The following is a 576,716-nucleotide window of genomic DNA, read 5'->3' on the forward strand; positions in this document are numbered from 1 at the left end:
AGAAGCTTATCTAAAGTTTAGTCAAGCTGAGAGGAAGGTTGAGGCCCTCCTGGTCAAAGGGGAGTGTAGAAGCAGGGGAACTGTTATTTTTAAAGATGGAATTTCCTTTTTCATTCAATATTGGTCTTGCTGTGTCTGATTATTGATTCATTATAATTAGTAGGTTCATTCAGAGGTTTCATCTCCTGGGATAAGAGATTGGGTGCACACATTGTTCTCCGACTGAAACATTTTTCTTTTCTACCTGCTTGCAATATATAGGACTGGGGACTCTTTCATGCTAGATTTTATGTGTGACACCCACTTTAGAACAATTGTTTCTTTTTAATGATGTCTTTGCATTTTTCTGGAATATCTGGATTGTTAAGAGGTCTCTGTGTCCACGTTTTCTTTAGAAATAAATATACATTTGTAAAAACATATATTATATATACATATATGTACAAAAATACACATGACAAATATATATTCATAATTATGAAGCATACATACTTTCATAATTATGTTAAATTAGCATTTATCTCGTAAATAAAAGAGAGCATAATTTCATATAGCTCAATAAAAGGCATGTTGGATGTTCTAATAAATGACAGAGGAATGAAAAAAAAAGAATTTTATCAGTTAATAAAACTTAAGATGTATAATTTTAGGTGTAACCAGCACTATTTAACATTTTTTTTTCTAACTCAAAGGGGGAAATGCATTATGCCATTGGTATCAGCAAAGTACAAATCACATACCTTTTTTTTTTTTTACATACTGTAAATATTCTTATTAAGATCAACAGTTACAATACAATGCTATTTAGTCGCACTTCAGATGCTCAATAGATGTGTTTGTTTCATGAATACTGCATTGGATAGTGTAGATTTAGAACATTTCCATCATCAAAACAGGTTCTATTAAAACTTATATAGCCACATTAGCAGATACAAGACAAACTTAGAAGAAAAAACAATATAAAATTGAGGTTTAATTAGATTAATATTGTGACAGTAATCATTGTCTAAATGTTGAAATAAGAAATCATGGAGGAGAGATGTACTAATTGGGTTACATAAAACTGAAAACCATCACAGAGTGAAGAATAACTGAAAAAATAAAGATAGACTTGGAAAAACTGCTGATATAATTATACTAAAAAGTTTACATATGTACATATGTATGGATAAATAAGTATACATCAATATTTATACATGTGTGAGAAAATTATAAACGATCTCGTGTTTATAAGAATAGTAACATAAATGTTATGTGGGGATTACAAAGAATAAACAAATTCATGTAAAATGAACACAGCCAATAATTAGAGACAAATGTAAATTAAAACACACAGTTGAGAGAGGAATTTAACAATATGTTTCATCGAATCAATGGGAAAGTACTCAAGCATTATATATTTTAAAGACATAAATTCTACTCCTATCAATTTACCTTTAAGATATAATTTCAAAAATTATAAAATTGTATATGTTCAAGAATGTTTATGACAGAATTCTTCACTACAAATAATTGGAATTATCCTGCCTATGCAATAAGTGGAAACTTGGAGGTAAATAGTTTCATCAACAGTTTATGGAGTATATAAAGCAACATAATAAATAAAATCCAAAAGTCTATTTCTGCTGTGTTTACAACTGTGTAAATTTATGGAACTATATAAACAATAATAGAGAGAGAACAGTAGCAAAAAAGGAGATTTCATAGGTTGGTGGGATTTTATAAAATCGATGATAATGGTGAAGATTTTTACTATTTATTCTTCTGACTATTTATTGAATGTTTAGGTTACCGCATGGTAAGCATAGTGCTAATCACTTTATATTCATTAGCTTAATTAATCCTTCTAACAACCCAGAGAAGAAGCTATTATCATTCTTCATTTTACAAATGAGAAAACTGTGTCTTAGAAAGGTTCAGCTTCTTGTCCAATGTTACTCAGTGGAAAATAGCAGAGCTCAAGGTCTAACCCAGAGCTCTGTTGCTAAAATGTTAATTGTACAATATAAGACATAGAGACAACAGTTAGACACAATGAAAAGTTTTCCATTTACAAGAACTTTTTTCCCAGCACATGTGCAAGCCTTATTTATACATGAAATACATTGATAAAATGACCTTTATTCCTATGTATTATACTTGGTCTAACAGACTTTTCTTTGTGTTCTTTAAAAAATTCTTGGTAAATGCAACCACCAGTTGATGAAAAGCTTCATAATTTCTTAAGTCTAAAAATTTGTGTCATTAGTCCTCTCATCTCTTCTCCAAACAGTAAAAATTTAGGGAACATTTTGAGTGTTTAGGGAACATAGTGAATGTTGCCCAGAAAGAATGATGTAAAAATTCATGGCATATGAGAACACCCCTTGTGGGTTTTCAAGAGAACATTACATAATCTTGCAGGAAATGAACTTCCTGACACAGGAATGGATCTCACAGAGGTCAAATTACAGTTTATGCATCTGTCCTAAGAGAGGATTGACTCTTTCTTATAACATTAGCTTCTCTTTATCATCCACAAGGATATGTCATTCCCTAATTGTTAATGTTGAAACATTTCTCAACTAGGTCATATACTTCTTGGGAGTGAGAATAAAATAGTAATTGCATTAGTTTTCTATTGCTGCCATAACAAATCACTAGCAATTTAGCAGTTTAGGGAATAAGTTTATCTTACAGTGTCTGTAGGTCAGAAGTCCAGATGGACTGTGCAAATATCACAAGGCTGAAATCAAGCAGGCAGCAAGGCTCTGCTTCTTACTGGAGTCAAAGGCAGTGAGTCACTCAGGTTGTTGGCAGAATTCAGTTGTTTGCAACTCGAGGACCCAGGTTGCCATTTGCTTTTCTGATTGTTACCCAAAGGTCATTTTCAGCTTCTAGAGGTCACCTGCATTTTCTAAAACCTTGCCCCCTTCTATGACATCAATGTTGAAGTGAATCCTTTTCAAGCTTCAAATCTATCTCCTCTCTCTGTCACCCTCTCCTGTACCTCTGTTTTCCTCTGAATTTCTCTAACTCTACTACACTCCTCATCTTTAAGGGCTCATATGATTGCTTTAAGCCTAGTAGATTCTCCTGGATAACCTTCTATCTTAAAATCAGCTAATTAGGAAACTTGATTCCATCTGCACAGTGCCTACACCGTGCCTCGATTTGTGTTTGATTTAATAACCAGGGGATGGAAATTTTGGAGTAGCATCTTTAGATGCTGTTATCTACTCCTGTGACCTAAAAAACTCATCCTGGTTATTTTTGTGTCAATAAATCAGAGTCATGTTTTTGGAATGAGTTAAAACAATTAATCTTTGAATTACTCTATCAGAAATTTTAACACATGCATATCTAAAAATAACCCTAAAACATTTGAATTACTAAGTGGTTACTGAATATTCTGTAATTGAAAAAGTTTGCTTACTTTCATTTGGAGTTGTAATTGCATTTGTATCTCCTTTTATTCTTCAGTTACATGACTTTGTTTTTTTTCCATTGATCTCTAAATCTACAACAAAGACATCTCAGTTAAATATATTGTTAGAAGGACCTTGACTATCTTAATTAAAAGGAAATTACAAAATTACTTGAGCACTTCATTTAACAATGCTATTCCCTTTCTCTCATCATAGGTAGGTAATTGACTTTACGTGTATTTAACATAATCAAATAGCTACTTAAATCTTCAGTGCCTGAGTGCACTCTTAACTGCTAGTGCTGATTTGGATGCACTGGAACAACTTCCCCTTGGAGAACACACGTTGTCATCTCACAGGAACATACAAAAGTGTTATGAAAACATACCTGGTAGGACTAAGAGTATTTTGGCTTAAAATATCCACCTGTCCTATTTACTACCCATCTACATGGATTGCAATGCTGGCACTTGGTGTGAATTTGTAATTTATTTTTCAATGTAAGGCAGAAATTCCAAGTAAACTGAAGTTTCTACCTTATTCTCTGTGGGGAGATCAGCCATAATGTTAATTTTCTGTGTTCCATTACAGCACCTCCCCCTTTCCCACCCACTGCCGCCCCACACCATGGAAAAGGCCAAGCAAGAATGATAGTCTTTAATCACCATAATTTAACTCTAGCCTGTTTTTTTTAAAAGAATGATTAGAAGGCAAAATATAATTCCTCCCCTCCAAGACAATTATTACTTGCATTAGTATACTCTAATGTGGTGTCATTTTAAAAATTGCATTCTCCCATGTTCCATCAGTAATGAATTCTAGCAAAATGGAGCTAAATCCATCAGTCCTGTTAATCTACTAAAATCCCCTAAGATAGGCAGGGACACAATTCTGAACACTTTACTTACTTTTTGATGGAAATACATTCTCAAGCCATAGATCTAATTTGTAAAGTTTAAAACAAATGCCTCCTTTTAAATCAAGACAACTGGGAAGTATGTGACTCTTTGACATAATCATTTCAGAAGCTGCAAACTTTGCCCTTGCCTCAAATGACTTTCAGCTTCATCCCTTGCTTCTATCATCTATTTGACAAATATACCTTGGATACAAAGCTCTGTGTTACGCAGTAGAGATAGAAGAAAAGCACAGCTCCTTTTTGCATAGTGCACAGTCTGGTGGAGGCAGAGAGAGGATGCTGGTGCAGTGCTGGGAGGGCTGTGACAGACATGTATACCTGGCCTCGGGGGAGCACAGAAAAGAGGCAGAAGTGTCTCAGAGCCACCAGTCAACTTTTCTTTCTCCAAACAGACCATGCATGTTCCTGCCTCTGTGCTTTTCATCACATAGCATCCTAATTCTATAATGTGTTTTTCATTGTTGTATAACTGCAGGAAACTTTTCACATTTTGAAGGCAATTTAAAAGACTAAATTGTCCATGATTTTACCTGCTACTCCAACGCATGCTCAAGTGCACCTCTTCAAATTGCAATAAAGGGCCAGGTCCTCGTCATCTACAGTGTATGATTTGTGACTCCAAGAAACATAGTTCAGAGGTAAAAATCAGAGTATACTACCTCCCTCATTAGGTATTTATGATAATGAAATATGACTATATAGGCAAAAGAAAACACTATGTAAACTATAATGGACTATTTAAATATATTATATTATAGCCAGCCTTTTTCTTTAGATATTTTAGTTCACTCTTTACAAGTCTCTCTTCCCCACTTAACTGAATAGAGGACTGCAACTGTGGTAAGCATTTCTCATCTATCACCTACCATTTGTAGGACTTTGCTTTTACATTTCCTTTCTACCTCTTCATTACCTGTAGTACATCATCTCTACAGACACCCAGAAATTGCTTACACTCATTCCTATTTTCTTGTCTTCAAAAAAAAAAAAAAAAAAAACCACTGTGCTTTTCCTATTTTAGCAACAACCGTTTTTTCTCTCTTTACCATGACATCTCCTGGAAAATTGATCTAAATTTAATTGATTTCATTGTTACTGATTCTGCTGATGGTCCTCTAAATATATTTTCGTGCCCGCAAACCCACATACCTAATTTTTCATTGGTTACCAATGAAACCATAGGTAGAACAGCTAATTTCATACCTTCATTACTTTTAAAACATTAACATTTGGTCCAGCTAAACACTTCTTAAAAATTTGTACTCCCTGGCTCTCATAAAATTGTAACATCTTAGTTCTCCTCAAATATGATTAACTCAACAAATAACTTGAGCATTTGCTATGTCAGGACTTTCTCTGTTACTTCTACAAGGTTTTGCTGTTCTTAGACCTACCATATAAGTTAGAGCATTTCTTTGACATTTTTTCATGTTTCATGTTACTTTCTTTGAAAAACCAACTTGTTCTCATGTTCAGAATGCATGTGTAACATAAATTATTTCAAATGTATTCAGCATATGATAAAATGGTAGGGAGAGCTCTTCCTTAGAGTTCAATGTTAACTAGTAAATGTGAAAAGAATGATATAACTTGAAAAATGGATGGATGTTAAAACCACAGGATAAAAGCTTAAAGAGGACCAAGGATACTTATACCACCTCAAGATATCTTGCCACATATTACTTATAAACTGTGAACAAGAAAATGTCAGCTTCACAGTGGAGAAACCTGGCAGACATCATCTTAACTAAGTGATCAAAGTGAAAATCACCAATAATAGGACACACTGGCATCAAGTGTCTCCTAACACAATTCAGTAAGAATACATCACCCATTATGTGATATTCCTGATGAAAATGCAAAATCCAAATCTAATCAGGTGGAAAATTAATAAACCCAAACAAGAGAATTCTATAAAACAACTGTCCTTTTCAGAACATCAATTCATAACAGTTCTAGAGTAAATGAAACTAAAAACACACAGGACAACACAATGTAATACATAATTTTTCTGGATCAGGAATATTAAAATTGTTGAAAAGTTCTTTTTTGTGAAAACAACAGTATATCAGTGCTAAATGTTCTGGATTCTTCCTTGTACTGTGGTTATGGGAGAAAATGTCCTTCTGAAGATATACACACTGAAGGGGTAAAGAATGATGTCTATAATTTGCTCACAGATATATCTAATAATGTAAGTGTGTGTAGGTGGGTATTCATAGAAAGAAAAAAAGCACATGTTGCAAAATATTAACACGTGGTGAATCTAGGTGAAGGCTATATAGAATTGCTATACAATTCTTCCAACTTTTCTTTAAGATTGAATTTTAAAATATGTGGCAAATATGAGGGAAAGAGTAATGATAATGGTGGATAATGATTCTGCCCTAATGGAGCTTACGTATTGAGACAAAAATTAGCTGTAAAATATGTAAGAGTGTAAGTATAGATTATGATACATTCTATGAAGTAAATAAAGTATGCAGTGTGTGAGGAGCCCTCTTCAGAAAGTGTGATCAGGAATTCTCTCTTCAGGAATTACATGTGAATTGAGATGGAGTGAGTATAACCCAGACATGTGAAGAGTTTACAGAAGAGTATCCTAAAAAATCACAGGTGCTTTACCTATTCACCTCCTTCCCCTCCCTTCATTTTACTTCCTCTCTAGTTTTACCTTTTCTAGATTGTCATGTAATTGGAATCATAGCATTTGTAGCTTTTTTGGACTGGTTTCATTCACTTAGAAATATGGATTTATGATTCACCCACATTTTTTTCATGGCTGAATAGCTCAGTTTAGTCTTCAATAATATTCCATTATATAGATTTACCATAGATTGTTTATCCATCTATCTATTGAAGGAAATTGTGGTTGCTTTCAGTTTGGGGGAAATTATGAATAAAACTGCTATAAAAATTTACAGGGAGATGGACATAAGTTTTCAAATCAATTAGGTAAATATCTAAGAGAATAATCACTATATGTTTAGCTCTTTAAGAATCTGCCAAACTATTTTCCTAACTGGTTCTGCCATTAGTAACAAATGAGTTTCTGCTGCTTTTCAAAAGTAACATTTGATGTTGTTTTTTAATTTCATTTATACCATTCTAATAGATGTGTAGTAGTATCCCATTACTTTAGTCCCTTTTTAAAATAAGGTTTTGTTAGAATCTAGCTGCATCATTTATTTGTGTATTGTCTATGGCTATTTTCACGCTATAATAGCAAAGTTTCATAATAGCAAAAGAATTTCATGTGATCCACAAAGGCTAACTGGCTCCCTACAGAAAAAGTTTGCAGACTTTTGTCTTAAACTAATTACTTAAAAAATAATGCATTGAAAAATTAATCATATACATTTCTAAAATTATTCTTTGGATTTTAATTATACATTCTAATAGTTTCAGATAAAATTAATTAAAATTATACAATTTTTTTGGATAAAATTCTGAACAGTATAATGGATTACTGGGAACTTTCATAGAGAATATCCTACAGATAAAATTAACTCTTCTTTTTGTCCTGATATGACTTAGTATATTTGGAAAATAGAAAATGAAGTGAATATAAAACTTAGGAAAGGATGTAGCATGAAGTACTTAAAAGAAAAATAGAAAATGGAGGAGCTAATGTTTTAACTTCATTGATGACATATGCCAGAATTTTTATGTAGAAACTCCATTTATTTTAATAAACCCGATACAGTTAGTATTATAATACTATCCAAAAAGTGACAATCATAAAGTTTTTCTGAAAGCATAGAATTACTCATAAATGGATAATGCAAGATTTGAACATACTCCTAAATGATAACAAAATGCTGTGTGTTTTCAGTGCTGCTCAGTACAAAATATAACATAAGAAAATATATCATCTAAATCCTTCTTACTCAATAATTAATTGGGTCTGCCACTAACAGGTGGGGATAATGATAGTCTATCAAGGGCACTATTTCTCTTATCAAAAATATGGGTGAGTTCAGGGAATGTTACTTACCCCTATAGATTGTATTTACCAAAAACTGCAATATGGAGGTGTTGATATCATGATCTTATAGGAATTTTATATATATATGAATAATATATATATAAATATATATATAATGTGAATGTATATATTCTGTATGGCAGATATTTTTGGAAAAGCAGATTGCTCAAGTAGCTGACATATAGTGAGTCAAAGTGCCACAACCATGAACTCAGGATAGAATGACAATTTTAAAAGGCAAAGATGTAGCCCTATAAAAATATAAGTAATGTGTCTTGGCCATGGACTCTAGGGCATACAGAAGTTTCCATTTTCAGCACCTGAGAACTCTGGGGTTTATCTGAAGGAAAAATTTTAGATACACTGGATTTAAAAATCAACATTGAAAGCAGATCTATTTTTTACATAGTAACTATATTCATAAATGGTCATCAAGATTTAGAGTACCACAGATATTTAATTGCTCCATTGTCACACTTGCCATTTCAGATTCACATTAAAATTGGGTAGAATAAATCAGAAATATGGGCAGCAGCAATCTCTCTTAACAGAAGATTGGCTTAACTAAGCTTACCACCAACATACCATCTGTTCTGCATCTCTTCTTAGATCAAGACACAATAGACTTAAGCATATGGACTGTAGGTTGTGAACAAGAAAGGTTTTTGAACATGTTAGCTTTTCTTTTTGGATTTCTGTTTTGTTTTGCTTTTGATTGTTGTGATTTGTTTTGTTTTTCGACAATGTATGTTTTTGTTCCTCTGGGGGTAATTTAAATATCATCCTGATTGAAGGCTAAATGGAAGCACATGCCTTTTAAATGATATTTTGTTTCCTAATTTGAGATTGGGCAACAAATGATAGAGGTAGCTAAAATTTTCAGAAACTTTTTTCTGCCCCCAGCTCTTCAGAGTTAAGTTCAATATGTTGACAACCATTGCTATGGGAACAAATGTTGTCCGCATTGTTTTGTATCTTTTCCCTATTCCCCTTGCCTCCCAAGAGTTCATAGATCCAAGTGCAGGGGTGATCTGTCGTGTGACCATACTGTATTGTCCTGCATGCAATAAAATAGCAATAATAATGAAAATAGTATCTAATATTCATCTTGTGTTTACTGTGTGTCACATGTTGCTTGAACTCCTAATTAACTCCTAATTAATTAATGGTTGCTTATAACCATTAATTAATTCTCTTAAGAACATATATGTTAAGCATTATTATTATAAGGACCCCATTTTATAAATGATAAATGGGAAGAACAATAGACACTAGCTCTTTGAGCATGATGATTGAAAGATACCCTAAAGTACTGAGACAAAACATATCAACTCATGTCAAGATAGTCTAGGATCAAAATGGAACTTTAGGCCATTTTGAATAATAAAATCTTGAACCTCAATGTAATAACTTAAAAGTTATTAAGTTTTTAAAAATTTTATTAAAGTATCAATTTGATTTGTAATGTTGGGTTAATTTCTGCTGTACAGCAAAGTGATTCAGTTATAGATATATATATCCTTTTTCATATTCCTTTCCATTATGGTTTATCACAGGCTATTGAATATATTTCCCTGTGCTATAGAGTAGGACCTGTACAGCACAGGGAACTATATATAATAGTTTATCCATTCTCTATATAAAAGTTTGCATCTGCTAACCCCAAACTCCCAATCCTTCTCCCACCCCCTCCCCTTTGGCAACCATAAGTCTGTCCTCTATATCTGTGAGTCTGTTTCTGTTTCGTAGATATGTTCATTTGTTGTATTTTAGATTCCACTTGTAAGTGATATATGGTATTTGTCTTTCTCTTTCTGACGTACTTTGCTTAATATGATAATCTCTAGGAACCCCTCCCCCCATATTGCTTCAAATGACATATTTCATTCCTGTTATGGCTGAATAATATTCCATTGTGTGTGTGTGTACACGCGCATGTGTGTATATACACACATACATGTATACATATGTAATATATATACCGCATCTTTATCCATTCATCTGTCAATGGACATTTAGGTTGTTTCCATGTCCTAGCTATTGTAAATAGTGCTGCTGTGAACACTGGGGAGCATGTATCTTTCCGAATTATAGTTTTTTCTGGATATATGCCCAACAGTGGGATTACTGGATCATATGGCAAAAGTTATTAAGTTTTATTATCATATTTAAAATTAAATTACGATTTCAAATTAGGAACCACTATTGCTTATCTTGATACTTAAATATTACACCTTTCTGTCTTACTGAGCTGGACATTTGTATCCAAATGAAGCTACTTTTTTATAGATCTGTGTGAAAAGGAAGACTAAGATGAGATTCATCCCTGCACTTCTTAGTCTGTCCAGTCAGAAAAAAATCAGTATTTTTATTACTGAATTGTTTCTTTCTCATCATTTTTTACTACCGTCAGACACAAATGACTGCTTCTAAAGTATTCTTGTTAGTGATTCCTATCATTTCTGATGTAAATCTAGTCATGACACTCTCTTGTTACTAGTTTGTATGCCTGCTTACCTGAACAGCTTTCACATAGTTGGTTCTGCCTATCAGTCAAATAGGACAAGAGAAAGACAAATTTCTGGAGACCCAAGACAGAAGAAGAGAGAGGATGAAAAAGTGAAAAAGACATGCAACATCAAATTCACAAGACTTGGAAAGCTTTCTTGCTCAGAACATCGATTCCTGTCTGTCAGATTTAAACTAGTGCCTCTGTCTAAAACACCTAACATGTAGAATAACCAATAGGATGGAAAAAGCAAAAGCATTAAAGCATGAGAATTTATGTCACTATAAAGAACTTGAACACGCAAAAAAGCCTCGAACCTCAGACTGGACTTAGGGGTCAGCTTTCTCAATTTTTAGTTTTGCTACTAAGAAATATTTGTTTTGTATCTGGGTTGTGGTTTCTGCCTCTGAAAACTGAGAATGATAATTATACGTGCCACATAAAATTTGCCATATAGATATTTTTTCCCTTCCAGTTTGAGATATAATTGACACACAGCACTGAATAAGTCAATACGTACAGCATAATGATTTGACTTACACATATCATGAAATGATTACCTAAATAAGTTTAGTGAGCAGCCATTGTCTCATACAGATACAAAATAAAAGAAAAAAAAATGTGTTGAGAGCTCTTAGGATTTATTCTCTCAACAACTTTCACGTATAACATACAGCACTGTTAATTCTAGTAATCATGTTGTACATTTTGTGCTTAATACTCACTTATACCTGGAAGCTTTTTTACCTTTTGACTACCTTCATCTAATTTCCCTTACTCCCACCCCCACCTCTGGTAGCCACAAATCTGATCTTGTCTATGAGTTTATTTTTGAAGTATAATTAACCTACAACACTATGTTTGTTCCTGGTGCACAACATAATGATTCTATGTTTCTATCCATGACAAAATAATCACCAAGGTGAGTCTAGTTACCATCTGTCTTCACACAAAGATGTTGCAATATTATTGACTACATTTCCTAGGCTGTACATTTCATCCCTGTGACTCATTTATTTTGTAACTGGAAGTTTGTACCTCCTAATCTCCCTCACCTATTTCTCTCTCTGGGGGCCTAATTTAATCACAAGCCTTTTTTAAAGTGGAAGAGGGAGGCAGAAGAAGAGAATCAGAGGGAGTTGTGATCACAGAAGAATGTTCAGGCAGATGCAGTGTGGGTCTGAAGATGGAGGAAGGAGACTCCCCTCCAAGGAATGTAGCTGTCTGCCAGAAGCTGGGAAAGGCAGGGGAATGGAATCTCTCCTGGAGTCTCCAGAAAGGAAAGCAGAACTATTGACACTTCGAGTTTAGGCTGTTGACATCCTAGATGAATTTCTGACTTTCAGAAGAGTGTTCTTAGATATTCTCTCAGATTTAAAGAAGTTAGAAGCCTGTGAAAAGCCCCAGGGGAGAACCCTGATGAATGAGGCAAGAAGCCGTCCGATTTCACTACACATTCCCTTTGAGACAGATACTGCCATATACGTTAAATTAGTTCATGCAGACAGAATACTTAAAATATTTTCTTACATTTCATAAGTACTCAATAAATATCACTTATTAGCAACATTATTATTTTAGGGGGTTCAAAAATATTTTTGAAAGAAATAATGAGTCATGTGGAGTGACAGTAATGAAGCTGGATATTTGAGTAAAATAAATCTGATATTTAATTCAGAATTTTTAGTCTTATGGAATTTAGAAAAGTTACTATAATTTCATTTAGATTTAGAATTAGTGTAAATTAAGGATTTCACTTAGGGTGGAATTTACATAAGGTACAACTGAAACTTTTAATTGAATTCATGAAACGTTATGGTACTATCACCAATTTAGTGTACTGAAAGATTTAATGTAGAAAAGAAGGTTTTTAAACAATTATTTATGCTTTAATAATTGCAAAAGTTTGACTCTTAAAATACTTGAAATGGGATGCTTCTCTATTGGTAAGATTTAAAATAATTACAAGACATATCAGTTATCCACAGTACCTCCTCTTTAGGCTTCCATCATTTGTTATATTCTTGCATATCCAATTCCTTTTGGTTTATACAATGAATGTCTGCATGAACATAATTTCAGAGAGATCATAAGTAAGTGGTAACAGCTATGAATATGCTAGTAAATGTTATTGAAAGGAGCGTGACTTTGCAAAGTCCTATAATAGAACTTAGAGTTTTTTAAAGGTTTTTTTCTGATTATAAAAATGCATGAAATGTTAATATAATTTAAAAATCTAAATTAAAAGACAATGAAGAAAAACCTGGATCATTATATGAGGTATCAGAGAAGAAGTTAATATCCTTAATATGCAACTTAATGTTAAACTTGACTAATATTCAGCTTCAAAGAAATAGTATATTCAACGTTGAAAAGATGGCGGCGAAGTAGAGGGACGTGGAGTGCATCCCTCTCCACAGAGGCATTGGGAATGCACGGAAGGACGCAGTCATTCCCACAGAGAACCAGCTGAACACCAGCAGATGGCCTCGGACACCAGAAAGGACCGTGGGGAGCCCGACATAGCCGGTAGGGAGGCATCTATGAGGGCTCAAAGAGGGTGAAGCGGCGGAGCTTTGGCAGATGGGAGGGAGTGAGAAACGTACGGAGGGTCCGCACCGCAGCTCAGCGTTCCCGGACCGAGACGTCGATCCACGGCTGAACGGAGGGTCCGGGAGCGGGAGCGTGGGAACCAGAGAGCTGGTTCAGGGTGAGAAACATTGTTGCCGGTAGGGTGACGGACCTAGAGGACAGGAGGGAGGAGGTCCGCGGAGAGGAGTGCCCGTCCCTGAGAGCTGCCCGGCCATGATGGCGGCTGGAGGCTGCAGGCTCACGGGCGGTGGGGAGGAGCCGTGCACATAGCCTCTCTCTCTCTTTCGGCACCTCAGCAACAGGCAGTGGAGAGACATCCTGTGGGCCACCTAAGGCGCTCAGGGATAACAAGCACCCTCAGGCACTCGGGTGGAGCTAGATTAAAACGCCTTGCAATGCCAACAGCAGGGAGGCTGCGGAGAGAGAAAAAACAAAAACAGCATCAAAAAAAAAAAAAAAACGCCTAGAGAGGCCCAACTCTAAGACTTTCTGTTTACGCCTGAGCCACCAGCGACCCTCTGCAACAGGCACCTCCAAGCCTGACTGAAACAACAGTGCGCCACTGCTCACTCACTCCCAGGAGAAGGAGCCACTATTGTACCCTCTCCCTCCCCACACACTGACGCTTACAGAGGAACAATAAAGGAACCTCTGCTGGTCACAGAAAAATGCAAAAAAACCCAAGGCAAGGAGAAGGACACTTACAGCTGAGACGCTAAGGAAACAGAAATAGTAGTATCAATACTTATTGTACTGCTCCATTCTGGGATCAGTTCTGGATTTTTTTTTTCCTTTTCTCTCTCTTTTTTTTATTTTATTTTTTTTATTAAATACAATCTTAACCCTAAGGGATCTAGCTAAGTTTTTGGTAGTACAGACAATATATCTTTCATACTTTCCTTTCATCCCTATCATTTATACATTTCTATTCCTTTTTATTTGCATATTTCCAACCACATTACGCTCTTCTGTTCCCCTTTCTTGCAGCCTTTTTAAGTTTATTTTATCTTATATACTTATAAGCAACACTATTGGTCTGCTCAAATTCCTTGCTCTAGTCTCCAGATGACGCACTGCCTTGGTATTTAATATTAGGCTTTTGTCTTTATCTTAGTTCTTAGTACAGTTGTCTAATTACATTCTGAGAATCTCCATTCTCTCTGGTGGTACTCTGGCTCTTTTCTATATTTGATCCTAGCTTACAAAATCTCCCTGGATTAATGTTTGTATGTGTAAGGTGTTATTTGTTTGTTTGTTTGCTTTTGCTTTTGTCTCTGATTTGTTCTGTTTCAGTTGTCAATTTCTGTTGGGTTTCTCTTTGACTATCTGATAGCACACTGGGGTTCTGTCAGGTCTTTCTAGAGCCTTATGTCCTAATGGATTCAGTAATTGTGTGTCTTATACATGTATGTGTTTCCTAGACTTAATATTTGTTTAATCCAATACATGGACATTAGTCTGAGGCTTGGACAGTCTTCTATAAACACCTCTATCACCAGGACAAGCAACCCCAAAAGTTTGGACAACCATGAGGAAACAAAGAAACACCATGCAGGCAAAGGAGCAGGAAAAAAACCCCACAAGACCAAATAAATGAGGAGGAAATAGGAAAAATGCCTGAAAAAGAATTTAGAGTCATGATAGTAAAAATGATACAAAATCTCGATAACAAAATAGAGAAAGTACAAGAAACAGTTCATAAGAACTCAGAAAAACAAACAGCAATGGATAACAAAATAACTGAAATTAAAAATACTCTAGATGCTATAACCAGCAGAATGACTGAGGCAGAAGAACGAATAAGTGAGTTGGAAGATAGAATGGGGGAAATAAATGCCACAGAGCAGGAAAAAGAAAAAAGAATAAAAAAAATAGAAGACAGTCTCAGAGACCTCAGTGATAACATTAAGCGTACCAACATTCGAATTATAGGCATCCCAGAAGAAGAAGAAAACAAGAAAGGGTCTGAGAAAATATTTGAAGAGGTTCTAGTGGAAAACTTCCCCAACATGGGAAAGGAAATAATTCACCAAGTCCAAGAAGCACAGAAAGTCCCATATAGAATAAACCCAAGGAGAAATACACCAAGGCACATATTAATCAAACTAACAACAATTGAACACAAAGAAAAAATATTAAAAGCAGCAAGAGAAAAGCAACAAATAACATATAAGGGAAAACCCATAAGGATAACAGCTGACCTTTCTCCAGAAACTCTGCAGGCCAGAAGGGAATGGCAGGATATACTGATAGTCCTGAAAGAGAGAAACCTACAGCCAAGAATACTCTACCCAGCAAGAATCTCATTCAGATTTGAGGGAGAAATCAAAAGCTTTCCAGACAAGCAAAAGTGAAGAGAATTCAGCACCACCAAACCAGCCTTACAACAAGTGCTAAAGGAACTTCTCTAAGTAGGACACACAAGAAAAGGAAAATACCTACAAATACAAACCCAAAACAATTCAGAAAATGGTAACTGGAACAAACATGTCAATAATCACTTTAAATGTAAATGGATTAAATGCTCCAACCAAAAGACACAGAGTGGCTGAGTGGAAACAAAAACAAGACCCTTCTATATGCTGCCTACAAGAAACCCACTTCAGACCAAGGGATACATATAGACTGAAAGGAAAGGGATGGAAAAAGATATTCCATGCAAATGGAAGTCAAAAGAAAGCTGGAGTAGCAATACTCATATCAGACACATTAGACTTGAAAGTAAAGACTATTACAAGAGACAAGGAAGGACACTACCTAATGATCAAGGGATCCATTCAAGAAGAACATATCACAATGGTAAATATCTATGCCCCCAATATAGGAGCACCTCAATACATAAGGCAAGTGCTAACAGCCATAAAAGGGGACATCGACAGGAACACAATAATAGTGGGAGACTTGAACACCCCACTTACATCAATGGACAGATCATCCAAACAGAAAATCAATAAAGACACACAAGCTTTAAATGACACATTAGACCATCTCAACTTCATTGATATTTATAGGACATTCCATCCAAAAACGACAGGATACACTTTCTTCTCAAGTGCACACGGAACATTTTCTAGGATAGATCACATCTTGGGTCACAAATCAAACCTCAGCAAATTCAAGAAAATTGAAATCATATCAAGCATCTTCTCAGACCACAACACCATGAGACTAGATATCAATTACAGGAAAAAAACTGCAAAAAATACAAACACATGGAGGCTAAACAATTCACTCTTAAACAACCAAGAAATCACTAAAGAAATCAAAGAGGAAATCAAAAAATATCTAGAAACAAATGACAACGAAAACACAACAACCCAAAACCTATGGGATGCAGCAAAAGCAGTTCTAAGAGGGAAGTTTATAGCAATACAGTCCTACCTGAAGAAACAAGAAAATGATCGAATAAACAACCTAACCTTACACCTCAAACAACTAGAGAAAGAAGAACAAAGAAACCCCAAAGTGAGCAGAAGGAAAGAAATCATAAAGATCAGAGCAGAAATAAATGAAAAAGAGAGGAAGAAACCATAAGAAAAATAAATAAAACTAAAAGCTGGTTCTTTGAGAAGATTAACAAAATGGATAAACCATTAGCCAGACTCATCAAGAAAAGAAGGGAGAAGATGCAAATCAACAGAATTAGAAATGAAAAAGGACAAGTAACAATGGACACTTCAGAAATACAAAACATCATGAGAGACTACTACAAGCAACTATATGCCAATCAATTGGATAACCTGGAAGAAATGGATACATTCTTAGAAAAATACAATCTTCCAAAACTGAACCAGGAAGAAATAGAAACCATGAACAGACCAATCACAAGTACGGAAATTGAGGCAGTGATTAAAAATCTCCCAACACACAAAAGCCCAGGACCAGATGGGTTCACAGGTGAATTCTATCAAACATTTCGAGAAGAGCTAACACCTATCCTTCTCAAACTCTTCCAAAATATTGCAGAAGGCAGAACACTCCCAAACTCATTCTATGAGGCTACCATCACCCTGATACCAAAACCAGGCAAAGATGTCACAAAAAAATAAAACTACAGACCAATATCACTGATGAATATAGATGCAAAAATCCTCAACAAAATACTAGCTAACAGACTCCAAGAGCACATTAAAACAATCATACACCATGATCAATGGGTTTATCCCTGGGATGCAAGGATTCTTCAATATATGCAAATCAATCAACGTGATACATCATATCAACAAATTGAAGGATAAAAACCATATGATCATTTCAATAGATGCAGAAAAAGCTTTTGACAAAGTTCAACATGCATTTATGATAAAAGCTCTCCAGAAAATGGGCATAGAAGGAAATTACCTCAACATAATAAAAGCCATGTATGAAAAACCAAAAGCCAACATCATTCTCAATGGGGAAAAACTGGAAGCATTCCCTCTCAGAACAGGAACAAGACAAGGGTGTCCACTCTCAACACTATTATTCAACATAGTTTTGGAAGTTTTAGCCACAGCAATCAGAGAAGAAAAAGAAATAAAAGGAATCCAAATTGGAAAAGAAGTAAAATTGTCACTCTTTGCAGATGACATGATATTATATATAGAAAACCCTAAAGACTCTACCAGAAAGCTGCTAACACTGATGAATTTATTAAAGTAGCAGGATACAAAAATAATGCACAGAAATCTCTTGCATTCCTATACACTAACAACGGAAGAGCAGAAAGAGAAATTAAGGATGCTCTCCCATTCACCATGGCAACAAACAGAATAAAATAGCTAGGAATAAATCTGCCTAAGGTGGCAAAAGATCTGTATGCAGAAAACGTTAAGACACTGATGAAAGAAATCAAAGACAACACAAACAGATGGAGGGACATACCATGTTCTTGGATTGGAAGAATCAACATAGTGAAAATGACTGTACTACCCAAAGCAATTTACAGATTCAATGCAATCCCGATCAAATTAGCAATGGCATTTTTCACAGAACTAGAGCAAGAAATCTTATGATTTGTATGGAAACGCAAAAGACCCTGAATAGCCAAAGCAATCTTGAGAAGGAAAAATGGAGTTGGTGGAATCAGGCTTCCTGACTTCAAACTATACTACAAGGCCACAGTGATCAAGACAGTATGGTACTGGCACAAAAATAGAAAGAAAGATCAATGAAATAGAATAGAGAACTCAGAAGTAAGCCCAAACACATATGGGCACCTTATCTTTGACAAAGGAGGCACGAATATAAAATGGAAAAAAGACAGCCTCTTCAATAAGTGGTGCTGTGAAAATTGGACAGCAACATGTAAAAGAATGAAATTAGAACACTTCCTAACACCATACACAAAAATAAACTCCAAATGGATGAAAGACCTACATGGAAGGCCAGACACTATCAAACTCCTAGAGGAAAACATAGGCAGAACACTCTATGACATCCATCAAAGCAAGATCCTTTTGGACCCACCTCCTAGAATCATGGAAATAAAATCAAGAATAAACAAATGGGACCTCATGAAACTTAAAAGCTTTTGCACAGCGAAAGAAACCATAAACAAGACTAAAAGGCAGCCCTCAGAATGGGAAAAAATAATTGCCTATGAAACAACGGACAAAGGATTAACCTCCAAAATATACATGCAGCTCATGCAGCTTAATACCAAAAAAGCAGATAACCCAATCCACAAATGGGCGGAAGACCTAAATAGACATTTCTCCAAAGAAGACATACAGATGGCCAACAAACACATGAAAAGATGCTCAACATCACTAATCATCAGAGAAATGCAAGTCAAAGCCACAATGAGGTATCACCTCACACCAGTCAGAATGGCCATCATCACAAAGTCTGGAAACAACAAATGTTGGAGAGGGTGTGGAGAAAAGGGAACTCTCCTGCATTGTTGGTGGGACTGTAAGTTGGTACAGCCACTATGGAAAACAATTTGGAGGTTCCTTAAAAAACTACAAATAGAACTACCATATGATCCAGTCATCCCACTCCTGGGCATATACCCAAAGAAAACCATAATCCCAAAAGAAACTTGTACCATCATGTTTATTGCAGCACTCTTTACAATAGCCAGGACATGGAAGCAACCAAAATGCCCATCAACAAATGAATGGATACAGAAGATGTGGCATATATATACAATGGAATATTACTCAGCTATAAAAAGGGATGAGATGGAGCTATATGTAATGAGGTGGATTGAACTACAATCTGTCATACATAGTGAAGTAAGTCAGAAAGAGAAAGACAAATATTGTATGCTAACTCACATATACGGAATCTAAAAATGGTACTGATGAACTCAGTGACAAGAATAAGGATGCAGATACAGAGAATGGACTGGAGAACTCGAGGTATGGGAGGGGGCGGGGGGTGAAGGGGAAACTGAGACGAAGCGAGAGAGTAGCACAGACATATATATACTACCAACTGTAAAATAGTCAGTGGGAAGTTGTTGTATAACAAAGGGAGTCCAACTCGAGGATGGAAGATGCCTTAGAGGACTGGGGCGGGGAGGTTGGGGGGGACTCGAGGGGGGGGCGTCAAGGAAGGGAGGGAATACGGGGATATGTGTATAAAAACAGTTGATTGAACCTGGTGTAACCCCAAAAAAATAAAAAATTAAAAAAAAAAAAAAAACTACAAATAGAACTACCATATGATCCAGTAATCCCACTCCTGGGCATATATCCAAAGAAAACCATAATCCCAAAAGAAACTTGTACCATCATGTTTATTGCAGCACTATTTACAATAGCCAGGACATGGAAGCAACTTTAATGCCCATCAACAAATGAGTGGATAAAGAAGATGTGGCATATATATACAATGGAATATTACTCAGCTATAAAAAGGGATGAGATGGAGCTATATGTAATGAGGTGGATAGAACTACAAACTGTCATACAGAGTGAAGTAAGTCAGAAAGAGAAGAACAAATATTGTATGCTAACTCACATATACGGAATCTAAAAATGGTACTGATGAACTCAGTGACAAGAACAAGGACGCAGATACAGAGAATGGACTGGAGAACTCGAGGTATGGGAGGGGGCGGGGGGTGAAGGGGAAACTGAGACGAAGCGAGAGAGTAGCACAGACATATATATACTACCAACTGTAAAATAGATAGTCAGTGGGAAGTTGTTGTATAACAAAGGGAGTCCAACTCGAGGATGGAAGATGCCTTAGAGGACTGGGGCGGGGAGGGTGGGGGGTCTCGAGGTGGGGGGAGTCAAGGAAGGGAGGGAATACGGGGATATGTGTATAAAAACAGATGATTGAACTTGGTGTACCCTTCAAAAAATAAAAAAAATAAAAAAATAAAGAAATAGTATATTCATTTTAATAATAATATCCAATTCCAATAATTATCTTAGCTGAAGTATAAGAGAATTCCAAATTCTGTGGGACTGAGGTGAAGCAAACAAGCTCATGCTCTGCTGAGGAAGAGATATTTAAATAGACTTCCTCCAACTGATTTGGCTAAATTTATTAAAAACCTTAGTGATAATCAAAATTTTGAATCAGATATTTTTTACTTATTGATAAATCTTTAAAATAATTATAAATATGAAAAAATGACTTATGCCAAACTGTATATACTGAAATTTAATATATAGTAACAAAATTGAATTTTTTAAAGATTGAGAAAAGTCTTTTCAATATATGTGATTTTTTTCTTGGTAAATATTAGGGAACTCAGAAAAGAATAAAGGAGAAAAATATAAACTTCTAAATCTTTTGTTCTTCAGAAATAAATATTTGGGTCCCTTTCATTTTCATTTGCACATATATTCTTCTAAAGTCTTTTTAAATTTTTTTTTTACAATTTTATTGAGGTACAGTTGATATACAAAAACATCATGCACATTTAATGTACATAATTTGATGTTTCGACTGAATACACATTTTTCCAAAGAAGACATACAAATAACCAACAGGTATAAGAAAAGATGCCCTACATCACTAATCATCACGAAAATGCAAATCAAAGCCACAATGAGATATTACCCTACACCTGTTATAATGGCTATTATCAAAAAAAAAAAAAAGGATAAGTGATGGTGAAGATGTGGAGAAATTGAGATTCTTATACAGTGTTGATGGGGATGTGAAATGGTGCAACTATATGTAACCATTATGGAGGTTACTAAAAATATTAAAAATAGAACTACCCTATGATCCAACGTTACCACTCCTAAATATACATCCAGAGTAACTGAGATCAGAATCTTGAAGAGCTGTCTCACTCTCTTACCTATTGCAGCCTTATTCATAAGAGCAAATATATGCAAGCAATCTAAATGTCCATTCACAGATGAATAGATAATGTGGCATGTACATAAAATAGAATATTATTGTCTTACTAAACAAGGAAAACTTAACATTTGCTACAACATGGATGGACCTGGAGGACATTGTATTAAGTGAAGTAAGTCAATCACAGTGGGACAAATATTTATGATTTATACTTAATAACCATCAGTCACATTGGGGAATTTATTTAATCATTGAAAGGCTAATGAAGATTCTAACAGCATCCAGATGAATGTATGATTCCACTGTTACAAGACATCTAAAATAGTCAGAATTACAGAAGCAGAAAAGAGAATGATGGCCACCAGGGAGTGAGGGTGAGGAGAAATGAGGAGTTGTTGTTCAAGGGGTATAAAGTTATGGTCATACAAGATGAGTAACTTCTATATAGCCACTTTATAACCTACACAGTGCCTGTAGTTAACAATATCACATTGTGTACTTAAAAATTTGTTATGAGTATATTCTAGTATATTTTGTATTTTATGTTTTATTTGGGGAAGAAGTATGTCTGTCATGACTTCACACTTGAGGGCCAGATAGAGCTAAGTTTTGTCACTTAACAGCTCTGTCATTCATGTTGGGGAATTTATTTAATCCCTGAAAGGCTAATAAAAATGAAGTTTCTAATAGGACCCAGATCAATGGACTCTTTGAGGATTAAATTATGTAATTCAAAGAAGGTGCCTAGATCACATCTGATTTATGATCATTTGTCATTGGTGTAACAGCTTAAACATTAAAAAAAAGTTTTTCCTTTTTCAAAGAGAAGGAACATTATCTAATCAAAATATGACTTCCTCCTGCCTGAAGGAGAATTAGAATTGATTTATTAAAACTGTAAAAGAAAAAGAGACTTAATGTTAGGGTTTCTACATCTAAATAGGACATTGTATCAAGTTAATAAAGGCAATGCTTTGGCAAGAAAAAGTATTTTTTAATACCTTTATTTCTTCTTCTTCTTCTTTTTTTTTTTTTTTTTTGGCCACAGAGTGTGAGGGATCTTAGTTCCCCTATCAGGGATATACCAGGGATCGAACCCACATTCCCTGCAGTGGAAGTGTGGAATCTTAACCCTTAACCACTGGACCACCAGGGAAATCCTTATTTCTTCTTTTATGACATCAAATAACAGGCCTTAAGAGTTGTTCATTGAATTTGACATAAAGGATGATACAATCAGACAGGAAGATAAAGGGAGTAAATCCTTCCCTTTGAAGAAAAGAATATTAAAGGCAAATGTCTTTAGCTGTGCTTCCAATGTGAAACTGGAAGGAGAGTTCACTTTCATGTGTATGTGGCTAGCCAGATTCATGCTGAGCACACAGGGATAAAACCACAATATGCCTAGTGGTCCTCGCTCAGCTCCAGGAGGAACAGAGATGAATGACTGCCTAGCAGTAGAAGTCGTAGCACGATCCAAACACCCTGTCCCCCTTCCTTCCTACATTTCATGAGAGAGGTACAACCTTTTCGTCTACTCCTACATCCAGACATCATCTTAAAGAGGACCAGTGTAAAAGAATGAAATTAGAAAATTTCCTAACACCATACACAAAAATAAACTCAAAATCGATTAAAGTCCCAAATGTAAGGCCAGACACTATAAAACTCTTAGAGGAAAACGTAGGCAGAACACTCCATGACATAAATCAAAGCAAGATGCTTTTTTTTTCTTTTAAGAACTTTTATTGAGATACAGTTAACAAACAATAAACTGCATATATTTAGAGTGTACAATTTGGTACCCAATCTCCCAAGCAAGATGCTTTTTGACCCACCTCCTAGAATAATGGAAATAAAATCAAGAATAAACAAATGGGACCTAATGAAACTTAAAGCTTGTGCACAGCAAAAGAAACCAAAAACAAGACAAGAAAACAGCGCTCAGAATGGGAGAAAATATTTGCCAGTGAAGCAACAGACAAAGGATTAATCTCCAAAATATATAAGCAGCTTATGCAGCTTAATACCAAAAAAGCAAATAACCCAATCCACAAATGGGTGGAAGACCTAAATAGATATTTCTCCAAAGAGGACATGCAGATGGCTAACAAACACATGAAAAGATGTTCAACATCACTAATCATGAGAGAAATGCAAGTCAAAGCAACAATAAGGTATCACCTCACACCAGTCAGAATGGCCATCATCAAAAAATCTAGAAAGAAGAAATGTTGGAAAGGGCGTGGAGAAAAGGGAACTTCCCTGCACTGTTGGTGGGAATGTAAAATGGGACAGCCACTATGGAAAACAGTATGGAGGTTCCTTAAAAAACTAAAAATGGAACTACCATATGACCCAGCAATCCCACTACTGGGTATATACCCAGAGAAAACCATAATCCCAAAAGAAACATGTACTACAATGTTCATTGCAGCATTATTTACAATAGCCAGGACATGGAAGCAACCTAAATGCCCATCAACAGATGAATGGATAAAGAAGATATGGCACATATATACAATGGAATATTATGCAGCCATAAAAAGGAATGAAATGGAGTTATTTGTAATGAGGTGGATGGACCTAGAGACTGTCATACAGAGTGAAGTAAGCCAGAAAGAGAGAAACAAACACCATATGCTAACTCATATATATGGAATCTAAAGTAATGGTTCTGATGAACCCAGTGACAGGGCAAGAATAAAGATGCAGAAGTAGAGAACAGCCTTGAGGGCACAGGGTGGGTGGGGGGTGTGAAGGGGAGGCTAGAATGAAGTGAGAGAGTAGCATTGACTTATATACACTACCAAATGCAAAATAGATAGCTAGTGGGAAGTTGCCGCATAACATCAACTCGATGACGGGTGATGACTTAGAGGACTGGGATAGGGAGGGTGGGAGGGAGTAGCAGGAGAGAGGGCATATGGGAATATATATATAAATACAGCTGATTTACTTTGGTGTACAGCAAAGCTGGCACAACAGTGTAAAGCAATTATATTCCAATAAAGAGCTAAAAAAAAAAAAAAAAGGACCACAGTGAAAACTCAAAGACTGAGCATTTTGTTTACCAACTGACAAATTGGGAAAGTGTAAAAAATACAGTCTCCTGTTCAACTATCCAGATAATAGGAGAATAAGGATAAATTTAGGATAATGAGAATACATCCAGAGTAACGATGATTAACTTGCAATCCTGCCACGGAAAATATTGCTGTTTTCATTGTTAGGGATGTGTGAGTGTGTGTGTATTTTTTAATCTTTTTTTTGATCAATACTTTGTTGATGTATAATTTACATGTGGTTGAATACACAAATTTAAAATAGATTGCTTGATGACAAAGAAACCCAGCTTTATTGAGCTATAAATAACATACTATGAAATTCAACAGTTTAAAGTGTGTGTGTGTTTAAGTAGCACTTTTTCCTTTTTATTTGATTCTGTCTTACCTTTTTTCCCCATTGCCTTTAGACTTCCTACTAAGTATTCCAATGGTATGGATAAAACATAATTGGTATTTCCAATATTCTGTTATTGAACTTTTAGATCCTTTTCATTATGTTTTCTTCATGTTTTCATTATCAGAAATAATACTTTAGTGGATATCTTTGTAATTTACTTATGGATAAGATTACTTTCCCAGTTAGACTAAAAATAATTTATCATTAAGAGAATACAAATTTTATTAAACCTTCGATATACATTTGCAAAGAGTTGTTTCAATTTACATCTTACCTATACTGTTGCCAGCAACAATAAATTTGATATAAGGAATGTCATTAGAAATATGCAAACACTACAACAAATAAATAAAAGTTGTGAACAATTTTCCATAATAAGGTCTCCTGAGAAATTAAAACAGCATTATATTATAGATGTTAAGAAGGAGAGACATGAAAAGGGGGTAGAGAAGCACCAAAAAATGTCCCATTTAATTTCACAAGCTTTTCTGAAGCTAGGACACAAATAAATGACTAAATCTGTCTGCCACTGTGTGTTTCAAGCATCCCTCTTCATTCTTTTGTACGTAGATCTCCTTTTGAAGAAATCTCAGTTTAAATTATAGAATTTAGAATTTGAAATCTAGGATTTAAATTCTAGACTTAGAATTTAAATTCTAAATCATCATATGTTCTAAAATAATTCTGAATTCAAAGAAAAACATCCAAAGTACAAATGAATATAAATTTTTTATTACTTAGGAAGTACAGCTCTACCTGGATTTCACATCCTCCCAAATCTGGTGCCACTACATTTCCCCATCTCATTTCTCAGAACTACTTAACTCACACTTTACTTCAGCCCACGATGCTCTTGGGTGCTCAGTCATCCTCATTCCCTTGTTCTCAGGCTGATTCCCCTGGTCCAGCCTATACTTAAAGGATCATGCAAGTCTCACATTTTACATAAAATATTCAATTAATACTCTTCAAATCTAATTTCTTGTAAAAACATTCTTACCAAACAAACAAGATTTTTAAATCTTAAGAAGAACATAAAATTATCAAATCCTGGGGTCCATACTTGCCTCTATCTATCTACCTATCCATCCATCTATCCATCCATCCATTCATACATCTATCCATCAATACATTATAATTTTGATATTTTTCAGAACGATTATAGAACAGTATCAATTTACTGTTAAGTTGAGAAAAATGTTTTATTTGTGATATGTGGCACTTCCATTGCTATTTAAGGAGTGGAAATTAGTACATGCTGAAGACTAACTTTGTGGGAGTATGATTGAATTTATTTTCTAATTGGCTTATATATTTATATTCTCTCTGTGATTAATATAGCTTATAAAAGCTCAATAGCATTTTAAAGTAGTTATTAAGGCCTTGGTATTATTTCACTCAGGGTACTTGTTTTTGTTTTAGGGGTCAATAACTATTGGCTTGACATAGTACCAAGAGAACTCTTTTGCCTAGGGCATTGTGTTTTCTAACAGAAATAATAGATCAAAAAATATAGATACTTTATTTCTGAATCTGTGATGAGAAGCAGATTGTGAGATAGCAAAGAATGATTTTGACTTTACTGAACTTAAAGGTGGACTGACATGACATGTTCAAAATAGCGCTTACTTTCCATAATTGCAGTAACTCTGGAGCAAGTCATAATTGTTGGCATCCTTTGGTTGAAGTAAAATTAGGCATAAAGAAAGCAAGGAACAAAGACTACAAATCAAAGCAAAGGTAGCTCTAAAATATTTCTGTGAGTGGGCATAATCTAATATGCCTCTGGTGAAGCCAATTTCTTTCCTAATTTAATATAATGAATTCTTTCTATTGGAGTTTTGGTGCTATTTTCCTTTCTGTTATAGCAAAGGCTTTCTGGTGCCAAGGAACAGAACTCCTCACAAACATATTCTGTGGATCAAATGAGGTGAAGGGAGGTTATGACAAAGATAAAAGATGATCTCAGAGTACTCAATAAGTTTTGAATCCTCAAGTGGCTCACAAGGAGGGAAAATGGTGAGTAAAAATGGACTCTTTAAGATGGTACGTTCAGGGTATGGTACCTACGAGTTAATCAAACTTTTATGATATCAAATCCTCAATCCTTCATGGCATCTTCCATACAATATTCTGCCAAAGAGTGTCTCTTTTTATATTTCATGACTATTTTGCCAAATCTCAGGAAGAAGAGGGAGGAAGATAGGGGAAAAAATATTCTGCCATATGTGATCATTCAAATCCACGTCAATAAACATTTCTTAAACATAGTTATGAGCAAGGCATTGTTCCAGTAGTTATCAGTATTCAAATGATGTGTGAGACATGGTTCCTGTCTCTAAATAATTCACAAGGTTATAAATGATATTGATATATAATTTCAGGTCGGCTGGAATGTCTAAAGGAGAACAAAGGGAATTAACACCTATGGGGACAGGAAGTGTTGTATATAAAATGACACCTGAGATAATCTTTAAAGGAAGGGAACGGGGCTGAAAGATAGGTGATCAGGAGATGGATGGATTGGTGTAAAAATTAAAAGGATACAAAGTGAGAAATGGTATATGGAAATAAAACTGCAGATTAGACACAAGAAATTCTCTGTGGCTGAATAGGATGTTTGTGTAACTATAGGTTTGTGTAATGAAACATAACTCTAAGATGTGGTATATAGTGAGAGGTTGGATGTTTTTACTAATTGAATCATTGTTTATCCTCTGTTTGTGGAATTCTAATATTTGAGAGTTCAGATCTATCATCAGGTTGATCTCCTATCCTCTAAGTTTGGTATTGAATTCTCTTGGCACTTCAAAGCAAGGTGTGCTTTTTAGTTTTCACAAACTGTGGAGCCAGAGTATTTAAAATCTGAGCTTAGACTATACACTTATTTATGCTTGAATATTAATTTCAGTCATGAATACATGCATACATCTTCAAATGTATCTGACAACTCAGACTTTGGTTTTTATCTTTTCTATTGGATTACAAAACACTGAGATTCAGAATTCACTGAGATTTCTAATTCACTAAGGAAATTGAGAAGGAGGCAGAGAGATCAATGTAGAGAGAAAAAAGGGAAGAGAGAAATCAGAAATCTTCATTGTTCAATATTGTTAAGGGCCTGCAGAAGTGGAATATGGTAATAGGATTTTAACTTTACATAACAAATGTTGACTCCTTAGAGTTGTAATAGGAGCACAAAGTTATTGGAATCAAATTGATATATTACATAATAAGTGTTCTTACCAAATGCCACTGTAAGCTCATCTCCCAACATTAAACATTTGGAAGCCTTAATTATATTTCACTGAGTTCTGAGGAAAAAATAAAACATTTTTATTCAGAAAGCTCTGAAATCCAGACTCGCTGAGCCTCACATTTCTTATTTGTTTATGGAGGTAAGGGTGTTCATCGTATGTCCCCTGGTTCAACAGTATAGCTCTTTCCTGGCACATAAGTACTCAGTAGACACTTGCAATTATTAGAGTATAAACTTTTACAGTAGGTCTTGGTTATTTGATGTCTAACTGATTTGTCTAACAAGGAATAGAGGGAATTAAGCATTCTTTATGCACTAATCTGAATGAACTCTGATTCATACACCAGAATCAACCTGTCCCCAGAAGATTCACTGACCTATTTTGTGTAACTTTCATTTCTTGGTCCTACAGAACACATTCAGATAAATAAGGAGAGTTTGCCTTACTCTGTCTTACTCTGAAGCTGAATAATTTATCTCCCTGTGCAGGCCCCAGACTTCCTAAGCATTGATCATACATATTTACTTGGAACCCACCAAACAAGGTAGGAACTTTTCACAGATCCAAGCCTTTGCTTGCCCTGTTCCTTCAGGCTAATCCGCCCCACCCCCCACCCCCACCCCCCACCATACACCCAACTCCTCCTCCATCTGTTCTCCATCTCACAAAATCCTGCCAGCGGCAAAACAAATACCACTGTTTTTCAAAAAACGGTTTCCTGTACATCCAAATCTGAAATATTCGCTTTTCAAATGACCCCAAACCTTATAATGATATTAGTGTTTCAAAATGCCAGGCAAAGGAGAAATAAAAGAGTTTTCTTTGGTAGCTAGGGAAAAGCCAACTTTAAAGTTTATAGGCACATGTGCCTAGAATAGTGGTTCTTGTCCAGGGGCAATTCTGTGCCCCATGGGAGAGTTGTCAATATCTGAAGACATTCTGCTTGTCATTCTTGAAGGGGGAGAGAATGTTACTGGTATCTAGTGGGCAGGAACCAGAGATGCTGCTAAATATCCTGCAGTTTATAGCACAGGCCTCCATTAGAAAGACTTATCCTATCAAATTGCCAGTCGTGTGAGGTTGAGAAACCCTGGTCTGGTGCAGGATGTCAACACCTCATTTCCCTTCCTCACTGCTAAAAGACTGAGTATCAGAGTGCTGCTAGAACAGCAGTGATTTTTTTGTCATCACAGCTGATCCTGGGAAGGCAAAAAGGTGTAAAAGCAGCCCTGTTTTGCAGGGAGAGTGTAGCCACTGAAGCAGAGAAAAGGCTCTGCTAGTGAAGATTTTCTGTTCTTTTCTCAGGCTATTGAAATGTAGGGATGCTTCCAGGGACTTGGACACATTATGGGGAAGGGATGATCAAGACCATAGTGATTTTTTGGTTGTAATTCTAAAATTTAAAGTTTTTAAAAGTGTAATGTTTTTGGTGAAATGGTAAAAATGGGCACATTGGTTATAACAATGGCTGCTTCTGAGTAGCCCCCATTTGTCAGGAATTTTGCATATGCTATTTAATCTTCACAAGATCTGTGAGTTAGACACTCTTATCTGCATTTCACAATATTCTGTTTATCCTTATATTTACATTTTTTCTTTCGGTGTTCCTGAATAAACTGGTAGTTAGCTGTTCCTAAGAAAAATGTTATTTGTATTTAAATCCTTGAACTTTGCACAGTGGTTTGCTTATAATAATAATATAATGATGGTGAAGTTGATGATATTAACTAAACTTACCTTGTGCTTTTGCATGCTTGAAGTATATTGAATTCTTTTTACAGTATTACTTCTTCTAACTCTATTAACTGAGTTTAGTTTTGTTTTTTTTTTAATAACACCATGAGAGAGATATTTAAAGTTTGGAATAATATTTTTTTAAAAAATATGAAATATGTCATATGGAATATGTCCCAAATTCTCCAGTTTCTAATAGTTGAGAGCTTCTGATCAGAGTCACTCTGTGATATAGAAGAAGCTCTATAACTGTTTACCAGTATTAATTAAATGAATCATACAATCTTCTGCTTGGAGAACTTTCAAGAAAAGATGCATGCAGCATGCAGTGTTGCAGTCACACCTGAGGATGACTGGCTAGCTGCCTAGAAAGTTCTCTCTAAGCTTTAACTTAATTCTTTAAGTTCAGTCCAGAGTTCATAACAGGCTAACTTGTAAATATCAAGAGGCTCCATTTCTCTGAGATAATCTCATAATAACCAAGCTTGATGTAATTGAACAGAATAACATACAATTACTTAGCAGTGGGGAAAAAAAATAGAAAAAGTAATCCAATGCACAATCTTGTAGGTACTGAGTAGAAAATGCCAAACTTCATATTTGAAGGTTTCTTGGTAAGTGTAAAATTAAATTAGGAGTGTTAGTAATAGGAATTCAATATTTAATGTTATCATATTAAATTGGATAATGATAAATTAGATCATCGCAATAGGTTACAATGGAATCACATGGCAGGGTAAGTACTTTGTGTGTAAGGTAATTCTATTCTGATACATTAGTATTAAAGTTAAATTTTATCTCTGAAACCTCTCTAATTCTATGTATTTTTAAATTGTTACTGTGGGAAAAGGTTTGGTGGGAGAAGGCCTTACTGCAGCTCTTATTAGTGATAGATGCTTATGTTTGATTTTTTAATTTTTGAATTCTCCAGTTATTATAATTGTTACTTAATTTTATAAACAGTAATGTAATTTTTTTCATTTTGTATTGAATAACATTTTTAAAGCAACATTTTTTATTCAAAGACAGAAGAAAGAATGGAGTCACAATTCTTCCTGAACAATAGGAGAAAATTTATATTCATATGTCTAAAACATTGTTTCAAGAGAAAGACTTTTTGAGAATTAAAGAATTCCTGAGGGCTCTCAGTGACTCAGATGATGTTTTTTAATAGATCTTAAGTCATATCTTCCACATGGAGGCACAATAGAAAGTTATAATACCTTAGGTCTCCACGTCAAATATTAAACGAATTATCAATCTCAGGGATAGTCACCTGTCTACTCTGAGAGTTAATGAGTATAAACAATAATGTAATTAAATGCCATGGTTATTTACAATTTAAGTATTTAAGCCATAGAGCTAGGCACAGCATTTCTATATGACAGTACAAGCAGGTTACCAGGATTTACTTATGATGTTATTAACCAATATAAATGATTGATAGGTGATTTTAATTAATTAATTTTCACAAAGCTTTCCCATTTGTAGATAGCACTCCCATTTCAACTTTCAAGGTTATAGTTGCATACATTTCTAGAAATTTTCATTTACTGTTTGTCCATATCAGAAATTACACTTTGTTTAAAAGTGTAATGACCAATACAATGATGATAAAGACTAAATTTCAGATGTTATTTTATGATGATTTCACAATCTTTATACTAATGGCTTCCTTATGACATTATGACTTATTTAAGTTATTGGCCCCATTTCCCAGATGAAGAACCTTTGCTAATCTAACTTTGATGTTCCCCAGATCAGTGAACTAAAGAGAGGATCAGAACTTGGATTTAGGTGTTCTGACTCTACAGCCTGCCAACTTTCCAGTTTTCTTTCTTACAAATAATAGCAAACATTGCTGTGTAGTATATTATATTTTCCTCTAAAATATTTAATCAGACTCTTTGCATAGTTCCTTGTTTATGTAGCAAGAACTGAGTCTATTTTCTGTTTTTATAGTTTACGTCTAAATAGATTAAATACTTCAATGATATTGAAGTCTATCACCATGTTGAATAAACTGAAATCGCATTATGGACCACAGGAAAAGGAAAAATTGAAATACCTTATCTTGTAAAACTATACGTGTATACATTGCTGTAGACAATGTTTGCGTCACTCCAAAATTCATGTGTTGAAGCCTAATCCTGTTTGGAGATGGGACTTTGGGAGATGATTAGGTCACGGAGGTGGAATCCTCATGAATGGGATTAGTTCCATTTTAAAAGAGACCCCAGAGAGCTCCATCTTGGCCTTCAGTCATGTAAGGACACAGAGAGAAGGACTGCGAGCTGTGAACCATGAAGCAGGCCCTCACGAGACACTGAATCTGCCAGCCTCCAGAACTGCAAAAAATAAATTTCTGTTGTTTATAAACCCGCCTATGATATTCAGTTATAGCAGCCCAAACAGACTAAGACATATATGGACATATACATGTGTGTTTTTAAATACCAGATTTTCTTACAAAATGTTCTATTGGAGAAATGAGTCAAAGTGGTGACATTTGCTTTATATAAAAATGTTTTCCAAATTATTTTATGTTCATTAAATATCACTCTCTGACTCGCTATCTGCTAAATACTGAATAGGATTCAGTATTCCAACTACATGGTCAACTGAGCAGGTAAAAATCACTTCTTTTGTCAATAATATATAAGCTATCTGGATATATTATCAGGAAACAAAAACTTTTTTTTATAGAGAACAGGTTCATAAAGGGAAAGGGAAATCCACAGTTCCCAGAAATAACCTTGGAATTAAAAGCACAGCCATAGCCAGAATTTTGAGAAGTTGCCAAAATAATCCAGAGGTCTGGGAACTGGTTCCAGGTCCTAGAGGCTTGAAAAAGAAGTTTGGAAGCTTACTTGGGATCAAAGATATGACCTCAGACCCAGGTGAGTTTGAGAAGAGGAAAGCTGAAAGTTTTGAAAATCTTCCCATTCAAAACAAGGTGTGGGTGGTTAGGAAAATCCTATACAGTGACTTGGAGAAGCAGTAAGGAAGTTTGACCTAGAGCTTTCATTGAGGGGAAAGCGCCTGAGTGATAATAGATAAATTTAAACTCAAAACCACTCAACATGCATTTTAAATTTTTTTACACGTTCTGCATGGGATAGTAAACAAATGTAAAACTTTTACCCTATCTTAAAATCAGATTTCCAAGAAGCAAACTCTGAAATCAAGTTATGTGCAAAGAAAGTATACTGGGCCATGGTTTCATGAGGACTTTTGTTGGAGTGAGAAGAGACAGGGAGAGACTTAGGATTGTGATGCTATAACAGTAAAGGCCGCTACCGATCAGGAGACCTGAGTCCAGGATGGCCCTTCACAGTTGCCCTAAATAGCGGGCTGGGCCTTTGTGTCCCTGTATTGACCTGAGGAGGGCAGAGCCTTGGGTCAGGCAGTTACTTAGAGCAGAGGGAAATTTGTATGGAGGAACTAGGCTGTGAGCCATCAGCAGGTAATTCTCTTGGCTGCTGGAAGAATATGTGTCTCCATCCTGAAAGAAATGCGGGGGCATTTGTACAGTACCCCACGGCATTCACCACCATCCATCCTTATGCTTCTCTGATCTACCTGCTTTATATAAAAGGTTAATCCCATCTGAAAACTTGCATAATGTTGTTTGCTCTTTTCCTGGAGAAACTTTCAACGGGAAGGTTAATGGAACAAACGATAGCCCCTACGTCCTCTTCTACTGAAGCTTGTGTTTGCGCCACAGCTGATATTTGTCACCTCCCTCCCGTCTTACCCTTCTAGACTCCTCTCACTTTAAAGCGCTCCTCTGAATATCTTGGTGGCTAATGTGTTAGGGTGACCCAAACACTCCTCGCTAAATCCCTTTGTCCTATGTAATTCTCAATCTGTGGCTGCTGTACTTGTCACTTAGCATCAAAAATCACAGGGAAAGCTCACGGTACAATGCATTCTTCCCTGCTGCTTCTCCAGCTTTATCTCCTGCTCATGATCACAATCAATGAGTCATACCAGAGTGTGACTTCCTTCCTTACACGATTGTCTCCTGGCACAAGGAACAAAAGTAACCAGGCAAAAGGCAAGGCTTAACGTTGAGTGGTTCTTTTGCTATTTCCTGGTAGAAGAGTTTTCCTTCTTGGAACCAGGTCTCTAGATGTCCGTGTCTTAGATTTTGGGGATAGGAAGCATGAATTCCCAAATGGATCACTAAAAATGAAGGTAAGAAAAGTGACTCCACGTTGAACCTTAGGTGCTCAAACGTACATATTTTACCTCTTGAGGACACAACACTATAAAATAGTTACTGATTTAGACTATATACTACATCCTGGAGAATGGTGCTCCATTCTCCCAGCCATCATCTCCAAGCAGATATTTCAGTTATTGTTTTAAATGGCCATTTTATTTCTCAATTGAATTCTGAGGAGTGTGGTAAATTTGAGGGCCAGCGGTTCGTATGATAAGGTACCGACATGTTGACATAGATTGACACTGAGGGGGAAGCAGTGCTGCAACAGTGGTGATAACAGAGGGGTCTGGGCCACCTGCTCCTGCAGCCTAATCTTGTCCTCTTGTACTAGTTGTACCTTAACTGGGCATGTTACTTTTTATGATTATTACCGCTGGGCCTGTCCAATCTAATGACTTGAATTGTCTGAGAGATCTCAGCACATGATATGTGGTTCTAGACATGTCATCACGTGATACATGATGGCCAACTGGGCTGCCTTTACCAGAACCTCGTAGCATTCTGGCAGATATTTTTTAAGGACTTTTATTGAGATATAATTGACATACAATAAATTGCATATATTTAAAGTGTACAATTTGATTTTTTTTTCTTATTAGTAATGTATATATGGCAATCCCAATCTCCCAATTCATCCCACCCCAATCCCCTCCCCCCACTTTCCCCCCTTGGTGTCCATATGTTTGTTCTCTACGTCAGGGTCTCTATTTCTGCCTTGCAAACCAGTTGATCTGTGCCACTTTTCTGGATTCTGTATATATGTGTTAATATACTATATTTGTTTTTCTCTGACTTCACTCTGTATTACAGTCTCTAGGTCCATTCGTGTCTCTACAAATGTCCAATTTTGTTCCTTTTTATGACTGAGTAATATTCCATTGTATATATGTGCCACATCTTCTTTATCCATTCATCTGGTTCAAAATAGTGGAGTAGAAGGATGCTAGCAAATATTTTTAATATAGTGTGTAATTCTTTGTTGTAGATGATAGGAATTTCTTCCAGTATCATAGGGGTCTATGTTGTTATTCTTCTATTGGGGATTTCCCTAAACTCTACCAAAGGGTGACACCACAGATGCACTGAATAGTATAGTTTCCTGGGTCACGTGGCATAAGCAATAGGACTGATTACATCATGGCGTAGACATGTTGCAAAGACCTTTCCTGCTCTGAGCTCAAATCAGAAGGTAAACTTTCCATGTCACTTGGTAAAAGGGACAAATGAGCATTCCAAGTGTGGTGTATCCTGACTCCAGAACCTAAAGATGCCTGCTAGGAATTGTGTTCCCTTTTTAGTGGGGGGAGGCATAACAGACTTAAAACATAAGCTGTCCTTTATTTTGGAGGGGAGATCTGGGTAGGCCCCAGACCACCTGACTCTTCAAAACCTCACCAATGTGGCAGGCCCTTGAATTCTCAGAGTGTTTATCTCACATCTTCTACAGTACTTGTACATCACAAATTCACTAATGTACCCAACCTTTCTTATTCCCCTCTTCTGAACAACATAATATTATTGAAGTTGTAAACCAATGGGAATTTCTGTAGAATGTTTAGGAGATCCAGGTCCCTTGAAATTATGACTGACAGAGGAAGAGGGATTTAATGTAGCTCAGGGAATAATCTGTGAATATAAATTGTTTTGATCCTCCTTCATGATAGAGATGGAAAAGAGCACCTTCACCTGATAATAGCTACGTATGCATTCCTGAGACCTTGTTAATTGCTCTAATAAAGATATATCTAGCACAGCAGCTATAGTTGGGGCTACTCTATGCTTTCACAGAGTTTGCAATAATACAGTATAATCCTCCAGAATCCATCTGATTTTTATAAGTGCCAGATAAATCCTTTTGTAAATGATGAACTAAATGGGTATGTAATGAGGTTCACTACCTCTGCATTTTTTAGATATTTAAAAGTGTCATTGATTTTTGCCTTCAGATAAGGTTTTTTGGAAAATTGTATTTATTCTTTTAGCAGGACAGATTCAGATGTTTCTGCTTGACCTTTCCTGTATTATAGCTATTACCCACAGACTAAGGAACACATGTGGGAGTTCTGGCAATGGCTGTGTATATCCATTCCAACTATACGTGCTAGTGAAATAACCATCAAATGGGTCCATGGACTCAGTACAAGCATAGATTTATTATCTGTTCTAATATGCCTCCACTCGAAGAGGAGTGCCATGGTGACACTTTGAGTCCACAGGTTATCAACATCAACTTGGTCTCTGTTTCTCAGCCTTTCCTGAAATATCTCTGTATTTCCATTTCTCTAGTATATTTTTATTCAAGTGAATGGACATAGGTCTCCTTGTGGGAGGATTAGATGAGTCATAACTGTATGCACTGGTTGTATTACAGTTTCCTTCTTCTTGCAAACTTGGCCTTTCCACCAGCCAGTGCTATACCGGGTTTGAAAATTGGCTCAAGTCCTGAATCTGAGAGAGGATAATTATTTTTTATTGCACCAGCTGCCCTCCACCTCCAGATCATCTATAATTTATTATTTTGATTACACAGATTGAGAAATAGCATTGTTGGCTGTCTCTATGACATTTTGATTTTAGTAACCATCTTTATATCTCTTCACACATCTGGCTCCACTGGCTGCCACTCTGACCTTGCTGTTCTTATTGATTATGCTTCACCACTGGACCCTAATATGTTAAGATTTTATCACCCTCTCTTACTATCAGGGAGTCAGTGTCTGTAGCAGTATCATTCCTAAGCCACAGAACACAGAAGACATTTCACTGTTTAGCTTCTCAAAACTGTTGGTGCCCTTCTCAACAGGATATTCTTTTAATTTTTCTTGCATGTTTGTATTTACCTTTATTCTGTAGGAGCAAACTATTATTTTTTTTTAAATTTTTATTGAAGTATAGTTGATTCACAATATTGTGTTACTTTCAGGTGTACAACAAAGTGAAGCAATAGGATATTCTTTATTGCTTTTATACACAGTATTTTCTAGTCCTTCCTAGAGAATATAATTAGCTAGTAGCTTTTCTGAGCTTCATAGTCTATCTACCCTAGCTTGTCACTTCTCTAAACCAATTTACCCTGACTTCCACCATTTTCCATGTTAGCTCTTGAATTTTTGCTGCATTTTGGGAAAGTCATTGCTTTTTCCAAGCTTCTAAGAGTCAAATTAGCCACAATTAGCACTATCACCTTGGGGGATGTAGGGTATTAAATCCTGTATTAAAAGGGAGCAATTCCGTATCAATGAACTTTCTTTTATCCAAATTTGTATTCCATCCCCCATGTTCCAGCTCTCAAGATCCTGTCCATTTATACTCTTCCTAATACACATTGCCTGTGTCCTACAGCTTCTTCAGTTTAGAGTGGCTTTTCTTACTTAATAGGCTGAGCAGTTCCCTGGCTCTGTTACATTGTGATTTGACCTTAGTTACGGGGCTGGTGGCCAGCACTGAAGGTGGCTATAAATCCAGAAGGGAATGCCTCCTGACTTGCAAGACAGAAAGAAGCTTCTGAATTGTCTTTAAGCAAGAGGGCAGTGCTAATCTCATTAGGGATAAATGGCTATTTCTACTGCCCAGAGAATTAAGAGAATCTGACTTTTCAAGTTCTTGAGTACATCAACCCTTATGTAGGTTAGAAAATCTGAGTCATCTAGAATCCATGCACATGGTCTGCATTTCATATAACTCTATTTTAATGATTTCAAATAAATAATTTAATTTCTATTCAAAATCAAATTTTATATAATGAATGAAGCTTATTGATTACATGTATATCCCATTCATAATTGTTTAAAATTTGTTGCATGGTAAATAAATGCACTTATTTCAAGTAAGCATGTTTTAAACATGCAAGTGAATCTAACTTCACTTATAATATTTGTTTAATCATGCATACAAAGTTTTATTTTGCTACTTTTGTCATAAGTACAAATTATATGATTTCAACAGTAAATAAGTAGGTTTAGCAATATATCTAACTATAGTAGCCAGCCTTCAAGATGGCCCCATGATCCCTACCTCCTGGCATCCATAGTCTCCTGTAGTATTCTCCCACATTGTACATATAGTATCTACTTTCATAATACTATATTACTTTTTTAAAAAATAAGTATTTTTTGGCTGCATTGGGTCTTTGTTGCTGTGTGTGGGCTTCTCATTGTGGTGGCTTCTCTTGTTGCAGAGCATGGGCTCTGGGTGCGCAGGCTTCAGTAGCAGCAGCACGCAGGCTCAGTGGTCGGGGCTCACTGGCTCTGGAAAGCAGGTTCAGTAGTTGTAGCACACAGGGCTTAGTTGCTCCAAGGCATGTGGGATCTTCCCAGACCAGGGCTCAAGCCCATGTCCCCTGCATTGGCAGGTGAATTCTTAACAACTGTGACACCAGTGAAGTCCCAATACTATATTACTTTTGAGCTTAGAAAACTGTTTTCCATCTTGGGATCTTTCCCTCCTTCCCCTCCCTCTTGAGGAAGCAAACTGCCATGTTTTAAGAGGCCTTATAGAAAGGCTGACAGAAGGAAGAGCCGAACGCTCTGGTGAATAGCCATGTGGGAGTGTGTTGCCTTGCCAACAGGCATGTGAGTGGGCTTACAAGCAGGCTCTCCCATCCCAGGACAGTTTTAGGAGGACTGCAGCACTGGTGCTTAGTTATACTGAAATCTCATGTGAGATCATGAGGCGGATTTGAACTAAGCCGTTTCCACATTCCTGATCCTCAGAAACTGTGAGAGAAAAATATTTATTATTTTAAGCTGCTAAATTGTGGGGTAATTTGTTATGCAGCAACAGATAACGAATATATCCATCAAACATTTTAATTAATGGGAATTTATGCAAATTCATACCTTTAAAAAATCAAACCACTATATCACTCAGATATCAACACAATATAAAATAAACATTTTAATGCATCTAACTAATGTGTTCCATAATTGCTCTCTATTTATATGCAAATATATTGAATGAAAAGCAATTCATTTTCACCTCTAAAAAATCTATGGATTTATTAGAAAAACAGCTAGAATCCAGTCATCAATAGGAGAGATAGATGTGTTTATAAGAAGAAGCATATACATTTAAAAACTATATGCAGCCTCAAATTAAAAAGAAAAAAAAGCTAGCTAAAGTAAACTCATAGAATCAGAGCCACTGTTCATCCTAAAAGTAGTTCAAAATTTAAGATCACGAGATCACCCCTTCCCCTCCAGCAGGTACAAACCGTTATCCTCTGCCTCACTTGTCTGAAATGTTTGTAAAGAAAATAGAATACACTTGTAACAATATTAATTTTCCATGTAAGAAAAATGGGAATGGAAGAAGAATTCAGCTTCTGCTCTAGCAACTCTCAGCCAGAGTCACATTTAAAATCGTGGATGAACGGCTTCGTTCCTCCCCATCAGGCAGAAAGGTTCCAGTCCAGAGAGGAGGTCTTTCCTCCTCATGAAACCTTAAAGGGCTTTGCTACCAGTTAACTCTGTGTCATCATAAGAGAGAACTCATTAGTTACCTGCTTTTCTAACTGTATGAAAGGATAAATGCTGTTTTATAAATAACTATAGTTAAATAAGGTGAAAAACTAAGATATTGGTTCCTTTTTTCTTTGTGTTATTGAGGTGGGGGAAGCAGTGAGTCAAAACAATAATGGGACCATTTCTTACCTCAGAAGAAGAGAAATGAACACATGTTGTATATGGATGTATATGTGTCCGTGGTGATAGTTCTAATTTTATTGACTTCCCCTCTTTTGTTCAAAGTATAGATGATTCTTCTCTAATAAAGCCAAAAAACTAAGGAAGAGGATATTTGGCCTCTAGTTTTAGCATGTCATCCAAATTCTAGGTGTCGCTGCTGTGATAATTGTTAGGAAATTATCACTACCCTGTTTGTACCCATGAGTCTTCTCCTACACCTACACACACAGAATAGAGATTCATATCATAATTTTAGGTAATTTTCTGAGGAAAGGAGAACAGTTAAATCAGAAACGTGGAATAAGCCATGGTGTTGTTGTCAGAATAAAGTTTTCTAATGGAGATACAAGAAGTCATTTGAAAGGTTCAAATTTAATTCATTAATAAAACTAAAGAGGAGAGGAGGATCAAGAGCTCTGTTAGAAATGGTGCAAAAGGAAAGCACAGAGAAACATTTTGGGGCAAAAGCCATGAAGAGAGTGGTGTTATTTTGTAGATAGACAAATATAGAACTATACTGCTTTCAGCTATGCAAAATTAAGAAATGAGAGAGAGCAGAATATTTTAAAATATAGTTATTGATTTGAGCTAAGGAATTTATTATGAATTACTCTTGAGGGTTTGCTATGTATTTTAGAGTGCAGAATGATCAAGCCAGGTAATTGGGGAACTCGCCAGGAATAGAAATTGGCTGCATATATTAAACATCACGCCTCTGTATTTTTAGGAAGCTCTCCAAAAACGCTCGTCAATCTTGCAGTACATGGAATCTTGAGCAGTGATTGTGTTAGACTCTTTGCATGGAATTCTTGGCAATAAATAGCTGTGGGTTATTGGGCAGCTTGTCAACCACATATCATATATTTGTTCCTCTAGAAAGCGAAGCTTATTTCCCAATGGAGAAGTGAAATCTACAGCAGGGCCTCATTTTTGAATAAAATGGAACTCTATGGAACAAGATGTGAGTTTGTTATTTGCCCTCTGAGGTGTCAATTTTTTTTATTGAATTGGCTACATTTTTCTTCTTTTTAATTGTATAGTTTTTCTTATTTTTAATCTTATAGACTTTAAATTAAACTGGAGAACTTACTTTCTTCGTGTAAAGTGCAATTGAATTACTATGAACTGCAATGAGGGAGTAGGTGGCTGGAAATAAGCCAGGATTTGAGGAAAAGGAGTGTGAATGTGAACTCTGTGTTTTCCATCTTAGCCTTGCTCTGTTGCTGACCGCATCAGAAAGGTGAGGCAAGCAAAAGACAACTGTGGAAGCAAGAAACCAAGCACTGAGAAGTGAAATGGATCAACCACATCCGTTTTTAACTATACAGCTTAGAAAAGCAGAGTCATTCGTAACAAGCTATTAAACGATGTGGAAACCATTTGAACTCTATAAAAGGCTTAAGTTTCAGGAAAGCAGGGTTGAGACTAATATTGAAGGTTTTGGAAGAAATGTAGCAAGAATGAGGTAACACATTTTTAAAAATATAAGATAAGCCTCTCTGCATGAAGCTGTTACTGATACTTCATTTTGTAATTCAACATTCTTATAGGAGTGCTATGTGAAACAGTAAATCTTGTTTTTAAGCAAACTCAGTGATTAAAAATTTAATGACTCAAGGTAGGATAAAAGGCTCCTTGTGCCTTATTCTGGGTTTCAGGTTATTCTCACATATCCCTCCCTAAAACTCTTAGTGACTTCAATGTACCAAGATAATTCTTCTAGAGCTATACTTCATTGAACTCTTCCCTACCTTCACATTTACCCTACTTTTGCCACTCACTTCTCCTGTCATACCCTTGTCGTTCTCAAAATTTCATCCCTTCACGATCTCTTTTCTATAAAGCCCTCTCTCTGATCATCACCTCCTTTGATTCCTGTGAGTTTCCTCTGCCAGGATGCCATTGATGCGCTCCTGTCAGCTTTCTGCTGTCACTTAACCCACTGACGTCCTTTCTTCTGACTTTAACAAGTTTTAAGCCCATGATCAGTCACTGTAAAACTCTCTTACTTACACCCTAACTTGCCTGCCTCTCTCATTCCTCATCACAGTCACTTGACAAAACCACAACCCTGTTGGAATACAACTCTCTGCCCGCCACATCCTTGCATCTATGAACTTACTGTGGCTGTGGGAAAACATACAAGCACAATAACTCTTTACACTTGAAATTCTTGGTCATAAACCATACATTGACTTTAATGCTGTCCTGCAATCATTCTATATTCCCCTCATTCACTCACGGCCCACTGTCCTAGACGAGTCTCTCATACCTGCTCCTCTCTTTAGTACCTCCTCCACCATCCTCAACCTTAACATGATTATTAATTCACAAAATTAAGTAATCAAAAGATCACTTCTGCAGACTCCTCCAACATCTACCCACAGAGGACACCATGCTGTTTTCCTCTTGCTATCGATTAGCTGTTTACATTCCTATCAAAAGCTAGTATTTACACTTGTAACCTTGATCACACCTACTCAAGAACACTGCTCTAGCAGTTTTTCTCCCTCTCACTTATATCCTCATTTTTTACTTCTTTATGAAATAATTTCTTTAGTCATAAAAAATTATGTTATTTCTTCCATTAAAAACAAACTTATCTTGAGCCCACTTCCCTAGATACCTACTACCCCATTTTCTTGATTCTCTTTACAGTAAAATAAGGTGATGTTTTACTGCAGACTCTGTTCTTCCCCCAGTTTTCTCTTAACCCTACACAATTTAGTCTTCCACTCTCATCTCGTGACTGAAACTGCTTTTTCACTGTCACCAATGAACTCTTGTGCTACAAAATACAACATTTAGTGCTTAACGGTCATATTTGACATTGTAGATAACTCTTTTCCCTTGACAAACTATTTTCCTTAGGCTTCCAGGGCAACCACAGTTGTTGTCATCATTGTTGTTTGATTTCCATCTTAGTCACTTGTTGCTGTGACTCAGTCTCCATGGCGATTCCTCTGTTCTAATTTCATAATGAACCAGTTTCGGAGCCCCATTTCTTAACTATCTATACTCCCTTCTTAATCCCATATAATCTTATGTCTGAAAACTCTATTATAAATGATATAAATAAATCTACTTGCTAATTTCCAAATATACCCAGACCTCTCTTTCCAAATTTGTAGATACATCAGCCTACCTGATAATTCCACTTCTAAAACTTATACATATTTAGAATTGAACAGTTGATCATCACTCCCCATTCCAAAAGGGGGAAAAAAAAGCTGTTCTACCCATCTATCTTAGTTGATAGTAACTTAATACTTCTAGTTCCTGGGGACCAAAACTTGGAGTTACCCTTAATTTCTCTTTTCTTATCTCAAAACCAGTCTGTCAAAATCTCCTGTTGACTCTACTTTCAAATAAATCCTTAATTTGACAATGTTTCCCCATCCACCCTATTATTACCCTGATCCAACTCACTATGGTCTTCTGCCTGGATTCTGCAGTAGCCTCCTGCCTTGTCTCTGTGATTCCATTCCTGCCACACACACACCCTTAACGTTTATTCTCCAGTATTTGTCAGATTTATCAGGTAGATCATGTCATTCTTGCCTTCAAATGTGTCAACATTTCCTTGTTGCTCTTTGAGAAAACTATTAAAACCATACCATGGTCTGCAAGCTTTTACATTATTGACTCCCTTTAATCATCTATCTTGCTTCTCCCACTATGATCTCGCTCGTTCATTCTACTGGGTCCACATTGATTTTTTGCAAATCCTCAAATACTCCAGCCAATCCCTCACTTTGTGCTGACTATTCTCTTTGGCTGAAACTTCTCCCTCCAGATATCTATATGGCTTTATTCCTTATATCCTTCTAGTCTTTGCTTAAAAGTCCCCATCTCAATGAAGCTATTTAAAACTGTAATTTTCCCCCCATCCAAATTCCACACATCCTGCTATATTTTTTTTCATTGAACTTATAATCTAATGTAGTATACCAGTCATTTATTTATTTTTGTTTCTTGCTTAATATCATAATCTCTATAAAAGATAAGCTCCAGATAGGCATTAGTTTTTGTCTGTTTCTATTCACAGATGTATCTCAAGTTCCTTGAACTGTGTCTACAAATAGTGGATATTTAATACATACTTGTCAGAAAAAAAAAAGATTCAGTCAATGATAACAGGATTAATTTAGAGTCAGATAACGTGGGTTCAATGCCAGACCTTTACTTCCCTTATTCACTACTGGCAATGTGACCAGGAGAAAGTTAATTTAACCACCCTAAAAGTGTATAATGGGATAATAAGATACCATACAACATGTTTGCAAAGATTAAATTTTTGAAACACTGTGTAAATACACTGTGGTAATAATAACTATAATAATATGATAGTTTATTAAACACATGATAGTCATTTTTGTTATTGCAATTATGTTAATAAAAATCAGACTACCTAGACCTCATTAAATAATTTGTTTGTAAAAGTGAATTTTCTCCAAACTTGTATGACTGTTCCATTGCCCCAAATCTGGAAACTATATTATATTCAGCAGATGAAATAGGACCTTCAAAGTCCAGGATTGTATATTATTTATCATTGTACTTTGGGGATTAACACAGTGGGTATTCAAATGGTCCATTAGGATTGAATCAAATTGGCTAAAAAATAGGGCCAATGAATAGATCACTTTCTTAATTTTAATAGTCTTATATAAAAAGAAAATTATCTTGGGTGGTCCTTTGCATCCAGTATAAGCAAGGAAAGCAAATCTTTCACCTCTACATCCATTGAGTATCTAGGGGATTTAAATGATTTTATCTCTTCTATCTAATTCCTGGGCTATTCCTAGATGGTTACTGAAATTCTTGGTTGATGCAAACAACGAAGTCAGCTGAGGTCAATTAAGCTTGAGTCTAAACACTAAAAACAATCCTTTATCCAGTAGAGATATATCAAAAGATAAAAGAGTCTTCATGGAAGAATCACACTTGCAGAAAACAAGATTTTCATGTTACTGTTAATTCTATTTTACTTTCTCTTAGAAGCCATTTGAGGAAAATTTGAGATCAGAGAGTGAAAACATTATGCGGGCAGTAATCAGGATAAAGCGGAAAAGCTACCTGCTTGTCTGAATGAATTTGTACCATTTTTCATAGATGGAAATCCTTACTTTTCTGCTGCCTCTACATACTCTTCAAGTTAGATAGGTTTCTAAGCACTTAGTCATTGTTATTGTGTCTGAGGTTGACCTGGCCATTCTGCTTTGACTCAGTATTTACATGATCTTTCTTCCTCTTCAACAGTGCCTGTTCTTATAGATTTCAGTCATTTGTTCCCTGTCCTAGGCTATGTTTTCAGACTGAGGTCCAGCTACATATCAAGGCAAGGCTGCCAACACACCATTCCCCTGATTAAGACCTCTAACAGATTTAGTCCCTCTCTAGTTTCTCTTTTACCAGTCCCAAACTCTAAGCAGTAAAACCAGTGAGTCTTTTACATATATTAGCTGACTCTTTTCTCATCCCCATACAAGTACAGTATTGCTGTTCAACATTCAAGCATAGGCTCTCTGGAAAATCTACTTTAGTAATTTCTAGTAATTATAGATGATGAGCCCCTAACTATATGATCACAAATTCACCCCCATATTGGACAAACTACTTATGTAAAATAATAAATAATTGCTTTTCTTCATTTCTTTTTACCACATAAGAGGGTTCCTTCATAATGTGCCAATTGAATGTTATAAAATCTGTAATTTAATTTAAAATACAGCAATCAGGACAGCACAATATAAAAGGGATGGGTTGATGTAAGCTATACTCTAAGGCCAGTTATACTCAGAGCTGGTCAGCTGGTAAAATTTGTCCATTTTTGATCAACCCAATAAATGTTAGAAATTGACTCTCTCTCTGATGAAGTTTATGGTAGTTGATAGATGGAAAATGGCTAAAATATTTTCTAGATGAATAACAATCTTCATTAACAAGCATGCATCTAGGGAGACCAGTAGGAAAAAAGCTAAAAGTTGATCCATGAGAGATCCTACATCTAGAAATTGAAATGGAGAATTTTGGTTTGCCAATTGCCAATAATGGAGATCACAGAATCCCACTTCTGGAATCTTGTCAGCTGTGCCTCTACTATCAATTTCATGAAAGTTGTGTTCAGGTAGCCAAACCACCAAAGACGTAATTTCCTCATTCAGAACACAGGTTTCATGAAATATTCTGTGAGAAATTTACTTAATAAATGTCTGTATATATGAGGGTGAGTCAAAAATTACCCATATTCTGGCTGTAGAATTTAGATTAATTAACTTTTAGAGAAGACAAATATATAATTTTTCAACATAATCTCCTTGCTTTTCAATACACTTTGTCCATCTGTCAACAAGCTTTTGTATTCCCTCATTAAAAAATGTTTTAGGCTGAGCTGTGAGATGTGAATGCACCGCTGTCTTCACTTCTTCATCAGAAGTGAATCTTCATCTTAGTAGGACTGCTTTTAGAGGCCAAAAGGTGAAAGTCCAAAGGAGTAGCATTAGGACTATAGGGAGGAGCTTTAACACCTCAAAATGAAGTTTTTGCAGAGTGTTGACAGTGTGGGCAGAAGTGTGCAAACGTGCATTGTCACGCAAGATCACAACACCCTTGGATAGCAGTCCTTTGTGTTTAATCCGAAGTTTAGGCTTCAGCTCTTCGGTAAGCATCTCACTGTAATGAGCACTGTTGATTGTTGAAAATTTTTTCCTGATAATGTTACAATACTGGCCCTTGAGAATTCCAGAAAACTGTGAGCATCAATTTTCCAGCTGATGGTTGACTTTTGAATTTTTTCTGGTCGGCAATTGAGGATGTTTCCATTCCATACCCTGCCATTTACTCTCAGGTTTGTAGTGATGAAACCATGTCTCATCATTGGTAATGATTCTCTTTAAGAAACTTTCACCTTCCTTAGAGTATCAATCCAAATTTTGTTTGCAGATATCCAAACGCTTCTGTTTATGCTCTTCCATGAGTTGTTTCTGTACCCATCTTGCACAAACTTTTTGAAACCTAAATCTGTCATAGATTACTTAGTTTTGAGGTGTTAAAGCATCTGCCCTATAATCGGACGTTCCCCTGTTTGGTCCCCTGAAAGCAGCCCTACAAAGATGAAGATTCACTTCTGGTAAAGAAGTGAAGATACCGGTGCGTGCCTTCATGGCTCACAGCTCAGCCTTAAACTTTTTTAATGAGGGAATACAAAAGCTTGTTGACAGATGGACAAAGTGTATTGAAAAGCAAGGAGATTATGTTGAAAAATGATGTATTTGTCTTTTCTAAAAGCTAATTAAACTAAATTCTACAGCCAGAGTACACATAATTTTTGGCTCACCCCCATATGATGAAATTTGGGCTGAGAACTTTCATTATAACTTTCTATCAAGGTTGTAGGAATGTATTAAATTTCATCCATTTCAAATAATTTTTAATTATCTACCAATAAAAGATAGTAAGAGTTCTTCATGTCAAATTGTCTTAGTTTAGTTTACTTTTAATCAAAGAGGTTGAAGTTGAGTAGAAATCATTCATAAGAAGGAGGTAAGAATTCCAGGCCTGAAGAAGAGTCCATATATAAAGAAATTTATAAGTAATCAGGGTCCACATGGAAAAATTTGCTTCATACAGTGCTAATTGCATGAATGGAATCTTTTATTCAGTGCTGAATTATACTGGTTGGTTTTAAATTAATCTAATTTAGAATTAGGTTACAAATATATTTATTAATAGCCAAGACTGGGAAAGCTAGATTCTTTCACTAAAGGACAAGAGTCTTGAATAAAAGTTATGTATATAGTTAGAAATGTTAAGCTTAGCATGCCATAATGACAAGTGGAGTATTTGAATGCCTGGTGCATAATGCTTATTTATTTTCCCTAATCACAGGGGTGCTTTGAAGGGTAAGTCCTCTGCTCTTCAGGCAAAAAGATCAGAAAATTGTCCCCCTGTTAAGATTTTTTTGCTCTATTTTTAGAAGTAGAGCCATACAGAAATCTGTCTTCTAGTAGGGAAAAAAAGTGCTAGAAAAGAATAAGTTGTGCAAAATATCTTCAGTAATGTTTGAAAGAAAGGAGTCTTGAAAAGTGGCAAATGTAATAAGAGTAACTCCCTTTGTGCTTCCTTAAATGATTGTCACACTCGCAGGTAGTTCTGATCTCTTTTCTTCCAACTTCTTGAACTGACAGAGCAAAGTCTAAGGATTTCATGATTTGGTATCAGAGCATAACATATTTCTTTCATCTGATGAGTCAATCTCAGTACTTCCTTGAAAAGAGGAAAAATGACCTGAGGTTGAAAAGTACAAATACAATCAAAGCCTGAGCAAAAAAAAAAAAAAAAATTGAAAAAAGGCTGAGCAAAATGAGAGGAAGAATTGTAAACAACTTTATGGCCCTTATACCTGCTATGAGAAATATCTGAGTTGTATGAAATAGTCATTGAGAGTGAATAAGGAAAGAAAAGAAAACAAATGCAGTGACAAATATATACATTTTATATTATATTCTACAGATTCAGTCATAATACATATATGTGTGTGTGTGTGTATATGTACATATATTCACCACCCTCCCCAAGAGTCTTGAAATAGGTTATGTCAAAAGTTTTTAATATTAAGAAAATTTCCATCATATGCTATAGTCATCCTATTTAATGCAGTTTCTACTTTCCTTACTTTGATTTTTTTTCATGTTTCAACTACATGTCTAATCATCCAGTTTCTAAATTTTTCTATTCTAGAAGATCTTGCACAAATTAAATCTGAGAAAAATTTATATACAATTCTAAGTAGCCTTATTTATGCTTTTAAATACATATAGATTTTCTAACCTGTATACAATTGGTGGTTTCAATCTTGAATACATATTACACCAGCCCTAGGCAAAACAGTAAATCTATTCTTTAACTCCACGTTATTTATTTTTTCTACTACCAAATTAGAAACTTGGTCTATTTTGACCCAAAGATATAATCCAGTTTTACATTATGCAGATCTTTTTCCTATATAATTATCTTATTTCAGGATGATTTTATATCTGTACTGAACCTCATCATTGTTTATATATGTTAAAAATTGACACTGTGATCATGGAAGCAAAATTCATGTAATCTCTTAAAATTCATGTAACCTCAGTTTTCTCACCTGAAATGTAGTGAAGCTCACGAGTAGCCATAGACGTACTTTAATCATAGTTTTACACCTATGAAAAGAGTCCTAGCCCTGCTTAAATTCTTATTAGGCCAAGGACACACTGTTTTAATTAGATTTTCCATCTACATTGTTAATATATATAACATGCTCTAGCAGTGAGACTGCTTTGGAAAAAGGAAAAGACAAACAAATTGAAAGCTAAAGATCTATCCATTGTGATACCTGCATTTTTTCACATTTGTTTTGTGGTCATTATATATACAGTGAGTTGCATTGTATTTCCATGCATAAAGCAAAAACTGTCTGCATCAGAAATATTTTGTGAGCATTGAGAAATACTTTAGCTACAGTTGAATATGGTTAAAACAACATCAACGATAATAATGATACTTATATAGCATTTACTAAGTGCCAGACACTGTACTAAATTTTTGTTTCCCATATGAGGAGGGTATAATTATTTTACCCACATTTATATTAGAGAAAATTGAAGCACCAAGAGGTTATATGAATTTCCCATACTCACCCAGTCTGGAAATAACAGGGTTGGGATTCGCTTCCAGACTCTGTAGCTGCATTCTCAAACTTTTAAATGATGAATAAATTGTGAGTTCTGACGAAGGAAAAAACAGCCTGAAACTAAAAGAGTAAAAAATCTGCTCGATACAAAGGCAGTAAAAAATCAGCCCTGCAGTTAATCAGACTGTGATAACAGACATTGATAAAGCCAGCTGTGAAGTTCGTAGGAAATACTTCTCCCATTGCAGCTACGTAGTGTCAAAATGACTTCCCTTCTTCTTGAGACCACTATAGCCCTGCTTTGCTAGTCTCACCTTGTGCATCAAGGTCAGTGTGATATTCAATTGTTAGCATCTATCTCTTCTTGACAGCCCAATCCTGAGCTCAAATCTACTTCCCTCTTAAAAATTTCAATCAATTCAGAGCTAATCTTTCCTGTCCTAGTGCCTCCTTAGAATCAATCACGGTGAGTCCCAAGAAACCCTTCCTAGCCCTGCACCTTACATGGAAACCGCAAGGACCTGTGGCGTGCAGTTTACCTTGGTGCCACAAATCAATGTAGTATTTTGCTAGACTGCAGGTGTGCCCCTACTAGTGTTCATCACATAGGCTCTAGTAGTCCAGAGTTACAGAACCCAACTACAAATGCAAAACCATCTCATAAATATAATGGGTTATTTTGTTTTCTAACATTTTCCTCATCTCCCTGAAGTTTCACACATCCTAAAAGCACTTTGGTTTTCTGATCCTTGCCTTAAAATTTACTTAGTATTAGTGTTTACTAAAAATCCAGCGTGGCTCTTCTAGAACCTATATTCCTCTACTGGTAAACATGAGCAAGTTATTTCATCTTATTAAGGTGCTGTTGCTTGTCTGTAAAAGAAGAATAATAGAATCCATTTCTCAAAGGATTTTGTAAGTGGAATAGTGCATCTAAATGGACAAAACCTAATTTATGATACGCAGTGAAAAGATAGTAATCATTATTATTATGTTTACATATAACATTATTATTTTTAACTGACATTGTTCCAAAACTAATTTGAAGTGGGACACTTATATAGATACAAAGATAGCTATATTTTTGTGGATATATAGGTGAATACTAGACAGATATAGATAGATAATACAGTTTTTCCTCGGTATCCACAGGGGATTGACTCCATAATCTTCCTCAGATACCAAATTCCAAGGATGCTCAGGTCCTTTATATACACTGGCATAGTATTTGTGTATAACCTGCACATATCTTCCCATATACAGAAAATTCAAGTTTTCCTTTTTGGAAATTTCTGGTTAATTTTGATCCACAGTTTGTTGATTCCACAGATGTGGAACCTGTGGATCTGGAGGGCCAACTGTATTGTAAAAAAGAAGATATCAGGACAAATGTCTTACTGTCTTAAGTTTAGGCAGTGAGATAAATACAGAAAAAAGCTTCATTCAGAAATGAATTTTATAAGATTACATTCAGTTGATTACAAGGAGGGTTATATATTCACCTGTGCTTTCAGCTTATTTTTACCTTTTTTGTGTGTTTTATGCAATTTGTTCAGAGTATTTCCAAGTTCCAACATTTAGGAAAAAGTAATGTATACTTTGAAATATTTTATAATATGAACTCATTCATTTATTTGCTCATTAAATCCTTATTAGGTTGGATTATAAGGTGAGGCTAGCAGTGAAAGAGTTATTTTGGATTTTTTCCCCATGCTTATTAATATTGCATTTTTTATGAAAGTTGTTTTCAGAGTAAGTCATTTGATAAACCTGTATTTTTTTATTCCTATGAAATATATATTCCTGTAACTTCCCATGGGCTACAAAAGAGAACAGCACAGATGGGGCTTTATTTTCATTTGTATCACCTATTGAGGGTTAAACAGAATTTATTAAAAATAAACTTGCTGATTGAAAAGTTTTAAAAACATTGAGTTAAGGTATAAAAGCCTATAATATTCATAATATTTTCCAACAAAAATATAAATTTGGGGATAATTTTTGGAAATAAAAACCATTTAAATTTCCATTAATAAAAGTTAAATAACAAGTCTGCCTTAGTATTTTTAATAACGTCTTGAAAGTTAATAATTATCTGGAAATGTGTGATATATACTGGAGGACTAGACATGTAAACTATCAATATTTTCCAGAATTACTTAACACATTCCTATTTGTTTCATCATCAATGTGCAAAACAACATTATTTTTGGTACTAAAATTTCCCATAGAATTAAATGTTCATAATGGAGAAATTGTATTTTGGGGAGAGCATGGAGTAGATTTGAATGAACATTTAATGCTGGCTGTGTTTTCTCTTAGGTAAATTTCTAACCAGTCTCCCTCTCTCTTTCTCTGTCTCTTTCTCCCTCCCAATACATACACACACACACACACACCCCCACTGGTTCCTGTAAGACCCTTCTTGTGTTTATGTTTTATTCCCTTTGTCTGTATCTGTCACTTTAATTAAAGCTCATCTTATAGAAAGCCAGTTTTCAATGCTGAATGAGTACCTTTCTGTTTGTTACAAAATGGATATTATTTTGTGTATTTAATTTTTTACTTATCTAAATGCATAAATGCAATTGGCTTATGTACCTTATGCTGTTTCTTTTTCATTTTTATTTTTTAAGTTTTGGCATTTTTAAAAGATCCATTCCTTTTGGTATGCACATATCTAGCCATTGCTTCTAATTCGTGCATAGATCTTGGGGTATTTTCACCACAGTTTTGTCTCAATTTCCTTACATTAAATTTAAAAGAGAAATGCTGATCTTACAATTGTGATGATTTGAGGTAATATATTTAAACCTTTATCATACTTCATGGTCAACTGAAGATGGTAAGTGATAGCTAATGTGAGCTTAAGATGGAGTGGGAGATAGACAACAAATTAGGATTATCCTTCAACTCTACCACTCATTACCTTGGTTACCTTAAATTAATTTATATTATTAGAGCTTCAATATCCCCTTCTGTTAAAATTGCGTGAGATCTACTTTCAGGGTTATTTGAAGATTAGAGGCAATGACTATAACTGATGATGACATCATACATGCTTAATGTCAATTTTAAGAGTGTTAAGGTGTCATTCTAACTTCCCAGTGGCTAGCATAATGCATGGAACAGAGAATGAAATGAATACATTGAATAAATCAACTAGTGGAAATAGACACTAGTATCTGAAATATGGAGTTGGTAAAATACTATATGATAGAAAAAGGCAATCTGTACAATAGGTTACATTTTCTCAGTTGAAAGCATGTGTCAGGGACTTTCCCAACTGCTTTACATTGCGATATCTCCTTTCATCCTCATTCTTTCTTAACCCAGTGTGGTGGAATCTATTATCACCTCTTTTTACAACTGAGAAAACTAAAATCTAGAAGCTAAAGTAAATTTCCTGAAATTTGAGTCCTGTGCGATTCAAACTATATTGCTGGAAATAGAGAACACATATTCCACTCCATATGAACTGCTACTTGTCTTTTTTTTTTTTTGACTTTTTAAAAAAAAATTTAATTTTTACAATATACTGCATATATTTAGAGTGTACAATTTGGTATCCCAATCTCCCAATTCATTTCCCCCCAACCCTCCCCACTTTCCCCACTTGGTGTCCATATGTTTGTTCTCTACATCTGTGTCTCTATTTCTGCCTTGCAAACTGGTTGATTTGTACCATTTTTCTATAGTCCACATATATGTGTTAATATATGATATTTGTTTTTCTCTTTCTGACTCACTTCACTCTGTATGACCAACTCTAGGTCCATCCATGTCTCTACAAATGTCCCAGTTTCATTGCTTTTTACAGCTGAGTAATATTCCATTGTATATATGTACCACATCTTCTTTATCCATTCATCTGTTGATGGACATTTAGGTTGCTTCCATGTCCTGGCTATTGTAAATAGTGCTGCAGTGAACACTGGGGTGCGTGTGTCTTCCTGAATTATGGTGTTCTCTGGGTATATGCCCAGCAGTGGGATTGCTGGATCATGTGGTAACTCTATTTTCACTTTTGCAAGGAACCTCCATACTGTGCTCCATAGGGGCTGTATCAATTTACATTCCCACCAGCAGTGCAAGAGTGTTCCCTTTTCTCCACACCCTCTCCAGCATTTACTGTTAGTAGATTTTCTGATGATGCCCATTCTCACTGGTGTGAGGGGATACCTCATTGTCATTTTGATTTGCATTTCTCTAATAATTAGTGATGTTGAGCAGCTTTTCATGTGCCTCTTGCCCATCTGTATATCTTCTTTGGAGAAATGCCTATTTAGGTCTTCTGCCCATTTTTGGATTGGGTTGTTTGTTTTTTTGATATTGAACTGGATAAACTGTTTACATATTTTGGAGATTAATCCTTTGTTGATTTGTTTGCAAATGTTTTCTCCTATTCTGAGGGTTGTCTTTTCGTCTTGCTTATAGTTTCCTTTGCTGTGCAGAAGCTTTGAAGTTTCATTAGGTCCCACTTATTTATTTTTGTTTTTATTTCCATTAATCTAGGGGGTAGATCAAAAAAGATCTTGCTGTTACTTACATCAAAGAGTGTTCTTCCTATGTTTTCCTCTAGGAGTTTTATAGTGACTGGCCTTACATTTATGTCTTTAATCCATTTTGAGTTTATTTTTGTGTATGGTGTTAGGAAGTGTTCTAATTTCATTCTTTTACATGTAGCTGTCCAATTTTCTGAGCACCACTTATTGAAGAGGCTGCGTTTTCTCCATTGTATATCCTTGCCTCCTTTGTCATAGGTTAGTTGACCGTAGTTTATCTCTGGGCTTTCTATCCTGTTCCATTGATGTGTATTTCTGTTTTTGTGCCGGTACCATACTCTCTTGATGCTACTTGTCTTTTAAAAAATTGCTTTTCTGTGGGTGATAAAATCTGATTGAAGGGAGATTATCTTCATTGTAGTATGCAACTACGTAAGTTCGTAATACTTGCATGCATTTACAGGATGAGCTGAAAATTTAATCCCAAACATACATTTAGCACCAGTACATCTCCTGTACAGGTGGGAGACAAGAAAGGGAAAGAAAGAAGGTGTCCTTTGGTGAAAAACGTTCATGGGTCACCAGGTTAAGAAGTTTGGATTGCATCTTGTTAGTGGGAAGTCATTAAAGGTCTTAAGAAAGGAGTGCAATGATAAAATTTATCCCATTATGAAAATAATTCTGAGGTTTGTATACAGAATGGATTGAAAAAATAAAGGACAGAATTTTAGGTGTTCAAATTAGAAAGTTATTTCAGAAATTCAGGTAAGAAATGAAGTAAGTCACTGGTGTCAAGAAAAATATGGATACATTTTAGAGATAAATTTTACAATAATTGGTAAATAGTGTTGCTATCAAATGAAATGGACAACAAAGGCAGAGAAACTTTGAGAAAAATTGAATAAATACTATCATGAACACATTAACTTTAGGGTGTCCTTGTGATATCCTTTGAGGAGAAGGTATCAAGTGGGGAGTTAGTGATACTGAAATTCAGCTCAAAGGAAAACCTGTCAAGGTGGTTAAGGCCATTCCAACAAAACATATAGATATCGGATTTTAATCAGTGGTCTGAAATCTACATGTGTCAGCATGAGGACCTGTGCATAGACTTGAAATGTATAATTTGTTCTGATAGATTTCCTCTTATTATTTGAAAATTCTTAGACAATTTTTTTCTATTTTCAGGCTTATTTTCAGCAAACAACTTTTAAATCTTCATAGGTTATTTTTATTATAAAAATAATGCATGCTCCCTGTACAATTTTTTTGAGACAATACGGAAGTTTATAAAGTGAACATATGATGTCTCCTCTCTCTGCTCTGTTCTCTTCCTCTGGATCCAGTTCTCTGGGGATAAGAACTGCTAACAATCTGGTGTATAGCCTTGTACATCTATCTTTAATATAGTGTTTCTCTCTAAACAAATTAAATTATCATGAAATGCTGTGGTACATGATCAAGAATAAACCATCTCATGACAACCAGAATTCTTTCCTACTGGATTAAATAAAAATATAGGCTGCCATTTGGGTTATGATGACATTTTGATAATGAACTTCTCTATATTTTTACATTGGACATAATTAAAAAAGAGAAAGGAAGGAAAGAAGGAAGTAAGGAGAGAGCTCATCTTTTGGATTTAATCACTATGCAAAATATAATGCTGCAAAAAAAGCTGCAGTAATTCTTTTCGGCCAGGGATTTAGCAATGTAAGCATGGAGCCAGCAGAACTAAAGGAGTACTTTGTAACTGTCCATCCTGAAGATACATGAAAAATAAGCTCAGTTTGAACAAAGCTGGACACTAATTAAATCTTGGATTTGTCCCAATTCTTGCCTTAAAATGTCTTATAATTTGCTTATCAGGCAGTTGAGCTAAAAATTCTACATGTGATTTGGCACAATTTGGTGAAGCTGTTTGTTCTGAAGTGGCTAAGTCAAGTTGTGGCTTGGCAGAAATAAATACAACAGATGAGATGCCATTTGACACATGACACCCTACCACCAACACCCCCAAGATGACATTTATTGTATTTTGAAACTAGTCATGGAGAAAGACACTAAATTTCTTTCAACTTGCAGCTGGGTAAGAATTTCCATATTGCTCTTTGTGGCTGGCTTCTGGGCTTACACAATTTCATGTTTTCTCATACCACTTTATTAATTTAAAAAGTGTCAAAGGTTTGAATGAGTCAAAATTTTCTTTGAAAAGTACATCTTTAAATGAAAGGAAATCCAAGTATTTTGTGTTTAGGTGGGCATCTGTAATATTTGTTAACATATCCGATTCTGTGGCTCTGGAGATGAAAGTGGCACCACATATCATTGCAATCATAGCTTGGAACATTTGTATATAATGTCGTAAAGTCTCAGTTTACACTACTGGACTATGTCTTGTTTACTACTCTAAATTTCATTGGCTTCATTAGAAGCAAGACTGAATTAATTTCTGTATCAAAGATGTTGTTTTACAAAATGGGAGCAGAATATGTCATTTTTATCTATGTGTAGAAATTTCCTAAATTTCCAGAGTAAAAATCTTAAAGAACTTGATTGAACTTCAAGTAGAAGTTTTATTTTTTACTTTCAGAAAAAAAGAAATTCCTGTCTTAGAACAATTTGATTAGAAGAAGTTCTTTTATGGCAAGGTTTATTTAGAAGATTGTTTACTTAGACCAATGGGTTTTAAATTTTAGTGTACAACAGAATCACCTGGAGGGCTTGTTAAAACACAATCTCTGGGTTTTACCCCCAGAGTTTCTGCTTCAGTAAGTTGGGGTGAGACCCAAGCATTAGCACTTTGATACCCACTGACTTAGACTATGTTTTGATTACATGAATAATGTATTCTTTATTTAAAACTCTGCATTCAGGTTTATGGATGGTACTGATAAACATAAGAGCTCTTTGACTGAAATACTAGAGGAGATTAAATATTCTAGTGTTAGGGATACATGAGGTTCGATGGTGATACAGTCCTATCAATGACTTTGGCAGGCAGAGAATTGCAGATGCCCGAAAACGTCTTGCATGTTTGTTAAGGATACATTAAAATCAAATATGGAGTTATCATAGAACAGAGGCAAGTCTTGCCATAGGTGACCTCACCATTGACCTGAGGACAAAGAGTTATATGGCAAGTTAAAGCAACATGGCTTCAACTTGAAGTCTTGCTGAATTTCAGAAATAATATTAAGCTTACATAGCAGAGTGAACTGAGAGAGACTTCTCTGATCACATTTGCTCCCCAACATGTTTGCAACCAGTATTTTTAAAATTGAGAACGTTTTTCTGATTATACTGAAAAGATGATATGCATACTGCCATTCAACTCTTTATTTAGGTCAAACAAATACAATTTCATTGAAATCATTTTGAGCAAAATTAAATTATAATTTTTATTTGTCAATTTTGACTTTCTGGGATTTTTTCATCACTTGTTTATTAATTTTTCATTTAAACATAAGATCTGGAGAAGAATGTCTTTGTTTAGTTTTCTTTGTATATATAGTTTAATGATCTATTTATAGCTAGTAGAGACGTAAAAACTTGAAATAGGAATAGTCATATCCATTTTATTTTTCTAATACTCCTGTTGATCTCCTCAATTCCCTCAATGGCAATTAATCCAAAATCTATCCTTGTATCTTGCTCCTTTCTTCCCACCTCAATTTTTTTTTACAAAATCCTTATATCTTTATGGTGTTTAGCTCCTGTATTCCAGAAAGGTACAGAGCTGCATGCCATCCCCTTTCTGCCAGTATTCCTCATAATCCATGGACTCAAGACTGTTCCTACACAGCCAGGGTTTTGTTTTGTTTTGTTTTAAATCACTGCTGAGGTGACTCGTTAGTGTCTAAATCTCAGCATGGCTTGCCGCGTTTCTTCGTAGGATGATCATTCTACTTCCTCAGTGTTGCCCCGTGCATGGTATTTATGGCTGTACTCCTTAGCCCTCACTGATTTTGGTTCACATATTTTTCTCAAGGTAGAAGATACCTGCAAAAGGGCTAGATAACATTGGTTCTACCAGTTTTTATCTCAGGAATGAGAACTCCTTTCTGATCCCCCCAGGGATATAGTAGCATCTCTACTACTGCCTAAAAATTACAGTATCTTACTTTTTTTCCCTTGGGAAATCAACCACCTCTACCTTCCCATCTAGTGTGGGCAGAACTGTTATCCTCAGAGACTTCCATGGAATGTCTGATCCTCGGAAGGGCAATATTACCTTCACTGATCCAAAGGTGATTTTCATCTTGGCTTATTATTATATGGTTTTTTATTCATTAAAAATAAAAGAGAAAATAAATTATATATATATGTACATGTATATAGTAGACTAGCTATGGTAAAGTGAATTTTTAAGTGCATGGGTTCATGAGCATTTTTAAAGGGGAGGGTGCTCATGTACCATTTTTCTCAGATTTTCAATGAGATACATGACCAATAAAAACTTATAAGTTGGTTAGATGGGTGTAACTTTAGAGACAGAACATGTAATGGTAAGTTTTAGAAGGAGGAATCAAAACAAAGAATAGCAAGGGTTATCAGAGATACAGGAAAAGAACAAGAGAAAATGATATCATGGAAGTCAGAGAAGAAGAGAGTTGAACGCAGAGGAATCCAGGTTGATAAAGAAAACTGTGATCACTGCTATTGGGAGTATTTCCTGAGTGTTGCTGTTAAGGTTGTCACTTTCAGTGTGAATTACCTCCAGCGATGCTGTCAATGAACACAGCCTCCAGGGAGAACCTGCAGCAACAGCAGTGGAGGAGGATGAAAACTGAAAGGAAGCAGTAGGAGGTACAGAAACTCTCACTGGCTCCTCCTGGCTAATAAATAATCGACAACCCAGATCGACCATTCAGGCACATTTATCTGGTCTTATGCTGCCTTGTCACTTCCACACATCCTCATTTATCACTTTTCACATGTGACCTTTCACCACAGCAGTTCTTTTCAAGTTATTTATGGTTAAAAGGGGAATGTTGCTTTTCTCCCAAATCTATTGAGGACCCATCTTTTTGTAAAATGCAATTAAAATAAATTACAAAAAAACCCACAAAAATATAAAATACAAACACCATTTTTTATTATTAGAATTCCAAAAGTTGATGTAGTTTAGGATTCCATTTATAAAACATGTTTAAAGGGACAAAACTACAGAAATGGAGAGCAAATTAGTAGTTTCCAAAGGTTAAGGAGAAGGCAGGGACAAGAAGGAAGTGAGTGTGAATATAAAAAGGCACCCTGTGGGAATCTTGTGCAATGAACATGTCCTGTATTTTGACTACCAATTTCATTATTCTGGTTTTGACGTGTTGTAGTTTTGTAAATTATTATTGGGGGTGGGGTAGGTAATGTACACATGAGATCATGAGATTTCACTCTATTATTTCTTACAACTGTATGCAAAAAGTTTATTTAGTAAAAAAGAATAGATATAACAATACTCTGTCAAAGTACTACAAAGATTTTAAAATACTTATTCTCATTTTCCACTTTTTATCTCACTGAATGATAAAATCCACTCTATCCACACTGGTCCACAGACCACACTTGGACTAACAAGCAGGTTTATTGTTTTGTTTTGTTTTTTTATATTTCAGTTCAAATTCCTTCTGCACAGGCTCACTTTAACAATTCTTCTGAAAACAGACTGCTCTTTTACATCACTCAAACTTTTCAGCCTCAGTACACAACTCCTTACTTCGAACCATCCTCAGTATATCATGGACTTTTGTATTTTTCTCCTTAGCTGAACTGTTCCTTACGCTTACACTCTCCTCCACTAAATCACATCTGCTTTCCCAAATCCATCTATCTTTTACATGCTAGGATGACTCTCTCTTCATTCATAAAATTTTTCTAGATTCCACAACTCAGAGTTTGTATCTCCTGTTGCAGTTTTCTGTTTCATCTATAACTATTTTAAAATAACTGTTCATGCATTTTCCTTTCTCCTCACTTTAATGAGAAGGTAATGAGAATATTATACCCAGAAGTCACATAATCATTGTTGAAATAGGTTAAACCAAATAGGAAGAATTGCCAACATCTAGTTGGTGCCTGAGGAGGTCTCTGGCTAATGGAACATGTTCCCTAAAGTCAGTATGAGAAGCAGTGGTGGGTGACTTTAACTCAGAGCATCTTTTGAATGTGTTGTATTTCAGGTTGGTTCTTTCTTGATGTTCAGAGGAGCATTATCTGAAAGGAAAATAACAAATCCCTAGTAAGGATCATGGTGGGGTCATAATTCTAGAAATTTAGGAGTTTGGGAACTAGAGACTACTGTAGTGACTTTAAAGTAATTGAATATCATAGCCATCAAAATTCTGCTGGAGAATATCACTCAGGAAAAATATGTCACATTAATCTAGCGAAGCTACAGAAAATAGCAAGTTGGTAAAGAAAGCGATTACAATGAAAAATCCAAATGCTGATTAGGCAGCTTGAGTTCTTATTTTCATTATGTATGCATGCATATAATCAATGTGATAACTGTAGTGATATAATTGGAAATAGTATCACAATCATTACTTTAGCAAATGCTTTTTATTGATTTTAGTGTTTTGTTACATACAGTCCAAATAGCTTTCCTATTCCCATAAAACCCATGGAATCTTTTCACTTGTTTAAATTTATTGAATATTTACAAACTATTAAAAGTAGTCACCTAAGGTTAGAGCTTCAGGGGTGAAAACATGCCCCAGCTTGGCTCCATTTTCTGTATTTCGTTTACCTGAGTTCAGATTTCCATTTTTGTAATTAGTGCACAGTGCCAGACTAAAGGCTGTGCAAGTTGCCCTTCATCTTCCATAATAAATTTAGCTCCCCACGAAGATATATAATTACACTGGGCAGTACAACCTGATTATCTGTCAAATATAAATGAGTCACCCTGCTACCTTCAAATACTAGTTCTCTGTGTCTACAATGAATTAAAACACTTCAGTCCTGGATGCAAAAGTGATAATAAAATCTCCATTCAGTCAGTACACATTTATTCAATGCCTGCTGTGTGCCAAGCAATCATATTTAAAGAGCAGTTTTCAGATACATTTTATATAACTTTTTTACTGATCCTCAGAACATTACTCTGTAGAAACAAATACTGGTCTCAGTTTACAGATGAGGAAACAGTGCTTCAGAGAAGGAAAGTGATTTCTTGGAGCTCACCTGGTTTTAAATGGTATAGTTAAGAATAAAAGTTTTGACTTCAGAGTCATCACCATTTAGTCCTTTTCACATAGCATGCTTTGTTTCCAAGTATAAGATGCTCTGTGCATGATAATGGAGGTCTGGTATCCTTTGTGTGAATGTCTTTATCATCAAATTGCTTATAATTATGAAAAATCTATTTTCCATTCCAAAAGTATTAGCCCGGTGGGAGTCCAGTGAGAGTCATGTATCACAGATCTTTAAAATGAAATAAATAGATGTTGCAAACATTTCTTCAGAGAATAGCCCACCTGAACTCATGACAAAGGGAATTTTAATGATAGAAATAATCATGTTTTCACTGAATCCATAATGTTCTTTAGTATTAGCTTAAAAAATGTCTACCAAGATAAGCAAGTTCTTGCACACCTAGTAAATGTGCATGCATTTCTTTACTGTTAACCCTTCAAATGTCCCTCATATAATGTAACATTCTTCATCTTATAGCTAAGAATATCAAATCTAAGAAAAGCTGCCAGGATGAACAAGTGATTGCTTCAGAGCTCGTGTGTTTGCTGTCCTAGTACTGACCTTTAATAAATATAATTAAGACAAAGTCCACTGGGATATAAACTACAAGAGGCAGAATTTTTGTCTGTTCAGTTCATTGCTATATCTCCAACCCTACAATAGTACCTGGTACACAGCATGCAGTCAATAAATATTTGTCAAATGTATGCAACACTTTGAAAAGAAGTCTGTTTTTATCTTGAGCCCTACCTGGTGCATATATGTCTGTGAGATTAGAGTTGCCTCAGAACGGTTTAATATGTGGCTAAGTGAAGTCAAAGCCACGTAATGATGATCCCATGACACTCAGCTGATTCACCTTGTACCTCAGCCACAGTTAGCACCTGCTGTTCCAAGAGCTATCTTTAAGTAGGACAATAAACACCCTCCAGTGGCACCAACAGAACTGAAAGCTTACATTCCATTAACCATGGGCCAGGACTTTGCAGATAAGCAGAATAAAAGACAGCATATATTAAAGTTTCTAGCCTAGTGCTGGTCACAGGGGACATGCCGTAAACATTAGGTGAACCTCCATTTGATTTGGTATCTCAATAAATGAGAACTTGTGTGTGTATAATATGGTCTTATCTAATTCACATGATGGTAAGACTAAAAATTTATGATTTCATATATGTATTTAATAATGTTTGAGGGACCTCTTTAATATAGTAGTTCAGCTAAAAGAATTTTGAATTAGGGAGATCTTGGTTCATAGTTTGACTTTGTCAGTTGCCAGATTTCTAAAATTTGGCAAGTTATTCACTTTTTCCAAGTTTAAATTTCCTTATCTTCAAAGTAAGGTTAATAACAGGCACCACTTAATAAGGTAGTAGTATGTAGTAATTGAGGTACCTGCATTCTGAGGCCACAGGGAGTGTTGGGTCAATGAAAAGAGGGCAGATACAAACCTGCAGTAATGGCTCAGATTATTCTATTTATGTAAATCAGATACCAGTGAGGCCCACTTTGCTGCTGTACATTTATATATGATATTGGCTTGAATCCAAGTACTTTGCTGCTATACATTTATATATGATATTGGCTTGAATCAATGTTCTACAATCCGTAGAAATCCAAATTCCTCTTCAAGGTTTTCAAAAATTCCAAAGGATTACATTTTCATGGTGACCTTGTTATCCAGAGTGGTACTCCCATGCCTCTTTTTTTTTTTCTTTTGACTAAATGTTTTTGTTGATGGAGATGAGAATATGAGGCTCTTCCTAAAATTCTACCCACTTCCAAAAATACACATACATGTAAGGTATTAATGAAAAGACTTTAGTGAAGATTTTGGAATCAGAGGAAAGGGATCACATTAAAATAGCAAACAGAATCAAATTGTATATTACATATTGTTGTTTGTATTTTTATTTATTTTTATTTTTTAGCCATGAAACATTTTGGAGTTCTCCTGGCCTTTCACACTACATGGTCACCTAATTTCCCAAGATTTCATTTGCCCATCCTCCTCCCTTCTGTACTTTCCTCTTCCCCCACCCACTTCTAAAAAAATTTCTCATTACTCAAGCAGGACAGATTTACTATTTACCTATTCATTTTGGTGAAGATTTCTGTAGTAGTTGTGATTTCAGGGTCTCACGTTTTATTCCACGGATCTTAAGAAGACTCCTCCCACCAATAAAAGGCAGTTCCTTTCCAAAGAGGAATACTGTACAAATGTTACAATAATGTCTCTCTCACATCATTATGCTCAAGACTAACTGCCAAAGCCTCTTGTCAGGAGAACGGCCAGATGTCTCTTGTTTGCTTGCTTTCTGCCACAACTGCACTGTATTTACTCCAGTTACCACCACTAATTGGCTGCGTAAAATATTGACTTTACATCTTATGCTGGACCAGTCTTCCAGACCAAAGTTGATACCTACAAGTCATGACTTTCTCCTCCAATGACAGTCAGAATTAAATTAAAAATATGTTTACACTTGTGTGTTTGTCTTTTGGGGGCTCCTGAGTCCTTGTCATAATGCTGAGCATATTTCCAATGATCCAATTCTTCTAAAGATGCTGTCTATGTCCTATAAATGTTTGTTTTCCTTTAAGCATTGTTGGTCTTACCACCAAGTACCATACACTTTTCCTTTAGTATCATATCCCATCTTCCTGGTAAATCTATTCATTCTTTGAGGGCTTTAATACTGTCCCACTGTTGCTCTCTACCTCCTAACTCCTCATTTCCTAGGAGCAGCTTTCATGTGAACATCACCTTTAGCAATCTGACACATCCTCTTGGTTAGTCTAAGGATCATTTTTTTCATCAAGTCATACAGAAGCTTCTTTAAAATCACTACTGAAAACATATTTTTTTTTTTTGACCATGTCCTACTATCCTATCCATACTCCAGTTCCTCTAATCTAATTGTTCGTAACTCATTAAGATTGTCAACTGATTAAATATCCATTATCAATCCTCTGTCTTTAGTTCCCCTTTTCCCAGCATAGTTTTCATGATTTTATTTTCAATTACTCTGTTAAAAATACCTTAAACTTTCTATTTTCCCATGGAATCCATATGGTTAAATAATAACATTAGACTATGTTATAGTGGGCTACAGCTGTTGTCTTAATTAAGGTAGAACAATTCCTGTTTAAGAAAAAACCACCAGATCTCAATGGCTTATCACAATTAAATTGTACTATGTTCTCATCTGTGTCCCTTGCAGTCTGCTGGAGGATGGAGAATTTAGACTTTCCTTCGTGTAGTCATTTCAGAGACTCATCAAACTCCTTCCATGCTGGTTGCTAACAGCATGTGTGAAGAAAGCACATCTTTTCTTAACTGCTTTGTACCACAAATAATATATTACTTCTTCTCACGTTTAATGTGTGAGACCAGGTTGCATGGCCCCAACTTAATGCAGAGAATCTGAAAAACGTGGCAGTCCAGAAACAAGAAAAATGTTCAGCAATGGCAGACCAGGCTACACTTGTAATACCTTCATCGGAGAAACTGAGTTTTAATAATGAAAAGCAAAAAGGCAAAACAGCAACTGGTATACGTATAGTCCTATAAATCTTCTACCCTGCTCAGCAATTTTTCTGCATTTCTCTAGTTAGTTTACTAATCTATTTATCTTTCATATGCTCTCTTCCAGTTTCTGATCTTCTTTTTTCTTCTCCTATTTTAATTATCATAAAAAAAATTCCAGGTAGAACTTTTCTTTAGCTCTTGCTACCATATCTAAAAGCATTTCTGTATCTGAATCTTTCTCACTTCTGGCTCTGTTTCACTGAAAGAATTGCCCGTCTTCCATTTTAAAGACAATCTTCCAATGTACCATATGCCACATCATTATACTCCTTGGCAAATAGACATTTCCCACTAACAGTTAATCATGCCAGTGGCATCCATCTTTAAGTCTCTCTGCACTGACTACAACTCTATCCAGCTGTCCTTTCATCTCTCTTCTCCCGTCCATACTGTAATAAAGCATCTGGAGAGGGTTTTCTGTAGTGTGGCCTCTGCTTCTTGATAGCTCAGGTACTCTTCAACTGACTTCACTCCGCCTTCTGCCCACAACATTTGATGAAAGTTGCTCTTTCCAAGATCCCACTGATATCTTTCACTAAATTCAATAGTGACTTTTCATTTCACTTGTTCTTTTACACTCTATCAAGCTTCAATACACTTGAAAATCCGGTCCTGTTTTAAGCAATCTTTCCTTGACTCGTCTTGCAATTCACCTCCTTATCTTCCTCTTTCCTTCCAGCTCCATGTTCAGGTCATCTTTCTCTGCTGGAACTTTAAATAGTGCAGCTCTTAAGATTCACCTTTATTTCCTATTCAACCTTCTCCTTAAAGGCAAGTCAGACTGAATATATCCAAAAGCAAATTTAATGATTTCTTCCTTTTTCTCCAAATCTACACTTCCTTCATATTCTCCCATTTTGGTATCTCACTCAGTAGGTCAAATCAGATCTCTGGGAATCATGAGGATTTCTTCTCCATCACCCACCACATCAGATTAGTTATGAGGTCCTATTCACTGTAAAGTGATCTTTCTGTTGTTTTCATCCTAATAAAAGCCACCATAACTTTCTCAAAAACACTGCAAAAGCATAAAATTCTTCTAATTTTATTGACTATATTATCAACTACCATCTTTCTTTCTCTACACACCATCCAGAATGGTCTCCTTAAGTCACTAATCAGGTATTATTCTTCTTTTTAAAAATGCTTTCCTTTTTTGAAATTTAATTTTATTTTTAAACTAATTTTTATTGGAGTATTGTTGCTTTACAATGTTGTGTCAGTTTCTACTGTACAGCAAAGTGAATCGGCCATCCGTATACATATATCCCCTCCCTTTTAGACTTCCTTCCCATTAGGTCACCACAGAGCATTAAGTAGAGTTCCCTGTGCTATACAATATGTTCTCCTTAGTTAAATAAGCATGCTTCTTAGTTTAAAAGGAAACAGTTGTATCAATACTATGTATAAAACTCTTTCCTTTTAAACTAAGGAGCATATTATTTATCCTGGTCTGCAAGCCCTTTAATTGTCTGGCTCTCCTTCCAATTTCTGTCTGGCCATGCTCCCTTCTCACCCCACTGCGTTAGTCAGAATTGTCCTTGCCTCAAACACAAAAGCCACAGGAATTTTGAAACATTTAGTTCCACTCATTCCAACTTTCACCTGGAAAATTTATCATAATTTTCTAGTTCTCAGTTCAATTTTAACTTTTCTAATGAAAAGTATGGCACATTTTCTATTTTATTGATTTAAAAATCTCGGGATCAGCATCAAATACTTGTATTTAGTCATAGTTTTAAAAAAGTATATATTATGTGAGTCAGAGCTGCTAATGGGTGCAGTTATCTACTATGAGCTTATGCTATTGTGTGCTTTCTGTTGACGGGAACTGTCCTTGAGCAGTAAACTTTTATTCTTACTGAAAAATTTCTACATGTGTCCTCTCTGTTCTGTCCAATGCCATTATATTTTTCTTATGCCTCTAGATTAAACAAAGTAGTTTTTATAAAATATTTACATTTTTAATTAGCAGTTTACATTAACTTTGGAAATGCATTTACATCCTAACACTTTAAACTACAATTATTTTATAAAATTTTATTTTTCCCTCTTAAGGTAGTTTCCATGAGATGGGGTTTGAAGGAAATGAAATCACACTGCATTTACTAGTCTGATTTTTTATATAAAAGGACTACTCTTGAGAAAACAATTGGAGAATTCAGTAGCATTTTCTACAGATTAGGTGTCAGCAGTTATTGCTTTACTTCAAGCCCTTTTAGTGCATTTTGCCATCAATAGAAGATAAAATCTATTGAGTGCTCAGGCCTCTCCACATGTGACTTTATTTCAACCTGAAAGAACCTTAGGGTAGGTACTTTTATTACCATCTAATAAAGAAAATAAAGGTTAAAGAGACTATCTGCCCTGCTTCCAAGTATTTACAGCTCGTAAATAGGGCTGAGATAGGAAGCTAGACTCTGTGGCAGCATGGCTCTTACTTCTAATCAATAAACTATGATATTTTGTTTTGCTATATGGCATACTCAGGTAATATAATCTAGATGTTATATGGAGGGGAAATTTTACCTGACTTTCTCTATGCATGTCACTTAATCTTGATTGTAAAGTTCAAAGGCAGTCCAGCCCCTAGGGATCAAAAGATAACAATATCTAAAAATGTTTTTATTACTTAGAATTTTATAAAAAATAGCTATAGGATTTATTGAAATTCCACAAACAACTTCTCAATAAGAAAAGTGTGCAAAATACATCATATATTGTAGGGGAGTGTTCTGACGTTTATGAAGTGGCTTGCGATATCAAAATCCAGGGTCCCCTCATTGAGAGCCCCTCCAGATCTTGCTTATGACTCACATTATTTATCCTCCCTATTCAAACATGTTTTGTTTGTTTGTTTTCTGACCTATATTATTCAGATAGTTACTAGTAATTGTTTATCTTTCAAATCTGAAAATTCTAGAGAATCAGGATATTATACACTCTCCAGGAGTTTGGGGTTCCCATGGGAAAGGGAGAATGTTTAGTATCCCCCTAGTGGAAATAAATCTTCATGTTTAGGCTTAAAAACTAAAAGTCTACCAATTATATCATGTCATTTTTCATTACCTATGTGGTAGATTGTTGCAGTAATAGCCTCCAAGTTTAACTCACTTCCCTGCATTCCTCCTTGGATCAGTCCTCCCTTACTCATTCTAGTCTCTCTCTCTCTCTCTCTTTTTTTTTTTTTTTTCTTAAACAACAGACATTTATTTTTCACAGTTCTGGAGGCTGGGAAGTGCAAGATCAAGGCACTTGTAGACTTGATGCCTGGTGAGGGTTTGCTTCCAGATTAATGGCATATTCTTGCTGTGTCCTAATGTGGTGGAAGGGGAAAGGGGGCTCTCTGAGGTCTTTTTTATATAAGGTCACTAATCCCATTAGTGAGGGTTCCACCCTCATGATCTAATCAACTCTTAAAGGCCCCACTTCCAAATAACATCATATTGGGGATTAGGTGTCAATATATGAATTTGGAGGGAGACAAACATTCAATCTTTAACCTTGTTTATAGTCTTTGGATGGGTCTTCCCTCATTTATCCTAGTGTTGATAACGCAACTTGCCTTGGTTAATGGAAAAAAACCTAGCATATGTGACACAGAAGCTTGAAAAATGCTGATGTTTTAGGACTTGATTTGTCCTATTGTAACTTCGAGTTTCCCATGAGCTAGCCCAGGCTAGCCTGCAGGGTGGTTCATGGCCCAGTTTCTCCAGTCTCCACAGCTAATCATCACTCAAACAGAGAAGCAGAGCCACTTTATCTGATGACCGATAGAGGTGAGCCTAGGAGAGCCTGAAGAAGCACTGTGCGTCTAAGCCTAGCCCACCTGCTGATCCACAGAATTTTGAGCTTAATAAATGGTGTTTTAAGCCACTAAGCTTTGGTGTTTTGTTATACAGCAAAAGCTAACTGACGCTAGCATTCTCCCATTCATACTCACTACGGAGTTTACTGTTTAATTACTATTGGCCCTAGGGCATGTGAATTATACCACTACATTTTCAAGTTAGTAATATTCATTTTTTATAGACATCATAGCTGGAAGAGGAATAGTACTTAGACAAGAAAGAATTAAAGCACATAAAAATTGAGTGCTTAATCACTGCCAAGCATTATATTACAGCCTATATCCATATCATAAAACATATATGTTTGTTTAGGATAGCTCAAATGCCAGCAGGAATCCAAGTATTAATTATCATTGTATGTGAAAAGAATGCACCTTTCTCCTTGGTTCCTCAATTAAGAGACTTACCACCAGGTGCTTGTAATAATTGGCCTATACAATAGATATATGTCTAGATGCATAAGCAGAGAAGGAAAAGCTAGAAAGAAGTAAAGGTAATCAGAGACTTAAAATCATAATTATCAGGAAAATTGTGGAGTTACTTTTCCTTAGTGCTGAAATATCCCTGGATTTATACCAAAGGGTATGTAACGTTTAAGTATTTCTTTAGATTTTAAACACAAAGATTGTGGTAATTGAATACAACCTAATGATAATTTCAAGGTAATAATTCTCTTTTGAAGAGTTCTATGACTTGTGGTAAATTAACACCTCATTATCTGATGGATTATGTACAGCATGATGGATAGAAATACTTCTCTCCCACCTCGTACACACTAGGAAATAAAGTCTTACAATGGACTAAAATTTCACAAATCCACTTATATTCACAATGTTCCCTTAAAGTCATTCATACCGTAGGAAGTTTTGCTTTCATTCATCACCCTGTTGTGGGAGGTTTTTCAACTATTTGTCAGGCAGACAGCACTCTAAGCAGAAGGAATAGCAGCTAAAATAGAAAAGTTGCTAGTTGTGTTCTTAAATAAACAGAATAATGAAACTTTGTAGGTCATAATAACCTTAGGAAACTGAAAGCATGTCATGTCATACTTTCTGATATTTTATTAGCATTTCCTCTTTTTTTCTCCCTTATGTATGGTAAGTGGAAGTTTCCTAATATAAAGCAACTGATAAGGATTTCCTCAGATGCTCATATTGTATAACTTTAAAAGAGTAAATCCTGAAATATTAAATTATTTAATTTGGTGAATTAGAATCTGAGGTTATATATTAGTTATAAATGGAGAGGATGGGATTAGTTGGTAATTAATGTAAAAAATCGGGCTGTCCATACTTTTTAATAGAGAACGAGAATAACTGCAAAATTGATGAAATTAGATTTGTTAATGTACCAGAAAGCATGAGTTTTCAGTCTATTAGCATAAATCAAAGATTGTCCTTTTAAACTGTATCCAAAATATAACAATGTTAAGTATTTCATTTTAGCAAGTAGATGAGACACTTTAAATTGTCTAGCATCTACACATGTGAATACAAAATATTACTGCATATTTAATTTTAGAGACAGGTATACTTTCACACCACTTGTATAGCCCTGATTAGTTTCTTACTTCTCAAGATGTTTCAAAATTTTCCTTCAGAATTATTTTTTCCCCAGAAGGCATATTGTATAAAAATAAAATTATCTTGGTTTCTTTATATCACCTATTCTCCAGAAAGTTGCAGATTTTTCTGGGACAAAATTTCAAGTGAATTCTTGCTTGCCAATATTTCTGTAGTAAAACATTTTTCAGGTGTTGAGATTAAGAGATGGTACTACATTCCAAAATATCTTCTTCCTCTGATGCAAGATGAATAAAAGCTGAAATATGAAGGGAAAAGTGTCAGTATTATTACTTATTTAGCAGTTATCAAAAGTGTTTAGCCTTATATATAACTTTGTAAAAGTTTTTACATAAAAAACCCTATATAACTATTTTAAAATGCATAAATACCAAGATTTAAATAGTGATCTTACAGGAATTTAGCCAGAATAATATGTATTAAAGTTATAAAAGAAGAATTTTTCCATCATATAGGAACTAAAAAAGACATAGAATTATAAATCATGAGAGTGGCATGATTTTAGGCTTAAAAAACAAAAGTTTTGCATCTGGTTTTTGATTTTCAAGAGTAAAGATGACATACCACTGGTTTGAGTAACAGAGCAATGGAGATGATTGAAAGGAATGACAAATCTTCTCTTATCCAAAGTGGTAATACTTAATCTGTAGCTAAAGATGAAATGGTAAATAAATATGTAATAGAGTCCTCAGTCCTCAAAGAAGATCAGTTTTGATATCATAGATAATGAGGACATGGTTATTGAGTACTGTTATGATATTGCTACTTAATATAGGTTATTCTTGCATCATCATAAAGAATCAACTGAAAAAGGGGAGAAAGCTAACAGAGTAATGTATGCATGAGAAGAGGAGGGCCTGGAATAAGGTGATAGCTATGGAAACACAAATGAGGAGATGTAGGGATAGGTAAAATGTGATTTAGTAGCTGAATGGAAGAAGGTCAGTACCCTGAAAGCATGGAGAAACAGAAAAGAGAGAAATCTAAAGCACTCACTAAGTGGTGGGTATGGGAGATGCTAACTGAGATAAAGAAATTCAGAAGGATCATTAAATTGGATGAAAAAGAACATACATATATTTCCAAGCAGAGAAGATAGGTAAAAAACAAAGTAAAAAAACAAGGATGCTGTGCTGGAGATGCAAATGTGGGAGTTACCTACTAGTATCAGCAGAGGTTCCTGGAAAAGCAAAACAGAGAGATGCCAGACACTGATAAAGAGAAGAAAGAGAGAGAGATGGAGAAAAATGCAAACAGTATTACAGAAACCAAGAAAGGTGATTCAAGAAGGATAATAGTCAGGAACAGCAAGTTTCAGAGATGAAATAAAACAAGGCAGTATCTTATGGGAGAAAATTACATGCAAAGTTATAGCATAGTTTGAACGTGGTTATTAGGAAGGAAATCAAATTCTAGAGGACTATGGAGGGAATATTCAATGAGATACTGGAGCTGACAGTAAAGAAAACTTAAGAAGCTTAGATATAAAAGATAACAGAAATAACACAATATTTTGATGATCAAATGAAAGCTACCCTCTTCCTATTCCTCTCTCATTTTCCAATATAAGAAAAAAAATATTGGTAAACTGTTTCTTCTATTATGGAGTGAAAAATACTTTAAAAAGTGTGGAGAAAATTTAAGAGGAAAATATTTGAGAATATGGCAGAGAAGGAAAAGAGTGCAGGGAAGAGGAGGAGGAGAAAGAAGGATATCAGGGGGATAAGTATGAAAAGAAATAATGACCGATAGACCTTTTCACCTTTTCTCAAGATGTGTAGTCAAATCAAAGCAAGGACTGAAAGCTGCTTGGGCTTAACAGAAAAACATTTCAAAAATCAAAGACATAAGTTAGAGAATAGACTAGCTATTACCTGAAGGGACAGTGGTTGCCTCAGCCTGGCCTTGGCTCGAGAAGAATTATCACTATTCATTCTGAAACAGCAGTGAGTGAGAGCTAATGGATTGGCAGACTTCCTGTAGCATTATTTTCTCACATCGGTATAATACACATGATGAAAACTTTGAATCTGTCTAGAATTGAGGTTTATGTGATAGCAGAGACAGAAGTCTATTGTCCTAAAACAGAGGGTAAGACATCAAGGAGTAAATGGAAAAGAACGCATGTATCCTGGCTAGGAGGAGTGTCAGAAGTAAGAATTTCATGGGTAGACTTATAATGACAAAGTGAGAAGTATTAAAATGGAGAATGGGGAAGAAATAATGTTCATGACAAAAACGATACAAAATTCTAGGCCATGAAGGAAAATCTTAAGGCCGGCGGGGGTGGGGGGGGGGGTGTGATCCAATGGAGAAGAACAAAAGTTACATAGCAGGAATGCATGTGAGGTGTGGAGACAGTCAAAAGAAGCAAAAATGAAAGAGATATTGCATGAACATAAACACATATTCCCTAGTAAATACCTATAAAAATTACATTAATATGGCTTTATAGGTATTAACATACAAGTATGTATGAGAAGGATTCTGGGATTAAAGGTATTAAATCCTACAGACTTTTAAACACTGTATGCTAGTCTACATCTATAAAGATTTCGTCCAGTGATAAAATTTGCTTCAGTTGGAAGTTTGGATAACAAATACCACTAAATATGCAAAATTTTACCTCACTAATGGTAGTGTCAATTTAGCACATGTATCTGTAAAACTATAGACAATGTCATTTGAAATTACAACTAAATCAATAATAAATATTCTCCTCACCGCTTTCCATCAATATATTTTTTCTACATTAATAGTTATTTTCTCAAATCAAAAATTATCACAAACTAATTTTATTAGATTATTTATTGCAAGCATAAATTGAGCCATACTTAATGCCAATAGATTTATAGCATTTCATATACAGTTTTAATAACGTGACATATTGCCACTTGTACAACTAATACTGAGTCTTATTTTCCTTATTCAAAAAAAGTTAATTTCTCAGCCCTTTTAGGCTTTTAGATAGAGAGGATATGAGATGTAATCTGGTGAACAAAATATAATCATATTTTTTTGGGGGGGAGGAGAACTTCGTAAAAAGCTATTGTTTTTGATTTATAATATTTCTGTAAAAAGCTATAATGAATATATATTATTACATTAATACATTATATAAGGCATATAATATCCATGTATTACTGTGATGATATCAAAGTGGTAGCTCCCTCATGTTTCAGCTAGTAGATCTATCTGCCCATTGCATTTCTTCTTCTTGTCTGGAACACATACTTGATAGTGGGAGTAAATAACATCCTGTGACAATGGAGAAGTAAGCCATAAACTAAGAAAAAATACAGAACCAGAGTAGGGAGGACCTGGCTTGTGAGTAGCTGTGCCAGCCATAAATGCTCATCCCCAAACTATAAATGACCTAAGAAATTAGTCATCTGTCATACATAGCCAAAGACAATCACAATTGATATTTAATTTTTGTTTCAAATCAATTATATTTAGGAAGACTTATACATACAAATATTGAGATATGATATTATTAAAGTAATATTAATTATTAAAGTATGATATTAAAGTAATATTGATTATTAATTATTAGCCTATTAATCAAATATGTTAACAGCTTTAAAAGAAGCTACTAAAACCGAAGCACAGCCTGGCCAGTATTCTCAAAAGAAAAATAATACCTTTTCTGACAGATTTCAAAAGTTTCTCTACCTACACTACTTGAAAGCACTCTGTATTTTGTTGCAGGGTCATTGGGCAAGATAAATAGAAAGTTGAATTTAAAAAAAAGGCAGCAGTCTTAGGTATTGACTGTTAAAACTGTATGAGATGGAAAAGACACTGAATTTCTCTTTTCAAACGCCTCAGCAGAGAATAAGCTCTAAAAATCATTAGCTCTCAGAGCCTTCTTGCTGGTTGCAAGACCTTCTTCGACTCCCTAAAGCCATAGATACTTAATTCATATTAGAGTCAGAATCTCAGGAGACCAGTTCATCTACTGAGGGGTTTCCTGGTGCTTCTACTACATCATAAATTAAATGACCATTTTTTTCACCCTTTTCATGGGGGGGGGGTCTTTTGAATATGGAATTGAGTATGTACAAGGATGCATAATATACTTGGAGAAAAAAATTTTCGGGTTGTTTCTGGAACTCTCTCAATTTGCTTAGAGTTTAAGGTGAAATCCATGACTTTGACAATTATATAAATTCCACCATGCTCAGCTGATGCAGAACATGGTTTTAAAGCCATTTTCCAAAGGCTTTAGGTACTTTAAAGTGAACAGTCTTTACTTCACAGCATGACTTCCTTATTCAAGAATAAAATAGAACTTGCAGAGCAGCAATAAAAATGATACCAAATAAAAGCTTGTGCTTTGTTGAGTGAGGGAAGAGCCCAGAGCCATATTTTAATTCAAGCAGAAAAGCAAAAGTTTCACATTATTGGTCTGACACACCACTCCATGCTCAAAGAGACACCTCTCCCCTGTGATGAATATATGCATAGCAAAGAAGTCTCTCTCTCATGTCGTAGCCTCTGAGCAGGATTTTTAAAGATAGTGAGACTTTGAACGTATAGGTTCCCTACTAAAAGAGAGAAAAGGAGGCACAGGTTTGGATAAGAAAAATTTGACAAATACCAAAATGATATTCCTTTAGTCAGCAGTAAATAAATTCGCGGGCGGGGGCTTAGATATTGGTGTGTCTTCGTAGGTTGAACCTCACAGGCTTATACTGTTTCTGCCATATTACCTCTGTGGGGGCGTGGGGAGTGGGGTGGGTATTTTTCTTACTTACAAAATATTTATTTCTTGGGCAATGACAAGGAATTTCCAGCAGATGGGTATAATTGCATACTGAGGCATTAGAACAGTTCTACTCATAGCCAGACTCCAGCTATAAATAATCACCTAACATGTAAGAAAAAAATCTGAGGGAAAAGGAAAAATTTTGGAATTAATCATTTGATATATGGAGCATTGCAATTCAATTATTAGAATCATTTCATAGTGTGACTAGCTTCCAGAAAGTCTAAAAAATATGGAAAAGTCTAAAAGTAGTATATCTCGAGAAGTAAAAGTTTTTGTTGCCTGGGCCTTTGGTACCACACCTATGAGATTATAGCCAAGACCAATGTCATAAAAAATTTCCCTGTGTTTTACTCAAGAAATTTTAGTTTCAACTGTTAAATTTAATTCTTTAATCTACCCTGTTAGGATGACTCTTATAAAACAAAACAACACAAAACAAAAAAGTGTTGGCAAGGATGGGGAGAAATTGGAATTCTTGTTTCATTTTTGAGTTATTGTTCCAACCTAAATCAGTCTCCGAACAATGAATGTGCAGTTAATATACCTAAAATGTGCAGCTAGCTGTGTCTACAACATAAATCTAGGATTTATTTGGCTGGGGGCTGGATTTTGTATTTATTTTTAGTTCCTGAAATTATATTCTATTCCAAATTATGAAAGCTGAACAGTTTAGATAGCTTGAAGAGACCATGGATGATCACAGCTAAAGTTAGGCAAACTAGAGGATTTCTTTTTTCCTGTCTTTGGTTGTCCACATATCCCACTTAACTTTCTGTCTTAAAAATCCCAGAGTCAAATGGTGGTCTTCAAACCTTCTGGTCATGTACTATATAAATAAATTCTGGGATTTAACCCTGCTACATCTATACAAATGATAGTCAAATCTATAATTCTAGCCCTATTCTCTAGAATTTTTTCTATCAACTTTAGAGTGGTCTACTTGATAACCAATAAAATTCAAAAACATTAAGTATAAATGTTGATACATTTGAAAAAAATGTATAGAATCATGCAGTCATGTAATCATTATCAAAATTAGAAGAGAACATTTCCATCACCAAAATGTTCACTTCCATCTCTTTGCAGTCAACCTTCCTTCTATATCTTTCCCTGGATGCCTGATTTCCATTGTCACCATAGTTTTCCTTTACTAAAATAAAAATGGATTTGTATAGTATGTGGTTGTTTGTGCTTGTCCCTTTTCACTTAGCATCCTGCTTTTTAGTTACGTTCATGTGCTGGTGAATCTGTAATCTATCCTTTTTTATTGTAGAGTTGTGTTCCATCAAAAGGATAAATACATTTTTTAAAATTCATACACAAATTGATGGTCATTTGGGTTGTTTCCAGTTCTTATTACAAATGAAGCTGTTGTGAATATTTGAGTAAAAGTCTTTGTGTGGGCATAGGTTTTTATCTTTCTTTGATATATACTTAGAAGTGGAAGTAGTAGGTAATATGGTAGGTATATGCTTAATTTTATAAAAATAAAACTAAAATCTCTTTTCCAAAGTAGCTGTAGCATTTTGGTTTTCAACTGGTAATGTATGAGTTCCAATTTCTCTACATTTTCTCCAACACTAGTTATTTTCTGTGGTTTTCATTGTAGCCATTCTGATAGGATTGTAGTGGTGTCTCATTATACTTTTAGTTTGTACTGATGCATATACTTTTGACTCAAAAAAAATGCTTTAAAAAGGCATACAGCCACTATACTCTCAAGGATATGGATTGATGAATGTGACAAGGTTACTCTTTGCAACAATATTTACAATAGCAAAATATTGGAAATAATGATCTTAATAGTGGAGTAGTTAAATAACTTATGGCACATGTATTTGATGGAATACTTTGAGCACAGTTAGCAAAAAAGCATGTGGAAACTCCTCAAGGACTGGTCAAAAAAAATTCCTGATATAACTCATTAAGGGGGGAAAAAGGAGGTGTGACTGGCAGAAAAATAGCACCTCTATAGTGGAGGGAGGGGGTAAAAGAGACCCATTTACGTCTTCTCCACAAAATCCATGTGAGAAAATGTTAATATAATTTTGTAAAACCATTTGAGGAAATTTTGATCCTCCCTAAAATGATACCCATTGAGAATAATCAATAGTTATGCTTGCTAAATAATTATACAAATATTGGACAAAAAATTCTCTCCCGTTCATGTCAAATAGTAGCAATGAACTTATTAACTCCCTTGGGTTTGAGTGGAACCATGTGAGTAGTTCTGGCCAATCACTTGAGAAGGAAAGTACCTGCACCACTCCCACAGGAGTGCTCAAGTCAGACCCTCCAGTAGAACATTATCCAATGCAACTCTCCATGATGAGGGACACGTGATTCCCACCACGGTAGTCATTAGCCACATGTGGCTATTGAACACAAGGTGTGGCTAGTGTGGCTCAGGAAGTAAATTTTAATTTTACATAGCTTAAAATTAATAGCTGCATGTGGCTAGGGGATGCCTTTTTAGACATTGCAGTTCTAGAACCTTCTTTTCCCTGTGCTATACTAGTCAGCCTCAGTTTTTCAGCCTTGGACTTAGAATTGAGTACAATGAAAAGAATCCATAGCTGAACTGTTATGGACCATTATGGTGAGCTGATTTAAGGTTTGTTGTTTTAAGTAGCTGAGATTATTTTTTTCTGATTTCATTACAAAATAAACTGTCCTGATTTAGATGTCCAGGTAAGATCATTTTAATTTAATAAAAGTTCATATAAATGGATGAAGTCATTTTATATTAATAATATATTCTTCCTGAAGGAAAAAAAAAGTCTGCCTGAAGGCTAAATCTAGAAAAGCATAAGTTAGATCAGAGTAAAGAATGTATAAGATTGATAAAAGGTCGTGCTGCTAAGCACTAATCAGCTAATATATATATATAAAATATATTGTATTAATATGTATGATGTGTCTATATATGTGTGTATATATATATTTCAATATATACCCTCAAGTCATAGAATGTTAATATTTATTAATATAGAAATCTAGAGAAATAGAATAAAAGTTGGTAAAAAGATTGTAAACACAAGATATAAATGATATAAGCAACAAAAATGCGGATATGAGAAGAGAGAACTATATAAATATAAAATTGGTATTAATTTAAAAATTCTAAGCACAGGAGTTGGGTTTCTACCATATGTAATTGAAGCATGTAATTACAATGAATATAATGACAATATTTTTAAAAATATTTCCACCTTCCACATTTTTCATCTGGTTCACCTCATGGTTTCCAATTTTTATATTATTGTTGTTAACACCTCAAATCTCTCATTCTCCAGATTTAAACATTTACCACCATCTCCCATCTGTTTCTATTGCTAACATTCATTTGCAATGTCAGTGGTCCTGCCATTGTTTTCTCAGAAACTTTCTAATATTTTTGTCTTTAATTTCCATCTCATACTATTAGGGCTTCATTCACTTATTCTTTTCATAATTGCCTGACATTGAGAGTGGATCCATAATTATTTGTCTTGGAGATTAATGTGAAATGACAAACACAAATAGCCTCCTCCTGCTTTCAGTAGTTTTTTATCACAGTTTTATTTTTAATAACCAGACAATAGGTTTCAAATAATCTCCTTAATGTTAGAGCCATTCTTCGGCTCTAACATAGATCACATTTCTCTGCAAGAACTTGCACTTCACCTATTCTAATCTCATCCTTCTCTGTCATCCTTGAATGAACCTCCATTCTACCGGTTTTATGAGATAATCATTTTTATCCTCATTTAACCTATGAGAAGACAGGAGATTAGAAACTCTTAATGCTTGTCACAGAGCTAATACGTGGTAAAACCAGCCTTTAAATCCAGGTGAGCCAGCCACACAGCCTCCAATAAGCAAATTACTGATTAAGACTATGAATGAATAAGTGATAAATTCACTTTATAGGACTCTCCCTTGGGGCAGGGAGTCAGGAAACATATGCCTAAAAAGACAAATAAAAATGTGAAATAGGATGCTTCTAAATCAGACAACAAAGAGGCCCACCTTTCACTACAAACCCCTGAATGTGCTGTACAGAATATAAGGAAAAAGTGCACCCAGCCAAATGCACAAGAAATAGAGGAAATGTGTTACTAGGAGCAAAAAAGAAAATGGAAAGCTGAAGGAGAAAATTCCCAAGCAAATAGCACATTAACAGTACATGTTGAAGGGAAAAAGATGAAAACAGTAGACATTAATAAATTGCTAGGTGATTGGAGTTATTTTTTATTTTAGTTTTTATACGTTTTACTTTTGAAATCATTTAAATTTATAGAAAGTTTGCCAACACAAATATTTACCAATTATCAACATTTTTGGCTATTTGATTTATTATTTTCTATTTATACACACATGAAATCTATGAAAATATATACATATATGTATTTTTGGACCATTTGAGAATAACACAGTCTTTATACCCCTTTATTCATAAATATTTTAGTGGGCATCTCTTAAAAACAGGATGTTCTTTTTCTTTTTTTCTTTTTTTTAATTTTTTTATTATTATTTTTTTGAGGTACACCAAGTTCAATCATCTGTATTTATACACATATTCTCGTATTCCCTCCCTCCCTCAACTCCCCTCCACCCTCCCTGTCCCAGTCCTCTAAGGGGATGTTCTTTTTCATGACTGAAGTACAATTATCAAAATCAGGAAATTTAATATTCGTGATACAGATAACAATAATTTACAACCCAAATTCAAACTTTGCCAATTGTCCTAAGAATGTTCTTAATAGGATTTTCCGTCCTGCAATAGCAGCCGATTAAGAATCATGAACTCTATTTAATGGTCATGTCTTCCTGGACTTCTTTAATCTAGGATGGTTCTTTAACTGTTTTTGTTCTTTCAAGGTCTTGACATTTTCGAAAGTGCTAGCAGGTTATTTTATAGTCAATCCCTCAATTTCAGTTTGTCTGATGTTTTCTTATTTGGATTATACATTTTAAAAATTATTTTTGGCAAGAATATCACAGATGGGAAGTGATCTCAGTGCACCGTAAATGGGAAACATGTGAAGTCAACTTGCCTAATTATTGGTGATATTCAATTTGATCATTTAATTAAGTTTGTGAAAGCCACATTCCTCCACTGTAAAGTTACAATTTTCCCTTTACAATTCATAATTTACAGGAGATACTTTTGAGACTCTGTGGTATCATGTTCATAACATTTTCCCTATTTTCAGCATCCATCCACTGATGGTTTTTGTCTTAATTATGACTATATTGGTAAAGAATAGGATTTTCAAATTCCACCATTTCTTCTGTATTTATTATGTAGATTTTACTATAAGTAAAATGTCTCCCTCCTACCTCATTTATGTGTATGTATAAGTGCATTTATTTATTATCGATTGATTGAACTTTATTATGTTTTCTGGGGTAGGGCATGAGGCCTTAGAAATGCACAAGGTTTTGTCATTGGAACTGAAAATCCCTATATTCTGAGATTCTTCAAGCACTGAATCTTTAACTTAAGGTAAACTAGAAAACCTGAACATCAGCTAGGAAAGATGGTCAAAGGATCTTCTCTGCCCAGGGCTCTCCATAAATAAATGAGCTGCCTGTAATAAGTAATAAGAATTTTTTAAAATGCATGTTTGTGTTAGCTACAGATTTTGGATTTGACTTTGGGTATTTCTGCACCATGCAGATTTATACAAACTTCGAAAGTAAGATATAATTTTCATTAGTCGAATGAAATCCCTGAGTACGTAGAAGAAGCCAGTGGATGCCACCCTTTCATAACTTTGGAAGTTCAGTATTCCTAAAGAAAAATGATAATAATTTCAAAACATCACAGTAAAAATTAAACATAATGAAGTCAGAAAATACCACCAAACAGGAGTAGTATTAATAACCCACAAGAATCCCTTATAGTCAATAGATGTGTTTAAAATAACTAAAGAAATAAAAGAAAAAATTGGAGATGATAAGCAAAGCATTTTATACTATGAAAAATGCAGTCAATATGGAAAAAAAATTCCAAAAAAATGAAAACCAGAGCCATTTGAAATAAATAGGCAGAGGACTGATTGGAAACTACATCATGCACCTAGCAGCAACCGGGAGATAGATCAGAGGACATTAACCTTAATGAGCAGAAATTGAATAATGACAATAAAGGGTGAAAGAGTTCAAGAGGAAAAAAAAAAGAATAGTGAAAGAGATTAGACAAATATTCAGAAGGGCGTGTGTTAAACATTCAGTTTAATCTAGAAATAGGTGTATAACTTTGTCAAATAAAACAGGTGTGGACTTGGGTAAGGAGAGACTTTAATGGAAAGAATGTTTACAATGGAGCAAAAGGACTAATACAATAGGGAAAAGGAGACTATTGCAATAGAGAGAACGCTCCAACCATAAGGTCTGCAAACATCTCTTTTTTTGACAAGGTGGAGTCAAGAAGACTGGAAAGAACCAGATGTGAGGAGGAGGTGGGTGGCATGAGCAGAAAGCTGTTCAGGGAAGGCTTATGATCAGTCATCTTGAGACCCCTCAAGAAGGAGTATTGAGGAAGGGCTGTGTGCTAGATCAGACTGAGCACAGGTCCAAATTCAGGGGCCAAGAAGCTTCTTCAAAGTTTGGTCTAGTGAGTTATTTTGTGCAGATTGGTCAGTGGACGCAACTACTTCACCTCATCGCTGCTTATGCTGAGAATAGAATTTGGAGGATACGTATTTAGCTGTCAGAGGTACACAAAGGAAGTATCTCTGAGTCTTATCTAAATCATACTGGGAACATAAAGGGTGAGGGCATTTCTTTAATCATCACTGTTGTCCAGTATCACAGGACTCCAATGAAGTTCAACACTGTCAACTTTTAAACTAAGATAAGCAAAAAACCCAAAAAGGAAATGGAGAAATAAACAGCTACAGTAGTTTATGCTTAAGGGCAGAGTGAGCAACATAGGGAAACATAATGCAGAATTTCCCACACAATAAACTTCTGTCAAGTGGAGGTTATGTACAGTGTAACACTGAAAGTCCGTAAGTGAAATGGATAATGCCCATGACTTCAAAGTGAGCCCATCTAATTTTTTGAGGCCAAGAGCATAACTTCTATAACTTAGATATAAACTAAAAGCTTTTCTAGCCCAGAGGGGAAAATAGATTCTTCTTAGATGTGGGACTCAGAAATACTTCCGAAATGAGTTGTGTTTGAGTCGGCTCAATCTAATAAAGCCTTGCTCTTTACAAATTGCTTTCATGTATGTAATCTCACTTGAAAATCACAAAACATCATGAGTTAATTACAACAGATGTTTGTTTTCCTCATTTTACAATTGGAAAAATACAGCCAATAAATGACGGAATTAATTCTGTAGGCTCTGGTTTGGTTTACTGTCAGTACAGTGATTGTTTTTTTTTCCCTCTTCTGTATTATACTTTAAGGGCAGTCGAGGTTAGGGAATGCATAAAAGAAGTAAATCTTACTTAGGACGGAAAGGAAAGTTGAAAAGAGGAAAAAGAAAATAAAGAAAGAAAACCAGTAAAGGTGGCAATATATACCATTGAACACAGGATTTGGGAAGAAAACTAATGAAATCTGGGAGGCTGGATGGCAATACCACTGATTATGGCCTTACATGGCATAACAGAATTTACCATTATGCAATACAGTATCTGAAAATTTCTGGAAACACTTACATAATGTCTTTCTTTTTTTAATCAAATCTAGCCCCAAAACATTTTCTCTTTAGAAACCTTGATTTTTCACCCTGGTTGGTTTCCTGTATTTCTCTTTCAATAGCTCATTAAATTTTCTTCTGTAAAACAAATTTTCAATTTTTCCTGTTTTTCATGCCCTTGCATTTTATTTTTCTTTCCAGTTTTATTGAGGTATAACTGACAGAAACTATACATAATTAAGGTATGCAATGTAATGATTTGATATACCTATACATTATGAAATGATTACTATCAAGTTAACACATCCATCACTTCACAGAGTTACTTTATTTATTTATTTATTTATTTTTTGGCATGTGTGATGATCACATTTAAAAATCTACTTTTAGCAGATTTCAAGTACACAACACTATATTATTAACTGTAGTCACCATGCTGTTTTTTAGATCCTAGAAATTATTCATCTTATAACTGAAATTTATATCCTTTGACCAACATCTTCCCATTTCCCCCAACCCCCAAAAGAACTCTAGTGTGTTTATGCATGTATACAAATATATACATACACATGTATACCTACAAAATAATTATACTCAGAAATAATGCAAAACAAACATGAAGGGCTTACAGCTGATACTGAAACCACTGTACTGATGATAATCTTGCAGTTTCAGCGGTCTGTCAAAATAATCAGCTAATAAAGACAAGTAAATATAAATGTAACATTACTGATATAAAACAAAACATTGCAGATTTAACAGGGAATGAATCTTTTGTCTTCTTTAAAGACTTCTTAAGTTTCATCTAATAATGGAATGATTTTCAGTGAATTATAAAATAAATTATTCAAGCTTGTGGCGAGAACATCTCATCATTTACATGATTGCACCTTAAGGAAACACATTTGATTAATAATATTCAAGGCTGGGCAGTGTCATTAGATAAAAAAGAATCACCTTTTGAAGACTTAATCTAGATTATTTGTTTGTGTTTATCGGAATATTCTTTATTCAAGAAGGTAAGTTAGACATAAATTAATCATGGATCGATAAAGATAGACTTGCAATAAAAAATGAAACATTTGCTCACAAATGTTGTTTTTTTTCCTAGCTAAATATCAAATTCACTACATCCTCACTATAGCTACAGTAACTATGGTAAAAACCAGAAGAAAAAAAATTATTTTGCTATAAAAATCTATAGTGTCACATACAAAAAATTCAAACAAGATGCATAAGTTTAGTCTTCACCATGTGAAGAACTTGAAGGAGCTATAATTAAAATACCTTGAAAAAGAATTGACATTTTCATTTGCCAGTGGCTTGTGGCAGACACACTGGCTGGCAGAGAGGGAATATCAGTATTAAGGAACACACATAAAGGGGAGAGCCTAAGTGATCCAAGAAAAGAAGCTGTTGAAGAGAGCCAAGTACTTTATATAGCAAGTTGAAAATCTGGCAATTATATTCCTATAGAAGTCCCAGGCTTCTGATGTATACAAGTGGGTAAATGAAATCCAAATGGGCAAATGATAATGTTTTCTCATTTTGCACAACATTATAATAATTTTAAAAACCTATAACCTAACCTATAACCTATGTATGATATCATAAAAATGATAAGTGCTAATCAATTTGAAATACTGATATGCATGAACAAATATGGATTAAGCAATGACTGTGTTCAATGCTTGCTACCAAACAGGTACCATAAGACACAGAATGTGAGCCAACCCTGCTGTTCAAAAGCCTTATCGATTTTAACAGAGAAGGAATAAGTGCATTAAATGGTTAACAGCTTTGCAATTGTTAAAATGGCATATAGAGTGGAGACCTTGGTTGCTTTGTCTAGATCCAAAGTGATCGCTTAAAGTCTGTGTGTTTCTCCTTCACCTTTTGAGAGCCTATTTCTACTTTCTGGCCTCTACCACCTTGGAAGATTACCATGGTGTATTGAAGCTACATGACTCAGAGATGCCTGCACCCAATCCCACCCCAGCCTAGCCCACTTCAGTCCCCAGAGTCTCCAGGTGTTACTAAACCCTGAATGACTGCTATTCGTCTTAAGGACATCCATCTCACTCACCTAGAGATGAGACAAGCTCTGCTGTATATTTTATGCACTAGACCTCCCCAGGAACTCTAAGTGAAGCTGGATTTTCATCTCAAATAATGCCTTTGCTTGACTTCTTCCATTTACACACAAATCCTTGTCTCAGAATCTGGGCTAAGAGAATCAATCCAAGAGGTATTATATGATAGTAAAGTGTTAATTGAAAATAACAAGTAAAAAATACATATATATTTTGAGACATCAGAAGAGAGAGACACCATTGTGGGCTGGAATAGGCTAGTTTTTTTCATGGAGAGTTTTTGGAACTTGAAAAGGAGATGCTCTGGACAGGTGGAGGAAATCAGCAATTCTGGCACAGGAAACTGTAAGACGGTCTTCCAGACAGAGTGCTCACATGAGGAGAGCAATTCTGCTAGAGTAAAAGCCTTGATGATATGTGGTGGTTGGCCTATAAATAGATTATAAACGTCCTTAAACCAAAAAATAATTTTATTTACAGAAAAAAAATACTATATAACCTAAAATGTGTTCTCTAGAATTGGAGGAATCCTTTAACATTTAGGAATAGAGGCGTGATATAATTACAGTGCGATATCAAGATTCATCTAGTGGTTCTGTGCTATATAATTCAAAAAATGAAGTAAGACCAAACAATTTGGAGCCTAGGACAAGATGTACAAACATGATGTAACCAATGGACCTAAACCTAGAGTCTGGAGGGAGGGCATTACCAAGGAATGAAAATGGAAGGTAGTTAGAATGACCAATGCTCTAAAAATCTATATAGAATCATTTATTATGTTGTGTGACTAACGAGATGGGAGAGGTGTGAACAAGGATTTTTTTTAACAAGTTTTAAAAATACCAGGAGAGTATACATGAACACAGTGAGACACTTTGATTCTTAGAGACTAAGCAATAAATAGCAACATCATGAGAAATAAGCATACATAAAGTCAGGGTCCTAGTGGAAACAGCACAGAACGAGAATTCAGGAATTGTGCATTTTAATGCTAATTCTATATCCAAACCCTCCACATAAACTTAGGTAAATCATAAACTTTTCTGGGCTTTGAAAATCCCTCCTCAGATAATTCTGATGGCTATATTTGTTGTCAAATTATCTTCTGATTTTTATGATACCAGGGAGAAGGTTAATAATATAAATTTAGATTTTTTTTTCTTTAGAGAGGATGTTAGGGCATGCATGTAGAATTATCTAGAGAGTATTTGCAAGAAATGTGGACATGATCCTGAGAAGAAGGTTGGATTCAAGTAGCAGTTTTTGATAATGCCTGGGGACATTTTTGGTTGCCATGACTGCTACTGGCATCCAGTGGGTAGAGGCCAGGGATGCTGTTGAAATCCTAGAAAAACCCGCAACAAAGAATTTTCTAGTCCATATGTCAGTAGTGCTTAGATTGAGAAATACTAGGCTAGGTGGCATCATCCTTCAGTTAGATGCATTGAAGTGGTACATAAACAGACCAGACCAATCTGAAGAGGAATGATTTCAAATCTGCCTCATATTCTTTCTCACGTTACAGATCTCCTACTTATCTACTTGATCTTACTTTTAAAGTTGTGAATCACTATTCACAACACACCAAACTGTAATCTTCATGCATTCAACACTGTCAGTGTTTGGCACCTTGTCTAACCAGTGTTAGACAAGCACAATGCAGTTGTGAAATAAATAAGAAAAATAATTTTTATTATGCTCAGTATTATATTTCTTTTAAAACTCTCTTCCAGCATGGTGGACACGTTTTTAGGAATGAATATGAATTATCTATATGTTCCTAAATTAGATCCTGATATGCTAATTAAAATTGAGTGGTACATGGCACAAATTGGATGCTCGATATATATTTGTTTAATGAATACTTGTGTGGAACAGGTAGACTAGGAAGCTTAAGGAATTATATTTTCAGATCAAGATAAAGGTATTTAAAGACATTAAAAACAGGAAGTAATAGATATAATATTTTCAATACCTATCTTAATTCCAGTTTCCTTGATATGATACCAAATTATCTTTATTTGTATACTATGAACTTTTGTAGGTAATATTCATGGTAAGAATAAAAATTAACTCACATAACCAGGTGTCTGTTTGCTGTTACGAACAAGATCATTTAATAAACTCTCAACTTTACCATGCCTAAAACTGATCCCTGTTCTCTTCCAACATATTCCTTTCTGATTCTCACCCATTTTGGAATATGGCATTATCCCATGCTCTCGGGAGATTAAGCTCAAAACCTAAATGTTATTTTGCTCTTTCTCTCATCCTAAAATCCAAACACTCAGTACATTTGTTGGTAAAAAATCTCCAAGTATAGAAGAAATCAGTTTACCTCTTTCCATCACTTTTTACTAATCTCTAAATCAAGATGCCATTGCCTCCTCTGTGCCTCACTGCATTTATCTCTTAACTGATCTCCCTGATAGTACATTTGTTCTCCACTTTCCATCTCCATACAGCAGTCTAAACAATTTACAAACATAGCAAGTTAATTTATGGCATTTCCGCTTAAAAATCTATAACTCTTACTGCATTTAGTACAAATTCCATTTAGTACAACACAACGGATCACTTGGCTGCTTTTCTAGCATTATTCCCTATCTTTTTCAGGGAGGATTCCTATAGTGTTGGGGAAAGTGACTCTACTTTTGGCTCCAGGGTAGGAACATGAAACTATAAAAGAAAAACAAAACCTCCTGCGAGCATGTTACATGAATGACCACAAGGATTAATGAGTAGAGGGTATGTGATCTAACCTATCTAATCAAAGTGAATTTCAGAGAAATTACTGGAAACTGTGAAAAACAAACTTCACTACAGCTGTAAGAGCTTGAATCCCTTCAGCTATTTTGTTAGTTATCTATTTCATATATAGTAGTGTTTATATGTCAATCCCTTGAAGCCAGGAGGAAAGTGAGAATCTGAGGGCACAGCCGGTGCTTGGAGGCAGAGAGTGGAGGGAATTGCAAACAGAGAACAGAATCCTGCAAAAAAGTGTGTGAAACGTGTGCTGCCTCTGATTTCCTGGTTACAGGAGCCAAGAAATTTCTTCCTTGTTTAAACTGGTTATGATTGGGTTTTGTGAGCCAAAAGCATGCTAAAGCAGGAGACATTAAACATTGTGGTCTCAGGACACTACCACCCTCTTAAAAATCATCAAGACCACCACAGAACTTTTGCTTATGTAATATCTACTATATTAGATTTACTATAATTATGTTTAATTAATCAATATATTTAATATAATAAGCAATATCATTAATATATTATTAATTATTTTAAAATATTAACTCATAACTTATTAACATAAGTAACATGTATTTATAAAAGTAACTGTATTTTCCAAAACAATATACTAAGTGAATAAATGGCTTTATTTTAGTTTATTTTTTTTAATTTTTAAAAATTTTTTCATCTTTATTGGAATATAATTGCTTTACAGTATTGTGTTAGTTTCTGCTGTACAACAAGGTGAATCAAGTATTTGTATACATAATCCCCATATCCCTTCCCTCTTTGGCCTCCCTCTTACCCTCCCTATCCCACCCCTTTCAGTCTTCATAAAGCATTGAGCTGATCTCCCTGTGTTCTGTAGCAGCTTCCCACTAGCTATCTGTTTTAGATTTGGTAGTGTGTATATGTCAATGCTACTTTCTCACTACGTCCCAGCTTCCCCTTCCCCACCCTGTGTCCTCAAGTCTCTTCTCTCCATCTGCATCTCTATTCCTGCCCTGCCACTAGGTTCATCAGTACCATTTTTCTAGATTCCATATATATGTGTTAGCACACAGTATTTGTTTTTGTCTAATTTGCTTCACTCTGTATGACAGACTCTGGGTCCATCCACCTCACTACAAATAACTCAGTTTCATTCCTTTCTATGGCTGAGTAATATTCCATTGTATCTATGTGCCACATCTTCTTTATCCATTCATCTGTTGATTTTGCAAATATCTATAACACTTGACTTAATAACAAAGACCAGTAGATTCTCATATCCACTTCTGCATTCAATCTTTTGCAATATTTTTTTATTTACTTTATGGAGAAAATCTGAGTTCACCAGGATGCGTGACTAAAGAAAGAATGAATATGTTAATAGCCTTTCATGTTACTGTAGATGGTCTTTGTTGATGCTACACCAAAACTCAACAAGTGGTAGTTTCTTAAAGGTTAATTGCAGTGTGGGATCTGAAAGCATAAATTAATTTTTCATTATTGTTATTTAAAAAACAACAGTGTATATATCACCTGTCATAGAGGTGTTATCCATAAAAGATTTTGTAATATCATGCATTGATCATTAAGAAATACTAGTGGTTCACTGATTTTTACAGATCTTCTAAATTTTAACGTATTTCACAACAATGTCAGAATTGCATATATTAATATTATCGCAGATATTATCAATGTTTTTATGTCTGGAGAAGCTTTCACTGTCATCGTGGTAAATACAAATTTTTCAAAATCTAATTTCATCTAATTTTCACTTAGAAGTGTGGATTTTGTCATTGGCCACAAATGTCAGTTACCTTAAATTAACAGTTTTCCTAACTTTATATTCTAAACAATCATAGTTTTCCTGCCAATTATTCTTTCAGTTAGAAATTATGTTTTATGATAAAAGAGGAAGTTCAACTCAAAAATAAAAATGATCTCTCAAGTAATTTTTTTTGAGACGATCAACATTGGTTTGCAGCAGAAGGAAGGGTTTCCATTTAAACTCTAAGAACATTAGGAAAAATTGTGTACACATCGTTTGAGATTTAAGAAAATGAGTAATTTCTTACTACTTCATGAAGGCCAGTCTTAACTGCAGCTGACATTTATCTTACCACAAGTGCATGACACTTAAGAATACAAAGACCATCAGTACAGTACTGCCCTGATTTGTACGAAGTCATCAGCCAGTGCACTTGCTATTACTTTTGCACCATCAGGGCAAATGTCAAAATGGTAAAAAGGGAAAATAATGTCTGAGAATTGCTTTGAAAATCTCTTTGACCTGGCACATTCCCTTAAGTGTTTTGGGGACTCCCAGGGTCTGGGAAAAACTGCTCTAATCATTCCCATAGTCTATAACCCTCTATATTATCACACCATTGCTATTAACCAACCTACTTCTTACCTTTTTCTCCATTATTCACTACAAACATTGACTATGTTCTGTGAATACATTAAGGACTTTTGTCCATGTTGTTGCAACTTTCTAATACCTTGTCTACTGACTTTTATATTGTTTGCTACTCATAATTTAATTCTCAGACAAATGCTACACCTTCAGAGCAGTCGCCCCTGATGGCCACACCATATATTATTCCACTTCATGTATTTTTCCTATATAAGGCAACATAAAGTAAGTCAACATCGGTGGTCTTACGTCCATCATGTGTGGCTTGCTAGTTAGAGAAGAAATAATGCTGCTAGTAATCTACAATTCACATTTCTGCTACAAAAGGGCACAATGATTTTTTGCTCTACAAAAGTATCCATAATTGGCCTTGTCATACAAAACCATTTAATACAGCTGGTTTGGTGTTATGTCACTAAAATTTCAAATAAAATAACTGTATTCTCATGCCAACATCAGACTACATTGTGAATATTTTTTCTGGCTTTTATTGTTTTGTACTCATGAAAGGAGGGTGGGAAGAAGGAATCGACATAACAATGAATAGTGATCTACTCAGAGTGCACAATACAAGTGAATTGCAATGATCTGTTGTCAAAGCCATGTCCTCATAGCCAAATATCTGATCTCATTACAAAGTGTTATGTCTTTTCAAACCCAGTATTTCCCATATATAATGTCTTTGACTTTTAGAGAAACTATGTAAATATTGTTTTACTCAATAGCTGCAGGAGTGATAAGGTAAAGGTAGAATCCACTCAAAATAGAGCACTCCACATCACATACATTGTGAAATATCAGGTGGTACTAACAACGTCACAGATCTTCCTGAGCTGACAGTTACTATGGTCTGTAGTAAAGTTACAACACTTTTTTCTTAGTACGTACATACACATACATACTATATTATATACAGTGTATCATATAGTATTTTAATACAGAATACATGCTATAGATAGAAAATGCTGCATATCTGGAATCTTGATTCTGGATTTCAGATAAAACTTCCTAAGAAGACTACTCCAGAATGTTTGTTTGCTTTGTTTCAATCTGTGGAGATTGTAAATTATGTAAATGATTATGTAGCCTTCCAGGTTAAGATACTGTGTAAGGTTTTCTACTGACAACAGTATTTTCTCTGTAGCAACTGCTGCTTTACCTGTTACAACTTTGCATCTCTTTTCTCTGTACCCTAATTAATGACAAAACAAAACAAATTATACTCTGACCTTATTCTAAAATCCTTTTGAAATGAGGCAGATAAAAGTACATTAACATGAATTTTATCATGTTTTTTCAAATGTATTCATGTTTATAGAACAATTCTTGGTAATCTGAATACTGCACACTGAGTGGTCACATTGAATGCAGAATTAATGATCCCAAATAGTTTTATGATGCCAGGCCAATCAGACCTTAACTTTGATTATATCTGTACCCAAATTTACCAGTTTGAGTTTAATTCTGGCCCTGACCTCAAATTAACTGCAAACAACAAGAATGGGCCCCCAGAGCTATGTGGTATATAGGAATATCTGAGGATGAAGAAAAGGACAAACTTTATACAAGTCATTTATTTGCTTGTGATCCACTCTGTTTAAAGACAGTATCATTTATCACTGCTCTAATAAATAGATAATACAGAAACTTCTGCTGCAGTGCTGAAAAACCCATATTTTTTAATGTAGAAACTGTGACTTATACAGAAAGATATATTGAATTATGAGAATCTGAACCTTAACAGGATTGGTACCAAAAAAAAAAAAGGAATAAATACATTTATATGAGGTATAAATAAAATTAAAATTGTCAAATTTTACCTAAATAATCAAACAACTGTGAAAAAATTTGAAAAGCTGTAAAAACTATGAAATGTTGCTTTATAGTGATCTTTCAGAACTGCTCTAAATAAAATTAAGAAACTGATATAACTGGAAACTAAATTGGTTTTCAAAAAAATGGGAACAAAGTTTTTCTCACGGTGTATATTAACTATATTTCATTTCACAATAAAACTTTGGCATTTTTCAATATATTGTAAAAGAAAAGTTTTCATATTTTCTGAGAATATAAACTTTAAGTTATATTTCAACTATGATACTGTTTAATATTAAAATCTAAAGTATCTAGAAATGTCAAGTGTACTTAACATAAATGAATAATATCTGAACATAATAGTATATAATAAGCAGAAAATATATACTGTTGAGTATTAGATTATAAGCACACAGTACTGCTCTCAGGCGTTCTGTGAGTTAGGCCTTGGAGGGCATCTCTGCTAAGGTTAAAAGGTGGAATTACATCTTAGAGAATTCTACCAAGGAGGGTAAGGAGAGGAATATTTAACTGACTAGCTCCCTCCCACCTCCTATTTTTTATTGATTAAAGTTTACAGTGCCTTAACCCCACCCCTGGCAGCTCAGTCACACTGCTGTGTTCATCTGGCCCGGATTGCACACTTAGGAAGTAATATCCCATGTGCCCTAGCGTGATGTTTCATCTAAATCTGAAGTAGAGGGACATACAGGACTGGGTGCTCACCTCGATAGAGAAAGCAGGAGGGGATCTGAGAGGGTGTAGTGGCTTTATGTCTAATACAAAACTTTGTAATATTGTAAATAATATCTTTAAATTGACACCATTTCTTTAATCACTGTTTTTCCAGTGATAATCTCTTGAAATTTTGCAGAAACATTGTCAATTGCAAAAATCAAAGTAAAACAGTTGTTCCTCTAGTGAAATATTCTTTCCATGTTTATGAATGTAATGACTAGTTTAATCATATTAAATATAAATCAAGAGCATTTTATGTTTGCACTCAATTGCATGAATTCTGATTAAGAAGCAATTAATAATATGAAAGTGAACAAATACATTTTAAACTTTAAGAAACTGATTTCAGATAAAATTTTATAAACATTTTGATCTCACTGTTCTCCTGTCTCCATCATGCTCTCTCTCTGTCTCTTATGCATGTGAGTGTGCACATGTATACTGTTGTATGTCCTGCTGTTCCTGTAAGCATACACGTGTGTGTATGTGTTGACTTTGAAATTAACATATTTTAAAAATTTATCATGGTTCCACCTATAATCTCTTTCAAATGTATAAAATACTACAGTACTCATACTATGAAATTTTAAATAAATAAATGTCTATGTCTCTCTGGTGATTGTTGTATGCATTAGTTTACTAGATAGAACATTGGCCTGGGAATTGGGTTATATCAGCACTTGTCCCCATCTCTTCCTTTACTCAATTTTCTCATTTTGTCTTAACTTAGGTGTCTTAACTTCTTCTAAAAAAAATGGCTCAAAATAAAATAAGTAATTTCTAGTTTTTGTTGGAGCTCCAAGATTGTATTCAACTGTATTTTGTTTTTGTTGTAAATCAAAGGACCTATTTCCAGTTTAGGTCTAAGATCCTAAATGAAATTCAGAAGAGACTAGATATAAACTCCCCAGATGCCAAGTTTATTTTAATAAACTTATTTTCATGAGAATCAATTTCACTTTAGATAGTGATAAAAATTATAAAAACAAGAAAAATATAATTCATTGGATAATTGCTGTTGGTACATAATTTGGCTAAGGAAGTTAATGTCTTTATCTTGTTTTCCTCTTGTAGAATATGTTTTACTCAAAAAAGCACTAGTGGTATATAGAGTCTAGTGTATATTTTCCTTTACAGCTACAGGATATATGGTGGCAGAATTACCAAGTGTGAGTGGACTTATCTGACATGCTCTACTTCTGAGATACTCTGGCTCAGGGTCTCTAAAGTTTTGTTCACAGATCCCTACCTATAAGAAATATACAGAATTCCACATTTATATATGTAGTTATACATTTATTTATACTCTGCTTATCAATGCCATATAAATTATAAAGCATAGAGTATATATATTTATATAAAGCAGAATAATTAGAATTAGAAATTATATTAATTTCCCACACTTCATTAAATCTACATTTCAACACAGGAAAAGATGGAAGTTATGTAATTTCCCTCAAATCACATTGAAGTGAGTGGAAGTCATGGGAGATGTACCCAAACAGCTGTATTCCAGAATATTTGTTCTTAACCATTATACTATCCAGCCTCCGGAGGGTGACTTGGCATCAGCCTGTGATTCTCACTACATGTGACTAATGTGGTATTTTATTCCCAGAACTCAGTTCCTAATTTGAGTTCTGCATTTGAATTAATATCCCTGTATGGCAGACCTACCAACAAATAAATGGACAAAAACAAAAAACAAAAATACAGTCTCCCGTCCCCCAAACTAAACTGCCTTACATGTTCAAAAAGCTAGACAATACCTAATATATAGGTCTTCCTGGATATGCAGTCATGGACTTTTCATTGTCTAACCTATTTGACAACCAATTGAACTCCTATCCTGGCCCAGGGGCTGTTGGCAATCTAATTTTCACTCTGAAAGAAAAACAGATTCTACCAAACAAAGACAATAGGAAATGAACCATGATGATACTGTCTGTAAGAGCATTTCCCTATGATTAGTGTGGACATATTTTACAAAAATATCACTAGATGGAATAGGTTTTCTGAGCAATAGGAACATATTATTTCTAGAAGCAAATTGTATCCATGAGGATTACATTTCTATAATAAGAATGGAGTACATACAGACCAGAGCATCAGTTTATCTGAGTGTTATTGGTACCAAGCTTCCAGAATGTTTGGAGGCCCAGTTTTGGTATGTACTGAACTTGAGTAAGATAATCTAATGCACTTTGGGTAAAAAGCTTTGCTAAAAGGGCAGATGGTCAGAATTCTCAGAAGGCATAGACCCAGGCATGCAGGGCACACTCTTGCAAGCAATAAAGACTCATTGCCAATGAAACCAGCTGTCCCAGCATCTGTGTGTGCTCCCAGTGAAGGAAAAGGATGAGGAAATGAGTGGTGAACTCTCAGGTTCTATGATCCTGCAGCAAACAATGCTAGAATTATGATTTTATGCATATTATTTTTGGATCCTGCTTTTTAATGCCTGTGACCAGAAGTCTCAGGAAAGACCAGGCATATTCAAGAAATTCTTTAAAACCTCCTCAGATCCCAATCTATTAAGACTTTTCCAGAGTACAGGAGGTGGTATAAAGCCTAGGATGAATAACTAGACACTTTTTGTACCTAACCATCATGGCATACTCAACCCAATGCAATATAGTTCTAATCTCCATTTCACCAGGTCTGGGACAACCCAGCAGCTTCTGCAACAGACACTTTGATGAGACTTTGGTGTTCAGAATCATAGCAGAATTCTAGGGAAAATCTGAAACTGATCTGTCTTTAATTTGTCTAACATTGTGCTTGTCAAATGGCCAGGCCATCTCAAAACAACCACTGCAGGTCAGTGATCAGTGATGAGCAATCCTTGACAATCAGGAATCCACACAATCCATATCTGGAAAGTCTTTCATGGAACAAAATATGGCCTTTGGAATCAAAGTTCAGAGGAAAGGACCTGGGGCTTAGAATTTCAAGTTGGAAGCAAAATAGTGACCAGAACTCAAGAAAATAGCAAACATTCACTTGAAGGAATAGGATATTAATTTAGGATCAAACTAGCAAGAAGATAATTTTTAATGCTGAAACCTGGAGCAAATTAACAGAATTTTTAAATTATCTGCCACTAAGGCCAGAATGGAGTCAGTCCTATTATGCTAAGATAGTACTCAACTCGCTTTTGATCATCATTGATGCCACTGGTAGAAGAAATAGAATGTAGAGGTTAGAGAATAAAACAAGACTGCCGGGATCTGGCAAATTCCTAACTTATCTTGAATTTTATCCTCAGTACTCATTCAAGAAGTCCCCTTTTGTTTATTGCTTTTATGTTCTGCTATCCCATGTACCCTGGCCAGTCCTACAGATTTTAAATCAAGTCCTTGAGGTGAGTTGCAAAAAAATATATATATATGTATTTTCATCAGTCATATATATATGACTGATGAAAATACACAGGGTCAGGGGGCTTCCCTGGTGGTGCAGTGGTTAGGAATCTACCTGCCGATGCAGGGAACATGGTTCAAGCCCAGGTCCAGGAAGATCCCACATGCCCCAGAGCAACTAAGCCCATGTGCCACAACTGCTTGAGCCTGTACTCTGGAGCTCACGAGCCACAACTACTGAGCCCACACTCCACAACTACTGAAGCCCATGCCTAGAACCCGTGCTCTGCAACAAGAGAAGCCACCACAATGAGAAGCCTGTGCACCACAATGAAGAGTAGCCCCTGCTCTCCACAACTAGAGAAAGCCCGCATGCAGCAATGAAGACCCAACACAGCCAAAAACTAAATTAAAATAAGCTCTAAAAAAAAAAAAATTCACAGGGTCAGACAGTAGCTTTTGGCTCTCATTATTCTGGATAGTGACTTTGGTCCTAGGCTGTAAGGCAGATGAGGATGATAGAGCAGGGTAGAGAAGAGCCATAGGGATGGAAAAAGACTAAAAGTCGCAGATCCGTGAGAAAATGATTATAGTTCTGCTTCACTCAGACAATGGCATAATTGATCACTGAGATAATTACTGTGTTAACTTCCACTTGTGTTGTGTTGGAAAGGCATGTTTTGACATTGATACAACAGTTCACCTAAGTTGTATGAGTTATAATTAGTGCCCATGTCATATACTTTCTCTGCATTTTTTTCAAGTTTGCTTTATCTTCTCTACATTAGGTTGAAATGTCATTGAATTAATCTGACATACTTTTGCATCCTTCAAAATGCTAGGACACTGCTTTTGTCTATGGTCTATATACTTGTATAGCTAAATACATGGATGCATAGATATATAGATGATTAGAAAGAAGATAAAAATAAATACCACCAGTAAAAATAAAAACTTGTCACCAGAAAAAAACTTCATTAAAACAGGATGATTAATGAAGATACAGCTTACGAACCGTATGTTAAAGAACTTGGCTAAGACAACAGCTGTATTCAGTATTCTCAAGAGTTTTTCTCAGTTACAAGGATTACACTAATATTCTATTAAGACCAATGCTCCATTTCTCTTAAACTACCTGGAATGAGTATAAAAATTAGGTATATGGATCAAGAACCTTGGATACTATGTTGTCATGTAATTATTCTATTCATATCACAAAAATGTGTGGGATTATAACAGTCTAGATTTTCCTTTTATTTATTTATATATGTTTTGTTAAAATTCAGTGTATTTATGGTAATTTTTAAAGTATCCCCAGCTCCACACATGCTTATATAGTAAATTGTCAGTTAATGTTATGATACTACATTTTTCAAAACCATCCATGCAGAGTAGCTTCCTGATTCTTGTTGGTACTTCAGAATAATTTAGCTATTAAAGTAAATTATGGATGATTTATTTTCTACACAGAAGTAGAGCTATCCATTTGAAAGAAGAGGAAAATCGTTACCTTTTTCAGTGAAAGAATTTTAAAACTAGGACATATTTGTGTTATTCAGTAAATCTTGAGTTATCAAGGTAAACAACTGGCTAAGAACCTTTAATGCCTTGATACTATATTTGCTTTCACACATCAATTAGTCATTATTTCAATATATTTTTAAATTAAAATATTTTCAGTTTAGAAATGAAAGTAAGTCTCTCTGCTAGGGATCTCTCTGCTGATATAATGGTGTTATTTCTCAAGTCAAAACACACCAAGAGAAAACCACCATGGTAATTAATGCAAGGCCATACCTGGAGACTGTCTACCTGGGTGGAAGTCCTTGCTGGATGACTTCTAGTCTTGTGACAGTGTACAGAGTCCTTGCCATCTTCATACCTAAGTTTCCATATTTGTAAAGTCTAGATAATAATGGATTATTTTGAGAATTAAATGAATTAATATGTATAATGCAAAGAATTATTTTGACTGCTATAGAGCAAAAAGAACCTAAGCTATTGCTTAGACAGGCGTTGTTATAATGAGTAACACAAAATCTTGTGCTCGTATCATTAAACTTAATAAATGCATAGTGAGTGCTCATAAATGTAAGATCCTAGCACAGTGGTGAGAGCATTCTACTAGCAATATATGCAGATTTTATTGCTTTTCCTGAAATGTCGGTTAACAAAAAACACTGTTCTTTAAAAATAAAAAGCCAGCTTCAGTATTAGTACAAGCTACATTACTTTGCTTTTCTGAACCATTCTAAGTCTCAATTTCCTCACCTGCAAATAGGGATAGTATTACAATCTACCTTGTAAGATTACTGTGAGAACTAAGTGACACAATAAATTTAAAGTCCTGAGCAGAGAGCCTGATATATGTAAATTTTCATAACAAAACTTGCTTTTATAACTAGCACAGTTATGTAATATGCTACTTTCCTAACACATTCCTAAACACGGAATAAAACTGCTGTAGGACATGACTTAGGTGTTTTTATAGAGCTCAGAATAATCTCTCTTTCTATTAAAATACTAATATCCTGGTTCTTGCTCTTGAACTCTAAATGGGATATGATTTTTCTCTGTGACTATTGCAGACGTTCAGCCAAAGAACTTGAATTGTCCACGAGGCCAGCACATTACAATACCTAGAGTCTCTGAGGAAAGGGAATGAGTTGTAGTTGATAATGTAAAGAACATTTCCATGGCAAAAATCAGTTTATTACAAGGATATGAACATGTATATACATATATTCTTACACTTACTATGTGTGTGTCTATTTTTATACTGACTAATTAAACAGTGAGGAGCAGTATAGGTTGTGTATAATTCTAGTGTCATATACCTTTCCTTATGATGTAAATAGTCAGTATAAGAATAACAGCTGTGTTTACCCCCACCTTCCCTTTTCAAAATAAAACTGTGAAAACAGAACATTTCAATTTAATGTATTTAATATTGTGCATTTGCAGATTGGGCAACATCTAGATGTCTATTTATTTTCAGATATGTCATGTTGAACTCAGTAATGGAAAGATAATAGCATATAGAAATGTAGTTTTGTTATTAAATGATTTCTATGATAACATGATTCTGCTTGTTTAAGAGCTTTTTCTGTAATTGGCAATCAAAACCATAATTATACTTCTGCTTTGCACGTGACCAAAACACAAGGAGTTACTCATCCTTCCTTTTTAAACACAGATCTTTATCAATGATGAAATAAACTTTAGTATTTCAAGCTATACTGTGATGTTTGATACTTTGGAAAGATGACATAGCTCATCTACATCTGCTAGCCTTTTCACACTTGATTAGTTTAAGGCATTAGTCAAGTAATATTTATGTAGATCATACTCAAAAAACATTCTGCTATGGGACACCAAAAATACCACTTATTCTTGAGAAAATGTTAATAATACTCCAGTTTCTCTGTACGTTCTTGCAGCATTTTATGACTTCTCATAGCTTTTCCATAAACTTAACAAATAGAGAAACTGAATCAGAAAGATGAAATAACCTGTCCAAGGTCACACAGGAGCCAAGGGATAGTCAAAAGATATGAACTTGTTATTTGTGTCCATAATCCCAGGACTCTGTCCATTATCACAAACATTCTCATTTTATTGGTAGTATGCTGACCCTGACAGGATTGGGAATGACTGCACAATAGCCAAAGTTAATGTGCAACTACCTACAGTGTAATACATTTACTAAATCTTGCATTCATTTAAAGAAAAGTCATTTCATTAAGAATATGACAGGTTTGTTAATAGTGAGAAATCCTCCCATTTCAGCCAAATTTCTTAGGTAAACAAATCAAAAAGTAATTTTAAATTGGTTAATAGATTTAGATTAGGTAGGTGAAATAACATTTTAAACATGAAGAAGATTCTAAAATGTTTTTACCAAAGAAGGCTAGGAAAAAAAGAGCTTCAGTTCAGTCTTTTGCAGAAGGGACAAGCTCTTCTGAGAAACTTCATTCTGTTGTTAGAAATCTCCTTTCATGTTGCCCTTGGGTATACAAAGAAATGTGTTTAAAAATAATTTGTTTCTACTACACAGAATAAATGAAATGGTGAAAAAAATCACCCTTTCCTATGCATATATGTTCAGGAGTGATAGTTCTTTCCATGTAGAAGGGAGGGGTACAATTGCTTGCCCAAAAGTCTGATCTTTGGACCTAATCAATGAAATCATACCTAAAAGGACACAAAAATATAGTAAGAGCAAATTCAGTGCTCCCTTCCTCAAAACACAGAGAAAACTCAGGAAGTAAGCATGGAAGACCTAGAAGCTCAAACTTGGAAAAAGTATTATAGGGAAGCCAGGGGAATCTATGCTCAACAGGTACATAAACCATATTTGCAAGCAGCTGTTGCAAATATCCAACTACAATCACAAGTCCAAATCTCCAGAGAAAGGCCAGCCACAGACTCATCAAGTACCTGAATAGTCACTGAAGCCAAAACAAAAAGTGGGTTAGGAAAGCTTCTCTCCATTACAATGGCTTAATCAGAAAGCCTGAGTGACTTTATTCTGCCCACATTTCTCTCTCCTACTCTGCAGGCTGCTGGACTGTTACATATTGTTTCTAACATTTAACAAACAACATGCAAGAAAGAAAAAATCTCCATGCTCTTCCATATTAAATAGAAAGGATTGAAGCAAAACTAATTTATAAGAACAAAACACGTATAAGCCTAGATCATCACTTATTTTATATCAATAGATATGTCTATGAAAATTTTGTGTAATGAGAAAGAAAACAGCACAAAGAGATGTCTTACTTTTGAACGTAAAGGAAAGCAGGGCAAGAAGTTCCCTGGAGGTCCTATGGTTAGGAGGACTCCAAGCTTCCGCTGTAGAGGACATAGGTTTGAATCCTGGTCTGGGAACTAAGATCAGTGGTGTGGCCAAAAAAAAAAAAAGGGAAAACAGAGCAACCTTTAGGGAGAAATTTTGAATTTTGAAGAACACATAAATATAAACAGAAAAATTTAGTGAGTTTGAATATGCCAGTGCCCTTCAAGGAAAGACCCTCTAGAACACCATGCGGTTATACAAATTCGGGGTATTTATTTGCGGAAGCAAGGGAGGCAACACAATGTGAAGAACTGTGGAGTAAGAAAGTGTTAAAAGGGTCTGTAATTGGATTTGGCTTGTGATGGTAATTTGGGGGTGGATCCCAGGAAGCAGGGATTTGGTCTTGATAGGGTGCTCTCAGAAAGTAGGAACCAACCAGTAATTAGATGTATAAAAGTTTTTTGTTTAGAAGGCAGGAAAAATGGAGCATGGTAACCTGTAACTGGTAAAGAAGCAGCAGTCACTCACATTTCCTGACACACGTGGGAATTCGGTCCTTTTTGTAGTGTGCAGTGTTCTTGTTTTTGTATGTGTACAGCTAAGATTATGGAGTGTTCTTCTTATGTAATTAGTCCTGGGCATGGAATGAACTTGCAGAGAAATAACACAGCCTAGTTGTGAATGCCATGCCCGCTCCCAGGGGAAAGTAGCCTGGGCTGCTTTTTTCTTTCTTAAGAAGTCATCCAAAATGGGAAACTGCTGAGGAAAAATTATAAAGAGATTTAAAAAAAATGAGAAGAAATTATGGCTTTTGAATGCTCAGAACAGAGGTTTATCTTCTAGTAAGGACAAATTAAATAAAAACAATTATCAAAGTAAAATAAGACAACAATTGTGGGCCTGGAAGAATAAAAAAATCAGCATCAAAAAGAAGGTTATACTTACAAACAAAAATCATTTGAAAGATACAACATAAAGTTTCATTTTAACAGGTTTTATAATTTTAAAAGTATGACTTCTTAGCTACAAAAGAAGAAAAATACAAAAACTTTCATATCTTTTTTGCAAAATAACAATCAGACAAAAGAAACTAGCCACTGAAAATTAAAAACATATTCAATATACAGTTCAAAAGTAAAAAATATTGATAGAATATTTGAAATGCCATAATTCTTAAACCAGTACATATTTTTTGCCAGCATAGCCAGATTAATGGAATAAAATAGACCGACTGCAAAATTGGGAATATTCACGTATTTATTGTAGAATATAGGTAGCATCTTAATCAATGGTAACAGGAGAAGGATATAATAATGATAATGAGAAAATGTGATCAAAACTTGGAGGAAATTATGATACAGATGATTCCTATTCATCATTTACAACAGAGTAAAATTCAGGTGAATTAAAATGTTAAATGTAAAGGAAAAAAATTAAAAAGGAAGTAAACATTGGTAAATGTATCTCTGATGATGCCACAGGTCTTTTTAAGTATTAAAAGAGTGACAGAAACTAGAAAAAGAGAACTGTGAATTGTCTCTTAGGAGTAAAAATGATATAAACAATATATTTATGTGTATAATACCATTTCAGTAACAAATACCACAAACAAGTGTTTAAATCATCCCTGTGTTACCCGTTTTCCATTTGAGAAGAAATGCGTATATTCTTTATCAATTATTTTGTGGATATTTGCAAATTAATTACCACCAAACAAAAAACTAAAGAGGCTTTTGTGTTAGGTTTATGATAACAAATCCCTTCCTAAATTATTTTCAAATACTGGTTAGAATCAAAGTTTTGAACCCTGGGTAGTCTTTGAAGGCTGTCATCAGAGAGAATACCCCTGCATTATTTAATAACACATAAACCTGAATGTGCAGTTTATTGAGTGCTTTTTGTGAGTGGTTGGTTGGTTGTTGGTGGTTTGCTTTTGTTTCTGTTGTGTCATTTACATGCTGTTTCTTTACTTTTTACACTGGTTTCTTTTTCATCTCCATCTCCCTGGGAGAAAGAAAGCATCTTATGTATAAGTTGTGGAATCAGGCTATTCCCCACTTCCTATGCTCCCTCTGGTGCTCCTTCAAGGGAGGGGGCTGATGGCTTTTGTTGAGCTTGGCTGGACAGTTATTCTTCATCTTATTGCTCTACTACACATTTCTAAAGAGACCACTTGGTATCTACAATACAATTAAGTCTATCTTTCTCTGATGTAATCTTTCCCTCCCTGCCTATTTTGTGTCTGAGCTTCTGCAGAGTGCTTTATTAACTTCCTGCTGTAAATCTTCTGAAGGCAGAATGGAGATAATCTAAAATCCTCTTATATGACCGTACAATGGGAAAGGAGGGAGTACAAAATTGTCTATCTACAGATGCTCTATAGATTTTTTACCCACTCTTTTTCTCCACAGCAGTCTCCTAACTTCTAATTTTCTGTCTTTCTCAGAGGCACTTTTGAACTTTAAAAACAAAAACAACAACAACAATAAAAAACCCTTAAAATCAGTATAAAATTCTTTGCAGAACTGAAAAATACAGCTAAAATAAATATCAATCCTAAAGTTTTCCAAGCCAGATTCCACAAACTTCTATTTGATGTATTTTCTATCTTAATCACTCATTATCAAACAATATGATATGTGCACATTCCTAATAGAATATATGTTAAGAACACCAGATTAATAATAAAGATATTTAATTTCTTATCCTGGCTCTGTAATGAATTGTTTTGAAGATTTTGGACTAATGCTGTTTGTTTTCTTTGCTCATATATGAAATGGGGTTAATGATATCCACCTGTAGGAAAGAATAAACTATGACCTTTGATTCATCATGCTTTCTACTTCTACTGTTGCTTTGTTTCAGCTGTGTTCTAGTTCCTCCATTGGTTGTTGGCAAAAAGAAGGCCACTTCTAGGAGATGACAATTTTGAAAAGCAGGAATTAGATGATAAATTAAAATACAAGGTGGTAAATATGATTGAGATCTTAATAAAGTAACTTTTAAACTGTATCTTAAAAGATAATTAGGAATTTTTCAGTTGAATTAGGATATTTCAGACAAATGAGAAATATAAAGATAGAAGGAATAAAGAACATACTGTGTTAAGGGAATAATTAGAAGTTCAGTGTGGTAAAAGTTCAGGGATAGGTTAAAAAAGAATCTGGGACTTCCTAGGTGGCACAGTGATTAGGAGTCCACCTGCCAATGCAGGGGACATGGGTTCAATCCCTGCACCAGGAAGATCCACAGGCTGCGGAGCAAATAAGCCCGTACACCACAACTATTGAGCCTGTACTCTAGAGCCTGTGGGCCACAACTACTGAGCCCATGTGCCACAACTACTGACACCCACGTGCCTACAGCCCATACTCCACAAGAGATGCCACGGCAATGAGGAACCTACATACCAAAACGAAGAGTAGCCCAGACTTGCTGCAACTAGAGAAAGACTGTGTGCAGCAACGAAGACCCAAAAAGCCAATAAATTAAATTAAAAAAAAAAAAAGAATCTGAAGATAAAAACACAAAGGTAGATGTGGATCACTTTATGATACAGCTGTTATACTAAGCTAAAGAATGTTAATCTGTACTATCGGCAATCTGTATCACAGGAATGAGATTATCAGAATTTTCTTGGAATGTGATTCTGGAGGCAATATGCAAAACACAAAATTTATGGCATGGAATCCAACAGAAAGTTATTATAATATCTCAAGCAAAAGATAATGGGGTCTTAAAATGAAGCACTAAAGCAACTATCAAGAGGCTAAACTAGATTATATAATTACTTTTAATAGGTATGATTAGATTTTTTGACCAACTCTATGTGAGGAGGGAATGACAAGATGAAGAAGGATACCTTGCAATTTATTGTTTTAAGGGACAAGGTGACAATGCTAATGAAAATCAAGAACAGGTAGATCATCTAGCATAATAGGATACTTTATGATTTGGGTGGACCATGTTGAGTTATAGGAGTCTAGTGAGATTTTCATTTGGATATGTCTGAAGCTAAGAGAGAAGTAAGATAAGGATTGAAGTATTAGTAGCATAGTGTCAACTGAGGTTGAACACTGGAATTTAAGTTTTGAGTGCATAATTAATGTGAAATAAGTGAAAGCCAAAGACAGACTCTCAAGGCACAACAGCAATTAAAGGGTAGATAGAAAAAATGGAACAAAATATGGGAAATTAATATTCAGAGAGGAAGGAAAATAATCATGAAATATTTTTGCCATTGGAACCAAGAGAGAATTATAAAATTGAAAGTGATCCACAGTGTCTCAAAGCTATTCTTACAGTATATGAATAAACAATGATAGCAGGTATTTGGTTTTCCTTAAATTCAACAAAGAATATTAGATTGATGTACTAAGCACAAGCCTAGTGATCAGGTATATCAGTGGAAAAAAAAAAACAATATTCCTTATCTCATGGAAACGAAATTCTTAAAAGAATTGGAAAAAAACATAGATAAATAAATATGTAGTGTATCTTGTAAAATGCTAAGAAAAATAAATAATTCAGGTTACAGAAACAGAGGATGCTGTTAAGAGTGTGTGCTAGTAGGTGGGCAAGAAAGGTTTCTGCAATAAAATCACACTTGAGCAGAGACAGTAGAAAGAGATGACGTGACGTGTTTGTGATGGTTGTGAGCAGAAGGGTGATTTGATCTGAAGAATATTTTAAAAGAATTCTTCTGGCTACTCTGTGGTTACTTAACTGTGGGCAGATAGGGAGAAAACTTAAAGACTATTTAAGAAGATATTAGGAAGATAACAGGGAGAGATAATGGGAACTTGGTGCAGGTCAGGCTTTCTCAACCTAGGTACTGTTGACATTTTGGATGGGATAATTTGTTGTGGGAAACTGTCCTGTGTTTCAGAGGATTTTTAGCAGCATCCCTGACCTCTACCTTGGATGACAAGTGCTACTCTGGATGACAGTAGCACCTTTATGGTTTTGACAACCAAAAATATTTCCAGACATTGCCCACTATCCTTGGGGAGAAAAATCACCCCCAGTTGTCTTCATAGATGCAAGGGCAGGGATTGAATGTGTAAAAAGATATATTTCAAAGATAAAGCTGAATGGATTTTTTTTTTCTTAATTGGATTTGGACTGAGAGATTGCCAAGTTTTCTGACTTGAACAGCTGGAGAATCAAATTGACATTCCTGAGATCTGGAAGACTAAAGGTGCAGTGGGAATCAATATATCAGTTTTGGCCTTATTAAAGTTGAAAGCAGTTGGATATAAAACTGAAGTTCAAGGGAGAGCTCAGGTTGGGTATATAAATTTGGTTGCCATATGTGTATAGATAGTATTTTAAGCCAAAAGAATGGATGAGCTCACCCAGGGAATGAATAGAGATAGAAAAGAGATCCAGTGACTGAGCCCTGGGCCTGTTCAAAGTTAAGAGTTAGGGAAGACGATGATGCCTTACAGTGGAGGACTGAGAAATCTGGACTGTGTGAATGTGAGTGTATGCACAAATGCATATTTTCTCTCATTCCCATCCTCCTTTTGTGAGTACAAGAGAATAAAGGTGGAAAAAAAAGTCACGATGTAGTTGCTGGCATGATACTACTGCTATTTTCTAAAAATTTTTAGTGATACAGTACTAAATCAATTATGTCTACAGAACATTTTTCTTCTTATAATAGCAGCTGCTTCCTGTGTAATTTGGTGCTGGCAGTCAACCCCAGTTCCCTACTCTTTGGCTATACAATGAAGAGGATCTGACCCAAAGTTTTCTGGGCTCAGTAGTTGGTGGCAGCCATAATAACAGAGTTGCAGCAAAATTGGTGCATTAAGAAATGAAAACAAAACCAATATACATAGAAAAGAAAAGAGAAGGGACAGGCAATAAAAACCTGATAGTGTCTGATGCTCCGGTCCAGGATCCCTGTTGGCCTTCCCACATTTTGTTCCGTGACTAAATATGTATCCCCTCCTACCAAACCTAATTCAATTTGAAATTCATTTGCGTGCAACCAAAATGAGGTTTAGGTTCTCCCTAAAATAATGTAAAAATGAGTAAAGGATGCCAAATACCAATCAGATATATTTTTAACATTATATAGACAAATTGAAAAACAAAACTTTTGTTGAATTATTCTGTCATGATGTTTACTTATAAATAATAATCTGCCTGTTTTATTTCTGACTCCAGGTTGAGGACATCCTAGAGAACTCCTAAATTATCAAAGGCAAATTTCCTTAAAACCCATAAAATTGTCCCCAAATGGCAAAGCTACAAATGCTTGAATGGGGAGGTACCTGGAGTAATTGTATTGGTTTCATAAATTCATATGCAAACACATTTCATATTACATATGGATGTTTACAATGTCTTTTCATTAGAAAGGCATCCTAATGTTTGAAAACATCGGGAACCGTTGCATTAAGACATCATTCATGGTGATTTGATTTCATTTAAAGATGAATGTTAAGCCGCACTGCTTTCAGTTTTACAGCACAGAGTTGATAATACATTAAATTCAGGGATAGGAGTGGATTTTCCCAAAAAAAAAAAAAATGCCAGGATTTTTACACTTCATGGAGAGGAATCCTTAATTCAAACGCAACTGATTTTGTGTTTATATTACTTTTATGCTTTTCAGCCTGACCTCTTTCCGTTATTGGTACCAGCATGCAGTTTCATCAAAACCATCCACAGCCCTCTGATTACTATTTTCATATTGAGCTCTTTGCTGATATTTATTAAACAATAATTCATAATTATCATGGTTTATAGTCTTAAAATATTCGTCTTCTTTATTAATGCTAGCATTCCCTTTGCCACTCGTCATTTTTCATTCTTCTGTTGAAACTGCAGCATAATGTAGCAGATTGATTAATCCCTACCTCTACCACTTAAACTTCCAATGCCATGGTCTCTTAGTTATAAAATTGAGGTAAACAATAATATCAACCTTATACCTAAGAGTCTATAAAGATTAAATGCGTCCTGTGTGTAAAATGCTAAACTCAGCCTAGCTGTGAAAATGTTAGGCCTTTAAAAATGTCATTGGATAGGGTAGGTATTCAATAAACACTTGCTAATATATGAAAGAGTAATTTACTCCAGAAATATAGTTCCTTCTTGCATAGTTAATAATTATGAGCTAATATATACTATTTTCAAAGACTGTGTCTTAGCCATTTTATCTAGTGTTGTTTGACAAATATCTTAGACATAATGCAGGTTGCAAGTCACTTCACCCACCTGGTTCAGTTTCTTAACTCTGAAATGCTCCTACAGAGATGTTACAGTGAGAGAGTCGTGAAATTTATTGACAAAATTTAAATGTGATCTAAATAAGGTTTAAACTTTTTATTTTTATATAGTTGTAAATTCACATGTACTCTTACCCAGTTTACCACAATGGCAACAGGTTGCAAATTTATAGTACAATATCACCACCAGGATATTGACATTGATATAATCTATCAATCTTGTTTAGATTTCCCCTGGGTTACAAATATTTACCTGTGTGTGTTCTATGCCATTTCATCACATGTGCAGGTTTAATAAATATAAAGGTTTACAAACTTCAGTGGTCACTGGTATGCCTTCTCCTTGTGCCACTCTTCCTTTCATTTGCTCTTTCTTCAGCAGTTGTGTTTATCAGTCCAGGAAACATTTTGACCTAAGTGATTTGCAACTTAATTTAAGAGTAATTCTGAATGACTTGAGGTGAGAACTTGACTGTAGAATGGAGAGTGCTCTTTGTATACAGATAAGAAATTGGGACAAGAGACTGAAAATAAAATAATCCACAGCCTCACAGCTGCCAAAGAAGAAATTATTAGAAATTAGATAGTAAACTTTATCATTATATAAGAAAGCATGAAATCATAGATAATTCAAAACAGAGAGTAAAGCAACACTATTAGAAAAATGTGCTAAACTGATATATTTTGAACAGATACTTGTCTATTAATGTATAATAAAGTCATTCAATTAATTTCAATATCTTCTTAGTATCTATTATGTAAATTTATCATAGGTAATGCAGACGTGTAAAACCCAATATTATTTTCAAAGTGCTTACCATGTAAAAGGAAAATAAGAAATGCATGAACGTCTATAAGAGGCAGAATGAGTGATCTAGACAGTAGATAGACAAGAAATCTAGAGGCAACAGACAGCAATAAAGTTAAATGATACTCTACAAAAGAGATAGGGAATTAATTATACGTTGGTGGTAGTGGATTGCTAAAGAAAATGTAAAAGGCAAGATAAAGACAATGAGTCTAGGTGGATGAGAGTAAAAAGCTGATGTGTGAAGTTGGGTTGACTAAGTGAGGATCTACATTAGAGTCTGAAGAGATAACATCCAACTGATAAAGTCTGGGGCCATGTTATAGTAAGCCTTGAAAGCAAGTGTGAGACGCTGATATGGAATCATAGTTCCAAGATCAACACATCAGCCTAGGTGAGATGGCAGGCACACTTATTTTATTTCTTCCATTCTATGAGACACTGTGAGGTTGACACTCACCAGGCATAAACAAGCCTGTTTTTAATCTGCAAAATCTTTTATCAAATCTTATCCAAAGAATTCTTCATTTTTACGGTTACATTTTAACCAATATCCCAAACAATCCCTGAACACAGAGATTGTGGGTGTAACTGATAAAACTGCTTGCGAAGATACTGCTAAATTGCTGTGTAATCAGGGTCTGATTGGGTCTGATTATGAAGGCTCTCTTTAATGAATACAAATGCTTGCTAGACTGTTCAAATTCCTTCTTATATTATTATGTATTCACTATAAAATGCTTCTTTGTGAGGCACTGAAAAACTTCATCTGTTTCCTTTTGAATCTCATATGCATCCATTTCTGGTTTAAACAAATGTTAAAAAATAAATGATATTAATGGACTTTCACAATTCCCTTTAAAAATAATTAATTAGTAGGCTGGGGCACAAGTATTCAAACAATTGGTCATAATTATGTAACATCAAGTGTCCTCTTACCAAATAGCTTATGCAGCTTATTTACGCATATGTAGGTCAAATCATACTCCACAAACAAAAGGTAGGAACACAAATGCTGATGAATTTTCTTTTCATTTGAAGAAGAATATGCACTTTAGCTAGAATCATCTTTCTAATCCATAAACTATAGATTTATGACACGGCACATATGGTTGTAAATCCAATGAAGATATGTATGTGTCTACGGTCAAGAGGATGGTTATTCTGGTGGGAGGGTCAACTTGATATTGCTCAGAAAAGAAGAATCTCAGAAAGCTAGACTCTTTTTAAAAAATACAAATAAAAGTAATTCATATAGACCTTTACTATTACTGATTTTAGATTTACCCATCTCCTCTGGCCTTTGAGGAATTTTCTTCCAAATTTTATATCTCTCTTCTCCTGTAAACCTCTTGAGGTGCATTCATCCCTGCCTTCAAACATACATACATCTCCCAAGTCTTGATTCTACCGCCCAGAATATATCCAGATTTCTAATCTATGCCCAGTGGTTATCCTCTATATTGTCTGAACCCTGCTCTGAACAAGAACTTCTTTTCTAGAATGAATATAATAATATCTAGAATATAAGTTGTTCACATAAAAATAGGATAATGTTTATTTAGAGCACTTAGCTCAGTTACTGACAAGTAGGAAGAGCTCACTACACTTAGGTTTATTCCTTTCCTTGATTTTTCCTTTCATGTTCAAACTTTGCAAATAAATGTCTAGAGCTATTGCATCAATTTCTTTTCATCGTCAGTGTTAAATCTGCTTCACTATCCCATGTTCTACAAAAATATCTTTATCTAAAATCACTGGTGACCTGACTATAGTCTCAGCCCATCTGTTCTAATTCTTCTCTCCCTGGGCTTTCAAATGCAGCTCACACTCTTAATTATCGTTTCTTTCCTGAGAAGCTCTTCTCCTTTGGTTTCCATTACTCTATTTTCCTTTTCTTACTCCATATTCTCTTTCTGTTCTTACTGTGTCTGGAGAATTCATTGGCTAGTTAAGTGTGATTTTGTAAAATGCCATGAAGATTATAAAAAAATTGAAAGTAACTATGCAATTTCATTGAATTACTTCACTTCTGTACCTTACTTTATATATCCATAAAATGGGTTAGTCCAGTATTGTACAGATCTAAAATTCTCTTAGTAGAAGTAGAGAATTGTGGAGAACAAAGTTGTTTTCAGTTTCCATTCAAAATTCATCATCCAAACATCATGTAATTTATTTAGAAAGGTCATACCTTAGGATATTTTACCAACAATGTAAGGAATGTATAAAATGTTAACCTACTGATAGAGTGGGGGAAATAGACACAGATTTGTTGTCAGAACACCACCTTCCTGTAAGATTCCTCCACGTGCCTCTTTTGAACATCACTTGAACATCATACATTCACTGATAAAATCATAGATCAACTAAAATCTTTCCTCCTGACTTCGTTCAGTCTCAAATTACTCTTTTTAACTAGTGTCAACAGTATTACTCTCCTGTAGTCACAATGAAATATTAGTTTATTGATTCTAAACATAGTCATAAACACTAATGGACTCAATTTGCCTTTAAATATTTTTACTCAATCTTAAATATACAAGTTTTCATAGAAATACAACTTGAGTGACCCCTGTAGAAGTGGTTCTAAGCTTTAGCATACATATAAAATTTCTGAAGAGTTTGTTAAAAATGCTGATCCCATGTTCTTCTGGTGTGAGGCTCCCAAATCTAGTTTTGTAGTCAAGCCCCTTAGGGTCACCTTTTGCCTTGTGTTCTCATTGTATCAATAGGATGAACCAATTATATTACATTAAACTTAGAATTATAGCTAGCAATACATGAAAACAACTCTAACGTTAAGTGATAAAGGGGAGCATCAGGAAAAGTATAATGGGGGTACAAGGTTAAAGTTTAGTTAGGAAGGAAAAGATTATACCAAGTGAGAGAAACTTGGAGTAGGACTTGGAGAAATTCTTAAGAGAATAAAGAGATAGATTCCAAGTTTTGGATCAATTTAAGGAGTAACACAGTCAGGGAGCCACAATAGAAGAATACAAAGAGGATGGTTCACTGTGGCTGGACTAACTCTAACATCTTATAGTTTCTTCTGATTGTTTGCCCCCTCCCTTCACCAATGAAAAGGTCACTGATCATTATCCCTGTTGTGATAGGGTTAATTTAGATATTCTTTCTTAATCTTCCCCATAACTTTATGAGGTATCTTTGTTATCCCCATTTTATAGATGAGGAAGTTGAAGCTCAGAGTGTTTAGGCAGGGTTCAAATTGTGATCTCAGATTTACAAAGATAGTCCTAATTGCATTATTTTATTTTATAATCATATAAGTAAATAACCAAATAAATAAATACACACAGATATATTTACTTGTATATCTTCCACTTCCTCACTGCTAACCACTTAGTCCAAACCATTATATCTTTATCCTGTTTTCTGCAGTTCTCTACTTCTACTGATAGAATTTTAGATCTGGATAATACTAGAACAACCCACTGTATAGATATATATATGTAGGTAAGTTCTCATTTTCCTTTATTTCTTAAAACGGGAGATACATTTGACCATTTCCTCCTTTCTGAAACTCTATTTCCTTTACTTCCACACCACAGCACTCATCTTATTTGATTTTTACTTCTTTGAACTCTTACCTCAGTATCCATTTCCAGCTTTTCCTCTTGTACCACATTATTTAATGTCAGAATTTCTTGGAGCTCTAAACTCTTCTTCTAGTTGAGGTTCTTTCAGTCACTCCTCTGGCTTTGGTCATCATTTATACATCAATGCCATCTATTTTTTTAAAAGAGATTCCAAATTTTATACCAACTTCTTGCTGCACTTGAATGCTCTGTAAGTAACATGAGTTAAAGTGTTAAAAATTTAATTTGTTAGCATTCATTTTCCAAATGCTTCAACTTCTTCCATCCCCTTTATCAGGAAATAACATTATCTTTCACCTTGCTTTTCTAAGTCTGAACCCAGATGATCACCCTTCATACTTTCTGGTTCATCTTCTCATTCACTCAACCACCATGTTCTATTCACCCTAATTAGTTTCAGATCAGTCATGTCCTGTTAACCTCAGTCTCCCACACCAGAATAAAGGTTTGAACACGGTGAGAACTTGACATAAAATTTGCCTCAGCTGCTGACTTCCTATCCAATTGCTACCTATGCTCTCACCTCAACTTGGGACAACTCTCCACTCACTTTCCTGGACTGCTTTTTGTATCACTCAAGAAGTCATTAACTCTGTTTTTCAGTTTCTTTTTATATGCTTTCTCTGATTATAACCCGTCTCTCTCTTATTCCAACCTTTCCCTTGCACATTCACCCTCATCCCAAATGATCCCTCAAAACAGGAAGTGCAGTTAAATTTGAATTTCAGACAGACAATAAATTTTTTAATAAAATATGTCCCTAGTATTGCATGAAACATTTATATTAAGCAATTTTTCATTGCTATATGAAATGCAAATTTAACTTTATCGTTTATTTTTTCTCCTAAATCTGGCAACCCTACCTCACAATGCATCTCATTTCCTTCCTATAGTGTGCACTCCATGAAGACAAGAACTGTGTATGACTTAGTTAATGCTGCTGTTCCAGTGCTACCAAACGTGCACACAAATAGTAAGCACTTAATATATGACCAGATTCATTATTTACATGCTGTTCATGTTGTCTGAAAGTTGGTACTAATTTGCCTATACACATTTACCCCTTTCTAGTATTACCTGTTTGCTATTCACCTTAGGCATACTCACTTAGATGTGTTCATTCTGACCTATGAACTTTACTCCCACTGCTGCCTCTTGAAAATGTCCACACATTACAAATTTAAAACATAGGCTTCTGCTAAAGTCATATATTGAATATGAGACCCATCTGTTCCATGATACCTTTTTTTAAAATACTTCTGATTATCTCTAAGTTCAGCTATTATGCTCAAATTATAGAACACTCAAAATTCACAGGAAAAAAAACAGTTTTACTTTTAAAGAAAAACGACTGGAAGTGTCTACATTAGAAACTGAAAACACACATTCCTGTTTTTAAGTTACTGCCAGGGTAACTGTTGGCCTCTATGGAGTTTGCATTTGTCTGCAACAGGTCCACATTGGTCCTGGAGTGTCCTGTGTGTGTAAGTGTGTGTGTGTGTGTGTGTGTATGTGTGTGTGTGTGTATCTGTTGTTCGGGGAGAAAAAGTAGACTGATAATGGAAAATATTGTCTCTCTGTTCAACATTTTCCAGGACACCAAACACTGTATAGTCAGAGTAGAATTTGATGTTTCATATGCTAATCACACAAAGGTCTATACAATTACACACTGAAAATTTTAATGAAATAAAAATGACCTCATGATCAAAATAATCTGTTCCTATAAGGATTTTGATTTTGTATCTAAGATGTTCCCAGCTTGAAATAGAGATTTTGATAAAGAATACAGTTTATCTCTAATTAGGCATCTTTTATACACTAATTGATGGAGATTCCAAATTGTTAGACTATTGTGGTTAGGTAAGTCTTAAAATTATTTACTGTATACATCAATTTTTTAATAAGTAAATACTCCCTTTTAAAATACATTTGAAACACTAATTAATAATCTTGGTAATATTCTTTCTTACTATTTTTTCCCTTTGCTAATCCCACAATCCTGAAGCATTAATCATTAAATAACTCAGACACCTTAATGAAGATTTAATGTGCCATGTCAAGGTCACTCTACACCTCATTTACCAGATCCTTTATTACTGCAACTATTCAGACCCCGCATTGCTGTCATTATTTCAGCTTTGTCAGTAATTACAGAGAGATTCCTGAGGAAGCCATTCTTAAATCTATTGTTTTTATGGTATCAGTAAAGTTTACATAAAGCAAAGAACAACACATCATTTGAGATGGACCTTGTAATAGGTTAGGAGTCTGAAGAAGAATGCTTATTTGCCCTAAGATGCATAAAATTAGAGTCTCTTGACCCAGAGGAGAGCCACGGAGAGAAGAACAAGATACAGACCAGAGAGAATACAGCCAGCATTTCTTTAACTTGGGTTATTTTGTCCTAGGTTTGTCCTGTTATATAATATTTTTTTTACAAATTATGTACAAAGGAACAGGACACTTTCAGCACTGTAACAACAAACTTTATATCATTCTGTATTTAATAGCTTTTTGTTTAATTTTTTAATTTATCTTTCAAATAACCAAGCTAATCCTGACTTACTTGTGCTATTTTGTACAGAAATGGTGTTGTTTAGCTTAATGTTAATGTTTTCAAAATAATTGGGGGGGGGGGGGGGGAATTCCCATGTTTTCAATATGGTGTGGTGTCCTGATCACTGTAATTCACAATTTCATCTCTCTTTTTGAAAGTTTTCTGAATTATTTGCCTAGTATCATTGCTACAATAAGCATTTGCTCTATATTTCCAGTTTTGTGTTTACTTATAACTAAAGTATAACTATACACAGCAATCACGTAACTCTTATTCTTTGCCACCTTTAAATATCAGACAGTAGAATAAACCTGCACTCTGGTATTTGTCATGACAGATTGATTGTCTCAATGTTCCATTGTGGGCAGGACCTTGAAGAATAGTCCTGGCCTTTGGCCAATGTCAGGAACATACATTTATGAGATTGGCAATATCACTTAATCATTTGATTATACATACATAATCCCCAGATACCATTTACTAGTTAATCCTCTTAGATTGAGAATTTTACACTTAGACTCAATAATATTTTAACCTCTCATAGAGATAGTGTTTGGTGTATAACATATTATTACAGAGTCTAGATTTACACAAAGGTATATTAAAACACTTAAATTTTGAAACCTTTGTTAAGGTCCTAATTGAATTAAGTCCTCTATAATCACTACAGTAGTGTATTTCTCTAAACACTACACTTTTATTTTTCTCCCACTTATCTCCCAAATCTGTCTTCATTATAAAAGGATATATTATATAACTGCTTATGTTAACAAAATGTCATCAATTTAGCAGTTTTAATTCTCATAAAATCAATAATGAATATTTATGTCATCCAGTTGTGGCCAGAATTTGGGAGAAAGTTCTTTTTCTTCTATTATCCACTCCTGTTTTCTTCTATTAAGACCCCCTATTAAGGTTATATTAATATTGAAAAGACTAGAGTGTTGTTAATAAATCAGTTGTACCAATTATCTGCAGTTCTCTTACCTACCTAATTAGAATAGCAATTAATGATTATGCTTTAAAAGATATGACAATTTGTGTGGGTATATTCCTTAGAAACAAACCTGTATGTAAGTTATTACTGTGTGTACTTTAGGCCATCAGTAGATACCAGTTGAGCTGATAAGATTATTTTATGGATTATATTTTTCTATTCAAATTTATGAATTGCGTGGTTCAAAAGGACTTAGGAACCATCTGGTTCAACTACTTATGTATTATTTCACTAACTGTTTATTTCTGAACTTATTTTTGTAAATGAGAAAAACTGGAGCTGTGGGACACAAAGAGATTTGTTGTCCAAGGTCAGTGAATAAGTCAGTCACAGAGCCAGCAGAGCAAAGTGATATATACTGAACAATTTCTATGTACCAGAGAACCTGTGCAAAATGGCTAATATCCATCCTGTTCTTTACTCTTCCTAACAAATCTGTGAAGTAATTGATTATCCCCATTTTGCAAATGTAAAGAGACTAACACCAAGGATGTGAGGGATCTGAATCAAGCTCACCTAGATGGTATTCAGTAGAAATTGGTATTCAGCTCTGTTTAAAAGCAAAGCCTTGGATCATACACAACATGATACAATTCATAGGTGATATACCTTAAAGCAGTTTGACTAGGAAACAAAAATGAAAGTAAGGAAGCAAAATTACGTGTATGTGCTTCACTCTTAACCTGTATTCATATCTAGTACCTAAGGGAATTGCCATTACAGAAGAGCCAATGGAGATCATTTTTTACTCCTTCTCCCACTTCTCCTCCTCCTTTTCCTATCATTACTGCTGCTGTTACTATTACTACCACTACAATTATTGAAACAATTTTATAATAGCTTAAAAATATTAAGCACAATATTTGCCTGTCAGGTTTCCGAGTTCTTTTCACTTAAAACTTACAAGCATCATACGAGGCAGAGAGGCTTGTTATCCCCCTTTTATGAAAGAGATAAGCACATAGAGGTTAAATGGATTGCTTGAGAATATGGTAGGTAGATTTTACAGCCACATAGCAAATTGTGACAGAATGACAATAGAGCCTGCAGTAGGAATGACCACAGTCTGACACCAAGATTGTCCTAATGCATGTATGCAGAGAAATATAGAGTTACTTCCCCTGATTAAATTGCACTTCTGCTGCTCATTAATGCCATAGATTTCATCAAATTGTATTTGAACTTTTTCAGGATTCTTTTTCTTTTCTATGAACTAGAGATAATCTGATTTCATACAATTATGTTTAATATTAAATTAAAAATATTAAGCATTTCAATCATACTTTGTCCACGGTACATATTTTTAAAAACACTTAAAAATTTATGAGAACATGGAGATTGATAGGACGATTTATTAGGTGTATGTGTATAAAAATCTTAGTTTACATGTGTGAGAAATTGATACTTCTAAAAAAGCTTTGGAATAATATTTTGTTATATTCCTTACCTCACATTTTAGAGAGGTATACTAGGATCTGAGTAAAGAAATAGAATAAAGATGAATAGTGAAAGTTAAAGTAATGTATTATCATTACTATAAAAACTGTCTGGAAAAATATATATGCTGAGGACTACAGGGCATGCCACCCAAACTACTGCCTTTAAAATGAGCTATGTCATTTCAGAGCACAGTTCAAAGACTAGATTACAAACACAAATGAACAGTTTTCCTATCACAAAACCAGCCTCTTTGGAACTGTGAAATTATTCATGAGAAAATTTTAAATCCTTTTAGATATACTTCCAAAAACTTCATGTCATTTCAAGAAAGTTATAAAAAAAGTGAACCAACTGCTACTTCCTAGCCTTCTTTGTTTATTAAATATTTTTTACCTGAAGTGCCTTGCATAGAATAACCAGATTCATAGCAATTTATAAGTCAATTCATTGTAACAGCCAGGAAACCAAGATGATTAATGTGTATCTCTTAATATATTCAAAGTGTTGTGTCTACATGCAAAATATTCTTTCTCAATTCTGCATTTAATATATGCCACAACACCTTGCCAAGTACAAAGATTGAATCCTAATAAAGTACAGAATTTATCAGAGTAATATAAGGCAGCATAGCTTTTCATAACAAGGACCTTCAAGGAACACGAATTTTAACTATGAAATATTGTTTTTTTTACATTCAAACATATGTCATAAAAGCTTGTGGAATAATGTGATATCTTCTTATTAAGTGTAATTTTTCAGAACTGAAGTGCAATTTTCTTCACAGAGTTTATGTATAGATGCCTTATTTTCTTACATTCTGTAATTTCAATAAAATGTTTTAAAAGCTCCTAAATCTAAAAAAAAGGTGGGGGTAATAAAGGCAAACTTAATGAGCACCACCCAGCATTAAAAATGTTTCAATTCATATTTATATATGTCTGAATTTCTTCATGGAGCTGCAGTAAAAAAGAATAATTATTATAGGCTTTATAAATAAATTGTTATTGTGGAACAAATCAATAATATATTAATATATCAATTATGTATAGAATTTTATTAAATGCAAAATGTACTTTCTTATTATTGCTACTATTTTCCCATAGCACACACAAAAGACCAATTTTTCATAATCAAGTTTGGGGAGAAAACTAAGGAACTAATTGAATACTTGTGGAAAAAATCAAATGTTCAGATATGGAGAGACTGCCACTTCTTCCCTAGGCTCTTCTGAAAATATGTCATAATTCATTATTCATTTTGCTTCTGAGGATGTAAATTCAGATTTTAGTCCAATTAGCAAGTAGAAATATATCCTTGTTATAAAACTTTGATAAGTAGATTCTGTTTATGTACAGTTAATTTTTGTTTAATAGAAATCAGATCAGTTGTTGCCTCAGGCAATGGATGGGAATACTGACCTGGAAGGGGCAGAAGAGAATGTTTTGGGATGATGGAACTGTTCTATATCTTGATTAGAGTGACAGGCATGCAAGATATATATATATATATATATACACACACACACATATATATACACACATATATATGTGTAAATATGTCAAAACTCATCAAAATGGACACATCAAATGGATATATTTTCTTATATGTAAATTATACATTGAAAAGTAGTGATTAAAAAAAAAACTCCACAAATAATTGAATGCATAGTATGTATCAAACTGGCATGAAATTCTTCATTTCTAAATTTAGATATAGTTTGGAAAATGACCTAATAGAAGCTATTACCTTTCTGTAGTTTGAGGTATTGCAAAATATGTGCACCTTTTTTTCACTGTAGCTTTCCTTTAGTGAAAAGCTGAGTCTGTCTCGGGCTGCCTTAATTTAGTTCTTTGGTGCTTATATGGGAAGAACACTTTACTAAGTTTTGGGAGAGGGCATAAAAGAAATAAAACCCATGGTACCTGCCTTCAAAGAGTTGACAATTTAGTGGCAGATTAAAAAGATTTAACAACCTTTAAAAGCAGGAAATAAATGAAAGCAAATTAACATAGCACAGCTATGATGCAGGTTCTGAAGTGAAGTAAATAAAGAAAGCAATCAGAGTGAGTCGGGGTTAATCAGAAGAGGTGCCACAGTGATTTGTGTTTTCAGCCAGGTAGTAAAGGAGATGAGAGAGAGATTGGGGGAGAAAAGGAGGGAGGTAGTGTTTGGACAGATGGGCACATTGAAAAGCATTTTCTAGCATAGAAAGAGCTGTCCTTACTGTATCCAGCTGGCTCCATTGAGGGCCAGCACCTCAGTTCATCTCTAGTCCCATCAGGATTCCATCTACACCAGTTGCAGGAACAAAGGACGTTTGTGGCCCCCAGGGGATTTTGAGTTATCTCACTATTCTGAAGCACAGCATTTCCATTATTTTTTTCTTGTTACGACTGAGTAAAAAGACATTTTACAAAACTTATTAGTTTAAAAAAAATCTATGGGAAATAAAGCAACAATAACAATTCTCCAAATATCTTAAAATATTTTTCTGAGTAGATGACTTCAATCTAATCATAGGACAATTTACTTATATAATGCATCAGATAATACACTGTGCCTTGTTTCTTTCCTTTTCCAGTCTGGAAACTCCCCAGTGTGAATATTATTTTCAAATATTCCCAGTACTTCAGATAAGTTCACTAGGATGTACAGTGCTTCCAGTCATCTCCACTGGTTATAATCTCCAGGTTTGTCCACAGTACCCACAGCCACTCTCTTCCTAATGTTGCTTTTCTCCCTATCCTTTTATTTAGATCTCTTTACGTGCAAGTAATAGAGAGCTACTCAAGATTTCCAGAGAGAGGGGTGTTCATTGTAGCGATGTGACATAGTTCAAAAGCATGTTTTAACTATTTAGCACACACGACATATGTATTTGGGTATATGTGCATATTATATTATAAATACACATTGGTGATATTAAATCAGGTATGTGTAACCAGGAAAATGGTTCTGCTTCTTCATCTTCAAATGATGTGCTAGAGGAAACTCAAAAAGGGATGTACTGTATTAGATGTCAGAGAATCAGCAGTGACCAAGCTAGACATGGTCCTTGAATTCATGGAATGGCACATCTGAAAGGGAAGATAGACAGTGAGGAAGGCATCATCCAGAGATGCTATAAAAGTATACAGCAGCAAGTTCTAAAGAGTGTGAGGAATGTTTTCTGTGGGAAAGTAAGTTCAAGTAGTGGATCAAGAATAAGTAAAAGTTAGTTTAAAAGTGATTGAAGATTATCTTAAGGGTGCTACAACTAGCTCCTGCAAAAAGGAGATGCTTAGTAACTATTTACTGAATGAATGAATCAGTGAGTTTACCATATTAAACTTCAAATTCAAGAATTTGTTTTGTTTTTTGTTTGTTTTTTGTTTCTTTGGTGAGCTGTTTCAGAGGAGCAATGGAAAATCTCCAAGCATTCAAAACAAAAATTGACAGCAGAAACTCCAGCTTATTGTTATGAAACTTAATAGTATTTTTTAAAAGAATTCTTGAATTTGAAGTTTAATATGGTAAACTTACTGATTCATTCATTCAGTAAATAGTTATTAAGCATCTCCTATGTGTCTATCATTACTGCAGGTGAAAGAAAGAAAGAGTGAACAACTAAGGGAACCAGACATTCTAGTTTGCCAGGGATTGTCCCAGTTACAACACTGAAAGTCCCACATTTTTTTTTTTGGGGGGGGGGTACACCAGGTTCAATCAACTGTTTTTATACACATATCCCCATATTCCCTCCCTTCCTTGACGCCCCCTCCCTCGAGTCCCCCCCACCCTCCCTGCCCCAGTCCTCTAAGGCATCTTCCATCCTTGAGTTGGACTCCCTTTGTTATACCACAACTTCCCACTGACTATTTTACAGTTGGTAGTATATATATGTCTGTGCTACTCTCTCGCTTCTTCTCAGTTTCCCCTTCACCCCCCGCCCCCTCCCATACCTCGAGTTCTCCAGTCCATTCTCTGTATCTGCTTCCTTGTTCTTGTCACTGAGTTCATCAGTACCATTTTTAGATTCCGTATATGTGAGTTAGCATACAATATTTGTCCTTCTCTTTCTGACTTACTTCACTCTGTATGACAGATTGTAGTTCTATCCACCTCATTACATATAGCTCCATCTCATCCCTTTTTATAGCTGAGTAATATTCCATTGTATATATATGCCACATCTTCTGTATCCATTCATTTGTTGATGGGCATTTAGGTTGCTTCCATGTCCTGGCTATTGTAAAGAGTGCTGCAATAAACATTATGGTACAAGTTTCTTTTGGGATTATTGAAAGTCCCACATTTTGAGAAAACCCTAGTCTCATAGAAATTAGAACATTTGATCACCCTTAGAAAGAATGCACAGCTTCACTGCCTTCATAGAACTTAAATTCCAGCTGAATATATAGATGATAAACATATGCATCTATGTGTGTGAGATGATAATAAATGCAATGCAGAAAAGTACAGCAAGGCAATGGGAAAAGAGAATCACAGGGGTGGAATTTTGACATGTTATTCCAATAAGGCCTCTTTAAGAAAGTGATATTTAAGCAGGAACTCAAAATGACAGATCTAGCTATGGAAGTATCTGCAAAAGTTTTATAAGGAGATTGGAAAGGGCAAACTTTCTGAAGAAGCAGAAGGCTTAGTAAGCTCAAGAGAGATCAGTGAGATTAGATGTAGATGGCGGCCAGCCCAGGCCATGCCTTGGCTGGGTGTTGATTTTATTCTCAGTGTGATAGGAAGCCATGGACAGATCTGAATGAGGATTCATGAGCTAATAATTTGCTGCTTTTGAAAGTTTAAATTCATTCAAAGTTGTGCTTGAGAAACAGCTTTTTCTTGTTTTAGCTCATCTTTTATTTACATAAAATTCTTTTTTGTGATATTTTAACTGGAAAATCAGGCCTTCATGACTTACACTTCAGGTTTCCAATCTCTTCTTTTTAGCACAGTAGAATGGTTTCTTATTTTTTGCTATTTTGATAAGTATGCCATATAGAGTCAAAAATAACACATTCTAAAAACAGGGGCACACAAAAAAAGCTGTGTTTATAGACATTGAATGTGTTATTAAAAAGCAGTATTAAGCAATAAATAGTGATTACCTTAAGAAGTGAGTAAAATGACTAAGGATAATAGTGATTCTTATAATAACAAAATAATATTTGATTTTATATAATTATAATTTTCTATTCTATATCTTAATATTATAACACATTCATATTTATACTTTTATAGAGAATCTTTTAAGTGTGTTATCATCCTTGTCCTCATTCTCCTTTCTCACATTATAACAGATATACAAGACACCATCAGCAAAGAGAAAAACCAAAAATAAAGTAAAAAATCTATAGCTCTCTCAGGTAAAAATCACCTAATAAAAATCAATCTTTTGAAAATTGCCCATACAAATACGCAAATTTTATATAATTGAAAATATAATTTGATGTTATACATTTTTTACTTAATATTACACTGCATGCATTTTTCAAATTTTATATGTGATTTTTAAAATATGTATTTGTGTGAGCAGCATTGAAAATATTAATTTCATTAGGTGAGTTTGCTTTGGATATTGTTATTTGAATATTGTTTTGCAATAATTTTTAAAAAAACCTTGAGCAATGTTTATTCTCTCTTCTTGAGATGTAATTGAAATAAAACAATGTCAATTTTATATTTAATATATAATTGCCATCATTCATTCATCTTGATCAGTTGTGTCTGAGCCAATATCAGCATTGTCTGGTTGGAAATGTGTCCTCCAAAATAGCTGCTAAAAGAAAGAATCAGTGAATGAAAATAGACAGTGTACTTATCTGTATTTTTCTATGAAATGCCATTGAATTGTCTTTTGAAAGCTAAATGGAATTTCTTATATCTCTGATGTTCTCACCCCAAAATTTAACTTTATGGAACATTAAAAATATTGCAGAATGGTACAGGTGAACCGATTTCCAGGGCAGGAATAGAGACACAGATGTAGAGAATGGACATGTGGACATGGCGGGGGTGGGGGAGGTGGGAGGGGAGGGAGGGACAAACTGGGAGATTGGGATTGACATATATGCACTACCATGTGGGAAACAGCTACATAGCACAGGGAGCTCACTCAGTGCTCTGTGATGATCTAGATGGGTGGGGTGGGGCATGCAGGGTGGGTGGGAGGTCCAAGAGGGAGGGGATATATGTATACATATAGCTGATTTACTTCTTCATACAATAGAAACTAACACAACATTGTAAAGCAACTATGCCCCAATTAAATAAATAAATACATTCTTAAAAAGCACTGCAATATATACTTATTTTGAGGCTTAATGGTTCTATATAGATATTCAGATCAATTAATGTAAACAAAAATATCAATAACTATGTATTATTGCATTGATGATGATGGCATGCATATTCTTTGTGTCTGAGAATCTTAAAAAATATTTATTACACAATATCACTAACCTTTGAGATCAAAAAGGATAATTTAATAAAATGTTTCTTAGAAACTTTTCCATACACTTTATTTCCGTGCACAAAAAGAATGCTTCTAATTTGCAACGCAAGAGATGTCTTTGATTGGACTGTAATTTGTATTCAACAGTTCCATTATAGACTTTAGTGATAAACATGGCTGTTTCTAAAACGTTTGAAGGTTATAGAAATAAGTTCAATAAAGAAATGCTTAAGAAAGTACTTCTATTGTGGTTATTTTAAAACTGGAATAACTAAAGGCTGAAGGTAAAACTCATTCAAATATATTGAACAATGTTTTCCTCATGGAAGTGAATAGCTTTGTCCTTTAGAAAAGGCAGAGTACAAAAAAAGAGTGGATTTTGATTGCAGAATGATGGACTCATGTTTTCCATTTATTCTGACTTGTGGAATATTTGAGTTTGTTGAGCCCCCAACCTTGAAAAATTTGTAATAAGAAAAAAATCTAAATTTTTTTTTATCTTCAGCGAATTAAGTATAAACAAGAAAGTGAATAGAATGGATTACAAGGTCTTTTTCCATTTCAAAATTCTGTTCCCTCTTCAGATTAAAAATATCATAGTTATAAACATGTTTCTTTACTAAAGATTACTTCAAAAGATTCTTTTATTACCTTTCTAAAATGTCACAAGTGCCAAATCAAATCCCCATGTGTACACAATAGCACAGCATGTTATTAGACATTTATATTTATTTGTGATCCTCCATTCTTTAGTTGTAAGAAATACTCACAAGCCACTTTTGAATAACAGTATTTTTCACTACGCATACACTCATACACACACATTTTAAGTATTACATAGTCTTCATTGTGGATGTATATTGTCTGACTTTACCCAAACAGAAATGACCTCCAGGAGTCAATAATAAGAAATAAATGTTTTTATATGATAAGAAAATCATATATTATATAGAAATTTTGTTTCTCCTTTTAATGTATATAGTAAAACTTTACCTTATAAGAGCATCATCCCCAAATAATTTGCATATTTTGAGAATTTCTATAAAATTGATGATTCCATTGACTGAACACTTCAATGTGACATCTTTGAAAATAATTTTTTCAGTGCACCAGTATAATTGCTAGGATAAATGGAGGGTTTAGCAGTTCTTTTCTTAATTCCATTAAACTGAAAATTTGAGGGTTTTGTATGGTTATTAGGCATGAATTGGCATTTTTTTATTATTATACTGTCATCAAATTCCTCATATGGACTAATTAGGCTCACATTGTTCTTGCATTCAAAAATAACTGTGGGATAACAGAGTATAGAATTCTACATTTGAGCCAGGGTGTTCCGAACATTTGGACCCTTTTTTTTTTTTTTTTGAAAAGAGAAATGTCCTTATAAGGAAAATAAAAGTACAACCTAACACACACACACACACACACACACACACACACACACACACACTCACATAGACCATGAAGAGAAAGACAGAGAGATAATGAGAGACAGAGCATGAAAGGAAGAAATAAACTTTCCTTTCTGTTTGCAGGTGACAGGGCAAGAATAAAGATGCGGATGTAGAGAATGGACTTGAGGACACAGGGTGGGGGGAGAAGGGGAAGCTGGGATGAAATGAGAGAGTAGCATTGACATATATACACTACCAGATGTAAAATAGATAGCTAGTAGGAAGCCGCTGCATAACACAGGGAGATCAGCTCGATGATGGGTGATGACTTAGAGGGGTGGGAAGGAGTCATGGGAGGGAGGGGATATGGAGATATATGTATAAGTACAGCTGATTCACTTTGTTGCACAGCAAAGACTGGCACAATAGTGTAAAGCAATTATATTCCAATAAAGAGTTTAAAAAAAAACCCTAAAGATCCCATCAAAAAATGAATAAATAAATTCAGTAAAGTTGCAGGATACAAAAATCAGAAGTCAGTTCTATTACTATACACAAACTACAAACTATCAGAAAGAGAAATTTTTAAAAATTCCCATTTACAATTGCGTTGAATGGAATAAAATACCTAGGAATAAATTTAATTGAGGAGAGATTCATACACTGAAAATTATAATACAGTGATTAGAGAAAGTGAGGAAAATACAACTAAATTAAAAGATTCTGTGCTCATGGACTAAATGAGTAAATATTGTTAAAATATACATACTATCCAGATCAATGCAATCCCTATCAAAATTCCAATGCATACTTGGTCAATTCATTTACAACAAAGGAGCCAAGAATATACAATGGGGAATTTATTCTTTTTTCAATAAATGGTGTTGAGGAAAGTGGACAGCCAAGAGAATAAAACTATATCCTGATCTTACACTCTCACAAAAATCAACTCAAAATGGACTAAGACTTGAATTTAAGACTTGAAATGGTAAAACTCCTAGAAGAAAGCATAGCAGGTAAGCTCCTTGACACTGATCTTGCCAATAACTTATTGGATTTGACATCAGAAAGAAACAAAAGCAAAAATAAGCAAGTAGGACTATATCAAATTAAAAATTTCTGCACAACAAAAGAAATCATCAGCAAAATGACCTGGCAACCCATGGAATGGGAAACATATTTGCAAATCATATATCTGATAAGCAGTTAATATCCAAAGTATATGTCATACAACTTAATAGCAAAAAAACAAGCAATCTGATTTTTTTTTAATTTATTGGCTGTGTTGGGTCTTCATTGCTACACACGGGCTTTCTCTAGTTGTGGGGAGTAGGGGCTACTCTTCATTGTGATGCATGGGCTCCTCATTGCAGTGGCTTCTCTTGTTGTGGAATATGGGCTCTAGCTGCGTAGGGTTTCAGTAGTTGCAGTGCATGGGCTCAATAGTTGTGGCTTGTGGGCTCTAGAGCACAGGCTCAACAGTTGTGGAGCACGGGCTTAGTGGCTCCACGGCATGTGGGATCTTCCTCGAGCAGGGATCGAACCCATGTCCCCTGCATTGACAGGCAGATTCTTAACCACTGAGCCACCTAGGAAGTCCCAAGCAATCTGATTTTTAAAATGTGTAGAGGAATTGAATAGACATTTTTCCACAGAAGATGTACAGATGGCCAACAGGCACATGAAAAGGTGTTCAGCATCACTAATCATCAAGAAAATGCAAATCAAAACCAAAATGAAATATCATCTCACACCCGTTAGAATAGCTGTTAGCAAAAAGGCAAGAGAGAACAAGTGTTGGTGAGAGTGTGGAAAAAAGGGAACTCTTTTTGCATTGATGGGGAGAATATAGATTGGTGCAACTACTATGGAAATAGTATGGAGTTTCTTCAAAAAATGAAAATAGAACTACCATAAAATCCAGCAATCCCTCTTGTAGGACTGTTTCCAAAGGAAATGAAAACAGGATCTTGAAGAGGTATCTCTATTCTCATGTTTACTGCAACCTTATTCACAATAGCCAAGATATGCAAACAACCTATGTGTGTGTCAACAGATGAATGAATAAAGATGTGGTACATGTGTGTATATTTATAATTAATATAATATAATATAATATAATATAATATAATATAATATATATAAATATACCCCATGAGATATATTCAGCCATGAGATACGTTGACTTAAAAAAATACACAATGTGAGAGTTTGCCCCAAGTTTTATTTGGGGCAAAATTAGGATGATAGGCTGGGAGACAGCATTTCAGATAGCTCTGAGAAACTGCTCCAAAGAGATGGGGGGAAGCTCACTCTATATGTGATTTTGGTGAAGGGAGAATACATGCAACCAAGCACACATTTTTTTTGCAGAAGTTTTCTGCTAGTCTCGTGAAGGTTGCTGCTAGTCATGAGAAGCAGATGTCACCCTGAAGGATTTTAGTGCTTTTCTAGATATGAGGAGATAACAAGAATTAGGCTCATAAAATCAGCTGAAAGGCATGTTCTCCCAATTTTCACAGAGTGCCTCATTTCTCCACACTGGACTCCTTTCAGGGCTTGTTGAAAGTCAGCCATGGCAGCAGCACATGATTTAATCCTTGTAGAGGTAGATGGCAAGTGCCCATGGCAAGTGCCAATTTGTAGTTGACAGATAGAAGGACGTCCTGCTGTTTACCACGATAGGAATGGAACTTGAGAGCATTATATAAGTTAGCTAAATCAGACAAAGACAAATACTGCATGATATCACTTATATGTGGAATCTAAAAAAGCTAAATTTGTAGATACAGACAGTAGAAAGGTGGTTACCAGGGACTGGAGGGTAGGAGAAAAGGGGAGATGTTGGTCAAAGAGTACAAACTTCCAGTTATAAGTTCTGAGGATCTAATGTGTAGCATAGTGATTATAGCTAGTAATACTCTATTGTATACTTAAAAGTTGCTAAGAGAATAGACCTTAAGTGTTCTCACCTCACAAAGAAACGGTAATTATGTGATGGGATGGAGGTGTTAGCTAACTCGCTGGTGGTAATCATTTTGTGTATATAGTACATCAAATCAAGAAATTGTACACCTTAAATTTGCAGAATATTATTTGTCAGTTATATCTCTAAAATTGAGAAAAAAATTCTGTTTTTACTTTAAGTGGTTATGTTTAAGGTTAAATGAGATAATGCATAAGAATATGCTTCATAAAGTATAAAGTGATATAGACATTAAAGTGTTAATATTGTAACAGATCTCAACTTCCCATGATACTTTTATGGTTCTCTTTAAAGACAACATTTTGAACTGTTTTTCATTGAAACGAAATACTCATTTTTGGACATTTAGAAATAACCTCCTGACCTGGTTATTAAGAAACCAACTTTAATGCCAGTTTTTAAAAAAGGAATGAATGATAAACTAGCTGCCAAAGAGGCCGAGTTGAAAAATTGTAACTATGGACATGAACGAAGTACACAAATCATACTATTTTCAATGTCATTGACTATATGAGGAAGGACGGAAGGATCCTGGGTATAGACTCTTGGAAGCTTAAAGATGAATATATTCTTCACTGAGGAAGCCAAAGGTCCTATGAAAATTAAAACCAGAATGAAACAGGTTTTAAGCTTCTTGTACAACAAGCATTTGGTTTCAGCAGTATTAATAGAAGCTCTTTGGCCTGATGTACACACAGGTGGTTGAATTTACCCCAGATACCATGGCCACAAGGCATATAATGGCGTTTAGTGATCTGAAATAGATGATATAGGAACCATATTGCTAATCATGGCATTGAAATTTCTGGTAATTTTTAGGAATATTTTCCTATTTTTCAATGCATAAGATAGCTTACAACTGTAATAGTCATTGAACAAACAAATGATTCTATAATATTAAATACCTTGTCTTAGTAGAACAGCTTGGTTAGAGATCAATAAATTAAAGTCTTGAGCTCTCACTTTAATACACAAGTTAAAAAAAAAATTCTGACCATTTAGATTCTAGTTGAAGTAGTGATTTGGTTATTATACAGAATTCACTTGCTATATCAATCAGTCTACTTGATTAAAAATACATTTAACTTACTGTTTATTTTTTGGTATCTAAAATATTGAAATTCCAGGTATTCAATGTATTTGAACAAAGAAAAATTGGAATTTTAAAAGAAATTGAAGCAGTTTCTTACCATAAGCACAAAATCCATTAACTGTTTCAAAGAGAACCTCTCACGAACGAGTATGCGCGTGCGCGCGCACACACACACACACACACACACACACACACACACACACACACACACATATCTTGGCTTTAGATCATTTGGGCAGTGGCTTAGGAGGAGAAAAATCATTTATGTTTTGTGAACTATTTATCTTGATGCTTCCTGGTGAAAACAACGACAACACAAATCCCAAAGTGACTTACAAAGCGTAGATGGGATTTTCTCAGAGTTGTAGTTCACATATAAAACAAATCCTTCTGCTTCACTCATCACAGTCCTTAAAGATTTTCAACAACAGACAAATACACTCATTGTTTTCAAAGGGAACATATGTTTGAAATGCAGTACATGATTTTGGGGATGCTGTTAACCATTAAGAATATTTTAAAATGGAATAACATACCATATTATTTTCATATCCTAGAAATCACTGACTAGTTCAATAACTGTTAGAAATGAGAGCTATCTTGGACATTTAATTTTGTTTTGAATATCAAGAAATTTAAGTGAAAGGTTAAATAGCTCAGAGAAGTTTATACAGATAAATAGTAGCTACATTGGAATTAGGACCTGCTATAAATAATTTCTGTTTATTCAATTGAGTTTTGTGATAATATACTAGTTACTGCCTTCATGAAATAAATAGAAGTGAGTTATAAATGTCATTTGGAGTAGGGAAATGGATAAAAAGAAAAAAGAAAAGAATAGGACAAAAATTATATTTAAGTTAAAAACTATATTTATTATCTCTTTTTCACTAGGAGAGACTTTAGACATCTCAGGGAAAGGAATCTCACTGAGAAATTGCTGCAGATCCTGATAAGAGTGATGGTCAATGGACCCCAAGAGAGAGACTTGGGTCTTAAGATTAACAACACTGATGTCAGAAAACACAAAAGGGAATTCTGATCATGAGTTTTAGGAGAAAGGAAGAGATAAAGTAATTTGCATTTAATTGAGAACAACACACAGTATTTTTCTCTCCAATTTTTAAGAAAATAGAGCCTTAAATTTCATATCTGAACATTTTCTGGATTTCAGAATCCAAGAATGATTAGATACCATCAAATGGGGCTGGATGAGACTCTAGAATTTTGAGATCCACTCTACTTACATTTTAAATTTTAGATTCTTTCATACAAAATGTTTTTCTGGAACTTTTGGAAAATTTTTATGCCCTCAAACATGCACAAACTACGTGAAAATAGAAAATTAGTAACTGTGCTATATCACTTTATCATATGCTTATCCATATACCCACATTTAGGCAAAAGGAAACTAAAGCTACTTTTCTTTTTTCCCTCATGTTAGAACACTGTTTAATATAAACTTCTTTCAAAAAAATAAGTTTACAAAAAATACATCTTAGTAAAAATATATAACTACTTATCTTGAACAGTGTATATGTTTAATAAATATTTAAGAACATTAGTGCATTAATAGTTATGCCATACTCTATAAATAACTGTAAATATGTCTGCATGCATTTCATTCAGTGTGAATATTATGCATATGTAGATATCCATAAATATATGTGTATATGAATACATGGGGCATTAAGAGAGGAGAGTGATCTTATGTGTCAGGTATTGTTTAGAATAACTGAGTAAGATGGCTAAAGTGTCCACTGAATTTGAGAAAGCAGAGATTTTAACCTTGAAAATAGCAAGCCAAATGAGGGGATTTTGACTAGATTGGAGTAATAGGAAGAGTGAAATTAGAGATGAAATATGGTTATACATGGAATACGTCCTGAAAGGGTGTATTCAGAAAATAGTGCGGTTGCTATTTTGTCGTGAAGTGTTTTTTTTTTTTTCTAGCTCTTTATTGGAGTATAATTACTTTACACTTGTGCCAGTTTCTGCTGTACAACAAAGTGAATCTGCTGTATTTATACATATACCCCCATATCACCTCCCTCTTGAGCCTCTCTCCCACTCTCCCTATCCCATCTCTCTAGGTCATCACTGATCATGGAGTTGATCTCCCTGCGTTATGCAGCAGCTTCCCACTAGCTATCTATTTTACATTTGGTAGTGTATATATGTCAATGCTATTCTCTCACTCATCCCAGCTTCCCCTTCGCCACCCCCACCCCCACCTCGTGTACTCAAGTCCATTCTCTACGTCTACATCTTTATTCTTGCCCTGCTCTGGGTTCATCAGTACCTTTTCTTTTCCATATATATGTGTTAGCATATGGTATTTGTTTTTCTCTTTCTGGCTTACTTCACCTCACTACAAGTAACTCAACTTCATTCCTTTTTATGGCTGAGTAATATTCCATTGTATATGTGTGCCATATCTTCTTTATCCATTCATCTGTTGATGGGCATTTAGGTTGCTTCCATGTCCTGGCTGCTGTAAATAGTGCTGCAATGAACATTGTGGTATTGGTTTCTTTTGGGATTATGGTTTTCTCAGGGTATCTGTCCAGGAGTGGGACATCTGGGTCACATGGTAGTTCTATTTTTAGTTTTTAAAGGAACCTGCATACTGTTTTCCATAGTGGCTGTACCAATTTACATTCCCACCAACAGTGCAGGAGGGTTCCCTTTTCATCGCACCCTCTCCAGCATTTATTGTTTCTAGATTTTTTATGATTGGCCATTCTGACTGTTGTGAGGTGATACCTCATTGTGGCTTTGACTTGCATTTCTCTAATGATTAGTGATGTTGAACATTTTTTCATGTGTTTGTTGGCCATCTGTATGTCTTCTTTGGAGAAATGTCTATTTAGGTCTTCTGCCCATTTGTGGATTGGGTTAATTGCTTTTTAGGTATTAAGCTGCATATGCTCCTTGTATATTTTGGAGATTAATCCTTGCTCTTTTGCTATGTTAGCAAGTATTTTTTTCCCATTCTGAGGGTTGCCTTTTAGTCTTGTTTATGGTTTCTTTCACTGTGCAAAAGCTTTTAAGTTTCATGAGGTCCCATTTGTTTATTCTTGATTTTATTTCCATGATTCTAGGAGGTGGGTCCAAAAGGATCTTGCTTTGATGGATGTCATAGAGTGTTCTGCCTATGTTTTCCTCTAGGAGTTTTATAGTGTCTTGACTTACATTTAGGTCTTTAATCCATTTAGAGTTTCTTTTTGTGTATGGTGTTAGAAAGTGTTCTAATTTCATTCTTTTACATGTTGCTGTCCAATTTTCCCAGCACCACTTCTTGAAGAGGCTGCCTTTTCTCCATTGTATATTCTTGCCTCCTTTGTCAAAGATAAGGTGCCCATATGTGTTTGGGCTTACTTCTGAGTTCTCTATTCTATTCCATTGCTCTTCCTTTCCATTTTTGTGCCAGTACATGCTGTCTTGATCACTGTGGACTTGTAGTATAGTTTGAAGTCAGGAAGTCTGATTCCACCAGCTCCATCTTTCCTTCTCAAGATTGCTTTGGCTATTCAGGGTCTTTTGAGTTTCCATGCAAATCATAAAATTTCTTGTTCTAGTTCTGTGAAAAATGACATTGGTAATTTGATAGGGATTGCATTGAATTTGTAAATTGTTTTGGGTAGTACAGTCATTTTCACAATGTTGATTCTTCCCATCCAAGAACATGGTATGTCTCTCCATCTGGTTGTATCGTCTTAGATTTCTTTCATCAGTGTCTTATACTTTTATGCATATAGGTCTTTTGCCTCCTTAGGTAGGTTTATTCCTAGGTATTTTATTCTTTTCATTGCAATGGTAAATGGAAGTGTTTCCTTAATTTCTCTTTCTGATTTTTCATTGTTACTGTATAAGAATGCAAGAGATTTCTGTGCATTTATTTTGTATTCCACTACTTTACCAAATTCATCAGTTAGCACTAGAAGTGTTGTTTCTTAAGAGATCATCTGTGTTATCATTTTGTCTTTTATTCCTAGTTGGACTGTTTTTTTTAGAATGATAGTGAAATTATGAGGGTGAGACAAAAATTATCCACACTCCAATTATATTAAAATTTCTGTTGGCTGCATTGTCTTATCAGCACTTTCTGTTCAAGGATATTGTCTCCCCAGTCACTGCTGTGCAGGTGTGAATGTGTTGCATCAGTTCATTTGTAACTATGGTGCAAGCACAAATGGATGCTCCACTTGTGATCTGCATGAAAGAAGAGCTGCATGCAGTGATTTGTTTTTTGTGGTCTGAGGGTGTACCTGGTGCCATTATTTATCAAAGACCATGCGCAGTATGGAGAAAGTATTTTGTCATGAAGAAGTGTGTATGAATGGATAGAGAAGTTCAAGGAAGGTCACACAAGTGTTAGCCATCGAGAAGGAGCCGGACAGCCCTCCACATCCATGGCTGATGACAACATCTAGCATACACGTGAAATGATTCTGTTTTTGGGAATTCTCAAGGGTCAGTATTGGAACATTATCAGGAAAAAAGGTTTAACAATCAATGATACTCATTACAGTGAGATGTTTATTGAAGAGCTGAAGCCTAAACTTTGGATTAAACTCAGAGGACTGCTATCCAAGGGTGTTGTGATCTTGCATGACAATGCATGTCCTTACACTTCTGCCCACACTATGGACACTCTGCAAAAACTTTGCTTTGGAGTGTTAAAGCTTCCTTCCTATAGTCCTGATCTTGCTCCATTGGACTTTCACCTGTTTGGGCCCCTAAAAGCAGCCCTATGAGGACGAAGATTCACTTCTGATGAAGAAGTGAAGACAGTGGTACATTCGTGACTCATAGCTCAGCCTGAAACATTTTTTAATGAGTGAATATGAAAGCTTGTTGACAGATGGACAAAATGTATTGAAAAACAAGGAGATTATGTCGAAAAATGATGTATTTGTCTTTTCTAAAAGTTAACTAAATTCTACAGCCAGAGTGCGGATAATTTTTGGCTCCCCCTCGTATAAACTCTTTGACATTTTTTTAGGGTTATTTGGCTGTCCTATCAGAAAATATAAAGATATTTCTCCATTGCAGGTTTATGGTCCATTTTACCAAAGTTATTAGTAATTTTTCCTTTGTGACTTCATATACATCTATTTAATTATATGACATTAGATACCTCCTACCTTTTACAGAGGTGAATCCAATGAGGTAGGTTTTGAAATCAGTGGTTTGTCTATAGCTTAAAAATAAATTGGTTCATTGAGTTGATCTCTATGACAACTACTTGGCATTAAGCCTTGTCAGCATTCTGCAAACTATTGGGTTAATGATAACTAGCTAATGTAATAGATTGGTTAATGGGATTCTTAGTCATCCTTATCTGACTTATGGATATATAGCTTTATTATTTGGAATTACAATTAAGCATCTGACATCTGTCCTTTGACACACAATATAAACACAGTAAAATATAACCTCTCTCTATATAAATATACAATGACACTGTTCATCCTTGGTAGGCATATTTTCATCATTCATTTTATGTGATACATTTCATTTGGCACCAAATCACAAAGTGTGGAAAGAAAAGGAAGGCATTTTAGCATACATATTAATGCACTCAGCAACAAAAAGTATGCAAATCAACTATATAATACCACGTTTTCCAGGAGGCACGTCTTCAGTCATTTAAACCCATTAGATGTACCCTAAAAATAACAATTTCATCTCATGCCTCTGTGACTTGCAATGGTTATAAGACACGGCAAAGATATATATCATATATTCAAATATTTTTGACAAATCTTTTAAAAAGTTTCTTACTACATTCACAGTTAATGTTGAACATTAGATATTGTTTAGAAACATGTGACCTAGTTTACAGACACAGGTTAACTTTCTGCGATACTCTTTATATGATATAGATAGTCCTCACTTAGTCTTAGTGGATTAAATACGTGTGACTAGACCTATAAGGTTAAGATGATGTGTCTGAGTGATATTATGAAAATTCTCATAAAATAATTATACATAAAGGAGCTTTGACTTTAAAAGTTAATGAACTATTAATCACAATTTCTAAATGATTTTTTCTTATCCTTGAGGTCATCTTCAATGTTGCTATTTGGAAGAAACATTTAATAGATTCATCACTTATTGTTTCTGTTATTTACATAGACCACATTCCTATATATCTTTTCCAACACCACTTGATTCTGTGTGCTCTAGCCCTTGAAGTCTTCAGTTTCTGACTTTGAATCTCATATCTTCAAGTCCTCCTCTATTAAAAAAAAGCCTGCCCCATATGTTATTTTTAACACTCTCCTTGAGACATTCCTGTCTCTTAAACACTTAGTTGTTGACATTGGGCACTATCACCTTACACCAGCCCTTCACATCTAATGTGGTCAGCCTACCTCCACATAATTTCCCTGCTAAATAGATAATATGAAAGCAAATAGGTAAAAAAGTAAATGGAGATATCATTATACTTTCGGTGATAAAAGGGAAAACAAGGCGAAGAGGCAAATAATAGAAAAGTAATACACTATGAGAGCATAATATATTTAGTAGGGGAAAAAATTGTCAAGCCATAACTGGACATCTGTTCAAAGATTGTACTTGAGTCCAGTTATATAAACAGTAAGAGGCATCCAGTATTGTAAACAGTAAGAGGCATCCAGTATCGTCCAGGAGAGAACACTATGTTTGGACACAGTCCTACTCTGGTTTAATAATGCCTGGTGGCTATTTGTTCACTTACGTAGATTGTATCTATGTGGACCACATTAGTCTAGGGATAAAAATGAGGCTGTATTATTTGTGACAAGTTTTTCTCTAGTAGTCATCCATTTGCTATAGAAGGAACTCCAGATAAACTCAAAATGTATTCCAGTTGTTTCTGTGAACACCCCAAGGGATATTTCTAATTTGTTCATATACAAGTCTTCTTGGCTACATTACCTTTCATTAATTCTACTAACATTGCACTTAATTTCCCTTCAGTGAATTTATTTTGGTACTATTTCCTGACTAGTGTATTAGGTTTATTCACCTTCACAAAATTGTGGCTGCTCCTACCACCAAGACTTCTTCCTCACTCTAAATACTGGTGAGAAGTAAAGGCTGGCCTTTGGAAAGACTCACTATGACAGTGCTCAACTATAATTTCAGGATCCTTCTTTATAGAAAAGCCCCTGTCATTGCAGAAAATGTTATCTCTTCTATTTTTTTTTTTCTTAGTTTCCATTAGGTCAGTACCAGACCAGACCCTTTTTGTCTCCCAGTGTTTTCAGAGTAAAATTAGGACACAGGCTAAAGGACCTGTACCTAAATGATGACAGACACGGCCTTGCATTCTACCTCTTGAACTCTTTGTACTTCGAGGATTAGTGTGTAAACTTACAAGAAGGAAGGTCAGAGACTCTTTAGATTTTAAGCCTGGAATCCTACTCTCCAGTGTCCAACACTGGACACTGAAAACAGTTAAGTAAAAGATAAAAATCACATAAGATATCAAATTTCACTGTGACATTCACTATTTTGGTAATTCTTTCAATAAAATGAAAGTAAAATATGTCTACAATATAAAGATATGATAATAAGAAGGAAACAATAAATGTATTGGGTGTGCCTAAATTTACTGAGCAAATAACAACAATAAAAATGATCTGATATTAAAATTTGAATTTACTAAAGCCAAAAAGAGGAATGCATTTAATTCCTTTAACTTTTGTAGAACTTAGCAACAACTTCTCAGTTGAGATAAGCAATAAAAATTCCATGCAGAGAGGAAATTTTAATGATGTTCATCTTTTTGAAAACAGCTTAAAAAAATAATTATACTACAGTTTTCCCTTGTGCGAAGGAGCCCAGAGTTCAGCAAACATCAGGATGACCTGAAAGGCTTGTTAAACCGCAAATACCTGGATCCCTCCCCTAGAATTTCTGATTCATTAGGTCTGGGGTGGGACTTGAGAATTTTTGTCGCTAGCAAGTTTCTAGATGATAGTGATGTTACCAGTCCAGAAACTATGCTTTCCTCATCCCATTGTAGCATCACTGGAAGCATCCAGAGGAAAGTCTAAGGATGAGTGTCCTGAAAAATCTCTTGCATACAATTTTAGATATTTTAGAAATCACTGAGAGAATATACAGTGACAGGTTTTATTGAATATAATTTAGCAAATGCTTCTCTTTGAAATACTATGTGGAAGTCCATAAAAAGTAATTATTAACTTGGTAGGAAAAATATTTCAGGAATGAACTTGTCAAAGAAAGCTGAAGGTCCATCTGAAAGATACAATATCAGTGTTACTATTATCAGAAGGAAACCACATATATCCTAGTTGTTCTGGTGGATTGGAAATAGTGTGATAATAAAGATTTAGAGCCTAAACCTCACTATTTTATGAGCAAAATATATTATTAATGAGGTATTCCATTGATAGATTTACATAAAACAATAAGTAAAGTTATATTCTTATGTAGACAAAGTTGTGAAAAGTTTAATATATTTTTCAGTTTGAAAACACTAACAACACAATTGTACTATGTTAAATTCAGTGAATTACATTTATACATAAATTTCACTGCATTTTTCTCTTAATATACCTAATAAATCACCTTTGGAATCACAGTCTCTTTTACTTATTTCTTGAGGTATCCTTTATTCTGGAATAGAAAACTGTGAAAGTAAGATAAAAAGCACTTTACTATACCTTACAATTATATGGATGATAGAAGAGAATGTATAACAGTTTAAAGAATTATAGAAAATGTGCTAATAAACAAATTGTAACTTTGTATGTATTTGAATGATTTATAATAAAATCAAAATTAGATTTTAAATATGATGTATTGTTCTCACTTTCATAACTAATTGCTTTCCTTCATTTCTTACATTGTCTGCCAAATTATTGAGGGTAACCAAAAATTATAGAGGACCAACAAACACAAAACTCTAAGTTTGGATCTTTGAAAATCATCTCTTTTTATGTGACATTAATATGAGTGATGCAAATAATCTTGCATACAAATGAAGTTTGCTGAAAGGAGGCTATTTGTTATTTCCATTTTTATGTTCGCTAGTAGTTCTTTATTATGGTATCCAACTATTTTTAAAAAGTAGCAAAAGTCTTGACCTTAAGTAGATTTTAAGCAATTATCTTTCCATTTCTCTCTTCCCTTTATTGCAAAACTGAGTCAAAGAATTATCTTTGTTTCTCCACTTCCTTGCATCTTTCATTGTTCCTTTTACAGACTCTCATCCCCACTCCTCCATAGAAACTGTTCTTACCAAGTTCATAGCAACTTCACTAAGCCAGATCTGGTGGCTAGTTCTAAGCCTTCAACTTACTGGATTTTCAGCTGTATTTGGCAATGTTCATCACTTCTTTCTTCTGGTAATATTTACTTTATTTGGCCTATGGGACACCATTATATTCCTTTCTCCCAATGCTATCCCCTTTGCTAGTTCCATTTGTTCCCTACCTATAAATATATAAGCTCTAAATCTTGACTCTTGATGTTTATTCTGCAGACCTTACCATTTCTCTGAACTCGAAACTCATTTATCAAGCTGTCTGCTTCTCTTCGTAACTTTAATATGTAGCAGTGTCAAAAATGGATTTTGTCCAAAATAGAACCTTTGTTCTTTCCCTCCAAGCTCTAAAAGGTAGGTTTTCTGAAAACTAGATCTTGTTAAATGTCATATATAAAGAACTGACAATGGAACCTGGAATATGGTATTCAAAGAATAAACACTAAAGCAAATAAAAACAAATGACAAGTAGAAAACAGAGACGTGACAATTTAAAAGCAGTAACAGGCTGGGATTTGCAATAGTGTGAGATCTCCATAGGTAGCATCATATGATATGGAGGCAGGATTCAAAAGAAGGAAATGATTGATAATTGTCTCAGAGACTTTTTCCAAAGATAAGTTATACGTGGTTAAGAGTTTCAGGAATTCCTTGTGTAGAAACTTACAGCATGTTGTTTAAAAACTATTTAAATTATATTTCGGTATATATGTAAATAACTCCTTGGAATTTAAGCCATATTTTAAAGTTTATAAGGTCTTTGTGATAGAAACATTTCAGATACTATTAGTGATAACTGTGAACAGTATGGACTCAACTATGGGTACAATTCTGCTACCCACTTGAAACACACCATCTCTTTCACAAGGCAGACTTTGCAAAGACTTATCCCTAAGTGTCCTTTTACATAACTAACACAACAGAGAGCTGTTTACACAACAATCTTCCCTCACAAGATATGTATTCAGGTGGGATATTTCAAATTCATATGACAGATCTCTGCACTTAAGGGTCTACCACTGTATCTCCTTACATATGTTTCATCTTCTGGACAAGGTGATAGTAGAATAAAGTGGAAAACTCACATATACATAACTATACATATGCACCATATAATGAAACTGTATCTAAAAAGTAAGATGCAGTTTAATCTAGACGATACTGGATCTCTTCTAATTTAAATTCATCAGAGATTTAATCAGATATGGTTGTTTTACTGTGAATATTCAGAAGAATGTTTTAATCTTCTGAGCTATTAAATGGGATGGGTGAATGCAGAAGAAAAATTTTTTAAAATAGCAAACTTTATCTTTACTCACCTCTGTGACAAACAAAAAATCATCACTCTCTTTGAAAATATTGCTTCTTTATAGCATTTTATGCTGCTCCCCCTTGTTAAGTTTATGGGAAAAAATTAATGATTCAAGCCCTGGGCTTGTGGATAAGAAGCAACAGCCATTCCTAACTTCATTTCGGGCAGAAGCAGCTGCATCCACTCTGTTTAGAATGTACACAGCATCCTAGAATCCACGGCGGCAGCCGGGCATTGTGTTTCTCTGGCTATTACACTCTCTCTGCCGTTTCATGAAGCTTAGGATACTAACTTCAGGATATAGAATGTTTAGCCCTGGTAGGTTTCAGGATGGTAGCCCTCGAGCTGATAGCAATGTGTTCTTGAGTTTGAATACATCTTTCTGCATCAGCATCTCCAGTAAATAATTTCTTGCCATCTATTTTCTAACCACTGTGTGCATTTGATAGAGTAAGTGAAGCCACCAGATTATTGCAATGACACACTGCACATCTTTGTCATTTTCTTGTCAGTTTTCTATTATAAAATACCAAGCATATTTTGCACTTATTCTCCCAGGCCATTTAAGTTTTGTAATTTTTGTCATCCTCAGCAAATTAATCCCACACATGCCTTTGTCTGTCATGTGAACCATGCAGAAATTTTGAATTATGTCATCTCTATAAATGGGAATCTTGGAAGAAGGATTAAATGCTAAGGGTGATCAGTCAGAGAAAGTGGCAACTCATCTGGTTCAATGATTAAAGTCTAGACCTGAAAATAAGAGTTACTAGGTTCTATTTGTGGCTTTGCTATCAATTTGCTGTATGACTTTTAGTAAGACTTTTCACCAGGAATTAGTTTTCAGATATGAGCTAAAGCAAAAAAAAATATATATATAGACTTTCAAAAGCTAAGAGAAGAAATTGTTTCATTTCTTAGAAATATTACTCAGTTTATTTGTGGGGCCTTTTAGAGACTTTGGGCGAATTTCAGCAAAATAAATGTTATATGTCAGTTCATCTGATAATCAAAGCTTTAACTGAAGAAATTTGACTTAGTCTGTTGAATTCTCTCATACAGACAGTTCAAACAGGCAGGCTGACTGTCAGTTTCAGTTTAGACATTATTGTGTACAGTAAGAATCTCCAAGGAACTTTCATAAATCATTTGGAAAATGGAATGGAATGATATGATAAAATTGAAGAAAGGTCTTGGACAAAAACTGATAATTTCAGTATTAGACCAATTTTTTTCCACAGTTCTCTACTTTCATGTCCCTAGTCAGACCATGACACAGCCATGTCCTTCCTCTTGCTAAGATTTCACTGTCATTATGGCGCAACAGGGAGTAACTCTGCCTCTAAATTCACATAAGCAAAGATTCTTCCCAGATGCTTTGTTTGTGACTGTTGTTGTTTGTGTGGTTGGTTTTTAAATCTTTTTTTTTTAAAGTTTAAATATTTTATGGCATTTTCATCACACTGCAAATGCCATATGCTTAATGAATCAAAGGAGACCACACAGATATGTACAAAATAGAAAGTCTGATTATGTTTCTTCATTATTCAATTCCTACATGCATCTGTCTACCTTATTCTCTATGTATAAAAACAGGTATATGTATAAACAAAAACTTTTTTTCTTACAAAAATGGGATTATAAGATATATTTTTTGGCATTTTTCTTTTTTCTTCTTAATAAATTTAGTGAACTTTGTTAGGGTGTATTTTTCTGGATTCTCCAGAGAAACCGCCCAATATGGTATGTGTGTATGAGTGTGTGTGTGTGTGTGTGTGTGTGTGTAGAGAGAATAAGAGGTTTATTTTAAGAAGTTAGCTCCCATGACTGTGGAGGCTGGCAAGTACAAAACTGGTGAGATTGGCCAGTCAGCTGGAGCCCCAGGGAAGAGTTGTCGTTGAGCCTGACAGACGTCTGCTAGCAAAATTCCCTCTTTCTCCAGAGAAGTCAATCTTCCTTCTGTTAAGGTCTTCAACTGGTGAGATAAGGCTCACCCACTTTATAAGAACAGTCTGGTAATCTGCTTTACTCAAAGTCTACAGATTTAAATGTTAATCTCATCTAAAAAATACCCTTAGAGAAACATCTAGAATAATATTTGACCAAATGTCTGGGTACCGTGGCCTAGCCAAATTGACCCATAAAATAAATCATCATGTGGTTTCTACTATATTCCAATTTGTGCTAAGCACTGTATGTGAAATATTTCATTTAATGATCAAAACAACCCTATGACTTAGGTATCATTATCCCCATTTCATTGACTAAGAAGAAAACTGAGGCATAGTGTAACTAACACGTTGCACAATGATTGAGCCAGTACTTTGTGGATCTGGGATGTAAACTAAGACTCTGTAGCTTCAGAATCCATGATTTTAATTATAGCACACTATTGCTTCCACGTATATTAGGCTGGACATCCCTGTAGAATAATACATGCAGAACCCACTCACTCTGCTTAACAGGACTTCATGTGCCAAATTATGGAAGTTGATTGAGCATGGAATACAAACAGTGCCATTTAAATTTCATTTTCTCCCATGCTTTAGTTTCATCTTTTATAGGGTGAGGAAATTAATAATAATGTCTACTGAAAGAATATTGGTATGGTTAATAAAAAGACAATACATGCACATTGCAAACCAAAAACCTGGTAGAGTAAGCACCCTAACAATTTTTCTGTTATTTTATTAAAATATAATCAAACATTCCCTTTTGATGGTCATTTTTGTTGTTATCAACTGCTTGCCATGACAAATAACCTGAATTAACCATTTTTATGTATTTTTTGGTAGTTTTCTTTCTGCAGAGTAGCCTCACAGACAAGGGCCATTTACCTTTTTGAAGTGTGCAATGTAACGATTTTTTAGAATATTCACAAGATTGTACAGTTATCACCACTATCTAATTCTAGAATATTTTCATCACCCCCAAAGGTAACCCCATATCCATTAGCAATCACTCCCCTTTCCTCTTCTCACTACTCCATTCCTTTTCATGGTTGAATAACATTCCACAGTTAGGTATACTACTTTCGTTTATCTGTTTATAACTTAATAGGTGTTTGAATTGTTTACACATTTAGCTATTTTGCATAGCGTTCCTCTGAACATTCATGTAAGATTTTGTGTGAACATGTTTTAAACTCTCTTGGGTATATACGGATAAGTGGAATTATCATATTGTTTTTCCCCAATTGTAAAAATTCACACTCTCATCAGCAATAAGAAAATACATATTTTCATTTTGTTTTATGGCATCATAAACACAAGGGAACAACTTAATATCTTCCCAAACCTTTTCCTTAAAGAACATAATCAATGGAGATAGAGATTAGCTAATATTTGTTAAAACAGAGAATGATGAGTACTTTACATGTATTATCACATTTTATGTTCACAAAATCTCTGAGAGGTTTTATCAAACATTGTTGAATGGTGAATGTTCATTATCCCAATTTTCAGATGAGAAAGCTGAGACTCATAAATAATTTATCCAGTATCACTCCACTAGTGAAAAATGCAAACATTATTTCAGAAGTTATAACTAACCCGTCTTCCAAGTTGCTTTATTTATTTTAAGTGTAATTAGATAACTTGTCCAAAGCAATATAGCTTGTAAATGATAGAGGTAAGATTCAAATCAATTGCTTTCTAACTCTAAAGTTTCTCTTGCCTATAAATTTTGTGAATCTTCAAAGAAAGATGCATAGAAATGGTGACCTACTTACCTGTTTCTCCTTGAAGGAATGTGTAACATATAGAGTTAAAACTTTCATCATTTGGGAGAATGCTGTATTAATTTCTGCTAAACCACTCTGTTGCTAGTATTCACATACCAGCATATTCTACTATGTTGTTCTTGTTTGCCAGTTCTTATTGCAATGCTTCCTTCATCCAGTGCTGTTGGAGAATTCCTGGAAGTATTTTAATGAGTAGACTTGCAGTTGCCTTTCTCGGTGTCTTCACATTTATTTTTTTAATCAGCTCTTAATCTTACCTTTGTCATGCTTACCTGAACTGACATGCTGCACGTTTGGATGATAGCTGTGAATGGAAAGTTGTGAAAGAATACAGTTTAATTATAGCACTTTCATTTTGACAGCATTTAAACTATGCACGAAATATAATGATATTGGTTGTCACATGCTCTTTAATTTAAGCTGGAATACAGCCTTTTCTTCTGAAGCAATTGAAAGCATTATTGACATATTTTTGTTTCAGTTGTCAAAAAATCTCTCAGAAACCATTGGCATTCTCCTACATAATTTTTCGGTCTTTATTTTTAGTTAAAATAGAAAAGATAACCATAAAGAATCATATCTTGCCATTCCTAGTTCTAAAGAGGGCATTACCTGCATCTGCTTCCTTACACGGGGTGGGGTGCTTCCTGTGGGGTGCAGAGTTATTGCCCTCTTCTCTGGATCTAGCATCTATTAGGCAATACTCCCACTTCATTTGGGGGCAAAATATTGAGTCTGGAAGCAGTAAGCAGCCTTCACTTGGGCTCTCTGGCTGTGTTGGTCTCTGTGCCTCAGACAATTAGATGAACCTTAGGAAGTACTTGCCTTCTGAGGGCGTATTCAGTTCTTGTGCTCTGTTCCTACTTTACCTTTGGAGGTTGGAACTGATGGAGAGGTAAGGCTGGCTGGTCCTTATTTTTCAGCAATTCAAGGAAAAAAGAATTGGCTATCATGTTAGTTTGAAGTTCCTGTCTTGTTCTCAAAATTCATTTTAGCAGGGAATTCTTCAAAATATGGAATGAGCATTACATAAAACCCTATCTCTAGTAGACTCCCCATCAATCTACTTTGATTACTAATCCATGCAAATTAGGAAAGAAATAAAGCATCAAACACAGAAATGTGGGAGATTTTAATTACCCATGTTTCTGCTTTCTTTCACTATGCTAAATAATTACACACTTATTAAGCTAGATAAATCACAATGTAGTTCTTTGTTAAATGTTATTTTGCATAAGCAATATTAAAGTTTAATAATATAAAATCTGTTCTAAAAATTAACTCTACTATTTAAAAATGTGTATCTAAGGAATCTAGATGTTTTGGTAAAAACCTAATGGAAAACTGTGCCAACAGCTTTAATTGTCATTTTGAATGTGGCTTTTTCCAGAATGAAATATGAATTAGCTGATCCCAGAGAAAAGTCGTAATTCCACAGTTTAATAATGAAACTAATGAATTACATATTGTTAGATATGTTCAAGGAAGCAATTACTATTTATGTTAGGAATTATTTCAAGAAGGAAGGCCTAAGAAAAGTTTTTAGCTGCTTAGTTTGCCGTTCTACCTCCTCCTCAGAGACTTGATTTTGCAATCAACAGTTATGTAAATCTTTTTATCAGATTAGACTTTCAGAACTAAATTTTCCTTAATTTATGCAACCAGTACCTCAGTGAAACTGACAAAATGTCAGAGAGAGGGATAAGGTACAGTAATTAGCAAAAAGGTTGGGCTCTGAAAGCAATCCAAAATGAGAAAGCTTTTATTTTTCCTAAGGTGGTAATTTCCTAGAGGACAAGCAGAAAAGAAAACTCCTATGGACCATTTGATTTACATATCACCTAATTAAATGTTCCTGATAACTTACAATTTGTGTTTTATTAAATAATGATGATAATTTTAGCTACACTTTATGTTAAAATGAAATGTAACACCATTTCCAGTTCATTTGCTTTGGGTATTATAATTATATGACGTCTCTAATCTTTTTTATTTAAAAAAATCTCCTTTTATAGGTTTAATTTTATAGGTCTAATTTCATTTCATAACATGCTCTCTAGTGAAGTGACACTATATATAGTCTATACTTTATCTCCAATAATTGACTCTCTCTTTACTTGCATGGTGACATGGATATTGCTAATATCTGTGAAGTGGCTGTGATCATATAAACAGGCTAAGTACATTTATCCTTATATAAAACAGGCTAAGTACATTTATCAAATTGTAGCTTTTGTTTTCCATTTTGTTTACACATATTCATAATGTGTAAAGATTAATTTAGCAAACTAAACAAGTAAAAAATAAATACATATCCTACAATGTTGATTAGCCTAGGGAAAACAGAGTTTGTAATATAAGTCCTGAATTTGCAGTAGGTTTTCTTGTCCCAGTACATACCTACATACACCTTTGGATATTGGTCTTGAGAAGATGATAGTTGTACCCTCAGTTCTCCAGAAAATATTCAAATGCTATGTAGAAGTAATTTAATAATCTTCAGTGAATGAATATTGTACACACTCTACAAAGTTCCATGAGATTATGACACATGAATTCCTGAAGCACAGACACACTGAGGACACAAGGCATGTTAACAATTATAAAATAATAATTGGCAGTGTATGATCAAGTGTGAAAGCAAGAGAGACATTGGGATTGGGGAAAAGAATGTTAAACCTCCTGCAGTGTGCGATAAAATCCCTCACAATGGAGAAATACTCCAACTAACTTGCCAGTGTTTCATTGAGAAACACTGCTATCAGAGCATTTAGTGTTTAGTGCTGAATCATTATTGATAGGTCAATGACAGTAGGAAGTCAATATCTGTTGTGTTTTGATTTTATAAAAGTTTCCTGATATTGTCTGAAATAATATTCATAACGGTTTTGAAGAATGAACACTTGAGAAGGCTTTTGAGTACAGAAGACCATGCAGTCAAGTTAGAAAGAAGAATATAACTCTACTAATCTTCTACCTACTTGAGAGTTATCATACAACAAAGTACATCTTTTCCAAAAGTCCTTCCAAACAGGACTCTTTCCAAGGAATGAGTTGGGTCTTATGAAAAAAGCCATTCAAAGACCAAGTAAGTTTCTGATGTTCTGTGTTTCACAGAAATAAAAAGTTTATATCTCAACAATTTTAATATACAAATGTTCTTTGTAACTCTCAAAAATAGGAATAACTACATGATATTTCTCAGTATTGTAGAAGTGGTTTCTTCAAAAGGTATTTTCAGAAATGTAGCTATAAAGAATGCTTCTACTCACATATATGAAAGTCCTATCTTCAACCCATTGGTTAGAATACCAGGCTTGATATGATTTCCCTTTTAATTTTTGCTCTGTAAGCGATGCCAGCAAAGAGTGAGTTTAATTATCCATATGCAATTAAGCACTTAAGGGATTAATTAATTAGTTGGCATTTGTAACACACCTAACGATGAAAATCACTATTTAAGAATTATCATTATTAATATGAACAGATGCAAGGGATGAAAGCATCATTTATGCATGCATAGGGCCCACCCATCAACTCTTAGCTGACACTTGATTGTGAAGATGGATGAACATGCTGTTGGCTTTATCATGAATGTAAAATCTGTTAGGGGTCTATTCAGAGACATGATTGCTCTTTGAGCCAACAAGAAACACCAATTTCCAAATATTAACCCAATGAATCTTCAGAAAAAATATGCCAGAAGTCATTCAGTAATGTCTATTCCCAATTATACAACAAAGGAGGTGTTTTATAAAAGCATGTTTAAATGACCTGGGTAAATTTTGCCATAATTTTCAAAAGATAACTACATTTAGTTGTCTTCCAATACTGATGAAAAGTAAAACTACAAAATTAACTCTCAAACAATAAGTCATACTTATTTAAAAGAAGTAGGAATAGAAATTGAGCCACTCTTTTCTATAATATCTAGTAGTACATAGTACACCACAGTGCAAAGTTATCACTTAAACTTTTTAATGTTAAGTTTTAATATATATTATTATTTTTATAAAGTTATCCTCTTTATTTTTTAGGTTAAAGAGTGTTTGTTTAATGGAAGGAAAAACCTGTATCTTCATTTCTTATCTTCAGCATGTTGATTTAATAAAATAAGGATATTTTTGTTCTGCATTAATGTAAAGCCAAAACTCATTGATGGCAATAAAATCCACATAAGCTTTTGACTAATGCTTTCATTTTAACCTGAGATAACACATCGAAACTTACAATTTGATAAGTGATGTCCCCACACAATATCATGGCAAGTAATAAAGAAATAATATGGAGCTTACAGAGCCATTTTTATCAACTTCTTAAATGACAGATACCTGTTATCTTAGCTCTGCAGGCTATCAACCCAAATATATAATACAAAGATGTGTTTTTGTTTAGTGCATTTTTGATGCTTGGTAAAGCTTTATACTAGCATTTTTCATTAAAACAGTATGTAGGTTGCCATAGTTATAAGAAAATGGTGTTTCAATTTACAGCCCCTATTTTCATGAACTTATAATATGAGCCTGAACAGTGTTCAGAATAAAGCTTTAAGTACTTATTTTCAGGACAGCATTTAACATTAAATTAACATGGAAGTCAAAATGTAACCATGTAAACAATAATGCAAAGAAGGCTGCAAAATTTTGATAGTATAAATGGAAATAATGTTCTGAATATATCTGAGGTCTCAGTGTAACAGATTTTCTTCTCCTTAAAACAATTCCATCAAGATTTATATATTTTAACTACAGCTCTGTTAAGATTTGTAGAAATGATGAATAAATCCCATTGTAACAAACTAAATAAAACATTTTATTTCTCTTTCTTAGGGATTTTTAAACTTAATGGAGGCATATAATTTGTTCAAATATGGGATACTTTATCTTTTCACCATTTACTTTTTGTCTCAACTTGCAACAGCAATGATGATCTTATCTTTCACCTAACCACAGAATATTTACTTCATGTTTTCTTAGAAAGCAAGTAGCCATTAAATGAAAAGCTTTTTGTGCATTTAACTAAATAAAATCTATGCTAAAAATATCCAGAGTTTAAAAATTCAGATTTTCTTTCTTGTTACAAATCACACAACTTCTAAATATATTTCCAAAATTGTTCCTAAGCAATTTCATTGACAATTTTGAAAGATTAGGTATTGTATTCTGGGAAAGAACTCTTCGCATAATTGAAGGCAGGTTTAAAATTAGCCTTCAGAGTTCTTCTCTTAGCCCAGATGTTGTGTATTGAAATCAAGATTTTAGAAGTGGAACAGTTATTAGCAATGATAAGACCAGGGATATGGAGGAGCTGACTGAAATGGAGTGGAAGACAATGCAATTGAACATGTAGTGGACAGAGATATTTAAATCAAGAATGAAAATAAGACTATTATAGGACAAATAATCAGTAAGCCAGCCATTATAATATTTAATTGATTAAGAAAAATGACCAGGAAAGTGGAAGTTCAAGCAGAAGCATCTGGAGCAATAATGTGCACCTCAAAGTTGCTGGAATTTTCAGGGAGAAGGATGAAACAGTGATGTACAAGTGATAATGCAAATTAATCAAGGGCCTAGTTCACCTCTTCAGTACACATGTGGTAAGAGGGACAAAGTGGTACCTGGATCCGATATTCAGGCTTTAATTTTCATACAGAGCTTAAATAGGTCCTGAAAAGAAGGTGAGTGTTTAATGGACTTTGGTAATGACAGACTTTTTAGTTCAAGTGAATATCAAAGAAGATTTTGGGTTGATGGGGTTAGGAAGTGTTGGACACTTTCTTAGGAAAGAGCTAATCAATCACACCCTCCTTTTGGAGACTGCTGTTTTAGGCAGTCTCTACTGTTAAGGTCCAAACTGTTGAGGAGATGATGGTAGGAAGTGTTGGGGTTCCTTCAGTTCTGCTATGGGCCATGTTGAGAGCAAGAAAGAACATTTTAAGTAGAATCATCTAGTTAATCTCTGTGATCTGGAATTATTAATTGATGTGCTTCATGTGGCTTAATTTTCACTAAATATCATGAAAACCAGATTCACTATTTGAATGTGAAAATGTCTTGCCCTCTAGTTTAGGAAATCATCTTGCATCATCCTTCTCATCCTTCTGATAACTCCTCTCCGCACCCCCCTGCAGTTTTCTGTTTCTGAAAGTTTGGGTGTTGAACCTAGACCAATGGCCTAAATTTGTTGTATCTTTCTTCTTACTTTTTCTCTTCTTTGTCTTTTCATTCTACTCATTGAAGAGATTTTCAGGTTTATCTCCAAATGAATGTTGTACTATGGTTATTATATTTTTTATTTCCAAGTATATTTCTTCTTTATGGAATGTCCCTTTTTTAAAGCATCTTGTGCTTATTTTATGGATTTAATAAACTTTCCGATATTTCTGAGGATATTAACCATATTGATTTGTTTTCTTCCAGTCTCTCTTTATTGCCTGTTTTTGCTAAGTTGCTTTTTTGAGTTTCTTGGTTTTGATTTTTCTCATTCATGCAAAATTCTTTCCTCAAAGCTATGTGATCACAGTTGTCTATTAATAATTGAGAGTGAGGCTTTGAAGATAGCTTGGTATCTCTATTTTAAGTGAAAAATCAGATAAGAACTCATCCACTTTAGGAGAGTAACCCCCACATGTCACAACAGGCATTTTCTGTGTGCCTATGTATTATATCCAGAAAAGAATATCCTATTCTCCTGAGTGAAAAGATAGAAAAATTATGCCTGTGTGCTTACTGTCTCAGGGCCAACCTACATAATGAGCTTGAGGGTCTTATTGTTAATACTGTAAGTTTCTCTAATTGCCCTTGTTTTCAATATAAGACCTCCTGCCTGCTGTTACTATGTATGAAGGCCCTTAATTTTGTCCCATAGAATAAATTTCCCCCTTATTTCTTATGGGGATATAACTACCTGGTAAGTGCTTTCTCTGATATAAGGAGGGCATATTAGCTTCGAACCTCCTCTTACTTAATGGTTAGTATTCTTATGGTTTTAGTCCCATACCTTACTCTCATCTTCAGAAATTTTCTCTAGCCAATTCAGGATCTGTCCATGGTGCTGAAAAATAAACTACCTCTTTATACAATAGAAAGACAAATTTCACTTTTCAGTTTGAAGACAGTATGTAAACACCTATCCATCCACTTTCCATCCTCCAAAAGTTTGTTTATATCACTCAGCTTGTGTCTTATCCACTTCCATTTTTCCTGACATTCTTATTCCTTTATGACCAATTTAATGATACTGCCAGAAGTAGCAAAAATAAATAACTTCACACAATATACTATGCTTAGTTTATGTTATATTTTACACTTCTGATTATTTTTATTAATTTCTTAATTTTTATTGAGTTTTAAGCTAAAAAGTTGGCAACATGTTCTAGTCGCTAAACTCTTTTAAGTAAAGTTCAAGTAAAATCATAATTGAAATTAATATTACACCTGCATGCAGTATTTATGCATCACTATTTTAAAGTGAAGTTCTGTATCGTTGGCCAAGTTAAATGTAACTATAAACATGTAATTTCTCTTGAAAGCATATCACGGTTGAACTTGACATAGTCATTGTCGTTTAGGGTTAACACTGATGTAGAAATCATACAGTGAGACCTATGTTATAGAGAACAAGCTTATGCCACACATTTTTTCACGAGAATAGGCATATTTATCATAAAATAGATTTTAAGGAAACAATATGAAAACGCAGATCACTCATTTTAGATTTTTTATGTGCAGATGTAGAATAAAATTTTTACATAAATTTTATGTTTTAGATAAAACTTTATTTTTCTTTATGAGGACCCACATCTGCTGCTGTATCATAGTGGAAAAATACTTTCATGTAAAAGTCTTATAACCTTCATTATAGTCCCTCTGGTTCACTTTAAACCACAATTTACAATAAACTTTCAGGACATGGTCAAAAAAAAAAAAAACTTAAGCCATGAAAGTAGACTAAAGGTTATGATTTTATAATATACTGGTACAATTTTCTGTGGCCTTATAAAAGTAAGCTGCAAACATCTGCTAAAAAAAACATAGCCATCTTACCCCCATACATTTGAGAAATTTTGCAATATTCTGCTATACAGTAGCCAGAATGAGAATAAATTGATTGCTTACTAGAACATGAACAATGAAAATGTCGTTTTGCCTCTAAGAAGATGTTGCAAAAAGAATTATCCCATAAAATACATTTTCTTAAGATATAAACAGGAAGAGAATTAAGTTTTCTTTAAAATTATTTAGTATGGTTGAAAAATAATAACATGAACATAAAAACAACATGTCTGGTCAAGTTGTAGTACTAATATTAAGAATCAAAATGAATGGGGATAAAATAATAATAGTAAACACTTAGAAGGTGATTCTGAAACATTTTGCCAGGCACCATTCTAAAACTTTTACATTGCATTAACTCAAGTAATCTCAGTAACCGCATAATGAAGTAAGTTTGATTTTTATAAATATTTTCAATGAAGAAGCTGCACAAGTGAACTTGTTATTTCCCCAAGGGCACATGCCAGATACTGGAGAAATTAAAGTATAAGCATCCAGTTCCAGAGTCTATATTCTTAAGCATATGTGATATTATTTCAGTAATAACCACTGTAGAATTTCATTGCAAATGGGTGTGTAGGATATGTAGTGACTGGGATGACAAGGCAAGATTTAATGAGATAATTCTTCATTTGTAAACATAAGTAGGAATGGATTTAAGAATATAGTACATGAACCAATAAAGATAAATTCACTAATGTGGTAGAGTGGTGTTTATACTTTAGTGTGCTGAAATCACCTGGAATTATTGTTAAAAAATTCAGATCCTGAGCTCTTGAATTTTGTCTTGTTTTAAGATCTTAGGTATACCAGGGAATTCTTGTTTTTAACAAGTTCTCTAGATTATTTTGATGCTCATAGTCTATGCAGGACACTATGAGAAAGAATATATACACTAGTATTTTGAATTCAAATTGAATTCTTATTGCAAGGAAATGAGGTAGAGGGGATCAGAGCAAACCTAACACAATTTATCAGATGGGCAATTTACATCTACATAGAAAGTAATGCCAAATACAATGGAAATTAGTTCCTGTTACATAGAATTTTGCATTTATTTGAATGTTTATGCAGTGATGTTTACCAATCACCATATGCTTAATATATTATCTTACCAAATCTATTTGTTTTCATTTCTAACCCAGTTTTGGCAGTTTACTCCAACTCTCCAAAATGAATCTTGGTTCTTATCATAGACCCATATTCTAGCATTTCAGTCAAGGGTGTTTGACTTTTTCTAAGTATAAGGATATGATTTAGTAATTAATGTTCATTCTCTCCTATTATGGAAGGAGCATTTAACTCCCCTAGTGTTTTCAGAGGCCTCTTAGTGACATCTTAAATCATTCAATGAGATCACATGGACCCATGGCATTATGAAACAATTATTTCTACTTTGTAAAGATAATTTAAATGTTTAGTTTCATTAGTATATTTTTCCTGAAATATTATAATCAGATCAAAAAACGCAGTCATGTGATGTTGCTTTTAAAATTTAAGATCACATGTTGATTAACAGTGATAATAATTACTGGTTGGGAGAAAAGACATTCAACTTTATTGAAGTCCTTGTGTCCTGCTCCAATTCCCTCGGCAGGATTAGTTTCCATCTTCTTCTGCCATGGAACTTGGAAAATGTGTGTCATGCCAGTTATCATATTGCACTGTGATATTTTTGCTTAGGGTCCACCCCACACTAGGCTATGTGCTCCTCCAGGGCAAGGGCATGTCTTATTCCATTCACATGTTCAGTCAGTCAGTCAGTCACTCAGACACTCACTCATCCATTCAGTCAAAATGTGTTTGAGAATATTCACCAGAAATATCCTGCAAAATATAAATTAAAATAGAAACACAAAATGAGGACAAATTTTGAAAGGTGATGTTGGCATGTCTTAAAAATGTAAACTCTAGAAATTTGAAGAGTTAATCTTTTCTTCTGTTTGTCCTGAGGGTGAGCACTTTGCATGCTACCTAGTAAAAGCTCAATAAAGATTTAATTAAATAATTACATGTTTTACTGTATCCCCAGAAGAAATGATTCTTTTAAAACATAGCTTTCAAAAAGTTTCTTCAAATTAATACAAAGAAAAAAGTTATCTGTGGTATAAAATTAAAAAACATCACCTAAAATATGTTCCATATTTTATTTGTAGTTGTGGATACAAAATATGAGAAATGGTTATTACCAAACCTGGCTTTTCATAAAAATAAGTTGGGGAGTGTTTTAATAATGCTCCAACTATGAACACTGCACTAGATTCTCAAGTTATTGAGCACAAAGCACAGGAAACACTAGCAGCTCAGATGAATAACCAATTACACACATTACAAAACTTGTTTCAGCTGTTTTCCTCAATGCATGGTCTATTTTAGTTGCTTAAGATTTCAAATTGTACTTAAAATAGATTCAATATAATTTCTAGATGTCAGTTTTTGAAAATAGGCTAATATTGTTTTATTCTTAAAATTTTACATTCTCCAAGACCATCAAAAATACAAGGTAGATAAACAAATCTGTATGAGGAATGACAATTGGCAGATACCATTCAATAGCACTTTTATATTAGCTTCACATATTCTTAAGCTGTACCTACCCACATTCAGGAACGAGTTTCCAGAACATTTATGTTGCAAATATTCTAAAATTGCAAGTTACACACCATTACTTTCTTTGGTCTTCTCTAGTGTCTCCTGGTAAACTTGAAAATACAAACTCTACCCAAATATATGTGTTGTCAGAATAACATACTCCATAGTTGTGCTATATTCTATATCTTACATTATGCAATTTAGAACATAATTTGTGTTTAGGAAAAGCCTAAAATATCAGTACAGACAGGCAGGTTATTCTGCTATAACAAATAACCCTAATACCTTAGTGGTTCCAAAATCAAATATTTAGTTCTTCCTTATATTCTAATCCATGAAATGCTGAGAGCCAGGGACCTCTCTGAGTCTTCCTCATAGTTACAGCAGGCAGAGATTGCTGAATCAACTACAATCTGGAATGTGGCCAGGTATTCTGATGGAGGGAAAAAAGAGAAAAAAGAAAGAAAACATAAAAAGCATATTTGCTTGTATAATATCTGCCCTACTCATCACTCCTGCTCACACTTGAGTTCAACTAAGGTCAGGGAACTACAATCCTACCATCTACTGGAAGGAGAGACAAACAAAATATTAGTGAACACCCTAAAATGACTACTACAGGTAGATTTCAACATGTAGCATGGATTTCATTGGAGTAAACTGTTCTTAGAAATCCTTTGCTTTAATTTAACCCACATTATTTTTAGTCAGTGAAATTTGCCTTACAAGCCATTTAAAGAAATTTCTTGCAGCTGTAAAATATACATCTTTCAAAAACACACACTTAACTGAATTTCATGTCAAATTCATATTCAGAAAGAAAAGGATCTAAATTGATGGAACTACAATGGAGCTTGTATGATGGTATCATTTTAAGAATGATTCACAAAGATAACTTAAGTGTAAATAATCCTAAATTTTTGATTTATGGTTATTTCTTATATGTTATTATTTACATTGAAAGTGGTATAACCTGCAATATGTATGTGATTGAGTAGAGAGGCACCTTCCTGGAAATTTCTCCTTTTAAGAACAATACAACAATTATTATTGAAAAAGGAGAGCATCAAAATAAAAAAAAATACATAACATCTTTCAAATGTGTACGATGTAGAGGGGAAAAAGTCAAACACTTATCATTATTAATCTTGGAATTAAAGAACTTTTATTCTGAACCTGCTGTATTCAAGTTAGTCTAGGTTACAACATTTTGAATCAAAAATTTAAAAAAAAGTTTTATACTTTTTCTTATTCAAGAAATAAAATTATATGGTATCTGTAAAGAGAAAACCATGTTATTATAAGTTATAATGCCATGGTTGTCATTTGAATTTCAGTTCATTTGTTCATGATATAAATTTTTAGGCATATGATATGTTAACAAAAAATTCAGTTTCCACAGGACAGTATAACATTTATTTGATGTTGAGTTGATTACATTAAAATTTCTTTGAGTTCTTTGCATACTTGTTTGTTTCCTGATAGAAATTGGAATTGACATTGTGTAAGACAACATTTTCCATTCTCAGGGTTAGAGGATTATGAACTTTTATTAAAAGCATTTTTTAAATTGATATAATTTGGTATACCTTTATATTATAGACTGGTATAGTTGCTTGAATATAACTGTTTATAAACTAAAACTGGGTTAATTAGTCTTAATAAAGAACTATATCCATTAAAGTCCTAATTTTAGTTCCTTGTAAGTGGAGACATTTAATAACCTTAAGTAAGATCTTGGTCATATTTTACATTTAAATATTAGTGAGAATTTCTGATAAAAATATGTGCAAAAGTCCACATGGTTTTAAAATGTGAAGATATTTATTTATAAAGAATTATCAGTACTGGTTGCATTGAAAAAAAAAATGGAGACCCTAGTACCCATAGCAGCAGCTGAAAACTGGCAGTTGATAATAGACATTCTTAATCATGGGATTTGTCAAGATTTGTATCTAGTTTACAGATACCATCCTTCCTCTCTACTTTTCATTAAAACAAGTGCACATAGACGTCTTAGACATAAAATTTACCTTAGGATACTGGAAAACTAAAAACAAAAAATAGTGGTCATTTTGTTTTGTATTAGAAAATATTAACTTTCCTGTAATATTTTATATAAAAATTCATTGAAATAGTTTTTAATACCTGTCAGAAGTGCATTACCCCCTAGCAGTAAAATAAAAAATGCCTTTATAATTGAATGGAACAAAGCCTCCCGTAACATGACTTTTACTAGGAGCAACTTACAGCTGGGCATTAATTTCTACTAAATTAATTCTGTCCAGAAGGGAAATCATGTAAAAACCTACGTATTTACTTCATGGCCCATTACTTCCCAGAGGTGAACACAGGTCTTTACTTTGTGTAACAGTATGAAATATTTGAAACTCAAAAACCTGTGTTTTCTTTCAATTTTAATGAAATAAGATACAGTATTTATAAGCATAAACTCATGTAGTCTATTTTCTTCTTACTTTCATTTGATAAAGTAGCTCTTCTCTAGCTTCATTTTAAAATATGCAGGCTCTCTTCAATTTTTCAACTCAGCATATCTACCAAGCCAGAAAAATCACTATTAAATATTGTCTGTAGCAATGCAATAAGAGGGGATAGGAGATGTATTTACCAAGCGCTCACCATGTGCTGTGGCCTCTGTTGAACGCTCGGCATTCAATTCTCATAGTGATCTTAGGTGGTGGGTATAATTATTGCAATTTTACAGATGAGAAAACAAACAGGACTGTTAAATAATGTATTCGGGATAACATGGCTGGTGTGCCAGGAATGCTTTTTTTCTGTGATTCTGAAAGTTCTTATGAATTAAAAAAAATTACTGAGTATTTTACTATAGCTTATCTTTGTTATCCATTTAAGAGAAACACTGCTTCTTTTTTGATGATGCTTTATTGTTTTTATTAATATTATTCACCTTGACCCCTACTCCTATTAATCTCTTCCTTTTGACCATAGAGAATTTTATGTACTGTGCACATTGACAGCTGAGTATACTTAATTAGGGACTTTCTTATATGTCTCTGAGTCATCTCTATAGAGAATACGTAATAATATTGGAATTAGCCTACCTCTGATGAAAAAGTGAAAAGTGCAGAATTAGCTTTGTCTTAGAACTAGCTTCATAGACTACATAAGTACTAGATTCCTGGAAATGGCATCAACTAGCTGTGAATATACCCATCATTTGAAAGTGACTTTAGCAGGTTATATTTCTCAAAATCACACTAAGAGAATTTCACTGTGATGTTTCATTATCAAAGAGATTTTTTTACGTGCCAGTAAATCTATCTCCTCTCAAATTCTAACTCATACACCTTAATTCTTACCTTGATAACAGAGTGCTGTACATAGAGTAGTTTGAAGTATGAAGTTTAGAATTAAGCAGACCTTGACTGAGCTTCAGTTTCAATGAATGCTTAGATTTTTGTAAAAATTGGATACTTTTTTCTATAAATGATGATATTGATACCTACCTCATAGGGTTTCTGGAACTGTCAAAGGAAATGACTGATGTAAAGTCCTCAGAAGTACTTGGCACACGGTAAAGGTTTTAAAAAAAATAACTTTTATTCTCTCCTGTTAGAGGATGGATGTATTCCAGAGCCAATTTTTCCCATAAGGAGATAATATCTCTCTTAAAGCTTTTCATAACCCGGTAAAATGTAGTTTCAAGGAGTCCCCTCAACAATGAATTTTTAATTTTCTCTCTGTGAATAACCTCTCTGAGATGTAGTTTGCTTTCTGTACAATCTGGAAAGTAACACCACGCTAATATGGTTATGGTGGGAATTAGAGGAAAGAACACAAAATGTATATCTGACAAATATAAGGTACATAACATCATTATTATTAAGTTAGCAACCAATGAAAGATCTCTTCTTTTTGCCCCTCCCACCTCTATCCTACCACCCCTCCACACACCCTCTACCACCAGCCCATCTTTCCTCTCACCTCCCCCAACAAAGGAACACAATTACTCTTGTACATTTTGCTTCAGATTTGAAGGCTAGTGTGAACGTACACATACTATATTTTCAGTTCATTAAAATGTATCATCTTAAGTAAAAAAAAAAGCTCTTTGCCTACTATCATAACATTCTCCACCGTATCTGAAACTGGCTAAGCCAATTTGTCTGCTGGTATAAAGAGTGTGTAAAACCTGATTGTCCTAATTCCTTTTGGTAAATTATTTATAACTCAAATATTCATTGAAATCAAACCATCCATTTGTGGGCCAAATGTGATTGACTTAACACTCACATTGAATGATGTATATTGAATTCAACAGCTTCACAAGATTTCTAATAGTTTTTGGGGTGGTGGGACTACACTTATTGTCTTGGTAATATATCTGTGCCTTTGCATCGCCCTGAATTAACTCAGGGTTTGAATCATCTAGTAATTCCATGCATGAAGCCTGGAGTTTCCAGTTGCAAAACTCCACAGCTTTCCTTGGTTACCCCTGCCCGCCAACATTCCACTTACGGAAATTTTGACCATATTTCCAGCTATCCTGAAGTTGTGGGGAGACTGGGAGATAAGGTGGCACGAGGGATAGGAGTAGAACTGTTTCACAGCTGAATCACTTAGCAAATAACTTAAATTTTAATGATTTACAAATCTGTTTCTGAAACTCTTTTCGACTACTCCACAATGCACAAAGTGAGAGTTCCAGAAACTTGCCATTTTAATGTTTTCTTTTTTGCCTCCCAGGAACTGTAATTCTTCTTACTCTAGAGTGAAGAGTAATTTAGCACTCTGCTACCCCACCTCCCAGTTTCAGCTCTGGGCCCATTTTTGTGTGAACTAAAACCATTAAGGTCCTCAGTTAAAAAAAATACGTCTATTCCTTTAAAAACATCCTGCTTACTTAGAAGGCTGCTTTAGTTTTAAATAGAAATTTCTTTATTATTGCATTGAATATCCCAATGTCATTATTCTTACAGTGTTTCCTGCTTTTGAATCCAAGTGTTAGGTAACCTATATTTTAATAATAATATATAGAATAAGTTGTAGTGGTGTTTATTATCACAGATAGCTTTAATTTCTATGAAGGTGTTTCTCTTAAATTAGAACACATTAATAAATTGTCTTCTCAAAGAGTGAACACAAAGTAGTACCCTTTCTTTAATTTGTTTTGGAGAGTTTGAAGGATAGTGCAGCATGATGGATGGTGATTAAACTAAGCCTGAGCAAAACAATGAAGAAAATACTTTAAAATTTCAGTCTTGATGGCAGGCGTTAAAATAGGACACAGACCATTTTATGTTCAGCAGAGTAAAGCCAAGATTCTTATGGAAGTCTGCATGATGCTATGTATTGAACAAAGCAAGGAAGTCAAGCGACATCATGTTTTATTTATAAGCTAAAAAGAAAAAAAGAATCAACAGTCAGAATGTCGATTCTTTAATTTCTTCCAAATAGGGAATATTTACTCTAGTATATTCTCTCATTTTTGTACTTTGTTATGAGAAATTTAAATATATATTGCATATAGCAATGATTTAATTGCTCAAAATAGAGGAACTTTCACTAAACAAACTTTTATATTTCTAGGTTTTATTATCACCTACAACTGCATAAGGGAGAGCAGTATTGATATAATAATAGTTGCTAATATTATATATAATATTTATTGTTATGGTAGACAATGTTATATTTTAATAAATATTGACTTTCTCATAAGCATTTTATGATGTATGAAAAGTTATTCTTCATTTTTATAAATGAATAAGCTAAAGAGATGTTAAGTAAGTTACTCAGGCTCTCTGACTCCCATATCCATGTTTATCAGCACTTATGACAATCTTGCCACATCCTCATAAATATTTGAACTTGGCTATGCAGGAGAGAGGCTATTTAGGAGATAGATGGTGGTGGTTTAGATTCAATTGGTAGCAGTGGATAGCATAAGATGTGGAATCCTGGATACTTTCTAAAGGTGGAGCTGACAAGTTTTGCTGATGGATAAATATAGTGTATTAGAGAAAGACAAAAGTCAATAAGGACTCCAAGTTTTTGTCCTACACAACTGAAATTTTGGAGTTCCAATGAACTGACAGTGGAAAAGACTATAGAGGGAGCAAATTTTAGGGAGATCATTTGAAATTTTGTTTCGACTATATTTACTTAATATATTTATTAGATATTTACTTGGCAATATCTAATAGACAGCTGGATATAAGTGTCTATTTCACAAGAGATGTACAAATTCAAATTTAGGGTGTTTCAGTTTACACATTATATTGAGAGAGACTATATAAGACATTAAAGGGAGTGTATGTAACTAGAAGATGGAGGACTTCTAATAAGAAAGAACTAGTTAATCTGGGTAAACTCTTGGTGAGGACAACTGGAAAAGCTGGTTAAATTACTAAAAAATCTACCTAAAAGTTCTAAAAGGTAATGATATACTAATAGTAAAATGATACAGACAAATATCTCAGAAATAGGTAGAAACCTAGAAAGGTAAGCTTAGTATTTGAAAACAATTTTCTTTTAAGGCTATCCACCAATTCAGGAAGAGGTGCTGAAAGGCAAAGAACATGAACAGCACTTTTGACAGCCTTTCAGGACTGAAAAAAAAAATGTCTGTGTTCTGCCATTGAAAAGCAACTAGTAATTTCCCATATTTTGAGTTAATATCCCAAAGCCCTATATTCTAAGAGTTAGTGTGAATGAGAAGTAGACTTGCCCTCACAGAATGTGAAGGCAAATTTTCAAGACTATTGATCGCAAAGGTGAGTGGGATGTCAGATTGCCAGTACCCCTATTTTAGACTTTAAATTCCATTTACACTACCAAATTTCACTTACGACTCCTGGCTCTTAATAAAAATAAATAAATAACTGCATACTAAATACATAAAGAAGTTAAAACACACAAATGAAAAACAAGAAAAAATAGATAATAAAGATAAGCCAAAGTAATCCTGGACATGTAATCAGACAAAGATTTTAAAATAAGTTTGAACAGTATGTATGCAGAGATGTAAGAAAATGCTCAAATTTTTGTCAGGGAAATGAAAATTATAAAAAGGAATCATGATAATTTTAGAACTGAAAAAATAAAGTAGCCTAAATTAAGAATCAACAGAGAAGTTTTGCAGATGATTGACAAGAAAGCCACATCTAGTTACATGATTCAACTATTAAAGATTGAAAGAAGCAAAATAGAAATGTTTATAAGTGGAAAGAAAAAAATGACTCAAAGTTACTGTTTTCCTTCAAAGCAGTAACACAGAGACTTGTAGATATTTTCTCAACCCAAGTGAAAGCCATAAAGCAATGAAAATGATGTCTTTATAATACTGAAAAATAATAACTCAACCTAAAGTTCTCTCTCCAGCAAAAATATCCTTCAAGGTAGAAGGGGAAATCTAGATACTTTCAGACAATCAAATCTGAGGAAATTTATTACTAACATATTTATATTAAATGATATATTTAAAGTGGTCTTCAGGCAAAAAAGAAAAGTATCCTAAAGGAAACTAGAAGATATATGGAAAAAAACAGCAATGAAATGGTTAACACAAAGGTACACATAAATGAATAACACTGTATAAAACAATTTGGTATTATTGTGTTTAATACATATCTAATATATATTTATATATCTAATATATATTTAATACATATCTTATATATATCTATATCTCTAGTGCCTATATATACATACATATATTGCATTATAAGACTAGCATATAATTAAAGAGGTAAAAAATGTCCCAAGATTTTTGCAGTTCACAGGAAGATGCAAAATTTTGGTTGCTTATCATAACCTTTTAATAATTGAAAGAAAAGGAAAAGATTATATAACTTTTAGGCTAACAGAAGGGAATGGCTTTTAAAGAATAAAAATAAAAGGAAGGCAGAAATGGAGAGAAAAGGGAATGTGCCAAGCAGGACAAATAGGAAACAAATGCTATAAGGTAGATTTAATCTCCAAGATATAAGTACTTACATTCAATGTAAATGAACTAAGTGGCACCATTAATGGACAAAACATGCTGATTGGATTTTTAAAACCACATTATACTATCTTTATAAATAGGAGATCCAAGAGAGATCTAGAAGGTAAATAATAGAAAAGATAGAGCGCCACCAAAGTTAGAGGGAATGCCTGTGTACATTCTAGTTAAAATCATTTGCTTTTGCCACTATTCTTGTCTCTTTGTCTCTCAGCATGGAAATCTGTAAGTGCTTAAGGCTTCAGTTTAATTATCACCATAGAATGAGTTATGACCCTACATAAGGGGCTGAGAGCACCCCCTGAATTTGAAGAACAGGACCAATAGCACAGGTTATTTTCACCCATCCCCCTCCTCAGCCTGGCTGAAGATTCCAATCCAGCTTTTGAAACCATCTATTATCAACTTTTTTGTGGCCTAGCAATATAAACAAGTCTGTGTGCAAATTTAAAGTTCTAATATTTCATGATTTTCTTCATGTTTGCTTCTCTGTAGAAAGAATCTTAAGAAAAGGCTTAATGTAAGAAGAGGAAGAAAAGGGTAAAGAAAAAGTAAGGGATGGGGTGTTCAGTGAGGAAAACAAAGGAAAAGGAGGCAGAAAGGTTGGAAACAGAGAACAAAGAAATACTGAGAGCAAAATTATTCAGTTGTGAAGAATATATGTTTTGAAATAAAATTAAAGTGGGTTGTACACAGGATAGTGTTTTATGAGGAAATTATTTTCTGGCATTTTTTGGGAAATTTTTTTTGTTGCTTTTTTGAATACCAAATACTGAAAACAAATTAGTTAAAAAATTAGGAGAACAGTAAAAATAATTGTAATTCTTCTGGGATAACAAAGGCATTTGTGATTCAAGGAATCCACTTAACTTCAAGCGGTGAGTAAGATCAGGAAATGTTCACATGTGATGCTGAAAGGTCAAGGTTGACATTTCCAGGACCCAGTACAGGAGAATGTGGAAGAAAAGTGGTCCTACATTGATGGCAGCTGGGTCCAGGGATGGTTGTGCTAGATCTTCATTTTCTTGAAAATAAAATGAATATTACTAACTCATTACATATGATATACTTCATGCAGACCCCATGAGTAGTGTCCCATGAAGTATCAACATTTAGTACCCAAATAAGTTCTTAATTTGGCAAATCAGACCCATATGTCTGTGAGTACTGTTAGTCTTTCTAGGAGATACGGAATGTTTATATAATTAGCTTCTCTCCAATAACGTTTGTGGGCATTTTCCACTGTAAGAATATTAATTATAGGCTCCAGTTCTTTGTAAAAATATTATTAAGCAATACTTTATGAATAATTTTAAAGATATTCACAATTTGAATTTAATAAATTTATTTAACAGTTTTTAAAATATAAAGATTGCCTAAAGCACTTAAGAAGAACTTTTGATTTCAGGAATTCCAATCTTTGTGTGTGAATCAGGAATTTGAAAACATTACATGCACTATCAAGAACAGAGACATTCCTATGAGAAAGGATAACAAAGAAAATTTTGTGAAATTTACCAACACAAGCTTATCTATATTGCCTAGGTTTCGAAGTGAGAAAAACAAACAAGATGCAAATATGTATTATCTAACATGAACATAATAGATTTTAAAGGCCCAGTAAGCATGAAGGTGTTTCTGAGTCAAGTGTAGGAATGTAAGAACCCAGAGTATGAAATGAAACATTCACATCAGTTGCATGCATTTTCAGTCAGTCAAAGAGCTAATTGTTCATCTTTATAACAAAATATAAAGGTGCAAACACAGACCTCACTGAGCTCTTATTCTTATTTTCAACATAGGGACAATGATGGATACTTAGAACTATACATGACTGATGTTAAAAGAGTGCTAGGGTATATGTGTTTAGCCCTCCAGAGGAAAAGCCACTCCTAGAATGATATATTCTCACTTATCAACAATTACTATTGGCATCAGGATTATAGGAATACCCCACTTACCCTGTGTCATGGTCATCCTTGGGAGAACTTTTTGGGCATTACTGATACTTTTCAATATTATAAATATCAGGTCTGAAATGATTTTAATGGACCAGATCTTTGGGGAAGTTTTTCCTTGCACAATAGAAGATTTGGCATTCTTCTAAAACATGGTGAGAATTCTGAGATTGCATCGAAATTTGCATCGAAACTTCCACATGTCAGAGCTTAATATATTTCCCTTTCCCAGAAAACTGCTGTGCAAAATGATCACTGTAGCCACCTCTCTCCCATTTACTTATTTTTCTTGACTCCACATATTTTTAAATCATTAAACACACACTAATTGTACACCTTTAATATATCTGACATTGTGCAAGATAATTAAAATGTGATTCCAGCCTCCAAGAAATTCAGGTTTTTGAACTATCAACAAATGTTTCATCTTCATCATTAACGTTTTGTTAGGTGCCTTCGAATATGTACTATTTATTGAGCACTACATACATGTTAAGTATTTAGCTAAATATAGCGCATATATTGTCTCAACTAAAACCTCTACAGCAGCTAATATGACATATTTTGAAGCTCAAAGTTTTGAGCTTGGGGTAATTAGCTCACAGTTAAAGAGCTGTAGATTGATGAATCATGGGCTAAGCCCAGGGCTAACTGATTTCAATGTTTGAACAATTGAGCGCTATAGTAAACACACTATATACCTAATAGGTGCTTTGGGAATTCTTAATTACAGTAACATACTCTGCCTGAAATAAAAGGTAGCAGGAAGGCTGTACAATAATATGACATTTAACTTGTGCCTTGAAGAATGCAGGTAATCTTTTGCTCAATGGACAAGTAAGGGTAACACATTCAAAACAAATGAATCTATGTGATCAGAGAATTAAGCCTCATTATTTTTATGGTAAATTTCCAATATGAAAATATGTATTAACCTCTTTACCTAGGAAAAAATTGATAGGTTATGGCATATGAAATTAAGTGTGCAGTATCACATGAAATTTATTGGTTATGGTGAGCCTCACACATTGCATTTTACCTCACTGGTGATTAATAATAAATATTAGATTATTTATTTGATTTGATGATATTGTAATTATGTTTATCACTCTTGTTCAAAATAACCTTGTGTGTTTATTGCATTTTTAGAGAGAATTATTATTATAGATCAACACATTTTGGCTAATAGCACTGATAATGAAAATAAAGTTATTTTATTACAGGAACCAGACACATAAGAACAAGCCAAATAAATTCTGAGTAGCCATCAATGTAATCATACTAATGGCATTCTCATCTTCTCTGATCTATTTTAGTACCAACTCATTTAACATTGATGGACAATAACATGGAGTAATGATGACAAGACAGTTAATAAGTTGCTGACTCTTATTCACTCTGTCTTTTCTATTAACTTCTTTCATCTTAGATGGGAGGACTCAGTATTTTAAAACTGTCATTTCTACTAGAGATTAACCTATATATTTAATGCAAATTCAATGAATATCTCAATGTGATGGTTTTTTTCTGTATTGGAATAAATTGATTCTGATTTTCATCTAGAAGAGATGTGTAATAGGTAATAAACTGTGATTTGTAAAAGAAAAGCAGTGAGGAGGAACATGGTTGCCTTGCCTTATGTATAAATATCCCATAAACCCTGATAATTTTTTTTTTAAATTCTGCTGTGCAACCATAGATAAAGGAAGAAATAGAATGGAATAATATTTTAACTAATATTTATTATCTACTATATGTCTGTCATTTTCAAGATTACTGAGCAGGGAGCAAAACAAGCCAATGAACTCTATAGTAATACTGGAATTTCAAATTAGTGAGCGGGGTGATTATTATAAGCTAAAAAGTTGTAGGGAAAGTAAACTTAGATCATTACAGTACACATACACACACACACACTCACATTCAATTCAACTGTGCTATTATGTAACCTAAAAGAAAACTATAAACTGTTACAAGAAGAAAGTCTAGGAGAGCTTTTTAGGACACCATGTAGTAATAAGATCTATTTAAATATGATATGGTACTAAAATTGTTAAAGGATAATAACTATTTTATGTAAATGGACACTGCTAGTTTAAAAAAAATCTGGGAAAATATTGGCAGTGGCTATTTTCAGCAAATCATTGAAAAGCATAAAACATAGATGTATTAGTTATCTATTGCTATGTAATAAATTACCCCCCAAAATAGTAGCTTAAAACAGGAATAATCAGGAATGGGTTGGGAATTCAGGTGTGGTTTACCTGAGTGGTGCTAGCTTAAGATCTCTCATGAGACTGTTGTCAGATGGTTGTTTGTGGCTATGGTCATCAGAAGTCTTCTTCATTCACATGTCTAATGGACTAGGCTGCAGAAATCGGAAGTGCAGGAGCTGGAATTGCTGTGGCTCTGCAGACGTCACTGTATCTCTAGCTAAACTGTCTCTCCAGCTTAGTAGCATTACAGTAGCAAGATTCTTATAAGCAGGCTCAGGGTTCCAAAAGCAGATGAGCCCAGAGAGCAACCCAGGTGGAAGCTCTGTTAGTTTTATGACCTAACCTTGAAAATCACATTATTCCTACCAAATTCTGTTGGTCAAGGAAGGCAGAAGCCCCACCCCCAGATTCAAGGGTAGGAAATAGGGGACCCACCTCTTAATGGGAGGAGTGTGAGTCACATGGGAAAAAGAATATCTGGAAAATACATTCTGCCACAAGAGAGTGATTTATGTAAATGTGCGTGCAATCATGCCATTGTAAAGTTTCAAAAATATTCATTGTAGTAATGATTGCAATTTTGTAATAAGAAATAATATTTTTCTTTGTTAGCGGATTGGTTAAATAAAACACAGTATATCCCTACCATTAAATCTCATGGCCATTTAAAGTATGATATAAATTAATATTTAAAACAATAGAAAAAGAATTCATGAAATGGTGGAAGAAATGTAGGTTACAACATAAAATGTATGATAAATAGACATTTATGAAAATGAATACCCCAACAGGTTAACATAAATATATATACATATATATATAAACATTTTATGAGGAAAAACTACTTATAACAAAAGCAGTTATCAAAATAATGATCCAAGTTTCATCTAGTAATAATATAGGGAATGCAGAGGGGAAATTGAGAATATGGGCAGTAATAATAATGTCAGATTCTGGAGGATAGTCTATGTTTTCTCTCAACATAAAATACGAGAACTGAATTGCAAAATTGTTAGTAAGTGTATAGTTGTGAGATTCACAGCTAAACCAGTCTTCTTTTATTCAGCATTCCTTTGGTGTATTGGGCTTTAAAATTGCATTCCAGTTCAGAAATCAAACTTTTTTAGATGCTCTCTGTGTGCAGTCACTGAAAAGATTCATGTAAAGACCTATAGTGTCTTCTTTCTGATCCAGACTGAATAGGAATATATAAGGGAAACAGTTTCTAAAAAGCTATACTTCTGCCTTTGAATGTGTGACATTTTGGTTATTGCTAAGTAATACATTCACTGATAATAAACATTCCTGCTTTTTCTCAGCAAACATAAAGGTGAATATGTTATATATCAGAATGTCTCCTGCCACATCAGTAAACAAAGGATGTTGCTGCCCTCAAACCAACGCAGTCACCCAGCCTGTGCACCCAGAAGGGATTCAGGATAGAGAAAAGAAGGATACTGGCCCTAGATAGTTAGTTTGCATATCAAAGGAATGATTTCAGTGAGTCCAGACTTTTGCATCTTCCCACACATAGAAAACCTCTAAATTCATTAACTTGAGATGTTTGGTTTTCCTTAATTAACAGTAATCTTTTGATATTCCAACTACCAGGGCTTTGTTTTTATTTTTGTCTTTGTTTCGTTTTGTTTTTCCCCAAACCCCTATGTATCCTGGCTTCCCTCTTACCTCTTTGGAACAGTCCCTCAGAGCTATCTGAGTGGATATCTCCTGGGCTTAAGTCCTCAGTATGTCTGCCAAATAAAATATAACTCTCAACTTTGAGGTTATGCATTTTTATTCAATCAACATTATCCTGGTTCTGTTAATTACATGTCCTCAAGCATGTTATAACATCATTTGGGCCTGTTATCTCATCAAAAAATAAATAGTTCACTTAATTTTTAATGTCTTTTTGGTACTGAAACAATTCCAACTTTCTCTTTCTCCTTTATAATGGACTTATTAATCAGTCCATACCATGTGATATTGTTTAAACATTCTGTTTCTGTTATTTCTAATGTTTTCTAATATTGCTATAGAAAATTCATGTCATAAGCCCAATTTACTAGTGAAAACCTGCAGCTTAAATTACAGAACACATGCCAACATATTCTTTTTCCAAAAACAATATAAGACTTGATAGGGATTTACTCATACATGCATCTGACATAGAGCAAAACCTGGAAATGGAGGTAAGGGATTGCTCAGTCAGAGGCATGGTCAGATCTCCATGTTCAGGGCTAAAGCCCCAGCATAGAAAGACCTAGAAAGTTCATTAAGTGATAGGGAATACAAAGGCAGAAGAGATAGGGGCAGAGGCTTCTCCACCCTGTGTCGCATCCATCATCCTGTGTAGGTGTTAAAAGAAAACTGAAGAGAAAAATAGTCATGAGGCAGAGAATAAAGATGCCTTGGGGAGAATGTTTCCATTCCTATTGGTGTGGAAGGACTCCAGAACTCCCTGAATCCCAGAATATCAAGTGACACACCAAGTAAGTACACTTAATAATAAAGGACTGTATTATTAGGGGATGCATGTGTTCCATTGTCATAGTCAGTTTTTGCTGCTGTAACACAAGTACCATAGACTGATTGGCTTGTAAACAACATAAATTTATTTTTCATAGTTCTACAGGCTGAGACATCCAAGATCAGGGTGCTTGCATGGTCTCATTCTGGTGACAGGCCTTTTCTGGTTTTCAGATTGCCAACTTCTGTTCTTATCCTCACATGGCAGAAAGCAGGCAAGGGAATGCTCTGGAGTCCCTCTTATAAGAACACCAATCCCAGTGGTTAAGAATCCGCCTGCCAATGCAGAGGTCACGGGTTCGATCCCTGCTCCAGGAAGATCCCACATGCCGCGGAGCAACTAAGCCCGTGTGCCAAAAAAAAAAAAAAATAAATAAATAAATAAATAAAAAGGGACTTCCTAGGTGGCGCAGTGGTTAAGAATCCGCCTGCCAATGCAGAGGTCACGGGTTCGATCCCTGCTCCAGGAAGATCCCACATGCCGCGGAGCAACTAAGCCCGTGTGCCAAAAAATAAATAAATAAATAAATAAAATAAATAAATAAAAGAACACCAATCCCATTCATCAGGGCTCCACTCTCATGACCTAATTAACTCCCCACATAATACCATCATATTGGGAATTAGAATTTCAACATAAGAATTTAAGGGAGGGAAGCACAAATATCCAGTCCGTTGTATGCATAAGCAATGGAACTATAGGCCTTCATCAATTTCTTCTTTTCTATATGGAGACAGGGGCTCTCAGACATGAAAATACATCAAAGTACAATTAGTTTTATAGAAAACACCTGAAACCTGGAAGAATTAGGTGTGGGAAAGGCTTGGAAGCCTCTCTGTAGATACTCATGAACTCACATTCTTCCTTTAAGGCATTTATTTTCCAATATCCATAATTCTTTAGGAAAGAATAGATTTAGAGTGGTGCTGACATATTCAATATACTTAGGAGAGTTACTCTACAACACAGAGATTTGTGAATAAGTGCAAAAACAAACAAACAACAACAACAACAAAACCCTGTTAGTTTATACTTAATTTTTAATATGCAGAAAAGGACTAAGTGAAGATGTTCAATATTGGTAAAAAGAGTGACTGAAGATTATATTTTACCTACTTAGGAAAACAAACTTTTCAGACACTTTGGTAGTATGTATTACCATGCAATTTGCATTACATCAATATAATTAAACTGAATGTGAAAGTATTTAAAAGGTAAAACAAATGCTAAAAAACTGTGCTTTTGCAATGAGTCAAAACATGATGAAGCAACTAATATTGTGTATTTAGAATCTGAAGTGTAGAAGAATGTGCCAGCACAAAATGCCTCTTTGGCAAAAGGATTATTGTAAGCTGGTTATTTTGAGAAGCAGCAGAAACAGGATAAGTTCAGAATACACAACTGAAGTTGCTCTTTTTTTTTTTTTAAGCTCTTTATTGGAATATAATTTCTTTACACTCTTGCACCAGCTTATGAGGTACACCAAAGTGAATCAGCTGTATTTATACACATATCCCCATATCCCCTCCCTCCCGTGACTACCCCCCACCCTCCCCGTCCCGGCCCTCTAAGGTATCACCCATCATCAAGTTGAGCTCCCTTTGTTATACAGCAACTTCCCACTAGCTATCTATTTTACAGTTGGTAGTAAATATATGTCTATGTTACTCTCTCACATTGTCCCAGCTTCCCCTTTACTCCCCGGCCCCCCAACCCCGTATCCTCCAGTCCATTCTCTGCATCTGCATCCTTATTCTTGTCCTGTCACTGGGTTCATCAGTACCACTTTTTTTTTTTTTTTTTTTTTTAGATTCCATATATATGAGGTAGCATACAATATTTGTTTTTCTCTTTCTGGCTTACTTCACTCTGTATGACAGACTCTAGGTCTATCCACCTCATTACATATAGCTCCATTTCATTCCTTTTTATAGCTGAGTAATATTCCATTGTATATATATATGCCACATCTTCTTTATCCATTCATTTGTTGATGGGCATTTAGGTTGCTTCCATGTCCTGGCTATTGTAAATAGTGCTGCAATAAACATTATGGTACATGTTTCTTTTTGGATAATGGTTTTCTTTGGGTATATGCCCAGTAGTGGGATTACTGGGTCATATGGTAGTTCTATCTTTAGTTTTTGAAGGAACCTCCAAACTGTTTTCCATAGTGACTGTACCAACTTACATTCCCACCAGTAGTGCAGGAGAGTTCCCTTTTCTCCACACCCTCTCCAACATTTATTGTTTCTAGATTTTTTGATGATGGCCATTCTGACCAGTGTGAGGTGATACCTCACTGTGGCTTTGACTTGCATTTCTCTAATGATTAGTGATGTTGAGCATCGTTTCATGTGTTTGTTGGCCATCTGTATGTCTTCTTTGGAGAAATGTCTATTTAGGTCTTCCACCCACCTGTGGATTGGGTTATTTGCTTTTTTGGTATTAAGCTTCATGAGCTGCTTGTATATTTTGGAGATTAATCATTTGTCCATTGCTTTGTTGGCAAGTATTTTCTCCCATTCTGAGGGTTGCCTTCTTGTCTTGTTTATGGTTTCTTTTGCTGTGCAAAAGCTTTTAAGTTTCATGAGGTCCCATTTATTTATTCTTGATTTTATTTCCGTGATTCTAGGAGGTGGGTCCAAAAGGATTTTGCTTTGATGTATGTCATAGAGTGTTCTGCCTATGTTTTCCTCTAGCAGTTTTATAGACTCTACCAGAAAACTGCTAGCACTAATTGATGAATTTAATAAAGTAGCAGGATACAAAATTAATGCACAGAAATCTCTTGCATTCCTATACACTAACAATGAAAAAGCATAAAGAGAAATTAAGGAAACTCTCCCATTTACCATTGCAACAAAAGGAATAAAATACCTAGGAATAACCTGCCTAAGGAGGCAAAAGACCTGTATGCAGAAAACTGTAAGACACTGATGAAAGAAATCAAAGATGATACAAACAGATGGAGAATCATACCATGTTCTTGGATTGGAGGAATCAACATTGTGAAAATGACTGTACTACCCAAAACAATTTACACATTCAATTCAATCCCGATCAAATTACCAATGGTATTTTTCACAGAACTAGAACAAGAAATCTTATGATTTATATAGAAATGCAAAAGACCCCAAATAGCCAAAGCAATCTTGAGAAGGAAAGATGGAGTTGGTGGAATTAGGCTTCCTGACTTCTAACTATACTACAAGCCCACAGTGATCAAGACAGTATGGTACTGGCACAAAAATAGAAAGGAAGATCAATGGACCAGAATAGAGAACTCAGAGGTAAACCCAAGCACATATGGGCACCTTATCTTTGACAAAGGAGGCAAGAATATACAATGGAAAAAAGACAGCCTCTTCAATAGGTGATGCTGTGAAAATTGGACAGCAACATGTAAAAGAATGAAATTAGAACACTTCCTAACACCATACACAAAAATAAACTCAAAGTGGATTAAAGACCTAAATGTAAGGCCAGACACTATGAAGTTACTCTTTTGTAAGGGAAGTTTATAAAGCAAGTCTCCATTTGTAAAGGATTTTCCCTTCTCTGTACTGGAAAGAGAGAAATCTTATCAAAGGAAAAGGCAATAAGGTAAATCTGTATAACAAGCCTTTCCCTTTTTACTGTGCTTTTCCTGATAACTTCCTCATAACTGGCCTCCCTCTAACCCCTTTATTCTTTTGTCTTTAAAGATAGCTCTTAAGCCAGAGTTCTAAGCCACCTCAGAGAGTTACTCATTCTTCCCTGCATATTTCCCATCTGCACATAAGGTACACATGTTAATAAATTTCTATTTGTTTTTCTCTTGTTAATCTGTCTTTTATTATAGAGGTCTCAGCCTAGAACTCAGAAGGTAGAGGAAAAATTATTTTTCATTCCCTAAGAAACCATGTGTGGATTTAAATGCATCCCTATTTTAACTTTTCATGTGTTGTCCTATTGATTTCATCTTTTCCCATTCATCATTTTCCTCAAATTCCTCTTATGAAAGTCATTAAATGCATCTAAGCACCAGCACCAACTATTATTTCTCATCCTATTTTTAGATTACTTGAATTTATTTTCCTTGCCTTCTATGTCAATGCACAGCTGCCTTCTCTAGTTTTTTTTTTTTTTTTTTTTTTTGAATAATTTTCATGATTCTGGTTCTTAAGGATAAGGGCAGTCTGCACTACTGTTGGTATTAAATGGTTAAATGAATGAAACTCTGTGCTGAGGAAGAAAGAATAACAGAAGATGTTACAACATCTTAACTGTATTTCTATTTTCATCTTATATGTCAATTGGAAAATTACTATTCTCTTGTTTTAAGAAAAGGCAAATTCAAACACTCCATTTCCACACCACAGAAAAAATGTGAAGTAAATCCCAGTTCATGTGTAACACAGAGAAAGCAAACTAGGTGAACAGAAAATATAGCAAAATGCTTCAGGGGACAGAAAAAGAAGCACAAGCTATTCCTAGGTATTAAGTAACTAGCAGCTGACATTTTGTAGATGATATTGGAGGTAATGAAAATATCTTAGGGATGCTATTAATAAGAAAAAGTCCCTATTATTTAATGTTTAGCATATATAAAACACAATGTCTGAGAATTTTCTATTTTTCCCAAAATAGACTACATCAGAACAAAGATACCAAAAAGTATCAGTAGAATTTTGTCAAGGAGAACTCAGAACAGAAGAAATTCTCTTTATTATATCTTTCTAAAATTTTTCACCATTATGTTTATGAGTAAAATATTGATTATTAATACAAGAATCTCCCTTTGTATATAATTTGTGGTTTGCTATTTGTGTATGTATATATGGTATTTAATTTACATTGACTTTGCATGTACACTTGTTTCTTTAATTCTACAATGTGGAGTCAGTGTCCCTAATGCAAAGTCTTTCTTGTCTACATAAAGCCTAAGATAAAGAATTTTTTATTTTAAGGTGAATGGTACCTGACAGCACTGAGTGGTCATCTCTAAGTAAGGCAGTTGCCTTCTTAAATGATGACCCAAAGAGGTTTATTTGATTTATTTATTTTTTTTACATTGTACATTAACATTTAATATACAACTATCCTTATCCTTTCTCTTCTGAAAGGTCTCCCCAGTCCCAGAACTTCCTGTCTGCTAGGCAAATGGCTTCCAAATATCTAGTTGAAACCTGCCTAATGAGCTTTAGAGTCATACTTCTAGTTATTTGATCAGCATCATCCATTGGTTTTTTCCCACTGGTATTTCAGACTCAATAAACACAGAACATCATCTTTCCCAGGAGATATGTCACTTTACTATTCTAAATTTATCTTGGTAGAAAATGATTCTCTGAGAACAATCATCAAGACGTAGCACAGAAAGCATATTTTCACTGTAGACTTCTCTGCTACCTATAGCTGGAAAACAAAAAACAAAAAACTCAGGTATTCCATGGCAGTCCAGTGACTGGGACTCAGTGCTTTCACTGCCCGGGCCCAGGTTCAATCCCTGGTCAGGGAACTAAGATCCCACAAGCTGCATAGTGTGGCCAAAAACAAAAACGAAACAAAAAACTTGTCCTTCTCTGCTAGAAATGTATCTGGCATTTGCCCATGACATTTTTAATTTCTTCTTTTTTTTAATGCAGTAGATATATTTGCATATTTGTCTCATGAATGAGGTTAGGGACTTGTTTTCTTGTACTGGTGTACAACTCGGAGACTTTACATTTGCAATCTTTTCTGAATATATTTTGAATGAGTGGTAAATGAATGAATTGCATGTTATATGAAAGAAAAATATTGCTAATATTCCTAACAAATCAATTATATATTTTATATTTGTATATATTTTAAACCCTTTTTAGTCTATACATATTTTTAGTCTTTTGCAATTTATAGAAAAATTTAACCTTTGTTAAATTCTATATCTAGGAATTAGGACAGGATGAGGATACACCTGATTCAATTAATGTCTCCACAGTTTTAGAGATTCTAGTCCTATCACAATGCTTTCATCATTCTAGATCTGAGTGCTGATTTTTAAAATACACTTTACACAATGCTTATGCCACTTCACTTTCAGTCATTTAGTGTGTTCTTTCTTTAGATTTTTTTCTAACTACCTACTCTGTATAAAATAATTTGATATAATGTTTCATGCTAAACTAAGCATTGTCAGTTCCCTGCCACTGTGATTTTATATATGGCAAAATGGTGTGTGATTTTGCTTCCAAAGGTCTTCACATGATGGCCAAGATTATCTTGATTTATTAGAACATAATTTGCAATTTAAGATTATGCCTTTAGAGAATAGGATACAGTGTCTTTAAACTCTCATCGTAGATCAGATGCATATATATTGAAAGATACATCATACATAAATGGGTGCATGTGTAAAATAGTGATAACACTAGCATGATGGGGCTATTGAGAAACGTACATATAAAAGTAAAGCATTTTGGAACAATGGCTGGCACATAATTGCATACTAATCTCAGCTTTGATTATTATTTATGAGTCTCCTAGGGTCTTTCACAGTGAAAGACAATAACTATTGAATTGAACTTTTATATCCACGATAAATCATTCTCCTAAATCATGAAATGGAAACTCTCAAAAGTTTAAAAATTTATGGAGATTTAGATATGAACTAATTTGAATCTGGCATGTGTTACATTTAGACGGCAGAATAAGAAATATGCAGTGACTTACCCAAGATGACACACTTAGTTTGACTTGCAAAATTGGTACTAGAATACGAATCTTATGAGTCAGTACTTTCTAACTCATCATGTTACTTGCAGTTTTAATTTGTTGTTACTTTATTTTATGGAATTGTGTCAAAGAAATTTTGCAAATAAAAATAAGCATTAACTTTTGGTACCCTTTGTCATATAATTTCCTATAAAATGATCTTGAAACTGTGATTATTTCTTATAATACCCACATTACTTACACTCCCACACCCCCAGGCATTTATGGTCACATATTTTCTATTCAGTCCTTTTATTATACATACCTGTGCAAGGAAGAACTGTCAAGAACTGTCAAGGTAACTAGTGATCCACCAAAATTGTGCTCTACTTTTCATGTTGTGCAGTTATGGCTGGGAGTTAAGGACATTTCCCAGCAACACCACTTCACCTGGTCTCCAGCTGTGGCCATGTAGTTAGTTTCACAAGGCATTTAAGTAGCAACAATGGTGGCACTTCTGTTGTTATAAAGTTTGTGTACCTTCATTCTCTCTCCTCTCTCCAGTTACAGGACTCCCAAATTCTAGGGGATAGCAAAACCTTAACAAAAATCAGCCATAAGGGAATGGAAATTTTTCCCTACTCTTCTGAGACTTTTTTAGACCAATCTGATAATTAAATTGACGTAAGACAGGTTAACAGGAGAAAAACTTAATTATGTACACAAATTTGGTTATGTGTGCATACAAGGGCCCCATTAGAAAAATGAGATCCAAGAGCGTGTTAGAACTTTGGTCTCCATGCCTTTCTGAGTTTCCCACAGCACACCCAGTCTGTATCCTCCGTAGATATTGCTGGTGATACTGATCATCCTGGACCAGACCCTTTATCTAAATTCATTTAGGCAGTTAAGGAGGAGGTAAAAAGAAAGACTCCTTGAGTCTTCTATTTCTTAAAAATATTCAATCTAAAATAATCTTCGTGCCAAAGAGATACATTTTGGGGTGGCAAATGTTGCTTCGCTACACAGCCCATTGAACAAAGCTGCCTCACAAATAGGAGCACCATATCGGATTATGAAAGTGAAAAATAAATGCCTATTGTCTTACACCACTTAAAGTTTGAAGCATCTCCTTGATGTTTCTACGAAGGATTCAATATTTGAAGTTAATAAAATTAGCCTCTTTTAATGTTTTTTTTTTAATTGTGGACTTCTACTACTTCAGAGAGCCACCTCACAAAGTTTGTCTGATTTAATATCACTAATATACATACCTCATCTCTATGTAGCATATGTAGCATTTAGAGATTTACAAGCTTTCCAATAACATACGAAGCACCAGAATTCACTTTAATTTCCACATCAAGCACTCTAACCTACTCTCTTCCTAAAGAGTCTAAATATTATCAGGTGAACTGAGAAGTGTAGAGTGGGGGGTATGCTTGAATGAGAAATAAATAAAATAACATAAGACTATTTTCTCAACATGAACACAACAGTAGAAAAATGTATACAGGTAATCTGTGAGTATTGTTACTTGGAGGTAATGTAGACATAGTTTTGTCAATAATACAGATCAATTGCTCTTTTATATTTATTAAAACATTTTCTGAGGCTCTGAGTTTTATTCTGGTCTTGATTTTTTTTCCCTTTTGTTTTCACTTCCTGCAGCTGTAGCTTCCCTGTGACACAGTTAAGCCACATCCTGCCCACCTTCTTTAAAATGTCTTTTCTGTGACTTACTGGAAATAGGCTCCCAATCGTTTTTTAATTGTCATGCATGGGAAATGTTTTCGACAGCACAGCTGGCTCCAGGATATATCTCTGGTGTTGGAGCAACTATTTTCTAATTGCTTCCCTACCTTTCCCATTAAATTGTGAAGAACCCAGCTGGGGGCAAGCTCTTCAAATGGATAACCAGCCCTACTATGTCAGCTCCTAGTTGCTCTGATGTGATATTCAAGAGAAAGAAGTGCTTTTTTGATAACTGAACTTCAGTAGTATTGAGAACAAAAGGACTCCAGTAGGAAGGAAAGGGGAGTTTATGTAGTCCTGTATTTCAAGCTCGTGGGGAAAATCAGAAACACTGACATTCTGCCTATTTAGTACACTCCTAAGTTCTTCTGTATTTGCTATATTAGTTATTCTTGGCTACATAGCTCTAACCCACTCCCTATTTATCCTGATGTCCACTTTCTTTGTATAAATTCCTGCCTTTGGGTTTACTGTATCCTAATAATGATTATTCACCTGATGTTTAGTCTGTATGTTAGTTTGCAGTGTCAGAAAAAATTGTACACAGCTACATAATCTCAAAGCAATACTTTTCTTACTAAGTAGATGGAAATAATTTTCTAATTCTAACTAAAAGACCCATTCCAATAAAAAACTCTTTAGGCTCAGTTCTTTATGATTTCTTATTGCAAAATACATAAAAGAAAGATACCTATGCACTCTTGCTACTTTCATTTTGGTCTCATGAAGTAGATTTTGAATGAAACGCTCAGGTGATTTCCAAAATGATACATTATGCACAAGTAGCACCTCAAGCTCTGATCATAAAATTTGTTGAAAATAAATTTGATGTCAGTGTTTTTATTAAGGTGATTTTCTATTGAAGTATACTTGATTTAAGACTATTATGATGCAGTGGGTGGTACTGTGTTAACTGACCTAGACACTGTCTGGGAGACATGGCTCCAATGCTGTCACCAGTGAAAGGCAGATTGGGGGAAATCGGATGAATTCCTCTCTGTAAAATAAAGAGGTTGACCTTTTTGTGAGTAATTGAGTGTTTAATAGTAATGGAAGCACTTTTTTTGCTCTTTTTTTTTTTTTTTTTTTTGGTCTTTAGAGTTTCTAAATATTTCAGCTAAAAAAAGAAGAGATTTTGTTATATCTATGATTTTAAACATTTAGATTTTTGCTTCAAAGCTTCCTCAAGTCCTTGAGTTCTATTAATATTCCTTTACAGAATCAAAATCAAAACCAACTCAATAAACAACCCCACAATTATTTAAAGGGTAGAAATCAAAGTGTAGATTGGAGTCTCGGCAGAGATTAGCATAAATTGACTTACACTTATGAATGCTAGAGAGGTAACAAATATGCCTTCTGATATAGATTGTATTCTTCAATGCCTTCATGGAAATATTCGTATTGATTCATACTTCTTAAGCTTTCTAGAATCATCAGGTAGAGGTGACATTTGATTTTTAGGATAACAATCACAAATCTATCCATCAATGAGAAGTAAATATAACAAATTCTCCAAATTTTGTAAATGCTGCTTTCATAACTGAAAGTACAATTATCAACAAAGTAACAATATCTTTTATTTATATTAAAGATATAAGAACCAATTCAGCAAATCATTCTGCAAAAATTATAATCCAAGTTACTCTTTCTTAAATATTTATTTCACAGTAATGCACACATACAGAAGTGTATGTGTTATAATGCTTAAATTATATTTTAGTATATTCTGTTTTAATTTTTTTTTTACCTTGTAAATATGCATGACAGTGAACTTGTCTAATTATGCTCTCAGATAAAAGCATATTGGCTCTTTAATCTTATTTTTTCTACTTAAATGTAGCAATAAACACAAACAGTGTTGTACTCAAAAGTGAACTTTAAAAAGAATAGCAGCAAATTAAAAACATCAAATAAATTAATATTTTGAAGAAACATAATTATGGTTACAAAATTATTTTTAAAATATTACCACTTGAGAACTGCACTCTCAGAAAACTATTTTCAATTGCCTTCTCATGCACAGGATTTACATATATAGTTTAACTTCTTCCAATGTAAGCCACTGCTGGAGAACATATTTCACAACTTTCTACATAATATAGCATGAATTGCTATGACATGCAGTTACAAAATTATATACCAAGAAAAATCAGGAGAGTTATATAAGTAAGAAATATTTGATTTAATTTTAAAATGAATTTGACATTTAACATTATAAACAGCATTAAAATATTAATGATAATGCTGTCACCATTTTTAGTTTAATTTCTATGCCATAATCTAGCATTTATTACAGATACACATAATAATTTAGGTGAACCATACTTGCACTTAGATAAATTCAGCTATTCTATTTTTTATCACAGCATAAACAAGCATTTAAATCAATAGAAATAACTGTCTTCACTTAACTGATTGTTTCATTAGTTAATAAATTATATATGTCACATAAGATGAAAAAGAAAATATACAATATAAAAGAAAATTCCACCTGGTTAAGAAAAAAATAAAACATAATATAATGAGTTCAATACAAGCACAAAATGTAAGATTGTGCCCAGGAAGTGTGAAGTATTATATTAGGAGTTTCTTTATAATTAGCGGAAATGAGCTGAGTATCTCTAGTTCCTGCTGTGGTGTCCTCTCATAGTACATGATACACATTTGATGCATTTTAACACCTGCTAAAATCTGTTTATCTTTCTTCTAGTCCTTCTGAAGCAATGTTATTAAGACTTATTTCAGGGATGGAATGTGGATGCTCACTTCAGTAATGTGCCTTGGAACGGCTGTGTCTAGAGACACTATTGCTTGCTGGCCACTTAGTGTGCTAGCCAGTTTTGGCATGGCTTGTGCTAAAGATTTTGGGATGCAAGCTACCAGTTGAGGAGGTTAGTAGGAAAAATGGGAAATTTATGTTAAATGTGTGTGAAGTGTGTGTAGAAAATAAAGACATAACAGAACTGCTTTAGAGAGCTTACAAAGTAATATGAATCCTTTTACTGTAGTGCTTTTTGTCATTTATTTTATGATCTGAACCTACTTACATTTTGTCTGAGAATGTTTTTGTAATTTTGCAATGAATCTTTTTACCAACAACAGACTAAAAACTAACATCAAGGGATGTTAAAAATAGACAATAAAAATTCATCAAATAAGTTGCCCTATTTCTTACTTGGATTTGTTCTCTTCACTTGCCTTGAACTGTGAATGTTATGTTTCAGTCACCTAGAATCAAAAGCACTGATCTTTATTAATATTAGGTAATATTAATTTCCCCATGATGCAAAGGAATGTTCAGAATGACCCAAAGTCACATAGATTCTAAGTGACAAAAATAAGAATTACACACTCAGATATATATCTTATTTTTGAGCCTAGTACTCTTGACATTTCCTACACTATTTCTCTAGACCAAATAGAGGGGGAGATGTTCCTGTCTGTAGAGAAACTAAAAACAAGGGAGGTAGAGGTTAAGTAAAATTTAAGTACCACTTGATCTAACCCTGTCTTGAAGTAATTTACTCTGGGACTCTTTCCACTGCTGCCGACAGTCACTACAAATTTCCTACGCCAAAATCTCCACAACTCCCTGTACATGCCAGGATAGTGTATGACCTTGTGATTTTGCTTGTCCCCCATCCAATTATTGATACACATTGTCCTCACAACTTTGCCTTGAAAGCTCATACAAGTCCTTTAAGACCCAGTTCAAAAGCCAACTCATTGATCACACTTTCCCTGGCAGAGTTCACTGCACCCAGACTTTATAGCACCCCAACTTAATGGTACTCTTTAACACAAGACAATATGCAAGCAACAGAAAATGTTAGTTGAGAATGATTAAACCCACAGCAAAGAACAATGAATCTCAAATCATAGAGCCAGAAATTAGAGGGCCTCACAGATGGACTTTTTAAAAAATGATGATAACATTGTATAATAGTAACCACAACCTCCATCTCTGGAGCTAAACTGACTGGGTCAGAATCCCAGCTCTGTTACTTGTGTGCATGGATAAACTGCATAACTTCAACATGATTTAACATTTTTTTTTTCTGGGAAAAAAGAAAGACAAGACTAATGCCTACCTCAAAGAGTTATTCTGAGAAATAATAGGTTAATATATTGTGAAAAGTAAGAACAGCAACTGGCACATACTGAGTACTATGCAATGACATTAAAGATGAGAAAAATAAGTAAATATCTATAAAGATTGTGATGAAAATCTTGGAGAAAATAAAAGTGTCCCTAGAAATACAATCAATATATTCTACCCATCTAAAAATGAATGCTGGTTCAAACAGAAGCAGAAGCCAGGATAGAACCATCCCAGTTTAGAATGTTTGGGACATGGTCTCACTGAGAAACACAGAAGTAGATCAGCAGAATGAAAAACAAAACAAAACCAAAAAAATAAAAAAACAACATAAGACCAAAGAAGCGTGGATATAAACAGAGCAGAGTCCACATACTTTCCCCAATTACTTAAGAAAAAATATATATTAATATTAGAAAGCTAAGTTTTATAGATAGTTATCTTTTTCTAGCTATTCATCTTCAGATAATGATATATGTTTTAACTGTTTCCATGATTTGCTTCAAAATAATCCAGTGGATAGTGGAGGGAGAGATGAAGGGGTGTAGATGTAATGTATTTTTCCTCAAAAAATTCTAGAAGTTGGGTGGTAGCAGTACTATTCTCTTTACTTTTATTTGTAAAATAATTTTTAGCATTTGATCTTATCATTTTGGTTATGTACATTTCCAGACTGGGTCTGAGACCAGGTGACTTTTTAAAAATATCCTTCCTGGCAGCAACAGCTCAACATTGTTACTGTTAACCATGACATTTGTTTTAGCAAATGAGCTAAAGCAGCATTTTATTTTTTAAAGATTTTTTTGATGTGGACCATTTTAAAGTCTTTATTGAACTCATTACAATATTGCTTCTGTTTTATGTTTTGGGTTTTTTTTTTTTTTGGCTGCGAAGCATGTGGGATCTTAGCTCCCCAACCAGGGATGGAACCCACACCCCCTGCATTGGAAGGCAAATTCTTAACCATTGAACCACGAAGGAAGTCCCTAAAGCAACATTTTTAAGTATATTACCAGAATTTCCCAAACTTAAGTGTGCATCAGAATCACCTACAAGGCCTCATTAAAATCTGGATCACTGGTCTTTCCTTCAGGAGTTTCTGATTCAGTAGTTCAAGAAGGGATTCAGTAGTTCCAGGATGTGCATTTCTAACAAGGTCCTGATAGATACTATTGCCCCAGCACCCATGTTTTGAGAACATTTCACCCAGCCAGTATGTTTATGACATTTTCTTCTACATTGTTAAGCGCTCAGCATCATGAAGATGGTGTTATATTCTTCTCTGTATTAGCAGGGCATTGAACAGAACCTGGAATATTGTGTGAGATTAATAATTAAACCAGAAATGTACATAATATCTCTGGACCTTTCTTTGCTCATATTCAAACAAAAGCATCAGTTTAAATTACCTCTGAGAGTCTTTCCATTGGATTGAAATGAGAATGTGAGAACAATGGATACCATTTTAAATTTTACTCAGTATGACTTTAATTGGGATAGTAACATTAAATTGTTAATTCAAAAATAACGAAAGGGCAAATGCATCCTTTGTGCCAGACACTATCTTGGGGACAGGAGCATGGCCCTGTAAATGTCTTCAAGGCCTCTGCTTTCACTGAGTAGGAAGATTAATATTGTAAGAGCATGAGAAAGAATTAGAGTAATCCCCAGGCAGGGAGGTCATTTTTGTTGCTACTGCAGAAACACAGATGTAAGATCATACATATCATTTGCTTATATGCTGAATCTAAAAAAAAAAAAAGATACAAATGAACTTATTTACAAAACAGAAACAGACTCATAAACTTAGAGAATGAATTTATGGTTACCGGGGGAAGAGTGGGGGGTAGGGGTAGATTGGGAGTTTAGGATTGACATGTACACACTGCTATATTTAAAATAGATAACCAACAATGACCTACTGTAAAAAAAATAAATAAATAAAGCAATATGAATCAGGAAAAGACCATACATATTGTATTGCAGATTGTAAATGCAAAAATGGAAAAGAGTGAATGTAAACTCTACTGTAAAAGATGATAGCAAAACTCAGTATCTTTTTTACTTGGGGGAATAGAAAGCTAGGCACCTTTCTTGTTTCTACCATAAAAGTGTATTTCTTGAAAAGGATAGAAAGTTATGTCAATACAATGTAAATATAAATACATAAATTAGATATAAATATAATCTCTAAGTTAGGTAAGATAGTAATATTTTTCCATTTCTGGAAGTTGAAAAAATGCTTATTTTAATCACAGGGATTGTGACAAAATAATAAGGTGATTATCATATAGGTAGTTTATGCTTTTCGATACGCTTTGAAAAATAAACTAAGACTTAAAGGTGTCATTTTTGTTCATGCTATGTTTTTATGATTCAACTTTTTGTTTTGTTTTGTTTTCTTTCCTCAAGGGCTAACCATTGCTTTTTCTCAGCAGGGAGAAGAAAGCCCACCCACCAGGTCCCCTCCAACTTTTGCTGATGAGCTCTTGGGGCTGTTTACATTAGCCATGCAAATTTGAAAAACCCGAACTGTCTCCTGGTGTTTAATCTCACAACCCAATTTGTTTCTGAGGCTGGTGTGCTTAGCAGCTGTGCTGCAATGCTTTGCCTATCCCAAAGACAAAAGATAAGAAATAAAAAAGTAAAAGACTAGGCAAAATACTCCAATATCTTAGACAGATCACTGCATCAAAGGAGGTAATTAACGACCCTGAACAGTCACAGCCAACCTATTTTCAGTTATAATCAAGATGAAAATGTATGTGTCAGGTATTTTCTGGAACCGGACCATATGCATAACAGTCGCTCACAAGCACACTTTGAAAAGTTGGTAATAACAAAATGTATGTAAGTAAGCAATTTCCCCCTCCCCATCAACAATAGCTTTTCCTTACAGTTTATTTTAAAACATCTGTTTCTGGCAGATTTAAGAAAATTATGAGTTTGAGTTTTAAAATATCCTGCTACTGTTAAAACAACAAAAAAAAAATAAAAGTATATATTTATATATCCAGGCTCAAAATGTCCCTCAGTAGAGCCATTTTGGAGAAAAAGTGCCTTTACCACAGGTCCCTGAGACTGTGGGGTGTAAATAAAAACCTCAAAAAATACACATCCCTGAGCTTTAAATCTGGAAGTGAGTTGGAACTGACACTGCTATTACAAGAAAAACAGGACTGCTAACTTTGGAGTCTAGTGTTCCATTCTGCGTTTAGCACAGTATTTTTTTGTATATAGATTTACTAGATTAACTATACAAATAACATAATATTGTCTATAAGACCCTTTGCAATTTGGCTTTGATCTGCTTCTCCCTTTACTAAACAACAACAAAAAATTGTAACAGCAATAGACTTAGTGTTTATCAAAAACATATATCTCTTTGCACTCCTATGCCTGTGGGTCATTATTCATGATGATGATCTTGCCTTGATTGCCTTCCTCATTCTTTACCGTTTAAACTTTTACTTATTTATTTGTTTTTAACTTAACTTTATTTATTTTTAAATTAATTTTATTAGAGTATAGTTGATTTACAATATCGTGTTAGTTTCAGGTGTACAGCAAAGTGAATCAGTTATACATATACATATATCCACTCTTTTTTACATTCTTTTCCCATATAGGTCATTACAAAGTATTGAGTAGAGTTCCCTGTGCTATGCAGTAGGTCCTTATTAGTTACCTATTTTACATACAGTAGTGTATATATGTCAATCCCAATCTCCCAATTTATCCCTCCCCCCCTTTCCCCTTTGGTAACAATAAGCTGATTTACAATGTTGTGTTAATTATTGTTGTACAGCAAAGTGATTTGGTTATACATATATATACATTCTTTTTTTTATATTCTTTTCCATTATGGTTTATCATAGGATATGGAATATGGTTCTTTGTAGGACCTTGTTGTTTATCCATTCTATATGTAAAAGCTTACATCTGCTAACCTCAATCTCCCACTTCATTCCCTCCCCCAATCCCCACCCCCATGGTAACCAACAGTCTGTTCTCTATGTCTATGATTCTGTTTCTGTTTCATAGATAGGTTCATTTGTGTCATATTTAGATTCCACATATAAATGATATCATATTTGTCTTTCTCTTTCTGACTTACTTCACGCAGTGTAATAGTCTCTAGTTGCATCCATCTTGCTGCAAATGGCGTTATTTCATTTTGTTTTTTTGGCTGAGTAGTATTCCATTGTGTATATGTACCACATCCTCTTTATCCATTCCTCTGTCAGTGGACATTTAGGTTGTTTAAATGTCTTGGCTGTTGTGAATAGTGCTGCTATTAACAGAGGGGTGAATTATGGCTTTCTCTGGATAGATGCCCAGGAGTGAGATTGCTGGGTCATATGGTAGTTCTAGTTTTAGTTTTCTGAGGAAACTCCAATGTTTTTCACAGCAGTTGCACCAACTTACATTCCCACCAAATGTGTAGGAGGGTTCCCTTCTCTCCACAACCTCTTCGGCATTTTGTTATTTGTATACTTTTCAATCATGGCCATTCTGACTGGTGTGAGGTGGTATCTCATTGTAGTTTTGTAGAATTTTATTTATAATTCATATGTCTTCTCCAATTTCATCAGCTCTCTAAGCCTTCCTCTACCCTAACAGACAATATTAATGTCTCACCTCTTAGCCATTTTAGCAATAGCGCTAATATCAAACTTGTCATTATTTATCATATTAATTATAATAATATATTGACCTCTGAACTAGAAGCTCCATAAAGTTGTCTCTGGGTAAAAGTCATTCATGTATCCTCAGGTACTTGACAGTTGAAGTGAGTAAACCAGAGTCTTATTTTACTGAGTTGTCTATATGACCACTTCTCTTATCATCAACAAATAGTTAACATACTCATTTGTCTATTTCAGGTTTATAGCCCTGCACTTCTAATTCCTTTAAGTAATTTTAAGTGAATTTTTGAAATATGACCAGATGCAAATCATTTTTGAAGCTCTTGATGGAATTAAATTGCTTTTATAAACATGGATGACAATCCTTCACCACTTGTCCCCACTGTAAATTTTCTATTTTAGCAAATGACAAATGTTTTCATGATTTTAGGTACAGTGCCTGGTATAAGGTTGCCTTTGAGAAATAAAGTATGCCTTCAGTGGCCTAATCAATTATGTACTTTGCAGCAAGTTTCTGCTTACAGTTGTCTACTATATCAGGGCACTTCAATACTAACTGAAAATTTCATCAAGCAAGAGCAATGTAGTTTAAGCAAGGTAATGTTTTAGATAAGAGTAAATAGAACTTAAGAAGAAGATAAACACACCATTCTAATTGAAAGATAAGGTGTCTCGATATAGTTAGAAGGAAATGAAAAAAAAAACCACTCTTGTGAGTTAGTGGCAAATCTTTGCTTTAAAATAGGAAAAAATAAAAAAGATAAGGCTGAAGAAAGCCTTTTCAGTTGAGAATCTCCTCTACACTTTAAGCATTATCTGTTATGAAGTGCTGTGAGGACAAGCTTCTAGAGTACACATCAGCCTCATGTGTGTGTCAGTGCTTCCTAGGGAGAGGTTATACATGAAGCCTTAGGAGAAAAATTGCAAAAGTAGCCACAACTTGCTTCTGATGAACTATTTACTTTTCTTTCTTTTTTTTTTATTGAAGTATAGTTGAATCTGTCCTTTCATTCACATCTGACAAATACTCAAGTAAGTCTAGTTTTATATTAGAATAAGTTTATTTTCTCTTAGCCATAAAAAGAGGATTATGAGCTCACGAACTTTTGCATCATTGTAAACATTAAACATAGGAATTTAACCTGGTGAGTCCCTAAAGTGAAAGAATGTACATGTAGGTCTGTGTACCTCTGCTCCCTCCTCTTAGAAGAGAATGAGCTCATAAAGTTAACGATATTTAAGCTGTTTCAGCAAAGACTATGAAAAAAAATGTATTTTATGTATTATTCAAATGATATTCATTGTTTATATCTGTGTTTACATCTGTTTGCATTCCTTCTATAGTTCATTAATATAGTCTTCCCAACATATAAATTATATTATCTAGCTAGCATTTGCATTACAATTTTAGAAATAAAAGTCCATTGCATTCCATGGGATTAAACCCCCATAATTGAAGCACTGTCTCTGAAAAACTAGAAAACATGTAGTTAATCCATCTTTAAGATTCCCATGATAGCTTACATTCAGTACCTCTAGAGAAAGCCATGGGGATAATCCCTAAACTGCTCTGGAAAACTAATCTCTAACTCTGGAGACAATATATGTTATGAAATTCACCTAGTTTCCATTAAGCAGCAGGAGACATTCATGAGCCATTTCCTCTCCCTTGAGAAAACTCTCTTCAGTATCAGGAGTGACAGTGGTTCATCTGCTCCTTTATTCAGATAAGTGGAGACAAAATAGACATCTGAGGCAAAAGACTGAAGTTCAATCCAGACCCCTCCACCTACTGGTTTTGGAGATTTGGGCAATTTTCTTATGCTCTCTGTGCCTCAATAGATGCTAGGATTAATTGGTTTTAAAAAACTTATTTGTTATAAAAAGTACTTGCTAATCATCCTAAATTAATATGGTTGTGTAATTCTTAGCTTTCTGACCTTTTTCTAGATGCCTAGAAAAATAGTCTGAACTTTAATCTGGAAGTCTGGACACTCCAGCTTCATAGACTTAATTTACTCACTCATTAAAAATTGGGGAGCTACAGAATTCATTGGTAATACTTTTCTATTGGCTTGAAAACCATGCTTTTGAGACATTATTCTTAAAATGTGCTTTATTCACAAAATGAACATTTTACCTTTCTCGGTCTTCTGTTTCCAGCCTTAGAGTATTCCTAGATTCCCCAAATACATATTACTATGTGAATTTTGAAAGTGCTCTCTAGTTCTGGGGACATAGCCTTGGCCAGTAAAACATCTCGGTGTCCAGCAGCTTTTGCTTTTTCATGGCCGTGTGCTTGGTTTTCCACCCATGTGCATCAGAACATGGTTTCACCAGAACGGTGACTAAGACTGCAAATAAACTGACCAGTATCTCACACATTGTAATCTTGCTTTTTGTCTCTGTTTCTCAAAATTATTAAATGACAGTAGAAATTTCCACCCGTTTTATTTATGAAACCTCTGAAGCCCTGTCCTTTGCCCTCTTTTCCTCCCTCACCAAAGCAGGGCTTTTCTAGCCTGCAGAGCAATCACGTGGTTTGGCCTCACTATTCCTCTAGCAGGTTCATCTCATGGCTTCCTAGACTGTGCATCTTCTAGTTGCCAAGCATAATCACAATAAAAATCAAATTATTATCTACATGAAGAGAGGACTCCTTGAAGAAGATAGAACAGAGCATTTCCTGTTTCCCTTGCCAACTTATTCCTAATACATTACTAATAGGATGTTCTCAAGTAGAAATTTCAATCTAGAAAACATGAGAGTTGAAATTCCAATGTCCAAGGACATCCCTTGCATAGCCTTCACATAATGACTTTATGCTTCAATCCTCAGGGCTCCACATGTAAGCTTCTATGTGAGAACTCCTACCATCTCAGATCTAGCTCCACTGTACTGTTTACCCCAGGGTCCATGTCCCAACTCTCATAATCTTGCTCTACCTGATTCTCCACCTTCTTTTCAGGAGAGGTCAACACTTTAGAGCTTTTATTCCCTGTGACCTACGCCTTGTAATTGATAATAGTGCCCTGGCTTTATTGTTATAAATATTGGTGTCAATAAGTGAAATAGTCAGACAGGAAATATTGCATGATCTTACTTAAATGTCAAATCTAAAAACTTGAACTCAATGGAAACAGAGTAGATTGGTGGTGGCTGGGAACTGGAAGTTGGGGGAAATGAAGAGCTGCGCTTCAACAGGTACAAAATTTCAATTTTAAAGTGAATAAACTCTGAGGGTTTAATGTATAGCATGGCAACTATAGTTAACAATACTGTACTACATACTTAATATTTGCTTAGAGAGTGGATCATAAGTGTTCTTACCACCCACACCCCACCACACACACACACATACACACACAGAGAAAATGATTACTGTCTGAGGTGATGAAAGTGTTAACTAGCATGATTGTGGTAATCATTTCTTAATATATATGTATCCCAAATCATCACCTTGTATACCTTAAATTTACACAATTTCTCAATTATATCACAATGAAGCCAAAAAAATAAAAATAAGGATACCTGTAAAAAAGTATCCTGATACCAGTCTCTGCTTTAAGATTTAGACTTAAAAGAGTCCACAGCCATGGAGGAAAATTGAAAATGGTTCTGTTTCCAATAGATTTCCACCAAGGAGAACTTTGGCCTTAATTATGCAAATTTTTCAAAAATATAGGTTTATGTGTAAAACAAGTTTAATTCCAGGACATTGAAGTAACCTTACTGAAAATAGCCCCAATCTGGAAACAGCCCAAGCATCCATCAACAGAAGAATAAACTAATTGTGATGCATTGCATAAAAGGGAATGCTATTCAGCAATAAAAAAGAACAATTTCTGAAACATGCAAAAAAGATACCTCAAAATCATGAAGAGCAAAAACAGTCAGTCGCAAAAGGGTATACACAGAATGTTTCTATTTATAGGACGTTCTAGAATAGGCAAAGATATTATTCTTAGAAATCAGGATAGTGGTTGCATGGCACAGGGGGATACGGTTGATTGAAGGGGACAGAGGGAACCATCTGGGGATAGAGTAATATCTAATATCTTGATCTGGGAGATAGTTATAGGAATGCACACATGTGTTAAAGTTCACAAAACTCTATCTTTTTATTTGTGCATTTCATTGAATGTAAATTACACTTCAAGAAACTACTGATTATTTCATTATCAGAGATAACAAGATAGAATTCAAAATTAAATAAAGATTATTATTATTAACAGGGCTCTGGCCCTACTATTTAAGAACAGTTGATCTCGTTTGTGCCCCGAGAGGTGTTTTACACTTTACTATGCCTCCTAAAGTATGCACTAATATGAAAGAGCCATTATGGTAATAAGAACTTGGAGCCATTTTAGCAAATAGGATTTGCCAGGGCAGCTCCCTTTAGGTTTTCCAGTTATTCCTGTCAAACATTCTTTTCCACTAACTTCAGAGTAAACAAAATTACAAACTAGTGTTTGATGACTAATTTCAGTATCTACCAGAAATATTTCAAAGTGCATGGAAGTGGGGTTGGCAGTAAACTCTCTACCCCTCATTCATTCATTCATTCATTTATCCATTCATTTCTATGTCAGGCTATGAACAACTGTTTGGATATTTGCTCTTAGAGGACAATTTTCGCCGTCTATGGGTCTTAATAATTATTTTAAAAATAGCAACATATAGTAATGTGCTAGAGAGGGAAAATATTGCTAGTTCCATCTGATGAGAATGGTTTATGTGCCTCTTTTTATGGCAATAGACAAAACCTTCAGAAATATTGAGATAGAATCTACATGAAGTCACATCTTTGTTTTATTATTATTATTATTACTATTATTTCATTGTTTTTGCCTGCACTGGGTCTTCATTGCTGCGTGCAGGCTTTCTCTAGTTGTGGCGAGCAGGGGCTACTTTTTGTTGTGGTGTGCCAGCTTCTTATTGCAGTGGCTTCTCTTGTTGCAGAGCAGGGCTCTAGGTGCACGGGCTTCAGTTGTTGCAGCACACAGGCCCAGTAGTTGTGGCACATGGACTCTAGGGTGTGTGGGCTTCAGTAGTTGTGGTGCACAGGCTCTAGAGCACAGGCTCAGTAGTTGTGGTGTACAGGCTTACTTGCTCCGTGGTATGTGGGATGGTCCTGGACCAGGGATAGAACCCATGTCCCCTACATTGGCAGGCAGATGCCACCAGGGAAGTCCATGGAGATACATATTTAAATATTTTGTCAAAATTATTTTCAGTATTTTTTCATAGCAATACAACTGTACTTTCCAGTACAATATAATGTGACTCATTTTCTTAGATGTAAATACAGTACATTCTAAAATGTTACATTCAAGATCTGGGAATAAACATCTTAAAATTCTTATGTAACATTTTTTAAATCTCTATTTCCCTTCTTTTTGTACTTCTTTTATTGTCTTTGTCTTAATCAATTTAGCCAAAATAATTATCAGAACATGTTTCCTGGTATTTTGATTATACTAATATAGCTGATGCAATTTGGGGTTGATTGATATATTCAAATATGTAACTCAAAAACTGGAAAAGAGTTGAGATTCTTTTTTTTCTAAATTTCAATTTCTTTGAGTAGTAAAAATGCCATTTTATGTACTGAATCATAAATATCAACAAGTGTGATTTAAAATAATAAAAAACTGAAGGGGAAATATAAAATAGCTCCCAGTGACAGAAAAGACAGATGACCAATTTGGAAAACAAGGAGAATGCAAATGCCTTCTACATTTTGATAAAAGGCTGTTTATAAATTAGAGGTTAAGTAACCTTACTTTCTCTTAGTCTGCCCATGGTTAACCTATCAGTTGGAATAATATGTAATACTTATTCAGACCATTAATATGGCATATTGAGGTTCAGCACTGTGGGATGCTCAGATGTAATCAATAGAGATTGTGCTTTGTTTTCTTATTTTATAAATAGACTCATCACATTTTAAAAAATTAGCATTCTCTGTAATAATAATAAAGCTGTAAGTGTGTGTTTGCGTGTGTGTGTGTGTGTGTGTGTGTGTGTCTGCATGAACCCTCGGTAAGGGATGTATAAAAACTTCCAAATTAATATTTAAATTGAAAGCATTTTAAAACAATAATTTAACATGCACTTTGAAAGAAAATTAGCTGCAATGTTCATGAATAAAATTCAAAAAGCTGAAAAGGAGTACCTAAAAATGGCATTGATAAATACAGTTGCAATCACCAAGCTGTTTCAGGGAACTGTAGTTCTCTAAATGTTCTAGATTATTTTTCTCATGAGTCAAGATACATCTCCTGGAACCTAGATCTTTCATGTAATCCTTCTTTGTCGTTATTGTTGCATCTCTTAAGACACTAAAAATGTAATTATATGTATATATATATTTCATCCAAAAGAATATGAACTGTCAATTTCAAGAAACATTCCATTATATCTATAGCTTTAGGATCTACTGTAGAATCTGAGTATAGTAAATGATTAATAATAGCTTAACAAAAATAGCCATTTAATAGAATCTTTTTTTACAAAGATATAGCCAAAGGGAGTACAAACCTATTTAAAATAAGAACATATTCAGAGATATTCATAACTACCTTATTATTGGTTGAAAAAACCCACATTCCTGATAGATTGCAAACATGCATGATACTTGTGCCTTAAACCTGAATATTTCCTTTCAATATTTGAACATCAGTCAAAAACTTAAATTACGCCTTTATAGTGAAAACCTTCAGATGCCTTCCTTACCCAACTCTACACCAAAGCAAGTCTCTCCAAAATCCTTTATTTATCTCATTTTATTTTTGCATTTTGAAATAATATATTTATACTGCCTTTTCTAATTTTAGACATTAACTTATAATTATGGAATATATATCATCACCATACCTTCTTGTTTCCAATATTATACCATTATTTTTGGTTTAATCATTCTGTGGTTATCTTATTAGGACTATGAATACTCTTTACTTCTGAACCACGCAGTTGTCTCCTTTTTTAATTTTTTTTCAATATTCTGTTCTTCCTTGACAATTTTTGCTTTACTTTTAATTGCTTAATATTACATTAAATGCATATGTGAATAATCATTGCCTTTATGTTGCTGTAGCCAGAGAGACACCCCCATCTTCATTTTAATACCAATAATATTGAAATGATCACACTCCTAAATAGGTATTTCTACCATAGCTTCTAAGTTTCATAAATGGGGGCATTATTCCACATGGCCATGTGGCTTGAAATTAATTTTTATTTGTGTCAAGTATAAGGCTTTTGATTGAAAGTAACAGAAACTCATTCCAAACTGGTATTAGCCACATTAAAATTTGCCAATCCTCATAAGAGGAAATTGCAAAGCTGGGCCATGGTAGTATTGGCTGCTATAGTGGTAGAATAGTTTATCATTTTATCAAAGATGTTTGGCATTCACGGATGTCTCTGTCAAGTTTTATTAATACATCTCAATTTTCTAGGCTGCTCAGACATGAGTTCACAAGGGGATGTCTTGTGAGATATTTCCTGGTGATAAATACTATGCTATGCTCAAATTGTCTCCTACTTTCTGGTCAAAGCTTTTCTAATTTGGATTGTATTATTTTTATTTTCTATTGTAATAATAACATTTCAAATTTCTTTAATATTTCACAAGAAATACTTAAACTTATCTGAATCCCAGGGTAATTAATATTTAAAACAAACGAACAAAAAAATACCCTTTGTTTGCACCTGGAGCAACTAGACAGACACTGCAACGTGAACATCTTTGAGAAGCACTCGTGTTTTTTTTTTTCCCATGGAGGAAAAACATTAGGACTGTAATAAACATTTATTAAAATGGGATAGAGCAAAACTCACAGTGAAAAGAGCTGGCTAATCATTTTTACATATTTGCCACCTCCAGTTCATCCTTCACATACCTGCCAGACAGTCTAAGCACATTGATCCTGAGATATCAGTGCTTAAACGAAAACTTCTGTAACTACTATTGGCTTAATACAGCTAGTAATATCATCTCAAAACCCTAATAGGTTCTCTCAAAGATCATTTCTACTTTCTTAGAAAGTTAAGAGAATGTCCTATGTTCCATTTATATTATAATGATGTATTGCTCCATGTGATATTTATTTGGGTATTTTTTTTTCTTTCAAATTCAGTTGCAAACTTCTTGAGATTGGGCACCACATCTCATAAATCTTTGTACCTTGCATGTGTCAAATACTTAATATTTGTGGAATAAATGCATTTTAAATATGAATGAAGACTGGGAATATCTAATACACTTTTGGGGAACGATTGACTTTTTAAAATCTTAAAGGCCATGTTTCCCCACACTAGTTATTTTTTTGTAATTTACCAATTCTTACTGACACCATGAAGCTAATGTGATTTTTGAAAAGTGGACAATAGTGAACTTCACATGGGAGTTAATTCAGATGTTTCAGGGATTGAGCTTTATTGAACATGAAGTCATTTTCTTAGCTTACTTTGTGTGAGATAGCTGCACATTTGGCAACACCTTTTGACACTGCAACTATCAGTGATAAACAGCTTTTCTTTTCTTTTCTTTTGGTACAATCACATCCTGTGCAATGTCCCCTATGGCTTATAAACTTTCAGAATCATACACCAAAACTACAGAGACAGATACAAACATCTTAAGTTTACTCTTAGGATGTAGTAATTTTGTTCATGTTTGTTTATTTCATGAAGTATGTGAACCTTCCTTTTAATCAATATGAGTTTATCCATGTCTTTCTGATTTGAAAACTGAACTGATTCACATGTCTAAGCTCAGAAGTACACATTCTTTCTCCCTCTCCCTCTCCTCCCCCTTCTCTTTCCCTTTCCCTAATTTCCCTCTCCTTCTCCCTCTCTCTCCCTCCTCATTGCCAGTACTTCAAAAACATAGCACTTGATTAAAATTATGTAAAATTGATCCAAATAAAATCAAAGTGATTCACCCAAAATACAAACAACCACCATAGAAATTCAGAGATTCTGGGCAAAACAATGAGTGCCTCAAAGCCATGGGAGAGAGACAGTCTTCAGCATGAGGCACACCTTTGAATACTACAGTCTATTCATAAGCATACATACATAATTATTTTTCTGCATATAAAGTCTTCCAAAAAGGAATGTGTATATTATATAAAACAAAACACCTAGGTAAAAATTTAAAAGGCTATTAATATAATATATTGAAGATGTAGAATTGTTCCACATGATCATTCTAGTTCCTTATCTGGTTCAAAAATTTATTCTACTTTCTGTTATTATCTATTTTTAAGGCCTCCAAATAGACTCTGAATAGCAGATCCATAAAGAGACAAAATGCTTGCCTTGGCAACATGGCATGTTCTTTTAGAACTCAGCAAATTATTGCCTTCCTTTATAATCACCTAAGAAACACACTGCACATCCAAGGTTATACACTTCTCTGCCCCTTGAAGTCCCTCTGTGTCTTTGCCCTGACATCTGGGAATTCAGTAAGAGATGAAAGGGCCTCTTTTGGCATTGGCCTTTGAACAGTGGCGCTAATCCCTTAACTTTGGCTTCAGAGCACTGTGCAGTTTAAGATAATAAGGGCATTCTTTCACATTTTATTGGCAATGTTGTCAAAGATCCTGACTATTTCCATAGTAGTTATTATACATATACATATGCAGATAGATTAAATATAGAACACTCAGGGCCGAAAAGCTTATGTCTTCTGAATATGGAGTTTATGATATTCATAATAATCAGTGACTACATTTACATTGCTAGCTGTTAATATTATTATATTTTGTAATAATATTAACAATGCCTTGTAATGAATAGAATGGTTGGTGTGACTGAAAGATACAATTTGATAGAAAACACTTCTACATTATGAGACTGGAAAAACAACTTGACTCTTTTGATGGGACATGATTATTAATAATATTTTCATTATGTAGAATCCCAAATTTTGTATACTCCTGCTAGTAGGTGACATCTGCCTGGGATAAACTTTAACAAGTGTTTATACATTTTCTAAAGTCACCATACATACTAAATTTTGCACAAAATCTCAGAAGAGATTATCAAAAAGCCTCAAGTTGAAAAAAATTACATTAGTGAAATTGAAGACAGGGTTCAGAAATGAAGATTCTCCTTTTAATAATTGAAACTCTTTCTAGATTAGAAATACATTTGAAAGTTTATGCTTTCATGACTTAAGAGGGTACAGAGTCTTTGATGAAAGGAAATAAAAAATGTTTCTCCTTATCATTATCATCATAGATCAGCTTTGTCTAGTGTTTACTGTGTGCCTAGAACTATCTTACATGTTTACATGTTTTAAGTGAATTTTCATATGTAATTTCATAACATTCCTAATACCACCTTAATTCACATGAAAACATTAAGACTTAGGGAGGTTAAGTAGCCTGATTTCACAGTTAGTAATAGGACAGGCTGAGACTCCACCTCTAGGATTCCTTCATAAAGCTTGAATATTTGACTACTATGCCATAATTTATAGGTTTACCCCAGCAACAATAACAATGTCAGTGCCAGGAGAGTTACTGAGGAAATTCAGTTTAATATTTTAACTGCACAAAAGGGTAGAAATGAAAATTAGTCTGGTTGATATAAGAAACGATGGCTAACGTGGGACTGAGGTAGGGGGTGCTTTGTGGGTGTTTATAAGACAGGAAGTGTTATAAATATTCTACAACCTGAGATTAACTTGGTAACAAATTTCATCCAAAAATGCAAATGAGTCCCTCCTCTCAAGGGTTAACAACCTGAGGTTAAGTTTCTTAGATATTCACACTTTTGTCTGATATTAGATTGTTTAACACTTAGGAAAAATTGAGACTCTTATGGAATGAGAGAGAGAGTTTTTGGTGAGGGGAGGGCAAGAAGTGTTAATTGCACAGATTAGTTCAACTGGGACACCACTGTGTGGGCCTTTAATCAATTAATGTAATACAGTCATTCCTTGGTATCTGCAGGAGATTGGTTCCAATATTTATATTTTTTCCTCCAGGGGCGAATATTGCTCTCATCAGGGAAGCTCTGTGTCAGGTCACATATATACAGCCTAACAAGTTGCAACGTCTTGGAACCAACAGACAAATCAAATAATGATAAGTTTAAAGGAGCTCCCACAGCATTCTGCCTTCTCCAATGTCTGCCAACTTTCTAATTTTATTATGATTGCAGGCTGTTTGTTTGAAAGACCACTGTAGAGCTAGAGACAGAGGGATGGGAATGAGACAAGTAAATATGTCATAAGCTCAGTATTCTTACCAAGTTTCAGTTGTTTTTCTTGAAAAAAAAATGCACTCCAGATTTTTTGCAAGACTTTGGTTAATTTCCAAATTTGTGAAAAACTGAATTTTCACAATTTTTGCCAGTGTTTTCCTTACTTTTATAGAGATATTTTTTAGGAGTCTTTAGTCTGCCGTTTTCATTGTCTTTTTTCTTTTCTTTTCCTTTAAACTGTTTAGATAAGTTAATACTGCTTTCTTAAGAAATTCATTACGAACTCTTAGGTCTAAAAGAATTCCTAAGAATTCCTCAAAACATATTATTTAAAAGTGCATAGATGCCTCCTAGAGGGCCGGGACGGGGAGGGTGAGGGGGAGTCGCGGCAGGGAGGGAATGTGGGGATATGTGTATAAATGCAGCTGATTGACTTTGGTGTACCTCAAAAACTGGTACAAGAGTGTAAAGCAATTATATTCCAATAAAGAGCTAAAAAAACGAAAAAGAAAAAAGAAAAAAATATCAAATTGTGCACTTTAAATATATGCAGTTTATTGTATGTCAACTGTATTTGAGTAAAAGTTCTTAAAGAAAAAAAAGTTAAAAAAAGTGCCTAGTAATTATTGTACTCTTAATATTGGTAATTAATTGTGAGGTTAGGGCTTAATATCTGTATGCTCCATGGTTATAAGCTAGATGAAGATATTGCTTTTCTTGCTTGTTGATGTGTAATCAGTACAAGTATAGTGTCACTCACATAATAGGACTGTAGTAAGTACTTTTGAATTAAGTGAATGGGTGAATAAATGAATTTGAGCTTCACTTAAAAGTATTGTAAGTATGCTCTATTTAAATGACTATGGCATACCAGGAGTTAAAAGCTTGGAATCAATTCAACAGAAATATACAAAGTCAGAATGGTAATTTAAAGATAATAGCATAGGCTGGGTCTTGTAGCAGTTCCTAGCAACCCCAGAACTGTAGTGGGAATACAACAATAAAAGCTTTTCCCACTCCTACCAAATGTCCATCAATGTTCATTTGTTGTTCTAATCCATATCATCTTCCTGTTAGAACTCAAGCTGACAAAGGAGCTTTTATCTTCAACCTTGCTACTTTGTATGACGACAGGAAAGACATTGCTAACTACATCTGACTGTTAAAGCTACTCAGAAATGTCAGGTCATTTCTGCTCACACTTAATTGACAAAGTAAGTCATAAAAGCAATCCTAATTCAAGTGGACAGGCATGAATAATCCTCCAATAAGGAAAGGTACAAAAGTTGTATAGGCAAGCTGGCTCTCAATGGGACAGGATGAAAATAACCTTCTGCAGAAAGAAAGAACAAATATGTGGGAACCATAATATAACCTACCAGAATAATATTGCTCCCCCAGTCTAATGTTAGTTCTACTAAACCACACTAGACTTGATCTTGCTATGTTTCCAAGCAGATAAAGAAAATTAAACTTCACTGGATTTTCTTTATGATGGTAACATGTTAAAAATTGGCCTACATAATGAAAGTTTCATTGCTAGTAATGTTTGATAACCGAGCTTTAAAGCGCATATATACACAGTGACACTACTATATATAGAAACAATTTATGACAGAGATTTGTTCACAGTTCATTAAATAGCTGTTCAAAACTGGTTTGAAACTTTCCAAAGCATTTTAAGATTTGTAGAAATGACACCTTGGATATAAAAGTAAAATAAAACATTACTTTGACTCCTGCCATATCTGGAATGGAAACACATCAATCACCCACAGCCTGAAGTACAAGATGATGTTTATTGCTAAGAAAGACTGCTTAAAAATATTGCCTGACAGGCATATCATGATCTTTTTTCTTTTTTCAAAATTTTTTTTTCCAAAATTAGCAGTTCAGAGAGACTTTAATCAACAACACTTAAAAAACATCTGTCCCATATTCCTTGGAGTGCATGTTTTCCTGCAATCTGATAGAAAAAATCAGAGTAGAACACACTCTGGACACTAATTTGAATGTTTCATTTATAAATGACTTTTGTGTGTGAGCATTTTATAAACCTTTTTTTTCATGTTCTTGGTGAAAGGAAACAGATCAATCAAAAAATTCTCTTGGGCTTAGCATTCTGCTAGGTGATTTGAAGGATACAATTGAAATATATAAAATAATTCTTGCACTGAGGTAGCTTACAGGTAGCATGGTAATTTAAAACAAAATTTAAAATTAAGAATAAATAAATTCTAAAATCTGTAGTGCAAAATTCTGGATAGAGATAAAAATTTCAAATCAGATCTCAAAATCTTTTTACTCTAAGCCTTAATTAATGGGATTAGGTTAAAATAATAATAGTATATATTATATACAATAATATATAATTATATTATTATATACATATATAATATATTTTTAACCTAACCTCTTTGTTTTTCCATATATTACACGTATTATATATAATTATATATGCAAATGTGTATATTATATATATAGGAATATATATATACACTCACACAAGATGTCAACATTAATGACACACAAGAATGTAAAAAACTTTAATGTATGGTTTATGACACTTCTAGAAGCTTCTGTTTCAGCCTCAGAAATATTCCAGTAAGCAAGAGGAGTAAGCATTTAGCTTCAAACTTGGGACAGTAAGCCAAGAGGAGAGAATAACTTGAAAATAAATAAAATAGTACATAAAAAGATTAAAGGATTAAAATCATATAATGACCTCAACACAAAAAAGTAATTGATAAATGTTTACATCTATTAACAAGGATTCTTAACTAACCAGAAATAGGAGATTTCTTTAACTCAATAAAGAGAAACCTCAAAAATCTATTGTTAATATCAGGGTTAATTATGAAACACTGAAAACATTGCCCTTTCAAAAGAGCAAGAGATCCGTGCCCACTATAGGCAATGCTATTCAGTATTGCATATAAGTCCTAGCTAGATAAACAGTATAAAACAATACTAATAAAATTCCAAAAAATAAGAAAAAGATAAATTGATTGTGAAGGAAAACATTTTGTCATTTTTCCAAGTAATGTTATTACCTACTTTAGGAAAGGAAAAACTCCTCTGATAATTTATTATAGTGAACAAGACAGTTTTACAAAATAGTTGAAAAGAAATTCAAAATACAAAATTCAGTTAAATTTTGGCATACTAACAACACTTAAAACTATAATTTTCAAAAATATATGACATAAAAATATAACACCTAACAGAAATTATAAGAAAAAATATACAAGACTTTCATGTAATAAGCTATGAATATATGATGGTCATGGATTGGAATATAATGCTGTAAAGATATTCAGTCTCTCTGAGTGAATCTATAATGTTGATGAAACCTCAATTATAATACAAAAATTGTCAGTGTGTGTAAAACTCCACTTGTAGTCTCTAAAATTTCTGCTAGTATTGAATTTTCAAAGAACAGCAAAGATACTATTAGATAAGAAAAATCTTTGTGAACATACAGAGTATTCTCTTAAAATGTTATTTAGAAAGAGACCCAGGGCTTCCTAGGTGGCGCAGTGGTTGAGAATCCACCTGCCAATGCAGGGGACACTGATTCCATCCCTGCTCCAGGAAGATCCCACATGCCGCAGAGCAACTAAGCCCGTGTGCCACAACTACTGAGCCTGTGCTTTAGAGCCCGTGAGCCACAACTATTGAGCCCATGTGCTGCAACTACTGAAGCCCACGCACCTAGAGCCAGTGCTCCGCAACAAGAGAAGCCACGGCAATGAGGAGCCCGGGCATCACAACGAAGGGTAGCCCCCACTCACCGCAACTAAAAAGAAAGCCCGCACACAGCAAAAAAGACCCAACACAGCCAATAAAATTAAAAAAAAGAAAAGATTTGCAGAAAGAGACCCATAAATAGAATAGATTGCCCAGTAAACAGACACTTTTAAATGCACACTTATAGAAGGACATTAATAGATTTTTAGATTAGTGCCTGAAAGAGAAATATTTAAATAAATAAAGCTAGGATAATTATTCATGTCAAAAGAGAAAAAGAAAAAAGAGAGGAAGAGGAAAAAAGGAGGAGGGGTGAAAGAGAAGATGGAAATGAAAAAATAGGTCTTGAACTCATGCCATAAACAAAAACAGTTCTATATGTAATAATGGCCTAAATGCAGAAGGTAAATCTATAAAACTTTTAGAAGACAACTTGGTAAACACATTTATAATTTAATTGTGGCTCTTCATGCTTAAGTAAGATATCAAATCCAAAAAAAGGTGAAATTTACAAATTCTATAACATTTAAAATGAAGTACATCTGTTTATCAAAATATATTTGCTACATAGGTTATAAGTAAAATATTAGTATCCAGAATCCCTATAATTTAATAGGATTTAAAAAATATTTAGTAGAAAACTATGTAAAAGTAATGTACAAAAATTTCACAAGCAGGGGAGAGAAAAATGACCCATATATATATTAAAAAAAAGTTCTCTCTTCATAGTAACGAAGAAAATAAAAATTAAAATGCCATTGAGATATTCAATGCAATTTCACACACATTACTAAACAAATGTTAAAAAATCAATACCAAGTCTTATGAAGATGACTCATCCATTGCTGTTTGGATTGTTCATTTGTGGAACCACTTTGGAAAACAATTTGGTATGCTCTACTATGTTGAAATTGTCATGTCCTCTCCCAGTGATTTAATAATTAGGTATGTTCCCTAAGTAATGCTTGAATTTAGGCACAAGGACTCTTGTACAGAAATGTAAACAGTAGCATTGTTCCTAAAGTCAAAAAGCTAGAAATAGTTCAAATATTCATCATGATAGAATATAAACATGTTTTAATATATTTATACAATAGCACAAAACAATGAAAGTAAGTGAACTGCAGCTTTTGCTACCAATATTGATAACCCCTGTAAACATAGTGTTGAGTGAAAGAGTAGGTTATCAAGAAGTGAAAATTGTTTTCTTCAAATTATATTTAACAGATTAGTGGTTAGTGATTATATACAGACTAGAGGATGTGGTCAGTGAGAGGAAAAACCAGGGCTACTGAAATAAGATAATCCTATTTTTTAATTAGGTGGTATCTGTCTACACACCCACACATACACACATGCATGTATGTATCTGTGTGTAGTTACTTTTCTTTTACTGATTTCTAATGTACAAATACTGTTCATAAGCCTTTCTGAATAATATCTTATATGAATATTTTACTAAATAGTTAAAAGTGAGGAAAACATACAAAGTTTTTAGAAGACTGGAGGAAAACACCTTTATAAACTTGGAGTAGGAAAAGATGTCTTAAATAACACAGAGCACAAAACAGAAGGAAAAGATTGATACATAAATTATGCTATACTTAAGAATTAATGCTCCTCTAAAAATAAAATTAAAAAATTGAGACACAAACTGGAAGAAGATATTTATAAAAGTGCATTTCTAAAAAGGTGTCAATACATAGAACATATAAACAGCACCTGTTTATTTATTTTAAATAAAAATTGGCAAAGATGCATATTCCATTCCATAATGCAGGCAATAAACAAAATATAAGTTCTTGATAAGTGGTGCCTTTTAACCAAAGCAACCAAAGAAATTTTAAAGTAAAAAAGGATAAACAAACATGTACAAGAGAAGTGTTAGTGTCTCCAGGAAACAAAGTGAGAGACAACTCCAAGCATTCAACATTGAAAAGGAAAAGAATACAAAATATGAAACAAAAGGAGGGATTTCCCTGGCAGTCCAGTGGTTAAGACTCAGTGCTTCCCCTGTAGGGGCGCAGGCTCAATCATTGGTTGGGGAACTAAGATCCAGCATGCCACACGATGCAGCAAAAAAAAAATTTTAAATAGTAAATAAATAAAAAAAAGGAAGCAAAACAAATTCTGAGTATACTTTGCCATACTCTACATTACAATCCTTAGAATTTCTAATTAAATCATTGCTTTTCCAGGAAGTAGTGAACATGTAACCACAAAAATAATATAAAACCTTAAATCAAATAATGAAAAAAAATGAGAAAATTATCAAAAGTTTGCAACCAATAAAATACTTTTCCAAAGAAAATTTATATGCAGCTTTCGAGGAATGAAAAACTCTAATTCTATTTGAACTATTTCAAATCTTTTAAAAAATAATCTTTTAAGTAACCTTCTCAAGGAATGAATCACTGTTAGAGTAACTATAACAATATGAATTTATCAAAACACATGATACAACTATAAGTTGTCTACAAGAAACCCACTTTAAACATAAAGATACTTAATTTCAGCAAAGTAGATTTCAAAGCAAGGAAAGTTAGCAAGTATGAAAAAAGGGTGTTACATAATAATAAAGGAGTCAGTGTTCCCAGAAGACATAATGATTCTTATGTGCCTTGTAACAGTGTCAAGCTACATAACAGATAGAATTACAAGGAGAATTCTATTAGTTCACTATCATAGTTAAAGAATTAACACTTTTCTATCTGAAAGGGACAAATTTAGTAGGCAGAAAGTCAATAAGAACACACTTAACACCATCAATCAACTGGATATAAATGACATCCATAGACTACTTCATCCAACAATGTCAGAACACATATTCTTTGCAAGCTCACAAGAAACCTTTACCAAGATAGAAACAGTCTGGGTCATAAAACACACCACAAAAATTTTAAAACAATAGAAATTATATAAAGTCTTCTCTCAGACCACTGTGGAATTAAACTAGAAATCAACAACCAAAAGATAACTGGAAAATCCCAAAATACATGCTGATTAAATAATACAATGCTAAATAACACATGGGCCAAATAAGAAATTTCAAGAAAAATTTTTAAATATTTTGAACTAAATAAAAATAACTCAATTTATCAAAATTTGTGGAACACTGCAAATTCATTGCTTGCAGGGACATTTACAGCATTAAACACATATAATATGAAAGAAGAAAAATCTAAAATCAATCATCTAAGTTTCCACACTAGGAAACTAGAAAAGTGAAAGCAAATTATGTCCAAAGTAAGCAGAAGAAAAGAAATAATAAAGATTGTAGCAGAAATCAATGAAATTAGAAACAGGAAATTGGTAGAAAAATCAACAGAACCAAAGCTTGTTCTTTGAGAAGATCATTAAAATCAATATGTGTCTGCTCTCTTTTTTCTAGCCAGGCTAAGAAAAAAGAGAGCAGACATATATCTCTGGTATCAGAAATGAAAGAAGGGATATCACCATAGCTTTTATGGATATTAGAAGGATAATAAGGCATACAACTATATATGCCTTTATATATCTATAAACAACTATATGGATACTAATTAACCTAGATGAAGTGGACAAATTCTTTAAGAGATACAACCAATCAAGACTGACAGAGAAGAAATACACAATCTTAATATGGCCTATATCTATTAAAGATATTTAATCAATAATTAAGAGCCCTCCAAAACTGAAAAGTCTAGATGGGTTCACTGCTGAATTCCACCAAACATTTAAAGAAGAAACTATACCAATTCTCTAAAATCTCTTTCAGAAGGTAGAAACAGATTCAGTCTGTGAAACCAGTACCACACAAATACCAAACCAGACAAAAATATTACAAGAAAGGAAAACTACAAACAATATCTCTCATGAACATAGCTGCAAAAATCCTCAGCAAAATATTAGCGAATCAAAACCAACAATATATAAAAATTATACACCATGACCAGATGAGATTTATCCTAGGGTAGACAAGGCAGGTTTGGAAAAAACTTTGACCAAATCTACCACCAATTTATGACTTTTTATTAAAAAAAGAAATTCTCAGTCAACTAAGAATAGAATCTTTCTCAACTTGACAAAGAATATCTTTAAAAACCTACAGCTAACGTCATATTTAATGTGAGGAATGTGAAGCTTTCCCAGTAAGATCAGGTACTAAGCAAAGATCTTTCCTCTCACTGCTCCTTTTTAATGTCATACTAGAAGTCCCTTCTAATGCATTAAGGGAAGAAAAGAAATGAAGATAAACACATAGGGAAGAAAAAAATAAAACCATCTTTGGTCATGAGTGGTGTGATCATCTATTTAGAAAATATGAAAGTACCAACAACAAAAAATTCCTGGAACTAATAAGTGATTATAGCAAGGTTGCAAGATTCAAGGTTAACATACAAAACTCAATCGCTTTGTTATTAACTAGGAACATACCAGTGGAATTTAAATGAAAAACACAATATTGCTTGTATTAGCATCTAAAAAATGAAATACTTAAGTATACATTTAATAAAATATGTATAAGTTCTGTATGAGAAAAGCTACAAAACTCTGATGAGAGTAATCAAATCACTAAATAAATGGAGAGAGATTTCATGTTCATGATAGGAAGACTTAATATCAAGATATCAATTCTTCCCAAATGGATTTATAGATTCAATGCAATCCCAATCAAAATCCCAAAAAGTAATTTGACAAACTGATTCTAAAGTTTATATGGAGAAGCAGAAGACCCAGAATAGACAACACAATATTGAAGAATAAAACTGGAGGACTGACACTACACAATGTCGAGTATAAAGTATGCTTATATACTAAGATAAAGCTACAATTATCAAAACAATGTGGTATAAGTATATGAAAAGATGCTCCACATTATGTCATCAGAGAAATAAAAAATTTTAAAAAAATACCATTACACACCTATTAAATGGCCAGAATCCACAACACTGACAACACCAAATGTTAGCAAAGATGTGGAGCTACAGGAACTCTCATCATTGCTGGTTGGAATGCAAACTGGTACAGCCACTTTTGGAAGCTTGGCAGTTTCTTACAATACTAAACATACTCTTACCCTATGATTCAGCAACTGTACTTGTTATTTACCCAAAAGAGTTGAAAAATTATGTCCTTAAAAAACCTGCACACACAAGTTTATAGCAGATTTGTTGATAATTGCTAAAACATGAAAACAACCAAGATGTCCTTTAGGTGAGTAGTCAAATAATCTGTAGCACATCCAGACAGGCAATGTTATTCAGTGCTGAAAAGAAAGAAGCTATCAAGCCATGAAAAGACATGAAGTAACCTTAATTGCTTATTATTAAGTGACAAAGCCAATCTGAAAAGGCTACATTCTGTATGATTCCAACTATATGACATTCTGGAGAAGACAAACCATGGAGACAGTTAAAAGATCAGTGGTTGCCCAGGGTTGGGGGTCAGGGAGGAATAAATAGGTGAAGCACAGAAGATTTTAGGGCAATGAAAGTGATACTGTAATGATGGATGCAAGTCCTTATACACTTGTCCAAACTCAGGTAACATATTACACCAAGTGAACCTTAAGGTAAACTATGTAATTTGGGTGACTGTAATGGTTCAGTGTAGATTCATCAATTGTAACAGATGGATGGTAATAGGATGTTGGTCATGGGAGAGTCTATACATATGTGGGAGCAGGGGTATATGGGGAATCCCTGTATCTTCCTCTCAATTTTGCAGGAAACCTAAAACTACTCAAAAAAATGCATTTAAAAAAAAAAAGAACAATTGACTAAGTCAACGCATTTAATTTTTAAAAGCTGAATAAGGGATATTGATACATAGAGACTTATTTGACTAATATATGTTACTATATAATATTACTATGTAATGTGTAATACATTACTATGTAATATATATTGTATATATTATGTAATTTACATATATATTTATTTGATTAACATATATTACTATGTAACATGTCATTTACATATATATTTATTTGACTAATATATATTACTATGTAATATTACTATGTAATGTGTAATATATATTGTATATATAAATTAGTCAATTAATTGACTAACATGATGCCGTAATCTCCATATTATATGTAAATGTATTCATGCTAAAGAAAATTATAGGAAGCCTTATGACTAATGTAATAAACTAGAGAAGTCAATCTTACCCACCATAACCAATTTTATTTTCCTTATTTTACCAGTGCTAGCCCATTTGATTAAACAAAATTAAACTATCAGTTTAAATAATAGGCTAGAGAGAAAAAATTGAAGACAATTTGATTACATGCCAGCAAAATACATGAGAATAATTTTAAAAATCTCATAAAAATAAAGGATTTAATGTTACAAAATTAATACACAAAATAAATCATTTTCTCTTTTTTGTAAATAAAATTAGCTGCAAATATATGACAGGAAAAAACCTATTTATAATACCAATCAAAGTACATATAAAATTTGTAAGAATTGTATAGCATCTCTATCTATATCTGTCTGTCTACATTTATTCTACAGAAATATAAGAGGGAGAAAGAGAAAGAAAAGTAATAATATCTATGAAAGACATTATAACAAGATTAAGATAAATGGAAAAACATAAAGGGTTTCTGGATAAGAAAACTCAAATTATAATGATATAAAATTAATCTATAAATTTAATTGAAATCCAATTAAAATAGCAGCAGGACGGGGGTGGTTCAATTAATAAAATGAAACAACTTTATCTGATAAAATAAACATGATAGATTAGTCAGGAAAAGTATTTTCAAAAGTGTAATGAGGTAAAATAGTCTTTACAGATATTAAAAAATGGAAGCTAGAATAATTAACATAAATTGTTACTGTCGTCAAAACACACAGATCAAAGGTACAGACGGGAGTTCAGAGAGAACTCCAAAATATACGCGGAATTTAGTCTACAATAAAGGTGGCATTTCCACTCAGTGAAGAAATGAAAGTGAATCGCATTTGGGACAGGTTGTGTGTGTGTCTGTGTATCTGTGTGTCTGTGTATCTGTGTGTCTGTGTAAGCTGTATTTACCCTTTATTTCAAAGTTGATTTCCATCTTGTACATTGTGCTTGTTAGAACACTTTTTGTTAGGAAACCTTTTCCAAAGAAAGGAGAGTCCCTTTTTTTTGTTCCATTCCTGATTAAGTCTTGGCTTAATTTTAGAGTGGGGCAATACTTAAAATATACAAAGACAAATATAAGGCAAAATGATTTTTTAACAAAGACACTTTTATTTTTAATCAGAATAATATTTGATATAGCAGATATTATTCTGTTGTTTTCACAGTTTTGGAAAGTGAGGCTTTCTTTTTTGTATAAAGTATCTGAACAGTTGTCCACTCCCATGCCCCCAACTGAAAAAGTCTGTCCCCTTTTTAACAACCTGATTATGAAACAATGATGACACTCAAATACACCATTTTTCTTTTTAAATATGATTCAAAAGGGTTGCTTTTTCTAATCTCTATTGGATTGAGCTTGTATGATATTTGTGAAGAGAGAAAAAGATGTAATTCTGCAGAACATTACATGTTTTTTATTGCATCATGCATAAATACCTCTTAGAATTTAAATATCAAGGTTTAGAGTACCCAGCTATAGGGAAAAATTATAACACAGCTAAGGTGTCTTGGATAACAGGGATGGCTGAACTGGCTGGCTTGGCTGTACGTCTAGAGACTTGGTTCTTTACACAATGTGTGCTGGGTCTAGCGTGTCCACAAAGGTTTCTTCACTCACACGTTGGTTCTATGGCTGGTGTGATAGATCAGCTACATTGCTTTCCCTGTGGCCTCTCCAAGTAGCTAAATTGAGCTTCCACACAGTTTGGTGGCTTCAGGGAAGTTGGACATGCTATATGGTGCCTGGATTCCCACAGAGTGAGCATACAAAAAGGCTCAGGAGAAAGCTGCAGAGCTTCTCATTATCTAGCTCCAGAAGCCCCAGAATAGGACTGGTCCCACACTGTATTTGTCAAGCAAGTTAGGAAGACTGGTTCAGATGTAAGAGAAGGAAAATTAAGCTCCATTTTTCCATGGGAGGATTAGCATTAAATCTGAAGCCATTTATAATCTAGCATGCTGGCTTTAAGAAAAATAGTACAAAAATATCTTACCTTTGCAAAATTTACATTAACATATGACCAGAGGAATATATTGACATGAACACTCAAAATCCCATACAAGTTTAAGCTTCATAGCTTAAAAGTACATCTGATTCTGCCAGAAGCCAGATGCATTAAAAATATGTAATAGATAAGATGCTGGACACAAGCTCAGTGTCTTTGGTAGAAAAATAAGTGTTTGTCAAATACTCTCTCTAATACATCTTCCCTGTCTTTTGCGTCTCTTTTATATTAAACTGCTAGATGTGAAAATATATTTTCTGTAGTTTTAATTAGAGACTTCATATTTCTTAGTGTATTGATATGGGGAAAGAATGCTAATATATTCATGCCTTCCAGTTATGATATTACATCTCTTATTTACAAGATGGGATAATAGGTTAAATATATCAAATTTTCTTTCATTTTTATGTAAATGATTTATATCTAGTCAATCTAATGTATCCATCAGCCCTAGGATGGAGAGAGAGCATTGGAAAGGGATAAGAATTATTCTAGTAAGCTTACAAGGAGAAAGGATTGCAATTTCTGACATTCAAAAAAGACATCTCAATTATACAGCAATACAATAGGCTTTAATATAGACTATTTTAAATAAAAATATTGTTCTGATTTTTTTACCCATTGCAAATATCACAAAATGAATCTTCCAGAAGATAAAAGGGTGATATTATGGAGATAAGATATAAAGGCCCCTATCCATCCATTTCTGGATTAGAAATTTTTGCCAGAAGGAAACCAGAGTGGTTGGGAGACCAGCCCTTAGAGAGGGGCTCCAATCTCTCTACTCTCTGGTCTTTTGCCTGAGCTTAAACTTGGTGGACTGTCCCATAAATTTAGCTCAAGCTACTCTTTCCCTTTCTTGTGTCATGGAAGAGTTTGGAAGATCTTTATGGCCTGGGGGATGATGCAGAAAATATCTAAACTTAGCGCATGGTGGCAGTTCAGTGAACTGAAGCCCTGGTCCAATGGACAACAAAGCAAAACTCAAAGAAGTCTCAGAACCATAGGGAGATGTGATGAGGCCACCCAGCCAGGGAGCAGCAGACAAACAAAGGAACAAAAATGAGAGTCATCGAAACATACTTTAGCAACAGAGGCAAGGCAAATACCCAAGGATGGAACTAGTTGCACATTAGAACTTTCCCTAAATAAACATTCCACATCAGAGAGCAAAAGGATCTTTGACTACATCACATAGATCCAGTGATGCTGAGAGTCATAATTGTCATAGTTTGTTAAATCTACACCCATTCTTCAGATAGGGGGATATTGTTTAGAAAGGATCCCTGGAGGGAGGCATCAACTTAAGAGACCTAGAATTTTTACCTAGAGAGATTGAGAATTAACTCAAAAACACTAAATTATTATATCATGTAAGAATAAAATTCAGTTTTCTCCCCTCTGTTTAGAGGAAAGTGGCATGTGAAGCTGTTTATATTAATTTTAGAGAAAACAAAGGAGGTTTTGCTTGTATAGAAATTTCTAAATATGTTATTCCACTACACATACATTTTTATTATTCACACTCTGTTATTTGTTTGGTTGCTATTTTTTGCTATTTCCATGGCTCAGCTGCTTGCAAAGCTCAGGCACTTAAATTTTGATGGCTTTTATTGAATCCCTAGCACAATGGTTTTCAAAGTGTGGCTTCTAGACTAGCAGTATCAGCATCACCTAGGAGCTAGTTGAAATGCAAACTCTCAGGCTGCCCTCTGTACCACTGAATCAGAAGCTTGTGGGTAGAACCCAGATATCCATGTTTAACATGTCCTCCAGATGATCCCTATAAGTGCTCAAGCTGGGGAACTGTTGCCTTGGGAAAAGTTAAATTTGATTTCTATACATTATTCGCAAGTTTTCCACAATTAGGGTCTTTACTTCCAGTGTACCTGCCTTGCTAAAATATATAAAAGTGAATTTTTAACATTCATACTTTGGAGTTTCAAACACGCTACTGTCCTGTGGCTGATTTAATTAACATTTTTCAAATTAGTCTGTCATTAACTAATTTGGGAGAAGGTGCCAAGCGACTAATTTCTGTTTTCTCAGTATCTCTCTCACTTGATTTTTGCTCCTTGTAATATAACCCTGTTGACATTATTTTCCTATTTCCTTTACACTGAGGCTTCCTAATAAATGGTAGCCTAGATGCATTGTCTTTGTCCTATTTCTAGTCTCTCCTCGTCACTCCCAAAACCCAACTCTGACTCCACCACGGCACTTAATTTTTTAAATTTTGCAATGTCTTACTTAAATGATACCCCAATATACCAATATATTTTTCCAGGATTTAATCAGCTTCTATGTGGCATTTGAGATTTCCCCATATTCTAGAAAGGAGTACATTTCCTAGACTTTCCCTTATATTTTGGAAGGTTCTTTCTCAGTGTCTCAGATTTGTTCTCTTTCTAGTTCCACTTATGATATGATGGTATTTCTCTGGGCTAGCTATGTCTTCTTGGCCCCTCCCCTTCTTATTTTACACTCACACCATTGAGTGGCCTCATGCAACCTACAGTTTTAACATTTATGCAATGGTGATTCCAGAGTCTGTATTTCCAAAACTGATCTCACCTCTGAGATTCAGATCCAAATATCCGAAACCTACTGAATATTTTCTTATGAAGTATTCATAGATTTTTCTCAGTTAGTGAGTCTAAAAATAATCCATGTACTATTTCTGATTTAAAAGTACCGCATATTTATTGTAGAAATACATGTATGTCTAAAATAACAAAAATTGAAAGCATGAGTCACTCATAATACTACCACCCAGAAACAACAGTTAGTATGTACACACACACACACACACACACCCCTGTACCCCTTGCTTTGAAAGCATGTTCCATTTTTCTCCCAGAAATGTGACTGTTTAGAACCCCAGAGTATTTTTATTACTCACATGCAAAATGCTGTAACTACTTATGCATAAACTTCAAACCAAGTAAATTTAGACCATTTTTGCACAAGAATCTACTTCTTTGACTGTTGTATGCACCTGGTTGCATTTCAATTATGAAGGGGAATGTGCAGCAGGATAGAGATCTTTTAGGTTCAAAGCCAGCACAACATTACCCTTGAGTTACTGGGTATGGTTTTCCATAAATATATTTTCCTTCCGGGAACCAATATACTCAATCTAGAAAAATAGCAGAGAGCTGCACTGTGACATTTAGTGAAAATTCAGTTTTGAAATAGACATGTGGCTTCAAACTATTATCTCACTTCCATGCATCTTAGATCAAGACTATTGAAAAACTGTATTTGAAAGTCCAAATGTCAGTATAAACTGTTTGGGTTTAATGTTATTCTGAGGGATACGTGACTATATGTAAGTGTGTGTGTCTGCATGTGTGTGTTTATATTTTAAAAAGAAAAAAATAGAACTGCAAGTATATTTTTTAACTATGAATTAGGCATTTTTATTATTTCTCAATTTGTTTACTGAGTCAAAAAGTTAGGTCCAAGTCATCTCAAATCTAATAGATGATTTTTAAAAGTAAACTGTCAAAATGTAACTAACTAACTTGAGACATGAAGGTAAATGCAAAAGAATCCGTTAAATGAAGTGTGGGTTGTTGAAGAAGGGGAGGTATGCTGGAGATCATTGTTTTAACAAGCTTTGTAGAAGTAGTGCTTCTTTAAAGTGTGTGTGTGAATGACATGGATTTAAAAGTTAAAGCCACCCTATAAGTAGAAAGAAAAATTTAAATAGGGAACATTTGTATCATATAATTTCTATGTCTCAGACTTAATTCAGTACCAAAATTGTTCATTGCATGCTTCTGAAAGAGCAGGCAAAATGCAACACAGAAAGATAAATAAGTCTGGTCAGTATCCTAAGGCAGTTCTATACTCTCTGGAGAAGATGAGACAATGTGTAAGACAAATATAGTGACAGATGGATGTAATAATCAACAAGAGAGTAAGAACAGCTCCCATGTCACCCAACTCTATGTTGCCTGAAGAAGCAGCCACCTCTGAGTGACATTTGGGTGTATAAAACTCTTGGATGTCAATATTATACAAAGCATATTGTTAGCATCCATGGAATGAGAGCTGACCACTCACCTTCAATGTGGAACAGGACCAATTCCAGTGAAGTTGCATATTCCTGCTTTCCTATGCCTCAAGACATCCATCATGACCTGAGTTCTCACCTCACAACTGCTCTCTGCTAATCTGACCCAGTTCCTAATCCCTTCCTCCTAAACTATGGCTCTTTGTCTTTGGAATTTAACATCAGTGATAAGTAAACTTTCTTGCATCCTGAAACTCTTCTCAGAGTTTCTCTTTGCTCTTAAAGAAACTCTCAGAGGATTAAGTCCCTCCTATCTTCCAAAGCTAAAAAATAGTTCCATTTCTTTGAGATTTGTACCATTCAGATGAATCATTTACTCACCTTCCTTGTTTCCATGATATACCAATCTCTTGCTGGCTCCCATTTATTCAGTCAAAACTTAGCTCTTGACTTCAAGTTTTACTTTCCCACAGTTGCTGTTATAATTCTTGGCAATACCAATATCCACATGGTTATTTTAGGCAATACTTAATCTTTCAGTTTCTTCACTTATTTATGTCTAATAAAAATTTCCCCCAATTTTCTTCACCTATCTTCTCTTATAATGATACTTAGAATAATTATAATAATCAAAAACTTGATTTCATCTTCAAAGTTTTAAATGCAAAAACCAGCCTTTAAAAAAGCAATCTCTTTCCTTTTAGTTTGCTTTTTCAAGTACTCTCAGTTCACCTCTTCTACCACATCTGTTACATTCTATCCTCTCATCAGGTAATCCTACCATTTGCTCATAATCTATCCATTATCATTCCCTCACTTTACCTTCTTTTCTGAGCTGCTTAAAGTCTGTGAATCCTCAATGTGTTTTTGAATCCATCCCCTGCCCTCTCATCATGATATTAGCTTTCCAAAATCCTAACTCTGAATGGACTTAAAGGAAGCAAGAATATGTCACTCCAAAATATGCTGCTTTGAATTATTTTGAACTAAAGACACTTAAGAAACATCAGATGCAAGAAGGATACTCTGAACATCCTTTTTCTTCCTAAAAGCAGAAGAGTAAACTCCCATGTGAAAATCACTCTCCCTGTACCAAAAAAAAGGAAGACATTTTTATCACAAGAGATGGAGAGTTAGGGACCAAGAAATCTGTACAAAAAGCTCGGTAAAGTAACCCTTATCTTCCTAGTTAACTTCTTCACCATTTACCACTCCTACCCCAAACCACTTTTTCTCATCAGTTCTTCACAAATGTATTGTTTTCTAAAAGATATAAAAACTTCCTGCTATGGTCACTTCTTCAGGTCTTCATTCTCTTATGAAGCCCTCCATGTACATGTACATATAAGTTAAATGTATGCGCTCTTCTCCTGTTAATCTGCCTTATGTCAGTTTAACTCTTAGGCCCAGCTGGAGATTTTAAGAGGTTAGAGGAGAATTTTCCCTCCCCTACAAACTCAAAAACAAGCCTTCCATGGGCCTCTGACCAAGCAGCTGAATCACACATCCAAGCCAACACCCTAGTTTTACTTAATGTTCAGTATCTTAAGAATCAAACAGGCTGCAGCACTGTCTGATCATTCTACTATATATAAAGTAGCCAACTCACTTTCTAATTCTTCAGAAGATTATATAATATCTTCTTCTTTCTCCAAATATGTGTTATCCTACCCACCTTCTGCCATCTCAGCTCATGAGTTTGCCTCACACATTATTGAGAAAAGAGAAATGAGATGCTAAATCTTTTCTCTAACCTTCAAATAACAACCCAAGCAAGGCCACAGTGACCTCCAGGTTGCTAAATCCGTTGTTCTCCTTTTCTACCTGCATCTTACATGAATGAAGCATTCAACACTCTTGACCTCTTGTTCCTGAAAACATTTCTTCTCTCTAGAACTGTGTACCACCAGACGCTCATTGTTATTCTTCTCTGACCTTTTCCCTCTCTTTTTTACAAACTCTATACATTGAAATTCCCTAGGGTCCTGTCCCATATATCTCTGCAGATTTTTCATTTTCTTCATAGTGCATAGTTTGTCCTTGTGTCATTTTTTTAAAGGAATTTTTTTTAATAAATTTATTTATTTATTTATTTTACTGGCTGTGTTGGGTCTTTTTTGCTGTGTGCTGGCTTTCTTTTAGTTGCGGTGAGTGGGGGCTACTCTTCGTTGTGGCTACTCTTCGTTGTGGTGCACAGGCTCCTCATTGCCGTGGCTTCTCTTGTTGCAGAGCACAGGCTCTAGGCGCATGGGCTTCAGTAGTTGCAGCACATGGACTCAATAGTTGTGGCTCATGGGCTCTAAAGCTCAGGCTCAATAGTTGTGGCACATGGGCTTAGTTGCTCCTCTGCATGTGGGATCTTCCTGGAGCAGGGCTCAAACCCATGTCCCCTGCATTGGGAGGCAGATTCTCAACCACTGCGCCACCTAGGAAGCCACCCTTGTGTAATTTTGATCTGTTTAATGTCTGTCCCCATGTCACACACTGGTGTTGCATGTACTTTACTTAAGGTGGTTCTCATGTTCTTATGTGTTTTGATCTCTTTGTTTCTATTCTCATTATGTTACACGGGGCACTACATATAGAAGATTTATTTGTTTGTTAAATGAATGAATAAACAGTACTACTGTGGAGTTATTAAAACAGTAATACTTGTATTTCCATGGTTGAGACCATAGAGGAGAGGTCAATGATTTATCTTCTCTGTGTTTTCATAATGTCTTAGAAACAGTAGGCTTTCAGCTATTCCTTCCTCTTATTGAAAATAATCATATCCTCATCACACACTTGTTTCTACTTGAGAGCTATAACTGGCAGCTTTTGCTTCTCTTCTTGAAATATTGTGCCAATACTAAAGCTAAAGAGGTCTTTACCTGCTTGCAGCTAGAAGTGGGAGGCTCTGCTCCAAGGTTCAGCCTGCTTCTACTTTGGTGCCTGCAGGGCATCCGACATCATTCACGTTGATCAGGCTACTTTCTACCTTATTAGTGATGCTACATGCTTCATGGTGCAAGTTAATTTCCTCTTACAAATCTGCATAAATTCCCAACATTATCCTATATCTCAGCTACATATTCCTTCAGGGAATTGATCAGCATACCTTCTCCCACTTGAATACTATATTTAAATTCCCACGTATCTATATTGCAATATGCCTGAAAAAAATTCAATACGTAGAGCTTGTCTGCTTATAGACATTACCTGAAGCATAGTTAAATAATATCATTTCATATATCAACAATTAAAATACAGGCCTAGTTTACCTACTATTTTTGAACAAAATGGTGACAGCTTTCTATTTGTTTAAGTAAGATATCTTTTTTCTAAATCTTTGCTGTCACTACTAAATATACCATGTAGAGTCAGACACAGAAAAATATGAATTAATTTCATTAAATCTCTAAGTTCATATTCTAGAGGTTTAAGGTTTTAGGTGTCATGCCCTATGTTAATATAAAAATGAAGGCACCTTCTGTTTGATAAGGCATGCAGAGTCTGGCATAATCCCTCTCTAAGGAATAAAGAAAATGCAACTAAAATTAAATGATTCTGCCTATAAACAGAGTTTCAGATTCACAGATTAAACCAATTTCACCTACAAGTAGAACTGCTTTAAATGTGTTTTGTTGATCTCTGTTATTGATCTTCATTTGAACTGGTGTGTGCTAACAGTTTGATCAAAGAATTGCTTCCTAGGTCTTGGGTTATGGTAATGAATCTGGTTGAGTTCATATAGCAAGCAGAAACCACTATAAGATATTTTAAGAATATTTTAATATGAAGGAAGACTTGCTTATGAAACTGTTAGAAGGGCTGGAAGAAATGATCAAAGAATAGGATTCTCTGAAGGACACTTATGACAGACTCCACTTTCCAGGGGAGCTATGTCCTCTGTCTAATCAGAACTATTATTTATGAGATATTAGGAAGTTGCCATTGGCTTGACTGCATTATCAAGCGTATCCTCTCTCTACTTTTTGGGAAGCTGGGATCAGAGCCACTGCCACCACAGGCACAAGTGTATTTTGAACCGCACAAGCTGGTCATGGACATGAGACACTGACCCTGACCCACTGACTGACACAATCATCTCTTAACACCGCAACCTAAATTGATCCATTGGAAATCTGCTTCAGGCCAAACCAACTCCACAACCTGGCTACCTAGGAGAAAAGATCTAATATAGCAAGAGGATTGCCTCTGTTTCATTTCTGCCTTCTAAGGCTCAAGTGAAAACATTTTTAGCTTTATGCTTTCTACTCACATTACCCTAGTAGGTAATGTGAGTAGATGCTGCACGTCATTGACCAAATCCACCTTAATTCTTGGTGAAGAAATCCAATACAAAAATGGAACAAGCGTGTGAAATCTATTAAACAAGTTGATCACAAAAGCCCCACTTTACCAATATGATTTTGAAATAATTAATACACCATGTGAAGTATAGAATTAGTTGTCTATTTTTTGGACTCCTCCTACATTGAAATAGTCAAATTTCTCAAACTCCGTAGTCTTTCCCTTGCCTCATACCTTGCACGTTAAACTCCTAGACAGCATTGTCACTCTCTCCTTCCAGCCTACTTATTGGCCTGCCTATCTGCTTCAGGAAGCTGTATTTTATCTCCAACTTCACTTGCATTTCTCCCTCTTATATGACCCCAGAGCTCTCATTGTAAATCTCCATCATAAAATGATCATGTATTAACTTACCTATATATTCCAATTGAGCATAAAATTTTTAAAGACAGTCTTCCTCTTCTGTATCCAGTGTGCATAGCAGGTGTTTAGTAAAGGTTATTTGAATCTATGTTCAACTGACATCTTCAGGCTTTTTAGTATCATTTTAAGTATCAGTTATTTTTAACAAACTTTTGTTATGTTCGAAGTGCTGTATTTGATTATATGACACACCAAATGGCTGGATACTTGTCTTTAGTTTTTAGTTTAAGTGTTTTGACCTGTTAGGGAGATCCAATTATGTTTTGTTTTTTTCTTCATAGACTGAAGATACTTAAAAGAAAAAGAAGCTTTTGTCCTATTCCATCCCAAAACATTAAAGCAACCATTGTGTTGAGTTTTAGCTTTCTTTTCTCTTCTTTCCTTCTTTGGTATTGAAAAAAGTTAATGGCTCAGGACAAAAAAAGTTTTCCTCCACCCAGAAGGCCATGACTACCCACCACTACCACCACCACCCCCTGCCCACTATTAACAAACAGTTTTGAGCCATAAATAACATGGAATAGAAAGTCTTTAGGTGAACCTGGAGGTCCTGTAATAGTGTATAGAGTTGACACCAGAAAAAATATGTTTTATTGGAATTAATTACATTGCATTTCCCTAGCCAGAAATTCCACCCCAACTCTTCAAATACCCAAAAGCCTAATCTTTGAGGAAATATCAACAAAATTTATTTTGCATTGTATGTAGTAAAAATCCAATAATAGATTTTTTTTTCTTATGATGAACTATTCTTAATAAAATCATAGGCGTTTTTGAAAAAAATTATGTGTAAGCAGCAGGTTTTATAGACTGAATTTTCAAAGCTAAAATATTTGCAGTAAACTGCTTGTATGTAAGAATTGCTTATCTACTTTTGCTAGTTTCTTTGCCAAAAAAATCAAATTGTAAACGCTGCAGAAGAAAATTTTGGAAGATAAGTTACATAGAATTGGCACCTAGAGAAAGAGAGACCAACATAGTAATTATGATATTATCATTTTGGTTTTGTACATCACAATCTCAGGAACAAGTTTTGCTACAGGGAATTAAAAACCCAGATAAGATGGCAAACATCTTTACAGTAGAGAGTAGAACAAAAATATACAACCATTCGATGAGCCAGTTACATCTAACCATAGCTATGATTAATGGAAAAACAAAGAAGTGGGGCATCTGTGGGATCCTCCACAGTACTTTTTTTTTTTAATTTTATGTTTATATTTTTCAAAGTGGGTCTAAGTGATTATTTATGCACTATATACATAATCTATATCCTAATGGAATAGTTCAGGAAGTTGGTATATGTTTCCTATTCCCTTAGTTCTACTACCAAGTTACAACACTATGCATTACCTGACTCCTCTATGGCTTTCAGTGGCTTTCTATGGCTTTTCACTCACTGATTGAATAACTAAGTGTGTGTTTACATCAAGAAACAATGGCCTCTATTCCTTGTGAAACTTTCTCATTGTATTAATTTTCTTTTGCTGCCTTAGCAATTTCCCACAAAATTGAGCAGTTTAAAACAACACAAATTTATTATCACAGGACTAGAAGCCAGAAGTTCAACCTAGGTCTCAGGTTATTAGTAAGGCTGTATTTATTACTAGAGGATTAGGAAAAGAATCCACTTTCAGATTCATGTAAGTTGTTGGAGGAATCCAGTTCCTTGCAGTTGTAGAATTTAAGTCCCTGTTTCCTGGTGGCTGTCAGCTTGCAGCTGTTCTTAGCTGCTAGAGGCCTCTCTCCTCTCCTTGAATGTGCTTTATCTCAGAGCTAACAACAGAGCTTTGAATCCTTTTATTCTACCTTTTGTCTCTTATGTTTGCAAATGGAAAAAGTTATTTGCTTTTAATGACTCATGGGATTCTTTTAAACCCACCTGAATAATCCAGGGTAATCTCCTTATTTTAAGATCTGTTATATCTGTAAAGTCCCTTTTGCTATGTGATGTAATATATTCACAGATTTCAGAGATTAGGGTGTGCACATCTATGGGGTGCTACTATTCTGCCAACCATAGTCATGCTTTCTTTACTACTGATTTGATTATTTAAGTGACCAATGTCAAAACAATAAATAGTTCAAAATTTGTGTGTTTCAGAATACATGAACAAAACCAAAAATATCCTTGGAATCTTGGAAAGAAATTCTTTGCCTCTCAAACATTTTATTTGCTAAGTACTGCTAAATATTTACCTAACTTGGAGTAATAAAATAAGTGCTTCAGTCACTTCTTAGTCATATGAATGAAACCTTTTGGCCATCACTTTCTCAATGTGATTTGATAGGAATAGTACACAGAGGGATGGGAGTAACAATACTGGTATATCAGGATGATCACAAACATGGATTATAGTGATAAGACAGGAGGTGCAGCTCCCAGAGAAGCTTAGGTCTCAATACACTATGAATTAACTTGTAAGTAACTAGCAAGATCGTCTGTGGTCAGTTGATATGTCATTGTGTAGTCCATGGCTTGGTTTGCATACATTGAAGTCGATAAGCATAAGAGAGTAGTATAAAGGTAATAATTTCCGGCATTTATGTTTAGTAAATTCAGCTGTGATGATAATGGCTTATATTTATACAGTGCTTTACAGTTCAGAAAGCAGTTTTCTTTAACACATATAATTAATTCTTAAACCCCTGGAAAGTTGTTATAACCAATTATGATCTCTACTTAATGATTCAATGTGTGGCCATGATCATAAACTATAGATCTTTCAGTTCTTTGATTTAGTGTCAAGTTTTGCATGTTTGTGTGGTGGGTGTGTATTAGTAAACATATTATTCAAAAAGAGGAAATAAGGTTGGATAAGACTGTCTTAGTGATAGAGATGATATAAAATCTTCCTACAGGCAAAGGGATGGAGCAAATGGGTTCTGGGAGAGCTCTCCCTCCAGTTCTGTACTCCCATCCTCTCTGGGGGTTGGGAGGAGACTGAGCATGTTGTAGATAAAATGTTGGTTACTTCAAACTTCAGTTGCTTAACAGTTTTACCAATATATGACAATTTAAAAGTTTTTATTTGTTTCCTTACAAGATTATGTTAATTTATTTGATGCCTACATGCACACAGGTTATATAACTTCACCACAAAAACAGTTAAAATAATTAAAGTCAATAACACACTCAAGGGTAAACATTTGTCTGTCACTATGGGTCACACTCCTTTATGTGAATTATTCCCTATTTACTCATAGAAGCCTGAGGTAGAATTTCCTTGAATTATAGCTACTCAAACTCTAAAAATTCTGATTAATTTTCTTATTTGATCAACCTAAGCAGCAAAAAGGCAGTCAGATAATAAAACAAAAATATCAAGAACTTCCCAGAATACTCCTCTCACATAGAAGTTGGACATCTATTCCAAATCTAAAGTCTTTAAATAATTTGTGTCAATTGTATAATCCTATTTTATTTTACAAAACTAAATCTCTTGCACCAATTAAATCTCACTTATTTTATATTGCACAAATGAGCTGTCTTGACAGTCTACTAAATTTCTGACTATTAATGTGATAATTATCTTATTGTATAAATGATTAGTAATTCACAATCTTTGAGATTCTGATTGATATTGAACATGCATCCCATTATAATTTACTAAATCTCTTCCATAGCAATGAATCAAGGCAGCCTATAAAATATTCTACATAGCTTTGTTTATTTCAAGGACATTTTTCTAATACAGAACAAAATGAAAACAAGCCAAATATTAAAGAGAGTACTATTTGGTTTTGTGAACTACATTCCTCAAATGGTACAAGAGAAACAACTGTCTAGGGTGTAACAAATACAATGAGTTAGGAAAGATGTCTTAGTCTTTAAGATTTCCTACCAAATAGTTTCCGTAGCCATTAAATACTGACCTAGTCTAGGAGGAAAGTTAATGAAATCTAGCTGAAAATCTATTGCACTTGATCAAAATAGCTTTAAGTTTCCCCTCAACTTGACTAAATTTTAGACAGGCTTCTTCCTGATTCTTGGCCCCGACTTCTCTTTTCTTAGAGCATTTACTTTCGAAAACTTAAAATTGTCAATCTTTTCTCTGCCCATTTGAGATGTAAATCTTTTTTAAAAACTCTTAAGTTTTACAACTCAGGACTGAATTTCTCAAGGACCTGGGAGCTATGCTTTTGAAATGTGAGCATCAAAGAAGTTAACACCCCTGTTTCCCCATTTCTAAGGGAAGACAGAAGCCTAACCTTTGGAAGTAACACTGTCCATATTGTAAAACTACCTTCTGAATGAAGATAGGAGAAAGTTTACTTCTCCTTTGAATAAGGCCAGTTAGCCAACACAGATGGCCTATGGCCCCCCATCCCCACCCCAGTTCTTAAGCTCTCTCCCACCCTTTGTTTTAGCAGGGTTGTTTTCAGACTCTGTTCTGGCCTTTCTCTCCTATTTCAGTATGCTTGAATAAAGTCTTCCTTGTCTGTTTCACTTTATCCAGCACAAATTTTCTTTGACACTTTAAGACAAAATGTAGTCATGAACATCAGAAACTGAGGAAGGAAAATTATTTTTTGTTACAACATATAGCACTAAAATTAGGTATAATAAAGCATTTTTTTAAAATTTTATTTATTTTTGGGGGGTTACACCAAGTTCAATCATCCACTCCCATACACATATCCCTGCATTCCCTCCCTACCCCGAGGCCCCCCCCACCCCCCCTGCCCAAGCCCCCCAAAGCATCCTCCATCCTCGACTTGAACTCCGCCCGCCATACAACAACTTCCCACTGGCCATCTACCTCACAGTTGGCATGTCTGTACCACTCCCTCACCTCGTCTCAGCTTCCCCTTCACCGCACGCCCCCTCCCAAACCTCGAGTTCTCCAGTCCATTCTCTGCACCTGCATCCTTGTTCTTGTCACTGAGTTCATCAGTACCATTTTTAGATTCCGTATATGTGAGTTAGCATACAATATTTGTCTTTCTCTTTGTGACTTACTTCACTCTGTATGGCAGACTGTAGGTCTATCCACCTCATTACATATAGCTCCATCTCATCCCTTTTTATAGCTGAGTAATATTCCATTGTATATATATGCCACATCTTCTGTATCCATTCGTTTGTTGATGGGCATTTCGGTCGCTTCCATGTCCTGGCTATTGTAAATAGTGCTGCAATAAACATTATGGTACATGTTTCTTTTGGGATTATGGTATTCTTTGGGTATATGCCCAGCAGTGGGATTACTGGATCATATGGTAGTTCTATTTGTAGTTTTTTAAGGAACCTCCAAACTGTTTTCCATAGTGGCTGTACCAAATTACATTCCCACCAACAGTGCAGGAGAGTTCCCTTTTCTCCACACCCTCTCCAACATTTGTGGTTTCCAGATTTTGTGATGATGGCCATTCTGATCGGTGTGAGGTGATACCTCATTGTGGCTTTGACTTGCATTTCTCTGATGATTAGTGATGTTGAGCATCTTTTCATATGTTTGTTGGCCATCTGTAGGTCTTCTTTGGAGAAATGTCTATTTAGGTCTTTTGTGGATTGGGTTATTTACTTTTTTGGTATTAAGCTGCATGAGCTGCTTGTATATTTTGGAGGTTAATCCTTTGTCTGTTGTTTCATAGGCAACTATTTTTTCCCATTCTGAGGGTTGCCTTTTAGTCTTGTTTATGGTTTCCTTTGCTGTGCAAAATCTTTTAAGTTTCATGAGGTCCCATTTGTTTATTCTTGATTTTATTTCCATAATTCTAGGAGGTGGGTCCAAAAGGATCTTGCTTTGATGGATGTCATAGAGTGTTCTGCCTATGTTTTCCTCTAGGAGTTTTATAGTGTCTGGCCTTCCATGTAGGTCTTTAATCCATTTGGAGTTTATTTTTGTGTATGGTGTTAGGAAGTGTTCTAATTTCATTCTTTTACATGTTGCTGTCCAATTTTCCCAGCACCACTTACTGAAGAGGCTGTCTTTTTTCCACTGTATACTTGTGCCTCCTTTGTCAAAGATAAGGTGCCCATATGTGTTTGGGCTTACTTCTAAGTTCTCTATTCTATTCCACTGATCTTCCTTTCTATTTTTGTGCCACTACCATACTGTCTTGATCACTACGGCCTTGTAGTATAGTTTGAAGTCAGGAAGCCTGATTCCACCAACTCCATTTTTCCTTCTCAAGATTGCTTTGGCTATTCGGAGTCTTTTGCATTTCCATACAAATCGTAAGATTTCTTGCTCTAGTTCTGTGAAAAATGCCATTGGTAATTTGATCGGGATTGCATTGAATCTGTAAATTGCTTTGGGTAGTAGAGTCATTTTCACGATGTTGATTCTTCCAATCCAGGAACATGGTATGTCCCTCCATCTCTTTGTGTTGTCTTTGATTTCTTTCATCAATGTCTTAAAGTTTTCTGCATACAGATCTTTTGCCTCCTTAGGCAGGTTTATTCCTAGGTATTTTATTCTTTTTGTTGCCATGCTGAATGGGAGAATTTCCTTAATTTCTCTTTCTGCTCTTCCATTGTTAGTGTATAGGAATGCAAGAGATTTCTGTGCATTCATTTTGTATCCTGCTACTTGACTAAACTCATCAATGAGTGCTAGCAGTTTTCTGGTAGAGTCTTTAGGGTTTTCTATATATAATATCATGTCATCTGCAAAGAGTGACAATTTTACTTCTTCTTTTCCAGTTTAGATTCCTTTTATTTCTTTTTCTTCTCTGATTGCTGTGGCTAACACTTCCAAAACTATGTTGAATAATAATGGTGAGAGTGGACACCCTTGTCTTGTTCCTCTTCTTAGAGGAAATTCTTTCAGTTTTTCCCCATTTAGAACGATGTTGGCTTTTGGTTTCTCATATATGGCTTTGATTATGTTGAGGTAATTTCCTTCTATGGCCATTTTCTGAAGAGCTTTGATCATAAATGGATGTTGAACTTTGTCAAAAGCTTTTTCTGCATCTATTGAGATTATCATATCGTTTTTATCCTTCAAGTTGTTGATATAATGTATCACACTGATTGATTTGCATATATTGAAGAATCCTTGCATCCCAGGGATAAACCCCACTTGATCATGGTGTATGATTTTTTTAATGTGCTGTTGGAGTCTGTTAGCTAGTATTTGGTTGAGGATTTTTGCATCTATATTCATCAGTGATATTGGTCTGTAGTTTTCTTTTTTTGTCACATCTTTGCCTGGTTTTGGTATCAGGGTGATGGTGGCCTTGTAGAATGAGTTTGGGAGTGTTCTGCCTTCTGTGATATTTTGGAAGAGTTTGAGAAGGATAGGTGTTAACTCTTCTCGAAATGTTTGATAGATTTCACCCGTGAACCCATCTGGTCCTGGGCTTTTGTGTGTTGGGAGATTTTTAATCACTGCCTCAATTTCCGTACTTGTGATTGGTCTGTTCATGGTTTCTATTTCTTCCTGGTTCAGTCTTGGAAGATTGTATTTTTCTAAGAATGTATCCATTTCTTCCAGGTTATCCAATTTATAGGCATATAGTTGCTTGTAGTAGTCTCTCATGATGCTTTGTATTTCTGCGGTGTCCGTTGTGACTTCTCCTTTTTCATTTCTAATTCTGTTGATTTGCATCTTCTCCCTTTTTTTCTTGATGAGTCTGGCTAATGGTTTATCAATTTTGTTAATCTTCTCAAAGAACCAGCTTTCAGTTTTATTAATTTTTGCTATTGCTTCCTTTCTTTTTCATTTATTTCTGCTCTGATCTTTATGATTTCTTTCCTTCTGCTCACTTTGGGGTTTCTTTGTTCTTCTTTTTCTAATTGTTTTAGGTGTAAGGTTAGGTTGTTTATTCGATAATTTTCTTGTTTCTTCAGGTAGGGCTGTATTGCTATAAACTTCCCTCTTAGAACTGCTTTTGCTGCATCCCATAGGTTTTGGGTTGTTGTGTTTTCATTGTCGTTTGTTTCCAGATATTTTTTTATTTCCTCTTTGATTTCTTTAGTGATTTCTTGGTTGTTTAGGAGTGAATTGTTTAGCCTCCATGTGTTTGTATTTTTTGCAGTTTTTTTCCTGTAATTGATATCTAGTCTCATGGCGTTGTGGTCTGAGAAGATGCTTGATGTGATTTCAATTTTCTTGAATTTGCCAGGGTTTGATTTGTGACCCAAGATGTGATCTATCCTGGAAAATGTTCCATGTGCACTTGAGAAGAAAGTGTAGTCTGTCATTTTTGGATGGAATGTCCTATAAATATTCATTAAGTCGAGATGGTCTAATGTGTCATTTAAAGCTTGTGTGTCTTTATTGATTTTCTGTTTGGATGATCTGTCCATTGATGTAAGTGGGGTGTTCAAGTCTCCCACTATTATTGTGTTACTGTCATGTCCCCTTTTATAGCTGTTAGCATTTGCCTTATGTATTGAAATGCTCCTATGTTGGGGGTATAGATATTTACCATTGTGATATGTTCTTCTTGAATAGATCCCTTGATCATTATGTAGTGTCCTTCCTTGTCTCTTGTAATAGTCTTTACTTTCAAGTGTAATTTGTCTGATATGAGTATTGCTACTCCAGCTTTCTTTTGACTTCCATTTGCATGGAATATATTTTTCCATCCCTTTACTTTCAGTCTTTATGTATCTCTTGGTCAGAAGTGGGTTTCTTGTAGGCAGCATATAGAAGGGTCTTGTTTTTGTATCTATTCAGCTAGTCTGTGTCTTTTGGTTGGAGCATTTAATCCATTTACATTTAAAGTGATTATTGACAAGTGTGTTTCAATGACCATTTTCTTAATTGTTTTGGGTTTGTATTTGTAAGTGTTTTCCTTTTCTTGTGTGTCCTACTTAGAGAAGTTCCTTTAGCACTTGTTGTAAGGCTGGTCTGGTGGTGCTGAATTCTCTTCACTTTTGCTTGTCTGGAAAGCTTTTGATTTCTCCCTCAAATCTGAATGAGATTCTTGCTGGGTAGAGTATTCTTGGCTGTAGGTTTCTCTCTTTCAGGACTTTCAGTATATCCTGCCATTCCCTTCTGGCCTGCAGAGTTTCTGTAGAAAGGTCAGCTGTTATCCTTATGGGTTTTCCCTTATATGTTGTTTATTGCTTTTCTCTTGCTGCTTTTAATTTTTTTTCTTTGTGTTTAATTGTTGTTAGTTTGATTAATATGTGCCTTAGTGTATTTCTCCTTGGGTTTATTCTGTATGGGACTCTCTGTGCTTCTTGGATTTGGTTAATTATTTCCTTTCCCAAGTGGGGGACGTTTTCCACTATAACCTCTTCAAATATTTTCTCAGACCCTTTCTTGTTTTCTTCTTCTTCTGGGGTGCCTATAATTCGAATGTTGGTGTGCTTAATGTTATCACTGAGGTCTCTAAGACTGTCTTCTATTCTTTTTATTCTTTTTTCTTTTTCCTGCTCTGTGGCAGTTATTTCCCCCATTCTGTCTTCCAACTCACTTATTCGTTCTTCTGCCTCAGTCATTCTGCTGGTTATAGCATCTAGAGTATTTTTAATTTCAGTTATTTTGTTATCCATTGCTGTTTGTTTTTCTGAGTTCTTATGAACTGTTTCTTGTACTTTCTGTATTTTGTTATCGAGATTTTGTATCATTTTTACTATCATTACTCTAAATTCTTTTTCAGGCATTTTTCCTATTTCCTCTTCATTTATTTGGTCTTGTGGGTTTTTTTCCTGCTCCTTTGCCTGCATGGTGTTTCTTTGTTTCCTCATGGTTGTCCAAACTTTTGGGGTTGCTTGTCCTGGCAATAGAGTTGTTTATATAAGACTATCCAAGCCTCAGACTAATGTCCAAGTTTTGGATTAAACAAATATTCAGTCTAGGAAACACATACATGTATAAGACACACAATTACTGAATCCGTTAGAACATAAGGCTGTGGAAAGACCTGATGGAACCCCAGTATGCTATCAGATATTCAAAGAGAAACTGAACAGAAATTGACAACTGAAACAGAACAAATCAGAGACAAAAGCAAAATCAAACAAACAAAGAAATAACACCTTACACATACAAACACTAATCCAGGGAGATTTTGTAAGCTAGGGTCAAATATAGAAAAGAGCTAGAGTACCACCAGATAGAATGGAGATTCTCAGAATGAAATTAGACAGTTGTGCTAAGAACTAAGATAAAGACAAAAACCTAATATTAAATACCAAGGTGGTGCGTCATCTGGAGAATAGAGCAAGGAGTCTGAGCAGACCGATAGTGTTGCTTATAAGTATGTTAAGATAAAATAAACTTAAAATGGCTGGAAGAAAGGGGAACAGAAGAGCATAGTGTGGTTGGAAATATGGAAATAAAAAGAAAGGAATAGAAATGTATAAAAGATAGGGATGAAAGGAAAGTATGAGAGATATATTGTCCATACTACCAAAAACTTAGCTAGATATAGAAGTATATAAAAAGGCAAGAAAATAAAAATGGAATAAAAAATATCATTAAAATTTATGTTATAAAATTGTAGATCCCTTAGGACTAAGATTGTAATTAATAAAGAAAAAAAAAAGGGAGAAAAAAAAAATCCAGACCTGATCCCAGAATGGACCAGTTCAATAGGCTCGATACTAATTTTTCTGTTTCCTTAGATTCTCAGCTGTAAGTGTCCTTCTCCTTGCCTTGGGTTTTTTTGCATTATTCTGTGACCAACTGAGGTTCCTTTATTGTTCATCTGTAAGGTTCCGTGTGTGGGGAGGGAGAGGGTACAATAGTGGCTCCTTCCCCTGGGAGTGAGTGAGCAGTGGCGCACTGTTGTTTCAGTCGGGCTTTGAGGTACCTGTTGCAGAGGGCCGCTCGTGTCTCAGGTGTAAACAGAAAGTCTTAGAGTTGGGTCTCTCTTGGGTTTTTGTTTGTTTGTTTGTTTTTTCTCCACAGCCTCCCTGCTGCCGGCATTCCAAGGGGTTTTAATCTAGCCCTGCCCAAGGGCCTGAGGGTCCTTGTTATCCCTGAGTGCCTTAGGTGGCCCACAGGTCGTCTCTCCACTGCCTGTTGCAGAGGCAACGAAAGAGAGAGAGAGGCTATGCGCACGGCTCCTCCCCGCCGCCCGTGAGCCTGCAGCTTCCAGCCACCATCATGGCCGGGCAGCTCTCAAGGACGGGCACTCCTTGCCATGGACCTCTTCCCTCCTGTCCTCTCAGTCTGTCACCTTACTGGCAACAATGTTTCTCATCCTGAACCAGCTCTCTGCTTCCCCCCCTCCCACTCCCGGACCCTCTGTTCAGCTGTGGATCAACATCTCAGTCCGGGAACACTAAACTGCGCTGCGGACCCTCCGTTTGTTTCTCACTACCTCCCATCTGCCACGGCTCCGCCGCTTCACCCTCTTTGAGCCCTCGTAGATGCCTCCCTACCGGTTATGTCGGGCTCCTTGCAGTCCTTTCTGGTGTTCGAGGCCATCTGCTGGTGTTCAGCTGGTTCTCTGTGGGAATTATTGGGTCCTTTGGTGCATTCCCAATGCATCTGTGGAGAGGGATGCCTTCCACGTCCCTCTACTTTGCCGCCATCTTTTTCCCCTAATAAAGCATTTTTAGCTCATGAAGATTAAGCACATATGTATTTGCCTCCCTATTTACTGAAAATTGCACTAAAATAAAGTTTTACAGTACAGAAGGAAAGAATTTACTAACAATGTAGAAAAGATAGTGAATAGGTCTACAACTTTTGAGAAAATTCTTCAAATTTCATGAAGAGTGTAAATGGAAGACGAATGTGGAAAACTCCAAAGCTGAGATTCCTAGAATATACTTAGAGCATCTCCAGAGTATATGGCAGTCAGTGTGCCCAGTAGAACATCAGTGGGGCTCTGGGCTTCTATCAGAAGTGTCTGCAGACTGAGCTGAGGAGCACAGCTGGACCATGAGAGCTCATGGAAGGATGCAAACCAAGGCAACTGAATCAGTCGGCTCTCCCATCCTTCCCTCATCCCCAGACAGAACAGAGGCAAAACTGGACACAGACTAGGCAAAACTGAGATATCTTTTCTCTAAACTGAAAAACAAAAAACAACCAACTCACCCATCAAACAAAGAACAACAAGAACACAAGAGACTTAGTTCCACACTGAGGTTCCTAGGAAACACTCTTCCCATTCAGCTATTTGGAAAGTCCACAGCTCTCAAGGGAAAACTACCTTATTTCACAAATGTCCTGCTCAGACTTCCTACTGGAAGGAGAAACCTAGATGGGAAGGAGTTCTTTCCATATAATAGTAGAGAAGAAAATCCAAAAACTCATTAGCCCTTTTTAAGAGTGTGAAAAGATAAGTAAAAATCACCAAATATACAAAAGAACTAATAGCATAAAAATTAAAACAGCACGTAAATATTTATTTCTCTTAACAAATCTAGACAACACTTATGGTCCAAATATGAAGCAAAACAATTGATAGAATGTAGGAAAAGAGAATCCATTATCTATCATTTCTTGTTTAGTTCGTCTAACAGAAACTTTGTTTACTTGCTGATGTTAAATTTTTTTTAAGCCTTTCTCATCTTCCTGGCAAGTTATTTTTATGGAGCCCTGCATAAACAGAGTGGTTCAAAATCCCTAAATGCCTGGAGATGAATTCATATTTGCCTCCACCAAGACCTTTAGTGTGTGGGTATAAATAAAAAAAAAGCAAAGACTATCTTTTCAGACCTGCTATAGCAAGGGAGGCAGCCACCATCACTTGCATTTGGCGAGACTCAGAGGCAGGCAGAGAGCAGGAAGGCTTTATAGTTTAAAGAGAAGCTTCAGATATGCCCTGGCTGGACATTGTTTGCGTGGGGAACCTGGAGATTGGTTAGCTATATGTGGGGCACCTTATATGACTGGTTTGGGGAGCATATTTGGCTTTTTCTAGTTGGTCCTGAGTTATAAAGGGAGGAACAAAAATTAGAAAAGCTGGTAATTATTGACCAAACTGTGACAGTTTGGGGTGACTGCTACAGAAGCTGTGGTTAGGCTTCCTGGGCTGGTTGCTACCAAGGTTGTAGGTGAGAATTCTACTTTCATATTAGGTCTGGTGACTGTCCTTTTGTATACTCAGACTCTCATGGTTTTAGATCCCCCATAAGCATGAGTCCTGCAGCTTTGACACCACTCCCTGTCCTCAAACACACATGCGCGCACGCGCGCACACACACACACACACACACACATACACACACACACACAGCGAGGACAGTAGAGCTCCAGTGCACAGGATGGACTGCCTGTTGTGGAACTGCTGTCGGCTAAACAGTGCACTTGTGCGCAACACTGGCTTTGCGTCTTCTCCCCCTCCTTTTCCTCCTCTTCCTCTTTTTTCCCTTTGGTATCTATGAATTTTCATTTATTTTCTTTCTTTTTTAATTTTTTAAACTCAACTATGTACTCAGCATTCTTGTTATATTTATAAACTGTGTTTCTATGAACTTGAAGTAGAGGGACTTTGCATATTAGTTCATCCCATCATTTTAAGCAGGAGTTTATCACATTTATGAAAATACAAATTAAAAGATGAGGTCATTAGGAAAAAAAAAAGGAGTTTAAAAAAGAGGCATAATCTGACACTGATGTTTAACTTTTAAAAAATGGAAAATTTAGCATGGCAGCTAGTACATCTTTGAAGAGCAGTATTAAGCTACAAACTCAAAGTGTCAATTATAAAAGTGCAATTTTAGAGCTAGTCCTGTGGGGGAAATATTGTAAAGAACTTCCTCTTAGGAACACAACATACTCAGTTTTCTGTAATTACTCACCATAATGGGGATCTTTTTGCTGTAAAGTGCTCAGTTTTTAGATGTTGTTTTCTATACAGTTATGTATTTCTCTTTCCCCTCAGCACCTCACACTGCTCCCTTAAAAAAAATCTTTTTACACACTTGCTCACACAAAAATGCACTCTTTTTATGCAATATTTTTCTATTTTTTCCCTTTTCAAAACTTACCTCCTAAGGGCAAATGTAAATTAAGGAGACTTAGTCCTCCCTGTAGAATGTAAAGGAAGAAACTCTCCCCTTAGAGCATTTTCTTTAGAAAACTTGTAATTTTAAATGCTTTCTCTGTTTGAAATGTGTGTAAATATCTTCAGGAGCTAAAAGACCCAGAAATGTCTTTTTCAGGAATACAGGAACCGTCTCTTTCAAATGCAATTATCAAAGACAGAGCCCCTACCTCCCAGATTCTGTGGGAGGCTAGGAGCTGACTTAGGCTGGCCTTTCCCTCCAAGTTACAAAAGTGCCATAAAGATAGGAGAAATTTCTTTTTCCTTTGGATAAAATTAGTTAGCAAATACAAATGGCTACCCCAATTACCAGGTAAATCAAGCATGAATGTGTGTGACAAACAGTGCTGTCAACCCTCTTACTTGAGAACTAGTTATTTTTTGAGAACATGAATGTAATAGGTTATATCTGCTGGGCTGTGTAAATGGAAGAGATTTTTTTCTATTTTTCCAGACTCTTAGTGGATTACCTGTGATGTGTATTACATTCTGGCTTAATGCTTAGTCAATAATAAAATTTTCTTTCTTTTCTACCTTCGTGGAGAGGTTTTCTGGATTGGCAGGAGAATTTTGTTTTTATTTCCCCATTAAAATCCTCTGGATTTCTTTAAGATTCTGCTTTCTGGGCAAAAAGTTTCTATATACATATTACATAAAATTCGGGAGATACTGCAACTCAATACAAATAGAGAAGTCCTTCTTGTGGACATTCGTGTGAAGATGAAGAAAGTGCTGGTCCAGAGAAAGGAATTGGGAAGACCTCTTCTGCCATGTGGGTATGAGATTGAGGTCTGAGAAGTTACAGAATTTCAACCCATGGGCATCATCAGTGGTTTGGTAATAGACACATAAATAGCCAAAATGATCATAAACACCCTCAATTTTTGTTGGCACTATTGGGAATGATACTAGGTCTCTGCACTTCAAAACCCATGGAAACACCAAGGACCATTTGCCACTAGAGAGTCTGTGAGAATGAGGTTAAGCAGGAGCAAACAGCAGAGAAAGCAGAAGTAGCAAGAGAGAGACAGAGATCTGACAACATCCTTGGGATATTTCAGTCTAACTTTTTAGACTTAAGCTATTCTAACATGTGCTTATATCATTGTCAAAAGAAAAAGTTGAACTAATTCACTGACTATGCCACATGTAATGGTCTCATATGAAAGAAGTAAATCTTAAAATATTGAAAGGCTATATTCATAATTTACTCCTTTTGCAAATATTTATTGAACACCTACCATATGACACACAGTCTTCTAGTACAAGGGAGTCATCAGTGAACATATCAGAGAAAAATTTTTGGATTCAGCACCTTATATTCTAGTGAGATGGTCAGTGAAGAAACTAGGTTTTAAGGAAAATGCATAGAGAGAGTGTAAAGGAGACAAATGCTCCAGAAAATGAAGAAATGACGTATGAGGAAGGTGGGGTGGATACTTAAATAAGGGAGGCCAGGCAGACCTTATAAAGAAGGTGACTTTTAATTTGAAGACCTGAAGGAAAGAGGAGAGCTTGCCAGGTGTGGTGTCTGTGGGAATAGCGTCTTAGGCAGCAGGAACAGGGATGGTGCTCTGAAGTGGGTGTGTGCCTGACTTGTTCAAAGAGTGTTGACTAGATCAGTACAGCTGGACTTAATGAGTGAGGGAGGGAGTAGAGAAAGATGAGATGGGAGGGTTATCTGAATGAGGATTTGTGCTGCTAGTAAGAACTTTGACTTCTACTCTGAATATAATAGGAAGTCACTTGATGAACATATCACAGCATTGACACCAGATTTATGTATTAAAATATATTGTTTGGAATTTTCATTATATACTCTTTTAGTAATAATATATTTGGCTATAGTGACTAATATATTTTCCCTATACTTTTTGTGCACCTGACCTTTTCCTCATTCTGGCAGTTTGGGATTCAATTCTATAGACTCAGAGATTGGATGGTACCTCAGAAAGGAATGCCTATAAAAAAAGCAAGGATTTGGAGTAGTGTGCGCAGTTTCCTTTAGCCTTATTGGTAATGCTTTGTCTTTTTACAGGGGAGAAATATTGTAAATTAATTTTCATGACTAAAATTAATTTTTAATATTATTAAAAATACATTTGTGATCAGTATAAACTTTAGCAATTTTTATTTGCCTTTTGCTTATGCATCTTATCTTTGTGACTTAAAATGAACATGAAATCAAAACACAGAACAATGAAATAATTAGTGAGATAAGAGTAACCCAGAGATCTGACAGCCCCCTCTACTCAAAAAAAAAGAAAAAAGAAGACATTATGTTAGATCATTTTGAAGAAATTCTTACTATCATGCAAAACCCCAAAATTGATTTTAGTTTGGTTGTTTTTTTATCTCTAAGTCTTTTAAGAATTAACTACTTTCATTGTGATTTTTATAGTAACATAGTAATTTGTAAATGTATATGTGTTAGTAATGAAAATCTCATATATGCTACTTAAGTAGAGTTATCAAGGAACATCTTATCTGGTGACTGGAGCCATCAAATCCACCCTTAATGATACAGCCTTGTCATTGACTTCTAAGTCAGTCTCTCCCAATTAGCCAGTGGATGTTTAGCTACAATTCAGAAAGCCATCTTAAAGATTTAAGTCATGTGACCTTCCTTTTCTTTCTAAATGTATGGACTATATTTTAAAATCCTTGTTTTATCTACTTTACAATCTAAACATACTGCAGGGTATCTGTTTGTTTAAATCTATAAATCCAATTAAGAAATAGTTCTCATCCTTTTAGGTTTGCTCTCTAGTCTGAAAAAGTGTCATCTAGAGATTGGGTTTGATTCTTGCCAAACTGTTATAGAACAGATTGGTCAATTATTAATTCCTACAATTTATATTTTCATCCTCCCAAAACTGTTTATTGTGAAAAAATATTGAGGGGTGGGGAAAGAGCACTCTCACAATTGTTTGCTGATTATCAGTAGTGAAACTTGACTACATTAAAATTAAAAGAGTGTAAATTGATATAGGATAAAATCTCAATGTGATAATATAATATCCTATCTTCCCCAAAGTGTTTCTTCTTTATATTATTGAATAAAAATAGGTCAGATTCTTTCATGTGCAGAGCTCAAATAATAACTTCATTGTACTATGAATACATTATATATCCAGATTCATATTATTATATTCATATGGATATAAAATTCACATACTAAATTTAAAATAACAAATAAGTCATATAATTAATTCATATACACATTATTTGCCTGTACCATCTGTTCCAGTGAAAGTTCTGAGTAAAAAACTTTCCTGAATGTATTTCATCCACAACCCTATTGGCTAGTGACACTATGGTTTCAGGAATTCTGTCCAGTTCCAGGTGATTCTGATTGGAGGTTGAAGAACTTTTTTTCCTGTAAAGGACCAATTACTAAATATTTTAGACTTTGCTAGCCAGTTGTCAAAATGAAGAATATTATATAAGCATTTATATAACAAGAGAGAAAATGAATTTGCACATATTTTATATTGCCATAATTAAAAACTTTATTTATGAACACTGAAATTTGAATTTCCTATACTTTTTATGGGCCCCAAATATTTTATTCTTTTGATTTTTTGGAAACATTTCAAAATATACAAATAACTGTTGCCCCTGATGAGTATGCTATGGGCCAGATTTGGCTGGGGCTGGAGTTACCTGCCCCCCAGGTTAAAGGAATCTTAAAGCTTTCCCCTTTGCTTGTTTGTTGCTGAGTGCTTCAGGAATCCAGGCTTAGACTAATCAGCACTGCTTTCAATTTTATTCAAATGTATAGACTTCTTAGTTCACCTCCCATTTTTTTTAATTAATTAATTAATTTTATTTATGCATTGGCTGCGTTGGTTCTCCATTGCTACACACGGGCTTTCTCTAGTTGCTACGAGTGGGGGACTGCTCTTCATTGTGGTGCAGGGGCTCCTCATTGTAGTGACTTCTCTTGTTGTGGAGCACAGGCTCTAGGCATGTGGGCTTCAATAGTTGCAGCGCATAGGCTCAATCATTGTGGCTCACAGGCTCTAGAGCACAGATTCAAGATTTGTGGTGCTCAGGCTTAGTTGCTCCATGGCACATGGAATCTTCCCAGAGCAGGGCTCGAACCCGTGTCGCCTGCATTGGCAGGCAGATTCTTAACCACTGCTCCACCTAGGAAGTCCCACCTCCCTCCCAGTTTAGTCACAGTAATCTCTCCTCTTTTTTCTTTTTTTTTTTATAAATTTATTTGTTGTTTTATTTATTTATTGGCTGTGCTGGTTCTTCGTTGCTGTGTGCAGGCTTTCTCTAGTTGCAGCGAGTGGGGGCTACTCTTTGTTGTGCGAGCTTCTCATTGCGGCAGCTTCTCTTGCTGTGAAGCATGCGCTCTAGGTGCCCAGGCTTCAGTAGTTGTAGCATATGGGCTCTAGAGCACAGGCTCAGTACTTGTAGCATGGGCTTAGTTGCTCCATGGCATGTGGGATCTTCCCAGACCAGGGCTTGAATTCATGTCCCCTGTGTTGGCAGGCAGATTCTTAACCACTGTGCCACCAGGGCAGTCCTCTCCTCTTCTTTCGCTATTTGGGTGTTTTGACCCTTTTACATTATCAGGACCAAAATATTAATTCTCATTTTTTGCATATGTATTAACTGTGATTTTTCTGTTACAGACACACAGCACACCACAATAATACTATATGTAAATTTTCTGCTTGTTCCTTTCATTCTAGGTCAACATATAATTCTCCCTCCTTCTGTGTCTCTCCAAGGGCTTCCTTTACTTGTTTCTCATGCTGTATACCTGTCTTTACACCTATTTGGAAAAAGAAAATCCCTCCCTTTAAAGTAGAGCTTGTCATTATGTAAAATGAATTATGTAAGCATAGGATTATGTGACCAGAGAACACTGAGTGAGTGATGACATGGCATAACTTTATATTGAAATTACAGAAATTACTACCATAGCTTTCTCTCTGAGCTCATGAAAAAAAAAAATGCAAACACTGCAGTTCTCCCACTAGGCCCTCAGGCAACTATATTAGCAACTGCTTGCCAACACACCAACTATAAGTAAACAGATGGGGGAAAGAGAATTAAGACTTGGATGCAGAGGCATACTAGGTGAGTCAGGGGGATCTGGTTACAGAAAGAAATAGGCAACAAATTATTTATATACTAATTTGCTGAAGATTGCCTCATAAAATAATTGTTTTGGAAGAAGAACCATGTTTATCATTAAATATTAGAGAGGCAAAGATGCTCTTGTCAGTGTCTATGTATGAAAAAGGCTGATTGTTCATAAGCTTTTCTGAATGCTTTATCAAAATTGCTGCTTTTGTTTTCAGCACCTGAGGCTGGTGTTAAATATAGAAACAAATTATTAGCCAGTCATGATTAGAAATATCAAAAGGGACAGACACCTCATTGGAAGAAAACTGGGAAAACATTGACCATCGGATCAGGCTCATTCGGAGATGAACCTGAGAGCCCTAGAATAAGCTTCACTTGGGTTGAAAATCTGGCTCAAAGTTTAACTTGCTGTGTGACCACAGACAAGTTCATTACCTTTCATATGACTTAATTTATACATCTCTGAAGTAATGGACTTGTTTAGAGAATAATTGAGATAATTTGTGTGTACAGTTCCCACACACCACATGCTATTTGTTCAATAAATGTTCATTTTATACTTAGAGATGTTCTAGCTATTGAGTGCTCACAGTTTCTGAATTTTAGAAAGAGCGAAACAGTATCAAGAAAAATAGTCATAATAAATAATCCCTTTTCTTTCACAGCTATGGTTGGATTTAGAAGGCAGGTTTTTTTCCCCTTTGTTGGTTTCCAACCACACCATTTTATTTATTTTAGATTTATTTTTTATTGCTGTATCTTGCCATTTGCATAGATGGACCTTTAAGGTATTTTGCTAAGTGAAGTAAGTCAGATGGAGAAAGACAAATACCATATGATTTTGCTCATATGTGAAGTATACAAAACAAACAAAATAAATGAACAAACCAAACCAAAACAAAACCAAATACATAGATACAGAGAACAGAGTAGTGATTACCAGAGGGCAAGAGACAGGGGAGTGTGGGAGGGCCAAAAGGGTGAAGGGAATCAACTGCATTGTGAGGGATGGAAACGAAATTTTTGGCGGTGAACCTGCTGTAGTGTATACAGAAGTAGAAACATGACGTTGTACACATGGTAGTCATATAATACTATAAACCAATACTAGCAGACATGTTTAAGCATTCAAACAACCTTCTCTAAAAATCACTCCCCCTTAATAACATGGAATTTTTGTAAAATAATTACAAATAAAGTCACATATTTTTATTTAAATTGAGATTAACTCTGATTTTAAATTGCAAAAAAATAAATGCCTACCACAAGGGAAATCTAGATAAGGAAAATGGTTATAAACTAGCTTCTGTGTATTTTTTTAGATTTGAAAATAATAAGCCATTGGTACTTGATTGAAAATTACCCTAAGTGAGGAAAAACTGTCCACAAAATTAAATGACCTTCATGAATTTTAATAATCAAAAAATTTAGTTTTCAAAATTAATTTGAAAATTAATTTCTAATCAGTAATGCTTTTATCAAATTGATGTACTTGAAGTGTTTGTGTTCACTTAGTGAATGGTTCTCCATGCTGCCCTCATTGTACAATGATTCTTCTAATACATATGGCAGATTTTCTTGATAATTTCCTGCCATTGTCACTTGCACTTCTCACTTGTCATCACTATCATAAAACATTTACACTGCTTCTTAGAGTATTCCTCCAGGAGGAATCATTCTTCAATGCTCACATCTATAATTAAGTTTCATTATGTTCATAGAACGCCATTTTTTATCTCACCTGAAGAAAGACCTGTTTTTTATTACAAATTGTTTTGACAATTTAAGGAAAAAATACTTTAATATTTTGGAGAAAATTTTTAGATAGATAATTTTTACCAAGGGAGATAGAGAGGAGTCAGTGTAATGCTGTATTCACAATTCATCATGATATTTGAGACGTATATGGAAAATACATAGAAAGAGCTAAGTGCAACATTTTGTTTATATTTCAAATCCCATTTGATATAAAAAACACATGTAAAATGTAAGAATGGATAAGATTTTAACATTTGTATGTCTTGTTTGCTTCTGTCAAAACAAATTTTGACAATTTAATATTACAAAGTCCAAAATAGCCACTGTAGCTTTCTCAACATTAAATAAAAGTGTGCGATAAGACAAGGCCAGTACTAGGAAACCTTGACATTTTGAGTCTTAGTCTGTGCATCTACAAACATCAACTCTGCTCCTAAGGGTAGTTTAATGTTACTTCAGAGTCTGTCCTACTGATGGATTCACAGAATGACTTTGGCAGTTAGGTGTGCTATTTCCGATTTTGGTGGTTTGTGCCAAAATGCATTAATTTTTGGAAAGGTACCATTAAAAGGTAAATGTTGTAACATATCTATCTGCAGAACCTATAAAAAAAAGTAGAAAGTCTATATGTTAAAGTATTAGAGATGCTTAATGTTGATCTTCGGAAAGATAAGTAAATTTATATTGTAATTTATTTGGAAGAATTTTTTTTAAATAATGTCAGGGGTTTTCCTGATATTGATCCATATGAGTTCAAGGTGGGTTTTTGTTTGTTTGTTTGTTTGCTTTTTGTTTGGTTGTTTTTTTGTTTTTTAATAAGTACCCAGATGATATAGCAAAAAACCCAATATGTAACAAAATTATTTTTATTTAAAAATAGATTTATATTTTTGTTCTTGCATATGTATGGTTAAAAACTATTTGGAATTATCCTGCTATTCTAAGGTCACGTTTGGTACTGGTTTTGAATTGTGATATGAAAGGTTCTAGGTCACTAGAGCAGGAATAGCTGCTTTATAAGAAATTTTAAAAAATAGATTGAAAGGACGGGGTAATAGAGTTATTCATTTTGGTAGAAAATCCTGACATTAATAGAACTGGGCTACACATTTATAAATATAGCATTCAGTAAGAAAAGATTAATGTTAGCTCAAAGTAATTAGAAATATTAGAAATACCGGCATGGACAATTGTGTGAAAAAGTCAGAAATCCTTTTAAAGAAGATTTAGAGTTAGCAAAAGTTTGTGTAAATTGGGATGAATTGCTAGGTATAGTAAGAAGAAAGTGAAAAAGAAGATTATCTTTAGTTTAAAAGTGTTTAAGTCTTTCTCTGGTAATTTTGTTTCATATCATATGTAGATAATTTACCTATTTAAGTATGTTGTTAGCTGATTCTTATGACCTATGTGACCTTGAAGAAGTTGATTAACCTTGCTACCCTCAGCTTCCTCACAAGTCAAATGAAATTACAAGAGATTGTATAAACCTGGTGCCTGGGATAGCATGTATACAATGAATTAAAACTGCTACTCTTACTGAATAATAGGCTAATTTATTATTTAAATATGCTGGCTAATTAGAAAATGTCACCTACATCATGTACAGGATTTATTGTTATATAATATAGATTGGATATAATATAGATTGGAATGAGAAGTCACAAAGTAAGAATAGAAGTGCAATTAAAATTTTAATGTTTCAATTCAAAACAGCCATTATTAATGTAAATTACCATTTTATTTTAGAGATTTAGATGCCTCATTTAATCCTCTTTATGCTTCATTTGGGATTTAATAGTCTTTGTCCATTTTAATAAATTAATTTATTTTATGACATAATCCTTCTTTGAAAACATATCGTTCTGAACTTTCTATATATATTATTCAACAATCCAGTTAATAGGTAGAATGAATAGACACATTCTCTAATTATTTTCTGTATTTATTAGGATTACTACTGGATCATAAGCTGCTTGTAGTCAGGCACTGAGTCTACAATATATTTTTTTTGTACCTTCAATGACATGATATAATTTTCAAGTATAAATATTTAATAATTAATTGACAACCCTTTACTGCATGTAAACAAACATTATATATTATATACACATATGCTTTCAAATTGTGATCAAATCAGAGTTAATGTGGAAAAAAAGTCTTGTCTTTATGCCATTTTTTTTATTGCAGTTAGACTAACTTTCCCATCTACCATGGGAAATATGAAATTGCCAGAGGTGTTTCTTGGAGGTGATACACATAGAGAATCAAGCATCTAGGGATCTGGAGTTTGGTCCAAGTTTGTTAAATACTGGAGATGAGATGCCAGCAGGAAGGATTGATGAGATCTTTACTTCAAACCTCTGGAAAGGACATTCTTAAAGAATGTGAGAGTTCATTCGGAGCCAAGAAAGAGTGCAGTAGAAGAGCCAGATCCAACTATTTTTCAGGTGAGTAGCGTTTTTCTCTGCGAGAACTTGCAGATATTTATACTTTCCTTTTATAGAGAGCCATGAATCATGATAACAGATAGCCCTGGGCTCACCAAAGAGGTCTTCTATGAAATGCCCTTTAGATGTAACACGGAATAAATTGATTCAGATCGCTGAATCATAGGGCTTATTTGTGGAGAGTAAAGCTGATACAAAGATAAAACTTCTGGGAATGGAAACTGTCTTCAACAGAAAAAATATAATTATGGGGAGAGCTCTTTTTTACAGGAAGAGCAAGGAGATCTTCAGTCCATCATGCCATGAATCTATAAGGTGCTTTAGAGAGAAAAAGACAATCACTTTCCACATGATACCAGAAAGAAGGACAAGAGTATTGATATCTCTTATTGAAAAAGGAAAATAAAATATAATGGCAGGGAAGCCAAGCAAATAAATGATCTAAAAACTGGGGATGAGAGTCAGAAGCAGCTATCCAGCCCTTCAATCAAAACGTATTTTCTGATTTCTGTAAAGGAGATGACACAGGAAAATATGGATCTTATGTAAGAACTCAAGAATAGAAGTCAGTTGAAGAAAAATATAAAAACACAGTAACCTGAATACATGGCTGGCATATCACAATCAATAAACAAGGGTCTTATAAATAGATCCTTATCAGGAACAATCATCCTTTCTCTGCTCTGCGTTACAGAATTAATATTTTAATGATTCTTTGTATGATTCTATTTCCTAACCCTGCCATAATCAGAATTTGAAATTTGCTGTTATTTCCTTAAAGCTTCTTAATTATGTTCCTTTCTAGTGAAATTATACTGGATATGTCTTTAAAAAGACAAAGAAAACATCTTAATTACTGAATTGGCTGATACATTTGTCTGATGTTCTGCTTAGCCAGATGCTTTAGGATGAAGGTTTTTTTCCATTTACTTTCTACAGGTTTAATATAGAAATAATGCATGCCATTTGATATATCTTCAATTTTAATTCACCTTCTCATATGTCCAGGTGGCCTCCTCAAGATCTCTGCTGCATTTCCAATTACCATAATAACATTAGTCATCATTAGAACATATACAGTTTAATTTTTATCATGTGGTTGGCCTTTATCGTACCCCTCCCCTTTTTTAAAAGATCAATTCACCATTTAGATTTACTCTATATTTGCCTTTTGATATCTCCTCTTCTTTAGCTCATCAAGAAAGAATGCTGGAAGAGAGTTTCAGTAACATTAATAGGATCTATCTGGGCATTGCTATAATATACATTTTCTTGTCCTTTTTCTATACCAAATATGTGGGGAGCATATTATTGGCTTTAAGTATGAACTCAAAGTTAGTCATCATCATTCTTTCTCTCTAACTTAAAGCACTTATTTTAAATATATTTTTTCAATGGTATTTCTAATTTAACTGTTAAAGTCCTTAGACTGGGACTGTTTTTGCCAGTATTCTCCCTTTTCCTTCTCTGAGTACGTATTTCAAGCAGTCATGAAAAACAATTTATTAAATCTTTATTTTTCTCAATTTTTCATTGAATAATCATTATTATGCTACATGGTTAACAGTTCAGTAGACAAAATTTCAGGTAAAAAATAGCAAACTGATATACTTGGTTTAATTAAGACATTTCTTTAAAATAAGTGTTTATTGGAATAGCTGACTAGGATAAACACCACCAAATGTCTGTGAGGATCATTTTATTCTCAATTTTATGGGATGCTTGTTATATAAATCATAACAAATCCAAAATATGTGGACATCACATGTCATAACAGCTCATGTTGAATCAGTGACTTCTAGACAGCAAATTATTTGTAAATCATTTGAATGAACTTCTTAATATGTGAATATACATAGTAGACCTACAGCCCCTAATAAAAGTGTAACAGCTCTTCTAGATTTATATTCTTGGAGAATGATGGAAAATTTTTCTAATCTTAATCAGTGAATGTAATCAGTTGGTAGCCAGACTGTTTGATTATCATTTCTTCAATGTATTCCCATCTATCTACATTTAAAAGAAGATTGAAAAGAGTTCATTCAAATGAGTGACATTAGCATGCCCCTTCTTTTGTAATTCAATTCCTAAAGTAGATGAGAAATTTCATACTATGGTAGATGTATGCATTCTCTATTTTATTAGGCAATATTTTTGAGGGTCAACTATGTTTTAGAAAGTGTTATAAGTAGTTAGGCCCATTCAAATAACATGTTTTTAAATGGTCCCTTCACTGCCCTAAAAGAATTCACAGTCTAGTATAGTGCTCTTCAAACTTGATGTTGACATTTTCTGGAAAGCCTTTAAAACTACTGATGCCTGGGTTCCACTACAGATGCCCAGATTTCTGACAAAATTGGCATGAATATGGTCCAAGATTCAAGCTTTTTAAAATCTCCAGATGATTCTAATGTCAAGGTAGGTTTGAGAACCACAGACAATGAAAGTTATATAATCAATAGAGCTCTACTGGAAGTAATTACAGTTGAAGAACATTAGAGTTTCTCCTGAGAATTGAAAAGGACTTCACCAGAGAGGTTAAATTGAATCTTGAGGGAGGAGTAGTTGCCACTAGTCAGTTTGCAGAAGAAAACTGAAAGAATATTCTGAGAGATGTAGGTGCATTAAGGAGTGTGCTGTGCTGAGTATATTTGAATAGACTGTGTGTATTTGAACAGAGGGAAAACATGAAGCTGGAAAATTAGCTTGAAACCAGATAATGGAATCACATAGAGTATCCTGTCAGTAAAATGGTTGTCATATTTATATTTTCCTTTTATAGCTTGTCATAAAAAATTAGGTTGGCATCTTTATATATTTTCTTTTAATAAAGGCACACATGACAGCATGTGAAATGGAGAAGAGAATCGTACAAGAACATTTAGCTGACCTAAAGTGAGGTGCTAATTGCCTGAGTAGGGTCAGTGACAGAAATGTCTCAGAAAATAGACCATTTATTGATTTAAAACAAAACATTCATTGAAGGACCATGTTTGCTGAGTAATGTGCCTGGAGCTATACCAGTGACTAAAACACCGTATCTTGTAGTAATGCACTTGCTGTGTAATGGGAGAGATAGCCTCCTTCAGTGCTGCATGAAGAATTCTGTGCGAGTTCCTAACAGGTGGATACTTTTTTTTAAGCTCTTTAAAAAGATTCAGAGCTACTGCTTAAAATAAAGGGCAATAGCATAGCCAATATTTATTCATCACTTGTTTATATTATAACCTCTTACATGATATGGTGACCATTTTGATTGTTCTCATTTATTCCTGTCCTTTCTTGCTTTGCTCTGTACTGCAGTGAGATGCCCCCCAAAAATTACATTCACCAGGCTCTCTTGACTATTGGTTTCTAGTAGATTCAGACAAGGGAGGCCGTGGAGAGAAATTAAAGAGCAAGTAAACAAGCAAAGTCAGTGCCTCTCTCCTCCTTTCTCTCTTGGATGCAACAGTGTCTCTGTCAAGGGCAGGGCCACTGTCATAATTACAAGTTCCTGCCTGGAAGCTCCTCCCTCTGTGTTCCCAACACCAGAGGGGTAGTTCCAGCTCCTGAGAAACCACATCCAAGCTTTGTCCTTCAGCCATAGGAGGGATACTGTCTTCTTTATATTAACCTCTGGGTTAATTTATCATCTTGTTTATCCCTTCAACTTTCAAAACACTTTTGTAATCAGTGCCTCATCCTAAATTTTGCTGTTGTTCTATTTGGGTTAGTTATTGTTTTCTTTTTAGAGCTTCAATTGATACACATGTGTTAAGTGATTTGATTCTCACAGTAAATTTAAGAAGTAGGTACTATTTTATCCCCACTAATAAATGAGGTAAATGAGGTATAAAGTGGTTAAGTCACTTGCCCAAGTCCACGCTACTAGTAATAGTGCTAATAACAGAACCCAGGTTGCCTGGTTCCAAATTCTGTGCTCTTCACCAGTACCCTAATGCCTTCTAAACTTTGTTTATGGAGAGCCACAAAAAGAAATAGATTTTATATCACACATCAGGACCATGCAACCTACCCACACACATAACCTTTTGAAATAAAAGTTTCCTAAATATTTCTTCTTATGTATAAATCATCATAAGTAATACTAGATGCTGTAACGACAACTAGATTCCGTACACAACAAAGTCTTATTTTTCACTTTTGGTATTCTACTCCAAGTAGTCAGTTAGGGATCTTGTAGCCAAACATCTCATAAGACATCCATGTCCTTCACTGGATCCTTCCAATCAATCCGAGATCAATGAAAGTAAGGACATACATGTGTTCTTAAGCTTTAGCTTGTAGGGAACAAATATCTCCTCTTACATCCCAATGTCTAGAAGTAGTTACCATCCCACATAAATGGCTATTTTATGTGCCCAGGGTGAAAATAAAATGGATTTGGAGGGCTCATATATTGTCTTTGGCAGAATGAGCCCTGTTAATATGTGGATTAAAGAGTACCATAAGATTTTTGCCACTCCTCCAATTAAGAAGTGGAGTATTATTCCCCTGTTTTTGCATCTACACTGGCCTTGGGATTTGCTTTGACTAATAGAATGTGAGGGAAGTGAATTTTTTGCTGTACAGTCTTTAAGAGGCTGAAAGGATGTGTTAGCTTATTCTTCTGGAGAAAGAGGCCGTGTTGAGAACCCATGGAGAATGAAACACCTCCAGGAGGTAGGGAACATGTAAGTGCCCCAGGCTATAGTCAACACCAAGGCCTCAGACATCTGAAAACCCAGCTGAACGTAATTGAGCTGGTAAATCCAACTGACATCATGTAGAACAGGCTTGTCCATTCAAGCCACAGAATGGTAAGTAATAAATTGTTCCTTTTTAAGCCACAAAATTTAGAGATAATCTGCTACACAGCAATGGAAAACTGAAACATTGCCAAATATGAATTTATAAATTTCACTATTTTTCACACACATAGAACATGCTCACTACTGCCCTGAGACAAAAAAGGCCCCATTTGATCATTGCCTCCAGCTAAAAGTCCACAGTCTCCAGATAATACACAGTACTCTTCAGCTTGTCTATATGTGGATACTTGTAGTTCAGCACTGTTCTCCAGGACCCCACATCCGCTCCGAGTTTAGTAATTGTGTGCTGTTTTTTTTTTATTCTACTCCATTATAGTCTATTAAATTTTATTTTATTAAAACTGCAGGTCACATGACCCACTAAATTGATTTCATGACCCACTAATATTAGATCATAAAGCACAGCTTGGAAAACACTGCATAACACTACACTGCCTCTCATAAAACTGATTAGCTAAATTTTGCATGTGTCTGGGAAGGACAAATGAATAGAAAGTTTACAGAATGACTTTAAGTAGGGGAATGAGATGAACAGATTTTCCTTTTGGAATTATCCCTCTAGCAGCGCCGTGGAGAACTGATTAGAAAGAAACAGGACTGGTAGAGGTTTCCTCAGGAAAGAGGCAGCACAGATATTTAGGTGGTAATTTTCTTGAGATTAAGGAAAAAAGCATGGAAGTAGATGATTTTATAATTTTGAAGTTCTTTCATACATGTGTGCCATTAACCAGGGAGAGGAAGACAAGTATGTCTGATCTTACTACAGGGAAGGAAGTATTCCTAAGAAATGTGGCATGTTCTATTTAGGTAAAGTGTTTTCTGAGAGGACGTGGACTATTATAATTTTCTGAAGCACCTATATAGACAGTGGAGGCCTATGAAGATAATTGAAAAAGGAATGATTATGATAAATATGAAATGAAAATAAGTAAAATTGATAAAGTGTCAAATATGTTTTAAGGTTGTAAGTGAAGTACCAAACAAATGTGTATATATGTGTCCGTTTGTGTGTGTAAATTCTGTGTATACCTATACGGTAGCCTTTCAGTAAGAAAACTAAACTTATTAAAACCTTCAAGAAACTTTCTTTTTCTGGGCTAATTTTTCAGGAGGTAAATACAAATGAAACACATTTCTTAGGTTCTGCAGGATTTGGATACGTCTGGTATAGTCACCTATGCTTCCACCAAATACTCTGCTATTCAATAAGAATTAGTTTTCCTAATGGTGACTTAGAGCCAAAAAATTGATGATCACAAAAGAACTATGAAATATTCCATTCACACTATATTTTAAATGACACACATTATAGATTTTTAAAAGATTTTTAACAGGGATGCTATTCCTAAAACCTCTCTGAATCAAATAATCATTACTCTGGAATTTCATTTAATTAGGATATTCTGGTAGCACCACAAGAAGAACAGGATTTTATGAAGGGAAATGGCCTGGACAATAATAGTATTTTTTAATAGAATGCATCATTTAAGGTAATGTAAAAATGATGTGATTAATCCATTCAAACTCTGCGCACCACGCTGAGCTATACCAGTACTTTCTGCAGAAGATAGTCAACATTATCACACCCCCTTGTTATTGCTATCATTATGAGTTATGTACTGGAAACTGCTGGGCTTAGCTTGCTATTTTTGCTTTTCAAAAAGAGGTATGCTATGCATCATTTAAAATACTTGGAAATGTGTTTTATAATAAATGGTTGCCTTAATCTTTTTTTTTTTTCTGACTATTAAGAGGGAAGGCATTTGTACTAAGTTTTTAAAGATGTTGAGGTGAATGACATTTCAAGTGAGTTGGTGGAAATCAAGAGGGGACCACGTGTTCTTACAACAATCTACTTGAGGAGTGTGCAGATTTATCTTTGTTACTGTTCCTCAAACAAATTGATTTTTGTTATGATTTCTTGCAGTTTTGACCCTTTTTTCTCATCAAGCTCTCCACAATTACATAAGTCCAATATAGCAGGTTTTTAAAAATATTATTATTGTGAATTAATTGAACATTTACTTCTATTAAACACCAAATTCAATGCAAACTTAATTTACTTAATTTTGAGCAGTTTGATTGCAGTCTTTTGCCAGTTTCATGACAGATATGATCTAGGATATTTGCTGGTCCTGAACAATCTGATAACTTATGATCTAAGGTTCAGTAACAATTTTTTTCTACATTTATGAAAAAATCCTTTCTAAATTATCTCAAAAGAAAAATCTATTGCGATTTATAATGAAATTCAGCTAAAGGCCTATTTCTTCACTTGGATACTGTATATGGAATACAGAGAGAGATTGCAGAGAGTTTCTACTCACCATTAGTATGCATCAGAAAGTTGTGTGGAGGAGTTTGGGAAATTTGAAAATGGAGTGTACAATCCAAAAAGTTCATCTTTTACTAGAAGAGCTGGATATGAAAGAATTGAATCATGAAAACTTAGAGACTCAAGAGATGTTAGTATCAATTTTGGTTGGAAGTAAGGATTCAAAATGATGAAAGGTGAAAACTTGTTCCAATTCTAGTTAAAAATTTGGTGCCATTAGACTTATAGCTAATAGTCTGGGGATAAGATAAATAGATAGATAGATAGAGGATAGATAGATAGAGGATAGATAGATAGACAGGGAGATATTAAGAAGAATTGTGACAGTTAACATTTATTGAGCTCTGATTCTATTCCTGATGGTGTTATAAGTACTTTTGATGTATTAAATTATTTAATCTTCACAAATACTACCTGTGATAAAGTCTATTATAATGCCTATATTACAGTGACTAGTTGGAGGATCTGAGAAATTATGCAGCAATCCCTAGATAGGACAGAAGGAAAGTATGAGGATAAAGATAAAAATCCAGGTATTCTGGCCCACACAAAAATACCTCTTAATAGTCACTGTTCAATTGATTGCATTAGGTGTATAATAAATCCCATGTCTCTAGAAATGATATAGAAGGCATGGCCTGATATTGTTTTTAATGATTTATGATCTAGTTTGAAAGAAAATGGCTAACAAATATAGAAAAAAACTTCATGTGTGAGTGTTTGTGTGTGGGTGTGAACATCTCAAGACAGAAATAAAACTAGATTCCTCAATATACAGACAAAATCCAAAGAAGGAACAGAGCAGTGATCTTCAAGCTAGGTTGTATGAAAACCAAGATGCATAGTATGTTTCTTGTGTGTGGAAAGAATCAATATCTAGAACCTCAATTCCAAATATATATATAGAGAGAGATTTTTTAACTTTATTGGAGTATAGTTGATTTACCATGTTATGTTAGTTTCAGGTGTACAACAAAGTGAACCAGTTATACATGTACATATATCCACTCTTTTTTTTTTTTTTTTTAGATTCTTTTCCCATATAGGCCATTACAGTGTATTGAATAGAGTTCCCTGTGCTATACAGCAGGTGCTTATTAGTTGTCTATTTTATATATAGTAGCATTTTTAAAGTCATTTGTGTGAAAGTAAGCCTAGTGTTGAAGGCTCATGTTGATTCCTTTCTCCTGCCTCCCCCTTAAAATTCAGTCTCTTAATTGGCATGCTGTAAAAATTCCTAAACACCAAATCAAAGGGCAGTTTGGATTATTGTTATCTGAATTAAGGAAGTGAATGACACTAATAACTGGGTAATAAATCCTTTTGAAAGTCAGGTCTTTTCTAATTTTTTTATTCAAAAACTTTGAAGAGAGAACTAATGGTGAAAGCTGACCAATTTTTAAATGTTGCTTTTACTTTGTGATCTTTGTCATTAAAATGGAAGAAGGTCTAAGAATTTAATGATATAGATGAAATAAGACATTTCCCCTTCTTATGTACTTCTTTACATGAATAAATTGCATTTTAAGCTTTTCTTTTATTAAAAATTAGAAGTAAAATTACATTTTAATAATTTTATAAAAATAAAAAATCTGTATTTTCTAACATGTAATAGTAATATGGATACATAAAATAATTAGTAAAAAAAGTCCAATCTATCGTATTTAAGTAAGCATTTTATTAAATTTTAGTTATATTTATTCATCAAATATTCATCAAAATCTGCAATATGTTAACATTTAGTGGTTTCGACCAGTTATGCACAGATACAAATTAATACTGATGTCTTGGAGTAAAAAAAAAAAAATCTCAATTTATGAACATACTTCTACTGCAGGTACACATTTTTACATCAACTGAGGCAGAAAATGACAAAGAAAATCTTTGTCATCGTCAAGATCGGATACCCCCTCTTCCTATCATCTCCAGGCTGATAACCAGAGTCTGGTCAGAAGAGTCTTGAGGAGGTACAGTTCCTGCTCTGTGAGAAAATAACATACACAAAAGAGAAATTACAGGATTTGGCTACTGATGACTTTCAGGAACCAAAAGAACATTTTTGTGAAGCTCAGTGGGGCCTATATTCTACTCTTTAGAGCTAATTGTGAAAGATGCTATCATGGAACTGGACTTCCTACTATCTGTGGGAATGATAATATCTGTAGAGAAAAGATAGTGTTTAACTAGCAGAGGTAAACTGGATATAATTGCTGAGATGGAAAGCAATGCTTAACTGGCAACCAGGATTCTCTGACAATGAAGACAGCGGAAGTTAAAATCTCTGATAAAAGGAACAGGTCAGAAAAATATGGAGAATAGAAAGTGGGGTGTAGGTTTGGAGTAAATGGAGAATAGCTAGCAAAGTACATCATGTTGCTATTTAGTATCTAATCATGTCCTTTCATTAGATGAAGAAACTCACACCCCAGACACAGGGAAACACAAATCCTGTAAGCCACCATTTTGCTGTAGCACGATGTCAGTTCTTTTATATATCACTTGTGATATTAAACTGCGATATTAGCCTACAATTTCATAAACAGTAGCACCAAAAAGATGGTAGGGGAAGAATAACATGTTAATTAAGCTAAAACAGCAATTACAGTCCCTCATTGTGTAGCACACTGCATATCTATATTGAATAATCCTTGCTTCCCTTTTCCATCACACATTCCATGTGTATGCTAGCACTCAAATTGGACTTCTCATTTAATTTTATCTTCTTTGTGTTCTGTTGAGGTTATCTAAATTATCATTACCAAATGATCTGTTTCTGTCTTTAAGGATTTGTTGTAATTTTTATTATCTACAAGTATTGAATATCGTGCACTAAGTACACCCCTGTGAATCCCTGAAGTTCCAGACTATTTCCTCCTAGTCTCCATTGTGCAGCAGCAATCGCCATGGAGTTCATAATTCTTTTTTTATTGGAATATAATTGCTTTACACTCTTGTACAAGTTTTTGAGGTACACCAAAGTCAATCAGCTTTATTTATGCACATATCCTCATATTCTCTCCCTCCCTTGACTCCCCACCATCCTCCCCGTCCCAGCCCTCTAAGGCATCATCCATCATCAAGTTGATCTCCCTTTGTTATACAGCAACTTCCCACTGGCTATTTTACAGTTGGTAGTATATATATGTCTTTGCTACTCTCTCACTTCATCCCAGCTTCCCCTTCACCCCCGCCCCCCTGAGCCTCATGTCCTCCAGTTCATTCTCTGCATCTGCATCCTTATTCTTGTCTTGTCACTGGGTTCATCAGTATCTTTTTTATTTTTTAGATTCCGTATATATGAGGTAGCATACAATATTTGTTTTTCTCTTTCTGGCTTACTTCACTCTGTATGACAGACTCTAGGTCTATCCACCTCATTACATAAAGAAGACATACAGATGGCCAACAAACACATGAAAAGATGCTCAACCTCACTAATCATCAGAGAAATGCAAGTCAAAACCACAATGAGGTATCACCTCACACCGGTCAGAATGGCCATCATCAAAAAATCTAGAAACAACAAATGTTGGAGTGGGTGTGGAGAAAAGGGAACTCTCCTGCACTATTGGTGGGAATATAAGTTGGTACAGCCATTATGGAAAACAGTGTGGAGGTTCCTTAAAAAAGTAAAAATAGAACTACCATATGATTCAATAATCCCACTACTGGGCATATAGCCAGAGAAAACCATAATCCAAAAAGAAACATGTATCGTAATGTTTATTGCAGCACTATTTACAGTAGCCAGGACATGGAAGCAACCTAAATGCCCATCAACAGATGAATGGATAAAGAAGATGTGGCATATATATACAATGGAATATTACTCAGCTATAAAAAGGAATGAGATGGAGTTCATAATTCTGTTGGGTAGGGGTAAATCCCCAACAACTATAAAACTTGTGTCATATGCATAAGTTTAAGGAAGGATTTGGAGGAAGGCAGCAGGGATTCTTATAGCACTGAGAACAGGAAAAGACAACTCATCAACAGGTGTTCTCCCCATAGCTTGACAATCCAATGTGATAATAGAATTATAACTTGGAAGGGAAAGGTGAACTGGAAAAATAATACTGAAGTAGTCTAGGAAATATGTATTCTTTGCTTTCTTAAAAATTTTTTCCAAAACAAGACTGTATTCTTAGAAGAATCTGCTAAGGATTGAATCCGAAATGAGCAGGATAGAGGCAATAGAGGAAAAAGAAAAATAAAGACGGGCATAAAGGATGCAGATTTTTAAAGTAAAAGGCTATATAATTTGCTGTTCATGAAAATAACAGGAAAAGAAATCTAGAGCTAGAAAAGCTTCCCAACCCATTTGTCCTTTGCAGAAGTACAGAAAAACTCATATCACATTAACATGAGCAGTAGAAAAGGATTGCTGTCAAATTTTATACAAAGTCTTATGAGAGGAAGGAGAATAAGAAATAGAAAGTCATCTCTATACACACCAAAAATCACACCAAAACATACAGAAGAGAAGAAAATAATCACCTAATATTCAAAATGAGCTACAATAAATTTTAAAATAAAAAGATGTAAAAGAATAGCATAACTTTGTTTTGGAATGCATGGGAAATATAACTGAAGAAAATTAAATTTTGAAAAAGAAATGAATAATTCAGTAAAGGATGAGAAATGAAAAAAAAAAAGAGAGAAAAAAATCCAACTGAAGAATAAACTGGAATGAATACAAATGAATAAACACAGTAGATATTATCTTAAGAGAAAAAAAGGAGATTGACAGGAGGAGAATTTTTTAATCAAAAGGAAGTGAAGGGAAAGGTTTTTTATAATTTTGAAAGAAAGAGTAGATGTGCGGACAGACAAAAATTCAGCATGCATACAATAGAACTTCACAAAAAGGGGACCAAAGTAATTGAGCAGTATGTATTCTAAAACTATCCTTCAAGAAAACTTTTGTGAAAAAAATATGAAAGTAAATATTGAACACATTGATTTTCCTAGGAAAATAAATCAAACTAATAAATAATAAAATAATAAGTATTAAACTAATAATACACAAACTAGAATGACCAACACAAGAAAAATTATCAGGTTTCAAAGAAAAATAAATTACCTTTTGGTTAATTAAGTGAAATCATAAAGTCACTTAGAAAGAAAATAAAATTGCCTTAGCCATTTTGACAGCAGCATTTATATCAGAAGATGAAAAAATATCATATTTATAATGTTCAAGGAAAAATATGAACCAAAATTTTGAAATGTAAAAGCTACTCTTAAGAATATGCAAGAACTCAGAGAATATTATTTCTGTAGATCGAACTTGAGTAATCAACTTGAGAATGAGGTATTAGAACAAAAATAATTGTAGAGACAATAGCATGAAGACAGGAGAGCATGAAATACATATTTATCAGGATAACTAAAAATAAATAATGACTATAAAATAGAAAGTATAGTATACAATGGCCATATGACTTAGCAGTGTAGATGCAGTATATTCATCAAAAATGTGCAAGGAGTTAGGGATAATATGTAAAATACGTTTCAGTAGGGAAGATCTTGTCCCTGAGATGAAAAACTTTGCTCCTGGTGGAAGAAAATATTTTAACTCTTACAAAGCTGTTTGGCCCTCTAAAATATCACAGTTCATAAACAGTTATACTATATGAGTTGTAATAAAATTTCATGTAAGGGGAAGCAACTAGGGGAGAAAAGGTCTAAAAATGTTCCTTTCAGAAGAGATATTGCAAAAAGTTGGAGATACACCACCTGATACATATTAATGAGAAGAACTATTACATACTGGGAGAAAACAAGGGGAAAGGGAAGAAGAATTCACCATCAACTGGATATTTGATGATATTAAGGAATTGTTAATAATATCAATGGAAAACAATATTTTGGTTATATTTATTTTAAAAATACCCTTATGCATTTATATCTAGATATATTTATGGATGAAATTAAATGATGTCTGGCTTTTCTTTAATTTGAAGTATAGTTGATTTACAATATTTTGTTAGTTTCAGGTATACAGAAAAGTGATACAGTTACACATAAATTTTTTTCAGATTATTTTCCATTATAGGTTATTTTAAGATATTGAATATAGTTCCCTGTGCTATAGAGTAGGTCCATATTGCTTATCTATTTTATGTACAGTAGTTTGTATCTGTTAATCCCATACTCCTAATTTATCCCTTCCCACCAATTCCCCCTTTGGTAACTGTAAATTTGTTTTCCATGTCTGTGTGTCTGTTTCTATTTTGTATATAGATTAATTTGTATTAATAATTAGACTCCACACATACGGAATATAATATTTGTCTTTGTCTGACTTACTTCACTCAGTATAATATTCTCTAGGTCCATGCATGTTGCAGCAAATGGCAATATTTCATTCTATTTTATGGCTAATATCCTGTTGTACCACATCTTTTTAAATCAATTGTCTGTTGATGGGCCCTTGGATTCTTTCCATGTCTTGGCTATTGTAAATAGTGCTGCTATGAACAGAGGGGTGCATGTATCTTTTCGAATTATGGTTTTCTCCTGGTATATGCCCAGCAGTGGGATTGCTTGGTCATATGGTAGTTCTTAGTTTTTTGAGGAACCCCCATACTTTTCTCCATAGTGGCTACGCCAATTTACATTCACGCCAACGTTGTAGGAGGGTTCCTTTTTGTCCATACTCTCTCCAGCATTTATTATTTGTAGACTTTTTGATGATGGCCATTCTGACCAGTGTGAGATGATACCTCACTGTGGTTTTAATTTGCATTTCTCTAATAATTAACAATGTTGAGCATCTTTTCTTTTCATGTGCCTTTTGGCTATCTTTATGTCTTCTTTAGCTAAATTTCTGTTTAGATCTTCTGCCCATTTTTGACTAGGGTGTTTGTTTGATATTGAATTATATAAGCTACTTGTGTATTTTGGATATTAAACCCCTGTAGGTCACATTATTTGCAAATATCTTATCCCATTCTCTAGGTTGTCTTTTTGTTTTGTCGATGGTTTCTTTTGCTATGCAAACACTTTTAAGTTTGATTAGGTTCCATTTGTTTATTTTTGCTTTTATTTCTTTTGCCTTGGGAGACTGATCAAAGAAAATATTGCTACAGTTTTTGTCCAAGAATATTTTACCTGTGTTCTCTTCTAAGATTTTTATTGTTACAAAAATTATAAATATTAAAGATTATAAATATAACCTTATATTTAGATCATTAAACCATTTTGAATTTATTTTTATACATGGTGTGAGGGAGCTTTCTAATTTTATTGATTTCCATGTGGCTATCCAGTTTTTCCAACACCATTTGTTGAAGAGACTGTCTTTTCTTCATTGTATACTCTTGGCTCCTTTGTCATAGATTAATTGACCATAGGTGTGTGAGTTTATTTCTGTGTCTGCTTTTGTGCCAATATCATGCTGATTTTATTACTGTAGCTTCGTAGTATTGTCTGAAATCTGGGACGGTTATGCCTCCAGCTTTATTCTTTCTCCTCATGATTGCTATGGCAATTCTGGGTCTTTCGTGGTTCCATATAAATTTTAAAATTATTTTTCCTAGTTTTGTGAAAAATGTCATGGATATTTTGATAGAGATAACATTAAATCTGTTAGATTGCTTTGGGTAGTAGGACCATTTTTAATATTAATTCTTCCAAGCTAAGAGCATGGGATATCTTTCTATTTCTCTGAATCATCTTCAATTTCCTTTATCAATGTTTTATAGTTTTCAGCATATAGGTCTTTTACCTTCTTGATTAAGTTTATGCCTAGATGCACTTTTCTGATGCAATTTTAAATGGGATTGTTTTTTACTTTCTGATATTTCACTGTTAGTGTAGAGAAATTCATCAGATTTCTTTATATTATTCTTGTGTTGTCTGTTTTTTTTTATTTTTTAAATTTATTTATTTTATTTTTGGCTGTGTTGGGTCTTTGTTGCTGAGCATGGGCTTTCTATAGTTTCAGTGAGTGGGGGCTACTTTTTGTTGTGGTGCACGGGCTTCTCACTGTGGTGGCTTCTCTTGTTGTGGAGGATGGGCTCTAGGTGCATGGGCTTCAGTAGCTGTGGCATGTGGGCTCAGTAGTTGTGGTACACGAGATTAGTTGCTCCATGACAAGTGGGATCTTCCCTGACCAGGGCTAGAGCCCATGTCCCCTGCATTGGCAGGTGGATTCTTAACCATGGCACTACCAGGTAAGTCCCTTTTTTAAAAATTTAAACATAACCCAGGAAAGGGAAAGGTTTGGCCATGATTAGATAATTGCTGTAGTTGTTTGATGGATCCATGTGGGATCATCATGCTCTTCTTTCTTATTTTGTGTATGTTTGAAATATACTATGAAAAATATTAAAAAGAAGTGTGCTAAAATTTAAACACACACACACACTTCAAAATTCCAGAATAGGACCCATCAGTCATATATGTTTCTCAACACTGAGGCAACAATCCAAGACCTGTTTATTATTTTTTACTGCTAAGTATACAAATATGTATTATAAAAATAATGATTTAAAAATATTTGTATCAAACATTTCAATTTTTGTAAAAATTTTTCAATATTTTAATGTGTATCCTGATATTTCAATATTTCAGTATTTCCATACCTTTATTTTCAAAAATCTGCTCCAGAAAAATTTAACGTTAAACAATAATGGCAATATAAGGAGGATGCTTGGATTCTTACATCATTGAAAAACCCTTAACCCAACATTTCTTGTGTTTTTGCCTTCAGAGAAACTATTTGTCACTAATAGTTACATTGGAAAAAACAAAAAAGGTTTTACAGACTTTATTGATAGTGGAATGATTTCTTCAAACAAAATCTTATATGGAAGTTCAAAATGTAAAGAAGAAATGAGTGGCATTAATATAGCTGAAATAGAGAGGACCAAGTCCTGCTACCATGACTAATCCCTGACACCTTCTAGGTTGTGAGTGAAAAGAGATTTTTATCTCTATATTTTTGGGGTAATATATTGAAGTTTATGATAGACAACTCATTTTTATAAATGTTTTGTGTTGTACATAGAAGTAAATATACCAGTTATTTAAGAAGCGAGGCTGTGGGGCTTCCCAGTGCTTGGCACAGTGCTTAAGAATCTGCCTGCCAATGAAGGCGACATGGGTTCCTACCCTGGTGCAGGAAGATTCCACATGCCCTGGAGCAACTAAGCCAGTGCACCACAGCTACTGAGCCTGTGCTCTAGAGGCTGCAAGCCACAACTACTGAAGCCCATGTGTCTAGAGCCTGTGCTCTGCAACAAGAGAAGACTCCGCAGTGAGAAGCCTGCGCACTTCAATGAAGAGTAGTCCCCACTGGCCGCAACTAGAGAAAGCCCACATGCAGCAACCAACAAAGACCCAACACAACCAAAAATAAAAATAAATTAATTAATTAATTTTAAAAAAAGAAGGTAGGCTGTGAAGACAATTTGATTCCTAATCATAAGTGTTATCAGTGAGCCTCTTCAAGCCTTCACTTAAATTATGAAGTAAAGTCTTCATATAGTCTCAGGTTTTCTTAAATTTACTCCTAGACACTTAAAATTTTTTATGACAATCATTATTACATTACTTATTTTCAAGATATTGCAAAGTGTTTTGCATACATTAGCTTATTTAATTGCCAAAATATCCCTACGTACCCTTATTATCTGCAGTTTACTGATAATGTCCCTGAGGCAAAGAGAGTCAAAGACTATTATTACCCAAAGATAAACTATTATCACATGATAGAGTCTGATTTCAAGCCTGTATTCATCTGACTTCAAACATATGCTCTTAATGGCTATATTGTATTTAACTTCTCTAAATATCTGTTTCCTCAACTGAAAAATCAGGGAATGGAAAGGAATAAATGGGATGTACTTACAGTAACTTGTTACTTATGATACTTACAGTAAGTTGTTTTATACTTATATTAAGTTTTAAACTCAAACTAATAACAATGTCGACATTATGTCCATCCATTTCTGCTGGCTATGGCATGGTCATTTTTAGTAGGCATTGCGAAACACTTCTTTAAAGTGTTGTGTACTTTACATCCTCACCCACAGTGTGATAGGGTTCTCAGTTCTCCACATCCTCACCAACTCTTGATTTACTCTGTGTTTTTATTTTTGGCTTTTCAATGATTGTATGGTGGTATACCTGTGTGATTTTAATCTGCATTTGCCTGATAAGTAATTATATTAAGTACCTTTTCTTTTGAGTTTTGCTTATGGCCATTTGAATATTCTCTTTTTGTGAAAGGCCTGTTCATGTTTTTGTCCATTTTTGTGGAATTGAGTTGTTTGCCTTTTTCTTATTGAGCTGTAAGAATTCTTTATATTCTGGATGCAAGATTCTTGTCAGATGTGTGTATGTATGTATGTGGGAGCAAAATTCATACATTCCCCCTCACTCCTACCAAATTTTAATGTGAAATGAGCAAGAAGAAAACATTTATGGTGCTAATTTTTATTGCATTTACTTGGTTTTGACAGCAGTAAGCCTGAAACTGATGAATATACTTTGGACAGATAGTATTTGGGGACTTTGTCCATGCTATTGATTCCATAGTGCTCTCTGATTCTCAGATCTTGCTTATTCATCTGCATTCCTCAATATATTAATATCTTCATTAGGTGTTTGCTGCATCCATATATTTCATTTGTTTTATTTTAGTATCTAGGACATAATAGCTACTATATAAATATTGGTCTGCATAGTTAATGAAGTTTCCTGAAATGTGTGGTATAGAGGCAACACACATCCTTACCCTCCTGTTATTAGGACTTTTTGTTCTCTTATTATGCATTTCATACTTCAATTTTATGGACACTTAGGAAGGAATAGATAGATGTTATTGTGGTATCATTTTGCCTACAAAACTTTCTGATCCTGACTTTCTTGTGTCTTTCATATTTTTTTCTACATGCATTCTATATTTTAAAATGTTGAATCATTTCTAGTTTCTACTGCCAACCAGAAATCTCAGTTTATTAGCACTGCATAACATATTCTTATAATCTGATCCCTGCTTATCTTTCCTTAGAATAATAAGGAAGACTTAGCGTTTCCCTCCCATCCTGTGTTCTTTTCCACCTTCTTACCTTGGCTTGTTTCCTTGAGGTGAATACCTTCCCTAGACCTTACTCAGTTGGCAAACCACTAATTATAATTCAGCTTCCTAAATGTCTCTTCTGTTTTAAAAATGTTTGTAATCTTTCCATAAAAAGAAGCCAAACTTTCCACTGTGTCGTCAGAAGATTTTGTATATACTTTATTATGAAGCATGTTGTGCTCAATAAATTATTAAGTTTATCAGTCAGTTGATTTTGTATCTTCTAACTACTTGAAGTGAGGCATTGTAATCATTTAAATATTTTTTAAATAATTTTTCATACAGGGAAATTTATCCTTATGACTCTAATTCTTTATTCATTTTTTGTAGGGATAGTGTCATGGAATATGTGAAATTGTGGAAACATGCATAAATTATTTTTGTAGAACCTCTGTTCTGATATATAAATATACATTTATCTTAAATATAAGTTAAAAATACATAAAGATGGCTTATGTCTCTATGCACTTATCAGTGTGATATCTTTAACACTGGAATTTTCTATGTTACCCGTGAATTCAAATACTGGCAGAGGTATTTTTGTATTGTTAGTATATAATGCTTTTGTACTTTTGTATGTGTTGACATAGTGTCATTCTCTCCCTAATCTCAGAAAAAATATATATATATGCTAACATTATCCAAATTAGTGAAATAATTAAAAGAAATCTATTAATGAAAGGCATGGTTTTCACCAACTTACATTTTTGTATCATGTTTTAGCTCACTCATATGCTGCCGACATGGTTATTTTACTTTCATCTGGCAAATCCTGGTTTCACTTACACCAAATAACTCCACAACTTTTATCTCTTCTACTTTTTTTTTTAACATTTCCACATTACTCCTTAAAAGATTAGAAACCATAGGCGGTTATAAATTAGGACTAGCACCTCCTATCCAATTCTATTAGTTTCCTAGATTATATTGAAAGCTACTTTTTCCTAAAACTAGAGGGGAAAAAAACTGTTTCATGAACAAAATGACACTGTTATAAATTAGAGTCCTGAAAACTGCTCTGTTTTCTTCAGACTCAATGTTCTTTTAAGGCAATGATAGCTCCCTAAGGAATGCCGGCATTTATGAGCCCCTGACAGTGTTTTTGAAGGGGAAATGCCTCTTGCAGTGATAAAATGCTATCAACATGTACCTGAGGCAGATCAACCAGCTCTGAGTAGTTTCTTCACTGGCTCTCATTCCTTCTGGTTGAAGGACAGTTGGCAGTTCTGTGAGATATGTGTGGTCGCACATATTATTGATGTTGTGTTGTCAGTGATTCTATGTTCCATAACTCTTATTCATATTTTCCTCTTTGCAGATGCATATTGCATATCATTTAAATATACATTTTTGAACAAGTCAAAGGTTTCTTAAAAATTAGTAATTTGTTTAGGTGACAAACCAAAAACTCTTAGGTTGTTACTTATTTTACCTTTGCATAAGCTGAAAATTAAATTTTACTTGGAATTTCTAATGCTATGTGTATCTGTTATTTTACTTCTTCGAATATTTGTATTAAAATTGTCATTGAAGTTATTTTATTTCTTTGTGTGTGCTTTTGAATTATGAGAAAAATATGGATAATGTTAACATTCTTTAAATTTTTAATCCAACATGCTCTTATCTGACTTAACTGTTTGATAATCAGAACAAGCCAAAATACAATACAGCACAACACAATCAGTGCAATAAAATTCACTACAATATAATACCGGATTATTATAGAGCTAGTAATAGAATAATGAAAACCATAACAACAACAACAATAATAATAAATTAATTTTTAAACAAAAATTTGAACTTTAAATCGTTTAAATAAGACTTGCCACAGTCCTCACCCTTCCCTATTGTATTTCAAGAGCCCCGTTTTATCCATTTCACTGCTTGCCTCACCTCTACTGACTTGTGCTCTTCAGCATAATCCTACTAAGCAGAAATCCTATAATGAAGGTAATATAAGGAAACCCAGTTTTATAAATAAATATAAGCATATATGGGATACTTTCAGAAGATAAGAAACTGTTCAAAATTGCATACTTTGTAAGTGAAGACCTAAGGTTAGAATTTAGAAATCATTTCTAACCACTTTTCATTATTGTCCCAATTTTAATAACATTTTAGATGACTGTTTTGGTACATTTTGCTGGCTTTAAAATATAAACTGAAAAGTGTGTTTTTGTCATTATATAGTTTCCACTAAAATATAAGAAAAGTTGTTTTGAATGAAAACAAAATGAGAAAAGCATGGTCTTTTAAAATTTCACTTCCCTAGAATATTTTATTCATGAAAAGTATGTTTTTGTGCTACAAGACAAGCCCACTCAAAGGATTTTTAAATTTAGATTTCCTTATTCAGCACACCCTTTTGATATGCAATAATTTTCTTTATAATGCAATGAATGTTAATAATTACATACATAACAATTTGACCAGATGTTTACATTAGATGCAAGGTAATGTAAAATAACAAAAAATGTGATAATAACATATTCATACAAAAATAACTTAGAATAAACCACGCTAGTTATTTTATGAGTGAAAAAGATTTTTTTATGAAGTTAAGAAGGCATGATTGTTAATCTCTCCCTAGCAGTTTCTTAGAGGATGTTAAGCTTTGCTGTCTAAATGATTAAGTTTTACACATACAGAAATTCAGAAAAAAAGCAGGACAAAAGTATTAAATGAATACTAGCACGAGTACATGTATCTCTATATGTAAGTTTATATTCTACATTCATTTCCTTCAAAGCTATTGCTAGCATATGATGAAATAATAATAATAATAAAAAAACAACTGAGAACAAATAACAAGAGAAAAAAAGCTATGTTAGAAAGTCAAAAGGGCATAAAACAAGGGATATACAAAAATAACAGCTCCACTTTCATAAATGCCTATTTGGTTATCAAAGTGCTTACAATAAAACTTTATAATTTTCCCCCAAATGCTACAATTTCCTTTTTGTATTATCAGACAGTATTTATTGATGTGATCCATGTGCCAGGATTTATGCTTCATGTTGAAGAGACAGAGCTGAATAAAATATGACACTCTCCCTCAGAGAGCCTACAATAAGATGAGAGGCAGGTGTGAACAAATTATTGTAAATAAAATATGGTGAGTACAGGTATAAACCAAGTACTATGGAAACACTGGGAGAGGATGTTCACAGAAAGATCTGGCAAGGAATGAGCATCTGAGCTGACTTTTGAATTTGAGTAGGAGTTTATCATGTGGGTCAGGAAAGAGAGCAATTTCCAGAGAGACAAAGCATCACAGACTGAGGGAAATATGACAGAAAAGGTGAGGAGTGATGAGGAGATTCCATGAAGGAGAGCACACTGTGCTTGGAGGAGGAGGAGGGGACAGACACGGAAAGGTAAAACTAGACCAGGGGCAGAATCAGACTGGGAAGTGCTGTGAGCTTGAGCTTCATCTTTAGGTGGTGAAAAGCCAATAGAGGTTTGAATTTAGATTTGCTTAATTAGGAAGAGACTTCTGGAAGCAGCAGTGAAATTCCTGCTTTTCTGCCTTCATACAAAAGTTGCTTCTTAGCTCATACTTTATATCCTTTGACAGACATTGCTGTCTCAATTCCACCATTTCCGAAAGAGACAGGAGGAAGGTAGAAGGGAGTTTGTGGAATGTAATGGATAGGGACGGTGTTATGGATGGAGAACCCCTATTAGCCCTGCCCTTTTTAAACCTCTGCTAGCTTCCACATCATGCTTTCACAATCACTGAGGCAGGCTACAGGCACTCAGTCCCAGTTGTTCTCTCCACCCTTAAATAACTCTACCATCCTGGTTAATTTCAATATCCTCATGAATGCCTCAGATACTAACATGGCCTGACAACTCTCCACCTAAAGTCTTTGGAGACCTTCATCCAGGGACCACTCTATGACCATAATACACCCTGACGGCCCAGGAATAGAAATCGTAGGAGCCTTCTCACTGACCAACCCTTTATATGACATTTGCTTCTCCTCCTTAAAGAATACTCTCACCATCCCTATTGATTATTGTCACTTTGATATTTCTCAAGAACATTGCCCTCAAGAGGATCAAATAGTTATATAAACATTGATTTAAATGTAATAAGAAAATACACATAATGAAAATGATATAAAAGTGGAGGTATTGATGAAAGAAGTACTAAATCTTCCTTTAAGGTCAGGGAAGCCTCCATTAAAAATATTTTGAATTAAAATTTTAGGGATGAGCAGGTGTTTGCCAGCTCCACAATGAGAGGAAGAGGGTTCTACACAGAAGGAATAGTATGTATAAATCAAAATTATGTAAGAGTGAATGACCTCATCAAGGAATCTCAAATATCTCACATTACTAGTCAATATAGTTTTAAAATGTCTGTGGCTGGATATGTGCTTACCATACCAAAAGCAAGAGTATGAAGCCATGAATGCCACACAAAGAAGCTAAAATATTAATCCCACAGGCTGTTTGAAACCATAGAATAATCTTGAATATGAAATGATTTTATCATTTTTGCATATGGCAAAACTTTCTTTTGGTTCCTAATCTACTTCTTAGACCTTTCCATTAAAGTCTCTTAAGTTCCATTTAAATGTAAGCTGTTTTAGAAATTTGTCCCATATGCTGATGTCATAAATCTGAACCTCCAATCTTAAACTCTACACAATTCCAAACTTATTTATATAATTACCTTCAGAATATCTCCAACAGGATGCTGCATTGAGACATCTTCCTGTGTGTCTCTGTGACTTCCAACAATTTCTTGACTTTCTTGAGCTTCCACCTTTATAGATGACAAACTACTTACTAGATCACACTCAAGTCAAATTCTTAGAGATCATACTTAGCTATTTTATTTATTACCCATACTTAACCACTTAACTAAATTCTATTATGTTTTAAATGTGGGGATATATGTATAAACATAGCTGATTCACTTTGTTGTACAGCAGAAACTAACACAACATTGTAAAGCAATTATAATTCAATAAAGATGAAAAAAACCATAGCTCTCTCTGTTCCAACTTTTCCTCTGTAACCTCAATTAAACTGCTTATTTGGGGCTTGCCTTCTATCTTACTTGACCAATATCTGCTTTAAATACTTTAATTATTACTAGTAGGACCTTAATGAATATTGTAAGGTGAATAACAAGCAAAAGCTATAAATAGAAATTTAATTAGTATTATCAACCACTGTAACCTCAAACCCTATTTTTTTTTCCTGGTATGGACTAATTATAAGTAAATGCCTGAAATAAGTAAATTGACTGAATTTAGGATGGATGTTAGAAGTGGTAAAGTACAAGCAGCAATATCATTTGTTATATTCTTGGTTATAGTAGTTTACGATGATTTAAAATTATAATTTTAGTTGGAGTGTCCATTGACTAAGTATACACTGTCTTAATATGCAAATGATTATATATAGTTAGATATGCATAACTATATATAAACTGCTCAAAATATTTTCTATAAAATAATATGCATAGGTAAAAAATTCATACAACTAAAATGTGATTAAATTATTGTGAAAATCTGAAATAAAAACTTCACAAATCCATACTAAACAAACCCACAGAATGCTCGAGGTAAATGTTACCAGTGTGATAGAATGCTAAAAGACAAATAATAATGCAAGAATAGATACTTAGCTTGATTTCCTAGAGTCAATTCTCCCTGATATAAACCAGAGAAATCTTGTATTTGCTTCCAAAATAATCTAGGAACAAAACACCTTTTCCAGAAACCACATTAGATATATTACAGTACTCTGTCCTAAAGAAAATATGTGCAATATTCTGATTTTTTTTAAATAGCAACAGATCTTTTTTTTTAATATTTATTTATTTATTTGGCTGCATCAGGTCTTACTTGCATCACACGGGATCTTTGTTGCGGCATGTGGGATCTTTAGTTGTGGCATGCAAACTCTTACTTGTGCCCTGTGGGATCTAGTTCCCTGCCCAGGGATTAAACCCAGGCCCTCTGCATTAGGAACGTGGAGTCTTAACCACTGGACCACCAGGAAAGTCCCCACAACATTCTGGTTTTAATCCCTGGTAAGAAAAAAATTTAATTATGTAAGCCTCTGAATATTAAAAGCAGTGAATTAAACAAAACCAAAAATGATGTTTTGAATCTCAGGTTAAAATACATACTTGTTTCTTATGGCCAAATGATAAAAATAATAACAGTGACTGTATATATGGATAGATATGAATATTATATATATACGTATATATGAAAGCCCCATACATATGTCACATCATTTAATCCTTAAAACTCCGTGAAGAATTACGCACATTTTAGTAGAAGGAAAAGGAACTCACACAAGTTAACTGCCTTGTATAAGTTCGAGGTGGCAGAAGATGAAGGATCCCTGATTCAGACTGATGTCTGTCTAAATTCAGAGACAAATTTCTAAGAGATGACATAAAAAGAGGAAAACACTGATTTCTTAACATTTGCAGTTATCTATGGGCATCATTGAAGATAACTTTTTATCTATCCTATTTTATAAATTAACAAAGTAGGTGTTATAGGAAGAAAAAGAAATGACTAAGTTGTCCTGGAAAATGCCAGAAAGCAAATCTTTTGGGCATTGCAGGCCATACCATTTCCATAGCAACTACTCCATTCTGTTGTATCATGAAAGCAGTCACAAAAAATACATTAACGAGTGTGGTTGTTCTCAATATAACTTCATCTTTGGGTACTGTCATTTGATTTTCAGATGAGTTTCATGTGTCATGAATTATTTTTCTTTTTTTTTCAATGATTTGAAAATGTAAAAATCATTCCAGCTTGGAGGCCATACAAAAACAGGTGGTGGGTTGGATTCAGGGCATGGTCTGCCAATGCCTGAAATAAAGGATAGTTTAGCTTTACAATCTGATATACAAAATATAGAACTAAAATCATATAATTTTCAAAACCTATTTTGGATTTTCATCTGTTAAAACTGAAAGGACTAAAATTGTCTTTGTAGTTTAGCTCTCATCCTATGTTGGAAAGCAGTGAACAGAAATTTTTAGAAAACAGTGGCTCCTGAAACCTAAATGTGCTGTGCTCACTTCATTTCTTTGTGAATGTGGTTTCTTTTCTACTCCTCATAACCTCCACCCATCCATCCTGCCAGTCATAACTCATACAAACCTCCCATGTCTATATCTTCTCTTATTATTGTATTCACAAGGGACTATGTAACCTTTAAAATCATGTTGACGTTAATGTCCTAGGGACACATTTAGCATTTTAATATTTTCTTTTATTTTATATTAATCTATTTCATGGTTTAGTAACTTAATAGTAGAAACAACATACACTTTTTCCCCAATAACTCTCACAATCATTTTTTAAAATTTCATTAATATAAACGACAAAATTTAGAATCTCGGATCATAGGCATCTTAGGAGTTAAATTGTTTGAGCCTCCTTTGGCCACATACAGCTCTGTTATCCCTATTTCTCTATTATCCTAATTTCTCTAAAACCCAAAGTTATGTGACTTGCACATGACCACATGGCTAGTGACAGAATGAGAATTAGTTTTTTTTTGACAGTAGCACATCAATTAACAAATTGATCAGAAAATGTGTACAGTGGTTTTATTAGCTTAATTAAATAGCTAGTGACACCAATTCCAAACTCTCAGGGGCATAATATAAGAAAAGTTTATCTTTCATTCACACAACAGTCCTGTGAGGTCATGTGTCTCTCTGGACAATTCTCCACTAAGGAATGACTTAAGGATCCTGGCTTTTCAATGTTGTAGCTCCTCTACATCATCCTCTAGAAGTCTCTTCTGAGTCTTTCACTGCTCACAGATCAAGTGGAGAGAGAACGTAGATTCTCATGGAGAGCTTTTATGATCAAGCATGGATGTGTCATTCATCACTTCTACTCAAATTTCTTTAGCTTGAACCTATATGACTACATGCTTGATGAGAAATCTGATTTACCAAAAAAGAGAAAACAGGATTGAGGAAGTTCTAACAGTGTCATCTGTTAAGGTTAGGAGGCTTCCCTAATTGAAAGTTAACTGATGCCAGTTGTAAGTCTTCTGTAAAAATTTAAAAATGTAAAACTTTTAATGTATTGAAATCTCTTTAAAGCTAACAAAAGAGGCATGTACCCTATATTAAATTAAAAAAAATCATTTGTTTGTTATTACTTTAAAAAGAAAAAAGAATGAATTTATTAGTTTGCAATAATAAACATTTTTGCAAGCATCTATAGTATGTTATTATTTTTAAACTGAGAATATACTATCTATCTCTTAAGGCCAAATCAGTAAATGATAGGTTTTTGCTTCATTAGCTTTTAGCTCTGACAAAGTGTGAGATTCTACGTTTTATCATCCTTAATGACTGTAATTAATGTATTAAGATTCCTTGAAAACAAGATCTGAAGCTCTTTTTTCCTTTTGTAGGAAAGCTTCAGACAGGAAGCCTTTGAAATATAACTTTTATCTTCGACTCTTCTCAGCAAATGAGTCCTGCCTTTATTTCTGATTGTTGGTGCTTCTCATTAACACAAAAGAAAATAAAACAGTTGCTGCCATTCCTAAGAGGTACAAGACCCTTGATTGACTGAATCGTAAGGCTTTTTAATTTTAAAAGAATACATTTTTAAAAGTATATGTCTGGTATTCTTAAAAACATTTACCCAAGTTTAAGCATAGTTATATGTACTTCTAGATTTTCTTGAATAAATAACTGCTGGTTTTATGAATTTTCATATGTAAGGAGTAGAATGGACAATGGTGTTGAATGTTTCAGAGATAGAATGAAAAGCTTGTCTAGGATTTCTGTGGATACTGAATGTTGATTTCACTTTTGAGATGTTCTTTTCTTATGGGACAATCTTTTAATCCTATAAACTGCTCTATGCTGCCCTTGGAAAGGACAAATACAAATTCCTTTGAGAATGGCTTGTAAGGGCAAAGAGAACACTATCATCTCTCTGACCACAATTCTTCATGACTTTCTGTTGCAGCTGAGGGCTGGTCACCTCTGTATTGTGATTCACTCAGAGGCTAGGACTCAGTTGAAACCTTTCAGGAATTTGGACATCTGACTGTGAGTTAAAGTTTTTGGTGATCTTTATTATATCATAGCACAGTCATTAAAATAAGCCCATTATAATTTTTAAAAAGTCTACTGAAGTACTCTAGAAATGTGTTGTAGCATTCTTGCTAAAATGTGTATCCATGTATCTCTTAAACTAGATTGTAAAAGACCATAATTTGGGTAGAAAAAAATACTAAAATTTGGGACACATATTCAATAATGAAGGTGGAATTTATCTTTAATTTCTCTCTAGTTTATTTTTACATGTCAAAATTGTATCTGATATACCTCATAAAGTATCATCTTCTTAATTTGTATAAATTCTTTCAAGATTTTCTGTTTGTCTTTGGCTTTCTTCTTTCTGCCTATGATATGCCTATGAGTAGTTTTATACATACACTACTTGGTATTCTCTGACCTTTCTGAAACTATGGTTTGGTGTCTGTTACTAATTTTGAAAAATTCTCAGCCATTGTTGCTTCAAATATTTCTTCTGCTTTTTTCTGTTTTACTTCTCCTCTGGTATTCCAATTATGGATATGTCATGCCGTTTGAAGTTGTTATACAGTTCTTAGATGTTCTTTCCTGTTTGTTTCTTTTTCATTGTTTTTCTCTTTGTATTTCTGTTTTGTAAGTTTCTACTGACTTATATTCAAGCTCACTGATTCTGTCATTGTCCATGTCCAGTCTATTGATGAGCCTATTGAAAACAGTATTCATTTTTGTTAAGAGTTTTTTATTTCTACCATTTCCTTTTGATTAATTTTTTAGTTTCCTTCTCTCCTCTCACATTTCCCATTTGTTCTTGTACATTGTCTATTTTTCCATTAAAGCCTTGATGCAGTTATTTTAAATTCCTTGTCTAATGATTCCAAAATCCATGTCATAGTTGAATCTGGTTCTGATGCTTACTTTGTCTTTTCAGAATGAGTTTCTCTTCTCTTTTAACATGCCTTATAATTTTTCATGATCGCCAAGCGTGATGTCTCAGGTAATAGGAACTGAGGTAAAAGATCTTTAGTAGAAGTTGAGCTTTTTATAATGTTTACTGCAGCTGTAGATGCCAGATGCCTCAAATTTCTTTAGTGTTTTATGGGAGACAGTAGACCCTGTGCCTTACAGATTACTCAACTATAATCTACTGGCATTAGACTGGAGTCCTGCTGATGTGGTGAGTGGGGGTGGGGGGGGTAAGAGAAAGCGATATATAATGGTATGATTAATTCCTAGTATTTTAGTGGCTGGAGTTGGCTAAATACTCCACGCTCTAGGTAGAATGAGATTCTGTTAAAGTCTTTTTTTCTTCTGGAGAAGGATCTGAGCATATTTCAAAGTGAGTCCTTTCCCTTCCTCCAGTCAGATCCAGGAGAGGATTTTTCTTGGCTTTTCACCGTGAGTACCTGGTGGGTTTACCCGAGGTAACATGTACAAAAATGTTGGGATCTCACCCTAAGACTAAGGCCTCCAGGGGTTTCTGACTCTCACATTAGTCCACATGCAACTTCCAACAGTTTGTCAAAATTATCACTTAAGAGTTTCTAACAGTATCAACTCCAGCAAGTTCTGATTCAAGAAAGCAGATTTTGATTGTGAATGTCTATATTCACCTGCCTCTCCAGATTTTGGGGTGATGGTTAGTTCTGCAACTTAAATTCTCTCTTGGGTCTAGGAAGAGACATTGATTTTCAGTTTGTTCAGATATTTTCTTGCTGTGAGGATGGAAATAACTCCTAAACTCTTGTTGGAAATAAAACAGGAAGTCTCATATTCTTAATTGGAATAATAAATTTTGATATATTTTTCTCACTAGAATAAACAGGTCTTATTTTCATGTATTAATTTTATATTTGCCTAATTTTTCTTCTACACTCTAAGCAGATAAAATTCATTTAAGTCAATCACTGCATGTGCTAAGATTATAGGAGTAAATTTCATCAATAAGAAACAAACAATTGTTAAAACTAATTACACTGGGAGCAGCTGCTTTAAACTAGATTAAAAGAGATGCTTAACGCCTGCCATTTGAAATTTGGCTGCTCATAAAAGACTATCCAGAAATATAAAGGATGTGAGCAGCATTGGGATAGGTCTGTGAATACTGAGCTATTTAGAAGAAATTGATATGAAACAAAGCAGTTCATATGAGCCTCCTATGGCTCACCTTCAATGGCAGAATGTGCCAATAGGATACCTATAAATATCTTAAATTGCCACTATGTTCTAGGTTTAGTGGTAGACAGTAGGTATCAAGAAGTAGTGTCTGCAATCTATGAAACAAAATCATAATATGGGTGATGTTCCTTGGCATAAATCTAAGAAGGCATAAACTCCAATTTCTCATTTTTAACTGCTAAGCTAGATAATCCAGAAAGAAAATGTATGTGTGCACTAAAAGACTTTTCCTTGGTGCATTTGGAGGTCCAGAGTCCTCTTTGGGAATCTGTAGTTTGGCAAACTTCATTTTAAGTAATTTTTGCTATTAGAACTTTTTGGTTTGTTCGTATTTTCCATGTTATTATCTATCTAATGTATTCCCTGAAAAGTATATTGCTATTAATTACTGATTAAAATGGAAAATGGAAGAACAAAAAATCAAGGACAATGTTTAATTTAGAAACTGGAAACCAAATAGTTTAAATGTCTGTGACTATTTATTATAGACTAGCATCTCTTTTAAGATTCTCAGTGAAATTATTTTAATGACATGCTCTTTACAAGTCTGTTATATGATAACATAAACCTTTGCATTAATTGTAAAAGTTATGCAACCAAAGTAAATAGAGAATGTTTTTAAAGAGGTCTTCCCTTTTTCAAAGTTCAACATGTAATGTCCTGGTGTTTGTAAAAGAGGTGATTTGCTTTTTGTGAGTGGAACTCAAAATTGATTAAGACAAATGTGAGAACTGAAACCATAACACTCCTAGAGCAAAACATAGGGAAAAAGCTCCTTGACATTGATATTGGCAATAATTTTATGGATATGACAGCAAAGGCATAAGCAACAAAAGCAGAAATAAACAAACTGAAAAGGTTCTGCAAGCAAAAGAAACAATTTTTAAAAATGAAAAGGCAACCTATAGAGTGAAAGAAAGTATTTATAAACTACATATCTGATAAGGGGTTAATATCCAAAATATATAAGTAACACAGAAAACTTAGTAATAATAATAATAATAATAGACAAAGAACCTGAATGAATATTTTTCAAAGAAGATATTCAAATGGCCAACAGATACATGAAAAGGTGCTCAACATCATTAATCATCAGAGAAAACCACAGTGAGATATCACCTCATGCCTATTAGAATGGCTATTATCAAAAAGACAAGAGGTGACAAGTGCTGGCAAGGATGTGGAGAAGAGGGACCCCTTGTACACTGTTGGTGGGAATGTAAATTGGTACAGCCACCAATAGAGGGTCCTCAAAAACTGAGAAATAGGCATGTTCCAGGAATTTCACCTCTGAGTACATATCCAAAGGAAATAAAAGCACTGTCTTAAAAGGAAATTTGTACCTCTACGTTCACCACAGCATTATTTACAATAGCCAAGACACGAAAGCAATGGATAAAGAAAATGTGGTATATATACAATGGAATATTATTCAGCCAGGAAAAGAAATAAATCCTGCCATCTACAACGACATAGATGAAACTTTGAGGGCATATGCTAAATGAAATATGCCAGACAGAGAAAAACAAATACTATATGATCTCAGTTATATCTGGAACAAAAAAACAAGGACCAGAGAACAGATTGGTAGCTGCCAGGGGCAGGGAGTGTGGGTGAGGGAAATGGTTGAAGGTACTCAAAGGGTACAAATTTCCAGTGATGAGATGAATAAGTTTTGGGAATGTGATATATGGCATAACAATGCTATTCTGTATATTTGGAAGTTGCTAAGAAAAATAGATCTTAAAAGTTCTCGTTACACACATGTAACTGTGTGAGGTGATAGACATGTCAACTAACTTTATTTTGGTAACCATTTTGCAATATATACCTAGGTAAAATCACACCTTAAACTTATACAATGTGTCAGTTACATCTCAATAAATTTGCAATTTGTTTTTTAAAGAGGTGGTTTAGTTAGGTGGGGTTTATGTCACAGAAAGGAAGAGAAAAAGAGATATTAAAGAAGCATTCTAGGTGAAAATTAGAGAGCAGATTGAGCACATATGTTTTTTGCTCTTTAATGTGACATAGAAATGAGACACTCTATCAAGAAGCTTGCAGTTGTCATTATCTGCAACAGTCTTGCCGAGAGAAAAGCATTTTAAGTCAGAATTGCAGATAGCAATAAATGTGAATTGGTAGAGTTAGATACACAGAATTAGTGAGACCAAACTTTGAGTTGAGGGGAATTAGTTGAGAACAGGCACAAACAGTTACAGTTGAGCATCATGTTGGATAAGACTACTGATCAAACTAGAGTAGGACATAATATTAGTGAATAAAGAGAGGTAATTTAGTTGGTGCGGATTTATTGTGTAAGGAAAATGATGACTATTTAGATATTAAACATACACAGATGAAGAACTAGAAAGAAGATTCTATTGATTAGACAAAATAAATGGTTTACCAAAGCAATATTGAACACTTAATTCTAATTATTTGCCTAGTACCTTATAGTATATATAATACACATAACATGATTTCCAAAATCAAATTGACTTTTAATTCTTCAACATCATTGGAACAGAATACAGAGCTCAAAAACGTTCACAAATTTGCGGTAAAATAATTTGTGACAAAGTCAATATTGCAGTACAACAAGCAAAGGATACATTTTCAATCAATGAGTCTTTATCAACTGGCTATCCACTTTTTCAAAGGTATGAATTTTGGTCTCTCACTCCATAGACCAAAAAAAAAAAAAGTTCAGGTAGATTGTAGATTTACATATGAAAAGTAAAATAAGAAAGTTTCCAGAAGGTAATAGACAAGAATATCTATAATTATGGAGTAGGTAGATATTTTTTAGAGTGATGCAAAGTCAGTAATTAAAGAAACAATAATAAATTTTATTACATTAATGGTAAGAACTTCTTTTCGCCAAAAGTTACCAGTACAAAAGTGAAAAGTCGACCCATATTGTGGGAGAAGACATTTCTAACACATAAATCTGCTGAAGATTTCACAATATTTAAAGAACTCTTTTAAATAAATAAGAAGAAAGGTCACCCCAGGTAAGAAAAAAATAAGGAAAACAAAGAAGCACTTCACAACAGAAGATACCTAAATGGCTAATAAATATTGAAAATGTGCTCAACTTCATTAGTTACCTGGAAAAGGAAAAACCTAAAATTAGAACCTAAAACTGATATGACCTCATACTCAGTAGAACACATAAGGTAAGAAAAACTAAAATGTCAAGTACTGGTAGGTATGGGGAGAAAATCAAACTCATGTATTCTTTGTTGAAAAGTAAATTCGTATAAGCACTAAACTGTTTAGCTGAATCTACTAAAACTAAATATATTAAACCCTTGACCCAGCAATTCTGCTCCATAGTATATACCGAATAGAAATGTGTCCCAAAGTTTACCAAACATAGATATGACTTTTATAGAACTACTAAAAATGGCCAAATATTGGAAATGACATAAATATTTCTCAGTATTGGAATGCATAATTATGCTACAGCATATTTATTCAATGAATAAATAAACTATACAGCAGTGAGAGTGAACAAACTACAATTACATGCAATGACATGGATGTGTTTCACAAATAAAATGTCGCGCAAGCTAGAAGAATCACAATAGAGCAGTGCTGTTTAATTTTGTTTATCTAAAGTAACAGAGTGAGAGAGAACAAAAATATATATAGGGCGGCAGCAGTAAAGTTAGTGGTTATCTTCGGTGGGCTGTAGTGTTGGAGGGAACAGGGGGCTTCTGGTTGTGGTCTGTGTTCTATTTCTTTATCTGGTATCTGTTTATGTGGATGTAGTTACAAGGACAAATTCATCAAACTCCATAGTTACGATGTGTGCACTTATTCTATATGTGTGTTTTACCTGAATAAAAATTTTTAAAAAATTCTTATTGGGCATGGCCACAGGCATAAATCCCCACAATTGCTGATAGAAACTCTTGTTTTACAAGTTCTGTAAGCCATGATCTCTTTTTCTTTCTTTTAAAATTTGTCATTCAAAGACAAATTTTGCTTGCCATTTTAGTTAAAATAAATGAGTTTGAGGTCATGTCTGTTCGAGACTAATCATATGAAAAGGAGGCACTCCAGAGGACAGATAATTTAGGATATATTTGAAGGGTCGTGAGTAGACTGGTATGATTAACTCATGCGTTCCAGAAAGAAATGATGCAAGTGATGAAGTAATAAAAATGGAAACATAATTTGGTTTCAAGTGATGAAAATGGAAAGGTAATTTAGATTCAAGTAATTGAGATCTTTGAATGCTACGCTAAAGAATTTGACTCTATTTTGTAGATAATGAGGCACACCGAAGGTTTTTGGAAAGGAAAATGACAGAATGTTACCTGTTTTTATGAAGATAACTCAGATGACAGTGTGAAAAACAGATTTAAAAGATTAGAATCTAGTGACCTGGAGATTAATTGGATAGATATTGCAACAGATAAAGCAGACAATGAATACCTGAACCAGATATTAACAAGAGGAAACGTTAGAAGAGAAAGGCAGAGAACTTTTTGAAAATGTAGTCGTAAGAGAATTAACAGAATTTAGCAGGTGATTGGATACAGGGAATGGGAATGAAATGCTTGAAGTGAAGGTAACTTTAATATTTCTAATCTGTGAAAAAAGCAAGCAAAGAATTTCATTAGCAGAAATAATAAATAGAAAAGGAACACCTTTAAAGAGAAACTAATGAATCCATCTTAGAACCCTGGAGTCTAGCATAATGGAGTTTGGTATAATGCCATTGTGAACTGGCAAAGAAGAGCTAGGGTCTAGAAGGCAGGTTTGGATGAAGACGTGCATTTGGTAGTTTCGGCACAAAGGTCATCTTTGAAACCATAGAAATGATTTCTGAGAATGTACCTGTCAGATTGACTCTTTATTACCATTCTCTGTTATTGTGTTGATATAATTTTGTTTTAGCCAACTTTATGTATATGCTTTTGAATTCTCTATATGAAAGCAATATTTCATATTTATTTGCATATTCTTCCACATGACCCTATGTAGTATTGAGCCCAGAGTGGTCACTGAGTACTAATTTTTTGGTGATTTGACCTTTTGGGTATCTGACAGGCTCATGCTTCTATATTCACTATGAATTTTACAACTTTCAAATATTAATACTATAAAATGTATGTCAGCTCCTCAAATACATCTGTAACAGAACAAACTACATTATATAATTTATTTTTATAATAGCAAATGATGTTTCAACAATAGCTTTGAAAAAATTAATTAGATCCTATAGTCAAATAAAATTTGGGTACCATCAATACTAGGGATACTGGTTAATTTCTGCCTTCATTATTCCCCACATAGATGATTGCTTTAGCCTCCAACTCTGTCTCCCTTTCTTAAGTCTGATTCTACATTTCCTTTTTCACTCTGTAGCCAATAATCTGTCTATAATTTGTACTGCTTCAGGGTAGCTTTCAAGAATTTTCTCCAGACATTCTTCTTGTAATCATTCCACATCTGTACACTTTGTGTGGAATCCTACTATTAGGATTTAGTGAATTAGTTGTAAAATAAAAAAACATGACTTTAATTCAGGGAAAGTGGCTGTATTAGTTACAGTTCTCTAGAGAAATAGAACGAATGAAATATAGATAGATACACACATAGATTTTATATATATATATATATATATATATATATATGAAAAGATTTATTATAGGAAACTGGCTCACACAATTATGGAGGCTGTCAAGTCCCATGATTGCCATCTGTAAGCCGGATACCCAGGAAAGTCAGTGGTGTAATTCAAACTGAGTCCAAAGATCTGATAACTGGGAACAACCAAGGACAGGAGATCAATATTCTGGCTCAAGCAATCAGGGAAAAAAGGATCAAATTCTTCCTTTCTCCACTTTTTGGTTCTACTGAGGCTCTCAACAGATTGCCTGGTGTCTGCCAACATTATGGAAGGTAAACTGCTTTACTGAGTCCACTCATACAAATGCTAATTTCATCCAGAAACACCCTTCAGACATACTCAGAAATAATGTTTAGCCAAATATCTGGGCACCCCAGGATCCAGTCAAGTTGACATAAAATTAACCACCACAGTGGCTGTGTTCCAGGAGTTCATTATTAAGGATATTTTTTTATTTTATGGAAATCCTCTTTTCTCATGATTGTCAGATAATATACTAATCTTTTTCCCAGAATAGAGACCTACCCTTTAAAATTAAACATTTAATGTGACCTTGGTTTTACCATTTTAGTGGAAATCTTTCCAAAATAGATTAAATGTGTTCTCGCCTCTTAAATAACATGTGTTGAACATAATTTTAACTTTCATGGAATGACTCAGGACCTTTATCATCAACATCTGTTGACTCTAATGTCAAAATTGTCAGTATCTACCTCTTCACGTCACTCTTACCAATACCATTCTGGCCCACACAAATGTTGTACCTACTTATAATTTCTCCTGCTCTGAATGATACTTTTCCTAACTTTTGTCACTCACAACTACACACACGCACACACACATATACACACAGAAGGACTTCTAATTTGCTGCTTCTAATGTGCTAAAAACTCAAAAAGCAGCTTAAAAAATCACCTCAAAATGATGTCTAAAATTAGCATGCATAGGTTCTGAATGGCAGCCTGAAGGGCTTTCTTTAAGGAAATTGTATAATTTTTTTGCACATGATTGAATGGCATTAGTTTATTGCTTTCATGTTTTTAACTGTTCTAAATATTTGACATTGCTGGAAAAGTCATCTCAACATAAGTGAGGTATTATTTTCTATGGCATATAAGTGGCACTGATGAAAACTGTCAGTATAAATGGTAGCAATAAAAAGAGACTGGTGTGTTGGTGATTTAATTTTCGAGTTAAATTGTTTCCATTTGCATTTTAAAAAAATAAACTTGTTGAACCACTGAAGAATAAATCTTAAGTGCAATCCAAAGCACTTAGCAGATTCCCAATGTTTAAAACAATGGAATTGAGAAGATAACAACAAGAAAAAAAAAACCATAATGGAAAATGTACATCTTATCCTGAAGTATCAGAATCAACCCTGTTTAGAGAGGTGAAAACTGAATTTTAAGGCATTTGGAAATGGCTCTTTTCATGATGAACATTTTCACCTCATTCCCACATGACAGTATTAAATATCAAAATTAGATTAGTCATCTTCTCTTCACTGGAACACTAAAGAAGTGTTAACAATGCCAAATGAGTACCATAATTTGTTGCATGGTTTAGAGTAAGCAACATTTTATTATCCTAACTTATTATAATAAAGGTGATCCATTATATTTACATAATTCCAACATCCAAAAGAAAATCTCTAAATATAAGTAATATGTGTATTTAGAAACTCCTTCAATAGCTAGCTATAGAAGTAAAGACATATGATCACTGAACATGCTATTGATTGAACAGAGATAATAGTATTGTGTATTCATTGCTTGACTGGTTAACTTAATTAGTCTAATTTACTGCAACTCATTTAGATTGCTTTATAATAGGGAAATCAAGATGATAGCTAGTGAATTGAGCCAAACATTTCATTATATTGGACTCTGAAATAGAGGTACAGTTTTAGAGTGTAAGACTAACTAGTGGGACATATTCACGTATAATGCTTGATAGTAAATTATGCAGTGACTGTTATACACCATGAGTAAAAATTAGGTCTCTGCAATAGCCATATGATATCAATTCATTGAGCTATTACAGAGGAACCTCATTTATATATCACTCACTCTTGAGAGTAATTTATGGTAAGATGGAATGAAGTTCATTTTCAGCTTATCTGAAGAGATTAAATAACTGAAAGTCTGAGAAAATATCATTTTTTCAGAGTATACTCTTACTGAGGCATAATTCATCACTGGAGATAGGCTCCCCTACTTAGAGATTATGACATAAGTCATACCCAAGGTACAAAAATTAAATGCTAACCCTTGCTAGATTTTCATACTAAAGCTTGACTATTAAGAAACAAGTAGAACCAAGTTTTTTTTTCTATAGAAAAGTAGATGGAATTTCCAAAGTAGAGGTGATAGCTTCCAATTGTTTCTCTCTACCTATCAATCACTGTGACATTAAAATAATGGAAATTCTATGGAATCCTCATCAAAATAATGCTGAATTAAGAATGTGTAGATATATACTACCAATTGTAAAATAGATAGCCAGTGGGAAGTTGTTGTATAACAAAGGGAGTTCAACTCGAGGATGGATGATGCCTTAGAGGACTGGGACGGGGAGGGTGGGGGGGACACGAGGGAGGGTGGGGGAGAGTTGAGGGAGGGTAGGAAAGGGGGTATGTGTATAAAAACAGATGATTGAACTTGGTGTACCCCCCCAAAAATAATAAATAAATAAATTAAATTAAAAAAAAAAAGATTACACAGCTAAAAAAAAAAATGTGTGGAGAACTCCCTATATCTCCTAGATAGACCTTTAAGAACATGACTCTGCAAGACAAAGAAAAATGCTGTCAGATTCTTATAAGGCTAGGTGACATTAAACACCTCATATAAATATCTGTGTTCGGTGCTGGTTAGATGGAGATTTCATCTATTGTGAATATTTTTAAAAAATTAAAACTCAAACCATGATTGGTTCCTATATCTTCCTCATCATCCTCCTCATCATCATAGTCAGCATTTATATTTCATGTATGTGTCAGATCCTGTTTTATGTATGTAACAACTTAATATGTATTACCTCCATGGCTGTTTATAATAACCTTATAAAATAAATGTTGTTATCCTCATTCCTGATAAAGATCATGAGCCATGCAGAAGTTAAGTAGCATGTTCAGTTTTGCACATCTAATAAATGGTATAGTTGAATTGTCATTACAAGCAGCTGTTTAATTGCTGGAAAAAGATAAAGACCAAGATGTAGACTATCTCATAAATGAGCAAGAGTAAATTTAGAAACTTCCAAATTTACAACATTTTTGCACATTTATTAACATAGCCAATGTTCAACATACACTAGAAATATAACAAAGTAAGTTTGCAAAGTAATGCCACCATTTTGTATTCAATTTTCTGTATTTCCTCCTTTTTAAACTAATTATTTTCAATGATGCTATATTTTTCCATGTTGTCACTCTTTTTTCATTCTTAATTTAACTTAATTGATGGCATAGTATATTGCTGTCATTTTGAGTATTCTACCCAAAAGTCTTTTACTAAGACACACACACACAAAATTGGGGTCTTCTATTTCATTATTTTGCTCTGATTTTATTTAAATCTGGCAACATATTTTTAAAGAAAAATTTTTAAGACTTCATTTTTAGAACAGCCTTAGGTTCAGAGGAAAATTGAGAGGAAGGTATAAAGATTTCTCATTTACTCCCTACCCCTCCTCCCCACGCACACATGGCCTCACCCATTATTAACATTCCACACCAGAAGGTACATTTATTATCAATGGATGAAGCAATCTTGACACGTCATAATCACCCAAAGGACTCCTTGGTTGCTAACAAGTTTTGACAATTATAAACAAAGCTGCTTTAAACATCTGTGTGGGGACATAAGTTTCAGACTTGTTTGGGAAAATACCAAGGAGTATTATTACTGGATCCTATTTTAAGAGTATGTTTGGTTTTGTAAGAAACCACCAAACTGTCTTCCAAAGCGGTTGTACCATATTACATTCCCATCAGCAGCGAATGAGAGTTCCTGTTGCTCCACATCCTCATCAGCATTTGGTGTTGCAGTGTTTTAGATTTTGGCAATAAATGTGTAGTTGGATCTCATTGCTGTTTTAATTTGCATTTCCCTGGTAACGTTTAATGTGGAGCATCTGTATGTAGGCTTATTTGCCATCTGTACATTTTCTTTGGTAAGATATATGCTAAGGTCTTTGGTTCATTTTTTAAATCAGGTTATATGTTTTCTTATTTTGAGTTTTAAGAATGCTTTACAAGTTTTAGATAATTGTCCTTTATTATATGTATCTTTTGCAAATATTTTCTGCCAATCTGTGGCTTGTCTTCATGTTCTCTTGACATTGTCTTTCATAGACCAGGAGCTTTTAATTTTAAAGAAGCCTCGTTTATCAATTGTTTCTTTCATGGATCATGACTTTAGTGTTATATCTAAACATTTATCACCATACTCAAGACCATATAAGTTTTCTCCTATGTCATCTTCTTAGAGTTTTATCATTTTGTGTTTTACAATTAGGTCTATGATCCATTTTGAGTTAATTTTTATGAGGGATGAAAAGTCTGTGTCTATGTTCACATGGATGTAATAGTTGGTCCAGCACCATTTATTGAGAATACTATCTTTGCTACATTGTCAAATATATCTAATTATATTTATGTGGGCCTATTTCTGGGATCTCTGTTCTGTTCCATTGATCTATTAGTCGATATTTTAACCAATACTGCACTGTCAAGATTACTGTATCTTTATAGTAAGTCTTGATATTGGGTAGTGTCAGTCCTCCAACATTTTCTAATTCAACATTGTATTGTATTGGCTATTCTGGATCTTTTGCCTCTTACATAAACTTTAAAATCAGTTTGCCAATATCCACAAAATAATTTTCTGACATTTTGATTGAGATTTAACCAAATCTATAGATCAAGCTGGGAAATGCTGTCATGTTGACAATATTGAGTCTATTGATCTTTAGAAAGAATCAGCTTTTGGTTTTGCTGATTTTCTCTATTGATTTCCTGTTTTTTCTTTCATTAATTTCTGCTCCAAATTTTATTATTTCTTTTCTTGTGGTTACTTTGGATTTAACTTTATCTTCTTCTTCAAGTTTTCTTATGTGAAAACATAGATTATTATTTTAAACCTTTTTTCTTTATAGTATATGTATTCAATGCTATAAAAGTCTCTCTAAGCAATGTTTTCACTGCATCCCAAATTTTTAAGTTCTATTTTCATTTTTATTTTGTTCCAAATACTTTTAAATTTCTCCTTTCACCCATGTGTTATGTAGAGGTAAGTCATTTAATTGCCACGTATTTGGGGATTTTCTGGTTGTCTTTCTGCTATTGATTTTTAGCTTAAATCCATTATGGTTTAAGTGCAGGTACTGTATGATTTCTATTTTTTTTAATTTGTTGAAGCATGTTTTATGGTTTAGAATGTGATCTATCTGGGCAAAGTGAGCTTGAGAAGAATGTGTATTCTGCTGTTGTTAGATGAAATATTTACATTTTTTAGATTTTTTTATGAAAAAATCATATACAAAAGTAGGAAGTAAGATATAATAAACCCCTATTTACTCATGCTCAACTTCAATGGTTATCAACCTTTGGCCATTATTTTTTTCTTCTGTACACAGCCCACTTCCCTTCACCATAAGATATTTTTAATCATACCCAAGACATCATTTTATTCCATCCATAACTTGCAAAACTAATGGTAACATTTTTCAAGAATTTATTTCAGCTATTAAGTAACTATTTCGAATACCTGTATGTCTAGCTCTAACAGAAATATAAATAAAGAATAAAGCACATGTATCTGGGAATTATCAGCTTTGTAAATTTCAAAAAGTTACTTATTTTTTCTATTTCCCAATTTACTTATCTGTAAGATGCAAAAAGTTTTATAAACCTCACAATTTCTTGTAAAGGTAAAATGATATGTCGTACAATAGATGACTCAGTGTAACCTGAATTTGAAGTGAAGGGGTGATTAAGAAATAGAGAATAATACTTTATGCTTATGCCTCTTTTCTATATATCATAAAAGCATAGAGTACATAGAAATTAAAGAGCTGTTTCATGGATGACTTAATGCAGAAAGTTAAAAAATTACTAAGGAACTACTCAAGTCAAATTTTCCAAGGTCATATAAATGATTATACCTCCAGATTTATATTTGAATATTTTCTAACCATTTGGTCACCATAGATATTTCAAAGTGATTGTTTTGCTTTTCTTTTTTATTTTTGTATATTGTAATAACTTTTAGAGACAGTCAAAAAACAATCTGGGTTTTATGCTGCAATTTTCAGTATCTTACTAAAAATTTTGTTGTCTATGAATAGCAGAAATTTATCACAAAATAGGGTTCATCTATTATGTCAACTCTGCAATTCAAATTTAATTTATTACATAGAACTTAATTAAAACTAGTGTTCAAAGTATAAAATAAGATCAAATGAAGAGCCATGAAGGTAAATTAGAAATAATATTTAGAAAAATATTTAATGTTTTGCTTTTCAGGGGTCATCAATTTTTGTGCCATTGAAAACATTTGTTTGTTTGTTTGTTTAGCACAAAATTCCATTTGTAGTCCTCAATATATATTTTTTTAGAGTTAAGGGTATATAAATATGGCTATAGATATATTTCCTTATAATTTTTACATTTTCCTTAAAACTTATATATATCACATATATCATAAAGCTTATATATGGACCCCATTAAAATAGAATAAGTTTTTAGTATCAAAATGCCCTTTAATATACATATTACATTGCAATTACCCAATTAGTTATGGGATAATGATGTAAGGAATCATACTATTTGCTGATAGCATTTTGAGTTCAAGACTCACAGAAAGAATATTCTAAATAACATATATAAAGAAATTATGTTTAGTAGGAATACATCTGTAAAGGAAAAAGATTATGTAGAAATAAATTTTGAGATCATTCAATAATGTTGATTTTCAAAGTGTATGATGATTCTAATTTTTACCTAAGATAGCAAGTCTCAAATGTGAACATAGTCACTACCTTTGTGTTATTAGGTTGGTACCTGTAGCACAAGGAGCTAATGGTAGAGATTTAAAAATCTGTGTGAAAAAATCCAGCATGCCTTTTAGATTCATGTAGTCAATTTTCATCAACTCAAAATAATCACGAAACCAAAGTTAAATTCTATAAAAGCTCTGGTGGCATCAAGATCTACCAGGGTCTGCGTTGTACCTATTTATGTGACTTAAAAATTAAACCTAAATGCAAAAGAGAATCATGGATAAATGTGTGGCCAGAGTTTTTTGTTCAAGAGTAGAATGATATCTCACAAAAGAGTTCTGCTATGCAAGAGGTATGTGTTTCACTAATAGCTTCAAAGTGCTTCTAGTAAGTTGAAATGGCATAATTATTATAAGTAAATTGGATTGAAAATAAAGCTTTAAACAGTTTACTATTACAATAAAATTGGAAGAAAATATGGACTATATCTACCCGATCTGACAATGTGACTTTTGGGTTTTTTTGTACTCAGTTTTCTTGTAAACAACAATGAAAATATATAGAAATTTACAAAAGTAAATTAACCACTGTCACCTAAGGGTTCTTGCTCATCAATGTATAATACATACTTTCAAACTAATGGGCAACAACTAATTTGTTGAATCATACAAGAGGAAATCAATGCTATACTTGAATAGCTTTTTTGTTGTCCCATGTCAATATTATACTATATGTTTTGGATATACAGAAAGGTAGAAAATTGAGTATTTAACATTAGAAAGCATGTTTACAGGTGACCTTGAGGTGACAAATCATTTTAACACTTAAATTCTCTTGAGCGGTTTTATTTCTTTTTACTTGCATTCAAAAAAATAATAATGGCATGTCTTTTAATTTGTTACCACACAAAGCATAAAGTATTACTGTGTTGGGAAATTGTTTAATTTTGACTTAAAAGGAAGTCTTCTTCCTTAAAATTGATTCCTGCGTGATCATAAATGATGCCTGCACAATTATTTGATCAATCAAAAAAATGTGTAGCTAAATCAATTCATGGTACAAATAAATATTGAAACAAAATTTTGTAACAAATGTTCTTCATCAAATAATTTATGACAACACATATATGGGCTTGAGCAAAAAAAGAAATTTAAAATTTGACTATTATTTTAGTAGAAGGTAACAGTCATATCTTTTAAAATACCTGTTAAGCATAAATTAATCCAGTTGTAGAGATAAGATTATTATGGTCATTCATTGAATCAACAAATATTTATTGCATAAAGTTTATTCCACTTCTGTGCTTGACACTGGGGTTGGGAGGCAGCCAACATTGAGAACAATAGGATCCCTTTTCTCATAGAGCTTAGTTTCCAGAATGTGCTCTTGGTAACTCCTTTTGCCTCTGGACTAATTCAAAATGACAATAAGTTCATCTATCTTCCCTCTTGGGAATGAGGAGAGTAAGACAAAAACTCCATCATTGCTCTAATGAGAGGCCGTCATGATGGCAGCACACCAAATCAGATTTTTATTTAAAATTTAACAGACAAAAAAAGGAAGTTTTACATTAGATAGATATATATCAGAAGATAGAGATGATATGGAAAATCTATTTTTGTTCAATAATTCAATGTCTTACTTTAGTTTGATTTGTCTTAAAATATTAGCATCTGAACTGTGTGGTATTACTATCTACAGATCTGAATTGCAGATTTCTAGTTATCTTCATACCCCCAATTCCACTTTCTGTAGTATTTTATGTATTAATATAATATTAATACAATCTGTTTTTTAAGAAAACACTTTTTGTAACACTTAAAAGATGTTGAGTCCAAAGTGGTCAACATCAGTTAAAAGTATCATATGTTAAGGGATATAGTCTGCAGTATATAAGTATGGACTTTATAGCTGGATATTAGCTTTAAATCAGTCGTCCATTAATGACAACTATGTGAATTAGACCAGTGTGTCAGATGGTAGTTGTCTCACAGGTGTATAGAAGTGCTAATAAGAGTGCCACATATCCACTAAGCTTCGCAGATTTGTATTTACATACACCTATACAAACAAAGAATTCAATACTTCATAATTGATTAAATTTTTGGACATCAGTGAAATGTTTAAACAATAAGAATTCTCAGTAAAATTACTTGTCTTTGAGGCAAGGGAGGCCTAAGTTTTCAACATGATAGACTTTTCTCAATACAGACATGTATTGAAAAATCAAAAGGCATAAGCAGTTGCAGAGTGGTATAATATTGATGTAATAAGAAAGCAATATCCTGTTACATTTTTATGATTATAATGAAGTAATTTAGTAGAGAGGTAAAGGAGATTTGGAGAAACTATTCTAATGTGAATATTACTACAGCTCTTTATAGAGTTCTGTTTCTCCGTTATCTAGATGTAAAGCATCTAGTTACTGATACATGTTAATGAGGACTTTGGTAAAGTGGCTGTTTGTGGCTTTAAAATCCTAATGGAAATTTACTATATCAAGTAATAACACAGTTCTTTTCAAATAGTATGCAATTTGGGGCTTATATGACAATCACAAATCTGCCCATGAGCTTTGTTATTTGGTGATAAAAATTCTACATCAAATGTATAATATGGAAACATTTTTATTTTAATATTTCTGGGGAAAAAAAACAGTAGTATTTCGGTTTAATTATTGAACTCATTAAACTAATGACATCATAGCATTTCAAGACCATAAGGCTCAGGAATTCTTGTTCAGAATAGTATATGCCAGGGACATAACATGACATTTATAGCAAAGTTAATATTGTAGAAAGGAAGTCAGGATCACAGAACTCTGTGTGTGTGAGTGTGTGTGTGTGTGTGAGAGAGAGAGATTGAAAAATGAAGAAACCTTATAATCTAAGGTTTGTGTAGCATTGAAAATATAGGTACTTTTGAGTCATTTCAGGATTAAAAGAAAATACAGACACACACACTTATACATATATTTGTGCATATGCATGTTACAAGATATTCCCCATTCTTTATGATACACAATAATCTTCCATTCATTCAGTGATTAAACTTTAGGTGCATGAAGCTTTTCTTTTGAGAAGGGAGTCATTCAATTGTACTTGACAATATCAAAAATACAAATAGCATGTTTTAATGTCACTAACTTACTTATAACTCTATGATTACTGCCTACTCTGTGCTCGATACTCTAAATTCTGAACATATTGTGTTCAGTGAAAAATGTGATCCATGCCCTCATAAAACTTTGAAGAAGGCAAAGTTATTTATAATAGTTACAAAAAAGTGACTATGTAATAGTTTAAAAAGTGAGAGTGTTTTGAAAGAAAAATAATGGGTAAAAATGAGGACCTATAACAATTAGAGGTAATTAATGTTAGAATGGGGGGAGTGAGTGGTGGTCAGAAGTCTCCTGGAGAAAATAATACTTCAATTAGAATTTTTTCTCCAGGCAAAAGGAACAGCATTTGTAATGTCTCTAAACCTAGAGAGCGTTGAATTTGGGGGGGCAATGAGACCAATGTGGCTGCTCCAGAGTCATCACAAGAGAGATGAGATTAGAGATGTAAACAGGGTCCAGATCATTAGGCACTTTGGGTAGGAAATCATGAGAAGGATTTTATGTTTTAGTCAATATGCAATGAGGAACTGTTAAAGGGTTCTGAGTGGGAAGTAATATATTTTAAAAAGCATATGAAATAGATCACCTCAACTGGTGGGTGAAGAATAGGCAGATGATTTTAATACTTTCCAGTGATTAAACAAGTTCAAAAGTGAAGGAAGCAAATATTTTTCAATGACCACTGCAACTGAGTGATACATTTGGCATGTCTATCTTCCTTACATCCAAAAACCCCATTAAAATGAAATTTTAAAATCTTAAAATTTTAAACTCACAATATTCAGGAGGATGGGCAAAGTAGAATCATCAGACAAGAGTTTTGAACAAAATTCTAAATGCTGAGAGCAAATAAAGAGGTGAAAGTGACAAAATAGGGCAGCAATAACTGGAGCTGATAATATTAATGGAAGGAGAAACAGCAAAGACTTGTCATAGGAGAACCCAAGGAAAGTAGAAACTTGAGAATCCTACATACAATAAAGTGTAAGATTGATATTTGTTTCCAAACAAAAGGATTTATTATATGATTGTATATGAACCATAAAATTGCATCACCTCTTACACAATCTTATAAAGTTCTGGAAGCTAGGCACTCAGGCAAAGAATTAAACAATTTTTCTCTGAAGCAATTAAATGTCAAGTATACATCCTTGTTTTTGTTCTATTCATCCTGTAACAAAGCTCACTATTGACAACATCACACAAGTACATAAAGTTCGAAACCAGTTTTTTATTGTGTCAGTTTTAAATATGGAAGGATATTCAAGGGTCTGTAGAACAATCAAAAATTGAGATTTTAAAAAAATAAAAGAAAGGGGGCATCTGGGATGAAGTGAGAGAGTAACACTGACATACATACACTACCAAATGTAAAACAGCTAGCTAGTGGGAAGCTGCTGCATAACACAGGGAGATCAACTCGATGATTGGTGATGATTTAGAGGGGGTGGGATAGGGAGGGTGGGAAGGAGTAGCGGGAGGGAGGGGATACGGTGATATATGTATAAATACAGCTGATTCACTTTGTTGAACAGCAGAAACTGGCACAACAGTGTAAAGCAATTATACTCCAATAAAGAGCTTAAAAAAAAAAAACAACTAACAAAACATTGTAAATCAATTACACTTCAATTAAAAAATAAGAGTAAATAAATAAATTTAAGAACAAAAAAATAAGAAAATATAAAAGCATATGAAAGGAAGGGAATATTGGGAAGTTAAAATAGGTAGAAATAACTTTGAATATGTTAGGAATGAAGAATAAAAACAATAGTTTGCCGGTTAAGATGTAAAAATTGACTGTTGTGTCCTATTCCCTAAAGCCATAACTAATATGTAAGAAAAGAAAAGAGAGTAAAAGATGACAGTAAATATATACCAGTCAAATACTTACAAAGAAAATAAGATTATTTATTTTAATATCAAACAAAATAGACTGATACCTGATAAACAACATAAATATATGAACAAAAAGTAACCTAATTTTGTTGAGATTTGGAAAAATCCATCATGATATTTCTAAGACATTGAAATACCTGCATCAAAATCCGTATATTCAAGTAGACAAAATTACAGAATATAAAGTATACAAACAACAGTAACATCCAATGTTTAGAGAAAACACATTCTTCTTAAAATACACAGATAATATATATTACAATCAATTGTGTACTAGACTTTAAAGCAAACTTAATACTTTTAAAGTATGATTATGAGACTGATCATATGCTTGAACTGTAATGCAATTTAAGTTAGAAATCAATATCAAAATACAGTGTGTGAAAAATTTTGAATGCTTTCTAAATATCTCCAAATAATCTTCCATATAATATAAAAATGGAAGGCAATGAAAATTAATACAATGAATATTGTATTAATATGTATTAATACAATGAACAGGATATATTGGAGAAAAATTATTTATAATTTAATATTTATATTAAACAAGAATAAAAAGATGAAAATAGCAAAATGGCTAACAAGTCTAAATCAGAACAGTATATAAAACTCAGAGAAGGTAGGAACTACTTAACATGAGAGAAGTTAATGAATTAGAGAAGATGATGCAATAAAGAAGATAAAAATTGGCAATAAAGAAAAAATACTGTTTTAAAATAATAAAAGAGACAAGTTTTTCTTCAGGATTAATCAAGAAAAAAAGAAACATAGATACATACTAAAATAAAGAATAAGATAAACACTCATATGCCCATTAACATATTTTATAAAGTGTAATATTCCTGCATCTGTTTCAACAATTTGTAAATTTATATATTTTTCATATACATACATGTATACGTTCAGAACAAACTCTCAGTTCAAGGACAAATGGTTTCATTATTAATCTCTTAAAATCTAGAAGGTGGAAAGTCATATACTATCCAAAGCTATTCCAGGAAAATAATGGAATATCTCTGATTTTACCCATCTGTACTTATCAAAATATAGAAGCAAACTATTGTGTAAGAGCTATTGTCCTTTCTTTAACACCTAAAAAATCATTTCTTTTTCTTTATCATACTTTTTATTGAGATATACTTGTGTAAGTTTAATCGTACAGCGTGCTGATTTGATGCTTGCAATATGATTAGCACCATAGTATTAGTTAATATCTATAACATACCACATAATTAACATCTCCCTTTTGTGGTGAGAACATTTAGGATGTGGTCTCTTAGCAACTTTGAAGTATATAATACGGTATTATTGACTATCATCACTATTCATCCTCTAACTACAATTAGAACCTATTCATCTTCTAACTACAGTTTGTCCCCTTTGAGCAGCATCTCTCCAGTTCCCCCACCCACAGCCTCTGGTAGCAGCCATTCTCCTCTCTGTTTCCACAAGATTCTCTTTTGGATTCTACCTATAAGTAAGATTATATGGTATTTGCCTTTCTCTGTCTGACATCCCAGTTAGCTTAATGCCCGCAAGGTTCTGAAATGTTTTTCTTCAAGATTTCTACAGTTAATGACCACTCAAAAAAACCTGTACAGATCATTCTACAATAATAAGGCTGACCTAAATGTTAAATGGCTCAGAAAACAGTTATATTTTTCACATAAAAAAGAAATGCAATGTAAAAAGGTAAGCAATTATCAGTGATTGTTAATTTGAAAGACTAAAAAAATCAAGGCCTTGAAGGAAAAATGTGTAGATAATAATGTGTATCCCATTATATTTGAAGGCCTGGAGAGGGGTGTAGTGCTGAGTAGATTTCTGAGTGCCTCAGCTCTTCTTCATGGCTTTGATTAGGTACGTGCTTCTGCTGCCAAATGAATACCTTTTTCACCTGACAAGGGGATGTTTTCCTTGGATTTAAATAATTATGTAAATTATGGACCAATTATTATTATTTTGCTTTTTTAAAATTAATTTATTGGCTGAGTTGGGTCTTGGTTGCTGCGCGTGGACTTTCTCTAATTGCGGTGAGTGGGGGCTGCTTTTTGTTGCAGTGCATGGGCTTGTCATTGTGGTGGCTTCTCTTGTTGCAGAGCATGGGCTCTAGGGGTGTGGGCTTCAGTAGTGGTAGCATGTGGGTTCAGTAGTTGTGGTGCATGGGCTTAGTTGCTCCGTGGCATGTGGTATCTTCTCAGACCAAGGATGGAACCCGAGTCCCCTGCATTGGCAGGTGGATTCTTAACCACTGCCCCACCAGGGAGGTCCTTGTTTTGCTTTTGAAATAAATGTATGTCCTAATTTAATTGTACATGACACATTATTTTATTAGGCTTCACAAAATAAGCATATTCTTTTAATCTTTATAATCATAAATTGGTATAAAAGAAAAATTTCCCTTATTAGCGTGCTTATATTACTCATAATTGATGTTTGTTTTCATTTGGCTTTGTTTGATGTTTCCAGTGCCTTAATTTTAAGGTGAATGAATGAATGGATAAAAAATATTAAAAGTATAATAAGGCTTCCAGTAGAATTTCATACATACATGCATTGAAGTATATGAATATTTTTAGGCAAACATTCAAAACTCTTCTCAATGCAATTAAGTGTTGCATATGCTGTGGTGACCTGGTGAGGGTAGCAAAACATTCACTCTCATATTAAAATGAGATAGTGTTCCATGAAAACTAATAGTCCTTACAAAATCACAAGGGTAGATCCTCAGTCCCAAAGAAAGAATTCGGAGACCAAAGAACTGTACTTTTTATCAACACATTCACTCTACACAACTTGCTTCCTAAATCACAGTAGCTGTATTCTTGTATTTATCCATCCATTCATTTATTCTTCACCAATACATATTTATCACAGTTACAGACCTTCAGGGATCTTAGGAGCCACATAGTGTAACCTCAAAAGACGTAAATATATCTGTAATTGAGAACTAGAGGAAATGCACAATCTTAGTAGTTATGAATAAGTTGCAGTTGTTTATATGTAGCCTGTATTTTTTCTAATTTATTTTTATTTTAATAACCTGTTTAGAGTATCAGACACCTTAAAATACATTCCGTAGTATATTCAAATAGGCAAATGTAATAGCATGTTCTGGTTACTAATTTGAATGTAGGGTCAGAAGAGGGTCTACAAAATGATTTAAATCTTTTAAAAATTTCAATGTACTAAAGCTAAATGGAAATATTATATTTTTGATGGACTATAAACATAAGTAGCTGAATCAATAACGTTGAGCAGTTACTGCATTGTTTTAACAAATATTTACTTAACACAGTCTCATGGACTGTATAAATGAAAAAATCATATAAATAGAATTTAGAAATGTCAAAAATACAGTAGTATTTGATCAACTTGAAGACTGTTTAGAAATTCACTGTATTCATGACTGGATTCTCTTAGTTATACATTTTAAATGAAAAGCAGATCAGTAGGAGAGAAATAGCAGTAGTAAATAAAAAGCAGGTGGGATGGGGAGAAATGCATGGAGAAAACTATTTGAGTTCAAATGTGCTTTATAGGCCAAAGCACAATTTTCTGACATAAGCATAAATGACTCTAGAAACCTGAAATGGAATCATAACATTTTTAGTTTTTTTTATAAGGTACTCTATGCTTCCAGTTACATCAATGATAAAATAATTTTGTGGAAAACACTCCTCTAACTGAAAATATTTCATTGTACACTAATTAGCTTAGAACAGGCATGTCTCTCCTGGCATCTTCTACTTTTTGTTTTAAAAGATGATTTCCATGTGTGCCTAATTGATATTGTAATTTTGAACTTAAATACATAGTTCTAGATATAGTTAATGAAGATCAGAAATTACAAATTAGTTCTATATTATGAGCCACTAAAGAAAAAACTGAATTAGCAATGTTATTATCTCCAAATATGTATCTCCAAAAAATACAAACAGCTCATGCAACTCAATATCAAAAAAACAAACAACCCAATCAAAAAATGGGCAGAAGACCTAAACAGACATTTCTCTAAGGAAGACATACAGATGACCAAGAGGCACATGAAAAGATGCTCAACATCACTAATTACTAGAGAAATGCAAATCAAAACTATAATGAGGTATCACCTCACATAGGTCAGAATGGCCATCATCAAAAAATCTAGAAACAATAAATGCTGGAGAGGGTGTGGAGAAAAGGGAACCTTCTTGCTCTGTTGGCGGGAATGTAAATTGATACAGCCACTGTGGAGAACAGTATGAAGGTTCTTTAAAAAACTAAAAGTAGAACTACTTCATGACCAGCAATCCCACTACTGGGCATATACCCTGATAAAACCATGAATCAAAAAGACACATGCACTCCAATGTTCATTGCAGCACTATTTGCAATAGCCAGGACATGGAAGCAACCTAAATGTCCATTGACAGATGAATGGATAAAGAAGATGTGGTACATCTATACAATGGAATATTAGTTAGCCATTAAAAGAAACAAATTGGGTCATTTATAGAATGTGGGTGGACTTAGAGACTGTCACACAGAGTGAAGTAAGTCAGGAGAAAAACAAATATCATATATTAATGCATCTATGTGCAATCTAGAAAAATGGTACAGATGAACCTATTTGCAAAGCAGAAATAGAGACACAGATGTAGAGAACAAATGCATGGACACCAACTGGGGAGAGGGGAGGTGAGATAAATTGGAAGATTGGGATTGACATATCACACTGCTGTGTATAAAATAGATAGCTAATAAGCACCTGCTGTATAGCACAGAGAACTCTATTCAATGCTCTGTGATGACCAAAATGGGAAGGAAATCCAAAAAAGAGGGGATATATGTGTATGTATAGCTGATTCACTTTGCTATACAACAGAAACTAACACAACATTGTAAAGCAACTATACCACAATAAAAAGAAGATGATTTTCATGTATGCTTACTTGATACTATAATTTTGAACTTAAATACATAGTTCTAGGTGTAGTTAATGAAGGTCAGAAATTATAAATTAGTTCTATATTATGAGTCACTGAAGAAAAAATGAATTAGCAATGTTATTATCTCTTCTTTGACAGAGTTACAAATTGGGTTTTGTTTTATTTTTATCATGAGAAAGAATAAATATTTACTGTGAACCTACTATAAGTGAGTGTAAAACGTAGTTTTATTTCAAAGTATGCACAGTCTAGGTGAGAAAATCAGGCTTCAATATGTTATACATCAAAAGAAAATGTGAAATGAAATAATTCTGATATAAGGAAATATGTAATTTGTAGCCAAATGAGTTGCAAAGATATAAAGAGAAGGTGTTCTCCGGAGCTAATTTTAAGTTGTAATTGTCATTTATTTATTTGAAAATTTGTTTTGAGTACCTACTCTGTTTATTCCTGTTCTCATGGGGAATGTCTGGGGAAGATATATAGTAGTTAGAAGGAGGTTTGATGAGTGTGAAATCAGAATTAAAGGACTTAAGTGGACATACTTTCCAGTCTCACTCTTTTCTGTAACATTCTTGGATGGCCTCTGCCAGAATATCACTTTGTGATTCTCCTTTTATTGTGTGCTCGTTCTAACGCTTTTCTCTTATTATTAAGTTTCTTCTTGGTATCTGATACCTTTATGCAATAAGTTAGTCTTTAGGGTGAAATGGCATGTATTTAAGATAAATAGGTACCTATGTGAAAGTATAACTTTCAGGAAATAGTTACTAAAGAGGTCTTGTTACTGCCATCTATACCAATGTGCAAACTATGATATTATTTTGAGCATTGGGATTTTAGATAGATGATAGATAGATAGATCGATCGATCTCACACCTATATATGCATATACTCATACATACATATATGCATGCACATGTAAATTCAAACAGTTTACAGTTTATAATAGGAAATAGGACATGCCTATAATATAGAGTATCATGAGATGAGAATGGAAATACGCCCTATGAATTCTAGTAGGTTTACACTTACATTTATTGGAGAGTAAACATTGAAAAAAGAAATATTTGTTTTAGAAGCTTTCCTACGGGTCTCATATTTGGCTTCTACATTCCTCTAACATGTTTTATCCCCCAGCTTTATTGAGGTTTAATTAATGTATACAATTTAATGAGTTTGGACATAAGAATACGCTCAGGCTACTATCACTGCAATCAGACAAACAGGGTAATAAACATATCCATCACCTTCAAAAGCTTCCTTGTGTCCCTTTTTTTTATTTTTTTTTATTTTTATTTGGGGGAGATAAGAACATCTAACACGAGATCTATCATTTCAAATTTTGAAGTGCACAACACCTTACTGTTAACTATCGGCACTGTTTTTCATCATAATCTCCAGATTCATCAATTCATTATGATAAAAGACACCATTTCAAAATCTGCTAAAGCTTATAGGTGTGAATCTGGGTTTTGTTCAGTAATTTCATACAGTTATCCATTTTAAAATATTTTACAAAGTGAGACAAGAAAGTAAAATAATGGTCACCTAGATAACTAAGACACAGTGATTTATAGTTTTACAAAGGCCCTTTGTCTCTGTCATCTTTCTTAATCCTCAGAGCATAGACATGAAATAGGCAGAGCAGATATTATTACATGGCTGATGTTTAAATTGTGCATCTTTTATGTTTTGAGCTGCAAAATGTAGTGATTAAATTTATATTTGAGCATTAATTAGTATCCTTTGGGATCTAAACACCCTCCCACCTCTTTTGACTGTTTTTGGCATATTTTCTATAATGTTTTAGCATCTTTTAACTTTAATTTTGACAGTGTTTTACACTTTACAGCCCAATAGTCAGCTAGTATTGAAAACTTTTCTGTTCATGTCCTCCTTTAAATTTACTAACATATGCAGATATTTTGATATATTTCTTTTCTCTATAAGAAGAAAAGAAATAATGGTGGTCCATACTTGACTAATATTAGAAAACTTCCTTTCTCTTTTTCTTCTGCTCACCCTCATTTATTAATGCATATGTATATGCCAACATATACGATAATAAGAAATAACAATGGACCACATTAAAACATTGTTTCACATAAGTAAGAAAACTATTTCTTCTAAAGTATTATTTTGGAAGGCATTGCCATGTGTCTTTTTCACCTAGCTTTTGAAATAATTCAAAGTTACCATCATTCATTGTACAGTTATGAGCATTTTTTTTTAGCTCTTTATTGGAATATAATTGCTTTACACTCTTGTACCAGCTTTTGAGGTACACCAAAGTGAATCAGCTGTATATATACACATATCCCCATATCCCCCCCCTCTCCCGCTCTCCCTGTCCTGGCCCTCTAGGGCATCACCCTTCATCGAGTTGATCTCCCTTTGTGATGAGCATTTTTAAGCTCCTTAACCTTTTACAGAAGGCAGACTAACACATACCATAAAGTTTCTTTGAAAGAGTTTATGAAGTGTATGGAGTCCTTTTATCTTTGTAGACAATTAAGGATTTAAACATGGATTAAGCCATACAATCAAGGAGTTTGTATGTAGATTATTCAGTCTTGGCACCCTATCAAATTATTTGAATGCCGTGTTGCTCTTTCACCCAAAGATTATTAATGGAACAGCCTTTAAAACTCATTCCTTTATTTGCTCTAAGGAGTTATTATGTTATCCAAAATTTTGACATTTCTCAATTTCTTCTATATGAAAACCTACATTAAAAATATTCACTTATATGCAATACTTCTGAAAAAATTTGGTTTTCTTAAAGAAACTATAGTTACTGCCCCATATTATAAAGTAACTCGCTAAATAGTATTTACTTTCAGAATTTGGCCACCCATTCATGGACATTTACAAATATCCTGCACCCAGTGGACCTATTTATATATGCAAGTAGGCTATTGAATGGTAAGATATGTTTGATGAATAGGATAGGGCATAAGATGTGATGATTAATAAAATAAAAGTACATTTTTTTTGAATTATGCTTTTCTTACTAGAAGAGTGTGGAAAGAGAAAACATCACAGCAATTCTATGAGTTTGACATACCATGAGTAATTTTGCAAATGTGGAATACACCTTACCTATAATCATGCCCTTATAAACTAGCAAAAGTGTTATTACCCATTTTGTTTCAGATACCATAATGCTCAGGAGCAAATGTTTAACCAAATTAAAATGACTGAAAACTTGATGGTCCTGATGGCCCTTTCCAGTTTGAATTCTCCCTAAAAATATGTCTATGTCTAAATTTTATTTCATTGTGTATATTTCCTATATAAACTACCTCAAATCCTTTGTGAAACAAAACATGCTATTAATTAATTGCTTAATTCTGTGCAGCTGCACTGTCCCAGGCCCTCTGCCAGATGCTGGAAATACAAAGAAAAACATGACACAGTCTCTTTTTTCAAGAAGTTGAAAATGTAGCCAAAGTAGCTCCCATTTTCTTGGCACTTTGGAATATAGCAAGTTCTTGCACATTATCATATTTGATATACACACATGGGAAATTTAAAAAGTGCATTAGAAATATGTTTACTCTTCCTGGGCACTGAACTGCAGCAATTATTTTGTTCAATAATAGATCCACTGGGAAGATATAGCTAATGTGTGAAAACTCACATCTGAATATATGTGTTATTCCAGGATAATAACTAAAATTTTGGTGAAGCTGCCTTTATTCTGTATTGTGTCACTGGATTTTGATCTTCATGGAACAAAATGCTTTCATCGTGATCAAAATCTGAAAATCTCATATTTATATAGATAATGCCAATTGTGTACTACTTCTGCATAGCCTCAGAAAAGACAGTGACGTGACTTCAAATACAATGGAATGCCAAGAATCTAGAGCCAAAGATCAGAGTAAAACTTGATACCTTGTTAACATAAGCCTCTAATGTATTTCTACTTCTGTGTTTAGATATTTTAAATATGTAAAGCAAACTAATTTAATAATCATTTACTAAATAGTAGTGATGTATAGTCATATTATAATTATTCATTTTTTATTTTATTATGTAAAATAAGCAACAAGCTACAAATATTTACACATCCTGTCCATGGTTTTATTTGGATGTAATCTGAAAATAGATTTTAGAAGGGACATGTGGACACAGTAGGGGAAGGGGAGGGTGGGACCAACTGAGAGATTAGGATTGACATATACACTACCATGTATAAAATAGGTAGCTAGTCGGAACCTGCTGTGATGACCTAGATGGGTGGGATGGAGGGGGTGTGGTGGGAGGGAAGTCTAAGAGGCATGGGATATATGTATACATAGAGCTGATTCAGCAGAAAGTAACACAACATTGTAGAGCAACTAGACTCTAATTTTTTAAAAAAAGTTAAAATTTAAAAAAAATGAAAATAGGTTTTAAAATAAGGCTGTTTACTCTCCCATTGTTTCTCTCTCCTCCTCTTCACCCCATTGGTGAGGGAGAGAGTCCAGGTCTAAGGTACTGGGGTTGGCCAAACACACAACTCCTGACACTGGGCAATTGAGATTGACAGCAGAGTGAGCACAGTGCAACAGACCATTTGCCAGAGGCATGTATGCTAATAACTAGTTGTAATAAGCCGCCGATGAATGAGCCTCAGATGAAAAGATAAATGATGTCTCCTCTTAACATATATTGGGAGAGCATTTCAACATGTCTTTTGACTGACATGTTTGCAGATGTTTAAGTACTGTGAGCAGAACTATAATTTATGGAAATAAGACTTTGCATCTGTTTGATTTATCTTAGAAACATCCCATTGAAATATGACATTTGATTTGGATTTTTCAAGACCACCTCAGAGACAAGCTGTTTTCTGTTATCTCCTAATGCTATTGACATATTTTATGTGCTGGTGGTGTCTATTTCAGCAAGTCTTCCTTCAGCAATATTATGAATTGTAAATATGCTACTAAATTAGCAGTAAACTCTGTGGGAATAGATCACACATTTTCAGTGGGGGTGATATCACCCACAAAGGGAAAAAATTGGCTTGGAATGGCAGAATATTAGATATTACCGTGGTTTTTAAACCTCCAAAGGGCCACCGTACATATATGATATATAGTGTATTTCTGGCATGATATTTTATGGGTAGAAGATTAGGGGCAAAAAGTCTATAAAAGGCTTTTGGCATGGGAAGTGATAAGTAGAAAATACAAAAAGTTTGAGAAACAATGGTATAAATCCAGTTATTTATGGTTTGAAGACAAAATTGGTTTACCTAGAATTAATTGATCAAGTAAAAGACAAAACTTGGCTAAAGTGCAAATAAAATAATAGTCATGCTGCAGTAAATAATCATCTTCTGGAGAGTTTCCTAATGGTGTTCTTTTAATATAAGAGAACTTAAAGTTATGAAAATTTTAAATATGCTATTATCACTACTTATTTTTAGATTAGTTTAGAAGAAGTAGGTAAAAAAATTTAGAGCAAAATAACTGGGTTTTAACGTTTTATGTTTTAATTGATATATTTATTTCCAGTTTCAGAAGAGGTGAAATATTTGAGAATAATTAAGAAATATTTTCAAATTCAAATTAATAAAAAATTATGGAAGAGTATATTAAAATAGTACATCTCAAACATAGTACTAAAGGTGAGAAGCATTAAAGTGTAACAACATTTGTATTTGTTTTTATTATTGTTTCTACTTAATTTTTAAATCAAATTAACAATATTTGTAATTTGCGGTAGCCATGTTTTTCAATGACAAGTATTCATATGAAGGTTGTATGCTAATAAATAAAAAAATTCAAACAAGTGAATTTCATAAACATTACAAATAAGCTGATAAAAACTGAATTCAACTAGATTCAAGCACTATGAGGTCAATTACAATGATACGTAAAAACGGCCTTCTATAGAGATATTTTAGAAAGTGACTGTAAAATAAATTTTTGCTAAATTTGCCCCTCTTAATTAAAATCTATTATACAGAAAACTTTATTTAAGAAAAGCAGCAAGCTACTGTATGGGTTTTAGAATGCAAATCTAGTACCCATTTAACACAATTGTTTTTAACATAGCTATTAAACTAGTGTATTTTCTTTATTAGATGTTATTCGGAAGTTTTCATCATATTTGAAATAGTCCATGCATATGTTCCATATATTTTCTAGTCCAGTCAATGGATTTTTTTTAGGGTGACAATTTCAAGCTGTGCCATATCAGAAAAAGGAAGAATCTGTAAAGAAAATAAAAATAAGAAACAAGGCAGGCAGATAATATTATAAAGACAGACAAAAAATATGAATTTTTCATCAATATGTATGCAGAATCTTATGTTCTCAAAAAGAAGTTATTATTTGAGTTTTACTGAAAAACAAATGAAGATAAAGAAGATTTAGTCACTTTTCAAAAAATTGCACTAATGGGAGATAACCAAGTTAAGACAGAAAGCCACATTTCAGGAAACATATACACCCACATCCATATTCATGTACAACTATTTATATATGTGTATACATATGTACCATGTGTATGTACACCTGTGTATATGTGTATGTGTATATATATATATATTTTTATTTAATAAGTTATGTAAATCAGCTACAAGATATGAGATCACATCCTAGACTTCATGGTAGCTATTAGAAGGAGAAAGGCTTTGGACAAAAAAGAAGTATTCCAAGAATAGGATGTGTCACAGTGATTTAGATATGAACTTCAGCCTGAAATAATTGGGAACTGAAATAAGTATTGTACTTTTAATATAAGCAGATATACCATACTTTATGTTCAAAGAAAAAATGGCTTTAATGGAGGTGCTTGTCCAAAAAGAAATAGGGATGTAGCTAGTTAATCTAGCCGCAGAAACACAAGTAAAATGAGAAATGATAACAAAGTTCTCTCAAGGGAATTATGCAAGCCATAAATCTAACACACCAACCTCAGCTGACCTATGAAGATGCTCCTAGAGATGGAACAACTGGATATGTAAGCAGCAATAATGTTAAAACTGAACTGATTTGCTGATTCAGTTAAAACTGAATCAAACATGATTCCGAAATTTGAATTTATATTCTGCTGTGTAATCACTATAATATTCTAAAACCCTTAAGCATCATTGTCTCAGAAGGAGGAAAAAAATTACCTACTTTTTGTACAGTTATCTTTGATAAACTATCATGAGAAAAAGCATTGGTAGAGTTTTGGGGGTGGGGTGGGAATTTTCATCTGAGAAGTAGTTTCTGTGGTTCCTCCAGAATGTTCCATGCAGAATTACCTCTTGAATAACATCATTGTGAGGTCAAGTTCCAAAATAAACCCTGTGTCGGGGAAGATTTTTAATTGCTAATTATCCTGAGCATCATAATTCCCAAACCTAAAACTCAGTCTAAGATAACAATTAATTTTCAAAGTTCTAGATATAGAAGTTGGTACAGATCACCTTATATTTTGACAAGGAATATAGAAAAACAAATCATCAGACTATATGTGCAGAGTTTAACCATAGGAAATATACACTGTTTAACAAAAAGTCATTGACTATTGTACTGAGGGTTTGCATTATATCAGGCCTTCAAAGTCCCTACATCCCTTACAACTCTGTAAAAATTGGTACTTAACCAAATATACACATAATTTTTTTCAATTCTCTTTCCTTCCTTGGTTTCTAGAATTTTTCCTTAAAATACTCATTAGTTAATTTTTTAATAGGCCACTGTTCAAGCTTATATACACTTATTTCAACAACAACCACCACCACCAAGAGAGTTTAAATATGCTGTGCCCTTTAATTCTTATCACAGGTATGAATGCTGCCCAAGTTACACCTACTGTGGAGTGGGAGATCTGTTACTTGTACAGCTCCAGGCAAGAATGATTCATGTTCAAATATATGTTATAGGAAGAGGTGTAACCAGAATCTGTGAATTGAAAATGTGCGCATTTTTTTTATCCCACTTTTAAATCTACCTAGAGTGCACTGGCTAATATACTATTTATGTCATTTAACTTACAGATTTCCAAGGGGAGAAATGGCCTCTTGGTTGGGTTGACCATATAATTTATTGTATGCACCAGGACACTTTTGGAGGTGAAGTTGTGTGCTATGCATATTTACTACTGGAAAAAGCAGCATGAACCAGGACCTTTTAATGCTATGTTCACCTTACTCACATTTCAGATCAGTCAGATTTCCTGACTTATTCACACAGAAGATGGCATTTAGAGAGAGAAAATTGAGTTGCTCCCAAAGTCTCTGGAAAAGCCAGAGAACCACATTGAGTGCATGGACAGAAACAAAAGTGGTCCCACTATCCTGCTATCAGAATTGGTTGAAATCTTGCCACAGCGCAGCATCCTGTGCTGAGGGTGATGTTGCCAATGTTCCGACCAGCCGCACGAGAGTCTGCATCAGCCTCACCCTCAGCCAGGCATCCCAAGCACCTGTTGCCTGTCAGGACTGTGCTGCCTGCTCCTTCTTGCTGCCAGTACTACCACTGCTAGAGGAAATCCTCTGTTTCTCTGCTCAAGTGTCACTAGGTCTAATTTCAAAATCCAGACATTTGAGTCTCATCAGCCAGGCCAAGTCATACAATCTGCCAGAGCCACCATAAAATCGGGGGAAATGGAGAGCTAAAGTTTTTATCACTTATGATAGTATGTGTAGTTTCTCTCCCAACAAGACTTAAAAGTGTTACGAAGTGACCAGTGTTGGGAAGTAAGAGTCCCCCGTAAGTACAGGGTACAGAAAACTATGATTTTCTGAATTTGATGCCAAAGTCCTTGATATTTTCTAAGCTCTAGGTAACTGCTCATGTGAGATGATGCTTTTTCACTGTCCAATAGTTACCATAAATGTAAGAGTTGCCAATTTCAACTGATTAGAAAATGACATGTTTTCTACTTTAACAAATAGTATTTAATCTTTTTCCTTGGGTAATTCAAAGTGCCCAATAGGATTTCCATTTTTCATGATGTTGAAATAAACCTAGTTGCTAGTACTTAGTGCTTGTGCAGAAATCTAAAAAAGATGGTGTTGACCTTTTTCATCAGCTGATTGGACATTAGGCATCTACATGATATGGATTTAATGGCCATCCACTTCTGTTAAATACATCACTCTACCTGGCCTGCAGTAGTGCATGTGATTTGGAGATTTATTCCTCCTGATGAAGATATTACATATTTAAGAAACAAGAATGAAGATGCCAGTGGTGGCACTGGCCATCTTACATTTTTATATTCTGGTGTCTTACACAGGGTAGGTATTATATGACGTATTATACAATGCTTGCAGTGTATGAAAGTTTGTGTATTTCTGTGCACGTGTAAAGATCAATAAATAAATGATATTAACATCTACCTTTTTTGAAAACTGTTGAAACAATATGGGTATAATACATTTTAAAATTAATGCATTATTTTGACATCACATGAACAGTATCAAAAAACAGGGTCAAATTTTGGCCTGAAATAAGACCCAAGGAAGATATAGTAATGTACATGACAAAGATAGTAATATAAGTAGTGCACAGAAATAGGTTTTTTGAAAACAGATATTTTTATTAAAAAAAGAAATAAGAAAGACAATCTACCCTCTTTAAAAATTTACCACAACCCCCCAAAGACTATTAGAATAACAAATAATGTTTTTGTTTCTATGCATTTTAAAAGTCCAATCAATAAGCTGAAGAGGTAAACTCACCAGGTCTTTAGACTTCCAATTTTCAAATCTTTTATATTCACAACAGTTAATTGCACAATGTACTTCCTCTTGCAAAAGTAACAATTCATCCCTATCGTTAGCATCATCACACATATATTGGTTGTCAGCCAGGTGCGTGGTACTATACTAACTCTTAAGGGATACACGAAATGTAGGTTAGAAACTCATTTTCTGGAGAAAAAAAAGAATTTTATAAAGGTATGCACGATAACACAGGAGAAAATATGTAAAGTGCACATAAAAAACGTGAAACCTAAAAGTCTACCTAAATAATTCATAGATTCTATCTCTTTCTCAAATTCCTAGTTTGTAAATTCATCCTGCCTCTGAGCTTTCTAACTCCTGTGATCTGCTCCACTCACTTTATTACTACCTCACAAACCACCTTATTTCACTGGTGGACTGTGCACATCACACCATATAATGTGCCCAGTACTCTGCCAGGTGACAGATATAAAAAGATAAAAGGATTTGATCTCCACTCTCAAGAATGTTACACTCTAGTGAGAAATCAATTCTTTAAACAAATAATTTTTTAAAAACACAATTTAGTAGTTATTTTGTTGATGGTATTAAGGCAAAAGGAAGTGGTTTGATATAGAAAGGACTCACAGAAGTGAAGTAAAGATTATATCTTAAAAGTTGAACAGGAATAAAGAAGGCAAACAATGTATTCGATAGATAATTAGAAATTGAAATGGATTTGCTCAAGTAATAGGATCAGCATTGGCTTCCCTTTAAAAGTACTGAACTAGTGGGAAATATTTTAAATTAATAAATAGAGTTGGTAGGGGTTTAGGGAAATGGCAAAACTCATCTACTGCTCACAAAGTATAAATTGGCAAAAATTTTGTGTAGACAGTTTGTCAATCCGTATCAAATTGTTCCAACCCTTTGACCTGACAATTCAACTGCTAGGGATCTAGTATGATAAATAATGATATTTACAGTGACTTATGTACAATAAATAATGACTTTGCAGCATTATTTATGAGAGCAAAATTATTAGAAAGAATTAAATATCCTTACATGCAATTTATTGTATGCCAATTATATCTCAATAAAAGTCCTTAAAAAAAGAATTAAATATCCAACAATGTGGAATTAGTTCAATGAATTAGTTAATGTCATGCAAAGGAATTCAGCCCCTAATATAATATTGTAATGGGTATTTATTAACATTGAGCATTTTCACAAATAAATGTTAAGTGCAAAAAGTGTATGAGTGTATGACAAAATATATGGTTGTATGTTCACAATATTAATTTCTGAGTACTGCAACTCTGTGATTTTAATTTTGTTGTTCTCAATATTCTTCAAAACCTGAGCAAGTAATATGTATTTATCTTAAAATATATAAAACATACTTTGTAGGAAACAAAAACAGAGCCATTTTTCTGTAAGTGATTATCTGCAAGGTCTTGTAGAATATTTTTAAAAGAATAGAATAAGTTCTTAACAGCATATACTTAAGAGCCAATTAATATAATAAACAATTGTACAAATATATGTCCTTATTTCAGTATAGTATAGTTTAGTATAGTATAGTGTAGTATATACCTAAGAGTAACAAAAAACTTTGGTTGCCTAATTCATGTTAAAATAAAAAAAGGAATAAACTAAGATTTTCTTAATATAAATTTATATTTTTGATCAGTGTTCTCCCTAATAGGTCCAAAATAGTGACTCATATGAGTTTTATTAGACAAATGGACTTAATGAGAAAATAGATTCCACTCCAAGATGGTCGGACTTAAGATACAAAGCAATATAAGTTTAAAGTGATATGAACATGAGAAAATGATACTTGAGGACACAAAGTAAAAACGGGAAAGGTATTCTGATATGTTCCACTGAGTTTTCTATTTATTTGCTGATAAATAAAAGTAGGTACATTTTGAAAATCAATTTACTATAAAAGAAATATTTTTATAAAATAATACCATGTGCAACAACATGGGTGGACCTAGAGATTGTCATACTGAGTGAAGTAAGTCAGACTCAAAAAGACACATCATATGATATCACTTATATGAGGAATCTAAAAAAAAGGGTACAAATAAACTTATTTACACAACAGAAGTAGAGTCACAGATGTAGAAAAAAAACTTATGGTTACCAGGGAAAAAGGGCAGGGAGGGATAAATTAGGAGATTGGGATTGACATATACACACTACTATGTATCTAAAATAGATAACTAACAAGGACCTACTGTATAGCACAGAGAACTCTACTCAATACTCTGTAATGCCCTATATGGAAAAAGAATCTAAAAAAAAGAAAGAGTGGATATATGTATAACTGATTCACTTTGCTGTACACCTGAAACTAACACAACATTGTAAATCAACTATACTCAAATAAAAATTTTTTAAAAAGGAAGTTGGAAGATAGAAAGAAGTATTTTAAAAATATTTTATTGTTTTGCCTTTCAGAAGTCATCTAATGTGGTAATTATCTTGGCATGCCATTCCTAGAATATTATTTACAATCTACAAAAAGAAAATAGGGGGAAATCTTATATTTGAAACATATTAATTTACAGGTATAATTGATTTATGTCCTTGTCTCTTAGTTTACAATTGTTGTCAGAAGGGAGAATTCCAATAACTCCTTTATCTTATGAAACATAAGAAAGCATAGTAGTAGATTAAACTCAGAAGTAGTGAATTCTATTCTACAGTGGCTATTACATATATTCTTGGCTTCAAGCCCCAGTGAATATGCAACTACATGAACAAAATATCCTAAATCCAAATGTGAAAAGTGTAAGGAGTCAAGAGACACTAGACCTTCTGTGAAATTATTTTTTAAAACTGTTGGATTCAGAAAAAAAGAGCTTGAAGAAACCAAAAATTCCATAAACTTCAATGATTTAATTTACTAGTAAGGAAACTGATCCAGGGAGAGATTTACATAGGTAACAGAATTTTCATATTTAGAACAGGGATTTAGGATTGAGGGTAAAAGTTTGGCTCATGAGTTTTTATCTTTTGAAAAGTCAACAGATATTAATCTTGGTATATAACTCAATATTCCTCAATTTCAGTTTCTACATTTATAAAATAGGATAATGATATCACTATACACCAACAAGTTATCAGTATTTTGCTCTGGAATAAAAAGTAGTATGGATGAGGAAAGACTAAAGATGAACTTCTTACACATAATTTTATATTTTTTAAAAATGTTATTTTTATAATTAAAAATCAAAATTGAATACTTTAAAAATTATTGTGAGGATTAAATACTAAAGAATGAAAAGATATAAAAATTCATGTTTGATATAAATTCTACTTTTTCATCTTAAATATGCAGTGCACATATGGAAATATCTGGAAACCTTATGTCATTTGTGAAAAAATCAATTATTAACTGATAACCTCTTTCTTAATCTGAATGACTTTGGATGTTAACATCTTACTTGTGTCACTTGAGAGTTGGACCTGTTTGAGGAAGAATAAGAAAAAATGAACATCTAATGATGCAATTGAAATACTTCTGGCCACAGCATAAAAATGAAACTACAGCCCTGAGCAAATATTATCAATTCTCATCATCATCTGGAGTGTCCTTTATCTCTGGCTCCTGAGATCGTCTGTTATAAGAGGCAAAGCAATTGAAGTAGTTCACTTGAACTCAAATAGATATAGTAGAACCCTTTTAAGAAGAGTTCATGCCTAAGAAATGCTCCCCTGAGGCATTGGAAATGTTAAGATCACATACACATTCCCATATTTTTTTTACTTCCCACCAAGAAATGTACTGTTATGCTGAATATTTAGCCTTTGGAGGGGCGGGAATGCTTTTCTAGGCTGCTTTATTTCTCTGAAATATATTTATTATGAAAATAAGTATTTTAAGAAGATTTTTGTTAACTCATTAATGAGGGTGCATTTTCCATAGAACTATACGTATGTGACTTTTTTGCTTACAGATTGGTAGTGGATATCTTCAGAGATGTGATACAACCTTAATATTTTCTTCTGAGGTTTGGTTGTTTATCTGGGTATTAACCACATCCTTTTCTTACAGTGCAGAGGTAACAAACTCTTTGAAGATGGTAGAATTGGAAAAAAAAATTATAACATATTGAAATAGAAAAATCCTGTTCATAAATTTTCTAATGTGATTGGTGCTTTGAGAGGAAAGAAGCAATCAGGAGAGAAAGATACAGAGTTTAATGGTTGGGGGAGGGAGATGAAACCTGAATATCAATTGCTTGTTACCCCAATTCTGTTCATTTAACATCAGCCTCAACATATTCTTTCGGACTCTTCACATAAAGTATTTATTCAGCAAGTTGAATAAGTAAGTAACCAATTAAGCTTAAAGGTGTGATTTTAGATGATTACCATCAATATTTTTCTTCCTAAACAGCCAGCATTTTCCTGTGTCTCCTTCAGAGTCTTGCCACAGACACTGCATGAGTCTGCCCTCTTCTCTCAGAGTGGTTTCTGGGACCAAGAAGTTTCAGATCTGAGTCCTATTACAATGAAACAGAAATATCCTTCCCTTCAGTTTAACTCCTCCTCCACATCTGCAGTTTTTAACTGCATAACATTATTTTCCTGAAATGGTTTCAAATTGATAAAGCTCTTTTCCCTCTTTCTGTGTGTGGTAATAAGTTAAATTAAATAAGAAAAGGATTGTTTATAGAAGTGTAATAGGTTGTCTGAAAAAGGCCTTTCAATCCCTCTCTCTCTCTCTCACAGATACACCCACCCACACACCCCATAGGGAGATGAACCTTCATCCATGACCCCACACTGAATTTTCACCATAAGATGATGACAACACAACATTTGATTATATGAAAATATTATATACAGATATGAAAACTGTACCTCCACAATAATTAGCTTCTGGACCCGGAATAAGAAATCTCCTCCACATTTCCCTGAACTTTCCTAACCCCATTCTTTCCCCCAATCTTTCACTCTTTAACCTTTTCTAAACGCACAGTCCTTGAATATTTGATCTTTTATGCAGCTTATTAGCAGGCTTGCAACAGCTGTCCAACTTGTGTAAGACCTAATTAAAAGGGAAACTGATGTGAACATATGATCTCTGCCTAGACTGAAGAAAGGACCAAACAACATTTTTTAAAGTCCTATAAATTCCAAACACTAAAATGATGCACACAATTTTTAGAAGTATTGATGGAAAAGGTGTCGACTCTAAGTTAGCAAAACAGCCTTCAAGAGGAGCTATATTCTCACATTCTCTCCCCTCCCAGATGTTAGTAGAACTTGGTTTTTATAAGCTCCATCTAAGTTTGAAGAACCCAGTGATTCCTTCTCTGGGAAAAGCCTGAGCACTATGCCCTGACAGCACCATTAACCTGTCAAAGAGAAACTAGCCACTACCTGCAGATAAGGTTCGCGCAGAGCCATAGAGACTGGAGATTTCTATCTCCCTCTAGCAAAATGCAACTGGTTATTTACTTGTATGCATTTTAAATTCTTCCGAACAGACACAAAAACTTTGTGTGTGTGAGAGAGTGTGAGGCTGAGAGTGTGTGTGTGTGTGTCGTGTGCACGCATCAGTCTGCCAGTGGGTTTTTAAGAGCACTCACGAATCATACAGGGATTTTTCCCTGCCCCCTCCCTCCTTTTCCGGTTCTCAGTGAATGCTTTCGGGTCTGGAATCAAAGACGCAAGCGTGCATTGTGTTTTCACCCTGTAGACTTAACTAACATTCAAGAAATATCATCAGAGAAGTCTAACACTCAACGACCAAACTGACTAAAATTCTATACCAAGTTTAAAAAAGTATGTGCCTAAATTACATACCTCGCAGCAAAAAATTCATACTCAATTTTATTACATAAAATATATGGTATGGATATATATTCCAAATAGCCACTTTCAAACACGCTAAAAAAGGGGGAGAAAAGGTTTCAAAGACATCAAATAGCATAAAACATTGTACTGCAGAGACGGAAGAAATGCATTTAAAGCACCGATGAAAATGGCGTGCAGTATAATTACCTCAAATTGCTGTTCGCTTGACACCCTGACACTAATTTTATTCAAGCCATCGGGAAATAAATGTTTTAAAAGCACTCTTTCCAAACGGTGGAGCTAGTGGGGGCTGTGAGGTCGTTAAGGAAAGGAAAGGGTAAAGTTTCCAGCACGTAAAAAGAATTAAATAATCCTTTTAAAATAAGCGTCTATGTGGATCGACAGCCTTTAATGCCCACATTTTTAACGCTTGCCCTGTACGTGGATTTTTTTTTTCCTTCAGCATTCCCTCACCAGATGGATTTTTGCTACTGCAGATCAGCAGAGGGTGTCAGATCTTTCAGAGTGCACCAGGCTGGAACGAGCAGAGCTTCTTAGCAACTCTCTTCTTCCCCCTCCCCATTCTCGCGCTCGCTCCCTCCCTCAGACTACTCGCCCCCCGCCCTCCGCCCCCTCCACGTAATTCCGAAAGAGCAGAAGAAAGAGAAGGAGAACAAGAAAAGAAGAGCTAGCAACCGAGAGCCGGAGCCCAGGAAAAAAAAAAAAAAAAAGGCTGAAGAGGACCGAAGGGGAGGAAAGGAAAAGGATGGACAGCAAAATGCAGCGATTGCGGAAATTTTCCAGCGCCATTGGTTCGGCAGCGTGAGTCCTTCGGTCGGGCGTGATTTCAGCACCGGGGGGACTGGACAGCACCTCGGGGGGACTCCTGGGCAATCCGCAGCCACAGAAGAACTCCATCACCAGCCTCAACAACGGAAGCCGCTGAAAACCCTGCTTTGTATCAGAGAGGCAAGGTCAGTCCGACGCACAGCCATGCACAGGCAGTGCGCCTGTACTACGCTGCAAACCCTCTGCTTGTTTCTCTAACATGCACTTGCTTCTAATTACTAGCATTGTTCCCTTTCTGATTAGTGAGAAACACTAGACGAGATTCTGTAAGCGTGTATTTTTAATTTATATGTACATATTAACTTCTTTATCGTTATTTTTAAGGGGTTGAGGGGGAGTGGGGTTATTTTTTCTACTTTTTTTTTTTCTGCTTGCCTTGCACTACGTGCCTGGATAGTTTGTAGATATAATTATTGACTGGCGCCTGGGTTGTTGCAGTGCGGGGGGGTTAGGGAGGAAGGAATCCACCCCCACCCCCCCAAACCCTTTTCTTCTCCTTCCCTGGGTTCGGACATTGGAGCACTAAATGAACTTGAATTGTGTCTGTGGAGAGCAGGATGGTCGCTGTTACTTTGTGATGAGATCGGGGATGAATTGCTCGCTTTAAAAATGCTGCTTTGGATTCTGTTGCTGGAGACGTCTCTTTGTTTTGCCGCTGGAAACGTTACAGGGGACGTTTGCAAAGAGAAGATCTGTTCCTGCAATGAGATAGAAGGGGACCTACACGTAGACTGTGAAAAAAAGGGCTTTACAAGTCTGCAACGTTTCACCGCCCCGACTTCCCAGTTTTACCATCTATTTCTGCATGGCAATTCCCTCACTCGACTTTTCCCTAATGAGTTCGCTAACTTTTATAATGCGGTTAGTTTGCACATGGAAAACAATGGCTTGCATGAAATCGTTCCTGGGGCTTTTCTGGGGCTGCAGCTGGTGAAAAGGCTGCACATCAACAACAACAAGATCAAATCTTTTCGAAAGCAGACTTTTCTGGGGCTGGACGATCTGGAATACCTCCAGGCTGATTTTAATTTATTACGGGATATAGACCCGGGGGCCTTCCAGGACTTGAACAAGCTGGAGGTACTCATTTTAAATGACAATCTCATCAGCACCCTACCTGCCAACGTGTTCCAATATGTGCCCATCACCCACCTAGACCTCCGGGGAAACAGGCTAAAAACGCTGCCCTATGAGGAGGTCTTGGAGCAAATCCCTGGCATTGCCGAGATCCTGCTAGAAGATAACCCATGGGACTGCACCTGTGATCTACTCTCCCTGAAAGAATGGCTCGAAAATATTCCCAAAAATGCCCTGATCGGCCGAGTGGTCTGCGAAGCCCCCACCAGACTGCAGGGCAAAGACCTCAATGAAACCACTGAACAGGACTTGTGTCCTTTGAAAAACAGAGTGGATTCTAGTCTCCCGGCTCCCCCTGCCCAAGAAGAGACCTTCGCTCCTGGCCCCCTGCCCACTCCTTTCAAGACAAATGGGCAAGAAGATCATGCCACCCCAGGGTCGGTTCCAAATGGAGGTACAAAGATCCCAGGCAACTGGCAGATCAAAATCAGACCCACGACAGCGATAGCGACCGGCAGCGCCAGAAACAAACCCCCAGCCAACGGCTTGCCCTGCCCTGGGGGCTGCAGCTGCGACCACATCCCAGGGTCAGGTTTAAAGATGAACTGCAACAACCGGAACGTGAGCAGCTTGGCTGATTTGAAGCCCAAGCTCTCCAACGTGCAGGAGCTTTTCCTGCGAGATAACAAGATCCATAGCATCCGAAAATCGCACTTTGTGGATTACAAGAATCTCATTCTGTTGGATCTGGGCAACAATAACATCGCCACCGTAGAGAACAACACTTTTAAGAATCTTTTGGACCTCAGGTGGCTGTACATGGATAGTAACTACCTTGACACGCTGTCCCGGGAGAAATTCGCCGGGCTGCAAAACCTCGAGTACCTGAACGTGGAGTACAATGCGATCCAGCTCATCCTTCCTGGCACCTTCAATGCCATGCCCAAACTGAGAATCCTTATTCTCAACAACAACTTGCTGAGGTCCCTACCAGTGGACGTGTTTGCTGGGGTCTCACTCTCTAAACTCAGCTTGCACAACAATTACTTCATGTACCTTCCGGTGGCAGGGGTGCTGGACCAGTTAACCTCCATCATCCAGATAGACCTGCACGGAAACCCTTGGGAGTGCTCCTGCACCATTGTGCCTTTCAAGCAATGGGCAGAACGCCTGGGTTCCGAAGTGCTGATGAGCGACCTCAAGTGTGAGACGCCAGTGAACTTCTTTAGGAAGGATTTCATGCTCCTCTCCAATGACGAGATCTGCCCCCAGCTGTATGCGAGGATCTCGCCCACGTTAACTTCGCACAGTAAAAACAGCACTGGGTTGGCGGAGACCGGGACTCACTCCAACTCCTACTTAGACACCAGCAGGGTGTCCATCTCCGTGTTGGTCCCCGGACTGCTGCTGGTGTTTGTCACCTCCGCCTTCACTGTGGTGGGCATGCTCGTGTTTATCCTGAGGAATCGAAAGCGGTCTAAGAGAAGGGACGCCAACTCCTCGGCGTCCGAGATTAATTCCCTACAGACAGTCTGTGACTCTTCCTACTGGCACAATGGGCCTTACAACGCAGACGGGGCCCACAGAGTGTATGACTGTGGCTCCCACTCGCTCTCAGACTAAGACCCTAGCCCGGGTAAAGCAGAGGAGGCGGGATGGAGATGCCCCTCCTTCGCCCCCCCCCCACAACTCCACCGGCATCCCCGGGGGTCAGAGGAGCCCAGACTCAAGTCCAGTGTGCCCCAAGCCTTGATGGACATAAGTAAATAAATATGAACTCGCTCAACTGAGAGGGTCTGACCCCTTAGTTCCCTTCTGGAAACAAAGAGCAGACTGTGGCGAGCTGCGAGAGCGTTGCCAAGTAGCTCTTCGCTGTCGCCCCTTTTGACAAAGCCCAGCAGGGGCCCTGCTCAGACCGTGCCCTTCCCCGAGAAGGAGGGGCTGGAGGAGATGGCTACCGTGGTCCTATACATATATACATATACCCATATCTATATAGAGAGATAGATATCTATTTTTCCCCGGTGGATGAGCCCCGTGAGGAGGGGAGCGTGATGGCTCCCTGTTGACTACGCAGGGATGGGCAGTTGCACGAAGGCATGAATGTATTGTACATAAGTAACTGACTTCTAACAAAAAACAAGAAGTGCTGCATGGCTCGCATGGAAACCACGCGCTCCAGGGACGCTGCCCTCCCGGCGACTGGGGACGCCGTCACGTTCACAGCACCCACCCTCTTACCTGATAAGTCCCATCGTATCAAACTTTCTATAAACAAAATGCAGTATAATCAGAAAGTGCCATTTTGCCATTATTTGTGATCGGTAGGCAGTTCAGAGCGTAAGTTTACTGTGAAAAAAAATGTAAAGGTTTTATTTAGGACATTTGCATGGCTAGTCATCAGTCCATTTTATGAGTTAAAAATGTATTTTGTTGAGCAAAGTTTTATGGGTTGTTTTGGGTTCTTTCTTTTATTTTGATGGTGATTTTTTTTTGAGGGGGAATATTTTTCTATACATATCCAATAATGCCTTCCATCTGAATGTAAAATAAGTACCCATGATTTCTATTATAGTATCAGTGTAATTATTAAAAACAAAAAGATTTTGAGGCAGTTAAGCATGACCAATTAATGTCACTCTAGTGCTTAGGCTGCGATCCTATGGTAGCAATTCTGTGCTGGTGTAAATCTTACTTATAAAGTAGGAAAAAAGAACCGAGGAAGCACGTGGAACTTACTAATTCTATTCGAGGATTTTATAATGGCATATTTTTTCAGTATTAAAGTGAAAATGTTTTCAACTCTGGGTCCTTACATTCTTCCAGCTTCCTATTGCAACTGGTAAATTGGATTTGCGGTGGAAGGGACGCGGGAGGGGGAAGGTTGGGGGTGGATCCCTTCAAAAGCTACATTAAGGCTCTTTAATAGTCTTAGCTTTTACCCTTTACGTAGCTCCCCTCCCCCTCCATCCCCGCCCGGACTTTTCCAGCTTTCCCCGGTGGTTAAGTAAGGTCTTTCCCCTTGACACGCCCCCCTCCCCCCTCCCTCTTTTCCCCCTCTCCTTATGCGGCAGTGAATCCCTTTATTAATACTGGAAATCCCTCGCTGCTGCTTCTGCTGCTGCTGCTGCACACACTGCAGATATGTTAAGGATGTTAGCAGAGATTTGATTTAATTGACTCTGTCTAGATCGGTCTCATTAAACAGTGGAGGTTTCATTGGTCAGCACTCTTCGATGAAAGACAGCCCTAATGAATGGTGGTTTGAATTCAACATCTGCTGAAAACGGTAAAACTAATTAGTGCCCACCCACCCTCCCCGCCCCAGCAACTGCATATTGAAATTTGTTAAAGCACTCATCTTTATGGAAATCAATCATTATCCTAAAGAAGTGTTTCTCTCCCATCATTCGAATTTCTGGTTGTGGCCCAGTAATTAACAAGAAAAGAACTGAACTGTTTGAATTTTATGAGCCAATGTAACTCTGGCCTCAATGATATTCCTCTGGGACTAAGCAGTCTATTTTATCAGCAGTTAGGGGACAAAACAGCAAATAAAACTACACTTATTGATGGGGGTCTGCATTCCACCACATATCCACACTTGAGAAGTATGTTAAAAGACTGCAGACCACAGATTCTAAACAAAAAAGAAAATTACTGTAGGATTGTAAATCAGCTAATGAAAGCCCCCAGAGCAGTTTTAAGAAGATTTGCCTTCTAGAACTCATATTCTAAAGAGAAGTAATTTCCCAGAACAGTGATGTTCTGGAGTATGTATTATTTATTTTAATGCTTTTTAAATAAAACCTTTATTATAAACCATGACTATTCCTAAGGCCAGTCATCATTTTCTCTCTTGATTCTCTTGTTTGTGGACTACATTTCATCGTATAGTAAGATTGTAACCTACTATTCTCTGACAAATATTATGGGTTGTTATTTATTTATTCATTTTTTATGTGAAGGCCTTAGTTCTTTTCTGGAAAGACAACTGGGTTCCTGATAGGCAATCAATAGATTTATTATTGATGGAAATGTTGGGAGAGGGGAAGAGTTATATATTCAAGGATATTATGACCTTAAGAAGGAAAAGAAAACATGGCAGGTGTTCTATGTTTCTGGTGGAAAGTGACACTTGAAAGATACCTAATGAGGCATGATGGTAATTTTTAAAACTGATACATAATTAGTTTAAGTCAGGAAAATAGAACTCCTGGTAGGTGTGTCCTGGGACATGAACTTTCCTTCATACTAATTAAAAAGAAGTTAAGATATAGAAGGCAAGGTTAAAGGTATTTTTGAAATATTAGCTTTAATGGTTTTTGAGTGGTCACTGTGTGCCAGGCATGTGCTAAGTGGTTTAGAGAATTATTTAGTTTAGCCCTCACAAACACAGAATACTTTAATAAGATACTGCTATTTCCGTTATACCAAGGATAAAATTGAGACTTAAAAAAAGTAAGCAATAACTCAAAGCTGGTAAATAGTGGAGCTGTACTTAAACCCAATTTTATTCATACGCCAAAACCTCACTCTTTGAATGCAGTAGTCATCTATATTTACCTGGTAACTTCTTAAAGAATGCTATCCTTTTTTATAAACATATATATATAATATATGTAAAAATATGGTATGAAAATTAAGGACCCTGGTTGTATCTTCTTAATTCTGTATGTATTGGTGGCCCAATACATACTGAATTAAGAAAAATTGCAACAGAAAAAATTGTTCTGTATTTGAAAGAGATAACTTTAGTGTGTTCTCCAAAACTGTATAAGAAGACAACATATAAGAAAAAAAGATGAATGTGCTATATGAATTTATGAATTGTATAAATTCAAGTCATTAAATCTAAATTATCCATATATTGATTCTAAAATATTAGGGTCATCAAATATTTTAATACATAATATATATTAAAAATCCATGTAGAAAAGATATTCAGTGATTTCATAGAAAATAACATTTATTAGTTAGACAATGTTTTATTTATTTTGATAAAGTATCTCTGTCATAATTACATATATAAACTAAAATATAGTGTGCGTGTATGTGTGTGTGTGTGTGTGTGTGTGTATAAGTTTAGTTTGCAGGATACAAAATGTATATGGTCTTACCATGTAACCTTCATTTAGAAGTACTTAGCTTTTAGTCTTTGTTTTCTCTTAACATAAAATGTTCATATAACTGTAGTTACCATGTGCTTCAGTTATCTTGTTTCCAGTTAAATCATCCTTTAATTCATCAAAGTAAAAGAGATTTTAGTTGTGCCAGTTGGAAAAGGAGGAAAGAAGAGATCTTATTTAGTTCCACTGCTTTAAAGAAAGTGGTACCTTCTGTGGCTGCTGGTGTAACTAAGAATATCCTAGAACTTAAGTTGTTGCCATAGAAATTTATTGTTTAGCCATTTTTACATGTTTACCCAGGAGGAAGCTGGAATAGCTGATCTAACATTACTATAACAGGATTCTTTTTCTTAACAGTGTTTATATCAAATATAATTAGAATTGTCGGGCATTTTAATACGTGTCAAAATTGGTGATTTCAAGGACAGTTTGCTAGTTTTTTTTTTTTTTAGTTGCTAATAAATGTATTTGGTATGCACAGAGAGACGGATGGATTTGCAAGGGTGAATAAAGAAGTGTGTGTTTTTAATGTGTTGGTAGAATGTTACCTAGAGTGGTTTCTAATTTACCTCTTCAGCTAACCAATTTATAAATGCTAGTTTTTTATTTGTATGCTTATTTGAAGAAAAATGGAAATATAAAATGTGCTGAAAGTTTAATTTTAGCATGTATTCACTGTCAGTTCATTTTCATCCTTATTTCAATCTATTCCAAATGTAACATATTATTTAATTTTTAAAAGATGAACTGTGTATGATATTAACAGATATAGTAAATGCATATTCAAATTTATTAAGATATATGCTTCAGTTTGGCTCAGAACCATAAAAAAAGAGAGCGAAATTAAATAGGTTTCATTCATTTAATCCCTTGGCATTTTCTTTCATCTATAAAGTAACCAAAAATATGATTATAAAAAGTAACATACAGGACATGCAGGACTTTCTTCTTGGTGTTGAAAGTGAAAGAAATGCCACTAAATGGCATCATGAAAGCACGTGTCACAAACAGAACAATTCTGAAACTTAAATCAATATCAACTCTGTCCTGGCCTATCAAAATTTGATTGTGTTTCAGAAAAAATTAAATAGTTAAGATAATAATAGATTACGCATTTAAGAACTATAATTTTATAATGAAATCGATCACTGAAGAAATCATCTTAGATTATTAAAGCCCAGTATCACCCTTTGGCCTCAATTGACTGACAGTTTCAGTTTATTGGCTTAGACCTCAAATATCTAATTAATCACTCTTCTCCTGCCATTTACTTTCTAAATATATACTACACTGCATATTTGAAAAATAATTATATTTCCTAATTGAACTTCATCCAAAGCTTACAGGAGAATTAGCTGATAGTTGAAAGAATTTCAAATGAATTAGAACCTAAATATTCAATTGGCAATTGGCAGCAATAATTGGGTACTTGTTACATGAAAAATATTGTAGAAGTGCTGTTAGAGAATAACAAAGGGCAGTTCTAACATCAAGAAGTTTACAACCTACAAAGATGAGACACATACATCATGGTAATTGTAGAATAGTTCGTCACTGATAATTTTTAAATGTGATGTCACTAAAAGAAATTTTCTTTCTTTTAAGTAATTTAAGGTCTTGGCCATTTGGAAAACTCTAGTTGTGACATGTTTTAATACCTCTTGTTCAGAGTTGAAAATCTTAAACAATGTTTTAAAATGAAAGAGACACTTTAATTACTTTGCTAGGTTTATTTTCATTTCTTCTGTAAAATGGGAATAATGTGTGCTCTATTGTAACTTCACTAAGTTTTCTAACTAATCCTTCTAAAAAGAAATCATCAAACCAGTTTTTATCTTAACAAATTAATGACTGATAATTTTCAATGTTAGTTATTTGAGAAATCAAATATAAATTTAGAAAGTTGAATAAAATATTTTATGGTATTGAAAGAATTTTGGAATAGCTGTCTCTGGGTACTTAGTTTTGATTTTTGTTGTTTATAGTATACATAAAATAGATAACAGAAGCTTTAATATACTACATATAATTGAAAATTTTTTATGGTAAAGCTAATAATCCCCTAGCCATTTCTTAGTTAGTAAAACCTAATCTTGAATTACCTAGTAATGTGTCCAGGAGTACAAGTCCAAAGGTTTAGCAAGCAGAAAGCAGTAAGCAAAGTCATGCATTTACTAAGTTCTATGAATTATTCCCTTTGCCTGTAACTCCATTTCTTTTCTTGGCAGAAGAATACAGGAGGGAAACATGTTCAGCTGCAGAATATCAATAGAAAAAGTCAATATATAATGAAAGAATGAGAAGTGCCTCAAATGTAGATGGTCAGTCCACAGTGCAGAGAAGCAGTCTTTCTGCTTCGCAAGAAAGGGGGATGAGTGGAAAGGGCCACTATTACCATAAACAATAATGGCTCTTATCAGATTCTGTGATATTTATTGTGTAATTTTCTTTTTTAAATCAATATCTTTTTAATATTTTCAAACTACACGTGATATAAGACGGTTATTCTCATTACTCCGATAGTAATATGATTTGAATAATATGTGTAAATATATAGAACTTTGTGCTGTTTCTATAAAATAATGATTACAAAATAGCAAATAAATTTGATATAATGACATTGCCTATGCAGTATTGTAAAATCCACATGCTTAGTCCAGGCATTTTTATTTATTAAAATAATTTAAGTAATTTTATATAATTTAAGTAATCCTACATGACTAAACTGTTACTGTATCTAAAATATTTTTTTGTATACTATATGCAATGGTATTGAATAATAATTATTTGCTAACTTCTGTTCAGTTACATAATTTTTATAGCTAATCTGATAAAGTGGCAAGTCCAGTTAACTTTAATTGGATATATTTAGCACCAGTTTGAGTTTTGGTGGCTGTACAGCAAGTGCTCGAGTATGGCCTTGAAATTTATGTTAGTGAACTTTTTGAGATTCCTCAATGATGGATCTAAACTGGCTTAACTCATTGTCAGATGAATCTAAAGGGAATGAAATTACTAAAGCAGAGAGTTTAATGCTGTTAATCCCTCTGTTTCCTGAATGACTAAATGTGTTCTGATGTCTCAATATATGATTTAATGAGGGAGCATAAATTTTATCATTATTATTATTATTATTATTATTATTATTAGAGGAGATCAGAAAATGTTACATTTTAAATTTTTCAGCAAAACCTTGGATGGCATTTGTATTTTTCACCAGAATGGTCAGCATTCTAACAATCATGTTTCATGTTATAGATGGTATTGGCTATAATTAGGCAGTAAGACATGACAAGCAGACTATTCTGGGGGGGGGGGGGGTGGGTATTACATCTTCTGGTATAATATTATGAGGAATAAGACTTGAAGCCAAAAAACTAACAGCTGGAAACAGTAATAATCCCTGAGAAATGAATTACATGGAATGTCATGTTACTATTATAACTTTAAAATTATAACACCAAATTGAGAAGAAAGTCAGATCAGAGCACTTTTGAACATTATTTGCATAAGCATGACATCACTTATAGCTAGCCTAAAACTATTCATGCCACAAGCTTTGTATAATATAGAACCTTTTTCTTCAACATCATCACATGGTTAGCTTATCAAATTTCCATCCCTGCAAGCCCAATTTACACACTTGATGAATAATCAAATTCATAATTGGAAACATAATTACTCTCTTTTATAAATGCATGGTTTTTAGTTCATAATATCTTAAACTAGTATGACACATTTTAAGAAGAGAAATTTTGATCCATATTTATGTAGGCTTTTAAACTATGAGAAATATTTTGACTACAGCCTTTGTAATAGTGTATTCCTCCAGACTAGTACAATTGTCAGTGGCGTATGTACCATGTAGTTCAAGACATTTCAAGACAGCAAAATAGCACTGGTGTCAGGGAGATACATCTTAATTATGCCTGATTCAGAAAATTAAAGCAAAAAAGGAAGAAAAACAACTGAAAATGGTGGAAATTTTACTTGATATTTATTGATCCCCGAATGCATGCCAGGCACTTATGTATAGGCTCTAAAACTACACAGAAGAGACAAGATTTCTGCTCATCTGAATTTACATTCTATAGGGAATTATAGAAAACCAAAGATAATGGTAAACCATTGACTAATGAAGAGCTATGAATGAAAGAAAATGGGAAGGGGGATGATGATCTCTTTTTTAGGATGGTCATGGAAGTTCTCCCTGAGGAGCTGATGCATGAACTAAGTGAAAAATGTTGAGACAATCATTTAAAGGTTAAAACCAAGAGAGATCCTGGCAAATAAATTATCATGTACAAAACATCCTGATTTATAAATGTGCAGGAGATGCTTAAGTACTAGAAAGGCTAGAATGGCTGGCATCTGACCATAGGTGAATATGAAGTTGGAGAGGCAGAGAGAAAGCAGAGAAGATTCATAGGCCATAACAAGGACTGTAGATTTTATTTCAAATATAACAAAGAGATTTAAGCAGACCAGTGATATGATCCAAGTAGTTTAAATAGCCATTTTGGCTTATTTGGTGAGAATGTATTATAGAGGGGAAAGTAGAAGGCAAGGAGCTGCTGTTTCAGAGCTTGGAAAAGGCATGATGGTCTCTTGGATAGTAGTGGTAGTAGTGGAGATGGATAGAAGTGGTGATCTTAATGGCAAATTTTTGGTGTCCAGCAGAACTCTGTACTGGAGCAGATGTGGGAGTGCCAAGGAAAGGAAAAATAAGGGTATGTGTGTGTGTTTTCCTCATCAACTAACTTGATGGTAGTGTCTTTTATTGAGAAGGGAAGGCTGGAGGAGGCAGGTGTAGGTTTTAGAGTTAGATTTTGAACATGGTAACAGTGAGATGCCTATTTACAGATTCTGGGTAGACTGTTAGACTTAGAAATATGGAGCACGGGGAGAGTTTAGGGAGGAAAATGTAGACTTGGAATTCATTGTTCATCTTTTATTGATGGCTCCATTTTATAGAATTTAAAACTAAGCCTCTGGTTGTGTTCAATTGGTATACTCTACCTTTAGGGCAGATTTATTGAGAGTTGAATGTAAACTTGGTTTTAGATATAACGTAGGAAAGGTATAAAACGTGTGATATCTCTAATACCTGTACATTTTTCCTGAAACCAGAAGACTGTGTATAAAACCTAGCAAAATACCCAATTATGAGGGTCAATTGAAAATGTGAAAAAATGGCCTGGAAAAGGCAAAACAGCTTGTGATAAAAAGGTACAGTGTAAACTTTAAATTGAAATGCTTAAGCTCTTTGCTTCAATGAGCGTATTTCTGAGTGGGAAGGAAGCAAGCAATTTTATCTGTTACCAGTGACAAAAGACTTAATTTTTTCCCCAAGAGGAAAGATTTCTGGCAAAGGGAGATTAACTTTAACAATCAACAATAAGACAAGAATGAAGATCAGGCTCTTCTCATTTGGTAGTTAGTTAAAGGGTGGACTCGCTTTTGGGAAGCTTTATTTTACTTTTGCTTGCAACTCTGTGTTCTGGTCTGTTTAGCTCTGAAAAACCTTATGCCACATTTGGGATTTAGTCCAACCTTTGAGTAGACAGCACAATAAAAAACATTTTGTGTTTTCTTCCTAGAACGGTCTATCTGCATCATTCAGCACACCATCGCTTACTGTCTCTAATCCCTAACAATTTAAGTGTAATTGAACTTAATCTTCTGAGTAAATCATGATTACTTTTCATTTTATTTTAGTCCCGCTGAAATTCTAATATTCATTTTAGAGATTGTGCGAGGATACTTTTCCCTCTTCATAAGGCCCTAAGTGGCTTCAGTTCTTTCTGTATAGTTAGGATGCCATGATGTAAATACCCAGCTTATTTTTTAAAGGAAAGTTAAAAGCTGGATGAGAGCTCTGCTTGGTTTCTTACAAGACACCCTCACCGTGCTACAGAGTTTAAAGTCTTAAGGATCTTACTGGGTCCGTAACAAGGAACCTAGAGTCAGTAGGCCTCGATTCTCAATTGTGTTCTCCTCTAACTAGCTCTGTGATACTAGGCAAAGCTCTTAATTCCAATAAGTCTCAATTTTCATTTCATTTCATAAAATGAGGCTGTTGGAATAGAATCAAGTGGTCAGGAAACTTTTTTCTGTAATGGGTGAGATAATAAGTATTTTAGGCTCTGTGGACTAAGATGCAAAATCTAGGCCCTTATGTAATAAACACTGAGTTCATATGTATCAAACGAGAGAAAACAAATTTCCAAAAATTTGTGTTAAAAAATTTAAAACTTTATTCACTGAAATTTGAATCTTATTTAATTTTTACATGTCAAAAATATTATTCTTTTGATTTTTTTAACCATTTTAAAATGCAACAATTCTTAGCTCACAGGTGGCATAAAAACAGGCAGCAGGACTGATCTGGCCTGTGGGAGGTAGTTTGCCATTCTCTGGACTAGATTAACTCTAAATTCCTCTAATAAAGCTCAAATAGAATCTTTATTATAGATTCATTAACTATCTCAACATATTCTGCATTATACATATTACACAAAATTTTCAAAATTATATAGGATATTTGTCTTTTTTCCATTCAGTATATGGATATTTTAAATTATGCCAGGGAATTTTATCAGAATATAATTTTAAATGTGTACAAAGTAAGCCAGGGGAAAAATAATGATTGAAGAGTACTGACAATAAACTAGTCATGTTTGATCAAGAATTATTGGAGTGGTTAAGAGTCCCATGTCTACAATCAGACTGTATCAATTCTAATCCTAGCTCTGGCTAGCTGTGTGAACTTGACCAAGTTATTAACCTTATAGCTCCTTGATTTTCTCACTTGTAAAATGTAAATGACAATGACAGCATGTACTTCATAGCAATGTCATGAATATTAAAGGTATTAGTACACTTAAAATGCCTGTAAGAGGTTAATACATTATGAACTTTCAGAAAGCTTTAGCCATTGAGTGGCTCAATATTGCATAAATATTTTTACATAATTCTCAAAATAATTATATCTGGTAGGTCATTTTTTAAAATCACTATTTTACAAATAAAGAATCTGATGATTAGAAAGCAGTTCACCTGGGAGTACAAAGGCAAAGCCAGATCAGAGGGACTTTAAAACAAATGCATTTTAACTGCCTAACTGGGTATTTGATGGGAGATTATCAGTATCTATCCACCCCAACCTTCTGTGACATTTTCCTGACATCCATGTTGTTGTTTTTCCAGGGATTACAGGTATATACATGCTATCCGTATATTTCCCCATTCCACACCCACATTGAAATAAACACATAATTAAAGAAAAATTTTTGATTCAAATTTCCCTCCATCACCCAGCTTGTTCTATTACTGGACAGTAACTGACACTCTAAAATTTAATTTCTCTTCCTTTTGTGCTTCCAATTCCTAAACTCTATTTAAATCTCTACATTGTAGCTATATTTAGCTAATCCACAGAAAGAAAAGAAAAAAATAAAAACTCTAAATAGTACTAAAGTGACAAGATGGATTAAAACAACATTTTTTTTTCAAAAGTGGGGTATTTAAAAAAATTTAATAACAGCATGGTAACAAATAAATGCATTTTTAATGCTAGCATTTTAATAGGGATATGTGGCGGGAACAATGTTTCTTAGTTCTTCTCATTACATATAAATATGATATGCTATGGAGCCAACTCCCTTTTTTTTTAAATAAAGAAATCTGAGAGATTGCTTCTCCATCATCTAAGAAAATGAGAATGGAGAATTTTGCCTTTTTGCTGCTTCCAAGGTGTCCAATAGAACTGGAGAGGGAATTCAGACTAGTGCTTGTATAAGACAAATTCTATACCAAAATCAATTATAGAATTGAACAACTATTTTATCTGGTTTTGAAGACTCTGTATTAAGTTGTATACCAGGGACCACAGTTCTTTTTGTTTGGCACAACCCCTGACTATGAATGCATCTGTAATATAGTATTATTGCTACTGTGAGCAATAACCCATGCTATCTTTTGGGAAGGCAATTAATTTGCCTCCCAATGCCAAAAGTGAAACAGGCTAAGATGTCAGAACAAATTTGCTTAGGATAGGAAACATGCCTTCCTCCCAGGGACTGCTTCCAATATAATCTGTGGTGACTCTACTATTTATAGAACTGTGTTTCATCATTCCCAAGGTCCAAGAGATATAGAAAGCTACGGCCACCAGAAATGATTTCTTGATTTTAAATTTGGAGAAATACTGCATTAAATAACTTAAGTATTAGTCCTTACTATAGGACTTCACTGATTTCAAGAAATATTCTGAGTCCCCATGAGAAATGTGTGATATACAATATTTCCCACACTTATTGATCTCAGAAGCTACTACCCTCTTGTCATCCACAACACTGTTTGTTTATTTGTTTGTTTTTCCAGAACACTTATTTAGAGACTTACAGGGCAGAAGAGATAATTACCTAATATACCTAATTTGGGAGGGGAAAAAGAAAACAAAATAAGCTCTGATCTTAGAAAACCAAATTCGTAGTGTAGTGGTCTAAAATAATAGGCTTAGAGCCAATTCCTTCTGAAAGAAACTAGCAATTCAGAGAAATAATAGTAATAATAGAAAAAGAGAAGCCATTGCACTTTTTCCTATGGCTTTCAGGCGTCTCTGAGTCTCATTGTGTGCCACTTACCAAGAAGAGCTTGGCCTTTCTTCAATTATGCCATCTGTTGAAACACAGGATAGATAACTACTCTATGACCTAGTAGTTCAAAATAGCTTGTGTCTCAACAGATATAGAACACTCCGTAAAACAAATTTTCTCTCTTATTGTGGCTCTGGAAGATCCTTCCATTTGGCCCAGTTTCATGGGAACAAGATTAATTGCTCACACTAGAGTTTATTTTAAAACAGTTGTACACTTCAAAATTTATCCCAATCCCTCTTGTCTTTAATAAGCTGTCGTTTTCATATATGGACTTCATAAGTCTAATAAATAAAATATAACTAATAATAAACTGATGATCTACACCGATTAGTATGCAGTTCCTTAAATCTGCAGCTGAGTGACTTTCTTACTGAATTTTATAAGTAAGTGTATTTCCTCTAATTTAGTGTGTTAAAATGCTGATTGATTTTCCATCTGAACGTATCAGCTGGGACCATACTTAATGAAACAAAAGGTCAATTTGTTTTAATTTGAACTGTTTTGTTAATTCAGTAAGCAAATCTACTTGATGAAAAATTCACCTCCCACCTTCTTTTAAAATCATTTATACCTGTGTTCACTGTGATAAATAGATATTATTGAACATTAGAAAATCTGCACTCTTTAGATTTTACTGACATTGTAAGTTCTTCCTGAGCAAGGCTCATGTGTTCTGTATGTTTTATCCTCCTTGCTCTTTTGAAGAATGATACATGATTAATGTTAGTTGATTGAATGAACATTTATAAAAACACATATCTTTATGCTTTAAGTATAGTTGCAAAATGACAAAACAAAATTATTATTTTCAGGACCCATACTCTTTCCAAATCAAGTGTTATCCAAATGGCAAAGCATGATATTTGCAAATAAATATTTCCATTCCTAAGTCTATTATAGAGATAAAGGTGGTTAGCTTTAAAGAAGGCATAGGGCTTAATCTTTTTGATAAGATAATTGTAATATATTTGATATGTGGAGCTATAAATAGATTTATAATAAAATCAGATTTATATAAAGAGCAAACAAATCATAGTGCTGTAATCAGAAAAAAAAATTGGCTATAAAGAGATTCTTTAAAACATCTCCTGGAGTCTTTCAGGAAAACATTTTCCTGCCTTGCACACACACACACACACACCCCCACACACACACCCACCCCCACCCACCCGTGGTTTAAGAATGAGGGCAATAGTAGACCACAACCTCTGGGTCACTGACACGAGAAGGATGGAATGGGACAGAGCAACTCGGAAAATGTCTATGTTGGAAAACAAAAAATACTATCATTTTTTTCTAATTTATAAGTTTAACAGAATTACTGGAAGGAAAATGGTGCATTTGCATAGTTTTTTGAATAAATAAGGCAAAGCTTTATTTTAGATTTACTAAAACCACTTATTAATTTTAGAAATAGTTGAAATGTTTTACCCATGTGAAATATGCCAAATGCATATCACATATTGGTGAAATAAGGATCAATACTTAATAAGACTTGAGTTTCCTAGATGATTTTGAAATTTAAGCATTCATTAAAAATATTTATTAGGGATTGTTAGTTTCCATTAAGCTCAAGCATATCTTGTCCCAAGTTGCTTTAGGACAAAGAGACCTAGTTATGTGACATTAATTTTTATCTTAGTAATATTTTATAATTCTTGTAATCTTTTTTGTCTTATAAAAACAATGGTCTTATTCATGAGTAATGATTAATTTTCATCTTTTTAAGAAGTTACAAGTTTATTGTTTAAAAAATCTTTTGTTCCATTTAATTTGATTTAGGAAATTTTAAGGACATTTACTGCCTTTGTGAATTAATTAGCATTGTATCTTTGAAATTCACTTCCTAATTTTGGAGTTAAAAAACAAATACTTGTGTCTCTAAAGATTAGAGCAGAAATGACTGTATTATAAACTTTAATAATACTATCCTGAAATTTTAAATTTCTATGCATTCTACAAGGAATCCTGCTGTATTTATTAGTGGTTTTATAACATTTGATGGATTCACCTCAGCAACTACAATTAATTTGGGATGTATTTTTTACAATCACTTACAGAGGATTTTTTTTTTTTTTTGGACAGAATAAGGTTCTATGATACACAATTTCCTTAAAAATTCAAGCAGATGCATAATAAGCATGTTTACTAATTTTGCTAAATTAATCTATGTTTAGAGACATCAAAAATGTGTGGACTTACTGAAAGAGAGCTCCCACCTAATCCATGAATTTTGTGGGGAAAATAAAAAAGAATTCAAGTTTAAGGGAGAAATATACCACACTAGTTGTTCATGACTCCTCTGCACAAGAGGTGGAAAAACAATCTAAAATGTGCTGTAGGGATATAAGGAATTGATAGGGACCAAATAATGGCCCTCCATTGTCTTTGTATTGTAAACACAGCTTGTATCTTTCCACTCCTTTGATGTAATATGATTGACACCACTTTGAGATAAAGTTAAATGTAATATTGCCTCTAGCTGTGTAGCGTGAGAGCTGCTGCAGAGATAACTTCTCACTTTCCATACGTATGTTCTTGGGGCAGCGCAAAAATGACAGAAGAGTGTAGTCATTTTGGCCTTCTGAACTAAGAAAGTCTTGAGACTTTTATCCTATTGATAAAGAAGAAAAGAAATGAATCTGCTTTTTAGATGCAAGAAGGCATTTTGTAAATTGGACTGTTTGATTCTATGGGATTAGATGATTATGAATCACATTATTTCAGCAGCCTAATATTATAGCTTAAGTACTTTACCATTAGAGTTTTTCTGTATTAATGAAAGTGCAACTCACTTACAAAGGTTATTTGTCCTATTGATTTAGTTGAGGTAGTAAAATGCATGTTGGAGCTGTGTTTCACTTATATTAAGAATGATTTAGTTTTGTATTATACTTTTGAGTTATGAAATTGCTTGAGGAATATCTCTTATGCACTCTCATGTTTATCTATTATTTTTAATTAACCTGAGCCTTGGAAGATTTTTTCAGAATATGGGTCTACATATTCCATTGAGTCATTTTGTAATTAATCACAGTCCTTCTTTTATGCCAACCCTAAAATTATACTCTTTAAATATGTATGAACAGGTAAATAAGTTCAATATACCTATCCATCAGCTCATGTTGAAAACCAGCCCAGAGAATGAGAAAATGATTGTTTAAGGCGAGATAGTGCCAAATTGAAGATACTTATTATGGTACTCTAAAAATGTGCCCAGGGTTAAAATATATCACCCTGAGACATTAGTCAGGAAACCTGCACAGTTAATGGGAACCCTCAGTTTGACTAATTGTTGGCATTAAGAAGGAAATTTCAAGGTCTATTAAGAAAGAAAATGAAAACCCAAGTGCATATGTGGTTTTGAGTGTATAGTAGAGTCTGGCAAGGACGTGAACAAAAAGTGATGAACAAAAATAATAGAAAAGGTTACAAAGAGGCTTTATGAAAGTCAAGTGCTGTAAGAAAAACAGGGAATAGTCAGGGAAGATCCAGATAGCACCTTGATCTGTGGTTGAAGAATGATTTTTTTCTCGTAACTGTAGGTATGTGTCTCAACTCAAGCTGATCACTGAGGAACAAATATTAACATTTGATAGATTTTTTAAAAATTAGCTACATATCAAGAATAGAAAAACTGAGCATCTTCATCCTGAACAGAAAACATTTTTAATAATAGATATCTATTTTAAAATTTTATTTCATTAAAGGCATTTCTGTAGTGAACAATTATATGTACTTATTTAGATTTAATTTTAAAAATATTCTATAATACTCCCAAACATGTTGGTTATAAACAGAGGCAAACAATTTTCTATGTGGTTTTACTAAATGAGATTAATGCAAAGAAGGTTTAGGGTGATGAAGCATCTGAAATCAGGAACGTTAAAATAACCATTTACCTTTTATTAGTCAATTAAAATCTCTGTCAAGTCAGAACATGTTTCATTCCTAAGCTGAACACTTAATAGTTTTACATTTGGTATTCCAAAACAAAATAAATTGGGAGATTGGGATTGATATATACACACTACTGTATATAAAATAGACAAGTAACAAGAACCTGCTGTTTAACACAGGGGACTCCAGTCAATACTCTGTAATGGCCTATATGGGAAAAGAATCTAAAAAAAAAAAGACTGGATATATGTATATGTATAACTGATTCACTTTGAGGTACAGCTGAAGCTAACACAACATTGTAAATCAACTGTACTCCAATAAAAATTAAAAAATAAAATACTAAAAAATAAATAAAACATACACATTTTAAAAAATAGCATATATGGCCAGTCAATAGAATTATTAAGTGGCCAATATGTATAGAGTGCTGTATTGACATTCACAGATATTCAGAGATGTTTAGTTCCAACTATGAAGGAAAAAATACTATCTTTGAGTGTATAAGCACATTTGTACTACTACTCTAGACAGAACTTTGTGTACAAAAGTTGGAAACACATATAAAGCCCTAAGCACTCATATTTCTGCTTAGTATAAATGATGCTGACCAACTTCTGTACTGATAGTTTGTCAGACTGAACAAAGGTCCAGAGATGATGCCTTACAGCTGTATATACCTTAGCCGTGTTTTGTTAAATTGACCTCATGACCTGCAAGAATCCCTGTTTCCCCCAAGTGCAGAAAGACACTTGTGTTAACAAGCATTTATTGAGCAAAAGGCAACATGCTAGGTGTCAGGTACAATATGATAAATAAGACAGCCCACACTCTCAAGGAGCTCACATTTTAAAGACATTTCCTGTCAAACAAAATGTGGGTGTTGGATTACCTGTGTGAAAACCACTAGATGTGCTTCTTTCAAGTGCAGATTGGGCACTATATTAGACTTACTGATTCATAATCTTTGAAGTTCTGATAACCCATATTTAAAAAATAACACCCTACATATTTTTTAAGCATTTCACGTAAAACACTGTTGAGTAGTAGATTCTTTAGCAGAAATTTATTTTTAAAGTAATGTAGTAACAGATACGCTTAAGAAATTGCAAGCTGGAGGAGGAACTTGCAACCCAACCTAAAGGGATGGAATTGCCTCCTGTAAGAAGGAACATCTAAGGGTGACCATCACAGGAGGCACCCATAGCACATGTGCTATTTGGAATAGCGAGCATCATAGGGCCTTTCTAGGCAGCAGCTAATTCATAAACCGAGGAAGTGAGATTAGAAAGAGATTTGTATCAATGGGGGGAATGCAAGGAGTTTGTTTGGGGGAGAATAAGGCACACAAAAACAGGGCTATGAAGTTTCAAATCATCAGGAACTTTGAATGTTATGTTAAGGAAATTTGATTGTCTCTTGTCTTGGTTTTGATATTCAAAAGCAAATAAAATGAATTATTAAAGAATCAAGTCTAGAGAGGGAGACACTGAAGGATTTTTAACACTAAGGCTGTTCTGCTCCAGTCAGTTGTTGCATGGCTAGAATTGCTAGATTGTCCAATCTTTCAAAAATAGCCAAAAATCTGGTGTATTCATTAGAATTAGGTTCAGCTGCAAATAATAGGATATCCTCAAATAAGAATGAAATTATGTATTGCTCACAGATTGGTCTGGAAAAATGCAGTCCTGGGCTAGAATGTCAGTTCTGTTCTACAAACCTGCAGGGAACCAGATTCTGTCTCGGTCACTCCCCCACCATCCCTGGGCTATAATTCATGTTGTTCCGGTCAGCGTGTGCAGGGAGCAGAGGAAATAACCAAGATAATGGGGAGGAGAGCAAACTTATTTAGAAAGTTACTGGAAACTGCCATAGGATTCTCCTCTGCATCTACATGCCTTGATGCAAGGAGCACTGTGAAATGGATTTTTTTTGTTCTGAGTAACCATTTATAGCTTTTTATTATTATGGAAAAAACCATATTTTTCTATTTATCTACCTGTCTATCACTGTGCATGATCAACCCTAATAGTGCTGGAAAACAAAACTGTCTGAGTCATACATGGCCTCTAAGCTACCGGCTTGTTTATGGGAGTCTTTCGTTTATGGGATTCTTTGGATATTATTAAGTAGCATAGTGAGATGTTCAATATGTAGAGAAGGTGTGTATTCATAAGATTTTTAAGTGGTCAAATTGTCTGGACTTGATAACTAGATTGTTGGATAAAAGAGAGAGAGAGAGAGAATTCAGGAATTACTTTCAGGGTTTCAGTTTCATTTATTTGGTGGATTAAGATGCCACTAACTTGGACAAAAAATACCAAAAAGGTCATTGATTTTTAGGAAAAGATGAGTCCATTTTTGTACATGCTAACTGATAACTCTGTATTGGCATACTACATGCTTTTTGATATTAAAACCAAAGTGGGGGGGGGTTGAGAAACAGATTTAGGACTTACAGGATACAGTAAATGAAACCATCATTACATAAGAAATTATCAAGGTAACATGGAAACAGGTGTAGATTGAAAAGAGCAGTGATAATAGGACTGAATACTGGCAAAAATTCAAGAGCTGATCAAAGATGTAAGACCAGATGCATCATGAAGGTAAATGGATGAGAACTGAAGAAAGTTTGAGTGTTAGCTCAGCAGATGTGCTATAGGTAAATGTCCACAGCATTTGTTAATTAGCAGGATGCCAAATTCAATGACAGGGGAGTTTCTTAGGAAGGAAGAAAAATGCCAGTGTGTTGATGAGTGAAAGGTAGGTGTGGAGGTGGTTATAAGTGATGATTTTAAACATAAAATTTTTGTGAAAATTTGGTAAGAAGGTATTGGATGCAGCTAGGGATTATAATAAGATGGAGGGAAAATCACTTGTTTAGAATGGGATACATATGAACATATTAATTGGATTAGACAAAAAAACAGTAAGGAGGATGACTTTCAAAGGTGTCTAGGTTGGATGATATGATTGATTGACCAGGGTCCAAGGAAGAAGGGGTTTAAGGCATCAGAGCATAGATTATTCTTTAAAGGTTGAGAAAATCTGGGCAATGTGGTTGCATGTAAGCTTTAGTTTTGAGGACAATAATTTATGGAAGATCGTTCCTCACCAATACAATGTTATTAATTAACTTATGTGAATAAAAGTGGAAAGTACAGATGGAAAGAATTCACAGAGAGATCAGAAGCTCCAGCTGAATTAGGAAACAATGATTTTGTAATACTGCCATTTAGCAGAGGAATGTCTGTGTGTGTGTTTGTGTGTGAATGTGTTTTAATCCAAGCTTAGGTAATTGGATGAAAAGACACACATGATACTGACCCAGATATGCATTTGCTGGACCTATTTTGTGGAAGCATAATGATGCAAATACTTTAAATGACCTGAATAGAGAGTTATTCAGCGATAAAAAAAATTGGGTTCAAACTAGAAAGAAAATGAAGGATAGTTCTAATAGACAGGAGCAAGTTGAAAGAATTAGGACAATGGTAGTCTCTAAGAATTTGAAGAGCAGATTTTGCAGAAATGAGTAAAAACTCCAAAAGGAAGAACTGAAGAAATAGAGTCTGTGGTCAAAATGAAGGATGCTAAAACTAAGATTTCTGGGCTGGAATACTCCCTGGTAATAAAAGTGGCTGGCTGAATTGAAATAAAGGCCAAAGTTATGGGTATTATATTCTCCAAGCATTTCAAAGGCTATTAGTTGTTGTCTGGATATATATCATTTACTTTATAGAAGCATATTATGCATATTCTAATACAAAGATCAGGTTAAGATTTTGACATATAGGCCTAGGAGTTAAAATGAATCTTCTGTTTCTGTCAATTATTTGATTTCTAACTACTGAAGGATCACCTAACTTTCCTCAATTTTAAATACTATAATGGCAAAATGGAAATAACAAAGATAATTTACATTCTATAATGAGTAATGAAAAAAATTGTTCTTTTAAACAGGAATCAGCTGTGGCATTTCATAGAGAACATTATAACCAGATAGATAAATTGTCTCATTGCAGCACACTGAATAAATTGCCTTCTGCAGCCACTGCCTTCTGTGGCTTGGTATGCAGATACCCAGAAGTAGTTATAGATGTTCCCACTGACTTCACTTCGAGGTCACAGTGATCTTTCTGAAGTTCCTTATGCACTGAAATCTGGAGAGAATTTGATTACAAATAGGACATAACCCATCAACATAGTCCCTCAACCACAACTGAAAAATCTGCTGAACAAAGAGGGAAACACAAGATTCCTTTATTATTTTTAAGGAAGAAGTTGTTTCAACACTAAAAGATAAGTAAATTGACAGTGTTTCTCGAAATAATTCTCAAGAGACTTAGTATGTTGCTTGCACGTTTAAAGAAACACCTGTATCCATTTCAAAATGAAGATAGCCTAATTTTTTACACTTCCAAGAGAAATTAATATCCTAAAAGCAGAATTCAGGGATCTCCCCAAATCATGTGAATGGAAGTAAATGTCTTATCCTAAAGGAGTAATAAAAATTTCTTGTTTATCAGCCAGCAGTAGGGATTTATTTCTATCATGAGTTAGTTTTGATGAAGGCCTAAAAACTAAAAATGTGATCGATGTTAGGAATTTTAGGTCACGAGGTGAGTTGAACAGAAAAACAAACAAAACACCATCAAGTAGGCCATGATTGGAAGATATTTTGGAGCCAACCATATATAGAAAATACAGTCATAATTTTATAGCCAAATTTTTTTATAAAAAATAAACATCTAAATAAGCAAAGACTATGTACAATTATACCTTTTAAAGATTTTTAGATTTTTCTAAGAAAATATTTTCAACTTTAAAAAATATAACAAGATAAACTTATTTTCATTTTCTCCTCAATAACATTTTTTTGTCTAAATTAACTTAGATTTTTCTGGGACTTCCCTGGCAGTCCAATGGTTAAGATTTCACCTTTCAATGCAGGGCATGCAGGTTCGATCCCTGGTCAGGGAGCTAAGATCCCACAGGACTCACAGCCAAAAAACCAAAACATAAAACAGAAACAATATTGTAACAAATTCAATAAAGACTTTAAAAATGGTCCACGTCAAAAAAAATCTTAAAAATAAAAATAAATTAACTTAAATTTTTCTTTGAGTTGTTCAGCAAAAGTGTGATGGGTTGTTTTTCCTTGTGGACCAAAATTTATACCAAGTGGAAATTTGCCTAATAATAATTCTACTGTTTTGCAGGATTCGATTATAAATTTGGAAGATACCTTAGACATCAGTGTAACCCATCTTCCCCATCTTTAGATTTTAAATAGAGAAATTGTTTGTAAACCAGCCAAAATATTTGATTCCTTCCTAGCTTCTAGTTTGAAATTCTTACTGTAGCCAGAGGCTCTTTCTCTGAAATATAGGTGAAAAAATGATAGGAGGTGTGGGAAAATCAGTGAGGGAGAATGTTCACTCTTTATTTTTCCAAATTGTTATTTGCAGCTAAGACAATTCATTGGTTTAATTAAAAATACTTTGTATGCATTTCATGGGTGTCTAATAAGGTTGTGATAGGACATTTTGATGCTCAGAAGAACAGAGAGGACTTCAATCACGTTCAGTAGGTGTTGAAAATGGAAGGTGTAGTTGGCACAATTACTCCTCACATTGGCAGATGGAAAAAAGGGTGAGAGACTGGATTTGGGGTTTGAATTCTTGGGAGAAAGGGGTTGCATTGGCAGATGGCCATGGTTTATACTGTTTTTGCTCCTATAGTTTACAGCCAGTATTCTCATCCTCTGTTTCACATTCTGCTAAACACAGGAGTCAATATTGGTGGGTTATAGCTCAAGAAAATGTGTTTTCATTACATGGCAGGTGAAAAGATCAGGGGTAGAGAAAAGCCCAATCTTATTGAAGTGACAGAAATGTGCTTCTGAAATATTACAATTCTGATTTAATTTCTCCATAGTAATAATTGCTTAATTGACATATTTCAAGTGGTCAATTGTTTTAAGATATTTTTTTTTGGCAGCAGGCAAGACAATAATAACATATAAAGATACATAGAATTATAAATATTGATCAGTGACTGTAGAATTGCTAGTACAGACTCAGACATAAATTATAATAAGAACTTTTGTGGAGTTGGACCTAAATTCCTATGATTTTTAAACTATTGATTCTTTGCAAAAGTGTACTCTGTGTACTAAATGATATAAATTTACAAATTTCTCCTGAGACAGTGTTCATATGCAAGTTATGGGGTTTTATTCATTCATTTATTTAACAGAAACTGTTTTGAGAACTAGAGATAACATTATACCATAGTCCTGTGTTCAAGGACCTTATGGACTGGAAAATAAAATTGTTCTTATTTTCTGTATTATTTATAACATACAATTTATATCATAAAGTAAACTTTGTAGCTTGAGTCCTGCAACAAAAATTATTTATAACTGTGTAATCTATAAATGTATTTTTCTAGTGTGAACCTATTAATTTTCTTATCTTAATGGGGCAGAGCTTTTTTCTTATTGGAAACTGTGGGCTGGCGGTATTGTGACTTTTGTTTAAGGTGATGTTAATTGGAATGTTTTCAGAGTTTCATTCACTCATCAAATATTACTGAAAGTCTAAGATGTGACTAGTATAGAACATGTTTGTGAGTATGTTATAAATGGAATTCTCTCCTTGGAAATATAAAATCATCAACATAGTCTCTGATTCAAAGCTAACAGAATGGGAAAAGATGGATGATGTCTTTGACAGTAGGTAAGCGAATGCGCCAATAGTCATTCCATACCTGGGGAAACAGACAAGCAGCAGTCAGTTTCCAGTTGTCTTCAAGAATTACTCTGGGTCCAACATGCTACATTTTCCTCTGTTTGATGGAAAGTAACAAATTACAAGCTCCCTTGATGTTTCCCAGAAAATATACCTATTAAAATAATGTGAATATTTATATTTTTCAGGGATAATTATATTACTTGCAAAAAATGACAGATGTGTGAATATATTGGGATAATGTTTATGAGTGCAAGTTTTACTCTGAAGACAGCCAGATAACTTTCCCTACATGCTTACCCAAATAAAATGAGCCCTAAATTAAATATTTGCTCCAAGTTAGCAATCAACGTTGTAGGTAGGAAGGTACAGCTCTATTCCTTAAGGGCGTTCTTTTTTTTTTTTTAAGCTTTTTATTGGAATACAATTGCTTTACACCCTTGTACCAGCTTCTGAGGTACACCAAAGTGAATCAGCTGTATTTATACATTTATCCCCATATCTCCTCCCTCCCACAGCTCCTTCCCACCCTCCCTGTCTTGGTCCTCTAAAGCATCACCCACCATGGAGTTGATCTCCCTTTGTTATACAGCAACTTCCCACTAGCTATCTATTTTACAGTTGGTAGTGTATCTATGTCTATGCTACTCTCTCAGGTTCTTTTTGAATAAATGTTAACAAGGTTTCCTTCTTTAAACACCGATGTTTGTCTCTTCCTGTTTCTCCATGTTCTTTCATGCAACAATCTAATTGTTTCACATAATCAACAGTGATTAGCTTTATCCATGGTGGTTCTCATCATAGCATTCCAGGTTATTTTCCAGTGTTTCAGGATTAATTTGTATTTGTCCTTTGCACATTATCTCATTAAATTTATTATTGTTCCTGCAGTAACAAAATAGAATCAAATGAATTTTCAGTGGTGCAATGATGGATTTTAAGGATAGTGACATTTTAAACACTTCCCAATGACACATTTCATGTGATGACAAAATGTTTTGGTTAGTAAACGTGAATATAATACAACTTATTTTTACTTGTACAATACACATTTCTATTTTCCCTAAATTTGTCAAGCAGCAAATTCTGACATTCCATTTTAATCTATTTGCTAATAAGGTTAAATAAGCACATGTTTTCATAGGGGTCAACTAATCATAAATTTAGATTTAAAACTAAAATAACATATGTAGTAACAGTTTGTCATAGTCACAAAGACTGAATGCCTAGGTAAGGTTACCACAGGGAAGATATAACAGGGTTCATATTTTGTAAAATAACCTGACCTACTTTCCCTTTTCTTAGAATATGTTAGGTGGACAAGAGATGGAAGCATTCTGCCATCCAGAGAATTTACCCCTAGTGTTGGAGAACATTAGACTCATCCCTGTCTGGGAAAAAAATACATTCCCGATTCTGTACTTTATGAAATTTTGCCCCTTTATCTCAGATACACATGAACAAATGTTTTAAATGCCAAATACAATGTTAGTCATTTTCTAAATAGATTAACTTGTGAACAGTCCAAATGATTGTATGCCAAAGGGAATTATGAGATTGCTAAAGAAAAACTGGAAACCAAAATGGTTATTCTAAATATCAATATGACTTACAATGTACTATCACAAACATGTGCCTATATATCATAATAGGTGATTCTGTTCTCACAGGTATCTTCCAATCAACATAGTCTATCCTTTGTTACACTCAACTAGGAAACAAATACTGTATCCAGCAACCTCTTAAAATGACAACTATGATGGCAAGTGAAGCCCATTTAAAAAATGTAAGCTTTAGACGTAATAGATTTCTGTAACGATAATACATTTTTCAACATAAGGTATTATATGTGGAATATTGTCAATGCTATTTTAAAGCATTTCTTGTAGATTTTACTTGATTTTTAAGAAATAAGAAAAAAATATGTATATCTATTCCAGAAATCTTACTGTTGTAGATACTTGATTTTTGTTGGGTATTGACTACTACATACATATTTCTTTATATTTATTTTAATTTTAAAAAATATTTAAGCACTTCTTCCTGTGGCCTAGTTACTAAAATGTTTTGAAAGAGAGAAGACATTATTTTTATTAGTGTGTATTGGTATTTGTGAGGATATATTTGGATTTTTTTTTAAGTTTAGCTTGGATACGATTTAATTACTTTTTGTGTAATTTTGAAAAAGAACTGTATATAAAGTGAATTTAGATTTTATGATTTTGTGAATTGCTTAGCATTTTATATTACAGCTCTAAGTATTTAATTTTAATTACTTTACATTAAAAATAAAACACGTGTAAAGAAATAAAGATATTTACACACGTTTCAAATAAAAGGACAATAAGGAATGACTTTTCATGTTTCAGTGGGTATTAACATTTGTTTCAGTACCATCGCTGAGGAAGAAATGCACATATATCAGATAAAATAAAATATACACTAAAAATTCGGTTGTATAGAATTCAGGGTCTTTGTAATTTACTATGGACTAATAGAGATATTCAAATGAGTATCCATTTAGGTAAATCAGATCTTGAATATGCATCAGAAAGAACCCCAGCTTGGAGAGTCTTAAGATCATTTTAGACTTAAATTTTGCCATTATTTTTACTTAACTATCACCGTTTTATTCTTTACATACTCCTTCCAAATTATCACAAAGTTTCAGAAATTTAAAGAAAAACTAACTTTTCCTTAGAAAACAGTTTAACTGTCCATGTTGAATAAAGAATGGAGGGGCATTTATTGGAGGGATGGTTATAGATGCTCTAGGCATTCCTAATATAAGAGTTGATCTTTATTTTTTAATTTTATTGGCATATAGTTGATGTACAATGTTGTATTAGTTTCTGCTGTACAGTAGAGTGAATCAGTTATATATATACATATATCGACTCTTTTTTAAATTCTTTTCCCATATAGGTCATTACAGAGTACTGAGTAGAGTTCCCTATGCTATACAGTTGGTCCTTATTAGTTATCTATTTTATACATAATAGTGTATACATGTCAACCCCAATCTCCCAGTTTATCCTTCCCCCTCAAGAGCTGATCTTTAAAGACTGTTTTGAGACAAATAATGTCATTTAGGGAAGGTACTGATTGCAGACCACAGAAATGTAATTATGAGAGTAATAGTAGAAGGAAATAAAGAGTAAGTAGGGGATCAGGATGTAGGTTTCCCTGGCAGTAGATGGCATCCCTAGTCACAATGCTTTTTGCATATACCTGGAGTTAAAGCAAGCCAGACTAAAGGAAGTGAAGTACTAAAAGGCATCCTATGTCTTGACTGGATTTTAAGATGTGGTCACTCTATTGTTTTTATAAGTAAGGTGCATGATGAAATCAAAATTTGTGAAAATTTGTTACTAACTAATGAAATAAGTAGAGAAGAGGAAGAAAGTAAGGATGCTGTTAAAAAAGTTTAAGCTAAAATTGACTTAGCTCTCAACTATAGTTCCACTGGGATATAGCAAAAAAATGAATATGTCCAGGTAAGAAGATTAAATTCATAGGCCTCCCTAAAAGTGGCATTTCTGTGTTTCAGTTTATGTTTTTGATCTTCTATTTATTATATCATAGCCAAGGTACACTCTTTTTTAGTGTTGAACCAAGTGATTACTCTATTTTAGAATCACTAATTAATTAAATGAAGTTTCCTTTTGAGATCAGCAACACCTGCCAATATTCTCAATTTGTCCTGGGCTGAGCAATTTCCAGGGATGTAGAACAAGCTGGAATGAATTTCTCTCCAATGCACATACACATGCTTTAAAGAGCGCTCATGCTAAAATTGACTTTGGAAGGTGAATGGTTTCTCTACATTTGCTTGACATTGTAGAGAATACAAATATTCAAAAAGTATACTATCTTTTTGTTTAATTTACCAATGGTAATGGATACTTTTTTCTTCAATGTTTGAGGTGACATCTCTGCCCAGACAAGTCTACCCATCTGAATACTCTCCCACCACCCCCTTTCTCTCTCTCTTAGGTTAAGAACTTTATCCTAAAAGAAGGAAGATGGGACGAAGTGAGAGAGTTAGCATGGACATATATACACTACCAACTGTAAAATAGATAGCTAGTGGGAAGTTGCTGTATAACAAAGGGAGATCAACTCCATGATGGGTGATGCCTTAGAGGGCCAGGACAGGGAGTGTAGGAAGGAGTCGCGGGAGGGAGGGGATATGGGGATATATGTATAAATACAGCTGATTCACTTTGGTGTACCTCAGAAGCTGGTACAAGAGTGTAAAGCAATTATATTCCAATAAAGAGCTTAAAAACAAAACAAAACAAAAATCCACTTTAATTCCCATCTCTGTTCTGAAGGGATCTAGTAATATAGTGGCCATGTTTTCCAAAACCAAAACCAAAACACAGGGTTTAACTCTAATTAGTACAATTTCATGTAATATTTGACATCAGAAATGCCCCAAATAAATCTGGATATATAGCTGTGCAACTAAAAAAACTGCAGCTTTAAAATTTGAAGTTATCAAATAGAAATTTGAGTAAAATGAGTTGATTTCATAAAGAATATATGCAGTACATTGTTTTACTGCATGCAGTGCTATTAGGCCAGTAAATAATCAATGCATCTTTCTTGCAACACTCAGAGTAAATATGATGTGACAAAATTACTTAAAATATTTCCTGAGTTTCCTGTATTCATTCAATTAATAGAATTGCATCATCCTTATCCCATGCTTCCCATAAATTGACTAGTTAATTCTATATAGTACTTCAATATGCATCCTCTTATAGACATTTTTTTTTAAACTCAATCTCAGTCACAGGGGTAAGTAAGAAATAGCAATAAATACACTGATTTATAAATACACTGAAGCTATAGCTTTCTAGGTCATACACTTGTGATATAGAGGAGTGATTTGCTAGTAACAAGCTTTTACATTTATAGACTATATTTCCTTAGCTACTTCTTGGAACTGAATAATTCTAACTTAATTGTCCTCTTTAAATCAGATTTACTATAGTTATTTCCTTTGCAGCATTTCAAGAATAACCACATTATTCTCCAAGGAAGTATCTAATGGAGTATTTTAGCTTTGATCTTTCCTTGAGGCCCCACTTGAAGAGATTATCTGAGAAAATATTAGTCCCTTTTCAAATGTCTTCAAGATAGCATTTCTTCCCACACTAAGGGAAGGATGGAGCATAGAGGTTGAAGGGAGTCCAAATTGTAAGGTTTCATTTTTATTTAGTCATCTTTACATTAAGTGTTTGATGTACATTCAATTTGTAGATATGAAATAAAGATCTTTGTTTTCCTACCCTCATTAATTTTCGCCAGTGACAGAGTAACTGGATATGAATAAGCTAAATATATGGAATGAGGCTTATTATCTCTTAAAGTTTCCCAATGTTGTATTCTAGAAACTGGTATTTAGAAAAATAAATATCTGCCCCCAAATCTCACTTCTCACTACTGAAATAATAACTGGGTATTAGAGGTAATAGGATCAAGCTCTACGTTTTTTTGTTTTCTCCACTAAAGTTTTATTTTGAAGATTTATTACTTCTTTTAACTGTGCCATATATTGCTGTGATTTTAATTGATCAGATACAACCAAAATACTGAAAATCATCATCAGATTAGAAAATATTATCTATGGTTTTCACTGCTTCTTTTTATAACCCAATTATTAATTTATCAAAATATGAGAAACTCTAACACTTGGGCTATATGTTACTATAACACATTCCTACAACCTGGTTACTTAATTTTGAATTATCACCACATATTCTTAAATATGATTTTATTGTATATTTATTGACCACATAGATATCTAGACTATGATTTTTTTTTTTGATCAATGGATAGTTTTTGGTCAATATTTTTTTAAAAAAACCTAAGTTAAACATATAATAGTCCTACTAGTTCTCTGCATTTTTAACACAGCAATTCGTTTCCTCGAGAAAATTATCATTACTCAGAATAATTCTCTATTATTTTTATGTGTATATTATTGCTATTTAAGAACTTAAACATAGCATGGATGGAATATCTGAGAATGAGGAGATAATTGGTTTTGTAATTTCCCCCATCCTTTTAAAAATAATACAACTCCTCTTTCTCTCTTGACTTGTATCTCTACTATTATGCTTCTTCATTTCTCTGTTTTTCTTGGAAAAAGAACATCTTGTGGGTTTTACTATTTGCTGTCGTCAATTTCTCTTCCTTAATTTCCTCTTTACACCCCTCCATCAGGCTTTTGTCTTTACCACTCTTTTGAAACTGCTCTTTTCGAGGTTACTGATGACCATTGCATTGAAAATTTTACTTGCCATTTTTCAGTCCTGTATTACATGAATTATCAATAGAATTTGAAGCAGATCATCATTTCTTCTCTTCTTTTTTGCCCTTATCTTCCAAAATTCCACCCTCTTCTAGTTTATCCCCCCCACTGACTACTTTCTTTCAGTCCCTTTATTCATTTTTTCTCACTGCCCAACCTCTTCACCTTTGAGCATTCCCAGGCTTACTTCTTGCCCTTCTCTTTTCTGCCCTTCTCTTTCCTCACTGCTTTGGTATTCTCATCTGGTTTCATAAAATTAAATGCCATCTGTGCAGTGAAGACTGCTAAATTTATATCTCCAGCCTGGACCTCTTCCCCGAACACTAGCCTCATATATTTATGTGCAGAGTTGCATTTCCATTTGGATGTTTAGTAGGCAGCCCACTGTACCATGTACACAACTGACCTCATGGTTCTTCTTCTCAAACCCAGTTTGATTATACCTTTTGCATCATAGAAATTGACAACTCAAGTTACTCAGGTAAAAGACTTCGATGTAATTCCTAATTCCTTTCTTTCTCACACATCCCGGTTCCAATATGTTAGCAAATTTTGTTGGCTCTACTTTAAAATATGTAGGCCACATACCCTATGTTGTCCCCTTCTCTAATTAACTTCATGTCATAGCACTTATCACCATATTAATACTTTATATATATATTTCATTTTAAAGTTTTCTTTATTTTTTATTGAGGTATAATTGACATATAACAATGCATTGTGTTAGTTTTAGGTGTACAATGTAATGATTTAATATATGTATATATTGAGAAAGTTACCACAATAAATTTAGTTAAATTCACATCCATCACCACATACAGTTAGTATATATTGTTTTGCAATGAAAACTTTAATACCTACTCTCTTTGCAACTTTCAATTATACTATACAACATTAACCATGGTCATTATGCCATACATTACCTCCCCAGGACTTATCTTATAAATGAAAGTTTGTAGCTTTAGACCACCTTCAATTTGCATACCCTCCCCACCCTCTGCCTCTGACAAATTTCAATCTGTTCTCTGTATCTATGAATTTAGGATTTTTTGTTTTTGTTTGTTTTTAAATTCCACATACAGGCAATATTATAAGTATTTGTCTTTTTCTGTCTTATTTCACTTAACATAATGCCCTTAAGTTCCATCCATGTTGTCACAAATGGCAGGATTTCCTTCCTTTTTTATGGCTGAATAATTTATATAAATAATCACATTTTCTTTGTATTTTCTTATTTTTTGTATTTCTCCCAGTTATAGCCTAAGTTTTATGAAGGATTTTTTTCTACTTTGTTTGTTAGTGTATCTCCACTAGTGCTAAGCGGGCAGTAGGCACTTAAATAATTATTGAATGTATTTATTTTTTATTTCTTTATAATTTCATTGTCTTTAAAGATTTAAGATTGTCTTTAAGACTTAAGTTGTCAGTTTAAAAAATCTGCATACATCCAGTTTTTTTTAAAATACACACACATAAATATATATTATTTAAGATCTTTATTGGAATATAATTGCTTTACACTGCTGTGCCAATTTTTGAGGTACACCAGAATGAATCAGCTGTATTTATACACATATCCCCACCCTCCTGCAACTCCCTCCCACCCTCCCTATCCTGGCCCTCTAAGTCATCACCCATCATCAAGTTTGTTTCCTTGTATTATACAGGAACTTCCCACAAGCTATCTATTTTACATTTGGTGGTGTATATATGTCAAAGCTACTCTCTCACTTCATCCCAGCTTCCCCATTGCACCCCTCCCCACTCTGTGTGCTCAAGTCCGTTCTCTACATCAGCATCTTTATTCTTGCCCTGTCAATGGGTTCATCAGTACCTTTTTTTTTTTTTAGATTCCATATATATGGGTTAGCATACAGTATTTGTTTTTCTCTTTCTGCCTTACTTCACTCTGTATGACAGACTCTAGGTCTATCCACCTCATTACATATAGCTCCATTTCATTCCTTTTTATGGCTGAGTAATATTCCACTGTATATATATGCTACATCTTCTTTATCCATTCATCTGTTGATGGGCATTTAGGTTGTTTCCATGTCCTGGCTACTGTAAACAGTGCTGCAATGAATATTATGGTACATGTTTCTTTTTGGATTATGGTTTTCTTTGGGTATATGCCCAGAAGTGGGATTGCTGGGTCATATGGCAGTTCCATTTTTAGTTTTTTAAGGAACCTCCAAACTGTTTTCCATAGTGGCTGTACCAACTTACATTCCCACCAGCAGTGCTGGAGGGTTCACTTTTCTCCACACCCTTTCCAGCATTTATTGTTTTTAATTTTTTTGAGGATGGCCATTCTGACTGGTATGAGGTGATACCTCATTGTGGCTTTGACTTACATTTCTCTAATGATTAGTGATGTTGAGCATCTTTAAAATACATATATTTTTTATACATCTTTATGTGCCAAGCCTTTTGTCAGGCATGTTGGTTAAAGAAAATAAAATACTCCTTGCTCTAGGAGCTCCCTTCTGGTTGGGATTCAGTCATATTAATAAACCATTAAGGTCACTGTAATGGAAGTTGTAAAGCAGGGAGAAGTCATGGCTAAGATGGCATGAAAATCAGAATGGACATAAAATCTCTGTGTACCTATGTAAGTTCCTTAGTATCCCTCTACCCTAGGTCCTCCTCTATAAAATAAGAATAACACTTTCATGTGTTATTGTGTGGGGAACAAGTGTGGAAATGAATATGGATTGGCTAGGTCTGGTTTGGCATAAGGTAGACATACACTTAAAATTAATCTATTCCCTCTGCTTTATTAGGTTCTACCTTGTGATGGTACACATAATTTCCCAGCATTCATGTATCAAATGATAAAATAATAGTTACGTGTGAGTATTAAGTTTCAAAGCTGGGGGAATATTACAGATAAGCTAAAATACTATTAGTAATGAGAGTCAGTGAAGTCTTTTGAATGAATTAAAATTACATTTTTTTCTAGTAGTCTATATAATAGATCAGAAATGAGGAAAGAAGGGATATCAGTTAGGTGATGCTAATACTTCACAAGAATATTTATACTGAATTTAAGAGGTTAAAACAAAGAAACAATAACAAACAAAAAAACCCATGAACATATGGAAAAGATGTGGGTATGGAATCTACCAGACTTGGAAAACTATTACACATATCAATGGAGTAGAAGAAAAAATCACAAATGACCCCAGGGGTCTTTACCTTAAGCAGAGACATCAACAAAGACATGATTAAAAATATTAGCAGGTTTTGGGGTAAATGGTGAAGAGATAGGATGAATATAATTTGAATATAACTGTAGATATAATGAATTTGACATGCGCAGTAGACTGTTCTTTCATTCAGGCAGAGAAAGTTAGAGGTCACACATAGGTCTTTGGGGGTGCACTGGAAAGTAAAAAAGGAGAGAGTCAAAAGCATGAGTAAGAATTGCCAAGAATAAATGTATTTATAGAATTATCAAGGATATAAGTAGCGGACAACAGGGGTAGTTAGTAATTCAGCAGAAAAAAAAATTTTAAATCAAGAAATCTTTCCAAACAGGATTTTCTCAGAGGTGCAAAGGAATTAAGGAAGGGAGATAAGAAGGCGAAGGTAAAGCTATAAATACTATGCATAAGAAGGGACCCACATAGAAAGGGAAAAATCTTGTAATCTTTGACTACCTTGATGATGATGGAAAATTGTTTTCAGAGAATTGGGGTCGAGGAAAAGATTGGGAGCTTGAAAAAGTGGGTAAAATTATGGATTGCTACTAGAGGAGTGATTGACAAGGGTATTGAGAGTTTGGGACAGGCCCCTTGAAGCCCCAAATAAGTTATTTAACACACATGTATAGTGGTGTCAATCAGCTGAGCTTGACTGTTTGGAAGCCCAAGCAAAGATGTTTGGTTGGTAGGCTTTCAGGAACAGAGAATTGGCAAGGAGTGAATTAAATGTCAGTCATGGTAGTGAGGTTATTGAGGAAGAACAAGCCTAGGTATCTGAAGCAATGGGGAAGAACTTGGGGACTAAAAGAGACCATCATGCAATGTACTGAAATCACAACTTTTCCTCAACATACAAGTAGCCACGGAATTGTCTATTCTATTTACTTCACAGACTTCTGTAATGGCAAGTACTTCAAAGGAAAGCAAGAGGAACTGGTATTATTAATAATTCTTATGAATGATTCAGAGTTACTTGCAGTAGATAAATGTATCAAATGATGGTGTACCCATCAAACAACATGGCAGTGTAAAGTTTGCATAAAACAAACAAAAGATAAGAGAATTCAAAAGAGGCAGTGTTGTACCATTGGAAATGACCATTTTTAATTTATCATTCATTAATTCTTAATTGACTATGGCTTTTAGATATCCAAATTTTAAGGCAACTAAATTGTTTACATTATTATTTATTCCTTAATAATATTAGAATCTTCTATTGTACATTTATATTTACCTTTCTCACTTAATGCTCACTTCATTATTTGGATCTTGGTTCTATTTCTTACATTAAAATTTCACTATATATACACTTGGAAAGCATGAAAATAAAAAGGAATAAAAAATTCCTAAATATTTACCTAAGGGTACTTTCTGTATTTTCCAAAAATCTTTGTACAGCCAATTTGCATTTTTAAAATCTGGTTGTAATCATACTACATACAGAAGACTATATTTTTTATTTGCCCATTTTCAACTATATTGTTTATGGTTATACAAAGTTTATAATTATGCAATTTTCAAAATTGCTATTTATTATTATTACATAATAAAAAATCTAGTGAATATGTTGACTTCTTTTTTCCACTTTCATTGCTAACTTTGGGACTGTCTTAATTCTTACAGAAGTTGAAAAGTTACCGGGAAAGATACTTTAGCAGCAGGCTACTCCAATTGCTTCAGACCCCAACCAATTTACTTAGAATCCCAGGATAACAAACTTCTATTCATCATCCCAAATTCCTTCCAGGCAGCAATGCAAATACGTGCAGTGGAAAAAATATGAATATGAAATTGCATGATTTATGTGATTATTGCCATCATTATTAATATAGGCATATTGTTTTTATTGTGCTTCTGGTTGCTTATGACAATTGGTGAATATCTTCTTGTAATTCAGAGTTTTAGTTGTTTTCAATGAGTATTTTGATCTAGATTCTAAGAAGTAGAATTCATTGGTCAGAAAGTATTTAAAATTTTAAAATGATATGACCTGTTCAGCGTGAGACAAACCTGGATTCAGGACTCGGGGAAAAAACAAGTAGGCGTTTCTCAAATGCCTCTTTCATTTTCTGGACAAACAAGTTGAACAAACAAAATGGATACTCAGAAAATGTTGGTATTCTTTTCAGATTTGTCTTTAATGGAATTCATCAAGCAGAACCAATACTAAGAAAGATCTAAAAACATAAAGAATACAAACAATTCACCAAACATAGGGGATAAATAATAACTTTCTTGCTTACATGTCACAAGCTAAGCATGCTTCCCAAGCAGAATCCATATGGCTGTGAATTCTTGAGCAGGTTTTATTGATGTCATTCAGTCAATAAGCATTTCCTGAAGACATCTTTGGGAAGTGATGCTTTGCTAGAAATCCATATACTTTCTTCTTATAAATTTGACAAATAATTTAGTGAGAAATGCAAAGTCATAACTAGCTTCACACTCATTTTCCACTGGATAAGGTAGAGAAAGGATAGAAAAAGGATCAGCAGTGAAGCTACATAGTTTAAAAATCAGGACAAATCTAATAGACAACTTTGGACCAGAGCTATTTTATGAATTTCATGAGCCCTCAGCACTTTTGCCTTTGCAGTCCCCCTTCTCCATTAAAAAATATTAAAAAGTTTATGTTATGTTTGTGTTGGTATGAAGACAAATATTTACTGATATATACTAAAATATTTTCTTCTACTTAAAAGTTTAAATTTTCTTCTGAGTTCAAAAGAAATTAAAACAGCTTGTGGGCTGTTAAAAATTAGTGTGAGCCTTCGGCACTGTGCCTAGTGGGTCAATTTCCTCTGCTTTAGAACATGTTGGAAACCAGTTCAGCTTCTTGCCTTCCTCTTTGAAATCATTTAATACTTCTGAATGTTAAAGTTGTAAGGTCTACTGAAGCTGTTAATGTTGGCTGCATTTGCCTGATCCACCAGGGGGATTCTGTTTTTTGTTTGCTTTTTTTGTTTTTTAATTTTATTTCTCAAAGTGGACTGATGTGGACAAGAAATAGGATGTGGAAGTCACCCACCCGGAGATTCAAAATGGTTAAAATTTAAAGATGTATATGGAAACTTAAACTTGGTAATGATTTTTCTTTTCTGCCTTCTTTGCAACTTACATTTGTTAACTGTATTGTCAAAGGATGCTACAGGTATGAGAATTATTTTTCAAGCCCACAAAATATGCTTCATGGACCACTTGAATCTCAGTTACACCTGGGATTTACAATATAGTTATACCTGGTATTTACAGTTTACACCAGTTATTTACAGTGTAAATTCCTGCCACCAAATCAGAGTTTCTCAGAGTGGAGTCAAGAAAATTCACTTTAACAATATCTTCTATGTGATTCTTATGGACTTACCATGTGAGACCCAGGTGTCTAATTGTAAAATATCATTAAAGTCTGAGATTTTATGATTTTAGAATCAATATGTGAGAAAAAAAATGAAACCTACACTGAAGCAATATGTTAGGGGTGAAGTGGTCCAGGCTGTATTCTTTGAGGATTGTTTTACCAACTGAGTACAGAGGGGAAGTAACTTCTTTCGTCCTTCCTTTTTTTTTTTTGCTATTGGTTAGGAGAATTGCTCCTCAGTCACATATGTAGCCTAATCGGTTGCTGTGAGAGAAGTTCGTGAGCATGTTTAAGTGTGCACGGGGATGCTTTTTAGTAGATGCCTGTAGAGTCAATGGCTCGCGTGCTGCCTTGATCTAGGGCCTCTGGGATTCATTCAGTGTTTTGATGGTGCACTAAATGGCACCTGACTCTTGGTTCAGGAGTCTTTCTTGTTGTTTAATTCATCCCCAGGGAGTGAATTTAGAATAGGGAAGACTAGAGTTAATGTCTCTGGTATAGTTACTTTATTTGTGCAAATAGATGTATTTTAAAAAGTATTATCTCCCACATGAGAACAGATATTAAGAAGGCCTGACTGATATATTTTTATTCTTTACAAAACAGGTTGATTTTTTTCTGTCTCTAGAGATAGATTTGTTTTGTACTTATTAACATAATATATGCCTGTAGAAAATTTGGAAACATAAAAACAGATAAAAATGATATTAGAATCCTCTACGATCTTACCACTTAGATCTACTCAGTGTTAACACTCCAGTACTCTTCTTTCTGAAGGTTGTTGATGCATTTTTATAGTTGAGATACACTGTATTTACAATTCTGATCCTTTTAAAATAACATTATTTGAAAGTATTTTTATCAGTTACATGTATTTCTCATTATTTGCTTAGGAAAATAAAGTAACTGAAATATACTTGCTTAAAATAATTGTATTTCTCCAACTATTGATACATTTTGGAAAATCGTTTTTCACCAATTATCTTTCACTTTTATTGCAAAACTAACAAACACAAGTATTGAGAGAAAACACTTGTAATGTCTCTTGACATTCTGAGATATCTGATGCAATGACTGAAAAAAATTATATGGTAGTGAAATCTATGGCAGCTACTAAATTGCTACATTGAAGAGTAAGAGAAAAAGTGGTATTTCAAAATACCCACTATATGTGTAACATCATGTTATGACTTTAGAAAGTCCTACAGTATAGAAACTCATTAGGTTACTAATTATTAAGGAGCTGGTACTAAATAGAAATACTGGATGTGGGAAACCTTTACAGAAATAGGAAAGACTTAAACATATAAAGAAGAGATAGGAAATGAATTTGAAAAGGAAGGAGCTCTATAAATCTCAAGCCAGTAGAAAGAGATTTGAATTTGTCACATACTCCTAAGGTAGATGCAAAGTTTCTTGGTGCAGAGTAATAAAGAATCTAGGATAATTATGATTTACGCATAGTATAATCATGAAAAGATTCAAAGATAATACTGTCAAAAGAATTAAAAGATTCTACCTCCAAACTCACTCACAAAAGGCCAAAAAAAATTGTTTTAATGAAGTGTTCATAGATTTCCAAAATAGATGAAAAAAAGAGAAACTTTTAGGAAGAGAAAGGGTCCATAAAAAGTGGTCAATATTTGGAAGCTAGCCATGACTAAGGCTTTCTAAGATTTGGTTTTCAGAGTTGCTGAATAAAGGAAATAGATGTATTTTAACAGAAAGAGATAATTTTGCAGCCCTGCTTTGTATTAAGTGCCAGTCCTTATTCTATCAGGGGGATGGCTCATTAATTGCACCACCATGGTTCTAGGGAACCCAATTAGTTTAGTAAACTGGGCAATTTCAACACAGGCACCTGGGATCCTTTCTGGCTGGGACCAAGTCACAAATGAACATCTAGATCATCACGAACTAGGCTGGACTGTCTATCATGTTTTCTTATTCAGAACCACATGCCTCAGACAGCACAACATGTCCTAGACCCAGTTCTTAGCTTAGTCACCAACAACACTGCCTTTTCACAAGAAAAGAAAACATAAGACCGTGATTTTATTTCTAAGAAATAGAATATGAACTTCTCAGATCTCAGTTCTCTGGGGAGAAAAAAAAGAGTCTAGAATTTCATTATATCCAAAAATATAAGGAGCTTAGTCAGGATTGTGAAAGTGAAGTAGAAATTTTACATTTATTTTAAGATTCAATTATGTAGACATTTGATCTCATAATTGTGTTCTCAATCAGGTACAGAATCCAATTCATGTTTTTCAGAAAAATGTTAGCATGCAATAAATCGTATGGCTGTAAAACATAGTCTTAAGATAGATATTCAAGGTAGATATTCAATCAGGTTTCTTAAACAGTTCATCATCAGTTCCTAGAAGCTATATTCAACACTCACTGACAAAGTGGAGTCGTCAACAAAGGTGCCTGGGAAGCAACTATTTCATCTGCATAGAAATGATACTTAACTGCAGTGGCTCTGCCCTGGGCAGGGCCTGGCTTGGAGATGGATAGTGACATAAGGGCATCAAAGCTGCTGAAGCATCCAAACACTGTAAAGTAAACAAAGTAAGTGCTTTAAGGAGAAACTGAAGCAGAATGTTAAGTGATTCAGCAGAGTTTTACGATGCCTGAAAATTCCTAGGGCAGACTCCGGAATCCGATGGAGAATGGAGAAAGGTTTTTTTTGTATAATTGGAAAGGCTATAACAACAGATCCTGCAAGAGTAGTTGCTGTTGGAATCCAGAGAAGCCTCTCTATTTACATGTTTTTTTTTTTATTTTTAAAAATTTCATTAATTGATATCAAATATACCTCCTTCAACTTAAAAAAATAATAACAAATAATAATTTACTAAGTACTCACTAAACCCAGGCATAAGACACAGTCTTTGCTCAGATGCATCACGTAGGGTGAACTAATAAACTAGAAACAAGTACTTCGAATTACAGAGAGAACAAATTGAGTAAGTTCCAATGTTACTTTCAAGACAATAAAATGTGCTAGCCCATAGAATCATCACCTAAAGGGAGTGAGTAAGGTGCATTACTAAAATCACTTAAAATTTGTTGAACGAAACATAGAAGAACACTTTGGAGGAAATAAGCAAGAATATGAAGAGAAAATTTCCGTTTTCTATTTCAACTCTATGTCATCTTAATTTGACAGCCCATGCTGCTCTCATTATATGCTTTTTCCACCTCCAATTGAAATATAAACATATAGAAGTACTTTTTTCACATGTACATATTATTATATTTTTCCTCATTTTTGAGATAGGATGTATGATGTAATAGACTAGAAACCAATATATTTTATTTTTTTCTTTTATTTTTCATCTTCAGAAGTTAATATGCTTGTCACACTAATACATTTGATTTTTGTAATAGTCGATTCCTTTAAAACCAGACATCATCAATATGGCTCATTAGCAAAAAGAGACTTCTAGGGGAATTTTTCTTACACACTGGAAGTGGGGTATCGTCCACTGCTGGTGCACCTGTCTGCAATTCTGATAGTTTTAAAGTAGGTTTATACAGTTGCCACAAGCACGATTCTCATACTGAACAGTTCAGAATTCTGATTCTTGTAGAGTTGCACATTAGGATAATCTGACTAATGTAGTTTGTGAAATTATATGGGGATTGAGATATTTGAAGAATTTTGGATTATGACTTGGCAATGGTCCACATTAGCCAACATATAAGAGAGAAAAAATGAATAACAGTTTGTAATCCTTTAAACGAGATGTTCCTAGGATGCAATCCTCAAGTTGAAGGAAATTTTTCCTGTAATTTAATGAAGACTACATTATTTTTAAGATTCCACAGATGAAAATATATATATATATACACACATTAGAGAAATAAAAAATTTTAAATCTCTGCTATTTGTAATTGTCTTCAAAAAAAGCTTATTATAACCTGTATCCAAGCTACTATTGTCAGTAATATTTCTTTTAATGCTTTATATATTATTTTATACAAAGTGCCACAAAAATCATACTATGCCATGAAAATTTCTTAACCTTATGAGCTATCATCTTCATTCTGTAGATTAGGAAGCTGAGCCTTAGTGATATTAAATTACTCTGTTATTAAATGGGACAGCTAGGATCAGAGCCCAGACTTGCCATATCTTGATGTCTTGTCCTCTTCAGGACTGTAATTACCATTTTGATCTGATTAGATGGACCTTGATTAGTTCACATGGTAGGGGAGCAAAACTTGCTACCCCCAAAACATCTCTTTAGCATGCAGATTATTTTGAACTGAAAACAGTGACCAAAATGCTCTGGAAGAAACTTATCTCCCCCACCCCACCCCCAATTGCTTGAAATTTTAGATAAAGGACCTGTTATAGGAATAGAGCTATCACCAGAGATATCTGTACTGAATACGGGCTTGTGTGGTGGGAGAAACTCTTAGAGATCAGAGTCTACTCTGTGTCCAGTTGGCTCTGCAGGGCACAAAAAACATCTGTTTACCAAATATTTGCTTTTCCATCTCCATGTCAGTTGCTTTCCTCCTTTTTGAAGTCCCAAATCCCTACTCCCAACATCTTCTTTGGCCTTCCAATGAAGATGGTATTTAAAGTAACGACTTTGGCCATTCCCATGAGTTACTCAATTCTCCTGGGTGGCTTCCATGTATACATGTAATTAAAGTTTGTTTGATTTTCTCCTGTTAATCTGTCTCATGCCAGTTTAACTCTTATGCCAGATAGAAGAACCTAGAAGGGTAGAAGAGGTTTTCTTCCTCCTCAACAATGTGTATGGAAAATCAGAGGACTCTCCAGTACATTTTGAACTTGTACCTATTTTTGAGATGCATACAATTTGGGCCCATTCCTACTGTTCCATTCCAAACTTCCATTTTACTCTCATACACATGTTAATTTCAATACTGTTGAAACAACTTGAGCTGTCCTCTGCTGGAAATACCTCTACCTCACTACAATCTCAGCAGATTACTTGTAATTTAACCCTACTTTGAAATCTTCATGTTTCAGCTAGTCTTTTTATTAGGAGAATTTATTTAGTCAAAGGGAAGCCTATACACAAATGAGATGATGTGTTCTGAGATATTTTTACAAAGAGAGTTGTTTTTACAGTAAGCTAACAAGAATCTCATCATTTTCTGAAGCCAAAATAAGACCAATGGCTTGAAAATCTTGGCATATAATGGAAAGTATGATATCTGAAATTGGGAAAGCTGTTGGAAATCCAATATATCAAGCATAGAATAGACACATTCATTTCATCAGGGTGGCCTTTGCTGACCCAGACTATGCTGGACTTTTTTGCAATAAACATTCAGCTTTTTCTTTTTCTTTAAAGCATATCATATAATGTTCATTTTTTAAAATGTGAAGTGTATTAATTTGTGTAACAGCAAGAATTGTATGCAGAATATGCCTTGTTCAACACAGTGTGTATTTCTGGTACATAATAGGTATTCATTTATAATTGTTCAATACATGAATGATCACACAAATAAAACAATGAATTAAAAAGTTAACTGTCCTAGATCCTAATTCTAACTCCTTTGCCTATTTGAACAAGCGACTTCTAGAACACCATCTAAAAATATGTCCCAACTAACAGTGTCCTTGTAAGGATCAAATGAAATGAGGTAGGCAGAAGTCTTTATAAAGCTTTATATACATTTTAACTTATATTGAAAATGAACTAAGTGTTCTCTGAGATGATTAAAATCCACAATTTTAGGTCAAATGAACATTATTAGCGATGTTCAGAATATATTCTTTGAAGGGAATATGTACATATACATTTTGTAATTTAATAATTTCTGTATTGTTGCATGAGCTTATTTGTGGTTTTACTTTTAAACATTTAAAATTGTTTTTCCTTAGAACTCTTTACTCCATATTTCTATAGTATAAAATAAGTTTTTAAAATTCAAATTGATCCATTACTTAAATTGCAAACCCATTTGTTTAATCTACCTGCCTCCTTCCTCAATTGCCACTAGGTAACAGCAATGATTGTTTCCATGATTTAGATAAGGAAACTTGGAGGTTAAATGCAGAATCTATTGTCCTGGGTCGAGTATATCTATTAGTACTATGACCTATTTTAATTTTTATACTTATTGTACATATATATATATCCATTGTATGACATTTATAATAAGAAGCATTTTATTTTAGGAAAAACAGTGAGATTGATAGGAACTGAAAGAAAACATAATGAAAAAATTATAGTACAAGGATATCAGAAAATACAGGATATTTCACGTGCTATCAGTAGGTCCCAGCTAAGCTGAGTTTAAAATATTAGAAAAAATAGATTTTATTTTTCTTTTTTGAATACAGAGAATAATATGCAATATATACAAAACAGATATTGAACCTGTTTTATAGAAATATACCTGTTTTATAGAAATACCTGTTTTATAGAAAATGCATTGCAGGCTTTTTTCAAAGGCTGTTTTCTTCTGTAATACTGCCAAGGTCAATGTGATCTTAGTTTGGCTGAAGTATTCCAGTCATCACATTAGGAAAAATGCACAGTTGGATAATTTTTTCCAAATTTCAAGAGCTTACCAGAATTTATATGCTGTACTTCTGCCATTCCATACAAGAAAGCTCAAGTTTGCCAAAGAAAAAAAAAGTTGCATTTATTTTTTAATGTAGAAAAGTTGCTTTATGGGGGCAATAAAAGGGTCAAGAAACTAAATTCCACTAAATCTTACTATCATGACAAATTAGGAAGATTTTTTTATAATTGTTTTGGAGTATAGTTGATCTACAATGTTGTGTTAGTTTCAGGCGTATAGCAAAGTGTTTCAGTTATACATATACATATATTCATTCTTTTTTAGATTCTTTGCTTATATAGGTTATCACAGAATATTGAATAGAGTTCCCTGTGCTGTGCAGCAGGTCCTTGTTGGCAATATATAAAGTGTGTGTATGTTCATCCCAAGCTCCTGATTTATCCATCCCTCCCATGTTTCCCCTTTGGTAACCCTAAATTTGATTTTGATATCTGTAAGTCTGTTATGTTTTGTGAATAAGTTCATTTGTATCATTTTTTAAAATTAGATTCCACATGTGAGTGATATCATATGGTTTTTTTTTTAGCCTACTAAGTCAAACTTTGTCTATTCTTATCATAAATAGCTTTCTTTGAAAGTAATAAATTAATAATACTTAAGAAATGATGTGTCCTAATAAACAGATAGCACTTTATTTGATGAAGATAATTTAGAACTTCTCTACCACTTCCTCCGAAGAGTTGATGGTGGAACTTAGTGAAATTTACATGGCATGTAATTAATTCATTTTGACTGCCTTGGAAGAAAAGAAGTCAAACAAGATAAATCTTCAAAATGAATATTTGTAGATGGCTTTTCATTCAACATTTTATAACTTCTTTGTTTTTACAAAACTTTTTCCCTGTGATATACCGAAAAATGAATACTGAAGTTCATAACATGCAAATTGATCTATCACTCAATTATATACCCATTTTAACTTACTTGTCTCCTTCCTAAAACTTTTGGAGATTGGTATTATAGATGATTACTCCCAGTATATGTGTAGAAATCTTCCAAAAAACATGCCCGAAACAGCAATCTGTCACTAAGTGTTGTTCCTCTTCCTCCTCTGTCTCTTCTTCCTCTTTCTCCTTCTTCTTTCATTATTACTTTTGGGACTGAGCTGACCCCACAGTCAGGTCAGAGGCACATTCTCAGGAAATTGAACGATGTTTTTGTTGAGCTATTTTATTTTCACACTAATATTACAGTGAAGAGAATATTCAAACTCCCTGTCTTTAGGAAATTAACTTTCAAGCAAATAAAAAATTAAAAATGTAACAATAAATGTGGTTTAATATAATGTGATTTCAGAGTGTTCTATAAAGATACTAAAATAGAATAAGCGGGTGGAATGTAATACAGGTGAGGTGTGAGTATATCCAAGAATGGTGCTATTTCAGCTGCAATGCTCAGAGAGGTCTCTTGGTGAAAGTGACATTTGAGCAGAGATCTGAAAGCTGAAGAAAAGGAAACAGTCTGGCTGACTGTGTGTGAAGGGGATTTTAGGCAAGATTATAAGAAAGTGAAAAACCAAAAAGCCTAACGTAGCTGATCAGGAAGGGGTGTGTGCAAACAGATAAGGTGGGAAAAAGGCAGGAATCTGCAGGCTGTGGTGAGCAGTTGTACAAGATGAGTTAAAAGTAAGAGATATTTTCTATGTAAAATGACATTGGCATATACTAAATTCTTCACAAATGCATCAAAGGACGTCATGAAAACTATACGGAGATGTGCAACTCATATCTTGTGGATTCATTTTGATTATTAATCATGTGGGAAGTAACAGGAAGATGTGACCTTTTTCTTCTGGTGAATGTTTAACTCAGTATTTCATGATCAAGGTCACTTTCCTGAGCTAGCAAATAAACACTATTTGGCCTGTGTCTAAGGATGAACATCCAAGGAACTAGTATTGTCTATCTTCACCTGGACTGTTCATAAGACTGGACCATATTTGTCCCTGGACCTCTCCCTCCTCTCATTCTTCATCGTAACTGTTTCATTTACATTCTCCTCAGACTCCTGTACCTCCAGCTCACTTTATCTTTGCAGATGACCGTCTTTCAAAGAGTTGAGGAAAACACAGATCATCAGAGTTCCTTCAGCTCACCTTTGTCTCTGCCTTCAGAATCAATTCAATATTTATATTCTTCCCTCTGGGCTTAGAACAAGAAATTACCTTCCTTTCCTTTTCTTTCCAGAACAATCTCTTCATCTGTTTCTGACTGTCATCTCACAATGCCTTATCTGAGAGTTTAATTCGTAGCTTAATTTTTCTCAAATTTCACTGGTCTCCAGCCCTCCCTCTCGTTTTTCCCTCCCTCAATTCTTCCTCCCTTTCAGATTTCCTCATTCCCATTTACCTTTGGTTTCTTTGAAGATGTCAAATGTGTTTAAATCTTTCCCAGCATAAAACAAAATAAACAAATAGTAAAAACCTTTCTAACACATTGCCCTTCCCTCTAAACCTACTATTTGCTCCTTGCTTTTACCGTGCAAATCTTTTGATATGAGTCAGTTATCTGCCTTTATTTCCACAAACCTGATTCACCTTTAATCTTATAATATGAAGATTCTGCCTTCACTCCATTTCTTAAACGTGTTTATTAAATTTATCTCTTTTCCTTGTGCATATAGAAATCTTTACTACATTTTGCTAAACCCAATGATCTCTTTTGATTCTCATTCTTTTGACTTATAGTATGTGATATCGTTGACCATCTCTACTGGAAAATATTTTTTAGCAGCTTTAGTGAAGAAAAATTGATATACATAGAACTGCACATATTTAATGCACAATTTGATGTGTTTGGACACAGGCAAACACCCTTGAAACAGTCACCAGAACCAAGGTATGAGACATATCTAGCACCTCACAAATTTCCCATGTTCCTTTGTTTTGTTATAAGAATACCTAACATAAGACCTACCCTCTTAAATTTTGAAGTGCTCAGTATCATGTTGTTAATTGTAGTCACAATATTGTACAGCAGAGCTATAGAACTTACTCATCAGACATAACTGAAACTTTATACCCATTAAGTGGAAGAAGAGTAAACACTGGAGAACATGAAGGTTTAAGCTATGAGCAAAGGAGTAGAAACTATCCTTTACTTTAAGGAAATCTCTCCTTCTTTCTTCCTGCTTTTCTTAGTCTCTTTTGATAGTTTCTCCTCCTTTGCCCATAGCTTAAACGCTTATGTTCTTCAGGGTCTACTCTTCTTCTATTTATCTCTTTACTTTATACATGCTGCATGGCTCAAACTGATTTAATAAGTCCATCTTCCCTTCACATCCTTCGTAAATTCATATTGTGTTAATGATAAGATTCATGTAGCCCAGAGGTAGGACCCTCAGCATCTTAAATCTCTTCCTTCAATACCCACACTCAATCAGGAACTAAATTCTCCAGATAAGTGCTTCTCACACTATGAGAGAAACATGTTTTAATGACTCTGTATCACTCTATCTTTGCCATTTCTGCCCGAATTTCAATCTATTTTAACAGTTACTTAACCTATGATACTGCTTTTCGACTTTACCTAATCTTGGTCTTTATTCATTCTGGACTCTTTTAAAAATTCCTTTCATTCTTATTCTGATAACAAAACAAAAAATCTCAACTATATCTGGTGTGCCCTGCCAAGTCCTTACACAACTCTTCACAAATTCACTCCATAGCTCAAACTACACACAGAATTCACTGATCCACAAATATATCACTTACTTTATTTGCATAAGCTGTTCCTATGTCCTGGAATGCCCTTCAACATCTTAACCTTCTGGCAAAATCCTAGTTCTCCTCAAGGCCTGGATCACTCATCATCTCCCACATCATCTTTTCTGACAAGTCTTTTGTAAACAGTCCAGGCCTACTCAGCTTTCATGGTTAATGAAAAAAAAGTGAGCTTTGGAGTTACTCAATTTGGATTCAGCCATTGATAGTCAAGAATCATATTTCAATTTTTAAAGTTCTTTGAGCCTCAATTTCTTGTCCTCAAGCATCAAAATAATAATATCAGTAATAGTGAGTTGTATTGCTGATTAAATAAAAGATATACAGATTACAAAGTTATCTGTGTCATTCTTGGTACATAGAATATAACAGTAAATGATTTTTGCCCTCACTTATAATGTTTTATTATTACTTTTTATAGTTTAATTACAATTGCATTATTACACATCTACCACCCTCTTAATACTACGTCCTCTTATTTCTTAATTCCTGGGCATAGTACTAGGATAGAAACAAAACAGATGTCCTATACATGTTTTTATGAGTATAAAGAATAGATTCCAAGAGAGAGCAGTGGAAGGGAGCCACCTTCCTCTCATCAACACCCACTTTCCTTTTGCTGTAAATTAGAATCTAATTTCCGAAGGTTTTCAACATGTATTACGTGAACATTTGTACAGATGTTTTAATGAAAAACAGTCTTAAAAAAAACACTAAAATGACTGTCTATTATAGGATTTACTTTCATCTAAGGACAAAACAAGCAAACAAGCTACTTTAACTGAAAGATATTTTAGGTGCAAACCTCAACAGGGCAAATAATATCATCAATCAGTTGCTACCTTTATTCTAAATCCTAAGAAGAAAGTGCCAGTGTCCCCAAAGCCTGTCACTCCAGACTCTGCAAGATGGCCACATCACCACAGGAGAGAGCACCCAATTCAGGAAAAGATTTAAATGTTGTCTACAGTCATTTTTTTCTGATTTTTAGGGCTATTTTTGATAATGCTTATTTAGTACAAATTTCTAATCAGATAAATATACCTCCGTGTGTGTGTGTGCGCACGCATGCGTGTGTGTGCATGTGTATTCTCTGTAGGTAAAACAGAAACTCCTATTATTTCAATTCATTTTATTTTACTCTTGCAAAAAAGTTTTGCTCTAGGAATTTTTGATTTGTGGCAGCAGATATTGCAGCACATAGAGGTCAAGAGAAATAAGAAAGAGAGAATCAATGAGATGTGGCAGAATCATGTTTTGCATTTATATTACCCATAAAGAAATGTTGTAGACTATGATAATATATTTAATAGGGAGGACCTTGAATTAATGTTCTGTTTTCTAAGGGAAAAAATTAAAATGTTATTTTCTCCAAAACACAGAGGGAATGGATAATGTTAAATTACCAATTTGAAATTGAATTTACATAAGTAAGAAGAGGATATAGAAAAATGACTTTAAATTCTGTTTATATAATTTTGAGTCTGTTTAAAAGGTCAAGACAAGAGATAACTAATTGAGGAAAAAGTTTATCTGTGTGCTTTAGGCAGCTTTTAAACCAAAGATAAACTTTCGCGTTTCAGTTCCAAACTGTATTCTAAAGCACATAATAACCCATTTGGTAGACTTCTCTTGTTTGGTAGAATGATCACTGAGGCAAGCGATAAAATTATATCCATCCAAGGAGATAAGCTTAGTATTAAAATGGAGCATTTACCTTTTTATTTAAATTCTGATCACAAAACTGTTATACTATTCATCAGAATTTTTTGAAAGAAAGATGCCTATTTAAATAGATGAAATGTTTAGATCCATATTTTATAGCTTTTGTTTGAGTCTCATTTCTAAGGCTCTGACACCAGGCATATATGAAATCTAGAAAATAAGTAACTTGATCATGAATATAAGCAAAATCTATATATTAGATTGAGTTTTTAAGTTATATGTAGTACCTATTGGCTGACCAAAGAAATCACGTTGATCATACAATTGGTGACCTTTTGATTTTCATTCTTTTGTGTCAAAGCTGTGGAGGGGTGTGTGCGTGCCCATGTGTGTGCTTGTGTGCTCATGTGTGTGTGCGCACGCCCATGAGACAGAGAGACAGAGAGACAGAGACAGAGAGAGAGAGACCATAATCACCTCCCAACCTGTCCAATTAAAAAGAAGATGAGTCAGTTACAAGGTGAGAATATTCTTTACTTTTCTCCTTGGAAAACAAATCTGAAACTGACAAGAGTATGCGGTACCAATTTTATGGTAACTATCTCTGAGATCAGAAGAGGAAGCAAAGAGACTATTACATGAATCAGAAAATATAGCTAACATGTCCCCTTTTTGCCTTTATTCCAAGAATGCAGCAAACAATGGGCAGTAAAATGTACTTTGATTAATGAGGAAACCATTCTGTCAATTTGAAAATTTTCAGTGTAATGCTACCAAAATGAAAATGTTTGAGTTATTTGAGCATAACAATTGAGCATAACAAGATCATGCACCTTGAGGTTTCCAAGTTCTCTTTTCACACCTAGTTGGCTTATTGCCAGGAGAAAATATGCAGCTGTTACTGACATTTATTTTAAGATGTTCCCTTGTCTGCTTTTACTCTGCTGCAGTCCTATGACTCAAACTTGAGGAAGATGGAAAGATCAAATTGCGCTGCTCATTTTTGCCTGCCTGAAGTTTTGATCTCCTAACATAACATTTCAAATTTAAAAGATCATTTTTATAACTGGGAAAGGTGAGAATTAAAAAGAGTAGCTCCCCAGACATAACTCTATCATAGTATGTGCCTTACTATTTTGAAATTTGCTTATTATTTATCTGTCTTCCTCACTAATCTAAGAGCTCCTTAAGAGAGCTGAATTTTGTTCATCTTTTATTCCCAGAGCATTTAAGAGTATCTTGCACATAGGAAGGTACATAGTGTATTTTTTCTAAAATGAACTGAAAAGATCAAAAAAATACAGGAGCAATATGCCTATACATTATGGAAAAAAACTTTGATCTCAATTTTGACATTTTTACTTTTAATTTCTGAAATTTTTGTACATTGTACAAACTCCAACTAGAAATTAAAGTGTACAGAACCTTAATTGAAGTTTAAAACATTTAAAAAATAAAGGTTTTCAATTATAATTGTATTACATATTTTATTCCATTCCATTATTTTATAAGTATAATATTTTTTAATAATTACCCTCAGCTGGGAAACTGATTCCTTAAAATATAAAAATCTAAATTATGTCACCTACATTTGTGTATATATGTGTGTGTGCATATATATGTATGTATATGCATATAGTAGTGTCAATGTGTTTGAGTTACATAACTATATATAGATTATAAATTATAGGTATATATATAAATTTAAGATTACAGATCTTCCTCAATTTACAACTGGGTTACATCCTGACAAACCATCATAAATTGAAAATACCTTAAGTCGAAAATACATTTAATACATACACCCTACTGAACATCATATCTTAGCCTAGCCTACATTAAATGTGTGCAGAACACTTACATTAGCCTACATTAGTTAGGCAAAATCATCTAACACAAAGCCTATTTTATAATAAAGTGTTGACTATCTTAGGTACTTTATTGACGACTGTACCGAAAGTGAAAAACAGAAGAGCCGTCTGGATACAGGATGGTTTTAAGCATATAGGTTGCTCACCTTTGTGAGCACATGGCTGACTAGGGGCTGAGGTTTGCTGCCACTTCCCAGAATCACAAGAGAGTATGCATGGAACCACATATGGCCAGCCTGGGAACAGACCAAAATTCAAAATTTGAAATATGATTTCTACTGAATGTTTATCACTTTCACACTATCATAAAGTTAAAAAATTAAGTGGAATAATTGTAAGTAGGGGACATTCTGTACAGATTTATATCTGTATATAGATTTAAGATCATAAATATTTATCTCAAATCCATCTACACGCAGACATACACAAATGTTCAGCATGCAAATGTTAATTATATATCTTCATTATGGAAATATTAGAGTAATGCCATATTTGAGGACTAAAATGTCCAAGTTAGAGTTGACTGATATTTCATATAGGATTATTTCTTAAAAAAAAAACAAACAAAAATCTTATTCAAGATTTAGTCAGAGTCACTAAAACACTGACACCATAGTTGCAGGAACAAAACGTGTGTGTGTGTATGTGTGTGTGTTTATGTGTGTGTGTATGTGTGTGTATATGTGTGTGTATGTGTGTGTATATGTGTGTTTGTATATGTGTGTGTGTGTGTGTGCACACATATGGGGAAAACTTTTCTTTTCGAATCCAGAAACACATGGTTCTAAAAACACAGGCCACTTATGGTACCACAATTTTCTTTTAATATGACCCGATCTTTTCTGAAGTGAACGGATAAGGAGAATAAGACTATTTCCTAATCAATCATCTCCATTAACAAAGCCTATGTGTGCACATTTGCTCTTGAAGAAGAATTGAATATTAGATAGTATTCCTATTTTTTAATAATTATATTTTAGCATTTAGTGGGAAAAAGGTGTTTAAGATATGAAGAATTTAAGAATTCAATTTTTGTGGAGAATGTGATTTCTGAATTCGACTTTTTCCCTTGAACATGTTATCCAGAGAATATTAATTGATCACTTCATAAAACTAAAACCTATTTCTAACTCATCTAATGTAAGAAAGTCTCTATTTTACATCCTCTGCTCTGCCTCCCTAGTATTTACATTGCTCACAAAACAAAGTATTGCCTCATTTGGTGTGGACTAATTGCTAAAAAGCCTTTGCAGTGATTTTACAGCATTACATGTTGTGTTTTATGGTATATAATGGGACTTTTTAAGGGTAATTTACTATTTGCCTCTATTGCAGCAACAAATAGTCACAAAACATTTTGCAGCATGCTGGCACCTGCACAAGGCTGTGACTTATGAATATGCTAATGAGATTGCATCCAGAACTGGCAAAAATTCAGGACGCACACACAATTACGGTTCTGGCAGCACTCAATGCTATGATACCAAGCCTGACAAGAAATATTTAGGTTAATTAATACAAGGTATGACTTCTTACATTTGGAATGTAAAATAACTTTGATATTACAACTATTTGGGAATCAAGATATTTTACTTATTGCAGTGGTTTTCTCACTGTTATTGTTGGAATACTTGACATAGATTTTAATAATTATTTTGTACTCCTTAATTCTAAGTCCTGGAAGGATTATTTTCTCTACAAAACTTGTTTTATAAATAATGCCTGCAATGATTTTATTCCTTGTTACAAAGCAACATTGGATGCCAGAAGCTGTTTCCCTAATATTTTCAGAAAAAAGGATTCCTATTGTTTTACCTAATGTGTGATACCATCACTTTCTAAAGCTGCAAGTAGCTCAGCTTATAGAGCAGTGCTTTCCTTCAATAATATGGCAAGGGCCTAGATTTTCCATTTCTGCTGAACAAAAATGCTTCTTGTAGACCTTTTAAGTGTTTATTAGTGTTGGAAGCTTCTTCCAAATGTAAAAACACATGCATATTCAAAAGTTTAACACAATGTGTTACCTCTTTTTAATGACTGAATTAAGATGGTTCAGCAAAAGCAAAGCTGAGACAAAATAAAAAATGCCTCCTTGGAGCCAAATCATATTAAACCCAGAACTTTCTACTCTGTCATGTGTGGAGTTCCATAGAATGCTTAGTAGTTCTTTGGTTTTATATTTGTTTGTTTTTTCATTAATCATAAATTTGCATATGTTTATTCTTAACGTTAGTATTTCTCTATGCATCTCTGAAAAATCACTGTCTACCATAGAGACAAAAGCAAATATGCTAACCTGACAGATGCCACAGATGAATTTCATTCTTTCACTCTAATACTCAGAGTTGTCATTCTTGGGATTGGTCATCCTTCATTTTTCTTTTTCTACTCAAACATGACTGAGTATATCCCCAACTACCATCAGAAATAGTGGCTCCCCAAACAGTGACTTTCCTGGAGTCAAGGTAGAAGTATTGGTGTTTTCAGAATCTGAATCAAAGTGTAGTTTGAAAAAGCACTACAGGCTGATCCTCTGTTTTCCTATTCCTGCCTTCATCCCTCTTAAGTGTGCATCTTTGATACAGCATATGAACAAAAATAAAGAACTGATATATTGTAGATAAGATGGGTAGATCTTCATTCTGTTTCTGTGACAACTCGGAGGCATAATTAGTGAGAAAGTTAAGGGTATATTTTCAGCTGTGCATTGAAACTTCAAAGCTGTACTTAATGGAACACATATTTCTGACTTATCGAACTAGTACTTCTTATGGCAAGAAGTATTTTTATTGCTAACTTTTTTCTCCTACTTGTTATATTCAATAAATATGCAATAAATATTTGCATCTCTACTATGAATATAGCATAAAGATTTAACAAGATTTTCCTACCTTCCAAAAGGCCTCTCAACAGGACATTTATTACCTGGGTGAACATTGCAAGATCTAAGGTTTGTCTTTGAACCTTGTAGTCTAAGATATTTACTATCAGTTACAAATATTAGAATGGCCTGTGTATATTGGTAATTTTCTCACAAAAACTTCCATTTTTTAAACTAACTCACAGACATGTCCTCAGTAATAATTCTGGAATTCCATGTGATAATACATTCCAAGAGTAAGTTATACCTGAGATGATATTGAAAGAAAGCAGTTGCTTGGTAACTGCTATGTGTTGAATGGTATTCCCTGAAAGATATACCGAGATCTTTGCTCCTTATATCTGTGAATATGACTTTATTTGAAAATAGGGTCTTTGCAGATGTAATTAATTTAAGATGAGGTCCTACAGGAGTAGACTGGATCCTTAATCCAATATGATGTCTTTATAAAAAGAGATGAGAGACACACACAAGGAAAACATCATGTAGTGACAGATTCAGAGATTGTAGTGATGCAGCTTCACAACAAGGAACAACCAGAAACGAGGGAGAGGAAAGAAGATTCTACCCTGTCTCAGAGGGACCGAGGCCCTGCTAATACCTCGATTTCAGGTTTCTAGTCTCAACACTGTGAAAGAATAATGTTTTTGTTTTTTTAAGCCAGCATTTTATGGTACTTTGTCACAGCAGCCCTAAGAAACTGCATACAGTAATTAGGAAACTAATACAGTAACAAAGTTGATGTTCAGCCAGTATTCACCGTGTGACCATAGCTGTTGTCTGTAGCTGGTTTTATTCAGGTTAAGTGTAGCACTCCTTGGCTGGTACCCATGCTATACTGGTTATTAACTATATTGAAAATCCCTTCATTTTGTGAATAGGGGATCAGAATAACAAAAATGGTTGAGAAATTTAATTATGCATGAATGTGGAAGCCCACAGCTAAGGATTCTTCTTCCTAGACAGCTGAAGGGGAAATGCCACATTTTGCTGCTAAGGCTTTACTTTTGAATTTTTAAAATTCATATCTTTCCTCTATTGATTAATGATTTATTTCTCTATTAAATACATTTAATAGGTTTCCTACCATCATATAAGCCTTTGCGCTGGCCTACTTTTTAAAGATCCTACAGGTTTAGTGTCATGAGGTTATTCTTATCTCCCTCATTCCCATATGGGCATCTCATCCTCAGTAAAAATAACATGAAAGCCTGCACGTGCCAATCATTGATATTAATTCTGAACCTGGGACGAATCACAGTTTAGAATTTTCTTCAGACAACTGAGAAGGTCTAGGTTAACCTAAGCTTTTATTAATCTTGAGTTAAGTCTTTACTAACCTTAAACACCATTAAATTCAATCAGCTATTACTGATATTTTAGAGACTGCTAGGGTTGTTGTAATTGCATTTGAGTTGAGGGATAGCAAGAAAGATGAGATTGCTAGTGCTAGAGAGGACAAGACCATGACAAGATCATGGAGGGTTTACAGGCATCAGAGAAGCCTGGCTTTATCCTTTGTGGGTCTGGAAGACAATGAATTTAAACAGAACACCATCATGTTTTCACTTCCATCTTAAATAAAACACTTGACTGGTGATATGGAAAACAGATTTAAAGACTAAAAGCTTGTGGGCATTAGGAACAGTTAAGAAATTGTCATGGCAACAGAGAAAAGATGCTATAAGTCTCTGAATTAGGACAACAGTGAATGAGAGGAAAAGATTGATATTTAAAAAGTGAGTTTTACCTTCTAAAAAACAAAAAACGAATGTGTGTAATGTTTACATATATTATGAATATGTATATTCATATATCTGAATATAAATTTGCTTTCTCAATATGTAAAAGTACACAGTCACTCCCATAATTTTGAATGTTATAAAAATGGCAGACAACCTAAATGCCCCTTCATAGGATGAATTAATATGTAGATTTTTAAAAGAATGATTTAGGAAATATATATACATAAATATGTCACATAAAAATTTGCATTTTAATTGTATATGAAAAATGAAAATTTCCAGGCATTATAAATATTATTTGAGTTTCATAAGATAATAGTTATATATTTATACATGTGTAGTAAATGAAAATGAGGATATACTATAAACTTAATGTTTAGCCTTAAGAGATGCGATTATAGGTGTATTTCTCTTCTTAGGTTATTTATTTCTATATTGTGTGTTTTTTCCAAGTGGCTTGCTTTGATATTATCTTGTAGAAAATGTGTACTGTGTAGAACAGACATTTAAAGGACAAAGTTTTGTAGGACTTTTGAATAATTGGTTTAGGGAATGGTGGACAAGGAAGCGTCAAGATTGATTCTCCTATCTTTTTTAAAACCAAGATATTAAGATGGTTTTTAGTGCCATCAGTTGTGTGGAATTGCAAAGGAAGAATGTTTTGTTTGTTTGACTTCTGGAGTGGGGGAGGATAATGATTTATTTATTTATTTTTACATTAAGTGTTTGATTTATTTCTAGCATATGCAGCGGAAGACTTCTGACCTTTGGAAGGAATTTGGAACTCGAGACATGGACTAGGGCTCAATAATGTATAGTGTAGTAGGAGTCAAAGATTATATTTGAAAATAAATTATAATATAAGCAGTTATGCCAATTCAGGAGTCAATGAGTTTACTTGGGGAGAAGATGTTAACGAGAGAAACCAGACCCTGAGAAAAGGTTTGCTGGTATAAATAATAGAAGTTTGAGCCAAAGTGCACTTAAAGCCCATCTAAAGCAACAACTCTCTTGTTTTCCAACAAAGAAATTGAAGATCCAGAGGGAATGACTCACCAAAAGTCACTCAATTAATTAGAGGCAGAACCAACATATGCAAGCAGTGCAGTTCTGCAGATTCTCGGTTCTTTTGCTTCTTTCTCTGTGCTTTCAGATGAGCGTGACTTCCAATTTTACAGCGTTTTACCATTTTCTAAACTCTTAAATATACAAGATCTATTTTGAGCTGCACAGTAACTAAGTTCAAAGAGCAGATGCTTACTCCAATTTTATAGCTAATACAAGATTCAATAACTTCGACAAAGTTGAGTGTTTGGCAACTGACAGAGCCAGAATTTGAACCAAGGTTTTCCACAGACAATTCTGGCATTCTTTCCACATCATCAATCACATAAAAACAATTTCCAACTTACTCATATAGGTCTTAGGTCACATCTATTATCCTAGGATTTGAAAGGACAGAAGCCTAGAGTCTTCATTCTGTTATGTTCTTGTTTGAGTTCATTCCATACACAGTCCCTTTCCTTCTACTCAAAATATATGAATAAACCTAAATTTTAGTTATAAAGAGCTAGATGGAAAACATTTTATTTCAATTAGTTCGTAAAGAAAATAATATACAGAAATTTTCGATTGTAGGTATCAATGCTGTTTATTTTTCGTAATTAGAAATTCTACAATTGAAGACATGATAAAGAAACATGCTCTTATGAGTGTACATTTAATTCTTTAATCTACCATCTTTTTTATTTTTCTCTCTCCCTTTTTCAAAGATTTACGCTTGTGAAGTTGGGTAAGTGTCTTACCTGTACTTGAAATCCTGCAAAATTTTCTGCTTATTAAGAAGCTGGTTTTAGTCATTAACAGGTTAATAATGTTAATCTATTATAATTTTCAAGGGATTTGTTTCTTCAAAAGTCAATTATTTGGCTCTTTACTTCTCTTCTTCATTAAACTTTCCAACTGCTGTGCGGTGGCACAACAGCGTCTTTGTCAGCTGCTAAGAGGAGCTATTTGTCAATTGTTTTGCTTCAAGGACTGCCTCCTTTGTTGATGTTCTTCCACAGATTCAAAAAGTAGTTCAACAAAGTGGAAAACTAAAAAAAAAAATATGAGATTTTCATTCATAGGGTATTTTTTGAGAGGAAAAGTTTTCAGGTTGCATTATTGAAAAACTTATTTTTCTTCACTGATAAGGTTCATTTTTTTGGTTTTTCATTGGCGACAGAAAAATTAAAAAACACTTAAAAATAGACACATTATACGAATGGAGATGAGTAGCCAGCCTAGGATTGGTGAGTTGGCAGCATTAGACGTGAGGCAAAATATAATATGAGATTTGCTATTATAAAGACAAAAAGGGACACAGAGTTTCCATTGTGATCTCTGATGATATCAGGTGAGAAATAAGTTGCTATTTAATAGAATTTTAAAACTTGAAGGGATTGTAGATATCCTCTAAACTGGTTTATTCCTTTCATAGGTAAAGTAATTGCAGCCCAGGGAAATGAAGAGATTGCCAGATTCTAGAATAAGTGCCAATAGAGAACAGAGAGTAACTATAGCATGCTATTGTGGCAGGCAGCTTGACACTACTGGGGTTGGGGTCTTTGTTTTCCCCATAGATTTTCATTGGTTGAGAAACGAGCCATCTCCCTCATGCAATGCCATACAGAGCGAATTGTGAGGAAAAGACTGCTGAGTTTATAGATTCTTTAAACTCATTTCTCTCTATATATGATTGAAATAGGTAAATTTCATTTCTATACATTTATTCCTTTCAGTCTCTTACTATTCACAGATCCCTGATGTACTGTTACTTACTATAACATGCAATTTATGCAGTATTATTTATTTAGATTACACATTACTCTTTGTTTTGCCCTTTTCCCCTTTTGTGCCTCTGAGTGAATACATAAACTAATAAAAATGATATAAAATAGATTTTTAAAAATTATTTCCAAGTAGGAATTAGCAAACTAAATTTCATGGACAAAATTTGACCTGTCTTTTTAATAAAGTTTCATTGGAACACAGCAATGTTTATGGAATTGGATGTGATAAAATAGAGCCAGGTGCATATGATTGTTCAGCTACTAAAAAATGTAAGTTTCAAAATGAGAGAAAGAGGTTGGTCTTTAGGAGGCCCACAGTGTTTTCCATTGGGTGAAAAAATATTCTTTTTGTAGCTTCATCTTTTATAATTTAATTTTATTTTTGAATTGGTTCTTTAGATGAATCTAAAGAGGCAAAATGACTTACATGATCCAACATGTTGAAAGATGCTAGGAAAAACACTCTCAGAATAAGGAGGCACATTTCCTAACAAAATAAAACAGTTTATTGAAAACATAATTAACCTTGAATCACTATATTCCTTGAGAATATGACAAACAGTTTGTGCCTTGTGAAAACATTCTTTTTTTTGTATTCAGTGCTGAAAGTTTTTTGCATCCCTGAGGGTACTTCTGCAGTAATAGAGAGTAAGTAGAGGATTTCTTCCTTATGTTTCATGCTGGTGTCAGCATTCACTAGAAGAAGGGCCCACTGAGTGGGATGGTAACAAGTATCATATAGGAATTTCAAACTCTGATGTCTATATGTGAAATGTCAGTGATAATCAACAGCTATTTTGTCTCAAACAGATTTTTCACAATGTATTTTCAGAGAAATACATTAAAGGACTGTCATACACACTAAGAATTCATTTGGCATTTGCATAATCACATTGAATTCAGAACATCATAGAATATTCATGTGGAAGAATCTTATGCTTCTTTTCTAAACCATTGTTTATAGATAATGAAACATAGAGCCAGTTTGGAAGTGATATATTGAATCCTGAAATTTAAGGGAAATAAAATGGGAGATTTAGTTAGGCTTCTTATACATGCAATGCAATAGAATGTACAAATATTGGACAGTGGTTGTCCAATTGGATTTCCTAGAGCCCCAGGATTTCAGGGATATTTATATACAGTTATCCAGGACCAATGCTCACATTCATTTCTGCTACCTTAACAAGAACACACCCATAGAAAAGTCTGTTTGATATTAGATTTGGTATAATATTTCATTTGAAAAATCAAAGACTTTACCATTAAAAAATGTGTGAATGCTATGCTGTAGGTTATTGAACAAGATCACTTAATGAAGAAACTAGTAACAATGTCAGAATTTACTGTTGATTGACCTCCTTACTTTTTAGCCTAAACAGATCTTTACAGTTACATTGAACCATATGATAGTGGTTTAGCCAATGTCTCAGTGACCCAGTCTGCTAATTAGCAATGTAATGTGTAAGGAAGTATATTCATACTCCCAGAGTAAATGCAAAAATAATAATGAGACCTTTATTAAAAGGACAAAAATAGACTTGAACATCTTTGACACATTTTTATGAGTTACAAACCAAGTCATATAATTCAACCTTTTCATTTTATAGATAGAGATACTAAAATTTAAGAATTCTCAAAATTACTGGCAGAACAAGAGCTAGAACATAGGCCCACGACCACCATCAGAAGCTTTGTAGTAGAAAGAAATATGATTAGGACTCAAAAAATCTAGTTTGATGTTTAATAGCTCTCTAACTTTCAGCTGTTAATACTTAACTGCTCTGAGCATCAATTCTATCATCGCTACTATAGGTAATTCCCAATTAGAGCATAGTGTTTTGTAAGAATGGCATGAGATATTCTCTGTATGACATCCCAGGCAAACATGAGTTGCCATTATTAGGATAAGTTTAAATAGTATGTAATTACCAACATCTGACTTTTTACCTATGAGTACAGCAGTTTCATATGGTTTGCCTTAATATCATCAAGGATACTGTTATACCACAGATGAATTCTATTATAAAATTTTATTTTTATCTCAATGGCAGAGGATCAATTTAATTGTATGCCTCTTTTCAGGGTTCATTATTATTATTAATCTTATCTAAGCCATTATCTTTACTTTCATTTATAGTATATATATACATATAATCATTTCTTAACATCCCATTCCTTACTCTCATTTACCTCTTCCATCACAAGTAACCATTTTAATAATTTCATATATTTCCTTTAATTTATATGCCTTTAATTTTTTTAATTGCCATAATTCTATTGTAATTCTTGCCAAAATATTAAATTTATAATTTAACTTGTTAGTGAACAACATACTTTGGATCACCTTTTATGCTCAGAGGAAAAATGACATTTTGCTTCTCTAAAGTGTTAAGTGCGTAAGACAGGAATGTAGAATTAACTGTAAGAGCAAAAAAGGACATAACCATCATTGAAACGTGGATACAATTGACATCCTTTAGACATACTGCTTCAGTTCTGCTTGGTCTTCAGGCAGGCTGTATTTTCCAAACATCCTCCCCTTTTCTTTGTTGTTTTCTGCTTCAAACACTCAAACACACATGAATGTGTGAGTATGCACACACATTCATGAACACACACACAAACCCACAGAGGGGAAAAAACAGAAATGAAGAAAGGCTGAGACACAGAGAAGAAAAGCTGACCCACTTTTTTCCAGAGCTTGCTGAAATATCTAGATGACAGAGTGAGCTGGCTCGTAACTAGAATTTCCCAGTCCTGCAGTTAATCATTGTCAGGTCATCGGGTTCGTTTTGAAAACTCTTGGAAAGCACTTAAAGTTTACCAAAATTGACATATATATGTGTGTATCTTAAATGCATAGATAGAAGTAATTCACAATTCACCCATTTCAATTTTAGGTCACAATTGAAAACAATTTAAAATAAATATATGATATAAAAAATGAAACAGAGTATTATTAAATATTATTGTTATTTAGTCTCACTAGAGTCTAGTGGAAACAATTTTCTGACCTGATTTTAAATCCCAGATCAGCCATTTACTTATTTAATAACCTTTGGGGACATCACTTTCTATTTGAGTAAATATAAAATATTGATTTTATGAGAATATGCAACTGAACGACTTAAATAAATGACTGGCTTTATGATTTTGAACTGGAGGAGTCCACAACGATGTTCCTGTTCTATTGGAAAGGATGAGAAAGTCCCTCAACAATTAACACTGTCCTTTTAATGGCATTTTTGAAATGAAAGTGTAGGGTTGAGGTGAAGGGCCCAGACCACTGACTTTCCACTGATCTTTTTTTTAAAGAACTTTTATTGAGATATAATTGACTAACAATAAACTGCATGTATTTAAAGTGTACAATGTGATTCTTTTTTCTTATTAGTAATGTATATATGCCAATCCCAATCTCCCAATTCATCCCACCCCAACCCCCCCACCCCTCTTTCCCCCCTTGGCATCCATATGTTTGTTCTCTACATCTGTGACTCTGTTTCTGCCTTGCAAACCTGTTGATCTGTACCATTTTTCTATATTCTGCATATGTGCGTTACTATATGATATTTGTTTTTCTCTTTCTGACTTATTTCACTTAGGTCCATCCATGTCTCTACAAATGTCCCAATTTCATTCCTTTTTACAGCTGAGTAATATTCCATTGTATATATGTGCCACATCTTCTTTATCCACTCACCTGTTGATGGACATTTAGGTTGCTTCCGTGACCTGGCTACTGTAAACAGTGCTGCAATGAACATTGGGGTGCATGTGTCTTTTCGAATTATGGTTTTCTTCCACTGATCTTAAAAGGGTAATGGACAGGAAGAATATGAGCAACAAAATTATTTTCTTGAAGATATAATTTGTGAATGTTTTACCTATAGGTGACAAGTAAGAGATTTGAATAATATCTAAGGAGGTAGTGAGATACTACTGAAACCCCAGAGGTGGTGAATTAAGATTGGAAAGCTTGAGATAGTATATTTTAAATCAAGCTTGCATTTATTCCAGTTTGCATTTCATTGAATTAGTCTCTCCTTTGTCTTTGCTATATTGAGAGAAAAAAAAAATTGCAGCATTTAAGTATCCCATCAATCCTTTGAACCAACTAAGGTGAATTCCCACTGATTTTACCACCATTTTATTGTCCCTCATTCCAATTTATATACCCTTTTCCTTTCTTATCATGTTAAATTCCCCGGTCATTGTTTGTCATCAGTCTCTTTTTAAATGCCTCAATGCTCTTTAGCTGAATTTTTTGGCAAAGCTATTTCAGCTACAAGTTCTCCACCCAGGATGCACCTGCTGACTGTGGCTGGAGGATAAGAAGAATATCACAGGACTGCTGACTAAATTCCTATAAATGAACCTCATATTGTCCCTTAATACTCACCAGCAGTTATATTTATTTCCCTATTTCATATACCCTCTCATCCTCCTAAGCCATTAATTATTACCTCCTCTCTCATTCTCAGTCTCAGTGGATGACCTTGAAGAATTTCACTGAGAATGTAAATAAATGCCCCATATCAACCTTTTGCAGTATCTTTAAAAATATATTCTTTCCCTTCTTTCCTGCTGCTGTACACAGTTGGCCTTCATTACTGAGACCAATCCCTACCTCACATCAACACATACGCCTGTGCTTGTCCTTTAAATCCCATTGCCTCAAGCCTACCCAAGGACCTATCTACAGTGATAATTATCTCTATACAGCACTATTGATTTTTTTCTCCAGATCATTCTATTAGCATTAATATAGCATGTAATTCCTTCCACTTAAAAAAAAAAATCTCCTGTTTCCACTTACCCCATTAACCACTGTATTGTTTCTTACCTCCCTGTTAGAGCAGCTCCTTGAAAGAATTTAGCATTAGCCATTTTCCATCTCTATTTAACCCACTCCAATCAGTTTTTCACTTCCATTTTTACAAATGAACTACTTCAAGTCATGAAAGGCATCCACATTGTGTAGTCCTATGGTCAATTCTCTATCCAATTTTTTTTTTTTTTTTTTTGCCACACCGTGTGGCATGCGGGATGCGCCCTGACCAGTAATCAAACCCATGCCCCCTGCAGTGGAAGAATAGCGTCTTAACCACTGGACCACCAGGGAATTTCGCCATCTATCCAACTCTTAATATTTAGCATTCTACAAACATTTCCCTTGTTAATTAGTCCTCCTCTTGGAACCATTTTCTTCAGTTAGTTGCATAATTTTATGCTAGTTTCTTCCCACCTCATTGTTTCTTAATTTTCTTTTTACAGCTTCGTTTATCTCTGTCCTGACCTTTTAATTTTGGATTGCCTGGGCTTTGATCTACCCTTTCTCCTTTATTTATAGTCACTTCCTTGTTTATCTCATCTGGTCCTGTCATGTTAAATACCATGTGCATGTTAATGATTCCCAAATTACATATCCAGTATAGACTTCTGCAGGAAATCACTGGCCAGCTTTCAACAGGTTTCCTCTTGGTTATTTTCTAGATATTCCCAAATCATGCATAAAATTGAACTCAACTTTCTCCCCCTTACCTACGCCACTTTCAAGTTTCTCATGCCAGTTAGTAGATTTTCCTTCTTTTACAGTTGCACAGCTTAAAAACTTTAGGGTTGTTCTTTACTGCACTCTTTTTCTTACATTCCACATTTAATCTCTTAGACAATACTGGTGCTCTACATTCAAAATATATCTAGTTTTCTCTTCCACTAAGGATAACATACGTTCTCCCTTGCTGCTTTTACTGTTCCTTCCAATGAGGTCTACCCTAACCACTTTATCAGAAATTGACTCACAGACCAATTCTTACCAGTCTCCTTATCCTACTATATTGTTCATAGATATATTCACCTCCTACAATAGTATATACATGATTCATTGATTTCTTGATGCCATTTAGTGATGCCATTTCTTGATGGCATTTTAGTGCCATTATTTTACTACCAGTGCCATTATTTTACTTTACTGCATGAAGACGTGGATTTGTTTGCTTGTTTTATTTATTTCCAGACCACTGATGCATAGTAGTAGGTGTTCACTAATATTTGTTGAATAAATAAATGAATGACCCATAAACAAAATATCTAAAATATTTCTTAAAATAATTGTTTGGAGAAAACTAACTTTAGAGCAATGTCCCACCCATATCCTAAATAAGCCTCACCTTTTAAGTATTCTTTTTGGTATCTCCAAGAAAATAAAACTGGTTTTGATTTGCTTTATTCTTTTCTTTTTAACTGGTTTATTTTATTTATTTATTTTTTAATAAATTTATTTATTTATTTATTTATAGGCTGTGTTGAGTCCTCACTGCTGCACGCAGGCTTCTTCAGTTGTGGCAAGTGGGGGCTACTCTTCATTGTCATGTGCGGGCTTCTCATTGCAGTGGCTTCTCTTGTTGTGGAGCACAGGCTCTAGGCACATGGGCTTCAGCAGTTGTGGCCCTAGAGCACAGGCTCAGTAGTTGTGGTGCATGGGCTTAGTTGCTCTGCGGCATGTGGCATCTTCCTTGATCAGGTCTTGAACCCATGTCTCCTGCATTGGCAGGGGGATTCTTAACCACTGCACCACCAGGGAAGTCCCTGGTCTTGATTTTCTTTTATGTTTTTAGAGTCAGGTGTTATTTAAATTTTATTTAATTGTAAGAATTTATCATTTTTAATTTCCAAATGATGGTAAAATATAACATTCCCAAGGAGGAGCTACACTGAAACAAAATTAATGTCTTCAGTTTCAAAATCATTGAATTTTAAATACTGAAGAGGTAACGCCTATCAGTCTGAGCTAATGATAAAGATTATGCTTTGAGTTAATGAAGTTAGCATTCCATTTGCCCCAGAATTTCTTCGGGTGAACAGGTTTTAATCACATTTAAAACTTAGGAGAGACTCAGCTAGAAAGAAAGAAGTTAGATTAACATTTTTCAAATTATCATTTTTTTTTTGTTTTTTGTTTTGGTTATTAGTCTAAACAGTTCATAATTCAACTCTCAAAAAGCTTGGAAAATAAAAAGTAAGAACTCCTTCTTCTCTTGTTGTCTATTAGACACCCAATTCATTTCCTAGGGAGCAAGAATATAACAGGTTCCTGTATATCCCTTGCATATTTAGCTAGATGTTAAGCAAATGTGTATATGTATTCTGCCACTTGATCCCTTTCTAAACACAGGTGGCTGCACACTACATACATTGTTCTACATCTTGGCCATATATTATGGAGATTGTTCCCTAATAATATATACAAAAGGATCCTCATGCCTTTAATGAGATCATATTATACTTTGTACATATTTGTGTATAAATATAGACACAGGCATACACACGGTAATTTATTTGATGTGTCATTTAGGGAAATTCATATTATTTCCAAATTTTCTGTCATAAGAAAATATTACAGTAAATAATCATATATTTCTCACATGAGGAAGTATATTTATATAGAAAAAGTTCTGTAAGTAAAATGGCTGGGTTCGAGAGAATGGCATTTATCATTTTAATAAAGATTTCCAAAAGCTCCCCTTAGAATATATTCCTATTGCAACAGCATTGTAAGAGAGTGCTGGTTTAAGCACTTGTTTGGAAGGCTTTAATAATGATGATGATGTTGATGAGTACATTAAAATAAAATTGTCTATATGAATAGAATTGGCTGCCTGACAAGGCTAGAAAAATAACTTGAAGAGGGATCAAGGAAGAGTTTTTCCCCCCGGATAAAAGGTAAATTCTTAAAGTCAGGGATTGTGTACCTCATCACTGTTGACACTAGTATAATGCCAGAAACATGATAGAAGCCCAATGATTATTATTATCATAAACTGAAGTAAATATAAAACTGAAGCACATGATTAAACTTCAGGAGACATAGAAGTACACTCATATCAAAACAATGAATTTGAAACCTGATTATGACATCACATGTATCTTGAGAGGCTCGCAAAATGGCAGAGTTACAGATAGTCATTGACAACTTAATTACAGCCATGGGTATAATCTGACAGCAGCTCTTGACAGCACGCACTAAGGAGAGAGGAGAACCACTGGTGACTCAAGTCTCTTCGGGATCCGAAAAATTCACAGAAATTGTCAGTGCAGGCCATCAGTAATTACCAGATGACTCTCCTCTGAACTAGGTAGATTGTACAGATGTAACCAGGAACAACAAAATATCAATGGCTGGTCGTCTCACTTAATAGATTTTGAAAAGGACAGCTCCTTAAGTTTATCAGCTCCTTAAATCAGGCAGCCTTTGAGATGGTATATACCTTGGTGATACAGAAAGTTATATTTGTATCTGCTTCTGTTTTCCTCTGATTGGGTTTGGAGGCTTGAGTATTAATTCTGGTTTCTTGGTCTAATATCACTTTCATAGTTGTATACTATACATTTAAGTTCCCCAGGCATTTTCAAAAGCAGCAAAAAAGATAATTTTAATTTATTGCATTTAACTGTGTATGAGGTCACTGTTCTATTGAAGAAATATTGGTTTACCTAAGGGGAAGCTCCACTGCAATGAGAGATAACATGACCCCTTTGTAGACACTTGAGAAGCTCTAAAACATCTGAGACAACAAAAGGCAATATAATTACAAAATATTATTTTTACACAGGTATTTCAATTTAGCAACTCTATGAGTAATATCCATTTTGATAGAGCTTTAATTTTTTGTTGATTTAACTTTTTTGATGTAATTGAGATACAAATTTTAATTCAGAATCCAAACAATGAAAAACACAAAATAAAATAGAAAAAGAAGTTAAAATGTATAAATACATACGTTGATACGGTTTACTATAAAACATATGTTGATACTGTTTACTTCACTGTAGTAAACAACATTTAATTATTTTTATCATTAGTTATAGTATGGTAGTATATGCAAAGTTGAAAAATTATTTTTTAGAGTTAATGATATCAAGTTAATTTTGGTTGTCTAAAGGATCTTATGTACATGTAATAGTAGATTTCTCCTTCCTGTGCTTTTCTAGTTCTTCAGTTTAAGAATTTCATTGTTCTTAGCAGGATCTTTTGGAAATAATTGTAAGAGCCATTATGAAATTTCAGTGAAGATGGTTGAATGGGTATTGCTAGTCCTGTTTGCTGAAAGTAAAAGGAAATGAACTTAAAAGTTGTCATATCCATGTCTAAGAAATGATGGATAGTAAGATTTAGCAGATAACACTTACAGAACCTTTACTACCAGCTAGACACCAGCATCATTGAGTCATTTAATCCCTCTAAGCCTCTTATGGGGTAGGCAGGTACTACTATTATCATCAGTGTTTTACTGATGAGAAAACTAAGGTGCAGAAATGTTAAGCAACCTCCCCAAGGTCCTACATAAGCATGTGATGGAGCTGGGCCTTGAATACAAGTGTAGTCTGGCTTCAGAGTCTGCATAATGTTTAAAGGAAGAGTGTAACACCAAGCTTTCATGGATTCGTTGTCTAAAATACCTTTTTTACTGGAAAAACTGGAGCATTTTCCCCATTAAAGTCCCTTCGGTTCATCTCAGTTTTAAAGTTCCCGTCAAATTTGGAGAGAAATTATGTTTGAAATCACAGTATTTTACTGAATTTCAGTAAATATAGCCAAAATAAGCCCTCAATTTTAATGGTAGTTAAGCATTGTTCAATTTTTAAAAGTAATAATGTAGATATTTTACAATAAAATGTGAATGTTTCACTTGAATGAAATAAAGCAAGCAAGATCACATTAATTTAAGCAAATACAATTCCACTAATGTCTCTATTATGTCTATTTTAAGTAAAGTGGAATTTGTGACCTAAACTATTCTGATAATCATCCTTATTTTTCATTAGAAGATTAATGTCAATAAATTTTAAGCTTATCATTTCTTTCCTTAATACTGTTGCTCTTAAGTAAGGCTTTCTATTAGAAATATAATACTCTGGCAGTACTTTTGAGTACACATATGATAGAATGTTCATTGTATTTCATGTATGTGATGTTCTTGAACAATACCTATAGGATTCCCATAAACTTAAAATAATTCCGCAGGAAATAGGTTTTAATGTTGTAATTAAATGTGCTTTAAAATACTGTATACTAATACATTACATCTAGAAATTCTGTATGTCTCCAAAGAGTGGATGATCCAATATAATTGTATATTTAGCATTTTAGAAGTATAATTGGTATAGATAAAAGTAGGGTTTTGATTGATTCAGTTTCAGATTTGGTTGCTAAATATGCCTGTTATTATCTGTGTGTCTTAAGCAAAATGCAGTAATCCCTAAGACTGTTCGAGAGGTTAATAATTTCCTCATTGTTATTTCTGTAATACCATGGATATGACAGGCTTCTTGAGAATATTAAGTGAGGTGGCATCTTAGAAAATGCCTAGAACAATGACAGCATAATAGTAGAGGTTCATAAAATATTTGGTGCATCTGAATGTAGAAAAAAGGAACCTGGGATACTAACAGTGAATTACTTTTGCCTGTTTCATAAAATTGCCCAGGATATATATATATATATATATATATATATAAAGGTTTATTGTCTAATATTTTCATAAGGTCATTGAAACATTATATGGCATAGGCACCAGTCCCATTTTTGAAAATGATTTGTTGAGAGACTAAGCTTTCAATTTCCCATTGGAAAGAAGTATTTTCAACTAGAATGATAAACAGCCAACATCTTTGTAATATTTTCAGTTGCATGTTTCCTTTTGTTCCTGATATATGGATATTATGTTACCAGTGGAGAGTTAACTCCATGATGTAATCCAAAAGATCTTTTCTGTAATCTGTTTAGCCTGGGAAACAGTGAAGAATAGAGATGAAAAGGCAAAGTAAAACAAAGCAAAACAGTGAACAGCAGGGAGGGAGTGCAGTCAATGAGATTAAACCAGATTTAGGTAATCTGTAAAGTGAATTGTTTAACTCTGTCCTTGAGAACTATCCATTAATTTTTAAAACCTGAGGTGTGGAGGAGATTAGATATATCACAAACTCGGAATGTTAGGTTAATGTAATTGTATTCATCCATATAGTAATTTATCTTAGTAACATAGGAAATTGTAGTATGTAGCTTTTGAAAGGAGAAGGTAACTAAATTAGAATCTTCTCATGGGGAAGATTCTAGAGGGTGGGAAAGTGATGGAATTTATTTAGATATCAAAAGCTATGAGGAAATATGCATTAATAAGTAAACTCAAAATCTAATGTTAAAATGAATTTTTTCATTAACCTTTTCACATGGCGCACTATTCAAATGTATACTATTATATATAACAAGTCTTCGCTATACGTTAAACAAATATCTACTGTTTTCTGTACTTGTGGCCTCTTGAACTCTGAAATGAGTAGACTTTTAGATAGCAGTTGTATTTGAATTAGGGTTGTACTCTTTAGAAAATTAATGAAATAAAATTTCTATTTATCTCAAACATTTTTTTTTTAGTGGTATAACTAGAGTTGTTTTAACAGAAACCCATCACCAACCTTGAGATTCTTAGCCTGGGCAGAAAATAAGATGTATTTAAATATTCAACTGTGAAAAATGTGTTATATCTGTGCTTCTTACTGATAATTAAAATTTTAACTGGGCACAAGGGAAATGATATTTGGCTTGAAACATACATAAAGTTTTCATACTTGGCAAATAAAGGAAAGCATTTATTTATCACCACATGTTTAACTATAGAAATCATTATGAACATATAATATTCAACAGAATCTACAAAGGCATATTTATAATTCCATCAGAGAAGATGTATATTCTTATGAAATATAATTCCCTAACTTTCCTGGCTTATATTTCTATTCTGTTTTAGAAAAATAATTCCAAATATGATCTCTTCATTGTGTCTGTGAATATAAATATATTATATATATGTATGTATATGTATACATATATATAAAACTTTTGGATATTATTAACACTTTACTGTTCTTAAACATATTCCATATGCAGTTACTATAAGAAAGAAAGAAAGAAAATATCAGGGCTCACTTAGCTCTTGATTTTCCTAAGTATTTTATTATCAGTTTTAAATAATAATGTGCTAGAAAATAATTTATTACATACTTAGTTTAATTCCACTTATATTTATGTGTAAATATAAGAGAAAAATTTGTGCATGGCTTTTATGTTTTGGAATGTGGCTCATTTTTCTAATAGTAATACATGTCAAGATATTGAAATGACAAATTCTTTATCTTCTTGAACCTCAAATATGATGTAGCTCATCACATTAGCACCAAGAAAGCAGGTCGTAAATTACCACAGTGTGTTCAAGCATGTCTGCAGGTTTGACATTGCCTTCCTCCTGGAACATCCATCATTCTAGAAATGTCCTGAGTACTAAAGGGACAGACGGCAAAGAAATTAAATCCCAAAATAGAGGCAGACACTTTTTACTTTTAATATCAGATACAAGTTACTAGTATATCGGGTAAGTTTCTACCTCATCTATAAACCCAGTAATCATCAGGATTTCATGCTTTAAAAACTATGGAGAATTTACATATGTTTACTTAGCTTATAGTGATTAAAAATAGGATAAGAATGGAGTAAAATTAATAGAAAAAATCTGAAACAGGAATGAAAGGTTTTTTTTTTTTTTTTTTTACTTCATATATTTTAGGAAATAATAAACTTTAATAAAATAAACTGAGTCATTTATAAAAAAGCACTTTCAAGACTGATAAATGTTACTTTTTTCTTTTTTTTTAAGCTCTTTATTAGAATATAATTGCTTTACACTCTTGTACCAGCTTTTGAGGTACACCAAAGTGAATCAGCTGTATTTATACATATATCCCCATATTCCCTCCCTCCCATGACTCCCTCCCACTCTCCCCGTCCTGGCCCTCTAAGGCATCACCCATCATCAAGTTGATCTCCCTTTGTTATACAGCAACTTCACACTAGCTATCATCTATTTTATGATTGGTAGTGTAAATATGTCTATGCTACTCTCTCACTTCATCCCAGCTTCCCCTTTGCCCCCCGCCCCCCCCCAACCTCCTGAGACTATGCTTGGCGTGAGGGACCATCAAGACATTTTTCATTGCAACACGTATACTATATAACATAGAACTACAAATACCATTTAAGTTGCAGAGGGGAAGAAACATTGAAAGGTACAAATTACAATGTCTTTTTCTGGTCTAAGAATGTTAAGTTCTCTGAGGAAATAAATGGGAAATAGGGACTTACTATTTAAATGCAATGCCAATTAAGAATATTAATTAAGTATGGAAAGAATAGTCCATCACACACTCACTGATTTCAGGCAACATCAGTGCAAGGTCTATTGAAGAGGACTTGAAAAGGGCAAGACATCAAGAAAGTTTCAGATCCTAGAATTTTTTTCCTTGGGAAGTTGAATGGAAAAATGAAAGGGAAACGATGTCTTATATTTTAACATTCAGTTTATTAATTTTCTTACCTTAACATCTAAAATGCTGTCATTTGTGTAGAACACAGGTACTTATTTTTTTTAGCTGGTTCAAGTTGTTTTACGATATTTAGTCTATAGTTAAGACAGAAATAACATCAAAATGTTTCTTCACTTTAGGATAGCTATATTAAATAACAGTAAACAACATATTCATGTTCATATTTTGGAAAGTTTGAGAAACAAACAGATGCTAAGGTGAACAAGAAGGTAAATCAATTCCTGTGGATCTGCAGCTGTGGTAGAATAATGCCCTACATCAACTGTGCAATGACCTCATCCCCAAAACCTATGAATATTACCTTACATAAAAAGAGCTCGGCTGATGTAAAGGCATGGAACTTAACCTGGCACAGGTAGCCTGAATTACCCAGGTGGGCCCAATCTAATCACGTGAGTGCTTAAAAGCAGGGAACTGTCTCCAGCTGGAAGAAGAGGAGGACGCCAGTGAGATGCAGCAGAAAGGAAATTGCAGTGGTTCAAAGTCTGAGACAGAGTCTACCTACTGTTTGGTGGAAGGAGCAGTGTCACAGAGGTGTTGGAGATGCCTAAAATGTATGAGAATAAATGCAGGCAATCTCTAGGAACTAAAGACTGCTCAGCAGCTGACAACCAGCAAGGACCTCAGTCCCAGGAACTGAATGCCTTCACAACCAGGAGTTTGGAAACATATTCCTTCCTTGCCAAAACCTCCTGAAAGGGACACAGCTTGGGTGACACCAATTTTGGCCCTCCGAGACCCTAAGCAGACCACCTGATCCTACCTGGATTTCTGACCTGCCTGACCCACAAAGGTGAGTTCATAAATGTGTGTTGTTTTAAGCTGATAAATTGTGGCAATTTGTTAAAGCAATAGGACAGTAATACAGCAGTACAGAGAATTGTTTCCACTTAAGAATTAGTGCCTAATGGTTAAAAGTGTGAAATGTACTCAAGGTTGCTATTAAGAGTGTGTACAAGTTCTAATATTAACTGCATGAAGAATGAAAGAAAATCATATTCCCACACGTTATTAAAACAATTTTTAATATAAGCACAGATACAGTATGTTTCAATATTCTTCCAAATGTGAAGGTAGGGAAGACAGTAACATCCACAACTGCGTGGCACTAGGAAACAGTAAAGCTGCCTAGTGTCCAATTTGCTGTGATAACGCACTGAAAGAGAATGATGTAGAAAACCTGGAAAGCAGGGTCAGCTCTTCTCAGAAAACCTCTCCTCCAAGACTAACTCATACCGAAAACTATTCTCAGTTGGTGCTGTTAGCAGTTGAGCTGCTCAATTGACTTGACTTTTGTAAACATTTTATTAACTTATTCCAGCTGGAGATTTGCTCAGTCATAAGAACAAAAGCATACAGGGAAGCTTTGTAACAGGTATTTGACCCCAGCTATGATTACAAAGCCATCCACTTACGCAGGTCAACATTTTGACTTCAGACACCTCAAATCCTTTGAGGGCAATGACAGTGACAATGGAAAATACAAATAATTGTTAATATTGCTGGTCTTATTTCATGCAAACTACCTCACTATTCACCCCTTATTGTTTATGTGTGCCTAGGTGTTTTTTTTCCTGCCCAAATGGTGGATAAGTCCTATTTTTGATAGCATTTCCATGTAGATTTTTAATGAGTGTGTTTGTAGAAATGTAATGGATATTGATGCTATATTTTGATAATAGCATTTCATAAGATATAAAACACAAGTTAAATTTGGCAGATTGGAAGATGGCCAAATACCAAGGGCAAATATCCAAAGTAAAACAAGTTTCAATTTAGGATTAATTTTGTTATTTTCGTGGACAAGAATAGAGGCTTTTCTACTACTCATCAATCATCCATATAGTCAATCAACTATTAGATAAGTCTTTACGGAGTGCCTAAAGTATAGTAGAAGGTAACTTGTAGTACCCTGCCATCTGTATGTAAGATTTAAAAGAAATTCTCCTTTGTTAGATTATATCTGAGCTTATTTTTTTTAATATATTAAGCAATTTTTCAAATAGGAAAAAAATATTGTTTCAAAGTCATCTTTGCTCATTTAAATTCCCAAGTGAGAATCAATAAACTCTTATCATTTCTGGGCATATGAGAGCAGAAATCTTTCTGCATCTGCCTCATTGCTTATCACAACTGTCTTGCTTTTTTGTGTTTCAGAATATTGCTAAGAGCACACAGCCTTGCCATTGCAATTTCAAACTGATTTTCTTTTCATGTTCCTTATCTAGTTGCCTAGATCCCAAGGTCATCTCTTAGTTCTCCCTGTAGGCACTGATGAAAAGGTAAATTGAAAAAAAAATACATATAAGAATCTAAATTTCTTCTGTGACAATGCCAACAAATAACTTACATAATATTTTGAACTGGCAATTTAAAATATGAAGGCATCTTGACCTGAAAATAATGGAAGATAAAGACACAGTTGATAAAACAAAATAATGGAAGATTTTAAGTGTAAAATATTTCTTAAAATGTTGGGAATTACAGATAATTCTTAGTACCTAAAATGATGAAATAAGATTGCAGCCTTCAGAGAATGCTAAATTTTCCAGATGACTGTAACTATGTAGCTATATTAACCCTCCTATCATAGCTATAGCATGCCCATAACCTGAAAAAAGGTAATGAATCTCCTATTTTCTCATCCAAAATAATACTTTGGTCTTGAATAGACTCTTGCCCATTGGATTTGTACTTGAAATAATAATAACACAGTGTTTTGTCTAACCCAGAAGTTCATTTTTGAAAAAATAAATCAAAATAGAGTTTTTGGTTGCAGTTCCAGTATTGAGAACAAATAGCATGTATAGAAATATTTTAAAGGCAAAAACAGACTGGGAAAATCAACATATATCAGTCTGATATGATTTAATTGTTATAACATGAACTTGTAATAGTTGCAAATAATATGGAGCAATTATCTAAATATAGCAAGGTTCTGAATCTCCAATTTTAAAAAATCCATTAAATATGCAATAAAAGAAAAATATTTGGAAGTACTTATAGGAAATAAGTGCATTGCCAGATCTTAAGTCATTTAAACACAAGTGATTATATGCTTTGTATTTATTAAAATCATCACATTTTATGTAGAGTGGTTAATAAGACAAAAAATAGGTATGCTGAGTGATTAAATTTGTCAGAAACCTTAGTAATAAGAATGCTTGTTACATTTTAAAATATTACATTTCAATGGTGTAATAAAAGCTCATCCCATATTTAATAGGATTCTGCTTATGTAGCAGTGATACTGTGAAAAAAAAATCTAAATACCTTAAAAATACTTCCTGCTAAAAGTCATAAGCAATAGAACATAGAATAATCTGTCTCTTAGTGTGATGCATGCTGCTGTGGTTCATACATATATAACCTCTGTGATGCTTAGTTTTACCTGTGAATTTGTCTAGGCTATAGTGCCTAGTTCTTTCAATTAAACCCTAATCTACGTGCTGCTGTGAAGGTAGATGTGGTTAACAGCTACACAATCAGTTAACATTAAGAAAAAGGGATGACTCTCAATCATAGAGGTAGACCTCATTCAGTCCTGAGATGTCAACAAAGAAAAAAGAAATTCTGCCTGAAGTCTGCTGCATCTGCTTCTGCCAGAGTTTCCAGCCTGGTAGACTGACCTATAAATTTTAGACCTGCTGGCCCCCACAATCAAGTGAGCCAATTCCTTATAATAAATTTCTTTACATATGGATAGATAGATGATTGATTTCTTTATATATGGATAGATAGATGATTGATTGATAAATGATAGATGGGTAGAGTCTATTGGTTCTGTTTTTCTAGAAAAACCTGATTGATATAGAACCACATGTAAAATGTAAAAATCAGAGGCATTCAGTAATTACTGCATTAAATGTTATTCTTGACACCTAAAAATAGAATTTACAAAAATTCTTCCTAAGTTCAAATTTCTACATGTATTCCATTGTTTTAATACCACCAGACACTGATAAAACACATATAATCCTAACTGAGGGCTTTCTTATAAACAGCAGTATCCATGAAAAAAAATTAAATAAGAGCTAGAAGTAGAGCCAAAGTTTTAAATTCCTAGTACCCACATTTCCCTGGGCTTTTCTGACTACTTTTGTCTGTGAGCTTGTTTGTTTTCTGTACTTCTAACTGGATCCTTATTTGTGATTAATACCTAGCCTATAAAAGTATCTGGACCTATGTTTAATCTGTGGTTATTTTGATAAAAAATTTTCAATATAAGTAGTGACAGACAAATGTCCCATATAACAGAGAGATCCGTTATATGTAATACCCAATGATTAAACAGTCACTTTACTATTATTCCAAGTAATGAAATGCAAAGATTTTTTTTTTTTACTTTTTTAATACTGTAGTTTTAAATTGCCAAACTCTTTAATTCTTTCTTCTCTGTGACCTCAGGTCAATGGAACATGAGACAAGAGTATCATTAATGTCAGAAATTTGAAATGAATTAAATAGTATAAAGAATTGTCAGTTGATAAATGAAGCTATACTAATAAAACATTCCTTTTGGTGCTTTGCAATTCATGTGAGTCTATATGCTACATGATTAGGAAACCACGTGAACAGTAGCTAAGGTAGGATTGTCAATGTCAAGCAAATAGGAGCATTTCAGAGATGCTTTGAAAAAAAGAAGGAATTGGGTCAAAATATGTGTAGCACTTCAACTCAACATTACAATTTATGCAGTATACTTTATTCTTTTCTGTAAACACAGAAACTTATTTTCAAGTCACAGTATAGAATTAATCTCCAGGAACTAATTTGGCAAAGGGTTATTTAGTTAGTTTAGAAATCGAAATGAGTAGTCAGTATGTCAGGCATGAGGCCATAAAGTCAGTTGGTCAGTAACTGACATACATTTTGGAATTTTATATATGAAATAGATTTTAGAAGTGCAGATTGCCAAGATGAGAATGCAGTAATATGTTGAATACTTAAAGCATAAGTAATGAACCCTTCAATTAAGAGGATTTTTTTTTCTCTAGAAGTAAAAATTACAGGCAAAATTTATATATATTTAAACTTTTAAATATATATTTAATTTTTTTAGGGACAATGTCTACATACTGGCAGATATTTTGTACATCTTTATCTATCGTTCTGTGCAATAAGAAACCACTCTCATAAGTATCTTGTATTAGCAAATACAAATTAAATTATTTATATGTAAATAAGAACTCAATAAGTTAAGAAAATTTAAAATATAAAGATTAAAGCTTACCTTTTTTTCTGATAAACCTTGCATTAAAAAAAATTGAGTTATAATGTTATTCCTCTAAGATTGATATTAATATACATTCTATTCATTATGAGTTTAGTATACATGTAGAAATAGTAAATAATGAATATTGATTGTGACCATACAATACTGAGTAAAAAAGTAGAGTAAGACATTTTATTTTTGAAAGAAATTTTTGTAGTTTTACTCTACTATCCACCAAGCTGCTCAAATATATGTACTTAAAAGTTTAAAAATAACCTAGAGTCTGTCATACAGAGCGAAGTAAGCCAGAAAGAGAAAAACAAATACCGTATGCTAACTCATATATATGGAATCTAAAAAAAAAAGGGTATTGATGAACCCAATGACAGGGCAAGAATAAACATGCAGATGTAGAGAACAGACTTGAGGACATGGGGTGGGGGGCGAAGGGGAAGCAGGGATGAAGTGAGAGAGTAGCACTGACATATATACACTACCAAATGTGAAATAGGTAGTGGGAAGCTGTTGCATAACACATGGAGATCAACTTGATGATTGGTGATGATTTAGAGGGCTGGGACAGGGAGGGTGGGAAAGAGTCTCGGGAGGGAGGGGATATGAGGATATATGTACAATACAGCTGATTCATTTTGGTGTACCTCAAAGCTGGTACAACAGTGTAAAGCAATTATACTCCAATAAGGAGCTTAATAAAACAAAATAAAAAAACTAAAAAAAATTCAGATTAATGAAGTACAAAGTACAACCCATCTTGCTCTATGACAATGTTTCTGAAATGTGAAAAAATATGGACTTTATATAAAATATACTTCTTATTACAAAAAATTTAGGTCCCACTTGAAGTGGGAAGATTTAACATTTATGGAAAAACTTTAATGTGCTTTATGCACAATTTGAGAGCAAATGTTCATAATGGTGATTAAAATAATTTCATATTTCTAATCTCAGAATTGTTAAATATTACATGCACATATTTCTCATATTAGTGCCTGAAACATTTAAATGAGGAGCTATAATTATAATTACCTCCATTAGTTTGTGGTCAGATTAATTAATTTGTTTTCAATTTGTGTTCATTTCAAACACAGTAACTGTTTAACATTCTGGCGTAATCGTGGGTATTGGAAGTGAGAGATAATGGAAGCTGTAGCTGTAGGTCAGAGAAGCCATCGGTTAGGTTCATATATCCTGAGCCCTGGCTACAGCTCTCCCTTTCCCTTGCACTCATGATGCAGAGGAGAGCATGTTGAGGTTGTTAGGATAGTTTGGGATCTGAAGCAGTTTTTAAAAAAGTGATTAAGTGTCACCTGCATCCATCCCCTGACTGGGACACAGCCACAATGTGATAATATGGCCAAGATGGACTGTGTCCTAGGACACAAGACCACCCTCCCTTCACATGATGTCCCCCTCATTGGTCAGCACCCAGGTCCACAGAAAACCCTAGTCAGGTCCCTAGAGGAGGGTAGGTTTGTGGGTTGAGTAGCAGAAAACTGAGTGAGTTCTCATCTGATGGCCTTTTCATGTTCCTGTGAATAAACAGGTGGTAAAGACTGAAGGAAAGAGATGCCCAAATAAATGGTTAAGAAATTGGAGGAGCTCTTGCAGGGCAGGGCTGGGATCCTGAATGTGATTAGAAACACAGAGACATTAACTCACCAGTCTACATTACTGGTGAACTTCCCTTGCTCCAGCCTGCACCAGTATCATCAATAACAATGATGCCAATGCAGAGTGGTGGTTTTGCTGGATAAATGAAGTGAAGAGCAAAAGGCCAAACAAATTGAGAATATTGGTTAAGAGAATGATTTAAGTGTTAATCCATGCATAGAAAAGAAGGGAGAACAAGAAGGGAAATACAGAAAATGAGGTAGAAGAGGGACCAAAAGAACAAAGTCAAAACGAGATAAAAGAAGAAACATGTTAAAGACATATAGAGTTAGAAGTTTGTGATCAAATAGTATAAAAACCCAATTGATTATTTTAGGGATAAAAGAGTTCCAAAGAATGTTGAGCTCCACTGATGTCAGTCCAAGTATTTGAGATCAACCTGAGGGGAAATTTCCTGTGGCTTAGACCTGCAGATATTTTCACTTGCATCTCTGCCCCCCCCCACCCCGCCCGCCCCAGTGCTCTCCACCTCTCATCCGTACTGTATATCACACCAGTCTTACCTGTGCACAATATAGCACATAGAGCAAAGCAGTCCAAGGCCCTGTTACTGCTGGATTCTGCTAAGAGGTTACCTAGATCATATGCAAAGCAAATGTGGTATAAAAATAACTCCAATGCCTTCCTATGTTAACCAACCCAAATATGATTTGCATAATAGTAGAAGCTGTATATTCTTCCTTTCTTGAAACTATAAATGGTGGAAGTGCTGTATGATCGAAATTCGGGGAAGAGGGAAACATTGGTTTCCTTTGTGTTGTCCATGGCTATGCTTTTGTGATATTGCCCATCTAACTATTAAGGCCTCTGAGGAATTCTAGGTTTCAGAATAATATAGTTCAGAGTTGGCAAGTAAACAGCATGGATGCTGCCTAATTGATAATTGCATTTTCCCAGTTGTGTAGAGAATTAACTGAAGAATTCTTCTTGACATACTGTCTCAAGCAGTCACTATCAATTCTTCAGAATTTGTACTTCAGAAGCAAGCTATTTGACATGTCTAGCCTTTCCTTAGAAAACCCAGAAGAATTCCACATAATTGTCTTTGGTTCTAGTATCACAGGCAAATGTTCAAGGACAAGTTACATCTAAAGGGTCAGGGATGATTTGGTTTGATGATATTCACAAGCACACTGGGCTTCCTGAAACCCAGTCCATCCAAGACAGGTTCCCATGGAGACTTCTAAAGCCAGAGGTGAACCCCGATGTTCTTATTTTCCACAAATGCTTCTGCTGGCCTTTGTGATTCTGGATTTCACATTGTTAAAAGTGCACTAATTCTGCTTTCATGGCTGTGTCTCTCCCCCCACCCTCATATTTGATGTAAAGCAAACATATTTACCATACCTTGGTAGGCTATTTGTCTTAAGAAATATGAAAGGATTCTACAAATATATATAAGAATTCTATACCACATACATTTTCTCATTTTCTCTAAATAAGTACAATGAATCAGTGTTATCCTCGGGTGTTCATTCCAACATGTAAAATTGAGGAATTTATAATACACAAAGAAGAAAATCAATTCAAGATTTGAATCAAATTTACCAATTTCTCAAGGAAATTTTAAACTGAATACAGTTTGTATTAATTTTTAACAATATTAGAAGCAGATTTTCAGATAAACAGGGATTTTGTTTTATGACAGTAAAACATTTCACATTTCATCAACTTCACATATAAATATGAGGATATATATTATAAATGGGTCTGTCTGGGCTCTCTATCTCAGTGCATTAAAATATTTGGCTGTGCTTACACTATTACAACATTGCTTTAATTATTCTAATTGTTTATATTAAGAATTATTTATATTAAGAGTTCAATTCTTTACAAATCATTTGCCTTGCAGAGAGCATATGTCCTCCTTTTTGTTTTGCATTTGAAACATATATCTTCCATTCTTTCTTATTCAATATTCCTTCATTTTTAGGATTTGTTTTCAAGAGGCAATATTAGTTAAGCATTTTCTAGTGATTTAATGCTATTTTACTAATTACCTTGGCCATTATGTGGGCTACTGCACCCTTTTCTGTTTGGTTGCTTTCAGAATTAAACAAACAACTCCTCTTCCCCCCAAAAAAATCCCCCAGCTCCCATAACTTCAAGTTATATCACAGAATGTGAAATTTTGGTTCGACAGGTAAAACATGCAACAATATTTACGTGTCATATTGCCACTCCAGTATGACTATTGTGACTGTTTTATAGTGATTGGTTTATTTATTGTCTACAAAAATCCATTAAAGCGCACACAGACACACACACACACAGAGCAAGTGGCACACTCATTTTAGGGAACTTATATGTTCTCCTGATTCTCATGTTCAGCTTAGGTGTCATACTGATTCTGTTAATGTGACAGCTCATGAAATCCCAAATGTATAACAATAATCTAATATATTGAAGCAGTACTATTTTATTAAACAAATTTTACATATGATAATGAGATATAAAAGCTGTGTTAATTTTTTACAAAGAAAACCCCCAAATTTTCTTTAATAAGCATTTTAGAAATAATTTGTCTAGAACCTACAAAGTAGCTTTGCCAGAAACAGTTTGTATCAAAATACAGGTTGTATGTAATTACTTGTTTGACCACTAGCTTGATGTCATGGCATTTGACATTTTAACTTCTGAGATTTTGAAATTATTTTACTTCATCAAGCTTCACTCTCCTAAATTTTAAAAAAATGTGAGATTAATATTTTTAGGAAAGTAATATTTTAAATTTGTGGTTTGGATTATGAGAAACAAACTGGGGAAACTACATTGTAAGCTGTTATTATGCAAACTGTGAAAAATTATTATGACATATGTATGCCACATTCAGCTCCCAATTTCCTACATTCTGTCAGATTTTATATTTTATTCCCTCATTTGTTTTCATTGCCATGTCATGTAAGCAATTGCATGGGTGGCAGAAGTCAGTAACAGATTTCAACAGTTTATTTCCAGGGAGATTTCTAATGAGTTTTTTTTTTTCCCCAAGACCTATTTAAAAGGCAAAGTAACAAGCACTTGAGTCTGTTACTTTTAATCAAATGTGTTATAAAAGCTGAAAAATTTAATGTAACATTTTATGTTTTCAGTTTTTTATCAGGTAGTGAATTAGACACTGGTGAGTATGTTGCTGTTAATATGTGAAAAAAAGTGTAAAATAAGAAATTAGGAATTTAAGAACATATAGACATTCTTGTAAAATTATAATATTTTACCTTTCTTTGTAACTTTTGATCAGGAAAAAACAAAAATATTATTCCATTTTCACTCCCCCATCCACTCTCTCACTTAAGTTTCTAAGAGAGAAAATAAACATGAATTTTTCCACTTCTCCTTTGCATATTTGTGAATTGAAGAATTTTCTTTCCATTTCCCCTTTATTCCCACCCTTAACCCTCCACGTACCACCCCACAAAGAGCACATTCTGGCAGGTTTACTGAAAGTTTTGCCCAAATACAAATAGTAGGTTATATTCAGTGCAATAAAAACTTGGGCAAATTTCCAGTTAGTTCTCCCTCTGCCCAACATGCAAACCAAAGTCTATATCTTATCAAGTTGAGAACCTCATTATAATGTTCTTACAGGATTTAATTTCTTCCAGAATAGTTGAGTATTGCCTTATCATGGCTTGGAAACAGATCATTCATTCTATTTCTGCTGACCTATCATATGACATAAATTATGATAAATATATCTGCCAAAGAATACATCAGTTTAATTTTGTTTATCTGGAAGCTTTTCCCAGTAATAATGTCCTATCATCATTTTCTCAAAAGAATTAAATTAATTCCATTTTTATTGTAGCCATTAAAACACCATGTTATTAAACACGTATAATACTATAATGCTTATTTAAAAATTGCAGTCATTTGCCTACCCCTTTCCATGTTAGAATTGACCACTACAGGCCTATTATTTGTTTTATATTTGATCCATGTCCATTTTTATCACCCAAAACCTACTCTGTTATTTCCTGATTCTTTAATCTTAGGCATAATCTATTGATTCTTATTGTGAAAAATTATTTAGTCAACCTAATACATAATCCCTCTCAACCCCACCCCTGAACACCTTATTGTTCTATCCTCTGTGTACATTATATAACGTTTTTGGTAAATATTCAGTGTTTAATTTTTATATCTTTGTAAGTTTTGTTAGTGTGGTATAGTTACATTTTTCTCCTTTATGTAACATTTGATTGAGATTTTGGAATCTAGATTTTTTTAAATAAATGTATGTATGTATGTATGGCTGCATTGGGTCTTTGTTGCTGCATGCGGGCTTTCTCTAGTTGCAGTGAGCCGGGGCTATTCTTCATTGTGGTACTTGGGCTTCTCATTGCGCTGGCTTCTCTTGTTGTAGAGCATGGGCTCCAGGCACACGGGCTTCAATAGTTGTGGCACATAGGCTCAGTAGTTGTGGCTCACAGCCTCTAGAGTGCAGACTCAGCAGTTGTGGTACACAGGCTTAGTTGCTCCACAGCATGTGGGATCTTCCTGGACCAGGGATCAAATCCATGTCCCCTGCATTGGCAGGTGGATTCTTAACCACTGCACCACCAGAGAAGTCCCTGGAATCTAAATTTTTGGTTACCTTTTTTTTGCTATTTGAATTCATCCATAGAAGCACAAAAGAATTAAAAATTATATTTCAACACAGAGAATGGAATCAGGTAATGTCACATTCATTTCAGTCTGAATATGGAGGTGTTTCTCCTGAAATCCTTCTTCCTTTAAACATTCTGAATTCATTCTCCTCTTATCGCTTGGCTTTTATCCTTAAGACTTTCTTTTCTCATAATCTCGGAAATTTTCTTTATTGTTGCTTGCCTGATTGTTTGCCCAAGTCTGGTTTTGTATCTTCTTTCTTGCTTTCCTGCCTTGTTTTATCTGATCACATTCATGGATAGTTTCTGAAAATGATCTGGGAGAGGACTTTTGTTTTGTTTTGTTTTTGAGAACTTGCATGCTTGAGAAAGAAGAGCAGAACTAGAGGTATCATGCTCCCTGACTTCAAAGTATACTACAAAGCTATAGTAATCAAAACAGTACAGTACTGCAACAAAGCCAGACACACAGATAAATGGAACAGAATAGAGAGTCCAGAAATAAACTCATTCACATATGGTCAATTAATCCATGACAAAAAGAGGCAAGAATATACAGTGGGGAAAATACAGTCTTTTTAATAAATTGCATTTGAAAAGCTGGACAGTTACTTGTAAAAGAGTTAAACTGGACCATTTTCTAACACCATATACCAAAATACACTCAAAATGGATTTAAAGCTGACTTAAATATCAGATCTGAAACTGTGAAACTCCTAGAAGAAAACATAAGCAGCAAACTCTTTGCAATCAGTCTTAAAAATATTGTTTGAGATCTGTCTCCTAAGGCAAGGGCAAAAAAATCAAAAATAAACAAATAGGACCACATGGTTACAAAAAAAATTATTCAAACAGTTCAAATAAACTTTAAAATTAGTTTTAGTTTAACTAAATGATATGACAAATTTGTCAATTCTTCATTTTTTTTAATGCAGCGAACACCATTTTAATCAGTCTTTGTGCAATTTTCTCATCAATTTTGCATATATCCTTCCATATCTGTGTTTGAAGGTCTGGTAGAGTAAAATAAAAGTTGCAAATTTTGGCTTTACATTTATTTATTCTCATCATCATATTAGGACATTATATCAGAGGTTTCTGGACTAGAACTGAAGGCCAGTCTTTTCTGTAAGATTTTAAGCAGAATTAAAGTAGAACCTATGACTACCTTCTTCCATTTACATATCCAGAAGATAGCATAGTACCTGGCATATAGGAAATCTTTTGCAGGTGTTAAGTGAATTGTATATATGAATTATTAATTATCTATGAGTTAAATGATAAATATAATACTAATATGTGATTCTATGTATACACATATATATGCAAATCTGAGTAACATAATTCACTAAAAATAACTGCATGATTCAAAATGCTTTTTATGATCATGTTAGTAATTTGAAGGATGAAGATTCAGTTTGTATATTTTTATTCCATTAAAATTGTTGTAATCACACTGCAAGGATCTGCTCAAGCTTCAAAGCTGTACTACATCTGTCTCTATTCTGCCAAACTCAAATTTTTTCAGTAAACATGAAGCATGTTCTAGGGTGGTTTGGAGATATTGAGAACTTGTGTGATAAATAAAAATTTAGCTCTTTCTGCAAACTAAAATAATAAAATAGTCTAATCAAAGATTTTTGGAGGCCTAGTTTGGTACAATAACTTTAATAATTATCAGGCCTTAGTAGATATATGAATCACCCTGAATGATGTCTTTAGATTTCAGAGATTAACTTGTAAAAAAACTTGAAGCCAAGACCTTATGGATTTTGAATTTACACATTTATAATACTATTAAAGTGGAATTTCTCAAATTTAAGGAAAATATAATTATTCAATTATGGTTATTAGAGACATTGAAGATGGAAGAATACTGAATAAATAGCTTGATGATCAGAAGTCACAGATGTGTTAAAAGGTAACTGAGGTACATTATACTTTTTTCAAGGGTTCATTTCATTGATTGGAATTGGACAGCACCAAACCAAAGATGGTTAGGAGCACTCCACAGACAGGAGTCAGCAAAAGGCTTATATAGAGAAGACATGGAAGCAAAGCAAGGACATTATTTGATTGGCTATCACTTAAGCAGTTGCCTTATTTGGAAAAGCCTATTTGGCTGTTCGTGATTGGTCATCCTTAAATTTCATTTTCTTGGATTCAAATGAATTGACTTTGGCTTAAATTTTGCTTTGCTTATGTTAGCTACCAATGCATAAGTACCACATCTACCTAGCCCCCTTGTTTAATTATTTTAACAGGTGATTTTGTTTCACTAAAAGGAGGAGGAAAAAACAGGTTAAACTGATGCTATTCTTTAGTAATATATTTCACCTTTAAAGAATTGTACAACTAGTGCCATTGTCTATCAGATCTTTTAAAATATCTACAATAACCACTTACAACATCAATAAGACAGATAATAAATGAAAAGAAGAATATAATCTACTATTATGTGTGATGCAGACTTTCTCTACTTTATCTTGAGAATTAATGTTATGAAAATAATAAGAATTACTGAGGATTATTTATAAATATTTTAATATGGCTGGTTTTAATATTATTTGCAATGCCTAATATATACAGAACATGGCAAAATCTTTGCACATTTATCTTTAAGTACCGGTTCATGGAGAATTTGTTTTAGTGTATATAAAACTTTTTTCCAAAAGGCTGTGTTTTCTCATGTTTTAATCTTGGGGTTATTATTCTTACTGACTTTAGTTGATTAAGTGTGCCAGATACCAATGGTGAAATAAGGACCAAAACCAATAGATTTCTGCCTCTGTCTCAAAGAATTATATACTCCATTGGAGGAAAGAGATGACTTAAGAATGATCATTAGCAACAATGATAAATAAGTCTTAAGGCTTGAGGATTTAGTTTGTCAAATATGAGATGTTTTGAGACCACACAATATTGTGTCAGATTAGTCACTCTTCAGAAATATAACATGATTTAGTTTGGAATAGATAAGTGATTGGAATACATGTAAATTAGAAAAAGAAGAAAGCTCATTCAGTACTTTTGTGTCAGAGATGACTGAGACCAACATAATGAAAATTCAAAGAACTGTACGTTTGGTTACTTTTGTCCACATGGGAATATCAGCATCATCAGATAGTAATGTTCTAGCTAAAAGTTACATAATTGAAGGATAATTCACTCAGTCATAAAAGAAAGGCTTTTCATTCAAATCATATAAAATCACTATTACTGTATTACCTTTAATTACAAAAAAATTTTTTGTCATGCAACAAGTTCCTGATAGTTAATGAAAGGCATGTAACATTGAAGTAAATTAGATTAACATACATGTGCAATTATTCATAAATATTAATGACAGTATATACTATGTCAAACTAATAGTTAATTAAAAGCTCATAAACAAGACTAGGTCTATAGTCAGTGAATTTGCAAGTTGTTCTGTGCTTACTTGTCATTAATTGCTTTCTGCACTTTGTGTGAAAATCTATCCCTTTGTAGGTAAAGTATATATGTAGCACACAAACAGACAAAACAAAATAGAAGAAAAAATTTGCTTACTTTTTTTTTTAAATCACTGAACTGTTTGTTTTATTTGAGGTCACCAGCCAAGTGATACATTTGATAGTTATTGAAAAGGATATCTCCAAGTTTGTCTCACTACAGTCTTCATTTCAATTCAGTTTTATGCCCCAACTGTGTTTACTACAGGATCAAGTTAAAATTAGCAATGATTACCTGACACTGGTATTATTAGCCTTTTTTCAAAATCTAGTAACACTCCAGGTGGTTTTAAAACTTGTTCTGCACATCTGGATCAGGTTAGTTGCCTGGATATGGGTCAAAGATTATGTTAATTTAGGTACATAGTTTCTGTTAGAAAGTCCAGTCTACACTGCTTGGAAGAAAATTTCAAGAGCTGAACAAAAGTTGAAAGGAGGTTTAAGAGACAGTGTATAAACAAGTAGGTGGAATTTTGAGCTTGAAAGCTGGAAGACATGTGGAATTTGACTTTCATATATGTATTATAAGGGTGAAGGAAGGAGGAAGGTTTAATTCATTTTGCCATCTGATCTCCAGGTTCTGCCAAAGCAGAGTGACAGCTGGATTAACGCTCAAAGCAAGGGGAGAATGTAGGTTAATTCAGGAAGAAAAGGAAAATCATAAGGAGAGTTAGAGACATAACAGTGTACGACCAATAATTAATATATGAAAAGTGCTTTTGAAATTGATCTATTTGAGGAAGAGTAATACAATATACCTTAAAGGAAGACGGCAATAACTAATAGACTAATGTTATGTTTTTTTTTTAAATAAATGCACTTAGTTTGTTACTAAGCTAAATTGGTTACAGTTTCCTGTAAAGATACTATGCAATTAAAGCCTTTAACTTTATCAAATGTATGCCTTTTGGAAATGGGGAGTTTAGATTTTATTCTCAGCTACAAACATGTTCTCTCATATTAATATTGCATAGATGATGGTTTAAATAATCTGATAATTCACAACAGGTATGTGTATCAATATTAGGAGTAATAGGAGTACTGGCATTAAAAACTCCAAAGTTAGTACCAAATATAATTAATACCACATTTGAAACTTGGAGTTGTATTTCATTTAGTTATTTTAGATACTTTGAATATCTTGGTTTTGGTCTCTTCTTCTTGAGCTAGTTTAACACAACTAAAACTAAGCTGGCAAGAGGGAAGGTCTTGGGGATGTAGGTTGTGGGGGTGATGGGTATAAGATTTGGTGGGTGATATGTGAATGTCATGTGGGCATTGGACATAATTGAGTCTAAAATATCCCACAGTGGCAGACATGTTAGTCACTTTTGCTTTTTAAAGTGAGAAGTAGGTTTAAATACCACCAAAAGAATCTCAAGTTTTAGGTAGTTGAAAAGATTCCTAGTTTCTTGTTTGCACATATGATTATATGTATATATTCCTGATGGGTTTTCTAATTCTGGGTATTAACTTCAGATTAAGCTTTATAGCTAACCTAATTTGGAGGATTTTCTAGCACTGTATAACACAGCCCTTTGTTTGCAATAGGAAACTGAGTACAATGTAAAACCATACTAATTCTGCGAAGCTACTGCCATTTGTTAGCATAAAGTAGAGAGATATAGCTAAACAGCATTTTTGTGAACCATTTGTAATGCACTGCTTAAGAGCCAAAGTAAGAGCCTTTGATCTCCAGCATATATAGGAGGCAATATTCAACAATAATAATATGTGAATAGAATTTTAAAAGAGCTTGCAGTTAAAGCCTAAATTGTAACCCACTGATTTAAAGAACATCATTTCTATATTTTTCTGAAGAGTCTCAGCAGCCTTAGAAAATACAAATTCTTATTGTGGATTATAGGTAGAAAATGCCATCAGAAGTCTGAGTTCCTCCCTCCCCAAAATTCATAAGAATGGATTTAAACCACAGTAGATTTCTATCATCTACTAATTGTCGCATTATTATAATCACAAAATACTTTAACACTGGTTACCTTGATATGATCTTCTACTAAATTAATATTGTGTGAGGCCATTAGGTCCTAAATAAATATAATTATTAAAAGCCTTCTTTCCTACATCAAAAAACTAAGTGATCTACAACTCCCCCATTTCACATATGTGATGGCATTACAACCTGAATTTCAGTAAGCTGAACTGAGTTTTAAAATGAGGTGATAGGGAGAGGAATAGTATATACAATCATTTATTAGAGTATTTAAAACCCTAAAAAGAAATTGTCTCACTCTTATTAAACAATTTATCTTATGGAACTCTACTGATTCCACATCATCTCCTAAAATTAGAAGTTTTTACTACAACATATTTTACCATCCTTCAAATCTTTGTAATAACATAGGGAGGCAGAGTGTCAAAGAGAAAAGAATGTAAGCAATGGAGTGAGACTGACTGAGTTTTATAAACTAAATAGATAATAAAATACAACTACACTGTGTGTGTATATAATATATGTATATTTATATATACATATAACATGTTTATATAAATAGGGTACAGCCACACTGTGTATATGTATATATATACATACATGTATGTATAAATATATGTATATATGTATTGTTCATAATGTATCAATTTATATTATATGTTTTATATAATATATGTGTGATATATGTATGTATCTCATCATAGTGCTATAACATTGCCATAGCAACTGTTGTATAGTACATACTCTATATATATTAAAAATTTAACAATATGGTAGTGAAAATTAAGAATGATTCTGAAGATTTATTATGGTGCTTTAAATAAGATTGGGGCAATATTAAGAGCATATTTTAGGGATAAACAGTAACTTTGAGGCACACTGAATTTGAAATGCCTCTACTATAGGAAATTGAGTAATTATATTTAATAGTTATAAGTATAGAGCATAAATGTAAAACAAATGTCAGAACATGATGAGTTTGAGAGGAATCAGCATAAATGACGCATTTAAAGCCATCAACATGAAAGATATATACTGTAGAGGCTGGATAAGGAGGTAGCAAAAGAGTATGGAAAGCATAAACTTGATCGCTAATACTTGAAGAGTTAATAAAGGATGGGATGTGTGTAAAGGAGACTGAGAAAGACCATTTGAACAAAAGGAGAAATTCAGAAAGTGCTATTTACCAAATAATAAGGGAAAAAAAGACTCTAGACCCAGCCTTCCAGGTTTTACTGAATTCTCAAGTGAAATCAGTCATGGTGGATGCAGGTTTAGTGAAGAGATGGGAGTGAAAACAAGACCTCTGTGATTCTAAGATGTAAATGAAAATTGAAGAATGGACACAGCTAGCTGAATATGTCTTGAAAGATATATCTATAGAGGAGATAAGATATGTTAGATGTTTGATAAAGGGAGTTTCAAGGTGAAGAGAGCCTTTCTGAAATGAGATGAGAAAAATACAGCCTAAAGTGATAGTACCAATGAAGGAAGATAATTGTAGGATAAAAAGGAAAGTGGATGTGATCCATGGTGTTAGAGTTCCTGGAAAATAGGAGGAGATGGTACCCACTGCAGAGAGGCAGGAATTAGTTTTGGGTTGGATAAAGATATCTTTTCTTCAACACTAAAATATAAGAAATTATATATATGTATGTATGTATATATATATATATATACGCACACACAAGTTAGAGAATAAGATGCCAAGATAAATATATCCTAATTCCTTATTTTTTACTTGTAAGTTAGAAGGGAGGTTTTTTGCTGTTGGAAAGAGAATTAGATGTGTATAAGGTGGCTTATTTCGAATGGTAAATATTCGGCATGTTAAATAAGAGCAGAGGGAGGGAAGGGAAGAGGACAAAGAAAATAATCTGAAAGAATGATGTGATGGAAGAGATGGTGGAGGTGGAAAAAAAAAATAGTGGCCAGAGAGGAAGAAAGGAATCAGGGGAACAGTGTTTTCATGAAGGTAAATGGTCAGTAGAATTAACCGTCTTTCAATTATTTATATAGGAATATTTAATATTTGTTTTAGCAAAACGAACAGTTTCAGAGGTATTATAAAGGAGGTTTTGCAGAGAAGCAAAATTTAAAGGGGTTTTGTCATAGATGGGGCATGACAACAATTAATTCAGTTAAACTCAAGGTGTTTTTGTGCAGGTGAAAAAAATAGATGGGGTTATCTCAGGAGGACATGAGGTCCAGGGATGTATGTTAGTGAGAAGGAAAAAGCAAGAATATGCAAGTAGTCAAGGGAAAGACCCAAGAAAAAGGGTGGGGCTGAAGATAGGACCAAAAAAAGGGTTAATCAGCAGAGAAATATACCTGAAGAAGGAGGAGAAAAAAGATTGATTGCCATAAAAGGTAACTCCCTTTAATAAATAGGAAAGGAGGTAACTTTTGAATATTGATGGCAGAAAGTTGAGCATTTGTTTGCTCTATTAATTTGAAGGAAAGATTTCCTGTTGAGAGTGAGGATGAAGGCACATGATGTTTGAAATAATTTGGAGAATGGGAATAAGTAATAACTTGGAAGGAGAAAACAAAGATTATATACCAGCACAGATCTGTACTGTTCGGTATTTTTCTCTGGCAATAAATGTGAAGCCACTCATTTGTTTTAATTCCGGTTTGTGGTTTGTGGGGGGAGGAGAGAGTGGTATGATTAAAGGACAGTACACAGATAGACTCTAGTTTGATGCCAAGCCAGTGGTTGAGATAATGGAAATGGGGCCTAAACTGACTGTGGAAGAAGGGGGCTGATGGTAGGTAGGGAGAATACCAAGATCAAAGGCATAGAGTTTTGATGAGTTCAAAGAACTGGTGTAGTGGAAGCTCCAAGTAGATTCTGTAATTTATATGATTAATGACAGAAGTAGGAATGGTGTGCAAAGATTTTTTTTTTTTTCTCAAGAAAATAAGGGTGAATTACCACAGCTTAGATAAGCCTCAAAGAACTGAGGTTTGTATAAAAGAACGTTAAGGAAATAGTGTGGAAGTTTCAGGGAGCAAGGAATACCTGGGATGTGGGAGTAAGAGCTTCCTTTACTTCACAGGGATACACAGGAGGCAGGACCCTCAGAAGAATAATGCATCTTCATTGAAGGCAAGGAGATTCAGTATCCTTCAGTGAAGAGGCTCCGGATATAGAGAAATCTATATAAAGAACAGTGGCTTCATAGGAATGTGAAAAGATGTGGGTGAAAGTGGGGCTGTGGAATTTGTGTTAGGGAAGAGAAGTAATAAGCATGGGATGGAAAGATTAACAAGAGGCGATATATAACAATGAGCTTTGCATCTTGAGTAGTACCAAAGGATATTAGGCATGGTAAGAGGATAGTTTTAGTGGTGTGACTAATATAATTTTTTAGTCATGTGAATCTAAAAAAATGACCTTTTTTTTTACATTTTCTTGTAACTAAAGATATAGCATGAGTGCCTATTATTTCTTTTGTTTCAAAATCACTTTATTAAGGTATAATTTGAATGCCATAAAACTCATCAAGCATGAGTGTCCTATTCAGTGATATTTAGTAAATATTCAGAGTTTTCATCACCCCAAAACTTCCCTTGTGCACATTTGTAGTCAATCCCTATTCTTACACCTAGTACCAAAAGAACCCTGATTTACCTTCTATCTTGATAGATTTGCTTTTCTGGAATTTCCTTATAAATGAAATCTGGCCTTTTTTGTGTCTTGCCTTTGTAATCAAATAAATGATTTGCAAACATTTTTTCCCAATCTTTAGCTTATCTTTTATGTTCTTGTTAATTTTAATTCATAATGCCTCTTGAAGAGCAAAAATTTTTAGTTTTAATGAAGTTCAGCTTATTTTTTATGCATTAGGATTTTGTTTTCATATCTAACAACTCTCTGCCCAATCCAAGGTCAAACAGATTTTCTCCTCTTTCCTTCTAAAAATTTTATATATTTAGCACTTACATTTAAGCAGCTGACTCATTTTTACTTTTTATTGTTGTTGTTATGATATGAGATGTCCAAATATATTTCTTTGCAAATGCGTAACCAGTTTTCCCAGCACAATTAGTTGAAAAGACTATCATCTATCCAATATATTGTCTTGGCATCTTTGCTGAAGTACAACTGGACATAAATATAATGGTTTATTTTTAAATTCACAATTCATTTTGATTGATCTCTGCATCTATCCTTATGCCAATACCACCCTCTCTAATTAGATTTATAGTAAAGTTGCTCTTATATTTCAAATATATTTTATTAATATACTAGGTTATTTGCATTTCCATGTAAATTTTAGGATTTGCTTTCAATTTTACAAAAGAAAAATGCTGGAATTTTATAGAGATTCCATCAAAACAGATGAACTTGGGGAGAAGACCAATTCAGTATTGCAAAGCAGCATAATGAAATCTCTCTCCATTTATTTTAAACTTCTCCCTTTTCTTTCGGCACTGTTTTGTAGTTTTTAGTATACAAATTTTGGGTTCTTTCTTAAATCTGTTCTGTAGTATTCTTTTTCATGATAGTGTAAATAAAATTATTTTCTTAATTTTATTTTTGGATTGTTTGTTACCGGTATATAGATTTATTGACCTTGTATCCTGCTATTTTGTTCTTAATTCTAATAGTCTTTTTGTAGGCTCCTTAGACTTTTCAACATACAGGATTATGTTATCTGCAAGTAAAGGCAGTTTTACTTCTTCTCCAGTCTGGTTACCTTTTATTTATTTTTATTCTTTTAATTCTCTGGCTAGACTCTCTAATGCAATATTTGAATAGGAGTAACTAGAGCAAATATTTTTTGCCTTGCTCCTGATCTTAGGGGGAAAATATTCAGTCTTTCACCATTATGTACAATATTAGTCATAGGTTTCTCATAAATGTTTTCATTAGATGAGTGCATTCCTCTTTTCTTGTAGTTTGTTGTGAATTTTTATCATTAATACGTGTTGGGGCTTGCCGAATGCCTTTCCTGGAACAGCGATACAATTTTTTTATCCTTTTATTCTATTAATTCTATTAATTTGGTGTATAAATTTAACTCATTTTCAGATGTTGACCAAACCTTGAATTCCTGGAAAATTCCAAATTGTTCTGATATATAATCTTTTTTATGTGTTGTGGGATTAATTTGCTGACGTTTTGTCAGTAATCTGCATCTATGTTCATGTAGTTTGTATCATTATATTTTCTTGTGCTATCTTTGCCTAGTTTTGATACCTGGGTAAGATGGTCTTCACAGAAAAAGCTGGAAAGTGTTTCCACTTTCTCTATTTCTAAGACAGTTTTTGTCATTATTTATTTTTTAAACATCTGATAAAACTCACTAATGAATTTATAAGAGCCTGAAACTTTCATGAGATATTTTTTTAAATTCTTAATTCAATCTTTTAACAACAATGAGTCAATTCAGATTTTCTGTTTCTACCTGAGTCAGTTTTAATAATTGTCTTTGTATTAATTGGTCAATTCATTTACATTTTCTGATTTATTGGCATAAAATTGTTCATAATATTCTTTTTCAATACTTTTAATTTCTGGGCAGCCATTAGTAATGGCTTTTTAATTTTTCTGATTTTAATGTTTTTTATCATCTCTCTTTTATCTCGGTTAGTCTAAAAAATTGTCAATTTTTATTCTTTTTTTTCCAAAACCATCTTTTTGTTTTACTGATTTTATTTTATTTTCTGAATTCTCCTAAGATATTTATTATTTCATTTCTTTCTGTTTGAATTCAGTTCATTTTTTTTCTTTCCTTTCTGGCTATTTTCAAATTTTGAAGTCATATTTTTGAATAAAGATTTTTTCTTTTTTTAATATTAGGGACATAAAGTTGTACATATCTATGAATTATTTCACAGGATCAGGTAGTAAATTTTGGTATGTTTTGTTTTTGTTTTCAATCAGTTCAAAATATTTTCTAATTTCCCTTCATGTTATTCTTTCAACTGTAGGTTTGTTTAAAACTGTGCTGCTTCATTGCCAAATATTTGAAGATTTCCCAACTCTGTTTCTTTTATTTCTAATTTAATTCTATTATGTTTGGAGAACACATTTTCAATTATTTCAGTCCTTTTGAGTTTGAGCCTTATTTCGTAACATATACTGGATATGTCATATCCTAAGGAATATTTCATGTGCACTTGAGAAAGATATACATTATCCTTTGTTGTGTGCCGTATTCTGTAGATGATAGGTCAAGTTGTTTAATAGTATTATTCAGGTCTTCTATCCATGCTGATTTTTTTTATAGAGTTGTTTTAGTACTTACTGAGAATTTGGCATTGAAATATCAAACCATAATTACTAAATTGTATATTCTTTCAACTCTGTCAGTTTTTGCTTCATGTATTTTGAGACATTTATGCTGGGATACTTATGTTTATAATTAGTATTTCTTATGTATGTACAGACCCTTTTATCATTACTAAATGTTTCTCTCAATTTAGTGATATTTCTTGTCTTAAATTCTAATATGTTTGATATCAGTATAGCTTCTCATTCTTTTTTGATCACTATATTGCATGTGTATCTTTATCCACCCTTTTACTTTCAACCTATTGGTGTCTTTGATCTAAATGTACTTCTTGTACACAGCATACACTGAATCTTGCTTTTTCATAATTAAAAGAAAATTGGATGATTTGGATGATTAGCCAAAGTTCACTTAATATAATTATCAATATGTTTGAATTTCTAGCTACACATTTACTTTTTAAACATTTTTCTCATGTATTTCTTTTTCTGTTGCTTCTTGCTCCTGAATTTTGTGTAAACTAATTAGTGTCCATTTTAATTCCCCTGGTGATTTTTTTAACAATGTATTTTTATTTTTTCCTTAGTTGTTACTCTAAGAATTACAATATGTATTTTAATATATCACAACCTACTTTCCATTAATTTCAAGAACTGTATAAGTTTTGAGATTTTACTCCACTTTAAATAACACATTGCCTGCAACAGTCTCTTGGATACTGACAGAAAACATGTGACTCATGGGGAACAAGCAAAGGACTTTATTATTCACAATATTGGAAGCCAAAGGATTGGCATGGTTATGCCCTGGTTCCCTGAACCTAATTCCTACAAGGGCAAATTAGAAAGGATCAGGTAACACTTTCCCACAAAATGAGTTTCATTACAGGAAGGTAACCCTGAGGTTAGCTTACCTGGAGCTCATATAAGGATAGCAAGCTTGCCTATGTTTTGCTCCAGTAGGAAGACGGTATCTCTGTCTTCCATGGTTGTTCACTATACAGATATTCTTGAAAAGACAGTGCAGCACAAAGGCAAAAATGTCTCTGCTGAGAAGGTATATGGAAATGAGAGAGACCCATGAGGAATTGTATCCCAATAATTAATGCTGGTTTAATTCTAGTTAAATACAGCAACTTTGCTCTAATATAATCCCATCCTTCACTCTTTTGTGCTATAATTTTCATATATATTAAATATATATGATAATATGAAAAACATGTATCATATATATTTAATATATATGAAAATTATTGTCATATAGAAGCATGCATCCTTTAAAGAAATTAAGAAAAGAGAGGCACATTTTTAAAATAATTTACATTTATCCACATAATTCTCAATTCCAGTGCTCTTGATTTTTTCCTATTTGTGTTTACATCTAGTGTAATTTCCTTTCAGCTTGATAATTTCCTTTACCGTATCTTGGATGACAGGTATACTAGCAATGATTTATCACAGTTTTTGTTTATCCAAGAATGCCTTCATTTCACCGTACTTAAAGAATAGTACATATATATAAATAAAATTCAATATATACACATATCTTTCAGCAATTTGAACATACCATCCTATAACCTTTTAACTTCCAGTGGTTTTTACGAGAATTAAGATATTAATCTTATTGTTGTCCTTTACATGGTGAATTGTTTTTCTATTGCTCCTTTCAAGATTTTTCCTTTGTTTTGGCTTTTGACAGTTTGTCTATTTTTTATCTGGGTGTGGATCTCTTGTTTCTAAACTACTTTGGTATCATTTTATTTTAATCAAATTTGGGGAGTTGCATGCCATTATCCTTCATTTCTTTTACTGCCTCTTCTTTATTTCCTCTGCTTCAGGGCCTCCTAATACAACTATGTCAGTGTGCCTGATGTTGTTCTAAAGGTCTTTGAGGTTCTGTTTCTTTTTTTTTCTTTCTTTCTTTTTTTTTTTTTTTTTTAATTTCTGTTCTTCAGATTATGTACTTTCTATCTGTATTCATGTTCACTGATTTGGTTTTTTTCTGCTATCTCAAACCTGCTGTTCAGCCTATGTAGAAAATATTTTATTTTAGATTTTTTTAAATTTTCACACTAGACTTTAGATTTAGTATTTTTGTAGAATTTCTATTTCTTATTGATATTACCTTTTTGGTGGAACATTTTCATATCTTATATAATTCTTTAAGTATTGTTTCCTTTCATTCTTTGAACATAGATGTAATGGCCGTTTTGAAATCATTGTCTGTAAAATCTAGTATCTAGGTCCATTGGAGACAGTTTCTATTAACTAATAGTTTTACTGAGCAAGATTCACACTTTTATTTCTTTACATGTCTCCATTTTTTTTGTTTTTGTAAATCATACCTTTTACTCAACACAAGTGTGGTGTAGAATTTCTGGGTTCTGATTTTCCTAATTGAGATGTATTGTTACCATTGCTAATTTTTATTGTTTTGCTTTGATTTGCTTTATGCTGTAACTTTCCAGGACTTTATCCATAGACTCCTTTCCTCTACAGTGTGTGATCACTGATGCCTCACTCAGTTGTTTTTATTCTCTTTTTTTTTTATCTTGACTTCAATTCCTAATGGTTGTACATGTGTCTGCATAGCCTACTGGACAGCCAATGATCGGTGAAAGAGTTTGCTCAACCCTATAGCCATCAGAACTTCCGCACTCTAACAGTGGACAATTGTACCAGATTGGAGAGTACTTCCAAAGTCCAGGCAGTTTGCATGTCTTTCCACCACATCCCCTTCAGTCACCCACGTGCATGTACAGAGTATCCCATTCATCCATAGTTGCTTGGAGATCTTGGGCCCTTTTGGGTCTCCTCTCCAAATACACATAGCTCCCCAGTAAGCTCAGAATATGAGAGATCCCATTTAATTCTCCGATGGCACTTATTTCTAGGATCACTTTGCTAAAAGTTTTGATTGGCCAGTGGACTAATTCCAGTCCCAATTGCTGCCTTAAGCCAATAGAGCTGCAGGCCTTCCTTACTTGTTTCCAACTGTGTTTGCTACTTTTTTCAGTAATATCACTGAGGTTGGGCTTTCCACCCTGAAACAAAGTCAGCTTCCTCTGCCATGGAACCTTCTAGTTTTCACAGTCAGCACCACCCTAGGAGAACTACCATACTAGGTAGATTGAGAAGGTAGGAAGGGAGTATGGGAGTAGCCCTAGCAATAATGACACAGATTCCAAGTGTTGTTACCTGAAATACATTGGCATGTCTTAAAAAATGTTTCTTTTTGTGTTTGTTTGCATTTGACTGGTTTCCAGAATTTTGAAATAGATATTTCTGACAATTTTGTCCAGATTTTCTTTCTTCTGGGGGAGACATTTTTTAATCTCTTTAACTCCTCCATAACCATAAGTTCTTTCTATTCTTTCTGATACAAAAACCTTAATTTAAACTCTTAAGTTACTGTTATGATTTTTCTCAGAAATTTATTGTTGAAAGTAAAGATTCATCCCTCTCCTACCCTGTCCGCTCATCCCTTTGTAGTGTTTCTAGGATCCTCTAGAAAAATATCAACCAAGTTGCTGTCTCTGGCCCCCTCAAATCCCTGTTTGGATGATTCACTCCATAACTTCAGCTGCTCTGTCCCCTCTGAGAGTGAGGGTCCCTATCAAGTTTCCTGTCTGTGATCTCTCTTCGATGGTTAATTTCAGTGCCTCCTCTGGGTGTGGGCAAGTGGGATTATATATTTCCATTCTAAACCTACAGGACAGAGGAACTGTAGGGATTTTAGGGATTATATTTTTATCCTCTCAGGCTGGACATACAATGCCACTGTGGTGACCCAGGGAAAGGCTTTAACTCAAACTTGCAGTATTGGTCTTCTATAAAATCATTTCTCTAAACATCGAGAAAGTTGTACTATCTACAACACCCTACTCCAAGAGACTAGACCTAAACAAAAACAAAAACAAAAAACCCCAAAAAACAGAGGTAGAAATTATAATCTTACTATCATGTATACCTTGTTCTGACTTCATATTCACACACACTATCCTGCCCTCTCTCCTCACACTTCAGAGAATTGAATGGTCTGGGAGCAGAAATTCAACTTCCTGTATCTTTCTGCTCCATAACTATAGATCAGATTTTTTAATTTAAAAGCTCATTATTTATTAGCTCTTCTGTTTTACAATCTCCTCTGGGCCATGTCATTCTCATGTCTCAAGGACTGATTCAAGTGGGTCATAGATAGAAGGGAGAAAAGCACCTCAGTTGGTGTATATCTTCCTGCCACATTTGAAACAGGCTTTTCAAATGGAATAATTCCCTGCATCCCTGATGAATAAAAGACAACCAGGCCTGGATTGATCATAATTCAAGGCAAGTCCTTGAGTGGAGGTACAAACTGGTAATGTGAATATCACAATGTACTGGAAATATCACCATGTATTGGAAAGACAGCAGCTTCTGATATTTGGGAAACATTTGACTTATAAGGAATATACAGATGTGGATAGGGGACTCTAGCCTAGCAGTCTCAATGCTTGCTGCACATTAGAATCAGCTAGGGAGGCCTTAGAATGTACCAATGTTTATGATCCACCTAGAAATTATTATTTAATTGTTCTGAGGAATGAACATCATTTAATTCTGTGATGTAGCCACCACTTGCTTGAGCCTTACTGGAAGCAGCTAGCAAAAATTTCATTCGATTTTATGGATTTACTGTACACACTCCAGGTAGGTACTCTATGAGATTATAAGGTCTCAGGTCATAGAAAAATACAGTCAAAGTGTTTAAGGCACAGGTGGTTAAAGAGTCTCATCTCTCTACTTCTTTTTGCTAGTTAATAATTATCACTGTATTCTCTATTAAGGGCCTCGTCCCCAGGTTAGAAAACCACTGGGCTCTCATAATATTAATGTTCTGGAACAACAAAGCAGAAAACATAATCTTGAAAGTAGTGACCTGCTTGCATTTTACCTGTTGAAGCTCTTCACAATGTAATCACTTTTTCTTATATGAGATGTTCAACAGTACCATCTCTGAATTCCTAGCTATTTGTGTCTGAAGAACAAGCTACCTGAGGCGAGGGTAGTATATTATTTTCTAGGCATGCCATGAAATACCACAGATTGGATGGCTCATACAACAGAAATTATTTTCTTACAGTTCTGGAAGCTGGAAGTCCAAGATAAAGGTGGCAGTAGGGTTAGCTTCTCCTGAAGCCTCTCTCTTGGTCTTGCAGAATGCCACCTCCTTGATGTGTCCTCATCCCATCTTCTCTCTCTGTGCATGCATCCCTGTGTCTGCATGTCCTAATCTCCTCTTTCTTCAAGGACACCAGACATATTGGATTAAGACCAACCCTAAAGGCCTCATTGTAGCTTAATCACCTCTTTAAAAACCTTATCTCCAAATCCAGTTGCATTCTGCAGTACTGGGGTTTGCAACTTCAACATATGAATTTTGGGGGGGTAAATTCAGCCCATAACAAGTGCTGATGCTGCTGAAAAAACACAGAAAATAAAGCTGACATGTATAAAAATTATGCTACATAATCTTTGAATATAATTCTCCATGGATTCCTTATGCTTCTGTGAGGTCTCTTCACTTCTAAGCAAAGAGCATAGTTGAATAGCAATGAGAATTAGAAGTTAGAGTATATCTCTCTAGAGATATTTGGAATTATCCTAGGATATTGAAGATAAAGTCTTCTACTTCCCCTCACTTCAAACATCTGCTTACATTATGAGGTAATAACCTAAAGATAGCATCCTACCCTCCCATGGAGGAAATTTGCTTCATTCCAGGGTAATGAGTAATCTCAGTCTCTCCAGAAGGGGGGATGGGAAGGTCACAAACAGCTCTGATAAAGGCCAGAATCTTCTAAAATTCAGAGTTCCTTTCCTGCAGTGACAGGTCCTCACAATGTCTTCCTGAGGGGAATGGGACATGGTGAACCAGTGTGTGGTACTGCTGTAGCTGCTCTTTTTTGCTGTGAATAATAAACTGTCCACCTCTGACCCAGAGGTCTGGTGTTCTTCTGTCAGGATATGGATATAAAACTCTACTAGGCTACCTGGCTGCCTGCAAGTAGGGTAAAATTTCAGACACTTTGCAACATCTGACTAAACGTACATTACTACATAACTGTCAGCTCTTACAATAATTTTTGTCAGGCCTTTTGTGACCTTAAGCTGGATAGCATATGATCAATAGGGAAACTTTGAATTTTTTGGTATCTCTCAGATTCTCTCCAGGGTACAATTTAATTCCCAAATATGGCAAATGTAGGAATTAAACCTTTACTGAATTCAATTGTTCCATTTACAATTTAAGGCAGAAATACGTTAGGGGTAAATACTCAGCCTAAAATAAATGAGGAGAAAATACTCTGCCTGAAATTACTTGATTGTGTTAATAACACAATCAAGAATATTCTAATACTAGAATATTGTTCTAACTCTGATAACTCAAAATAACCAAGAATGATAATGTTCCTTTTACATAGTTGGTAGAAGTGACTTTTGTTAAATCTCTTTTAACAGAATGTCATAGGTTAGCTCCAATTAACAGATTTATTTTCTTAAAAAATGGTGATTGAGACATAAAAAGATTCTTCCCTTATTTTTCTTTCCCCCATTACTAAAACACATCTTGGTTCACTGTCTTAAAAGCATAACCTCAATAGAGTCTATAACAAAAAAACAAGATACAGTATCTATAGCAGATTCAGACTATGTAATACCAACAGCTAAAATACCATTAACTACTGGGCACAATAGAGCAGACAGTAGACAAAGAGAGCACAGGTCAAAATATTTCTAAACAAATGTACAGGATAATAAGTACATGGGATGGTATACTTCAATTTTGAGTTTTAACAGATCTACAGCTAATGCTAACATTTTCAGTAACACTCATCTCTGGTCCCATTTTATCTTTTTATTTTATCCTCTCACTATGTTCCACTAACCAGCATCAACCCCTCTCCCATATTTTTCAATGTGTGATTTAAAAAATAATCCGCAATACATTTTCATTTAATCTACTTTTTTGGCTTCATTCTAGCCATGAAGATATCTGCAGTTTAACAACCCTCCCAGGATTCCTAGGCACCCTAATTTTGACTCTTACTTGGTAGCCTTGGTCTTTATGTCTCTGTGACATTTCCCCATTAATTTAACATTTGGGCCTAATATTTTAACCATGTTCTTAACTGACTTTCATTAGATCCTGCTGGACTATACTAACAGTACTCACATTGACATTTGCAACAAGAACTTTATATATATTATCCCACCTAATCATCACATCAGTTCTATGGAGAGGTTAATTTTCATTTAACATATTAAAAAATTAAATGAGTAGTTATATAACTTGACAACTCAGTTGTTGCTTGTAACTAGAAAAACTGGGACTCGAGAATACCAGAAATAGCCTAATAACCCAAATAGCCTTATATTAATTCTACTTAAAGCTAAGCATTTCTGTCTATAAATTTGATTATACCAATCACCACCAGACTGCCTCCATAATGTTTATTTAAAATAATTTGCTTCTTTCTTTCCTGCAGATAGCTTTGTTGAGAAAAATCTACTCAATGTGGCCATTATGTAAACAAACTACTCCCACCACTGGATTTTCTTTTTGATTCCACCTGAATTTTAACATTCTCATCAAATCACTAATTTTCAACCACTGTAAAATCTTCCATCTCTCCTACCAAAAGTTTCTGAGAAATTATATTTTTGTGATTTTGTTCTCAATGTGGCTCTGAGGTTGAATTTTTGTCATGTCCTCTTAGTGTAACAGGATGCTCAGTTGTGCTTTTATTGTTGCCCTATATTGGCCAGTGGGATCCACAATTGGGGACTGATAAAGCACAATGTAACAGGCAGTTGGAGGCTAGACACCCCCCTCAACACTTTAAAGAGAGTTAGAACTGACTCTGATGCTCCATTTCTAATCCAGTTTCTGAACCCTCCATTTTAAGCCAAGTAACGATGTTTCTGACAAAATTACTCAGAGATTTAAGGGTTGCCCTAATTCCTTTACTGAAAATCTGCTCCTCCGTCAAACTATCTGCTACATAAGCTTCTTTAGGCAAGGGTGGGAAGAGAATGGAAGTGACAGTCCTAGGCAAGAAGAAGGTGCAAGGTTGAGCAGCAGGCAGAACCATCACTTGATGTGGTGAGGGTGCATGAGGACACAATTCCACTGTAATTTTAGTATCAATACATAAAAATCAGATGTGAGACCTGTTGTGGGAACTCAGTTGGGAAGGTTGGCTGGCTGCCAAGTGAACAAAAGACTGGGATGATAGCTGAAGAGGGTTGGAAGAAGGCAAGTCAGAGGAATCACCATCTTTGGGAATCTCCTGTCAAGAGGTTTATCCATGTGTGCAATAAGATAGTAGTAAGCCTTCAGACCTTTGTGACATCAACACTCACCTAGATATGGGAGAAAGAAAAATGCAGCCAAAGAGACACATGTTCCTGTCCTAATCCAGAGAAGGATAGTGGAATCCAAAGGAGATAAAAGAAGCTGTGAGAAAGCAGCCCATGTGACATTTACCTCTAGCATGTGTGTTTCCAGGGCCAGGAGTCAAGCGTGACTTAGGCAGGAAAGTGTAGAAGACATGCATTGAATTAGATATGACATAAGTGATTAAACTTGATCACACTTGTATGGCTTTTTCAAATCTGACAAGGACCATAAAGTTGTAGATTCTGCCTGCGATTGGAGGAAAGAATAAATAAAGTCACTAAATGTTTGTATCTCATTTGGTTCACACTGTTCAGCAAACAAGTGAAAACTAAAATGCAATCATATTCTTAAACATAATGGAAATTTAACTTGGTTTTGCAATTTTACCCATTATGTATGCCAGTATCTCCTTGGTTTTTTTCTATTAGTCCAGGGGTTCACACCAGCAGCACTGGCATCACTTACAAAATCTTGTTAGAAAGTCTGAGACCCTACTCCAGACTCATTGAATCAGAGACTTGGAGGTAGAGCCCAATGGTCTGTGTTTTAACAAGCCTTCCAGATGGTTCTAGTACACACTGGAGTTTAAGAATCACTATGTGGTTTGTTTTTTCTATTTTGAATGTCTTTAGTAAAAGTTATACAGATTTAACTTTAATATTTTAATAAAACTTTTGTAGTTTCATATATCTATCAGCTCATCCTTTCCCTAGTATTTGGTTAAATTTAAAAAATATATGGATCTTTCATTACACTATTATACCAATATATATTACAGCACAATGTTATTCAATAATTTAAATAATTTATATTTTTTGCATTATTTTCCAGATGAAAATCTCATTTCATATATCGATATTTATTAGTTACTGACTATTTGATATAAGCTATTAATGATCTATTCTAATAAAATTTCTTTAGAATATTATATCTATGGCCTTTAAAAAGATATAAGCATTTCTGTAATTTTTGTATTGTGCTTAATTCAAAGTGATAAAGAGAAATAATTAATACATTCCCCAAATTATATCTGGTTTAGTAACAGTTCTTAGTTGGCCCATATTTAGCTGATAAAAAATTTCTATTGCTTTCAAAATTTTATCATAGCTAGCTTAAAATTAGCTTTGGAAAAATGTTTTATGTCTGGTTTAATCTCTAAAATGTATTCTTGGCCTGGATTGGTATCTGATTTTTTTTTTTAACATTTCTTGTGTTTTTACTATCCAGGAATATCACCACTTTAAGTTAAAATCTGCTAAGCTCATATTCACTTTAAAATTATCTTACATAATGGTAAAACAATGAATAGGCTGTTTTCTTCCTTTAAACCACAACCATCATATTTTTCGTAAAAGTACACACAGACAAACATTCACACACACACACACACACACACACACACACACTCTTCTATTTTAACCACTGCATCTATTACTTTGGAGCTAAATTAAGGTTGCATAAGTATTTGCTTGATATCTGTTTCTGAATAAAACAGACAAATTTTATTTCTGTTAATTCTGATTTTAAAAAATACTTTTCAAATTTTACCATTCATGAAATGTAAAGCATTGGCACCTTATATTTTCCAAAGCTATTATAGAGAAAAGAGGCTAATAAACATCCATGATATTATCACAAAATGTTAATTTCTTCAAAAGAAAAAAGATGATCTGATATCTTTTGATTTCACCCTAGTCTCCACAATATATCCACAAGCCCTTAAGTGTAATGGAATTTGACTTAGCTCTGCTAAAGTGGATTAGTAACAAAAATAACAACATCACTGTGTTTTTACATGCTTGAAGGACATAAGGAATCTTCATAACTGCTAAAAATACATTATAGTATCCCAAACAAAGGGATGCTAAGAACATGTGAGGTCTAAAAGTTGTGGATTTGGGCCAGCTGAGCACAGCAACAAGCAGTGCATTTGAGCAGCCTGCACAAACACTTCTTTCATAGAGGAACACTCTCTCACTATCCCCATCCCCTCCTCTCTCCCTGAAAAATCCCATACATGACATTTGCATTGACTTCATCAGCTTCAAATTGCACCATCATGAATACTAGCATGCATTTTGTCTTCTTTCCATCAATAGCCAGGACAGGAGGCTAATTAGAGTACCCCCAATGCTTTAAACAAAGGATTGCCATAAAGGGCAATTCTCTCTCACAAAAACCTCAACCTCAAAACTGTCAATTCAGAGCAGGGATTTTTTTTCCTAACACAAACTGAACCTAAATAGCTACCTATGTGTAAAGTTTTAATTTCTATGCTAAAATGTGAAATAATATTTTGAAAACCATTTCAGCTCCAACTAATATGACTGCTATTTAGACTTTAAATTGTTATAAATGAAATGAAGTCATTTATTGAAAGATACTGTAAAGTAAGTAATGTGACTGCTCTATAGACCTTAAATTCTGTTATAAATGAAATGAAGTCACTTATTGAAAGATATTATAAAGTAATATGACATAGTTAGAGTTATAGTTGTGGGAATAAAGTTCAGAGCCTTTATTTCCAGGATCTGATCTCATAAGTGGTCATCTTTGGGCAAATTTCACTGGGTTTAGAGCTGCCACAGTTCTTAGAAACTGATAGACCTCTGATAAATAATAATTATTTCTTAAGCATGAGGGTGAATAACATGTATAATATTTCAACAGAATAAGAATTTGAAACTTTTATGTAAATATTTAATATCAATGATTCTTTAAAAAGATACAGGATTGACATAACTGGCCTAATTGTAGAAACACTGCTTATATAATTACATATAATGTGTATGTGTATATACATTTCTACATGCTTATATATGTACAAACACAAGAAAAAATCGTTTTCAGTCACAAAAGAAACACTTTTAAAATATTACTTCTTGAGTTTTTCCCATAAAATAATGAACTACAATATGTGTCACAGGAGTTAAGTACATCCCTCATCCTAAAAAAAAAAGACAACATGCAACATTTTGTTGAAATTGGTTAAGGGAAAAGAAGACAAACATCTATATGTCATCTGATTATATTTAAGATTCTCCATCTGTGCTCATGTAATAATTATGACTAAGAGAAATCTCTCCTGTTTGCCTTTTGTGGGACTGGTAATCAAGTGATTACTGCCATCCATATATGAGCCAGACTGTGTTATAACAAGGTCAGAGTTTCCGTGTGGTAAAACTTTCAAAGCACCTTTATAATTGAGAACCAATGTTAACAATAGTTTTTGAGGAGTTACTCTGTGCCTGTGATAATAAAGTCTGATCTGTAATGCCTTTTCATGTTTGCTTAAGTTGCAAAATGATCACCACGATAAGTCTAGTGAACATCCATCACCACACGTAGTTACACATTTTTTTCTTGTGATGAGAACTTCTGAGATCTCCTCTCTCAGCAACTTTTAAACAGAGTACAGCGTTATTAACTATAGTCAGTGTGCTGTAGATTACATCTTCAGGACTTACTTTATAACTGGAAGTTTGTACCTTTTGATCCTGTTCACCCATTTTACCCACCCTGACCCCTGGCAACCACCAATCTGTTCTCTGTATCTATGAGTTTGTTTTTTGGGTTTTGTTTTGCTTGTTTCCTAGATTCCACATACAAATGAGATCATATGGTCATATGGTATTTATCTTTTTCTGCTTGATTTATTTCACTTAGCATAATGCTCTCAAGGTACATCCATGTTGTCACAAATGGCAAGGCTTCCTTCTTTTTCATGGATGAATAATATTTCATGGTGTGTGATGGTATGAGTGTGTATGTATATACATATATATATACACACAGACAGTTGAATCTTGAACAATATGGGTTTGAACTGTGCAAGTCCACTTATATGTGAATTTCTTCTCAGTAGTAAAAACTATAATACTACATGATCCTCGGTTGGTTGGTTGAATTCACAGATGTGGACGTGAAGGAACCTCAAATATCAAGGGCCTGCTATAAATTTTACTTGGGTTTTCCACTGAGGGAAGGGTTAGTGCTGCTAACTGCCACATTGTTCAAGGGTCAACCATATATATATTCCATATTTTCTTTATCCATTCATCCATCAGTGGAGCTTAGGTTGCCTCCATGTCTTGGCTACTGTTAATAATGCTGTGATGAATACGGCGGGAGCATGTCTGTTCGAGTTAGTGTTTGCATTTCCTTCAGATAAATGACTAGATGTGGGATTACTGGATCATATGGGAGTTCTATTTTTAATTTTTCAAAGAACCTCCATACTGCTTCCCATAGTGGCTGTACCAATTTTGCCTTCTCAGCAACAGTGTTAAGAGTGTAATGCCTTTCATATTCTAAAGGAACTACAAACTAAATACATGATCTGTATGCCTTAGAATGGATCCTTGTGATTAAACAAAACTTCACATTTTTTCTGTTTTTGTTTTTGTTTTCCTTTTCAGAAACCATTAAGAATGTGGCTTTTTAAAACATTATCCACTATGGTCCTTATATTAAAGGTTTAAACAACGTAGCATGCTTTTATCAATTCCAGAGTAATAAGGAACATATCACCAATAATTTTCTTATTATGCCTACCAAAAACTGAATTAAAAATTGCAAAACATTAGGGGACATTATTCAAATGAATATTCTCTGAAGTGATATCATCAGACTAGCATGAGTAAATTAATGAGTGTATTAATTTAGAAATCATTAGCTCATATCTCATTTTAGCTATACAGCTAAACAAATCAGAGTATCTGCAAGGATTTTAATTATTTAGTTAAATATGGTCTTAAACTAAACTCCTCTTCTCCCTGTGTTGGAAATAGATTGCAGATGATTACATTTCCATAGACTTCACAACATGAGCTTCTTCGGGTTTGAAATAAGAATGTTAAGGTTGCCAAGTATAAAGTTTATAACTGCTGTTATTTTGGATTATATAGAGTTATGAAAATCCAAATGTTTTACAAAGTTAAAAAGTATTCTTTTCTTGCTCACTTATAACTCAAAAATCACTAAAGTCATTTTGCCAAAACATGCCAAGAAGCCCAGCTTCATGCCATATGCCTGCATAATCTTATCAAATCGCTGCTATTCACGTGCACATTCTCACACACACACACAAAAAGGGGATGCCAAAGACTAAAAATATACGTGTTTTATAGAAGCTTGAATTGAGACCATGACCTCATTTGAACGCAGCATGTGGCCTATTTCTAGGGTTATTTTTAAGCCAGCATTAACAAAATTACGTATGTGTATCTTACTTAGTAATTCCTGTATCCCACCATCATTTTAATGTATTATGATATTGAGTGATTGAAATAATCTAATAAATTCATAACTTATTTTTAAATTTTATTTACTATGTACAATTTGCTTTGTTCATCGGTTAATAATATTACACAGTTATAAAAGTAGCAACATACAGGGAGCACCAGATAAGCATTAGCTATAGTATAATAATATATTTAATATTTAATAGTAATTATTATAAAAAACACGTGTACATAGATTCTGAGACAAGGCCTTTTTTTAATATATATTTTATTGAAGTACAGTTGATTTATAATGTGTTAATTTCTGCTGTACAGCAAGGTGATTCAGTTATACATATACATACATTCTTTTTTTAATATTCTTTTCCATTATGGTTTATCATAGGATATTGAATATAGTTCTCTGTACTATACAGGAAGGACCTTGTTGTTTGTCCACTCTATATATAAAAGCTTACATCTGTTAACCCCAACCTTCCACTCCATCCCTTCCCCAACTCCTCGCACCACTTGGCAACCACCAGTCTGTTCTCTATGTCTGTAAGTCTTTGTTTTGTAGATAAGTTCAATTGTGCCATATTTTAGATTCCACATATAAGTGATATCATATGGTACTTGTCTTTCTCTTTCTGACTTAGTATGATAATCTCTGGTTGCATCTGTGTTGCTGCAAATGGCATTATTTCATTCTTTCTTTATGGGTGAGTAATATTCCTTCGTATATATGTACCACATCTTCTTTATCCATCCATCTGTCAATGGATGTTTAGGTTGTTTCCATGTTTTAGCTATTGTGAATAGTGCTGCTATGAACATAGGGGTACATGTATCTTTTTCTTATGCATCTTTATTGGAATATAACTGCTTTACAATGTTGTGTTAGTTTCTGCTCTACGACAAAGTGAATCAGCTATAGGTATACATACATCCCCATATCCCCTCCCTCTTGAGTATAACTCCCACTCCTATAGGCTGTCACACAGCAGTGAGCTGATCTCCCTGTGCTATGCAGTAGCTTCCCACTAGCTATCTATCTTACATTTGGTAGTATATATAAGACAATGCCACTCTCTCACTGTCCCAGCCTCCCCTTCCCCCTCCGTGTCCTCAGGTCCATTCTCTACATCTGCGTCTTTATTCCTGCCCTGCCACTAGGTTAATCAGTACCGTTATTCTAGATTCCATATATACGCGTTAGCATACGGTATTTGTTTTTCTCTTTCTGACTTCACTCTAGACAAGGTCTTTAAATTGGTGTCTTAAGTTCTTAAAATAACTAAACTCTATTAATAAATCATTCATTAAATCATTTTCCTTTGTGAAATTTAGCAGTTTGAACAATCTGTTCTGAGTCTCTGATTGTCCAAAGTGCTATATTTCCTGCTTGTAATTACCGATTGCATATCTGCACATAATCTGAGCCCCTAGTTCTAGGTCTTTTCAGACGATGATGACAAGGATTGTATTCTCCCTTGAGACATGGACTAAGAAGGAAATTTCAAATTTGGATATTCTGAAGTGTTCAGAGAATACCTAGTTCATGCCAAAGAGTAACTAAAAACTGCTCCTATACATCTATGTGTCGAAAAAAGAGTGACTGGAAAAAGGCCTCACATATCTCTACACTTTGTTCTAGGTTAAGAATCAAATTTTTAGGGTATAGGAGGTTTTTTCCAAGTTGATCTCAGTCACCCCTCTATCTGAGTATTTTACCAGTGTTCTAATCCAAACCACTATTTCAAGATGTGTGTCTTTTAGATTATAATTTGTACCTTGTACCTCATCTTTCTAATTTCATCTCTTTGCTATTTATATTCACACTACCTTGCAGTTAATTGTTTATATCTTTATCTCATCCAGTTGAAAGCTCCTTTAGCTTTTCTTTTATTCTTAGCCCTAGCAAAAGAGCTGTTTATTTAGTACATGAATAAATGAGAAAAAAATATTTTCTGAGGAATATGGATAACTGTATATAATCTACCCAATGGCATTGATACTCATTCCTACTATAATAGACTATTTCAATGGCTCACAGGTGTGGATACATGTATAATTACCAAGAAGTTTTAAAAGAAATAATTCTAGAAAGACCCATTCTAAACACATATCAAAATATCCGGGTGTAATGGGGACTGGGTGTAGAGAGGACTGGGCGTTAATAAGTTTTAAAGTCTCCTAGGTGATTCTAATGGGTTGAGAAACACAGCCATAGATGACCTTCTCTCTACCTATAACATTTGATATCACATGTATTTATGAATTAGGCCAAGGCATCAATGAGCTGGGTGTTGAATTTAGCCTATAATGAGGTTAATATGCATCTATTTCCTGGGTACTTTTCCATTTCACAATGATATAAAAATTTTCATGGAGTTCAGACCTATATTTTATAACCTATTTTTCACAACCAGATTTAGACATGGATTTGTGACTTAACTGTGTCATTTTAATTCCTTCTACAAAATCTTTTGCAGATATTTATTGAAACTTTATTTGAACAAGTCACTTTGTGCTTCTCCTATGATACAGTTGATACCTATTAATGGATTGTTCTAATTCTAGTCAGTTTCTTTACTTGAATTGATTAAAAATCAACTTCCCTATAATTTGCCCTGGTCCTTCACATATGAAATAAATCTTTTTTTCCAACAGTAAACCCATCAAACCCATATTTGAAGATGGTTATTACATTTACTTTTCCAAACTATATTTCCATATTCCTCTTAAAATATGCTGGCTTTTGTATTACTCTGTGAAAATGCTAATTAAAATGTAGTGCTAAACAACTATTTACTATTGTAGATGCATAATTAACTAGCAAACTAAAATAATATATAATTGAGATGAACATTTTACCTTGGCGAACCAGTTACCTCTGTCTCCCTATTTATCTATATTTTTATTGTTGGATTTTAAGTTTCAACATAGATGTTCCTTTTATTGTGGCTAAATTTTAAGTAATTTATCTTATTTCATCATTACCATCAGGGATTTTTTTGAAATCTAGTTGTGGTAATGTAGGGAAATAAAGGGATTTCTTGAGAAAGTTGGCGGCAGAGGTATTTTTCAGTCCTTTAGGCATTAATTATGATTTCCCTCTTCAGAAGAATGTGTGATCTTGCTGATACAGAGTTTGGTTCACGACCTCTATACACTTCCTTAAAAACAGCATATTGATTGATAATATAAGATTTTCCAAAATGTCAACTTAAAGTCCCATGTGTAAATTTCAGAATCATAACACAAATTGACTTTTTGGAGCCTTACCAGACCCTACCTTGTTCAGACAGTGTGCTACAGGCAACTGCCTTCCCCAATGAAGGACTCTGACTACATCTATTTTGGCACAATGGAAAACTCATTTCCATTATGATTTTATATCCTTGGATAATGAAATTGGGAGTGGAATCTGTGTACACTATGAGGGTTTATCCATGCACACACATGCACACGTGTAATTGTATGCTTGTGGCTTTTTAATTTTGTTTGGGTAGATTGGTATTCCTTTCCTTCTTAATCAGCTTATCTGGAAAGCAACACTCATTAAGAGTTAATTATTTCTCCTTGCTCTGGATTTGTGTCATCGACAACCCAAACAACTTTAAGACATTAGTAAAAATGCTGAAAATAATAGGGCCGAAGATAAGACTTTATAACATACCAATTAAGATAACTCCCTACCCCCAGTTTGAAACAATCTATTACTCAACATTCCTGTGACATAATTTTTTCAATGGTTATAAAACAAAGTAACACTGTTATAATTCACACAAATCCCTCCATAAAATATAACAGACTTTTTCAAATGCTTTGATAGACTGAAAATATAAAATGTCTGAAACCCTGCTGATACAGTAGAAATTACATAATTTGTCAATTAAAAATATAGAAAGATATGTTAATATAAACGTGGCTATTTGCTCAGAAGCTATCATCCTAAACTCCTAAATCTCCATGCAATCTTCACTAATTTCAGTGAGTGTCTTAATGAACTATGAAGTAATCATACATGGAAATGATCACACTTAATTACTAAGTGGCTATTTCTGCGAACCTCCGGAGAGTCCTCTAGTGGATTAAGTGGGTCTAAGTGGAACAAATTTTCTCAGGTAACTTAAAAAGTATAAGGTCTGTCACTCAAAACTAAATGCTGCATCTCCACTACCAAGCAAGAGTGGAACAACACCCTTTAGACTTATGTACCAGCCACTAAAGAGAAATAATAATCTCTGAGGAGAAAATTCCCCAAAGGCTCCAAAGAACCGGATGAGGGTGTAATGATTTTATTAAATTAACATTTGTTAAGTGGAGTGCATCGTGCCAGATAGGGAACTGTGGTTCAACAACAGACAGCACGAAAACTGAAATAGGTTTATTACTCACAAGTCCTGGAGGAAGTACACAGCAGCACACCTCATGGGGTCACATGGGGAGGACAAGACAGTGCAGACAGGGAAGAGGCAGGACTTCTGCCGTTAAAAAAAAAATCATGATGTTGCCCTTCCACCATGTGAGGGCACAGTGAGAAGGTGCCAACTATGAACCAGGAAGAGGACCCTCATCAGATAATGTGATGATGCTGGTGCCTTGATTTTAGACTTCCAGCCTCCAGATTTGTAATTTCTACTGTTTATAAGCTAATTTTTAAAATGATAATCACCAAAATCTCACTGGCATCATATAACAGATTTATTTCTCACTCCTGTTGTATGTCTTCCACTTTGGCTCTGTTCTGTGTCTTATTATTTTAGCACCCAGGCTGAAGAAGCAGCTTGTATCTGGGGTATGCTGATTTTGTGGCAGAGGATAGAACAGGCAGTGTCAAAACCATGAAATGGCTCTGAAAATTTCTGGTTGAATGTGACATGTCACTCCTTCACATCCCATTGGTCAGAAAAAAATCCTATGGCCAGCTTTGGACTTCCTAGGTGGTGCACTGGCTAAGAATCCGCCTGCCAATGCAGGGGACACGGGTTCAAGACCTTCCCCAGGAAGATATCACATGCCGTGGAATAACAAAGCCCGTGTGCCGCACCTATTGAGCCTCTGTGCTCTAGAGCCAATGAGCCACAACTATTGAGCCCATGTGCCACAACTACTGAAGCCCACGTGCCTAGAACCCGTGCTCTGCAACAAGAAAGGCCACCACAATGAGAAGCCCACGCACCACAATGAAGAGTAGTCCCCGCTCACCACAACTAGAGAAAGCCCGTGTGCAGCAACGAAGACCCAACACAGCCAATGAAATAAATTAAAAATAAATAAATAAATAAATAAAAAATCCTATGGCCAGCTTTGATGTCAGCTGGAGAAAGCAGATACATTAATCTCATAGGGAGAAACACTAAAGAGATGCCTCATTGATGGAGGCAGTGGATATTTGGGAAAAATAATGCCATCTACCACAGAGTTCTTCATGGTCAAGAACCTTGCCTTACCCATGGCCACATTTCCAGACAAACAATAATGCCTAGAACATAATACGATTGTAATACTTTTCTGTTTAAAAAATGGAAGGGTTGATGAATGGATGAATAAACAATTTAATGGTTAATTTTGCAGTATTAAATACATTTGCCATTGAATACCTAGCTAAAGTATTTAACATTTTAACTGTTAAAAAGTGAAACTTCATTAAAACTTTGAATCAAAAATACTATTTTAACACAGGATAGCTAGAAACCTCTAGTGAGACTATGGAGCAAAATGTGGCAAGAAGACTATCCACCTTGGCATCCCCTGAGGAAATTGTTAAACATGCACATACTTGAGCTAGATCTTCTGAATCAAATGGCGCAAAGGAGCCTAGAGGATTACAGTTTATTTTTTGGTGGACATCTTTCATGATTCTAAAGTACTGTAGGACTTCCTAGGTGACGCAGTGGGTAAGACTCTGCCTGCCAATGCAGGGGACATGGGTTCAATCCCTGCCCCAGGAAGATCCCACATGCCGTGGAGCAACTAAGCCTGTGTGCCACAACTATTGAGCCTGTGCTCTAGGGCCTGTGAGCCACAACCATTGAGCCCATGTGCTGCAACTACTGAAGCCCATGCTCCTGGAGCCCATGCTCTGCAACAAGAGAGGCCACCGCAATGAGAAGCCCGCGCACCACAAGGAAGAGTAGCCCCCGCTCACCGCAACTAGAGAAAGCCCGTGTGCAGCAACGAAGACCCAACACAGCCAATAAAATAAATAGATAACTTTATAAAGAACAAAAATTAAAAAAAAATAAAGTACTGTAACACTTGAGAACTTCTCACTGATGCATGCGAGAAGAACAAAGAACTATTATTTAAACTTTGAGTTTGGAGAATTTGTGGAGAGAGAATTTCCGGAGCAAAAACAGAATCATCAGAGAGATAAAGATGTGGCTGTGACAGTATTCTTTATTACTTTCTCTGAAAAACAGAAGCATTTAGGATATATAAAACAATCAAAAATGTTATCTCTTTTAAATGAATACTCTAGTTTACTCTTATATGATTATTATTTTCACATAAAACCCCAAATTGTTTTAGATTTTTCTCTCCTGCTTCTATAGACATATATATAACACATTTATTAAATGTTATGCATTAGTACATAATATTTTGTATTCACTAAAAATATTTAGTGAACAATCCTTTGCTTTTTAGTATCTTGTTTTACAAAATTATTTTTTAAAATCCAGAGCTATTCCTAATGTCTTTTATAGGACTGCGCCTATGATTTTTATGACTGTTACTGATGGGAAGTCATCCATGTTATTTGATATTAAGGATATTTAATACTTTCTCACTTGCCTCTTTCAAGCAATTTCATTATATAACACATTGACTAGGAGGACACTGACATCAGACTACTTGTGTTTGAATTCTAGTGCTCCAAATTATACACAATGAATCTCAGTTTATTCATCTATAAAATAGGTATAAAACATTATGTATCTCACAGAATTATGGGATTGAATAAAGTAATACATGTAAAGGCACAACATAGGTAGAGTAAGCAGTCAATTAATAGTAACTTAATTGTTGGACATTGGTGTGATTATTGTAAGTTGTATGGTGAATATCTGTTTGCATGTGTTTGTGCAAATTTTAAACTACTTCATTAATATAAATATCTAATATTACTATACTGATGAATCTGACAATTTTAAGATTTTTGACACATTTATTTCATTCTATAGTAATTTTCTACAGAGAATGTATTATAAGAGGTAAACCTGAGTCCTTGTGTTTTTACAAATTTATTTTTGCTATCCCATTTTTAAGGTTTGGTTCGGGTATTGAATTCTAAATTCTAAATCATTTTTCCCATTAGCACCATATTGTTTGAATTACTATGGATGTATTAGATGCCAACCGTCTGATAAAATAAGCCCTATGCATTAAGATTATTTATCAACTTCTCCTAAAACACTAGTCTAGTCTTGGTAATGAAAAAGTTGACAGCACTCTTATTTTATTCCTTTGTAGGCAACATATTTTGCTCCTAAAAGTTTTTCATAGTTTTTTTCCCTCAGAGCTCAAAATTTTTACCATGATATGTGTCTTGTGGGTTGTTTCTCATTCTTACTACTTGGAACTTGGCAGCCCATTTAAATACACGGAATTCTGTATTTCTTCAGCTCTGGTCAATTTTCTTTTGATATTCCAGATTTAGTTTGAGACTCCTGTCCTAATATAACTGTGGTTGTGAGGTTATATCTAGCAGTTTTGGGCAGGAGAGGGGACAGGCACATGTGACCACATGACATCCTAGTTTAGTCTCTTATTTATTTTTTATTTCTTTGTGTGTTACTTAGTTATTTTTTTGGCATTTATTTTTTGGATAATGGTGGGAGTGAACATCTAACTTGTTTGAATAGTTTATTTTCCTATATCATAATTTAATAATAAATTTTATTTTATTATGTAAAATAAAACTTCTTCTGTATGTTAAGTAAAACACTGAAATACATAGGAACTTTTTTTTGACCCTATATATTTTAAGCTTTAATCTTCTTGAATCCAATCAGTGCCATATTGTTTGAATTACTACAGCTGAATTCAACACCAAATGTTTACTAAAACAAGCCCTTATGCATTAAAATTATTTTTCAACTTCTAAATATTTTATTCTGTATATTTTTATGACCAACTTGTCAGAAATAATTATCAAAATTTATAAAAGCTTGATCTCACTCAAATACAAATGTGTCAGAGATTTTAAAAGTTCACTTATAACAGCACAAGCAGTGTGGTAGAATTGATACAAAGAATATTTTTAAACAGATATTTTTTTGGAGCAGTTTTAGGTTTATAGAAGAACTGACTAGAAGGTAGAGGTTTACCATATACCACCTTACCTTCCCTCCAGTTTCCACTATTACTAACATATTAGTGTGCTATATGTTAAGATTGATGAGCCAATATTGATACATTATTATCAGCTAAAATCTGTATTTACATTGGGGTTTATTCTTCACATTAAATATTCTATTGGTTTTGACAAATGTATAATCATATTTATCCACAGAATAGTTTCAGTACTCCAAACTCCACTGTGCTCCAACTATTTATCTCTCCCCTTCCTTCTCAACCCTTGGCAACAACTGACTCTTACTTTTTTTCCATAGTTTTGCCTTTTCTAGAACATCATATAGTTGGATTCTTATAGTCTATGGACTTTTCATATTTGGCAGTTTTCCCTTAGCAATATGCATTTAATAAGATTCCTCCGTATCTTTTTGTGGCTTGATAGCTTTTTTTTTTTTTTTTAATAATGAGTAATACTCCTTTGTATGGATGTACCACAGTTTCCTCACCTATTGAAGGACATCTTAGTTGCTTTCAGGTTTTGACAATGTGAATAAAGCTGTTATAAACATCCATGTGGAGGTTTTTGTGTGGACGTATTTCAACTCATTTGAGTAAATTCCAAGGAGTACGGTTACTGGATCGTGTGGAAAGACTATGTTTAGGCTTGGAAGAATCTGTCAAAATTGTTTTCCCAAGTAGCTGTACCATTTCACACTTACCAGCAATGAATGAGAGTTTCTGGGCTATCCTTTCCAGCATTTGGTATTGTTGGTGTTTTGAATGTTAGACTTTCCAATAGATATATAATGACATCTCGTTGTTTTAATTTGCTACTCCCTAATGACACCTGATGTTGAACATCTTTTCATGTGCTTACCATCTATGTATCTTCTTTGAGGAGTTTTCTGTTCAGATCTTTTGCCCATGTATATTGGATCATTTGTTTTCTTATTATACAGTTTTAAGATTTCATTGTATATTCTAGATATCAGTCTTTTATCTAACAGGTGTTTTGGAAATATTTTCTCCCGGTATGTGGCTTATCTATTCATCCTCTAAGGTATTTTACAAATTAACAGTTCTTAGCTTTAACAAAGACCAATTTATCATATTTTTCATGGATTGTGCCTTTGGTATTACTGTGTCCAAAAAGTCATTGCCAAACCCAAGGTCACTTTAATTTTCTCCTATATTATCCTCTAGAAGTTTTATAGTATTGTGTTTTACATTTAGGTCTTTGATCATTTTGAGTTAATTTTTGTGAAAAGAAAAAGGTCTATTTCTAGTTTAATCTTTTTAACTATGTGGATATCTAGTGGTTCTAGTACTATTCTTTTGCTATTGAATTGTCTTTGCTCTTCTGTCAAAGATCAGTTGACTATATTTATGCAGATAGAGAGTATTTTAAGAGTTGATTATAGACAGTTAACAAATAAATAGGAGTATAATTGCCAGCTTATATACAAAAATAATTTATGTTGTAGAAGGCAATACAATCATAACTCTGGGTTCTTCTGGAGAGAAATTATTTGCATCTATACTTGATAAAAAAAAATCCATAATTTAACATGCAACTATAAGAGTCTGGATCAGAATCAATAATAGTCTGTCAGAAGGACATCCTATACAGGTCTGAGCTCAAATGTTACATCTTCAGGGAAGTCTTTCTCAGCTATGCTACCTACCTTTAGTTTCCTCCCAAAGGACATTTTATCAGATGATAGATTTATGTCCTTCTTTACATTCCTGGTCCTTACAACTTCTATGGACAAATAATAAATATAAAAGAAACAAAAGTCTCTCATTCATCCAGTCCCCTTACATTTTAGTTGGCCCTGTGATTTGCTACCATAATTAACATATGAATTCCAGGCATGGGCATAGAAAACCTGTTGTGAACCCTTCCACTCACATTATAGCCTAATTCAAACTGTAAAAAGACCTTGTTTGGAGGTAGAGTAGGGAGGTTGAGATCTGAGCAACCTAGATGACTGATTTGTCACATGGAGGGCTGACAGTATTGTCTAGACAGATGCCTAAGCCTACAGCAGCCATAGCAATAACAAGAGATAAAATTTTGTGTGTATGAAAATTTTGGTGTCATTTGTTAACACAATAAAATATAGGCTATCCTAACCAATACAGCATGTACATATTAATATAGTATATACATATTTTAGATGAACAGGTAAAGCAAAATGAAGAAAATATATTAGGTCCAATGAGAACAATCCTAAATGCAGCAAAATAATTTCATTACAAAACACAAGTGAATTTACTGAGTCGTCAACCTTCCAATTACAGAAGATTTCAGTCTAATCGTATACATTGCTTCATATGTCATTTTGACCCATGTGATCAGTAGTCACTAATTAACCAAAGTAAAAACCAAACTGAATTTAGTAATAAGACGCTCTGCCTGAGTTACTGTAAAATTTCCAGGAATAAGAACCTACAATGCAATTATGCAAGTAAAGGGCAAACATCATAGACATACCCAAAAACCAATAAGATCAATCATCACTTTCCATTTATATGGTTAATCTTCTCAAGCTCAAATTTTGGTCTTTAGTCTTATCTTTTGCCTGTTTAATCTTGGCCTCCGCATATGTCTTCCTCTGCTTTGCTACATACTTTAGGACACCGGAAATTTACAAACTACGTTTTTTCTATGTCTCGGTGGTTGGCTTTCTAATAGGTTCTGCCCGTAGATAGCATTGTTGGTAGATCAGAAGATGGGAGGAAAACAGGAGCTTTCTGATTCTGGTAGAGCAGTTACTGGCAGCTGCTAAAATTACTTGGAGCAGTGGTAGCAGTAAGGTGCTATCGGACTTGAGCATTTGTTTGACGTTTCAATGCTGATCACTTCTCAGTGTGCCCAGAACTACTACTATAGGCTCTTTTAGTGTGCTATACCTGATGCAGCCTCATACCTTCTGCCCAGAGGCACTAGCAACTTAGGTTTCTTGATATTATCTCCTCTTCTTTTTTATTCCTTCAGTCCCTGTCACCTTTGTTTTGATTTTCAGCCCTCTGCCACCTGTGTAACCAACCACTCAGCCTGTTTGAACAACATCGATTGACTTCTATTTCCCTGATGGGACTGTAGCAGACACAGTGACAATATATTTGACATATTACAGAAAGGCAACAATAAGGGAATTAGCAATTTGTCTAAAACTCATTTTTCCATAAAAATGAGTGAATGTGATATAGTGCTTAGCAAATGGACATAGTATACTTTATATGCACAGATTCCTTTAGTAATCTGAGCCCTCTTGAACCAACATTGAAAATTGAAGCAAATTTTCAAAGATCTAGGTAACCTGAAATAGCTGTCTAAAGTTTCATGCCCTAAATTCCATGCACTTTACTCTGTTGGATACATCTTGGCATTTTATTTTACACAGTATTCTAACAATCCCTTTTATCTCTTTGTTCAGCCCACTGTAAACGACCCTGGAACAGCAATTTTATATGGGGGTGTTAGAATTACTCTTAAAATCATAGGGACCAAAACCAAGGTTAATAATTGACAGATTAACAATAGGGGAAAAATAAATACTCAAAAAGAGTACCATAAGAACTCTTAAAGTATAACCATATAGAATAAAATGTGTAGAGACACGTTTATTTACAGCTTTCAAAATGTCTCCAAGTGTGTAAAATTATCCGTTTTTCTATGACATTTAGTCATTAATATACAATACTTTATTTCAGCTTTTAAGTTTTAAAACACCAGGAGTATACAATTGTGTAGGAAAAATTATATAACAGATATTACTTGTTTTAATTAAGTAGGAAAAGTATAGAAAGGGCTCTGATACCTAAATGAGACTCCCTGTATATGTCACATCCATGGCCGGTGTCAATTTGCATTGATTACTCAGTATAATTTTTAATGGTGCCACCATTTACACTTAAAATTGTTCTGGCTTATATCAGAAATTTCTTGGTTATCCTATCCATTACATCTTTGTTATAACATTATTGTAAATTATGCATTTTGATAATATCCAGTAGTTAACATAATTTCTGACACATAGTGGTAGTGGCAGAGATTGTTATTAGTCCCCGATATCTCTACTCCTGTTTCTCCAGAATTACACATGCCAAAGCATCATAGACATGGTTTTTGAAGGAGTCAAGTGTGGCTGTGTGGATAAGTTCAGGTCAGATAGGATATGGACAGAAATGTCATCTGGAGGTTTCCAGAGACCTTCCTTAAGAGAGAGAGAGCTGGCAGATACATTTTTACTTTATCTTCATCCCCTCCTCCTTGTCACTCCTTGGAATGTGTATGCTTCATTTTGGAACATGAAGTTTGGGGGTGGGGGGCACACCCTTTCAGGATGTGGCAGAGTTCTGAAAGGAAAGTCCTTGGTTCCCTGGGGAGTTCATAGAGCAGAGCCAGTAACCAGCTCTGAACCACTTACCTCTGGAGTGTTTATACAGTAGAGAAATAAACATATATCCTGTTTAAGACACCTTTTTTTTGCAGCCAAATATAGTCTTTACTGAGATAGTGGATACTTAATAAATGTCCAAAGGGTGAATCAATTATTGACTGAAGATCAAGCTACCATTCAGTCAAACCTGGAGAGCATGTTTTATTTAAAATGCTTTCAGCAACAAGGTGCAGAAAATCCAGCTCAAATTGCTTTTGACAAGACTAATATATATTTAATCATGTAAGAGAAAAGCTACAGTTAGCATAGGGTTCAGGGTCTGAGGATTTACTGGCACAGTAGTATCATGATTTATGCATATTCTTTCTGTGGCTTTACTCGGTCATCCTTGGGCAGTCATGGTGGATTTAGAATGATTGCTGAAGCAATAGCCATTTTACTCAGCAGGAAAGGGATGACTTGTCTAGATTTTAAAAGTGAAAAACTTCTGAGAAGGCAGGGGTGAACTCTCATTGGCTTGACTGGTATGCATTCCTCTCACCGTCAGAATCCTATGTGCTGATTGACTTAGCCTGAGGTTTTTGAAGCAATAAGTGGCCAAGAGGATGAGATACTCATTAGAGTCTTAGACTATTTACTATTTGTTTAAAAAAAGAGAATATTCAAAAAAATGAAAGTAGATTTTTATTTTAAAATTTGAAAAAATACAGTTGGCTTTAAGGCGACGTCTCTCTAAATATTCCTAGGATTACAATGATCACAAATACAGAGATTTCAAATTATCTGATCTGCAAAGTTATACCTGGCAGGTCTGTCTTATTTTTGCCCTTTTCTTTCTTACCTTTGAGTATTTGGCAGGACTAATCAGGTTGATTGACACATGGTAAAAAGAGACTGCTGTGAAAACTGCTTCTGAGCAATAAGTTGCTGATGAAAATGGTGCAATTTAAGATTTTTATATAAAGATGGAATAACTTTAGTATTAGGAGATGCATGGGTTTCTGTGGAATTGGAATAAGACTTCTATTTGCACTGATATTTGCTAACAGTTAAGCTAAATTGCAAATGCCAGTAGCATTTGCTGTCAGAAGAGAAAATGAGACTTTAAAATGGCTAAGAAAGTTTTCTTTATAGTTTATCATTACATCATAAGTCAATCTGGGAAAATTATGTAAGTAGTTGTCAATGGCTGCAAGGTGAATTGTACATTTTTCTTACTTTGATACATATACTTTTAGTCTTCCGCTCAATTTTCTAGCTTAAATATAATATGGTAAGAAGAGATAATAAGAAGGCACATTTTTCAAGCTCACACTTTCTATTACTTTTAAAATTATTTTTATTTATTATAGAAAAAATATAGTGAAAAGTGTCAGTAAAATGCAAGCGGTTTGGAGCAAGGGGATAAAGAAGGTTCTGCTAGAATAACAGAGAGTTCACTGTCCTGGCAGAGAACACCCTCTGACCTCCACAGGGAACACTCACCAAATTCCATGAAGAGAGGAGCTTATCTCTAGATCACTAGCAGCTAGCAGTGTGCCTGGAACAAAATAGAAGCAATACACATACTGATTACATGAATGGATAAAATGTCACGAAAACTTGCCTTCTCTAAAGAAGAGAATCAGTAGGCAAATGTCAAATGTGTTCATGACACTAATTTGATCCAAGTCTTCCTTAACGCTGAGATTGAACCCAGTGGTACCATGAATGAGGAAAAGAGACATAGGGGCTTTTGCTTGTCATGTACAAAAATTAATTCTTCGTTTACTCCACTAAAAACAACTTATGTATTTTATGAACATATGGAATCTATGTTTTATAATCATATTTGCATATAAATGAACAAGTAAGGAGATATGGGCCTTCTCTACTAAAATGCCTCTCAATAGAGACACTTTAAATAAGACAAATTTCCTCAGCTACAGAATCAGCACACCATCGTCAAAAAGTATCATTAGAATAAGACCATATATTCGTCTTTCCTGCTTAAAAGTTTCTAATTTTTTGTGATGATGTTTTGTGTTCCAGCTTAAATCTGTAATCAGTTACCTACATCAAACAGCACCACATTCAAAACAACAGTGGAAATAAACTAAAACAGGCAAAAAAAAAAATAGTCTTGCAGAAAATTTTGAAAATTATAGCATGGTTAAGTGTTGCTTGAACTGGGAAAGCAAAAGGGAAAAAAAACTGGGTGGAAAGTTTGGGGGAAATTTACTACCTTGAATGATTTTTCTACGATTTCAGAAGTCTCTAAAAAACAAATCATTATTTTTGCTCTGGTAATTCTAAGTTATGAGAATCCTCTTTCATTCTGTAGTACTTTAGTGGGAAAATAAATATCCAACACATTTTTAGACACAAACCCCTAAAAGGAGTGACTACAAAAGGAAGACCATTCAAAAGGACAAATAAACCTGATTTAAAGAAAGTTCCCTGATGACTTGCCCTGAACCACTCAAACACCTGCACAAGTTCTTACTGACTTTTAAAGGCACACAAAAGATGTTTGCTTTACTCACATTACTAACATACTGGTTATTTAGAAACTCCTTTTTTTTTTTAAACAAATGAATTGACTTGAGGAGGGTGACAATTATTGAGTAACAAATATATTTAATCTTCATACCTGTGTGTAATGACTGCAAGCAGAGATGAGTAGCAGTCTAAGTAGTGGTCCAGAGGAGCGATAGCAGGAGAAAATGCTGTGTTATGAAGGAAATCAAAGTGCTTTACTACACGACACAACCCAACATTGGTATTTCAAGATTTGCCAGTAAAACCATGGAATTCAGAATGTAGACCACTAACAGAAAGACACCAATAGATCTGGCTACTTTGGGTGCTATTTGAAATTGTAGAGGAATGGTAAGGCACTACAGTTTAAAAAATTACCCAGAAAGCAAAAAATGGTAGACTTTATTAGAGATGAATATCAAGAAAGCATAAAACCCCACTAAAAAATACCTCTTAGAAATAACACGGTATTTCTAGAATGTGTATCACCTGAAAGAGAATAGAAAACATAGCAAGGAAAAATTAAGTGGATAGAAGTGATAATCAAGGTACTCATTTTGGTTTTATTTGGTTGTTTTTCATGTGTGATTGCTATTGGACTATGCATTCTGTGAGGCATTAAGAAATAATATATATAAAAATATAAAATATGTGTGTTATACACTATTCATATATACATAATAAAAATATATGTGTATATGTACATATACATATATGAGGAAGGAAGAATGGTAAACATCGTTAATAACAATCTGTTAGCTTTCAGTCCCTCATAAACTTCATAAAACACTCAGAACTATATGAAGACACTAATCTTAGGCTGAATCTTGTCATTCATCACCAAGTTCAAATATGATTTCTAAATTATTTTGCTGTGGTAAAAGTTCATGCATTTCAGATTTATTTTCCTAAAAATTATATAATGATAAAATGATTTAGCCTTTTATGCTCATTTATTTTCACTTGTAAATTGTATATCTTGAATAAAATTTTGTATATCTTGAATAAAATTTCAACAAGTAATAATATAGGAGCCAGAATCTTCAAATTAATAGCAAATACTATATAGGAAATATGGGTAAAGTACTAAAACTTTAGAAAAATCAAATTATCCCTGTGCATATTCATATTTTATTTGCTTTAAATTTACAAATATGATTGTATCATGTCTTTGTAAAAATATATACACAAACATCCTCACTAAATGGTCTTGTATGTATTGAATAATATGCAATGACTCTAACAAGGTTCTTACTGTTAACTAAATTTCAGGCTTAAAACATTATCTAGAGTCAGTTTCTTCACATCTTTTTAAAACAACTGTTACCTCTTAAATTTAAGCTTTGTTTCAAGTATAATTGTGAGTGAATAAATTAATCATATGCTCTAACATAAAAAGAGAGAGGACAATAGCCCCGAAGGGAGACGTGAATGCAAGTGAACTGACGGATTTAATACACTGGTGCAATATTATGATTTTCACTCTAGCAGATGAGAAATAGTGGGCGTGTGCAATCTGAAAATCATCAGTATAGTCGACTTTTCCCTGTGCCCAAACTAAAAAATCCATCAACAGTCTGAATACTAGGATACAATTCCACAGCCCTAAAGACCTTAATGTTGCAAACTCATCTGTGCTACTGTTCTATGTACTGCATACCAAATGAAACCATTTAATTATTTAGCACCTATATAAATTTGTGTGTATGTGAACTTATATCTCGCAAACACCTGCTTCTACCACGTATTATGTACACAGTCCCAAATGAGAGGAAAAGTGTGGAAGATTCTCTAGATTTTCCAGTGTACTTCATCCTGCTATTCTGATGTTGTTGCAACTGTGTCTAAAAATTAGAATATAAAATATATGTAATGATTTTTATACTTTTTTATTGCCTAAAGCAACTAGATCACAGATAATTTAGATGGCAGTTACATTTTATTATTTTGACAGTTTCCAGAGAGATAATCATGGAATGGAAACTCCTTTCATCTATGTTCAGTGTGTCAGGAATATTTTAGATTGGCTCAACATATAAAGGGATTTTGTAACTTGCTAGTGATGTTTGAGAACCATCTGGAATATTTAACATCTTCAATACTGGGTTTTGAGTATTACAGGTAATCCAGTCAGAGCCAGTAGGATCCAATGTGTCATTGATTCTTCCCCTACCACTGCAGTGTTGACTTGAGAGGTGGTAAATTCATCTTTTGATAATCTTGAATATTCTATGAAATATGAACCCCACAGCCTAGACATCTGAGTCCAATTCCTACGGTAGGCAGTGGGGAAAAATCACCATAACACACAGCATATATATAGAGAGATTGGGGAAAAAGGAGATTGGACTCAATCAGGCATGTAAATAAATTCCTTTTCTACTGATGGGATAGAAATCAATCATAAGGACCTTGAGGATTTGGACAATCAGAGACTGTACTTACTATTTGTAGGCAAAGTAACTTAGCATCTCATTTTTCCCGGGAGGGTATCTCTCGAGTTCCTGGTAGGAAGATTTTGTTGTTGGATTTTCTCTTGAATTGAAATACTTTGTGGGAGTTCTTTTCTTGATTTACGATGTTGTGAAATGCAAAGAGATAAACTGTATGACACCAAATAGGCCTTGGTATAAAACTCATTTCCAGTAAGCATTTTATGAGTGAGCTTGGAGTAGTGCCTCAGACCCCTAGAGATTTCAGTTACTTCTCTGTGGCTCACAGTGATAGTGGTGCCTCCAGATTTAGAGAAGGTAGCGAGCACAAATTGTGCACCTAGCATAGTGCACATATATTGCAGGTCATTAAATTTAATCATAGACAACAATGTCTAGTGTATTTGCTAGTGTATTCTAACCTTGAATCTGGCGATCCTTCTTTATTAATTAATAGAATAACAAAAAATTAACATTATTAATGATCTGGGGATGTATTCTAAATTTAATATTTTCTCAACAAACAGTATTGAACAAAAGACAACAACAACAAAATCCTGGTTCAAAATTCCTTGTACAGAAAAATTTAACATTTATTGAGCATTGTGAGATACTTTATATACATTATTTTAAAAGCAAATATTGTTTTTTTTTTTTTTTATCCTTCAGAAAGTCACTGAGGCTTTAGAATTTTAAATAACTTGCCCAGGTTTATAAGGCTGGAATTTAGGCTTAGGTTTCTTTGGCTTCAAAGTCCTGTATACACGCAACACTGCAGTTCTTTAGTTGTACAGGTGGAAGATAATAAATTAGAATGCCCCATATATCCCTTTAAATCTTATTTGTATGATTCAGATCAAAGAGAGTTACAGATGTAAAAACAATCTTATGGAAATGTGGGGGGTGGGGGGAGGGGATAAATTGGGAGATTAGGATTAACATAAACACACTACTATATATAAAATAGATAACTAATAAGGACCTACTGTATAGCACAGGGAACTCTCCTCAATAGTATGTAATAACCTATATGGGAAAAGAGTCTAAAATAGAATGGATATATGTATACATATAACTGATTCACTGTTCTGTACAGCAGAAAGTAACACAACATTGTAAATCAACTATACTCCAAAAACAAACAAAAAACCCCAAAAGAGGTTTCTAAACACAATGGAAACAATTCCAAAATGTATGGTATTAACTGATTTCATCAAAACAAAGGGTAGGAAGATAGCAATATCTTTCGTGAGCTGAGAGGAAATAAAAGAGTAGAAGCACAGGAAAAAAACAAAGGTGTTCCTCCAAGATCAGGTATAAAATGTGAAGGTGCATTTACAGGTTATTTTATAATATGAAATGTAAAAAGGGGAACAGGCACAATTTTTCCTTGCATATTAGGTGGTCATTAGGTTACATGCATTACAATATTGTCGTAGCTTCCAGATTCCTTAGAGCTAATTCTCCCACATTTGTCTCTACATTTCCCTGTTTCTCCAGGGCTGTCTAATAATATTCCTCCTCAAGCTTTGATTTTTCTTATTTTTATTCCTATCCCACAAAATCTCTCAACTTTTTTCTAATCTCCTAACACTACTTCGCCTACACTCCCACCCCTGCTTTTCTTCTACCTGTTTTGAGCATGAGCCATGTGCTCCATGCTTTTGAACACACTTTTCTCTTTGAATGAAAATTCTACTCCATGACAACCCCATTTGCTTATCTAACAAAATCGCTTTTAGCTCTGAGCTGCAATGCGTCTTGCCCTGGGAAGACGTACTGCTTCTTCTTGTCTACGTTAGGTCTACAGTTCTTTTTATTTCCACATTCATAGCATTTATTGCCCTCAAAAGTATGTATTCATTGTCTTTCCCAAGCAGGACAATATGTTTGTTATTTGCCACTAACTTCCTAGGACCTAGCATGATGCCTGGTATATAATAGATACTCAGTTCAATTGAATTTATTTTTCTGTCATGACAATTCTATATATATTGAAGTGGGCACTGAGGCCAAATATCAAAAAGTCAAACTTACTAGCAAGCAAGGTTATAGGCAAGTAGAAGGATGAATAATGTATGATCTGCTCTATCAATTTACTTTATAGCCTGGCTCACATATTACTCTTTCTATACAGTTGAAACAAATTGGATTTATTTTTGATGGTAGTGGGGTGGTGGTAATTGAGGGAGCAGTCTATATCATTTAGCTCACATACAGACCTCACTGTAGATAATGAGGGAACTCAAAGGGCTTTTTATTTTCTGGTGAGCCTTAACCCCTCTTTTTTTAAAATTAATTTTTATTGGAGTATGGTTGCTTTACAGTGTTTTATTAGCCTCCACTGCACAACATGAATCAGCCATACACATACAGATATCCCCCCCGCCTTTTGGACTTCCCTCCCATTTAGGTCACCACAGTGCATTAGGTAGAGCTCCCTGTGCTATACAGTATGTTCCCATCAGTTGTCTATTTTATACATAGTATCAATAATGTATATGTGTTGATGAGTTGGGAGACTGGGGTTGACATATATATGCTAATATGTATAAAATAGATAACTAATAAACTTATTTCCAAAATAAAAAAATAATGTATGTGTCAATCCCAGCCTCCCAGTTCCTCCCACCCCACCCCTTTGGCCCTTGGTATCCATTCATTTGTTGTCTGCGTCTGTCTTTGAATAACCTTTTTTTTTTTATTGTTGAGGGGAAGTTCAGATGCAAATAGTTCAGAGAGAAAAGTTACAAGGTTGTTCACATACAGATTTTAAGATAAATATTTATGACAAATGGAAAGATAATGAGTCTCTGTCTTCTAAAAACAAAACAAAATGATCCCTCTTTATTACAGGCTCTCTATTAAACTAGTACATATAATTAAGATAGGAGAAGTTTCTGTCTGTTAAATCCTCTCTGGATTTGCTTGATTATATCCTGCATTTTTAGCAATCTGCAATCTATTCAGAATCTTTTTAGAGATCTTGGATTTGATTGTTTTAATCATAACTCTGAGCTTCATGTAAAAGCTCAGTTGCCTTTTCTGTAATGGGGGTGGGGTTGGAGAATCGAAGGGCACACACACAGACACAGGATAAATTTCATGAGTAGTTATGCCTGTCAAACAAAGATTGTTTTTTCCTTCCATCTCTTTCTTCAAATACATAAGTTAGAACACAGGATCCAAAGTCAAAAGTTCTCGTTCTGCTTATTCTTAGCCAAGGGATTTTAAGCAAGTAATTTTACCTTAAGCCTTAGTATCCTTCCTAGTCCATAAAAAGTGTATATGAAATTTCTGTATAATTTGCTTGGTGAACTTGAGGATAAAATTAAAGTAGTGATTGTAGAAAAGCTTAAGTAATAAGAAAACATTACATCAATTTAAAATATGTTCTCTTTTTTTCTACACTCATTCATAGCAGTGTTGTAGACCTTTATAAATTGGGGAGGATCCTGTAAGGACCTGTTCCTATTTATATTTCTGTCTAGACAATTTTCCTAAGCAAAATTTTTACAATGAACTTAATTCCCTAGTCAGTTGCTCACTGTTATTTACTGCTGCAGTAAATTTAAACCCAATATACACATCACCTACATTGAGTCACTCTTTTATGTTCTAGTCTATCCCTTTAGTTCTCAAAGTTTGTCACAGATCAAACTCAGCTCCAGAGCTCACTATCACACAGATTACTGGGTCCCACATGCAAAGTTTCTGGTGGAATAAGTGGACCCTCCCTTTTTTTGCATTTCTTACAAATTCCTCGGTGATATCTATGCTGGAATTCCAGTGGCAGCATGTTGAAAACCACTGTTCTAGCTGGGCTTCTTAGCAACCTCCTGGCTTTATCCTTAGACAGTTATTTCATTGCTCCGAGGTATGCCTCAAAATCGTTATTTTAAAAAAATGAAACAAGTGTTGAGATTCACTGTTTCAGAATTAGTGTTTCCCAAACCCTCTCGCCAAAACCAAACTCGATTGAATCAGATTTGAAAGACAAGAGGCTGGGGATTACATATTTTCACTTGTGGTCTCTGTGCTCTGTTACCTAAACAAATATCCAACCCAGACACTTACATCATCAATAGAAAAAATCTATTTGCATAACTAATAAGTGCTGCTTTCTGGACCATCCCAACTTTTTTGTGAGCTGTTACAAACAGAAGTCTTGGAGTATAGAGATCAAAGAGGTATAGATTTTTCTCCTTCCCTGCACTTTATTCAAGCATGAAATTTTGCTTGTATATATTTCCTATATGGTGACTATTCTGATGCAGAAACAGCGGCTAGTATTCCAAGACTCCAGACCAATGCTGTCCACCTGGCCATTACGTGACACTACTTATCTCAAAGAAGAGATGGGAAACAGAATTAGGACTGATCTGAAGTCTATTAGGGAGTAAAGAAAAACCCAGTTCAAGGGCATTGATAGATAAGCACAAAAAGCCATTTCTCAGACCCTATTTCTTTATGACAGAGAGAAAATTCAGGAATTTGTTACCTACCCACAAAAGTGTTACTACAAGTGGCTTGGAGGCAACTGCATTAAGTAACACAGGATCTTTTAATCCCCACTTTTTTCCAGTTTGAGACTTTGGCATGTCTTTACCTTTCCTACACACATTACAAAGCTTTGATTATATGTCTTCAATATGGAGTAATGAAAACTTTATTCTGACTTGGCTAGTACAGACCATCAGCATTTGAGAGCTGGTTGATATTTCATGAATGTATCTTAATTTTAAAAAGTACATATTATGCATTTAAAATGTTCATTGAATAACAAGACATTATTTCCGGACACATAGTAAAAAGTACGTTGAAAAAAGAATTACAATTTCTAGGATCATTGTAGCTTATGACACCTATTATAAACCTTTTTAAAAATGGGTGATATATTTTATTTTTTATTTGAAGTATAGTTGATTTACAATGTGTTAATTTCTGCTGTACAGCAAAAAGATTGTGTGTGTTTGTATACAGAAAGCAGTTTTTTAATATTCTTTTCCATTATGTTTTTCCTCAGGACATCTAATATAGTTCCTTGTGCTATACAGTAGGAGCTTATTGTCCATCCATTCTATATGTAATGTAACCCCAAACTCCCACTCCATCCCTTTCTCACACCCCATTCCCACTGTTATGTTCTCTATGTCTGAGTCTGTTTCTGCTTCGTAGTTAAGTTCATTTGTGTCATATTTTAGATTCCACATACAAGTGATATCATGGTATCTGTCTTTCTCATTCTGACTTACTTCATTTAGTATGATAATCTCTAGTTGCATCATGTTGCTGCAAATGGCATTAGTTCATTCTTTTTTATGGCTGAGTAGTATTCTGTTGTATATACATACCATGTCTTATTTGGACATTTAGGTCATTTCCATGTCTAGGCTATTGTGAAGTGCTACTATGAACATAGGGGTACATATATCTTTTTAAATTATAGTTTTGTCTAGATATGTGCTCAGCAGTGGGATTTCTGGATCATATGGTAGCTCTAGTTTTAGTTTTTTAAGGAAGCTCCATACTGTTTTCCATAGTGGCTGTACCAACTTACATTACCACCAACAGTGTAGGAGGGTTCCCTTTTCTCCACACCCTCTGCAGCATTTGTTATTTGTAGACTTTTTAATGACGGCCATTCTGATTGGTGTGAGGTGGTACCTCATTGTAGTTTTGGTTTGCATTTCTCTAATAATTAGCGATGATGAGCCTCTTTTCCTGTGCCTACTGGCCATCTGTATGTCTTCTTTGGAGATAGGTCTATTTAGGTCTTCTATCCATTTTTTCCCATTGGGTTGTTTGCTTTTTTGTTGTTGAGTTGTATCAGCTGTTTGTATATTTTGGAAATTAAGCCCTTGTCAGTCACATCATTTGCAAATATTTTCTCCCATTCTATAGCTTGTCTTTTCAGTTTGTTTTTGTTTCCTTTGCTGTGCAAGAGCTTGTGAGTTTGATTAGGTACCATTTGTTTTTGTTTTTATATCTATTGCCTTGGGAGACTGACCTAAGAAAACACTGGTATGATTTATGTCAGAGACTGTTTGCCTATGTTCTCTTCTAGGAGTTTTATGGTGTCATGTCTTTAAGTCTTTAAGCCACTTTGAGTTTATTTTTGTGCATGGTGTGAGGGTGTGTTATAACTTCATTGATTTACATGTGGCTGTCCACCTTTCCAACACCACTTGCTGAAGAGCATAATGGTATATTTTAGATGCATATCATATTTCTTAGTTGTACAAATTCTTCTATTATAAACATAATAGTAAAAAAAAATTATATATTTTTCCTGTTAGATGTTTTACACAGACTAAAGTCCAGTTTCAGAATCACTGGGTAAATGAGCATTTTTAAGACATGGGTTTAGATTATAGCTCATGTTAATTTTGGAAAATTTAAAGATAAAAAAAAAACATGAGAAAACAAATCTGTCATATTAACAATTTATTGTATTTTTTATTTTATTATATAACATTACTAAATGTTCTGTATCCCTTTATTTTACTTAAAGTTTTAAACAAAGTTTTTACAAAAAGTTTTAAACATAATTCTTCAGAATATGATTTTAATAATAGTAATTGGAGGTAGCACTTATGTTTTTATTAACATATAAGTCTAATATTCCATATGGTAAAGTTCATATTTTTATTTTATTGTTTTTCACAACATAATAAGACAATGCATTCTTATATCTTTTACAAAAAAAGTTCAAAAATTCATTATACCTCATTTTGTGCATAATGGATATCTCATTTTAGGTAAGACTTTTTAAAAAGTTAGAGTACTCTGCTTCCAATAATTTTATTAAATATTTTAAAATTAACTTTAACATGCATAAGTGCATAGCACTGATTTTTCACACCTGTAGAACTACCACGCTGTTCAAGAAATACAACATCATCAGCTTTCTAGAAGCACCCTCATGTCGAGTTCCAGGCATCAGCCATTAGCATAACTTCCAGTATCATAGATACTTCTTTTTGAGCTTTATCTAAATGGAATCATATATTTTCATATGATAATATATTCATGTGACATTTATACATCTTTTTGCAGTAGTTGTTTCATTTCCATTGGTGTTTGCTATACCTATGAATAGCTATACCAAAATTTCAGTTTTGAATATTTTCTGCTAATAACTAATAGCCCATAAAAAGTATATGTATAAAAACATGTGACTAAATCATCAAACAACTAGAAATTGAGCAAAGTTTTAACTAATTGGAATGAATAGTGAATAAAATACCAACTGTATGATTATTTATTATGCTCATATAGTCTACACAAACCATTAAACTTTTCAGGAAGCACCCAAAAACTTTAGAATGACTGTTTCTTACATTACTAAAATTATATATTTTAAAATACAAATTAAAAGAAGTGTGAGTTTTGCCTTTAATGTCATGAACTCCCACTTTCCAACCTCAATAGCAATGGTGGAAAATGTTAAATGATCTCTTCAAGGTCTATCATTTCAAATATTTATATGTCTTGTTAAGGGGAAAAAAATCACTTACCATTAGGAGTTGCCTTAAATAGTAAATGATTCTGAATGTAATAAAATAAGCATTTATAAAGTTAACCAAACATAGGTCACTGATGACAATTAACTGAGTTAGTGGACAAGTTGTTAATAATTTGTAAAGTATGATATTGTTTTTATTTGCTTTAATTATAGTAAAGCAGAAATATAATGACAGTTATACAAATACATAAAGATCAATCAATAGCTGCTTGCTCACTAGCTCTGGTTAGGAAGGTGCCTATAGTGGTGACTGTTGTCCATCCAGCTTCCATGCCACCCCTCGTCCTCTTGTGAGCAATCCTCGGATGGCCCATAGTGTCATGCATCTCAAGAGAAGCAATGACATTACTCAAATATTACAGATAATAAATACATTGTGCACATTATTATAAAACGTGTGTGTATAATTTCAAAGATAGGTATTCTTGAAAGATAAAAATCAGTATTCCTGACATCATGTTATCTAGAGAATTCAGATCACACTCTCTCTGAGATTCCATTAACAAGTGAACCAGCTCTAAATGATGTGGAATTTTCTTGAGGCTCGCCTGGTGAAGGGTGTGAGCATGTGAGGACCATCACGTTCACTGTTTGAAGATCAAGTTCACAGTGTATTAAATGAGAATTTGTAAGATAAAGTAAGCTGGAAAAGAAATGACCAAATATGAAAAGAAAACAAAAATAGTGCTAGTGAAAAAAATAACCTTTTCATTTTAGGTAAATTTGTGGTTTGACAATAATAAACAGACAATTCTATTCAACTGAAAAGGTACAAAAATAAAAATATTTTAATTGAAACTATAAAATGATAGTATGTCTAGGTATATTTAAAATATGTCCATCTGGCTTCAAAATGAAAACTAAAGAGTTGTATAAATATTATCTAACAAAAAATAAATATAACAATTTGAAATTCCAATTCTGTTTAAATATTAAAATGTATGCCTATACATATACTGTATTTTTACAAAATTGTTTAAGTGAATGGCTGGGAGAATTATATAAATGTAATTTGGCTATAGTGTACCGAAATTTGGTAAGGAATCCCAGGACTTATTTCACATTAACTTAAGGGGAAGTGCCCTTTGAGGTCCATCGTTAAAGGCACTGATGTCCTGGTCCATCTCAGTATGGATGACAGCTTCACCATTCACGACAACTCTTTCACATGTAGTTTCTTCCTAGTGACTAAGATAAAGGATGAGAAACAAGGGGTTGGGATTAGAAAAAGAAATAAACTGGGAAATGCTTTTCCACTACATATTTCAGTTGCTTTCTTTGGACAAAGGTTTCATCTTGTAGATATAGGCTTGAAGATACTGGAGGCAAATAAAAAATGAATAACAAAGCAATAAAAATTGTTAGAATATTTGACTACCTTTGATGTATTGGGTTGGCCAAAAAGTTCATTTGGGTTTTTCTGTAACATCATCTTCTTACAGAAAAACCCAAATGAACTTTTTGGACAACCCAATATATTAGTTGGACTTATTATTCACACTTGCTATAAATATGAACATTGCTGTTCTAATTTTCAAGGTTTCCTTCAATAAAGAAGCAAATCTTGACTAGATGCTTTGAGTTAAATCAGGAGAGAAATAGTCTGTGATAATATGTTCTCTAGGTTTAGCCTGGCTCTGTGAAGTTCATTAAATTTTTAATCCTCCTCCTCTTTTTCTCCTTCTCTTGCTCCTTTTTCTCTTTTTGTACCTCTCTTTCCTGTGGTGGTGTAAAAGATTGATTCATTTGACTAAAATTAATCAATTTAGACACAGACTATCATTAACATCGAATAAATACATGCTCTGCTCTCCATTTTATCCATAAAGATATAACCCTGGCACAACCCTAGAGTGAATCAATGTCTCAATTATTATATCAAATCACAGCAATAAGCTAGCTGTGAAAGAAATGGCAATTACCATTTCATTTCCAGGGATGCTTTTTCAATGTTGTTTTTGTATGTACAACTTAAGGACATATATTTTCTTAAATATTTATGAGATGGCTTAGTTTGGGGTTGTTCAGATTCTGACCATAAAAGATTTGTTTTTGTTGTTGTAATGCAAAATCTGATATATGTACCTTTATCTTAGTATCAAAATCTTGTTAGCATTCTTTAACCTGGAATGGCTTCTGTATAACAAATACTTTAAAAGTAATGTGCTGAGTTTTTCTAAAGGTAGTGTACATAGAAAAAGAAACATTTCTGCATACGCAGAGTATATTTTAATGATTGTTTAAAGAAACCATACCATGATAGAACATATCATTAATGTCCTAAGAAAAAAAATGAAAGACTATGTTAAAAACAAGCATTAAACTTGTTAATAACTATAAACACTTTATACAGATTACAAGGAAGATGTACTGTGATGCTTTTAAACCCTAGGAAACATTTTATTTATAAAACGTGAAACACTATATTTCACCATGTGCAAGTGATATTAAGAGAGGATATACATTGATAGCTAAGAATCCACATGTATAACAAATCTGTGCTTCCAATACAGGAGTATATTTGCAATGTAATACATTTCCTTTTGGAAAAGATGCAATTTTACCTTTAAATTTGATGAATACATTCTGCATAAAACTATCATCATTCTCATTAATGGATGGCTAATTAAATAGGAATATTGTCCCTTTCACAAGAAATTATGGTAACATGGCCTATAACACTACCTCAACTGAAGTAAACGGCTTTAATGTTACCCTGTTGTGTAAATATGTTCCACCCATGGTGTTTCATGCTGCTTTGTGTCACTATGCTAGAGGAAGTTCTTGTGCAGGAAGTTCTTCTGCATTCAAACAACTTTGTAGGTAATAGATGATTTGAACATAATAATTTAACAACTGGGTAATTTAAATGTGTCAGTTAGTAACTGATTACAAAATAGATCTGTAGATTTTGTTTGAAAACCAAACTTTACAAAGTATACTTTACAAATATTTGCTCCATTTAGATGGAGAGAAGGATTTTTTGTAGTTTTTATGTTTCTTATTTTTTCATGTGTATGTTATAATCAGTTGCGTGTATGGTGAAATTTATTGAAACAGATGTCTTAATCTCATTACCTGTTAGCTTATTAACGTGCAATGACATTAAATGTTAAATTGTGTGACTTTTGGAAAGTTTAATTGCTTTATTGTTCAGGCTTTTTGTTTTTTTTTTAATGATGAATTGTAGATATGATGAGATTACTTGATATTGTAAAAAAGTAGAACTTTTAAAAAATTTCGTTCAAGTATAGTTGATTTACAATGTTGTGTTAATTTCTGGCATACAGCAAAGTGATTCAGTTTTATGTATACTGTGCTATACAGTAGGACCTTGTTGTTTATAATCTATTTTATATAGAGTAGTTTGTATCTGCTAATCCCAAACTCCTAATTTAACCCTCTCCCCTTTCTCTTTTGGCAACCACAAGTTTGTTTTCTATACCTGTGAGTCTGTTTTGTAAATAAGTTCATTTGCAGCATTGTTTTTTTAGATTGCACATAAAGTGATATCATGTGATATATCTTTCTCTGACTTTGCTTAATATGGTAATCTCTAGATCCATCCATGTTGCTGCAAATGGCATTATTTCATTCTTTTCTATGGCTAATATTCCATTGTGTATTTATATGTATTTACATTTATATATATGGTGTGTGTGTATATATATGTGTGTGTGTGAGTGTATACATATATACACATCCCAAGTCTTCTTTATCCATTTGTCTATGAACATTTAGGTTGCTTCCATGTCTTGGCTATTGCAAACAGTACTTCTATGAACATTGGGGTGCATGTATCTTTTCGAATTGGAGTTTTCTTCAGATATGTGCCCAGGAGTGGGATTGCTGGATCATATGATAGCTTTGTTTTCAGTTTTTTAAGGAATCTCCATACTGTTTTCCTTAGTGCTTGCACCAATTTACATTCCCAACAACAGTGTAGGAGGATTTCTTTTTCTCCACACCCTCTCTAACATTTACTATTTGTAGACTTTATAATCATGGCCATTCTAATCAGTGTAAGGTGATACTTCATTGTAGTTTTGATTTGCATTTCTCTAATAATTAGTGACGTTGAGCATCTTTCCATGGGCCTCTTGGACATCTGTATGTCTGCTTTGGAGAAATGTCTACTTAGGTCTTCTGCCCACTTTTTGATTGGGTTGTTTGCTTTCTTTGTTATTGAGTTCTATGAGCTGTTTGTATATTTTGGAAATTATGCCCTTGTTGGTCACACTGTTTGCAAATATTTTCTCCCATTCTGTAGGTTATCTTTTCAGTTTATTTTGGTTTCCTTCCCTTTGCAAAAAGTTGTAAGTTTGATTAAGTCCCATTTGTTTATTTTTGCTTTTATTTCTATTGCCTTGGGAGACTGACCTAAGAAAACATTGGTACAATTTATGTCAGAGAATGTTTTTCCTCTCTTCTCTTCTAGGAGTCTTACGGTGTCATGTCTTATATTTATGTCTTTAAGCCATTTTGAGTTTATTTTTGTATATGGTGTGAGAGTCTTTAATACATGCTCAGTAAATGGTACCTAAATCCATCTCCATATTTTCAAGATAAAAAGTGTTCTTTCTGTTACTCTGCTTTGATGTTTCTCCTTTAACTTATTTCACTATTAGTTTTAAATTGCTAAGTGCATGATACTGAATCCCATTACCACTTTAAGTTGTTAAAGATAGTTTAGCAAATAAAAATAACTGCAAATCAGAACATAAAACATTTATTTTCACATGCAATTCAATTTGTGTACTATGCAGGTGCAGAAAATAAGATGCTTTGTTTGAATTTATCTTTTCTACTGAAAATTTAATGTAGAACTCTGGCCCAAAATGTATATTACTTATTACACATTTTGGGCCAGAGTTCTCCATTGCCAAAACTGTATTGTGCTTTCAGATGCTTTGAATGTATGTGAAGAAAAAAATTAAGTTTTGAGTAAGCCATAAACACAATTGCTCTTCAGTAACTATTACATTTAACTAGAGCACATCTAAGTTGCTATAATATTAGCATATAAAGTTAATGGTTTCATTTGGAAAAAGCAATTTTAATGTGCCATTTTATTAAAACAAAGCTTCTTAGACTACACATCTCTACAAGAGACAGAAAGAAGGTGGCAAAATAGATTCTTTTAATCATAGAATTTTCTCCTTCAGCATCAATATCAAGACTTTGAAGTATATATCCATACTAGAAAGTAAAATTCAAATAAATAATAGAAATACTAACATTTGACCTGGGTCCACTTTGCTTTTCTATTTTTTAATATCTTGCTGACAATTTTATACATCTGTCTTGTGAAGACAAATTCTTCAGTACTTCTAAGAGTTTAGGGACTCCTAGATTTCAAATATCATACTTGCTATAAAGAGAAATATATTTCATAACACTAGGATGTCTTGCCTTTCCTATTTTCTGAAATATAGTTGACCCTTGAACAACATGGATATAAACTGGGGGGGGGGGGTCCACTTATACCTGGATGTTTTTCAATACTAAGCACTACAGTACTACATAATCTGTGGTTAGCTGAATCTTCAAATGCGGAGGAATCATGTATACTGAAGACCAACTATAAATTATATGTGGATTAACCCCCACATTACTCAAGGGTCAGATATATTTTACTTTATATTCTACTTAAAGGGTATTTCAAGTGTCTGAAAATAATTAACTTCAGAATATGTGCATTCATTAAAAACTTAGACTACCTAGCATTTAGTCAAATGTATATTTTTTCATCCAGGTTTTTAGTTTCTAATATCTTCAGAATGTTGTGGCTTAAGCCATTTTTGGGGGGGAAAAAGAAGTAATTCACAGTGTAAGGCATCTTCCATTTGGTAGTATATATATGTCTGTGCTACTCTCTCGCTTCATCTCAGTTTCCCCTTCACCCCCCGCCCCCTCACAGTGTAATAATCAGTCTTTCAAAGTATCCAGTTCTACTGCTTTTACTGAAGTTGTGCAACCTCCATCACTATTTATTTCTAGATAAGTTTCCTCATCCCAAAAGAAACCCACACTCATTGGCAACCCCTCCCTACTGTCCCCCCAACCTCATGTCTTTCTGGCAACCATTTATCTACTTCCTATCTTGATGGATTTGCCTATTCTGGGCTTTATATATATGGAATTATATAATATGTGGCCTTTTATTTGGCTTCTTTCACTTAGTTTCATATTTTCAAGGTTCATCTTAGACCCATTTTATATGGTAAGATTCTTAATTTTGCAACACAGTTCTTACTGGTTAGAGTAATCTTTCGAACCACTTCACCTTTTGGAAACTTTAGTTTATTGCAACCCTGCTATTTTTTCCCCTCAGAGGTAGAAAGACAGACGTAAGCCATGTCCCTTCAAAATGAAGTGAGTTGAAGTTCTCATCCTTCACTTCCTTCCTTTCCCTGGTACACTGGCTGTGTTGTGTGATCTGTGAAATAAAGGTGATGTCTGGCCCTTGTCTGTCACAGTTGCATGCCAGCATCCATTACAGGCTGCATAAAAATTACCTAAGATGCTTTTATCATGCACTGGAAGGTTGGCAGTGCAGGTAAAACCTTTTTCTGTCAGGTAATTCATTGTCCTCACCTTAGAACACAATTTTAAAAGGCCCAAGAGAAATGGAAAATGATCTTAATGTAGATCTAACACTTTTGAGCAAGAGAAAAATGATGAGCTACTTTTACCTCCTTCAGAAATTTAATAGATAAATCAATCTCCAAATTTTATATAAATGGTGGAATGCATCAAAGATAAATCAAAGAGCCAGATAAGAGCAAAGGGGTACTTGAAAATTTCTATGAAGAAGTTACAAGTATCATATTTTAGCATGCACAGGCCATTTTTAGGGTTCTAATTAATGTTAAATGTTTTTAAATCATGCAAACCAATAACAATGACAGGCAAGAATGGATACCCAGAAAAGAACATATGCCAAAATATAACTTGTACGGTTGTATAGGGTGACCTAGTTCATACTCACCTTTTAAAAATGTATTGCTAATGGCTGAGAAGATAAAAATGATGAAGACCTTGAAATGTAAAATCTTGAAGGTTCGAGTTATTGTTAATAGTGTAAGAATTGTGCTATTCACTTTGATTCTTTAACAGGATTAGATAGAAATGCAACAGAGAAAGATCTTACTTTGACAATTGATTAATTTGAATGTGGGGGCACTGATTCTAAATTTAATTTGTCATATGAAAGTGATATTATTATACTTGCTGAATAATTAGCTGAGATTCAAAAATAGAAAGAAATGCTGGGCATAGTCAACAGACATCCCACCTGTTAGAATAAGAATCTTGAAATTATAGGTGAAAACTGACTTAAATGCACATAAAACCAATATTCTACGAGTCAGACATTTCTACATTAGAACCCTGACTTTTCATGCCCTAACTAGGTAACTTTTAATTAATGATGTTTGCTGGGTCTCAAATTCCTCATCTATCAAAAGCAACTGTTAATAGCATTTATTGGAAAATATTGTAAATAATAATTTGAGGGCCTGGTACATTGCTGGGCATATGATTGGCTCTTAGCAAATAGTAACTATTATTATAATACCATCTTTTCAAGTTGAATCTTCATGTGAATTTTTCCCACTGATGCTTTTTTAATCCAATTAATTTAGCTTATTCATTAAATTTTTTTATACTCTAGCTTTTAAAGCTAAGCCTAGTAAAGTGGAGAAAAGATTAGCTAAAACCAGAAAACTGCATATGCACTGGATTCTTACTCTATCAATAAAAGCTTTTACAGTATGTTTTCTATGGAAGACATGAAATTTTGAAACAAAGTTACAATTACCAAAAGGGAGAAGAGGTGGAGAGGAAGGGATAAATGAGGGGTATGGGATTAATAGATACAAACTACTATATATAAAATAAATAACAAGGATTTCCTGTATAACACAGAGAACAACATTCATATCTTGTAATAACCTATATGGAAAATAATCTGAAAAAAATATGCATATATGTGTGTGTGTGTGTGTGTATATATAAAACTGAATCACTGTTGTATATCTGAAACTAACACAGTATTGTAAATCAGCTACACAATGATGAAAGCTTTAAAAATGTTTGTCTTCAGAGTGCTTTTAAGTTAATTAAGGATAATAGCAATCGTTAGGAAACTAGGATTCACCATTTTTGTTACTCCTTTCCAATTATTCTCATTAATAATTTTCAAGGCCAACATAAGCATGTAAACTCACATTTTACTCATTGCTTTCAAGTTCATATCTTTATGACATAAAGCCTATAGGCATATAGAGAAAGAGGTCAATAACCTGTACAAAGACATAAAAATAAATGAATTAATAATAGAGCCATAAAAACCAGTATTTATTTATTTATGCATGCATGCACTTCATATCCTGAAATGACTATTACATTAGAAACTGGTAAATAGGTCAATGAAGCCATACACTTCTCATCTATGAGTTTATAAATTAGTTTTCACTGAGCAGCTCCTACATCTTTGTTTTATTCTTACCTTGCAAGGGTTTGTCCATTTGTTATCACCATGGTATCCATGTCAGATACCACATTGAAGCAGAGAAAATTTAGCTTATATTCTTATTTGATTAAATTTAGTGTAGTGAGATTGAAGATATTAATGAGAGTTGACATTGGAGATTTTCTATGAATTGCTCTTATTATCATATATCATTATTCAAACATAAGAAGTGCTACTCCCCTTGTATGCATCAAATATAGAATGAATAATTTCCTAATTGTGAAATATTTATACATACCCACAACACATATCATACGTACTCTGTATTTTCTGTTAGGGTGTAATGACCTAAAAAAATAACCACTGAATAGATATTAGGGTGAGAATATTTCTAACCATAACAAAGTGAAGTATGTCATCTAATATTACCCCTGAGAATGAATAACTTTTATCATGGGGAAACATCACAATCATATTTAAGACATTTAACAGTGAGGGTTGTATTTTGTGCATTGTTACATGTATATCTCCTTAATTACAAATCATTCTTCTTGTGCTTAGATCTCTGTTACAATTTATATAGGTTTTGATTTTCTAAAGAAAACTCTCATATAAAATCAAATACTTTAAAAATAGAAACTGGTAGATTTTTAGAAAAACATTATTTTTGTACAATTCTTAAACTGATTTTGATTGCTGTAAATTAGTGGTTGAGAGGATATTACAACTCAAAATACTAAGACTAAATCTTATATTCACCTCTCTTTCCTTTAACTCTCACCTTAAAGAATGCACTAAATTATTTTGTAATATTCCCTTATTTCCACCCTACTCCATGCTTGTTCAAGATTTCATAATCCCTTGCCTAGAATTGGTCTAATTGTTCACTCAAATTCCAACCTCTTCCTTTATTTATATATTCTTCATACTATGTTTAGTTGTTATCCCAATACACAGTTTAAACCATTATTCTTTTCCATAATTATTTAGTAAGCATTAAAAACCAAGGTCCTTAAATTTACATACAGGACCTTCTGGAGTATGTCACTGTACCTTTCCCTCTTTCTTATTTTTATCTCCAGAAGTGTATACTTCAGCCAGATACCAATTTGCCTTTCTCTGAAAAGATGTGCGTATGGTGCTTTCCAAATTATGCCTTTTCTAAAACTCTTCTCTTCTTTTCCTTCCTTCTCTACCTACTCAAAACCTATTGTCTTCTAAGTTTGAATTCAAATCTTATCATTTCTTCTAGTTCCTCACCAAAATGAATACTTCCATCTCCTATAATCAACTTGAATTATTTGTACATGTAGCACAGTGATAATTTAGTCTGCTTTCTATTAAATTAGGTACTAGTTTCTACATTTGATTGAAGGCACCTTGAATACAAGGATTACATCTTGTTTTCTTTCTCCTTCCATGTTCCCATCCATGATCAGAAACATTATCCTTACATAATTTAAATGTCAAGCAAATTCAGTATATGTTATAATTATAATTACTTTTTTATTACTATTTTATACAATATAAATTTAACAACAGCTCTCAAATACATTATTGTATTTTGGAGTCTTTGTAGTAGAATGCATTTCTAAAGTTGGATACAAATTAGGACAATATCTGCTGATTCTTAGAATCCTGCTGAATACTAACACTGATTACACTTTAAATCTTGGCCAGGAATATTATAAATTAGGACCACGAAGAACTGAAAGTATTTAAATTCTTTTTAGTAAAGAATTTTTTCTTTAAACTCTTAGCTAAGTTTTAGAAGAAATAAAAATTTTTATTTGTGTCTTCAAAAACAATACTAAAGCATGTCATTGTTTTCTGTATTTAGTAATTTCTATATTAAAATATATGATATATTTATAAAACAAAAATGGCACTTTGTAATATTCTCTATGAATGGTTTAACTTGATTGCAATGATAAAGCCACTGAATCTATCTGTATCATTATAGAGAATATATTGTCACACATGTATGCATGGTAAAAAGTATTCAAAGCGTTGCACAGGTTTCTGTAAAAACATCCAAAAAGAAGAGAAAACTCCAATATCATAAGTATCTACTACTTTCTTCTTTATATTGGTTTACAGGAAGATCTAAAACTGGATTAAGTATTATATTATAAATATTTTCATATAATTAATCTCTGAATGGCATAAATATACTATATTTCTCACAGTAGAATATTTTAAAAGATGAGTGGTAAAATTGTGAATTTTGGGCTAAGTTAGACAACACAGAAAAAATAAAACAAAATAGTTTTTTGCTGAGAATTCAAGTCACTTAGATTTTATGACTTCTCAAAATCCCAAAGACTGGGAAAATCAACTGGGGAGCTCAAAAATTTAAATATTTGGATTTAATTTTCTAAGTAGCAATAAAAACAAATACAACTACCACAACTACCCAAAACAATCAAGTAATTATAAAAATCACTAGATGGGATGTTCTTAGAATTAAAATAGTAATACTTCCTTGGTATGTAATTCAACAAAGTAAGTAGTTTGCTGTGAAAAATATTTTATTTAGTAGTTATTTTAGTAGTTATTTTAACTCACATAGAATAGAATTTCAGTTTAGTAAAATTTCATTAATTTTGATGTTAATTTGTTATAATTTGTTGTGGGTTGCAATTATACTTACCTAATTATTTTAAAAATGTTATAAGAAAATAAGTCATTATATATGGTACATTTACCAATCATTAACATTTATAACATGCTGGGGCAATTTTATTTAGGTTATTATTATTGACCTTGTAACAGATGTCATTTGTTGAGTATCTATAATATGCCATATCACATTATTTGTAATCTTCACCACACTGTTGCTAAATTGGTCTAATCAAGGAAGAGTAGTATGAGGTTCTGAAAAGTTGTCCCAGACCAGACAGCTAATTACATAGCTGAAATAGGATACTTACCCAGGCTAGCTAATTTCAAAGCTGAATGAATAACACAAGTTTAAAAAAAGAATTGTTCATAGTCTAGGTCAGTGGCTTCCAAAGCCGACTGTCTCAGATTCAGGAAGGACACCTAAAGAACTATGCTTCCTGGAATCCACCATCAACATATTGAATCAAATTCTCAATGACTCAAAATTATGGATTTTTAAAATATCTTCCAAGTGACTTTGAAGATCAGCAAGATATGAAAATCTAGGTAAAGATGGCAGCCGAGTACAGGACAAAGAGCATGGGATCAGCCTAGATTTTTTTTTTTTTTTTTTTTTTTTTTTTTGGGCACACGGGCTTAGTTGCTCCGTGGCATGTGGAATCTTCCTAGAGCTAGGATCAAACCCGTGACCTCTGCTTTGGCAGGCAGACACTTAACCACTGCGCAACCTAGGAAGCCCAGCCTAGATTTTTTATTTCTATTCTGCTATTTAAAATTTTTAGGCACATCATGTAGCACTTTAACAATTTGTTTCCCAGCATGCGTAGCTCTTGCAGCTGATGGCAGGATGCTGCTAATACTTAAAAAGGCTAGAAAAACACCCCAAAGCCACTAACAGCTCTGTACCACAGCAAAACTGTATTTCTCATTTGCCTCTTAAACTGGTACCTCAAAAACGAATAAGCCTTACCAGCTGCTCCTCACTCTGGATGTATCTTACATGCTCATATCTATGTCATCATTTGCCAACAATAATCTTCATTATGCTCCCTGACATAGGCTACAGGACTTTGTTGCCTTTTCCTCTAAATGTCAGGCATATATTTTAGTGACATTTTCTCCTAGGATTCAGGCATCAGTCCCTGCAGGCTGAGTCAGAAGGTGATCTAAATGACACATGCTCTTTTGCACTCAAATTATCCTTTTCCTGACCTTGAGGATTTTTACTAGCTCATACTAAATACTACAAGTACATTTCTATGAGAGTGAGTTCTTTCCCAGAGGTTGACTTGATATCTTCTTTAACTAGATCCCCAAAACAACTAGTCTTGAAAGGATATAATATTAAGGTGATCAGAATATGGAGTAAGTTATGAACTGTGTGTGAATATATGTATATGCTTATACTACAGCTCATAACTTAACCTATATTGTGATATATATGTATACATATACACACACTTAAGTTTTGTCTATTTCACATTTATCCCCCATTTATTTTCCATAAGAAAGTATGAAGTGGTTACAAATTATCACCATTTTATGGATGAAATCATAAGACACACAAGTTAGGTAATTTGCTCAAGATAAAAGAGCTGACATCTGACAGCGTTAAGAATCCAGGCTCATTTGTTCCAGAGCTAACACTCTACAGCAATGATATTCATATTGTTTGTTTCTCTGTCTGTGCTTTTGTCTCTTTCCTTATTAAACTGATATGGTCACATATATGCAATCATTTAAATATGAATGAATAAAGCTAAACCCACAAGGGAAAATACATTATGTTGCAAATTGTTTATATTAGCCTAAGGCTTTCTTTTCATTTTGGAATGCTTCCTAGAAAAGGTCATATTGAGTAGAAAGTTTAGTCACTCTTTTAATCAATTAGTCATTTATGTATAGTATATCCACTCAGTGTCTGGCACTATATTTGCTGGGTTGTTTGTTGAAATAGGGACATAGTACAGAAAACTAAGATGTTCTTGGTGATCTGAAAGAGCTTTTTATCTAACTAGATGGGCACAGTTTACACAGATTAAAGGAGGGCAAGAAAGTACTAATTTGTGATACACTGTGCACTAGTACTAAAGAAAAGGGAAATTAATTTTAAGCCAGAGGCATCAATGAGGAGATATGACTTGAGCTCAACATTTAAGGTGGTTGGGACTTTAAAATCAGAGAAATGGGATGAAGTTTTCTAGAGTATAGTAGAAAATAGGTAATTATATGAAAATGTTTTAATCTCAGATGACATATGTGGAAATAGATAAATGGAATGGAACTGGTGCTAATTTCCAGGCAATTTTCAGTAATGTGGAGTGATTCTTGTCACATGCATACGTTTATTCATTCAAAAATATTGTTGAGTGATAGCATTTGTGCAGGGTCCTGAGCAGGGCATGTTTTTTGCAGCTGCTGAAAGATTTGACTTGTACTTCCTTTTGTAATAGTAATGTAAAACTCTCTTAAGTAGAAATTATATATTATTTTAACTTTTCAACTGTAATAATGCCTGCAAATGCACATAGTAACCTAGATGGAAGGGAGAATCTCAAGCATAAAGAAATTTATGTGTCTACATAATTACAAAGAAATAGCTTAGGAGAAAATAAAATGGTATATACAGATATAAATGTATTATTTTCCATACTTTGTATACAAGATTTGAAAATGTTTTGATGACAAGAGAGCTTACGGAAATTTTTCTCCTGGAAGATTGTGATGATTCTTCTCAACTGTCTTACAGTGGGAGAACAGGGGCCTACATAATTTCAGCTGCAATGTTAAGGAGAGAAAAGCAAATTTCTTGTATCAATTTTTTAATTACACACAGATCATGCATTTAGAGTAATTGAAATTTTCACTCATCAACTAAATAAGTGATGTTATAGAGGCACAGTCTTAATGTTTGTTGGACCAAAACTAGTCTGCTCTATATACACGATAGAGAAAAAAAAATCAAATCAGTGTAATGAAGATGCATTCTAATAGAAAAAGTAAGGATTTTACATTGATAACCTTGAGTGATATATATGGCATTTGTATAATCTTCAAGCTTAAGATCTAACCTCATGTCAGCACTGTTAGAATTGTTTTCAAAATTAATATAGTTATTATTTAGATTTCAGATATCCAAATCATAATGTAATTACAAAATATTTCTATGAAAATGTAAAAGGACATTTCAAATTGAGAGAGGAAAAAGTGCACAAAGCAATTGGAATAGATTAATTGGAATAGATTAATTGGAACATGAGGGAAATTTATAGAAAAAGTAACAAGGCAAACAATGTTACCCATCTAACAGAAAAGCTTATTTAAAGTTAAATTATAAAATAACTTCCATAGAATAAATCCCATAATAAGCCTAGATTTAGAGAACAGCAAAAGCACATTATGAAAGACATATACAAATGTATTCACTTCATTCGAATAACTCCCACAACAGATATTTATTGCCCATACTTTGTTGCAACCATTGAGCTATGTCCTGGGGGGGGGAAACCAAAACAAACAAACAAAAAAACAGGAAAATAGAATCATTCTTGAGGAGCTAACAGCATCCTATGGAATATGGAAAACACTGACATGAGCATTATGAAATGATGTACAAGTACAATAATAGAGATACACACAAGGTTTGATAGAAATCCTAAAAAGAGGTAATTTACTCCAATGTTTTTAGCAGTGGGTGTGGGTATTGTAGTGGGAAGGGGTTGGTGGATGGTAGATGGGAAAGCACCCTGGAGAAGTGACTACTAAACTGAGTATAAAAGAATCAGTCGATGATACTGGATGACATCTATGTGCTATAGGAAAGACATTCTAGACAAAGGGGGTGCTATGAGCATAGACATGAGGATGAGTTTTTGTTGTGATTAGGAAATATAATCATTTTGGTGTTTCTATGACACCAATTTGAATTAAAGAATAGGGACAGATGGAGAAATAAAAAGCTATATCAAAGGAAAATTTATGTCAAAATAAATGTAAACTTCATTCAAAAGACAATTATGTTTATTCCAACTGGTATACTACAGTTAAATTCTGACATTGACCACCTGAGCTAGACCTCAAAGGTCAAGGGAAAAGTTCTCCATAAGACTGCTCTCACTTCAGATGTCAGCTGCAAGTCTTAGGGGTGTCCTCAGGCTATCCCTCTTCTGAAAAATTAGCTACAAAGATGGGGGTTCCCTTGATAGATCTCCTCAGGTTTGATTATTTGCTAGGATGATTCACAGAACACAGGAAGGTGCTATACTTAAATTACAGTTTTATTACACAGGATATACATAGGATGGATTGAGGGAAGGAACACAGAGCTTCTACGCCTTCTCCTCAGGAATCAGGAAATTTTACCCTCCTGGCACATCAATGTTGGTTACCAGTTAGGAAGTTCTATTGGCTCAGGTATACAGAGAATTATTTGGGACTTCATCATGTAGGCATGACTAATTAAATCACTGGCCATGTACTTGAACTCAAACTCTAGCCACCCTCCCCTCCCTAGAATTTGTGCTAGCTCAAAGTTCCACCCCACTAATTACGTGGTTGCTCTTTCTGGTAACCAGCCCCCATCCTGAAGCTATACAGGGGCCTACCACAAGTGACCTCATGGAGAGGTTTCTACATTTATCAAGACTTGACTGATATTGTTTCATCTACACTCCTTTCTTCTACCTCACACTATTCTGAAGCAAATCATCCCATTTAATTTGTAAGTATTTTGAAAAGTTTTCAATTTTAAGTTGGTTTTACTCTTAGTCACAAGCATCATTAAAGACTATAGCATTAAAAAAATACTAAAATTTAAATAAAACTACACAGTAGGAAACAGGATCATATAAACACTTTAAGTATATGGAAAAATTTAAACATGCCACTTTCAAGTTAAGGCAAAAGTGAATGAGGTGCTATGTTCCTTATACAAGAGTCAAAAGGTTTAGGCGTTATCACCAAATGTCAATTCACTTTAGAGTCATCAATGAGACTAATGTATATGTTTTTGCACCTTGTACTTGTAAAAGCACATAAAATATTTAATATGCCATTTCCAGTGTATTTTACCAGCTTAGAATACAGGATGTATATAGACTATACCAAAGTAGTAGAGAGGGGCCTGTGCAAAACCTGCAAAAATTGTACTTCAGCTATCTACTAATTAAAAAAAAACAAAGTTTGCAATTTAGAAGTGATACAACTCAAACTACCACAAAGTACAAAGGGCTTGAAAATGCATGTCCTTTCAAGCAACATTTGTTATTAAGTAAAAGTTTGATTCAAAAGACTATAAATGACTTTTAAAATTAACAATTTAGAATAAAGAAAACTATGAAAATAGAATTGCCAACTAATTATGAAAACAAATCTTATCAAGTTTTTGTTATTTTAAACTCTTGGTAAATTTTAACCTACCAAGTACTGTATATTTTGTATACCAAAATACATTTTAAAATTTGTGGATAAATTTTTCTTATATAATATAAATTAAATATCATAACCTTTGGTTAAATAGGCAAAATGTTTACTTTAAAATAAAATGCTTTGCTAAAAATCTTTTATTATATACTATGTCAAAATGACTAAACAATATGGAATTTTCCTAGAGAGATTCTTTAAATTACATATTTAAACCAAACATATTCTCAAGAAGAGAGACGCTTGAGAAAGCCTCAGTTTTGTAGGTATTTGTATCAGTCAGAGATGAATTAGAGATGGGCCCCTAATAATGGTATACAACAAATTATTATAAAGATTTGTTTATGCAATTGTGGGAGTGGTTTTAAACAGTTCATCTACAGCTGCTGCTTCTGTTTCTGGTGCTGGGTTGGAAGTGAAGAGGGCAAGTGATACATGAAGAAATATGGACACAGTGTGAGGGAGAGCAAGGGCACACTGCAGCTTATGGGAATGAACTGGAACCTATGAGGATGAGCTGGAAGCCATATTAACCTTTCAACATCTCCAAATTTCCAACTTCAATGATATGGATGATTTGCACAAGAGGCTAGTGCTATCTGTTGAGGGTATGAACACACACCTGGCCCAAAGAGGCTGAAGGAGGAGATCTGGCAAAAAGTGGAGGATGTGGAAGCCCAGTTACTGCTTCACATCAACAAGGTAAGTCATCAGATTCAAGACACCATGTAGAAGCTATAATTTATCTTATCCTGCACTGACTCCCTGAGCCTCCATCTAGCTCTTGTTCACTCCCACCTTCTAAATTTTACACATATTTTTCTCTTATGGCCAACCATAGCCCAGAACATTGAGGGAAAGAAATTCTGAGAAACACTGTTCCAGCTTAGCAAATTTGACACATTAGAAGATTATCAAGGTTCATCTCTTGATAATCTGAAATTCACATGCAAACCTATTAACCACAGATAAGTTCTAAAATCATGCTTCTTCCTAACATGATGCAACTGTCCCTTGTACAACTAAAAGCACACTAACCACCTTCCTAAGAAAATTTACAAAGTCTTTACATTTGTCTTTGTTTGGGATGAATCACACTTTCTCTTTAATGTTCTATAACCTAAACATTGAGATATAAGGTTAGCTACTATTGACATATTTTATATTTATTGATAAGAAAATGGCAGAGGGGAAGGGAAATGCTTAAACTATACACAAATGCATCCCTTATTGAAATAAATATAAAATAATCATAACTATTACAGACCTCAATTCATCAATTAGCCATGAAGTCACCACTGGTATTTTTCACTACCTGTTCTCACTACCATCCTGTATTCCCTTTGCCCTCAGCAATTGCCTCAGCTGGTTTCTTGCCTGGTTGAATGAGAAAAACCTTTATTCCTAAAGTGTTTGGGTCCTTAGACATCCTGACTATATCGGGTTGATGTGATTGTCTATGGACATTAATCACACAGGACATTAGAGTATCTATAGGAGCCCTAGAAAGCCATTCCTCTCCTTACACCTTCTTTTCTACTGGCATCACATTTTCTCTTTTATACTTAGAACCAATCACCTCAGTCAGTATATTGGACCCCTTTCTTGCCTATTTATTTGCATGAGTAGCTCAGAGGGGTCACGTGGTAGACTCAGTTTGCAGTTATTTGAAATCATTGCTGTGTCTCCTGGTGAAAGCTGGGTTTCATTTAATGATATTGAATTTGTGATATAAAAATGCATATTTAAAAAAAAGAAAATAAATGCATGTTTTCATGTACAAAAGCAACATTTGTTTAAAGTTCTTCCTTTTCCTTTTTGTTAATACTTGTCTGGTTTGAGTATAATTCTCATCCCAGTATTACAGAATGAATTAAAAAGTTTTTCACTAATCCTTCCCTCCAACCCACCTTGACAGTTTGAAGATAATCTGTAAATTTCTTTTTGTTCCATGGTTTAGCAGTGTTCTTTCCAGAATGTATTTGACTTTAGTTGATCATTACATTCCTTTTCAATTTACCTTCTTAAAAAATCTCTTCAGATTTTCTGCTACATTTTGAGAATGAAACTTCAAGTATTTGACCTACTGGCTAATTAATTCAGTTCTTCTTACAGTGCCTTTTTCCTCAGTTTTTGATATTATTCTGTGGTTACTCTGGGAAAAGTCCTCATTTTGAATATGACTTCTTTCAGTCTTTAGGTTTTAAATTTTCATTGCTATATTTCAACATTAATCTAATAATTATGCTTTATTTTATAAAAAGCAAAACTGTCTTGTTATAGAAATATAGTTCTCTATCACTTGTATGTGCAAACTGCAATGATCACTGTCTTATAAGTGTTGCATTCCATTTACTTTGTGTTTTTTAAATTGCATTCATTGTTTTTGAAATACAAGTGTATAAAAATAATAACATATGTATCTCACACAAGAAAAACAACAAAGTAGTATATTTGCATTTTCCTAAAACATGAATAAGGAAACATCACTGATAAAGTTAACATGCCAGTTTCCTACTTTGCTTCCCATTTGCAAGGGTCTTAATATTTGCATTGCCCCAAAATTTGTATTTTGAAATCCTATGCCCGATGTGGTGGTATTAGGAGGTGGGGCCTTCAGGAGGTGACTAAGTCTAGAGGGTGGAGCCTTCGTGAATGAGATTAATGGCCTTAAAAAGAGGCCCTAGAGAGCTCATTTACACCTTGTGCCAAGACCCGGAAGAAGTCCCTCACTCAACCATGCTGGCACCCTGATCTCAGACTTCCAGCCTCTAAGACTGTGAGAAATGTAGGTTGTTCATAAGTCACCCAGTCTGCCCAAATGAGCTAAGACACCATCACAGAATCAAATATGAAGCAACTGAATGTACTTAAAGTTAGCATGTTAACATCTTTTATCATTCCTTACATTAATTTGTTCAATAAATATTTTTCTAGTGTCTAATACGTGCCTGACAATGATTTGGACATTTATACATCCAGCAGTGTATAAAACAGTTTTTGGTGTCTTGGCGCTTACATGCATATTGCCTCTCATTTGCTTGGTCCATTCAGGAGTCAAGCTTATCCTCCACTTCAGACAATCGCAGGTCTACTCTCTAGATCTTTTCATGATCAGTAACAGCCACCGCCTCCTTAAATTAATCTAAGTTTCAAGTATGTCACTATCTGATTAATACCATCTGTCTTCTAGCTCATTAAGTGTGTGTGTGTTACTCCAATTGCAACAATCTTCCTAACCCACCACAATCTACAATCAACACTTTCATCTTTTTCCTGCCTCAAAATACTTGTAAGTCTTCTTTTTCCCCCATAACCTGATTAAATTCCACATTTAATCATTGTAATCATTCTGTTGAAAACACCCTCATTCCCTTTCAAGTCTCTTATTTTTTCATACTCAGTTGGCTAAACTACAACCCTGGCCAGAACACATCTGCCAACATGATGAGTATGGCTAAAGGATAACTGATCTTTTTGTATCTTCCAATTTAAATTCACGATCAAAGATTTCAATTGAATGCTAACTGCTATTCCACAATCACATTCTATTTCTCTAATCTGTCCATGCTCCCAGTCTGAAATATGACATTTAAATGTTTTTCTGACTTCAAATCTTCAACATTTCCTGCCTGTATTTATACTGAACTACTGCCCCTGGCTTTATATTTTGCTGACAGATTAGAAGAATAAAGAAGAGAATATCCACAAGTTCCCATAATTGTATATGCATGTACTATACCTTATGTTCTCTCATGTCACCAATAATGAACTGCCAGATGCCTTTCTACATTCACCACTTTTACGTATGCATTCAATTCCATATCCTCAGTGCTGCCTCAAGTCATTGCTCTAGCATCTCTCCCTTTGTTTCCAGTATCATTGTTTTGTTTTTTTGGTTTTTTTTCTTGCTATTGGATCCATACTTACCATATAAAACCACATTCTCAGGAATTTCATTCTCTAGGTATATTTCCATACCCTGAAGTGTTACAAATTTACATCTGCAGCCAAAGCCTCTTCTCCAAATTTGTCTTGCTTCTCTAAAGGCCTATTTGATTATCTCCACTTGATTTAATTTAGAAATAGCTATTAGACATTTATCAAAAAGAGAGCACTTGATATGTTCTCCCACCATAAAAAGAAAACATTCTTCCTTTTTTATACCACACTAGTTTACAAATTCCTTCTTCCTAGTTGCTTAGGCCAAACCTCTTAGGAGTTCTCTCATTGACTTTTTTTTTTTTTTCTCTCACTGACTTTTTTTCTCTCTCTCACATTGCACAGCTCTTTTTGAATGTAAAGAAAACAAGATAACTACAATTAACTGGAATCCAAACATTTCTCAGTACTTCTGCTGTTCCCACTCTTGTCCAAGACATCAAAATAAGTCAAAGGAAATACAGCTATAACTTCCCAACTATCCTCTCTGCTGCTGCCCTTGACTCTCTATTACAGTTCATTCTTTTTAGAACGATGGCCAGATCCCATTCTCTCAGTTCAGAATCCTCTAGTGGCTTCTCATCTTGCTTAGAGTAAAAGGTGAAGCCTTTACAAGGTTGACAAAGTCCTACACAACCTTTAACCCTATAGGTACATTCTGGATGTTTTGATCAGGTGCACTGGAACCCCTCTCATTGGTTCTGTGCCTCTTCCACTCTTCACGTCTAATAGAACTGGATTGCAAGTCTCTTCTGAGGACTGCCCTGAACAGCTGCAGCCACTTTGCCCTCAGAGAGCTCAGAGTCCCTGGGAATTTACATTCCCTCAAGCAGCCTTTGGCTTGAGGGCTAACTTGAGCTGGGATCTGAACACCGGCTATGCTGCCTGCAGTTGGGATCAGATCTGAGGGTAATTTGTACTCTAGAACTCCCCTGCAAGATCAGACTGAGTCTAGGACTCAGCCTGAAATCAGTCTTGCTTTGCTCCTTCCCCTTCCATTCTTTTATCAGGTTCTTCCGGGAATATTTCCACGATAAATAACATGTGGGTATATCGTCTCAGGATTTGACCCAAGCCCAAGACAACCCTCTTGAGTATATTCCAGTACCTCTTTGGTCACATCTCCTACTGCTTTATCCCTCATTTTATCAGCTGTAGATTCTTTACCCTTTTGCTTTTCTTCCATCATAGTAGACATGTGGCCTCCTTACATCCTCTGCCTGGAATAAACTTCCTCCAGATATCTGTATGTCTCAGTGTTTCACTCAATAGGTTGTCTTTTCCTATCTTATAACCTTCCCAGGAAGGCCCCATCTTAAAATGCAATAATATTCCCTACCCCCAGTACACACAGTCTCTCTTCCCATCTTTGTTTTCTCCATTGTAGTTATCAACCTATAAAATACAGCATATTTTATGGACAACACTTGTGCTTATGTACTATCTCCTGTCACTGAAGTCAGGAATTTTCTCTGAATCTTTAGATCCTTGAACAGTCCTGGCCCACTAATATGGCAAGACAACTAGTTCCTGGATGAACTGAATAAATAGGCATCCAATAATATGTAAATGTTTTGTGTTGATGGACTTGTACAGGAAATATGTCATACTCTGTATATCACTGTGAAGCATGTTTTTGTCATTCACATTGTGTTTTTGAGATCAATCCACGATGATATATACATATAAGGTTCATTCATCTGTAATTGTTTTATGACATACTGTCATTCCAAGTAGCTTTAAAATGTAGTGGAGAAAATATATTTCTAGTCAATGTTTAAGTAGATGCTACAATTGCCTAAATTTTTAACTTATAGAACAGAAAGTCTGTATGGTTAAATCAATGATCTAGCAGCAAAATATTAATATGTAATCCAATTCAATAAGAGAAAACATCTCAATCACTAAGCATTTCTATAGTTTTTTTTAACTTTTAGACTTTTACCTCCAAATGAAATTCTGACTTTTTTTCTATGAATGAGATATTAGGTCACATCCTATAAATAACAAAGAGTTTTACACTTTAAACAGAATGATTAAATCTCAGAATATTAGCTGCATAGACAGGTGGATGACAAAAAATATCATAGCATAATAATTCATTCTTTAAAATCAAGGCATATAGTCTAATTTCAAATACCAGCATTCTAGGTTAGTCTTTCATTTGAAAGAGTTGATAAAATACTCCTTGAGATGAAGAAATGCAAATGAAATTAACAACAAAAGTCTCTACTGAAATCAATGACTCTGTAAGCAATGTGAGAAATATATTTATGAAATGTAATTCATAAAATGAGTTTTTTCTTGAAAGCTTGGAGTTAAATGAGGACACTATATTTTATAAATATTTTATAAGAAACCCCTGTTTCAAAAGTTCCTATGCAATGGTGGGTTTAACACACACACATATAAAATATATTGAAATATACTGCTTTTTAAATATTTGCTTAACTTCAGAACAAATTGCTATGTATGAAGCAGGGTTAATATTAACAACCAACTTGAATTTCCAACACATGAAATGTGATTTGTAATATTATCAGTCTGTAGAAAAAAGATCTTCCTTTTTTTATACCACACTGAAATAAAATGTTTTCTCATTGCTTCTAGTTGTTCTTTTAAATCAAAAGGCCAGTTTTATCACTGTATTTGAGTGGAAAAAATTCTGCTAAGCAAACTAGGAGACCTAGATGCTGGGCCTCTTCCCAATATTTAAAAGAGGGGACTAAGATCTGGAGGTTTATTCAGATACAGAGTTCCTATATTTGAAACAATATATGTTTTTTAGAACTGTCTGTAAATAAAATACACCATTTCACCAGTACGTGAGCTATATAGCTAATAAAACAGTTGTACAGTGTTCATTATATCATTTTAGTATGAAAAATCAGATGGTAAAGTAATATATCATGTTATCTTCTAAAGAAACATCACCATCATTATTAAGGACATAATTTCAGGATAGCTTCTAACAATGAAGTTGTTAACCATTAAATTTCAAAGTGCTTTTCAATTGCCACCTATATTTGTGGCTAACACAAATTTGTGAGGCCATGCAGACATCATTCCTATCTTGTGAATGAAGGAATTCACAAGTTATTGAAATTCCCAGCGTGTGGCTGGTGGAATGTGGTCACATTAACTGCCATTACAAGGTGTGTATGAAGTGGGGTGCTGGATCTGCCTGCGCTAGCTTACAAGAATAGCTTTTTCTCATCTCTTTCCAAGTCTGTGTTCAGTGGTGCAATTTGGTGGCTCTAATTCTGCTGGAGTGAGGATATTTACATCCCAGAAAATGGTAAACACTACTAATCAGGACATCTTTTTGAGAGGCAGTTTACCAGCAGACCACTGGGTGTGCCCTGTTTTGAATCAAGGTGGGCTCTGAGACTGCTTTTACTGCTAGATTTTGGCATAAGTGATGCTATGCCCATTTCCTGAACTAGTTCTTCAGAGACTGGCCTCCACTTTCTGCCTCTTTGAATATTTGGTGTTGGAAAATGCCCAAGTAGTTAGTGAAGAGGGCCACATGAACAAGAGCTGGAGCTACCACTTGATAGCTTGCATTAACTTGCCAGCCACCTTCTGCTGGATACTTCAGCTGTCCTCAATCCATCCCAGCTGACAACACAAAGAACAGAGATGAGCTGCTCCCACAATCCCTGCCCAAACTGCAGATTTGTGAGCAAGACAAATCAGTGTTTTGATTTTAAGTCACTATATTTTGGGGTGGCTTATAATAAAACAATAGATAACTGCAAATACAAAGACACAACTTGAAAGTAGCCAAGTATCATGCTACTCCCTACTTTAATTCCCTCATAAGAGTAGTGAGAAATGAAGGAAATATATATCATATCCTGAAGAACGAAGAGGAAAACAAACAAAAACTAGTGATTTAACTGTTGTTTTTCCAATAGTATTTGACAGATTCTTTCAACATCACTATTGTGAAACCATTGTTGGTATTCTGAATTGATGTTTTAGGAGTATATGATAATTGGCTTCCTTTTCTGATTGTAAATCTGTGTAATAAGCATCATATTTGGAAGTCAAGTCATTGCTCATTATTATGTGTTTAAGATTGATATCTATTTTATTTGATATTGGAAGCACTGGCAGGAAACAATATATGACTATCTCTAAGTAAATTACAGTAGCATAAAAAATTAACTGTATAGTAATGTAAGATATCTTCCTTATTAGCATATCTAAAAACAATTTCTTTGGGGATTGTTTAAAGCAAAAAAATCAGGAGAGAATCATATTGTTAATAACTTAGAATGTTAGTAATTTTAGACATTTTCAAGATTACGTTAATGGTATTAGTAAAAAAGAAAAAGCACAAATCAAAATATTAAATCTGCTTTCTAACATCACTATTTCAATCTTGATTACCTGTCACGATGAACAGTGTTTTAGCATTCTAAGTGATTCTGCTAGAGTCTTACTTTTCTATACATATTACTCCAAAAATACACCTCTACAGTAAATGAATATATGTATGCATAGAACCTAACTTTTTATTCTCTAAAGAGTAAATCCCTATATTCTATGCAAACATTCTCTGTTCAAATCTCAAAGCTTCATTGTACTTAAACTAGATATTGCTCTCTCTCCTAGTATTTCCCACACATTCTCAAACCTTTGACCATATCGACCCCCTTTTGAAAGCTTCTTCCACTTATCTATACATATGGAAGTTCAAATCAAATATTGAGACCCTATTTAAAAAGCATGTATGAAATATTCCCATCTACCCACATGCAAAAGTAATGGCTCATGCTCCTATATTTGCATTACTCTCTTATAGCACATTCATATGTTTGCATTTTTTATTTGTATAAAAGCATATTTGTAACATATAGTAGTCCTACAGTGTCCTACCTTCTTTAATCATTAGTACTAAATTTTACTCTAGTACATGCCTACACAGAGAATCACTTTCTATCCCTTTTGTGTCTAGATGTGGGTGTGTGATAAAGTCCTTGACAACTGTTTTAAGGATAAGCCTTTCCCTTATAAAGTCAGGGTTTGGTTCTCCTCCCTATCGTCTAGGACTTGGACTTGGTGCTGGTCAACCAGCTTTGACTGTGCAGATAATGTCAGCAGTCGAGGGAGAAGAGAAGCAAGAGATGAGAGCCCTGAACCCTGGATGATCTCATGGAACAAATCGACCTGCTTACCCTGGACCACCAGTCTATCTCATTGTTATAACTGAGAAACACAAAAATGATTCTACAGCAACCTAGACTATATGTCCTAGTCTCTAAAACTTGAGTATAGAAATTGTCTATTGGCTGCCTTTTTATCTCTCTCTCCTGTACCTAGCACAGGGCCTTGTAGACACTAGGTGTTCAAAGTATCTTTAAGTTGCACTGCACTGAAAAATAATTCTCTTTGGGGAAAAAAAAATCTCTAAGTTTTTGTTTATTAAATTGATTTTTATCTTAACAGCATTAGCTTATCAGCATTAGATCATTACTTGTTATAGTAAATACATTAAACTAAGATATTCATTGTTAATAATAAAAGTCAGTGTATTGCAGAATTAGAGTATATATGTGGAAAAGAAATGTTGGCTAACAGGATACAAAGAGCAGAGAAGAAAGAATTCATGTATCTGTGCTTCATTTATAGTAATGCTATTTGCATAAAGGAACCTCTTAAAAATGATCCACAAAGCAAATGGTATTTCAATAGTAAATATCACAAAGACCAAAGGAAATTTAAATCTAATTCAAAATTATTCAATAAAGGTCAGTGAGAAGTAGATAGGGAAAAAAAAGAACATCAGTTGATAGGAATTTTCAATAATGTCCTCATCAGAAAGGTCAAAGTTATTTCCCTACTGTTTTCAAAAAAGATAAAACTTTTCAATTAAAAATTGCTGGGTAGTATTAAAAAGAAAAGACTTTTTTTTTTAAATGAAAAGCCCAAATTGCTTAATCTTAATTCATCACTGTTTACAAAAAAAGCCCCCCAAACAAAACAAAAACAGAGCTAAGATTTTGCTATAAGCCCTTGACATAGGTAATCTCTCTTTCCTCACACGGCTTCTGTCATCTTGTAACCAGAAATGTAGAAGCCCTACTGAAGGCTGCCTCTGTGTAGTTTTATTATGAAACATAATTCTGAGTCACAGAGCTCTCACAGCTTCTGTAAAAGCTAGGGAAAAATATGCAATTCAAACAAAATGTTCCATATAAATTCAGGTGGAGTATTGACATCATTGACCTATGTAGAAACCTCTGAATCAAAAGAGTTTACCATGGAAAGAGAGGATTTTTTTGTTTGTTTGTTTACTTTTTGTTCTCTTATACTCTGGCTTAAATATATAGAGCTGATGACTTCAATGTATCTGGTTTAAAGATTCCACACTGCATCTGATTTCTGGTACATTTAGGTAACTGGCCTCATATGTTTTAAGAGCCACAATTGTCCAGGGGAGGGGGTGCGGGGAGAAGTCCACTGCTTAATAGAGTGCTTACAAGCTGATGTGGTCTAGAATTTAGATGGTTTGAACATTTCTGAGTGGCCTTAGAAGGAGATTGCTTGTGTGTCATTTTGAACAAGTAAAGTGTTCTTGCTCAGAGACAGGAGAGTCAGAACAAAGGGACTATTAAGGGGAAAATATCTCAGAGATGGACAGAATTACAACAGCATATAATAATAAAATTAAGTTTAGAAAGAAATAGAATTGATTTCCTCATCTGTGTATAACATAACATGAAGCTTTAAATGTGGCAGGAAACAAAAGAATTCCTAGTGGATATCAGCATCTTTAAGATGAGCAGACAGAAATCACTCCTTTGGCATATAACAATAGCTGTGGTGTCATTTGAACATCAGAAATCTCAATAATAAACTACCCATGGGACCAGATTAGGGAAGACAGAATTTGGTAAACAGTGGAAACTAACAATGCTTTGTCAGTTCATTTGAGACATCCAATGGGACCTTCTAAATTATCACATAAATATATGTGGGGGAAAAAAGCATGAGGTACTGATGATAAGGCATCATAAAATTAAAATGAGATTATTTTGCCATTAAAACTGCTAGTGCAGTCTTGTTAAACATATGTGAAATTGGCACTCATGTACTGTTGAAATGAATAGAAGTTTTTATAATTATATAAAAAATTGACCATTTTTATAAAAATCTTGGAAATATTCTGGCTGTAATTTCAGTAAATTTATTCCAAGGGAATATTCATAGAACAAAGATATTATATGTCCAAAGGTATTTACAAGTTTTAATAACAGAAACATTTTATAATAAATATCCCATATAAGAAAATGTGTTAATAAGGATGGTATATTTATATACAGGTATACACAGACATTATAAATTATATTTGATTTTGAATGGTATTTATGGATGTGGGAAATATACAATATTAAACAGAAAAAGTAAATTTCTTGGAGCAGGGGTAGTGGTAGTGATCTTACTTCCCAAGAAAAATAGAAGCAAGATTCTTACTCCTTACTTTGAGAAGGTTAATATTGGGGTACTTAACATTGATTTTTGAGCCCAGAGAAGACATTTGGTGGGATAGGATAACAAGGTTCTCTTGAGATAAGAGATCATCTTAATGGAATAAATTAGAACCTGGACTTTCATTGTCATGGAAAATACCTTGTTCCTGCAAAACCAAGTCTTGGGCCAGAATTATTCTTAAACAAGACACCTTAACACTGTGAACATACATTTGTGAAAAGTGTGTGTGTGTGTGTGTGTGTCTGTCTGTCTGTCTGTTTTAGTATATATTCAAATGCTGGTATCAAATATCATGGTTTAGATTACGACTAGGGAAGAGAAATCCTTTTTTGGCCCAAGAAACCAAAGTTGAAACTCTACCAGCAATGTCCATTGGTCATATCAATACATAAGGAAGAACATCAAAGAGAAATTGCCTGCTTGCAAATAGCAAGGTTGTATGGTGGTAAAAGCAACAGTGGAAGCAGAGAATGAAAGCCTGTTTGCTGGGTGGTCTTATCTTCAAGTTTTATCAGCTGGACATAATAAAATCATATCTCCTTGGACTCAGCAAATACCAGGGTTTTGTTTTGGCATTTGTTTTTTAACTTGTCAATGGAGTAGACACCATACAAGAAGAATATTCTCTATAATAGGCAAAATGGGAGACTAGAAATATAATACTGTGACTTTATGTTTTTAGACAGGCTATAAAAATGTGCCTGAACACTTACATGAAATAACGCATTCATATTTGGCTTATAGTACTTTATGTTGACTCTCTGGAGAATGGATGTAATGGGATAAGACCAAAAACAGGAGAACTACTTAGAATATTTCTACAATAATCATATCTAATTATGGAGAGGAAAGCCTTGACATTGAACAGCTATAATAGAAAGGAAAATTAAGGGAATTTAGGAATAGATTATCCATTGTATATAAGTGAAAGATGATTTAAAAAACCAACCACTTTCTTAGGATTGGGAAATAAATGGATGGTAGCAGTACAAACTCAGAAAATACAGAATTGTTTAAGCATTGACACAATTGATTCAGTTTTGGAGTTTGTTCAATTTGAGATACCTGTAGGATATCTAGGTAGAAAGGTAAAGAAAGCTAATTCATGATTATATACACAAATCTCAACCTCAAGTGTTGTCCTCAAGGTGTGGTCATAAAATAACAAGTCTAAGAATCAATGTGTACAAGGTCATTGATGCCATAAGAATAAGTGAATTTTTGAAGTGAGAAGAGCAGTGGGTCTAGGCAATTCTGTAAAACACAAATATAAAGAATGTGAGAAGAGAGAAATATGCTCATAAGAAGAAAGTGAAAATAAGAATGAGGAAACATAGAAATGAATGGAACAGTGACTCAATAATGTGAAATGAAGTAATATTCATTAGATTTGGGAATTGGGAACTCCTTGGTGACCTTCATCATAATAGCGCTCTTAACTGAGTGCTGAGAACAGAAGCCAGACTGGAGTGGGCTGAATAGTGAATAGGAGGTGCAGAAGTGGACAAAGAGACTCAAAGCTTCTCCTTTGAAAATCTTGGAGAAGAAATGGAAGACAGCAGCTTTGAAGTAGCTGAAAGAAAGAAAAGTCTGTGCAAGCATATCAAAGTCATTTTTATCTTCTGTGTAAAGACTCACCTTAAAGTATTTTTCATAGTCTGGATGTTGGTGAAAGTTGAAACATGGTAAGGATTAGTCTCTGTTTGAAAAATCAAGGTCTTTGATAAGACTCTTTTAATCCTGTGATTCTTGCTTACAGTTATAAATCTAGTTATATTAAATATATATTCCATTGAATCAGAAATATAGCATCTTTAAAGATTTTGGAAGATGTGTAGGAATTAACCAGATTCCTCGATACCCTTATAATTCATTCAATATATAGTTTCTTAATACCCAGGAATGATATTAACAATATTTGACCCCAGGGCAGCAAATTGGCATCAACTATCAGAAATAAGCACTAACCAGGAAGACAAGGGAAGTGACCAAGTTTGGTTGGACAACAGCAAAAAACGACCAGTTCAGTCAACAATGTATCAAGAAAGGAACTCAATAAGGGGGGTAGAGGTGGTTATATTGTCCCTACAGAATTTATAAACAATGATTAAACAGAATAAAAGTGGGTATACTGTGTGCCAACAATTCTAAATAATATCTATGATTAAATACTCTTTCCTTTTTTGATGGACTGCTTCAAATCCCACCTCTATCCACTGTCCAGGTATGTATCAACTAATTATGAGCTGTTAACCAATAAATGAAAGCTATTTTTAAGTATCCACTATGTTTCTGGCATCGCTTTAGCTTCATGCAGACATATACATACATACTAAGACAATGTTAATTATGACACTGACCCACTCTGGGCATCCTAATAATTAATAAGAAGGGGATATAATAATTCTTGTATGCTATGGCTGGTTAACACCCTGGAAACTTTACATATTTCAACTATACAAACTTTACTCCACCTAAACGAATTAAGTATTATAATAATGTCTATTTTATGCATGGAATAAACTGAAATTGAGAAGGTTAAGTGACCTGTTAGAGGACATACAACCACTAATTGGTAGAATTAAGACTTGACTCCAAACTCTGTTTTATTTCTCCTGTACTAGTTCTTAAAACTTTATACCAAAGATTTCCTAATTGCAAAAATGTTCAAGCTGCCAACATGATGCATAAGCACAATGTAAATTGCCTTTTCCCCCTTATAGAACAAATATGAAAAGAAAGAGAATATTACATATAGTAAGATCAAATTAAACAAGTCATGCTGCATGGAACAAATTTCCATGAATGCATCTGATGCTCCAGTGAGCACTGGTAGCTGGTGTTACAAACTCTGCCCAGAAGTGAAAGAACTGAGGCTATAAAACAAGGGCTTCTTCTTATCAGGCAGCTCACTCTTTATCCAATGTTTAGGCTCTCTTCAGTGTCATATGGCTGCTCTACATAATAAGAAAGGAAGAAGATTTTTCAATATCAAAAACCGTGAGGGAAAAGTATGTAGAGTGCTCATGTCAAGGAGAAATACCAAATGCATTAAATTTGTCATGCAATTCATTCTAAATAACAGTGCACTTCAAAAATGACATCCAAAATGATATTCCCAAAAGCTATAGTGCCTGCAAAAGTCTTTATAATGTACACCATCAGAGTACAACATTTTAAACCAATTATTTCATTAACTGCATTACTATTATATGTAGGACAGATTTTCTTTCAGTAAGTGAATAGAGATGCAGAACGGTTTTGGTAATAATAGAGGCAGAGTGTGAATAAGACCTTATGTACCAGTAGTTCTGAAACTGTCAGCAAACTAAAAGGCAAATTAGGAACTGAAGGTGATGTCAGATTAGAGTGTGAATTAAGGAGGAGTCTCAAAGCATTTATCATCATCGTATTACCTGTCAAGGCCAAATGGGAAGCTAGGATTCAGTTTAATTTTACATAAACTGTAAAATATTTAATAATATTCTGACCCTTCCAGTTTTACTGTATGGAGATTACAGAGTTTGGTTGTAAGGTATAATTTACATGGTCTTGATATTTATATGGAAAACAATTTTTAAAGGCACAGAGCACACAGTAAGTTCCCAAGCAATGTTTAAATTTTACTTTAAAGCATAAGTACTTAATATAGAATATTTTTCCTTCATATGACTGTTCTTTCTAAGCAACAATAATTTTTCTTGCATTATTTCTATACTCAGTTTTGGTATGTGAAGGAAAATGAGATAGATATTAACTAATTTTTTGACAAATTGAGCAGCTATCATAAGGTAGAATCCTGATCAAGGCAATGACCATCTTTGCCCAGAAGAGGAATCTGTGTTGTTATTAAAAAAAAAATGGATTAGTAAAGTTTGGGAAACATTCTTTTAATGAAAGTCTGATAAATGATTTATTATAAAAGTGGATATATCATGTGCCAACAATAAATAAAAGAGAATCATTAAAAAATAACCAGTCTACTGAAGAACAAGAAAAAAAAAATAATCCCAAGTAGAGAACTGATTTCCTAGTTTTGATAATATATATACTATTGTCCTTCACTCTCACAAAACTCAACTAATAAAAATCCAAATTTAAGAATACTTGCTTTCTTTATGGAAGCATTAAGAATAAACTTCTATAAATAAAAAATTTCTTCTATTACAATTGAACACAATTCAATGGTATCACAACCAGGGAAAGAACAGATAAGACATTTCAACTATATACATAAAGATGATGTTGCCCAGTCACATATGCCCAGAAACACACTCACATATGCAGTGTAAACAAGCCATGTTGCACAGAATGTAGATACGGAAAGACACTAAAACAGGGATTTTATGATTACAGGTGACATAGTTATCTTACTGTATTTTTCTGTTTTTTACGAAAATTACATAGCAAATTATTTGTTTAGAATACGCTATTTATAAATGACTCAGAAAAGTTTCCACTTGGAGTCAAGAAAAAATATATTTGCAGTGGAACTGACTTGAAAGTTCAGCATTTGGGGGTTGAAATCTCAGCTCTTGCACATCCTCCAGCTATGCGAAAATGAACAAATAATTTAACAATACTTCTTTGCTTATTCTTTTGGAAAAGATAAATTATACTTAAAGCATTCTAATGAGAATTACAAATAACATGTATAATTCTAATATATAAGTGCTTCAAATAACTCATTTTCCATACTCATTCTTTTAGAGGAGTTACATTTGACATTTATTTTAAATTATGCTTTTGTCTCTTAATAAAGTTCTCAATACAAGCTACTATTTTTTCTACATATGTCCAACTTTAAACATAGATGTTGGAAAAAAAGTTCTTCCATTCTTCTGTAAGAAGTCTTCTGGTTTGTTAAAATATGGTTCACAGTGTGTGTTTTAGGATCTAATTCTTTGAGAAGAAATCTTTTAGATAATATTTGTAGAACTTTTTTCTCTTTAAGAAAGAACTTGTATTTCCAAACTAGGTTAAAACCTCTGAGCAAACTCACAAGAAAACAGTAACAACAAGCCTAAATCATACTTTCCCCCCGCAATCTCCTATCCTATTGTCAAATAATAGTGAGCAATTTGAAAAAACATGTACACATCATATTTAAAATTTTAAGTGTCACTGTTCTTACTCTACCATTTATAACTAAAATGTATAACTTGTAGTTTCAAGTGAAAAAAAAAACAATTTATCAAGCTTTCTCACAACTGAGTTTTTAATATACTCAAGAGTTTGATGTACTCTCAAATATTCTGATTTTTTCTTAATTTTAAAAACTTGCCTTAACTGAAAATAAATTGAAATATGTTTTCCCTCAAATAGTTTACCTTGTAATATTATAGGTAATAGTAAAGTTTTATGAATTGAGGAAAAAAATAAGAAATCACAAGATATAGCAATACAAATCAATCTCATTAGGAAAATATGCAAAGAAATGAAAACATTTAGACTATAATATATTTTTTAAAAACACCTAAATGTATAATCCTACTCCTCTTTGGATTAACATATGTGTTTACACTCAAAGCACATAATTAAAGGGCCAACCACAAACACCTTTTCATTCTCTAATTACTGAAATGACTTGTAATGAATGTTCAGAAAAACATTCTCTTCTAACTTCTCCAAGTGGCTCCGGAATCCTGTGGCAGAGAGGCTATATCATATCAGCCACAGCATCAATTTTTATACATCCTCTAGCCATTTCTTAGGATTAACCCAAGAACCATTCTCAGATGACCCTTCTGAACTTCCAGATCATGACATTAAAAAACAGTGACAGTTAGCCTGAGGGTTGAACTGCAGTTTTCTTCCTCCTGTTAATGTAGGAGCTGTGAAGTCTGCTCCAGGGAAAGGCTGTATAACTTCCATTTTTGGACTGCCTCAAATCATTTTTTCTGAGAAATGATCCTAATAGGTCATCCGCAGTCAAAATTTCTCTATTTAAGAAGACCCCACAGCAGGTGGAATATATAAAAAAGATTATTCTCAAAATATAAAATAAATATGCTGTCTTTAAAGCAGTATTTTTAGGTAGGAAGCTGTAAAAAAACAGAAGCGGGAAGAGAAAAAAACACATTGGGGCTCAGTGCCAGAGGTAAATATGTCTTTTATGAAAATTCACCTGAATATAAGAACTGTTTCACTTTATTATTTCTTCCACCTTCCAACAAATAAATCTGTTTATCAAGATCCTTCAGTCATCATTGCCACACATATATTTTAAAAAAAACGAACAGTAAAATAATATGAAATAGTTTCTGTGCTAATTTTAAAGAATGTGAGTCAATTAGTATTATTTGCATGTAGTTGCATTCAACACACAGTATCTTACTTGCTATGCTGGAAATATATACAGTTTCCAACCCAAATAGAAACATAGACTTCTTGTCAGAATTGGGACAAGATAGTTTGCATTTTCATAACCAGATTAAAATAAATTCATATATATTTGCAAACACTACTTCAGACTTATTATAATAGTTTTACATTGTCAGTGAGGCTGATGACATGGTAGCAATTGCTACAGTACTCATAATAGTTTATAGTTATTTTCAGGAATAAAAATTACAATAGCAGAGAATAAATGTTTTATTTACCAGAGTATATGTCCATATGCATTTCAATTTCACAATAAAAACAACACTACTTAAAATTATTTTTAGTCAAATATTTGGCAATAAGTAGTTTTGAATACAGAAGCTTGGATAAAGTCTTTTAAGAATTTCTGATTTAGGTATTTCAGTTGTAGAGCACAGATTCATTCACTTCTGTTGAACAAGCATTTCTTGAAAGCTTAGGCCCAGTGCTCTGTACTAAGAATACAAAATTGGAATAAGAGGTTCCTGTCTTTAAGAAATAAACTATCTAATAGAAAGTGAGGCAAATAAGAGAGATCATTATGATTTGTTATGATAAGTCCTATAATAAAAGTATGCAAAGTATATGCTCAGAAACCACAAAGGTATGCACTTAGTCATGATGAGACAGCAAAGAGAATGTTATCAGTGTTAAGTCTCAGGGATGTGTGATAAAGCAGATATATTTTACCATTTTTTAAAAGTCATATATAACTGTGTAAAATAAACATGTTAGATTATAGAAAAGTGTGTTAAGGTAGGGAGTATATTTAGTCATTGGCACAAGGAAAATTCACTCCTATGCTAGCATTAACAGTTAATACATTATTCTCCTCTCCACATTGCACAGAGTAGCTGCAGGCTGCTGCAGAATCTCACACGAACAGACAGACATTCTGTTAAAACCTGAAAATTCATGGTCACCAAATCTCAACTTGGCCTTCAGTAACCCTTTATATCTATCTTAGTCTGTTTGGGCTGCTATACCAAAAATATCATAAACTGCATGGCTTAAAAACTATAAACATTTATTTCTCAAAGTTTTGGAAGCTGGGAAGTTCAAGATCATGGCACCAGCAGGTTCAGAGTCTGGTAAGGGTACCTTTGCCCATTGATGGCTACCTTTTCACTCTCACCCACATGGTAGAAAGGATGAGGTTTCTCTCTGGGGTCTCTTTTATAAGAACACTAACTCCATTCATGACCTAGTCACCTCCCAAAGGGCCCCAACTCCTAACACCATCACATTGGACATAAGGTTTCAACGTATGAACAATGGGGCAGGGTGGGACAGGGGGGAGGGCACAAACACTCAGTCCATTATAGTATTTTATCAGTTTTCTAATTAGCTTTCTTGAATAACATTTACAACATTTTCAAATTTTTATTCATTCTGAGCACTTGACATTTAATCGTATTTCACTAAAATAAATAAAATACAAAAAACAAAAAACTTCTAATCCCTGACACGTATTATCCAAACCTACCTCTGCAGCATCTGCCATCTTTAATTTTACAGACACTTTCATCTCCCTATCCAGGAAACCTTTCACTTTTGCCCTAAACCCCAGTCGCTTTCTTTACCCCCTTTATTTCCAGTTTCTCTGGTCTATTACCGCCTCTTTGTATATCATTATTTTTCCCTGTGAATATTATTTGTATATTCATTTATATTTAATCTAGGGACTTCTATTAAAATTTTAAAATCCTCCCAGAATTGAGATTTTACTATCTACCAGCTTTTGGCTTTCCTCTTCATCATGGTCATATGCCATATGCCTGACTACAATCCTTATTTCTACCTCCCCGTTTCTCGTTAACTCCCAATTCACTCCTGTCCAGCATCTATCCCATCACACTGCCAGAGAACTCCTGGTCAGTTCAGCAGGAATTTCCATCCAATGAAAACACTTTATTCTTCGCAATATCTGATAAAGTATCCAAGATTGTCAAGGACTCAGCTGAGTAAATATTTGTTAGTCTTCTCTATTTCTAATGAAGTCTTTACATTAAAAAAAAAAAAAAATCTCTATAGAACATAATGGGATACCAACACAGCAAAAAGCAGTCATTGAATGCTTTCAATTATTTGTGTGTGGAGAGAACAATTCTCTTCAGCTCTAAATAACAGCAAATGTGTATAAAAGGAGAGAGGCCAGGGAGTGTTGATTGAGAGACTATTCATTTTTTAGAATGGAAGCAGCGTGCTTTTCCTCTAAGGGGGAATTCCTGATTTTCAGGGTCCTGCTTCTGTGTAGGAGTTGTAGTAAGAGAAATGACAGGCCAAGACTTCTTGACAATGAGGAGAACAAGCTGGACAGGGAGTTTTGTTTGATTTCGCTCACGGATTGGAGCCCATCCCCTATTTGAAGCCTGAAGGAAAGGGGAGATTAATGTACAAAAGAGACCTTGGGCTTTGAGGAAGGGAGTGGGGCCACAGAATTGAAAGAGGGGGAGGAGGAGGACCAAGTGAGGATTGACCTACAGCCAGGAGAGCTGGTTCTGCTGTGGAGAACCCCCTCCCCCCCGACCCCGATCATCACACACCATCCTAAAGCTGAAGTCTCAGGGGTTTTCTCCAGTCAGAGTTAAGTTACGTAAAACTTTCATCTTAGTACTTTCTTTGTTTTAATTCCATTTTGAGATTTCCCTGGGCCTTCCAGGCAGAATGTTACATGCTGGAATACGCTTCTCATGAAGGCTAACTGGAGTGGAATGGCAAAGGGAATGGAAGTCTGATGCATGCCCCTCTCTTTCTGCCTCCGCAGAAGTAAGGACCATACAGCCCCATGAGGAGACTTTCGTGAGGAGTCCCTGAGGCAGGAGGAGGCAGCAAAGACACCGTTGTTCTGGGAAAATCACAGGACAGAAAGTAAAACCAAATTTGATAGCACAATAAGTTAGTTGGGGCCATCCTTTTAGAAGGAGGTAGACAGAAGTTCCTGGGTTACACCTAACTGGTAACTCCCTTCTTCATGGATGCCTTTAAAAAATGATATCTACACCTCTGTCCCTTCTCCCCATTCTCCTCCCTTGATTTGTATTTAGTAACTAAAATTTTAAATGTTAAAGTTTCTCAGCTTAGGTCCGAATTTCTTTGCTTTCACAGTTAATCACTGAGTCTGATGAATTCTGTCTTAAAAATATTTTTTCAGTACAAAATTTCTCTACTTCAGTGCCAGCACCCGGTCTAAGCTGCTATGATTCGTTGGTCTCACACAATATCTTTCTAGTGGATCTGTCCACACTCACTTTTGCCTACTTCCAAATGATTTTCCACAAAACTTCCAGACAGCCTTTGAATACATGAGTTTTCTCTCTTCTTGTTTTCTTGTATAAAATATTTCAGTGACTCCTCAGTAAATATCCTAAATTCTTACCATGGCATATACAATTATCCAAGAACACCACACTCTCCCTTACTCCTTTGTCTTTGCCCCTTACTCCAACATCCTTAGTTAGTAGGGAATCATTTCATCACCTGCTTTTTTTCTGTTTTTTTTTTCTTCTATATCTCTGCCACACAAGAAGTTTCCTTTAGCCTTTAACAATCACTTCCTTTTGGGACTTCCCTGGTGGTGCAGTGGTTGGGACTCCATGCTCCCAATGCAGGCAACCCAGGTTCGATCCCTGATTGGGGAACTAGATCCCACATGCCTGCTGCAACTAAGAGTTTGCATGCCACAACTATGGAGCCCACATGCCACAACTAAGGAGCCTGACTCCTGCAAAGACCCAGCGCAACCAAATAAATATTTTAAAAAATCACTTTGTTTCTTTCACCTTGCATAATTTCTATATATCTTTTATAAATGACCTTAGATATTAGATATTTGTGTGTGCCTTCTCTGAACCCAAACTCAAATTATGTTTCCCTGGTATCTGTGTGTGTGCGTATATGTGGGTTTGTATGTGTGTGTACTCCCTGTATCTTAGTTTTTCATAGTGCTTATCTAAGTAAGTATGTGTGTAATTATTTTTTATGTCTACCTTACACTGCTTGATCAAAATTTTATCTTGGAAAGGGACTGTGTCCATCTTAATTTAATCTTGTGCCATCAAGAGCCTACATCATGGCAGTCTTATCTCTTTTTCTTTCCTTTTTTCCAGCCATTTTCTTTCCTCCATAATATTATTTGGACCTAAAGAAATACATGTTATAAAATGAGAGTTGAGGTACATAATGAATCAGAGAGTTTGGGAATAAGTATCATCAAAAATCAAATTGTAACAACTGACAAGTGAGCCAAATGATAAAACGATCTGAATAAAGTGAAGTAGAAGCAGAAAAGAGAGAGATCTAGTAAGCTATCAAAAAAGTATGAATAATCTTTTCAGAAATTAAAATTTTGAAAAATCCACATGGGTTAAAACTTTCTTTTCATTTTTATTGCTGCCGACTAAAAATTGTCCCTTGCCATCTGCCTCTACAAGGATGAAGTCACAAGCTGCTGCGACCACTGACCTTCCACACACCCTGAAAGGAGTTTAGGGTGGAGATCAGGAATGAGGCATTCTGTGCTCTGGGGAGAACTGGCAGAACACGCCTTCAGATAGTTAGATATTTTCAGGAGATTTTATGAGCCCAATTTCTTGCATCTTCTTCTATCTAGAAAAGCACTAAACATCATTAACAGAGACATCTGCTCCTAGTAACTAGCAGCAACCTTCTACCAAAATGTGCGCCGGATTGCATGTAACCCCCTTCATCAAAAATCACATATATACTCACCCCCCCCCCCACCCCCTGCCCCCAACTCTTTGGAACAGTTCCTCAGAGCTCTCTGAGAGGCTGTCTCCTAGGCTATAGTCCTCATTTGGCCACAAATAAAACTTAACTCAGAACTCTCATGTTATACTTTTTTTTTCTTCAGCCGACATTGCTTAAAAGATACATTCTGAACTATTACTCACTATTCCACTACACAGACACAACTGTCGCTTTCACATCTTTATTGCCCCATGTTCATTCCTACATGTAATTATAACTGAAGCAGAGGTTTATTAGTCATCTGACTTTTTCACTCAACTTAGCATAAACATTTTCCTACCTTGTGATTATAATAACCATTTTAATAAGGGCATGCTATCCCCTTGAATTAATGTTCCACAATTTACTAACTGTTCCTTGATCCCTAGCCATTTTTCTTCCAAATTTTCCCTATTAAAAATAAGTCTACAGTAATAGCTGGTTTAATGGGTATATATTTTTCAAAGTCTTTAATATCCCTTTAGGTTCATCTTCCAAGAGAGATATTAATGAATCTGAAGCTATGAACATTATCATGATCTAAATATAAACTTCAAAATGCTTTATATGAATCTTTCAAAAGCCATTGTTTAAATTAGGAATAAACATAGAAGATAGATGGCACAAAAATGTGTCAAACTTGATGACACATATACAAGGAGAGAAAATAATTAAAGTAGAATTGAGTACTTGGCCTAAATACCTAGGCTCCCTAAATTAACTAACTTCCTTCCTTCATCTTCCCTCCTCCCTTCCCCCATCTCTCCCTCCCTCTTTCTTTCTTTTGTTATGTGCCATGATTGTTGACAGACTGCAGAGGCATCCAAATTTATTCGAAATTAGCTTTCCAAAAGGCAAAATTGCTGTTTGAGAAGATAACATTCAAAATGATTCCTGTGAATCAGATAGTCTATTGTGAGATAGACTGAATTATGCATTGAGTTGCCAAGGATTGAATAAAACTATTTCAAGAACTTTTCTTCTCCTCCAATACTTTTTAACATAGGTGCTGATATATAGGAAGAATTTAAGGTTTCCTCTTGCTTGTTTCACCCCTTCCTTCCTTCCTTCTAGTTTTCTTTCTTCTCTTACCTCATTCTCTTTTTTCCTGTCACCTTCCTAAAGATATATAGTTAAAACAAAAATAATATATTCTAATTGTTCTGTTGATGTTTAATTATAAGAGCCTCATCAGTATAGCAAACTCACTTTGCATTTCAGAAGAACACATTTACTTTCAACAGAAATTATTCCTGCCAAAGTCCTTGTTTTGCTAGTGCTTTAATTTTCTCCAAACCTAATTTTCTTTTTCTATTTGTTATGTAATGGAGCTTCTGAAAACACTGGCAATCTCTGCTAGTTTTGCCTTGAGCTAGTATGGGATTCTTTTTTTTTAAGGAAGTGCAATTGCTGAGAAAAGTTAATGGATAATTCAGCAGGAATTTTGCTATAGCAAAAGTAAAGAAAAAAGGAATACATGAAGAGTAAAAAGCTTAGGAAATAAAGAGTGAATGGTTATGTTTTGGAATGCCCAGACTCAAAAACATAGATTGTAAAGATTTAAAAGAACATATAGTCCCAATTTAAATGTATATATGTTAAATAACATAATTCTGTAGAATATGTCCCTAGATGTCTATAGAAACTACAATTACATTTTAAATGAGCAGTTGGAAAACTAAAAATTCTGAGTTTACGAGCATCAGTGAAAGGGTAAACCAAAAAATAATTTTTAAATTTAAGCATTATCCCCACTCAAATTAAACAAATATGTGGACAATTTGGAAATCTTATAGAAAAAAATGGATACATACCTGCAAATACAGTGAACTGATCAGATCTCCTGTGCAGAATTTTCTACACAGTATAAAGCAGCATAAATATTGATCCCAGGCTTAGCACAGGGGTCATAATAAAACCTATAGACCATTCACCATGTGTATCTTTGCAAACTTCCTCCATGGTGACCTCACACCCACCCCCTCCACCTGGACTCACTCACCTTCTTAAATTGCTCTCTGCTTCTTTCTATGCCTTGTTTCCATTGCAGTGTCTATTATGGGAAATGTAACTCTGTCCAGAGTACACTCAGTGAGACAGAGCAATAGGAAATATATTTTAAGAGATTTATTGCAAGAAATTTTCTTACATGCCTGTGGGGACTGGCAAGGAAAATCCCCAAATCCACAGGCAATGGGAAACACAGGATGGCCCCCTTGGGCGTAACTGAAGCTGCTGTCCACAGCCAGTTTCTTCTTCAAGAAAACCTCGGTTCTGCTCTTAAGGCCTTTGAACAGATTGAACCAGACTCACCCAGATTAACTGGGATAGTCTCACTTACTTAAAGTCAACTGACTGTGGAATTTAATCACACCTATAAAATGCCTTCACTATAACACCTAGATTAAGGTTTGATTGATTAACTGAGGGCAACAGTGTAAGTTAAAACATAAAACAGAGTCCACCCCTTGTCAACTTGGGCATGCATAAACATCGCTTTAAACCAAATTTAATTCTTAAGTAAAGATAATAACAAAGCCACACTTCCACAAAACATGACATAACTATCCTGCATGAGTCCAAAAACAGGCTAATCCTTTCCTGAGAGGAGGATGCGACGTCTCGAAGTGATTCTCACACTTCTCCTTTAATATGCTTTAAATTAAATATTAAATACTGTGATATTTAACTATTATTAGTAACTCTTACCTTAGATGACAAGGGGATAAAATAGGGAAGAAACCAAATATCTAGTGAGTGTGTATAATATATATACGTGTGTGTATATATATACACATACATGTATATACATTTATAATAAAATAATACACATAATTATTATAATCCTCATTTCTACAACTGCTCACATGGTTACAGATGTATTTAAAACTACGTTCTTCCCCTCCAAATCCAAATTCCCTTTACCCTCAAGAAGCACTTCAGCAGGTCATGGTTATTTGCCTAGTGGAATTTCATTCCTCAAGGGTCTGGGCCAATAGCAGCCCTGTCTGAATTGAGTGATTATAATTTTCCATTGATTTTAATGTAGGACATGATTATACTAAGAGGCACCCTGGGGAATATTCTGTATTCCAGGCACACTCTTCCTCACTCCCACTGTATAGTAATGACCCAATTCCCCCTTGGTGCTCCGGGTCAGCAGCCCAGTCAGCATAGTAACTCTCATCTTTGCCTGGTAATTCAGAGGCATGTAGAGCCTAATGTGGCCAGGTGGCATTCTCAGCTTCCACTGCAGTGGAATTATTGTTGCATCTTCTTGTGAACATATTCTTCTTTTTGGAACTAAGGCCTCTAAGCCAACAAAGCCCAAGGTCATGGGGCTGGAACACAAAAATTTTACTAGTAGATTAGTTGGTGTAACAGTGAATGAGACTACTCCCATCTACAATCCTTGATTCCTGGATCCATGAATGCTAGCTGTGGAAGAAACTGCCTTATAGAATAAATGCTAATTTTGATCATTTACAGCTTCCTGGAGGACACTGCCTAAGTCCTATAAAGGACTGCCATCTATCTGGCACTATAACTGAGTCTTAAGAAGGTTCTTTTACCATTCATGTCAGGACGATGCAGACACAGTAAGATCAACGAATTTCATGAGCATGGGTCCACTGTCACACTTTATTTGCTGTCAAGTAAATTCCTTGATCATAAGCAGTGCTATGTGGAATACCTTGGTAGAGGATGAGGCATTCTGTGGGCCCATGGGTGGTAGCTTTGGCAGAAGTATGGATTTTCCTTTCCTGTACTCATTATCCAGAGTAAGTATCTATTTGAGCAGGAGTAAAGTTCTGCTTTTTCTACAATGGAAGCTGTCCAATGTAGCTGGCTGATCAACTTGGGGATCCAGTTTTATTCTAGGGGATCTAGTTTTATTCTCTGCATCTGGCAGAGTGGACAATCACCAGATGCTGTAGTCAGGTTGGCCTTGATGAGTAAATGTCTATATTGCTAAGCGTATGTATAATCTCTATTCCTCGCCACCAGGGTCATGGTCCCACTGGGCAATGACAGGAGTGGCTGGGGGAAGAGCCTGACCTTTATTTAAAAAAAAACAAACTGGGTACTCTTATCCAGTTAATTTTTAAAATCTTCCTTTATTGAGGTCACCATTTCATTGCAGTCATGTAGGACACAAATATCTTCACATTCTTTGCCCATGGGTAGTGGTATATCCACATGCCTCTTCCTCAGACATTCTTGTCACCAGTTTTATCTGTTATGTTCCCTCCAAACCCTGACCATCCTGCCAAATGATTAACCACAGCCAATGAGTTGCTATAGATTTGTGCCTCTGATCATTTCTCCTTCAGGCAAAATGAACAACCAGGTGCACCACCCAAAGTTCTGCCATCAGGATTTCCCTTCACTATTGTTCTTCGGGATGTCCCAGAACAGGGCTACTGTACTACAACTGTCCACTTTCAGGTGGTGCCTGGATATCTTACAGAACCATCCAAAAGAGAACCATTTCTCGTCTTCAGTCAACTGTTCATAGAGATATGTCTATAAGATCATTGGTGTGGTTTTCAAAAGTGAAGGTAATGTAGCAGGACTGGGGACCAAGGACGTTTGGGCTACTTCTTCATGCAACTAACTTGTGCCTTCAGGCCCTGCTCAAGCCTAATCTTATGTATACTATTCCACTGGATGAAGGACTACAGGTGGGCATGCCCAAACTTATGGCTTGAAGGGTCAGAAAACACTCAATTCATGAATGCTACATCCATGCAAAATCTCCATACCTGTCATCATGACCACTTTGTTCATATGCCCATTGGGCATGGAAAAAAGTAGAAAAAGGCTGACTGGTATCCACACGGTGAGTATGCCTACATATTTGATTAGTAAAATCTTCTGCTGAAGTCACCATTTTGTGAGCATTCCCGGGGGTACCTCAGGTTGCCTGGTAACTTGGCCAGCCATGAAGAAGCATCCAGCATGTCTAAAAAAGTCCATTAGTAAGCCAAAAGCTGTTTCTCAAATTAAGAGTAGTTATGTGTAGAGGATATCAGGGTTTTGTCTCAAACACCTAATGGTCATGTTGCGATTAACCTAAAGAAGGCTGCCAAAGGCAGCAAACTTCAGCATTATTGGATTTGTTGGATCACATGTCCAAGAGTTAGAGCAGCTTGTATGGCAGGTGGCAGGTCAGACTGGTTACAGAGTCTTCTCTTATTCTTGTGCCCCACTCAAAACAGCTTTTTTTTTTTGGTCACTTGGTAAATGAGTCACAGTACCATAAAAAAATTTAGAAATATATTGTCTCCATATTTTATGGAGGCCCATTATGTGTTGTATTTCTTTTGTTGTAGGAGAGGCCAGATGCAACTACTTGGAAGTTCATCTTGGGAGGGATATTTCAATATGCCCCACACCAATGGACCCCTAGAAATATAACAGGCCCCTGAGGTTTTTTGGATGTATTTCCCACTGTCTGACACACAGATGTCTCACTAATATATCAAGTATAATTGCTACTTGCTGCTCACCAGGTCCAATCAGCATAATATCAATAAAAGAAACCAGTATGATCTCTTGTAGAAGCAAAAGGTAATCAAGGTACTCATGGACTAAATTATGATTCAGGGCTGGAAAGCTGATATACCTCTCAGGTAGAACAGTAAAGGTAATCGTATTGCTGGCCTTGCCAGCTAAAATATGGTGTTTACTAATACGTATTCAGAAAAAGAACATTTACCAGGTCGATAGCTGTATACCACTTTTAGGGGATATGCTGATTTGCTCAAGCAATGAAACCACATGTGGAAGAATAGCTACGACTGGAATCTACCACCTGGGTAAGCTTATGATAATCTACTATCATTTCTCCAAGATCTGCTTTCTGCACAGGTAAGTTGAAAGGGTATGGTGGGAATCACTGCAGTGCATCCCTCAAGGCCTTGATGATGACAGTCCCTCCAGGGATGCATATTGCTTTTGGTTTGCTTTTTTCCTAGGTGAAGACAGTTCTAAGTCATTTCCCCTTGGTCTTTCCCACCATCATAGACTTCGCTCCATAGTTTGGGGAACTAATGTAGAAATTCTGCCAGTTGCTGAGCAGGTCTACTGCAATTACCTCTTCTGGAACTGGGGAAATCACCAAAGAGTAAGTTTATTTAAAAAACTGGTAACTATAAGATTTATCTGAGCTAAAACTCCATTGATCATCTGACCCCCACAGGCTCCTACTCTGAATGGTGGACACAATGATGTTTTGTGTCTCTAGGAATTAATTTCATTTCAAAGACAGTGTCCAGTAATTCCCCAAAAGTAATATTTCCCTTTCCCCAGAAAGTGGCCATAAGCCCTTTGGGGACAGCTGGAAGAAAGGTGAATAGTACCCATCTTGGGCAGTAAAATAGGGTCCTTCCTCAAGAGGAGTTCTATGTTTATAAACTGGCTCAAGTATGGGAGTTGACTGAGGGGCTATGACTCAGTGTTTCAGTGTTTAAGTTAGACTTCTATGCACTTGACCTAGAACACTTCTCCTTATATAGATCAAGTAAAAAATTTAGTAGCCTTCCCTTGTATTTCTTGTTTAAGGTCACCATATTCAACTAAACATCACCATACCCCTCTGTGAGTCAGAGTATTCTATCTGCTTTTATTCCACTATCTATTAAGTTAAACATATCTACCTTGTCTTTGCCACTTAAATGCCACCATCTGGCCTGTGCTATTCTAGGATCACATTATCCCCACTGCTTTTAGGAAACTCACTGTAAGTTATGATCTACAAAGTACAGCAGCCACAACCTTTTCAACAATTTTGAGGCTCTCCTTTAAATTTTTTTTCTCAGTTTTAGTGAAAGGTGTCTCCTCTGGACCATCCAAGGTACATGAACAGTTCTTACCTGATAAATTCACTCTAACATTCCAAGCTCCCTAAGCCTTCAGACACTTCCCTTTATAGTATGACAAGGTCATTCTGGTGTAGGATTCCTTAGAATTCCAGCACTAAAACTAGCCAACTGTAAGAGCCATTTCTAACCCCTCAAGCTAAAACACTGACTCCAGAATGTCTGCATAGTGAGCCCATATCAAAAAATATAGCCTGATCCAACTTTATGTTCCTTCCACCATGGTCTCGAATTCTTATGATCCATTCTCACACATATTTTCCAGATTTCTGTCAGTATAAATTAGAAAAATTATACAATTCTTTTGGTTGTACTGCACAGCCTTATGAGTTATAGTTTGTACCTCACCCTTTGGGGCTCCTTAAGACTTGAGTCTAGTTGCAGGTATAGAAGCAAAGAGGCATTGTGGGTGTAGGTCCCAAGGTGACTCATCAGTGGTTTGCAAGTCATCTACCTCACATCCACTCATGTCAGCTAGCACAATCTTCCTTACTTAAAGTCAGTTGATTACAAACTTTAATCACATCTACAAAATCACTTCATAGCGACCTAAATTCCCAGTTTGAGTGAAGAACTGGGAATTTCATTCTAGCCAAGTTGACACACATAAAACTGGTCATCACCGACTTCTTCCTCTTCATGTATTCACCAGAGGCAGGCACCTCACCCCATCTCAGCCACTCAGAGTGCTTCTCCAAGAACTGAAGATACAACATGAAGTTTGTGTGCTGCAAATGTGATATTTCCTGCTTTGGGAACAACAAAGCATAAAATGATAAAATAATCATTGAGAGTGATAGAGGAAAATAAAGATGCAAAGAGAGGAACAGATGTATGGATCAGAAAGCGCTGACTCTGCTGGAGCAGTTTCTGGTTGTTCCCGAGGACCAAGCACATTGATATCCTTGGATTCCTTGACAAACACTGCTACCCCGTGATACATTTCTCTTTTGTTAAGCTTACTTGAATTGGGTTTCTGTCACTTGCAAAAAAAAAACTCTAATTTCATGAGATTTTCAAACTAATTATTTGGGGAAAAAAAAAGTCCTATGGAAAAATGCTATGTAATGAATAAATTAAAAACAAAGCAAAACATTTTGATCAAAAGAAGAAGAAAAAAAAATAAGGCAATGCAGTATGATTCAAAGCCCAGGCTCTGAAATCAGATAGGACTGCTTCAAACCATGCCAGCATGGTGACCTTCCATTCATTAATCAAAACATTTACCTGGGTACCTCCCATGCATCAAACACCATCCTTGACATGGTATATATTAGGAATACATGATCCTTACTCACATGGAGCTTAAAGGCTAATGAATATTTCATACGTACTATCCCCAGAATCTTATGTGGAGACTAAGACTGGTGTTAAATGCCTTAACCAAAATCACAGCTAGTAAGTAGTTATGCTATCTTCAAAGACATAGTAAGGACAGAAAATAAGATATTGCATATGACGTCCTTCGCACACTGCCTTCTAAATATTAACAAGTAAATGACTTCATTTCTAATATTAGGGAATTAGCTGAAGTTATCTCTAAAGTCATTTTCAGCTTAGACAATCATAATTCTAAGTTAAGGATAAAAGATTACATGACTGTGTCAGGGACTGGGTGCTGCCAACACTGTTTTCATCTTCCTTTTCCTTCTTAATCAAAGATTCCTAATTTAGGCAATATACCCATGAAAATGATTACACTTTTCAAATTCCCCTTGCAGGTTTGTATGGGCGTATATCTAATTCTGGCCAAAGAAACCTATGTAAAACGGTTCTGTTGAGAATATCCCTCAATATTAAATGTGGGACATAAAATAAAATGTGGGACAGGAATTCTGTAATGCACCTTCTTTAGTTTTTCTCCACTTCCTCTCCTCTCCTTTCTGGAAAGTCTATATTATAGAAGAAGCTGCAGTAGCTATCTTGTAAACTTGCAGGTGGAAATGACTCATTACAGATGACGGCGCAAAAAGACAGAAGGAGCCTTGGACTTAGTTGATTGCACAGAGCTACCAAGCCAACCATCAACTGCTTACCTTTGGGGTTCTTTCATGTGAAAGAATAAACCATGTTATGTCTAATCTTTGTAGTGTGGTGTCTGTTATAGCAGCAAAATGTAATTTATGCAGTTATAAATTTTTAGGAAATAACAAATTAAGGTTAGTATAAATAAAGATGTCAAAAATCAGAAACTAATAAGGACCAATTTCAGTTATGAATAGCTATTGGCATGCCTGCTCTCCTCCGTGTTTTCCTCTATATAAGTTTAGCTCCAACCTGAAAAAGGAATTTGCATTAAAAAGGGGACATGGACTAAGATAATATCATATACACTTCTAGGGACAGATATAAAATGCTTACGAAAATACTTGTTGGAAGCAAACAAGACTAAAGAACACACATCAATCAAGAGATAAAGAGCTACTTGCATCTAAAGGTTAAAGCATTTAAACCCTAAGATCTGGAAATACCCTGCCAGTACTGGTAAACTTCCTTGGCATTTATCTTGTCATTTAAAATCTTCACAGCACGCAATATATTGGGTTTATTCTTCTTGCTCTATAGGAGATTGGAAGACGGTGAAAGGACTAGAGAGAGAGGAGGAAAAAGAGAGAGAGTCAGTGGAGAGATGAGCCCTCTCTGGTGGCATACACTGGGAAGAGTTGCAGGGCACAAGTGTAGACATTTTTTAAAAGGGGTAAATAATATATATATGTGTGTCAATATACTATGCTGTAAAAATAAAACTGAGACAGAACCAGCTTCACTTTAAGCAGATAATGTGAAGCCTTTCCTTTGAGAACTATTTTCTGACATTGAAATGTGAGAACTAGTTCTCCTCCCCTCCCCACTCTCCATCTCCTGCTGCTTCCTCTCTTTCGTCCTAGTTCTTCCTCCCCTGACCATTGTTCTTCTTCTCCCCTTCCTCCCTTCCCCACCATCCCTCCCCAGGCCTCCTGGTGGGTTAGCATACATTTGAAAATTCTCCAGTTTCCTGGCATTCAATGTCCTTGTACAAAAACTGACATCTTGAAAAGAAATCAATCCATAAAATTTTATCAGCTTTAATAACTTACAGAGGTAAATTTTTAAAGTCAGATAAACCACTTCTCTGATTTTTGAAAGTCAAAATTAAAGTGTTAATTAAAATTAAAGAATAAAAGGCTAATTATATACACGAAAGGACACACACCACATATACCAAAAACTTAGCTGAAATTTTAAAGCTCTAATTGCCTTTTTATATTCTTTTCCACATGCTCTGTATTTCTTGACCGTTTCAAGTTTGGCACTGTTACTGTGCCTCTGGGATGGCTTTCTCTCTCTATTACATATTGCTTCATCGGTCCATCTCTTCCATGAACTTTCCTCTGAGGACCCAACAAAAAGATGTCTTTCCCTTTTCTAAAAGCTAATCACAGTTAGTGCCTGACACCACTGACTCCTCAGAGACAATTAGCACCTAATGGTTAAGAAGACCAGTCAGACTGTCTGGGTTTATTTCTCAGTCTGGGGATCTTAGTCAAATCATATAAACTCTAAGATTCAGTTTCATTTTCTTTTTTTTTTTTGCACCATGGAGATAATAACATTACTATCTTCTTATGTTTGTAGCAAGAATTAAAAGAGAAAAGTACATGAACAACACACAGCACAGTGCCTGGCACAGAGCAACATGCAGTAAATGCCAATTCTTATTTAAGTTATGCTAATAGTCTTGTGCTTAATCTCAAACTAAAATAGACTTCAAACTCCTTGAAAACAGGAGCATGTCTTCTCTCAATATACATCACTTTTAAAACTTAGTATACTGCTTGCCATATAGACAGCATTCAGTATATAATTGAAGAATCATACATGGTCAACAGGAATATGGTGGCACATAATACAAGACGTGAAGAAGAACTTAAATTATGCAAAACATTAAAACCAAAAATTCCTTATTTTTGGATTCAGATTTATCATGCTTTATCATGCTTCAATGACACTTCTCTACAAAATTACTGCTTGAAATCTTCTGCAGTATCACAAAATAGACAACCTATCTTATTATAATCACAAATAAGCTCTGGACTAAACTACACCTATCTTTCTTGACAATAGAGTTTCCAAATATCAATGCCTGTTTAATGCTGGTGTATGTCAGGGTTCTTAGGGACTGCAGTGTAAGGTAACAATGTCGATACTTCGTTCCCATAGCACATGGTCCTAGAATGGCAGTACAGAGGGTTCTTGGAGGCAATTAAGGGACTGTTTACCTAAGGCCAAGAGAGTCAACTCAGCCACATGAACATGGAGGGGGTATGTATCTCTTCACCACATTACAGCCAGGAGGATCCCTTTAAAGCATTTGACCACGTCCCTGCTCAAAGACTTCCAACGGCTTTCCATCACAGTTCCAGTGAAATCCAAATTTTTACCATGGCCCTTTGCTATATCTTCAGTCTCATTCCCTACCAGTCTTCTCTTTTTCCACTCAAATATAAACCCCATCAGGGAAAGGACATTATTTCGTTGATGGCTTCATCCCAATTCCCAAAACAATGCCTGGCAGAGTGTATGTAGAAGTTGTTAATTTGTATTTGTTAAATAATGAATGGATGATGATCCAAAAAAAACCTATTCTAGTTCTTTTTTGTAAGAAGGAGATTCCTCAGGGCAGCCTACATACATGGCATTGGTTGACATTAATTAGCTTCACAGTTTCAGGAGCACTATGCACATTGAATTTAATAGGAGTGGACTTCAAAGAGAGGTACATTTACCAGAGGGGGTACAAGGAGCCATTACAGAGTTTTACATACCCTCTATGGTACAAACATCCTGTATTCTGTTTAGCATTGCATCCATGGGAAACAGCTTTCTGGAGCTCAGACTCATCTGCAAATGCATCAGGGAGCAGAGTCTGGCAGACAAGCTCTGTGAATGCATTATGGCTGGCTTCTGGCAGGATCTATGGCCTAATTTTGGTAGTACCCGAGGCTACAAGGCTATTGAGTGTATATTTTCTTCTATCACAGACAGGTAGATTCTACCGTACTTTGCATAAAGAAGTACAACACATAAGAAGATCTGTATTTTCAAGCATCTCTTCATGGTGACATAATAAACATGGTGACTGGTGATTTAGAGTCCAGATTCTGGATCAGAAATACCTGGGTTTAAATAACAATGCTCCTCCTCTCTTGCCAAGTGATCTTGTATGATCCAATCTGTAATATGGGAGCAGTATGTAACTCCTTTGTTTTGTTGTTGCTGTTGTTCTGTTCATATTTAAGAAAACTAAAAATTACCTAATCATTGTGCTCCACAACAGATCTGACACACGGAAACCTCTCAACAGAAGTTAGCTAGTAATGTCTCCATATATGCTCTTACATATTCTTTGGAAGAGTCTAGACTATTGGCATTCATGACTTTTACTAGTCTACTTAACTTTACATACATAGATTTCTTTTTCCTATTGCCTTTTTCATTTTTTTTTTAACAGCAATTACCTTTCTTTAAAAAGAGGCAGCTATTCTTTTTTTATGTTTTGCTTTACAAAGAATAGTGGCAAATTAATTTTCATATCTAGAACTATGGAATTATTGGTTGAAAGTCACTTTATGGTTAAATTACTGATTATCACTAAATTAAGTCAATATCTAAAAGTTAAAAAGGCATTGACACATATTTTCCATCTGCACCACTAGGAAACATATTTATAGAGAAATCACATTTGATATTTCAGGTCTATCTTATATGAGAAGAAAACAAAGACATAAATGTTGGAAAACAAGGTTTATGCAATACAATAGGTTCTCAACTCCTTTCCCTGTACATTAATTTGACACCCTATATTCTTCTTCACCTAAACTAGCTGAAGCACTCAATTGTGACAGAATCTGGTTTATTTCAGCAGCAGTGATTGACCTGTCTGTTTGGACAGCTGCTACAATAAATTCAAAAGACTGACAGGGATGAAGACACTAGCACATTTGGAGATTAGACTTCAGTTAGTTAACTAAGTTTTATTAACTGTCATGTGCAATAAACCAGTTGGGATGTTGTTCAAAAAAATACAGACAACAAAAAATTTCTGGTTCTCCCTTATTAATTATATTGGGGAAATATATCATAGGAATAGGGGTTTTACATATTTAGGAATATATTAAAACACATTTGTGAGAAATCTCAAGAATTCTTCAATTCTCCAAAAATTAAGAACATATAAAAATATTCAAAATAATTAAATTATCAAGGTATATATAATTTGTTCTCCCTTAATAAATTAGGAATATATAATATATATAAACATATTTTCAATACAATGTATTGATTAAATATTGTATATTAGGCATAATGATATATACCTGTATATACAACTACTTATTATGTTACATGTAATATACACCTTTTATATTTTAAATATGTAATAATTATCCATTATTGTATATCCTATAATATCACATATAATAATATATAATAATGATATGATGCCATATTCATATGTAGAAATACTGAAAGCTAAGTATCCTGAAGGAAATAATGAAACTAACATGTGAAGAGGCAATGGATATAAATTACGAAGGATATATTTTCCCAAAGGTCATCATATAAAAAGTATATTTTAAAGGAATCTTAGCACAAAGTCATTTGGAAATATTCACAGTTAACCATCAGTATCTGATTAACTTCTGTCACTACATGGAAGTTATTTTATGCATTACTCCACAGCTCGATGACACTCTTCCCACCACATACCTACAGATGCCTCTTTCATGTCATATGACAAAGGCTGAGTCCATATTTTCTTTGCTCTATAGTTTTTTAAAATACTGTACTCTTGCTAACCTGAAAATAAACATTTGATCTCTCATGATTTCCCACCCACGACACACATCATTATGACCATTGTCTTGTCAAGACTAGTACTTTAGTTGCGCATGTGATGGGTGTAATACTTAGAAGTGTAAACTATTGTGTGTGCGCATGCACAGGTGTGCTTCACTCTATTTACTCGACTCTTCTGAGGTTGGATCATGATATCCTTGTTAAAGAAGCCACAGCATAATTACCAGAAATTAAAGAATTTAATTATAGCTGGCCCTCTGTATTCACAGGTTCCACATCCATGAATTCAACTGAGGATTAAAAATTATAGAAAAAAATTCCAGAAAGTTCCAAAAGCAAAACCAGTTTCCTGTGCATCAGCAACTATTTACATAGCATTAACTTTGTATTAGGTATTATAAGTAATCTAGCAATGATTTAAGGTATACAGGAGGGTGTGTAGGTTTAATGTAAATACTATCCTGTTTTATATAACAGACAAGCATCTGCAGATTTTGATATTCAAGGAGGGTTCTGAAACCAATCCCCTGCAGATACCTAGGGGTGACTGTATTGGTCTCTTTGAGTGATTAAAGCTAAGAAGCCTTAAGTTTGAAATATACTTGCTGAACTATCATTTCTACTACAGAGGTTAGAAAATAAACACTCTCTAGACTAGAGTAAAAGAAAAATCAGTGGAAACATTTAGAGTCAACTTCTGTGTGAAGAGGAGGGTGAGGGTAGAAATTCAGTTTCATGATCTGAAATTAGGGGGCAACCTGTGCATATTTTCAGGCCGTAAGTTTGTTGATAAACAGCAAGTTGCACAATAACAGAGACGCAGAACTGTGCATAAACAACCATGACTGAGCCACCCCATGGGCACGCTGTGAGCCCTAGCTTGCTAAAATGTTTTCCCACATGGTTGAGTGGTAGAGATGGGCACAAGAGTCAGTATAACTGGGAGGGCCTCTGGCTGGGAAAGGAAGAGCCTTCAGGGGATATGTCGAATTGTGCAACACCAGCTAGAAACAAATGCAGATGTCAGAAGAGCCAACCATAAACAATGACAAAGCCTGGGAGAAATAGAAAGCTTCATCCAAGTTGGATGACAGAGAGGGCAATATCTAAATGGAATTCTTTAAGAATAAGAACTAGAGACAAACATCTGCATGTTAGCAGTTCATTCTGAAAGTAAACCGAATACTAGCAGAGGAGTAAAGAAGTGAAACCAGAAAAGGCATCCTACAAAGTGAGCACTGTCAATCAGCCGTTTGAGCTTAATTTAATTGGGGAAACTAGAAGACGGGTCTATGACACCTGATTCCAAGTTATCCGTCCCGAATGGCAAGGGAGTAGGACATTCTGCTTCTACCAACTTCCACTGTCATTGGCTGTCATTGATTCAGAGCTGTTCCTAGGTGACTTCAAGTCCTCAGCATTTCCAACATGCCCTAGTGGTGGCAAAGTGGACTCAGAGTGTCAAAGCAGTCTCTGGCAACACAAAAAAACCCTCAGCAATAAAATGCATGTGATGGACATTGGAAGTTAGACCAGCACATAGTGAAGAAGCAAGGGTGAGAGGAAAAGAAAAGGGCACTGATATTATCAGCTATGCTGCACAGATACAAAAGTGCCTCACATTAAATTCAGTGCATCCTGGCATTGATTCTTCCAGAGTGGTAACTACTCACAATTCTCCTTAAAAAGGAAGGAAGGAAAAGGAAGGAGAGAAAAGGGGAAAGGAAAGAGGGGAAGGGAAAGGAGGGAAGGATTGATTCAAGTGGCAGTCATAATATTATGCCTAGTTGAAATCTTGCTATATCTTCTGGTGGAAGTATACACCTTGCGAATAAGGGATTGTAGCCCAGGAAACCTAATGTTGCAGATGGGAATTACAGACTGACCAGTTGGGTCACTAAGAGTTAGGGTTGTAGGGGGCCACTACTACATCCATGCTTTGGGTCCTGGACATTTGTTATTCCCATATGGGATACAGCACCATAAAATGATGAACTTGAAATATATCAGCCCAAACTGCAGGGTGTCTTCCCCAAACTGGTACATTCCATGATGCTGACAGCTTCTAGGATATGACCATGCTAATTTGCCAAATGTTGCACCTCCCTGTCAGTGAAGGTTCCTTTTCTTTTTCGTGTGTGTGTGTGTGTGTGAAAGATTACGTTATATGGGATCGCATGAGGCTAAATTAGGCACTATATGAACCCTTGGGTATTGGTGCTATACTTGAGGACTGTAGTCAAGTCCTTTGTCAAGAAAGACAAAACCAAACCCAGAAAAGGTGTTAATATAACTCAAAATGAATTCTCAACTCCAGTAAGGAATGGGTTTAACACAATTAAGTTGTCACCAAGGATTTGAAAGTTAAATGCAAGTAAAAGCTAGAGAAGCCTTGCTGAGAAAGTCCTTTCCACTGAGGTATCCAAAACATCCATCCCTGATCACAATGGTTATAGCATTTTTGATCCATTTTTCAGGTGCTTGGATAGCTGAACACACAGTGGCAGGATGAGCTCTACTGGATAGTTTTTAGGATTTCTTCAGTGAGAGATCCTCCCTAATATGAGATGATACATCTCTGTGCTCACTCCCATAGGACCATCCACATGCTTCCCAGCCAGGCTATATAGTCTCTAATTTCCAGTAGTCTTCCTGACCTCTGAACAGTAAGCCAAGATGATCAGAACTCCTTAGGAGTTCTCTCAGGCTGCTCCCCCTCCAGACTAAGTTGATGTCTGGGTGTATTGCTTATAGCTGTCTACTGGGAAATTTTCTCAACACAGGGCCACCTCTAAGTGATACTTTGAGCAACCATGCACAATTTTTTTCTTGTACTATAGGATTTAACAATGACATCTATGAACCAGGACTTTTTCTTCCTAATTTTTCAATCAGTTGATGATACATAAAACACTACTGGGCCATAGTATGATCTAAAAAGTAGATGTGACAGAGGCTAGTGACATGCGTATACAAGCCACATTTTTGTTAAACTAATTTGTGTCCACTGGACCTTCTCAGGACCAAATACGTATGTATTGTTTCACTTGTGTAATGAGTTGATACTCTGTCAATCAAGCTTTATGATTCGACAGGGCTGCCATACCTGGCTCATGATGGGAGGCTTCAACTGCAGAGTTAATTTTTGTCCCTTACTTAGACACTCAGTCTCTACTAGAGTTCAGTAGTGTGCCAAGATCTACTTTTTACATGTGGAGTAGTTTCTGCTGGACTTCCTTCAGAAACATGGACAAATTTATATTAACTATGGGGCAGTTCTTTTGAGGAGTCTAGGTTTCAAGACATACAACAGAGCATTTCTATCTACCACAATCACCTCTAGCAACTTGAGATCTGCTGGGTCATATGGTCTAATTGATAGGGCTACAAATATTATAGCTTGGATCTGCTGCAGAACCCTCTCTCCCCCTGTACCCATTCAGAACACACAACTTTTCAAGGCACTAATACATAGATTAAAGCCATCTTCCCAAGTGTGGTACATGTAGTCCTCAGAATCCAAAGAAGTCTACCAGTGCTGTACCTCTTTGCAGCAGATGCAAGATGCACTGACTTATTCTTTATTTTGGAAACTGGGATATGATGGAAACCAGGATATGATGGAAACCATTAACATTGAATCCTGTAAATCTACAAAGACGGCACTAATCTCTGCCATCTGTCTGGACATAATATTGCTTCTGATTTGTTACCTTGACATAGGTGGATGAATATAGTATTAGGGCTTCCACTTGGATCTTCTGTTTTGTTCTTATTTAACATGTCTTGGGATAAATGTGAAGATTCTTACAATTCTAAGTCTGTACATCCCAGTTACACACTAAGGTAGCAGAGAAATGAACATAGGGTTGGCCCATTGGTCTTTTTGAGAGATGGACTTGGACTGGATGGCCATTTATCTCCTAGGCTCCATATACTTCTACAGTACAAAAGGAGATGATAGTGCTTTAACAAGAGTAGAACGGGATTCACTAAAAATTATTAGTACAGAGATTCACATTCCCAACTTGGTTTGTGTCTGATTTGTGGCCATGAGAATACAGGACATTATATAAAATATCTATCAGTGCTTCACAGCTGATTATATGTAAGTCAAGATAGGAGATGGAATTCACAGCAAGACTAATAACCTCTAAATTAGCTATTGTAGACAAAAATCACTGGGGAATTTTCTGTATACACATACACACACACACTACAACCACTATTCATAGACTCATCTGTAATAATCAATAAGAATTACATTGTAAGAGTTGAAATAGTAGTATAGTTACTAGTAGTATATGTAATAGTATATTCAGGTCAATACACACATAGTAGAAGTTATATTCTGAATCGTTACATTACTAAACACTACGTTTTAATACAGTCATCACAATATGTTTATCTGTAAATGAAAAATGTATATAAAATATTAAAATCCTGAAAGTTGAAGTCCTCCATGATTTTACACGGAGTTCAGAGTTTATATTCCTTAGAGTTGGTAGTTATGGAGCTATCAACTGTACATAGTACTAACTCTTACAGAATCAGAATAAGAGGAAAATTGCAATGTGAAAGGAAATGTCTCCTATTAACATTAAAAAAACGGCACACACCTGGAAAACTAGGTCTTACAGCAAAAGAATATAGCCAGAAAATTCACACACACACATACAATAATGGAAAGTAACTTTCTTGTCTGAAAATGTGTAATCCACCCTTTCTACATAAGAAAATAAAAACTGAAGGAATTCACCCAGTTAAATCATAAGAGCAATAACAGCAACAACAAAAACAACTTAGAAGCTAAAGAACTAATTCAGGGATTTACCAGTATTACTGAGTTATGAGCTTCTGGCATCTGCAAGCTACCTCATTTAGAAAATTAATTTCATGCTTGCCTACTCTTGTAAAACTCCTGACTGAAGGGTCTCATCGAGGTTTGGAATGGTCAAGGGAATATCAGAACTGTGATTGAAGAAAGCTGTCAACATCACAGCAGTCAATGATCTCTTTATTTTTTAAAAATAAACTATATATGCTAAATTAGGGACATTAAATTAGGAACATTAGGTGTGAACTTAGATTTATTAAGAGATAAAAAACTTTTACTTTTCCCAGGAAAATAGGCCTTCATTTTGGGCAATAAGCCCTTCAGATATTAGAGAAATAATTTATTAAAATGTGAAGCATAACACATAGAATTGTTTGAAGTTTACTTGCTTTAGGTTTAGATTTCAAGTCTATAACACTTCTTAGAATTTTCTGGACCAATATTATATATCATAATTTTATATAGCAAATTCTGTTATTCTTTCAAAAATATCTGGAAAAAAAAAGAATGCATAGAGAACATTACCTTTCCTAGTTGAAAAAGTAAGAGTCCAAGACGTATATCTCTATATAATAAAAGGATATAAATGAGAAACTGAAAAAATAATGAATAGGATGATATTAGAGAAATAAACATGCTGCCGTGACTGTCTAAATATTGGGTGGGAAACCTAAATCATATATACCTGGTAGATATTTAGAAGCATGCATAGTTCAGATAGAGACTATGGTATTTTGTTGAGCTCACAAAAGAAAATACTCAAGGTTTCCATGGGAGCAGAGAATTGAGAGAATCAAGATTTATAGAAGTACAGCTTACAGCTGAGTTTTTTTCTATCAATGCCATTTTAGAATGCTTATCTAAGAGGGATATGGGACTTCCCTGGCGGTGCAGTGGTTAAGCCTTCGCCTTCCAATGCAGGGGGTGTGGGTTCGATCATTGGTTGGCGAACTAAGATCCCACATGACTTGTGGCCAAGAAACCAAAACATAAAACAGAAGTAATACTGTAACAAATTCAATAGACTTTAAAAAATGGTCCACGTCAAAAAAAAAAAAAATCTTAAAAAAAAAATAAAAGAAGAATGCTTATCTAAGAGGGATGAACGTAGATCTATGCCCTCAGCCTGCCCATCAAGGGAAGACTTGATGGCGAGCTGGAGAAGTGCCGTCAACAGACGGCCTCCTGTTTTCAGTTGCTTCTGGTCTAGCTCAGCTGCAGAAAGCTGCTTTGCCTGAGGCCTTGCCCTTGAGTGCAGGACAATAGCAGGCAAAGGCAGCTTCCATCCAGTGACTGAGTAAAGTGGGCTAAAAGGTCCAGACATTTCAGGCCAACCTGGCACAACTCTGTCGTGTAGGTCTCACTGCAGGGCTCCCTATCGTCCGGCTATCTTTTCAGAGCTCCATCACTATTCGGTTTTTCCCTCTGCTCAATCCTTCTCCAGCCTCCTTTCCTTCACAGGTGCTGCTCTTTAATAAACATTTTATATCCAAATCCATCTCAGTATCTATCTGCTTCTAGAAATCCAAGCCATAACACAAATATTCCCACATGTCTAATTCAAAAGATTTCCCTAGAATCACATTGCGCTGTGACTAAATATTTCTCTCTGGCTTCCATCCCTTCTCTGATGGTCCATGAAAAGAAATGGTTTTGAGAAATTAGGATAGAAAAGTATACAGCATTACCAACACTAAAAAATTAATGCAAGCTTCTTGAAAGCTGTGGTTTTATATGCAGCAGTCACATTCAAGTTATGCCTCTTCCAGTTTCTCTTTCCAAATTTCCACATCTGCTCTCAATCAGCTATTCTGCCTCAAGAACTTCTATGGGTATTTTAGGATTAAAATGTTTTCTAGATATATTTCTACATTTTCTCCTGGGCATCAAAAGATCAGAGCTCCTCATGTAACATCACCACTTAAATGATTCCACCTGAGGTAAATCTCTGTACCTCTCTATCACTCCCTCTTGCTGGTATCTTTTCAATACCCTGTTATTTCACATTCAGGAAGAGTTATAAAATTCACTTCAGGTAAATTCACTAGAGGTGAATTTTATAACTCATTTTCTGTCTTGGGCTGAGAGGAGAACAAAGCCCAGAGGGCTTCTTATTTTAGCAAAATTTCTTCTCATATGATTTTTAAGTCAGCACCCTCACCTGGATTTTGTATAGTTTATCATTTGCTAGGGACTCCTCTGGGGAAAGCACTGAACATCTGCATTTTCTGCCTAAAGGAAGCAGAGGACTCTGCCCATATATATAACAGCTTGCTCTATATGATGCACCCAAAGCCTCTGGTACTAAGACTCCCACCCATTGAATTGCTATTATTGAATCCTGTTCCTCTGAACTTCCAGCAGTTCTGGCCATATTTGGGCCAGTGTTTCAAATTGCTATGAATTGGTATCTAAGAGTTACCACTACATGTACATCACCGGCTAGTCACTTTGCTAAGCCCTCTATCTATGGTACCATTTTAAAATTAGTTAATTAAACATGATATACATACACATAATGAAAACTGTCCCTCAGTCCCTGAGCTGGCCGGCCCAATATCTGTCTACTCATTGCCCATTTTTACCAATGTATGCTAATTTTTTCAAGAGCAGCTTAATGTTTTAACTCAGGAAAGTTTCATTATCCATGCCCATTCTTCTAAATGAAGAAACCAAATTTTTGAGATGGTAAATACTTCTCTCAAAGTCACACAGCTAGGAGGTAAAGAAATCAGGATTTGTCAGGTCTTTCTGACTCCAAAGAATATTCTCATAATCACTTTGCTGTATTGTCTATCTGAAAGTATTTGAGTGAATGGAATCTCCAGATTCCTTGTTACAACAGGCTCAATGCTAGGTTATATGATCCTTTGTTTACATTTTAAAAAGCTATCTCTTCCTTAAGACAATTTCATATATCAGAATATTGTCAGAATGTATTAATTTTGTTGCATTAAAACACTTTCCTGTCATATCTCAAAAGCTGTCCCCCAAAATATCCAAATCAATGAGGTCTATGTTGTGAATAGCTTCCTCTGGCACTACATAGTGCACAACAGGCCCAACTGTACATAGCAGCCCTGATATGGCACATAAGCTTTTAATTTCAAGCTGCAGTGAACAGTCAATAAGTTTGATAGTTTCCCAAAGGGCCATGATGAACACATTTCAGCAAAAGGGTGGGATTTATTTTCAACACAGTTGCTATTCCTTAAAAAAGGAGAAGAGTTTAGGGCCATCCCTAGCACCAAAATACATGCAGAACATGGAGCTAGCAGCAGAAAAAATTCAGAGATACTCTGGAAGCTTCAGGACTATGTAAAGAAGGAATCTTGTTACACTAATGCATAACTAGAGGCAGGGATTTTACAGCATATATTGAAGAGAAGCTTATCCTCCTAAGAGAATAATTCCTGAAGATATTATAGTGAATTTTAATTAATTATAGATGTAGAAATCTAGAATTTTAATAAAAGAATAATAAGAATACTCATATAGGGAAGGGACATCTCAGATATCAGTATTGCTGTACAAGAACACAAGATCAACAAAACTGAAACAAAGCAAGAAAAGAAACTTAAATGGACAAAAACAAAAGGAAAAGGAAAAGGCATCCCTTAGCTAAAATGCTTTTCATAAGTGTTGGTAAAGCATAATTGAATATTCATGCCAAATTCCACCAAATCTTACATAAATACATGTCTGGTTCTCGTTTCCTGTTAAGGGTCTACGTGCTTAAAACTAATATGTTTACATCAAAAAATATGGAGTTAAATAAACCTCTGAGTTATTATTACAGGAGAAGTATAATAAGCTGGATGAACTCCACCTGACCACTACAGCTGCCAGATTCTGGAACCAGAAGCAGGCAGTTCAGGTAAGGTGCGTATTATCCCATGATTAACTATCCTTTATAACAGACTACACTATACTTTGAAGAGGCTACACATTGCACATAATTCAAAAACACAAATCAATATTCCTATTCTGAATTAGGACTCTTCTCAGAGTCAGCAAAAACTCATGAGCATCCAAAAACTTGCAACTAGTGTGCCATAAAAACATGTGAAAAGAAAAACTCATGACACACCAAAAACGTAGGACTATCCAACCAGAATGGAAGCCATTATCAGTGGCTCATCTCTAAAAGATGGAAAGGCCTTGTTCACACCCTGTTATCTCTACTCACATTAACAGTGGTGAATACGGAGTACTGGACTGCCATTCTCTGACTATGCATATGTTATTTAAAATATTTTTCTCTGATGATGATGAATTTCATGTTTATTACATAAAATATAGAAAACAGAGATAAACACCAATAAGGAAACTAAATTTTCCCCATATTCTACCACCAGGAACCCTAACACAGCCCACTTGGTCTAACAGTTCATAGCATCATTTTAATTGAAATTGATTTAATTCCACTCTAACTAAAATCATATTAGATAGAATGCAATGTCCTATTATCATGAAAATCTCCTGTCACCACTGTACTTTCCAATACATTTGGTTAATGCCCCCATCCCAGTGCTTTTTACACATTAAAATAATAAGTAAAATATGAAATGTACTATTCGTGTCCCTCCCTCATCCTGGGTCCTTATTGCCCAGATACTACTCTTTGAATTTTTGTAGAAATATAAGTTTGGAGTATATAAATGTCCATGTATGTATTCAGGTGTGTTATAAGTACTTGGGTATGTTTGTACTCACGGTGCAGGGGAGCAAGGTGAGTAGGTTCTGAAATCCACATTCTAAAAGATTATTCCAGGAAAAGACAAATTAAACTTATCATGGGAATGTAAATTGTTGCAAAATTTCTGGAGGACAGTTTGATTATAAGCAAGGGAAAAAAAAAACTTTGGAAAGAACTACTTTGAAAAGTGATATAGGTACATGTTAAAACTCAAATAATATAAAATAATTACAGTAAAAAGTCAGTCTCCCTATGCTACAAAGCTACGGTAATCAAGACAGTATGGTACCGGCACAGAAACAGAAATATAGATCAATGGCACAGGATAGAAAGCCCAGAGATAAACCCACACACATATGGTCACCTTATCTTTGACAAAGGAGGCAGGAATATACAATGGAGAAAAGACATCCTCTTCAATAAATGGTGCTGGGAAAATTGGACAGCTACATGTAAAAGAATGAAATTAGAATACTTCCTAACACAATACACAAAAATAAACTCAAAATGGATTAAAGACCTATATATAAGGCCAGACACCATAAAACTCTTAGAGAAAAACTTAGGCAGAACACTCTATGACATAGATCACAGCAAGATCCTTTTTGACCCACTTCCCAGAGTAATGGAAATAAAAACAAAAATAAACAAATGGGACCTAATGAAACTTAAAAGCTTTTGCACAGCAAAGGAAACTATAAACAAGATGAAAAGACAACCCTCAGAATAGGAGAAAATATTTGCTAACAAAGCAACTGACAAAGGATTAATCTCCAAAATATACAAGCAGCTCATGCAGCACAATATCAAAACAAACAAACAAACAACCCAATCCAAAAATGGGCAGGAGACCTAAAAAGACATTTCTCCAAAGAAGACATATAGATGGTCAAAAAACATACGAAAAGATGCTCAATGTCACTAATCATCAGAGAAATGCAAATCAAAACCACAATGAAATATCATCTCACATTGGTTAGAATGGGCATCATCAGAAAATCTACAAACAATAAATGCTGGAGAGGATGTGGAGAAAAGGGAACCCTCTTGCACTGTTGGTGGGAATGTAAATTGATACAGCCACTATAGAGAACAGTATGGAGGTTCCTTAAAAAACTAAAAACAAAGTTACCATATGACCCAGCAATCCCACTGCTGGGCATATACCAGAGAAAACCATAACTGAAAAAGACACATGCACCACAATGTTCACTGCAGCACTATTTACAATAGCCAGAACATGGAAGCAACCTAAATGTCCATTGACAGACAAATGGATAAAGAAGATGTGGTATATATACACAATGGAATATTACTCAGCCATAAAAAGGAACAAAATTGGTTCATTTGTAGAGACTTGGACGGACCTAGAGATTGTCATACCAAGTGAAGTAAGTCAAAAAGAGAAAAACAAATATCGTATATTAATGCATATATGTGGAATCTAGAAAAATCGTACTGATGAACTGGTTTGCAAGGCAGAAATAGATACACAGATGAAGAGAACAAATGTATGGACACCAAGGAGGTAAAGGGTGGGGGCGAGGGGGGGATGAATTGGGAGATTGGAATTGACATATATACCCTAATATGTATAAAACAGATAACTAATTTAAAATGTATAAAAAAAGAAAAAAAGAAATGCAAATTGAAACGACAATGAGGTATCACTTCACACCAGTCAGAATGGCCATAACCAAAAAAACCTAGAAACAATAAATTTTGGAGATGGTGTGGAGAAAAGGGAATCCTCTTGCACTGTTGGTGGGAATATAAACTGATACAGCCACTATAGAGAACAGTATGGAGGTTTCTTATAAAAATATAACTACCATATGACCCAGCAATCCCACTATTGGGCATATACCCTGAGAAAACCATAATTCAAAAAGATGCATATATCACAATGTTCATTGCAGCACTATTTACAATAGTCAGGACATGGAAGCAACCTAAATGTCCATCGACAGATGAATGGATAAAGAAGATGTAGCACGTGCATACAATGGAATATTATTCAATCATAAAAAGGAATGAAATTGAGTTATTTGTAGTGAGGTGGATGGACCTAGAGTCTGTCATATAGAGTGAAGTAAGTCAGAAAGAGAAAAACAAATATCATATGCTAACACATATATATGGAATCTAGAAAAATGGTACTGATGAACATAGTGGCAGAGCAGGAATAAAGACATATGTAGAGAATGGACTTGAGGACACAGTAGAGGAAGGAGAGGCTAGGACGTAGTGAGAGTAGCATTGACATATATACACTTCCAAATGTAAAATAGACAGCTAGTGGGAAGCTGATGCGTAGCACAGGGAGATCCGCTCACTGTTCTGTGATGACCTAGAGGGATAGGAGGGAGATTTAAGAGGGAAGGGATACGGGGATATGTAGGATATGTATATACATATAGCTGATTCATTTTGTTGTACAGCAGAAACTAACGCAACATTGTAAAGCAGTTATACTCCAATAAAGACGTATTTTAAAAAAAAAGTCTCCTTTCAGCCTAGACTTCCCATTACCATAACACCCTTCCCAGGAATATTCAACATGACCATTTTACATATGGTTTCAGAAAATTCCTGTGCACTATAGTATATTATACATGCCCTTATACAAATGTGACCATAACAGAGCACTCTTCAGCACCTTGATGCTTTTACTCAAAAATGCATCCTGGAGACTGTTTCATGATCAAGCATCCTGCACCCAATTCCAATATGAATGTGCAGGTAGGGGAGAGGGGTTCCACACACCATCTAACAATACTTCAATACCAGCTGGGTGCTTTACAATTCAACTCTATTCTGACGCATCTACCCAAAGATAGCAACAGATCCCACAGATTAAGGACTCAATCCCACAAGGCTTCTATTGTTCTAGCCTCATATTTCTCCTATGAAATGCTGGATGACAGGAAAAATGGTATTCTTTTAGATTTTCAATGGGAAATAATCATAACCATAAATTACACATCAAGAATTAATCTTTTATGTGTAAAATCAACATAAATATATCCCTGAATGTGTACACATTCTGAAAAAAAATCTTAGAAAACATATTCCAATGATTAACCTATGAGACAAAACTATGAACTCAAGAATTGGGAAATTTGTAGTAGATGAGTAATATACAACATGTGTGATTTCCTACTATTTAGATACACACAATCTCAGTGTTCACAAATGTATTATTTCCTCAATAAACTAAGTAAACAATATCAGTGTTAATAACATACTCAGATAGGACCCTGGCAGCATAAAGCATTGGGATACTGTTCTAAAATATAATATTAGACACTGTGGCAGGCAGCATTGTCCACCCCCCGCCCCCCAAGATGTCATTGTCCTGATTACTAGAACCTGTAATTATGTTAGGTTATATGGCAAAAGAGAATTAAGTTTTCAGATGAAAATAAGGTTGCTAATCAGCTGACCTAAAATAGGAAGGCTATTCTGGATTATCAATGTATATACGAGTGTTCTGAAATGTAAAAGAGGGAGGCAGAAATGCAGATCAGAGTGATGAGATGAGAGAAGGATTTAACTTTCTGCTGCTGGATTTGAAAATGAAGTATAGCCATGAGGCAAGGACCACAGGCAGCCTCCGCAAGATAGAAAAGGCAAGAAAAAAAATATCTCTCCTGGAGCCTGCAGAATAAAAATGTAGCCCTACCATCACCTTCATTTTATCCCATAACACCAGTGTTGAACTTCTTATTCTCAGAACTAGAAGATAATAAAGTTGTGTTGTTTTAAGCCACAAAACATGCAGCAATTTGTTATAAAAGCAATATAAAACTAAAATAGCCATCAATTAAAGTATACTTAAGATTTTTAATGATGTGGAAAATATGTTTTATATTAAGCTAAAATTACAGAATTCAAGTTCATAAAATTATGCACAGCTTAAGAAAAAAATGATACTGTTCAAACTGACTTCAGTATATAGTAAACCCTCGCTATCTAAAAATATTACAATTTCATAGCAGTTAAGAGCATGGTATTTACATTAGACTTTAATTTGAATCTATCTCTTATTTATCAGCACCATATGACCACTGAAAACTCTAAACATGCTGATCCTTGGCTTAACCATCTGTGAAATGGGGACAATTATTTCTACCCCATATGATTTTTGTGGGTTTTCAGTAAGAGTCTAGTACATGGCACATTATACAAAATTGGCAAATAGTAGCTGGTGATGAAAACAGTATTCTTTTCTTTTTTTAGCTCTTTATTGGAATATAATTGCTTTACACTGTTGTGCCAGTTTTTGCTATACAACAAAGTGAATTATCTGTATTTACACATATGTCCCCATATCCCCTCCCTCCTGCAACTCCCTCCCACCCTCCCTATCTCACCCCTCTAAGTCATCACCCATCATCAAGTTGATCTCCCTGGAAAACAGTGTTCTTACCCATTATATCACCCATTTCTAAGGTCAAGCAAATAGTTACATCCAACATTCTCCCCACTTTAGTGTTATACTAATTTTCAAGACATATTGCTATGTCATATATTCAAAAACATAGGCTAATGGAATTGGATAGAATATTAAACACCACCTAGTCTGTCTTATTATTTTATATATAAAGATAAGTCCCCATAGTATAAATAACTAGCTGAAGGTTACAATACTTCAGACACTAAGAATAAATCCTAGCTGTTCCTTCTCCTAGTTACACATACCTTATGTTTCAATGTTTGTTTATCATTTGATAACAAAACCCCTTCCTTATGTTTGTCCTCCCACTATTGAGCTTTTCACTGAAAGCAAAAACCGTCCAATATTCTCCTTAGAGTGGAGCTGTTCACTGTTATTTTGCCAATAAGGAAGAATCCTGACCCACCGGGCAGCAGGAGGCAAGTTGCTGCAGTCCACCGAAAGAGCATTGGGGCAGCAAGTGAAAAGACTCAGCAATATACAAAAATCCTTTACAGCAAAGGTCACCCAGGTGTTTCCTCCAAATTCTAACCCCCTCTACCCCATATCTCCTTAAGAACAGGTGTGACCCCTGGAGCAGAGAATCAGCCGGGGTAAGTGAAAGGTTATACAAAGTTGAAAAGCAGCAGAAATTTTGAAAAATAAGCAAATTTAATAAATAGCATCTGTTTTCGATATGGGTTTCTACTGTTTAAACTTAACTTTCTATCTGTAGTTCTAAAAGGAAAAAATAACTAATCCTGACATAGAAATTAGCAACATAAACAAGCATAGATTATAAAAGATAGTAATTCCAAAGGTCATAGATATTATTATAAATGAGCTATTTTAAAATTTGTATATGTTATTTCATAAAATGTTAAAGTCATAGGGGTGTTATATATCAGTCTGTCACCTAGACCAGTTTCATTTATTCTAATTATTTTGTTCTCAGTTTGGGGGGTTTCCTCATTAGGAATTATCATTAAAAGTTCATAAGCTATCCTTGACAGTGAATAATGGGCAAATGGTCAGATTTAGCCCATGCTGACATTTCTGTTCTCTATCTGATGGTTGTTGACCTCATTAAATGCACTTATAAAACAGGGCTTAAAATTTAAGAAGGGTTGGAGACTTGAAAATAAACTACTGTATAACCTGCCATTATTCCAGCCTTAAGAAAGTTGATTTTGATGTAGTAACTTTCCCTAATATATTCAGAAAGGGAAAAAAAATGAATTGGTGAAATGTTAATACAAGCACAGACTCCAATTTTAATTATCCATACCAAAGCATTGCCAGTTTATTAACTTTAAACAGATCACATGCAATAGAGATAGAAAAAAACACCATAGTTGCATATGGTGTTCAAAATATATGCAAGGAATGAAAGTCTATTTCTTTTAAAGGTTGGTATATTGTACATCTCAAAACTTTATTCACTAGCTGGTTTCTAAAGCGCTTGAGTGCTTTTTTTTTTTCTTCTTCATTTTTAACAAAGGCAGGTATTTTCTTTGGTATTAATATCTGATAACTGGAGTTCTTTATTTGGAAAAAGAATCTACAATTTTAAAGAGAATTTTTCTGACATATCCAAATCAATGACTTTTACATGTCAAGGCCAGTCTACTTCTTGGTTCTTTTAGTACAATTAAGGTAAAGTATATCAAGGTACTGTTGGCGAGTTTATTTTCTGAAAAAGTAGCCTATCACCTACATTTATCCAAGGGTAATCTCTAGTGGTTGGATTCTGAGAGTTCCTCACTTCTTGAATTATGTAGCTTCATAGTATATTTGCTAATTGCGTTTACTTATCAATACATACCTTTGGAGAGAATAAATGAGAACAAAGTTAAAAACTGGAGAAGTAGAAGTTAAAGTCTAAAGCAAAATTGGTAGTGTTAAAGGATTGTAGAAGAAATATTAATTATGGAAAGTTAGAGGACACTCTTGTAATAAAAATATGCCAACAATGTAAAACTTCTGACATTTCCCATCTTCACATCTACAGAGTAAGAAAAGTAGGTAACAGAAATGCATATGATGCAGACATATGCAAGCACATAAACAAATGTACAAATTTGAGAAACTGTGTCCACAAAGTAAAAAATGTTGAATAATTTCAGGTTTTTATTTATTTGCAACAAATAAGCCAAATCCTAAAATGAATGATTAACATTCTTTCACTCTTCAGTGAACATTCAGTTATCAGATAAAGAAAATCTGGATATCTTATGTTTAAATATCATGAAGGAATCATATAGCTGTCATGGGTCTAAATGTCCCCTCAAAATTCTTATGATACAGTTCTATTCCTCAGTACCTCAGAAAGTGAACTTATTTGAAAATAGGGTTATTGCAAATGTAAGTTGAGGTCATACTGGAGCAGGGTGGGGCCTTAATCCAAGATGACTGGTGCCCTTACAAAAATAGGAAATGTGAAGAGAGAGACATACAGAAGGAGAATGCCACATGAACACTAAGACAGGGAATGGGCTGACGCATGCACAAGTTAGCTGATGCCAAACATACCCAGCAAACTACCAGAAGCTAAGAGAGAGGCATGGAACAGATTTTCCTTTACTTTCCTCAGAAGGAATCAATCATGACAACACCTTGATCTTGGACTCATAGCCTCTGGAACTGTGAAACAATAAATGTGTGCTTTTTAAACTACTGAGTTTATGGTAGCTTTTTAAAGCAGCCCTAGCAGACAGATATGGTATCTCTACATCACTACTCCCCTATATTAGCATGGATGTCTGAAAAGGTGGCGTATTTACAAACATACATGAAGATAATTGAAGCAACCTTGAGAAGACTCTACACTTAGTGATAGTTGTCTCATATCATTAAGATGTTCACATTTCATTTTTTGAGCAGAAACAAGCAAGAGAAAGAAAGCCACCAAAGCACACTGAAGGACAATATTCTTTCCTAGCGAAAGACTTAGAACACCATGACAACAAATAGAGCATATTACTCTGGGGACAGGGGCACAGAATTCATGTGCAATTATACATTCATTATTTAACCATCATTTGGTAAAATGTATGTAATTAAACACTGAGTTATGATAGTCAACAGTTCAGTGGAAAGTGGCAACCATTGGCCAAGTCTTTGTGAAAGTAATGAAAGCGGTCAAAAGAATTCAGATAAGGTTATGTCTATTATCTACATTCTCCATCAAATAAGCATGTTGTTTCTGTATGTAACTTTCATTCTTCCAGATAAAAATACCTGACCCTCTTCTCTACTACATATAAATCATTTTCAGTTCTAGGTCATTTGGAAGTTGGGAAGTCAATTAACTTAGGTCAGTAGCACTGAAACAATGCTGGAGGGGAAAGAGGGGAGAGAGAAATAGTTCAGGCTTATATGAAAATGCTGAATATAGATAAAAGTTTTCCTGGGTGAAACCTAAGAGAAGCAAACAATTAAAACCAAACACTGCAATATAAGAAGAACAATCATGACTAGCTGACATCATTCAGTCATTCATTCAATAAATATTTGTTGAGTACTTACTATGTGCCTGGCATTAAACTTGACACTAGGGAATACAAAGACACAAAACAGAAATCATTATCTTCTTAGTGGAACAGGCAGAAAACACACACAAGTTAGCAGTCAAATGCATATAATGACTTCATGTATTTACATGCACTTTGAAGAAAATCGAGGTGTTATTGCTGTTTTAGATGAGGTCATAAGGAAGATCCTTTCGAAGAGATTTTTAAACTCAGGTGTAAAAGAAGACAGGGGAGCAGCACTCCTGACTAAGAAAAGAAAGAACAGTAACAAAACATCGTACTATACAAGAGGTCTGTACTTCCTGTCAATACCATATAGAAATCTGAATTGCTTTTCCTGAATTAAGAGGATATTTACTCAGGTTGAAAAAAATATAATATTCTTACATAACATAAAAACATAATTTTAAATGTTAGAGAGCAGACCATACACATTTAATTACCTTTCCTCTTTGTCCTAGAACACCTGGTACATTCTATGCCACACAGGCCTACATAGATGCAGGTCTTAATTATGTTTAATTAAAATATACCTTGAGTTCAATAAATACAACTTAAGGCTTATATAATGTACCCTTAAATATTATATAGATCATTCTTTCCAGATTTATAGCTTACAACTAAATTGTGCTTATGATTTACCATACACTATTTGCACTTTAGATATATTATTTCTATTCTGCATAGGAGGAAACTGAGGCAGAAGGAAGTTATGCAAATTATCCAAGGGCATAGAGCTGGTAAGTGGCAAAGGCCAGACTTAAACCCAGGAGTTCTGGCTTCAGAGTCCGTGTACTTAATACTACTCTCTGCTACATTGCCTGAACTTTTTGTTTATTTCATATGTAACCAAATACATAAAAGTTCATTAAGAAGATGTGCCTTACGTACCATGTTATGTTTTAAGAATATCTCTCATTAACAAGAACAAAAATTAAAATGTGAACCGTCATCTGTTTTTCAGCTAGTTCATGTTCCCAATCGAAATGTACTAATTCCTCTATTGCACACGTTTAAATGGTGGCAAGTCTTGCCAGACAAGTGGATTGTAAATACATTTTACATGTAAAGAAGACATGAATTGGCTTATGATCCTTTGAAAAAAATACTGAAGGAAAACCATTTTAAGCAATGTGAGGTTTAGAAAGGGGGTTTTATTAGACACAGCTACAGATGAGAAAAATGGCAGCATAATCTGAGTATATTTTCATCATTCACTTCATGTCCCTGCATTACACATCATAATACCTGATTCACTTTCCAAGGCAAAATTCCTATATGCACTCCATAATCCTTCCCTTATGCCATTAATTACATAGAAAAGAGACTTATTTAGGGTAACTTCATGAATTCCTTAGGTACTTACTAAACTTTCACATGAGCAAGACTTGAAGGAAGACTGTGCATTAAAAGCTTAGAAGATTGTTGAAAAACCATACAAAAGGACTATAATAGAAGACAGAAATGAACTTGGCATTGTAATTCCCTTTGCATTATGTAAACTGTACTAAATGAAGCTTAACATTATTGTAAACATATAAGATGTCCCTTACCATATTTTTTCACTGAAAATTAAAATACCATATTTCACAATAATTTTTGTGGTCCCTTCATTACAAGTAGAAATCGTTTTTTAAATATATCCAAAATAACTTCTGAGCAGACTGCTTACCCATATTGCACATCCACCTATGTGCACGTAAGTACACACACATACACACTCTCACCTCATACACATACTACATAAATATCTCCATGGTAACATTTCTGTTTTTCACTATTTTTAATGACTATATGAAGTCTAAATACCCCAAGAACTGTGGCTTTGTTTTATTTTTAAATTTCATTAGCTGCTTTGTATTTTATACACCTAATCTACAATTTTTTTATTATTCTCCCAACATCTATAAATAAAATTTGAAGACCTATCTACTTTTAGTTTATAGGAAAGAAAACAGAACTTTATTGAGTTCTACTGTTGGTGTTAGGAAAAGTTAACAAGGTGAATTGATTGTGTCTATGAGAAGTTAAGAATTTATTGGTATTATTATAAGATTCTCTAAATTTAAATGGGTTTATCATCGGTGATAAGTTTATATGTGGAAAAGTAAAATGCTACAGGGTCTTAGTTCTTTCTACTCAGAAGTATATTGCTTAAATTTAGTTTGTTCAAAATGAAACAATGGATAGCCAAATTTCCTCAGCATAAACAAGAGTATAAATTCAAACCCTCAAATGAATTATAGATAAACAATGAATTTCAAGATTCTGATTATAATTTGGCCCCATTTACTAGTAGTGGATAGAAATACCTAAAATATTACAGTAAAATAAACATTTCTGTCCACATACAATATGAAGATAGTCAAAAATATTTAGAAGCCTAAAGCTCTTTCATTTAAGCAATTACTACTTCAATCTGTTCTTTGATGTGTCAGCCTAAGCTCCAGAGAGTTTTCCCTTATGTGAATGGCTTTGCGTTGACACATGCTCTTTGAATAGAGATTTATGCTAGGCTCATTCTAACAGCATTCTGCTACTTACAGAGAAAAGGCAACCATTATTATACTATCTTTAATTGCATTGACACTGAGAAGAAAAAAGATCACTTAAAGAAGTCACATTTGAAATTTGCTTTTTATAGCCATCGCCTAAATAGCTCACTTTATAAGCTTTCTGTCTATAGACTTGTAAACATGGATGCAGATGCCTTGGGTTCCAATTTTCTTTCTGCCACTAATTCATACAGTTGTTGTAGGTAAGTCATACAAATTCTCTAGCCTTAATGTTTTCATCTTTGAAATACAAAGTATAGTTTACTACACATGGATCTATGACAAAACAGCAATACTTCATAAACATTTCAACACATGAGTGGACCAATATTTTAGAATATTACCAAGGTAAAGAAAGTAAAGGTATTATTTTTCCTTCAGCTATGGGTCAGTTGATTGGAAAAACAAAGATAAATAAATGTTTACAGAAATGTTTCTCTAAAGTCTCTGTATTAGGAACACATGCATATATACTGTGTTCTTCTTTGGAAAATGTAACACTTGCATTGATTATTATGATATTCTCCTATTCTCTGTGGATCCCAAAATGAATCTGTATACAGACTCTGTCCAGATCACACAGCACTACTGCGTTATGTCAAAGACTACAGTTCATCAGCTGCAGTGTAATTGGTATTGCCTTGCAAAGCAAAAGCACCCAGAAGAACTTGTATATTGCTCAGGTAATGATAAACGAAATAAAAGAAAAAAATGTAAGACCTCACTTTTTCATGATAACAGGTCAGACACACAGTGAGGCATCCCATAAATAACCAAAGGGAATTAAACAAGGCTAGATTCCTGCATTACAGGTAGAGGCAAAAATTTCAGATTTAAGGCTCATGCAGTTGTTGTTATTACTATTATTATTATTATTGCTTAGACTCTATGACTTATTCTCCAATAGTGGAGACTTCAGCTGCAAAAGCAATAAAAGGAAATACTGGGAAAGGGAATATTGAAGATAATCTAACATCATGATTAACTGAAGAATAACAGTAACTTAACAAAAGAGGGAGACTACTTTTCAGATATAGTCACCACTGAGCTCTTTTATTATAACTGACTATTTACCCTTCCAGAAGTGTGCAAAGCCACAGACACAAAAGAAAAACAACAGCCCTATTCCTAACTGGAATCTGTTTCTCTATTTACATAGAGAACCACACATATCCCACTTTGTCTTTTAGGGTGGCCAGGCAGGAAAAGTGTAGATGGCTGTTACTTCCAATCTAGTCATGTTATCAGTCAGACACAGTATGGTGAACATAAGATTGAAATGAGGTAACAATAGTGAACTCTCTGTTGGTGTGCAAGCGTGTAGCTAGTGATCACACAAACCCTAAAGAAGACAGAATTCATTTTCTAGACTTTTAATCTTCTCTACTTTTCCCTAAGTTTTCTGCCCTCTTTATATTATCATCGCCAAAAGCCATCATTAGTCATAAAATTCACATTAATGACTGAATTTTTATCAATTAATGATTTTTAAAATAAAAATTATAAAAATAACAAATATTCAAGAAACCAATAAATTTGCTCCTGGAACACTACTTTTATACTGATAATACAGGGTGATGCACAAAAATGAGTGGAGGGTAATAAGGAAACTATGCTATTCTAGTGAATCTCTTTGCATTTTAAGGCCTTAACAAAATAGAAGTTATTTCTCACTCATATCAAAGTCCAAAGTGGCTATTTCTGGCCAGCAGAGATTGAGAAGGGAGACACTGCTACAAAAAAGTCAGGGACTCTGCTGAAAGAAGCATTAGGAATCGACATCCCATTTGTGGAAGGAGAGAAATATTGGATCATCTTGTGTGAGAAGTGTTTTGAGCAAAACTTGGAAGTTGCACATAACACTTCTACTGAAATTTTATTGGCTGGAAACCCATGATATGACCTCCCCTAACTGCAAGGGATTCTGGGAGATGTAATCTAGCTATGCACTCAAGGGAGAAGAATTTTAGCAGGAGCAATTAGTCACATCTTCCGTAGTCCTTCCTCCCGGTCAGTAAGAATTCATTTGCAGCCTTATTCAAACTCACATACTATACTAACTCAAAGGAGAAAACCCAATGTCCACATGAGGTACTGCTTGTATCTCAAAGTTCACTACCTCTGTTGGAACACATTATTCAGGTCTAGGAAGAGTATGTCCTCCTTGGGAGATGGGTGCTTCCTTTTGCTGCAAAGTTATAAAGCCATAGGGTTGTTTTAAAACTGCAAGATAATTAAATGAGGCTTTTTAACCTTGGTAATATTATTCTTAAAGAGCTTAGTAGAATTCTAATTCATTTGCTACTTGTCAGTAAACACACCAAAGCTCTTTCCTAGTTGTAATTTTTAAGCCTGGATTTTTTTTTTTTTTTTCTTGTCATCATGCCTCTGAAATAATTAGCTTAGATGGGAAGGAAACTCCCTTACTATAACTTTGGTAGGAAAACTGAAATTCTCCAAGAAATGAGTGAATCCTTGTCACGCAAATCCTTTTACTAGTATTGTCTCTTACTATTTAAGATATAGAGGGCTCTGCCTTTTTCAAATAGTTGTGGCACCAAATATCTCACCACTATTTCTTTCTACCTCTACTCTGAAATTAGCCAATTCTTGCCTTTTCTTCCTCTTTAACGCCTTCCTGAAATATCAAATCAAAATTAACACAAACCCTCTCACCTTTTCCAACCACTTCCTTGAGGCATGGTTTGCCTTCTGAATTACTGCAGATAGTAATTGTTTCCTCAAATAATTGGCCACTGCATAATACAGACCTTCAATTTTTTAACCAGTGGTTGCTATTATCTAATCATCGGCAACATGACTACTATGGCAATAGCAGCACTCAACTTCTACTAACTATTTATGAATTAACTAGATTAAAGCTATCTGAAATTAAATGCCAACAGTTTAGAGGCATAACAGACTACAAAACTATCTCATAGATACATAAATTTTCAATGCCTGTGTAACTGGTTTATAGATTCACTAATTTTTCTTCATGCAATGAGTAACTTACTCCAGCACTTTCTATTTTGTAGTTCCAAATCCTCTAGTTTAGGGGTCTCTTCATTCAAATTATCCAGATAGCAGAAAAAGTAAACAGGCACGAAGAAGCCACAAATAATTCTAGAAAACCTTGGGCATGATTAACACTCATCACTTCTGGTTGTGTCAAAAACTAATAATAAGGCCACACATGGGGTAAGGGGGTGATGGGCTAGATAACACAGTCCCTGACTGGGTCTTTGCTATAGAAAAGATATGATGCTGGGGAACAAATACTGTCTCCATTTGTTATGAACTGAATTTTGCCCTTCCCCCTAATTCATATATTGACTCAACTCCCAGTACCTCATAATGTGACTATATTTGGAGACAGAGTCTTTAAAGGGATAGTTGAGGTAAAATGAGGTCATTAGGGCAGTCCTTCATCCAGTGTGACTGGTGTCCTTTAAGAAGAGGAAATTTGGACACAGACATAGATACACATGAAGATGATGTGAAGATAGCTGTCTACATCAAGCCAAGGAGTGAGGCCTGGGACAGATCCTTCCCTCCTCGTCTCAGAGGAATCAACCCTGCTGACACCTTGATCTCAGACTTCTAGTCTGCAGAACCATAAACAAGGTGAAAAGACAACCTTTCGAACAGAAGAAAATATTTGTAAATGAAACAACTGACAAAGGATTAATCTCCAAAATATATAAGCAGTTCATGCAGCTCAATATCAAAAACACAAACAACCCCATCCAAAAATGTGAGAAAATAAATCTGTTGTTCACCACCCAGTCTTAGTACTTTGCTACGGCAATTCTAGCAAATTAATACACCATTGCATACAGCAGACAGGACAATAATCAAAATAAGTATGTGTATCAATTACAATGAGAGCAGGTTATACCCCTATTCTAAAGCAAAAAAGGAAATTTTGAAAATACATCAAATATATATATACTTCAAAATAGATATAACAATGTCCATAAATTCTCTTAAGATAAATGTGTTTATATAATGCATACAGACACACATACGTATTGTCAAGACATTCCAATTTTATAAAAAATTTATAAAAATTTTGAATGGCAAAGCATGATACATTAAAATCACATCCTGGGCAGAAGGATTACATGAACTCCCCAAATAAGCATCACCAGAATGAAAGCAGTAATCAAATGTAGGAGCTCAAAGGAACCTACACCATGAAGACTCAGTGATCCCCTAGTCCCTCTTACTGCTTGTCTCTTTCTACAAGGCTTAGCCTCTGCTGGTCTGAAAATCCTGTACTGACCTTACCTGAAACTGTTGCTCTGCAATAAGACGGCAACTCTCAAGATCTCTACCAGTAAAGATTTAGCGAGGAAAAGAGAAGCCTCTTTAAAAATTTTGAATATGGAGAAGGAATTACTGCATCAAATAGTGGAGAATCTGAAAGCTACGAAAGGCTTATGAGATCATCCAGAATTAAAAAACAGCAAGAGGCTAACACCTTTGTCCTTCACGAGAGGTAAACAGAGGTAATGGTGTTCCTATATTCATGAGTCTTGGTCAATAGAAAACAGCAAAACCCCCATACCTTTGTCTGCTTGGTGGGAGTGGGAATTGAAGACTCCTGCCAAGAGAAGCTACCTGATGTAGAAAAGGAGTGTGGAGATACTTGGCTTCCAATATCTTGCTGGTACTTCCCAGTAAGAATCTGGTTGATACTGGAGTCTGGAAAATAAAATAAAGCAATAGTTACTCCCCCTATTCTTCCAAGCTTCTGCCAAGATACAAAGCAGATGAGGGAAGAGGGGAGGGGAAATCTAACAACAGAATACTTCTCTTTCACTCTTTAGCATCTATTTTCACGTTTTACCCATACTTAACATGCTTTCACCAGACATAAGTCAACTATATCATATAAAAGAAGATGCTCTCCTTTTCTTACTCCCTTTCCTTTCCCTTTTTCTCTCTCTTTCAATCAGAGCCACAACACTCCATTAGTCCCTGCAACAAACTCAAGTTCAAGATTTCCGTGTAACAGGCAATCTTCTCCAGGAAGTCCAGATGTGGCTTTTATTTTCATAACCTCTGAACTTATAAATTCACCACTTGTAAGTTTATCACTTCCAACATCCTAATCCAAATTAATAGGAGAAAGTAAATGGAGGAGAAATCATACTCAAAATTGGTTAATATATGTATGTAGAGCTACACTACAAAGTTATGCATAGAAGCCATAGTCTTATTTTCCTAACCAGTCATGAAGCAATCTTAAATACTAGCTATACTTGGTAATAGAGACTAATTACCCTAGCCAGCAAAGAAACCCCCTTCTCTGCATTGTTTCTTTTTTTGAGTGACACGGAGGTGCCCCAAATAGATAGTCCTTTCAAGTTTCATAGGACCATTGTGAGAAAGATTTCTTCCTTGGGAATTAATAAATCTTGTACAGCACATTCCAAACTTGGAATGTGTTACTAGATACAACAGTGATGTAGAAAGAGGAACCACTGCCAATTCTATCCCTTGGTCCCTTGGCTTACATATTCTGCTTTTCTAATAACAGCATCTTATATCAATCACTGGTTCATTCATATATCACAACTCAAAGTCATGAGGTGTTTTCTCCCTAACAGCACAATAATTGAGGATTTTGTTGGCCATTCCACCATTCTTTCAGACCATCTGCTTCTCAAAAGAAAAACTGCTATCAGCAGGAAAAGGCCTGGCTCTTCATAGGCATCTGGTCTGTGAATCTCCTTTGGGGCTGTCCAAGACCCCATACAACATTCTTATCTGTGACACTTTGAGCAATGCTGTATGTGCAATGTCATGAGGACAAAAATGGCACATTTTCTGGTAATGCAACTACTGTGGAGCACTCTCTTGTACAAGGAAAACTTTGCCTTACAATTTACTAAGATTCCTAACATAGGTTACATAGTAAATGTGTTAGAGCGGTATACCTAAATATAGCATATATTGTCTCCAAAATCTAAAAAAGCCCACCAAGTATCACACCTCTTTCCTAGTTCAACATTCTCCATATTAAAATCCTAAAAAATGCACTGCAGTTACATGTTCCTGGATATTTCTCATGATTTTTATATGCACTTCAGCTCTGGAACACGCATTTTTCTTAAGCTTCTAGGGCACCTGATACCTCCTGCTCACCAGATCCCACTATGTGGATGTCATAACATTAATATAGTAGGCTTGTGTGATTTAATGTGGGATGTCTAAATAATCAAGGTCCTGGCAGACTATGTAAGACACAGCAGCAAATCTGAGCTGGTACTGGGGAGTGAGAATTAAGTTGGACTTCTGTCCCCTGCCACTGCTTGTGATTTTTTTTTTTTTTTTTGGACTGTCATGAAAAGAATGACTTTGCCAGACCCAATAGCTACCAGATGCCAGAGACTGTTGATTTTACTTCAGCAAAAATGCCACATCACTGACTTCAACTGTGATTACAGTCACTACCTGCCTGCAATCTATTTGGTCTTATATCATCAAACAGATGATATAAAAGGCCGTGCAATAAGAGTATCAGCTCTTTATCTCTCAAGTCTTTGAGGATATTGCAAATGACAGTCCCAGGGGTTTCTACTTTTTTTCTGCCACAGCAGCCCTCACTTCACGGATCAGAGGGTCAAGTATAGATGATGCCATTTGATGAGTGTGTCTAGTTTAACTTTTCCTTTAATAACTCAAGAGGTAACTTCAGGAAAGGTCTGCAGACTTACTGGGGCTTCTATGAGATAAACTTGAGCCCAAACTTGGTATTTTGGCTGCCCAAGTAGTAGGGACCATTTAAAAAGAATATCTAAAAATCTCCAAAATATGTGAGCATATTTGTTTCCTAGTACACAGTCACCTCGATAAATGGGCACAGTTCTCTTCAGGGCAGCTTGGGTAAATCATTTAAGAACTGTACCCTTTTTCCTTAAGAATAGTGGTTCTTAAATGCAGCATGAATCAGGATCACCTGGAGGGCTTTTTAAATGACAGGTTTGAGCCTCAATCCTGAATTTCTGATCTAGTGTCTGTGACAGGCCCCAAAGAATCTGCATTTATAATGAGTTCCCAGGTGATACTCATGTTGCTGAACAAGGGACTATAGCTGGATAACCACTTACTAGCAAATTTTGTCAATGGAGTTCAGGGTATATGAGGTTCTTTAAATTTGAAAACTGAGGGAAAGCTCCTAGCTTTCAATTTGGAGTTTCCAAGAAGAGAATAAATTAAATGTGTTTTTCATTCATCAGAACTTTAGCTTTTTCCATTACAGATAAAATACACTTTAGTATACAGCCCCTCTATTTCACTCCTGAGAACCAAATGTTTGCTTGGCCATGTCCACAATCCCTGTAATTCAAAACCTACTGCTTACTACTTCATGGATAGTGTACTAAACTGACATATCTATGGAAGAGAGGCTTTGATTCTGAGCAAATTGCTTCTGTGTCTGTAAAAATGGCACTAAATAAAATATACCTCTATACCAAATGTACATTCCTTCACAATGTTAACAAAGCAAAGAAAGCTCTCACTTGTTCTTCATTTGTTCTTACTATAGAGGTATCAACTTAGCTCTTAAATTCATTGAAATTAATTTAAATGAATTCTGGGATTTAAATTCAGTACACCAAGATTAAAACACACAGTCTTTTAAAAAGACTCCAAGGTATATTCAGGCTCTCCCTAGTGAGATTATATTATTAAGTTTGCATTATTAGAGAATACATTAAGTTTTTTCAAGCTGATATTGCTTTCATTTTTAAAAATTATGAATGTCATTATTAATTTTACAACATAAAAGTCAAGCATTATGTAAAACTGATGTTTCAGAGATTTGGAAGGGTTAATATAAACTTATAAATAAAACTTTAAATGTACTATTATAAATATATTATAAATAACAAAGTAATATACTTATTTCTGAAAATAAACAGAATGAATATATACTTATTGGTCATAAAAACTGTGCTGAGACATGTGATGTTGAGTTGGCCAAAAAGTTTGTTCTGTTTTTCCATAACATCTTACGAAAAACCCAAAGGAAATTTTTGGCCAACCCAATATTTGCTTCTAAAGGATAATCCTATGTAAAACACATTTGAAATTTCTAAAGAGCTTTTTAATATCTAGAGTAGTAAGCATTTTCAGAATTTTGCAGAAGAAACTGCAGTTTATAATGTTTTTACAATGGTGTTAAGAAGCTACTCTATAGAAAGTTTTACATAAATACGCATTGTCAGTACATGGGATTTCTGTAATTCTCTTTGTGGTTCAAGGTTATGTAAGTTAAGAATGAACTGCTAAAGAACCTTAAAAAGAAACCTTAAAAATCCACTAAGAAAGACTTTCTGTACCTATCTTCAAGATAAACCTTCAAACACTGAAAAGGCATAATACCCTAGGGGCTATTTGACAGATAAAGTAGAATAGCTGCCAGGCGGGGGATTATAACTTCAAAATAAGGTTTTAAAAAATGAAGCTTTCAAATGTACAAGTCTATTCTTCTTGGAAGACCCCAATCATAGGACTGGTTCCCCACAATAAAAAATAAAGATAAAACTAAAGGTTACAAATACAAATCTAATGAACTTCATTTTGGTAAATAATTGGAATAGAGCACATTAGCCTCTCTAAATTACATTTGCTGATTTGCAATCATTCCTGTATCAGATGGCACTAAACCTAGGTAACCTAATGTTTCCCCAAAACTAGCTACTCATTACAGGCAGCTCTTTAAAACACAAAACCCATAACAGCCTAAAGCTCAAAATGCTAAAACTTGACTTTCCAATTACCTCCATTTCCTCCAACACTTAAATCGATTTTTGAAGGCAATTAGAGTGTATGGAACTAAGATATATATTTTTCTTATTTCTAGCAGTTTATATAATCACTTGTTTCTTTCTACCATTGCTACAATTTGGATGGCAGTGCTGACCAGGTTTTCATTCAGTATATAGAGGATTCATGAAACCCTGCATTGTAGATTCTACTTCTACCTGCATGCACCCTTTCCCCTATTGGTATAAATATTTCCCCTTGTTATTGGAAACATTCAGGGAACTACCCCACTCTATCCTTGTTCTTCTCCTGAAGGCCTTAAAAAATAATTACTCACATTACCTTACCAGTGGGTTGGACAAGGGAACATATGGGCTAGCCGGGCTCTTCTCTGGGATATTTTTTTTTTTCCCAGTTGGAAGTTCTGTCTGGAGTTTAACTATTTATGCCTGGCATCTGCCTGTGGCCACATTTCTAGGTATGGAGGAGGCGGCGACCTGAGATAGTGAAGACAACGTACCAGCAGGAAGAGTAGAGATGGAGAGAAAGACACCATGATGGTGTTTGAATCCATGATTCCTTAGGCCCAAGAGCACTTGTTCTTTCTGAGGTTCCACCTGTGTTAGTTTGAGTTGTATCTTACCTGAAACCCAAATGACCACCAGACAGATACAACAGGTTGTTTTTATTTAGCATTGCGTTACATTCCTACTTCTGCCATTACAAAGTAACACAAAAGAAGTGGCTTAACACAAATCAATTCTCTCACAGCTCTAGAAGTCAAGTCAGCAATCTGGTCTCACAGGACTAAAAAAGTGTTGGCAATGCTATATACCTTTCTGAAGGGTCTAGGGAAGATGTGTTTTCTTGCTCTTCCAGCTTCTAGGAGCTGCTCACATTCTTTGGCTTGTTGCCCTATTTCATCGTTAAAGCCACCAATGACTGATTGAGTCTCACATTGCATCACTCTGACTTCCGCCCTCCTCTTCCATACTTAAGAACCCTTGTGATTATGTGGTGTGGCCCAGATAATCCAGGATTTTCTCTCCATCTCAGGGTTACCTGATTATCAACCTTAATTTCATCTGCCACCTCAATTTCCCCTTGCATGTACTATAAGATATTCACAGGTTCCAGGGATTAGGACACTGAAGTCTTTGGAGATCATTATCCTGCTTACAATAAGCAGATAACTTCAAAACAATAGAAAGTAATATAAAAAATGACATGAAATTTAGTTTCCCTTACTATTAATATTTATGAAAATCATAAAAAAATACAATGAAATCTTATAAAATTATGCAAATTCATATTAACTACTAATTTTATTTAAAAAAAGGCTTAAGTACTTTTTCTGTGTTCCTATGCATTTTTTGCTAGTGATATTTGTTTTCCTTATATAATATTAAAAGTATGAAGCATAAAATAGTGATTAAAAATGTCAGGCAAAGAAGAAATGCTAGAGATTTTCTTGTCACTCCTTCAATGCTTGATTCCCTTCCAAGACATTCATCCATATAATTATATTTGAATACTTCCAGTGATGGCAATCTCATCATCAGTGAATTTAATGGATATGCAAACCTCTGGGCATCCAAGAATGCCCTCATAGCTCAGCTTCTGTGACTTTTCATGATTTGCAGTCTTTGCTGACAAATGGAGAAAGGAACTTCTGCATTCTATGCTTGTATTCAATTTCCCACAGACCCAGCAGACTTCAGCCCCTGGGAGTCAGTGAGAAACAGGGGCTCACTAAGAGGCTGTGGGATCACCAGCTCTGGACCTGTATTTCTTTGCTCTGGTTCAAGAGGAGACTGCAGAGCAGTTCAGGAGTGGGTGTTCTTTCTCTGAAGGACAAGCAGTTTGCATTATTAAGACTATGTCTCTCTGTGAAGTGTAGGCACTCTCTTACCCTACTGTACCATGTGAAGCAAACTGCCTTATAAATATGGATTTTAAAAGAAGGTCAAGGTTGTATTTCTCCTAGTGATTATTTTGCTTCTGAATCAGAAATTAGAGTTAACAAAGAAAATACCTACTTACTTTCAGAGAGATCATAATTGCAAACACAGTCTACATGTAAGGTCTAAAGAGTTATCACACAATCTTTCATTATATTATACCAGTAGAAAGGACATAAAGAAGAGGTTTTGTTATGTTTAAAATGATATATTGCTGTAATTTATCTTATAAATCCAACCATGGCTAGATTCTAAAATATTCATAAATGTATTTCCATCTCATCAGGAATCCCAAAGTCTATAAAAACATGTACAATGCAATAGAAACAACTGCTTTTGATATGCTACAACATAAAGAAATATTATCACCACCATTTTAGATAGTATCTTTAAAAGTTGAATTAGTTTGCCATAGCTCCAGTGAAACAAAACTAGCTAGTTCTGATACCAATATTTGAAAGATGATCCCAAGGTATATGCCTTTATTTAGAAGTGCCAAACTCTGTATTTTAGACCTGATTGTACCATTTAAATCTAATGAATTCTATAATGCAAGTATAAGGCTCTGTAACACAGACTACTTGGTGATTATCAAGTCTCCTTTTTTTCCTCCTCTTTCCTATTGCTTGCCTTTGGAATATCTATTTGTTGCATGTCTTTATTCTTGCACATGAACACACACACACACACACACACACACACACCCATAGTAACACATCCCATGTCTTGGACTGGAATAATTATTGTCAAAATGTATACTACCCAAAGCAATATAAAGATTTAATGTAATCCCTATCAAAATACCCATGACATGTTTCACAGAACTAGAACAAATAATCCTACAACTCATATGGAACTACAAAAGACCCCAAATTGTCCAAGCAATCCTGAGGGAAAGGAACAAAGCTGGAGGTATCATGCTTACTGACTTCAGACTATACTACAAAGCTACAGTGATCAAAACAGCATGGTACTGGCACAGAAACAGACATATAGATCAATGGAACAGAAATAGAGAGCCCAGAAATAAACCTATGGACTTATGGTAAATTAATCTATAACAAAGGCAGCAAGCATATACAATACAGAAAAGACAATCTCTTTAATAAGTGGCACTGGGAAAACTGGACAGCTACATGTCAAAGAAAGCAATTAGAACATTTCCTCACATGTTATACAAAAATAAACATAAATGGATTAAAGACCTAAATGTAAGACCCAAAATCATAAAACTCCTAGAGGAAAACACACATCACTCTGACATAAAGCACAGCAATATTTTTTTTGGATTGTCTCCTAAGATAAAAGAAATAAAAGCAAAAATAAACAAATGTGACCTAATCAAACTGAAAAGCTCCTGCACAGCAATGGAAACCACAGACAACATGAAAAGAAAATGTATGCACTGAATGGGAGAAAATATTTGCAAATGATACAACCAATAAGGGTCATATTTTTAAATGAATTTATCTCTTTATTGCATATTTCTATCTGAAAAAACCACAGTCTCATAACACAGACATTTTTTTTCTTAGTACTATAACAGTCATGTACCTAAAGACTAAATGTTTCCAACTACTAAGCTAATAAGATGCAAGACATATAATTGAGTCTAAATTTATAATACTTTTACTTTTGGACATTTGGTTAAACAAAAAAACTTTAAAAATACATAGACAAGAAAGAAAAGTGGCTAACAATACCAACACCAATCTATAAAGTAGTTTTGGTTTTTTTCCCCCAATAATAGTACATGGAATTACCTGTACACAGCTTTCAGGGAAAGAAACCAAAAATGTAAATGGCAAAGGAGGCCTACTAGGATAACCATATCAAAATAAGGATGATTAAAAAGGGCAAGAGGGACATGTTACACAAAACTGCTCCTTCACAATCTCCTTTATGTGCACCATCCAAGATATATAAACTCATATAACTCAATATCAAAAAAAAAACCCAAACAGCCCAATCAAAAATGGGCAGAACAACTGAGTAGACATTCTTCCAAAGATGTACAGATAACCAACAGGCACTTGAAAAAAAAATGCTCAACATCACTAATCAGAGAAATTACATATCAAAACAGAGTGAGATATCACCTCACACCTATCAAAATGGCTGTCATCAAAAAGTCCACAAATAACAAAAGTTGGCAAGGATGTTGAGAAAAGGGAACCCTAGTACACTGTTGATGAGATTGTAAATTGGTGCAGCCACTATGAAAAACAGTGAAAATAGAATTATCATAGGCTCCACCAATTCCACTCCTGGGTATATATCCAAAGAAAATGAAAACACTAATTTGAAAAGATATATGCACACAATGTTCATAGCAGCACTATTTACAATAGCCAAAATCTGGAAGCAATCCAAGTGCCCATCATGAATTGACAAAGAAGTTGTCATACACACACACACACACACACACACACACACACACACACACACACACGGAAATCACTCAGCCATTAAAAAAAGAAAAAGTGAAATTCTGCCATTTGCAACAACATGGATGGACCTAGAGCATATTTTGCTTAGTGAAATAATCAGAGAAAGACAAATATCCTATGTTATCACTTGTATGTAGGATTTAAAAAATAAAACAAAGGAATGTATATAACCAAACAGACTCACAGATATAGAGAATAAACTAGTAGTTACCAATTGAGAGAGGCAAGTAGGGAGGGGTGAGACAGGGGTCAGGGATTAAGAGAGAAAAACTATGCATAAAATAGATAAGCAACAAGGAAATATTGTACAGCACAGGGAAACATAGTCATTATTTTGTAATAACTTAAAATGGATTATCATCTATAAAAATACTGAATCACTATGTTGTACACCTGAAACTATTATTGTAAATCAACAATACTTCAGTTTTAAAAAATAAAAACAATCACTTTAAGGTGAGTTTCTTAAACTTGGCACTATTCATATTTGAGGTCAGATAATTCTCTGCTGGGGGTAGTGGGGAGCCTGTCCTGTGCACTGTAGGGTGTTTAGTAGCATCTCTGACCTCTGCCCACCAGATAAAAGTGGCAATCCCTGGTCCTGGCCCATGTGACAACCAAAAATGTCTCTTTTTTTTTTTTTGGCCATGCCCTACAGCATGTGGGATCTTAGTTCCCTGACTAGCAATCAAACCCACTCCCCCCTACAGTGAAAGCAGAGAGTCTTAACCACTGGACCACCAGGGAAGTCCCCAAAAATGTCATTAGATATTGCCAAACATCACCTGGTGAGCAAGATCAATCCCTGATTTAAGAGTAGTGTCTGTTAAATATTTTGCTCTATAAAATACTTTGCTCTAATAATAAAAATTAGTCACATTCTGAAACAGATAAATACCTCAAGCATCATAACTCCTTGTATTGTAATTATACAAAATTTGAAAAATACTTTCTGTAAACAACCTGACACTGTCCTTTTTATTTCTGGTTATGTATTTTCTCTTTTACTTAACTAAGTAGTATGACCAACTCACAGATTGCTTCATCATTTTTTAAAATACCTAAGTATTAATTATTCTGTCACTTTTGATACCCAAATAGCTATCCTTCTTCATATATAACTCTAGAGAAATATGCATATTTTTATTTTTTTACTTAAAATACATAACATTTATTGCATACTTATTGTGGGTTAGGAAGTATGTTAAGCAGTTTACATGTTGTTACATTTAAGCTTCTCCATATTCCTATTTGTTAGATCATATTTCCTCTAATAGGGAATGTGGCTAAACCCCTGAAATGAATTATTTCCGACAAGGTCTCCCAGCTTCTCAATGCCAGAACTACTTAAGGGTTGGCTACACTTCTGCTTTGAGTTTTACTGATTGCACACGTTGAGTTTCTCCCCAAGACCCAGCTCTAAGAGCACAGAATGATGGATCTTCTTAATCAACTCTCTCCTCTCTTGCCACCTCCAGGATCTTGCATACAGGCCCCACTGAAATCAACTAATTTCCTCTAGCTAGGAGTTACTTTGCCTTTTGGTCTCCAGACCCCGAAGTAATATTTTCCATCTCAGCCTCCTCACATTTCCACACTGGAGTTAAGAGACAGAACTCACTGGATTTTGGCAGCACAGCTTGGTCAAGTTGTAATTTTAATTTTGTGGTGCTCCCTATCGCTGACCTTTCTCTTCCATGCTACAGTTCTTACTGTTTTTAATAAACTCACTTTGGTCTGCTGCTCATTTTAATCAGCACATATGGAAAACATCAGAATTCTTATTTTTTAAAATCTAGTCATCTTGAACACAATGCAAGTAACCCATACTGAAATCATCAGTTGGAGGTATTTGGAACCCTTGGGGGAAATGTCTGTGAGGTGAGCATGATGATACTGCAGCTAAAATAAAAACAAAGGGACTCATGGAGCACCAAGGTGAGCTGAGCAGTAGCCTATAGCTTCAAAACTGAACAAGATTAAGTAAAAGATACCTTGCTAAATCAATGTATCAGAGGCAATAAAATCATGCCTGGCAAAAGTGATGTGAATGGGGAAAACATGTGTGATCCTTCATGATACCTTCAGAAATGGGCAGAAGCAGGACTGGTTCCCAGGCTGGGTGACATCCCACAGGACCATGGCTCTTTGCATACTTCTTCTTTGTGCCTTCATTGTCTTGGCCATGTCCTCGTCTATAATTTTAAGATGCAGACAGTACTCTCAAATGTCACAAACTCCAAGCATCATAAAACTCAACAGCAACCAAAAGCAGTAAAAAGAAACCATCAGAGACCTCAGCTTTCTATCATGGAAGAAAATCTTTTTCAGAAACCCCGGATGATTTCCACCCACTTATATCCTATTGGTCAGATATTGACACTGTAAACCAATCACTGGTAAAAGGAAATTGGATTACCATAATTGATTACTTAATTGGTTTATTCAGGACTCAATGGCTGCTCCTAATTTCTAGGAGAACATTATCAACACAGAACAAAACAGAGTTCCTGTGAACAAAGCAGAAAAGGGGAAAATGGCTGTTGCTAATCAATATTATTTGCCACATTTGGCAAATGTAATTACTTTAAACCTAAAGTGTTTAGGTATTAAATATGCAAGCATTCAGATATAATTTTGACCTACAAACAGTGCCTCAAATCTGCTCTACTTCCATAATAAAGACTGGACAGAATTCTGTGATAATATACTATGAAGGAGAGTATCCTGGGATAACAAAATGAGTGCGTTCTCAAGTCCCCAAATAGTAAACACACAGATAAAACGTCACAGGCCATCATAAAATAAACACACACACACACACATATACATATGTACATATATACATACTTTGTGGAATTGTTCCTAATTTCAATCAGGAAGTGGATCCTCTGCCCCCTCCCAAATTGGACTGAATCATAACATGGAGGAATGGAGCCTGGGCATTAGCCTTTTTTTTTAGCATTTTCCTAGATAATACTGTGGGGCATCCAGGTTTGGAACACTGTTCTAGAGTAAAGGTGCTTCGACTTACATTGGACTTGAAAATCCCAGTAAGTGTGATAGAAAGTGACATGCATTTTTATGTGGGCTTCAGGTTTAACTGCTTCCAGCATTAAGACACCAGAGACTTAAAATTTTCTCCTCCTTCATTCTTCCCTCTTTTCTTCATCTCCCATCAATATCCTAGCGCACACACTAACCTTCACGATAATTCCCTCTGCTCCCCTGATCCTTCCACTCTTCTCACTATCTGAGTCTTACTTTGAACTTCAAGGACTAGTTTCTTGACAATTTCCCTTACATCTTGATAGGAAGCAAAGTCATTATCCAAACCAGCATCGTAACTGCCCCTGTGCGCGGTGTGCGGGTGTGAAAATAATCCATCACAGATTGCTGATAGGAATGATTCACCGTCTCCTTTGAGCTAGTTCCACAATAATTAATAATAGGGATAGCAAATAGAATGGATTTGAAATCATATTTTTATAAGGTTAGAATTTTTGAAATGTCTACATTGTTTATATAAGCATTTTATTTAAAGTAAGGCTTGGAGTTTATATTATTTATTTGATTCCAAAATGTGCATGTCCTATAGTTTTAAAAGTATGCAGAAAGCATTAAAAACAAATAGGTCTCATCCCTTGACTAATAACTATCTAAGCCAGAAGGTCAGCCTCCTATCCTTACCATGATCAGGGCTATTGGGAACTAGGCTTAAATCCCAGCTGTTTACCATCTGTTTAATCACGGGCCAGTTAATTAACCTCTCTAACGATTTTTTGACAGCTATGAAATGGGTAAATTATCTCTTTCTTAATGTTGTTGTGAATATTAAACAAGAATTGATATAGAAGCACTATAAATATTATTACCTAATTATTTTTATATTTAGAGACAAAGGTGGTAGTTTATATAAAACTAGATATGTTATTCTTTGATATAGATACATTAGCTGTTTTAAGAAAGATAACAGCATAAACATGTCTCTTCAAATACATTAAGCAAAACATCATCGATTTCAAGTTGGCAAAGAATAAAATGACTTTAACGTCTGATACCATCTTTGTGTGATATTTGTCATCAAATAGTTGAATTTATAAAGAGACAATTATCAAATTATTTCCTTCCATAAATCAGGTTCTTTTTTTTAATAAAAATTATTTATTAGTTATCTATTTTATACATATTAGAGTATATATGTCAACCCAAATCTCCCAATTCATCCCACCACCCCAACATCCCCACTTTCCTCCCTTGGTGCCCACATGTTTGTTCTCTACATCTGTGTTTCTATTTCTGCCTTGCAAACCGGTTCATCTGTACTGTTTTTCTAGATTCCACATATATGTGTTAATATACAATATTTGTTCTCTTTCTGAGTTACCTCACTATGACAGTCTCTAGGGCCATCCACATCTCTACAAATGACCCAATTTTGTTCCTTTTTATGGTTGAGTAATCTTCCATTGTATATATGTATCATATCTTTATCCATTCGTCTTTCAATGGACATCCAGGTCACGGGATCCTCAGGAAATGTCCTCTTTTTTAAGTGGGATATAACTCTTGCTTCTCTCACACGTCTTATCAAGAAATCCAAGCTACCTACACCTTTCTAAATACATATTACTATATATATACTGGAGAACATAAATGTTCTGTAGAAAGGGAAAGGTGTTAATTTTGCAACAAATCTAGTGAATTACAGAGTAGGGAAGCTTACATAATAATAAAACAGTATGATAATGTGTAGTGATGGTCTTATGCAAAAACTACTGGAGGTCCCTATTCTCCATAAGTATACACATTTATTAACAGCATCAATAGACTCAAGCCCAGTGGCAGCCATTGATTTGATTTGGGGCAGCAAATGAAATATGAGTCATCAATACTATATTCATTAACCTACCATACTCTATAAGATGCCTTAGTCTTTTGCACTGACAAAACTGAAAAATTATGTGAATATGTGACCAGAATAATCTCATACACATCTTTGAAATCTTTATGGAAGTACAATTTCTCATAATATCTCCAGGGAAGTAACATTTAATTTTGATTTATTATTTGTATAGTAAGTTGGAACTCTGAAACTTTCCATTTGGAACATTCAATTAGCATAGTCCTCTTACCATAGGGTGGAAGCTAACATGGGATTTGGCCACTTGAATTCCAAAGTAACACCAAGAGTTGGATAAATAATCACAGTGTTTTAAAAATTCTACTGCTCTCAACACGAGGTGAACTCTGTTAGAATATCTTTTATTATCTGGCAGCCATAAACTCGCACTCACATTGGCAGTTCAAAGTGGTAATTTAGGGTTCCTAAGAGCTATTGTTAGCTCAGTCAGTATTTAATATTCTTTGAAAAGTTTGGTTATTTTTTTCTCCATTGTTCACTTGTACACATTAAGTATTGCCATTATGATTCCTTAGGAAAAAGAAGGTTCAAAAATGTGTCACGATTAAAAATCAATCACTTGAGTCAGGCACTTGAGTCATTCAGCCTGGATCTGAATTCAGAATTCATCACTCTCTTACAATATGATACTGCCAAAGTAAATAACCCCCTTGAACCTTCAGTTACTTTGTTGATATAGTGAGAATGTGAATACTACCTGACCAGCAGAATTTTTTCAATTAATTGAAAGGATCTGTTTAAATACTTAACACATGACACTGAGTAAATACTCAGTCCATGTTAGCAACAATAATAATCACTAAAAATAATGTGAAAGTGTGATATTGACACTGAATATTAGTTAAAAGTCTCTCCTTCTGGATTCCATTGACATTAGCCACTTTCACCAAAGAGCTAATCCTTTTTCTTTCCAATCTTTTTGTCTTCACATCTTTTATTATAAATAATCAAGCAGTTTCATTTTCTACTTTTGGAAATAGTTTTTATGGAGGAGGACAATTGAGCTGCAATTCTTTTAACCACATGTTTCTCTATTGTGAATGAAAGAATATATTTAGTGCGCAGTTCTGGGTCAACCATCTAGCTATTTTGCTCTCATCTAAATTTAGCTTTTTCAGTCCAAGTGTCTCAGGCCCCCACACCCAAAGTGTAATTTTGTCTTTTATTACCAGCATTGTTAACAGGCATTGTTAAGGATTTCATTTGATACCAAAACTGTATTTATCTTGGGTTTTGCTCTACCTCTAAAATGTAGTGGGTTAATTTTAGGACTGAACTGAAGGGTTGAGATGTGTTATTTCTAAATTTACTCTTGCAGAGAATTTTCATGAATAATAGAATTTAGTATTCCTTCTCCATTATCTGGTTATAGTCACCATTACAATGCAGTATTCTTAGAAAAGTCTTTATATTTTAAAATCTGTGACATAAAGTTTCCAAAAAGTGATATAAATACACACCATTCCAAGTTACTAACTGAAATCCACCTGAAATGACCTGGATATTCTAATTCTGTCATATTCTTAGTTTTTTTTTGTTAAAAGTTAAATCTATACAATTTGATCTTTTTCTGGAGATTACTCTTATATTCAACTCATACAGAGACCCTTCTACTCTAAATATACTTTCAAAGGGTCTTGTGAATGCCATACACGTACAGGGACAGTAAAAGCCATGCATATTTCTGTCCACAAGGAACCCACTTTCCTCTCTCCATTTTATTTTCTCCAGTTCCCTTGGTCAAGATCTCATACATTTGAACCTATAATCACAGAATTTTCATCTGTTAGCACATCTGAGAGGAAAAGTTGAAATATGGAAGAACTAGCAAATTCAAATGTAATTCAAGTGCAAGTCACAGTGACTACTGAGAATATGAGTGTAAATCATTACGAAAATTACGAGAGCCTTAATTTAGGAAATTATTCATTATTAGGTATCTACAAAAGTAATATTTAAAATAACATTCCCAATAATTGATTAAAAATAGTATTGTGCCAAACATGTACAGTTGCTTTATATTTGGCAGCACTGGCATTGCAATTTGGTGGAGAAAAGAATGGGCTACCTTACATCTTACACACACACACACACACACACATGCACACAGACACAAACACAAACTACACAACATCAATTATTTACAAAAAAAAGAACTTTAAACCTTTTAGCACATAATATAGGATAATATGCTTATTATATTGAAGTAGCTTAGAATTTCTTAAAAGACACAAAATAGACAAATAATAACATTATATATGCAACTACATTAAAATTGTATATTTCCATACATCAAAATTCAGCCTACATGGTACAAATCAACCAGTTTTCAGGGCAGAAATAGAGACACACATGTAGAGAACAAACATACGGACACCAAGTGGGGAAAGCGGGGAGGGGTGGGGGGGAGTGAATTAGGAGATTGGGATTGCTATATATACGTTACTAATAAGAAAAAAAAACAAAAACAAATTGTATACTCCAAAAAAAAAAAAAAACCTTAAAAGTGTTTTTTTTTTTAAAGTCAGCCTACAATATCAATAGAACATATTTTCAATAAAAGAACTTCTAAAGATAAACTAAACTATATAAAATTTCTTACATATTTAAAAGTAAAATAAACACCCAGGATACAATTGACAAGGAATATGAGAAAGAAATGAACTATTAAAAATTATATGTTGCCAAAACTAACTAGAAATAGAAATGCAAATTAAACCATAATATACTTTTAAATACTTGTCTTCTACAAATTCATGAAGTCTAAGTTTTAAATTATAGCTCCTTTGAACAAAATCCAATTTATGTTCACTTTACCATCTACCAAAACCATTTGGATAAAGTAGTTTTTTACTTGGTGTAGTCACCACAGGTAACCTTCACTCTTGAAGGATAAGTCTAAATTAATATGATTGTCATTAGGAAAAATACTTAGTAAGATTGCAAGTTTATGACATTTTTCAAGATTTGTTATTTTTCCCATAATGCAGTCTCTCTTGGTGAATCACCAATCTACACTTGAAAATAATGTGTATTCTGTAGTGGTTGTACCTGTTGTACTATAAAGATTAATTATTTAGATCAAATTAGAAGATAGTTTTCAAATGTATGCTCTTGTTTGCTTATTTGTCATTTAAAATTTTAATATATACTATTATGTTTATATCTTACAATATGGGATCCAGCAATGTTTTACAGTTTAAGAATGGTTTAATTTATAAGGTTGTTCAATATAAGTAACTCAGTTAACCTACAAATGAGAAAGAACAAGGAGGTGGAAGTACTTTTGGTCTCTGAACTCACTCTTGTAACTAACTACATTCTATTAGTCTACAGGCTTGGGACTGGGCTCAGCTGGGTTGTTTATTCTTGGTCTATTTTTTCCATGAATTAGTGATGTTAAAGTATCCAGCTGTGATTGTGAATTTATCTATTTCTCAAGTTAGATTTGTCAATTTTTGTCTTATTATTTGTATAGCTCTGATATTATGTACATTTATTTTAGGACTGTTACATTCTCTGGGTGCACTGAGTCATTGTCATTAGGACATATCCTTCTTTGTCTCTAATACTACTGTTTATAGCCATACCACCTTTCTTCTGTTGACTCTCTGAATGATCTATGGTCTCCCTATAATTTTACTTTTCTCCTTTTTGCCTTTGAGACAGTATAAAGTTGGATCTCGCTCTTTTATTCAGTTTGACAACTTTTACCTTTTTTTGGAGTGCTTAGTACATTTACATTTAATATAATATCCATATAATGGCTTTTTATTTTCTTTTTGTTCTATTTCTTTTTAAATCCATCTTTCTTCTTTCCAATTATTTCCTCTGAATTTCTGAAATATCTTTAGCATTCTATTTAGATTTTTCTATCCTAGCGTTTGTCCAAGACATTCTAAAATTTTTGGACCATAAAACCATGTATATCTCTATTCAGACTCTGTCCACCCCCTCCTTTACACCTGCACAGCTGCCACTTCTCATCTACCTGATCAGCAAATTTCAGCTACTTCAGCAGCTCACAAGGCCAGTCTTTTCAAATTACACTTCACCTTCCTCATGCAAAAGGCTGAGATGTTTGTGTGGCTTACATTGTTTGTTTTTCTTTTCTCAAGGACAGAAGATTTTTACTGCTCTTTACACAATACTTGAAAACAACTGAACCATATATTTTGTCCAGCTTCATAGATGTGAAAGGCAGCAGGGTGAGTCAAGTATCAGCTTGAAGGAAAAAGATGGCTGGAAAGACAAAGATCTAGGAACTACTTTTCATGCAGAAGAGGTTCTGACCTTACCCTAAAACCCAGACCTTCACTATAATTATTCCTGGGGCCTGCCATTGTGCTTTACAACATCTTTTTTTAGCAAAGACACTCCTATTTCATGGAGTGTGCTACACTGTAACAAAGAAATGGCAGAATATCTTGTGTCACAATCAGAATTTTCTGCAGACCCCCTTTTTTTTCCAGGTCACATTCAAGAGTGACAGTCATTAGGTAATCCAGTAAAGGGATCAGACCAGGATGCCCATGTACAGGAAATGTTGTCACCAAAATCAAAGGAAGTTCACAAAGTACTGCTTCTCTTTCTAGAGAATAGGAGGTGCAAGTGCAAAATTTTGTGTCTCATTTTAATATTTAGTTTATTTAAATATACATATCAATATTATTAGGATTAATTGTTCCATTCTATTTGTTTTCATTTGTTCCATCTGTCTTCTGCTCCTCTTATCCTTCTCTCCAGCTTGCTATTAGATCAATTATATTTCATATTCTACTTTATCTCTTCTATTTGTATTTTAGAGATATGTTTTTGTTTTATTTATTAATATTTTACTGTTATGTCAGGGGATTAAAACATGTATGCTGTATTCATCTGATCTACAATGAATATTCTCCCACTTCAAATATAACGTAGAATATAAACCCCTTATACTTCATTACAACTTGACCTCTACTTCTTCTGTGACCCTCCTTTTTCTATTGATATCAAGGAATCTATTTCCATTTCAGCATCCCTAACATTATCTCTGAGCTACTGAGAACTAGCAGTATAAGAATGTTGCATTCTCCTTACCAATTAACTTGTTTAAAAATTGTTGAGAAGTTCTTTTGACAGTATTTTTAGGAGATGGCTAAACAGGTTCTATATAATATATCCATTCTAACATTCTCATCTCTCTGGGCTATCTATTATATGCCAAGGAGAAGCTGACATTTCGAGCTTATTAACTCTAGACCATCATTGACTCTAAGTTCAATTTGTCTTTATCAGATTATTAAAACTGTTCTCCCTGGGCTTCAGACGAGGTACTAAAATTCTGATCCCTAGTAAGCACTTCCATATTAATACAGTAATCCTATTGAGCCCTGTATTGCTCCTCATTGGTATAACACATTTAGTATCTAATCCCATGTGTACCCTCTGCTGACACAGCCTGTGAGAATTCGCCATTCTTTCAGTGTATAGTTATCACCTCCTTGAGCTTTCCTTATAATTCCCAAATGGACTATGCTGGATGTTATAGACTCAGTATTTCTGTCCCCCCAGATTTTATATGTTAAAATCCTAACCACTAATGTGATGGCATTAGGAAGTGGAATCTTTGGGTGATGATTAAGTCATGAGGGTAGAGCCCTCATAAATCTCATGAATGAGATTAATGCCTTACAGAAGAGACCTCAGAGAGCCCTCTTGCTCCTTTCACCACGTAAAGACACAGTGAGGAAAAGGTAATCTGCCAGAAGAGTCCGCTTAGCAGAACCTGACCATGCTGGCATTCTGATCTCAGACTTCCAACCTCTAGATCTCTAAGAAATAAATTTCTGTTGTTTATAAGACACACAGCCTATGGTTCTTTGCTACAGTCCCCTAATGGATTAAGATATTGGGTATCTGACTTAATTCATGGACACAGAGGAAATGTGTTGGTACGATGTATCCTGAAGAGAATCAGCATCACCAATGCCCTGGGTGTAATGCTTAAAAGACTTTAGGCAGATAAATATAGTTTCCCTCAGATAAATCTGGAAAAGCTCCCTCCCTTAGTTGTAGAATTTCAGGTAGATTTGTGGTCACAATTTCTCTGTTTCTCAGTATCTACTCAGATATCTCTATTCTATACATCAGTGTCCCACTTCTTCTTCAGCAGCATACCTCCTTGCCAGGGAAAACCAGGGAAGGGTGAGAATAGAACCCTCAGAATAATTCCACATGTGAATTTTCTCACTGCCAGAGGAGAAAATAGACCATGAAGAATCATCTGCCTAACATCTTAATGTTCAGACATCAAAATGGAGCCCACTGGTTCTGTACATATGCCGTTTGTGAGAACTCAGTCATATGCAACACCTTAGAGCAGAAGTCTAGCTGGGTAACTATATGTGGAGTTACCATTCTTACTCTGAAAGAAGGGAGTAAGCATCACCCTGTGACACACGTATATGGTAAATGTATAGAAATTATGGAAATAATACATTGCAAAATTAGGAAAGTGGTTTTATATATATATGGAATATACAGAGAGAAGTAAGAGTGGAGATGAATATACACATTATTTTAAGTGTATTTATATTTCCTATTGTATATCTTAAGTGATGTATTAGTTTTCTGTCACTGCTGTCATTATAACTACAAAAACCACAAATTTAAGAAAACAAAAAAACACAAATTTATTCTCTTACAGTTCGAGAGGTCAGAGGTTTACTCATGGTGTTGGCAGTGTTATGTTCCTTCTAGAGGCTGTGGGGGAGAATTTGTTTCTTTCTCTTCTCCAGCTTCTAGATGCCACCTGCATTTTGGGGTTCCTGGATCCTTCCTCTATTTTCTAAGTGCGTCGCTCGAACCTCTGCTCCTATTGCCTCATCTCCTTCTACTTTTGATATTTTTGCCTCTCTCGTAATGACCATTGTGCTTATATTGAGCCCACCTGGATAATTCAGAATAATCATCACAAGATTTTTAACTTAATTTCATTTGTAGAGTCCCTTTTGTTATGGAAGATAACACATTCCCATGGGAATTAATACATGATATCTTTGGGAGCCCATTTTTCAGCCTATCACAAGTGGCAAGATGCTTAGATATATATTATTTTGCTTTGTTAATATTACCTTCATTACAATGTAAACATAAACATGCTTTTAATAGAAAATCTCAATAGGTAGGTTTAGAAATCAATGAAAGCCTTGAAAGAATCTTAAAAAAATAATAGGAAGGAAAATGGAAACTGACATACTAATGTCAATCATGATGGTGCCCATATATATATCAGATATACATATATGACAGAGTATATGTAATATGTAGCAAATTAAAAAAAATTGATTTAAATTTATTTGCTAAAATTTAAACAGAATGAACATGGTGGCATATTGTAAGAACTCCATCCTTAACTTGTGGAAAATTATCCAAAGCAAGTGTAAGGAATAAAAACTACAGATCCATTTCCAGGGGAAATAGGGGACAAGCAAATATGAAAGCCTTAAAAATAGGGATGAGGACAACTCAACTGAATGTTAAATGAACTTTGGATTCCTGGAATGAAACACACTTAATCATGATGTATTATCCTTTTTCAAAATATTCCTGGATATTATTTGCTAACATTTAATTAGGAATGTTGTATCCATGTTCTTGAGTTGTATTAGGCTGTGGTAATCTCCTTGCAGTGTCTGACTGATGTGACAAGGAAGGAATGTTGACCTCAAAAAATGAGATGGACATTTTTCCCTACTCTTCAATTTGTGGGAAGATTTTAGGTAGAATTGGTATTATTTTTTTCTTGAATGTTTGTTAGAATGCATAGAGAGAAGACAATGTAAAGACACACGGAGAGTGCCATGTGAAAATGGGAGATTGAATTGATGTATTTACAAGCCAAAAAGCACCAAAGATTTCCAGTAGACCACTGAAAGCTAGGAAGAGGCAAGGAAGGATCCTCTCTACATGTTTCAAAGGGAGCATGGCATTGCATAATCTTTAACTTTTGGCTTCTAGCCTTCAGAACTGCAAAAACAATTTTTTTTTCTGTTATTTTGAGTCACCTAGTTTATGGTATTGTTATAATAGCCCTAGAAAACTAATACAGAAGGTAAATGGAAAAACTAAACAAAATCTGTAACTCAATTAAGAACAAAAGACTAATTTCTCCAACATACAAAGAGCTTTTCCACATTGAAAAGAAAATAAAGTAGAAATATGTTCAAAAGTGGTACATAAATAATTATCCAAAGAGGAATTACAAATATCTCAATTATATAAATTAATATGATCAATTTCATTCACAGTAGGAAAAATGCAAAATAGAATTACCATCCCGTTTGTTACCTTCTGAACTGAAAGAACTCAACACATTATATAGCATGCTTTGTTGGCAAGGGTATAGGGAAACACGCATTCTCATGGATTCTTTGAGAAAGTTTAAATAATACAAATCTATGTACATCATCAATGGCAATTTGTAGCCCCCCCCGCAAAAAAAATCCAAGTACTTTGATCAAGAAATTCCACTTCCAAAAATTTATTCTACAGCTCTTCTTACACAGATCCAAATTGAGTTACTTGTAAATTTATCATTACGATTTTGTTTATAATAGTAAAATATTGGAAGTTATTTTAATGTCTATCAATAAAAATGGTTTAATGAGCCACTATAAATCCATAAAATGGTAGTACATAGGGCTGTAAAACAAAATTAGAAATTTCTGTATGTGTTGAATGTAAAAGGATCTCCTAGATGCATATTTAAGTGAAAAAAGCAAGACCAGAATAATGGTTATGGCATGCTACCATCTCTATTAAAATGAGAAAACAGCAGTTTGTATATTTCTGAATATGCACATATTTTTTATTATATATGCATAAAATTTCTCCAGAAGATAAAATCACTAATAATATTGTTGGCTTATAATAAGGAAACCTGGGTGGCTGAGGGACCAGAATATGAAAAAGAATTACTTTGCCATTTTGGACATTTTGAATTTTGAATATTAATAGCAAATTATTTATGAAAAATTTAGAGAAAACTAAGATTTGATACAATTCAGCATAATTTTATTAAGCATGACATCATGTAGAGCTCTTTGATTTAATTTTATTAATGTAACAAATACTTACATGGTGCTTGCTCTGTGCCAGTTACTGTTCTGTCTTTTGGCCTCTTGTGGGTCTGGTAGTTGGCAGTCTACCAGAGTCACTCAGTGTAGAGGTGGGCATTTATCCAAAGTAAGTGATGCTGAGAAACTGAAAATAAGAGACATTTACTACTAGCAGCTAATAGGTACCAGGTATGCTGTTTTACCTTAAAGAATTACAAAAGTGATTAAAGTCCATTTTTTACCTAAAGGTTTCACAATCTAATTTATTACTGAAGAGAACATTTATAACCTTAATTAGTAAAGATTACTCTATTCTGACACTTTTACTTGGCCTAGCTTGTGAAATTGTGGCCTTTGGTTTATCTACTGATAGTAAGTTATTAACATTCAAAGTTTGAAGGTTTTGTGAGCCTTGAAAGCAATTAATATGACTGGATTATATGCAATTATAATTGTATAATTGTAGATAATTCTTGATTAGATTCTTGTGTGTCTATATGTTTTGTGAAGAAGTATTGATAGCTATATTCTGGACTGCTTTTTCAAGGATATTTGTATATATCAATATAAGGGCCTTCGAAGTTAGAGAGAGTGTTTCTACCGGGATGAAAAGCAGACGTTTCCTAACCAGGATTATAAAGATAACATTTCCCTTCAGAGCAAAGTTTGGAGAGAGTGAACAGTTACCCCCTTTTAAGATCGGGGTTTCCTGTGCTCAGGGTTCCTAATCTGTGACACAGACCCACTGTGTGTGCAGTGTCTACCTGGGTCCTCCTCGGCATCTCTCACTATGGGAACGGGTGGACAAGAAAAAAACAGATGAAAACAGGAAATTCATACTGTCATCCTGTTCCTTTCAATTCAGGACTAACCAGTCTTCCACTAACATCTATGAAACTCTGGCAAGATAAATTATTAGGTTGCATTAAGGTAAATTCTTCCACCCTTCACAAGTCTTGCTAGTTGTTTTCAAAGAACCACTTTTTTGTTTTTTTGGCAAGAGTACATCTAGATACAAAACATGATGACAATGATTATACATTTTATTTCTTTTTCTAACAAAGAATCTAGGCAAATCTTTTTTTTTAATGAATTTATTTATTTATTTTATTTGTTGGCTGCGTTGGGTCTTCACTGCTGCACACAGACTTTCTCTAGTTGCTGTGAGCAGGAGCTACTCTTCATTGTGGTGCAAGGGCTCATTGTAGTGCCTTCTCTTGTTGCGGAGCATGGGCTCTAGGCGCGTGGGTTTCAACAGTTGCGGCACACAGACTCAGTAGTTGTGGCGCATGGGCTTAGTTGCTCTGCGGCATGTGGAATCTTCCCAGAGCAGGGCTCAAACACATGTCCCCTGCATTGGCAGGCAGATTCTTAACCACCGCACCACCCATGAAGTCCAAGGCAAATCTTAAAACTTTGTGTAAAGTCATAAAAATGCTGGAGATGCACACACATATACTCAAATACTTATTACTTTAAAAAATTCATATAAATAACATCTTTAAATGGAAGTTAACATGAATGATGAACCGTATGTGTGCAAAGCCACATACATGTATATATATGTATACACATATATATGTATACATAATGTGTGTATATACATATATACACAAACACATATCTGGAAAATACGCAATTTGGAAGAACCTATATTTTTAAAATATTTGCAGGTATTAAGAAAAAAGGAATCTAGCTTTATGTTACAGAAATTACAATATGTTTCATTTCTAAGACTTCAATTTGAAGAACTAGACTAAGAATGCAATTTAAAAAACACTATAAGAGAATAGTACAAAACTATATGAAATCTTTATATCTCATATTAAAATATTATACATATTTTAATATGATTCTATCAACTATTGTTAGTATTGGATTATGGGTAAAATTCTCTCAGATTTTAAAATATTTCCATTATTCTCTTATATTGCTTGTAATAATAAAAGCAAAAAAATAAAACAACTACTCTCTCCTGAAAAGCCTAAAATGCCATATATATGTTTTATATACGTTTATAAAGCAATTAAAGATAATCATTTTGCTAGCTTATTTTCTTGTTATATAAATAGGCAAAGAGAGAATGCATTATACTTTGAAGCTTCCAAGAACTGATTATACTTCAAATCCAAGAGTAATGGATTTAAATAGGATGAAACAGCTACAAACACGTGAAAAAAAGTAGATTTATCTAAAGGAGGTTATATATTTCTGTCTCTAACTTGCTCAAACATAATCTGAACAAGTTTCTGCTATAAAAAATAGTGATACCATACAGTCCAAATTATTTTTCACCTCATTGGATTGGATGTAAAAAAATCATACATGTCTGCCTACATGCAGAGTATACAGTCAAAAGAGACAAAAGAATAGACTGAAGTCTATTTAATCAACAAATACTGCATAAGTATATTTTTATTTTGTTATTAGAAGTGAAAATTTCTTTTATTGAGACTAGAAAATTTAGACTTAAAAATTTGTAAGAATAGAAGTAGTGAGAAAAAATGCCATTAATTATTCCCAACTTTATTAAAGTATAATTAACAAATAAAAATTGTATACATTTAAGGTATACAGTGTAGTGATTTGACATACCTATATATTTTGAAATAATTACCACAGTCAGGCTAATTAATACATCTATAATCTCACATAGTTACCATTTTTTGTGTGTGGTGAAAACATTTAAGATCTACAAATTTCAAGCATAAACACAGTATTATTAATGATAGTAATCATGCTGTATTTTAGATCCTGAGAAGTTATTCATCTTATAATTGACAATTGAATTTGAAAGCAAGTTTTCTCTCTATGCTAGGAATAGCAAACTCCAATTTATCATAGATAACTCCTTTGTTTTAGAAATTTATCAGAATGGGCTCTATAGGTAACAAAATGTATGTGAATATATACTCATCAACTATGAATTTATCATTAATATAAATTTAAATGTTCATTTTGAGCAATGTAAATTACAAATTAGACAAGTTACAAAGACATTAAATGGGAAATCCTGGAACACTGCAATTTTCTAAATGCAAAAGATATATCCTTAGAATATATATTTGAAAGTGTATTCTTTCTTAATGTAATAATAATAATAATAAGTATGGATTTATCGTCTCAAAATATCTTTCTTTTGTTTGTAACAACAGCAAATCTAGCATTGTACAAACCTTCACCAATAACTCAAAATTATTGTATTCAACACTGATGACCGACCACAAAAAGATCACACCCTCCACAAAGGAGAAAGAGAAAATGACTTTGGTTAGCATGTGAACTATGGAGAATGCTTTTTGCTAAAACAAAGCCCTTTACTTCCCCCTTTCTTAAAAGGTTTATTTTCTTTAAGATACTTTTTATTGGAGTAATTTACTCCCTTTTGGAGCAGCAGCATTTTGAGTCACGAGATAACCATAGGAAACTGGTCTTTTCAGAAAGATTCATTAAAAGCTGATTTGAGACTTTCAAACTATACTTTAAATGTGTGTGTGTGTGTGTGTGTGTGTGTGTGTGTCTACATTTTGCATTAGCTTGGTTGGTTCTGTCTTAATTCTCTATTTTTTCATCCTGCTTTAGAACTTTTGATTTGTTCTTTTTTTCAGATAGCTATTTATTTATTTTTATAATTTGTAAGGTAAAAAAGTTTATGAATATATTTAGTTAACAAATTACATTCAGTTGCCTAGAATGTAGTGAATAGTTAGCTTATATAAAAAATAATCTGGTCAAAGAACAAAGCAAAAAGATCAGTGATGACATATGTTGCCTGAGTACAGGGGTATATGCCTTTAAAACAAATCTCTTTTCAGATATTCAGTTTAATAAAACCTCTGCCAACTGCTTACACTGTCTGTGAGGACAGCATTTTCCGTACAATATCTCTTCATGTTAGACTCATTTGCAGAGGGAATCCCGTCTCCCATGCTTCCCTCTAGAATCCTTGACCCTTTACTGAACTCCAGTGAGGTACTACTGTCAAATGATGGTTGCTATTTAGAACAAAGCATATAAAGAGCACTAGTATGGATCAAGGGAACTCAAAATACAATTATATTGGAAGTAAGCTGAAATAATGCAAAACAGCGATTTATTTTAATAGAGAAATTTATTAGAGAAATGATGTAATTACAGAGTAGATGTCATCTGTATGTTGTTTGGTGCTTTAAAATTAAAATCTCAATAATATTCACAAAAACAAAGAGAGCCATTCTAATAGTATTAGGAAGATAAAAATAGTCATTTTAGGTTGACCTTGTGTTCACTAAACACTCCCAGACCTGAGAGTCCTGCTCAGCAAATTCCCTTGCTCAGTGATTTAGCACTCTTAAGAGCTCTGTGACTAGACTACAGCTCACTATAAGACTCCCTAATTTGTTCCAAATTATCACAATTAAGGAAGGAGCTTCAAAGTGTCCATCACTATATAAAAGCTGCATTTGGTTCCATAGTATGCTGCTTTGGCATTTTAAAATTAAATAATTTTAGGGTATTTCATTCCCTCTGAAAAATTAAAACTGTAGTAAAGGGTCAACAATTGCAAAGCTATATTTAAGATATTATCCTACTATTGGTTTTTCAGGGCATTGTAATTTTGGCACAAAATTCATTCAGGATTAAAATTAATATTTTCAATTTTCATTCAACATTAAATCAATTTAAAATAACATATTTTATTGCATTTCTAAATGGAAATAGCTGATTATAGAAAGCATTCTATGTTTTAAATTGAACATAAATCAAAATAGTAAATCATATCTATAAGTAATATTTAAAACATATAGATTGAAAGAAGTAAGAAAGGGAAATTCATAAATAACTTTTAAATGCTAATTATTTTTTTCTCAGACAATATTTGATCCATAACTTCAGTTATAGGAATTTGTATTAAGAAAATAATCAAAGCAGTGCACAAAGGATGTTCAATATTATGTAAAAAATTGTTCAAAAAAGCCTTATGTATAACATGAAAAATGCAGAAATCTAAATCTAAAAACAGGTACATGAAGTTAAATGAACTGTGTTAAAGAAAGCCATAGATATAATATAGAAATAATAATACTAATTTTGAAGAATATTTTATAAAATGAGAATATGCTTATGTATTAAAAGGTAATTTAAAATTTTAAATATTAAATGTTAAATTTCATATATTTATTTAAAAAATGAAATAGACATTAAAAATCAAAACTACAGTGAGGTATCGCCTCACACCAGTCGGAATGGCCATCATTAAAAGTCTAAAAATTACAAATGCTAAAGAGGGTGTAAAGAAATGAGAACCCTCCTACTCTGTTGGTGGGCATGTAAGCTGGTACAGCCATTATGGAAAACAGTATGGTGGTTCCTTATAAAACTAAAAATAGAATTATCATATGATCCAGCAACTCCACTCCTGACAAAACTCTAATTCAAAAAGTTATCCAGACAAAACTCTAATTCAAAAAATATACACACCCATATATTCATAGCAGCACTATTTGCAATAGCCAAGACATGGAAACAACCTAAATGTCCATCAACAGATGAATAGGCAAAGAAGGTGAGGTACATATATACAATGGAATACTATTCAGCCATAAAAAAGAACAAAATGATGCCATCTGCAGCAACATGAATGCAACTATCATACTAAGTGAAGTAAATCAGAAAGAGAAAGACAAGTACTATATGATATTACTTATATGTGGAACCTAAAATATGACACAAATGAATTTAACTGTGAAGCAGAAACAGACTCACAGGCATAGAGAACAGACTTGTGATTGCCAAGGAGGGGTTGGGAAGATGTGGAATGGGAGTTTGGTGTTAGCAGATACAAGGTATCACATATAGAATGGATAAACAACAAGGTCCTACTGTATAGCACAGGGAATTATATTCAATGTCCTGGGATAAAGCATAATGGGAAAGAATATAAAAAAGAATGTACATATATATGTATAACTGAATTACTCTGCTGTACAGCAGTAATTAACACAACATTGTAATCAACTATACTTCAATGAACAAAATGATGAACAATAGCTGCTTAGCATTGTGTGATTAATGGATTTATTTTGTTTTTAATCTACTTATCATCTCTTCTCTCCTCAAATCATTCATTAATATTCATTAATTTAATAATTTAAACATTTAAAAATATTCAAAATAGTTTACATTTCACTTTTTCTAGCTACGTTGTTGGCAAATATAAAAATAAAAATGCTGTATTTAGGTACTAAAAGTATCAATCTATGGGTGTTTATACCTCATGTAAATAGTCATGCCTCTTACTTTTTAGTGCCTTACTTCTAATATGTTTATGCCACATTTACATTTATGTATTTTTCTTAAATTGTGAAATTATCGATGAATTATGATAGTTTGTCAATGGCCACAACTACCAGATTTTTAATTTCTCAAGTTAGCTAGCCCATTTTAATATGAACTAGTAAAGTACACTACATAACTATTGGCATCAAAGCAGCTTGGGCTTTGGATTTCAGTTCTGCCACTTAATGTATGATACTGGGCAAATTAAGTGAACTTTATGAACCTCAGTTTTCTTATCTGTAAAATAGGAATAATTAAGGAAACTACTATATAATTTTGCGTGTTTATGTTTATGTTTGAGGGAAAGAGAATAGATTGGTTCATATATTAGTCAGGGTTCTTCAGAGACACATAACCAATAAAAGGCATGCATACATACATAGAAAGAGATTTATTTTATGTAATTGGCTATCCTAATTGTGGAAGATTGGTGAGTAGAAAATCTGAGGCGGGGAGACCAGTAGACTGGCAATTCAGGAAAGAGTCCAAAGGCAATTCAATTGGAGACCCAGGAAGAGTCAATATTGTAGTTGAAGTTTGAAGACAGTCCTCTGACAGAATTCTCCCTTGCTCAGAGCAGGGTAGGAATTTGTTCACTCCATTCAGCCTTTTAACCAATTAGATGAGGCCCACCCACACATGTAGAGCAATCTGCCTTACTCAAAGCCCAATGATTTAAGTGTTAATATCAACCAAAAACACGATTACAGAAAACTCAGAATAATATCTGATCACACATCTGGGCATTGTGGCTTAGCCAAGTTAACTCATAAAACTAACCATCACAGTTCATGTGTAACATGATTCCTAGTACCTAACTGTAGATATTGTTAGATCCTGCTTCAGTAATAATAACTGAAACTACATAATTTTCACAAGCACAAAAGCTATAGAGTTAGAAGAACATATAATCTCAAGGAAAGAAAGAAAAGAAAAAAAAAGGAAAGAAGGAAGAAAAAAAATTATAGAAAACTATAATATAATCCTTTCAACTTTTATCTAAATTTTGTTAAGTTAAAGAAAAAAAAAAAATCCGTACTGTTAAAAATCTCTCCTTGGACTTCTTTCACATGTCACACTCTCTCAACATTTTTCATAAATAAATGTTTTCTTATTTAATGTCAAAATATAAAGGAGCTAATTTACCAAACAATGGTAATAGAACATGAATTTAATTTAGTCTTTTCTGCTAAGGTTTGTATTATTAGTGTTCTGCCTGATATTTATAGGTCAGCAGCTGTGATTATTCATCAATTCAGTGTTTTCCATATGCTAAACAACAAAGATCTGTTGAAGATATGCTGCCTTCTTCAGAGCACGTTTGAGCTTTTAATGTGCTATATACACTTCTGCTAGCTATTTGAGGCTGAGATTCTCTGGTCTAGTATATTGTAAAATACACCTGCAATTTTTATTTTTGAAATATTTACAGTGGAAATGTATATACTTTAGACAGGTGACTCTCACATTCTGCTACAAAATTGCCTTCCTGCAATTTCTTTTCATCACAACTGTGAGGAAAAAATATTTCTAGGACTGGAAGTTTTTATTCTCTGTACATTCCCTTGTTTACTGATGCATATCCTCTACTAGACTCCTAAGGAGTTTATAAGAGGTACATTTTCAAATATTTACATGTGAAATTCTTTATTCTGTTCTCACATATCTTTCATAGTTTCCTGTGCTGTTGAGAAGTGCAATGCACTTCACATTTTTCTTCCATTGCCATTTGTGTTTGGTTTTCTCCCCACCTCCACCCCTGTTGAGATACTTGTAGGATCTTCTCATTATTTCAAAAGTTCTGATATTCTTGATGAGATTTCTTGGGATGGATATTTTCCTGCAGTGTTCTGAGTTTCAGTGGGAGCTATCAATTTGGAAAACCATGACTCTCCTACTTGGAAAATTTTCTTGTATTATAATGATCATTTTCATCTCTTTTTCTGCCATTTTTTTGTGTGTGTGTGTGAATTCTATATTACAATGCAGATGTCATGCTTCTAGAACTGGTCCTACAAGACAAGCTTCATTCATCATTCTCATATTTTATTTTACTATTTTGGAAATTTTCTGAGACTTAGTCTACACTCCTGTTACTAAATGCCCTTTAATTTCAATCATGAACTTTCATGGAGTTTGGGGCAAAAGTAAAAATGGAGGCCCACATACCATATGCCTAAATATAAAAAAAATTATGTCATGCTAACGTATCATGAAAAGGAATTCCTTGGTGGTCCAGTGGTTAGGACTCGGCACTCTCACTGCCAGGGGCATGGGTTCAATCCCTGGTTGGGGAACTAAGATCCCACAAGCCTGGTGGTGTGGCCAAAAAATAATAATAATGACATACCATGAAAAATATATTCTATCCTCCTTCCTTAATAAAAATACCTTCATAAAACCTGTAGGGCCAGGTTAAAATTTAGAATTCTCAAACTCCTTTGAGGTCCATGCCAAGAAACAATGGTGTACATGAATAACCCTATTCCTCCCCAAATCCTGACCCCTCCTCTCCACATACCTAGCTCTGTTTCATACGTTATGGTGCCACAACACATGTATGTAAACATCTCTGTCACCACATCCAAATTCAGTTTATTTTCCATAAAAACAGCTGCCCTTGGCCAATGTTGGGCCTAGTGAGATATACACCAGTCGTATGGTCCATACTCAGCTGAAACCTAAGGAAGTGACTTGTACAGCCATGGAAAGTAGTCCCATAGCCATTTGTGCAGGGGATTTCAGGGATGTTTGGAGTGGGATCTTGGGATCTGGGTAGCATAGCAACTTTGCTCATCAAAAATCTTCATCGTGTGGGGAAAATTATGACCAATTAAAGCCAGAACAGGGTCTTCTAAAATATGGGGCCAGGGAAGACACACCTCTTGTCTGAGTCTAACATTTGCTGCTGATTTGATCTAAAATCTTTTCTAATTTCTATAAGTTCTTTACTCTCTGATTATTTTTTGAGCATAATATCTTGGTTAGCTTCAGTTTCCCTGAAAGCATCTTGAGGAAAAATGCTTTTGTTCTACTACTTCATTAGGAATGCAATCCTATGGAGAAAGAATAAAAAAAAAAAAAAAAAAAAGGAGTGAGGTAGGCTGGAGGAGCTAATACAAAATTACAAGGAATCAAATTCAATTGACTGCTAATCTCACAGGACTCTCTTTCAAAGAGTCTGGTGAATGTTTATGATGCGGGAGGACCAGTCCAGTAGGAAGAATGGGAAAGATATCCTTGTGTCTCATCTCTCATTTGTGTTGCACCCTGGAATGTGAACTCCCCATCATTTTCATTTGTTCATGGAGGTTGTGCATAGGAAGAGGAGATTGTGGCTGGAAGCATCTTAAGCCTCAACATCAATGAGGAAACTCAGGGATGAGAGGTAAGTGGTGCTCAGTGAGTTGTGAATTTCCAAAGGCATTAATAACATGCATCTAGTTCAATGCTATTCAGTATTGTTCAAAGATGCAGTAGCTAATGAAGAATAAGTGACTAAAACCCTAGAGACATTAATATGACAACAAGAGGATCTGAAAGAGAGGCTTGGCAGGTTTGATACATATTCTACTGTTATTTCTTGGATACAGCATCTTCCATTATATTTCTAAGGGTAATAATGGGCAATTTCTAAATTTTTATTATATTCCCTAATTGTGAGTTTTTGGAGGAGAAGCAAAACTTTGTTCCCCCCTGTTTATCGATTTTGTCTTTTTTTCATGCATGCTTTTTTTTGGCCATCTTATTTTTTCATCTGTTTTTGTGATTTGGAGGTGCTGCTCTTATTAAACGGACTCTAAATATTGATATGGAAATTTGGGGTGGGTACATAGGGCTTATCAACTGTTAGATTGTTTGATTTCTATGGATAAATCAAAATAACATTCTAAATTGGGGTCAAGTAATCCACAGGGAGGCAGGAAAAATAAAACAGAGAAACAAATGAACAAACAAAAGAGAGAGAAAAAACAAATCAAAGAAATTATGAGACTTAAGCTCTAACATATCAATAACTACATTAAATATGTCATCTAAATATACCAATTAGTAGACAGAGATGTCAGAACAGATTAAAAGACATTAACAAATTATATTTCTACAATAAATTCTTTTCCAATATAAACAATATAAAGAGGTTGAAAGTAAAAAAAATGGACAACATGTATCATGCAAATATAAATCAAAGGAAAGCCAGTATGGCTATATAGCTATCAGATAAAGTAGACTTCAGAGCAGAGAAAATTACCAGAGAAAGAAGCATTACATAATAATAAAAGGGTCAATCCACTAATAATAAAGAGCTCTCATAAATGTGTATGCAAAACAAACAAAAAAACCAAAGCAGCAAACTAAGTAAATGAAAACAGATAAAACTAAAAAGGTTTTCTAAAAAGAAAAATAGACAAATCCAAAATTACACTTAAGGATTTTAACCACCCTCCCAAAACTTGAAAGAAAAATAGACAGAAGTAAGCACAGATATAGAATAACTTAACAATACCATCAACCAACAGCATCTATTCAAAATAATAGCTCCAATCACAGAAGAATAGACATACTTTATAAGTGCGCACAAAAGATATACCAAGATAGACTATACCAGGGCCAGAAACGAACATGAATTAAAAACGTGAAATCACACCAAGTGTGTTCTCTGAATTCAGTGGAAATTTACTAGAAATTCATAACATAAAAATAACAAGAGGATCTACAAACACTTTGAAGCTACCCAACACATTTTAAATAATCCATTGGTCAAGGAAGTCACAAGAAAAATTATAAAAAATTGAAACAAATGAAAATGATAATACAATATATCAAAATGTGTGTTATACAGTTTAAAGGAAAATTTAGAGAAGTAGGTATATACATTATAACAAGGGAAAGTATCAAATGAATAATCTAAGCACCCTTTGCAATTACCTAGAAAAGAGGAGTGAACTAAACCCAAAGCAAGGAGAACAATTCTGGGAGTCCTAGTGAGTGCAATTAGGCAAGATGGAAACAAAAGGCATAAAGCTCAGGAAGGAAGAAATAAAACTGTTTATTCACAGATAACATGATTATCTGCACAGAAAAACCCAAAAAATCTAGGGAAAAAAGGAATATAAAACCTCCTAGAACTAATAAGGGAGTTGAGCAAGGCCACAGAATATAAGATACACATTTTAAAATTCAATTGCATTTCTATACACCACTAATATGTGGAAAATTACATTAGAAAGATAATTTATAATCTCTCAAAAATAATGAAATACTTATGTATAAATTTAACAAAACATGTATAGGACTGATATGCTGAAACTGTACAATGCTGATGAAAGAAGAAAAAAAATATCTAAATAACTGGAAAGACATACTAGGTTCAGGGGTTGGAAAATTCAAACCAGCAAAGATACAAATTCTGAGTTGATATCCAGGTTTAAAAGAATTCTTGTCAAAATCCCAGAAAGTTTTTTGTATATGTAGAAAACTTTATTGTACCATTTCTATGGAAATGCAAATTAACTAGAATAGTTGAAACAATTTTGAAAAAGAATAAAGTGGGAGGACTAAATCTATCCAATTTCAAGAGTTATAGTAAGGTTACATTAATCAGACTGTATGGTATTGGCGAAGGGATAGATATATAGATCTGGGACACAGAATAGAAATCAGAAATAGACCTGCATAAATATGCCAAACTGATTTTTGCAAAATATGCAAACAATTCAATGCAGAAAAGATAGCCCTTTCAACAAATGGTACCATAGAAATTGGATATCCACAAACACAAAACAAAACCCTTGACTTGAGTCTTATACCTTATACAACACAGCTAAAATAGGTGATGTGCTTAAATGTTAAATGCAAAACTATAAAATTTTAGAAGAAAAGCTAAGAGAAAATAGTCAGAATGTGGGGGTAGAAAAGAATTCTTAGAGTTGACACTAAAAGAATGATCCACAAAATGAAAACGTATATAAATACGTGTGTGTGTGTGTGAGCATGTGTGTATATATATGTTATAGACGCTTTATTTACAATAGCCCCAAACTGGAAAATACCCAGGGGTTCTTCAAAAAATGAATGTTAAAACAAACAAACAAAACACCACTGTAGTCAGTCCATACCATGGAATGCTCCTCCTAACAAAAAGGAATGCAACATTGTTACACACAACAACTTGGGTGAATCTCCAGAGAATTATGCTGAAAGACAATGCCAAAAGTTTGACAGTGTATGATTCTTACAGGATTCTTGAAATAACAAAATTATAAAAATGGGGAACAGAGTAGTGGTTGTCAGGGGTTAAGTCAGGTGTAGGGGTGGGAGACAGGTGGGTGCATCTATAAAATGGCAATGTGAAGGTTCCTTGATGTAAATAAAACCTGTGATATTGTGAACGAATAGTTTGCAAAAGTGTTACTCTGAAAGAAACTGGGTAAAGAATACATAGGATCTCTCTGTATTATTTCTTACAACTCCTTGTGAATGTACAATTATCTCAAAATAAAGAGTTCAATTTTAATAAAATTGTGTGTTAATATCCTTCCTTCCACTATCTTTACTCTTCCTTTTAGGAGAGTTTCAGAAAAAAAGAAGATGGCATATACTCAATTTACCATCAGTAACCTGAAACTTAATATATTCATTTCTTTAAAATCCACCGAATTTTTTTTTGACTTTAGAAAAATTTATACTGTGCTGTACAAAGAAACACTTAGAAAAATGCATCATTATTTTCTGGGAACCTTACTATAATTGAATCTGCAGAGAATATTTAAAAAAAATCCCAGAGTGATGTTTTTGTATACAAATTTTTCAGTTAGGCCTGCCAAATTTGGCCAGCTGATTAAGTAGTTTCTAAATCCAACTGCTGTGTGGTTTAGACTATCTTTCAGTCCAAACTGGATCAATCCCAACCTACTTCACAATAGAAGATAACACTTTTTTTTGCTTGATTATAAAGAATTATTCCCTGCATTTAAATTAAAACACCATATTTTACAGAACTAGAACAAAACCTCCTAAAATTTGTATGGAGATACAAAATACCCCAAATAGCCAAAGCACTGTTGAGGAAAAAAAAAACAAAAACAACAACAAAAAAATAGGGCTGGAAGAATCAGACTTCCTGACTTCAGACTACACTACAAAGCTACAGTAATCAAGACAATAAAGTACTAGCACAAAAACAGAAACACAGAGTCAATGGAACAGGATATAAAGCCCAGAGATAAACCAATGCACCAACTAATCTATGACAAAGGAGGCAAGGATATACAATGGAGAAAAGACAGTCTCTTCAATAAGTGGTGTTGGGAAAACTGGACAGCTACATGTAAAAGAATGAAATTAGAACACTCCCTAACACCATATATAAAAATAAACTCAAAATGGATTAAAGACCTAAATGTAAGACTGGACATTATAAAACTCTTAGAGGAAAACATAGGATGAACATTCTTTGACATAAATCACAGCAAGATCTTTTTTGACCCACCTCCTACAGTAATGCAAATAAAAACAAAAATAAACAAGGGGGACCTAATGTAACTTAAAAGCTTTTGCACAGCAAAGGAAACTAAACAAGATGAAAAGACAACCCTCAGATTGTGAGGAAATATTTGCAAATGAATCAACAGACAATGGATAAATCTCTAAACTATATAAACAGTTCATGCAGCTCAATATCAAAAAAACAAACAACCCAATCAAAAAATGGGTGGAAGACCTAAATAGGCATTTCTCCAAAGAAGACATACAGATGGCCAAGAGGTACATGAAAAGCTGCTCAACATCACTAATTATTAGAGAAATGCAAACCAAAACTACGAGGTACCACTTCCCACTGGTTAGAATCGGCATCATCAGAAAATCTACAAACAGTAAATGCTGGAGAGGGTGTGGCGAAAAGGGAACTCTCTTGCACTGTTGGTGGGAATGTAAATTGATACAGCCACTATGGAAAACAGTATGGAGGTTCCTTAAAAAACTAAAAATAGAATTATCATATGATCCAGCAATCCCACTTGGGCATGTACCCAGAGGAAACCATAACTGAAAAAGACACATGCACCCCAATGTTCATTGCAGCACTATTTCCAAAAGCCTGGTCATGGAAGCAACCTAAATGTCCACTGACAGATGAATGGATAAAGAAGATGTGGTACATATATACAATGGACTATTATTCAGCCATAAAAAGGAAGAAAATTGGGCCATTTGTAGAGGCATGGATGGACCTAGACACTGTCATACAGAGTGAAGTAAGTCAGAAAGAAAAAAACAAATATCATATATTAATGCATACATGCGGAATCTAGAAAAATGGTACAGATCAACCAGTTTGCAAGGCAGAAATAGAATCACAGATGCAGAGGACAAACATATGGGCACCAAGGAGGGAAAACGGGGGGAGGGGGGAAGGGGGGTTGGAATGTGATGAATAGGGAGATTGGGATTGCCATATATATATTAATATATATAAAATAGATGACCATAAGAAAAAAAATCAAATTATACACTTTAAATATAAGCAGTCTATTGTATGTCAATTATATCTCAATAAAATTCTTTTCAAAAGGAAGAAAAACAAAATAAAGTGCCATAGATCTTCACTGGAAATTGCAGTGTTAAACACATCCAACTTCTTTTCATTCTTAATAATATGGCATATAAACACATTTTTCAGAAAAATTGGAGAAATTATTAAAAATGTGTTTTCTCTCCATAACTGGATGCCTAGAAAATTCTGATTATATAAAATGTTAGAGGAATGTTTAAAATGAAAACATTTTATTTTCATTTTACATTTGCATTTATTCTAAAACTAATAGATATTAGCAAAAAGTATCCTGAACTCATATATTAAAGTCTCCTGTTCATTCCTTACCTTTTATTTATGTTCCAAGACTATATCTGAAATTATTAATGTAATATTTTTTCAGTAACAAACACATTCTCAAATCCTCTTTCATTCAAATCCGAATTGAAATATTTTAAAAAAATAAACTGTTCCAGTGACTTTATCACTCCTTGTAACACATGGCAACTTGAAGCTGTTGAAGCATTTTGTAAGGGTTTCTCTTTCAGTGTTTGATGTTTAGAGATTATAAAGTGTTATTTAACTTTATTGCAATACTTCAGATTTATTAGTATCATTTTAAATGGAGGGTTATAATATCTTATAAATCTATCAAGTAAAACAGTATAAAATATATTTAATTGCTATAAAGGCCATAAGGAGGCATATACAGAATGAGAGAGGAACAAGAAAGGGAGAACAAGAACCATATACAATTTTGAGGTCAGGCTTTCTTGAACAATAAGAAATTTAGGAATAATAAACAAATGATAGCTGTTTAAAATTCCTATATACCTGGAATTTAAAATTAAAAAATATTAGAAAATAATATTCAATATTTAAAAAATAATCCTTAGGCCAATTATAAAATGTATAGATTTGAATGCCAGTTGATGAATAGATGTCAAAATCAACAAAGCACAGTACAGTAGGCACTTCAACAGAGGTTCTCAATGATTCCCACCCCCTGGTGTTCATGACATCATGTAATGCCCTGTTCTTGAGTGTGAACTAGACTAGAGATTCACTTCTTAATACTAAAATATGGCAAAAGTGATATTATTTCTGAGATTAAGATTAAAAAATGTAGTGGCTTCCCTCTAATCTGCCCTTTCTTGCTTGGTTACTCTAATGACGATGCAGGTTGTAAATTGCCCTATGGCTATGCCAAGGTAGCAAGGAACTGATTCACTGACCAACATTCCACTAAGAACTGAATCCTACCAACAACTACGTTAAGGGCTTAGAAGCAGATCCTCGCCAGTAATGCCTTTATCAGAGACGACGGCCCCTGCTACCAGCTTGATTTCAATTCTACCTGAGGCTTTGAGCCAGCTAAACTATGCAGGATTTCTGACCCATATAAGCTGAGATAATGTTTGTTGTTTAAGCCATTAAATATGTTAACTTGTTTACATCAGTAGAGAGCTAATATACACAGCTAAAGCAACAACACAAAGGAAATAAATAGCATTGCATATATTTACACAAAACTTTTAAAAATTTTGAATCGGTGAACCAAAATGTTCAAATCAAAGGTTGACAAAAGCAAAGAGTAAAAAGAAAGGCAGGGAGATATGCAATAGTAATGATATTATTAGATATGAGTGAAATAAATAGCAATAAAAAGATTAATAAAATTGAAAGCTAGTACTTTGTAATATTAGTAATCTAGACAATCTCTAACAAAAAATTGTTAGGAAAAAAAGAGGCGTTTCAAATAAAAATGCAGAATAAAAGGAGGGAATAATCAAGTATAACAAATTGAAACATGATAAAGGAATATTATAAATATCAATACCTAAATAAATTTGAAGAGTTAGACAAGATACATTAATTTACTGAAAAACACAAAATGCTAAACTGGTAAAGAAAAAAATGAAAAACTTGAGTAGTCTCATAAACACTAGAGAGATTGAAATAATGTTCAAAAAATTCAGGTCCAGGTAATATTATGGATGTGTTTTACCAGGATCTTTAGGAGGAGTATTTTGAAGGTTAGTATTTTCTGTAATTACACAAGTAGTTCTGAAACAAAAAAAGGGTGAAAGTTGATTAATTTTATGAGGATAAGATAATCTTCATTCCAAAACTTGATAAGCAGACTATAAGTAAAGATCATGTAAGTCATTTCAAAAATCATTAATTATTGATTAATAATCAATATTACCACATTAATACTATAATATTCATAAATCACTATATTCAATACTTCATAGTTATGATAATAATGAATACATTATGGATTGTATTAATCATTGATATATTAGTAATATCCTTTCCAAAGATATTACTGAAAAGCCATGTGAAAATTGGATGGATATTTTTAAATGGGTTTTATAAGGATACAGCAAGAATATTTTCATATTAAATTATCATTTTAAAGTGCATATTAGGAAAAGGCATATTGGAATAAAACATTAGAAAAGCTTTCAAATGGAAAAAATAATTTAATAATTGAAACCAAGTGAATATGCTTGCCTTTGGGAATACCTTGCCTAGAGAAATGAGGTTTTTTTGGTTATTAAAGTAAGTATAGATACACTTATAAGTGTATATCTTAATCTTATATGGGTATGATATAACAAATGGGAAATAAATTCTAAATTTTCTTCAGGATTTCCAATTAACTACATTGTATGTCAACCATTGAAATAAGACTGGATTGGATCTCAAATTCTGCACTAGCCCCACTTACACAACCTTTCAGTTATTTTTTCAGGGATAATGAAAGTGAAACATCTTAATTATATCCTGAGGCACCCCAGGTTCATGATTATCTTTGTGTGGATGCTAGGGTCATAAAACATGTATATTTTGTTTATATATGTTTACATCAATAAATTGATCAGGTGCATATGGTTCTCTGACATTTAATTTTTCTACTGTTGCCATTTAGATTTTATAATGAGTACTTATGTAGGCATAATCTTAGAAAATTTATCAACATCACATCATATAAATAAATGGAATATTATTTACTGTGATTCATTCAGAGGTTTTGAATGACTTTTTACCTATTGAAAATTGAGATACATATTTAAAATAAGGGTACACAATGAAAAAATAACTTTTGGGGAATACATAAGTAAACAATATCTTTAACTTATCTATTATACAGTCAAAAATTATTTAAGGAATTCTATGTACAAGGCATGATATAAAGAACCAAATACATAAACAAAACATACCATATAAACAAAATCAATAAATATAACACATAATATATTAGATGAGGAAGATAAATCACAAAAAGGGATTAAAGTACTGTTAGGATAGGATCTTCAATTTTAAATAGTCAGGGAAGGATTCATTGAGAAGGTGGAATTTGAAATGAAGACCTGAATTTTGCAAGGTAATAAGTAATCTGCAAATTTGAGGGAAGAGTATTCCAAAAAAGAGAGAGGGAAAACACCAGTGTTCTGAGGAAAAAGAATGCCTGATGTGTCTGAAATACAACAAAAAAATCAAGGTTGGTGCAAAGATATCAATACAAGGCAAAATACGGCTAGTGAGGAGTTGCTATTAAGTGAGGTTAGATGTCTGTAGAAAGAGTAGGCTTTGGCAAAAAGATCAGAAATTCAGTTTGGGGTATGTTTGTGATGCTTAGTAGATACCCACATAGAAAGGCAAAGTAGGAGATTGTGTAGAGAAGTCTGGAGTTCTTGGAGAGGTCTGGTTGGCAGTGAAACTTCGGGTGTTTGAAATACCAATTGTGTTGCATTTTGTTGGCACCGATTCAGCCAACAAAACGAAGATATTAAATATCTGAGATGAAATATGAAATTTCAAAAGGAGTGGGCATAAATAGAAAAGTAAAAGTATTGAGAGTATGATCAGAAGAAATCCATGGGATTTTGTGCCCCGAACTAAATGAAGAAAGTTTATTCTGGAGAAAGCAAGGGTAAGTTACTTTGGAGACATTGAATTTGGGCTTATTAGGACATAATCATATTGTTTATAATCACTTCTGTATGTATTTGGTTATTTCTGGCCAACACGAAATAGGAATACTTTCTAGGAATACTTTCTCACTTAGTATGCAAATTCATCTTCAACTGTGACATAAAGGTGCAGGTGAGTATAGCCTATGCATCTGGAATCTGGAAGTATGTAGGCAATTTAGGAGATACAAGTTTTGAAATATACAGTGTCAAATGCTGGACTGTGGAAAATGTATCCAGTCATCAGATGTGTAGAATTGCAAGCAGTGTTTTAGTTCTTATAGATGCCTAGTCAAAATGAATGTTCTCACCTGTCAGGAATTTGTATTTCTTTAGGTATATTTACTATAAGAGTAGAACCACCATAATCTTCAAGATATGATGTGTCAGATATGCTCAGATTCAACCCAATACACGGAGATTCATTAAAATTTTACTTCACACACAGATGTATTTACTGCTTATATTATGGCCCTGTAAACATATGATTTATGATAAATTCTGGTTTTCACAGTTCACATAGGAGAAAGTACAGTGCATATAGACTTATTTGCTCTAAATTATCAAGTATATTTCCAAATAACTCAGGTGAAAAATAATAATTAAAAAAAAACAGGCAATTGAGGCAACTTTCTTTTTTACAGTAGTATCTGAGTAACTATTTTTCTTTTATTAATTTAACATGTCCTTGTCATATAATTATTTGCTAAATAAAATATTCCAATGTTTAAATTGTTCCAATTATTTTCCATATGGAAACAGACATTTTCTATTCATTTGTACTGGAAATAGAACCATGTTATGCATAAAGTATAGTATGATTTTCCATTAGTTAATACAATATAAATTTTCTCACATTTGTTCAAAATACACCCTGTGATTTTGAATTAATGTAGTATGTGTTCATCTATATTATATATACACATAATGCATACTATTACCTTGTACTGTGCAACATTTAAACATCAATGCTCTGAAGTTGCAACAGAAGTCCCTCTCTCTAAGATAAAATTCTGGGCCTATAATCAAAAGTTTATATACATTAATGTTCTTCCGCTGCCAATAGTAAATGTTACCAACACAATAATAATAATTTTAAACCAGAGATTAGTGGATCAAGACACTGAACTATATAAAAATAATAAACTAATTAACTGGACGTTTTTTAGCAGTTCTACTGAAAAGTGTATTAACAATGCACAGTATATGATCAGCTTTTGTCACTGGCTAGTATTTCCATTATGTTTATCTTGCTTTTTACCTGCAATGCTATTTCAAGAATAGATATTCTGTGACTGTGTGTAACTTACTAGGAGATATAACTTGCAAACAGAAATCAAAATAAAATTAGGCAACCAGAAAAGATGGTCATTACAAACAGATTATAAAAATACCAAATCAATTTCCTCTTCATCTTGCTTCTTCACCATTTCTCCTGCACTTTTATTTTTATCTCAAAGAGAGAAAATTCTTTGAACAAAAAAGTTTCGTACTTCTTATCTCCAGTAATTGCCTTAGTAAGTAAGAAAGTATGGATGCTCTAATAATGTTTATCTACTTTGCTATTGATTAATCCTGGACCACTTGATAAAAGTGAATTGACAAATTCAAAAATGTAAAATTAGGATGCCTTGGGCTTCAGGTAGATATCTCAGGTTATTAACCTCCAAAAACTGTTTCCTATACTTTGCCTCAGCCCTCCTCTACTATGGTTGCATGTCACAATCTTTTCCTAACTAATGATTACCTCAATACCAAATCCCAGTATTAAGTATTTTATTCCATTGTATTCATTTCTTTAAGTATTCTTATTAGGGAAATTATCCAACCCCATCAAGATTTCCAATCCTATGAGGCTGACACCATTTTAATCTCTGCAACTCACAACTCGCATTTCTCATTACTTTCTAGTACAACTGAGTCCATGATCCAGCAATAGAATTGATTATATATCATTAACTCTCTTGCCTTACTTTCTCCCCAGATTACCATCAAAACTGTATTTAAACTGTATTTAAATTCAACTATGCCTACCTTATTTCTACACCAGAGAGGTTTCTCAAAGCTGAAAGAATTAACATAGCCATGCTGACTGAACTCTAAATTCTTAACCACAAATCTTAAATGGGAAGTATCTCTGCTGCCCAACCTTCCATACTTTCCTTGTGAATTTCATTATCCCACTTGCAAGTATGTCTTTCACACCCCCTCTTCTTCCTTGAGTCTTTTTCCACCTTCACCTTCTCCTGATGACCTTTTAGTTCACTAAGAGAATATAATCCATCAGAAGAGGATTTTAATTTCCCTCTAAAACTGTCTCCACCTACCACCACATACTCTGTTTTCCCTCTTGATTCAACAGTTTCTATACAGGGCAATCTCTTCTCTGCCACAATCGATTTCTACACAAAGACACTATTCTGGAAATTATTAGCGTCCTCTACTATAGCATTAATGTTCACCTCTACTGGAACACGTTCATCAAAATAAAAAGCTTCTGCAAAAGCTCTTCCTTATTGAAAAAAATCTGTCAATTTCTTCAACTATTGTATAGGAAAACACTCAGAAATGTCAGACCTGTACTAGTGGTCCCACTTTATCTGTTATTGCTTCAATCTACTTCAAAAAGTCTTATGAGTCCATGTCTTTACTAAAAATACTCCCAATCATTTTACTGATATCATCTATATTGTCATGCCAAATGGTCTTTACCTTTTTCTTTGTTGATTTCTGAGCAATGTTTGATTCAATTGATCTCACCATCCTCCCTGCGCTTTATTCATCTAGATTCTGAGAAATCACAAATTCTCAATACTTATTTTTCTACCTAGCTTGCTGTTTTCAGGCTTCTCGGATGGATATGCTTCCTTTTTCCTGCTCCAAGTTGCTGAGTACTATAGGGCTCAGACCTGCACACTCTTCTCTTCCTTTCACTATGTCTACAGTCATTCCCTAGGTAAATCAGACCATGACAGTGTGCTGAAATTCCACTTACAATCTGAACAGTCTATTTCTTCAAAAATTGTCAACCCAAACGTCTTCCAGAAATGCCAGAAATCTGAGAAGGAACATCCAATGTTTTCCCGATATCTTTACGTGTCAGGTATAGCAGACATCTCAGGCATAACATATTCAAAACTGAACTCTTGATTTCTTGCCCCTAAAACCTTTCCACTCTCAGCATTCTCATCTCAGCTCTCATCATTCAGTGATTCCTCTCCCCACCCAAACCTGTGCCTTCTATGTCATTTATGAGGCAAAAAACCTTGGCCTTAAGCTAGACTACTCATTTTTGGCTTACCCCCCAACCCCAAGCTGTAAAGATATAATATATCCAGATTCCGAACCATTTCTCACAACTTTTGTGACTACTATTCTGCTGCAAGCCAGCCCTCAATTTTACTTGCAAGAACCTAACTAAATCGATTTGTTCTTTTGCTTCTTCTCCTTTTCAACAATTCCTGCTTGAAACATTACCAGTTTATATCAACATCTAAACAAAACACCTCAGGAGGCTTTCTCGAAGAAAATGTAGAACCTCTGTTGTGATCTACAGGGCCTGCTATTATACCTCTGATCTTTATTCTCATTTTATAATGTTCAAGTTATACTTATTGACTTATTAATCTTTTTACCTGCTAAGCATACTCACAACTCAGGTATTTACATTTTTATTTTCTCTGGAAAGATGCCTTCCTTTTACTTAAATAATTCTATCCTTTCTTCAAATAATGCCACAAAGAAGGCTTCCAAGTCACTCTATCTAAAATATTAGCCCTTAACCTTTCCATTCTCTTAAATTATCTTTATTTATATTCTTCATAGGTCTTATCACTGTCGGGCCTTATATTTCATATGTATTTATTTGTTTATTGTTTATTACCAGTATCCTGAAATAGACTGTAAAGTCCACAAAGGCATAGGCTTTATCTCCAGCACAGTTAAAGCAAGCACATGGTACATGCTCCATAAAAACTCCTGATAAATTAATAGGAAACTGCCTTAACCTACAGGGAAGATTTTAAGTTACTTTTCTGAATATTTTGAGGTCTATGAGAAGCTGGATTATGGTTTGTATTAGTTAGGGTTTGGTCAAAGAAGTAGAATTACTATGAGTAATACTGAATAAAGGATTTATTTTTGAGATTAGAACTCTGCTGTTATGAGAGCTTGTTGGTCCTCTTCCTTTGTACATCCTCAGGACCTCTGCATATGGTCTGTGTGAGCTAATTTAGACTTTCTCACAGCATAGTGGCTTCAATGATGTAGGACCTTGTATTTTGCTAGCTTAGGTTTCCAAACCAAGTGTCCTAGTAAACCAGGCAGAAGTTGAATTACATTTTATAATATAGCCTCAAAAACATTTACCTTCACTCCTCTTCTATTCTGTTGGTTACAAGTGAGTCGTAGGCCACCCTAGATACATGTGGAAGGGATTTATATTATACCACTCCCTATTATAGGGTAGTGGTAAAGTCATGTTATAGAAGACCACCTGGGTCCAGGTATAATGGTTGCACTTACATTTTGAAAATATGATTTTCTATCATTCATTCTCTAGCCACAACAATTCATATCCTCCCCACATGCAGTACACACTCATTCCCCTCTGCCCCCCACTCCAAGTCCCTTCAAGTCTCATTCTATTAAGGACTCAGTTTGAAGTCCAGAAATCATCTTCTAAATCAGCTCCAGGTGATCATGAGCTCCTCTGGTACAATTCTTTCTACATCAGTCTTCTTAATTAGAAGATCTGGGAGCTAAAGAAACAAGTTATCTCCCTCACCCCACAACACACACACTCTCTCAATGGTATGATAGGACAGGATGACCACTTTAGATAACACCCATTCAAAAAAGTAGAAAGGGAAAAGCACACAGCAATGTCCATAGCACTTCTGAAATCCAGCAGGTCACAAGTTGCCAATTTCTTGATTAGGGCTCAGTCCTATTTGGTAATTTCTATCTATGAATATTGGCTCTGTCATCTATACTTTTGATTGGACCTTGTACGTGATCCTTTCTTTTTCATAAGAAAACTGACTTTGCAACTGAGTAGACATCTCACCATGCTCCCTGCCAATAAAAGTTTGTGGATCCAAAGGCCCCTTTGCATTGTGTATGTTTTCTGTCACTTTATAGTTCTAGCTGTAGGTAACTTCCAGGGAAAAAAAATCTTAAAAATGCATGGGCCTTTTTATACATGGTATTAGAGTACATTCAATTTGAAAAAAAAGGAACAACCAGTAATCTCTTTGAAACAAATCCTTTCCTATTTTAGGCTCTGGGCGAGGCTGGTATAGAACAATGTTTTTAAGTTTCTAGTAATCTCCATTGTTTAAGTGAAAGAATCTTGAAGGCATGCCTTTAAGATCCACTGAAGGACTTTGGTCTATTTGAAAATGTGACTCATTGGTATAAATCTTTCTGAAATCCTAACAAAGGATTTTATAGTCCCACTCTGATTTTGCTTTTTATACTAAGGTTCTTACTCACTTTTGAACTCTTACTGGTGAAAAGATTATTCTGAGACCTTTACATTTTCTCCAAATGTCATTCCAATGCAGAATAACTCATTCTTTTGTACATCTCTCTCCTTATTCATTTTGTTGTAAACTTCTTCTAGGAGGTAGCCTCAACATTCTGTCTAGAAGTGTCCTGAGCAAGTTATTAGGTATATTTTCTATTTTCCATGTTAGCACAGGTGATAGTTTAGCTGCATTTTCTGGCACTCTAACATGGGTCTCCTTTCTATCAGCTTTAAATAACAAGTTCCTCACTCTTCTTTAATGCCTCTAGGTCATTTAAACTTCAGTATTTACTCTGATCCAGGCCATATTAGCTTCAATTAACCACACCCTCAAAGTCCTTTCAGCTTTGTCCTAACTCTCAGTTCAAAAACCAATGTCATATTCTTTTGTAAAAACATGCCCTTTCCTGTAATGAATTTTAGGTTTAAGTATGAGAACCAATTTCTGCCAATGAACTGGAGACCTGCCAGTTGGATACACAGAGACAGTTTTGTTTTCAATTTTATTAAAGGAAAAAAGGAGTCATTAGATTTATTTTTCTGATGAACATTTTAATGAAAAATCAAATAACTGGAACTAATATAGCCTTACTACATTTTGAAGGAAAATTGGCTTGGATGAGCTGATTGATATTACAGGGAAGCTAAATTTCCTCTACACCTATCATAGATCTCTGACTATATGTATAAAAGAGATAATGATTCCATACAAATAGGTCTTTCATGAGGAATAAAGAAGATGTTTTCAGGAGATTTCCCGATAAATTTTATCTGCTTAAAAGATTATAGTCCTCTCTTTCTTTAACTAAAACAAACTTCATTTGTTTTAACTATAAATTGAAGTTACTTAGATCTTCACATGGAATTTGGTCTATCCTGTGGGGAATGTTCTTGGTGCATAAGAGTGAATAGTTTATGATTCATTTATATTCCATTAATAATATACTTAAATACTTAAAAGACTAGGTATGCATATCCTTCAACTGTTCTATATAAATAGGTTAGGGATCATAAAATAACTTTAGAAAGTTACAAAATATGGAAAGTGTCAAAGGCTAGGGACTTTGGCCATTCATTGAATTAAGCAAATTGCCCTCTTGAATAAATATTTTAAAATTACCAAAAACGAGCCAAAAACTTATGATATTTAAGTTAATTTCATCTTACCTGAAGAAAGCAAGGAAGGTGGGGGTGTGGTATATTGGACACTTCTTATTCTACTTCATTTATTTGAGTTCAGCATTTACTCAAGCCATTGCAATGACAATCAGCTTTTCTCAGGTGCAATCTGACCATTCCTCTTCCAAGCTGTGCCATGTGCTTCTCACTTTTAGACCCAGATCTCTGCTAACACTTCAGTGTGAAATTAAGCCCCAGTTGCCCACACATTGCTAACCAAAGTGATCATGCTCACTTGTATTAAATTTCTGTTATCATCTTTTTTCAATACATAATTTATTTTTTTACAGCACTTTTAGATTCACATCAAAACTGAGTGGAAAGTACAGAGAAACTACAGAAAGCACTATCTAAACGCACATAGGTGCAGCCTCCCCCACTATCAACATCTCTCCCTGTAATGTCACATCTGTTACAGTCAATGAACTACATTGACATATCATCATCACCCAAAAGTCCGCAGTTTATATTAGGGTTCACTCTTGGTGTCATATATTCTATGGGTTTTGACAAATGTATTATGACAACAGAAAACATAGGGAATAGTTTCACTGCCCCCAAATCCTCTGTGCTCCACTTCTGTTCTCCCCTCTCCACTAACCCTTAGCAACCACTGATCTTTTTACTGACTCCATAGTTTTGTCTTTTCTAGAATGTCATGTAGTTGAAACCATACAGTATGTATTGTTTAAAGATAAGCTTCTTTCACTTAGTAATATGCATCTAAGTTCCTCCACGTCTTTTCATGACTTGGTAGCTAATTTTGTTTTAGCGCTGAATAATATTCCTTTGTATGGATGTACCACAATTTATGCATTCACTCTACTGAAGAAAAACTTGGTCACCTTCACATTTTGTCAGTATGAATAAAGCTTCTATAAACATCTATGTGTATGTTTCTGTGTGCACATAAGTTTTCAATTCATTTGACTATCATCTGTTTTTTCCATTCTCGTCATCCAATCTTCATCCCTGACATAAATACTACATAAGTAAACTACATAATACTGCATTTACATTCAAACTTTTTGTTGTTCACTTCTTTCTGAGAGGCCCCTGGGTAAAACAGCTGGTACCAGAAATGACTCCTGAAAGCAAACCCTCAGGATGAAGTTCTGGAACTGGATCACTCAATAGTTAAACAGCAATACCATCTATTGCTGATGGTAGAGTGGTGGTCACCTCTGATACACAGGAACATCGCAATTGCTACCATATTCCCTGGTGGCAGGTTGGGATGAGTTGCAGGAAGAAAATGAGTATAGGTAGTAGCATCACAGTTAATAAGACTTTCACTGGCTGTGAATTATAAAGAGATTTAGGTGGAAAGTGAAGCACTGATTTATATAGCAGCAGTGGCACCTGATCACCTATATGGAGGAATGACTTTAGAGGTCATAAAAAATAAGTGCAGGCTAGCCTACTGTTAATTAAAAGAATTCTGTAAAAGTCACAATACCCCTGTGACAGTATGAAAAAGACCCTTATCATACTGGAGAACAGAATAGCTACAGAACGGACTCTGAAAATCAGGACCAGGGTTTATTATGAGGTCAAATGACTACAAAGGCACTGAATGCACAATGCTAACATCTTCATTTAAAAATGTATACGGGGGCTTCCTAGGTGGTGCGGTGGTTAAGAATCTGCCTACCAATGCAGGGGACACGGGTTCAACTCCTGGTTCAAGAAGATCCCACGTGCCACAGAGCAAATAAGCCCGCACACCACAACTACAGAGCCTGCGCTCTAGAACCAATGAGCCACAACTACTGAGCCTACATGCTGCAACTACTGAAACCTGTGTGCCTAGAGCCCATGCTCCACAACAAGAGAAGCCACAGCAATGAGAAGCCCACGCACAGCTACAAAGAGTAGCCCCTACTTGCCACCACTAAAGAAAGCCTGCACACAGCAATGAAGACCCAATGCAGCCAAAAAAAAAGTATATAGTAATATTCAATTATGAGATGATATTTGTAGGGTTTTATGAGAATTCAATGAGGTAGCACATGCAACTATTTTAATATTTTTAATTGAGTGCCTATACATATCAGATGCTATGTTGATAAATATTTAATAAAATTTTGTTTCAAATGTTGCCCCATTAGGCATCTGAGTGATAAATCAAAAGACACAAATTTTAAAATGATTGGAGTCAGAACGTCTATCTGGCAATAAAGGCTAGAGAAACAGCCTTTAAGTCAACTCATCAAAAGGGGGAAAAAATAGATAAACCAATATAATAATCAAAGAACTGTGAGAATTTTGACACAAGATTTTGTGTATTGTTGTCCCAGACCTCTTAATGTTGTTATTGATAACAGTGAGGATGGTGGTTATGAATATAAGAATGCTAAAGATTATGATCATGATAATAGTAATAATAAAATTAAGTTCTCATTATTGCCTTGAATTGCAATATAGGTCTTGCAATTTTAAGTAAAATGCAAGTGAATTAATAACATAGTGTGTTAACATAAAACATCAAGACAAGAAATTTTCTTTGTATCTCAAGAAATACTATGAATAGAACTGCCAAGAATATTATGACTTTGCTTTTGAGCTTCTAGTATTAAAAAGGAGAAAAAAATCTATGATAGTTATGAGTGGAAGATACAGGAAGAGGTGTGTGTGTGTGTGTGCATGCCATGAGAATAAACAGATTTCTGTATTAGTTACTTGTCATTCAGAATAATGATGAAAATCTAAAATAACAGGAAATCACTACACTTGCCCTGATTACAAATCACTCATAATTATGGCTGATTGCCATGAGGTTCAGGTTGTATATTCTCTCTTCAAATGAAGTATCCAGAAGAAAATATTACTTTTCAGATGTAGTCATGTCATCAGACTAGAGTTAGTTCAATTTTTCAAGATATTACTCTACTATAAAAATTGCCCAAGTTCATGTTCACAGTACACTGTCATCTCATAACTGAAATAAATGTTATCCATTCTCCATGGAGTTAATCAAACTCCTTCAGAGTCACTATCACTTTTTCAACTGTGATTTCTTCTCTTCACCATGCCCTTCACTATGTACTTAAGGAAATTAACTTTATCTCTTCTTTGCTCCTAAAGAAATTTGAATATACATATTTTAATAACACCATAATTTATCACTATTTATTACCACACATGCTCAGCTAAATTGTTATCATTTTTGGTCAATGCCTTGTAGCCAGCTTATAGTTTATGTTTACTGAACAACTGAATTCTATTTAAGGACTGACTCCAAATATCTAATAATTTGGTCATACAAAGTCTTGGAGTAAAATATGTTCAATTTTTGAGAAGAAAATATTAAATTAAGGTATAAGAAATTTCAGTTATATGAAACAATATTATAGTCTCTTATAGAGAAAGATTTTTAAATTTATATTCTACAGGGACACTAGGAATCATAAAAATTTTAAAAATACAGACATTCATATGTGATAATTTTAATAATTTTAATATAATAAAATTTAAATAAGATAACTATCATTTAATATGAATTTGATGAGGAGTTGTGATTTTTTCAATTGTATCTATTCAAGCTTAGACATAATTTTGGTCATGAAAAAACTGGATTTCGAGGTACCCTATATTAAACTTTTGCCAAAAATTAATGCTGTCAATTATAATAGTTCACTATTTACCTCTAAGCATTGTATGAAATAGCCAATTGTACAGAGTGTAACCTCTGTGTTTTTTAATTTAATGGCAGGAGAGCTTGTTTGCTCTTTATTAATTTGGTTTTTATTATTAAAATTCAGATCCCTAAATGTGAGGTTAGAGCTGTTTTGGGTTCAAGAATTTTCATTACACATGATTACCTCTAGTCAAAGTTTCCTTGAGCTGAATATGCTTTGGAAAGATTTTGTAATAACAATATACACTAAATCCAAACAATTTGGCAAAGTTTTAAAAATGCTTGTTTTTTGATGCCCTTATTATGGTGATAAGAATTTCTTTTATATTTTTAAAAATTGATAACTCTAGAATTACTGTTGCTAAGACTATTCAAACCAAAATATACCATATATAGCATTTTTCAGCCACAGCTGACCAAATTCTTCATCTCTCCCCAGGCACTCAGAAAGGTGTCAAAACTTCATGATTGATTGTAATTCTTAATTACAAGATGTGGGTTTTCACATTGTTGGCAGGTGGAGTGACACATGTAGTAATGCCATGTGAGTCTCCCTGTAGCAGACACGCTAACAGAAATGTGTACAGGAGCAAAATACCTGTGCTGACGACTTGGGTTTCACAACTTCCAGTCACTTCTCTCCACACATTACAATTTAATTGGAGCCTACATGGAAAGGATTTCATGATAATACTTTTGAAAGAGAAAGTCTCCAAATTTCAAAAGGTTAATTTGCCTTGGTGGAGGAGTCTTCTCTGTTAATCAATACTTACTCAATAAGAAATGTAGCCAAAAAGAAACAAAGAGAGCTGGCCAAGTCAGTTACTCTTTCTTAACATTATTAAAAAGCAATAATATCATTGGGTTCAGCATATGTGTCTTACATGCTTGAATAGATATAAAATCACTGAGAGCAACTGCTTATAAATAATAATAAATATGGACGTTAGTATTTGATACAGTCATCTGTGCTTCACATACATTTTCTTATTAGTTTCTAAAAAGCAATTAAAATCTTGCAGTATGGCTTACAGTAAAAAAAAAGAGGAAAAGAAAATTAAATAAAAAGTAATCTAAGGAAATAAAAAGTATGCCTGTTATTAGGCTAATATGTTAATAGCATTTTTAAGCTCATTTGCTAGGAAAATGCAAAACTGACTAATCTTTAAAAAGATCAGTATGAATTAGTAAAAAAACCTGGTTGTTTAACCCAATCCATTACTCAACTACTAAAACAAGTATTTGTTGATATGTCTTCCACAAAACTGATAGACATTTTTAGAAAAATTTCCCACCAACAGATCCAAACCAGAGTAAACGCTAAAGGATATGACTGAGTTGAGTACAATGTGATTTTCAGGGGAAGGTTCTGATTGGTTTCAATAAAGAATGATTAAAACAAGAAATTGTTTCTGGATAAATATAAAAAATCTTTACCATATGTGTTAGTTCTCTAGAGCTGCCATGACAAATTGTACAAACTGGGAGACTTAAAATAACAGAAATGTATTCTTTCACAGTTCTAGAGGCTGGAAGTCCAAAATTAAAAGGTAAACAGGGCTGTGCTTCTTCTGAAGGTTCTGGGGAAGCATCCTGCCTTGTCTCTTCCTAGCTTCTGGTGGTTGCCAGCATCCTTGGCATTCCTTGGCTGGCAGCTGCATCACCAATTTCTGCCTCAATCCTCACAAAGATGTCTTCTCTGTGTGTGACTGTGTGTGTCTTCTTATAAAGACACCAGTCATAGTGAATTCAGTAGGATCCCACCTTAATTAATTTCATTTCCAAAGATTCTATTTCCAAAGGAGGCTGTATTCACAATAACTATTATTTTTATTTTCTTTTAAATTTAATTTTTTCAGGTAATATTTTCCAGATAAAGGCTCAATGCCCATAAAACATGGCACTATTTTGATAAATTTTCTATCTTGCTTAGCCTTGTCATCTCTAAATCCTGATTTGTCAGCAAGGAGGACTGTGCCTTTACATTGACTAACCTTAACCAAAGGGTTCTGTTGTAATTGGTGTGAGAATTATAGCTACTGTTGGGATTTGATGCTCTGGGTGATACATTATATACATGGAAGGCAAATGATAATTATGAAAGGCTATTTTATGATCATAAAATAAGAGCAGGGACTACTTAGACAACAAAACTCTTCCTTTCTGTCTCCCTGTCTATGTCTCTTTCTCTCAGCAAGTCAGAGAATCTTGAAGGATGTTAGTAGTCATCTTCTCTCATCACTGACTCTTGGCAATGCTTCATTTTCACATAGAATTTTGATATTCAATAAAGGATTTTCATATTTAAAGTGAAGACCTACATAAATCCTTGTCCAAGTCATTTAAAAATAGATGATAAAGTATATGGTACAAAGCCTATAAGCACCCATAAGCAAAAATAGAATTTCAATAAAGCCTACTATGTCTATCAAAATAAAGCTCAAAAATATAGGT

At 34.3% G+C, this 576,716-nt stretch overlaps 1 protein-coding gene across 1 annotated transcript; it reads left to right on the forward strand.

Annotated features, from left to right (window-relative positions):
- Positions 1-310,372: 310,372 nt before the first annotated feature.
- SLITRK1 (SLIT and NTRK like family member 1) lies at positions 310,373-312,463 on the forward strand. The gene has a single exon (XM_057707945.1). The coding sequence runs from the start codon at positions 310,373-310,375 to the stop codon at positions 312,461-312,463; it is 2,091 nt and encodes a 696-aa protein (XP_057563928.1).
- The last annotated feature ends 264,253 nt before the right edge of the window (positions 312,464-576,716 follow it).

This window comes from Hippopotamus amphibius, chromosome 14, assembly GCF_030028045.1.
Source record: "Hippopotamus amphibius kiboko isolate mHipAmp2 chromosome 14, mHipAmp2.hap2, whole genome shotgun sequence".
Classification (NCBI taxonomy): domain Eukaryota; kingdom Metazoa; phylum Chordata; class Mammalia; order Artiodactyla; family Hippopotamidae; genus Hippopotamus; species Hippopotamus amphibius.

Coding starts and splice junctions, on each gene's coding strand:
- SLITRK1 (XM_057707945.1), top strand. CDS start 310,373: ATGCTGCTTTGGATTCTGTTGCTGGAGACGTCTCTTTGTTTTGCCGCT.